This window comes from Mus musculus, chromosome 1 (assembly GCF_000001635.26).
Source record: "Mus musculus strain C57BL/6J chromosome 1, GRCm38.p6 C57BL/6J".
NCBI lineage: Eukaryota > Metazoa > Chordata > Mammalia > Rodentia > Muridae > Mus > Mus musculus.
Window position 1 is genome coordinate 89,422,517 of NC_000067.6, and position 501,898 is coordinate 89,924,414.

Consider the following 501,898-nt stretch of genomic DNA (forward strand, 5'->3'; position numbering starts at 1 on the left):
TTCTGCATGTCTGCTTCTGAGAGTTACAGATCTGTTCCAGAAGACTCATGGTACCTCACAGAAGATCCATCTCTCTCCACTGCCTGGCGTGGACACAGACTGATTCTCTGTGCACATCATCATTGTGTATAAGGAGTCATTTCTCATCCACTGTGGTGAACTCCCCTCCTCATCTGCTACGTCCTTAGGATACACTATTTACAAATGGTATTGATGAACCAATAAATATTGTCCCAGTTTGCTTCGAATTGCTCTGAGAAAGCCCATGGCTAAAAGGGCCACTTGAGGAGGGAAAAGTTTATTTGGCTTACACTTCCTGGTTAACAGTCCATCCCTCAAAGAAGTCAGGACAGGAACTCAAAAGGAACCAGGAGGCAGAAACTGAAGCCGAGGCCATGGAGGAACACTCCTAACTGGTTTGCTCCCCATGGCTTGCTCAGCCCAATTTCTTATACACCCCAGAACCATTAGCCAAGGATGGCACCACCCACAGTGAATGGATCCCTCCCACACCTACCATTAATAAAGAAAATTCCCTACACATTTGTCCACCCTCCAATATGATAGAGTGATATTCTCAACTAAGGCTCCCTCTTCCCAGATGACCCTATCTTATATCAAGTCAGCATAAGGTGAAAAAAATATTAGCTCCCTTAATAGAGAGGTCAAAGGTGAGGGGTAAGTCAGGAACAGTTGGACCTAGAGGTTCAAACCACAAAGGAATTGCTTCAAGTCTTCCTATCTTTTCTCCCTTTGGATTTGATTTTTCTAGCAAGTGTTCCTTATGTAATATTGAAAAGAAATGTTGTCACTTTTGGTGCATAATGTCTGCAGAGATCCTGGTTGTCCCCGTCCTGGTAGTTCTTGGAATAGACCAGGTGATCCATCACGTTTAGAACACTTTACAATAAGCTCTAGAAGTGGAGAGAGACTGAATTCATGTGCCAATATGAGAAGCACATAATTCACCCTGTCAGATGGCAGCTGAGAAGGGCAAGCTTAAAAACACATAAAGGAACGTGTGTGATTCACCAAAGTCCATATATAAACATCTATCGAAACAAGGAAGACATATATGTCACTCAAAACAGAGTCCATGGGGAGAAATGAAGCAACATTTGGAATGAGGGTAGAAAAAAAAGAAGAAGAATGTGGCATTATTTTAAGATGGGGTGATCTGAAGAAGACAGGACGCACAGATGTGGAGCTATTACACACAGGGTTTTGTGGTCCTGTGTGTTAGTTATTTTTTTATTGCTGTGATCAAGGCCATGCATAGAAGGAAGAGTTTGTTTGGGTTTACAGCTGCAGATGGATGTGAGTCCACCATGGCTGGGAAGCGTGGATACGAGCTGCAGCCATGGTCAATGGAGCAAGATGCTGAAGATTCACAGCTGGAACGGCAAACACAAAGCAGAGAGAGCCAACTGGAAGCAGCAATGAGTCTTTATACTCTCAAAACCTAAGGGCCAGAGGAATGCCTCAGTGCTTAAGAGCACTTGTTCTTGCAGAAGACAGGAGTTAAGCAGCCAGCACCCAGATGGTGGATCAGTTCCAGAGGCCCTCTTCTCATCTTGATAAGTACACACACACACACACACACACACACACACACACACACACACACACACAGTACACTTACATATATGCAAGCAAAAAGGAAATAAATAAATCTGAATTTAGAAAAAAAATCTCTAAGCCTGCCTCCAGTGACATACTTCCTCAAAAAAGACCTTGCCTCCTAGCCCCCCACCCCCGCCCCACCAAACAGCGCCACAATCTTGGAACCAGGGGTTCAAATGAATGCACTTATGGGGAACATTCCTCATTGAAACCACCTCAGGATGACCTGAGATACGAAACAAACCAAAGAATAAAAACGATCCCACCCCCTTTGCATCCTTCATTGGTTGAAGCTATCATGTCAACACTGAGAAGTGTTCATTTCTGAAGAAAAAATGATCAACACCGTGAGGTGTCATTAGCCCTCGGGTGTTTCCCCTGCCGAAGGAAAGTCTGAACGCAGAAAGTTCTGCCTGAGAGTGGACTCATGCTCAGAGTGTTCTGGTGGTGCTCTTTGTGAGGCTTTTCACCCTTCTCCATGTATTACGTAAATCACAGCTAGATCACAGGTGGAACTGTCGGGGCAGCCATGTGGACGGAAGGTAGTTTTCCACTCTGCTCAGCTCACAGCCTTTGTTTCTGAGTCATTTGGCACCAAATGCCCATACTATCCTGTTGGCAGGGTCCCAAGGGAAAGACTATGGTGGCTGAAGGGGCCAAGAGCAACATCCGTACTGTTGACTTTACAGGACTCGGCCCAAGGACAAAGGCTCATTCCCCTGAGGAACAAGACTGATGTGCCCAAGGCCCACTGTCATTTTCCTTAGACTGGGCAAAGAGAAGCTAGATGAGCGTCACTTTAAATTCACACCTCTCCTAACTGAAAGTGAAGCAGCAGCAGTCACCTCAAACATGACCTTGAACTGCCTAGGTGACAGTCACAACTTCCTGCAGGTTTAAAGGTTTAGAAGGCAAATAACTGTAATTGTAAAAAATAAAAAAATAAATGAAAAAATAAATAAAATGTTGTAATTCATCCCTTACCGTTCCACGATCATTTAAATAAGAAGAGTTCTCACTTCCTGTTCTGCTTGAAGCTTGTGAGAAGCCTCTAGTCTGGTGGGGGAGCCTGTAGGTATGCATCATGGGAAAAGTAGAAATAAACACCAGGAGAGGGGGAATGAGGAAGGGCAATGGGCTCAAGAAAGGGAAACTCCTCAGGTAGAGCAGGATGAGACACCGTGAGGCCTTTGAAGGTGCTGTGGGAGGCTAGCCTGTGCTCAGATCTTCTATCTCCTGTATTCTAAATCATCTTCAGTTCTCCATTTAAGTAAAAAAAATAATAATCTGCCGCAAAAGGTCGTGTGGGACAGAATCCCAGCCATCTCACTTGACTAAATGAAGAGCCTTGAAAGCCTCTCCGCTGGGTTCAATTCCAAGTCCAAGTCCATTGCTCAGAAGATGACCAATGTCTGCCGTGGTGGAAGGACCAGAGGCAAGAGCAAGAGTCCCCAAAGGGGAGTGGGATTCAGCTGTGTGTGCGTGCAGGAAGGACCAACACCCTGGGAGCTCTTTGCTCCGGTGATGGTCTGAAGGTGGGAGACACCTCCTGAGGATGTCTGGAACTCGGCATTCTGTTCTCGCTCTTCTTATATACAGCTGGTCCACCTCAAACATATGAGCCAATGGGGCCCATTGACTTTTAAACCATCACATTGCTGTGAGAATTCCCTTTTTCTATCAAAGGTGGTTAGCTTGCCATGGGCCAACATTCCATACATCTTCCCCCGACCTGGTAAGACATTCCTTTACACAAAGCCCCTGCTACAGTTCCAGAGCTTGGTGGTCTGGAATGGCCCGCCCCTCCACCTCCCCTTTATTTCCTTCACACTGCTTTTCAAACGGTCCAGACTATGAGGTTGAACCGCAGCCGATGAGAAACAACCAGGCTCTTCCTTGCCTGGCCATCCACGTGCTCTGCTTGCCAGCCTGCTTCGGGTCACAGCACATCATTTTTACATAAAGGAAGTGTTTTGCCTGCTTACTTCCACTTTGCTTGGCGGTGGGATGCTGGAATATGAATATACAGGCATGCAGACGGCAGCAGTCTCTGTTCTTAAGGAAGCGAGGAGAGAGAGGTTTTGTATACTTAACGGGCTGCTGTCAAGAAAAGCAGCTTCTGAACACGACTTGAGAACTGGCCTCCAGGAGATAAACATGGTGCACAGACCCTAAAACAACCACATGATGTCACCCCTGGATGACCACACCTCACACCTTCATGTGGCCGCCTCTTTATGCGTATGGGCAGGAACTGTGACTCACTTCCATGCAACAGAACACAGCTGAGGTGATGGGATGTCACACTATGGTTATAAATACTGTCAGCAGATGGGAGATGGCTGTGACTTCTGCCTCCACCGGCCACTCCATGCAACCTTGAGTAAGGCTTTTAATCTCACTCACAAAACTTCATTTTCTGCAAAGTAAGCACAATGCCGGTCAGCTCTTTGGCTAGCAGCACTAGGAGGGTCAGGAGATGTCTTTGTACCTGTTGTTAAACAGCCTCATCCCTCTGCCCTTGCCCTCTCTGTGTCTCGTATCCTATGTCTTTCCCTGGGCTCTCTCACCAGTTCCATGGCCTAGAGTAAGATGGAGGTGGGGATCCTCTGTCTGAGCCAGAGATGAACTTGCAACCTGGGACGGTGATGTTTATCATCCATTCCCTTGACTTTTAATTCACAGGAGCTCTGATGGGCAATGGCCATACTATTCTGGTTTTCTTTTATCTCCAGGAACTTCTTTCTTTTTAACATTCCTCTCTCTCTCTCTCTCTCTCTCTCTCTCTCTCTCTCTCTCTCTCTCTCTCTCTTTCTGTGTGTGTGTGTGTGTGTGTGTGTGTGTGTGTGCAGACACATGTGTGTGCACACATGTACACATTCATGGCACACATGTATAAGATAGAGCACAATTTACAAGGCAGGCTTTCTCCTCCACCCAGAGATTGAACTCAGGTCTTTAGGGTTGGCAACAGGCACCTGTACCCATTGAGCCATCTCATCAGCTCACCCTGCTAGTGACTTCTCCATGTCCCTTCTTGTTGGGAGTGTGCTGGGATGCCACAGGTCACAGGACCACACCCTAATAAGTGATGTCAGACAGCACAACCCAGATAAAACAAGGTGGGAAAGGCAGGTTGAATAGGAGGTGTTTGATCTTGCTGAAAGGCGACCTTGAGTGTGTTGGCCAACTTTATGGGAACAGCATTTGTCTCCTCCCCAGGTCCCTAAGGAAACCCACAGAGCCTTGATAGCCAGCCTCTGGCTCTGCTGAGGAAGACTCGCCAGAATGCTCCAGACCCTCTGCCCCAAGCTCCCTCCAGCCCAGAGCCAGTTCTTCCCTGGCTCTCCCCTCTCCACCCAGCCCTGTTCACTCCCTTTGCTCAGACCAAGGGGATGGGGAGGCAAAGTGCAGCAGCTGGGCACAAACCTAGCTCTCCCTCAGCCCAGTAAGAGGACTAGACGATGGGCAAAGAGCTAGAGAGTCATTCCCAAACCTGGAATGCAGCTCTGAGGATGACCTTGAGCTCCGTCTGAAGTCAGAGGGAAGGATGCCACTCACTGACCCTAAAAGCCAGCACTGTGGACCCCAGTGAAGTGCTGGCTACATGCTGTGGTCCAGGGACCTCACAAGCCCTAACATCCATCTGGAATTCTCATCACTGCCCCAGGAACCCCTCTATCACAGCCTCTAATAGGGCACAGGATATGAAGCTAAATGCTAGCACTAGAGCTGAGACTTGAACCCATGCTGTCTGGCTGCCAAACCATGAAGATAATCAAAAAGAAGCTTGTTGAGACAGCACCAAAGTCATTTTTCAGCAATATCTATAGTATCCTGTGAACACACACACATACACACAAACACACATGAACATACACATATACACACATCTACATATATATATATACATACATGCACATATACATACATATATACACATGTACACACATACACACATATACACACTCATATACACATATAAACATAGATGCACACATATGCATACATACATATACACGTATACACACATACACATGTATACACGCATATACACATTCACATATATACACATACATGCGCACACACACACAGAGAGAAAGGAAAGAAGGAGACTTTTGTATCCTGCAAAGCCTACAGAGAGACCAATAGCCCAGGGGCAGGCCCCTCCAGAAGACAGCAGATTGGACCATATTTCTCTGCTGGTTCTGTACCTCTTCCCTGTCATCTCTCAAGTCCTCAGCACAGGCTGCAAGACTTTAATTTCAGGCACAATGCCATGGGCTCTTCCTCTGGAAATGACCAGGGGCATGAATGCCTGAGCTTCAAATTCAGGAGGAGCTAAGAGGGAAAGAATGAAAGTCGGGACCAAGGAAAGCAGGATGAAAATAGGGAATGTTGGGGGACAGAAGAGGGACATGGGGGACATAGGGCTACTGGAAGAAGGGATGATAGGGGAAGAAGAGGAACATGGGGAGCAGGGACATGAGGAGAAGAAGGGGGTGATGGGGATGATGAGAGGAAGTGAGGGACTAGGGAGAGAAGAGGGACAATGATGAGAAACCCTTCTGCATCCAACCACCAGCATCAGCCAGCTGGACGTTCTCAGACTGAGCCTGGAAGGAGTGTGCTGGGAAGACAGAAGAGATGGAACGTTCCACTGATCCGGTGCTAGTGGACTCCACAGCCCTTTGGGGACACAGTCAGAGTCACTGCTGGGAGGGAGCAGAGATAAGAGCAAGCACAGGAAACAGGATGGGTGTTGGTGACAAAGGACCATGATTACAGGGCCCAGAAGTCAGAAGACTGGTGACAAGTGTGGGCCTTCAAGACAGGGATATCACTTCAGACCTCAGGAAGAAACAAGCACAGCAAAGGAAAAACTATCACGTCTCAATTGCACCAAAGGCTGGTGCTCATGGAGAGCGTGAGATGTGTGGAGAAGGGATGACGACAGATCTTCCTGGCTCAGGTATTAGCCGTGACCTTCTGCAATTGGAGGAGCAGCAGGAAAGGCCTCGTCCTGTACCTCGGCCTGGCCTGGAACTCACTACATAGCACAAGCTGATGTTGAATTCCTGATTCTCCTGACTCAGCCTTCTGAGAGCTGGGATGACAGGCATGCACCACCGCACCTGCCCAGCTTAGTGATGGCTTTTTAAAATGCATCAGTTTGGGGTTTTGTATCATCAATAAAGAACGTTCACTAGTGGGCCAGCAAGAGAGCTCAGTGAGTAATGGGTGCTTGCTAACAAGCCTGACCATCGACTTTGACCCTTCTTTCACACAATGGAAGGAGACAATGGCACCCACAAGTGTTCCTCTGACCTCTACACACACACACACACACACACACACACACACACACACACACACACAGGCAAGCACACAGGCAAGCACACACGCACAAATGCATGCTGTGCTGTGATTGTTCTCCAGTTGGTGGAACTGTTTGTGAAGGATTAGGAGGTTTGGCCTTGTTGGAGGATGCGTGTCACTGAAGTTCAACTTTGAGGTTTCAAAAGCCCATGCCATTTCCAGCTGGCTTTCTCTGCCTCAAGCCTGTTGTCTCAAGATGTGAGCTCTCAACTACCGCTCCAGCGCCATGCCTGCCTGCCTGCCTGTGGCCATGCTCCCCACCAGGATGACTGTGGACTCTAACCCTCTGAAACTGTAGTCCCCAAAGAAACTCTTGTATAAATTATCTTAGTCTTGGTGTTTCATCATAGCAATAGAAAAATGACTAAGACACATACACATAAAGCTAATTAAAAAATACAAAAATAACATTCATAATCGTTATCCTGCCATTTGTAGCCCAGGCACGCTTTATAAATTTCTGCTGTTTCAAGTTTCCAGTTGGTGGCACTTTGTATAGCGAGCAGTCCATGGACTAGTTAGAAACAGCCTCCGACTTTAATCCGGGTTCAGAGTTAGAACCTACATTCCTGTCCCTTGCAACCACCTCCCAGGCTCACTTAAGAACCAGTTAGCAGGCCTTTCCAGGGGTGCGGTCACAAAATAATTACTGGGTTTGAACAAAGCTGCTGAAGCAGGCAGATTCAGAGCGCTGAGTACAGAGTGGCCAGGCAGGCTCCATTTCCAGCTTTAAGGGGCCCACACTTAAACATGACACCAGGGGCCTCCACAGCCTGACTTTCAGAGGGAGCACTGGCACCAAGGAAAATAACCCTTTGTGTTTCATTGGTGAGGAAAACGTCTCTGTACCCGGACAATAGAAAAGAAAGAGGTTGGAACTGGATGCCACCTCCTTTCCACAGCCAGTTCCCTGACAATCCACTGTGCCCTGCTGTGTTTCAATAATGGACAATTAAGCCCATTGTAACCATGCGGTCCCTCAGTAGCCTTGGTCTGAGGAATTTGTAGAAACCCGTTGGCTGTAGGGCACAGATTGGATCTTCTTTAAATTTCTCATTAATCAGATACCTCTTATCATCTCTACGGGGTCCCAAGAGGAGCCTGGAGCCTTGCCAATCATCTGGGTGCCTCTGTGGCCCACACCTGTATTGCACAGTTTAATTCTGACCAACTGCAGTGTGCTGCCAAGCCAGGGGTAGAATTTCCCCCTGTTCCACACTCCCTACTCCGGAAGAAGATGGACTGAACCCCTGCCTTAGCTGGAAGTGGAAAAGCCTTCCCAGTAGTGGGGGGAGGGGGTGAGGAAGAGTGGGGGTGAGGAAGGGCTTCAAAATTGGCTGAATTCAAAATGGGTTGTGTAGCTGCCCTTGCCAACTCTTTTTAAATTGAATTAGCTGTTGCTTTAGTGTTTTGTGCTAAAGTTCATGAAATCTGGGCAAAGTACTGAGCTGTGTCAAGAGGACAGAGGAGAAAGGAAGAGAAATTAAGTAAGGTTAAACAACATTGTTGTTTTCTGAGTGGAAGGAGGTACTATTTGAGACTTTTTGGTGTGGGTTTTTTTTGGGGGGGTGAGGTTGGGGAGGCTTATTGTTAAGGCATTGTCTTACCCAGTAACCCTTGTGGCCAGAACTCACTATGTAAACCTGGCTGGCCTCAAACTCTCAGGAATTTGCCTGCCTCTGCCTCTTTGGTGCTGGGATTTCAGATGTGTACCATACCCAGCTTGAGTTTTGAGGCACAGCAAAAAAAAAAATAAAAAAAAATAAAATAAAATATTGCAGGGAATGTGTTAGGGGGCCTACCCTCAGTGGGGTGCACAGTGAGTTCCAGGCCAGCCTGGGAGCAGACAGAGAAGGCTAATCTACCTCAGTTTTGGGAAGCTGTGGAGTAGACAGGGTAACTGAGAATTGCCAGTCCCAAGAGCTGATCCCTTAAACATGACTGTGGAGATTCCACCTGAGGTGCCTACCTTGGGTCACGACATTGAGAACCACGAAGAGCTGTTAAGAGAACTTCAGAATGGATGACTTCTTTCTGATGGTCCCTTCTCCCCCTGCCCTGACCCTTAGGCTTGGACAGGAGAGGGTGGAGGATTGGATAAAGAGAGCAGGTGCTCCAGATAAGGGGTGTTAGAAGCACAAATCAGAACCTGACTATGAGTTACCAACAAAATCTCCCAGGTGGGTGTGGTGTCACATGCCTGCGATACCGGCACCCGAGACGTGGAAGATGGATGGGCAGAGATTGAGATCAATTTCGGCCACAAAGCAAGTTTGAGACCAGCCTGGACTATGTGAGACTTGGTCTCAAAAACAAACAAAACCCATAGGAGACAAAGTGACTTCCCTACAGGATGTCCGAGTCTCTTTTACATGTGGAACCTGAACTCCATGGAAACTGTCCTTTTTAAAATTATTATTATTATTATTATCATAAAGCCATCCTTCTTATATCTAAAAAGAAAGATCATTCTGAGATGATCATTCGTGCTTTCTTTTTAGAAGGTGTCAACCCAGGCTCTTCTGAGATTAAGTGAAGGAGACTCAGAGGTCCCATAATGCATAGCTGTGCAGAGCAGCATGGTCCATCAGAGTGCTATGAAGGGATGGAGATGCTGGTGTTGACCTCCCCCCAGCCACATGCAAATGTTCATAGGATAAGAGCCGTCAACCTTCATCCACTTCTTATGTTCTCTTCCATCCTGGTAAGTTGAGGTGAAAATACTCAGGTTAAAAACACAAATAGGAAACAACTAGGAATGAATTACCCCCCCCCACACACACACCCCATTCTATGCAATGGTTAGTGAAGAGATGGTCTGTTAAGTCACCCTAACGCACCAAAAGCTGGCATCTGGGGAAGCTTCCAGGGAGCCCGGTACAAGCAGAATGCTTCCTTGTAACTGACAGAACTGAGTGGAGGCCCAGAAATAAAGCATATAAATGTGAGGCTTGAACCTGTGAGGATGGAGACAGTTCAGAGGCAGGGACCAGGTCCATTCAGTAGGTGCTGCTAGGACACTGGGTGGACATTTGACAGCAGAGTTGCTGTGAGCCTTACTTCAGTCTTAGCACGAATGTAAACCCTAAGCTGGGCATGCTGGCTCGTGCTGCCCACCCCAACACTGAGGGGACTGAGATAGCCGATTATCATGAACCTTTTGTCATCCTGAGTGAGTTCCAGGCCAGTCTGGGCTATAGTACCTTTTAAAAAGGGCTGGGGTGGGGAGGATTCTACATAATGCATGGTTTGCTAGAAAATGACTAGTCACACACAACTATTTAAAATAAATTTACATTAAATAAATAAAAGTAAGAACTGGGCCAGCAAGAAGGCTGGGTAAAGGTGCTTGCTGGCCAGCCTGATGATCTGAGTTCCATCCTCAGAACCCACACAGTAGAAGGAGAGAACCAACTCCCGAAAGTGGACCACTGACCTCCACATGGATGCACACATGCTCACATGCATTCACAGACAATAGAAAAAAATAAAATGTAATTAAAACAAACTTAAAGCTGGGTGTCCATGTTTTCAATTCCCACACTTGAGAGGTAGATACAGGCAGATCACTGCTAATTCAAGGCCAGACTGGTCTATATAGTGAGTTCCAGGTCACCCAGGGCTACAAATTGAGACTCTGTCTCAAAGATGGCAGGGGTGGGGGAGTGTAGAGAGAGATGGTTCAGAGGTTATTTTTATCTTTGGGATTCTATTACTACAAAGAAACAATGGCCAAAAGCAAGTTAGGGAGGAAAGAGGATTTCTTTGGCTTATACTTCCACAATGTAATCCATCATTGAAGGAAGCCAGGACAGGAACACAAACAGAGCAGGAACCTGGATGCAGGAGCTGATGAGAGGCCACGGAGGGACACTGCTTACTGGCTTGTTCCCCATGACTTGCTCAGCCTTCTTTCTTATAGACCCCAGGATCACCAGCCAAGGGATGGCACCATCCATAATGGGCTGGGTCCACCCCCATCAATCACTAATTTAAAAAAATTGCCCTGAGGCTGGATCTTATAGGGGCATTTCCTCCAGTAAAGTTCCTTCCTTTCAGAAAACTCTAGCTTGTGTCAAGTTGACATAAAATTAGCCAACACAGTCTTAAGAGCCCTAGCTGTTCTTCCAGAGGATGTGAGTTCAATCCTAGCACCTGTAACCCTTTCTAACTCAAATTACAGCCTCTTCTGGCCTCCGAGGGCACCAGGCACACATACAATGCACAGAACATGTAGGCAAAACATTAAAATGCATAAAATAAACAAATAATTTGAAATTTTCAAAATTGGCCAGTAGTCATATGCTTAAATTTAAATTAAAATTAAACAAAAGTAAACACTGTTTTATTCAGTTGGGACAGCCAAACTTCAACTATTTAAGAGTCACATGTGGCTGTGGCTGTGGCTAACGGCTATAAAGTTGGACACTAGACAGTTCAACTCTTGGTGGTTTCGATTTGGATTTTAACAGTAAGGAGAAAAATAAACACAGATATTTAGAATTTTGGAATGGAGAATTCTCTAAAAATAATAGAACTAGAAACCAAGGGGAAATCATTCAACTTGATAGGTACACAATTTTAATTGTTTATTATAAAAATAATAAAGTTTCAAATCGTGAATAACAAAAGAAAAATTTTCAACCTATAACCAGATATGAAGCTAATTTCCTTAATAAAATAATTAGAAAAGGACAAAGCCCTTCACAGAGCCACAGATATAAATGACCAACAAATATATAATTACATTACATGGTGCTTAACTTCCCTCATAATTGGGGAAATGCAAATTACACAATGATGGTGCTGTCATTAAGTCACGGATGAGGTCACTCAATGACGATCTGCACTGGGGAGCGTGGGGAGCCTGGCAGGTCCACACACTGCTGGAACAGTGAACCACAGAAACCTCTCTGGGGGCAGAAGCCGAATTTTAAAATGCAAGGTACCTTAGACTCAGTTTTTTTCCTTTCATTAAGAACTTACCCTATAGGTCAGAGGGTTAAGGTGCCTGCCACCAAACCCGATGATCTAGACCCCAATTTGATTCCTGGGCCCCAGATGGTGGAAGGAGAGAAATTCCTGAAATTTGTCCTCTGACCTCCGGATGTGCTCTGTGACCTACACACAAACATGCATGAAAAATAAGTGCATAACATGTAATAAAAAATATGGGGGTTGTTTGTTTGTTTGTTTGTTTGTTTGAGATAGGGCCTTACTATAGCCCTGGCTGTCCTAGAATGCACTCTGTAGACCAGGCTGGCCTGAAACTCAGGGACCTGCCTGTGTCCCCAAGTGCTGTAATTAAAAGCTGTGTGCCACCATGACAGTTTCTCTCCCTCTCCCTCTCCCCCTCCCCCTCCCTCCCCTTCCCCTCCCCTCCCCTCCCCCTCCCCTCCCCCTTCCCCTCCCCCCTCCCCCTCCCTCTCTCTCACTCTCTGTAACCCAGCACTCAGAAGAGTGAGGCAAGAGGACTGCCCTTGAGTTTGAGGCCAGCCTGGGCTACAGTGTCAACTCTGATTTCAAAACAGCTAAAATGAATTACTTAATCAATTAATTCATTGTTTAGAAAAAGAATGTAGGCTACAAACACACGTATAGGTACTTACAGCTATATTCACAGAACGGTTAGCTACTATGTCCCTTGTCACAACACAAGCCAGGTATGGTGATGCGCACCGTAACCACAGCACTCTGGAGGAGGAGCAGGAGTTAGGGACTAGCCTGGACTATGTAAAGAGATCCTGTCTAAAAATACTAGGGCTGGGGCTGTTGCTCAGTGGTTAGAGCACCTGCCTAGCATGCATGAGGTCCTAGGTTTGCTCCCCAGTACTGCTGACAAAGCACAAAACAACCCTGATGTAGCAACACAGTGAGGCACAGCATTCCCACTACAGATTCATGTGTGTGCCAGGTGTGCCTCCAACCTTAGCACCTCTGAGGCTGAGGAAGGTTGAGAGTTCTAGGCCAGCTTGGGCTACAGAGTAAGCATCAGAGAGAGAGAGAGAGGGAGAGAGAGAGAGAATATGCTAATATGTAAAGTTCCCCAAATATGTAAAAATCCCAAAATATAGAAGTGAAAAATTCATAGTTAGGCAGTGTCCAGCACAATCCTAACTTGGACTAGTTTTGTCTTCAGGACATATAGAATATTCATATGTGTGTTTTGCATATATGCAAATAAGCTAGACACAAAGGACCGCAGGAACTGCTAACAGTTATTCTAGATGACATTGTTTTGTTTTCTTCTTTCGATTTTTTTGTTCTTTCTATTTCTCACCCCTAAACATTTGCATTCACTTGTTTACCTTAAAAATAAAACATTTTCAAAAACAAATGAAGGTGCTATATAAACAGAAAACACTTGTCTCCTGAAGAGATATGAGCCTGAAAGGGCTGTGTGTACTTGAGAAATGTACTAAGGTAACAGAGGGGTCCTGGCCCGCATGATGGAGCTGCACCCAGCACACACTGCAAGCAGGGGCGAGGGTCCTGATGTCACAGCAGCCAGGCAGGTATCAGCTCACTGCGGCCACCCGATACTCAGCAGAGGATTCAGTGCTGACTCAGAAAAGGATCTGGTTCCCTGGAATATTGTCATGAAGAGCAAGCCATGTGACACCCTGGAGCAGAGTGGCTGGCCAGTACAACACTGTGGAAAGCCACACTTGCCATTGGCTGTGGGCATGCTGGAGGCTTATCCTTAAGCACCCATGTAGGTAGGGACAAGATGCTGAGGAGGGAGACCAGTTTATTCTGTGATGGAGATGGGGACCTATGAGAGAAGAACATTCTCTTCTATGGGAAAATGGAGCCCCTGGGACCAGGGATGGAAGGCCTTGTGGGTCCAGAAACGTCTAGAAGTGTGCTTGAAGAGAGACACTGCTGAGGATGCAAGCCGCAGAGTGGATGTGCTGTGTTCTCTGAAGAACCTTCAGCCTCAGTGGACATGTTGAAAAATCCTCACTATCCCAGCTCCCTGGGAAAGTTGTACTGAACGGGGTCCTTTCTATGTCCTTTGCATGGGTCCACGCTTCTTACAAATTTGGTTAAAATGTTCACAAAAGGTAGCACTTTTTCCTTCTTGAAGCCTATACAACACATTCCCACAATGCTGCTGCTAGGGTTTGCTGTCACGTAACCCACAACAGTTTAGGGAGGAGAGCGTTTATCCCAACTTACACTATCAGGTCTTGGTCCATCATTGAGGAAAATCAGGGCAGGAACTGAAACAGAAAGCATGGACAAAAGCTGCTTACTGGCTTGCTCCCTGGCTCATACCTAGCTGGCTTTCTTATACAGCCCAGGACTACCTACCCACCCAGGGAACGGGGCTATTTAAAGTGGGCTGAGCCTTACATCAATTAACAATCAAGAAAATTCCCTGAGACATGCCAACAGGCCAATCTGATGGAGGGAATTCTTTGAGGTTCTCCCTTCCCAGATGACTCTAGATTGTTTTGGGTTGACAATAGAAAGCTAACCGAGACCCTCTACTAATCCATATAGATATGCAAGCCTCATGGTTGTAGTTCCTTATACAATATTCACCACGTAGACACAGTTCCCTGTGGTGGCTAAGCTCCATATTGTCACATCATCTGATGGATCATCTGAAAGACTAGCCTAGCCTTGCAGGTTCTTTTCTACATTTAAACAACTTTCTAGAAGGGCTCAGGACTGGAATTGCAAGGCCGAAGCTATAGATATTTTCCCAGCGTGTCCCCATTGCTTGCCAGCCAAGATATGGCTGTGTTTAGTGCCCATGAGTTGCAGGGAAGATGGAGCTAGGAAGCCAGGAAGCTATCTTTGCCCCAATAGCTATAGCAAAATACTGTAGTTTGGGTATCTTATAAAAGCAGAAATTTACTTTGCATGCTGGAAGTCTTTGTGAACACATGCACATGCGCACTTATGTGTGGGCCTGTGGCTCTGGATCTCGAAGGTCTCCTCAGGTATCCTTCCTCAGGTACCATCTGCCTTGTATTTGCATTGTTTTGTACAACAGAGTCTCTCACTGTCTTTGAGCTTGCAGATCAGGGTAGGCTGGTTGGTCAGTAAGCCCCCAGGGACCCACCTGTCTCCACCTCTCCAGCACAGTGGGATTGTAAACGTGTTCCACCATGCATGTGTGTGATGTGTGCGAGTGTGTGAAGTGTGCTGTGTGTGAGTGTGTGGTATGTGTGTGTGTGTGTGTGTATGTGTATGTGTGTGTTGAGACATAGCCAGTCTCACTTTGTAGACTGGCCTAGAACTCTGTATGTAGATAGGCTAACCTTGAATGTTTGGAGATGTTCCTGCCTCTGCTTCTGCGGTGCTGGGATGAAAGGCATGAACCATTATTTCTGGCCCTTTGCCCAGACTTTCTTTTCTTTTTTTTAACCTGTAATCTGGGGATTGAACTCAGGTTCTGGGGATTGACCTGAAGCACTTTAAACCCTGAGTGATCTCTCTAGTCCCTAGAAGTTCTAAGTGAAGGTGCTAACGTGGGCCTGTTCTGTTAAGGAGCACCCACCACCCTCTTGCTGTCTCCACGTGGCCTTTTCCTGGCCTACGCATCCATAGAAAGGAAGAGACTTTTTAGAAGGCCACTTGGGGCCCCACTTCATCTCAAGCACCTCCTCTAGTGTCCTCATTTAACCTTAAGTGCCTCCCAAAAGCCCTATGGCCAAATACAGTCACACTGAGGGTCAGTTGGGGCTTCCATGCTCTACTCTAGAGAGAGACGAAATCCAGTCCACCATTGTTGACTGCTTGCTAAGGAAGTTCCAGAGCCCTCTTAGCCCAGATCTGGCCCAGACTTCACACCAGCCTCTGCTCTGCAGAGGAGTCTGCGGTGAGGCATGCAGAGGGAATGAAACGCTGCATCTTCACAGAGATGGGAGTGGGGAAGGTGTGGGGAGGAGGGGAAGGGTGGTGGGAGGGGTGAGAGAGTAGGGGGATGGGGAGTTAAGCTGATGCAGGAGACCTCACTGAGACCAGGGGACTGATTTAGCCCAGTATTTTTGTAATCTGTGAGCACCACTGTGAGCTCAGCCGAGGTACATCAGAAGTGAGGCCCTTATCAGACACTCAGGTTCCTGCCCTCTCCAACTTGGATCATAGGTGGACCTGAACCAACACTAGGGTCTGGAATAACAAAGCAAGGGTGTATCTCATGGCAGTGTGACTGGCATGCTGATGTCTCCAGCACCCAGGAGACAGGTGACACAATGGCTGAAGTAGAGTTCAGAGGAGCCAGAGCCATACAGCTGGCTCCACCTTGCATCGCTGGCTCTCATCCCATCTATCACCATGAACCACCTGTCCATTTTCATAAAGAGGTCTTTACTTCAAGTTAAAATACAGAGTGCTTGTCTCTGGGCTCTCACTCCTATGATGTTCTCTGTAGCCCTACACATCCCGGGGTGAAACAGTGTACAGGGGGCCCCGAGATTTCACACAGAGGCTGCCTTAGCAAGTGTGGTGAGGCAGCACCCCTAGCACGGACCCAGTCTTTATACCCATAGCTGCAGGAGGTGGAATCTATGAGCGATGTCAACTGCTCTTCCACCCACTCAGCACCCCCACCCCAAAATCCCCATTCAGGTCCAACACATGTGCATGTAATGTGGACTTTGCTGATTTTATATGGAGAGTGAAGGGAGCCATACAGTAAAATTTAATGGAACTTTCCTATTAGTCACACTGCTTTTCCTAGCAGCTTTAGATTTGCCTGCCCATTGCCAGCCTCTTCTCTGTCTCCTCACTTGGAGACTAAAGATCAATGTGTTACCACCCCAGGTTTTTCAGCTCTACTCTTCATCCGAATTTACTCCCCCCCCCCCCAAAACACTAAGCTCTACCAAGGCTTCACCAACTTCCGGTTCTCAAAATGTGTTTCTGGAGTTCACCTTATAAAGGTCAAGGTCACTGGAAAGTTCAAGTACTGCAAGATAAATAAATGCATGAACTAAGGAGACAGGAAGAGGGAATTTAGCCCAGACTTGAGCTGCAGACACCACAGCCAAGGTAAAGTGTGGCTCACCTCATGTCCTTGGAGTGCACCCTTGACGTTAGTTAATTAATGAGGAGGAGGTATAGCCTTGCACTCTGCCCACCCTGACAGCTTTGAAAAGGAAGTGACTACATTTCTTTTACCGTGGTGTCCTGAATGTCCAGTACACCGAATCACATAGTGCCTGTGTTCAGCGGCTACCTGTCCATTCGTTCAGGACTCCATGTTTAGGCTAACTGCAGGTTAACCTAGACAGGCGGCTACTGCAGAGGGAAGTGTCTCCAGCTCCCATTGGCTGTTGTTTAAGTATGAGAACGTGTGTACAAGAACATTAATCAATTACACCTGTGTGGGAACTACTTTTTTTTTCTATGTTCTGATGGATTAGTAGAGGCTCCATTTCCAGAAATATCACAGTATTATACAGGGTTGGGATTTTAGGGGCTCCATTTTGCAGATGGAGAACCCGAGGCCTGAACAAGGGTGAAGTCCCCACAAGTCAGGTAGCAAATGTATCCGAGCTGGGGTCTGAGTCAGGGGGCTAGTGCAGGCAGTCTTGTCTGTGATTAGCTTTGGGAGTTTCCTAGACAGAGCCCTGGTCCTTTCTCCACCATTAGTGAGCAGTCTTTTTGTTTCTTAATCCATCTTAAACCACACACACTGGCCCTGCCGGGAACATCTGACCTTATAAAAATCTGACTTCCTGCCTCTAAAAATTAGGCAAGCAGTGTACAGTGGTGGCACAGTCAAGACTGTTGGATGCCAGGAAAGTGATTTTTGAGGGAAAGGAACAGGAATGAATTCACTTCTAAGTAACTTTTAGCGACTTGTCCAGGGAATAGTGGCACATGCATGTAACCCCAGCACTTGGATACCAAGGCAGTAAGAGTGGTGTTGGTTCAAGTCCAACCACCATGTAGCAAGTTTAAAGCTAGTCTGGACTACATGAGACACTGTTTCAAAACAAAATAAAACAATAACAATAAAATAAAACGGAGGAAGAATTAAAGTATATATATACATACATATATATACATATATATACATATATATACATACATATATATACATATATATGTGTATATATATATATATATACACACACACACACACACACACACACACACACATACACACACACCAGTGGGTTTCCTGTATAGAGAACTGTGGCTTGAAGCTTAAAAAAAGATTTATTTTATGTGTATGGGTGTTTTTGCCTGCCATGTATGTCTGTGTACTGTGTGCATGCCTGGTGCCCATAGAGGCCAGAAGAGGGAGGGCATCGGACCCCTTGGAACTGTAGTTGTAAGCAAGCTATTTGGATGCTGGAAATTGAACCCAGGTCTTCTGCAAGATCAGCAAGTGCTCTGAACCACTGAGTCATCTGCCAGGTCCATCTGAAGTATATTTTGAAGTCCGCCCTGCATGGCCTACAGGACCTGCACTCCTGCTGACATGTTTCAGGAGAGGAAAAGGAGGTTCAGGGGAGGATGTCCTTTATCCAGGTGATAGGAAGCTGGGGGTGGGGTGGAGTGATAGGCATATCCCCACTCCTTGCACATGCCCAGTACCTCCCCTGTAGTTATAACAGTTCCTTGTTCCTGTATCCCAGAGATGAACAGAGGATGGGCCAACTAGGAAGCCTTTAGAACATTCTGTACCATGAATTCAAGGTTCTCTCTCTCTCTCTCTCTCTCTCTCTCTCACACACACACACACACACACAGAGAAAGAGAGAGAGAGAGAGAGAGAGAGAGAGAGAGAGAGAGAGAGAGAGAGAGAGAGAGAGATTTGAATTTTCCATATGTGGAGCACTGTGGTTCATCTGTGGTGCAAATGGGCCCAGCAGTAGCTTCCCTCTGCAGGAGTCTCTGTGGGCTGTAGTTAGCCTGTGATGGTGTGTGAAATGCTGCAAACTTCTTTCTTGTCTTTGTTCCCTAAACTATGCAGAGTGACAGCTATTGTTCTGAGACAGGGTCTTACGAGACCCAGATGGGTCCCAATTCTGCCGAGGTCTGTGAAAGCTATTTATAAAGCATTCCCATTGTGTAAGCTATCATATGGCATCTAGATGACTGGCAGAAGAGAGGAGAGTGTAAACAAATTCCATGCAAACGAAACGCCACACCATTTTATTTGAGTGCTGTGGATAATGGTGGGGCTCGGTATCCCTGGGAGTCTGGAGCCAGTCCCCTTTGCATACCACAGTGAGGGTCCCAGTGGGCATGCACTGGCAGGTCCTCTGTCCTCTGCCATGCCCATTCAGCCCCAGCAGAAAGGATTCTGCTGTTAGCTGGAAGACTGAGCTGGGCAGGTCATAAAACTCAGTGAAAAAACATTGCCTTGGAGGGCTAAAGCAATGCAAATACTCATTGCCTAGTCCGGGAAGGAGCTTGGCACATCCATCAAATGTGGTCCTCTCTGACCCACATGGCCATCATACTGATGAAGCAGCCTCTGTGCAGGAGAATCCCTGTGCTTAGGAAAGGTCACCTAGACTCAGCCCCGGGAGACATAGAGTGTATGTTCTGTGCTATCCCACTCTGGCTATATCCTAGAGCAAGTCACTCGCTCCCAGTCTTTGAGATGTGGCCTCCCTGGAAGTCACAGATGGTTGACTGACAACTAGCATAACAGTCAGCGGCCATTCCATAAACATTTGCACTTAATTTCTATTGAGAGTTTATATTTTTCAAGAAAATTGACTAGAAAAGAGATCTTTTTAAAAGATTTATTTATTTTATGTATATGAGCACACCATTTTTCTCTTATGATACACCAGAAGAGGGCATCCGATACCATCACAGATGGTTGTGAGCTACCATGTGGTTGCTGGGAATTGAACTCAGGACCTCTGGAAAAGCAGTTGGTGCTCTTAACCACTGAGTCATCTCTCCAGCCCAAAAAGAGATCCTTTTTGGTTGTCATTTTCCATGCTCTCTGTTCAGAGGGCCCATTGAAATGAATCGTTCACTAGATATATTACATCCGAAGACTTCACAAGATCCCTCAGAAGACCGTGACAGGTGATCTAAAAAACAAAAAACAAACAAACCAACCAACCAAACCAAACCAAAACAACAACAACAACAACAACAACAAACAAACAAAAAAACCCGAACAACCAAAAAGTAAATTCCAAAGATACTTTAAAAATCTGTAACCAGGGCCAGTAAGATGGCTCAGGGGTGAAGATGCTTGAGGCCAAGCATGAAGACCTGAGTTTGAATCCCAGAACCCACTTGATGGAAGAAAAGAACTAACCCTCCGAAGTTGCCCTTTGATCTCCCATGTGAACCCACATGTACACACACACACACACACACACACACACACACACACACACACACGAGAGAGAGAGAGAGAGAGAGAGAGAGAGAGAGAGAGAGAGAGAGAGAGAGAGAGGAATGTAATATACATGACAGATACAATAAAAAATAAAGCTGATAAATGTTTAGAAAGCCCCTTTCATCAGCTTCCATAGGCCTATTCTAAATCAGTTTCTTTGGTTTTCACACAATTTAAGAGGCGATTATATAATTTCAAAAGTGTCTGTAAACTACTCATTTGCATCTGATTTCTCAATGTCTAATTTGCTCATCAGCCAAAACTACGTGTATAAAACCAGCTTTTTAATCAGCTTTCAGAATGTGTGTAAGCAAATTAATCTTCCATTTTATGGGAGAAGAATTCAGGAGCTGAGAACTAGCGTGCATTTTGCACTTGACATACAAAGAAACGAATTTCCACAACCCCATTAGTGTGTGTGTGTGTGTGGGGCTATAACCATCCACCATACACACTGCCGAAACCCCACGGTGGGTGTGAGTGTGTGAATTCGTTGTGGGGACTCAGCATCTCCAAAAGCTGACTGCAACGGGACCAGTGTCTTTGTGGCACATGCAGAAGACAGATAGAAGAGGTGGCCTGAGGAATAAGGTGTGTCTTTGCCTAGCGCTCTTACTTGGAAATAGAGAAAGAAAAAACAAAACGGGCAGTAGCTGAGTCAGGAAAACTTCGTGGGACCACAGATCTATCAAAAGAAGAGCACTGACTCCCGGCACTGTCATCTCTTTGTGGTCCTTTCCTCTTCTTAATCGCAGCACCACCTCTGCTCTCTGCCACCCAGAACCACAGGCAGTTAATTTCCATCTGTGCTGGCTCAGTGCTGGGTAGCTTCCCAGGCTCAGGCCTGCTCCTGGTCCACGTCCCAGGATCTGTAGGAGAGTGACAGGGTCATCACTGGGCCTGTGTGGCCTCTGTGTTCTCGCCGCTGCTTTAAAGGATGCTGAGAGGCTGAGCATGGTGTTGTACCTTTAACTCAGCGCTCCGGAGGGAGAGTTCTGTGATTTTTGAGGCCAGACGGTTCTAAACAGCAACAAACCAACAAACCAGCAAACGTGTGCTAAGGTCCTTCTCAAAGCATCCTCACTGTGACTTTCTCTAGCTAGCCCTTTAGAGCATAAATCTTTGGAACTGTGACCCTGGCCTTATGGACCCAGTCAGCAATGCCACCTCAATACATATACCCCAGAGGACTGAGAGCAGGGTCTGAAAGAGATGTTTGTATATCTGTGTTCATAGCAACAGTATCACTAGAGCCAAAAGGCAGAGCCAATGCACATGCCTGGGACAGACGATGAATTATTTCAGCATGGCGTCTGCATACAGTGCAATATCAGTCAGCCTTCCAAAGGTGGTCTGCCTCATGCTGCAACACAATGGAGCCCCAGGGGACATTGTGATAAATGAACAAAGGCTGTCGCAGAAGGCTGTGTGACTCTGCTTATACTCAGTGGTATGACAGAGTGGTATGGTGGAGGTTAGGAGCCAGGGAATCACCAAAAATGGGAGTTTAGTGCATATGGAGCTTTTTGGTTCCAGTAGGTGGAAGGTTTGGGGATGGATGGGGGACCACAGAAATATCATTAAAAAGAAATGAACAGAACAGTTAAGAGGCTGGACTCGGGAAACGGCTTAGTGGATAAAGCACTTGGTGTTTGAGGTCCTCAGTTCAAATCCTCATAACAACTTAGGAAAGCCAGATGTGGTAATGCTTATTTTATAGCAACAGGATGGGAGATGGAGGCAGGGGGATCCCTGAGAGCTCTTAGGCCAGATAGCCTGGCGAGGGAAAAGGACCCTGGTGTTGTTTTTTGTTTTGTTTTGTTTTTGTTGTTGTTGTTCAGGGTTTCTCTGTGTAGTCTGGGCTGTCCTGGAACTCACTCTATAGACCAGGCTGGCCTTGAACTCAGAAATCCGCCTGCCTCTGCCTCCCAAGTGCTGCGCCACCACTGCCCGGAAAGACCCTGTTTCAAATGAGGTAGAAAATGAGGATCAATACCTGAAGTTGTCCCAAGTTTTACATGCATACCTACATTTACACACACACACACACACACACACACACATATGTGTATGTACACACATACATACATATACACATTATGCATGTGTATGTATGCAGGTACACATACACAAATTTAAAAAGTAAAAATAATCTTACCATCTTATCCCCCTAAAAATTCTGTCTTAATTTCTTTGTTTCTTTTTGTTTGTTAGTTTGTTTTTGAGACAGATTCTCGTGTAGCCCAGGTTGGTCTTGAACTCACTATATGGCTGAGGATGATCTTGAAATTCTAATTTTCTTGTCTCCACTTAATGAATGCTAAGTATAGGTGTGTACTGCACATCTGCTTTATGCAGTGCTGGTGATTAAAACCATCATGCATGCTAGGCAAGCACTTCACCAACTGAGCGACATCCCTCAGTTCAAATTAAAGTTCTCATGCTGGGGGTATTATCTGGGGCTTCCGGAGGGTCTTCCCTGTAACTCACCAGTCTTTTAACTGAGCAAGGGATGCAGGGAGACACCTGAAGATGTTGTGATACTCTGAAGATGGTGGGCAGGACAAGTGCCAAGGCATGTAGGTGTGTCTCCAGAAGCTGAAAGCAGAGAGAAGTAGTTGCTCCCTAGAGCCTCCAGAGAGGAGTGCAGTGCTGCTGGTACCTGGATTTCAGCCCAGGGGGATCCACTTCTGACATTGTTTGTCTCTTGAGAAACAAGATGCCTTCGAGCTTTCCTGTCTTCAGCACCATCTCCCAGAGAGGACTTGCTATTCCTGGACAAAGAGGTCCCTATGCCCTGAGATGCAACAGTCACCCTGATCCCGTTCTATCTGGTCCTATCCCATATTACCACCACCACCACCATTGACACAGATTGTTTTCCAGCCCAGCAAAATATCATGACTCATCTGATCATCTCCGAATAACATTCTTTAATCTAGGAAAGCTATGGAGCTACCCCTCAACGCCTTGTCAGACACCAGGGCTTGGGTCAGATTCCTTCCTGATAACCCTAGAGGGCTGGGCAGGAGTGACTGCCCTCAGGGAAAAACAGGGAAAGGAAGAGGTAGGAGCTGGGTCATGAGAGTGAAGATCAGCTATGAGACAGCCATGATCAGATGGCCAGGACTGAGGGGTTTCCAAGCCAAACAAAGTCCAGTGTTCCATCATCACCTGACACCCACTGTCTTAGTTAGGGTTTTACTGCTGGGAACAGACATCATGACCAAGGCAAGTCATATATATATATATAAAACAACAACAACATTTAATTGGGGCTGGCTTCCAGGTTCAGAGGTTCAGTCCATTATCATCAAGGTGGGAGCATGGCAGCATCCAGGTAGGCATGGCACAGGCAGAGCCAAGAGTTCTATGTCTTTATCCAAAGGCTGCTAGTGGAAGACTGACTTCCAGGCAACTAGGGTGAGGGTCTTAAGCCCACACCCACAGTGACACACCTATTCCAATCAGGTCACACTTATTCCAACAAGGCCACACCTCCAAATGGCGTCACTTTCTGGGCTGGTCGTCTTGGGTTCTATAAGAAAGCAAGCTGAGCAAGCCAGTAAGTAACATCCCTCCATGGCCTCTGCATCAGCTCCTGCTTCCTGACCTGCTTGAGTGCCAGTCCTGACTTCCTTTAGTGATGAACAGCAACTTGGAAGTGTAAACTGAATAAACCCTTTCCTCCACAACTTGCTTCTTAGACATGATGTTTTGTGCAGGAATAGAAACCCTGACTAAGACACCCACCCAAAGCTAAGGGTCCTTATTTCAATGTCATCTGGAAGAATAAGACTTGGATTTCAATGTGGGATCATCTGCAGTTGCACTGAGATCTGACAATCTTGATAAAGCCAAGTAGAGTAATCGTTCACCCAAAATGCTTGTGACCCTAGGTGTATTTGAGGTTTTTCCCGAGGTTAAAATAGTCATGTTTCTGTAAAATGAAAAATCTGGAGGACCACAGACAAGTATAAAACCCATGCATGCTGCACACACCTTTCTGCTGCATTATCTTTTCTTGGTGAGACATGGAGAAAATGTCCTTTCATCCTAGGTAGGGCATCAGTGATTGACAGAAGTGACTCCATCCAAGTCCACTGCGGTGTACTGGTTAGTTTATGGGGCTTACGTTAAAGGAGTGTGAGTGGCCACAAACAACAACAACAACAACAACAACAACAACCCTGAAAGTTCCATCACATCCCTGCATGGGTGATGGCCACCAGGAAGCTGCATGGATGGAGTCCCCTTCAGTCACCCTTACCTGGGTCAGGGATGCAGAAGGGAGAGAGACACTGGAATTGGAGGTGAGGGTCTAATGACCCATCCCACTCCTTCCTTCTCTGATGGATGGCAACAGAATCTTGTAAAGGTCTCCTGTGGGTGATCATAGCTGTACATGGAAGACAGCGTTTCACAATAACCTATTATGGCTTGAAGGTAACTTTAAAATGATATTTGTTTTATTTTTAAATTGTGTCATTTAAGATATATATTTATATATTTATATTTTATGCTCTCTGTATGTGTGTGTGTGAGAGAGAGAGAGGGGGCGGGGGAGGGAGAAGAGCCCGACTCTTTCAGAGGCAAGCACACCCTAGCTTTGATGTGGAGTAAGCTCTTTCCCACTACCATGTGGGCTCTGCGATTTAATGCTTAGTGTGTCATGCCTGCCAGTGAGGACTTCTACTGACCAAAACATCTCAGCAGCCCTGTGATATGTTTAATGGTTTTGGGCCTGAAACCAAGCTTTGTGGTGTGGAAGTTTCCTCTTGTGACACCGTGGTGGTGCTCATAGAGTTTAGGATTTTGGAGACTTTCCACCCCAGAGTTTTTGGATTACAGATGCTCAACAGTAAGTAGCCCATTAAGTTAATCTTACAGATATTCAGTTAACGTGAAAAATCTTTTAAGAGGTGACCTTAAGCTAAACAGTAAGCTGCCTGTTGTTTACATGGCAGGAAGGCAGTCTTTGTGTCCTTAAAAATAAGCATGGACCTAAAAATATCAGCGCAAATGAGGTAAGACGTGCAAGTTAGGAGTGGCCGTGTGTGCCTGAAGTCACAGCACTTGGAGTTTGAGGCAGGGGAAGTTCAAGGTCAACCTCTGCTACACAACAAATTCAAGGCCAGCCAGGGCCACATGAGACCTCATCTCAAAAAACTGAAAAATAAAATAAAGTCAGGCTTGGTGAAATGGCACTTCAGGCAAAGTGCTCACTGAGGGAGCTTGGTGGCCTGAGCTCAATGCCTGGAGCCCACAAAGAGAAGGCAGAAGGAGGAGGGAGTACAAACCACACAGTCACCCTCTGACCTCTACCCTGTGTCATGCTTGCATCGTGGCTCATGCATGCCCCTCATCCCATACCACGCACATATACAACAGTAATAAAATAAAATAATAGTGACATAGAATCACCAAGAACTAATTGTGTCCACCTATGTATGTGTTCCTATCACACAAGACCTTAGAGTGAGATTCTGAACAAGTTAGTGGTGGTTAACCCATTGGGCCACAAGTTAGTGGCAATTAAACCACCGGACCACACAATGCTGGAGAGACCCCCACAGAGGCCATCATAGCCAGCTCGAAGACAAATCTGCCAGCCTGGTTATGTGTTTTCTTGAGTTCTAATGCGACTCCAGCTATGACCGATAAATCCAAGATCTGTAACAGACAGTCAGTGGCAAGTTTATTAAAGTGTTATAGACAGAATAGTGTGCCCACTCTCCAGAGAAGCCCTAGCCCAGCTCCTCTGGAGTCTGGGCTTGTGTTATGAGGTGGCAAAGGAGACTCTAGGTGGCAGGTGGAATTAAAAGTGCTAATCCAGATGACCTTGAAGAGGTGAGCTGAGGCTGAATCATCCTCCTGGGCTTAGTCCAATCCCAAGGGTCCTAGAGAAGTGGGAATGGAGGAGAAGGAAGGCTCTGGTGTGACAGAATAAGGAAGAGTTTTGTCACCTTTGCTGGCTTTGAACAGGGCAGACGAAAGCCACAAGCCAAGGCACTCCATAACCTTGAAAAGCAGAGATCCCACCAGACTCTCAAAAGGACCAGTAGCCTGATGACATGTTGATTTTGATTTGAGAGCTTGTGCCATACTTCTACAGACATGTGCTTACCTCGCCAAGTCTGGGGAAGCAAGAGCGAGCTGGTAATGAGGTTCCAGGTGAGCCATGACCCTCAAACAAGGACTACCTGGAGATGACAAGCCAAGTGCAAGGGGGTTGGGCATTCCAGAGACCTGAACAACATGCAAAGCTTGATAAATGGGGACACTCGGAGATGACACGCATTTGCAAGTACAGTCACATACATAGCACGATTCTGCTATGGGAATATTCCAGGGATCCTGGAAGTATGTCTAAATTAAGAACGGATTACCCGGGTACAGTGGTACAAATGCATAATCCCAGCACTAATAGTTCGGGAGGTGGAGACAGGAGGATCCAGAGTTTGAAGTTAGCCTGGGCTACCTTTGGAGATCTATCTCAACAACGATAAAAAGTGAGATCAGATTATTGGGTCTCTAAAGCAATGTTAGCCTCTGACCAGCACTTACTATCTCTGAGTTCCTGTGTTAGGAATTCACAGGAGGCTCAGACAGGATGGCTTGTCCCCATGGCATGTGGGTATCAATAGAAAGACTTGAAGCTGAGCAGGCAGAACCATCTAGAGAGGCTCATATTTACACAAGCTCTCTCTAGGTATTACGAATCTCTTCACATCATGGTGGCCAAGGGGAGGCTGGAGAGAGAATAAGAAAGTAGATTCAGTAGAGGGAGAAGGAGAGAAGAGACTGCCAGGCTCTGAACATGAATGTTTCCAAGCCTACACATCTCACATGAAAGCTTTGACTGTGCCCTCTGGTTGAAGGGGTTGAGAAAACATGGTTGCCAGCTCTCATCAAAGCATGGAGTAAAACAGTTATGGGCTCAAATCCTGCCCCAGCCAGTTGTCAGAGTAAGGTTCAGGGTGACGATCACTGATCACCACTCCTTCTCCTGAATGTTGTCCTTGTGACCTGTCTTTTCTAGTTAAGAAAATAAAGGCTCCGGAGCCCCTTGGCTCTGAGCAACGCTTTGTGGGAAGAGCCTAGACTAACTACATCGGCGGATCCAGAAGGGAGACAGCAAATCAAATGCCCAGAGTGGTGCTGCTGAGGTCTGTGTCAGTTCTGTGGCATCTGGTACCAACTACACAGGCTTGGGTCAAGTACCAAGCAGGAACATAGAGTGCTTTGCTCTCCCCTGTGACGTCATTTCATCAGATGGTAGCAAAATCCTGAGAATAAACTCTCTGCTGTGCTCTCTGGACTCTCCCTCCTGCCCCTCCTCTTGTGACCTCTCCCCCAGGGCCATCAGGAACTTCTGTAAGACACTTCCCATTACCCGGCATGGAGACCTATGGCCTGTGCTGAGTGCCAGGCTCACATGACAGCCACACACAGTCAGATGGGAGTCTCACCAGTCTTGAGCTGAGCGTGAAAAGGAGTTGAACCAAACCAGGTCAAGTGAGTGCAGGGAAGCGGATATAGCACAGTCAAGTCCCCTGACACAAGAGGCTGCCTGCATTTCTCAGACGTGCCTCACAGATAGTTTAGGAGGAAGGGCTATGGCGCTGTGTTCAACGGAACATCTTGCCGTTTAAAGCATGGCCATAATGCTGTTCTTATAGATGTCACAATTCATATTAGCTAAGCTTTGGACAACAAAGGTTATGTCAGCTGGATTGGATCTAGAGACTCACTCGGCGGGCAAATCTATGGGCACATTTGTGAGGGAGTTTCTAGATTGGGTCAAGGTAGGTAGGCCTAGTCTACATGTAGATAACATCATTCAATGGGCTTGGGGCCCAGATTAACTGAAAAGGAGAAATCCAGCTTGGATACCAGATCCTCTTTTCTTTTTCCTGTGGACTCAATGGGACCAGCTGGCTCACGCTTCTGCTACCTTGCCTCCCTTGCTATGATGGGCCATATGCTTGAATTGTAAACCCAAACAATCCTGTTTCTTCTTGCTTTCCTTCCTCCCTTCTTTCCTTGCTCTTTTTTTTAAAGAAAATTTTTTTTTATTTTATGTATGCGAGTACACTGTCACTTTCTTCAGACACACCAGAAGAGGGCATCAGATCCCATTACAGATGGTTGTGAGTCACCATGTGATTGCTGGAAATTGAACCAAGGACTTCTAAAAGAACAGTCAGTGCTCTTAACCACTAAGTGGTCTCTCTAGCCTCCTTCCTTGTTCGTTTGTTTGTTTTAAGTTCCAGATATTTATTATTGTTTTAAAATTGTGTGCTTGTGGGTATAGGAGCTCACAGGGGGCAGAAAATGGTGTCAGATGTCCTGGAACTAGAGTTACAGATAGTTGTGAGTTGTCTAGACTGGATGCTGGGAACTGAACTTGGGTCTTCTTCAAAAGCAGTATGTACTTCTAATTGCCAAGCCATCTCTCCAGTGCCAACTTTGGAGACTTCTGGTGACCAGTTTGAGAGTCATCACATCTCACGAGACTAAGAGTACCTCTCATCAATGGACTTTCAATTACTGCTTTAAATGTCTGGAAGGACCATTGCATGAGAAATAATCAGAGTGTTTGGCTGTATTTACTGGAGAGGAGTCAGTAAGAGCCGAATGAATATTTCCGGGGTAGTGTTGATAAGAGAGCTTTATCCAGCACCTACTATGTGCTGGACATGATGAGTGGACCCTGACAGCAGCACTGAAGAAGCCTGTCTTCATGACCAATGAAATTTAATGGGGAAACCATTTCTTGGACACCTACTCTCTATTGGGCACTGCTCCAGGGCCTGAGGATGGGATGGCAGATAAAACAGATGGAATTGTAGCCTTCAGGAACCTTACACCCGAGTTAAGCAAGTAAAGAGTTGTGAGTTAGGTGGGATATGTGGAAAGAAGAAAATTGAGCCAGTGTACTGGTACCCTTTACAACTATAAAACAATAGTCCAAGGCGATGATCCCACGGTTCTAAAGGTCAGAAGTCAAAAGCATGTTGACAGAGCTCTGTCCCTTCTAGAACTTATAAGACAGCTGAGACATCCTTAGAAACTAGTGCTCTTTTTACCCACAAGGAGGTGAGGCACTAGTATTGGTGAACTGGGATGCCACTTTGCACAGGGTATCAGGGAAGGTCTCCTGAGAGGGTGGTTTTACAGTGAATACATACAGGAAACGATGAGGCTGGTGAAGGTTTTGGGGGAAGATGCTCCTGTCACCAGGTGTTCTCAGAGCACATCAAGGAGGTCAGGGTGCCTGGAGAGGATAGGACAGAGTGGAAGCAGAGGTGGTCTAGTGAGAGGGTGAATTGTGTCCCTTGGACACCCATGAACCTCTAAGTTCCATGACCCTCAAACGGGACACATTAAGAGATTGACTCTCTAAAGAGGCATCCAAGTGACGATGAGGTCAACAGGGCTGGCCCTGATCCAACAGGACTGATGTCATTCAATGAAGAGATTAGAGTGTAGACGTAGAGGACACTGGGCAAGGACGCAGGGGTAAAACGCTTGTCTCCGAATTGGGGAGGGGCCCACAGGAGAAGCCAACCTCGCTGACACCTGGATCTTACACTTCTGCTGTTTGAGCTGTGTGGTCTCTGGTGCTCTGACATAGTGGCTAGTGCTCCTGAGAAGAGGGTCGGTCCTGAAGCCCAGAGTTCCGTCTCTTCTGACATGGGTCGTCTCTGCTCTTCTCTGAAGGACATGGACTCTTATGGCCAGGGTTTTGCTCATACAGAGCCACCCTGTGTCACCTGGCCCCTGATACAACCCTGTGTGACTTGGAAGTCAGTTCATGGGCATATAAAACCACCACTACTCTGTCCACTGTTGTTGCTATGAATAATGGAGTCTTGTGTCTTCTAATCAGTCCCTTGGGATTGTGGTAGACCAATTGACAAGCTTAGTAGGATAATGCACACTGGAGATGCAGCTCAGATGAGGAAAGAAGATCAGAATTCAAGGTCAACCTTGGCTAAACAGCAAGTTTGAGAGTAGCCAGAGATATGTAAATCTCAAAATAAAAACAAACACAAGCTGTGGAAATGGAGACTCTACCCAGCTTGTGGTATGCATGCAAGCCAGGAGGGCTGGGGGAGCCAGGGAGGATGGGTGGCGTTGGAGGGAGAGCTGTGACCAGAGGAGAGCCATGGCCTAGAGGCTCACTAGAACTACTTTCTTGAGACTGGTCAATGAGGAAACAGGAAAAGGGAAGATGCCTAGGTTAGGTCTCATTCACTAATCCGAGACTACATAATGAAGCCTCAGCAGGATGACAGAAAGCGAGAAGATTCTGGCTCCGTCCAAAGGCAGAGCTGACATTCTGGGATCTAAGAGAACAAGGGAAGAAAAGACCACACACTGCATTTTCAAATTAGTGAACAAAGGTCTGTACTGCCTCGGACTGGGGTGGGAAGAGGTTCACAGGTATGGGGAAGATGTCTGATTTTTATTTTGTTATTATATTTTTAAAGCAGAGTCTCACCTTGGGTCCACAGCAATCCTCTGGTTTTAGTCTCTTAAGTGCTGAGACTACAGGATGTCCAACAGGAGAAAAGTCATGTTCAATCCAAAAGTTGGATGTGATGAGGAGGGGACAGGTGGATAGGTCTGGGACAGAAAATTTAGTGTCATCAACCTCTATATGATATTCAAAGGCATAAGAGAGGCAAATAAAACAGGTCTAAGGTTGACTCCCAGCATCATCCATATTTAAACCTTAGAGAAGTACAAAGGAACCCCCAAAGAGATTGAGAAGCCAGATGTGAAGCAGGGGAGTCCTGGAACTATTTCACAAAGAGTTGGGGTTTCAAGGTGGAGTAGGGACGAACAGTAGAATGAACCCACATGCCAGCATCTCTATTAGTGTTTCTGCTAAGGACGAAGATAGAGGCAAGGCACAGAACAAGCCAGGGCCTCTGCTGTGTTAGGGACAAGGAAGGCTGAACAGTACACTGGCTTGAGGAACACTGGAACTCGGAAGAGTTCCAAGAACCAAGAGCTAGGCTGCCTGGGGCCCTGGGCTGCCCATTAGCTTGCATTTGAACCAGGTAAAGCCCAGGGCATTTGAATCAGGAATGTGGGCTGTTTATAAAACACCCCTGCATGGTGAGACAGTGCATAGACCCAGGACCTTTACGGCCTCGGACTCGTCCTGGATCCTTGGAAATCTACAACAATCTAATTCATTTGGAGTCGTTGGCATGAGCTCTCAGCTGCAGTGCGGTCTAGCTTCATGGGCTCCTGGACTGGGCTAAAGTGGGGTTAGTGTCGGGCGCTCGGAGGGCTGCGGCGTGGAGGTTACAACTCAGTTGTGCAACATTTTCGTGGAAAAGCCTAGAAGCCCCCGTGGAATTCCGTCTCACCTACCACCCCAGCCTCAGGTTTAGTTTATTGATGAAGCGTTGGACTCCCGTGTATCCCATGGGAAGGGAAGTAACTATCCTGCTGGGTTTAGAAAGGAGGCAGAAAGTTGCCAGACGGGGGGAGGGGACCCCGCGCGTCGCAGAGGTTCCTTAAGCGCTCAACTGGCAAACAAACAAAAGCGCGGGCGGGCGGGCGGGCTCGTGCGCCACCTTCCCCGTACAGAGGCGCGGGGGCTGGCACGGGGCAGTAGGGATAACCGAGAGGGACCAGGGCTCTCAGCTCGCAGATCCGCGGGCTGTAGCGGCATCCGGACGTCCCGCGGGGCCCGCCCAGTGCGCTGCGACGCGATCGCACAGCGCACCCCACGCGCGCGGGCCGGCCGGCGTGATGGACTACAAGTCCCAGCAAGCCCAGAGGCAGCGCGGGGCGGGGTCTGGCGCAATTCCCCGGGATCCGGCGCGCTGGGAAGCGCCGCCGAGGACGCAGCGGCGGCCGGAGGGCGGCGAGCGCAGGCGGGGGCGGGGCCGACGTGGGCCAGAGCCCTGCGTGCCAGGGAGGGGGCTGGCCGGGCAGCGGCGGGCGGCGCTCGGAGCGGTCTCCGCGGCTGGCAAGGCGCCTACAGCTCGGTCCCGGCTTGGCGGACGGCGCAGGGCAGCTGAGGGCCCCGGCCCGCGCGGTAGCGCGGCACTCACAAGCGCGCGGACCCAGCCGCAGCCGTGCGCCCGGAGCAGAGCGGCCACTGCCCGGGGGCCTCGGCCCCGGCGCTCGCAGCGCCGTGCTGCCTGCGCTTTAATGGCTGCTCGGCCGGCCGGCGTGTAGGGGTGCGGGCGGCTGCGGCGCGGGAAGGCGCCCGAGCGAGCCTCCTCCGCGGCCGGCCGCGCTCCATGGCGCCGCGGTCTTCCCGGACGGCCCGCTGACCCGGGACGCTGGTCCCTGCTATGAACTGAGCCCCTCTACTGCTTCATCCTCAGCGTTCTTTTCTTTTTCTTTTTCTTTTTCTTTTCTTTTCTTTCTTTCTTTCTTTCTTTCTTTCTTTCTTTTTTTTTTTTTTTGCGCCTCCTCGGCTCCGTGCTCCCCGGGGGCTGCGGCGCCCCGGGTCTCGGTGGCCCGCGGGGCTCCGGGGCGCGGGGCGGCGACGACGGGGGGCGCGCGGCTTTGGGCGCCGCGCCTGCACCATGAACTACCAGCAGCAGCTGGCCAACTCGGCTGCCATCCGGGCCGAGATCCAGCGCTTCGAGTCGGTCCACCCCAACATCTACTCCATCTACGAGCTGCTGGAGCGCGTGGAGGAGCCGGTGCTGCAGAACCAGATTCGGGAGCACGTCATCGCCATCGAAGGTGAGGGCCAGGCCGCCCGGGGCTTCTGGAAAGCGCGGGGGAGCGGGCGCCCCTGGCGCGGCGGGGTGTGTGCGCGCGTGTGTGCTTGCGTGTGTACACACGCGGCTGCCCGGCGGAGAGAGCACTGCGGTGCCTCTTGTCCCGCAAGGCCGGCCAGTCAGCCAGGGAAGATGGGTTGTCAGCGTTCATTTGATAATGGACAATGGAGTCTCTCCTGTGAGAAAGTGGCACGGTGCTGCTACGTCCGGGGCGGCCCGCAAGCCCCGTCCGGGCCCAGCAGACGCCTGGGGGCAGCTGCTTGGGATGGCGCCACTGGATCCCTGACAGGTTATCAGGCCCGGCCTGAGTGTCTTTCGTGGACGTTGAAGATGTGTTTTGAGAAGCGCTGCTGCTGGGGATGCTGTTCCGGCCAGCTTATTCAGTTGCTTCATGGCTGGCTACCCCCCCCCCCCTCCAGTTCGCGGATACAGGGGAGGTGGCACATGTAGGAAGCCAATGGGACCCAGGCAGTATCATGCCCCAGTGCTGATCGGACTGGCGTTGTACAAACGCTGGCCGTTTTGTACTAAAATCCTGAGGCAAATTATAACCCTTCTTGGGAGGCAGGACACCTTGATACTGTCTTGCTGAAAGGGGCACTTTAATCCGTCGGCTACTTGGGAGCCACCCAAGGGGCGGAAAAGTGGATGATCTTGCTGCCTGTAAGCCTGTGTTTGCACAGAACACTGTTTTGAGCCCCCAGTGTCAGGCAAGGCAGTATCCCTGCAGGGGAGGATGGAGCCGGTGGCTTTGCCCTGGCTTGTGCTCTCTTTGGACTACCCATGGCTCCCGTTTCTCTCCTACTAGGTGCCTGACCTGTTTCCTTGGGTTGTTTCTTCGGGCCTGCCATCATTTACCTGGGGGAGCAGGTGGCATCTAAATGGGTAATGTGTCATAGATCAGCCAGTGGATTAGCAGTCTATCCTCTTGAGTTGCTGTTGGCCAGTGACAGTAAAAGGCCTGCAGGTGGCTTGTCCTAGTGTAATACTGCGCCTGCCAAAGGCTAGTGAGTCCTCTGTTGAGAGCCATGGGAACCTTCCAAGTCTAGCAGGAGTGTGTTCAAAAACAGGTGCAGGTACTGCCCTGGGCTCCTCCCCCGACTCCTCCCCCTGTTGTGAGACGGCCTCTGCCCCTAAGAAAGCTTGGCTCCCGTGTGTTCTGAACTTCTAACCCTGAAGTATTTGGGTTTAAAACTTGGCTGCTTGGATAGAGATGGTGGAGGCTCTGTTGCTGATCCTCTTGGCATTTGGCAGCCTCATGTACTTGAACCACGTCCCAGGCAGGCTGGAAGACTGACTGACTATCCACCGGATATATTGTAGTTCTAGGGGAGGGTCCAAGCAAGCTCCATCCTGATGAGGGACTGGCTCTCAGTGCACCTGGGCCCCCTGAGTGTTCATGGCTGCCTGTGGTGGCTTCAGATGCTTCCAGACCCACTAAGAGGCACAGCTTCTTCTGTGTGTCATGGAGTTTTGTGGTGTTGAGGAGGGCACTGTCTCCCCTCATCATCCTCCCAGTTGATGGTGAGGAGATAGAGCTGATGGGTTCCTCTGAGAGCCGTCTGTGGGTTCCTGTCAGAAGTGCTGAAAGGTTCTCGTGTTTCTCTCAGATGGCTGCTCAGCTTCCTGGCTGCGTATACAGAAGTCTGATGAAACCCTTTGAAAGCTGGTGCCAGGAATGGAATGCACCTGACTGGAGCTTCTTGCTCTAGAGGAGAGAAAGACCTCCAGCTGAGTGTGACTCATTTCCCATTCTTAAAGCTACACTCTAGGGTCTTGTTAGCAAGAGGATGTTCTTTCGTGTTTTTTTTTTTTTTTTTAAAGTTGTTCTTCCGCAATGATCTCTCCTTGATAGCTTGATGCTCACCTTAATAAGACGAGTCCATGTCCCCTTCTCTTTATAACCTTTGTCATTCTCAGTGAAACCTGAGCTAGTGGATGGCTCATGCTGGAGACTCTGATAATGCTATTCTTTCGGCTAGGACTAGAAATGCCTATATTGTGCCAAGTCTGTAGTAAATTCAGTGAGCCCGGAGAAGAAGCGGTGGTATCTGCCTCTGTTCGTTGAGCCCTTACTTATCTACAGCGGTACACTGCACATTTGTGGAGAACTGGAGGACAGATGTTTTGGTATTCACAACGGCCTCACCATATAGAGGAGGAGGTGGAGGTTGGGAGGGGTCATGACCTCTGAACTAAAGGGTCAGTCAGGCCCCGGGTCTCTGTCTTCCCAATGCATCACTGTTTCAGGACCTCACTGTGCCTCTTGTAATTAAATCCTAATTCATGGGTTATAACGGATTGGCCTTTCTGTGTAAGTTTTAAGATACGGGCAGGTCTTTCATCTGCTTCTTCGGTGTTTGGCATAGTGAGAGCGTTGCCAAGTTGTGTAGCATGATGGTCTTGGGTGAGAAGAGGATAAACGGTTCTTACTGAGAACCTCACGCATGCGTGTGTGCTTTGATCATCTCTGCCTCCCAGTCACTTCCCATCTCCCCTCCCAACTTGATGCGCTTCCTCGCTCTCACTGCCATTACAAATACACAGGCCCATTTACTGCTGCTGTGCATACGTGCACTGGTGCAGGATTGTCCACTGGAGCATCCATTGCTCTTTTAGGGGCCACATCCTTGAAGAAAACTGACTCTTCCTCCCCAAAGCAGTCATTAAGTGCCAGATGCTCCTCAGCTAGGGACGAGCCCTTCCTCGTCTGTGCTGGAATTTTGGCAGCCTTGGTCTTGTGAACGCTATCATAGCTGGTATTTATTTATGTGCACAGTGATGTCACGTCCAGCGAATCCTGCTTCAGTGTTGACATCCACTGTCATCTTTCTGACCCTTCCTCTGCAAGGATCTCCGAGCCTTGGTGAGAGGGAGCAAGTGTTAGACAGGTGTTCCCTTCAGAGCTGGGTACTTCCCAGTTTCTTATGCTCTGGGTATTGACCAGTTGTGGGTGTCTATTAATCTGTCCTGCAAAAAGAAGCTTCTCTGATGAGGGTTGGGAGCTGTACTAATCTAAGGGTATAAAGATTAATTCAGGGGGCAGTTTGTTATTATATCCCTATAGGAGAACAATAGTATTAGGTTCTCCCCTCAGGCCTATAACCTAGCAGAACATGTGTTTTTGGCTTAGTTAGCAACACCAGACATAGAGTGCGTCTTGTAGAACGAGATTTAAATCCAACCAGAAAGTGGTTGGTTACTCCTATAACATTTGTGCCACTAATGCATATATTGCCATGTGCCAGTGGATATATCTTGGTAGGCTAGTCATTGTTACAGCTTGTGGGATCCACAGCTGGGTAAAACTGTCAAATATTTTTAGTTCTTGGTCACATAAATATAACCTTCCAGCACTATGACTGCTAGCCAGTGGGGATGAAATCCCAGGTCAGTACCAGCCTGATTTCTTCATGTCTTACGTATGTGGTGACCTCAGCTATAGGGCCTACTGTCAGATTTAGAAGTTAGCTAAGAATGACAGCAGTAGGTTATAAGAAGTGTCTGTTTTAGGAGTCTGTGGTATCCCACTAATCAGTAACTTTTGGGGGGCTGGAGAGATGGGTCAGTGGTTAAGAACACTGTTGTTCTTTCATAGGATCTAAGTTCAGTTCCCAGCATCCATGTCTGGTGGATGCCTGTAACTCCAGCTCCAGGGGATGTCCGATGTCCTTTTGGGCGTAACCAAATGTGGAACCTGCAGACACAGGTGCATGCAGACACAGGTGCATGCAGACACAGGTGCATGCAGACACAGGTGCATGCAGACACAGGTGCATGCAGACACAGGTGCATGCAGACACAGGTGCATGCAGACACAGGTGCATGCAGACACCAAATCTGGATAGGTGTGTCTTCATTGATGCTCAGCTAGGAAGGCATTGCCTTGGTGGTACAAGGTGACACAGGCTTGGAGACCATGACTAGAGTGTATGCAGGACCACCACAGTAACCGAAGTGAGACCCCATCCCTGTCAGAGACACACCCAAGTGTCTCCTTGTAACATGACTAATAAGCATGAGAAATTACAAAACATGAATCTTTCAGGAAAAGGTATGCCTGTCATTGGAAATATTAAAAAAAAAAAAAAAATCACCTGCCTCACAAAACCAAACCTGTCACTTCCCAGGCTGTCTAGTTAGCCCTTCTCCCCACCGTGGCCCCTTATCAAGGCCTTTGGGTTGTCATGACAGGGGCTTTTCAGCCTTAGGGGACTTTTGAAGAAACTGTTTCTGTGTTTACATTGCACACCAGCATTTGCCTCTGCCATGGTGGCTTTAAAACCTCGCTGCTTTCTGGCATCTACATGATTGTTTGCTCTTGGGGTGGGGAACAACCTTGGGGAAGAGGAAGATGTTTCAGCTGCTGAAACATTCAGTTGTCTCAGTGAGTCGATTTTGCCCTTCTTGGAAAATAAAGACAGACAAAATGGTTGTAAGAGCCCACTGAAGTCCCCAAATGACAATACGTTGAGGATACTGTCTGTAGGCCTGGGACACATGTGATTTTCATTCTCTACCCTGTTTAAAACACGATCTTTAAAAAAAAAACAACTTTTTTCTAGTATTCTTTTTTTCTTACTCTGAGAATCTTCTTGACTCCTGAATCTTTGCCATTTAAGGAAACATTAATGATTGGTTTCACACTGAGCCCAGCAGATTTCTGGGGGTGTCCTGCAGGGGCGTGGTCTGCTGTGGGATGTAGCATGTGCCATCCTCTGTCCGGAAGTGAGCCTGGGACCTGCCTCACCTCCATCAAGCCTCCTGTGTTAGCTTTCCTTTCCCTCTGGCTAGTCAAGGACTCTGGGGTGGATGGGTTGAGGTGTACCAGCCGGTAACCAACTGTTTGTTAGGTAAAGCTTGTCGCTCTTTTAAGGCTACAGCCTCTATTAGCAGTCACACGTTGTAATTCAGCTTGCCAATAGCAGAGCCAGGATCCATGTGTGAGCCTAGGGCTGGCTCATTCAGACCAGCAGTACACTTCCAGACATACCAGGCACTGCTGGGAAACCCAACCAAGTCTCTCAAGTTGAGACACCTCCCCACCTCCATCATTGTTCAATGATCTGTATACCTGTGTTCTGCTCGGGTCTACCATAGGAGGACTTGACGGGGGGAAGGGCACCGTCCTTCTATGTCCTCTTAAGTGTACATGCATATGTGCAAGTTTGACGACTCTTTAGTGGCATCTTAAGCCCCAGCATTTGAGGAATCTTGGAAGATAGCAGGGAGTCTGCTCAGTCCCATGATGCATCTGTGTTATTGAACATCTGTGCCCACTGGAGTGCAGGGTACTTAACCCATGTTATGCCAGTTCATCGTGTGGTAACCATCCCAAAACATGGCTACTGTCCTGTTGTATGACAACATTTTTCCTGGGAAGATACAACACACTCACCACAGAAAGGGATCTATCCCATGACAGACCAAAGTAAAGATATACCACCAAATCCAACTTGAACTAATGAGTATTACTGGGGTTACTTACATGAGTGGCTGAGGGGTCACTTACAGGAGCAGAAATGACACAAAGACAGCTGCATCACCAAAGCCCACCCCAGTGTGAGTGACAGCTCACAAAAACCGGGGATCTGGAGCACACTGCACAGCCTGGGGGCAGCTCAACAGGTCAGAGAGTGTCTATTCTGAGCGACTCAGTTGGTCTAAACCTCTTCAGAGCAGCTCCACTGGTTTGTTTCTTCCAGGCAGCTAGCTGGTTTGGTCTCAGAGTCTTCTTTGTAGCTTGGTTTGTCTGAGAGGGACTCTCGGCTTTTTATTGCTTACTCTGGGAGGGAGGGAGAGAGGGGCCTAGTGAGTCTGGTTAGTTTCAGGGACTTTTTAGAGCTGTTTTGAGTTGTTCCCCTTCCTGTTTAAAAGAGTTTACCTGCAGGATGGGATGCTTCAATCTCAGAGGCAACTGTTTCATAGCACAGCTCTGCAACCCAGTAGGTTAACCGAGATGAGCTGTGGAGGTAGCGGTAGAGCCCCTGCTGTGTGTAGTTCCCATAGCTGCCTGTCTTAGATTTGACCCAGGGAGAGACAGGTTTGAGGATGTCCCAAGTAACCAAGGCGTCTTGTTCACTGTAGAGTTGGTTAATGCAGTAAACTTGGTAAGAGTTTGTTTAATCTGGTTGCTGCAGGAGTGTATATTTAGGGAAAAAGTTTCTTCCTGCTGCCATGAGTGGGTCGCCTTTCCCTTGGCTTCCATCGGCCGTGCTGGTGGTCGTATTATAGGTTTATTCAGAGGTGGTGGTTTCACCTATTGCTTCCCGTTGAAACCTCATGCCCAGCCAGAGCTGGAGGCTCTCACAGTCTGGTAGCTCTTAAGTATGCCATGGATACCCCTTCGCAGAGACACTGTAAAGCCGGTGCAGGTCAGTGTTAGCCACAGCTGGCCCTGCCTCCCTGGAGTTGAGACCCTCCTGCTCCTGTGCCAGCTGTCCTTGGCTCAGCGTCCAGCCTGGAGAGCTTAGATCTCCCAAGGGCAGATCTCAGGCCTTGCTCACATTTGAGTCTTTGGTGCTTTTGTGGGTCAATATCTGTGCTTGAAGAACGTCCTGCACTGGCATTGGGCAGCCATTTCCTTTTGAGTTTCCTTGTGAGTGTGAACTGAGTTATCCTCCTGCAGAAGTAAAATCTTGTCCAGAGCATAAAAGTTAGGGCTGGGCAAGTTTTGGATGGAGATGATTAGCTCCATAGGACTGAGACACCATGAGTGTGTGTGTGTGAGTGAGTGTGTGTGAGAGAGAGTGTGTGTGTGTGTGTGTGAGTGAGTGTGTGTGAGAGTGTGTGTGAGAGTGTGTGTGAGTCAGTGTGTGTGAGAGTGTGTGAGTGAGTGTGTGTGAGTGAGTGTGTGTGTGTGAGTGTGTGTGTGTGTGTGTGTGATTTTTGTTGTAGGGGAAGGAGAAGCTTGGTAAATCAGTGGTTGTGAAGTTGGTGGTTCTTTCTGCCAGGAGCCGGTTAAATTCAGAGAATCAGACTGACCCAGAGGGATCAATGAGTGACAGGCTGTGTCACTGATGTCATGGAGACTGTCACTCCGTGGTTCTCAAATTTAAGTGGGTAAGCAGATGACATTGAGGGCTTGCAGAAACAGATGGCAACCTAGTCCCTGGTTCTGTAGGACTGGGGTGTGCCTGGGCACCTGTATTTCTAAGAAGATCTGCAGTTCAGGGACCCCATTTTGAGTAGAAAAGAGGAAAGGACTCTTTCTCTGGCTGGGCATTTGTTCTGGCCTGCAAAGTTCACAGCCAGCATTGGGGTCCCTACTAGTTGCTTAGGAAGTTGCTAATGTCAAAAAGTTTGGACAATGGGAAGCCAGTTTGATTGGTTTCAAGTGTAAGTTCACCTTGCCTCCATGATGCTCGTAGAAGACTGAGTATAAGTACCCTCTGAGTGTGGAGTTCTGGAGGTCAGAGAGACAGTAGTCCTCCTTAGCAGAGGGTCCAGTAGCGAGTAGAAGCCCCTGGTGCCTGACTTCCTCCTGGCTCACAGGCTTCAGTTGAACCTTATCCCCTGGCTTTTGGAGCGCAGCCTTGTGCATTTTTAGATGGGGTTCGCCGGGCTTTGCTTATGATAGTTTGGTAGGTGATGCATTTTGTCACCACGATTTCCTAGCGTAGAAATCATCTGTAAGAGAGGAGCTGCTGCTGCTGCATGTTGTCAGCAGCTCACAAGAGCCTCGGAGGAGGAGCCTGAAGGAAGTGACTCAGAGGGAAGAGAGGCAGGTCCTGCCGCTGGAGGGACACAACAAAACCTGCCGCCCTGTCACTGCCACCTCTGTTTATGTCCAAACCAGACTTTTCTTCTGCTGCAACTAGATCCCTTGTTTGGCAGCACTCCTTCCTCTGCAGGCCCTGCAGGTTTTTATTATTTGCTGGTCTCACCCTGGCTAGCTGCAACTCCCTGGGCTTTTTGTTTTTTGTTTTTTTTTTAAATAATAAAAAACTCGAGATTATGCATTTTTCTAATTTCTTTCTTCTTTCCTCCCTCTATAACCCCCATGTTGCTGCCACTTCTCGCAAATTCATTACCTCTTTTTATTATGTGTGTCTGTGTCTGTGTTTATCCCTAAATACATAAATAAAACCTGCTTAGCTTGTGTAATGTTACACACACACACACACACAAACAAACCCCTGATTTCAGGGCTGGCCACTTGGTGTTGGCTAACCCATTGGGCTCTTCCTTGGGAAGGCTATTTCTTCCACTCAGCATTACCTAGTTACCTATGTTGTTGTTGTTGGCTTTTTTTTTTTTTTTTTTTTTTTTTTTTTTGGTCTGGGTTGAGGCCTTGTGAGCTGCCCCTCTTCAGCAGTAGCAATCTGCTGGTGTTATCTTTATTTACATCGTGTTCAGGGAGCCATGTTGGTGAGACTCCATGGGTGTCGATTTTCTGACATCTCTAGGAGACACTACTTCACAGCAAACTTCTTGTTCCTCTGGCTCGTACAGTCTTTCTGCTCCCCTCCCTCCCACAGTGATCTCTGAATCTCACGTCCAGGAATTGTGTTGTAGATCCTTCATTCTGATTGACTGTGCATTTTGATTGATTGCAGTTTTCTGTAATGGCCTCTGTCTATTGCCAGTCAAGTTTTCCTCATGAAGGTGAGTATTGCACTTACCTGTGGGTCTGAGGATACATACTTAGAGTTATTTAGTGATTATGCTGCTTTAAGAAAGTCATAGTTGTAGGCACTCCTCCTTTACCAGCCTTGGATGGTTGGCTAGGTTTCTGTTTCAGGCATGGTTTCCTTCTTGTTGAGTGGGTCTTAAGTCCAGTTGGAGAGCTGTTGGTTACTGCCAAGCTGTGTGTGCCACTACCGCACCCCGAGGGTTACTGTGCCACGTGTCTGTTTTGTCATAGCTGGGTAGGACTTTTGGTTGCTTTCTTCCATTGGAAGCTTACATGACACCTTCTGCTACCATGAGAACTAGCCCTTAAAGGAGGAGACTTTCAGGTCAGATCCAGCTTGGGTCCTCTTCGTCCTATGTCTGAAGTACATGGATGTCTTCAGTAGGAATTTACCTTCCGCCTCTGGGGGTAACCAAGGGCAACAGCCATATATCCTGTACTGATTTGGGAGTCTCTTGGACAATCCTGAACAACTCAGAGAGGGGTTCTTGGGTCAGGTATTGAAGTTTTTGTTAGATGGTCCATGACTTTGGAGGGAGAGATGGGAAAATTTCACTGACACTATTTATGTACATTCTACACTGACTAGCATCTATGACAAGCCTTTTCAGGTAGATAATAAATAGTGTGGTTCCTAATGACTTTTCAGACAGCCTTACTGTTGTCCCCTCTTCCCCTCCTGCATTACCTTCCTTCCTCCCCAGTTAGAGCCTTTTCTCTTTCTCACCGCTCATCAGATCACTGTAGCCACTGTCCCCCCTCTCTCTTGGTTTTGTGGAATGGTTCCAACACTCAGACAGACCTGTGTCCCCACTGTGCCCCCTTCCCTCTGCATCCCCAGCTTAGGCGATTGAGTCTGGGAAAGCCGGATGAGGCTTAGTTATTTTTAAAGCCCAGGTTTGGGGTTCCGATCTGGTGCTTAGCTGCATAATTCCTTCTCTTTGTTAAGTACCTTTCTCTGAGGAAGAAAATGCACTCTGCAGATGTTTAATCTCTGATCTTTGCAGCATCTGTTATTTCTGTTGTGGGGTTGGAGAAGAAAGGCTTTGTGTGGTACTGCAGGGAGTCCTGGCCTCCGAAGTGGTGGGAGGGACTTTTGGTACCCCTTGTCTAGTGCTCTGGAACCTGGACCCAGCCATGTGCCTTTCCTGAGATTGGAGATGCCTCACAGAGAGGGCCAGTGTAGTCTTTTAGCTGCAATCTCTTTACCTTACTGCGCTGTCTGCTCACAGGTGATCAGGGCCAGAGGTCAGAGAGGCATCAGGGTTGTGTCTGGGGCTAGGTGGATAGGGGAAACAGAAGAGGTTGTTAATGGAGCCTTTGAATAACCAGCCAAATAGCTTGTTTGTGTGCAGGGTCGGGACATTTTCCATAGAGAGCAGACTAAATATAGGCCTGAGGGTGGGGACCAGGACCCAAGAGGGGGTTGTCACCTCCCTGGTATTGTTTCTTCCTCTGTAATCAGGACTCCACCAGCCCTGAACAGGTGGCCACCCTGCTCGCTCTGGGAGCAGATTGGGTTTTTGTTTAAGCAGGCTCATTTGCACATTTCACACTTCTCCCGCTGTTTGGTAGGGATTGTCTTTTTCGGGCTGCAGTGTTGGAGTGTTTGTTCAGTGTTTCTATACAAGCAACTGTCTCATCCTTAAAGCTGCTCATGGTGGCTGCCTGTCTTTAGCATCATGGGTAGGAGCTTTTAAGGGTGGGAGATACTTTGCTTCTGGGGGAAGAAGTCCAGATACTTACTGCGGTCCTCAGCCGATGCTTCTTACGCGGTCATGTCCACATTCAACAGACCCTAGCAAATTGGACCAAGCTGGAAACAGCCTGGGGCAGGTCTCTTCTCACCTTAGTAGTCTCAGATCACAGTCTAAAAGAGGAAGCGGTCATTCTGGGAATGTTTGCTTTCAATGCAAGCATTTTAGTTTTACTTAACATGGGCATACTAACCGGGGATGTTTGAGCCCGCCAGAGTTGTTTCTGTTTTCTTTTCACAAGAGTCCCCGCACGCTCAGTATTGGGGACTTGTATTGGTTACACGTTTGTCATTACAGGGGCAAAATACCTGACAAAACCAAACAAGTTTATTGTGCCCTCAGTTGAAGGGTGCAGTCTATTGCAGCAGGAAGAGCGGTGCCACTGTGGTGGCAGGAGAGTGAGGTGGCTGTCACGTTACACTAGTCAGGAAGCAGAGAGAGATGAATGCCGGCCCTCAGCTGGCTTTCCCCTTTTTACGCAGGCTAGGATCCCAGCCTGTGGGATGAGGACACGTGATTACGTGTGTCTTCTCACCGCAGTTAACCCACTTTGGAAGTTCCCTACACATGTGCCCAGAGGTCATCTCATAGGTGCTTTAGGTCCTGTCAAGTTGACGGTCCAGGTCAAAAGTAACTGTTCCTGTTGTTTTAAAGCTTTGCTGTGTGGCTTCTGGAAGCCTGCTTGCCCGCCTTGGTCAGCGATCGATGGGAGGTCCTGAGCTGCTGCGAGCTAGTCCCTAAGTCTGCTCTGAAAAGTCAGTGGCCGGTTCAGAACGAGGGGATTGACAGAACCTCAGACTCGCTCACTTTTGGGAGCCCCTTGTTTTGACATATGACAAGGAGGCCCAAGTAACAGGAAGGGAGGTTTTTGCATATTAATGAAAGTAGACCAGACATGGGTGGCAGGGGCTCAGCTGCATCTTGGGCTTCTCATTCCACTGTCAGGCATGTGGGTACCCGGTCTCGGCTCAGGGCATGTTCTCAGGTGAGCCATTTGCCTGCTTGTGTCCTTGTTTCTGTCATGTACAGGCTGGAAGGCAAGTAGTGTCTTCTGGTTTTCTCCTTCCCTCTGCACACAGCAGCCAGGCCAACACAGTTTAGAGAGTGGGGGGTTGGGGGATGGGTGAGGTGGGTGGGTTCACCTGAGTGCACTGAGGATGGTGGGTGGGCTGGTTGTTGCCTCCCTGCCTAGAGCTCATCCTCTTCAGCATTGGCTTTGAAGACCAAGAGAGCAGAGAAAGCCGCACTCTCCTATCCCTGACTTAGGCATCAGTTTCACTTCTAGGATTGCTGGGTGACTCTTCTCTCCATGGTTGAATGATGCACTGCTGTGCATAGCTGTTTGTATATTCACAGTCCTGAAGTGAGCAGCCCTGTCCTTTGGGTGGGACTGGAGTTTATACCCCCTTGGACTCTGCCTGGCATGGCATGGACCTTGTGGGCATTTGGGGCATGTGGTCAACCTGGAGTCCCCTCACCCTCTTTGCCCTGCCCCAGGGTTGAGTGCAATTTTCTTTGGTATTTGAAAGGCAACTGGCTGTGGACCTTGGCCCCAGCTGTCTGTGGTCCTAATGACAACATATTAACACCATTCAGTTGCTGTTGTTTGTACAGTTAGAGCTAAGACACAAAGGAAGAAAGAGAAGCCAAGTGTTGCCAACTGGATTCTCAGGGGGTTGTTTTCTTTGTTCTTGCTTCTCTGTCCCCGGAGCGGCCCCTCCCCCTCTGTACAGCCCTTACTGCTCTGGGCCAACCAGGAAGGACACAGGACGTGGATCAGGGCTGTGTGAACTTCTCCAGTGGCTTTGCAAAGACAAATATTTATTTTGAGGGCTGGTGGTGGGAGGGTCTTGCTTATCCTCACTTTGTTTGGGATGGGAAGAGAACTACAGTGTAGGAGCAGTGGGGAGATCTTATCCAGTCCTTGAAGTGGGCGGAGCTACACCCAGGCTGGCGGGGCTGGCTGGCAGATGAGCAAGGGAGCAGGAGGACATGAGAGGCCCATCCGAGTCCAAGTGTGATGGGAACTGAGTAGGATCACTGTGCAGGGCAGAGCTGGTGGGGCTGTGGGGCCCTGCTCAGGTGGTAGGCAGTGGCGGGGGTGATGAGTGGTTGGTCTGAGGGCTTGGTAAGGGAGGTGGGGAAGCAGGCAGGGGTTTGGGGTGGGTGGGAAACAGTCAACTCTAAACGCTATAGTAGGAGGGCGGCCTAATAGTGTTTGTGAGCATTGGGGTGAAGAAGGACAGGAGGAAGCAGAGGTTTGATTCTGGCAACATGGGGAGAGGAAGGTCACATGATTTGTAGATGTGTCTCTGTCTGCAGGGATGGCCTTGGAGGTCTGGAGAGGCAGGGACAGTATTGTAGCCTCTTGCTGGTTGTAGATTACTAGACAAGTGATTGAGGTATCAGTCTCTTGTGGCTACTGTGGCCTACCTCCATGAGCTGTGTGGGTCCAGAAGTGCTTAGCTGACTGAGACTGTCCAGGCCACCTGGGTTGTAGGGGTCGCTGAAGTCTCCTACCAAGCAGACTTTTGTGAAATGCATTTAGTGTATGCCACATGGTGCCTGCTTGATGCATATCTGTCAACACAGGTGTGTATATTTGGTCACATAGCGGCTTTAATCCATGGAATTCCAGCCTAGAGGTACGGGGGTTCGGAGCTTGCTGCTGGCCTACTGGGAATGAGTTGAGGGCGGGCACTGCAGAGGCTTATTGGCAAGCATATACAATGGCCGGATGGAGGGCATTGATATGCACTGAGCCCTCAGCTTCAGCCTGCGAGCTGTCACAGTAGCATTCATGACTGGCAGTCACCAAGAATGTCACAATAGGATTTTTGGGTTGCATGTGGCCTTGCTAGAGAAAGCCACGCTAGAGCCACAGAGCCTCAGTTTTGTGGGTAGTCAGGATGCTCTTCTACCTGTGGCCAGAGGCGTCTGCTCGATTTTGCTGTTTAGGGGGTGGTTAGAGTGCATGGCTCCCCTGATGGATGCAGCCCTCCTGTGGGCACCTTTCTCAGCACCCTCTCTGTCGTGCAGAGAGTATGTCCCACTCAGCTGGCTTGAGGTTGGTGCGAGCATGTGGTTTTTAACCAGGTGATTTGGTTGTTAACTCAGCATATCCCAAGGGAGTCTTTTCTTCAACATTTTAAGATGAAAACCTGAAGCATGTGGAGAAGTTGAATGGCTGCAGGGTGAGCTTTCTCTGCAGCCACTGGATGCTCCTCTCTCCAACTGCCTACAGGGCAACCTAGCGGACACTGTTTTTTGTCTGCAGCAAAGTTTACCAAGACAGACCCAGCTGTGGCTTGGAGGTCAAAGGGTCTGCTTGTGTGGATCGGTACAGTGGAGACAAGGCACCCACTTAGTGGGGATTGGATGAGAGAGTGTCTCATTTTTCTGGGGATACAGATATAGCATATGCTTGAGAGGACAGGTTGTGTGTGTGTGTTAACCCTGATGAGCCCACAGATGAGTTCACAGATGAGCCCAGAGGGAAGCTTGTGGCCTGACTTAAGTAACAACCCAGCACACACACACAGACACAGACAGACAGACTTACAGACACATGTGCATGTACATGCTGGCACACATTTTCTCTCTGTCTGTTTCTGTCTGTTGGTCCCTGTCTCTGTCTCTGTCTCTGTCTCTGTCTCTGTGTGTGTGTTTGGAAGGGCTCCTCATTTTGACGTTGGTGGCTTGGGGTGTCCTGGGATTGCTTTTATGAGCGGTTGTTCTGGTGCAGAGCAGAGAGCTATCCTTGTAATACCATGACTGATTTCTAGAAGCAAACTAACAATGCCTTTAGGATCACAGTCCCAATGGCTGTCTGGTCTGCTGGGGACAGAACACACAGACCTGCAGGTCTGGCATAGACCCTCTCCTGCACCACATTGACAGAGGGCCCCGAGGAACATGATTGGTCCTCAGTGCCTCCATTTCTGTATCTAAGACCCATGGGGTTGGACTTGAATCTCTTTATTTTTATATTTTAATTTCTTTGAGAACAGAGTCTCATGTATCCCAGGCTGGCCTCAAACTCCCTGCATGGTTGAGGGTAATGTTAAACTCCGTGCTAATCAGGTCCTATCACCCACCATACCCAGTACTGCTGCTGTTAGTTGTGATTTGAGATGGGCTCTTGCTGAGCTGCTCAGGCTGACTTTGAACTTTTGATCCTTCTGACTGGATGGTGTTGGGGTTACTTGTGTTAGTCATCACACCTTGCTCCAGCTCTGCTTTTAAGAGTCCTTTTGCCTCTGAAATGACATGTCCACGACTCCTTTGTTCCTGAACTCAGGACTTCATTGGCCTGGCATGGCTGGAATTATGAGAGGGTAGCCTGCTCTAGTGAATCTGACCCAATGTTACCCATAGGCCCCCTCCACAGCCAACAGAGTTGGAGAGGAATGTCCAGAAAGGAAGAACACACACTGTGCATGCCTGTCGTGTGCGTGGCATGTGGCTCCTAGAGACTCATGTGTCTTGTGTATGGTATACACCCAGTACCTCACTGGGACACCTGAGTGTACGCACAGGGGCTGCTGAGGTGACAGCCCAGGAATAGTCATTAGTGTTTACACTAGACCTGGTGCACCAGGCTTGTATCAGGTGTGAAAGCTTAAGCTCTGTATGTGTGTGTGTGTATCTCTCTGTGAGAGCCAGGGCAAGTGTCTGTCTTATTCTCAGTTGGATCCTAGAGCCTGGCCCTGCGTCTGTGGCAGGTGTGTACTGACAGGACGGGATGAATCCTGTGGTGGCTCATGTCACAGGACGCTCTGCATCCTGTAACCAAATGCAGACTTTTGAAACAGCACCTGCCTTCAGGTTCTGTAGGAAGAAGCCATGCCAAGCTAATTGTGGCAAACTTTTCCATAAACGTGTCTAGAAGGTCCCTTTTCCATGGTTACGGTTACCTTGGCTCTTGTTACATAACTCCCATTAGATTGAGATTCAATCGAGGGTTCCATTTTTTTTTTTTAAATATGACCTAAGCCACAAGACTAAGCTATCCTTTATTTATTCTGATCATAAAACTTGGGGTTTTCATTAGGTGTTTGAGTTTATTTGAGAGGCTGTAGACTGTGATGTCACGGAAATGTTCTTGGTCAGGTGCCTCCAGAGCAAGGCTGCCAGGATTCAGGACCACAGGACAGACCAACTGTGTCCCTGAGTCTAGATTCTGGTTCTTTGTCCTTAAGAGCCTTGGACAGATGCACTAGGGTAGGGAGGGGAGATGAGTAGACCGCACCCCTCGTCCCCTAATCTCATGGAAACTCTGCTCACAGGGGTGGGGAGCCCCCTGTGTGTTACTATCTTTGGCATTCTCCCCTGAGCTTAGAGGGGCCGTGACTCCTTTTTCTGGGGTTCATGTGTAGCAAGCAGTCTACTGTTGCATATGTAGAGCTCTGCAAAAAGCAGCCTGCTCAAGTCTGTCTTCCCATGCTGAGTCTGTTGCCCAGCACAGAGCGCACTGTCCCCTGTACCTACCTCCCCAGGGTTTACTTTCTCAGCAGTCCTTAGAAGAGAGGGTGTGAGCTTTCAGAGAGCAGGGCCAGGGCCACGGAGAGGGCAGCTGCCAGGGTGGGCAGGGTTGGCTCCCAGGATCAGGCCTGCCCCACCAACAGGGACTAGTTTTGCCTTGTAAATGATAGCATTGCCTGCAGGCATCTCTGACAGCTGCTCCTGCTTCTGGATTCCAGAAATTTCTATCAGACATTTCATGTACTGCTCCCTTGACTCTCGTTTCCCCCTTTTTTTTCTACTGCCCGCTGACCCCATGCCAAGGCCTTTGTCACCTGGGCCATCCCACTTTCAGGTCAGGCACTCCATGGCCATGTGAGCTTGGCAGTGACGGAGGCAGGATCTGAACCCAGGACCATCAACACCAGCCACGACAGCCGAACAACAACACAAGCGAGGGAGGCAGCTGGCCTTCGAGTCTGCCTCCCTCAGCTCCACACGCTCTGTCTGATCTGTGCCCTGTGCTGCTCAGGGTTCCGCAGAGGCAGCAGCAGGGCTCCTTTCTCAGAGGCTTGGTGGTGGCTGAGCGCCGTGACTGAGGGTTTCAGTTGCATGAGGAGGAGGCACATGGCAAGCTGGCTGCTTGCGATGACAGATTCTGCAGTCTGGGAGGAGAGAGGATTCCAAAAGCTGTGCCTTTGAAATGCACCTGGCTGGCAGCTCTCTCTCACTGTTGAGACCATAGCTTGTAAGCTCAAGCCTCCACACACACACACACACACACACACACACACACACACACACACACATACACACGGTGGCATTAATAATAAAGACGCCAGCGAGCAGTCCAGTGTGCTGTGTGCACGGGAAGCCAGAGGTCATCCTTGGATGTCATTCCTCAGGAATTTTGGCCTCTTACTGGCTAGCGAGCCTTGGGGATGTGTGTGTGTCTGTCTCGGCCTTCCCAGTGTTAGGTTTATAAGTGCATCTCCATGTCTGCTCCCTTTCAGTGGCTGCCAGGACTAGAACTCAGGCCCTCACACTTGACACTAACCACCATTACCAACCAAACTCCCCTTTTAACAGCTGTAATCCAGACTTGTAATTATAGTATAATTGATGGAAATCAATGTCCTCAATGAAAGCGGTGCACACGAGGTTGTACAAGGGAGGGGACTGGTAGAAATGGCTGTCACCATGTCAGCAGGGTTAGCACTTGCCCCAGCCTGCTGCCTGGGTGGGAGGAGGAGATGAGGCCGTGTTACCTCATACCCTTTCATTGGTGTTTGAAAGTGGAGGGTCCCACCTGTGTGCCCTTCCCTGGCTTGGAGCAGGACTGGTCTGGGGGTGGCAGGGGTGCAGGGTGCAGATGGTGACTAGCTTAGCTTTACACCTACACTGCTCTTTCTGCATGCAGCTGAGTTCTGTGACTGGAGGGGTGTCGTTCATGTCCTGCTGGCGTACGGTTTGATGGCCTTTGACATGAAACCACAGTGGACTGGGAATACAGCCGTGACCCCTCTATGTTTTCTCACACTCCTGTGCATCTTGCCCTTTCTCCTGACCGTCCGATTGCCTAGGTTCACTTTCTGTCTTCCTGGATCATTTGGTAGAGCAATGGGCTCATGTAGCAGAGGCCATTACTCAGCTTGCTTTGAAGATGTGTCCCCAACTTGTGTGTCTGCTGCTCTACTTTTTACTGCAGAGTAATATCCCACTGCCTGGATTTAGTTTTTTCCCCCTGACTCTTGGTGGTAAGGATATTGGTTAGCTGTATCCAGTTTGTGTCTTTTTCAAATAAAGTTGTCGTGAGCAGATATGTGTGAGTCTTTGGACAGGCAAGTGCTTCCGTTGCTCTTTGGTGTATATCTAGGAGGTGGCTGGGAGGGAGGTCTGGTGGGTATATGTTTAACTTTTAAGATAGCTGCCAACCGTTTTCCCATATTGGCTCTCATAATCTCACCAGCTGTGGGTTCAAGTTCAGCAGGGTTAGCACTTGCTCCCAGGAAGGATGCCACTGTACCTTGTGGCTCACAAGTGTACTGCTGGGATGAGCTCCGCCAGCTGGCTGTAGGGGCGAAACCAAGGAGGGGAAAAGGTTGCCATAGAGGGTTGCAAAGTACAGACAGGAGCCAGCATGCCTCTCTCTCCCTTCCCTGGTGGTTCAGTTCCCTGTATGTAAATTCAGGCATTGACTAAGATCTCTTTCCATTTAGGGGTGCAGGATGAGTTGGGTGTGTAAGCTGTGTTGTCCTTTCTGGAACCCTCTGGCTGTGTAGAGATTTGTTTGTTTGTTTTTTGCTTTGGCACGACAAAGGAGGGATGTTACTGGCGACTTGTGGGTGGAGAGCAGGGACATTGCTAAGTAACCTTAGTGCCCAGGACAGCCTAGAGTTGGTCTGAGGCTGGAAGCCTTGGGCTCCCCTCTGTCTCTGTTCTCTGTGAAAGGCCTGCGTTGGGAAGGTTGTATACCTGTTTCAGGTGGAGATGGTGGCATTTTCTAGGAGGTATGCGTGCCTGTGTGCTGGAGTGACCCAACCCTTCCGTATAACCTAGGCTACCTGTGATCCCTGGCTCTTCAGCATGGACTGCCCGCCCATCCCAGGCCCTGGGACAGAAGCCAGTGCAGCTTCTCTTGGAACCTGCTCCCCCTCCAGTTCTGTGTGACTGCCATAGGTAGACTTTTGACTGAGTTCTTTGATGATTAACCTTTGCTTGGCCAGGTCACTGACTTGTTCTCTGGCTAGGAGCAAGCCCCCGGATACCTTTACATGGAACTCCTTTTGACAACTTGCAGACTAGAACCTTTCTCTGGCACTTAGAGGGGAGGAGAAAAACCCACTCGGTGTCCCCAGGTGGGGACTTTTGTTCACAGAGAGGCCTCTGGAGGAGTCCAGTATGTTGGTGTCTGTCTGCCTTTCTTTCTGTCTCTTCTCCCTCCCTCTCTATCTCTCTTTCTCTTCCTTTGTGTGTGTCTGTTTCTTTTTGTGTGGGTGTCTGCTTCTCTTTCTCTCTTCATCTTCTCTTTTTCAGTGTGTGTGTATGTGTGTGTGTGTGTATGTGTGTCTGTCTGTCTGTCTCTCTGCATCTCTCTCTCTGTATATCTGTTCTCTGTATCTTTTTTCCCTTTGTGTGTGTGTTTATGTGTGTGTATCTGTTTCTCTTTCTGTTTTCTCAGTGTGTGTGTCCATCTCATTCTGTCTCTCCATGTCAGTCAGTCAGTCTCTGTCTCTGTCTCTTTCTCTATCCGTGTTTGTCTGCCTGCCTGTCCACCCCCATACTCACCCCCTGCCTCCCATGTCTGATTGGAGTGTATGGTTAGTCACTATCCATGACATGCCCGTGTCTTTGAGCCCTTCTTGACCTGACACTGTATCGGCAAGGTTGGGAAGCTGCCTTTGATCTTGGTCAAGAGTCTGTTTTCCATTTGGAAAATGCTAAGAGCCATGCAGACTTTAGGGTGGGAGCTCATACCTCCTGACCTGCCTTGCCGTCCCTGCTCGGGCATGCCTTGCTCTGTGCCACTGCTGAGCAGATGCTGGACTGACTTCCTGGTTCTTCTGCCTTGCGAGTCACTGCTGTGTGGCTTCTTTGTCTCTTCTTGGCGGGTAACCTTTGTACCAGCTGGAGAGCTTGCCTGTGCCTCCCTGCCCAGGTAATCGTGAAAATGGATGACTGAGAGCTGTAGTCTCTCAATAAGCGCCTTGGGAGAGATACTCCTCGTCTCTAATCAGAGTGCGGGCCTCTGGCTGCCTGGCACCTCCGCCTGGGGACTCCTTTTGGAGGTGGCGCCCGGTCTGATCAAGGTTAGTCTTCAGGGAGTTTTGTGTCAGTTCTAGCATCTTCTCCCATACTTTTAGTTCACACATGGCTTCCTGGCTCGTTCTTGGTGCTGGAATAATCTGGATATGATGATGTTTGAAAAAAGAAGACTGGTCCCTTTCTTCCCTCACTCCATGATCAGGAGGGCTACTCTGAGTGTGGTGTGTTTGCATGCACACCACAGCCTCTGTTTCCCACGGGGTCACATAGCATGTAGCCACCCTGTGGCCCCCATTTCCCACTTGTGTATATAGGGTGTAGTCACCCTGTCTGTCAGCATCTTTGGATTTAACCATCTATGTGCTGAAACTATTCATAAAGTTGCATCTGTGCTCAGATGTCCTGATTCCAGCCTGTTCCCTGCTCAGCTCAGCACTGACTTCGCATGTGTGGTTGTAGGTAGCAGGGGCATGCCTGCAGACATCATGCAGAAGTACTGGAAACAGCCCTATGGTGCTGAGGGGCCACTGTTCAGTTCCTCAGTCCTGGTAACAAGAGAGGTCAGGGTGGTGCCTGGGTTCAGCTTCTTGTCAGTTCCCAAATAGGGTGCTGCTAGTTTCGATGATCTGCATCCTTCCATTCAGTTGTCATGGTGTGAGGAGTAGGAGGTGGGCCTGAGTCTGGGGACAGAGAAGATTCCTGCCATCTTCCTGCTTATGTGGTAGTGGACCCATGTGTCTTCTTGTGATACCAGTGTCTGGACCCTTCTTCATACCTGTTTAGTGGAAAGCCCAAAAACCTGCTGCTGTCCAGCTTTCTTCAGGCCAAGTTTAACTCTTTTCCAGTAGCATCAGTTTGTAGTTTTCACTTTGACCCCCTAAGGCTGGAGAGATGGCTCAGTAGTTAAGGGTACTGGCTGCTCATACAGGGGACCGAAGTTTGGTCCCCAGCACTCATGGCTGCCTGAAGCTGGAGCTCCCGGTAGATCTGTTTCTTTGTCTTCATGGGTGCTATGTCCATGCACATATCCTCACACAGACATTCCTGTACATGGTAATACATCTCCAGGTGAATGCGTGTGCAGGCTGGGTGTCATGTCCCAAAGGCTGGCTACACTGCTGGGACAGGGTCTCTTACTGGCCTGGAGCTCCCCAGTCAGGGTAGACTGACTATTTATTGGCTATTAAACTCCAGCGATCCTTCTGTCTCCAGCCCTCTACCCCAGCACTGCAATCACAAGTACAATCACGTGCAGTTTCCCCCTAGGTTCTGGAGAGCAAATTCCTGTCCTCATGCTTGCAAGGCTACCCTCCCTACCCAGCCCGGATTTCCCTACTGTTGATGTGTATATTTCATAGCCTTGCATTAGTGTCAGTGTGACCAAACACAGCTGACTCTGCAAGCCCCCCACCTTTGAGTGCCACTGTGGTCTGCGCGCGCACGCGCGCGCGCACACACACACACACACACACACACACACACACGTCTTCCTCAGAGAACGATGTTTTTGACCAACAACTTAGTCCATAAATAGATCTGAGAGTATAAAGCTAGCTAGGCCTTGTTCTGCCCAAGCCTTTAAAAGGCCCACTAGGGCTTCAAGAATGAAATGGCATTCTTGGCCTTGCCCCGAAGGCTTTTGAGGATAAGTCATGAAGCAAATAAAGGAAAAAAATGTAGTCACCCAACAGAACACCCGGGCCTTTGTAACGGGCCTGTCTGCACTTCAGCCTCATCTCACCTACTGCCTATAGACTCACTTCTAGGAGACAGCATGGGGCACCACCTGCAGTTCCTTCTGGCTGGCTCCTATCTGTCCTAGGCTTCGGGTGGGGCTCAGGGTCACCTGTGTCCTGACTCTGTGGCCTGTATTATATCCTAGTCGTTAGTAGAGATCACTGGTTCCCTGACTCACGCAGATGGCTCCTGGTGGCTGAGCCAGGGTTGGGCCTGGGGATGCATGTGACTGTGCACTTTGTTTTAAGGGTGACTGCACATACTCACCTAGCAAAGGGTCAAAGTGCTCCGAGACTGTGGTCATGTGATAGAGACAGCATCTCACCCAGGACTTGGGCTTGCAGAGAGTGCCCTGAGGAGCCTGGCTGTTGTGGCACCCTCTGTGGCCTTGAGCGCTACTTGTACCTGTGTGGTGACAAGGACTGAGGTTCTGTAAGGAAGGGACCGTTTGGTAAGGCTGTGTACTCAGGTTGCTGAGGTTGCCATGACTGTCACTGAGGGATCCTCTCTTTGGGACTTGTCATCAGAATTTATGGCACTAAGTAAAGGCCTCAGGAGATCTCAGGTGGAGGAAGTGGCTCACCTGGCAGAGTGCTTTCCTACCAGGCACAGAACCCCGGGTTGGATCTCCTTCAGTTGGATGTGCTGGTGCACATTTGTGGCCTCAGCACTTGGGAGGCCAAAGCAGGAGGATTAGAAGTTCAAGGTTGGCCTTGGCTGCATAACCAGTTTGAGGCAGCTATATATGAAGCTCTGTCTCAGAGAAGAAAAGAGAAGAGGTAGCTTTCCTGTAAGCACACACTTCTTGCTTTAAGAGTATTGGGGATGATTTCTCTCCAGCTAGGGACTACTTGGGTCCATGACTAGAAGTGTAAGAAACTCATTCTGAAGACTGCAAGATGACCTAGGGTTTAACATGGGGTTGGAAATTAGCTTCAGCTAAAGAGCCATTGGGATGAACTGAACTTGGGATCCAAGGGGCAGGCCCAAGTCCCTTGGATCATCAGGGGACTATTTGAGTTAACTGTTCCCCTGGATTCAGCCTGTGCTTTGTTGGGTAGTGCAGGGCAGGGAAGGGCAGGAGAATTTGATTGATAGCTTCATCAGGATTGTAACAGAGGAGAAAAGAGCAGGTTGGTCCTTCAGAGAAAGTTCAAAAGTGCTTCAAAGGCTTGGGCTACAGAGCAGCAGGATCTGTTCATGGTAGACTTCCTTACCGAACTCACAGGGCTCTTCTGTCAGCGGTGAGAGGCTCAACAGAGGCTCCTTCGCACGGTCCCCAAGTCCAGGGTTACAGTGTACTTCTGTTGGAGCTGGGTGGGTTGTTGAGTGCCCCTTAGTAGAGCATTTGGGGCAGGGAGAGTAGAATGCTATATTGGTGACGTTTGACACAGGTGTGTAAAATAATCCTGTGCTCACATTATCTTGAGCTCCTTGTAAATAAAGCTTGGAGGTGACATTCAGAGAGAACTGGGTAAAGGGTGTTGTTGTTGTTGGGGTCCTAATGGAAACGAGCCACCCTTGAGGGAGGGCAAGTGGCTTTTGGGTCTGCCAAGACCAGTTGTAGGGGTGAGTGTGGCTTTTCCAGATGGGTCAGTCTGTGGATCCTGGTGGGTGGTAGGCTGTTCCTAAGCTCAGGTGTGGGCTCTTGCTTATGGGCCCCTCAGGCTGTAGTGCTGTTGAAGTGGGCGTTCCTATTCCCTTGGCTCCTCTTGGCTGAGCTCCTGTCTTCCCTCCCAGACATTTTGGTCACAGTCTGTTGTCTTCCCATCCGTCTAGCACTTGGCATCCTTCTCCCATGCATATCTGGCAGTTAAGTGCTTGTGGAATGAATGTTTCCTGAATATTCTACTGCTCCTTCCACAGAAATAAACACAGCAAACACTGTGGCTGCTCCCCTTCTCAAGCCTTTTAACTGGACTCCAAAGGAAATGACTGTGAATGTCCCCTGTGCCCTAGAGAACAAGTAGTGCTGCCCCAGGCCATTTGCCCACTCTGGAGGTGGGGCAACAGTGGGCTAAGTTGCTGTCTATTCTTAGCTTATGCCCCTAGCCTCTTATCACAGCCAGAAACCCTAGGTGTTGGTCAAGTGGGTGGATGTGTGGATGTGGGTTTCCTTAGGAGGTGTTAGATCTGCTGTTGTGGCAGTTGCCTGGCATGGGGAGCAGAGTGTGCAGCTCTCCTCTGTCAGTGCCTTCATCTGAGGCATCTCTCAAGTCAGCAGGCAGAGCCTGCTGCTGCACAAGGCAGGCAAGAGGCTTTGATTGGCTTTGCAAGGGAAGGATGGCAGGACCTTGGGCTGATTGGTGGGCGATGCTCAAGACACTGGGAAGGCTTGGTGTCTGCATGGTGCATGTGGTGGCCATGGCAAGATGCCACACCAGAGATATCTAGAGATGTGAAAGCATTCCTCGTAGCTCTCAGGCTGGGGGTTCAAGAGCAAGGTGCTGGCAGATGTAGCTTCTCTCTAGGCTGTTTTCCTTGGCTAGCATGTGTCAGCTTCTCACTGTGTCCTGCCAAGGTCATTTCTCTGTGTATAGGTGGTCTGCAGGCATGTGCATGGGTGCTCGATATTTCTCCTTCTCATGTGAACATTGCTTATATCGCTAGGGGTCCCACCATCAACATCATCAATGCTGTTATCTCCATTTCTGCTGACTGTCACTTTCTGGTGTTGGGGCTTCAATATAGGTCTTTGGAGGAGTACACAGTTTAATCTATCCATGTCCTCTCCTTCTCCTCTATCACCCATGTGTGCTTTTTGAGGGTGTGACCTGCAGTAGCTCTGTGGGTTTCCTTATTCACGCACACTGACCCTTTATTGGAAGACCATCTTGTCCTTGGGCCCCAACAGCTGGGGTGGACAGGAGACTCTGGCTTGCTGGTCCCACTCTGGAGAGCATTCCTCACACAGACTTTGTGTGTGTGCAGCTAGTACTGTCAACAGCAGCGATTTGTGTGCTGTGTGACAAAGTTTGTGCTGTTTAGTTTATTAATTGTTTTAGTTTCCAAAGCAATCTAAAGACACCATCCTCAATTTAGAGATGTCAGAATCTGAGGCTGAGTGCTGGTTCATCTCATGTCCTCTGGGTGCAATATGGCTGATAAAGGGAATGCAGTTTTATACAGCGAGGTACTTGTGCTTAAACCAGCTGGTCACGTCGTATCTGTAGTTAGGAAGCGGAGGGTGAGGAAACACTGTGATCAGCTTGCTTTAGTGTTTTTATTGAATCAGGGACCCCAGCTGATAGTGTGGTACCACCTAAACGTAGGGATCTCCCTTGCAGCTTAGGTTCTACCTGCACATGTAGCTCTGTGAGGCTTCAGCAGGTTGGATGGTGTTGGAGATGGACGTGATGTGCAGATGGTGGGAGAGAGAAGCGAGAAAGCTGAGGCTAAGAGAGCCGACGGGTGACACCGAGGAGCCATAGCTGGGGGGAAGGAGGCCTGCTATGAGGAAGGGCCAGTTTTAGGGTGAGTAGGAGGGTGCCTGGTGTATCTGGGCCCCTGAGATTGCAGACATGGAGGAAGTGGGAGACACCGTGAACCCCTGTGCTGTAGAATGCTATCCTCCAAGCTTAATAGTCTTGGTCAGAGCATTTGTGAGTGCTGTACAGAACCTTCAGGGCTTGTTGGTTGTTGGCCTTTCCTCCCAGAAGGAAGTGTGTGGAGATGGCCATTGGACTCTCACCCTGCCTCACTCTGTCCAGCACATCCTAACATCTGTATTTAATCCCGTCTCAATCGCTCATGGTGGCATGGGCTTGGGAGGTGATAGGCTGAGAGGCAAACTGAGCTGGGGACCCCATCTGTGTATATATGGGAGTGTCTTTATCCACACTGGAGTGAGACTTAACCTTGGTATAGTTGTTTTGGGGCTACCCATGTGCTTTATAAGTAAGTCTAGGTTGGACTTTGATGGAATCATACTTGCTTAGAATCTTACATTGGTGCTTTGTAACAAGGGGGAAACCCAGGACAGAATTCCCAGAATACCCCATGGAAGCCTGCTGTTCCTGGCCGCAAGGAGAGGGTGTGAATGAAGAGAGAAGGCAGAGAGAGCTTTGGAGCGAGTGAGCATGGAAATGGCAGAATGGGGACACAAGCCAGTGGAGGAGGAGGAGGAAGAGGAGGAGAAGGAGGAGGAGGAGGAGAGGCGGTGGCATTTGAGCCTGCTCCTGTTGTCTCTGTAGAGCGCATGGAGGTGCAGGCGAGGCTTGGTGCTGGCATTTAAGGCCATGTCTTTCCTGTGTTGCTCTAGACTGTCTTGTGTCCCTGGGCAGCTGGTGGGCGGGGGCGGGGCAGGGTGGATTGTTCTGCTTACATTTGGGATTGGTGGCTGGCATGGAGATGGCATGGGTGTGTTCATCTGCTTGGACTGCGTAGCCGTGACTTAACAGTCACTGGCTTCTCCTTCCGGTTAGGGGGTGCGGGGATCAAAGGTCAGGCTGCTGGCAGAGGCAGTTCCTTGGGCGGACTCCTTTCTGGACCTTGCCTCCTTGCTGTGTCTTTAAGTGGCAGGGAGAGGGAGGGAGAGCAAGTGTGGTCCTTGTTTCTTCCATGGGCCATCCTCTCATGGCTTCCCATAAACACGGTCACTTCCCGAAGCCCTGCTAATATCACCCGGGGCTTAGGGCTGAGTGTGTGGCCCCTGGTGGACACTGAAGTATCCGGTGTCTCTTCTGTCACTGGTGTCTCAGGGGAGTAGTCACAGGTGGCCTTTGTCTTCCCTGTGCACTTCTGGCCATCTTACACTTTTGGAGCCTCTTGGTAGTTGATGTATTGGGGGAAGGGAGGCTTTGTCAATAGGGTGACTCCTGGTGGCTGAGACAGATTGCCCTCCGTGAATAGAAGCCACCTACCACAGCTCCTTGATTAGACTCTCTGCTGTCCCCATGTTCTCAGCCCCCCTGCGCCCCATCCCCAACCCTCACTGTGAATTCACTTGGGAATTGTTCTGCTCTAACAAGTGACAGAAGGTTAGGGTTCAGGATAAAGAACTGTCCTTAGGGAGGCCTCACACGAGTGTTCATTGTTCAGGCAGGATGGAGGTTTTTTTTTTTTTTTTTTTTTTTTACTTAAAGACGACAGTTGATTAAACTGGCTTAGAGTTCACTGTGTAGGCCAGGATGGCCTTGAACTCCTGTCTTAGTGGCGCCTCCTAAGTGCTGTATTGTATTGCTATGCTACCACACCTGGAATTGAATGCTGTATACCCTGTACTGAATGCTGTATACCCTGTACTGAGTGCTGTATACCCTGGCCAGGGCTTACAGGTTATTCTTGGTTCTCCCCGCTGTTCAGTGACATCGAGGAGAGCTGTTTGCTCTGAGCTTGAGGTGAGGGTTATGGGGTGCGAGTCATACCGTAGGAGTTTCATTGTCTGCTCAGTTAGCACAGTCACTTGGCGTGGACAGCGCCACAGTCCCTTGATACCCAATTGAACTTGGGTATCCGCAGTGAGAGCAGCAGATCCTGTGTCCAGCATGAGTATTGCTGGGTGTGGCACAGATGGACCTGCTTACGGCCCTGTGAGCTGGGGTTGCAGGTGGGCTGCCACACTCACCCGGCCTTTGGATCTAGGGATCCGAGTTCTGGTTCTCATGCTCTTTACCCACTAAACCATCCCACTGACTCGGATTCTTGGATATTGCTGGCCAAGGAGTTATTGAATTCTGGAGAAACCCTGTATGTAAGATGTCTTCATTGCAAAATAGGATTTTTCATTAAAAATATCTGTCATACATTTCCTCTTGGTTTGCAGAATGTGAATGCCACCTTAAAATGCCAGGGTTAAATTTCTTACAGTTAGTAGATGAGACAGGCAGGGTTTTGGCAAAGAAATGGAGATTGACTACCTTCATGTGCCGCACCCCTCATCCCCGTGGTGGTTTAATATTACATCTGTATTTATGTCAGTGCCTGTTTTGGGAAGTCATGATAGATAATGATGTGACAGTAAGCAAGTGTCTCTGATACGAGAGGGCTGCTGTGTAATGCAGGTGGGTGGTGGTGGTTACAGCCAATGGCTGGGCAGGCCTGGGTTCTCTTGGTGTGCTGAGCCAGGGCCCTGACTGCTTGGTCTTCATCCTGCGACTTTCCTGGAAGGAGGATGTGGGAGGGCTTTGGGGTGCCTCTGGTGTGCTGGGCCTCCTGCCCCGGGAAGGCCAAGGGTGGCTCAAGCCTCTGCTTCTACTTCATGCTCATTAACTTGGAGTCTGTGAATTCAGTCCCTGTCTTTGAATGGAGGGAGAATCATTTGGAGAAGTGTAAGCCTCTTGAAAACCTGCAGCATACAAAGATTTAATGAGCCTTCTGTGAGCAGCGTTTGAAGAAGGAAATAAAAACCCTTGTCTTGCAGGCAGTAGGAATGTACAAGGTGACCATGTTAATGAAGAGGTGAGTGATGGGGTATCCTGGAACAGGCATGGCCAGCCAGACGGTTGATATTGGGGTCACCTGTTGCCTCTTTAGGCTGAGTTTTGATAACTGTCCCCCTTTCATTGATGGGTGGAGCGAAGGAACTAATGGGGGTGTGTGTGTGTCTCATTTTGGGAAGCATTGAGGGCTCCACCTTTGTTTGGGGTGGAGGTCTGCAGGCTGCCCGTTTGTCCTCTGAAATGGGAACACTGGAACTTGGATCAGCAGAAGCGAGTCTGTAGTGCTTCAGCTGCTGTGTGTGTGACTGCTTTGTTCCTGTCAAGCCTGAAACCTGAATGGACCAGACATCAGTAAATACCTTGGAAACTGGAATTGGTAGCCAATGTGTGATTGGAGGAAGATTCTGAGGGGCCACCAGCCAGGCAGATCTGGGGATTCTCAGTGTGGAGGTGTGGCTAGCTACACATTGAAATTGACCTCAATCAAGATGGTACTAATAAGGGGGCAGAACGATGTGAACAATAGCCCTCAATTACTGCGGTCTGCCGAGCCGTCCCGTTATTTTAAATACGCTGTTACTTTAAATGTCTATAATTTGTGTTCATTGTACGATTATTCAGAATAGAGACCTGGGGGGAAACACCAGCAGCTTAGCGTTCCCCTGCACCTCAAGTTTCCCCACCCAGTGCCTGAACGTGTCAGTGCAGATTCCCTGGCTGCACCTTAGGGCATAGGGTCCTGCGATCCTGGCTCTGCAAACACAGCTTTGTTACCAGTTTCTCTGCCATCTTTTAAGTGAACAGATGTTTCTTATCTAGGCAAAGTTTCGACGTTTAAGTCTGTCTGTCTGTCTGTCTTTCTTTCTTTCTTTCTTTCTCTCTCTCTTTCTTTCTCTCTTTCTCTCTCTCTCTCTCTCTCTCTCTCTCTCTCTCTCTTTCTCTCTTTCTTTCATTCATTCATTTCTGTTTGAGACAGAATCTTGCTAGCCCATGCATGCTAGCCTGAACTTATCTTGTAGCCCAGGCTGGCTCAACTCATGGTGATCCTTCTATCCTCCTGTCCTCGACCTGATTGCTGAAGGCGTCGTCCCTGAGACTCAGCTGTATGCCTACAGCTTCCTTTGTGTCTTTTGGTATTGACATTGTAGGTTATTGTTTAAAACTTTTAAAAATAAAAATAACATTATTTAGCTAGTGTGGTTGCTTATGTGCATAATCCCAACACAAGAGGGCTGATTTGGAGGATAGCCAGAGCTAGTGGTGAGCTGGGACCAGCCTGCACTACAGTGTCTTAACAAACATAAGCGTTTCTACTCTGTGACTACACAGCTAGCTCAGCACTAGAAGACCAATGTGGAAAAGTCTCCGCCTGTTCTTATCATCCAGGGCGAGATGCTCTGGGCTCTGTCTCTGCCTGTGTGAGCTCTTCAGTGTGCGGTGGAGGCAGGGTTTTCCCTGGAGCTCCCTGGGACTGCTGGCTGGTCACTCGGCTGCAGGGAGAGGCCTAGCTCATTTCTACAGTTTCCGAAGCCAGGCAGACATGGGTATCACACCTGAGACTCAGTTTCATGTCTACAGGAAGCCAGTCTGTCCTGTCAGTCATTCCTGCCTGGTGCTTCTTGTTATCATCTGCCACATGGTGGTGAGCTGAGCCCGTGCCACCATTGCTACCTGCTGCCTTCTTCCTGGGGATTCCGTAGTGATTCAAGCCTGTGCCTTTGTTCAGGCAGCATCCACACTGGGACAGAGAGTTGGAAGACTCAACACTTCTCTGTTGGCTTTGTCCTCATAAGCAGGAACCCAAGTCTGAGAAAGTGAACCGTACTGCTGGCTGGACCTTGTGTGTGAAAGAGGAAAGCAGATGTGGGAGAAGTGGTAGAGTTGACCATAAAAAGAACTTTTGGGAAACGATTTCCCTCCTTTCGATTGTGATGTGTATTATACACTGATTAAAGACAAGGGCCTCCCTAAGTAAGGTAGCAGTCACCCAGGTGGCCGGAGCACTTACTCTGACTGACTGTCATGCTTTCTGCGTCCCACCACTGCGTGTGTGGACGGTCCAGACTGTGTCATACGGGGGAGTGACTGGTGCTCCTGTAATCACCGGCGATGATCACCTGCTCTCTAATACCCTCACCACTGGTTTTCTTTAAACATGGCTGTGTGGATGTGTAGAGACGGAGTCAGACTAAGTTTTCCACCTTTCAAATACTGTAGGTGAAAAGTGACAAATGTCAAGGTTTGAAAGATGGAAAGAGAGCAGATGGGTTGGCTGGTGGGTAGAGCGCTTGTTCTTGCAGAGGGTCCAGGAACTCTTCCCCGTGCCCACGTAGCAGCTCACAGCCATCCCTAACTCCAGGGATGCCTCGGTGCCTCGGACCTTCTGACCTCCGTAGGCACCAGGCATAGCTGTGGTACATAGATATACATGTAATCAAAACACTCCTACATACGAAATAAAAATAAATAAATTGTAAGAAAAAAAAGTCAAGAAAAGAAAACTAAGGTCATGTGTGTGCCCTGTCCCTTCCTCTCTTCTCAAGGAGAACACAGCGGGAGGGCTGCCTCCAGGATGAGGCCTTTGGTACCTGGTGTGATACCCAATGTTGAGCCCACAAGTCTCTTTACCCACTTCCATGACTCTGAAGTTTGGCTTCTCTTGGCTTCATGCTACACAGACAAGTTACGGTATTGTTTACTTGAAAGGGGTAAAAAATCAACCAATATTTATCAGTAAATTATTACCAATTTTTAGAAAGGGGAAGAAAAGACCACTGCCAATTAAAAATAAAGACTAAATAAAAGATCCAAACAAAAAAACCCAATGAACAAACCAACAGAGACCTTCCTCTGCAGCCCGTGGCTCCCTGTAGCTGCGGCTGTTGGTGAGGTGGTGGTGCACAGTCGTGACCGTGTGAAGTTAGGACTATCAGGGATGTGCAGCATTCCGGGCTCGGTGTCTGTGGAAAAACCACCAAGTTCCCGGAAGCCGGAGTCAGCCACCTCCAGATGAAAGAAGCTTTTGACTCTCCACTTTTCATGTTTCACGAGGCTCTAAACGTCTGTGGCAGGCAGGAAATCAGGCATATTTTAATAGGCAATTACATAAGAAAGCTTAATGACCAATTTTTCTGAATCAGAGAAGTAGAGCGTTTTAGGGAAACATGTCTGGCTGTTACTTTGCGTAATTAACACCGTCTAGAGGCGTGTTAGGTGATTAGGAACTGGGTGGCATTTGTGCTAAGGATTAAAAAAAAAGTTTTGCTTGGAAAGTTGGAGAATTTTACTCTTGGCTGAGATGAAACAGGGCATGACTCTTACCCCGACGTTAAGGTCTGGGTCGCTAATGAGAAAGGCTGCTGATGGGATCTGGGGAGGCTTCCCCACCCATGAGCACTTGACCTGCTTCTCACCTCCTGGCTGATTCCTTAGCTGGGATCGTGGGGTTAGACCCCCTCGCCTGCCCCTTGGTGCTGGAAGCGTTCGTTTTAGGGGTGGGGAAGCAATGGTGCCTTGATTGGCTTTGGGGTGTTGGTGGGCCAGGGCTGGTTGCTTAGGCTTGGTTGACTTTAGCTTCGTATGTACTGTGAGTAGCATTTTTATAGCACATGGTGGGGGCTTCCCTCTCCACCAGCGTTGTCACAGTGCGTACCATAGGACCTTGGCGCAAGTGTGGTCTTGATGGTTTTCCGTCTCCCTATGAGTAGTGCAGTCAGTCTCCAGATTCCAGGCCCTGCAGGGTGTGGTGGGCCAAGGGCTTACTGGGTGGTTCTCTGCAAATCAAGACAGTCAGCTTACAAATTGTGGTGTGAGGTGAAGGAAGGGGAAGAAAATTGAGTGTGCACTGCTCCATCACTGACACGGAAGAGCTGAGTGAGAGCTTATTAGTATCAGGGCTTTGGCAAGGTGTTAGCCACTTGTAGGTCGGCATCCCTGTGAGGTCTCATTTGGCTAAACGGTGCACTTCCTAAGGCGCTTGGGTTCTGCCTCTAGTGTCTGTAAGTGTGCTGTGTTCACAAATCTGATGGGTTTTGGGTGGCTGTAATCGGCATTAGGTTGCTTAGTTTGGTCTCCATAAGGCATTTCAGCTTCAAGGTCACGCACACTTACTTAGAAGTGTGTCTGACCCTTAGAGGGGTGGTTTATCTATGTGCACATCCATCTGTAAATTATTTAGCTTGATCTTAAATACATGCCCACTGCATGTTACCTCTCACGGATAGGCTATTCCGTTTTCTTCTCTCTCTGGCATAGGGTTACCAACAGTACCTCTTCCAAGCAGTAGGGGAACCCAAGGAAGCAATATCTCATATAATGTAGGGAACAGCAGAGCATCTTCTTAACTGTATTTGTGTCATTTAATGAGGGAACGGCAGAGTTTCTTCTCAACTGTCAGGGCCTATGATTCTAGCCTCCTCCTTCCATGTCCAGGATGCCTGGGTGGGTTTGATATGTTTTCCAGCCGACTGCGGTGTTGCTCAAGTGAGTGGCGGTTGGAAGCAAACACCTGCTCCAGGAAGCCATCCCAGGATGCTGCAAACACCTGCTCCAGGGAGCCATCCTGGGATGTTTTTCTGCAAATGCTTTCTGCTGATTATTTTTCCCTCTTCCTTCTAGGAGTCAGGCAGCTGTGCTTGAGATGTGGAAGCCTCTGCCACTAAGGACACAGAGGTGTCACCGCCCACACACCTTCCCCCAGGCCTGGCCCCTGCCAAGGTGGCTTCTGCCCTTTAATGCTGGAGCCAGCCTTGGGCCTATTTCATCTGAGCCAGCTTTTCAATGTATGCAGGTGTGCACATGAGCTTCCAGGGGGGAACTGAGTTCATGAAAGCGAAATATCGTGCCAGTGCGCAAGTTTATTGAAGAGGGTGTGGAGGTCGCTGGCGTCTGACCCTCGTTATGTCAGCCACTGGTAAATGAAGTTAGAACTTTCCCGCCTTTCTCCCCCATTGAGGTGTGGGAGGAATTGATCTTAGGATGGTATTTGGGATGTGAAAAACACAGGAGATGAAGTCCTCGTCCCCGTGTCCTCCCTCTCTCTGTTCTGCACTGCAGGCAGTAAGGAGTGGGGAGGTGGTAAACGGTTCCTCAAAGACCCAGGCCGGGCTGCACAAGGCGGGCATCGCCTCCGAGCTCAGGCCTTTCATGGTTTTTGCGGTTTGACACTTTCATTTCCTAGAGAGAAGCCTTTCTGCCGCCTTGAGCAAAACTTCTATTTTCATGCCTAATAAGTGGCACACAGTGGGCTTGGGAAGTCACTGCATATCCACTTTCCAGAGCCGTCTGGTAGTGGGAGGCATGCGCAGCCCCTCAGCCAGCCTGGCCTTTCAGGCTCTGTAGAGTTCGGGCATGGAGGCCTTCCCACTCTATCCTGCAGGAGAGGATGTTGTCATCGTGGTTTCCATCGCCGTCTCTCTGTGTCCCTGAGTGTGCCTTGCTTTGTATTTCGTCTCATTTTTCTCTTGCCCTTGATATTTCACCCCCGGTCAGAATAATCTGTCTCCTTTCGTCCCTGTTCTAATCGTCAGTTCTGGGCAGGTGGAGGCTAACATTCTCCATGCAAGCTCTTTGTTTTGGTCTCTTCTGTGGGGAGGTTTGGGTGTCTGTCTTATTTGAGACTCTCATAATTAAGTAAGCACCCACTCAGGCTGCAGGTGTGTATTGTGCACAGTTGCATGTGTGTCTTGCACATGGTAGCCTGTGTGGTGTGTTGGCCTCTGCCTACTTTGCCCCACTGGGAAGGCTGTGGTGTTGGTGCTATAGGCTGCAGTGAGAGAGGTGTGGATCTTCCCGAGTTTCCCACGAGGTGTTCTCCTGCCATGGTTTCTAAGTTCAGGAGCCATCCTTGCTAAGATGTAGGGATTACCTTCCTTCTTAGCCCACATCCCATCTGCCCTCCCCTTTCCAGTCAGACTGACAGACCAGTGAGCCAATGGCAAGCAGGAAGGAGGCATACTAGTCCTCTCTCCATTCATCTGTCCTTTTGCCCGTTTGCTCACTTCTTCCCTGCTCAGCGGCTTTCGTGAGGCATGCCTGACTAGAATTCTTCAGTGGCTGCCTAGGACAGCCGTGTCCCATCATGCTTGGGGCTTCCAGGCACAGAGTTCGAGGAAACTTCAAGTGTTGTTAGCAGGAAAGATCTGAGGAGCTCAGGGATGCCACGTGGTCAGGTGATATGGGGCCTCAAGTACATCTAGGCGTGGAGGGTGGGGTGGAGACAGGGCAGTGTCATAGTCACTCCATGCTCTGGCCCAGTTAGCTCCCCCATTGCGTCCATGTAAGAGGTGGATGTCTGAGGGCCTTGCAGCTGCTGTAGGGAGGGTCACTTTTCTTCTCTATTGTCACCGTGCTTGCATTGCTGAGTTGTGGGGGAGCGCTCCCTGACAGCATTGGACTCTGAGTCCATCCAGGATCATCTTGGCAATCTGCCAGCTGTATGCCACGGGGCTTCTAAGGCTGAAGTGGGTGAGCGATCTGGGGGCTCACTGTAGTCACCCGTGCTTCTGTTTGCTTTCTTCCTCTCCTATGCGTCTCTTTATAAGCATGCTGTTAAGTCAACTCAGCCGAGTTGAGGAGTCTGTGCTCTGTCATCAGAAAAACTTTCCCTCAAATAGCAGGCTCCATGTCTTTTTCTAATGTACTAACCATACAGAATGGTGTTCCATCAGCTGTAATTCATATTTTCTGCAACTGTGAATATGTCTGGTGGGGTCATAACTGTTGACCACTCTGACTGTGCCTTTGTTTGTTTGTTTGTTTGTTTGTTTAACCAAGTACAGAGATTTGCTATACAGTCTAAACCAGAGTTGGATATAAGTTGGTAAAGTGCATGAGTTGTATGCATAAGGTTCCAGGTTCAATTCCCAGTATTATGTAAACTGGGTGTGGTGGTGCACACCTGTAAATCCCAGTGCTTGGGAGGTGGAGGACCAGAGGTCTCAGGGTCATGGTAATTTTGAGGCCAACCTGTCTGTATTGAAAACAATAACAGAATCTTATCTGTATTGTGATATGGAGATGCCAGTAGGGTTCTGGGCATGTTTATGGTTATACAGAGCTCATGTGTGGATCTTACTTTCCAGAGCAGGAAAGAGTTGTTTGTAGCTGAGGCACACTGTGTGTCTACAGGAGGGAAGAGTGTGTTTTCTGTTTGAGCCTACCAGGCTGCCAGATGATAGTGCTAGAATGTGTTGTCTCACCCTGGCTCTGAAGGACCCTCAGCCATTCAGGTGTGATTATGTGCATCTGTGCTTATCCTTGTACAGAGGTGGGAAGGGATGGCACCTGAGCCCAGAGCTCCCCTCTTGGTCATCTGTGTACTGTGGAGGGCATGCAGCAGAGGATGGGTGATTCTTCCCCCTGAGGGCAACCTCCCACCTTCCTCCTTGAAGGCTGAGCCACCTTGCTTGTCTGAGGATAACCTACCTATGTACCTATTTCCCCTCTTTCCCAAGAGCAGTTCCTTCCTCCTGATCGGGTCTCTTTCCTAGGAACCTTTCTGAAGTCTGTTATTCCAGGCAGTGTTTAGTGTCTGGTGCAAGACTTACAGAATCTTGTTGTGGCAGCCAGGTTATTGAAAGGAGACAAAAATACCGGGGAAAATGCTTTCAAAATGCAGTGTTTATTACATCATTTTAAAACCCTTTTCTCCCCTTTTGCATTAGTAGAAAATGGTTTTTGAGCCAGTTATTTTTGAAAACTGTGGGAGGTAAAGAGAAAAGCATGGTCTTGTCTGATTGGCGGGATTTTAGAACTTGAGTTTTGTGTTACACTGTGCTGTGGAGTCCCTGCATTCATACACACAAGCAGAGACTCAGCGGCTCCTGGTTCTCAGTTTAAGATGGTGGTCCTGGTTAGCAGCCTGGGAGCTGCTGACTTGCCAGCACCCCACTGTGAACAATACTGTATTCAGATGCTGCTGCGCGGGAGAAGTGTGTTCTTATGACTGCCATCTTGTCTGGTAGAACTTTCTGGATCCCATTGGATTGTCTCTGCTTCAGACAGCATTAACGTCAGCACTGTGAAAACACTACAGAAGAAAAGACAGGCTTGAGGCCAGAGAGTAGTGGTTGCAAGGAGCTGACCTCTTAGGGGAGTTTACTTAACAGCATAGCCCAGTTTGAGGGCTGGGCATGGCTGACAGGACTTGTCTCTGCTTGGGGTCACCTGAGGAGGGTTCCTGCCACCATCTCTCACCTTGAAGTTTTTGTCCATTTTAGGATAATGTGATGCGTGCTTTCTGGAAGCTTCCACTTCCCCAAGTACCTTCTGTCCACAGGATTGCTGTTTCCCCTTCCCACAGGTCTTTGACACTTCCCACCTCTGCATTTACGGATCTGTAGACCTCATTGGCCCAGGCTTCTGTAAGCTTTACATAAGAGCACATAATTTGTATTTGATTTTGGTTAAATACGACTGTGGGGGATGAGTCACGCTGCATGTGCTTGCCCTTTTCACTGCTGGGTAGCCTTCCATTTGAGAAGCTCACAGTGCACATTCCAGTGTTGTTCTGTCGTTTTCTTTAGTGACTGCGTGGTGGTGGTGGTGGTGAGGATGGAGGATAAGAGGTGACTTTTAAAAAATGTTTTATTTTATGTGCTTTGCTGTTTTGCCTTCATGTATGTCTGTGTGAGGGTGTTAGATCACCTGGAACTGGAGTTACATAGTTTGTGAGCTGCCATGTTGGTGCTGGTAATTGAATCCTGACCCATTGCAAGAACAGCCTGTGGTCTTAACCGCTGAGCCATCTCTCCGTTCTTAGAGGTGACTTTTTAAAGGGAGGACTTAAATTGGTGGGCAAGGGAGGGCTTGGTGTTCTTTGTGGTAACAGGGTGCTGCGGTTAGGGCAGCATTGCGGGTCTACTTCATGTCCTACTCTTTTGTTCATAGCATTTGGCTTCAGAGTGCGACCTGGAGAGCAGAAGGCCAGTCCCTCTGGGTATTTGTCAGAGCAGGTGTTGCAGTTTCGAAGCCTTGAGCACAAGGCTTAGTGCTTGGGATCTTGGTCTTAGCCTTCAGAGAGCTCTTCCTGGAGACCAGTGGAGCAGAGCCCTTAGATGATCAAGAAGCATCAATGGGCCCTGTCCACCTGCAGCTCCACCTGCAGCTTCACGTGCAGCTTCACCCTGTCCCACCTGCAGCTTTACCCTGTCCCACCTGCAGCTTCACCCTGTCCCACCTGCAGCTTCACCCTGTCCCGCCTGCAGCTTCATCTGCAGCTCCACCTGCAGCTTCAGGCTGTTCCGCCTGCAGTAGATCAAAAGAGCCCATCAGTTCTCAACCTCTGCTGCCTCAAAGAAAGGCTGTAACAGTAGCAGGAAACCCCTAGACCTGTGTGGAACCCCTTCAAAACCACCTGATAATAATGTGTTTGATTTGTACGTTCAAAGCTTAAAAAAAGCTTATAAATCCTGTACCTGGCATTTGAAAGCATTTAAAAGTGTGCTACTCTGAGAAGATTTTCAGTATGACTTTTTTTTTTACGTTTGTGTACACGCGTATGTGAGGGTCAGAGGTCAGTCCCAGGTGTTGGTCCTCACCTTCCACCTTGTTTGACTCTTGGTCTTTTGCTTGCTGCTGTGTTGTGTACACCAGGCGGAATGGCTTGTGGGCATCTCTTGCCTCTGCCTCTCACTTTGCAGTAGGAGCACTGAGAGTATAGACACACACACTACTGTTGGACTGTGAACAGTTCCCAAAGCCTTGCAGACTCATAACCTTCAGCCTCATTGCAGAGGGGGGTTACTCCTGTGCCTTTTCTCCTGCTTGCCCCTCCCCCAGCTGTCTTAACAGTGGTCTCAGTGGCTCTTAGAAGAGATACCCAGTTCCTCTTGTCACCTGTGTGATCCTGGCCACCAGAGTCATGTTGGGGTGGTTATTTTATTTAATTTAAATTTTTGGCTGTGGTTTTAGGATTTGGGGCACTTCCAGTGAGTTCTTGCCATTGGATGTGATTTCCTGCTCAGGAGGTCTGGGACCCGTTGAGCCAGTTGAACCACCTTCGATCCTGGGGACATTGTGTGGTCCTGCCCAGGCTGTAGTGCCCCAGGGCTTCCCTGAAGAAAGGAGGTAGTGGGGCACAGGTAGGCTCACAGGCCAGTTGCCATGCTTGCCGTAGAAGCTCTGTATGACCCGTGGGTTCTGAGTGGGGACTCTCTTGGCTCAGGGAGCTGGGGGGCTGAGCGTCAGTGAGCAATAACCACAGCTAAAATGCAGCCATTACTTGGGATAACAGGCCTCACTGTGGTTCACTTGCTTCTGTGGGATTGTGATGTACTGCATAAAGCTGGACTCAGGCCGGGGATTTGACAGTGCTCTCACTCATGTCCAAACTCAAAGCAGGATCTATCAGAGCATCCAGATGAGAGGGGCAGCCCTGCCTGGCCACATCGGGTGGCTTAAAGCTCGCCCTGGCCTACAGCTTTACCTTAGGTCTGACAGCAGAGAAGGACGAGCTGAGCAAGCTTCCGTGTCAGCTCTACCACTTCAGTGTGTCTGCCATGATTGGAGGGCTCTGCCTCTGCCTCTGCATTCTTCGAGGGCAGTGGTTATCAACCTTCTGCATGCTGCGACCCTTTAATACAGTTCCTTATGTTGGTTGTGATTCCCAATCATAAAATTATTTTGCTGCTACTTCATAACTAATTTTGCTGCTGTTATGAATCATAATGTCTGCATATCTGCAAGATATCTGATCTGTGACCACCAAAGGGGTTGTGACCCACAAGACCATATGATTCTCAAGCTGCACAGAGACCAGAAAAATCACATCCTAAGATAACATAGGGCTGCATCTAGTCTCACGTAGGAGTCATGTGTCTGTTGGCTGGGACACCCTCATGGCCCATATTAGGCTGGGCCTGCTCTGTCCCTATTCCTTGAGTGCTGACTGCCAAGTCACTCATACCTTTATTCAAGACTACATGCTTGAATGCCAAGTGATGGAGTGTTGGTGTATCTGTGAGGCTCGCGAGAAGATGCTCAGGAGTCGAAATGACACTTTTGTGTATGTGAAGGACTCACCCATTTTTCCGAGTGATTAGAAGCTCGAGGTGTGGTTTCCCTGGGAGGACCAATTTCTCCTGGGCCGTTGAAACTGGGTGGAGACTGGCACAAGCAGGATGGAGCAGTACCTCCAGGTATAGGACACAGGTTGTGGTTTCTGTTGCTGTATGTTCAGGAGTCACTAGCTGGCTTAGGAGGGCCTGAGTCCCACCAGGGACTGACTTTATTCCCTGAGCAGTGTCTCTGCTTGGTTTCTCTCAGGCCAGGTAGAAAGACAGGGTACTTTTGCCAGTGTGTGTGTGTGTGTGTGTGTGTGTGTGTGTGTGTGTGTGACAATTTGCTGGGGGTTGAATATGCATACTCCTTCCCCAAGCCAGAGGCTGGGACAGATGTCCTTACTGATTGACCAACCTTCAAACCCCTCCATCTGTGTACTTTGTCTATCCAGCATCTGGCCTCTGCCCACCAGGGCTTTGGTGTGCTCTGTACCTGGTGGAACTGGACACTGGACATGGTTTCTGGACCACCTCTTCCATTCATATGCCCTTGAACCTGAAGTTCTCTTTGTACCAGGAAGTTTTCTTGCAGGCCCTCCCAGGCCAAGCTGTTGGACTTGAATTTCCAGTCCACCATAGGGGAAAATGTGTCTCCCTGCTGGAATGTGGATTCCAGGGAGACTGTTGGTCTCTGGTCCTGCGTATCAGAACTCTTTGCTTCTCTTGGTTACTTTACAGTGTTCCTATGGGCAGAAGTTTTTATAATTGTAACTAAGTGTGGCTAAGTAGTGCTGTAAGGAGCCAGGCAGGCCCTTTGCCTTGCAAGCTTTGTGCCTGTGTGGTTCACAGAGCCTGCTCCCTCCTCCCTCTCTCCGATTGCTTCCCAGCTTTGCGTGCCATCCTTGCTTCAGTCTCAGTCTGTGCTACCATGGTGATCACAGTTAGCCCGTTGGCTAAGCCTATCTTTCCTTCCCCCGTGACTGTCCGTTGGAGGTTTAGATGACAATCTGTAGGGTGGAAGTGTGACCCATGCACGTGTAATGTGGGCACTCCCAAAACTATGCAGTGAGCACCAGGCTCAGAGGCTCCCAACAGTAATGGTCTTAGCTAATGTGATCCAACTCACTTCTTCTTCGTTATATTGAAGTAGTTCAGTTTAAGGCCTGGGAAATGGCTCACTGGGCAAAGCATGAGGACCCGAGTTTGAGTTCCCAGCCCTTTGAATAAAAAGTTGGGTGGGCATGGTCACATGAGCCCATTACTGAGAGGTGGAGACAAGTCGTTCTTAAATCAACCTAGCGGAAATGGTGAGCTTCTAGTTCAGTGAGAGATCCTGTCTCTAGGCAGTGTGCAGAGGGCAGTGGAGGAACATAATGGATGTCCTGCTCTGGACTTGTACATGTAGGCCCACTCCTACACACACATACAGAGAGAGAGAGAGAGAGAGAGAGAGAGAGAGAGAGAGAGTCAAGAGAAGAGAGGGAGGAGGGGGAGGAGGGAGAGAGAGAGAGAGAGAGGGAATGGGCACTCATCATTCTTCACTCACACAGTCAGGCTGTGAGCACAGGCTGGCCCCATCTGTTGGTGGGTCCAGGGGAGCCGTACATTCATCCTGCTCTCAGTGAGGTCCCACAGGGCCGGTGTGGGAAGCCTTAGCTGCATGTCTACTTAGGGCACGGGTGGATGCTGGGAGATGAAGCCTGCCTGGGCCCGCAAGCAGGGGATGGTGGCGGTTTTCTCCAGCCCACTGTGGTTCCCGTTAAATCAGTCTTCATCAGGTTCTTGGAGCCATTTGCTTCTCGAGGCTGCTGGACATCTGTCTGCAGAGTGTGTGTCTTTGCTGGTGGTAGGGTTTCCCTTTGGTTTTCTGTCTGAACCCGAGTCTGGAAATGGGTGCTCCAGTGTTCCTTTTGGACACCATCCGTATCCGCCTTTAGTGACACTCTGTTCTTTGTCCTGTGGGATGTGCCTTAGCATAGACAGAGCTGGACTTGGGCTGGGCTCTTCTGATTTTGAAAGGTCCTGACTGCTTTCGACACGCATTGATTTATCAGCAGACTATGTGAGCACCAGCTGGCACTTGATGGATGATTGACTGATGAGGTAAGAGGTGAGGGAGGGGCCTGGTACCGTAGGGCAGCAGAACCTGGAGGGCAGGGCTGACATAGATGTCAGTCTGCACGGGCTGCAGAGTCAGCCTGCATTCTTGGATGGACAAGGGAGGCTCAGATGTCTTTGGCGTCTCTGGTAGTATGTGTCTGGCTTTAGGATGTGCATGAGTATATCCATGCTTTAGGGGAGGATTCAGGATGATAACCTGGAAGGTTGGGGCAGAGATAATGAACAGTGGGCCAGAAGCAGTGCTTTCTTCCACATTACTCACCCAAAGTCTCTGATTGTGGGTCTTCAGGTTCCCTCTGCCAGGCATCCCTCCTTCTTCAAGACCCTTTGTTGACATATGAGTTGTTTTCTAACCTCCTATAGCTCTACATGCCTGGACTCCCTCTCTGCCTCTTCATCCTGGGCGTCTGAACATATCTGTAGAATGGTCTGGGAAGCTGGTCATGTTATCCCAGTGTTTTTGCTAAGCCACCCTAGGACATGAAACAGAGGCCTGAGAAACAGCAGGCTGGGGATTTTCAGTCCTGCATAGGGAAAGCCTATTGTTGCCATATAGAGGGATCCCCGGTTAGAGGAGCAGGCGTTACGTACCCATTTCTGAGTGTCCCCTCTGCTTCCCACCCATTTTCCTTTACAGAGCATGCCAATGTGTCTGCATGGGGCTTGCTCAGAATACTGTCACAGTGTGAGGAACGGGACCCTACATCAGAGTGACTAGTGCTGGAGACTGAGAGCAGTGAAATGAGGGAGTTTATCGTAGCGACCTTATGAGACCAGACACCGACCTGGAAAACAACTGGCAGTCCAATGCATAGACGAGAAATAGTTGTGCTTAAATCCCCAGTACAGGCTCCTTCCTCCTTTTCACCATTGGTGGGTACTGAGAGGAGAGACAGTCTCCTACTCACGACCTGTGCTTTATAATATTACTCCCCTCAGTGCACACACTGAGTCAGGTAGCCTGCTGCTTATATTTCCACCTCAAGAAAAACTTGGTTTGAATGAAGAGTAGCCAGAGGCCCAGACAGACAGGTAGTAAGTAGTAGCAATACCAGCTCAGCAGACCATGCCTACTTATCCTAAGTCCTGGAGCTTCTGAGGAACTTTGGTATTGGAAATACACTATCATGCTTTGTTCTCTCGCAGTGGTGACCATATGACTTGCATGCTGTGTCATAGGACATCTGTTTTCTCCAGGAATTGCATACATGCTCATGGTCTTGACCTCCTAGACAGTCCACGCAAGTCATCCTGTTCTTATGCTGTAGAGAGGGGCCAGGTTCACAGGGGCAGGTGGGCTCATAGTGGAGCTGACAGGCAGATGCCATGGTCTCTGTGCTTTGAACAGTGGAGAGCCCAGGCCTGTCCCATGCTCGTCTGCGTGTCTGTGAGGATGCATACCTAGTGGGAGGTATTGGTTACCCAGATTAGCATCTGGCTGCTGTTTCTGCCCATCTTAGAGCAAGACACCGACAGGAAGAGTGCTGAAAAGTTGTAATGGCTCCAGAACAGCCAGACTCTGCCCTTTGGGCACAGACTCCGTGCACAGCCCAGTAACTCCCGTATACCCACAAGTGACATCTGGTCTCAGAGACAATGCGACACACCAGGACCAGCCAGCACACTTTCTTCTCTTTCCCTGAGGGTTTTTTATAAGAGGGAAGAGGCATCAGAGTGCAGCCTGGAGTCCTTGTTATTAGAACTGGGCTCTGCCCTTTGTTTACCTGTTGCCTGTGGCTGCTGGTCTGCTTGGCATGTGATCCTCTGTAGAGAAGCTGCCTGTCTGTCTGCCTTGGGGAGCATCTGTCCTGCTCTGACAGCGGCTTGTATGTCTGTGGGGAAGTAAGAAGTTTAGGGGCGTTGCGAGCTCATGCAGTGACTAAACGCTTTATGGCTTTTGGGGGATGGTGGGCCACACAGACAGTACTTCATAGACTTATTGTGTGTAAAGCTTGTACTAGATGAGGCTGGCTTGGGTCGTTGATCATGGGAGGTACTTGGGAGGAGCCTGTAGGTATAGCCCAATGAAATTGGTGTGCTTGGAGCATATCTGTTAGTTAGGAGAAGGGTTCTGGTTGAGGTTTAGAGGGAATGTGAGCATTTGTCAGCCAATGTGGCCCTCCTCATCCAGCCCCTGTCCTCTTCTCTGTAGACCTGACCTAGCTGGAAGGTTTGTTGCTATGGAGTGAATGGTGATGCTGGTTAATCTTCTGTAAGCCTGTGGGCAGTTGTTGTTCACTGCATACTTTATTTTTCTCTGTGTGTATCTCTCTGTGCTTTTCTCTGTCTGTCTCTGTGTATCTTTCTCTCCATCTCTTTCTCTGTGTAATAATAATAATAATAATAATAATAAGTAATAAAGGCCATGCTGTATACATGTTAGCACTTGGTGAGTAGCATCCACAGTATGAATATCTTGCCTGCTCACAAGCTGTTCGGTGACTGTCTTCATTCCCCCCTCCCCCACTCGGAATTGTTCTTGTATATGGTAGTGTCCCTTCCATTTTTAGTTATTCGCTGAGAACAATACTACAATAGTACACAGCTGGGGATGATGGCTCATGCTGGTAATTCCAGCAGGTGGGAGGTTGAGGCCAGAGGATTACTGTGAGACTAACCTAGCCTTCAACATAAGACCCTGTCCCCCAAATTTTCATCTGCAAGTAGCATCAGCTACTGTTTTTGAGGATGTTTAAGACTTGGGCTAAGGTCTTCCTTCTGCTCAGAGCGTGGGTGCTCATGCTGGGCTCATCACTGGTCTCTGTCACTCTCAGCATGTTTGTAGCTTGGAATTTTTGTTTCATTTACTTTATTTCTCGTGTGAATGTGTGCCATGGTGCAGACATGAGGTCAGAGGACATCCCGAGAGGGAAGTCAGTTCTCCCTTGTTCCGTGTAGATCAGGTTGTCAGACTTAGTGGCAATCGCTCTAATCTTCCCGGCCATTCTGCCAGTCCTGTTGGCTGATGTTTTGGGAACATTGGCCTCTCCATATGAGAGTTATTGCTGGTGCCAGTTAGTACTTTACATTCAGAGCCACGGTAGGATCATCCAGACCCTCCCAGAGTTTGGATTTGTTTGGAGCCGATGGCAAAGATTCCCTTCCTGTGTGTGTGAGATGTGGAGAGGAGTTGTGCAGGACAGCCATAGCACAGTTGAGTGCAGCTCCCGTGATCCGCAGCTGAAGTCATATTTCCAATGTACAGGCAGGGGCTCAGTTAACCTTGAATCCATCAGTATCTCTCTTTGTCACCACTTTGTGCTCCGCTTGGGCTGTCAGCCCTCCTGGGACCCCTTTTTGGGTGGTCGGAGTCTCTTTTTTTGGAGTCACCTGGATTGTAAATTTCAAGGGGGAAACTGTTGACACAAATGCCAGGTGACTGCAAGGAACTTGCTGAAGCTCTCCAAGGGAAGCCATCTTCAGGCATAGAAAGGTGTATTGAAGGCAGGGAGTCGTGGGAAAGTACATTAATTCGAGGACAATTAGGAGCCTGCTCTTGAGCATTGTGTTTTAATTAGTGCCCTGCTTAGTCCGGGCAGCACGTGTACTGTCGGCTGCTCCGCCTGTTTATTCAGGATGTTTATGTGGGAACTTTGCAGAGGTCACAATGTGGTCTATCTCTGTCTGTACGTTGTCTGAGTTCTTGATTGCAGCTATGGGGTAGGGCCAGGCACATTTGAGTGTTGAGACCTGGGCATTCTAGGGCACATTTGGAGTATTCCTGGGAGGGAAAGGAAACTTCATAGTCACTCAAGTTGCCATGTTACGGCTCTATAGCTAGGATCTCTCCCCACCCACAGTCACTGTTCAGCCATTCTCTAGATAAAAGCAAGAATGCTGTTCTATAGGAGCCCTGCAGTCAGAAGTCCCAGGCGCCCCTGCCAAGTCTTCATGCATTTGGAATTGTGTTTTTGAGTTTGCCATAAATGGCCTTTTTGGGGGGAGGGCTGTACCACTGTAACCACTGTAGAGGTTAGCTGGACAGTGGCGTGCACGTGCTTAATCCCAGCACTCTGAGGCAGAGGCACGCGCATCTCTGGGAGTTTGAGGCCAGCCTGGTTGACAGATGGAGTTCTGGCTACACAGAGAAACCCTGTTTTCAAAAAAAAAAAATAAATAAATAAAAATGGGCGGGGACGGGGGGAGAAAGAAAAAAAAAACCGTTAGAGGTATCCCTTGAAGGTGTCCCGCAGAGGAGGCCCCCAAGGTAAGAGCAGAGGCTTCTCAGCTATCTGGACCCTCGGAGTGAGGGAACCCTGGTGTGATGGTGGAGAGCCAGGGAGGGCTCTCAAGGTGGGGATAGTGTGGTCCCAGGCTAGCATCACAGCACCTGGCAGAGCTGAACCAACTGGATTTTCTTCTGCAGATGGAGGCATCCTCAGGGATCTGGGCTCATGGGAAGAGTATTTCTTCTTAAAGGACCCAGCTACTTGTTGCATGCAGTGTGCTCTCACTATCTCCCTCCCTTCTGGGATGCAGAAAGCCTGCTGCCTACCCCCTTGTCCCCTGACACTTTGTTCACAGCAGTCTCCATTTTGAGTGTCTAAATAAAGGCTTCCACTAGGCTAGCCTCTGCCAGTAGATACTGGTAGCAAGCACAGGTGGAGTGGGTGGAGCCTAGAAATGGCACACTCAGGGCCAGACCTCATGGGAGAGTTCCCTAGTTTAAGTGAAGAAGGCAGATGGAGTGTGCTCTACCTCCCACAGTGAACACCGGAGAGTACCATGTGAAGCCTGGCTTTGTGGGCCTTGTGCAGTCCTGAATTCATCAGAGGAGGTAGACCTAAATCGCAGCCAGGAGCTTCTGTCCTGACTTGTTCTGTGATTCCCCCTCTCATGAGGTATGGTTGGGTTAATCACCATTTCAGTGTCACCGGAATGAGATATGTACTATTTAGCTAGGCAGATTGCTACCTGGCTGATTTGTGAAGATCAGCCAGTAAATTGGTTGGTTGTATTGTGGAGGACACCTACTCTGTGCCACCTATACAACGAGGAAAAGTGACACACCGTTGCAAAGCAGAACCTCATAGACCTGGCTGCTATCATTGATATGTCTGTCTGTGGGCTGATGGCGGTTGCTCATCACAGGAGCTGTGAGGGAGGATGTGTACAGGAGGAGAGCTCTGCCTGATGATGGGAGGACAAGGTGCAGGAGAGCACTGGGGGATGGGAGGATGCTGTGCAGGAGAGCACTGGGGATGGGAGGATGCTGTGCAGGAGAGCACTGGGGATGGGAGGATGCTGTGCAGGAGAGCACTGGGGATGGGAAGATGCTGTGCAGGAGAGCACTGGGAATGGGAGGATGCTGTGCAGGAGAGCACTGGGGGATAGGAGGATGCTGTGCAGGAGAGCACTGAGGGTGGGAGGATGCTGTGCAGGAGAGCACTGGGGATGGGAGGATGCTGTGCAGGAGAGCACTGGGGATGGGAGGACAAGGTGCAGGAGAGCACTGGTGATGGGAGGATGCTGTGTAGGAGAGCACTGGGGGATGGGAGGACAAGGTGCAGGAGAGCACTGGGGATGGGAGGACAAGGTGCAGGAGAGCACTGGGGGATGGGAGGACAAGGTGCAGGAGAGCACTGGGGATGGGAGGACAAGGTGCAGGAGAGCACTGGGGATGGGAGGACAAGGTGCAGGAGAGCACTGGGGGATGGGAGGACAAGGTGCAGGAGAGCACTGGGGGATGGGAGGATGCTGTGCAGGAGAGCACTGAGGGTGGGAGGATGCTGTGCAGGAGAGCCCTGGGGATGGGAGGATGCTGTGCAGGAGAGCACTGGGGATGGGAGGACAAGGTGCAGGAGAGCTCTGGGGGATGGGAGGATGCTGTGCAGGAGAGCACTGGGGGATGGGAGGATACTGTGCAGGAGAGCACTGAGGGTTGGGAGGATGCTGTGCAGGAGAGCACTGAGGTGGGGAGGATGCTGTGCAGGAGAGCACTGGGGGATGGGAGGATACTGTGCAGGAGAGCACTGAGGGTGGGAGGATGCTGTGCAGGAGAGCACTGGGGATGGGAGGATGCTGTGCAGGAGAGCACTGGGGATAGGAGGATGCTGTGCAGGAGAGCACTGGGGGATGGGAGGATGCTGTGCAGGAGAGCACTGAGGATGGGAGGATGCTGTGCAGGAGAGCACTGGGGATGGGAGGATGCTGTGCAGGAGAGCACTGGGGGATGGGAGGATGCTGTGCAGGAGAGCACTGGGGATGGGAAGATGCTGTGCAGGAGAGCACTGAGGATGGGAGGATGCTGTGCAGGAGAGCACTGGGGGATGGGAGGATGCTGTGCAGGAGAGCACTGGGGATGGGAAGATGCTGTGCAGGAGAGCACTGAGGGTGGGAGGATGCTGTGCAGGAGAGCACTGGGGATAGGAGGATGCTGTGCAGGAGAGCACTGAGGGTGGGAGGATGCTGTGCAGGAGAGCACTGAGGATGGGAGGATGCTGTGCAGGAGAGCACTGGGGATGGGAGGATGCTGTGCAGGAGAGCACTGGGGATGGGAAGATGCTGTGCAGGAGAGCACTGAGGGTGGGAGGATGCTGTGCAGGAGAGCACTGGGGGATGGGAGGATGCTGTGCAGGAGAGCACTGAGGATGGGAGGATGCTGTGCAGGAGAGCACTGAGGGTGGGAGGATGCTGTGCAAGAGAGCACTGGGGGATGGGAGGATGCTGTGCAGGAGAGCACTGAGGATGGGAGGATGCTGTGCAGGAGAGCACTGGGGATGGGAGGATGCTGTGCAGGAGAGCACTGGGGGATGGGAGGATGCTGTGCAGGAGAGCACTGGGGATGGGAAGATGCTGTGCAGGAGAGCACTGAGGATGGGAGGATGCTGTGCAGGAGAGCACTGGGGATGGGAGGATGCTGTGCAGGAGAGCACTGGGGATGGGAGGATGCTGTGCAGGAGAGCCCTGGGGATGGGAGGATGCTGTGCAGGAGAGCACTGAGGGTGGGAGGATGCTGTGCAGGAGAGCACTGGGGATGGGAGTATGCTGTGCAGGAGAGCACTGGGGGATGGGAGGATGCTGTGCAGGAGAGCACTGAGGGTGGGAGGATGCTGTGCAGGAAGCACTGGGCATGGGAGGATGCTGTGCAGGAGGAGAGGACTAGACAGTGAGGAGACTTTGTGGACGTCTCTGTGAAGAGGTGCAGATGTATTGAGACCCAAGGGGAGAAGGAAGATGTGCTTGTAGGTGTTCTTGGCTTATTATTAGGTTGCGCCTGCTTCCTAGTGAGCCTGACTGATCACTGGAAACTCCTCTAATGAGACCACTGCGTAGGCCCCAGGTCCTGATCAGTATCAGGCCTGTGATAATCCTGGCCTGTGATTGTCCTTGGCCTGCATCTGCCTTCTGTGTTCTGGGTTGCAGCTAGTGCTTCAGTAGCTACAGAAAAGAGGAGAGCTGACCCCAGGACAAGAGCCAAGTTCATTTTGCCTCCTTTCCACCTTCACCCAGGCCTCTCAGGATGAGGTGTGGCATTCTAGCCTGTGCTACACACGGCTTGTGGTGAATGGGTGACCCAAGCCAGAGGAAAGGTTTCTAGTGAGGCCAGTAATGCTAGCTCCAGCCATGCCCTGCTCAGCCAGGTATCTAGATCCCAGGATGGCTGCCTGGGAGGAGCAGCCTGCTTAGCTCTTGGGAGCTGTTCCTGATTCCCCTGCTTCTGTGGCCCTTACAATGTAGTGAGCTTTACATAGAAACCACAGAAGCTGATGGATGTGAGCACGGCTGTAGTAGCCCCAGGAAGGCCAGTCCTCGGACTATAACCATTCTCCCTGTGTGGGGGTTAGAAGAGAATGGCTCCCGTAGGCTCATAGATTTGAAAGCTTAGTTACCAGGGAGTGGCACAGTTTGAAAGGATTAGAAGGATTAAAAGGCGTGGCCTTACTGGAGGAATTGTGTCACTGGGAGTCTCTCTTTTTCTGCCTACTGATCAGGATGTAGCCCTCAGCTGTTGCTCTAGTTCCATGCATGTGCCATGCTCCCTACCATGATGATAATGGACCAAGTGGAAACTGTGAGCAAGGGCCCAACCCCCAGCTAAATGCTTCCTTTTATAAGAGTTACCTTGATCATGGTGTCTCTTCATAACAGTACAACAGTGAGAAGGAGACCTTGCAAGGCCAAAGAGCGGGAATATGGAAGTTTGTTTGCCCAGCTATAGAGCTAAGCAGTAGCATGTGCCTGCTGTGGAGTGGCTGTGCCCTTATCTGCTCCAGATCCTTTGCTGTCCTGGGTGATGTGCCTCCGGAGTGTGGTTTTCACTGGGACCTTCAGCATCGACCTCTCTTATTCCTCACTTGAAATGGGAAATGGGTTTGGACCAAGGGTTGTGTTATGTGAATTTGGAGATAAAGTTTTCCCAGGCTAGTGAGCACCGAGTAGGTACCTCCAACCTCTAAAAGACCCTAGGCAGCAAAGGTGGAGGTCGGCTTGTCTTCCCAGCTGGCCCTGAGACTCAGGGCTGGCAGCCTGTGTCTGGGGACTGTCTGGGTAAGCAGCAGTGTCTGGACTGGGAGGGGCCATGCAGTTGACTGTTGACGTCCACACAACAGTTCTGGCCCCTCTAGGTGTTTCCTTGGATCCTTTCTCATCTCCATGAGGCTTGTGGCTCTGGACAAGGAAGTTCCCTTATTTCCTTATTTGAACTGACTGTTGCAGATTATGACCTGGGGGGGGGGTATCAGTGTTTTGTTTTCCTGAGCTGGAGTTTGTCTGCAGGAGGAGTACAGTCCACCTGGCAGGAGTGGAGAGGAGGCCTGGCTGTGTGCTTGTCCTAAGAGGGTACTGTGATGGCTAATCTATCAGTTTGATTACGTCTAGAATCAACTAAAACCCTAACAGCTAGGGTTCCTGGTTGGATCATTTGAGGTGGGAAGGCTCACCCCAAGTCTGAACTACACCTTTTAGTGGCAGCCCACATAAAAGGACTTGGAAGGAGGAAGTTTCTCCCTGTTTGCTCTCTCTGGCAAGTTTATCCGTCCTGTTGCCAAAACATTCCTTTGCTGGTTGTACTAGCTAGTTTTGTGTCAACTTGACACAGCTGGAGTTATCACAGAGAAAGGAGCTTCTTGAGGAAATGCCTCCATGAGATACAACTGTAAGGCATTTTCTCAATTAGTGATCAAGGGGGGAGGTCCCTTGTGGGTGGTGCCATCCCTGGGCTGGTAGTCTTGGTTCTATAAGAGAGCAGGCTGAGCAAGCCAGGGGAAGCAAGCCAGTAAGGAGCATACCTCCATGGCCTCTGCATCAGCTCCTGCTTCCTGACCTGCTTGAGTTCCAGTTCTGACTTCCTTTGGTGATGAACAGCAGTATGGAAGTGTAAGCCGAATAAACCCTTTCCTCCCCAACTTGCTTCTTGGTCATGATGTTTGTGCAGGAATAGAAACCCTGACTAAGACACTGGTTTTAGAATCTGCTTCTTTATGATTCCAACACAGACTGGAAACTAGCAGCTTTCTATGAATCTTTCAAGACTCTAGCACCAGACTGGGACTCTGAGACATTTAGTCTCGTATGTTAAACAACCGTGGATCCTCGGGGTTTCAGTCTGGAGACAGCAACTAATACAGGCATGTGGTATTGGGACACTTATGTGGGGGATTAAGGTTCTCAGATGCTGGTATGTGGGGGATGGGGGGTAGGGGGTGGGGTGTGTATGTGTGTGCATGCACACACCCACACACTTATTTCCCCATTTTATATGGCTGATTTAATTATGTTAACCCTCATAACATGTTTACACCATAACTGTTATCATTCCCTGCCAAAACACTTTGGAAAAAAAATATTGAGTGTCTCTGTGGGTGCGCCAGTGTGTGGAGGTGAGGGTGGAGGACAGCTTTGTGGAGTCAGTTCTCTCTTTCCACCTTTCATGGTTCTGGGGATCAAACTTGGGTCATCGGGCTTGCCTAGCAAATGCTTTACCTACTGAGTGTTTTGAGGGGCCCTTCCCTTCTTTAAAACTACCACCTCCCAATTCTTCACCACTGTCTGTTTACCTTAAGTGGTCCTGCTCTCTGCACTCACACCCTTCTCTGCCTCTGCTTCTGTCTCTGCCTCTGCTTCTGTCTCTGTCTCTCTCTTTCATGGCCTTTGTTCTTGGTGTCCTTGTTTTGCTCTGGGTCTCCATTTCTTCCAGTACCTCTCATGCACACAGTTGGTTTTAAGACTAAAATGTGACCAGATAAACCAAAGGTTTTTGCAGTTTGACCTCAAAGCCCTTTGAGGCCTTCTAGAATGTTCTCATGTCTCCATCCACTTCCTTTCCCTTTCTTCTTTAACCCGAGTTTCCCCTGTCCTGCCTTTAGGAACAATAAAAGACCCTGGAGAGGCTGGCCCACTTCATTCACATGGAGTTCCAGGAAGCCCTGTCTGTGTTTCCCGTAAGATGAGTGTTCTGACAGACTGGGTCTGTACTCCTCACCAAAGACTCAGCCTTGAGATGCAGAATTCAGAAGATTCACCCACTTACCACAGCCCCGTAATTTACAGTAACATGGCCGTGCTGGCAGCCAAGGTGCTTGGTATATATTGGTTTCACAAGGAGCCCAGGGTGTTTGAGTGGAGGTAGAACACACAGAGATCTGAGCCCTCTGAACAGGTCTGCTTTTCATAAGGATATGTTCATGGCACGGTTCATTAAATATTAAAAAAAAAATGTTACCAACCAAATGAGGTAACATTTGGGGATTCTCAAGAAATCTCTGGAAGCCTCTTATTGCTCCTGAAGGCGTGTTAGGGTAAGTTGGGTTAAAGCAGAGATGGAAAGGAAGTGGATGGAAATTGTCTGATGAAGGTAATACTGGTGTCTCATGTGTGACAAATACACCTTCCTTGTTGGTAATGCCATCCTTGCCTGGCAGCTGGAACCTCATCAAAAGCTGTTCTCAGGTGTATAAGGTCAGTTAAACGCACACACATACTCACATGTACACACTTGTGCATGCACACACTTACACACAGAATACACACACATACATATATCCACACATGCACACATGTGCATGCACACAGGAAAAGCTAGCCATTGATTGAAACCTGATGCTCAAGGGCCCTCCCAGTGGTTCTTAATTCATATCCCTAGATGTAGCCCCTGGCCACTGGTATATCACACACTTTCAAATAGTTTCTGTCTGTCCTTCTGAAAACAGGGACTGTTAGCTTTTTAGGAAAAGTTTATTGTGGATGTGACCAAAAATCCCCATAAAGAAGCTGTACATGTAAGGACTGGTTGATTAGAAAGTTATGATTTAAGAGGGTGGAATGGGGACACTGATTGCTCTTCTAGAGGACCTGGGTTGGGGTCTCAGCACCCACATGGCAATTGTCTGTGGCTCCCAAGATCTGACACCTTTATGCAGATGAGCTTGCAGGAAGAACACTAACGTACATTAAATAGAAATACATTATTATTATTTTTATAAAGAGGGTAGAATGTTGCTGGCCCCCAATGACCATGGGCCCTCTTAGACATTTTTGCCCATCTCTGTGTGTGACTTAAGTTCCTTGTGATAGTTGACAAACCCTTTAGGATTTACACAACACCCCTAGCTTCTACTGACCCAAGGCTAAGAATGTTATTGGACAGCATCTGAATCTATGGCAAGGTCTCCCAGCTCTGTTGCACCTAACTACCTGATGCTTCCACCACTGTTTTAAAAAAGTGTCTTGATTTATAACTTCCTTTATTCTCTTGCTGTGAGCTCTTCATGAAATAGTTACCACATTGGATTGTAATATTTGTGGTAACTTGAACCTGTGTTCCTGGGTCATGGCCACTCGTGTTTGTCTTAAGAATAAATTCTTACTCCATTCAATTCCAGAGCTGTTTCTTTTGTTAACAGTAGCTCACAGCTTTAGAGGTACTGGTCCCTGATTGGTTGTTTCAGTTGCTTGGGCCTGTGGCAGCCCAGCAAGAGCATAGAGAGGGAAATACCTTGTAGAAATGAGTGAGGATAGATTAGGTCCCTTCAAGCATACCATCTCACCAGGACCTCTGACCTCACACTAGATCCCATCTCAAGGGTTGTGTTAGATTGCCCTTCCTGTGGTAAAATATTCTAAATAAGTAGCAACTTAGGGAAGAAAGATTTCTTTAAGCCTTATACCTAGTTCCAGAACTGTCGGACCATAGGCTACACTGATTCCCGTGTGGGGCAGGCAAATGCATCATGGTGGGGAAAGTGACAGAACAGAGATGTCATCTTCATGCTAGAAGCACAGGGGCTTGGAGGAAAGATGCATCTTTCTAGAGAGCACATCCCAGTGACCCATTTAAACTCTATCCCTTTCAAAGTGTACTGCCTGGGCCTGGAGAGAGGGCTTCACAGTTAAGAGTGTATACTGTTCTTACAGAGGACCTGAGTTCAGTTCCCAGCAGCCATGCTGGACAGCTTACAGCCTTCTGAAACAACAGTGGCCTCTAGGATCCGCTGTCCTCTCCTAGCCTCTCTGGGCACTGCACTCAAGTGCATCCCCCAATTAAAAATAAAAATTTTAAATGTTGAAGTCAAAGCTTGTATTTGCATAACCATGAGTACTACCTAATTCTGGCTTGTTTGTTTGTTTATTTGGTGTCACCTCCAAGTAACTTATACCCCTTAGTGGCCGCTCTCAGATTCTTTTTTTTTTCCTCCCAGCCTTGGCAACATTTAATTTCTGTGGATTTACTTATTCCATATAAATGGAAACATGCAATATTTATTTATTTATTTATTTACATACATCCAATGCTTCCTCATGTCTTAGCATGGGTCAGATTTTCTTCTTAAAGATAGGGTGGAACACGCTCATTGTGTTTTTGTATCTCCTTTTGCTGTGGGTAGGCACTGGATTGCTTCTGCCTTTTGGCTAGTCGTTTCCTCCAGCAGATTTTGAGAGCTCTAGTTTCTCCACACCCTTGCACACTGTTGTGACTCTCTCATTGCAGCTGCTCTGGTTGGTGAGAAGGGTTGTCTTACTGTGGTTTTGATCTGCATTTCCAGTACTAATAGAGTTGAACAGTTTTCCTGTGATTTTCATCTGTTTGTGTATATTCTTAGGAGAAGAGCCTTTTCAGGTTTTTGTCCATGTTTAAATTGGGCTGTGTGTTTCTTGTTGAGCTGTAAGTGTTCCTCATGTATTCCGGGTGGGTATTCATCGATTCTCCGGCTGGGATCACTCATTTTGTGGTTTGTGTTTTTATGTCTTGGGGAGTGTTCTTGGATGCACTAAACTTTTTGATTTTAAGGGAATTTAGTGCAATGGTTTATCTCATGCCAACTTGATAGGGTATAGAAGCACCCTGGAGACCAGCCTCTGGCTATAACTGTCAGGCAATCTTGCTGAGTTTGAGGTGGGATTGTCCTTAGTGCCACTGTGGATGGCATGACTCATTCCCTAGGCTGGGATCATGGACTGTATCTGGAGGAGAACGTGAGCTGAGCAGCCAGCATTCCTCAGTCTGTTTCTGACCTGTGGATGGGAAGTGAGCAGCTGCTTGAGGCTAGCACTGCTCTGACTTCCCCACCCTGACACTTTCTGACACTGTGAGCCAGAAAGACAGTGTTTCTCATTGGCCTGCAACTCACTAAGTTGGCTCTGGGGATCCACCTGTCTCCCCAGCAGTGCGACTACAAATGGGCACCACCACACCCAGCTTTTAATAGGAGTGCACAGTCCTGCAGTTGGCAGCTGTGTGTACAAGTGACAGACACCCTTTATCTCCTACTTCCTGCCTGAGCTGGAGGTCTCTTGTCTCAGGTGCCTTACGTATCCTAGGCAGCCTGTGACTAGCTAGTGTTCGGCCGCTCGCTCAGCAGCTTCTCGGGTGAGGACGTAGGGAGGCTTAAACAACAAACTCAGTGTTTGGAACAAGTGTCTGTGAACTTTAATGAAGGCCCATTAAGGACCATTTTTTGGATTAGAATTCTAATTGACCTAGCATTTAAGGCAGAAGCAAAGGCCTTTGATTTAAAAGCTGCTGATGGATTTGAGCTGAACCCTGTTTGCAGAGGAAGGCTGCTGGCTTCCATTCTGGCTGGAATGTGACTTCTTTCAGCCTCCCAAGTTGGGCTTTTGTCCTATTTTACAAGATGTAGGCTTTTAATTTTAACTTAACTCTCTGGGTCTTCGGTGAATGAGCTTGGGATTTTTATCCAAAGCAAACTAGCTAATACCTCAGCCTTGCCGAAATGAACAAAAATGCTAATCTTCATAAATGTATTTGAGCTTAGAGATTTGGGTAAGTATGCATTAAAACTGTGCCTGTGGAGGATCATCTCAGGTGGCTGTCGTAAAGGGATCAGCGGTTAATGAACTTTTACACCCGTTCACCGTGATTGAAAGCTATTCTCTTGTATTCGTCTGTTACACGAAGTGTAATTGAAACTGTTCCTCTATTTTCTCATGCCCATAATAAGCGAGCTGTGTAGTCAAATCAGAACGTATTATGACTGTAATCAAGTGATTACAGTGTATGGGGATTCTTCTCACTGCTGTGGGTGGTAGCTGGATGGGATGCAGGGCTTCCATTGTTAAGAGTCTGTTTCCTGCAGACTGTCCCCAGAGGGAGGGAGGGAGGGAGGGAGGGGGGGAGGGAGGGAGGGAGGGAGGGAGAGAGAGAGAGAGAGAGAGAGAGAGAGAGAGAGAGAGAGAGAGAGATTCTTGAGTAGTGAAGATGGCACATATCCTTGAATGGGATGTGTTGTAGGATGTGTTTTGTTTTTCTTCCCCTTCAAGTCTGTTGTTACCCTCCTGCTCTTCAAGTCTTCTTCAAGAGCTAGGCCAGTGCAGCCAGTCTTCACCCCGTGGTCCTTAAAGTGCTACTACTCTGTGTGGGCCCCTCCACTGCCCGCCTGTGCAGTGGGCCCTGTGCTTGCTTGCTTGCTTGCTTGCTTACTCTCTGACACCGCTGTAGCTTGCCCTTAGGTCTGTGTTGCTCCCATACCCTCAGCAGTTTTTGTTCTGCGCCTCTTCTATTCATGTCTCTTTATTTACCTCAGCCTCCTGTCACAAGCTTCTCACACCACTTCTGGAAAGGTCTTTGGCTTCTCTGTTTCGGCCCTGACTGGGTGAATGCTAGGACACTTTGGTCCCTTCTGGTTTTCCAACCTGGCCTTATAGCTTTATGACCTTTTCCATTAAGGTTTGTAGCCCAGGGAATCTTTGCTCTTAATACAGGGCATCTTGTTCTTTGAGCAGGAGAAGTTTGGATTCTGAGTAACTTCTTGATTCATTGTCATGACCTTTCTGGGCTTTCTTTGTAAGCACCTGAAGAGAGAGGAGAGGGTTGAGGGGAAGGAGGCAGGCAGACAGACACATAGATTGACTGACTGAGCCCATCTTTGCACTTTGAGTCTTCTGTGTTGGGTGCTGGGACCATAGCGTAATTGTGCTGTTTGATTTAACTCTTTCTGTGAAATAGATGTTGTTACTATCTCTACAGATAAGGAAATTAAGTCATGAGTAGTAGGTTAAGGAGCTTGCCCCGAGTTGCTTGGCTCTCCAGCGGAGGCCAGGTGATGGCAGTGGGTCATGTATTCCCAAAGCCTGGCTCTTGTGCCTTTCTTGGGCCCTTTTTTGTGATCTCATGGTGCCACTCCTGGAATGTGGCTCCTGAGAGATCTCTGTGTAAGCACTGTTTCTTTCCAGTCCACACAACCTTTGAAGCTCTATTTATGATCACAGCCCTAGCCTGTACCTCTGGACCCTCACAGAAGCCCATGTCCTAACAAGCAGGAGTGAGCCTGCGATGTTGCCTGTAAGCTGGATTTAAATGTCAGCCTCTGGCTTGCTCTGAGCAGGAAGACTGTCTGGGGGAGGTGACTGCTGTTACTCAGTATTTACCACAGACCTTGAATCTGTCTGATGTACAGCAGTAGGCCCGGAAGGCCTTAGGTACCACAACCTTGGGGACCCTCAGAGTCCAGTTGCTCAGAGCAAATACTTGCGACCCGCTGCCTGCTTTCTGCAGATGGTTATGCTTCTGTCCTGATGCCCGAGCATGCTGTGTGGCGCTGGCTGTGCCCAGACTTCAGGCTCTTGTAATACTGAGCCATTTAACTTGTAACAGAAGTGTGGCTAAGTGTGAACCTGGACTGTCACCTAGGAACAAGTGTGAACATGTCATTGGCCCTGTGGTATGTGTAAACCAAGGTGGGGAAGGAGACCCTCTGAATCCTGTGTTTCTTTCTCAGAAGCAAGAGGGCACTCACCTCATTAGCATTCTGCATCTCAGCATTTGGCCCAGCAGTCTCAGGGCTCACCCCTGCCCAGCGTAATTACACGGATGATGTCGGTGATGTGGCTGTGAAGACACTTCTCCCTGACCTGGGTGGAATGGCCTCCTGTGACTTAGACTTGAAGGCTTTACAAGGACCTGTGGCTACTGGATGATTAGCCTCTACAAGATTTTATTCTTGAGCATTTCAGACGCACCGAGAATGGAAAGAACTCACAGTGATTGCTTTCATATGCACTGTGTGGGCATTGTGGGCAGCACTGAGCTGACCCCGTTTCCCCCATATCCTCCCCCAGTTGGTGTAGTTTTGGATTTTAAACTCAACTGTTACATTCACAGTGTCTCCTCTCTTGTCTACCTTTTTATTAACTTGTAAAAAAAAATTGTATGTTTGAAAAAAAAAAAAAAAGCTTTGCTGTATGTCCCTGACTGGCCTGGAACTTGCAGCAATCCTCCTGCCTCTGCTTGTTTCCTCAGTGATGGGATCACAAGTATACAGTACCATGCTGGCTCTATCTGTTCTCTTACAGAGACATATTAGGTGTCTTTTGCTTATAGCAGAACATTGGAGATTTTCTGTAGGTGTTACCCAGCTCAGCGCCTTACCGTGTAGCAGATACTAGCTACCTCTGGCTACTTAAATTCAATTAACAATTCATTCTTATGGAGACATGGCTCAGGTAGCCAGGTGCTTGCCGACAGTACAGGAAACCCTGGGTGTGGTGGCTCACACCTGTTACCGCTTATCCTCGCTCAGGAGGTGGAGGCAGTGTCCTCTCTGCTACAGAGCTTGCTGGAGGCCGCGTGGGACCCTGTCTCATAAAGGAAACAAAACCAAAAAGGAGTTCCTGACTCCTGGGAGCCAGCCATGTGCTGCTGCGGAGACCTTACCACAGCTGTGGACTACTGCCATCATTAGGACAGTGTGCGACCACAGTTGATGTGTTAACAACCATGTACACTTGATATCTGATCCTGCAAACCTTGGCTTTCCGCTACTTTTGTTTTGGACTACAAGGTCTTGCTGTGTAGTCTACACTGACCTTCAGACTCTCGAGTGCTGGGATCACAAGTATGCACAGCCTGCCAGGCTTTCTTGCACACCATAAGACCTTTGTGAAACATGGGGCCTGTGAAGGCCTCTCTTCTAGAGATGGGTTGTTTACATGCCCAAGGGTACAGTCAGCACGCAGGGAAGGGAAAGTGACTTCCTATCTTGGACAGGTCTGAGTTCTGCCCAGACATGTGCTGTTGGCCTTAGTGGGACATAGCTGGTGACTGACTGGGTCAGAACAATGTGCTTTGATTGACGACGTCAATGAGGAAACATACTGAGCTCCTGGGGAGACTGCGTCCTGTCCTGTGTCAACTGGCTATACCAGCTGCCAGAACCCAGCTGTGCCTTGTGACTCAGGGTTTCTGTAAGCGTATTTTGGGAATGGCATTTGGCCTATGGACAGCCCTGGCCTGAAGGCTTCCCCTATGGAAACCATCAGTTGAACCTTCCTGTGTTCTGCTTGCTCTCCCCTAGGGATGTTCTCCATGTCATGGGACTGGTGTCCATCAATATCTGGGTTCTCCCACCTGTGCCACACCCTAAGTCTCCTGGCTTCCCAACCCTATGCTGGATTATCCTTCCTCTTCCGAGCTTGCCCATCACCTGCTCTGTGATTTGCTTGTCTGTGCTTGTTCCTGTCCCTTTGTCTACAGCAAGGCCTTCGTCCCAGCTCAGACTTCACCTGCCTGAGGAATAGCCACCTTCTGCATCTGGGCCTGGAATATGACTTGCCTTCTAGAGACCTCACAGTCCCACTGTTGACTTTGCCCGTAATGAGGACCTACTGTGTGCTCAGCATGTGCTGCTAGGGTGAGAGGGACCAAGCCTGGGAGCCGCCTGGTGCAGACTGTGGTTGTTTTAGGGTATGGATGAATGTATGTAAATAAACAAGCAGCTCCTGGTTGGTGGCCGCCACTGTCCCCATTCAGGCTTCTAAGTGCTCTTGCCTATGCCTCTGCAGATGCCTTGTTTTCAAAGGTAAGGTATCTTCATCAAGTCTTTCCCCAACATCCTCCTATTTGTTCTGCAGAGGAAAACCATTCTTGAAGTGATTTAGTCCATGTATGCAATGTTTTGTCAGACGATATAATTGCAGTTAGTCTTATTAAAACTCATCGAGCAGCTGGTATGATGCTTAGTTAAGCTCTGTAATTACTGTCAGAAGGAAACGTAAGTTTGGAAACAAGGCTGTTGGTCTCAAGGTCCAGGTCCACTGTTGCATGAGGATGTATGTAGATGAGGCAGCCAGTCACCCCCTGGGTGAGCTTGGCCGCTGTACAGTAGGAAGTCAGGAGTGATGGCTCAGTTCTGAGATGGTAGAGCTGGCCGCTTTACCCTGTGCAATGTATGTTCTAAAATTCGTTTACATGCAGTGCCCATCCCTGAGGCCAGCTAGCTGGGAGGTTGTCACCTTCTGCCCTAGGACTGGAGCCAGCTCCAGAGGTTTTGGTGATCTGTCCAGCTTTCCCCAATGCCTACACAATTTCTTCACTTAGAGGCCTGCTCTCTGTTGTCATGGGGCTTCCTGCAGGTCCCCTGGGGTCTCAATGTGGATATCCTGGGGTTTTAGCCCATGGAACTGGTGTTAGGTCAGAAGTCTCTAAAAGCTGCTATTGGTTCCTGGCAGGAGTCTGTGCTGGGAAGTTAGTTAGTGAATGTGTTTTGAAACCTGCCCCTTAAGCCTTCTTAAGCTTGACTGGTGAGCATCCGTGTGGATGCTCATTCCAGAAACTGCCATGAAGGGAGCGGAGAGTCGGCTCCGTGGTTAAGAGCACTTGTGGCTTTTGTAGATCACCTGGATTCAATCCCTAGCACCCATATAGTAGTTCAGAACTATTTCTAACTCCAATTCCAGGAGATACTACACTCTCTTCTGACCTCTGTGGGCACCAGGCACACACGTGGTATACATCCATGTATCTATGCAAAATATTCATATGAGTGAAATAAAATAATCTAAAATAATAAAATTGAAAAGCAAAAAGTAAGAACCAGCCATTAAGTCCACTCTACTTCTGTCACCAGACAGGAAGCGGGAGGGGGGCAGCAGAGACATCCCTTGGGGGGCATCCCTTGGTGGGATGGTGCAGGTGGACTGAGGTAATTGTGTGTTGAGATGCTATTGTTGTTTTACTAAACACATAACCTGTCTGCTGAGATGAGGCTCATGTGTATTATCTGCAGCTGTGAGCACACGTGTTTACGTCTGGGTTGCTTCATCAGTAGCGATTGATCCAACTACTCAGTACTTTGTACTCCTGTGACTAGACAACTGGACAGAATCAGTGTTGGGGAGGAAAGCTTTGTTCTTGGTCGAGGTTTCTGAGAGCTGGCGGCCACTATAGTGGAAGGGGCCGAGGGACTTAGTCCATGCCCAGGGTGTAGGTGGCAGTGGCTGCTCATCTGTTGGCAGATCAGGATGCACAGGGTGTGACCAGTTTCAGGATGAAGGGGGTGTGAATAGCCTTCCCTGGCTTCTTGACCTTGAGGTTCTCACTAACTTACAGGAGCACCACTCAGTGGATGTTGAGAGAGCCTTTCCTGCCACTTACTGAGTGGGAGAGCACGTGCACTGAGGGATCTCTGAAAGGACTTGAAATCAAGAATGTGCTGGGCAAACACAGGAGGGAAGAAAGAAGGCACCCGACTGTGTGGGGCTCGCCTTTGGTTTAGAATGTGATGCTCAGATGAAAGGGGGTGGGGTGGGAAACGGACGGTTCTTTGCCATTGTGGAGTCCATAGCTTGGTATAATCAAGTGTTATGAACCAGTACTCAGTGTGATGTGTGCTCATTATTTACTTACATTTTAGTTTGCATTAGAAAGATATCAGCCTGGGTTTTCCTTAGATGTGGAAGGCTTGAAGGGAGGGGTTGTCTCAGGTGTCTCAGCAGGTGACAGTGGAGGTGGGGTTGAGTGTGGCAGGTGTGGCTGTGGCATCATGAGCACTGGGAAAGCAGAGCCCAGGAGCCAGGACTATGCCTGCCCTTCAGAACCAACATGATCCTCCCTGGAGCTCCTGCCCTGCCTTGCCACTTGTCTGCGTCAGTGAGCAGTGAGTGGTACTCACTTACCCTTGAGGGCAGGGGCAGTGCGAGTGAATCTGCTGCAGAAGTCAGAAACTCTGGACGGTTTCTGGCCCCTGGAGAAAGCTGCCAGAAGGTAAAGGCGTGTGTGTGTGTGTGTGTGTGTGTGTAGGTGTGTAGGGGTTAGCTTCTCCCTTTCTATATGTCAGACTTTCTATACATCAGACGTTCTCCTAGAAGTTGCTGAGGTACCCTTTCTGCAAAATAGCTCGCTCTTCTTGGGTCTAGGAAGGGAAGCCCATCTTCTCTGAACGACCTGCTAAAATCAGATAAAGCCATCCCTCCTCCTTTGTGTCTTCATAAAAGATGTGGAACAGTGATAACTGTAGCCCACACTGAACCTCACACAGCCTCTCGGCCCCCCTCCTCCATCCTGGGCTCAGATTTCTGTAGGTGGCACCGTGCATGGGCTTGTATAGCAGTTCCCTCATCTCAGGTCTATCCCGGTTCTGGATCCTTCCACAGACACGCTCCTGCCACTCAGCTGTAAACACTAAGCTTCACCTCTTCATCCTTGGCTAGCAGAATCTGTGTGGCCACCATGCCTGGGCTCTCTTAAGTCTGTTGGGAATGGAACCGCGGTGTCATTTACTCCTTTCTAGTAGTCGCACAGAAGAACAGCACAAACAAGTGGACTTGACTAAACTGTTTAATCTGATGGGTTGACGCGTGCCCTTCCAGTTGGAGTTAGCTAGCAGATTCCGTTGGCGCAGAGTGTGCACTCTCTTTAGTCCTGGTTGCACGACTGCATTCGCTCCAGCCTCATGCTGCAGACGCTCGCTACATGTGGCTGGCAGCCGTGGTGTCAACTTTAGCTCCGAGCCCTTGCCAGAGTAACTGCTGCCTGTTCACCTGAAGTGCCTGTATCCCTGGCACTTGCAGGATGGTGGTGTCTGAGATGTGGTTATGTGCGTGTGTGTGCTCTCCAGAATGGGGTGGTGCAGGTGGTACCCAACAGGCAGTTAGCTGCTCCTTTTTCCCCCTGAGACTTCTCTTTGGCCAGTGAACTCTGAACATCCCCAGCATTGGTCAAGTGGAGAGAGTGTGTGTCGTCATCCTCTCGATGGCTCTGCTAATTGAGCCAGTGAACAAAAAGTGCATTCAGCAGCTTGCGGCCCTCCTCCAGGAGAGAGTAGGTTTGCTATTCCTGACATTCGATCCCCCTTTTCAGTGCTGCACAAAAGCCTCATGTCTGTAGGCTTGGACCTAATAGATTGCCTTTGTACTGAAGGGAAAGACAAAGCTAGCGAGGGCTGGACAGGGCTCCTCCCTCCCCCTCTGCCCCCTCTCTCTTTCATGTTTGTGTGTATACATGTGTTTGGGCTAGTATATGTGTCTTTGTGTATGTGGTTATGTGTGTGTGTGTGTGTGTGGGTGTGGGTGTGTGCATGCGGACACACACGTGTCTCTCTGTGCATGTGTATTAAGTTGGAGGGAAAGGAGGTTCTTGGAGCAGAGGAGAGCGCTCTGTGTGCAGGGGCCTTGACCTGCACCAGGTACTGAACCATGTGAGTGCTGTTCATCAAGACTAGCCCTTATGAGAAGCAGTTCTCAATGTTGTTCTGACTGGAAGTTGGAGGACCCAGGTAAAAGCCGACTCTCAGAAGAAGCAGGATCCTGGGAGCCGCCCAGAGGTTGGTGGTGCAGGATGCACAGGTATAGGAACTGTGGTCTTAGGCACCATCAGACAGGCCCTGGCTGAGTCACACCCCTCGTGTTCTGTGGCAAGGACCCATGGCTAAGAGCTTGGGGAGAAGCCAGTGGGTGAAGCTGCTCTAAAATCTGTATCAAATGGCCGGGCAGGAGTGGCACATAGCCTTTCATCCCAGCACTTAGGAGGCAGAGTCAGGTGATCTCTGTGAGTTCCAGGCTAGCCTGGTCTACAGAGTGAGTTCCAGGACAGCCAAGGCTACAGAGAACCAACCCAAAACAAACAAACAAACAAAAAAAAAAAACAAAAACCCAAAACCAACAACAACAAAAAACCCCAAACTAACCAGCTAAACAAACAAACAAAACTGAAAAAATATGTATCCAATACATTAGGCAAACATCCTACATCAAGTCTCAAAGAATTAATGAAGGTATTACATTGTGTAAAAAGAACTGTGGTAAGCACAACTCTGTATAAATGTAATTATGGTCAATGGACTGTATGTTAAAAAAATGGCTAGGATGGTGAGTTTTATTATGTTTATGTTGTATTTGCCACATTTTAAAAAGCTGTTTAAAATAAATTTTTGTGTTCTGGCACAGTGCTTTTCAGTGTTTAGGGCCTGCAGTATGTACCCATGTGCAGTATACACCTGTAGTATACACGGGTCTGCCAGACCTGCAGGTGGAAGCAGGTGTATAATTTTGAGTGTTCTCAGCTCTCTATCTTCTGTATGTCTAGTCTTGAGAGAGTTTGGTATTCTATCACAAATGGCTGATGTTCAGAGACTCATTCCTCTTTGAGTCAGCTAGGCATGGAAGTAAAGTCAAGTCACTGTGGCGAAAGTCACCAGGGCAGTGTGCTAGTGTACCAGGTTCCTGTTCTGGAGGGAAGATGCTAGGGGAGGGACCAGGAAGAGCTGTAGCCATACAGCAGAGGCTCAGGGTGCACAGCCTGCAGGCAGCTCGGGAGAGGCAAGGCAGGGTGCTGGCCGAGAGCCTTCATGAGGAGCAAAGCCTTGCATATGGACTTCCTGGTCTCCAGAGCTGTCAGAATAAATGGCCATTGTTTCAAGCCACCTGGGTTGGTTCATTATTGAAGGCCTAAAACTCCAGCAGCCACCTGCAGCTGTGCACATCTGTCCATAACTACCTATAGCCGCAGAGTCTGCATCTCTGTGCCCTCTCCTCTGCACCCTCTGATGCTCCGTGGTCTCTGTGCTGACCTCTGAGAGGAATGACAGAGGCCACGGAGTATTGTGTACTTACAAATCTGGCATGGCCCAGCCACGGCTCAAAGAAGCAAACCCCCCCCCCCCCCCCCCCCCCCCGCAGACACTGTGTGTCATTCCCCTCTTGACCGGAGCTTGTTCTGGACCCCTTCTTCCCACTTCCCTGGTCATTTGTCCCACACCAGCTGGCCATTCAGATGTCACTCTGTAGCCTTCTGACCGCATGTGTGGCCGCATCTTCTTTTTACCCTAAAGCTCCAGGGTCAGGGCTGTAAGGGGTATTACAGGGCTGGATCGAAGGCTGTGGTCCTTCCTTCAGCGGAGCACGCGCTGGTCTCTCCCAGCTGCTCCTGCCTTGGCTCACAGTTCTGATTCTCCCTCCGTCTCTACAGCTGCATCGTCTTCTCCTCTCAGACCCTATCCCAATGACTCTGAGGGTCACTTCGGGTCACTGCATGGCTCAGAGTCATCAAAAAAGCCTCCGCCCTGAATCTTTCACCTAAACTCATGTGGGAAGTGATTGTGTCATTTGAAGCCATAACTTCTCAGGCTCTGTGCCTATCAGAACATCTGCATTCTGCTAAATTGTACTTTTACTTTGTTAAAGGCATGTAGGTAGAATCCAGCAGTAGGATTCTCCTGCATCCTACACTGTCTTCTACGCCCACCATTGTCTTCCCGCTGTGCTGTTGGGTCACTGTGTGCAGACAAGGCAGAAAGAAAGGCAGGCTCATTGTCTGGGTCTCCTGCACAAAGCCGAGGTCATGGGAGAGTTGATGCACAGCTTCGAGTGTTGAAGAAGTCAGTCCTGTTCTTGTGTTACACGGTGGCAGCTGCCTCTCAGGCACGTTTAGAGAGTTTCTGACAGATTAGGCATGGGTGTATACTGGCTAGTTTTATGTGAACGTGACACAAGCTAGCATCACCAGAGAGAAGGGAACCTCAGTCAAGAAAAATGCCTCCATAAGATCTGCTGTAAGGCATTTTCTTAATGATCAGTGGGAGAAGGTCCAGCTCAGTGTGGGAGGAACCACCCCTGGGCTGATTGATGGCCCTGGGTTCAATAAAAAAGCAGGCTGAGCAAACCTCTAAGTAGCACCTCTCCATGGTGCCTGTGACAGCTCCTGCCTGCAGGTTCCTGCCCTGTGTGAGTGAGTTCCTGTCCTCACTGCTTCTCATGGAGAACTGTTACATGGAACTATGCGCCAAATAAACCCTTTCCTCCCAAGGGGCTTTTGGTCCTGGTGTCTCATCACAGCAGTGTTAACCCTAGCTTAGACTGGGTGTGAACCAAGGGAGGTTCGGAACGGCAGTGATGGACTGGTTAAGTGATGATGACTTGGCGGTGGGGCTGGGGAGTGGTAGCTGAGAAATCCCTTTGGGAGAAAATAGGAGTCTAAGGATTTTTGTTGAGCTCTGAGTGTGAATCAGTCCAGAGCACTTCTAGACACATTGGGTGAGCTCTTTGGCTGTCTTTTGGACATTTAATCTCAGAAACCTGTTTCCTCTTGTCGGCTAGATTAATCCTACTGTGTGTAGGAGGCCCAGCCGTGAGGCCTGAGGTCTGTGAGGTTGCCAAGGAGACCTGTACACTGGGAACCTCATGGAGAGGCTGGAGGACAGACTGGACTGCTGCTTCTCAAGTGCAAGGCACAGCTGATGTTGACCTCTGATGGACTCTGCAGTCTGTGAGTCCCAAGCCTGTGCAGGTTGAGGTTTCTGTGCTGTAAGCAGCCTATCCTGAGCTCCGGCCTCACAGCCCTTCCTATGTGTGCCGGGAGCAGGAGGCTGGCCAGGACGCTGTACGAAGCAGTTTTGATGTGTGAGCAAACTGACCACTTGGAGGTGTGGCACATTCTCTCATCAGACCACATGCCCTAGGGAGAGGTCCTCGGATCCCTTCAGGGAATTCCGTCTCAGCTGTTGTGGGCTGGGGATCAGCAGCTTTCTCTGGGCTCCTGTTGTCATTCACTTACTGTGCATACCCATGAGTGGACAGCTCGAGAAAATCCCCGAGCTGGATTCAGAACAACCAGGGCCCGGACATGAGGTCCACGCTGCGTTTACTTGCCCCGCTCGGCCTGTAGTTGATCCTTGTGCTGGCGAAACTGGAAAGGCTCACTAAATCCTTGCTTGCTTGGAAAAGCCAGTGGCTTGAAATGAATAATTTTGAGCCATTAGTAGAGAAAACACATTACCTGTATATAAACCTGACAGTAACAGAATCACTTCTGTCTCCCTTGTTAACCGAGCTTGCTAACCTGCTGCCTGCTTTGTATATTCGCAAAGCCTCCTGGGTGGAAAAGGAGAATCCAGTGGAAGGGTGAAAGATCCTTGCTTGAGCTCCAGACAGCTGGTGAGTGAAAGGCAGCCAGAGACACAGCTGTCCTTGAGTTGCGCTTCTGCCAAGTCAAAATAACAGGTATGGGGTTGAGATTCCGAGCTCAGCCTGTGCAGTGCCTGCTGTGTGCTAGGCCTTCTTGAAAGGGCGAAACACACCCTTTTGTTTTCAGTCCTTGCCGTGGAGCGCTGTCCTCTGAGCACAGTGTGGGTGTCACGGGAACAGCCGTGGCTACGTGCGAGAGACTCTCAAGCCATGACTCCTTGACAGGCGGCGTTCCCTCAGAGTAGGAGAGGTGTAGGGAGGCTCATTGGACCCTCGGCTGAGCTCAGTCACACTCTTTTGCACTTACTGGCCAGTTATATGTTAATTCTGGCTAAATTGCACGTGGTCTGGGTGAAGTACTGTAGACGGTGGAATGTTAACTGCGAGTAGGACTCCTATACAGCTATGGGGAAGCTGTCATCCATGCTGGGGCCGAGGCTTCCTAGTGGCAGCTGCTCCTGGAGATAACCCCTCTCCCGTGCTTCCCTTAGTTCCCGTTGGGCTACAGTGGAATCTTACTGTGTGGTTTTGTTGTTGGTACCCTGTAAGGGAGAGGGGGTTGAAGACGATGCTCTGTGTCTCCTCGGAGAGAGTTCCCACAATGGCCCTGTAACAATCTATTTTACCGAAGAGCAGCTTTGTAGCTGGGGTTTGTTACTGCAGCCAGCAGCTTGAGGGTCTCTGTGAAGCATGCTGGGGTGTGGTGGGTGGGGTAGAATGAGGTCTGGCTGCTGTGACTCCTTTCCTGTGGGTCTCAGGAATGGAAGTAGAGCCATTTGATGGAGGAGGAACAGTAATTTTCTATGCACAGTTTAGTTCTGCTGATGTTTAATGAGAACTTCAGGGAAGGTGCCCTGGAAAAAGAGAACACTGGGGCTCCACCCCTCATACCTGTCTCTGTGTGGTCTTTAGTCCCTCTCAGGCTTCCTTTCATTCTCCATGATGAGGCACTGGTGTCTCTGACCAATGGCCTCTCCGCATAGCAAGATCTAGGTACAAAATGGTCATTGGATTTTTGTAGACCCTCCAAAGGCCACACCACCAGGAAGCTATGTTCACTGATGTGGGGCTCTGGAATTCTCTTGTTTGGCCAGTCTCTGCATTTCCTTTAGCCCACAGGTTGTCACCAGTGTTTGCTTTAACTTCCTCTTACGGCTATCTCAATTCGAGATTGCCAGCCTGAGCTACAGATCCATCTTGCCACAGATGCCAGCCCACCGCCACAGGCTGACTGCAGAGACTGCAGTGCCCTGCTGCACAGTGCTGGGGAAACTTGTTGCTGAGGGGATGTTTAAAGACTCTTCCAGTGGAGACAGCTCGTAGGCGGCGTGTTTTCCTGGCTCACTCCAGAGTATAGCTGGCCCCTCGGCAGTTGGTATTTCCCAGTGGTCCATCGTCCGCTCCTCTTCTACTGAAGTTCTTTACCTTGGCTTTCCAAGCCTCCTTTCCCTGGGAGGAGTGGCCATGGTCTCTGTGGGAGCAGAAGCCTGGCCTTGGCCCTGACGGTGCTTGGGGCTGTGATGGCTGGGGAGGCAGCGCCTTCCCTCACCAGGCTGAAGACAATTGGGAATAGACACAGGGTGGGCAGAGGCTTCCGAGCCCTAGAGAGGCAGTTTTGTCTTCTGACTGCTGTCAGTTGTGGTCAGAGGAAAGGGGCTTTGAACAGTGGAGTGGGAGTCAGCCGCTTTTTTATCTTTGAGGGTCACTGAGCATCTAGAGTCAGCCATCTCTAGCTGTTAGCCCCTTGTTTACCTGCCCAGCTCTGAGGTGGCTGGCAAGCTATGGGCTACAGCTTCAGTCCTGCATGCTAGCTGAGTGCCTCACCCTGCAGTGGATGGCAGAACTTTTGCAGGCTTGCATGCTGGAATGCACACAGCCAGCTTTTCCTGACCCCTCTGGGTTTGTGGTGAAGGGAGTCATTGAAATGGGTGGGATAATCCACTCTTCTCAGAGGTGGGCTGCTGATGACCTCCACAGGCCTGAGAGTCTAACTTAATAAACAATGGCTTAAAGTCTTACGATGAGTTGTAGTGGTATTAGTGAGGTGTGTTATTGTTTGTTTGTTTGTTTTTGTTTTTCGATCACATTTTACTGCTTTATTTACATATTAAATATTTCTCATGAACTTTGCTTTATAAAACTGACAAAGATTTTTGCCTCATTAAGCAAGCTGTGTTTGCTGACTGTAGCATAAACACATCATCACCATGCAAACAGACATACATTTAAGTGCATATACTGTGAATTTTTGGCTTTTAGGCTTTCAGACTTGTTTATTCAGGTAGTATAAAAAAAGAGATGAGGCACATTCTTAGGGGAATTTTAAGAGTACACATAGGTTAAATTTTTTGTTCTGCGGTAATTGTAGACTCATGCTCAGCAAACAAGGCGATTGAAGCAGCAGGAAGGGAAGGAAGTGAGTAATCTAAGTGGATAGTGGGATCTTAGACTTAGCTTCTTGCTCGCCTATACTGCCCCCTGCTGGCCATGCCAGACTTTGCATTGCGGATGTATACTTAGCAGGAAGGGGATCAGTTGTTTCATACATACACACCATAGGTGATCTCTTTCTGTGATCTTCCTTTCTTTCCCAAGAATAGAAATGACTTTCAGGTCTTCTGTTCTGATATCTTAAATGATATCTTGGTCTCTTCTCTCTGCTCTTCCTACAGCTAACCTCTGGGATTATTTCCTGTCCAGGGTTCCATGAGATTTAACCTTTTTTTTTTTCTTTTTCTGTTTGAAAGAATTGAGAGAGTGATTAGTGCATTGTGAGCTGCTAGTTCTTTTTCATTTTATTTATTTATTTTTGAGGCAGAGTGTCGTCGTCCCCCAACCCCCACCAGGCTAGCCTTGAACTAACTCATGCCCCTGCTTCTGCCTCCTGAGTTCTGGGCTTAAAGGTGTGAACCACTAAGCCAACCTGCTAGTTCTTTATAAAAGATAGAAACATGATTATAAGCTCCTGAGTGGAGGGGTCATTTCCCCCATTGGGGAGCAGTGGGTGGAGTCAGGACCCAGGTCAGCTGACAGGAAGGAGGACCCAGATGAGATAGCTCAGATGTCTCCAGAAAGCAGGAAGACTTGGAGGGGGAACAAAAGGCTTGTAAGGGAGCCTGCGTGGTTACAGCACTAATTTCTGCATGGCCCCGGTTCCCCACTGACTGCAGAAGAGCAGGTATCTTGGGAGGATGTCCCCGCCCACTAGAAATGCTGATAGAACCCCTGTCCAGGATGCAGAGGTTGTCCGTCCAGGAAGGGAGTGAGGTCCAGGTCCCGCCTTCCCCCAGTGGTCACTGTTGTCTGCTCCTGTTCTGACCTGGCTTTGAATCACTCATTTCTTTATTTGTGACCGAAGCGATGCTGTGGACATTTGTTGGTGCTGCTGGTTTTCATATTTTCTATTTGTTCAAAGCATGTGTTTATAATCGCATCAAGTGTATCATTCTCTCTCACTGTCTTCTCCATCTTTTGTCTGCTCCCATCTTCCCCACTCCTGTACCTGCTCCTTCCAAGTAGCTCCCCTCCCACTTTCATGGCGTGTGTGGAGGTGTGGTGTGGTGTGTATAACACCCGTGTTCTGCGTGTGACAGAGAAAAGACAGTATTTGTCTGTCTGGGTCTGGCTTACTTTACTTATTATGACAGTCTCTGGCTCTGTCGGTTTTCTTGCCAACACATACTTTATTTTCTCTTTATGGCTAAATAAAACTCCTGTGTGTGTATGTACCACATTTCACCCGTTCATCTGCTGCCAGACGCTGGGCTGCAGTGAACAGCGATGCGGTAGGCATGAACGAGCAGCATGAACGAGCAGGTGTCCCTGCGGTGTGCTTAGGCCTTTGGGTAGATTCCCAGGTACGGGTGGGTCATGTGATCTTGCCAATTGTTTTAAATTGAAGCCAGGTTTTTGGTTGACTCATTCTCATCAGCCACCAGTAGATGGAGGGAGTGAGACATGCAAACAGAGTGCTGTCCCCACTGCCCGGAGTCTGTGACATCCATCCCTAAAGATGTGTGTTCATATTGTTCCGTGTGGATGTGCCCGAGTGTGTGTAGCTGAAAGAACCCAACGGAATTAGCTGTTGGTAGTAATATGAAGCGGGAAAAGCCATTTATGAAAAGTTTAGTCATCTTTGAAAATTAAGGAAAGTGTATACGTTTGTTTGGTTTGCAAACACTCATTTTTTTGGTAAGTCAGCAGCAGCCAGAGTGGACTGTAGAAATACGGTGGAGAACCACGGGGTTGGTGGTGTACTGCTAAGTACAGTTGTACATCGAGGGTGGGCACCCCTCCTCACCTGGTAGTGGTCTCCAAAGTGGTTGGACAGTGCTTGGGCACACAGTGGAATACTGCAGTCCTGAGGGGACATCATACTTTCAGGGGTCACTGTCTTAATCTGATTTCACGTTAGTGACATGGCAAGCTGGCCATGAATGCTGAGAATCCAACTCTGCCTGAGGTGACTAGACAACTCCAAGGTCAGGGTGCCAGCCAGGACACCTGGGGCTGCAGACCCTTTCCTGTGTTCCTCTGTGTTCTCAGCTGATACATGCTTACACCTGGGTGGGAGGAGCTAGGCAAGCGCAGGAGGTTAAACTTCTTGGAGTCCTTGGAGAGGGTCTGTGGCTCAGACCAGAGCCCTCTGGGCCTTCAGGATCCATGTGCTGAGTCCCGGAGACCTCCTTCCAGGCTGAATTGTGCCCAGCAGATATGAGACACCTAGAATTGTGTCTCTGATGGACTCCAGGCAATGCTTGTTGGTCCGGGTGGGTGCAGAAGGAGCTGGGGTTCCCACTGGTGTACTTGCCAGGCTGGTAGAAGTAGATGCTAGTGTTTCTGATGAGTTTTGAATGGCAGGGTTCTACAGAGAAGGCACCTTGGAGAACATATTCCCTCCTTTCTTATTCCTTAGTCCTAGAGAAGAGATGGATGGTGACTGTCAACTGAGACTCTGGACTGGGTTGTGACACTCCCCATGCTGGGTAGAGGGGAAGTTTTAGGGATTAGGTCATAAAGATGGGGCTGGTTGGCTGGTGACTGTGGTGTTAGCACTGGAGGGGCTGAGGCAGGAGGAACCTTTGAGTTTTGGAGTTTGAGGGGAGCTTGGGCAGCATAGTGAGACCTCCTTTCCAGAGCAAAACTGGCAGAGTAAGGTGAGTGTCCCCACTCTCACTGTGATGCATAGTGAGGACAAAATGCTCTCTAGTTTGAGGCAGTGATATTCCCAACCTGTGGGTCGCAACCCCTTGGGGGATGGCCAAACAAGCCTTTCACAGGGGTTACATATCAGATATCCTGCATCTCAGATATTTATGGTATCATTCATAACAGTAGCAAAATTACAGTTATGAAGTAGCAAGGAAATACTTTTGTGGATTGGGGGTCGCCACAACAGGAGGGACTGTATTCAAGGGTCACTGTATTAATGGTCCCAACCTTGGGTAGTTTGTGAGTCATTGGCTTAAGGGATGGCCTGCCATTGTCCATGGTGTCCTGGATGACACCTGACCTTGGATGTAAGCTTTCAGAACACCTGTGCATGGTCAGGTCACTGAGTCTGTGGCAGCCCGTGCAGACCGAGTCAGCTCTGTGGGGAAGGGATGGGAGTGAGCAGACTCCCGTAGGCCTTGGCCTCAGAGGGCACCTAGATGCCAACGAGGGCCTCAGCACTCATCACTCGCAACGCAGTTCCTGGAGATGCGGGCCTAGGTGACTTCACTCTGGATCAGGACAGCCATGTGCAGGGCCTGATCTCAGGCCACACATGGCGAAACCCTTCAGACCACCCAGCTTCTCTCATCTCCCAGACGCTGTTCTTTTCTGTACTCTGCCCCTTGTCTCCCAGGAGAACGGAAGTCCAGTGCAGTGTGTCCCATTCGGAGTACCTTCTTTCAGCAGCTGGGGAAGTAGCCAGTGTGTGCACATACAGCAGGGCCTCAACTTGCCCCGTCTCACTGCGCCGGGTCATTCATCTTAGACTTGCCAAGCGAGCACAGTGGCCTCAGACGCCCATGCTTACAGAGCTGGTGTAAGCTGGCAGGTGTTTTTGTGGAGCTCCATTGGCCCTCTGGGTGTGTCACAGGTACTGAGTAAGGTGGCTCAGGCAGGTGACCCTGGGTCCTGCAGTCAAATGTCTTGATAACATGTTGCTTCTACTGGACCCAACTGGCAGCATCTTTGCTTTTAATTTTTAATGTTAATTAATTTAAAAAGGTTTTAAAAATTAATCGAGAGCTGAAAACACCTTCAAGACCCCCTCCTAACTCAAGGCTGTAGAGAGCGGCCTGCAGGGTGCTCCTTTGGGCCACACTTCCCTGGTGCTTCCTAGGATAATTAATAGGTCCGGTTTGCTTTCCATGCGTGGCCCATGCAGAACAGAGGACGATCATACAATGCTAAGTTTCAGGGAGTTTGGTGGTAGTGCTCAGAGGACTTGAATTTGGACAGCATGAACCATGGAGTCCCCCAAATGGTATAAGCCATATACTACTGGTCATTATACTTTACATGGCCCCCCAGCAGTGGGTAGGAATATTGGGGGTGTTATCAGATGCAATCACATTGTGCTTTGGGACATCTCAATGCAGCCTGGCGAGTTGGAACTTTTTCCTGGGAGGAGTTCAGAGTTGCTTCTTTCCTCCAGCAAGCAGGGTACTCCCAGCTATGTGGCGAGGTCCAGGGGAGAGGAGAAAGTCACATCGTGGCTCCACTACTGGCAAGCTATAGGAAGCTGCTAGCCTTGGATAAACCTTGAATCCCCAGGGATAGGGTGGAGGAGGTGGGGCGATTATACTTGTTTATAGACAGACCGGAGAGATGGCGTGTGCTTGGTCCCACCGCATTCCTCTTTCTGGCTGTGTGTGCAGTCATGGAATTACTCTAAAAGCATATGAAGAACCAGTTCGTCGTTCATTGGGGTAAATATTTAGGGCTGTGACTGGGCTCCGCTGCTTGGCTTTGTGTATCTGGCTGGCCGAGGGGGCGGGAGCTTGGCTGCCTCTGTGAGTGTCCAGTGTAGGCCAATGAGCTCATTTTTCCTGGAGCAGGTTAAACAATGTGATTACTCTGGGTCCTCGTATGGGTCAGCTGACGCCCGGCTGCTGTGTTTCACCTGCAGATGTGATGCTTGAAGCCGGCGTGGATGTTTCTGGATGCTTGCAGGGGGCACCTGCGGGTACCACAGCCAGTTGCTTTGGAGTGTGTTGAGGGCCCCTTGGAGATGCTTGCTTCTAGTCAGCAAGGTCGTACAAACTGAGTGTGTTACTCTGTGTGTGTGTGTAGACGCACAGCCTGAGCAAGTGTGCATCTGTGTGTATGTGTGCATCTGTGTGTATGCGGTGCCCCGGCTGTGTGTGTGTGTGTGTGTGTGTGTGTGTGTGTGTGTATGTGAGAATGTGTGTGTGTATCTGCATGAGTGTGCCTATATGTGTACTTCCTCTTCACTTAGTCCTACCCAAGAACAACCAGAGGACAGAGCAGATGATGTCCAGGAAGGCTGGAGACATGTCCTTATGCGGTGTCCCATACAGGGGAAGGACAAGGATGTGATCCCCGCTAGCAAACTGTAGTGTACTTCAGGAAGGTGTGTTTGAACACCTAGGCACAAGGACATGAAGAGTGGAATGGAAAATGCTGCAGAGTTGAGCGGGTCTCAACTCGTGCAACTCAGACATGACCCCAAAATAAAGTCAGGAAAAGCCTCCAGAATAGATGTCACAGAGTGGCCACACACAACGGTGGCATCATTACCTTGGGGAGGGTGGGGCCTCCTGTGGGCATGACCCTGCCAGCTCCTGCAGGTTTCTTCCTGGACCCTTTTGTGTGCTCACTCTCTCAGGACTTGGTGTGCTTCACACTTCCTGAGTTACGGCTGCAGGGTGAGCCGTGCTCAGCTCGGGGGCCTGGTAGGATGTTGACCCGTGCTCCTGTGTAGCTCACTGGGGAATGAGTGTCAGTGAGGTTAATAGGTAGTCTTACCTGGCAAACTAAAGATGCTGTGGGGTGCTAACTGTAGCTGCTGTGGTGCCCAGTTTACCAGCCTCCACATGAATGGCTTCCCCCTCACAAATGCAGGTTCCCATCTCCTATCTAGACGTTGAGGGGGAGGATCCTGCACCTCATTGTGCAGCTGAGTCAGGCTGACACTCTCTGTAGAGCCTACGATTGGTCTCGCCCTATGTTAGTGCAGCTGTGACCTGCCCCTGTAATACCAGTAAGGATGGGTTCGAGGTGGGCATGGCTGCGTCACTGGCATTGCTCTCTGGTTTTCACAAATCTCCGGATAAGCTATACTGTGTCAGGCCAAGGTTGGGACATCATGGCCTGATCCCCTACCATCTACCCCTCCTGTCTCCCCGCCAGCTCCCCTGGCCGCTTTGTTTTCTCAGCTTGCTTCTCTGCTGCTCCTCTCCCCAGAGTTTTGTTTTGTTTTGTTTTGTTTGTTTGTTTGTTTGTTTGTTTTGTGTTGTTTTGTTTTTCTGAGACAGGGTTTCTCTGTATAGCCCTGGCTGTTCTGGAACTCACTTTGTAGACCAGGCTGGCCTCGAACTCACAAATCTGCCTGCCTCTGCCTCCCAAGTGCTGGGATTAAAGGCGTGTGCCACCATACCCGGCCCCAGAGTTCTTTATAGACTCTTCCTTCACGATTTCTGAGATGGACCCCAGGGAATGGGACAGGTTCTCCAGAGCTCACACTATCAGATAACTTCTGTATATGTCACCCAGCCACATGGCAGGCCCTGAAAGGGTGCTTCCAAGAAAGCAGGCCATTTCCCCAGGGTCCTGGAAGCTTATGGTCAGTTCTGGTGAGGCCTCTCCTGGCTCACAGACCATACCTCTCTGGATTCTTACTTAGCCTTGAGGTCAGCACTGGCCTGAGGTGGGGGGATAAGATCTGCTGTTTCTGCCCCTCCTCCATTACTGCTATAAGAAGGATCACCAGGGTCCATCTGATAGGGTCATACCCCGAGGCCTCATGGATGAATTGTAGTTCCCTTCTGAAGAACAAGTCCCCAACAGTCACGTCAGAGAAGTGGATCTACATGATCTAGGCACATCCTACCTGTGATACTGCACTAGCCTCATTTGTAGGTCCCTGCTGTCTTCCCCCATAATCCAGAGCTCCAACCAGTTTCCCTAGAGTTACTCAGTGAAAGCCAAGTTCCAAGGTCTTCCTCTGGCCTCTTCCTGGTGGCACTTTCTGACACACTGTGAAGACCCAGTCCCTACCTTAGCCTATGGAGTGGGAGGGCAGGACAAGCAGACTTGATCTCACAGGCCAGACCACTCCAACCTCCATGTGTGGTCCTCCAGCTCAGGACCAGGTCTGTGGATTGCATGCTGGCTGAAGGTTCTCAGGAGAGCTCTGAGGTGCAGGGGATTAGAAGAGATCTAGGTTTCAGCCCCACAAACCATCTTACTGAGCCAGATCATGCCTGGTGTGTCACATGCCGTCTGGCTGCATTCATAGCACACATGGCTGAGACAGAGACATGCTATTTCCTTGGTTGTGTCTCTTGGCTTACACAGCCTAAACTGTTTATTCTCTGGTCCTTGACAGGAGTTTGCCAACCTCTTGCTCAGCTTCTTGCCTCCTACTCTAGCCTCCGTCTCTGCCAAGCTCCAGCTGTACCCCTCTCCTGACCCCTCTCCTACATACCTCTGGCCTCGTTTTTCCTGTGCACCCTACCCTGAGTACCTGCTCTCCTCCTGCCTTTGCCTGGCTTAGATTTTTTTTTTTCTTTTAAATTACATTCTGCTTATTTCCTGGGGGGTGGGGTATACACCTGTCACGGCGTAGGTGTGCCAGTCAGAGGACAACTTGAAGGAGTTGGTTCTTTGCTTCTGTCATGTGGGACCTGTGGCTCACATTCAGGTGTTCAGGCTTGAAGGACCCTTTACCTACTGAACCATCTCACTAACCCATGCCTGGCTTTTCAAAAATGTGGGTGATAGGGATGGCACACTGGCTCTCGTGTGTTCTTTACCAGAAGAGATCTCACTCCGGCCTGGCATCTAATGTGCTTCTGATGATCATTTTTCTCCTGATTGTTATTGGTGGTCTAGAAGATCCCGAGGTACTGATGTGTGGGTGTCAGTTGGTTGGAACCAGTTTTGGAACATTCAGTTTGTGTTGCTGAAGGACTTAGCAAAGAATAAATAATGATACAATTTAAGTGCTTGGGAGAGTTAAAAAAGACACAGTGTACACTTTAAAACCAGTGCACACTGAGGAACATGGCTCTCTCAGATGTTCCTTAGACACACTTAAGTGGGAAACTGGCAGTAGTTTCTTTCTCATTCTGTATTCCTTGTGGTCAAATCATTTTACTCAAGAGGCCTTTAAAGTTGGAAGGGGCAGAAGAATCCACAAAACCTGAATTCCCTAGTAGGGCAGCAGTCCTTAGTAGGGCAGCAGTCCCTGGCGCCATTGATACTGACCCTGGGGAGGGTGGTCCTGTCAGTGTAAGAGTGGGAGCTGAACAGCCCTAGAGAACAAGCCAGTTAGCATCACTCCTCCAGGGTCTCTGCTTCAGTTCCTGCCTTCAGGTTCCTGCTTGAATTTCTGCCCTGAGTTCCTCCATAGCCAACTGTAAGCTGTGGGATGAAATTAACCCTTTCCTCCCCAAGTCGCTCTTAGCCATGGTGTTTGTCACAGCGTTATAAAGCGGTCAGAGGCAGCTCATCATGCTTGCTTTGTAGCACTTTGTAGCACTTCTACCCTGCAAGCTGTCTCTCCAGCTCCCAAGTTTTATTTTTACTTTTTAATGTATTTTTAATTATTTATTTCTATTCCATTCATGGCTCCCTTCCCAGTCCCCCCCTCCCACAGTTCTTCCTCCCATTCCTCCTCCCACTCTTCCTCCCCCTTGCCTCCGAGAGGGTGCTCCACCCCCAGGCCTTCCCCTTCCTTGGGGCCTTAAGTCTCTCAAGGATGAAGTGCATCTTTTCTCAGTGAGGCTGGACCAGGCAGACTTCTCCTGTATATGTACTGGGCCGGGGGTTCCGGACCGGCCCATGTATGCTCCTGGTTGGTGGCTCAGTTTCTGGCAGCTCCCTGGGGTCTGGGTTAGTTGGGGCTGCTGGTCTTTCTATGGGGTCACCCTCCTCAGCTTCTTCTAGCCTTTCCCTAATTCAACCATAGAGGTCCCTGACTTCAGTCAAATGGTTGGGTGTAAGTCTCTGCATCTGTCTCTGTCAGCTGCTGGTAGGGCCTCTCAGAGGACAGCCATACCCATCTCCTGTCTGTAAGCATATCATAGCATCAAGTTTAATTTTTAATTGGCACATAGTAATTGTACATATTTTTGGGGGGGCGTTGTGCTGTTTCGATGACGTATGCGATGTGTGATGAACATATTCAAGTAGGGAGCATTTTCACCATCTTAAGCCTGTTTTAGCCTTCATGTGGAGAATGTTCAAGTCCTCAGGACATGCGTGGTGCGTCTTTAATTTTTGTCCTCCTTCCCAGGAGGACCTTAGTGATGCTCTGTCTGCTTGGTTAGCTTTTCCTTCCGGTGCCTCTCTACAGTCTTCTGTCTGTGAGGACTTTCTCTCTGCTGTACCAGCTCGGCAGTCCTTCCAGTCTGAGCACTCAGCCGGGGCCCTGCCATCCTCTCCTCTAAGGAAGGCATACACTGCCGGCGCACTGTGCCAGCATGTGTGAGCACATGTGGAGTGATATGCTGGGCGCTTGTTTCTTCCGATCTCCGTCCTGTGCAGCCCTTCTTGCAGTGCTTACCCCCATGCTGGCTCACTGTTGTTTTAGGAAATCTTGCTATTAATAGATCCCTAATCTAAGAATGTAGACGGAAAATGTCCATAGCAGCTGGATCTTGTCAGACATTCTCTAGCGGTGCAAGTTGTTTGTCTCTTCATTTTGTTTTCCCCCATAAGATAAATATAATCATTGCACTTGGAACAGAGGCTGTTTCCAGAAGGTGGCATTGGGAATGGATTTAAAACAGCATTTTAACGAAAATCCATCCTTCACTGGTGGGCGTAGGAAGGGAATTTGAATACTTTGGTATCATATTCATACTTATTACAAGTGATTATCTTGTATGTACATGTGTGTGACTTAGTGTGTATATGTGCACCACATGTGTATAGGTGCCCATAAAGGTGAGGCCAGAAAACAGATCACCTGGGACTACAGGAGGTAGTGAGCCACCTGGAGAGGATGCTGGGAACTGAACCTGTGTCCTCTGCAAGAACAGCAAGTGCTCTTTAATCACTGTGCCATGTCTCCGGACCCCAGGAGGCTATGATTTTTAATGCTTAAGTAGGGCTGACACTGATGGGAGCTTGCTAGTGTCCTTATGCTGGGCCACAGATTTTGTGTTGGTGATCTTCATGGATCTTCTTAGCTCCACTTCCCAGATGAAGACAGTCCTGCTCAAGGGGTCTGCAACTATCCCAGGATGCACAGCGTTTCCTGGCAGAGCCAAGTCCTATGGTGTTCTTCCCAAGGTTTAACTGCCTGCTGCCATGTGGCTCAGCATGGCCTCCCCTGACATTGGGTCACCTGCACCATTGTGTCCTTTATTTCCTCTGGTCTTGTTGCTAAATAAAGTGTGGGTATATAACAGGTTAGTACCTCAGATCCTTTCCCTTAAAGGAGGACAGGAAAGCAGCATCCAGAAACACAAGTGCATAACACACTCTCTCTCTCTCTCTCTCTCTCTCTCTCACACACACACACACACACTCTCTCTCTCTCACACACACACTCTCTTTCTCTCTCTCTCTCTCTCTCTCACACACACACACACACTCTCTCTCTCTCTCACTCACACACACACACACTCTCACACACACTCTCTCACACTCTCTCTCTCTCTCTCTCTCTCTCTCTCTCTCTCTCTCACACACACACACACACACACACATCATGGTTTTGGATGTACTTTTCGGTAGAAGCTGAGAAGTCTGTGCAGAGTCTATGTAGAAAGCCTCTCAAGGTCTGCCCAGCCAGTGACTCTGGAAAGCAGGGGACGAGAGAGGATGCACCCCTGTCCACACCCTCCGGTCTGGGTGCTTGCAGTTGTTTAACAGTGTTGTTCCACAGTCCTGGCTGGAATTATCCTGTGTTCCTTTCTGTGTGCTAGGACTTTCTAGACTATAAACAGTGTTGGGTCTTCAGAGAAGTCTGTAGTCACTGATAATTTTCATAGTTGTTCACTAGTCAGTCCCCTCCCCTTGGCTGTTTGCATGTTGCTGTCACTCTGGCTTCAGCAGCACTTGGCACCTATCAGTTCAGAACTCTGGCTGTGGATATCCAGATGTGCTGGCAGCTGCTGGATTGGTGCCTGCTTGTGGAGGGCAGGCTGACTCTCTGAGATTTCATCCATTAGAACATGTGCTGCTCTGTGTTGCAGGTCTGGTTCTTGAGTCTACAAGGAGCCATTTTGACAGAGTACCTTGTGTGCCAGAATGAGCCCTGTGCCTTATGATGGAATCTAAAGCCAGTCCTGATAGAAGCTGTTATGAGTACCATAGAGTTTCAAAAAGCAACCCTTCTTACCCTGAAATAGACTTGGTGCCCACCTGGCCTCACCTGGCTGAGAGTGGGGATGGAAGCCAGTGCTCTTATTTCCCGTGGATGAAAGGACTGGGTGGCTTGGGGGAGAGATGTTTTCCTTGATCTATGCACACAGAGTGCATTTGGGAGAAACAGCATGCAGATATTATCTCCCCTTTAAAGAAGTCTAAAGTCCTAATAAAACCTCAAAGAACATTCCCACAGAGGATTGTGGGGCCTGGGACTCCAGGCCTTCGTCAGTGCAGCACCCTGCCTTCTCTGGAGCACTGGCCTACAGCGTGCATGCCCCCTCTCTGTCTTGTGCTGGGACCTTTCCCAGTTTATATAAAGGACAGTCTTAGACATGAGCATTATACTAAAATGTGAGGTGTGGCTTTAGTTTGTGTGCTCTTCTGGAGTCCTGTTTGTCCCTGTGATTGTGCCTGCCACACTGAGTGAACACAAACAATCTGCTCACTGCTGGGGTGTGGGGCTGACAGCTGGAGCCTGAGGCCTGGCTGTTCACTGTCAGGATGGAGAGTTCCTGGACCTTCAGTCAACTATTTCACATGTAACCAGAGGGGGCTGAATCCCGGGTCTTGTGAGTCCCCCTTCAGTTGGCACACTGGGGAGGGTGGCTCTGATCAATTCCCTGGATTATCTGTGTGTGGAAGCCTGAAGGCTACCTCAGGGACAACATCCAGGAGTGGTGGCAGAGGTGAGAGTGAGGGCTCCCAGGCCCCATGTTCCTGTTTTCTTTGAGGTTTTATTAGTATTTTAGACTTTCAAAGGGAAAACAAACAGACATCTACTCTGAACATGTGTTAGGACTGGAACTTCCTAGCTCTTCTCAGTTTGTGCATCTCAATGAGATCTGGGTGTGTTTGTGTCCATGTGTAGCTTCACAGATGCCCATCCAGTGTAGACCCCTGTTGTTGCGGGATGTCCTGTCGAGTGGTCAGCCAGGGTCACTGTGTGAAGAAATCCCCACACTCTCTGGTGGATTGTGGAGTTCTGGCCTTACTCACTCTTCACTTTGGGATTCTCCCTGGTACAGACCTAGTTCCTTCTTCCTCTCCCAGGGATGTAGGGTTGGCAGACAGCGCTAAAAGCTGTTGCAGCCAGCTGGATTCATGGCTAGATTCTGTAAAGTTCTACTGGGTCACTGCCCCACCCCATGTTGTGATCTGGTGCCTGGGGTGGGAGTCGGGGGGGGGGGAGAGGAGGGGGAAGATCTGCCAATTACTATGATTGAGACACAGGCTTGGTGGAGGCCCTGGGAGGTGCCTAGTTGGTGTCTAGGTCCTGAGTCCCGTGGTAGAGGTGGAGAGATGGATCTGCCCTGCCTTGTATTGGGCCAAGGTGTGTGCTTGCCTCTCTGTGTGTGGCTAGCCTTGCCTTCTGGGGGATGGAGAGAATGCTGGGAGGTGATGCTACTTAGAGAAGTAACACTGTCAAGTGTCATCCAGTGTCCTGGACCTCGAAAATGGCTCTGAGATTCTTAACTCCCTGATGTCCTGTTTTTCCTCGGCTTCTGCCCAAAAGATTTGTGTGTGTGTGTGTGTGTGTGTGTGAGATGCATGTGTGCTGCATGCCTTTCTTTCTATTGCTGTGATAGAACATGATGACCAACTTACAGAAGAGAGTTTATTTTGGCTTGTGGTTCTAGAGATGAGAGCCCATGGCAGGGTGGAGGCAGGTGTGGCAGCATGAGCAGGAAGCAGAGAGCTCACAGGAAGCAGAGAGAACAAATTGGAAACAGGGAGGTTACATATTCTCTAAGATCATATCCAAGGATGCATTTCAACCATCAAGGCTAAATCTCCAAAAAACAGTACCACCAACTGGAGGCCAAATATTCAAATGCCAGAGACTACAGGGGACATTTCTCATTCAAACTACCACATGTGTGCACATGCGTGTGTATGTAGGGTGTAGAGGCATAAAATTAACATGGGGTGCCCTCCGTGAATGGTTTTCTTGAGACAGGATTTCTGGATGAATCTGCAGCTCACCTGTTGCTAGCCATGCAGGTTGAAAAGAATTCTCCTGTTTCTACTTCCCTGGTTCTGGGGTTAGAGTATCATGCCAGCTCTTCATATCACTGTGGGACCTTAGTTAGGGTTTCTATTGCTGTGGTAAAATAAAATAACCGAAAACAACTTGGGAGGAAAGTCAGGGCAGGAACCTAAGACAGGAATCAGTACAGAGGCCACAGAAGGGTGCTTCTTACTGGCTTGCTCCTCTTGGATTGCTCAGGGTGCTCTCCTATGTGACCACATCCCTGGGCTTTGCATCCCCACAGTGAGCTGGGCTTCCTACAGCAATTGTCACAGAAGGTCACAGGCTTGCTGTGCTTACCGAGGCATTGCTCAATTGGCTCTCTTTTCAGATAGGTCTAGGTTTGCCTCAGGTTGACAAAAACCAACCAGCACATGCGGTGAGCACTTTGCCCACTGGGTCACCTCCCTCCCACTCCCCGGCTATCCTTAAACCTTCTTATGGTTTTAGTGGGAGAGAAGGACAGTTTTCTCTGATCCGTAAACTCATGAGCGGCCTTGTAGTCTCTTGTCATCTGGGTGAGGGGGACAAAAACAACTCCATGAGGAAGGTTGAGGTTTGCAGTGCTCCTGTCCTAACCCATGACCTCTGCTCTCGCTCTCCCATATCCCCTCAGCTACAAACTGTGCACATGACAGTGATAGTCCACAGCCGCAGTGTGAGCAGTGCACAGGGTCTGGAGGGAAAGCCCCAGGGGAGTCAGGGAGTGGCTGAGCTCTGCAGGGCAGTGCTTTGTCACTTCGAGGGATGTATCTCCAATTCCTTAGGCAGCTTGCTCTCCTGCATGTCAGGAGACTTTTGTCACTGGTTGTGCGATCAGATGGGTGAACTCAAGAGAGAAGAGGTTGAAGGTGACGACCAGGAGCAGCAGCTTCGCAGAGGAGCGCAGTGCTGATGTCCTAACGCAGGGCAGGCCTGGGATGAAATCATGGGGGGCTGGAGAATAGCAGGAAGCTCCAGCGACAGGTGGAAAAACAGCCCGGCAGGCCATGCCAGATGATCTAAGATTTATAGGAGTGGAAGTTGATACTGGCTGGGGATGAGCCAGGCCATGAAGTGACAGCGGCAGGCGGGCACTGGGGAGGCTGGCCCAGCTGCTCCTCAGTGACTAACAGTAAGCAGCAAGTGTCTGCTTCTGCTTCTAACCGTGTTACCCAACCTAGACACGGGGCGTGGGGGGCTGGATTGGTTACCGTGGTGAAACTCTGTGACAAGGCAACTTACAGAAAGAAGATTTATTTGGGCTTATGATTCCAGGGGGTGGGGGTGTAAATGTCCATCATTCTATCCTCTGTGTAAAGCAGAGGCAGAGAGCAAAGTGGTCGGAGGATTTACTTCTCAAGTTCACCCCCAGTGACGTAGCGAGGCTGTACCACCTCAGCCTCAAACACTACAGTAGCTGGGGACGAAGTTATCAAATGGCCAGGGACACGTCCCTCGGTCCCGGTCGGCTGGGGTGGCCTGTCTCATACTGTCCTCATTTGGTCAGGGGAAACTTGCTTAGAGAGGGAGGGTCCTGAGTTTACAGTGATACAATCTGTGGAGCATTTGTGTCCTTAAAGAGCTAAGGGTATCTCTCTGGCAAGCGGGAGACTGAGCCAGGTGGGGAGAACAGCTGTTTGTCCGCTATGTCCGGAATGGGTCGTCTGTGCTCAGAATCGTAGGCCAAGGCTGCTGTGTGTTTTCCCGGGACTCCTCAGCATGCAGGAAGTAGAGAAGGGTGGGAAACCCTGCAGAGGGATCGGAGATGTTACTCCTGGTTTTGTGCGAATCAGAAAATTCGGAGTTTGAAGTTGAGTTATCTGGACACCTTAGAGCAATCTCCTTCCCTGGGACAGGTGGACACTGTTGCAAGTGTGCTGAGTGATGTAATAAAAATGAAGTCTGTCCTCCTGGAGTTCAGAGAAGGCAGCATGGGTAGGATCTGGTGAGGGCTCGGATTTCTAGATGTCATCTTGCTGTGTCTGTATGTGGGAGGAAGGCGAGAGGAAGAGAGAGAGAGAGAGAGAGAGAGAGAGAGAGAGAGAGAGAGGGAGGAGAGGGCGCTAGCGCCAGGGAGTGTGCTCTTAGCACCTTGGTGTCTGTCATAAAAACACTAATCTTGTTGTGGGGGGCGGCATCTTTATGGCTTCATCTAATCCCAATAGCCTTCGAAAAGCCCTCCTTAAACTACTATGTATTGGGGTTTTAGATCACTCTAGCCAGAGCATGCAACCTTCCCCCATTTTTTTTTCTGAGTAGTTTTTTTTTTTTTAAGGCAGTGGGCTTCCTTGAAGTCTCTATGTTGCTGGAGCTGAGTCTAGGTAGAGAGGAGCGACACACAGTAGGGCTGCTGATATCCTCTGAAGGCCTCACCTCTGTGGAGCCCTTCCTCCCCTTGTTCTCCTTCTGGTCCTTTCATCTGACTCCCACAGGAGTCTTCCTCTCTCCTGGACCTTGTAGCCTCCCTGGATATTGGCTTTCTTCTAGGCTTGGAACCGTGATCGGCCACAGTTCCTGGGTGAAGATTCTATCATTTGACCTCAGCCTCACTTGTTATTTTGCCACTTGCTGTGTCCCACACCCGGCTCCTGGCACCTCACTGTTACCCAGACGCCTTTCCAGGCTGATGCTCCAGAGTAAGAGCCCCTGTGACCCACATAACACTCCGGAGGCAAGAAATTCACCCTTTCAGATGGTGAGCCTTGTGAAGTCAGGGTGAGCGGTGGACAGTATTTCTGGGTCACATCATCCGAAGCATTGTCATAATGAATGGGCACTCAGGAGTAGTCCTCCTGAAGCTGGCTGCATAGCCACTCTGCCACCTGGGTGGCTCTCATCCCCTTCAGGCTGTGATTTACAATGCCTGCACATTTAGCCCCATGCAGGTGTAATTAGAGACCCCCTCTGTGAGTTCTCTCAACAAGGAGGCCAAGGGTGCTAACCCGTGGAGCAGGAGACCAAGCCAGGTATGGAGAACAGCTGTCTATGTTACAGCCCTGAGCTTTAGTTGGCATCTAGATTTGGGGTGAATTCCTTCATCTCTTTGAGGAACGTTCATGAGTTACATGTAGGACCTCAGCTTCTTACCTTTGTGGGATGTTCACATAAATATGTTTACACAGGATGCAAAGAAACCTCGCTGGCTGCCTGCCTCAGTTTGAGAGCATCTGGCTGGTGTTCTTTGGCAGAAAGCATAGCAGATACCCTGTTTTGTGACCCAACTTTACAGGGCCAGCACCACATCCCAGGCTGCTGGTGAGAACACAGGCTACCGGATAGGCGCTGGCCCTCAGTATTGGTGTTAACAATTATGTAAAAATCATTCCACTTTGCAGCTTGCTATGTTCCTGCAGAGTGATCAGATCAGACGGGCTTGCTCTCTTTGTTATTACCCAAGTGCAATTCCAAGGTTTTGTTTCCTAAATTGTCCTTTGTTTGCTAGTGGGTGCCTTGTACGGTGAGGTGAGGTGAGGCGGTGGGCTCCCTGCGTGCATGCTGGGCATGTTCTTATGCACGCGCGTGCGTGTGGGGCGGGGGGAGACCCTCCTTGTGAGTCATAGATCTAATCCCTGCAGGTTTCCTTAATTGACTGCCTGACTCTCTCTTTGGGTAGCAAGGTGGAGCCCCTGGTTGGTGGCCCAGCTAAAGCAGGCCCAGGTGCCCCCTCACAGCACGTACGAGTGTGTGCAGTGGGCCAGGCCTGCGTAAATAATTTATGGCGGCCAGTAATGAGCTCTCAGGGGCAGTGCCTGGCGTGCCTGGGCTCTTCCGATGATCTATGAATTGCTCTTTGCCTTTGTGTTTATTCAGACTGACAAATACACACTTAATAGTGGCTTGGGATGATGCTCAGGTGTGAGGGCTGTGTGCAGTGCTGGGAGGTGAGTTCCCTTCACCCTTTAGGGCCTACAGAAGCACGTGGAACCTGTGTAAAAAGGGTTGGGATTCTGGTGGATCATTTTCAACCTATGTATCTATGGCCAGGCAACACAAATCTCACCCAGGTTGGTACATACGCCAGGGTATATACCCAACGCAGAGTCTCAGCTACCTTCCCAGCTGGCACAGCGTTCCTGCACATGGACAGCCGAACAGTTCCATCCGAGAACAGCATCTTCTCTATGAGACACTATAACTTTGACCTACATCTGATCATGGCCTCCCATTTTCTATCAGGAGGTAGAGTTGGCTTCCTAAGGCAGGAATTAATACGAATTGTAGTACTTAGTACTTAAAAAAAGAAGGAAGTATTTATTTTTGTTTTATGTGTATGTGTGTTTTGCCTGGGTGTATGCCTATGCACTGCATGCCAGGTGGTGGAGGAGGCCAGAAGAAGGCTTCGAATCTGGGTCTTCTGGAATTAGAGTTACAGATGGTTGTGAGCCACTGTGTGGGTACCAGGAACTGAACCTGGGTCCTCTGGAAGAGCACCAGTGCTCTAACCACTGAGCCATCTCTCCAACTCCTTTCTGAGCATTTTAAAGCGGACAGCCCTAGAGATTTTAAGACCTTCTAACCTGGCAACTTATTTTCATAAGAGGGTTCTAAAGTGTAACCTATACTTGAGTGCCTGTAATGTGCATGTGTGCAGCCCCGCCCCGTGCACCTCCCTCTACCCCAAGACCTCCCAGCTTCCTAATGAGTAGAGACAGCATGTCCAGAAAGGGACAGGATACCCTCTTCATCTTAAGGGGCTGCAAGCCAGGGGGAAAGGCTCAAGTAAATACTCATTCTTGCCCCCAGACAACCCGTCCCTTCCTGTTCTCCCTAAATAAGGCTGACGATTGGCTGGGGAGGGTGAAAAGAGAAAAAGAGAAACATACTGCCCTCATCCCACTGCTTTCTCCAGGTGTGGACTGATAGATTAAAGGGGAGCCGGGAATAAACTGGTAATTACTCACGTATTCCTCTGCGAGTGGCCTAATTGGTGCAGCCCTCCCCATAGGGCCCTGGTCCTCTGCAATTAGCAGTGAATTAGCATACAGCAGTGCTGGGCCCTGCGGGGAGCCTTGCCCATCTGCTGCTGGGGAGCAGGCCAGTGGTGCCAGAGTGACACCTGGGTAGCAGAATTCATTGTTAGCTAGGAGTGTGATGGATCTTTGGGGTGTGCTTCTGTGTCTTTCTTCTGCCAGAGAATTACAAACGCATTGTAGTCCCTCTCACCCATTCATCAGATGCTCACTGAGCAAATGTGTGAGGCAGCCTCTGGGTGCTGCCGGGCAACAGCAAGAGAGAGCTTTGACATGGCAGTACTGGGAGCAAAGATGTTTGTTGGCCAGGGTCACACCAGTGACAGGTCACACCAGTGACAGGAAAGTGATCAATGTGTCCCGGGGTCCGGTCGGACCTTGCTGGAAGGTAGACATCGTCTAGTCAGCTGCTGCTTGCTCTGGCTGTAGTAGGAGCGAGAATGTGTTAGAGTTCTTTGGAGGGAGAAATGTATGGGGGAACAGGAAGGAGGCTATGGTAGCTCAGAGAGGACAGAAAGTGTGAAGGGGTGGGCTTTCACGGTCAGCCTACCTCAGTGGACCATCCCTGCAGTGTGTCTGTCGTAAACTCTCTTTTCAGTTTGGTTCGCACCTGCCACACTAGGTTTCTGTAGGAGTTCGGATTGTCCCCATCTCAGAGCAGACTAGCTTGGGAATTGGGGTATGCACACCTCTCACAATGCTGGGGAAGAGGTCAAGTGGTAAATGACATATCATGGCTCTTCAGTAGCAGAGAAAACAGATCACCTCTCCTTGCCCGCCCGTGTTACACCTCAGGGCTGGGAACGGATAATAAATGTGGTTTTCTGTTTATCAGTCACTTGCCTTGGGGGTTTCCTGCACTGGAGCTCAAAGTTGTGGTGTGTGTCTGTCTGTCCATCCATCCATCTGTCCACATCTGTCTGTCTATCTGTCCATCCGTCTGTCTCTGTGTATTTGCGTATCTGTCTGTGTGTATCTGTTTGTCTGTCTCTCTGTGTGTGTCTGTCTGTCTCTGTGTGTCTATCTGCGTGTCTGTGGGTCATATTCCAGCACAGAGTCTGTTCACTTGGCTTCAGTAATCTCAAATCCAACTATCAAATAGCCCAGTCCAAGTTACCCTCGTGCTGAGTGTGACTACTCCTGAGGGGTGGCTCCTCTGTCCGTCCCTGCTGCTAGTGAAAAGCAGCTGGTAATGGTCTTCCTCTCTCATGGCCAGAGGGGCTCACAGAGTTAGCTGGTCACTTTCCCTGGCCTCCACAGCTGTCTTTCAAGGTTACAGGCTGGGAGTGGGAGTGGGAGACCTTGGTCTCCTAGAGCCTAGAGCCCAGCCTCCATCCCTATGAGTTCTGCCCAGCAGCATACGGGCAGTGTTCACGTTGGCATGGTCTTTGATGATGGCCAGGTCAGATGACTACATCTTTCCACAAACCTGGAAGGAAAGGTGTTTTCTAAAGCCGCATCCTCTGAAGCACCTGGCAGAGGGCTTGCTGCACATGCTCACATCTGTCTGCAGACATGAATTCAATGTGTGCTCGGTGGTGTTCTCATTGCCCGACTATTGTTAACCAACTTTTATGTCAAGAGAAAGTTCATACAGAGGGTCAGCTGTGTTCTGTTTGCTACTTCATGGGACAGCTATGTGATCTGCCTCTGGGGAGCTGGGCTGTTTCAAAACTGGGTCAGATCATTGTTTATCTTTGTTTTGCTTTGGTCTATACCAAAGACAGAATTCTTTCCTTAAAAAAGAGCCTCCCTGAGTGCTCGTATGTTTTTGGGGTAGACATCAAAGGCAGTATATAAAAAGACTTTTGCTTTGACAGTATCCAAATGATTGAATAATTTTTGGCTCTCACAAATACTGTAAGCAAAATTAAAGGGCAAACTTGAAGTATTTACAGCATATGACTAGGAATGGTCTTTCATATGTAAACAGTTTTTACAAAACAATGAGAAAAATTCCACAACAAAAAAAAATGGTCATAGAACCCATGAAAAAAGAAATACATGGTCAAATAAGAAGTAAGTATATTTGGTTCTGTTAGAGAACAATTGAAATGATTGGCTGACATTTCAGTACTAAAACCAAGATCCTGAACCAGTTTAGTTCATGGAACAAGTTCACTGAAATGTTTCCTTTTTACACTGGTGTATGGGAAGGAAAGTGGGATAACTGTACAGAGAAGAATATACCAGACTATCAAAAACTTTAAAAGTGTTTGCAACTTTCTTCCTGGAAATGTTATGTCTAGATTAACCTCACCCCAGCTTAATTCAGCCTTCCAATAGACCATCTGTGTGACTGTAGAGAGGATCCTGGAGGCTGATGCTTCAGCCCCATCTGTGGTCTCTTGCTGCCCAATTGGACTTTTCTTTGTAATACATGTTTTTATTTATATAAACCAATTTGGCCTTGAATCTTCATTTTCCTTAGGTTACAGGCATGCAACACTACTCCTGGCTGACTTAGACCATTAATAAGTGGTTTTGCCCCAAACAGATGTGGGAAAAATGAATAGTCAGGAAGGAATCCTGAGGGTGATTGTGAAGTTCACTTGTAGCTTAATGAAAGCTCTGGGAAGACATCCTCGCATTGCATCATTGCGGGGCAGGTGGGATGAGGGGTGTTGCGTAATGCAAATGCCATTATCAGCATCCCCAGAGATGCTCAGAAGTGAACAAATGGGAATCTTTAATTTTCTTAAGTTTGACTGAATAGTAAAGCTGGAGTCTTAGCTGCTCTCTGGAGACTGGGCAGGGCTCACATCTGATGAGTTTGCAGGGAAGAGAGAAACGCTGGTGTTTGTTTTTGGCACACTGAAGTGACCAGCCATGGGGTTGTGACTTCTTCTTCTTCTTCTTTTTTTAATCTTTTCTTTTTTTTAAGGTTTAGTTATGATATGGGAAATCCGATTCCTAAAATAGATGTGTGTGCGTGTGTGTGTGTGTGTGTGTGAGGGAGAGAGAGAGAGAGAGGGAGAGAGATTTTATGAGTCAGTTGAAATTATTCTCTGCTGGTGCTTTGGTAACTCTGGGCATCTGGGAGTTGGGAAGTGAGCGACTCTCAGAGGTCTTCTGCTCCTGCTGCCTGCATGGTCTAGATGTTTGGTGGCAGCAGCAAGTCCTCCCCCCAGCAGGTTTTGGCTTCAAAACCTTTGGAGATCAGACTGCTCATTCAGTGAGAACATCGTGTAGTTTGGAGATGCATATGCCCTTTTTGTTTTAAAAGTGTTTATGGATATGTCTGCACTATGTGTGTGCGGGAGCCAGTGGAGTGAGGTATATATCTGTGCACTATGTGTGTGCGGGAGCCAGTGGAGTGAGGTATATATCTGTGCACTATGTGTGTGCGGGAGCCAGTGGAGTGAGGTATATATCTGTGCACTATGTGTGTGCGGGAGCCAGTGGAGTGAGGTATATATCTGTGCACTATGTGTGTGCGGGAGCCAGTGGAGTGAGGTATATATCTGTGCACTATGTGTGTGCGGGAGCCAGTGGAGTGAGGAGAGGCACTGGATCCCTGGGACTGGAGTTACAGAGCTTGTGAGCTGCCACGTGGGTGCTGAGAACCAAACCTGGGTCCTCTTCATGGCCAAGCCACCCCACCCCCACACACCTTCAGTCTGCATACTCTTATTTTTTATTTTTAAATACTTAGCTTGGGAGTCTCACTTGTATGGGGTAGAATTGGGGAAGGGCGGTGAATTATAAATAGTATCTCATGAGGGACCCACCAAGAGTGGGATGTTACTGGTTTTGCAACACCAGCATTGGGAAGGCTTCCTGTCCATGTGTGGGTTTGTTTTGTTTGTTTGTTTGTTTGTTTGTTTATTGAGGGTGTATGATCCTGACCATGAATGCACGCTATCTTTGTGTGGATGTGCACTGTCACAGTGGCAGAGAGTGTCTGTCTCCAGCCACTGCAGTGTTGGGAGCCTGTTCTGCTTGGCCCAGAGAGGGATATTTTGTCTAGTGTTTTCTGTATCATTGTTGTTGAAGTGGAGAGAGTCTAGCAGGCTTGTGGGTGATTTGGGGAGCCATTGGCTTTTGTGGCTCCACCTTCTGTTTCCTGGCATTGTGGATAGGTTCTGGGGGACTGTATGCATCTGCCTCTGGTTTCTTACTGCTCATTGGATTTTGGGTCTCTGATCTGACCTTTCTCTGGGCTTTCTGTTCCTAAACTTTACATTAAGACTCCATTTTCCACTGGTGAATAGTTTCTATGCCCAGGCCTGCTTGTTCCCAGTGTCATAGTGGCTCTGCTGTCCTGGGATTCTTCATGTTGTCATGGGCTCAGTGTCCACTTTGGGTCAGAGCTTAGACACATAGGGCAGTCTGATAGGTTGCAACGAGGGCTTTTCTGCATTCCCTGTAGGCTTTGAGTAGAATGCCTGTGGTCTTCCTGAGCCTGTGCTTGGCCCAAGTTAGCTGACCTTGGTAGTCTTGGCTCTTCGTGGTGGCTTGTTCTGGAGTGGAACTGCCCTTCTGGGCCTTGATAGCTCCTGTCCTTACCCTTGGGACCTTTCTGTCATCACGATGCTCTGCTGTGCTGGTGGTTTGTCACTGGTCTGTTGCAGGTGCATGCTGCCCCCGCCCCCAACCCCTGCCACCAGGCTACCCCCATCCCCCTCCAGGAATCTGTTCTCTGTTAGGTGTGTCAGACACGATGTCCACCGGTTCCAATCATGGATTATCAGCCTCAGGTTAAAACCCTCCCTCCCTGAACTGGGGTTCAACAAGCACGGATCATTGACAGGCTCTTGTCACTACACTGCGCACTCACTGAGGAGGGCGGTGTGGCCTCTGTCACTGGGTTCACTAAGTCCTCTCTGACCCCAGCCAGTCGGGTCTTCTGATCAGCTGGTGCACAACTAGAGCTGGTTGAGCCCTACCTACTGTGTTTGATGGGTCTGAGCATTGGCCTGTTCCCCATCCATGCTCTGCAGCGAGGGTCCCTGGAGTGACAGTCTGCTCTTCTCTGCACCCATGCCCTTGGTAGTTACTGGAAGAAGCACTATGACGGTCCCATCTCTTCTGATGGTCAGCATGTGTCAGAGAAGGGGAGTAGAGCTCAAGGTCTTGGTGGCCATGACCTCTGCTCCCGGCTCTCTTCGCTCACACTCAGAGGGACACTGGAAGGGGAAGGGTCAGCACAGTGGCCTTTGCTGAATTTGGTTATGTGGAAGCCAGCTGGGTATCCTTTGGGGAGGGCACACTGGCAGCTTCTTTTCCTGTCAGTTGCCTTGTGTTCTCCAGCACTATGGTTATGATATTTCTGAACAAATGTGGCTTTCCTCTCCCTTGGAACTGTCAGCCCAGCTGCCGAAATAGTTCTGAACACCAGGGCGTGCGTGTTGCCCTGGGGGTTTGGGCCCTTCCTGCAGGCTGACCTCTCTGCCTGTTGATGGACCCTGTTGGGAACAACAAAGGCATCTCCGGGTGTCAGCTTACACATGGAGAGTCGCACTGCCTCGCTGTGCAAACATTAGCAAAACATTTTGGGGATGGAAAATTAGTTAATTGGGAAATGGCGGGTTGTTAGACTGCTTGTTCTGCACTAAGCGGCTGCTGCCTCTGCTGCCTCAGGGTTTCAGGATGGCCTGAGCCAGCTCGTCTAGTCCAAGGACATGTGTTTCATTCACTACCTTGTCCGTCCCTGTTGCTAGGTCCTCCCAGGGTGGCTCTCAGACCAGCTGCTTCTGCCAGCGGAGCCAGGCGGGATGGGGAATATGGAGCGTGAGATAAAGCTACTGTGTCTTTGTCTACCTAGAGGCCTTGGGTTTACGCCTGTCATTAGTTTTCTATCAGATTGTCTGTTCTTAGCATTATGATGCTTTCTGTATTTACAGAACACCCAGTATCCACAACATATCAGAAGGTCATATTCAACAAGGTGTATTCTGTGTTTGTTTCAAAGCAGTCTACGCTGCACTGTCTCACAGCCGTGGTAGGTCACACCATCCTGGGGGACTGGACACTGCTAACTGCGAAGGGGAAGAAAATGGAAGTGTGGCCATGTTCCCAGGTGTACTCCAGCTTACCTGGTGACACTCGTGTGTGTGTGTGTGTGTGTGTGTGTGTGTGTGTGTGTGTATACATGTGCACACAGCTTCAGTCTACTGTGCACTTTCCCATTGGAAATGATTTGATTTTAGGACTCATTTACTGCTGATTCCGGAAATAGTTATACTTGATAATTTTCCTCAGTGATTGGAAAGTTGTTTTTGAATTTTGGCCAAGGGAAAATGGAGGTCGGATCAGAATGAGAGACACATGTCCTGGAATCTTCTTCCCTGGAGGGAGGGAGAGGATCGCCAGGAAGGGAAGTGGCGTGGGAGGTGGGAAGACGGCAGAGGCAATGGTGGAGCTAGTGGCCTTAGCTGATGGAATTCTAGCCATCCTTTACTGAGCGAAGAAGGTGCAGGTCCAGTAGGACACGGGAACAAAGAGCCCACAGTGTGGCAGTTGGTCGGTGAGTAGGGAGAGGACAGATCCAGTGTCCAGCATACGTGGGTCAACCACCATGTTGGGAACTACTGCCCTGTGTCTGCGGCTCTTCTCCTGAAGAGCAGGGAGATTCTGTTGGAGCAGAGAGTGCCAGCAGTGTCCTTAGATGAGCAGAGGGAGTGTAGGTGCAGTGGTGAGACAGAAAGAAGGGACTCGTCACTTCTAGGACACTTGCTTGGCAGGAAGGAAGCTGGGTGGAAGGGCTGGCTAAAGAGCAAGTGGGTGGAGTTGTGTTGTTCAGGGAGGAAAGAGTAAGCTGGGATCTTCAAAGGAAGGTGGACAGGACTGCTGGGTCTCAGACGACCTGTCTCTTACATTAGATACAACATGGCTGGCTTTGTGGAGAATGAGGAAGACAGTGGGCTGTAGGGATGGTCTTGACTGGGGAGGAGAGAAGGGCAGAGGAACATTGGCTGGCAGTGTCCAGTTTACATGGGGACCACATAGGGCTTTTACGAGTTAGAAATGACTGACCATCTGACATGGCTGACTTCATGAGTGACCCTTACTCAAGGGAATTTTATGCCTTGTTAAAGCAAGATAGCAACCGCATCACTCCATGTCACTGACCGTTTTACATTTCATTTTTCTAGCCTTATGGTCGTGGCATGAACTTGAGACTTCAAAATACAGTTATATGAAAAATATTTCTGCTAAACAAAACACGTGTCGAAGAGAAAGTTATTTTTTAGAAGCCCACAGACTTATCACATAGCCCTTGTATTTTTTATTTTCTGGTGGGATTCTTCCCCCACATTTCTCTGTATATCATTGAAAAGATGTTCAAGATAGGGTTCTATAGCCTTACTGCATAAACATTTCCCACAGTGCGTTCTGGGAAGTCCATGTGGTCTCTAAGTCATATTAGATACAGGACTAGGGGGTTGGTCTGGGGAGTATGGGGTGATTTCTGCTGCAGGTCTCATGGAAGGTGACGGTGCTCATTCGCTGCTGTCCTCAGCTGCTCTCGTCGCCTTCATCCTTCTCGGAATGCGACCATCTTTCCCTGTGGTGCCATGGCAACGCTCAGCCCCGCAGCCTCCTCCTAATTATTTGAGCGAGGTCTGTGTGTTGGCCCTGCTGTTTGGGGTCTGCATAATGTATGAACACGGAGTGACGGAGCCACAGCCTGATCAAAACAAAGAGCTGCCTCTGCGCGGTGGGCAGATTGCAGAAACATATTGCCAGCCACCCTCTGCTAACTGCGAATCCCGTCGTAAAATGCGTCTTTAGCCTGTCAAAAAAATATTTTGACAGGTCCCCAGTGACACTCCTTCGTATGCTAATCTGTCAGTGATGCCCAGGCAGTACGCGCAAGGGAAATCCACAGGACTTAGAGACTGGCAGCATCAGGGTTCACCACCCTTGCAAGTAAACACGTGGAAACTGTTTCCTTCTAAACGTAAATAGATGACAAAGTCTGTGGTGATGACCGTGTTGCCAGATCCCAGGGGAATCCAGGGTGTGCCTGGGGGCTCGGAAAGACTGCTATCACAGAGGTAAACAGAAGTTCACACTTGAAACACATAAAGGATGAGGCACTGGGCACGGATGAGTAGCTGGGCTGTACAGTTGTAGGGAGAAGCTAGGCAGAATGAGGGCCAGGGAAAGAGGCTGCTGACATGGCTGGGGAAGAGAGGACTGAGCCCTGATGTCTGCCCTGACCTATCTGTCCTCTGAAGATCAGAAGCCCTGATGTCTGCCCTGACCTATCTGTCCTCTGAAGGGACTGGCAAGGTCTCTTGTCATGAGAGTGCCCATGGAGCACTCTCTTCAGAGGACTGGCCTTCCCATGGTTCCTTTCTGTGATGCTACTTCCTGGGTTCGCCAGCAGCCCCAGGGCTGCCCATAAAGCCTCTGGGCCCTGCCTTTCTGGCCTTGACTTTATTTAGTGTGTGTCTGGAGAGGTCACTGGACCTTCTATGCTTGGAGTCTCTGGCTGGAAAGTGGGTTAGTAATTCTTGTTTGGCTAGGATAGCCCAAGGGAGAAAGTGGTACCCATGGACGAGTGGGCTTTGCATCCCTGAGCTAGTAAGTGTGACTTGCTTCATCTTCTTTCTGCTTTTAGACTGAAGAAGGATTAACTTGGTAACAGATACACCTGGAAAGCACGTTGCTTTAAAATTTGTTATGAGCCTTCAGATATGTTAAATGCATCCTTTCTTCCATGCTGTCATCTCAACAGTCACAGGGTCATGGAGCATGTCAGAAAGAAGACAGAAAAGAAGATACCCTTTAGGGGAGTTACTTGGTCAGTATTTTTCTAGGATGACCCCACCCTTCAGCAGCGCTGAGCAGTGGGGCCCTGGTTGCTGAGAAGTGTCCCTGTGTGGGGTGTGGTGTCTTACAGACTGGCATCAGGTAGATCTAGGAAGGACAGATGCTTGCTCTCCAGTCCTTTGAAAGCCCTGTTGCTGAGGAAGAACTGAGGACTGAGGAAAGCCTCACCACTCAGCTCTGTTTTGCTCTCTGCTTTAGGAAGGGCATTGAGTCTCTCCTACTTGGGTCTTTGCAGGACTTTGATAATGTGTGCTGTGTCAGGGTGGCGTCTGTCACCCCGAGGTGGTGAGGAGCAATAGTACTGAAAATGGCTGCACTTTCTCTCTGCGTTTAAGGTACACTGAGGCAGAGGCTTTACAGTCTTGGACATGATTGTGGTAGGAAAGTCAAAGGGATAGCAGAAGACACAGACACCAAAAGACGGCAGGAAGCATCCCCTGGGGCCTTGACATCTATCATGGCTGGCCCTCTCCTTGTCAGCGTGTAGAGACAGTAGGCTGGGTTCTCACTTTTCCAGGACCTGCCCCTCAGGCTTGACGGTAACTCAGCTGGACCCCGTCCTCACATCGCCGACCTGTTGGGCTTATTTTTGTTCTCTCTAAATACATATTTTGCACTACTAACATCTGTATCTCAGAGTGTGATTTCCAGAATGGAAATGTTGTCTCTACAGATGTGATTCATTAGAGGGAGGTCACCCCATTAAGGGTGAATAAGTGACACTGATTGGTGTCCTTATTGTAGAAAGGTCACGACATATGTGCAGGTGTCAGGTGAGAATGAAGACAGAAGTTGCGATGTTGTGCCTACCAGGTATGGAATGTCACAGCTTGCTCCAAAAATAACCAGAGCTAGGCCTAGGGCAGAAGGGCTGTGAGACCATGCCTTTCTGTTTGGTAAGCTTCTTAGATTGTGGTGTTTTGTTACAGCAGCCTAAGGCCACTGAAATTACACATTGCACCTTGGTTCTGCATGTATGTACATGATGGTTACCCCAGGCCACTTCCTTTCCCACTAAGGGTAAGCCACACTCTTTAAGCTCTTGTGATACAAGTTTGCCAGTACACCATGAGAACTCAAAATGTAGTTATGATTTTCAGGGGGAAAGTTCTAGGCCAGAGGGCAGTGTATATCTGATTATTCTGAGTGGGAAGAGGAAGTGTCTCCTCACATGGGGAAATGGATAGAGAGGTTATCTTAGGCAACCTGAGAGAGGCCAGACTCAGCCAGAGATTATTCTGAACACTGAGCCATGCATGTGACTACACAGAAGAAATTCTGAGCTTGCCACACAACCGGGTGTCTGGGTACAGAAGATAGATGTCCCAGCTGAGAGAGCAAGGCCACTATCTTTCTACCTTCATGTTTTGCTCTCCCATCCAGTGGATTGGGCAGTGTTCATCTGTGTTTGAGGGTGAGCTGCTTTGCACAGTGTGCTAATCCAAACGCTGACTCTTCCCCAGGCATCCTGTGGATATGCCTACAAGTCATGGTTTATAGCAGCTGCCTGGGCATCCCTTGGCCCATTCAGGTTGACATATAGATTTATCTCCCAGAGGTGGCTAGGTGGTTGGGAGGTCATATCTATAGGCTTCGAGCACCCACTGGCTGTGAGTGCTAGCGACATTCTTCCCATTTTCCCAGGGTTCCTCTGTCCCCGGCCTTGGTTGGAACATGGGAAGTTGATCAAGTAGATTAAAAGTGACTGTCTGGGTTCAGGCTGTCCTCATCAATGGAAACAAATGCTCTTGTCTCTAGGAAGTAGGAGAGGGCTGTGGTATAGAGGGATACACCGACTTGTGAATTTCTGGAGTCTGAATCTCGGCTCTACTACTTTCCAGGGATATAACCCTGATGTATTTAATCACTTTGTGCCCCGTCCCTATGTGAACAATGGGTCAGTGCCTGCTATGTACAGATGTTATGAGCCTTTGGTTGTACCTAGCACATAGAGCTGCAAATAGCGGGTATATGACTCATGAAAGTAGCAAGAGAAGTTTGTTTCTTGAGGGAAAGGACAGTGATTGCTTAAGGAAGAAAAACGGTAACAGAAAAACTAAAGAAAACTCAAGAAATCTGGTGAGATTCATGGAGTAAAGGCTCCTGCTACCAAGCCTGATGGCTTGTGTTCAGTCACTGGGACCCACTTGGTGGTAGGAGAAAACCAACCCCATGTGCACTGTGGCACACACACACACACACACACACACACACACACACATGCGAGCGAGTGCTAAACAGAATTAAGTGTCAAAAACTTAAACAATAACATTGTAAGTTCTAGGCCAGCCAGGAGTATGCAGTGAGGCTTGATCTCAAAACAAACAAAGTTTTTTTCTAAAGAAGACTCTGGAATATAAAGTGGTCACATCCCAATACATATGGACATGATACCAGTTGTAGGGAGACACCTTGCTCTCTCTCTCTCTCTCTCCTCTCATCTCCCTCTCTGGGTATGTGTGTGCTCACTCATAGAAATCCGAGTGGCGGGGTAGCTGAGCCACCTAGCCTCCTCTGTGGAGGGAACTGGTAACAGCCAGAATGGTGAGAAGAGTGAATGTGCAGTGAGTCGTGTCTCTAGAATGTTCCAGAAACACTGACCAAAGCAAGGAAGAAGGTTGGAATGTGCTCCAAGAGTCAAAAAATAATATCTAAAACATTGGTAGAAAATGTTAATTTGCTTTATTAAGAGTTAAGGAAGGCTAGTGCAGTGGTTTGTATAGGTTTGCTGCCATAGACTGGTGTGCTTCAATGTTTGGCCCAAGGGGAGTGGCACTATTAGGAGGTGTGGCCTTGTTGGAGGAAGTGTGTCACTGTGGGGGTGGGCTTTGAGGTCTCCTATGCTCAGGCTCTGCTCAGTAACAGTCTCCTCCTTGCTTGCTGCCTGTGGACCAACGTGTAGGACTGTCAGCTCCTTCTCCAGCACCACGCCTGCCTGCCTGCACATTGCCATTTTCCCTGCCTTGATGATAATGGACTGAACCTCTGAACCTGTAAGCCAGCCCCAGTGAAGTGTTGTCATTTATAAGAGTTGCCTTGGTCAGGGCGTCTCTTCACAGCAATGAAACTCAAACTAAGACAGCTATTAAGATGGCTCAGTGGGTAAAGATGCTTGCCATGCCGTCCTGGTGACCTGACTTCAGTCTACTGAACATGTAGAAAAGTAAAGGGAGAGCTGCCTCCATAAAGTTGTCTTCTGCCCTTTGTATGTAAGTTGTGTGCTGCAAACAGACACATATGTGTACACACATGTGAAAACGTGTGCATGCATGCAAATATTTAAATAAGATGCAAGACAAATTAACAAACAGTAGGTTGAATATTATCAAACACACAGTATTAAAAACAAACTCCAAACCAACGTACCTGTCGAGAAAAGGGAAGGGTGAGAAAGAACATTGTCAGTCGCTGGCTTTGCTTTTTGGGATCGGATGACGAGAGCATAGAGAGGGGGTCCAGGGCTTGCTCTGCTTTCTTGGTGGAGGTCAGGCTGGAAGGGGAGGAAAAGAAGCCGGCAGCAAGCTGAGGGGGACGGCCCTGGCATCAGCTCGCAGGTCTGGCGCACTCCACATTGTACTTCAGGCGATTCTCTGTTGTGAGGTGTCCTGAATAGTGTACAGGATTTGTTAGCATTCTTGGCCTTATACAGAATATGGCACCAGCACCCTTCCCATCTAATGACAAGCCAGACCAGATGCTCTACAGGACAATATGATGTGTTGAGAACCATGGCCTAAGGTGACTCACCGGGGCTGGGGAACTGAGAACACTCCTCGAGAGCTTTAGTGGGCAGGATGGTTGGTCAGACTCTTGCTCTCAAGACTGAAGGGCGGGTGGGAGCTCAGATGTGGGACGACTTGAGTGGCTGTTCTCAGGGCACTGGAGGACGGGACTGCACAAGGGTCAGCCGGCTGGGATGTTGGGAGCCTTCTGCAGATATGTAGGAGGTAACAGGGTAAAGGTAAGCTTGAGGGAGCTTAGAGCTGAACATTCCGTCCACAGAAGGTTGGGAAGATGCCATGGGCTGGATGAGGTCATCCACTGTGGCCGTGCGGCCAGAGAGTTCATGGCCTGGGTTAGGACCTGGGGAATCCCAGACTTTCCAGGGTGGACAGAGGAAGAAGAGCGAAGAAAGGGAGTTTGTTTCTCTTGGTTGCTGTTGCTCAGCAACTCTGACCAAAGAGGTGGGAGGAGAACAGGAGGAGGAAGATGTTTAAGACCAGATGTGGAAGCCTGAGTGGGTGACCTCATAGGAGGTGGAGCTTCTCCCTCTTCCCCATCACCTTTATCACGTCTGGGTCTGTGTGAGACTTACGCTTGCTCTACTTGCTGCACATCATTCTGCTGGGCCAAACTCCGGATGCTGAGAGGAAACCGTGGTTCAGCTGCCATAGTTCTTCCTCCTTGGATCATTTGCAAGGGCCCCAGGGGACCAAGAATGGACAGTTTCCTCTTCATAGTGTAACTGCCCATGTGTGTTTCTGAGACCCACAAGGGATGCTCCTAGCAGTCTAGGCTCTTGGGAGTCCTCTCTTGAGTTGTGTGTGTGTGTGTGTGTGTGTGTGTGTGTGTGTGTGTGTGTGTGTGTGACCAGCCTCCAGGGCACAATCGTGTAGTGACTTGTTTACAGGTTCTCTTTTCTCTTCCCATGGGCAGAATACCATCCATCACTGATGCTCTCTGTCCCTGCCTGAGGGGGACAACTGCAGAGAGCCAAGTGTCCACCAGGGTTTCACACTGCTGTCGACTAGTTCCCAGATGGAGATTACAGCGAGTTGGATGGGCCTGAGATGCTAGCAGTGTTTGCGCTCCGACTCACACTGACCCAGCTCCCTACACCCTAGGCTCTACCACACTCAGAAGACAATGATCAGTGGTGGTCATAATGGCTCCAGGCCGGAGGGGTGGTGTTGTTCCACACACCCGACCTCACCTCAAGGGTCCAGCTTCTAACTGGACATGGAAGGACTGTCCCTGAAAAGGCCTGAACTCTGCCTCCCCCCACCCCTAGTTCCTAGACTCCCAACTCAGAACTGAGGAACAAGGAAACCCTAAAATTCAGAACGCCATCTCCCCCACCACAGGGTTGCTTTAATTAGAGAGTAGGACAGAGTTGTGTTTCCTGGTTGTTTACCACAGGGCAGTGTGTAAAGCTGAGTCTGTAATTAAATCGTCTAGTTGGGAGGAACTGCAGGAGGAACATGTGTGGGACAGACTGGCCTCTCTTCTCTTGCCTATTTATCTGCCCCTGTTACCTGCCACCTTCTTATTCTCCTACAGTCTTGTTAACAGTGTCCTGGAGCAAATTCCGAAGCCTAGTGGCAGACAAGCCCTTTGGCCTTCCTGGATTAGGACCCCTGTCCCCAGCCTGCTTAGGTTGGGTGAGGTGAGCGTCACTCCATTGTCCTCCAGTTAGTAACATCGGATGCTGCTTCTGCAGACCTGCCACCCACATTGCCTGCAGGAGCCTTTTTTTTCCTTCAGAAATGTAATTCTGGTTAAGATCGGAGGTCTTTCATAAGCCATCTGAAGTACCTGCTCTGCCTACCATCTGCTGACAGACACACACATATGCACATTCTCGGAAATGAGAGTTTAGAATGCTGGACAAGACACTCTACATTTTACAATTTCTGGGGCACAAATCTGAGCAGAAGTATATGTAGGCTCCCATAATGTGGAATTCCTGTTTTTAGTGTGTCATGAGTGTGTTTTAGGGACGCATGGGGTTAGAAAATGAATGTCTCCACCCACCCCACCCCCCTTTTTGGGTAGAATGCCTTCCTAGCATTCCTGGGAATAACTCAAGCTGCACTTTGGTAAATGTCAAAAAGTTGGAAGTTCAGGGCAGTGTATGTCGGCCTGTCTGTGTCTGCCAGCTGTTTTCCTGGCCCCGGGCTTCTGTCTTTCTCTAAAACTTTACTTTGTCTTTGGAGTACTTACAGGGACAGCACCTCCTCAGTTTGGGGGGAGGGGAAGCACACTTTCTCAGAGATACCCTATTGCTGTGTGTCACTGTGATTCTGAGCTGACTCCAGTCTAATTTCCAGTAGCTTACCTTACGTGTTATTCTCTCCCTGCCGGCTTTATTTTTCCCCATGTGGATCAACAGTAAGTGCTTTTTGGAAATTGCTGTTCATGATGCCATGTTTGTCCTGGCAATGATTATTTGACCCTTGTAACAGGTGTCCCGCCACTCGCCTGTCTCCATGCCCTTAGCCTCTGCACTACATTGTGCAGGCTGCCCATTTCTGTTGATACCTACCTACATCTGTGTTTTTACACAGCAAAAAAAAATATCAGCAGTAGTTCCTGGGTTCAGGACTGTGCGTGTGCTTTCACAGAGGGTCGTCAAAGGCCGCCCACTCACTCAAAACACACAGCCTGCCTGGCTTTAGGGATTTGTCCTGTGTGTCTTGCTGATATCTTGCATAAGTCTGATACCTTCCCTTTGGAAGGATGTACAAAGAAGCCCAAGGTCTTCTGCCCTCTACCCCGTCCTTCGGCACTTCAGAGTGTGACACCGACAGGCCTGGCTTTAGGGACATGGTGAGATGTCTGCCCAGAAGGATTGCCTTGGCAGGATAGGTTTTCAGCAGCAGCAGCAGCAGGCCCTAGATAAGGGTTTGTTTGGTACTTGGCTTGGTAGAGCCCCACCAAGGGACAGTGGGTCCTAGTCTGATCTTTCTTGCCCCCATTTGTTCTCAGGGCTAGCTGTCCACAGGCATCTACAGTAGGCCAGCTGCCCACAGGCACACCTACTCTGGAAGGTAGCCGGCTCAGCCCTCCACACCAATCTGGTGTGGTCAGTTGGTGTCTGGCCACTTCCTCCCTTTTTTTTGTGGTCCTAGAAATTGTACCAGCAGCAGAGGGCTTTGTCTCAGAGATGAGCACAGCCATGGCCTGCATCCAGAAGGGAAGCACTGTGTGTGTGTGTGTGTGTGTGTGTGTGTGTCCCTGCATGTAGCTCTCCAGGAGAGCCTTGGCTGTCTGGGGGGGGGGGGTAAGATGGTCTAGCTTTACAAACAGCAGGAAGACCCTAAGCTGCTTGCTGGGCTTGGCTTCCTCTCTTGTGGCCTTGACTCTGGTTTCTTTTGGACAAGACGCAGTGGGGAACCTGGTGAAGCTCTGTGGAGGAGGGATAGATACTCAGGTTAAGGGTCAGCTGTGCAGAAATTTCCCAGAAGAATGCAGAGAAATACAGTGGGATCCAATCTTATAAAGAAGGTCTCTCCACTAAAGCAGAGACAACTGAAGGGCAAGTGGCCATGACTACAGGGTTATTACAGTTTCCAGTGACAGACAGACAGACAGACAACACATACCCTAAAGCCAGGTGTCCCTGTCCCATGTGTGGTTTTGGTTGGTATTAGGGACTGAACCCAGGGCGTTGTGGATGCTAAGCTCGGACTTTATCACTGAGCTACAGCGGGTTTGTCAAGGAGAGTTACAGTGCCTTTATGGAGCTTGAAGAAAGTAGAGAAGACTCACGATGTGACAGCAAAAGAATGGCTGTCACTGTTTGTTGTTGCCGAGTGAGACTCCAAGCAGCTCACCAGGAAAGTCACTGGTACCCTCACAGAGGCCCTATGAGCTAAGGTCACTTTGCAGAGCCACCTGAGTGTAACCCTGTTGCTTTTCTCAGAGTGGGGGTCAGAAACATGCCTTGTAAAAAGTCTCACTGTGCGATCTCTTAATAAAGTCCCTGGTATCTGAGTTCACACACACATTTGGGTCTGCTCTGCCCTCTGATCATTCTCTGAAGAAAAACAGGTTATCCAATGAAAGGAAGCAGAGGGCAGAGGCCAGGATGTGTACGGCTTATATTCATCGGCTTTGTTGCAGAGAAGGTCTGGAGTGAGAAGATGACTCCCTGGCCATGCCTTTTGAGGTGGGCCACTGCACTGCCAAGCAGCTCCATGCTCTGTAGAGAGACTGATGGGAGCCACGCACCAACCCTGTAGATGACTGATTCCAGAAGCTGCTGCTGCCACAGTGCTGCAAGGGAAATACTGTCTGGAGGCTGGAGGCTGGAGGCTGGAGGCTGGGTGGGATGAGTCTGGAAGAACAGTTGGATCTCTTCCTGATAGATAATAGGAGGGAGAGAGCTCAATGCCTATACAGCCTCCTCCGCTACCCTTGTATGTGAGGGGTTTGCGGATGCATGGCTGTCTGTGGGGACTTCTCTGAGAGTCTATGCCTGATGTTTATCCTGGTACTTGCACAGGTGTATTCAAGGAGTCGACGCCCTGAAACCCTGGGTGCACCCCAGTTTATCCCCTAGCAGATCCTCCTCCTCCTCCTCCTCATCCTCATCATCATCTGCTCAGAATAAGCAGTCCACTTAGAGAGTTCATTATTGGAATCAAAGATGTTTGCTCACATCTGTCTCTTTGTACTGTACTTCTGTCTGGCTGTGTCCCCTCTATCTGAACATTACAAATCCCTGTTCCCTTTGCTTCTGTCACAGATTTCACAAAAGTGTGTAGTAGGGCAGCATTAGCAGACCCTAGCCTCAGACTCTGTCTTGTCTTAAGGCAGCATGGAATGAAGATAGAAAAATGATTAGTCATACCGAAAATAAAAGGAGGTCTGACACATCTGATTGGGAGTTGCCTACAAAGGTAGCCTTAGTCCAAGTGAAGGTGATGAGAAAACAGAGGGGTTCCTGCTCCCATGCTGTCAGGTGTTCCCAGGAAGGTGGCCTCTTCACTGCAGTGTGAATGTTTCTACTTCCTGAGTGATGCTCTCACCTGAAGCTTCATGTGTGGGGAGAGTACTTCAGAATCCTATGCTGTCCCTTCACTGCTGTGACCTGAAGTGGTGGCAAGAGGCTGGAGACTCTGGGTTGAGGGCACGGGGGTTGTTGTGTTACACCACCAGGAGCTCTTCCCAAGATGAGCATGGTCAGTACCTGTAGCTAGAAGCTCTTATAACCTGAGCACAGTCCAGGGCAAAGTGGTTTCACCCCTAACCCGAGTACATCCTACTGCAAGATATTTTGCCATGCAGGCCTTGTTGCCAGAGCCCAAGATGCAGGTGGTTGACACAGTGACTCTTAAGTGTGCCTGGGGAATAACTGTATTACTGCAGTCAGATGCAGCTCAGCCGCTCCTTGCTGGTCAGGTCTTGCTCTTCTGTTTGGAAGGTGGGCATTCCCACAAGCTGGGCTCTGGCTGGAGTCTTGACGAGTGACAGGAGTGGCCTCTCTTGTGCCGTGCAGCTAACTTTCCTGTGTACTCATTCTGCTCTCTCCACTTTTGGTCAGAGTCGGACTGGAGCAGCCGACGGGATCACCTTTAGACCTGAAATGAGAGAGCCAAGGTGTTCATAAAAGCCACAGGCTGGCCTCCAAGATGGCTATGACAAGAGGAAATTCATTGTCAGGAACATGCAAGGGTTCCGTTAGTAAGTACTTCTTAGCAACAGAGGGACAGCAGGTGGCTTTCAAGGTGAAGAGTTTGATCATAACTGTATGCAGATGGGTTGTGTAATTATCAGCTGGTAATTAGGCACTCTCCACCATTAAGGTATTCAAATGATCCGCTGAGCCTTTTACCCGAGGGTCCCCAAGTGATGTGAGCAAGGTCTCAGATCCCATAGTCCCTTTGAACTTGCCCTTTGGAGGTCTTTAGTCCAGGATAGGATTGTGGAGGCCTATGGGCTTCTGCTGCTCAGAGTTGAGCTTTGGGTGTCCGTACACAGCAAATCTTCCTAGTCTTCATCTCAGCCTTAAAAAGTTGTGTTTGTGTGTGTGTGTGTGTGTGTGTGTGTGTGAGACAGACAGAGAGAGAGAGAGAGAGAGAGAGAGAGAGAGAGAGCAAGCTTGCAGTTATCGTGCACACACATGTACACACACACACACACACACACACACACACACACCTTTCAGTGGTCAGGTCTCTTCTGTGAGCAGGTTCTTCTGCTTCTACAAGGCTTCATGTTCCGGGACACTCGGCCCGTGACCTTCTGGGTGGTTCTCTCGTCCCCGCTTCCCTCTCATTGTGTTACAGGTGTGTGTCACAGCATTTGGATTTTTTACATGGCTTCCAAGAAGCAAACTCAGGTTGTTATCAGGCCTGATTCCACAGTCATCAGCCATGTAGCACCCTATTCTGAAAGCTTCTTTTTTAAAAATTGCCACATGGAGGCGGGAACCCAGAGCCTGCAGTGGGGTACCAAGCTCTCTGCTCTCAGCTGCTTCCCTATTTCTTTTTTTTTTTTAATTAGGTATTTTCCTCGTTTACATTTTCACTGCTATCCCAAAGGTCCCCCATACCCACCCCCCCAATCCCCTACCCACCCACTCCCCCTTTTTGGCCCTGGCGTTCCCCTGTACTGGGGCATATAAAGTTTGCAAGTCCAATGGGCCTCTCTTTGCAGTAATGGCCGACTAGGCCATCTCTTGATACATATGCAGCTAAAGACAAGAGCTCCCGGGTACTGGTTAGTTCGCTTCCCTATTTCTAACCATGCAGTTGTTTTGTTATCTAGGCTCAAGCCTGGCCTAGTATATGGGGATTTGGGAAGAGTCTGGCACTCCTCCCATTTCTGCTCTTATTAAATCGTAACCAGCATTGCCCTTCCCCCCCACCCCAGGCTGAGTTTGGCGTTCAGTCTGTTCTTTGCCCTTCCTGCAGACAGTGAGCAAAGGAGTAAGGGGACCAGGTGTGGGTGAGGTCAGCATACCTGATTCCAGTTTTGTGTCTTGTCCACCACCACTGCCATCCTCATTAAACCTCCCGAAAGCCACTCACTGTGACCTGCAGGGAGATGTCTGTGACTGACTATGGGAGAGGGCACACTGAAAGCGAAGGTGTCTGTCCTGTCTCCTGCACACCTGGCTCAGGTTGGCCCATCTGACTGTTTCCTAATTGTTCTGACCCGCCGGGGAGATTCTCAGGTTATTCTTTGTCCCACTGTTGTTCAGGGCCTTGGAACTGACAGTGCCTACCTCTTCCCTTCACCAGGCTTCACAGGGGACACTCTAACCCTCAGACTTCCCTACAGAGTCTAGTCTGCACATGGTCTTTTCAGGCTTGCTGGCATTCCCTAATCAAAGTACCTAGAACATGATATCATGATAAGTATAGGTGGACTCTATCAGCCCCTGCACACAGGCAGGGATGCCTCCTCTTTTTCAATGGAGGAATGCCTCGTACTTAAAAAGAGTGGCCTTTTACTGTCCAGCTTGGGTTACAGGACTTGCAAGGGACAGATTTCAGTAAATGAAACTGTGTAGCTGCACTGGGTCATCAGAGAGATACTTGGGTTTTCTTTTTTGAGAAAGCCCTGGTTGGCCTGGTATTTGTTGTATAGCCCAAGCTGACCTTGAATTCACAGTGGTTCTCTATATAGCCCAGGCTGACCTTGAATTCACAACACATCTCCTGGCTTATCCTACAGAGTATTGGCTTGAGCCATCACATCTAGCAAAGAAATGAGCTTTTGATTACAGAGTGGTCTTTGGACTGAGAAGGCTAAAGTAAGAATTCACTGCACAAGGGCATACCTAAGGACATTGCAAGGTAGCCCTTTGCTGGTAAGCAGCCAGCTGTTCCTCCACCCACTCCTTTCTCCGAGGCATCTGCATCTGTTAGTTGAGAACATGTTCTCCATTGGCTCTGGGCAGGGGCTCTCACTGTGGCCTGAGTGCTTTCAAGGCCTGGGGTCTTATAAACTCACATACTTGCCTCCTTCCTGCTCTGTTCAGGGTTCCTTGGCACATTGGGCACAGGGGGAAAAAAAAGGAAGAAGAAAAAGAAAGAAAAGAAGTACTAATTTTCTGAATAGGAAAAGTGCGGTTTTCCAGATTACAAACCTGAGCTGAGCTTGAAGTGAGTGAAGGTGCAGAAGAATGTGTTCACGGACAGTGTCCTGGGCAGAGCCGGGGGCATGCTGCAGAAGTGAGGGCGGGGGCTGCAGCCATCTCACCTTGACCACCCGTCTCTCATCGGGAGCTGAGCAGGGTCTGGCTCCGTCAGTACATGGATAGGAGACTTCCTGAGAGTAAATGCCAGGTGCTGTTGGCTTTAAGAAAGAAGAGAGGTGGAGGCTGGCATCAGTACAGGTTGCAGGGATAAAGACACTTTTATAGGCAGCAGAGGAGTCTGGTGGAAGAGATAGGAAGTGACTCTTGGGTGATGACACATGGGAGTGGCTCTGAGACCATTGAGAAAGCTGCGCTTCCTGAATGCACACCAACCAAACACGGTCTTCAAGTCCCTATGCTGTGTTTCAGATCTCTACTTAGAGAAGTTTAAAGAGAATGCCTCTGAGATGGCAGTCTAGACAGATACCAGTCGCTGGTGCCTAGAGAGTTCAAACAGACCAAGCAGACACAAAAATCCTCACAGGCAAACGGACAAACACAGTACAAACACATCTCAGATGCTCTTGGTGATATAAGAAACCAAGATTAGAAATGCACACACCTTTAATCCCAGCACTCTGGAGGCAGAGGCAGGCAGATTTCTGAGTTCGAGGCCAGCCTGGTCTACAGAGTGAGTTCCAGGACAGCTAGGGCTATACAGAGAAACCCTGTCTCGGGTGGGGGGGGGGACGGGGGGGGGGAGAAGAAAGAAAGAAAAAATTAAAAAAAGAAAAGAAATGTGAAAACTAAGAGTGTCCAGGCCTGTGGTTGTAGCATGGGTGAGGGGTGGGCTCCTATCAGAAGCAGTCTTCATGTGGGGCCTGCCTACCCCTCCCAGGTTTAGAAATGGGATTACAGAAAAGACTCACAGGATGTGACCCCTGGGTTGTTCGCTGAAATGGAAAGTTTTCGGTTTTTACTATGACTGTGTGTTGATTGCTCCCCGGATTTGATGTACAAGTGACATGAACCCACCTGGAGGGATAGACAGGTCAGTCAAGCTGAAAGGTTTCCTAATGGTTGCCTGAAGGGGACAGGAAGACCAAAGGTTCGTAGCTATAGATAACAGTGAAGTTGGGGGTCAGCTTATTTTCATTTTCCAAGATACCTGCAAGTGGCTGGCAGGCTAGCCTTCTGGATGACATAGATAGTATCATCTGCAGTCAGTTAATTGACAGTCCCTCAGCTTGATCAAAAGCGTGATGTCTCTTTAGATGCAGCCCAGCTGGCTCCTGTGGCCTGCGGTGGGGCCCTGACTTCCATATTTACCAGGGAGTATCGCCCTGGCCATTTGGTCCCTCATCTCACCCACAGCCCTCCTGTTTCCTCTGGGCAGTCTTTGTGCTTGGTTAGTCTGTCAGCCTCCATGAATAGCAGCCTAAGCAGGTTACTTAGTTGTCACTGGGGTGACAGTGCTGCTTCTGTTACGCTGGCAAAACTGCTGCCGTGCGGGGTGCAACCCCAAAATTTATGGGAAGAGAACTTGTGTCTAGAGTTTAACAGAAGCGTAGAAATGGTCAGTAATGGTGCTCTCACTGCTCAGCAGAGTGCTGCGTGGGTGGGGGTGGGGGGCAGCCATGTCTTTGAATCTCTCTGATTATGGATGCATCACTAGCCCTCAAAAGGTTTGCCTTCCATGAGAAGGAAGGGATGCCCATTGCTGAGAGCACACAAACCCTGTGACTCTGGAATGAAAAGGTAGGGGCATTCATGGCCTGGCACCTGCTGTCTTCAGATCTACCCCACCTGCCTTCCATTGATGGGATAAGTATAGGGAGACTTTTCAATATAGATTTAAAAATGGTTGGCTTGAACAAACCACAGAGCTAGATGTAAACATACTTTAAAAAAGCTATTTTGTGTTTTTGCTCAGAGCATAAACACAATTGTTGAAAAGCCAGTCTGCATCCAAGTTTTAAAATTAAAAATAGCTTTTGTTAGGGCTGGGGTATAGCTCAACAGAGTGCTTGCTTAATGCGCACAGAGCCCTGGGTTGCTCCCCAGCGCCGCATAAGCTGAGCGTTATGGTACATGCCTGCGGAACTGGAAGAAGGAGCCCGGAAATTCAAGGTCATCCTTGGCTACTCTGTCTCAAAACATAAAACAAACAACAAAAAACCGTAGCCATTAGTAAACCTTACCGAGGGTAGATTCCAGGCCTCACAACAGTCTGTTGGATGTTCACTTCAGCATAGGTTTAGCAGGGGGAAGAAAGGCAGGGGTGAGGGGGCTCTGTTTACAGCTCTATATTTAGTGCCATATGGGAGTCCTCTCCTTAGCTCCTTTGTCATGACCACCATAGATGGCACGGTGACAGGAGAGACCGTCACAGGCATGCCACTGCCCTCACACAGACACCCAAGTGAAGAGGTAGGTCAGACAAGGTGAGGGTCATCCTTGGAGATCACCGTGTGGGTATGCTGCAGATGAGTGACCCCAAGATGGTGACACATCTGAAGTGACATGAACTAGATACTAGTAGTTATTAGTAGTCAGCGGTGCCCCCAGCTGCCTGAGTGTTGACAGGCATTCTAATGGAGCCCACAGGAACTTGAAGACTACTCCTCTTTCTTCCCACACATCATCCCTTGATTATAATTTGATCAGAAAGCTCTCCGCCTTGGATCTCTGCTTTATTTTGACATAGGCAAATTATTTGCAAATTAGAGTACGAATATCCGAAATAGTCTATTGGGATCTCCGAGTTGTTTCTCCCAGCTGTGTCTAGGCCAAAGTCAAACAATACAAGGAGCAAACAGTGTGGGCTCAGTTCAGTTTGACTCCGTCACTGTGATTCACATTCATATAGGAAGCCCAGTGAACTTGGAAAGAAAATGACTTTCTGATGGGATCCTATCATTTCAAACAAACGTCTTCCATGAAGAAAGAATATTAATTACGGCTGTACCCAGAGCAGTCCCCCTCCCCGCTTTGAGTTGTGTGTTCATCTAGAAGCACAAGGTCAGCGTAGATTTAAAAGCAGATGTACGCTTTGAAATTTAATTCATCCTGGAACTGAGAGCAGAACTTACTGGGGTATACAGGTGCCGGAAGACAGGCAGGCTGTGGCTCCCGCTTTTGTTCTTTAAAGCATTTTATTCCATTGGGAGGTCAGCGCCTGGGACGCTGCGCTTGTGTGGCACCAGATTGAGCAGGTGAAGATGATACAGGCAGACTCAAAAGGGAGGCCCCGGCTTTGGTTATAGGTGACTTCAAGATCAGTGGGATTCAGCAACATCTTTGAAAGTCAAGCTCAGTGGCCGGTGCTTACTTGCATGGGGGCCTTTCCCCGTCTGTGTTCAGTGTTGCCCTCGCTGTCCCCATTTCCCAGAGTGAAGGCTGAGTTATCCGAGCTGTGTTGAGTGCTCTCATCTCATCAATTAAAACCCGGCACAGGCCTTCTCTGGCAGGGCTGCCTGTGAGTCAGGCAGGGGCAGGGCCTTGGCTCAGTGTGCTGCTCTGCGGGGTGCCTTGGAGCAGGGTCTCTTATCTGCTGAGGAAGGAGGTGCTTGTGCCAGGCATGCATTTTTAACACATTTCACAGAGCAGGATTCACTTGCACACGTGTGTTCAGTGGGGACCTCTAAGGCCTTTGGGTGTGTGTGTCTGTCTTTCTCCTCTCTCTGTGTATCTGTGTCTCTGTCTCCCCCTTCTCAGCCTCTCCCCCTATCCCCTGAGTGTGTGTGTGTGTGTGTGTGTGTGTGTGTGTGTGTGTGTGTGCATGCACAGCCTGTGGTGCTGTTATGAGTGCCCTGGAGTGATTGATGTTGGAGTAAGAACCTGGTTTTGCTATAGGGATTTATAAAGGGGGTGGGGCATGTTGCTGCTGCAGGCTGTGATTAGAGCTTTGGTGCTTCTAACTAAATAACTATCTTGGCAATGTAGCTCATCCGTGAAAGCCAAGGGAATGCTGTGTCCGGAGAAGGCAGACCATAGCTCTTTCCCTGCAAGGCTCCTAGGGCTGTCCTTTCCTGCAGCCTGCATACCCCATTCTGATGCCTCCAGGGCTGCGTCTGCTACTGCTGGCTAATGAGGCCACATGTAGGGAGTGAATATTGCCACCATCTGTCTTGGTTCCTCATGCCATAGTAGGGGCAGATACCTGGATCCAGGAAGGTGCAGCTGCTGTGCAGGGCAGGCCCAGTGTGCTTGTGTTTGGTTCCCAGCCTCACACTGGATTTGCATGAGTTCATCGCAGCCTTTTCAGGACACAGCTTTCAAAGCAAGCCTTGCACACAGTGTCTGTAGTTGGCATTGCTGGAGAGGTGGGGCTTCATCCTGAGAGACCAGAGGTTTCCCTGCCATCCCTAGGTGACCTGCAGTTGCAAGTTGCTGGTAGTACAGGCACCGGCTGCACACTGGGCCCTGTTTATGCTGCTGTTGTCCTGAGTTTACTACTGAGGAAAGAGCCTTAGTACTATTCAGGCATTATGAAGGTGTGGTTGGCATTGCCAGCTTGCCAGGGTCTGGGATCAGCTGGGAGGGTTTTGGCATGTCTGTGAGTGATTTCTAGATGGACTAATTGGTGTGGGAAGACTCACCTTAAATGTGGATAGTGCCATTCCATATGTTGAGGTCCCAGATTGAACAAAAATGAAGAACTACAGTTGTGTGACTAGCTGTGTCCTGCTTTACTGCCATGATGATCTGGTATGCCTAGACTTTGAGCCCCAAGAAACCTTAACAAAACTTAAGGTATTTCCGCCAGTCATTTTGTAACAAGAAAAATAGCTGTGACAGAGATGGTGAAAGCTGTGGGCTGTTGTCCTAGCGCCCAGTCCCTCAGAACGTGACCGTAGTTAGAGAGAGACTTTATGAAGGTGGTCAACACAGGGACCTTTGTCCAGTAGGGCTGATGGTCCTAAGGAAATCAGAACATGACAGACATGCAGGGGAGGATTTGCAACATGGGGGTGAAGGGGGCCATTTGACACAGGTGGCCTGCAGCATCCACTAAGGGGTACCCTGATTCTGCCTACATCTTGGTCTTGTTCTCCACTCTATATAGCTATGAAAATCTTTCACCTGTCATTGAAGCCCCCAGGCTGTGGAACTACATGGCGGCAGCCTTAGCTAACACAGGGTGGCTCTAGCTGGGGCCATTAAAATGTTGAACAGCTCCATATTTAAGAAAGCCTTTTCTTTGCACGTTCCTTTCCTACCTGTAGAACATGGGCATCTTTCTCTGATAGTGAAAGGACTACGACTTCCACTAGCAGAAGTAAGAGAGTGGCTGCCCCTGGCTCCTGCAAGGGTCTGTATGTCTTCAGGGGAACAAGCAATTCCTCTGGTGCCCAGACCTGGGGAGGGCTCTAATTATATCTGGAATGCCTCCATGGGAAAGAATTTATGGCTTTATAAGTGAGTGTTTCCGATTTAGGGAAGGGAAGTTTGGCAATGGGAGACCTTGCTGCCTTGCTGCCTTCCAGGCTGGAGGTGGAGCCTGGGAGGATGAATGGCGGAGCCCAGCCCAGTAAAGCCCTGAGCTCCACAGTGGCTGGCCTGGGGTAGGTAGGGTAGGCAGGACAGCAGATACCATGACAGTGTATGGCATGACAGCCATGGGGTACGGGTGGGGGCTGGGGTTCAGGCAAACAAGGCAGTCAACAAGGGGGTGGCTCAGAGCCTGGCTGGCTCCACTCCAGGAGCTCAGTAGGGCAGAGGGTTGGGGTGAGATCGCGGGGCCTGTCCTAACTCTGCTCTCCTTCTCCTTCCTCAGCTCTGGTCCCCCAGCCTTCTGGCTTCCATGTTTCTCCACAGTTACTGTTTCTGCTTGCTTGTTCTGCAGCCTCTCTCCCATGCTGCTTCCCTTCCTCTCTCTCCATTCCTTCCCCCCTCCACCATCTCCTTCTTCCTCTTTCTTCCTGCTTCCACTTAGGCAAGCAGAATGAATCACAGCCCCTCAGTGGATTCTGCATCAGCTTCAGCTGACCACTGGCCAGACTTATTGGTAACAAAATCTCAGCTGTAACAAGCATGTGTAGCCCCCTTTCCTTGTGGCTATTTCCTTAAAAGTTACAGCATAACAAAATAATGATTGAGATACCACGGGTTCTGGTAAGTGTTGTAGAGACACAGCCATGTAACATTCAGTACATCCTCTTGAGTATGGGAACATCTTGGATTTTGGTGTGGGGCAGGGTAGCCCAGCAAATAGATGTTTCCCATGGGCTGCTTGGCCTCAGCGAGTTTTTATGTCTCCCATGGGATCCAGGCACAGTTAGAACCTGTGACTTTTATCTATTCATAAAATAGTAATAAAAGTAGTCATGCATGCCCTTGAATGCCCTCATATACTGGCCTGGCATCAGGAGGGGCAAGGTGAGCCTTAACAGGACCTTTGCTGTCTAGAGAAGGGGGAGAGCTGGGAACTGTGATGACGGTGGGTCGGCAGTGATCTCCAGAGATGAGATGTTTTGCTAAGAGCTACATGGCATAGTGTTTGGGGCCTGTGTGTGTGTGTGTGTGTGGGGGGGGGTGGGTCTCTGTTATCTTTTCTTGCACCTTATTTGAATCAGATCAGTTTTGTACTCCTCACGGGAAAGAGCTACACGCTGCTACCTCCTTAGGTCAATCCTCAGCTAGGCTGGAAGGAGTGTAGGCCAGGTGGGCTGGCACTGTTGTGAACCTTGAGATGACCTGCGTGTGTTGGTGTTTGGTAGCAGCCTAGGAATGCTCCAAAGTCCCAGAGGAACAGAGGGTCTTAGAAGCTTGCTTTCCTGGGTGCAGTGTGTGCATCACACTGCTATGCAGCAACGCTGCATTAGGCGCCTGCTCCCCCTGGGTGTAAACTCCAAGTTTTTCAGAGTCTTTTGGAGAAAAGCCCCAGGGGAATATCCTGCTATCTGTCTGCCACCTCTCCTTGGCTCTGAAATTTCCCATGATGACTGTTGCTTCTCTGGAAGTCCTTTGACAGAGAGGGGAGCAGCAGGTAAGGTCCATTCTCTGGGAGCCAGGATGGGACCCCTACATATCCAGCCTTCACAGCCCCTGCTGTGACAGCAGTGACTGGGAATGCATGCGGAGCTGGGTGCTGGGGACCTCAGGTCCCGACACCAGCCCTGGCTGCAAAGCTGTTGCCAGTCTCTTTTGAAGCAGCCCAGGCCATTCCACCTTTTTCTCTGGCTACTTCCAGTCCTAGGGATGCCAACATTGGACATGCCATGGTTCCTGTCCTGCACCCAACTAGGAACTGAACATCAAGGGCTACCAAAAGCCTCTGCACCCTACTCTTATGCCTAGTACCCTATTCCCTGAAATGAAGCAAGGCCTGGACCATGGGCCGTCACATTTGGAGCAGCCCTTCCCCCCAGGACACACAGTAAGTTTGTTTTCATGGTTTCCACTGAGGGAGGAACAGGCTATCACAGAGGGCGGCCACCCAGGGTCAGCTGCACTCAGGATTTTTGTGGTCAGGGAAGAAGTGACTCACCATCTGTCCTTCCCTGTGTCTGTTCCTAACTGCTGGAGGTAAACTTCTGTGTGGGAGAGGGGTCCAAAAAGGGGCACCATGGGGGTGCAGTTCAAGTCAGCTGATCTGGCTTGCCACATGAGTGGGTCAGGGCTGACTGCTACCCTGCAGAGGTGATCCACCCCCAGCCAGTAGGACTTGTCTATCAGGAAACTAGTGGTGGGGAGGGGGAAGCTGCTGTCCCTGAGACTTGAGGTTAAGTTCCCAGGGAAGACACAGGGAAGCATGTCTATTCTTCAGGGAGGGCATGGCCAAGGCCATGTGGGGGATGGACGGACGGGACATATTAGGTTCCATCTTGCTGGTTCCAACAGGTGTCATGGGGTGAGTGCAAATGATGTGGTTAGGGTTGAGAAAGGAGATGAAGGTGTGCCAGTGGGAGGTGGGGGCAGGGGATGAAGGTGTTGCCAGTGGGAGGTGGGGGCAGCCTTGCAGTAAACACTGGGTCAACACCTCACCCACTGGATCCTGCTTGTCTGTCTGATTGTCATAGCTCTGTCATGTTTTCACAGGCTCAGGGCTCCCTTGCTTGGGTCCCAGGGGTCTGTGTCATTCAAGTCATGTAACCTGGCCCTGCCACAGGGTTCTGCAGGGTGTTCTGCTGAAGGTGTCAGGCTTGGTGCCACTTGAGGAGGGTGCATTTTACTCCGCAGGCAAGGCATGGTTACAGAGCACAATTGCACCGTGAAGCCGGGCTATCAGGGCTGACGACCATTTCTGGAGAGGGAGCTGAGTGTAGGCGTGGAGGAGGCTGGAAGGATGCTTGGCTTGGACGTCCTTCTGTGTGGGATGGGTGAGGGGATGGGAAATCCCCAGAGGGGGAGGAAGTAGTTCTGACTAGAGTACAGGAGATGGGTGCTGTCTGGAAAGGCCTGCAGGTGGAGGAAGGCTCCTTCTAGGTGACTATAATGACTCAACCTCATAGTACGAGGGGACAGGCAGCTTGAAACATTGGAGTGGGATAGGGCTGTCTGGGGCTGTAGTGAGGGCCTAGATCTTGTTATCATTACAGGAGAGGTTGGCGACATCTCTTGATGTTGCTGCATGTGTCCTAGAGTGTTCCTCTTAGGGATGAGGATAGGGAGGGACATGTTCCCAGGTGATGTCTGTGCAGGTCCAGAAGCCATGTCTGAATTGGGGTCTCAAAGGGTCTCCTTAGGGCCGTGACCAGGCATGACATCTTAAGAGTCACCAGGGGCAGGTAGGGAAGTATCTGCTGTGGACTGTGATATCCCCGGTTCTTTGCTGGATAGAGAGGGGAAAGCTTAGACTACAGCTGGAGTCAGCTCTAGGTATGCCACCTGTGCGGTTTAGGGGAGGAGCCCTGGAGTGGAGGGAACATGAGGGGACGGGCAGGTGTGATGGTTGCCTTTGGGGTGGACTGGTCTTGAGGGAGGGATAAGAGGCCCAGGGGTATGGAGTTAGTCCCTGCTTTGTGTGTTCCTTGCTGTCAAGCATGCAGCAGTGTCTCGGGATTCCTATGTCAAGAGTGTCTGTTTCCAGATCCTGGAACCTTTGTGTGGGCTGACAGTTCTCCATCTTTAACATCACTCCTGACACAACATACAGTGTTGGTGGGAGTACCATTACAAGTCCTGGGATGCCCCAAATTGGTGACCATTGCTCTTCAGCTCACCATTCTTCAGTTTGTCTTCCATTGTGGAAGAGTTTGGAGCTGGTGCTGAGTTTGGAAGGAGTCACAGGTAGCTGATTGTCAGAGCATGGTGAGGAAGTACAGTGGTTGGGGCAAGGCTGGGTTCCTGGCTGAGGCTTCATTCTCGCCCCGCCCACACCGCACCTCAGCCCCACCCCCTGAGCTGTTGAAGCTTAGCTTGATGTCTGCATAAGGCCCCCGGAGGCAGGTGTGAGGCAGGTAGGTAAGAAGCCATGGATGTTTTCTTTTCTGTTAGTGCCAGCCATGATATGGTGACTTGTTCTTCTCTTCCAAGGAGCTCAGGTACGAGGCAGTTACTCCCCTGGAACTGCCAGGGGAAGTGGTTGCTGTCTGCTGCCTGGGTTTGCTTGTCCTTGGTGCCTGAGGACCACTGAAATGATCCACTGGTTGACAGTGGCAGGGAGGGAGGAAGGGGGAAGGGCATGACATTTAGACAGAGAGAATGGATCCTCTCTTGAAACCTCTGGTCATAGAATTCCAAGTAGCCCTCTGGGAGAGCCCAGCCTGGGATGCAGATGTGGTCACTGTCAAAATGTGCTCCTCAGGACCTGTGCAGACTCGGGGCATCATTTGGGGCCTTCACTTCAATCTTCATGTAAGTGCCAGGAAAACCTGTTAAACCTTTCGGTGTAGGAAGATGGGGTGGCCCAAGGATTCCTTTCTTGGCTTTCTACTAACATCTGCTGAGTAGTGCCCTCCTCTCTGCCTAGCTGCCACCTCTACATGCAGGTGACTCTCAAGATCAGGCCTCTTTAACTCTTGATGGTCCTTCCTAGAGGATCCTCACCGAATCTCAGTCACTCTGTCCTGTGCTTTAAGCTAGTCCTGTGTACTGCTAATTCTGTTGTACTTGCATGTGGTCTTGGGGTCTCTGCAGGTACTGGAGTTTATAGATTGAAAGGCCAGCAGAAAGGAGACCTAACTCTGCCTCTGTTGGGAAGGCATCATCCATGCTGGGGCAAGGCGTTCTGCTGGGCAACTGTATTGGGGTTAGCCACCCTCCCGTGAGCAACTTGTGATCCACGATGAGAAAGCCTGACGAACTCATTAGTCCTCCAGGCTGGATTGTGATAGGGCCATTACTTTGGCTTGTCTTCGATGCGCTGAAGAAAGGGGTAGATGTTTCCAGCCCTCTAGGGAAAGAGTTTCTGTGACACTAGGACATACTTCACAGCCAGTGAGGGGTGTGTCCCATTTGTTGATGCCTCTTATTTCTTTTCCTTGGCTGCATGCACACAGCTGATGTGTGGGAAGGCTGGAGGGAGGGAAGATGGGGTGGGAATCCTTCCGCATGCTGTGGTTGTAGCCATGTAGAGTCCTTGGGGAGTCACTCTTAAGTAGGAGCTGCTGTGCTAAGTGTTGCTTGAATTCATTTCTGTAAAGTGATGGCTCATAGATCTGACTTAATGTCTTAAGTCTTCTTCACATAGAACATTTCCATGTGTGGTAGTGAAGCTATTCACAGTGGATGCTCTGTAGAGCATGCTAGAAAACCACAGCTTCTCGCTGGTCCATGTAGGTGGAGATACGGTTTTAGCTGGGGTTGGGACTGTCCTCAGTTGTTCCAGGCTGTGTTGAAAAGCTGTGACTGGGTTTGGGTCCCTCTCTGGCCCTTCTGCAGAAGGCTCTGTTAGCTTCTGTTAGGATGGCGTCTCTGTGGGCAGTGACAGTGTAGGATCCCGAGGCTTTGGAGAAGCTGGTCAGTGCTTGTCTTAGGGTTTTACTGCTGTGCACAGACACCATGACCAAGGCAACTCTTATAACGACAACATTTAATTGGGGCTGGCTTACAGGTCAGAGGTTCAATCCATTAGCATCAAGGCAGGAGCATGGCAGCATCCAGGTAGGCATGGTGCAGGAGGAGCTGAGAGGTCTACATCTTCATCTGAAGGCTGCTAGCAGAATACTGGCTTCCAGGCCTCACCCACAGTGATATACCTACCCCAGCAGGGCCACACCTTCTAATGGTGCCACTCCCTGGGCTGAGCATATATAAACCATCCCAGTGCTGGTCTTTTCCTGACCCCTGTACACCTAACTTGGGGCATCTGTAGATGAAATGAGTGTATTGTTGCCTAGCTGTAAACATCTACAAAATTGCCCCCAGCATTTTATTCATGGCCACAAGACTTGTTCATTCAGTATTTGGTAGATGACCTGTCTATCGTCACAGGATGATGGGTGATCTGATGACCTGCATCTCACTATTGCTGCTCTGTTTTATGGCTGATTCCTGGAAAGAAGGCAGTCTCTCTCACAGAAAGCCCAGCTAGAGCCTCTGGTCACTGTTGACCCATGCAGAGGTGGGAAGCCCAGCTAGAGATGGTGGCTACTGTTCACCCACATAGAGGTGGGAAAGTGTGGCTGGGAGGCACCTCTAGTTTCTGCTCAGTGTAGAGTCTGCACCTTTGGAGCAGATGTGCCCCACCCATGGCAGTCTTGGCCTCGGGTCATTTGCCAACACGTAGAGACATTTTTGCTGATATAGTCAGGAAGGGTATTACTGGGATCAAGTGGGAGGAGGAGAGGCCTGCTGCCTGTAAGGAGGCTCTGTAACAACAGACTGTCCTGCAGAATGTCACAGCAATGAGGGGGCCTGGCCTGGAACCTCTTTCTCTCAGTGTCACCCTGCCATGTACTGTGGGCACTGTTCACTTCCCGCTCTCAGCCCTTGGCACTTGCTTCCTTTTAGCAAACAGCTTCCTACTTCTTTGACCTTCTGCTCTGCAGGTTCCTCCTCTCCTTCCTGCAAGCCTTACTGGTACTCAGGCCAGCTCCATGTACAGACACCACTAGCAGCAGGTGAACAGTTGGCCTCTTGTTGGAAGTCAGTCAGCACCTAGCAGGACTGACAGGTCTCCCTTGCTTGGTGGCTCAGCCTTCTGCAGCTGGAGGATACATGTCCTGGCCACTGCATCATGTAGGGTGTGTATCACCTCCTGTGGAGCTTACCTGACATCAAGGACTCCCTGGGACTGAGCTAGACTATACTCTATACTACCAGGGCACTAAGACTTCTTGTGCTTTCCCCTCACATTGGGGGACCGTTACCCGTTGGTCCTGTCAGTGCTGCTTTCTAGCAGGAGGTAGAGGGCAGCGCTTTGTCCTGGAGTCAAGCCAAATTTGGTTTTGGTAAGTTTCCCTGACCAGACTTCCTTCCTTGTTAGTGTCTAAAATGTGGTAACATTGTCACTGAGGTGACAGCCAGGAACCTCCAGTCACAATGGAAATGCTTACAGAAGCACACTGCCAGCAGGTGTCTGGCCACACACAGTCTCTGGCCTGTTGACAGCCTTGACTTTTGTGGCTGCTCCATGAGGAATGGCACAGGCAGCGTGACGGTCGGTGCTCAGAGGACCTGTGGTCCTGCCTCCTGCTTAGTCAGCATGTCCCTGCCCTGAAGAGGAGTATACACTCCCTTCTTGACTAAGCCATCAGGTTCAGCAGTGCTTTATTCACATTTCTCCCTGTATCTTTGGGGGAGCTGGATATGGGGACTGAACCCAGGGCCTTGCACCTGCTAGACAGCAGACATTCCATTAATGAGCCAAAACCCTATGGCTGTATTTTTGTTTTGAGACAGGGTCTTGCTCAGTTACCTAGAGGAACTTGAACTACTTCTGTGGCCCACAAATGCCTCAAGTTAGCAGTCCCTCCTATCTTAACCTCTCGAGTCTCTGGGATAACAGGCCTGACAAGATTCTATTTGCAACCTTCAGCTTATAAAATACGAAAGCTGGGGTCCCCACATACTGCATCATCCAAGGCTGGGACAGTACACAGAACACAAATCTCAAATCAGAAGTCCTCTGAAACAGCCGTCCTGATGGGATGGAGACTCATGCTGAGAAGATCTGAAGATGACATACAGCATCGCCCTGTCAGGCAGCCAGCTACCAGAAGCTAGCTCCCAAAGCCCAGCAAGAAGTTCTCTGTGGCTCTGGGCATCTGTGCCCAGGGAAGGACCATGCGTTGTGATGTCTGCTGCCAGCAGACAAGCATCTAAGAGACTGTGACCCTGATTACTAGCTATCAAATTGTGTTTTTTGGAAAGTTGGCCTGTGAATCAGGCGATTCCTCTGCTGACTTGCAAAGAGGTTCCTCTAAATAAAGCTTATAGGCTCTAACCAGTACTTGCAAAATCTATTGTTCATGAAAGAGGCATAACTGATGACCTGCTAGAAATGGCACTGGACGTAGGCCTAAGGCTTCTGTAAGCTTAGGGCTGAGGTGGGTGGCCAGCTGCCAAGGTGAGGAATTAGGGGATCAGCAGGGCTATTTGGACCCACTAGACTTTTCTTATTCAGACAATTGAATCCCTGCAGTGCCCAAGCCATGCCCGTGTGCTATTGAAGGATAGAGCAGAGAGATCAAGGACACACTCTGTGTGAGTGTGTTCTAAAATGGTGATATGCTATATGGTATGTATGGGAAATCCAAGATGTGGTCTGGTAGTATCCATTTAGGGACACCCAACAAAATAGTCCAGGAGCACTCAGCAAGCCTTGTGAAGCATTTCCTTTGAGCAGAGGCAGGTCTGGCTTTGTGCTGGGGATTTAGGTTTTGGAGTGACAGGCTCAGGATCCTGTGTCTTCTGAGACTGGGAGAGCCCAAGTCTCCAGGGCTGCGGGGAGAGGCCACACGCTATGACAGGGACATGTAGGCCTTCAGGGGGTGTTTAGGACTGGCTGTGGGGCTCCTGCTTCCTCCTGCTTAGAGTGCAGAGAGAGAGAGAGAGCAGCAGCTTGGCAGGCTGGGTGCTCTGAGTCTCCCTGGGAGACTGTGTGTCATCTGAGGTGGATGGAATGGATTCTTCTACTCTGCAGCTTGCATCCTTGTAGGGTAATGCACAAAACCTGGGATGGATTCCATACCAAGAAAGAATAACGGCAGCGGTTATCAACCTGCCTAATGCTGAGACCCTTTAATACAGAGTCTCAACCTTAAAACTATTTTGTTGCTACTTCATAACTGTATTTTTGCAGCTGTTGTGAGCCATAATGTAAACATCTGTGTTTTCTGATGCTCTCAGGCAACCCCTGTTAAAGGGTCATTTGCTCTCCAAAGGTGTAGTGACCCACAGGTTGAAGACCACTGCTGTAAAGCTGTAAAGGAATTCCAAATCCCCCCCCCCCACACGCACCCTCATTTTGTGAAGTATGCTTCAGGTAATAAGGGACATGTGTCTCCCTTTCTTTACTATGCACTAGATGCTATTAAGGTTCATGGTGGCATTTCCCAGAAGCCTTGTTCATACACACTGAGAGTTAGCCTCCAGCTCCAGTGACCCCAGGGTTGCGGCCCTCTCTTTCCTGTGGGCAGCTCCCATATCTCATCTTGAAGATCTGGGGACCTGGAATTTTCGAGCCACTGTACTGCTGTAAGGCTAGGTTGTGGCCAGGTCCTAGTGGCACTGACTTATTAGATGAGTGGCATGTTGGCTACTGTTGCCACTCTGAGACTTCCTCCACCGTTTCTTTCAGTCCTAAAATTACAAACATCATTTTTATAAGTTTGTGAATTCCTCGAGGCAAGAGAACCCTGTCTTGTCCTTTTGTATGTAGTATAACATACACACACACACACACACACACACAGTCTCTTTATGAATAAATAAGTCCATAGAAAAACAATGAAAATATGTTAATAATACTTCCTGGTTATACCAGGAGTTTAATTTTTAATGGTGCCTAGGCCAGTACTGGTCACGCTTTTCTGCTCTTTGTCGCCAATGAAGCTGCTGAAACAAAAGACGTGAATGCAGACCGGGGCACTGAGAGTCTGACTCCAGTTCCATTCTCACCCAGGAGCTGTGCACTCAGTCATGGAGAACTCAGCCTGAGCTCTGAGCCTCAGCATCCTCCTAACTGGATAGAGGTAGACATTTTAACATGCTTCATGCCTGCCTTCATGCCTTTAGAATAGCTGGTGGCTCTTGAGTTTTATCAGAGAGCTGCTTTATTCAAACAGAGGATGTCATGGCCTTGACCTTTGAATGGTCTGTCTGAAGGACCATTGTAGAGACGAAGAGTTTCAAACAAAATGTCTACCTTGCCCATAACTGATGGTAGGGATCTTGTAGTTGAGGTAGACGTCACCGGTGGTGGCTAGCTATATTTTGAAATCTTTGAAAATGAAATACAGGTTGGAAAGATGACTGAGTGGGAGAAGTACTTGACATACAAACATCAGGGCAGGACTTTGGACTCCCAGGACCCACTTAAATGTCAGGTGGATGTGGTAGCCCACCTATAATCTCAGTACTGAGGAGACAGAGTTTGGGAGATCCATGGAACATGCTGGCTAGCTAGACTAGCCAAATCAAGTTCTTTGTTCCAGTGAGATACCCTACCTTCATGTATAAAACGAGGAGTTGCTGAGAGGAAGGATATTGACCTGGGGCCTTCACGTGCAGATGCACCTCCCCCATATACTCCTACCCGACGTGTGCTTGCCCACAGGCAGGCAATAAGTAAAGGAGTCACGTAGAAGCGTTTCTAATAGTTTGCCATTAAAATCCAGGTGTCATAGACTTCAGTTCCGGGAGACCCGACTCATTCATTCATCCTTCCACCACTGTCACTGGCATGAGCACAACAGACACCTCCTACGTTTTGTGGTGATGAGCTAGAAAGAGACCTTAGAAATGCCTGACCTTCCCAGCCACCTGTACCTTGCCTATGTGTAGCCTCCAGGGTCCCCTGGCCTTTGTAGGCCAAGAGGAGACCCTATCAGCATCTGAGTGGGCCCTGTAAACCGGAAGACGAAGCAGCACATCTGTGATCAGAAGATAGTCTGATGGTCTGGCTTGATGTCTGTATATAAATCCTGTATCACACGGGGGTGGGGATGAACACTTGGGGAGGTGAGCTGGAGTGAAGGGATATGCAACTTTTAAATATTCATGGTGAGTGTGCCTGACACCCCCCCCCCCCCCATGAGGTTCCATGGTGAGGTTCCAGTTGCCTCAAGAGTGCTAATCTAAGTTAGGGAGCCGTTATCTCCATCTTACTGGTGGAGAAACCAGGTGGTCAGGAAGGAGAGGAGACTGGCAAGTTGCTCTTCCTGCTTCTAAGCCTGCTGCTCAGGTAGCAGATTTATATTTTGGAAAACACCATATAAATTACCTTAGAGACCACTGGCGCCAGGGAGTGACTGATTTTGTGTGATCTTTTTTTTAAAATTATTTTTTATTATGTGTATGTACAATGTACCAAGAGAACATACAGGCACATTTGGAGGTCACAAGGGGGCATAGAACTTCTGAAACTGGAGTTAGAGCTGGTTGTGAATCCCTACGTGGGTTGTAGGAACACAGTGCTCTTAGCTGCTGAGCCATCTCTCCAGATCCTCTTGTTTTCGAGGAGTTAGAAGTTACAGGTTCCAAAGAAATCTTTATTATTGTTGAGATCTGGTATCTTCCTTGTGGGTGGGCTGGGATAACTGGACGTGTAAGATCAAACTAGCCTTAAATTCAACCATCCTCCTGCCCCAGCCTCGTGGGGGTGCTTTTCCAGCAGGTCCTTTGAGTTTCATTTTCTAAGCTTCAGGGATAGTTGAGGCCTCAGATGACCTTGCAGCAGGTCCTGGAGAGTGTAGTATAGGTTTACTGCTAGGAGCTGATCCGCTCCGCGCGGGGGATCCACCCCAGCGCTTGGACCTGCCCTCCGCCGCGCTCGCCGCCGCCTCCGCGCTCCCGGGACCCGCAGGCCCCGCTGGGCGCGCGGCCCGCAGTCTCCGCACGTCGGCCTCCGCCCGCCCCGCCCCGCCCCGGCGCGCATTTCCATTTTAAACCGCCGCCCGCCCGCCCCTCGACCGACCGCGGCCGGCGCAGCTACTCGCGCGCCCGGGAGCCTCGGGAGAGGCGGAGGCTGCCGGATCGCCGAGCTGTGCAGAAAAAGGCCCTGGGATGCGCTTGGGCCCCGTGCACTAGACAATGAAGCCGCGGGCGCTGCCGCCCGCCGCGGGCCCTGCGCACCCAGGCCGCACCTGCCGGCGAGGCGGGTTCCGTGCCTGAGCGCCCGCCCGGCCCCCCATGGCTCGGCTCCCCGGGCGCGGACCCCGGCAGTCGGGCCGCGTGGCACGCGGACGGGCGGACTCCAGGGGCGCTGTTCCCGCAGCTTGAGCGCGGGCCTCGCTGCGCGCGGGGGGCGTGGGCGCCGCTCCCTGCCCGCTCGGGCTCAGCACCTGGCCAGCTCTGCGCCCGAAGCGCGCGTCCCGGCGGTCGGCGGCGCTGGATGCAGCCCGGCCTCGGAGGGCGGCGCGGCGGCCGCGGCCCCTGGGGACATGTACCTGCTGGACAGCAGCGGCGAACCCGCGTCTTCGCCCGCAGACGCGATGTCGCGCGGGACGCCCCCCAGGAAGACCGTCTACCGCATCTCGGTGACCATGGTCAGGAAGGAGCAGCTGGCCGCTCCGGCTCCGCGTCCTACTCGGCGGCCCCGGCCCGCGCGCTCCCCGGAGGCGCCCGGGCGGCTGGAGGAGGAGGCCGAGGAGGCGGCGGCTGAGGATCCTGAGATCGGGCCGCGCGCCTGGGACTTCCGCGCCTTTCGCACACGCAGCACCGGGCAGCTGGAGCTCGGGCGGCTGCGGCCGTGCTCACGCAGCGCGGAGCCCGCGGACCTGATGGGCAGCCCCACGGCTGAGGCGCCCAGCAGTCCTGACGGTGAGGAGGCTCGGGCCGCGCCCCTGCGGCGGAGCCTCAGCTTTAGGCACTGGAGCGAGCCCGAGGCGCCGCGGAGCCCTGCGTTGAGCGGCGGGAGGCGCCACAGCAGCTCTGGAAGTCTGGCTTGGGCGCCGGACGACGAAGTCGAGGCGGACGTGGTCCCGGAGCCGGTGGCCGGAGCGCAGCCGGCGGCGGAGAAGCGCAACACCTTGGACGTAGGCGAGGTGCTCAGCAAGAACGATGCACTCTCAGACCTGGAGCGCTGGGAGCGCAGCAAGAGCAAGAACCGCACGCTGGACAACAGCGACCTGCAGCGGCTGGAGCGCGCGCGGGCCGCGGCTGCCGGCCCTGGGGCCGCCTCGGAGCACCGGCTGCTGCGTTTCTTCAGTGGCATCTTCGCGCGCAGGGACGGCGGGCCCTCACCCCGCAGCGGCGCCCTGCGCTCTCGCGGTTACTTCAGCCTGCGGCGGGCCCCGGCCGACACGCACTCGTCCAGCGCCGAGAGCATCGAGGGGTCCCCGCGCAGAGGTGGGCAGGGCAGCCCAGCCGGGGACTCCTGGGCAGGAGCGGTGGGGGCTGGGTCTGCGCTCCAGCCGACTGCGGTGTGAGCACTTTGAGGCCCGGGAACAGAGCGGGCACCTGCTTTTCCCGGTGTCCAGCTGGCCAGTGGTCGCGAGGGTGTGAACTAGCCTGCTGCTCAGTACAGCAGCCTGGGTACTACTGAATGCTGTCTCTCCGTTTTATATGCTTTAGCAGTTCTGGGCCTGCCACCTGGCCTTAGCTTGACTAGGGTAAGATTACCTGGCCAATTGCTGCCTCCAGCTGGTGCTGGTTCAGCCCTCTCCATCAGAAGTATGGAGCTAGAGCCTGCCTCAGCCTAGACCGGGGGTGAGGGTGGAGTGGGTATAGCAGCTTTGGTCCTGGACAGTACAATGCAGGTGCAGCTACTGGCTGACCAAGAGGAGCCTGGATTCCTTTTGAGTCGATCCTTTTCTCCTTTCCTGGACGTGGGGACAGGCTGTTGGTTCCACCATCTGTAAGTGCTGCGATGGCTGATTTGGCGGGTCCTACCTATAGAGCTTTTGGTAGTCAGCTCATTACTGGTGAGAATGAATGACAGGTATCCAGGCTCCTCTACCCCCACATGCCATTGGGAAAGCAAGCCAGAACTGGTCGTGAAAGCTTGGAAGTGACAGTCCTGCAGCCCACCCTGAAATCTCAGGGGTCTCTTTCTCACATGCCTACTAGGGCCTTGTGGAGATACTGAAAACAATAAATTAGACATCAGATAGATAACATTGGGGGGCCGGAGGCAGAAGCCTCCTGAAGCCACAAAGCATGGATGGAAATGGGTTCTGTAGATCACCTGGAGGGAAAAGAGTGGGCATGGGTGGAGTAATTGTTACACCTACTGTGTGGGAAGGGGAGTGGGCATTTCACTAGGGAGATTCCTTAATCATGTGTCTAATTACAAAAAGCTGCTGCTGCTGGCTATGGAGGTAGAAAAGCAGCGTTGGTGTGTAGCCATTCCTGAGCAAATCTCAGCTGGCTCCAGCCATTCGGGGAAAGAGTTCTCCCAGCTGGGCGAGCGGCACAGGGGAGCTGACTGCCTCGGGTCCAGGTTCACACTAAAACCAACCTTGACAGGGGACAATACTGGGAAGACAAACTCTTTCCATATTGCTGCCTTGGCCCTAGGAATGTGCTAGGGAAGAGAAGTGCTCTGGAGCCAACCCCCCACTCCCCCTGCTGTGGCCTGCTTGCCTGCTTGTTTTCTTTGTTTTGATAGGAAGTTACCTGTCACCAGGCTTGCTAGGGTGAGCTGCCTTACCTGTCTAGTTTTAACATGCCTTGCAGCGTTTTGGCAGACTCCTTGGTCCATTCCATTAACCCCTCTTACTTTCTCTCCCTCACCACATGCTTTTACAATGTTAGGAAATGGCACAAGTTATTTTGGGGGCCAGTGGGATTGACTCAGCCAGGTAAAGACACTTGTCACCAAGATGATGGAGTTTGATCCCTATTGCCCACATGGTGGAAGGAGAACTTAACTCTCCCAGGTTGCCCCTCTGACCTCTACACATTGAACCACAATACCAGTCTGTGAGCTCACCCATGAGCATAAATGAAGAGAAAAGGAGTTGGCTTGCACGGAGTGGCTGTTGCCATTACTTGCACAGAGGAAGTGCCATTACAAAGGCTCTTGTTTACCAGTGGGATTGCATCTGTTTTTGTGGACTTGGTAGGAAATAGTAATTAGTTGCCTGGGTTCAGATAAGCACCTGCTTTACAGAGAAGAGGGGAGGAGCACCGGCGTGATTGGCATGAGTGTGCTTGAGCTGCACCTGGATGCAAGTTAAAAGCATTTGAGGTTTGATGTTTCCTTTGGGACAAAGGCTTGAAAGTGGGTTTGCAATAGTAAAGGTGTTAGGTGTGTTGGAAGTTTGCCCCCTAGGGGTGCAAGGTTTTACTAGGAATGGCTGTAGTAATGATCTTACTGCTTGTCTCTGTGGATTGACCATCACCACACACTTTATGGGTCCTGTAGAAAACCCACAACCTGTGCTTCTAATCCCAGCATTTGGGAAGTAGAGTTAGGAGGGTCACCCTGTGCTCTCGTGCTCTCTCGCTCGCTCTCTCTTTCTCTCAGGTTTGAGACCTGGGCTACATCAGATCTGTCTCAGAAAAGGGGGAAAACAAAAGCTGAAAGTAGCCTTTTTTTTTTTTTAAGTGTATTGTGTCTTAGCAAACACATTTACACAGAACTCTGGGTTCTCACTTTATTGTAAAGTCTAGGTTGTGTGTGTGTGTGGGGGGGGGGGGGGGGGCTCTACACCTTTAACCCAGATGAAGTCTTTGCCATTGGTGAAAATGTCAGAAATGTCAGGTCACTCCTCAAGACTTGGGTGCAGCCAGTCCTGAGGCGTTTAGAGATAGTGTTGTAAATACCCCAGCTTTCAGGTCCTCCCACTTGGTTAGGATCCTGTGCCTTTTACATATTTCTTTCTTAGAATGTCAGTTGTTGGGGGAAGAGGTGGAGAGAGGTAGCAGGGTGGGTAAGAGTGTGTAAGCGTTCTTACAAAGGAACCAGTTCCTAGCACCCACACCAGGCAGCTCACAGTGGCCTGGAACACCAGCTCCAGAGGGATCAGGTGCCTCTGTGGTCTCCATGGTCACCTGCACTCAGGCATATACCCATGCAAGACTCAAATACATGTAGTTAAATAAAATAACTTTTAAAGGCTATCAGTTGTTCAGAACTCTTGAGTGTTATGCAAATGAAATTCCCTTCTCTAAAGTTACAGTTGGGAGCCCGTGTTTTCCTTTGTGAATGATTCCAGGGCTAGACCCTATCCTGTCATGGCTAAACTGACTCGGGATTCAGATGGCTTTGCAGGACTCAAAAATTTTGTTATTAGGGAGACTGGTGCTTGTTGCGGTGTGTGAAGTGTGAGGCTCCCTCCAGGGAAGAGCCAGCACTTCTGGGCTAAATAGTGACAAAAGCCCGGCCCGTGCCACTTCCAGGCTGCTTTTACTGCCCCTGAGTTTAAGCCTCTGCAGACCATCAGCATCATCTGATGACTTTAAATCTAGCCCATAATGATTTGGAGGTCATGATTCTGAAGGAAATTAGAGGTGCCAATACCCAGAGACTCTGTGGAACAGCTATTGTGAGTTGGCTATGGGAAAAGTTACTTTGTACAGCTATATTACAGTAAACAGCTCCCCTGTCCTAGAACACATTGACTGGTCGAAGATGAGATGTCTCTGTTAGCACAGGCAGAAGCAAAATGGTTACATTCTCATTTTAAAATATACACAGGCTCTGGATACATGTGCAGTTGGTTTTCTGGATTGCTAATTCAAGAACAATAGGATGAAAAGATGGAAATAGCCGACCTTCTCAGGATGCTACTAGGAAGACTCTCCTCACTGATGTGTGGAGTCCAGGGCTTACACGGGTTTGACACATTTTTCAGAGACCTTGTATCAGATCAAGGGCAGCTTTGTGTTAGGTGACATGTGTGTTAGGACACTTTGTTGACAAGAGTATAATTCAATATAAGGAAAGATCAAATTATAAATAATTAATAGCGCCGACTGATGTGTCAATTTGGAGCCTGTTCTCTGGCAGGTGCCATCAGACTAACTTGCTGACACTCCTGGGGACTAGCCACCAGGCCGGAGATACATACAGGGTCTTCTTTTACTATGTGGGAGGGTTGGTCACTGCAATAAAGTGATTTCCATGACAGCTCTGGCTAGGGCTAGCTTTTTAAATTCGTAATTTTCAACTGATTTCTGATTGTTCATTTCATCAGTGACTGTGCCCTTTAGTTTCTGATTCCCTGGCTCTTGTATTGCATAGTTATTATGGGATGAAAGGCTGTTAAGAGTATCAAACAAACAAGAAGAAACTTTAGTGGCCAGGAGGAGGAAATAGTAATTAAACAGCTGATACAACTTGGTTCATTGGTCTCCACTTGATTTGCCACTGGACAGGGCAAGTAGCTTGTAATGAAACTGTGTCATTCGGAGTTTCTCATTTGAAACATTTTGATGTGATTATCTTCTCTGTGTGCGACGGCAGCTGAATGTTGAGAATAGAAGAGCTCTGTTTGTTTGTTTGTTTGTTCAGCAGGATGGGCTGGGGTTGCTTAGACTCAGCTCAGCCACCGAGCAGGCTTTGCAAGAAGAGCAGCCTTGAAGGCCAGCCTGGGAATCTTTGGGCAACCAGGATTATGCTGTGTTTCACTAGGTCTGTGTCATCTGGTTGGAGCTTCAGTTCAGCATAGGTCACCTGCTTGTATCTCCCTCTGACAACATGGGCTTGGGATACCCTGCAGGAGCCCATTGCAGCCACCTGTCTGGCTGCTCAATTATTAACTGATAACTCTTTGTTTGGTGACACTGTTGTTTTGTTCTGAATCTTGTTTGTGTTGTTTTTCTGGTGTACCAGCACATCCACGGGGTCATCTGCAGTGTGCACTGTATTTTCTAGGCAGCAGAATCTGAGGATCGATAGAGGTACAGTTTCTTCCTGTGTGCAGCAGACCTGCTAGTGCCAATAGTGGGTTCCTCCTGCGCCAGTGCTGGTGTTATCCCTCCACGTGCTATGCACACACACAACAGGTTTGCTCTTGTTAAATGCTCGCAGGAAGGATGGATGAGAGAGCTAAGGGGACACAAAGGATGGAGCAAGTGTCTTGAGCTAGGGAAGGAGTTGGCTGGTGTCCTCAGGGGGTAAAATGGGCAGGACCTTGCAGGATCATCAGGAGTTTACTACATGAGGAAAGGACTCCCCACCAACAGGTTGGTTAGGATTTCTCTGGGGGACTGCTAAGCACCCCATCCTGTCCTCAGATCTACATGTTGGTGACAGTTACACCAGCATAAAGCAGAGAAAAAGGAAAAGACATAATCCTCTAAACAATATTTATGTTCCTGGTATAAAGTGTTCTTTCTGCAGAGCAGTGACTTGAGACAGCTATATTAATTTAAATTGTCACTGCAAGCGAGATAGGAAAGGAAAGAGAAGTGTTTCCTTACCAATGCAGCCTCACTGCAGGGGACTACAGCTGTGTGGGCCGCTTCACATGATTAAGGACAGAATTAAGGTCAACAGATGAGCAGAGAAGAGGGGAGATTATTATCTTTTCATTATTTTGAGAGAAGGACCATCTGTCCATGGTGGTTTGACTCCTACTGAGTCTGCTTGTTGGGGGTGACAGCCCTGGGGTTCCACCTTTCATGGTGGTGGGTATCACCTGCCTTAGCTTGGTCTCCTCCTGGCCACTATCTTAGACATTGCATTAAATGCCCCTGCAGTTTAAAGGAGCTGCATGCCTTCCGTATGGCTAGTTTTAATTTAAAAGTAGGTTCTATAACCTCCCATTTTTCCTTGTGTTTGATTTTGGTTCTACTTTCCCTTGGTTGCTCTCTTGGCATCAATAACAGGTACAGTGCTCAGCTAGCTTAGCGAGCAGTTAGCTCCTCTGACCCAGGAGATGGGGAAATCCCATTCTCACTGTTAGTACCAGGGTGCACCAGGGCAGGTGCTGGACGGGGTCCCTGGCTTCTCCTTATCTAGCAAGTGGAGATAATTTTCCAAGGCGCATTCTATCCATGGGAGTGAAGGGGAAAAGAGAGTTATGTTTCCACACCGCCCTCACGGGAGAGCAGAGAAGCCTTGCATCTCTTTCGACATGGTGTTCTGGGTGAGGTTTGTGTGAGGTGGCTTGCCAGCTGGTCTGGTCAGCATGCAGGAAGGCTCTCTTTGTTCAGTGCACAGCCAGCCCGCGCAGAACAGTGGGGCTCAAGTGCTGAAAGTGGGTGTCCTTTTGTTTGAGATGGATGTCACAGGGAATCCTGTGTTCCCTCTTGTCCTCCGTGCCTGTCATCGCAAGGGCTGCTTTGAGCGAGTCTGCTGACTGTCAGACACTCGAGGATTGACTCCATAAACAATGGCAGCAGCCTTCCGTGTGAGTCCCCTGCCCTCGCCCATTAGTTCTTACACCAGGGCAGCATTACCCCCAATGCTGCTTCTCTTGGGATGGGAGGCAGTTATTTATCTAGTGTTTACCTTGTTGCTCCAATGAGCTCTTCAAAATTCTAAGTTGGAGGGGATGCTGCTCAGCAAATAGAGTGTTTGCGTAGTGTGCATGAGCTGTGGGTTCTATTGCTAGTACCACATAAACTAGAGGCAGTGACATGCTCAGGGAAGCCTAGCAATGAGGAGGTATAGGCAGGAGGATCAGAAATTCAAGGTCATCCGCATCTGAGGCCAGCCTGGGCTACATGAGAGATTCTGACTCAAAGGGAAAACAAACAAAAAGAGTAATTGCTTTCCATAATCTGAGTCCTGTTGTCTAAGAAGCAAGGTTTTACCCACTGTGCACAGGGCTGCAGCAGCCTCGTTCTTTCTGCCCAGTGCTTCACAGAACTTAGCCTTTCAAGAATCTCCAGGGTCTCTAGGAGTTGCAATTAAGGCTGAGCCTTACTTGGCTCCTAGTAGCATCTGGAAGTGGCATTCAGTGAAGACTGAGGAGAATTTGTAATCTGCAAGAGAAGACTGAGGCCGTGCAGGCTTCTCAGAACTGGGACAACAGATGCACAGCAGGAATTAGCTAAGCTCCTGGAGAAGAGGCTTGCTGCTCAGTAGCCAAGCACAGCTTCCCACCTTGTCCTAGGCCTTCTGGCTAGCTGAGACGTTCCCGACATTGGGGCTCTCATGCTAGAGAACAGTGGGAGGGCTACAGGCCTGTGGCTGGAGTTGTGAGGATGCTACTCTCATCCTAGGTGCTGGGTCGTGGGAGTGTTCAGCCTGCAGCCCACACACAGCCAAGAGTGGTTCTGAATGTGGCTCAACACAGAATTGCCAACTTAGAGTTGTAAGGAATTTTTAAAATTGTTTTTCTTTTAGTGACTGTGCCATTCTCAAGTGTAAATTGTATAGATGACAGCCTCGATCACGGCACATTGCCAAAAGACCAGGAATGCCCCTACAGTCCTGATATTTATATCTGTCCTCCTCCCGTGGATAGTTTGCTTCCAGTGTGAAGAGATGTTCTTCTAGATGGGGAGACCTGGCCTGTCTGCCCCTTCTATCTCACCGTTGTTCCTCACTGGCTTCTGTTGGCTTATTGAATTTAGTGAGGGTCCTGCTCACGGGCAAGCCAGGTATCTGGCAATGATGAACTACTTTCCTCCTCCTCCTCCTTCTCCTCCTCCTCCTCCCCCCCTTCCTCCTCCTCTTCCTCTTCCTCCGGGTCCCTGTGGACATTTTCTGGGCCTTTGAGCCCTCATCCACCAGTGCTTTTGTAGTCCAGGTGATGGGCAGTGGCCAAGCCTTACCTTAATGTAGGTTTCCTCTCTTGCTGTCTCAAAAGCTGGTTTGTGATGTGTAGCACCAGGCCAGAAGCAGGGAAGGAAGATTTCCTCTGGTGGTTGTAGAATACATCTCAGTTGCCACTCGAAGAAAGTTAGGCCACTGGGGTTGGCCACATGGGTTCTGTCTATGCTGCAATGGTGTGATTAGCCACCCTGGGCTGAGTCTGCCCCATGTTCTTAAGTAGCTGTTTCAAGCTTCCTTCTGTTCCTGTGAAGGCGCAGAAGTAGGCGTGGCAACAGGTTTGAACCCATGCAGCTAGCATCAAGGCTTCAGTTTATTTGCCTGTGGTATATTTTGCAAAGGACCTGTGACATCTAGCATGTGGGTGTACTTGGGTTTATGTTCAAGATGCACACTTGCTCTTAAAGCTCTGAAAGCTGCCAGTTTAAGCTAGCCTTGGATTCTCCTTTTCCTACTTTTAAAAACATTTTCTCAAAACCTTCATGTGGCTGCTGCTTTTAAATCGATTGACCAAGCATAAGCAGGGAGAAGAGGGTTGTTGTTTCCTGCTGTAGCTTTACTGCTTCTACCCTGTATATTCCTATACTGGGAGAAGGGCTGTCGCTCAGTACTGCGTGGAGTCAGTTCCCTTCTTACGCGCCAAGTAGTCTATTTGAGAGCTGAGTCTTCATATAACCTTCCTTGACCTTGCTGTACTGGAAGATAAATAGGCAGATGGATTGTGGAATGGAGAGAGGGAGGGATAGTTGGATGGATGGATGGATGGTTGGTTGGATGGATGGATGGATGGATGGATGGATGGATGGTTGGATGGATAGATGGATGGATGGATGGATGGATGGTTGGATGGATGGATGGATGGATGGATGGATGGTTGGATGGATGGTTGGTTGGATGGATGGTTGGATGGATAGATGGTTGGATGGTTGGATGGATGGTTGGATGGTTAGATACCAGGCTTTTGAACTTACTGCTCCCAAACCACACAAATCTGAGAGCCTGAGAAAAGCTTTCTTCAGATTTCACTTGATACGCATTGCACTGAGGATTGTAGCTTGACTTGGCTACTTTATGGGTTCTTTTTTCTTTCCCCTTTATTCCACCCTCCCTTCCAACTCCCAAACACTAGATAGAAGAGAAAAAAAGAGGATGGAGGCAATGATATTGTTTGATAATCATCATCTGGGTATCTAATTTCTTATTTTCATTTTTTTACACATGACTACTTGACAAACTGCAACAAACCCCATCTAACTACTAGCTGACCAGCTAGTCCTTTCTATCAGGGACATAGCATTTATATATCCTCTGAAAAGTCCCCAGAATTCAAACGTCACACATTCTCGAAAACTTTCTGCCCCTGACAAAAGTCACACCTCTGTTGGAGCAAATCCTAGTCAGCTGTTGTGGACAGTGTGAAGCAGCCCTGTATCCCACACCTGGGATTAAAACGAAAGCACATTCTTATTTCTGTGTTTTTTTTTTTTTTAAAGATTTATTTATTTATTATATGTAAGTACACTGTAGCTGTCTTTAGACACACCAGAAGAGGGCGTCAGATCTCATTATAGATGGTTGTGAGCCACCATGTGGTTGCTGGGATTTGAACTCTGGACCTTCGGAAGAACAGTCGGGTGCTCTTACCCACTGAGCCATCTTACCAGCCCTATTTCTGTGTTTTTAAAGAAACCAAAATTCTCACTACAGAATTAACTGCACATGATAATAAATTTATAAAATGTATAGATGATCAAATAAACTTAGTATTTATTAACAGTTATAAATCTGTTACAATTTGAAAGTGCACAATGACCTTTTAGGGGGAAGAAACTCTCAAGTAGAAGATAGATGCCCTAAAGACCTTTGTCCCTCCACTTTTGGCCTAGGCTTGGCTGTCAGCAAAAGTAATCATCGCCTATGGCATATATAGTACATGCTAATTGTTTCTCCTTGTGTGAGGAATGCAACCCAGGTTGCCAGATTGCCAGTCAAGCTGTTGAGCCACGCCCGGCCCCTCCTTGTTAATTCTCAAATCTAATTTTAGGGAGCCAGCTCCTCTGTAGTCGCCTTTGGAGAACCAGAGGCTTGGGTTGTTAGCATGTCAGGTTCTGAGCAGTGTATTAGAGCAAGACTGAAAACTCATTCCCTCTGGAACATGGATTGGAAGATGCCGGCAGAGGAAACACAGACAGGAACCGTGGTGTGCTTTCTTCTGTGATGACAGCTGCCATCTGCCACTGGTTTATGCTTGCATTTTGAAGCTACACCAGTGAGTTTAGTGGCTTACGGGTGTTACTTCTCCGCGGTAGAGGATGTTATCGAGCTGAAGAATTGGAACTACCTAACAGAGTCATAGTGGGCATTCCCCTGTGACATGGAGATCATGTGCTGCTATTTATCAAGGTCACTGGATATAGGCATGCTCTATGGTCACCTGTGACCATCATGAAGCCTTGGGCCTGTGGTGTGACTAGATGATCATCTGTGTTCAGAATGGTCAGAGCCCCAAGAAGTGTGATCGCTGGGCTGTGCAGGTTCTGTGGATTCACTGAGAGTGGAGAGTCCATTTTAAAATTCATGGTGGTGAGGGGGTGGTTGTGCCCACTTCTGGGAAGCTGGTGATTGGGAGAAGGCCTGGCTTTCTGGTCTTCTTTGGTTATTGCTGGCCTTACTCTGTGGGACAGTTTTTCATTTCTTTACCCATTCACCCACTCATTCAATCGATGCTAGTTCATCCTGTAGATGTTTAGCAGAACTTAGGCTTATTTCTAGTGTTCAGCATAGTAGAGTTCTCTCTCTGGGCCACACTGAGTCCTGCTAGCTCCTCTCCTTCACTGTTGTCACCTGCCCAGGATGCTTCCGCTGGCTTTTATGGGAAAGCACTCAGGCCGTTACAGCTGGACCAGTCTTTGTTGTGCTTCTGGTCTCTAATAACTCCTAGAGTGGGCGTGGTGCTTCCCTTCAGCCTCTGTCTTAGTTACGTTCTTGTACCTTGATAAAGCCCTCTGACAAAAGCAGGGAGGGGTTATTCTGGACAGCGAGGAGAATCAGGTACAGAGAAGGGGTTTATTCTGGCTTACAGTTCAAGGACTCTGTCTCTTATGTCTGGGAAATCAGGCAGCAGGAGTTGGAAGCAGCTGATCATATCATATTCACTGTCGGAAGACAGCAATGAACACATTACTGCTCAGCTCCCTTTCCAGGATCCCAGCAAGGAAGTGACGTCATCCTCGGTGGGTGGGTCTTCCCATTTCAGTTAACACAATCAAGATAATTTTACAGGTGTGCTTAAAGGCCCGTCTCCTAGGTGATCCTAGATACTGTCTAATTTTTGACACCAGGGGTGGCAGTGACAGTTGTGCCACTATTGCTCCCCACTTACAGAGAACTGAACCCACCGAGGCCGTGATTGGCAGCTGACGGGCAAAGGTCATGGTATCAGGACAGGCACCAGGCAGGAGGGAAGAGGCAGTGTATAAGGTGAGCCGGAGGTCAGGGATGGTTGAGTCCTTCCCTTGGCAGGTGTGATTTGTGGGAATTTGCTTGGGAGTTTTCTCTATGGCTTAGGAAGATGGGATTTTGATATTGTAAAATATTTACCCCCAGGATAAAATTTCTAACGCTACCCATGCTGTAACATGAGGACTAAAATTGTGCACTTGGTTCCGGTGTAAGTGTGAGCTTGGTCACAGCCACTGACAAGTACAAGGCCTTTGTCCAAGTTCTGGTTCTGAGGACTCAGGTACTTCACTGTCTATCTGTCGACCTGTCCTTCTCTCCTGTCTTAATCCTCAGATCTGGTGGCCTTCACTTACAAGGTTGCTCACTAGACTGCAGGGAAGCGGTCGCATGGGAGGGGCTGGGAGCAACCTGTTGGCCCCAGTTTCCTCGTGTTTACAAGGAGAGGCTCTCTTCCTTGAAAGCAAACAGTTTTGTATCTTCTGTACTGGCAAAATCTAGACCAGTGGTTCTTAACATGCGGGTCATGATGCCTTTTGGGGTCAAATGATCCTTTCACAGGGGTCATCTAAGACCGTTGGAAAACACGGTTACATCACGACTCATAACAGCAAAATTACAGTTATGGAGTAGCAACAAAAATAAATTTTTGGTAGGGGTCACCACAATATGAACTGTATTACAGGGTGCAGCATTAGGAAGATTGAGAATGACGGACTTAGGCCTTTGCCTTTACACAGATCCACATTTTAAAGACAGCTGGCCTCTGCACTGCATGGGGAGTTTCAAGTCACACTTTCTTGACTATGATAGCGTTGATCTCTTTGTAGGCAAAGTGGCCGGGTTTACTCTGATACAGCCATTCAGCTGCTGTGCTCCAGGAGGTCTGTGTTGACCAGTGTGAAATTGCAGTTCCATGTAAGCCTCCCAGACGTCACTTTCTATTTGTCCTAGGTGAAGCTATGGCAGTGACAGTTTGTGTGTGTGTGTGTGTGTGTGTGTGTGTGTGTGTATGGCTAAGTGAGTCACACAGGGATCATTCAACTTAAATATTAGTCTAAGATCAGTGTTAGAGCCTGAGGGCTTAGCTCAGTGGCAAAGTGCTTGCATAGGATATACAAGGTCTGGATTATATCCCAAGTACTGCTCCAAAGAGGTATTGGGGCGGGGGAGTTGTGCATGCGCTCTTGTGTGTAAAATCCTAGCACCTAGGAGTCAGAGGTGCAGGGGTGTGTGTCTGTCTGTAATCCTAGTACTTGGGTGGCAGAGGCAGGAGGATTTGTTCAGTAGCTAGCTGTCTCAGGTATGTTCTAGTAAGTTTGAGGCCAGCATGAGATACATGGGACCTTGCCTTAGTGAACAACAAAATCTGTATCCTCATGTATTTACTGGGTGTTTATCAGTTTAATTTGGTAAGACTGAAGACTGTTTTATGAAGTGGTTTTCAGGACCTACGCCCATGTAGTCTGCCTTCTTATTCACCTTGTTTCTAGCAGAAATGGGAAGCAATCATTGGGACTTTGACAGAGGAGTGACCACTGATGAGTAGAACCCACTGTCCCTCTCATCACCCAGAGTGGAGGAGACAGGCTTTGGAGTGTTAGGGACCCAGCCTCGTCCCATGCCTTAGTCTCAAACTCCTGTCACTTGACTCTGTCATTCAAGGATCTGACCTGACTCCTAGACTGGCTTTGTTGCTGTGTCACTAGAAGCATTCTCAGCAGCAGCCACCGCCGCCGCCACCACTGATCCTTCTCTGCTCTGTTGGCCAGGCTGTGTGTCTTGCAGGTATGTGCCAGTCAGCCGTGTACTGACTGCACTGTCAGCCTGTGCAGTGGATTAGTGCCCTGTGAGATAGCAGAGTTTCTGTCTATAGAGATTCTTATGTAGATGTATAGAGATCTGCTTAGAGCTTGAGAAATAAGCCTGCAGCTGCTCAGGGGCTCCAGCTGCAGGTCTCCTGTTTTCAGCCCCCACCCCACTATATCTCAGTAGTACTTCTTGAGAATACCTGGCACTGACAAGCTTAGAAACCAGGGTCAACATGATGGGAGGGGCTGGGGGTGGAGCCCGTTGGTGAAGCGTTTCCTAGAGTGTGTGCATGTTAGTCACTTTCCTTTGCTGTGACCAGAAGCAGCGTGTGGAGGCCATGGTTTATTTTGGCTCATAGTTTGAAGGGTTGGAGTCCCTCAGGTGGTGAGGACGTGGCCACAGGAGTGTGGGGCAGCTCATCACACTGCTTCTGTAGTCAAAAACCGAGAGAGGGCGTGCTGGTGTTCAGCTCACTTTTGTTCATCCATGAACTTCAGCCCTGAACGGTGCTGCCCACGTGCAAGAGCTGCATTGGTGAAAACACTGTTTCCATGGTGATTGTAAATCTCAAGTTGGGAATGAAGATGAACTAACAAGGCTTGGGTTCTTTCTCCAGCAACAAGGAGAAAAAAGTGATAGAGAAAGTGGGGTTGGTGCATCCACGTGTGCCAGCCCCACCCCCTGGACCTGGCTGGACTTGCCGCCCTTTGCAGGCTCTCAGAGCTGTGCATACACCAAACTCCTTCTGTAATGAACAGAAATCGGTGTTCTAGTTCGTCTTCTGCTGAGGTGGAGAACATGGCATTTGAAGCAGCACACAGGTTCATTTCTGCACCACGTTACAGGATTTAGTAACAGGTCTTTGCAACAGCGTAGATGCAGCCCTCAGTTTAGAGAAGTCACAGCCATGAGCAGCAGCTGTTGTTCTAGCTCCTTTTGTGAAGAAGTCCAGCTCACTTACTCACGCTGTGGTTCCCACATGGAGGTGGATTCTGTGCCTCATGGCGTTCTTACTGGGTCCCCAGCAGAGCAGTGACGTGAGGAGCCAGGCACAGCACCGCCCCTCTGCTCCAGGTTCTCACTATGTTGGGCTGCCCACCTGGGTGAGGTGCAGGCCTCTCAGCCTTGGGTGTGTTGGCCTTGAGTGGTTGCTCTCATTCGCTGACATCCTCCTGCTTCCTGTGTTTTTTGTTTTTTTGTTTTTTTTTTTTTTTCTTCCTCCTCCAGTCTGGTTCTACTCTTGGATTCAAGAAGTTGAGATCAATGGCTTTCTATTCCGAGTTCTAAACTTAGCCACATAAACACTTTGGGCCTGGACTGAGGGTTTGGCACGGACTCGAGGCTGCTATTTTTGATACCAGAAGTCTTCTTGGAAGTTGTTCACTGTGGGCTCTTCTCCATTTAGGCTGTGATCTTGGGATCTCAGCCTGCTCCGACGGGGGTGCCGGGAGCATTGGAGGAGGGGTTCATGAGATCTGTAACCACAGAAAACCTGCCCAGGTGATTCTGAGGCCTTGGTGAGAGCCCAGCTCTGGGGCCCTCAGCGCTGAGCATGCTCAGCTGGCTTGGAGTTAGTTAGCTCCATGCGCCTTGCTATGGCGCTCTCAAATCCAGGGACAGGCCAGACCTTTCTACCTGTGGATGCTGCTGTCCCTGTTTTATTCTGGACTGGAGGCCATCTCTATAAAGTTATGTGGCCGGGTGTGTATTTCAGAAGAACATGATAGTCATCGGTGTACCAACAGCCCTCTGTAGTGGAGTTGCCGCGTATAGAGAGATCTCTAGCATATAACCACAGACGTGGACATCCTGCTACAGAACTTTAGTAGAACCAGTCACTTAGATCTGAGAAAAACATGGCTGGCTTCTGATCTTTTTAACTTCCACATCGAGTGCTATACAGTGACCAGATGACGTATATGAACATGTGACCATGGTAGGGTCACGCATGACAGGTATTGAATTGTAGATGCTTAGGCAGTCTCAGTAGATTCTTACAGTTCTGGGTTTATCACATCTGCAGAGGGCTTTGCAGAGGAGCCCAGGGACCTTGGTCTAGTGACCCGTGTTTCTGTCTTTGCATGTTCCTCTGTTCTGAGTATGGCCTCATGGCATAGACTATTTCACCATGTCCTTTCCACTCTCCTGACCTGGAGGAAATGCTGGGTGGGGTAGCTTGCAGACAATGGCTGGTAAGACAGATCTAGAGATTAAATTCTCCAGTGTATACAGACATCCACTGTATTGTAAGTTTTGTCAAAGAAATAAGCACCCAGTTGTTGGCTACAGGTAGAGGGAGTTACCAGAAACTACAACGATCTCTCAAGCCTGAGCCAGTAGAGCAGAATGACCTCAGACCCCAAGCTTGGCTTTGACTGTGGATATATCTGTAGTCCAAACTGAGGGTGCTCTCTGTTAGGGATCCTCTATGCAGGGATACATACCTAGCCCCTGGACCTGCTCCTTCTGCTTTGCCCCCAGCATGAGAACACTGAACCACCATCCATCTTCCCCACTGCTCCAGCAGATACCTGCTCTCTGCCCACATTCGGCTCATCCTTGATTCTGAGGGCTTTCCCTCTTCGACTCTACCCTTCCACGTGTTTCTTGTATCCTCCACAGCCCAGATCCCATCACACCTCTGTCTGCTGGAGAGCACGTTGTGACTTGTACCCCATCTTCTCACCCTTTAGAGCTCCCAGGTGACTCCTACCAAACTGTGCCATCACTAGCACCATATTGTTCTTCATCCTGCACCCTCCTGGGCCCTCCTTTTTCATCTTAACCTCAGCACCCGCCCCTCTCCTTCTCTAGCTTCTAAATCCGCACTTTCGAGACCACCCCTGAGCAGCACACTCCACAGCTAGCCTTCCTCTCATCTGCTGTACTGTCCTTGTTTTCTCTGTAGCATGACATACCTTCGACCTATGCTTCTCAAAGGCAGTTCAGGCCTGGTGTTGGTTATGGGCATCACTAATATGGGGTCCAGTGCTTGGATCTAGAAACACTTAGTGGCTGCAGTGGACAAGTATGCTAGGAGAGTTGCCAGGTGCTGTGAGGAGGAGGGAAAAGCCTTCTTGGTCTTTATGTACCTAGAAGGTCTGAGTGCCAGGCTCAGATGTTCATAGTGTCTTCAGTGGGGCTTCTTATCTGGGCTGTGTCCTGACAGATGTTCTGAAAAGACCACAGCAGCAGTTACCATAGAGGCCAGTTAGAAAGTGGGCACTGGAGGAGAGTGACCTGCAGGACACGTCCTGCGGACCTCCCTCCCTCCCCCCTCCCACCTCTTGGGAGAATACTGCTCTACAGTACAATTTGGTCTCCTTGGTGAGTCCAGGAGCGAGTGGCTGAGGAGCTGAGATGTGAATTGCTTCAGTTGAGGCCAGACGCCAGGTTTTGATACTCGTTAATCTCTGTTTGAACCCTCTCGGGGTCACGACTTGAGTTCCACTCTCTATCCGAGGGCAGTTTAGGAAGGAGGTCGGGGCCTCAGCTGATACCTCTGCAGCTAGCTAGGTGCTTGAAGGACTTGAGCCATGAAGAGCATCGCTGGGACCAGTGCCCACCACACTGGTCTGACTGTGTTTGACTGTGTTGTCTGACTCGCCTTGAAGAGCTGGGCAGAGTGTGGCACCTGGTGGTCCAGTGGAGGCTGACTATGTCAGGTGGAATAGTGGACTGCAGGTTGATTTCCATTCTTATCAATGCACAGGAAACCACACCCTGCCTCAAATGGACTTGATTTTTCTGGCAAAAATGCAGCTCTTATGAGTTGGTTCCTTGGTAGTTTGTGGCTTGTCTAATGGAAGAATCATGACATATTTGACATCTCCTAGTTTTGAAAGTGTACTGTGGGCTTTTTATAGAAGCAGCAGAAATTACCACCAGAATTGGAAGGCTGTATTGTGTGTGATCCTACCTGTCCTCAAGTTCAGTCAGAGAGAAAGATATAATTAAGATTGGGGAGGTCCTTTTGTGTCTGTTTTGCTTGCTCAGACATCTTGAGACCTTTTGGGGTGTGTCCTGCTGGTTCTGAGGACCTCACCTTGTTTGTGTATAGATGGGGGTTGCTCATCTTCACTTATGGGAAGTTACCTATGAGTAAAAGGCAGGTCTATCCCAGGCCGTGAGCACCCATGCCCAGGGCATGGCGGGCACCAGAGCACATGACCCTGAGTTTCCCTTCCTGGCTTAGTGTGGGTAGCAACGACAGGGATCCCTGGTGGGATCTTCAGCTGTAACCTCTGGGATGGTGTGCTACTCTGGGTGGATGCAAGCTCTTCGTGAGGATACAGGGAGATGTTGAGCCCCTCCCTGTAGCTGGTGTGTGGACTAAACAGTCTACTATTGATTTTTCTGTTGAAAAGATCTTTGAAGGCAGGTAAGAACCTTTGACCCTCGTGGCGCGAGGAAGGGGATGTGGAGGAGTAATGAGCCCTTTGCCGTGCATTTTCTTCTCATTATGCTTTGTGGTAGTTTCAGTGCAAGGCGGACCTTTATGGGCTTGGCCGTCTCTGCCACCAGGTGGAACCTTCTGTGACCCTCCAGGCATAAGAGGAACCACCCCAGGCTGCAGAAGTACCTTGATTGCCCTTTCTTAGAAAAGTAGTGACTGCTCCTGAATGAAGTCAGGACTGAAGTCTGTAAAGGTCCATAATTGATCATTGGGAAGGCAAGGTCCTGCAAGCCCCACTCCCGAGAGGCAGCCCCCCCCCCCAGCTTCTTAGCTATCCCTCCATATTCCTGTGTGTTGTTCACATTCTGCATAATTACTTGGTAGACAGACTGAGTACTGGTTGCACATGTCTGTGACCTAGTTTTTGTGCTCCATATGTTACACCACATTTATTTTGGGACCTTATCTATGAGAAGGCTAATTTTGCTCATGGTTATAGTATTTGTCAGGGAGAGGCCTCTGCCCAAGCCTATATGACTGGCACAGCAGAGTTTGTACTATGCCACTTAGATGCAGCCACGCAGGGCATGGGGCTGGGGGCAGGAGTGTTACAGAGAGGCTCTGCAGGGGCGCCGGATCACTAGAACACGGAGCCCAGGGATCGCTAAACTGAGCAGAGCATAATAACCATGTTACTTTTCCCCTGTCGCTGTGATAAAACACTATGACCAGAATCGCGTTATGGAAGACGGAGTTTATGTTTGACTTACAGTTTCCGGGGGGATCAGAGGCTATCAGTAGAGGGAAGGCATGGCACCCAACTATGGGCATGGCAGCAGGAACGTGAAGCTGAGAGAGAGAGAGAACCTCTTTAACCGGAAACAGAACAGAAAGCAAACTGGGAATGGGACGGTATTTCCCTATGGGCTCTCCCAGAGCACCATCAGCTAGCGCTGTGTCCAAATGCCTTGCGCCAGTGTGCGCTGTTCAGGCTTGGAGCACAGGCTGCAGTAAAGCTTTAGTGAGACCTGTGCAACAGGAAGGAGGCGCCAGGGTACCAACAGGTCTTAGAGAGGCCTGGGGATAGTCAGTTATGGACACTGGTCTCAGGTGGCCTTGTGGGGCAGTGGAGATACAATGGCCTTTGTTCTTTCTGCTTCTCAGAAAAAGCTGTGACTGCAGTCTCTCTCCCCTGGGGATCTGTAGCCTGCCTGGGAAGGTGCTCCTGGCAGATGCCTTCATCACCTGGGTGACGGCCGCGAGATGAAAATTTGATGGAATGAGGGCACAGGCTTCAGGGCTGCCAGTATTTCACTCAGAAGAGTTCAGCCTCTGCTCACCCAGCACGCATCTTTCCCAGGGGAATTTGGGATATGGCTGTATCAAGCCATGCACAGAAGGCTGTGGTTGCTGTTCCTGGCTCCCCTCAGCTTGTGGGCTGGCCTCCATGGTTGAGGGATATCTTCCTCCTTTCCAATCTCACATCCACACATTTTCTCCTCTCCCTGTCAGACTTGTGCTCTCAAGCCATCACTGGTACGCATGCAGCATGAGGCAGTGCTGCTAGAACTCTGTTCTCCCCGAGCACGGGGTGCTGTGAGGAACCAGTCAGTAGAGGGAAGCGTATGTAGCGCTTGAGTCAGTTCCTTGAGGCCTTGCGATCACACCTCAGCTGGTGCTTTTTGACTCTACATAATCCTGAGAAGGTGCATCAAGGTTCAGGGGAAGGGTGCTGGGGCTGAGCCTGTGGTATGGGTACCTGCAGAGAATGGGCGAGCATGGTGGCATCTTGGTGATGTGACATTTGTCACTGTTTAAAGCAAAGGTCTCGTGATTGGGGAAGGTGATTGTCCAGGATGTGGGGGAGGGAGCCATCTTGGCTGTGAGTCTTTGGGGTCACTGAGGAGCAGCTGGCAGTAACCGGAGTCTGGCAGTCAGCTAGTACCCTCGAGGACCAGATCTACTCATGGCTTCTCCACTGGCAAGAGAGGCCTTTTGATAAGAAATTGAGTCATACTGTTACATACAGTTTTGGAAGCTGTTGCTGCCTTGGGTGTTAATCACTACTGGACAAAGCTCCCATTCCTCTGTAGAGCATCTGTCTCCTTCCTCAGCAAGGCTTTGGTGGGCCAGGGACCTGGCTCTCCCCCGTGTCTGGTCTCTGGTAGCTGTGTTCCTTTTCTTTGTTGTTCTGTTCGCTATTTCAGGGCTCTGCAAATGTTCTCAGGTTAAAAAAAGATCACGTCTGTTGCTAAAAAGAGTGCATTTCTAAAAACCTTTGTGGAATTCTAAGGTTCCAAGAGCATCCTAGTACCCGAGACAGTGCGTTTTGTTCAGGGTTTGTTTTTCTTCCCCCCCTCTCCTCTCACCTACAATTTCAGCTTCCTTTTCTTACTCTGGTGGCAGCTTCACGAGTTGTGGCTGAAGCTTGTGTCTGTGGTCCCTGGTGGAGCCCAACTGGGTGGGGGTGGGGGCATGATGTCATTGTGGTGATCCTGCAGACCAGGCTGTAATATGTGCCTCAGGGGGCATGGCTGTGCTGGGGCTTGTGTCCTCTAGCCAGATGATGCAGTAAGAGTCTGGCCTGATAAAGGGCATTAATGAACTATTATTAGTTCAAGGTACTGAGGCCCCAGGAAGGCACCCAGTGGAGCTGTGGAATTGAAAGCTTTCTTAGAAACTCGCCATTTGTAAGGAGGCTCCTCCAGGCTACAGGTGAGGACCCGGTGGGTTCCGGCTGCCCCAGTTCAAGTTCATCCATCAGTCAGCCACCTTCCTTATTTTCTGTCCAGCTGGGCCCTGCTCACTATAGGATCTTCGATCGTTTAAGATGCTGTGGAGATCTGACAGGCTTGTGATGACATCATGCTGATTTCTGCCCATGTGACCATGCTTGGGTGCCGTGGGTTGAACCGTGTGACATCATCATTGCTCAAGCTCTTCTGACCTGTACTTCTAGCTTGTCTCATAGACAGAGACCAGCCATCAGAGGGACAAAGCCTACCAGCGACCTGTTTTCTGCTCTGCCTTCCATCCTTGCTGGTGGCCTGCTCCCTGTAGTAGGCAATGGGGCTTTGCTCTGAATGAGCCTAAGGCCTCTCAGGAAAAGGAAGGTTCAGGGAGGTTCAGGGTGCCTTTGGCCTCCATGCTCCTTAGTTTCTACCAGGAGTTGGATGTAGCCAGGAGGAACTGAGGTTAGTGGAAGTCCAGGCAGAGGCCTAGGGAGGCTGTTGTCTGCATCTGTGCGCAGTGGAGTTGATGGCACTGTTGTGTCCCTAAAGTGGATGGGCCCTGTGGAGATGTATGGTGTCCCTTGCTGAAACAGGTCTCCTGTGGGGCAAGAGCTGACCTTTGGGCTTCTCAAAAGGAGCATGAAGGCAGCCCTGACCCCTGAAGCTCATCCTCTGGCCTTCCTGTGTGCTTCCTCTGCTAGCACAAGCTACAGTTGAGGTAGTTGAGGTGTCCTCATGAATCTTGGAGCCCATGTGGGTAGCACAGTCCCTGCACCTTTATTCTGTCCACTTGGCTATCATTCATAACCCACTGTCATGATTAACGAGACTAGTGAAGGAACTGATGTCACATTTTACATGTCTAACCTGGAGTCCTTGTAGCCTGTCACCACAGGAGGGAGGTCAGGACCCAGCACCCACTTTTTCCTTTGTTGAGCTGACTAAAGACTGTTAAGTTCTGGGACCATAGCTTGGTGTTAGAGCAGTTGTCTAGTGTGTGGAGGCCCTGTGTTGGTTGCACTGCACTGCAGAAGGGGGGGGGGGTGGTAATCGAAGCCGTGCTTGGTTTGTGATGAGGAATGACAAGCCACAGTGGAGGTCACTTGTGGCATCAAACAGGAGCCAGGCAGCCTGACCCACACCTAGCAGAAGGCTCAGTGGGCTACCCACGCCCACCAGTGTAATCTCTGCCCTACTGTTAAATTGCAGTGCAGTAGTACTTTATCTAAACCAGTGCCTGTGAATGTGTTTCCTTCTTGTATTCCATGGAGTGAGGTGTTAAGTGGGCACCGCAGTTTCCTCTGGGTCTTTGTTTTTGGTGAGGGTGTTGAGTCGGGGTGGTCAGGTTGACTTTGAGCTCACTGTGTAGCCTAGGAGGACCTTGAACTTCTGATCCTTATGGTCCCACCTCTCAAGTGCGGAGATTGCAGGCGTGCATCATATCATACCAGCTTCATTCAGCGCAGGACATCCATCTTGGGCCTACTATGTGCGTAATAAGAAAGCCCACAAACAGCTGTGCCTTCAGGCTCTGTCCACTGGGAAGGTCCTTGGGCAGTGTATGCAGACATGCCCTGAGTCGTTCTTTGAAGCAGCCAGGCAGCTGCTCTGTCGTCACCTGAGAGAGACAGGAGCTGTGGTTTGCCTCGGCCCCCTCTCCCCGCTGGGTGAGGAGGTTTCTGTGTGGGTGCTGTGTAGCTTGTGTTTCCATTGCTGTCTGTGGCACAAGGCTCAGTCGCTGAGAAACCACACAGAGGAAGGTGACAGAGATTGTGGTGCAGACGTCTTTGACTAAAGCATGTGTCACTTTTCATTTGGCCCTGAGCCATGCCAGCCTTGCCTTCCTTCAGACTGGGCCCTGTTTTTTAAAGAAAGGTTTCATGATGAAACTGTGTCGATTCTTTAGTCTTTCTTTTCTTTTCTTTTCTTTTCTTTTCTTTTCTTTTCTTTTCTTTTCTTTTCTTTTCTTTCCCGTCTCCCTCCCCCTCCCTTCCCCCTCCTTCTATTAAGTCAACTATTTTATTAACCTAGTTGCCACAAAAATGAACATTCTGCAAAGATGTCACACAAGGCTACAGTATGGATGTGTCTTGTCTTCTGTAGCTTCTGCAGGTCACCCGGTGCTCCTGATTTAGCTTCTCTGAGCAGAGACCTTCCTCTGGGTGACTCGGCTCCTTAGACATGGGGGTTTCTAGGTCAGTGCAGGGCCAGGGATGTCTGTCCTGTGTTGGTTGCAGCCTCTTTGGTGTCAGGGGACTGTCTTCCTGGCCTGCTTGGCACCCCTCACCCTTTCCAGCCACCGACAGAGGAGAAGCAGGCCATGGCTTCCAGCCCTGACACCTGCTGGGTCTGAGTACCAAGCATCCTCCTGAGCACGATGACTGACTTGACCTTGAATGTGTTGTGGGGGACTTTGCTTTTTGGACAGCTTAAGAGGTAACAGGAGTCAGCATTTGAGGAAGATTAACGAGTGAGCTATATTGGAAAGAGACATGAAACCTGTGACTGGCTTGCAGTAGGTACTGACTACCTCAGGCTATCGTTTCTGATAGGCGGTGGCACACGGGAAACGTGAAAATCCTGTGAGCCAAAGCGGGATATTGGGTGTGAGGTGGAGAGGTGTAAGGCAGCCTGCTTGAGTCCCTCAGTACTGAGGGGCCCTCTCTTCCTGACCTGTCCCGAGTCACCCTCGCTGAATAGCTGTCTGGTTTCTTTCTGAGGATCCAAATATTCTGCACCCTGCAATCTTGCTGCTGGCTCTAGCCATTGTCTATATCCTTTGTGTGTGTGTGTGAGAGAGAGAGATTTCAGGAAAGTAACTGTTTCAGTAGAATAAAAAAAACAGATGAAAATCTAGCTTGACACCAAGTCAGGCCCAGGCAAATCAGGCTCCTGCCTCTGTTTTTCTACATTGTGCTGAGAACCAGGACAGCCTTCAGGTCTGCTGTGGACACTAGGAAGGCCTGGAGCTGGAGTGAGGGAGTAAGGGCCAGGGTGAGAGCCTTTGGCATTGCTGAGTGCAGTATGTGTTATACACCACAGCCTTGAGGCCAGACAATGTGTGAACTTGGGCAAGTATTGGCCTCCAGGGTAGTTGTAACATGGGCGGCTGGTATGACCCTGCTTAGGTGGTCCCTCTACCAAAAATGATATCTAGGGAATGTTTTGACTTCTGTGAGTTCTGTGGCATGTCTCCTCACGTTTCCCATCCTCTATTACAGATGCTTTCGTGAACAGCCAGGAATGGACACTCAGCCGATCGGTACCGGAGCTCAAAGTGGTGAGTGGCATCTCTGGCCTTGGGAGGTGGGGGGCTAGAATAAGCAGGATGGGAGTGTGCAAGCTTGCCCATATGGAGTTCTGTTTCCTGAGGCCTGTAGGTAGGACATGTTCCATCTGGGAGTGTGTACTGGGAAAAGGCCATCACTGGCTAGAAGGAGCTAGAGCCTTGAGCGTGCCCAGCTGAGCCATAGCAGCCATTATGTACAGGACCAACGCTTCCCTGCCCGACTCCATGCTGCTCTGTGTCTCACACATAGACTACTCTACTAATGCCACCGGGGATCGACCTGTCCCTTGCTGGGCATTATGACAGCCTCTGTAAGAAGCCATCAGAAGTCATAATTTTAAAAAAGTAACGACTGTTTATATGCAATTACGAATTCTTGGCATATGTCAAGAGTTCTGTTTTTAATAGAAGCAGCTTCTGGTGGAGTTAAAGCTTATAGCTGGCTTCAGGGAGTATTTCTCATTGCAGTCGCCTCCTGCAGCAAGCACAGTTCCATTGCCCGCCCCTCCCTCCCTCCCTCCCTCCCTCCCTCCCTCCCTCCCTCCCTCCCTCCCTCCTTCCCTCCCTCCCTCCTCCCTCCTCCCTCCTCCCTCCTCCCTCCTCCCTCCTCCCTCCTCCCTCCTCCCTCCTCCCTCCTCCCTCCTCTTCTCTTCTCTTCTCTTCTCTTCTCTTCTCTTCTCTTCTCTTCTCTTCTCTTCTCTTCTCTTCTCTTCTCTTCTCTCTGTCTGTCTCTGTCTCTCTCTCTCCCTCTCCTGTTTCTCTAGTGCTGGGCTCCATAATTTACCTGCTGGAAGACGGCTTCGGATGGTGAAGACCCTCAGTTGGGCCCACCCACTCACTGTGCATTTCCCACTATGTTCACTCCTCTTCCCCATTTCCCCAGTGACCCACCTGAACTGCCAAGGTCCCCACCTCAGTGATGCTGAGAGGATGGGATAAGGACTTCTGTGTCTCACACCTGAGATGGAAGTAAGCCACTTCCTCCAGGACACTGGTGTGTCTCAGCAATGGCCCCCAGTGGGGTTATCCACTTCGGGAGGACAGCTGTCCTCTCAGCCTCTGGGGTTCCGTAAGACTAGCTCTGCAGTAGCTGCTTGGCCTGTCTGCTCTGTTTCATAGCTTCTGTAACCTGTACAGTATATAGAGTGCTCTGCAAATACCTAATGAGTGGCACAGGGGTGGGTGCCAGTGCCATTAACAGGACCTTTTCGTACAGGTTGGCCAGTTTCAGATACTTCTGGCAAGAAACTCGGGCGCTGACCCCTCTGGTTTTAGATTTAATGCCAGTTAACAAGGCCGCAGTGTTTTCACGAGGTGTTTATGAAGCATATACTCCACTGGGCATGCTCTGCCTGCAGGTTCCATGTAATTATGGCCTTCTGTCCTCACAATTATTCCATGACGGGGAGGCCCTGTTGTCAGCCTGTGTCACAGGTAAGGTTTGAGACATGAAGAGTTTACCCAGAAGCCATCTACAGTCGGGTAGAGCTGGGATTCGAAGCCAGCGCTGTCTCGGAGAGCCTTCTGTATATCTGTCCCAACTGTTGTAGCCTCTGGCCTCATGTGTCCATTTAAGTCAGAGCAACAGCGGGGTGGAGTGCTTCAACCTCCCAGCAGCACAAGAGATGGCTGGGAACCAGGAGGCATTGATCCTCATCTTCCTGATAAACTTCCTGGGAGTTGAAGGTGCTGCAGGTTGACAGGGCCTGCATGGGTTTAGTTTGGTTGGCTTGGGCTTTTTAAGACAGCATCTTATATGTAATCTCGGCTGCCATGAAACTCACCATGTAGCCCAGGCTGGCTTTTAATTCACCATCGTTCTTCTTCAGCCTCCCAAGGGCTAGAATTATACAGGCTTGTGCCACCGTGCCTGGATCGGTCCACATATTTTTATCAGCCAATAGTAATTGAGAATTGTTGCTACCAAAACCTTATTTTCTGGAATATGGTTTTCTAAGGTAAGCATCAGTGTGTCTAGCAAGTATTAGCATTTAAAGAGACAGTGTAGGGTCTTCTAAATGTGACTTTCTTAAAGCTCACTTGAGCTCTAGGGCTCATCTGTGGTTTGAGGATGGCCAGGCGCTCTGCTGTGGTGGGCGCCCTCTTGTGGCTGCATCAGCAGGCACCTCGTTGTCAAGGGCACCTTAGCCAGTTCTTGCTGGTGAGGATGCTCAGGTCTGAAGAAGCACTTCTTTGTTCTGTGAAGCATTTCCCTTCCCATGCCCACAGGGATGTCATTGTTTCTACCCTCATGCAGCACCCGAGACAGACAGGTGGCCCTTTAGGTCATCGCTGTGGGACCCTCATCCTGCTTGGAAATGCAGCCCTGGTGATGTCACTGAATCTCCAATGGGCCTTTTATGGAGTATTTCTCAGCGAGTCTTTCAGAACCCATCAGGACATACATACGGTTCACTGTTTGCTTCTGGGAGAGTGGCGGGCTCTGCCTGTGGTCTCGGAAGTTGTGCTGCAGTTGCTTTCAGCACTGCAGATTGGTGCCAGGCTACACAAGCTCCGTGCCTCCGCTGGGGTGGAAGCAGTGGGCAGACCGTGCAGAGGTGCCACCATGTATTTTGCTTATCCTCTCAGCTGGGATTTTTAACTAAGAGGTTCCATTTTTACAGCAGATTGCTGTTTAGTAGCTGAGTAGAAAACACAGGATGCTGGAGGATTGAGATTATAAAGGTGCTGTGCTCTGCGTCTTCCGGGAATATGACAGCATGAGGCACAGAGCCCTGACTGACAGCCTGCAAGGCAAGGCAGGGTGACACCTTCTCCTGCCCTGAGATACCTAGCGTGGGCATTATCAGGGCACTCCTTTATGCCCATGAAGCCCTTGGACCCAGGCTGGGTTACTTCCTCTTCTGCAAGTGACATTCAGGAGCGGTTGTCACAGTTCCCCAGGAGGCCCACATCCTAACAGATGGTAGTTCTACCAATGTTTCAAGTTAAAATGATACAGCTCACAACCTATGAGATGGGTGCAGGGGCCAAAGAAACCTCTGCCCCAGGCCTGGGGTGGGCGGCACTGGCCTGCTCAGGTATACGCCATACCAATGCCCACTCTTACAGGAAAGAGTGTCTGGTGTCACCACCCAGAGAAAACCCAGCTGCACAGTGCTGGGTAGGGGAACATTTCTTCCAGGAAGAGAAAGTAATCTTAATTAAAAATTTCATTTCTGTGGCATATACTGGCTTGGATTTTCCCAGCTTGAAGCTGACAAACAGCAGGTGCCCTTGAGCAAAAGAATAATTAGTAGGCAGATATTCTCAAACTGTGGAGGCTCAAGGTAGGAAGATGCAGGCTGGCCTTGGAGGGGAGATGACTTTCTTTGTGCAGGAACTGTCCACATGCTCTGGTCCTCAGCCCAGCCCTCAGGGGTAGAGAAAGCTGCTTTATATTCACTGCGTTAGTCACGCATCAGCCATTTACACGTGGAGTCCATGGGGCTGTGCATCTTCCTTGGGCTGGGTGCCTTGACGGTGGAGAACAAGATGAGGGAGACACAGTCTCTTCCCATAAGGGGCTGGAAGTCACAGCCTCACACTGAGATCTGCTAAACACTGTTGTGCAGCAGGAAAAGGCAGGAGCCAGGGCCTGAGGGCATCTTGCTGGCTCCAGGTGAGGGCGTGGCATTACGGTGTAAAACCCGTGTTCATAGTTCTAGAGGTTGGGAATCAAAGGCATCCACAGATTTGGGAACTGGTGAGGACTGGGGGGCGGGTGTCATCTGCCCTGTAGATCACAGGTAGAGTCCTTGCTGGGCTACTTTCAAATGTACATTTGATCCTGTATGGACAGTGTTCTTGTGACCAGTCCCCTCTCAGCCGCACCCCCCCCCCCCCCCCATATAACACCTGGGGCCTGGGGACTTAAACTTTCAGAAGCCTAAGGGTGGACCTCGGAGGTTGTGGTTTCTGAACAGAACCAGAAGGCTGTGATTTCTGAACTGGCTGTGGATCCTGAGTTAGAGGAGGACTTGGGGCTGTGATCAGTCAGTGTGGAAAGTTCTACTCACCTGGAGACAGCAAGTCCATAGAGATGAGGTTGGCAGCCAGTGGATATAGGATTCAAAGCCAGAAAGTAGGAAGCCGGGGGCTGCAAGCATGGTGAGAGGGCCAGGACAGCCTGCAGGTGCAGGCATAGTCACACAGGCTGTGGGGGCAGTTGGGACTGGGGATGGATATGTGGTTGTTGAGCAAAGAGTAGAATGCACAAGGCAGCAGCTCCCCAGAGCGACTGTGGGGGTATGGGCAGGGCTCCCGAACAGGCCAGGTGCCCGATCGTGTCTGCCAGTGTTATTTTCTACTCACTGTGATCACCTGAGCTGTCCTGGCCACAGCTTGACTGTGTTTTTTCTCTTGGTTGTGTGTTTCTGAGAGGCAGGCTTGCTGTCTGTTCTCTATGGGCTCTGCCTCCCTCCTCCATCCCAGTTACTCCTGCTTCCAAGTCTTTCCCATGTTTATCTTCTTAGGGTGGAACACCCCAGATGGCCCTATCTACACATGACCGTTTGTAGCATCCTGTCCCATGGAACCTTTCCTCCTTAGTATAGGGAGGCACCTATCCTCGTGGACAGTTGAGCCAGTGCACATGTGCCAGATAAAGCGAGCAGGGGTCTTCCCAGAAGAACGCCAGCATGCTGACGCCCTAACAGTATCCAGCACTATCGGACAGGAGCTGCTAATTTGGGGTTGACTCCATCTCCAATAGAAGGAGTCACTGCATTCATTTCTGAGCGTCTCTTCAACATTTCAGCAGGGAGATTATGACCACACGTGCAAAAAAAAAAAATCACGTCTAACTGCTGTCTTATTTTTTTGTCGCAGGGAATTGTGGGTAACCTGGCCAGTGGCAAGTCTGCGCTGGTGCACCGGTACCTGACAGGCACGTACGTGCAGGAGGAATCTCCAGAAGGTATGCTGTTGGGCAGGTGGTTAGTTACCAGCTTAGAGTTCAGGGTTTCAATTTTCTCTTTAGCATATTCTAAATCATTGATGACCCATGCTAAAGTCATAAGAAAGCCACCAAGCAGCAAAGAGACTTAGGCATATGCTCCCTCCCATTGGGGTTCTAGCGCATCCACTCCAGCGTTTTGAGCATTAGCCACCGTGTGGTGTTCTGGAGTACATTCGCACTGTAACGCGTGTCCTTAGTCCGGTGCCACCCCTTTGAGTATTGGTCGGACACCACTCTGAACTGGACACTTGATCGTGTGGTGCTGCTCCGTCACAGACACCAGCATTTCTAATACAATCCAGGTCACCCTGCCACATGTCTAAGTATGTTTCCCTTTATATTGTATTACAAACATGTAATCATTTTGCATGTGAGTTAGGCATTTTTTATTTTTGCCATTAGACATTTTGATTCTTCTGTTGACATACCCATGTCTTACTGTGGTTCTGTTCCTTTTATTTATTTATTTATTTTTTCTCTAAGTAGTTTACGACAATGGTAGGAGGAAGGAAGCCCTCTAGTCCCCCTAATGCAAGCATAGCCCACAAGCCACTTCCTGAACTGTTATTTTCTCCCCATGTAACCTTTTGAAATCCAACTCTGAGACACTGAATTTCTGGTTCCTTCTTTTTCTTACTGGCTGTTCCATTCTTTGCAGATATGGACGCAGGTAACTATACGTTTTCTTCATGCGGTGCTTGTCTCGTTCTGGAGAGAGGAGAGGCACCACCCTGTACTGTAGCGCTCCCTTCCACCCTGTTCTGTGTCTCATCCTACTCTGTCTCATCCACCTTTTTCCTAAGTTCAGCATCTCACCCTGTTTCGTCCCTTAGCTGTCTTTTGAGTAGTAGTCCGAAGTAGCTTCACGTGTCCCCTGTAACACATGTTTCAGCCCCTTAACTCTTGTCCTAAAGACTGTAGAACCATCTAGAAAGAACAGAGTTCTGAGGGGCCTGCTTGGGGCTCTGCTTTCACCCTGCAGTAGTTTTCTACCATGTTTTTAAAGCCTCATGGCTGCCCCATCAGAGAAACGCCCACTTTTAAAATTCTCTCCTTGGAACGATGGTCTGGGGGGAGGAGGGGATCCAAACAGAGGTTTATGGATGAGACCAAAGGGACGAAGGCTCGGGTTTGTGGGGACTACAGACCCAGGTACTTGGAACCCACAGTGTGGAGAAGGGAGCAAAGTAGTATCTTCCCCCAAGACCCATCCAGGGCTACGCTTTCTTCATATGCCTGAGTGTGAGTGGTCACTACAGCCAGCTTGATTAGGAGTCTGGAGTGCTTTGAACTAGGGGCTTCTGTGTGTGAGACTCACCATTGTACAACTGGTGAAACCAGCTACCATGGGTGTACAGCCAACCCAACTGCAAGACAAGCATTTGCCTTTTCCAGGCAGCTCTGATTTGAACATCTCCAGCATCTGAGCTAGGATTGCTAGAAGTTCCAGGCCAGCCTCAGGTTCTCTTGCTGTCACGCTGTGGCTCAGAGGTCTAGCGGTTTTAGAGGTAGGATGTGCTGAAGTTGCTGGTTCTAAAGGAAGAGGCTGGGCCACCTCTACACTTGGTCATTATTGTGGTTTCTGCCGCTTTCCCATTGGACATTCAGTCCGTCCTAACACGCCTGTGTCAGACTTGATTTATTTGCAGTGTAGAATGTGACCTTCTATTTTGATCAACACAGAGGTGTTTCTTTTGAACATTCACACATCAGAAGTAAAAATTGTATCCTGTGAGATGACCTCATCGGCTGCTAACACCCCCCCCACCCCATCCGCAGAGTGAGAATATATCATCACATTGGCAGACACATAGCTGAGGACTCCTGGATCTGGGAGACAGAATTTAGGCTGCCTCTCGCACCCTCCCCTGCCTACCAATATGTGTGTCCTCTTTCTGTGAACCTTGGGCTCAGGGTGATTGTTCTGTGTCCTGGGGGAGCTTTGAGCAGCGTCATGCCCAGGAGTACCTAACAGGATACTCAGCTGCATCTGTGAATGAGGAGAGCTGTGTGCCTGGAAGCCCCTTGACTTGGCAGCTCTGCGTCCCAGCAGCCACCCATGTGTTCCTGCCTGGAATGCAGCAGATGGCAGCTATCCTCTGCCTCTGAGGATCTGAGAGCTGGCTCAGTGACTCGGTAGGACACAGGTGGAAGGGCGCAGCTCAGGAGGACAAGTGTGGTTGGTGCCTGGCTGGAACTTTGGGATTGGAGTGACCCCTGCAACCCTCCAATGTCTTCGTGTTGCAGTCGCCTTCTGATTTGTCCTTTGTGACATGCCATTTTCCCCTGATATAATGGAAACCCTCTTTGCTTTAGAAAGAAAGCGGGTTTATTTTAGCCCACAGTTTGAGAGACTGAAGGTCCACGATTGGGCAGATACATGTTTGGGGTCTGTTGAGGGCCTTATGGTGGCAGCTTAGCCAGAGCTTGTATGACAGTGGACTGCATTCTGAGACAGGAGATTTGAGTGTGGGATGTGGACAGTTTGATCTTTGCAAGAACCCTTTGAATGAGCCATCATCCTCCCAGACCTGCATCAATCCCTTTCAAGGGCAGCAGTTTCCCTACACTATAACCCATCTGCTAACGGATTCATCACCCTCCATTGTTGGGAAACAGCCCTTTGGAGACACACTCAAACCATGTCCATGTCACAGAAATCCCCCATGACTGCTATAGCTGTCAGCTGAACACCTACCACTCTGCCACCCACATGGCTATTTCTGCCAGCCTGTGCAACTCACTGGATTCTCCCCATTCTTGTTCATGGTGGCACAGGGTTGTTCCTCTGGCTTAATACATACATAAATATCCTTTGCTGTGTGTCTTAGTTAGGGAGGGTTTCATTGAGATTAAGAGACACCATGACCAAGGCAGCTCTTGTAAAGAGAAACATTTAATTGGAGCTGGCTTACAGTTTCAGAGGTTCAGTCCATCTTCATCGTGGCAGAAAGCATGGTAGCATGCAGGCAGACGTGGTGCTGGAGAGGGAGCTGAGAGTTCTATATCTTGATCCACAGGTGGCCAGGAGAGGACTCCCCCTGCAGGCAGCTAGGAGGAGGCTCTCTTCTGCACTGGGCAGAGCTTGAGCATACATAGGGTCTCAAAGCCCACCCCCATAGTGATGTACTTCCTCCAGCAAGGCCAAACCTACTCTAACAAGGCTACACCTCCTAATAGAGCCACTCCCTGGGCCAAGCATATTCAAACCACCGCACTGTGATCCTGTCTTGCCCCTGGGAGGTTTGGGTAATGGGAGGGATAATGTGGTGAGGAGCTTAAAACAGAACATCACTCTTCGAGAAGAGCTCTGCCTCCTGACAGAAACATCTCAGGAGCAGTCACCCTGGACTGTTTTCTTCAGGTGCCTCTCAGTGCCACCATACAGGGTGGCTCAATTCTCTCTTCTTGAGTGGCACCTTTTTAGTTGGCATTTTATTCCATGAGAGAAGAGAGTGACTTGAAAGCCTGGGAGATGTAGTCAAGAAAAACCACTTTATGCATTCTACTTAATGCTACTTTTAATTAGTGACTTAGGGGAAACTGGTTTATCTCGGCAGGAAGTCTGTGATCCCTGGAATGAGCTGAAAGAGTGCAGCTATTGTATGGGTGGTCTCCTTTATGTGTGAGTGAGTGTATTTGTGAGTGTGTGTGTGAGTGTGGGGGGGGGGGGAGGCAGAGAGAGAGGTGATGTATGAGTGATACCGGAGTCCCAGGGCTGCTGTTGCAAAAAACTATAGACCCAGTGGCTGAAAGCAGAAGTGATATCCCTAGGCGAGTTTGGTTCCTTTAGTAGGCAGGCAGGGCAGGTCTCTGTGGTGTTGGTGGTGGCGGTGGTGGTGGTGGCAGTGGCAGTGTGTCACCAGTGTACTCAGAGCTATGGAGGGAAGGCTCAGCTTCATCTCTTCCCGTGGACCTGGGTTGGTTAACACTGCTGGCTCTTGAATCCCACAGGACAGAACCAGGCTGGGTGTGACCCTCACACCTCCCTTCAATGCCCTATTAATAGCTGCTAATTAGAGTTGTGAACGGGTGTTTGGGCTGTATAATGTCAGGTCCCTCTCATGTGTTAAGTGCTTAGCATTCACTGTGTACCCTGCCTTCCCTCATACCAAGCCCATGTGTTTCATGGAATTTTAACTCCCTGTGGGGAGGGAAATAGAGAAACAGCTTGTCAACAGCATGTGGGAGGTGTTGGGAATCATGTGTCATCCCAGGACACTTGCTGTGTCCTCCAGGGGTGATAGGCCCTGAGCCCTGGGCCACCCTCTCTGGGTGTTGTTTCCTCCTGCCTGAGGGTTGTCGTCCCAGAGGGTCCCAGAGGGCCATGTGGATAGAAGGGCACCTAGACTGCTGAAGCTTGCCGGCCTCCAGGCCTTGGTGCTTCCGTAGGGATGGATCCAGTAGATGGCTTTGAGGTTGACATCAGCAAAGCTGAGAATGGCAGTGAGAAATGGATCACCCCCAGCTGATGCTTCCCAGCCGTAGTCTGCTGATGGCACAGGGCTAGAACTGTGGGCTGAAGTTGTATTGTCTGCAAACCACCTTCTGTTACCCAGAGCCAGAGTAAACAAACCCCCACACACTAAATGGAGGCTAAGGCCTGCCTGCCTGCCTGCCTGCTGTAAGATTCACTCACTGCCTGAAGAGGGAGGAAGGCAAGTCTCACTCCAAGAGTGACTGTCACTGGCTACAACTTCAGGAAAGAAGAGCTACTACATCCAGGTGTGGCATGGGAGCACGTGGGCCCGCTGTTCCAATCCACATGGACATAATTCATAAGAAACATGTTCCTCTTGTCACTGACTTTTTCGTTGTTCATTGGCTCTTAACCTGTTCAAATTTGTAGGCAGAAGCTTCAAGATTGTGGTTGCCCTAGATATGTCTACACTGACAGCCAGTAGGTGCTTGGCCAGTTGCTTGGTGATGGAGACACACGTCCAGGAGGCCTGGTTCCGCCCCAGCTCTGTTTCTGTGCTCTCCTGGCTATCCTAGCAGTTGTATACATAGTGGCCTTATGCACAGTGACCTCAGCCACTACAGTGAGGGTGCACAGACAACAGCCTGGAGATCCCCACATCAGGTCTCTTCTCCCCACCCCACCCCAGTCGGAAAACAGCCAATCAGAAGTATGCTCCTGAGTCACCCATTTTCCACAAAGTAACCCAAGAAAATCAGAGTGGGGCAGATAATCCAAGGTGGATCTTTGGCTAGGGCGGGGATGGCAGTGTCTTCCCTCTGAAGCACTGGAGGGAGGTGGAGGAGCCCACACACGATGTGTGTAAATGCCACATGTGTTGCAGTTTGAAGTTGTTTTAGTAATGATGGTGTGAGGAAGCATCAGGCATGCTCAGTAGGTCTGACTTACAATGAGGGGCATTTTTTATCTGTGCTTGGCTGGATCCGTGGGTCTGCAGCAGGGGTATATGGAGGGTTGGTTGTCTTAAGAGTGAACTGGGTCAGAAGGTCTCTGTTGTGAGAGATGCCCTGGGAGCCCTAAATGATGCTGCGCTCTTCCAGTGACAAGCTTCACCAAGCATGGTTCCACCACGGCTCACCCTGAAGAACCAACAAGAGAGCTTGGGGCTTCCTTGCAGAGCATGTGTGGGTGTGAGGGCAGGAGTGATGACCCAGGTCAGCCATGCTGGAAAGTCTTTAACCAGCATGAGTGATAGCCTCCCCATAGCCATGCAGATGAAGCCCCCTTCTCATTCACCTTTCTAAGCCTCCATGTACTGTCAGCTCTGGAGATCCTGAGGCCATGTGCAGTTAGATCCAATTGTAAACAAATGGCTAGGAGATGTGGCTGGACTCTCAGGTGAGGGTCCAGTGACCTCCCAGTCTTCTCTTCCTTTGAGAGAGTATCAGCAGTCTACAGGCCCACCAGTGGCAGTTGACTCTTAGAAGAAGGCACAGCCCATCTGATGGAGCAACCCCTCCCCCCCATAGAGGATAGCATAATACAGTCTCATAACTTACACCAGGAAACTAAACTCTTAGAGCCTGAATCCCCAAAACTCTGCCGGTGCTCCTGGCTAACTGGAGTGTGCAGGCGACAGGTCTCAACTCTTGGTTCCTGAGAGAAGCTCTGAGCTTATGTTGCCCGTTTACTTCTGATGGAGTGGTTTTAGGTTTGGGGAAAACAGTCTGTGGGGAGGAGTGCAGCCCACATCTTGGGAGAGACAAACTGAGACGTGTATATGTGTAGGGGCTGGGGAAGGGGTGCTAAGAGAGAGGAGTAGGGTGCTGAAAGGTAGGGAACAAAATGTACCCCATAACCTGGGAGCATTTAGAATGCAGTTTGGGCTGCTGTGCAGTCTGTTGTCCCATCTCCTGCTATGCCCTGAAGAGGCTTGCTAATGTCAGACACGACTGCCTGGGGCTGAGTCGTCAGGGTTCACAGCTCGTCTTGGCCGTTGAGCAGTCTTACAGCATCTGATGAACACACACACACAGAGTGACTTGTGTAGAGTTCTCAGAAAATTCTCAGCCTTCGTATAATGACAACCCTGTTGTCGCAGAGCCATGGGTGGCCTCCTCCTGTGTGGGCCTGTCATATGTGGATGCCACGAGAGGCTCTAACTCTGCTCCTTCTAGAGCCTCAGCTCCCTCTGATGTTCTCAGTGGTGTGGCTGTTGTCACCAGTGCTTTCCTCTGCTCAAGGACCTCATTGGTCCATATGAAACAGGCAGACAGCTTCAGGGCATCCCAAGCATCCCCTGAACCAAGGTGAGACCAATAAAGGCACAGCCTTTATGTTGCCTGGGACCACACCTGACAACCAGGAACCTAGATCAGAGGTCAAGATAGGAGGTGGTCGGTACCCTCTCCTGGGTCTAGAAGCTCTAGGGTCTTTGCCACATTCATGGATAGGTGGGAAGGTGTGGAACTGTGAGTGCCACATGCAGACCAGAGCACTGAGTTTGCCATGCAGGCTTTATTTGAGTTTCTCTCTCTCTCTGGGGTGCTGATGTCACATGCTACAGCAGGTTCCTGGTGGTCACTTACATCCATCCAGCAGTTGCCTGAGAGTTGCTGTCCATGCGTCAATCTTGATATTCCCCCAAAGTGCCTGCCTGGACTGGTCTCCTAACAGATGTGTCTGGCTAGCGTCAGGCTAGTGAGTGTGTTCTCAGGAGCGCGTGGATCTGAAATATTTTGTTAATGGATGTTTGCTTAGTCTCCTAGAAACAAATGCTGTGGTAAACACCCAGCCCGATCTCTCAGAGTTGCTGAAACACATTTAGGCCATTGGCTCCAAGAACCTTTTCCAAATCCAGTAAACTTTTAAAAAGTCCGTTAGTCTTGCTGCACAGGTGGTAGGCTGCTTCTCAAACTCTGACGTTTGAGCAAAACAAAAATCCACATAACCCTAATAAAACTGGAGTGGCTTTGAAATCTACCCATTTACGGTTTTTGAATGTGAATTTTACCCTGTTGCTTGCAACCCAGGAATTTTTTTTAAAGCAAAAGCAACCGCTTAGGGTTATCTCTGAGCCTTGAGATCATGGGCCCACTGGTTGGTCGGTTCCATAATTGAGTTCCGTTGTTATTCTGCGTGGTTTGAGGTGTGCTAACCTGGCCCCTAACAGGAATGTCCCCTACCTTACCTTCCATGTTGACATCATGTGTGTTGCATGCAGTCTCTGACTCTACCCTGCATGGCACGACACTGCGTAAGACAGGTGAAGGACACTCAATTCTTTACTAGACTTTGGAAGATGTAACAAGAGAAGCATGCACTGTGAACAAGGGGAGAGAGCAGCAAAGCCAGGAAAGGGGAGGTTGTCATGTTTCTGGCATCCACGAGTCTGGCAGGACAAAATGTGTTTTTCAGTTGGTTGGCAGCAACTCAGTGGCTTGTCCATGTTTTTATCATTACTTCAGCAAGAAGCCGAAGACTCACTGAAAACTGGCCCAGGGCCTGAGGCTGGTGTGCGAATCCAGGAAGCAGTTGTTTCCCCGATCGTTAGGTGGAACTGATTGATACCTGGCCAGGTCAAGTCTCCAGCCCTCTAGCTAGGCTAGACCAGCTGGCACATGCTGGGCAGGATCAGCAGTTCACGGTCACAGGACGTGCGTACACTTGGATGCCACTGGGCTCCGGAGTCAGAATCAGCCGGCCTGGCTTTCCACACAGCTGTTGATGTCCCAGGAACCTAAAGAGTTGAGCATAGCCATAATTGCTTTTATACTTTTGGAACAGGATTTGGTATATTGTAGCCTGACCTTGATGTCACTGTGTAATAGAAGGTGGCTTGAGCATCTGACCCTCCTGCCTCTGTTTCTCCATTGCTGGGGTTGCAGCTGTGCACCACCATGCCCAGTGCGTGTATGCCAAGTAGAATCATAGAGTCGCGCACGTAAGACAAGCACTCTACCCACTGAGCTGTGTCCCCAGTCCAACAGCACAACCGCTCTCAGCAGGAAAAATATAGATGGCTTCATATCTACAGTCCCAGGGTATGTTTCAAGATTTTAAGATACATTTACAGGTGTGTTCTCCACTGAAGTTCATCACCTTTACCTGCCAGGCTTTAATTTTGGAATCTGTTATTCCCCGACCCCACATCTAGTACTTGTGTCTGCTGTGTTCATTTGTCCTTGACTTTGCCATCAGTGCCCAGCCTGCTTCCACTTTTAAGGCACCTCATGGCAACAGCCTGCTTGGATCTGGCTGGAGCAAGACTAGGTTTACTTATCAGTCTGCAGCTGGGGATGGGGGGCTGGGAGGAAGGGAAAGAGACGCTCAAATAGGGGAGGTCGGCTTCTTGACCTATATTCCTGGAACGCGGGCTCCTCCCTCTCCCATCTCTTGTATGTCCTGACTTTAACGCTCATGTAGCTAGCTAGCCAGCTCTCCCCACCCAGTGCCAAGCAGCTTGTTGATGCCCCTGACCATGGTGCCAGACCATGTACAGAGAAAGAGTGAAATGTTTCTCTCTTTTGCCTTTCAGTTCTTTGTTTTTCTCTTTCCAGCAGAATAGTCCGAGATTGTTCTGATTGACCATGCTCCAGCCTTGTGCTTTGTCTTTGAGCCGATAGGTATGTCTAGGTATAAGAAAAGATTCTGGTCAGCTAGTCTCGGGGAACACAGTAGTGAGGTGTGCCTCACTGTTGGCTCCTGAACTGCTGGTGATGGAGGTAGAACCAAGCCTGTGTTGTAGCCACAGAGGGACAAGTGTTCTTTGAGAGTTTAAACAATGGGCCTGTGCAGTGCATTTCATCTTCCCGTCACTCTCCGAGTGTGGTGCAGACCAGAGTTGGACAGCACTGTGTACATATACCCCAATCCTGCCTCACACAGGCGACTCCTTAACTTCTACGGCTCCACAGAGCCTAGGTGGAAGCCTCTGCTCTTTCCTGGACATACTCCCCTTCCTGGTCCATACAAGGACGTGTGTCCTTGTCAGAGCTACTGTGGGTGTAGGCCACAATATCCAAGGAGCACGGGGCCCAACACTGTGTGTGTGTAATCTCAGCACAGAGCCCCATACTGACAGCAGCCTACGTTGCTTGGCTGTAATGAGTTTGTGTAATTGATTTATCTGTGATTGGTCCAGACCAGAAAAGGAAACCAGACATTGCTAGTAGTGCTCTCCTGCCTCTGCCCGTGGAGATTTCCAGGGTGCACCATGTGAGGACTCTTAGGTGGGACCTAGGCAGAGACACTTGGCGTGTGTGCTGCTGCGCCTGAGGCTGGCCTGTCCCTGTGGCCGTGGGGTCAGCATATCTGGCCAGCAGTTTCTGGCTTTTTGAGTCCCCCACCCCCACTGCTTATTGATAAGCATTTAAATTTTAAAAAATCTAACACCATGAAAAATAGGAGACAAACTGATGAAACACAGCAGTTGTTTTTCAAGGGCCCAATGGGCAAACCAGCTGTGCTGAAAGGACAGTGCGTGCGGTCACTGGGGAGGGCGCGTGACGACAGAACCAGTCCACACTGCTCCTGCCCTTCACACGCTGATAGGAAGATGCCTTAGGTTGCATGAAGTAAAGTTTGAATAGAACAGGACTCCTAAAGAATTGTCCCCACCCAAGAAGTGACAGTGACATAGTACATGCTTTGGAGATGAGGTGGGGACTTTGTAGCTAGGAGTCCCCAGACTTCCTCTTGGCTTTGGAACTGACTTAGATTTTGGTAAACGTGATCTGTAGGAACCCTCTATACTTGGCCCTCATGTCCCATCAGGATTATTGGCTTCTTCAACAATGCCGGCAGCTTGGGGCCCGTACACCAGCGTCTAGAGTGCATAGACCTTATTCCAAAATGTTTCAGATGCAGGCTGGTCCTGGAGGAAGCGAGGTCTGGCAGGCTTGGGCTGAGCCTGAGGCCCGGTAGCTCCAGCCTCAGAAAGAGGGCACAAGGACACCTTGCCTTGCCAGCTCTGAACAGGAGGCTAGTGTGCTGGTGGTGCTCCCCAGCCTGAGGTGTGGGTCCTCTCAGTGGAGAGTCCCTTTCAGGAGGAGCAAAAGCCTTGAGGCAGAACCTAATGTATTCCTTCTAGTAAACAAATTACATGGGATTGCAACACAAATGATGCCCCAGAGACTGAGGACAGACGGAGTGACCTTCAGAGCAGTAAGTGTGTGTTTATCTACAGTATGAGTATTCAGAGTGCAGACTAGCATGTGACTCAGTGGCAGGGCCTTGGCTAGCTGAAGCCTTCCCTGGGTTTAGTCCCTGGCATGGGAGGGAGAACCCAGTAGTAACCTTTAAATAGTGGTTACCTGGACCTGAATTGTTGCTGCCTATGAGCTATGAAGAGGTTTTTACAATGAAATAAAAATAAACATTGACAGAGCCTAAAGTACTCTGGCCCTTTATGGAAATAGCTTCTTAACCTTCTCCAGCATAGTCAGGCACAGCTCAGTGACAGGGGCCATCTGAGAAATGGCCTCTAGGCCATATCATAGACACGAGGACATCACTAGATGTCTCAGCAAAGCCTAGGAGAGCAGTGGTGTCGCCTGTACATATAAACTGGGCTTTCAGGCTCCAGCGTCTGCTGCCCTTGGCAAGCTCTGCTACATTCAAGTGTAAAGCATTGGTGCGTAGTGTCTTGGGTTTTGTTTTCTCGTCCTCTGGGGTTGGTTCACTGCTGCCTCCCCTCCTCCCCTCACTCCTCCCCTATTGATCCCTCCCCTGTTGGGATATTTGCCCAATATCTTGTCCTTATGATTTCTGCTTCTCCAATGATGGGCATCTCTGTCCCATCGTTGTCTTGGAGACAAGGGTTGTATTGGCTCTTTTTTCTTTTTGGTCGGGGGAGTATCTGTATCATTTATGGTTATCCACACTGACCTGGGCTCTGAGGCTGTAGTGCCAGTTCCTCAGAAAATGACCTTCTGTGGACCGCTCTCATTTGCCTCATCAGCTGCAAGGGCAGAGGGCACAGAGCCCTGAGGAACCTCACGATGAGTGACCATCACCAGCCTGACAGTCATAATGTTCTGGCTACCTCTGTTTGCCTCCCCAGGAAGGTAACTCTCTCTGGGTTAGAGACCAGGGGACCTGCCGCCCCTGTGCATCTGCTGAAGGCCCTCCTCCAGCATCCATCGTGTGTCCTGAGGCACAGAGCAGCACTTCCTCTTCCTGAGATTGCTGTGGGCACAGGCCTTGCTTCTGCAGATGGAAGCCTCTCACATTCTAGAAGCCAGCTGTGGGAGAGGGCTCTGTTTTTTCAGTGGGGCCTCAGGTTGTTTCACAGCCTTGCCCTGTGCCGCTCCTTCTCATGCCGCCCCTCCCCTCCCCTCCCCTCCCCTCCCCTCCCCTCCCCTCCCCCTCCCCCTCCCCCTCCCCTCCCCCCAGGAATGGAGGAGTCAGTTCTGGCCCCATTGTGTTCTGATGGGCCAGCCCAGCTTATAACTGAGGTGTCCCTTCTCAATTTCTTTCTTCTGACAGGGACTTGAGTTAAGGGAGGCCACCTTGGGTCACCCTCCTCCCTAGTGACCCACCCACAGAGACCTTGACAGAGTGTGGTTGGCTCCTCACTCACTCTTAGCACACTGCTCTGGGCGGTTTTTTTATTTCCCACCATAAGCTCAAAATGCATGGCAAAGGAAATCTGTTTTGGTTAAGTTTTATAAACGACTATGTTACCAATAACCTCGGCTCCCACTGTAAAAATACTATGTGGTCCAAAATTCCTTTCAAATATCACAATACTAAACTTTTCCAGAGCCCCAATCTCATAAAGTACTGGCTTAAATATTTTTGTCATAGTTTAAAAGCCGCATTAATTTTTAAAGGAGTTTGGCACATTTGTGATTAAGTTTATATTCCCTTAGGGAGAACAGAAAAGGCCTGCAGCCCACAGTGTCTCTCAGTCCCCTTTGCTTTAGATAATAAGGCGACCACATTTGCAGGGACTTGTCCTGCACCACCATGAAGCTAAGGGGAAAAGGCTGATCTCACGAACCATCTACTTAGAAGCGGCAAGAAGAGACCTGGTACCATCCCTGCTCTTTCCTCTTGCCAGGGTTTAGGCTCTGGGCCAGCTGGCACCTGCTGCAAGGGCCACTGGGTTAGGCTCAGGGGTGAGACTGAGCTCGCCTCTTGGCAGTGGCCCCACAAAGGCAGCTCCAGCTCGGTATAACTCTAGGCCCTTCCTTGTGCATGCCAAATCAGAGATGGGCACAACCACAAGAAGGCCTGATGGTTTCAGCAGAGGTCTGTGGTCTCGGCAGCACAGCGATGGTTTAGAGTGGCAGCCCCCCGAGCTGGGGCTTAGTGGGAGAAGGCTTACTTGGCTCCCTGCATCCTCTGTGTCAGCTCCAAGACTGAGGAGAATGTCACTTTGCAGACAGGGTCACATTAGGGTCATGTGGGACTTGGTGTTCACATGGAAGAGGACGGTTCGAGGACCAGGAGCTCTGGCTTTCTTTCCTACAGGCCCGTGGGAGGGCAGGGGTTTCTCTGTCCCTTAGTGTCTTAAGGGCTTCCCAAAGGCTCTGGGCTGGTCTCTGATGCTTGTGTCACAAGGCACTTGTGGGGAATAACTCAAGTGGTGCTTGTCCATGTCACTGTGAGAGGGCTCTTGTCATTGTCCTCAGTCTTCCTTGCTTGGACAACTGTTATAGATACAACTAATAGCTTTCAGTGCAAGTATTGGGAATGATGAAACAGGCAGACATCTGTGGCCTTACTTACGCCAGGCCATTCCTATTTTTGGACTCGGAAAATTCCATTTAACTGTTATTTTACCCCTTAAAGCAGAACTGGACAGAGATGGGACCCTGGCCCAGCATGCGAGAGGAATAAACCGTGGCAGCTCCTCCCAGTGTGAGCTGAAACAGAAGGAAGCCAGTTATCTGGCATGTGGTGTCCCAGATTTAGAGCTGGTTCCTACAGTGAGAGTCTCAGAATAGTCACCTTGAAATTGGCTGAGGTTGGATGGTGAGAAACACCCCTAATCAGACCTTTAAAGTATGCTCTACAGCCAGAGAACACAGCTGCGCTCTTCTTTAGCAGCACGCTATGCCTTCACTGAACAGTTCTTTCTGACGTGCTGGCCATATGTGTTGCTGAGCAGAAGTTTGTCTTTCCTCGGCCCTGGCTTGGGGGAGAAGTCAGGATGCTGGGGAGTGGGTGTTAGTGGTAAAGTGCTTGTCACAGAAGCAGGAGAAGCAGGAGGACGTGAGCTCAGTCCCCAGAACTCACTCGTTTCCGTTGTTTTAAAGCCAGCTATAGTAATGCATGCTTATAACCTTTGTATAAGAGAGGGCCAGGCGACTCTCTGAGCCTGGCTCACTAATAGTTTAGCCTGGTAAGCTCTAGGGCAGCAAGTATTGCTGTCTCAAAAAGCAGGGTGTAGGGCCACAGAGCATCAGCACCCAGGCTGACTTCTGGCAGGTACACACGTGTGCACCTACGCACATGTGCATGTACACACACACACACACACACACACACACACACACACACGTATACACACACGACAAAAGATCCAGGGCTGCACAAAGGCAGCAGAAGCTGGAAGGTACATGTTGGAGATGAGCAGAGACTTGAAGTTGAGTTAACTCCATGCTTGGTTCTCAGAGGAGGTGAGCACACAGCGCTGTTGTCCAGATTCCGTTCAGGAAGTTACCATGGGCCACTGCACTCAGCATGATGCAAAGGGAGCCTTGTAGCTGGGGAAGGGTTACTACGAACAGGGAAAGGACTGCATTTCCCAGCATGGGAAGGAAGATATTTCTCCAATTGCAGAGTCTTGCCAATCAGCATCTTACAATGGGACAAAGGTACAGCCATCTCAGTCTGTTACCAGTCTGGGGGCAACAGTATGGGGCTCTGAGTAAGAGGACGACCCCCCTTCAACAGCACCCCAGAACCTGCACACACACAAGAGGTAAGCTAGGCATGGGTCAGACATCCATCAGAGAGGTCAGGTGTATATGTGACACCTTTTGCAATTTAATGATAGGTAGTCATAACCAATAGTCAGAGAAGTTCACAGTTGTTCTCGGGCTAGAAATGGATGGCTGGATGTGGTAGACCTCTGAGAGAATGACTTAGATTTGGATATTAAATAGACACTTTAAATCTAGATTGACCAGTTATGTGTATGTTAGCAGCACACACACCAACATTGAAATAGCAGAGAATACTCACATGACAAACAAGGCATTCGGATTCCATTAAAAAAAAACACATTAAAAATGAAAATTGAATTTGGTTATCTTCTGGAATTTTTGGTAGAAAACAGGACCTAATGGCCAAGATAAGATGGCAGATTTGAATTCAGAAGTAGAGTGGGCATCTTTACTTCAAAAACCCAACAATCCAAAGTATCCCAGAATCCACAGTAGTTTGGATTCTCAGAAAGTGTCAGATGTTCAAGTGAAGGGTGTTTGGCTGGTGGTAGTCCCAGACTCGGGCTCTTGTGAACTCATTCCTGTTCCTGGCATTTCGAATGCGGGACCCCGACCTCAGAGTAGAGGTTCTAGAGAGGCACCCCCGTCCTGACAAGGACAGTTCCCTCTTTGGGTGACCATGGAGGACACGTATCAGTGTGTTATTTTGGTGGCCTGGATTCTCAGGACCCGGGTGTGCCTGTTGCACAGAGCGACTGAGTGGTGATAGCATCCCATTCAATCCTGGACTGCTTCCTCCCAGCCTGCATTCCCAGGTTCCTGGCTGGGTTTTAATCTCCTGATATTACACGTCTGGGTTCAGGGAACCTCCCTGTATTTGTTTCCCAATTTGGCCGAAATTCTGAACCCATGGGTGTTCTCAGTAATGATGAAGTGTTGAAATAGGAGTCACGTTTTCTGTATCTGGGATGTCAGCGATATCAGAGTTTGCAGAGGCCTTTGAGGTGGAAGGAGGCACCTTCTTCTGTCTGGAAGTGGTGTGGATGCAGCTGAGAGCCCTTGGGGTCATGATACCTAGAAACCTAGCTGCCTTCTGTAAAGCTGGGGAAGGCCTGTGAGGGTTTGGTGTGATTCCGCTACCTAGAAACATCTCTTATGGTCAGGTCCAAGCGACTAGACAGGAACTCTTTGTCAGCAGCCTGCCGGAGGGACGGTCACTGCACAGCGTGCATGATTGTATCTGGAGAGGGGGAGCGAGGTGACTGGCACTTGTGGACAGCCAGGGCTGCTGCTGCGACCAGACTGTCCAGAGCAAGACAGAGAAGCCTCATGTATGTTCACCCTTGGAGGTTTCCACTGTGGCCACTGGGCAGGGGCTGCTGGGATGAGGAGAGGGACGAAGTACAGTTTGCCCCACCTCTGCAGGGATTCAACCTGGAAAAACAGACCTGTGCCCTATGGAACGCCTTCTCCTGTGACCACAGAGCTTCAGGGGCACGCCTTAGACCTGCCTGCCTGCTGCTGTGACCCTCAGAGATGGTTTCTCTGGCGGTTGGGCTCTTGCATCACTCTGGTGATGATGGTGATGATGTCATCCATCAGATCATGAAAGCTACATCTCAGAGGACCATGGGGAAGATTTTCAAACTCCACACAGACTCTGCTTTCCCCAGACCCTGGGGACTGTGTCCATCTGCATATCTATGTCCAGGGGTAAAAGGAGGGATTTCCCAGAGCCAAGAATGCCAGGTTGCTTTGCAAACATTATTTTTCACTTGAAGTTTGACTTCCCATCTGTCTCATCAAGAAACAGAAGGTTGGGGCTGGAGAGATGGCTCAGCAGTTAAGAGCACCGGCTGCTCTTCCAGAGGACCCGGGTTCAGTTCCCAGCACTCATGTGGCAGCCTCATGACCTATCTGTGACTAGTTCTAGAGGATCCGACATATATGCATGCGAAACAGCCCCACATATGAAATGAAAATAAATTTAAAAATTAAAAAACTGAGAAAGTTTCCCATATCTTATTTCAGAAGTAAAATTGATGAAGTAACAGTGACGCCACCCCAGCTTGTGCGCACACTTACCTCTGTGAGCAAGTCCTATGCTGTCAGGTGTGTCCTAGAAGCGCAGTTTCCGACCCTAGGCTGCAGTTGTGAATATTAGCCGCAGTCATGCCAGCCACTGCTGCTCATCCTGCTTTGTGTACAGTCTGTACTTTAGTCCACCAGATGGCATCCTTACCATCTTCCAGTTGGGGTCACTGTCATGGAGGGAGGTGACTGGTGGGGCTGGTTCTGGGGCAGCCCTGATTCAGACAGAGTTGGCAATGGTGGTAGAATGTGGGTACAGGTATGCTTTCGGCTGTCATACTTGGGGTGTCTGTCAGGAGTGACAGAAGGCTGTTTGAGGAGAGATGTCGACTCCTCGTTAGCTGAAGAATCTGTGATTTGGGGATCCGAGGTTACGGAATTCCTCCTACGGCGTTGACATGCCCATGCGAGGTGTTTTCAAGCTTGTCTAGGGGGCAGCTATCCTGTCCCTGCAAACCTCGTCCCCCAGTACATCCCAAGCCTTCCCTGTGACTCCGCTCGGGAGGGAGAGCATGAGTGTGTCCTTGTATTGCAGTGTTAGGTTCGTTGAGAAAGTTAAAGGGGAGCAAAGGAAAGCACAGCTCCTTGTTAGGCGCACACAGAGAAGGAAGGGCTGGTGTGTGTGTGTGTTTGTGTGTGTGTGTGTGTGTGTGTGTGTCTGTCCTTTGTGTGTGCTTGTGTGGGAAGGGCACTTATTTAATATAGGAACCACTTATTTAATGTAGGTCCTGGACACCATTGAGTTTGTGTGGGGAGTGTAGTTATTTAGCTTTGTGATGAAGTGGCCAAGACCTGAGACTGGGGCAGAAGTGGCTCTGGAAGATTCTTGCAAACTTGCTTAGAGGTCAGTGGGTTCATTGTGGGTTCCTGTGAGGCATCTACAGAAGTCCCAAAATGAGAGCCAGGGAGGGATGCATCCCCCACAGTAAGACTAGAGCCCTTCCCTGAGAAGACACAGAGAGACACGAGAGGGCACCTGAAGCCCTGAATGCCTGAGGGTAGTTTTGGAGGTGGCATGACTCCACTGTGCATACATACCTCACAGTCCAGTCCTGGGTATGTTGGGGCCACCTTTGGACCTCCCTCTGCCAGTGCTCTTTGCCTTTTGTCCCAGCAGGGCCCCAGGTGGTTTCTCACTAGCTAACCCCATGTGGTCTCTAACGCCTCCCTGTCAGCTGCTGCAGCGCTCTGTCTGATTGTGCAGTTCCATCGGTAGCTGTGTCTAACGTGTGTAGTAGTCGGGCATCCTTCCCTAACTGTGGCCTGTGACTTCGGCGACGCCATCCTCATGCCGTTGTGTGTTCCCCTCCCACGCACTGGGTTTCCCTTGAGGAGAATACAGGTTCTCAGGCGCTGCTCAAGCACGGAGAGCATTTCTGGGTTTTGAGAGCCTGCCCTCTGCTTGCCAGTGGGAGAGAATCTCTCGACTTATGTATTAAGTAGACTTCTCCATGAGAAGTCTACACTCCTCAGCCAGGATTCCTGGCATTGCACAGGAGGCCGTGCCTGGTAACCAGAAAGGAGCACGGGTTCTTAGACAAATGTTTAAATCTGAGTTCAGCTCTAAAAATGCAGCGCTTGTGGGAGACACATAAAATCTACTCCTAAGTTCTCCCAGCCAGTTCCCTGCCTGGCCTAGAGTGTATTTTTCCGCAAGAGAAGCCCGTGTCTGTGTGCCCCACCCCCTCCATCTTCTTCTGTAACATTGTGTTTTGTGTGTGGCAGGTGGCAGGTTCAAGAAGGAGATTGTTGTTGATGGACAGAGTTATCTGCTGCTGATTAGGGATGAAGGGGGCCCCCCGGAGGCACAGGTGAGTACTGCATGCACACCCAAGCCAGACTGATTTTTTTTTTGCTCTTTGATGACTTGATCTAAAGGCTGAAACAAGACAAGAATCAAGTTTAAAATAAGGGAAGTTAGGTACCCAGGAATTTTGGGTATGTGTGGCTGATTTTGTTTTTTATTTAAGTTCAAGTTTTTAAGAAGGAAAAGCAAATATATCTGCTCTGAAATATGACTGTCAGAATGACTTCTAGAAATTTTTATACGTATAAATGCATCGTGTTTTGGTGCCCTCCCCTTTAATTGATCTCAGAGCAATCATTTACAAAGTCTGCTGGCTGGAATTGGGACGCTTTTCTGGCAGTTGACAGGAGTGGGCATCTCCACAAGCTTGCCAGCCCTTGGCCTACGTCATTCCTCACTGAACCCTAGACTACAGTGTACTGTGATTCCTTTGAAAAACGTCTCGAAAGGTAGCATCAAAACTTTTATCTGGCTTCATTTTCTACTGACACCATGATCTTCTAGCTAAGTGAAAAGAACCTAGAAGTAGGCACAGCCCACACCTGATGGGATGGCACATACCTGCTAAGACAGCTCACACCTGCTAGGGCAGTTCACACCTGCTAGGGCAGTTCACACCTGCTAAGACAGCTCACACCTGCTAGGGCAGTTCACACCTGCTAGGGCAGTTCACACCTGCTAGGGCAGTTCACACCTGCTAAGACAGCTCACACCTGGTAGGACAGTTCACACCTGCTGGGACAGCTAAGACAGAAGGAGGGCCAGGTAGAAGGAGGTGCAGATGTTCCTGATTTCATATAAGGGGTTTCGATCTAGACCACTTCCTATGCTGGAAGACGGGGCAAGGCCTTCTCTTTTCTGCCTCTTGGAGGAGAGTATGTCTTAGTTCCACGTCTTTTTTTTTTTTTGGTTTTCGAGACAGGGTTTCTCTGTATACCCCTGGAACTCACTCTGTAGACCAGGCTGGCCTGGAACTCAGAAATCTGCCTGCCTCTGTCTCCCAAGTGCTGGGATTAAAGGTGTGTGCCACCATCGCCTGGCTTTTTTTTTTAATTATTTATTATTATATGCAAGTACACTGTAGCTGTCTTCAGACACAGCAGAAGAGGGTGTCAGATCTCATTATGGATGGTTGTGAGCCACCATGCAGTTGCTGGGATTTGAACTCAGGACCTTCAGGAGAGCAGTCAGTGCTCTTAACCACGTAGCCACCTCTCCACCCACTTAGTTCCATGTCTTTTTTGTGATAAAACACACTGGCAACATAACTTTAGAGAAGAGGGTTTATGTGGCCCAGAATTCCAGGGTACAGTCCATCATGTCATGGGAGTCCGGGCAACAGGGAACTTGAAACAGCCACAGTCAAGAGCAGGAAGCGGAGGATTAGTGAGGCTTGCTCATGCTCAGCTCACTTGTCTGTACAGTCCAAGAAGATTCTGCCCACAGTGGGCGTGTCTTCCCATCTCGCTCAGCATAGTGAGAACAGTCCCCCATAGACAGGCTCAGAGGCCCATCTCTTTGGTGATCATAGGTTTTTGTCAAGTAGACAGTTGACACCAACCATCACCCAGGTAAGGGCTCCCCCCTGGCAGGTCGAAGAGAGAGGCACTCAGTCGGAGGCACCCCAGGCTTCCTGTACAGCCGCCACTGTGTCCTGACAGTGTCTGTGGCTCTGCCTCAAGAAAACTTTGCCCCAAGGTCTTACTGACCTATGTGTGTGCCATTGGAACTTGAGGTCTGTAAGTCTCTTGGGTAAATATTCCACATTGAAACGCGTACAGTTGTTGCAGGTGGCTGTCACTTCACACGCAGGCACAATTAATTAGGAGCTCTTCCTTGACCCTAAGAGCTTCCCCGGGGTGAGCTTCCAGGGGGAGATTGGGGCTCCCTTGTTTGTTTACACATGTAAAGAGACAGACACAGACTGGATCCAGACTGTCTCAGCTTCTGTGAGAGAGGGTTGCTGGGCACTGCAGGGAGCCTGGTCTCTCCCTCAGCTTCATCCTCCCAAGAGAGCTGTTGTAAATAAGAGAGCTGTTGTAAATACGATGATGGAAGAGGCCTGGGTATAGATTAACCTTACCACTCCCCCTTTAACTTTGCTACAAATGAGTAGTAATTTCCCAGCAGGGAGCTGAGTGGGTGGGTGTGCTTGGTGGCTGCTCAGCCTCTGCTGTAGCAGGAACTCTCTGGGAAAACACTCTCACTGGTGTGCGCTGTGGGCACTACGACTCTTGAGCACACTGTGTGGGTGCAGAGGAAGAGTCCCCACTCAACTTGAGGTCCACTAAGTCTTTGGAAGGTTCTGTGGAGGCTGTGTGGACTGACCCCCATGGCCTGTTTCCAGATGGGGAGGCTTCAGGGCACAGGTAGAGCCTTGCATCTGCAGTGTGGGACACACACACACACACACACACACACACACACACACACACACACACGAGGGAACATCAGTAATTTGGCCATAGTGCATACACGGACGTCAGGCCTCACAGCCTCATCCTGGGCCCCGCTCAGCTGCCCTTCTTCACTCCTCTCTCTGCAGTTCGCCATGTGGGTGGACGCGGTCATCTTTGTCTTCAGCTTGGAGGATGAGATCAGTTTCCAGACTGTCTACCATTACTACAGCCGAATGGCCAACTACAGGAACACCAGTGAGATCCCATTAGTGCTGGTGGGGACCCAGGGTGAGTGCCAGCTCTGCTCGGGTGTTTCTGAAGGTTTTGTGGGCATGTGCGCAGTATGGAGGAATTTGGAAATGACCTGAAGCTGAAAGTGGGGGCTGGGGCTGAAGTTGCTTTTCAGAATGAGAATTACCATCACGTGGCCTTTCTTGATTAGTGCTATGGAAATGACACTCAGGCTCAGACAGACATCTGCCACCCCAACCCCATCCCTGGTGCTTTAGGAAAACCTGTTGGCTCATGGTTTGTCTACATTACGATGCCTTAGTTGCCTTTTGCATAAGACACCTTGTAATCAGGTTGTTTTTATTTATTTCTGTTACACCAAGTGTCTGGTTAATTTCGACTTTCAGTGCCCGTTTGGTACTAGCTTGTGACACACAGTTGAGTTTTGCCCTCACCCTTGTTATTTCTCAGGATCTCATGGTCTCTCCTTTTCTACCCAGCAGCCCCTTCACAAAGGCCACAGCCTCCCTGTGACTTCAGTTATTACTGTCTTTCTTATCACTTAAAACATGTCCTCTGAGTAAGGTGATTGTCACACAGAATCGGACAACTCCCTCAGCCCTGGTCACAGACTCGCTCTCAGGAATTGGCCACTGGAGTCCAGCCAAGGTTTTAAGCAAAATTGTGGAGTATTCCTTCCTGACTTTTCTAAAATTTGAGCTGCTTTTGCTATTTCATTTGGAATTAGTAAATCTGGTATTTACCAGCTGACGTGCAGTCAGGGTTTGAGAGCTGTGTAATGAGGCACTGGCTGCCTGCCCTCAGTGTGTCACTTCTAAAATATTAAAATTGTGTTCCCATAGAGACCACCATTTCTTCCTTCCTTTTTCCTTTTCTTTCTTTTTCTTTTCTTTTCTTTTCTTTTCTTTTCTTTTCTTTTCTTCTTTTCTTTCCTTTCCTTTCCTTTTCCCTTTTCCCTTTTTTCCCTTTTCCCTTTTCCCTTTTCCCTTTTCCCTTTTCCCTTTTCCCTTTTCCCTTTTCCCTTTTCCCTTTTCCCTTTTCCCTTTTCCCTTTTCCCTTTTCCCTTTTCCCTTTTCCCTTTTCCCTTTTCCCTTTCCCCTTTCCCCTTTCCCCTTTCCCCCTTTCCCCCTTTCCCCCTTCCCCCTTCCCCCTTCCCCCTTCCCCCCTCCCCCCTCCCCCTTTCCCCTTTCCTCTTTTCTTTTCCTTTCCTTTCCTTTCCTTTCCTTTCCTTTCCTTTCCTTTCCTTTCCTTTCCTTTCCTTTCCTTTCCTTTCCTTTCCTTTCTTTTCTTTTCTTTTCTTTTCTTTTCTTTTCTTTTCTTTTCTTTTCTTTTCTTTTCTTTCTTTTCTTTTCGGATGCATGCAGTGGTCTTTCTTATTTCTGAAGCCTGCAGCACCAAACTCTGCCACCCAATCTTAAACCAAATAGAAGACTTTTTTGTTCCTATAGCTCCCTCTGCTGGTCACCTGGAGACAGTGCTTTGGTTTTTAATGTGCAATTGGCCTTCCTGTCTTCATGTGGTCCAACAACAGGAAAAGTAAAATACAGGTGATACACACCTGTAATCATGGTACTAGGGAGTTGAGAAAGACAGATTGCCACTGAAGGCTAGCCTGGGCTACAAAACTAGACTGTCTCAAAAATACAAAGCAGTGTGGTGGTCCGTGCCTTTACTAGCACTCTGGTGGATCTCTGTAAGTTCAGGGCCAATCTGATCTTTGTACCAAGAAGTTAGCTGTACCAAAGTTGTAAGCTTTGTGCATGGTACACTTGCCATCCAGGTAACCTAAGATGAAGTATGCAAGCAGATGATATAGGTCCTATACAAGTATCACAGCCTGTCATGGAAATGGCTAGAACATCTATGTGTGTGTGTGCATGTGTGGACCCTAGAAGTCCTGAAACCTGCTACCAGAGCATTGACACTGTGCAACATGGTGGCATGGTTAAGGTGTCTGCTCTGGAAAGTCCTCAAGTGGAGTCTTAAAGCCATTGCATCTCCCAGCCAGGTTTCCCCCACAGTTGGAGCAGGGGAAAATTCTGAAGGAATGCTTTGTCTATGACCGACCGGGCAATTCCCAGCAGCAGCCCAGTGTGTAAGAGCCATGTGGGCCTGCTTCTGAGACACAACATTTTCCCATTGTGGACTCTCCGTGGCTCATGCTGGCTGGAAAGAACAGATTGCCTGCTGCATTTCTCATGCCTACAGCGTTTGTTTCTGTTTGCAGTGGGGCGGAGTAAGAGTCCAGGCTTTGGCCCACGCTCCTAGACTAGAGCTAGTGTAGCCCCTCAGTGCTTTGGGAGAGGAAATGTCAGGTCAGGTAGTCATGTGTCAAGAGTCAGTGGACATAGGACTTGACCTTGATCTAGGGTTTTTTGTTTTTTTGTTTTTTTTAATCTCTTTTATCTCAGTATGGGACCAGCTGTTCTGGGGCCCTGCTTGGACCTTGTTACTGGGCTGAGGGACCAAGGGCACCTATGGCAGAAGCTGGACTCTGTGCGGCTTCCCCATGATATTCTGTCAGTACCCATGTGTTCCATGCTCAGTGGGCTCCTGAGGCACCTGTGCCAACACTGGGGATGTCGGCAGCAAGGCCCTCAGGTGATATGAGAAGGTGCCTGAGGGTTCCTTTCTGCTGGCTAGGCTAGGTGGTTTTAGAGGCCAGGGGTTGTTAGGGTGAGAGAGAGAGCTGAGAAACTCTTAGGGATACCCAGCCTGCAGGAGGCCGGGAGGCCAGTGCTGAGAGGTGGTGCTGAGCTCAGTGCATCTTCTAGGGCAGGAATGGCCTATGCTTGCTCATCTGGGGCCACATGGGGGAGTGAAGGACCACTCCGGTGCTCATTAGGCCTGTTCTACCCCCAAAGACTTGCAGTTAGACTGATTAGGAGATGCAGCGTTAGGACACTGCCAAGTTAAAGTGGGTGCATACGGGGGCCAGCTAGAGCTGAGCTGAGCTGCGGGCCCAGGGCCACCTCTGTGACACACTGACCTGAATTCATATGTGGATGGGGTAGCTGCAGTTTGTTGGGGTCCCAGGCTGGATAAAATGGGAGCTTGGTGGTCTGTGCTTTCCAAATTAGACAAAGGCTTCGAGAAATTATGGTTTTAAATTTATTTCCTTCCTATTTTACTTTAAAAATAAAAATGTTTACGCCTTTAAAAAGGACCTTTTCCCTACTTGTTGTAAACATATGTCAGATATACTTACTTGTTGGGCAAGACAGATGGACATGTTCTTTGGGCTGTATCCGAGGAACCTTTGTTGGGGAGGCTGTTGTCACATGGACACCGAGTGTCCAAAATCACACATTTTGTTTTTGTTTTTGTTTTGTTTTTCGACACACCAAGTGAGCCTAAAGGATAGGATAATGAGCCTCTCTCCAAAAGAGCCTTGACCTCAGTCCTTCTACCTTGGCCTCCTGAGTGTTACGACATGTGTGACCTCCCTACCCCAGGGGTTGAGTTGAGCCCAATTTTGAGGATGAACTGTTTTCAGAATCCCAACTTCTGGGAGGAATGACTTCTCCATGGGCTTTGATGGGTTTTGAGTTGCAGGGGCCCCCAGAGCTGCAGGAAGCAACTGGCTGTGGGGCAGGGTTAAGTCCCGTGGGCTCTAGAGTCATGGGAAGCAGATGCTAGTGAGCACCCTGTCCTTGTCTGTTGCAGATGCCATAAGTTCCACCAACCCGAGGGTCATCGATGACGTCAGGGCTCGGAAGCTCTCCAATGACCTGAAGAGGTGCACGTACTATGAGACGTGCGCCACCTATGGGCTCAACGTGGAGCGGGTCTTCCAGGACGGTAAATGGCCAGCTTTGTGACTGCAGGGGCTCTGGGACACACTCTGGGAGAACAGTCACACGTGGCTGTGGGGACAGAAGCCCACCACGTAGTGTGCAGGCAGCAGCGTTGGGCAGCTGCTCCCAGTTACACTTTTAGGGGCTGTGTTCAGAAGAAGGAACCCTGCAGAGTAGTCCCTGATGGCATCTGTGTGTCACTGTGTAGCCTGCTCTGCACAGGTGTGTCACTGTGCCCCTGTGTGTCACTGTGCAGCCTGCTCTGCACGGGCGAACCGGTACTAAAAGCTCTGTCAGTCCCACTGTGCTCATATTCGTGGCTATATTGCTCATTCTTAGCCCGATCCTGCCTTTAAGATGAAGGCATATATATTTGACATTTGGTCCTGGGGAGATTAAACTGAAAGAGCAAACTCTGAACCCCAGAAAGTAAAGTCAGAACTTGGGGCTAAGAGTGTGGGCCAGCCTCAGTTACTGTAGACTGCCCACCACAGGGACAGTGGGATTCGTGGGGAGTTCACCTGCCGGAGCTTCAGGCTCCGCTAAGGGAGGCATATTCATGTCAGTCGTGGTGCTGCCGGATGTGGGTTATGAGAGAAACCAATACTAAAGCAGGGCAGAGGCAGGTGGGGAGGGGTAGCCTCTGCCTCAGGGACTTGAACTTCTGGATAAAGAGTGGGCTTAGAGTCGGGTCTTCTGAGGACACTCCAGAGCTTGTTCCTATTCTCAGAGGCAGTTGGTTGTGGGCAGTCAGTCTGAAGACCTTTGGCCTAAATCTACGTGTAGTTACCCACTTCTGTCTCCTTATTTCTGTGTTGGGGACTGGCAGGGAGTAGAGAAGGACAAGCCTGAGATTCTTACAGAAGGGTGGGAATCAAAAAGCCTTGCTGTTCACAGACCCTGAAGAAAACTTGGTCCCAGCAGCACACTCAGAGAACAGGGCCTGAGAGCGTAATTTAGCCTGTAGAATGCCTGTGTAACATGCACGAAGTCCTAAGTTCAGACTCCAACACTACATAAGCTGGGTGTGGTGGCATGTGATTGTGGCCTCAGTACTTGGGAGGTAGAGGCAGGAGGATCAGGTACTAAGCCACACTGCAGGTGTGAAGCCAGCCCAGGCTGTAGGAGACCCAGTCTTGAACTGGAAACTGTGATCTTTGGGTTGTTTGAGTAAATGGCCTGGGTTGTCTCACTAACTCTCCAGCTAAGATTTGGGGCCCAGCTCTTTCTACTGCAGTGTATTTGAGCACTGGGCCACATTGCCACCCTTGTGTTCTGTCTCCCCCTCCCCCGAAGCAGCCAGGCTTTTCCAGAAGCTTGCGTCTCTTTCCTCCTCTGCCTCGCAGATGGTTACCTGTTCTCTGGGTCTCAGACTTGATCCGTTCCTTCTGTCTCACTCTGCATTTCATTCTTCCTGGTGCCAAACCCAAGGAAACTCAGGATTTCCCTGAGACGCTACGCGTGCCTCTGGGTCCCAACTTCCCTCTTCTCATCCTTGTGTGTCTATCCCAGGCCTCCCCAGGTGCCTCTGCCTGTGGTGCATACTCAGCAGCAGCCTCCCTCCTGTCAGCCTCAATGGCATGGGCTGCACTGGGGTTGACTGCTCGCCCAGTAACAGAAACCGTAAAGATTAAGCAAGGAAACTGCTTAAGGACTGTAGATGACCCAGAGGAGTTCCAGCAGAAACTCCATACCCTCCAGCCCTTGGGGACAGTGGTTTGTCATGTGGGTCTCCAGAGGATGCTTGTGTGGGTTCCTTCCTTTCCAAGACTTTGTGACTTCTTACATTTATCCTATTTAGTACTCACGAGTTTTCCCTAGTGACAGGAGCCAGTCCTACACAAATGATCTTGCGGATCGGTAGTGGGCACTATCAGGCTTGCAGCACTAACTGGCAGGCATAGAGAAACATTTCTATTCATTCCTCCACTTCGGCAAATTCTCATAGGGTGGTTCAAATAGCAGATAGCTTTTCCTCAGAGGTCTTGATGCAGAAAGCCCAGGTTCAAGGGCCTGGTGAGGGCCTGCTGTCCTGTTCACAGTGTCCTCACTGGGTGGGGGGACGAGTTTAAGGTAGGAATTTGGGCAGGACAGATGCTCTGTTCCCGGCACGGCTCAAGGTCACACCTGGTAACCGTCTGTGGGATGGAGACGTCGTCCCGTTGTCCTCTCCAGCAGGCGGGATGCTGCCGAGGGTGCTCTTTCCAAATGCCAAGGCAGTGCGATAGTGCAGGAGTGCTGCCGTGGACCCCTCCCTGCAGACACACGGTGTTCTCGGGGTCTGTTGCCGTAGACTGCACACTTGAGTTCATCTTACTTATTTTAGAATGAGCACAGTAAATCTCAAAAGGAAAAATGTCCATGGAGCTAGGACAACTAAACACCGGGCAGGTCTATTTTGTGTGTCCATAAAGTGTTTTCATTTATATGAAGAAGGAGGTTTAAAAGTAAGGTGGAAATTATCCTGCTTTAATAGGATATTTATCTTTAGGTGTTTTCTTTTACGTAAGCCATAAACTCCCTTTGTTAGGATACAAGTCATAGTTCTTTATATGTAAAGAGATTGAGGCACACAGGGCTGTGCACTCTGCATTTGGGAGGCTGAGGCAGGAGAGTTATAAGTTGGGAGCCAGCCAGGGCTATGTGGCAAGATCCTGTCTCAAGAAAGAGAAAGACAAGGGATGTGACTCAGTGCTGAGTCTGAGGCCCTCAGTTCGGTCCCCAGTATCACAAGAGAAATAGACACACAAGCAAGTGTAATTGAGACTCAGGAAACTGAACATGATTTCATGGTCAGAGCCTGGATTGCATCTGACATTTGGGGGAGCCCAGAATGTTAAGCCTTAACCAGACACTAGGCCATTCTGTCATTAAAAGGCAGCACATGAGGCCCTTAGAGTTGAGGTGCATTCCTCTGTGTACAGCTGAGGAAGGGCGAATGGCCCGTGTGGGCAGCAGCATCCCTGGGTGCTCCCTGCACACCAGAGTCTGTTCCCACCAGTTGGCTGGACAGCTTTAAGAGAGTTCTTGGTGTTTGAATGTGGCCTCTTGGTGTCCCAAAATAGAAGGTGAATTGTAGCATGGGAAGAGAAGCAGAGTTCTGTCTGAGTTGCCCCCGAGCCCGTGGTTGATGTGCTGTGGTCTGTGCATGGAACTCTGGGTATTCTGTAGCCTGGGGTCTGGAGGGGCGTGGCCTCCTGTCCCACCACCCAGCCTTCACTCATTGCTCACCAGAGCTCAGCCTTTGCACTGGGTGTCATTGGCTGGAAATGGACAGGATGTGGAGTGAGGAGTGAGGACCCATCCGTTAGGAGGTTTGGGTCCCCCAGGGAGGATGGTAGTCTCCTTGAAATGTAAGCTCTATCCTGCTTGAGTGGGGAGGAGGGTGAGTATGATGGGCCAGGTGTTCTCTGCCCTCTCCCCCTCTTCTCAGCCTGGGACATGTTGGCTGGTGGAGAAGAGCAGAATGTCCACCATGGATCCCTTTAAATAAGCTTCACTCAGCAGGAGCCATGTGCTCTGTCTGAGTGGTTCCAGCAGCTGACTGAGCTCAGGCATGGGGCTCTCTGCCCTGCCAGCAGTGCCTCAGGGAGGTGGCCGGGGCAGCTGCAAGCCAAGTGTGTGGGCCTGGGCGCAGTGGCTACAGGATCACTTGAGGGTCACCTTGGCCAGTGTCTTCAGACTGTGTACTTCCCGGCACTCCTTGCTGTTTGCAGTGTCAGGGAGAACAGTCATTTCAGTGTTCAAGTGAAACCCTCTGAAGATTTCGTGTATTTGTTCTCTCAGGGCTCAGATGAGTACATGAAAATGAGCTACAGAAAAACTAGCTTGCTTCTTCAGACATGCTTTCTCTGTTGCTATGCTTTGTTTTAAACAAAAGTTTTGCTCATTGTTATGAATGTTTAAAACTGCATTTTAAAAATCACTTGTGTATGCATGTGTGAGAGTACGTATTTGTGAGAGTCTGAGTGTATATGAGAATGTGCATGCATGTGCGTGTGTTTAAAGGCAAGGACTCTTATGGCCCTGAGCATCTCTGAGCTTACGTGTGGTTGATGACGACCTTGAACCATGTTCTTCCTGCCTCTGCCTCAGGTCCTATAATAATAGATGTGTGTCATCATGCTTCCTAAAAGGAAAAAAATTCCGAATGATCTTGTCTTAGTCACTGTTCTGTTGCTGTGAAGAGACACTGTGACCACTGCAACTTGTCAAAAGGAAAGCACATAATTGGAGCTGGCTTCCAGGTTCAGAAGTTTAGTCCATTGTCAAGGCCGGCAGACATGGTGCTGGAGAGATAGCTGAGTGTTCTGCAACTGGATCCACAGGCAGCAGGGGGAGCGACTGGGCCTGGCTTGGGAATTAGAAACCCCAAAGCCCACCCACAGTGACATGCTTTCTCCACCAAGGCCACACCTCTTAATCCTTCTCAAGTAGCGCCACTCCATAATAACCAAGCATCCAGATACGAGAGCCTGTGGGGCCCATTCCTGTTCAAACCACCATAGATCACATATGAGTCCTTTCCTACTTAGACCTGTTGTTGTCAAATGAAACATTCCCACTTTGGATGCACGAGAATGGAAAACCCCATATCCGAAGGTTCTGGACCCTTGGTTGGGTCCCTGGCCCTCACTTGCCAGGGCTTCTTTTGCAGGCTGGTATCTATCATCCTGGTGCATGGACAGGCATCTGGCAGAATGGTCCCTATTCTGGGAAGGCATGTGACAAGCCTCTAACTCCACCATCCTAGTGGGTCACATTTATGCTTCAGTTAACATTCTGGAGAGCATTTTCTTAGCCATTCTGTCGTGCATGGTGATAGCTTGCCTGTGTGCAAATGATGGCTGGGAACCTGTGCTGGGAGAGATGACCTGCCTCTTCCTGGCTATGTCATACAAGCATCCACTGCCCCCACGACTGGCATTGGGTACCCAGAGAAATACCTTCCATATCACACATCTCCAGCTACCCAGTCAAGCAAAGATGGCTGTGTTACGGAGCCTGTTTGGGGTGTGAAGCCTGATGGCCCATGTTGGAGCAGTGCTATGTGCATGTGTCCTTGTCTGGGCTGGAGCCTCTCAGAGCATTGTGCCGTGCTGACACCACAGCTCTTTGTCAGTGCTGTTGCAGAGCGGTTGTCCTCTCTGGGGCTTGCCTGATCCTCTCTTGCAGTCAGCCTCATCCTCGTTTGGGAGTCATTCGGGTTATTATGCAGTTATTTCTGTTGTTTTTCTTCTTTGTTTATGAAAAACTAAATGTGTTTTGGCAAAGGAATACATTCAAAAAAGATTTTTCATCTTTGGAAGCAAGCAAGCCATAGATGATCTGAAAGTGTTTGAGGCATTGAATATAATTGGAAAAGGGAGCTAACGAGCTAAGCTCTGTTAGCATGCTCTGTTCGGCTCTGGTGAAGGAGGGCGGGCCCGTTAGGCATACACGAAGGTATTTGCTCCCAGTGTCTCGTGGTGCTTCTGGTGTGTCCCACAAAGCTGGCATTTCTGGTATCTGCCTGCACTTTCCTATGTCACCCCTCAGTTCTGAAAACTTGTTGAAACTTCCTGGATTTGTCATGGCTGGATCTACAGTCTCTACTGTTAACAAGATAAAGGCCGGCTTTGTGGTAGGGCGGGATGGGGCAGATCTGATGCTCCAGTGACACTTGGTTAAGAGACAAAGGAAGCAAGGGAAAAAGTTGCTCACCCGATGAGGCTCAGTGCTAATGTCCAGGGCTGCCATGGGAAGAGAGTGAAAACGTGCTTCAGGCTCTAGAGGCAGCCAGGGAGCCTCCTCAGTTGGCTCCTGAGATGACTGGTAGCCATCTTCATCAGATGTGACCATCAACCATGAGTGTCTCTGGTCATCATGGCCTGGTGGCATCTCACAGTACAAGCCGGTGGAAATGAGAATCGGCAGGTTGTCTCCAGGCAGTCACATGGGCAAGGACCCAGGAACTCTGGCTACATGGAAAGGCCTCCACCCGATCACATCTGATCCAGCCACAGGTGGAAGAAAGTTTGATAGGTCAGGGTGGATGTCTCTGTTTGTGCTGAAGCCTTGTGCATATGTGATTTAAGTATTTTACAAGTCTGTGTGCCGTTTGCATGTCTGGTACCTACAGGGGCCAAGAGGAGGTGTCAGATCTACTGGAACTAGAATTATAGGCAGTTATGAGCCTCTAGGAAGGTGGTAAGGATTGAACATGGGTCCTCTGTAAGAACAGCTAGTGCTCTTATCCACTGAGCTGCCTCTCCAGCCCTGAATAGGTTTTATTTATAGTGACCAGTTTATTAGACACAATATTACCAATACCCTATGTAGGTCTGTGCATCTTCAATTCCAGTTTATTTCCTATCTATGAGTAGCCTTCACATATCAGAGGGTTCCACCACAGGCTGAATTAATATCACCACTACATCTTCAGTTTCTGCATAATAAAACAGACTCAGAGACTCTAAGGATGGAAAGAAAAACCTCAAATAGTTTTTGGAAAAGGCATGGATCCAGAATCCTGATGTTCTCGTTAAGGTCCTAGCACATGCCCCATTGGTGAGCCACACATCGCCGGAGCTTCTGAGACAGGAAGTAAACAGGACTGTGGCAGGATGAAACTAGTTTAAGTGACACTGAACTTTTCCAGAATGAGCTGGGATCTGTTTGAGGTGATTATCCTTGAAAGAGCCCAGAGTTTCTGAATGTTATTATTTCAATCACTTCATGTTATGAGTGTGCCTGTTCTTATTAGACCTTCCATTTTTAGCTCTGGTCCATTGGACTGTTCAGTAGACCAAAGTAGATGGACTTTAAAAGAAGAATTCATTCCTTAGCTTGTTAGTTGATTTGTCTAAAGTCACCCATGCAAAATGGACACGTTTCAGTGGGTATCGCCATAATGATTGTTAAGGTCGGTGGTCCAGACCACAGCTGCTGCCCTGATGATTCAGGTCATTCTGAAACCTGGCCATTCTCTCTTCCTTTTGGAGACAGGTTCTCATGGTAGCCCAAGCTGCCTTTGAATTTGCTGTGTAGCTGAGGGTGAACTTTTAACTCCTGATTCTCTTCCCTCCACCTCTCAAGGTGCTAGAATCCTAAGTGTGAGCTACTATGTCTCCTTTATGTGGTACTGGACATCAGCCTAGGCTTCATGTGTGCTTGGTGGGACTCCTCCAGCTGAGTTCTAGCCCACATTCTTTTGTTTTGGCTTTGTTTGAAGATAGGGTCCTACTGTGTAGCCCCTGGCTGGCTTTCACACGTTGGTAGCCCTCACATCTCATCCAGGCCTGCTGCTAACATCTTGGCCTTCACTGTTGGGCTGACTGAACCTTTCAGAGGTGGGGCCTGGTAAGAGGGCTTCAGGCCCTTGACGGGATGGTGAGGAGATGGTTCCTGCCCTCTCATTCACACTCACAGGGCAAGAAGAGCAGTTTGGCTCTACCTGTTCCCAGAGGGATGTGCCCTCCCCTGAGGGCAGAGCATTGGGGCCCAGTGAACTATGAGTACACCTCTCTGAAGCCACGAGCCCACGTTACTCATAAGCTCACCATCTCTATTTGCTACAGTGGTACACAGTAGGAAGACAGCAGAGTCTTATCAAAACAACCAGAGAGAACAGTGACTTTTTGTTTGATAGCATGAAGGGTGGTATAGGGACGGAGGCTGCTGTCTGTGACAGTTTCTTACCCCAAGTGTGGAATTCCTTACACTCTCTTATGGGAAATGCTCTATACATGGATGCTTGTATCTGTGCAGTAACGCCTGTGTCAACTCTCATGCTGCCAGAATTAGATCATTAAGCACACTATTAGCGAATCCTCTCTGTTTTGATTTTCATGTTAAGACTCATGCCTGGCTCATAGAATTAATTTTATCAATGACATAGAAAATGGTTCTTTTAATCTGAATCTGTGTGGAGGCATCAGTACCATGGTTTGCCCCAGGATTTCCCCCTAATGGCTTTCGCCAGCTTGAATTAGCTTGATGTATCATTAATGCATACAAATGGCTTTTATTTTTGTTCATAATCTGTTCATAATGCTACGGTGCTCTGCTCTTCCTAATGTTTTTAAAATGATTGAACAGTGATGTGCTTTTTGACCTATTTAGCCCTCTACAGAGGCGCTGATCAAGAGAATAAGAAAATGTCACTTAGCTAGGACAGTCAGGAGCTGTTATAATCTGTAGCTGAGGTTTCCCACTCATTTGGAATCTTGCAGTTGGTAACCCTTCTTCCCCTCTGCTCTGAATAATCTTCATTCATTAGGGCGCAATCTACAAACGCTTGATTAGCAGCGCTCTGCTCTCCCAGCCCGTGGAGGAGGGATAAATGTGACCCTCAGGAGGCCCATCTTGTAAGTTGGAACCTGTTGTTTATCATGATGGCTTCTTTTGTGACACAGAGTGATCCTGGCCAGGCGTTGGCCCCCACAAGTTGGAGAGTTTGGGGTACATGGTTGGATTGATGACCTGGATTCCCCAAAGGTGAGCTCTGGATTCTGGGATCATTGTGCCAGAGGCCAGAGAACAGCTTTCCCTGGGTTCTGGGCATCAGACTCGGGTTCTCGGGGCTGTGCAGCAGCTGCTTCCATGCTGAGCATCTTGACAGCCCGGAAGGACAGACACATTTGGTAGCCATCTGTGGTCATGAGGGCTCCTCCCTGAATGGGCTCCCTGGGGCGGGGGGGCGGGGGGCACTCGGTTGGTGCCACAGCTTGCACCTGTCTCCTCCAAGTCCCACTCCTGCCTCGGTCAGTCCCTGTGTGCTGGCCCCTCGCTCGCTGAGAACACATCCATCCCTGGGACCCTGTGTTCAAGCCTAGGCTGTGCTCAGTGGATGTCCAGGCTCCCTGAGGCTTCTCAGGAAGAGCTGCTCCACCCAGAGCAAGGGCATAGCAGAGATGGTGAAGTGCCTACTCTTGTCTCCCCTGTTGTTGAGATGCTCGCAGCCTTGCACCTGCGGCACTCCAGTCTGCTCCAGAGGCTGTGCAGGCTGTGTTCCAAGGGCAAACTGTAGGTAAGCTCTTGTCTCAAATCTCAGGCATCTTTGCACCAAGATTTTATAATGTGTGTGAGTTCACTTCTTGCCTGACTTACAGACTGGGTGGCTTTCAGAGGTAGAGAGATGCCAGGCCTTGTTTGGCTTCACCTGTCCCGCTTAGGTGAGCAGTTGGTACCATTCAGATGTGTGTGTGTGTGGGGGGGGGGGGGGCGGGCATGCTCAGTGGCAGAGCAGACACATTCAGCTCTCTGTGTTTGGGCTCCAGGGTTACCTTGGTTTTATATGTCGTGCAGAAAGCCCTTTACTGCATATTTATCTACTTACTTTCTGCAGTGCTGGGGCTCACGCCCAGGGCTCTCAAGCCAGATAAGCACATTACCAGTCATGCCTTCAGCCCACTGTGATCAAGGTCCAACCTGAGGCCAGAATGCTTAAATCTCTTAGTGTTTCATAGAACCAGAGCCTTTTAGTAGTTCTGGGGACTAACTGGCTCTAGCCAGTGTGCGGACTGTCCCCACCCACCCACCCACCCACCCACCCAGGTGATTTCTTCACAGAATCTACAAGGTAGGAAGGCAGGGTTGAGCTCTGTTGTAATCTAGTGGAACTGCCACTAGGGGGTGCCAGAAGCACTTAGAATATTTTCATTCTGTATTTTCTTTTCCCTTTTGCTGTCACGGTGGAGAGAATACAGACACATTTTTAAAAGTTGAACTTTAGGGTGTGCTGCATAAACCGGAACTAAGAATCATGAGTTCGATCCCTGGAGCCCACCTACAGGAGGAAGGGGAGAATCAACCCTACAGAGTTGTCCGATTCCTTCCTTCACACATGCTGTGGTACATACACACCCACATCCACACACCCATCACGCACACACACGTGCACACACGCTATGATGGTAAAGTTTACGGCTTTTGTCTTCAGTTGTACTGGAGCAGCAGAGATCCCAGAGCCTCGCTGGCTCAGCGCCTGCCCTCCAGGATGTCATTGCAGTGGGAGCCCGGACGTGAGGTCAGGGCGATTAGGAAGGCATTAAAGGAGGAAGTGATGTCACTGAGTCAGCTTGCCACCGGTCACTGGGGAAGCTCCAGCCGAGGCTCCCTGCCATCTCCACATCCTGTCTTTGCCAGCATTGCTAGTTGATGTGGGTGCAGAGGCAGCCAGGCAGGCAAATGAGTGACATTTGGCCCTGGGGGACAGAAGACTTGACTCTCTGAGAATGTCATCACACCGTTATAAATTCATGTTTACTTTAGTAAAGTAGATTTCAGTAGATTTGTGTATACTTTGTATCTGCTTAGAAACATTTTAGCACTTTTCCAATTAAAATATGTTAGGAAAATAACCAACATACATGCCAATAAAAAGTGGTCTGTTAACCCCCACCACTAGTCAATAGCATTTTATTTTCGTTTAAGATAGGTTCTCCTGTTTCCCAGGCTGGCCTCAACTTTACATGTGGATGCCCTGGATCCTGCCTCTTCCTGCCTGTTGGGATTGCAGGTGCTACCACATCTGGTTTATGTGGCTCTGAGTTCAAACCCAGAGCCTTGTGCCTGGCCAGGCAAACACCCCAAAAACCCGCTGTAGTCCTAGAATAATGTTTTATGATTAATATATTCTGTTGAATTTCTAAAACTTCTAAAATAAAATCGGAAGCGCTGGAGAGGTAGCACTTGTGCTTTCCGAGGGCCAGAGTTCAGTTCCCCGCACACATGGGAGCTTCACAACTGCCCCGAGATGGACTTCCTGCGCTTCCTGTGAAGCTCTTTAGAGACAGCCTCCTCTGTGCTAGAACCGAAGCCAAGGCACCTCCCTATTGGGCAGAGCCGCCCACCTCCTCGGCTTACATGTGACATTCACTTGTGCGAAGCTGCCATGGCCTCCCTTATCACAGAGGCCTAGCACCTCTGAAGATGTCCTAGAAGCAGCAGGTCAGGTACAGAGCCGTCACAAAATGAAGCCGTGTGCAGCTTAGAGATTTCCTGGGAGACTCCTCTCTCCCGAGTCCACACTTGCCGTCCCCTTGGAACACACAGCAGCCTATGTTCAGATGAGAAGCACAGGCAGCACCCATCACCAGGCTACACTGCCTGCACTGGTGCCCGCTCTGTCTCCTGCTGCAGGAGAGAATGTGGCACTGTTCCCTACCGCCTGCCCCCTCTCAGACCCAACCCTAGCCACTAGCATGCTTTGGTTTAGCCTTGGCTTCACGGACTGGGACACATACATCTTTTCCAAGTGTGGCCAAGTGGCCTAATAGTCATGCAAGGAATATTCTTGGGAAGGGTATATTTTCCTGTGCCCAAAGGCAGAGGTACCGAGACACCCGAGGCCTGGTGGGTTCCCTTGGCAAGTACAGAGCTGAAACAGGCATTGTACTTGTTACACATGGGTGGTGGGTGTGGGTCTCATCCTCACTGTACCCTCTGTCTCCCCACTGTGGTTTATCAGGTTCTCAGAGTTCTTTCAACTGAGACTTATGCACTAAGTCAGGGTTTGGGTGTCTTAGAGTGACTGAGTTCCTCAGGCCCCAGGTTAGACTATTAGGCAGCTCTGGCTCCATTTTAGCCCTTCCTCCCTACGCCCACCTGGTCCACCCTGTATGGATTCACACATTTCATGTCCATGCCTTCTCCCCAGCTCTCCAGAGGATAGCTGTGATGCAGGTATGATCGGAGCATATCTGTGAAACCTGCATGCTCTAGCCCTGCATCCTGCCCTCCTTTCACTCTTGCTGATGCAATGCTTCATCTTTTGGATTGGGTCTCTTTCTCTCCAGCCTTGCTTTTGCCCCTAGGATGTCCCAGCAGAAAACTAGGGCCTTAGAAAAATTTCTTCTCTTGTCTCTACCTGCCTCAGGTCTTGTATCTGGAGCCAGGGCTGCTGAGCTGAACAGGGCCCAAGTTCCTCCCTTGGAGGTCATAATCTACTTGGCACAGCACTTTCTGAAGCTAGAGTAGGTGCTGGTGCAGGGTATGGGTGATGGCATTTGCCTGCCTGGTGTCTGTGCAAGGACCACGCTTGTTCTGTATCTCATACCAAATCATCACTACCAGGCTGTGTCTCATATCCATCAGCCAATACAGATACCATGCATGCACCTCTCAGTGAGGAACCTGAGGCACAGAAAGGTCAGATACCTTGCCAGAGATCACACTGGTCGTTAATTGCCACAGCAGGCCAGTTCTGTGTCCAAGATTCCCCACTCCATTGGCCATTGTTGTTAGGTGACCTAAAAGTTACATATTAACTCCACTTGTCAGAGTCTCAGTAGCTGGGGAAATCACAGCTACTTGTACAAGATACTTTGTAGCCATTGGGGCTGGAGTGCTATGGCTTTCAGGCAACTGCTTTTCTGAGCCATTGGCCACACGCTGTCAACTCCAGCAGGGTGGTCACATTTGGTTGGTGGCTTGTCTTAGCCTGACTTTGCTCTTTATCTCTGCTTGTTGTTCACTTGTCCTCTGGGGCTGTCAGAACAGCACCAGTTGCTCCGTGGTTGTGCCAGGTAAGTCAAGTGTAGGCCACTAGGTGGCAGTGGAGTCACAGACAGGGCTGCCCTTTGCTTAGGGTTTCAGACTTCCTGCTGTGGCTTCAGGTGTGATCTGCAGAGACCTCCTTAGCTCTTGTGGGTTAAAGATGGTAGCAAAATCTTGTGCTGCCTCCGTGTAAATTAGGAAGATACAGTTAATCTAGGCACACATGGGATGTGGTGTGTAGGTGCCTGGAAGGTCACACTGGAGGCACAAATGGCTTCTCTTGCCGTGACAGCTGGTTGATTCTTAGCGGTTCAGCGGTAGGATAGCAGAATTCACTGGACTGTGTTCTGAGTGCTGTATAAAGTTTGCACTTGGGAGACACACACCCACAGCCCACAGCCCACATTTAATCACAGGCTCAGAGAAAATACATGAAAAGTGTTCAGAAGCGGCTCCGGCTCGGAGTAATGGCCGCTGTGGGAGCCCCGCCCACAGCCAGCTCCGCTGTCTCTGCATCTGCTTCTGTTAATTTTACCTCAAGAAAATAGTTTGTTGGTTTTCTACTCTTTCCCCCCCCCTTTAAAACTTAAAAAAAAAGTTGAGGGATTTAGCTTTTTAAAAATTAATAGCTACAGGTAACTGCAAGAGATACTGTTGGCAGATGCAGCAAAAAATATTTCTACAGAAAATTGGATTTTGCACATAAAACTTAGTCATACTAATAAAGACAGGTCATTACCCGTTTTAAGCCAAATAAACAAACTCAAAGAGACCCGCTGTCAGTCTGATTCTCGGAGGCTTTTTATTTTTCCGAGGTGTGTAAATCAGCTTTAGTGTGGTGATTGTGCCTTGGATTTTGCTCACATCATTCCTGCCTCTTGCACTGCTGGGTAGAGTCACCAAGGGCTGAGTGATTTACAGTCCTGTTGCAAGGTGTGTTTATATTTAAGCTGTGTGACGGGGGAGCTAATGAGAAAGATGAGAAATTTATCGTCCTTCGTGATTGATAGGACCACTGCCTGTGCTTTAATTGAAGTCTGACTGATCACAGCTGTGGCTGAAGTTTGGGGAAATGAGTTGGGGTGAAAAGAAACTTCCATATTTGTTTCTCCACGTTTCAAAGGTGGTCTTCCTGCTGGCAAGATGGCTGGTGGTAGAAGCAACCCGTACTGACCAGGGCTTGCGTAATGGCACTGAGATAACGATGGCGTTTGCCCTGTAATTTCTCCATGGAAGGTGGTTTATGAGTGTAAGGGAAAAGATTAAATACTGGGGTTTTTTAATGGCTTTAAATCTTTACATGTATAATGATAAAATTCTCTGCAGCTAGTCGTTGCTAAACATTCTCTGGGTTATTATTTAAGACAGTTTAAAAAGAAAAGCGGGGTTGGTAGGGGAGCTCACACTGATAACGGCAGAGGCAAGCCTGCTGTATTAGTCACTGCCTTAAAACCTCAGGATTGCACTAACCTGGGCACGTCTATAGTAATCTCACAGACCTGCCTCTGCCTGTCATTTTTTAAAGGTACCATTTGGGTTGAAGCTCAGTCTTGTGAAAATGTCTAAATTTTCCCATTAAGTGCTTAAAAAGTAATAAAACTAAAGTCATTAGACTTCACTCTTCAAAGCGATATCTGGAGAAATATTCTCCAGCGCAATAAATCTGAGCAAGGGTTCGACATTCATGTCCCTCGTACTCATTCCCTGGAAATGGACGTTTGAAGGTAAATTGCTTAAGTAGGGCAGTTTAAATTTTTAATATAATCTTATTGTAACTGTTAGCAAATGATTGAGGTGCAGAGGAACCGTATATGTTTTGTGAGATTGATAATGAATGCTCTGCGGTGCCTTTTCTATGCTGAATTATAGATGTTATGACAGTTAGATGCTCATGAAGGCACGCAGGAAGACTTGCGTCTTTATTGGATGTTCAACTGTGCTCCCAGAGGAAGGCCTAGTTTCATTGGCTCCCGACTCCTCTCCAGTTGGCTTTGTCTTAGGCATCTGGAGGCTTTGACAAGCCAGACTCTGTCCATTGCTTCTGTGGCCTGTCGAGGGTAAGGCCCTCACCGTTACATGGCCGGTACAAGCAAGTGAAAAATACCGAAAGAGCAATTTTCATCTCTCTAGCAATTTGCTCCGGGGGGATGAGCCACCTTCTCCTCCAGCAGAATATCTTAGGTCCATAAGGAGTTCTGGCTTACTTTTATGGATCAGGGAGGCTTAAAGAAATGTCTGTCTGCCAGTCCTGTCTGTGGCTCCCTTTCGCTGAGCCCTGGTGTTGCTGGTCGGCTCTTGGGGTTGTATGTGTTGACTGTGCATTTGGTCTTTGAAAGCACTGACCTCCAGACAAGTTGCAGGAACAGAGTGGCCCCTGCTTCAGTAGGCCTTGGTTCAGTGCATGGCTGTTTGAATATTTCAATGTATTTGAAGGAGGACAAGCGTGGGCTACATACATATTTATAGTCCTTCCTTTTTATACTTTTTGTGAAAAGAGAAATCTGTTTTAGAAACAAAGCCACACAGTACCTTTGTCATCTTTTCTTCATGTGTTTTTGAGGAAGGAAAAAAATCTACTGGGTGCCCAATATTTGCGCTTCTTTTGGCAATGCAGTCCTTTGGCACTTTAAATTTCCGTGTTGTAATTTGCCTTTCACTTAGCATGTCTCACTTATGGGCCTGTTTTGAGCATTTTCATGGAGGGGAGAACATTGCTTTTCTGTCACTCTGAGTTGGAGGCAGCACCAAGGATTTGGGTAATAACCAGCACAAGCAAGTTCTAGTAACTCACCTGTGTTCAAGACGAATTCCCAGAAGTCCCACGGGAGAAGCTCATGTGTAAATAATGTATTGTTGTATATACAATGTCGTGGGCTGTAGTGACTGGACAGTTAAGAGCAGGTACTGCCCCCAGCACCGATGTCCAGTGGCCAGCAACTGCCTGTGCCTGTTCATGTGTCTGTCTGTCTGTCTCTCTCTTTCTCTGTGTGTGTGTGTGTGTGTGTGTGCACATGCTTGTGTTGGGAAGTAGCGTAAGCATCACATGGTGTCAGCTTTCTTCACCTGCAGTCAGCAAATTGTCTCTTTGTTTATTTTATTTTATTTTATTTTATTTTTGCTTTAAGTATTTTAAACTAGGAGACAATGCTGTTTTCTGACCCACGGGTTCTTGGCATGTGTGCTTGTGTTTGTTGCAGTGTGACAATCTGGCCTGAAAGTCTTTAGGCCTAACCTCTACCACCACAGACTTAAAATCAGTGGTGGTAGAACCCTGTGAGTTCTAGCCCCAGTGTCACCAAGAACAGTAGTTTTTACTTTGTTGATAAATGATATTTCCTTAGGATAGATTAAAGCAAGAATTTTGAGTAGAAACACAGTAGTTTGAGAAGAGATCGGTTGGCTGATTAAAAAAATATTTTACATATATGAGAATATTGTACCTATCTTCAGATACCCAAGAAGAGAGCTTTGGATTCCATTACAGATGGTTTCAAGCCACCATGTGGTTGCTGGGAATTAAACTGAGGACCTCTGGAAGAGCAGTCAGTGCTCTTAACCGCTGAGCCATCTCTCCAGCCTTCTTCATAACCTTTTGTTTATGGCTGCTGGTAACGTGTTAGAGGGTGAACTGAAGCCTGCACGAGGCTTGAAATACATCATACAATCGAGGGAGGGAGATGGCAAGAAGGATGCGGGACGAAGGATGGATGCATAGGTGTGCAGTATAGTAGGCATAGCAACACATTACCATCAAGTCTAGGTTGGGCAGAAGTGCATGTTCATTGCAGTAGACAAACTTGTACTATAAACATTTTAGGGACAATTCAATACAGTAGTTATGCATTTATAACTCTACTACAGCCATCCTATACTAAGAATAATTCAATATGAGGTATTTTTTTTCTCTCTCAAGTTGAAGTACACGGTACAGTATCTGTGCTTCTTTTGAGACTTTGTTGAGCTAAAAGTACCGGCTGGCAGTCAGCCGTGTGAGCCTCTGTGTTCCAGGAAGAGGTTCCGAAGCCCTCTCGATGTTGCTAAATCACTGCAGATTACAGATTCAGAATCAATCAGCATTCTCTGCTGAGCTCTAATTAACACTGAAGTATTATTAGTCACGAATGTGAAGTCTTGATCGGAGATGACCTCAGGTATTCTAAATGTAAATAAAATTAGATTTAGATCCCTTTTAATTACCCGAGGTGCTGTGCATAATTATAATGGCAGTTGATAAACTTAATTTCTCATTAAAGGAGAGAAATGTTAGAAAGTTTCTGTCCACTGTCTACTTAACTCTTTGGCAGCTGCAGTCCATTTAAAAGAACTGTTAAGGCTTTTATGTTGTTTTTGTAGAAGTTTAAATCATGTATTGTACTGGGCTCTTGACATTCATCATAGGCCTGGTCACTTAAAAAAGATTATTGCTATGTGTGTATACACATGTGTGCACGGATTCGTGTGTGTGTGTGTGTGTGTGCGCGCGCACGCAGGCGCGCACGCATGTATGTGTATACCATGTACTCTTGTTCAGAGGACAGATTGCAGGAGTCTGTCGTCTTCCTTCCACCATGTGGATTCCAGAGATTGAACTGAGGTCATCAAGTTTGGCATCAGTGTCTTTACCCACTGAGAAGTCTTGCAATTCTTGACTTCATTGCATTCACATGGCCAGAATCCTGTAGCGTCTCCAAAGGCAAACATGCCCCGTTAGCAACCCTGCCCTGTTAGCAACCCTGCCCCGTTAGCAACCCTGCCCCGTTAGCAACCCTGCATGAGGCATTGGGACAGGCAGGGCTCTGGGTGGTACTGGCTACTGATAATAATTGAATGTGTATGTTTGTGTGTGTGTGTGTGTGTGTATGTGTGTGTTCGTGTGCATTGGGGGAGGGGGCTGCAGTGACTTAATGCACAGAGCCAAGCTGGGGACCGAGTGGGAATGCGTTCTGTCACCTCATCCTTCTTTCTAATCACATCATAATACATTGTATAATTCAACCTGTGTGTCACTGTCAGTTCCCCCAGACCTTCCAACAAGGCCTCGTGACTGAAAGAGCAGGAGGAGAAGCCTTGTTCCCTCAGAGCATGTGTGCATGTAGAGGCCCGAGGCCAGACAGCTTGTGTGAGTCCTCCCTCTCCGGTACTTTTATCTGCTGAGCCACCTCACTGGCTATTCTCCTCAGCAGTTTAAAGCTCTCTGAAGATTAGTGTGGAGGTAGGAGACTGTTCTGGGCACCATGACTTTCGTTTACCTTGACCTTTAGACTGGAGATGGATTTGAACTTTAACCTTGGCTGGGACAACAGTAGTCACTAAAGGGAAAGCTGATGCTTGCACCGAACCTCAATGGTTCCCAGGTTTGTGAGGTAGCATCTACCACTGGACCCGCCTGTCCTGCCCTTATTCAGGGCTCTGCCTGCCTCCTGGTTCCCATTGACCTTGATGTCTTCATCTTTAAAATCTTGAGCTGTTGCCTTGGCTTGGGACGTTTACGTGGTCACTCGCGTCCTCTGCCTCGTTGCTGTCCCCCCTGACCCCACACACAGTCCTTTCTCAGCCATCTCCCGGACTGGCTTTCTGATCTCCCGCTGGCTGCCTGTGGCAGCCTGGCTCTTCATACTTTCCTTCCAACTTTCTTTGATGTAAGTGATAAAAGTGTGTTAGTTATTTTGTAACCAGTTTGGTCTTTTCTGACTTGTGGCTGGTGAGCTGGGAGTCTATAGAATGAAGGATTCCCAGCGAGCCCCCGAGCCCCCACTTCGGGGTGTCAGAGCAGCCCTGCTCCGGGATCATCGCTTCTGTGTGAGACAGCTTGCTGAGTTGAGGAGAAGTGACAGGTTCATTTTCCCCCTCTTTGTTTAAGCCATTTATCTTTTAGCTCCTTGCCTGCCACCCGAATTGTATTGCCAATTTATTGGGATATTCACTTGCCTGGGCTCAGAGGTGCTGATTTGCATCCGACTTGAGGACAAGTGAGACGGGAGGTTAATCATCTCCTGGCTTCTGAACGGATTTTTTTCACCGGTGTTTAATTGTGGTGCTTGAAGTGTTACATGTTTTCTAATCACTGTGGGTGTGTGTTCCACTCCCTGAAACCCCACATCCGTGAGTATAGCTTGCCCAGGCCACGCAGCTCGCTCTCCCGAGGATCTTCAGCTCAGCTCCTGCGTCTGTCTCTTCATGTGAGGCCAATGCAGGCTGTGTGTGTTGCTTGAGCCCAGCCTCCTCCTCTTCTTGCTCACCCATTCTTTTTCTCTCCTGTCTCCTTCCTCGCCTCCTGCTCCCTCACCCCACAAGGTCAGCCTCTCATACTGGACTTAAACTCCTGATCCTCCTGCCTCAGCCCCCTGAGTGCTGGGATTATGGTTTGTGCCGGGCTACGTGTTTTGTCGGCTGTTGCATCGAGTGATGTGGGATAGTAATGAATGCTCTCCAGGCGGTGAGCGAAGCTGTGGCCAGCTTCTATCCTTAGGGTCCTCAGTGCAGAACACCCCAGGTGACTGCCTGAAGGGATCCCTCGTATTAGCAAGGCCAGTAAGAGGACGTGCCTCTCCTGTGTTGTGCATGAGCCGTCTAGATTGACACACCCTTCCACGCTTGTCAGTTTTTCTGGTTCTCTGGGGTGGCTTTTCCCAGCATGTGTTAGTTTTGTCTCCCTTAAGCATCGTTGAAGAAGCTGGACTTATCAGAGGTCCAGCTCTAGGTCTATCTTGGTGATAGGGAGTGGAGCTGGCCTGGGTCATGTGACTCCTGACTTTGAGAAACCACTTCTCAAGTCTGTTTCCTCCCTGATCCTGACTTAGAAGTGGACACACAGGACTGCCCGAGCCCTTGGTGCAGTCAGTATACTGTGTACAGAAGCTCTACAAAGCATCCAAACCCTTCCTATTGTGCGCTTGCTCGGTGGGACTGCCTGAACATTTCCTGCTTGTCATAGCTCTCTCTGCAGTTATCTCCAAACTCGTGTTCCCCTCGTGCACACGATCCCCGAACGTTTCTACTCTGCATTATTATCTAATTATGCATTATCTAACACTAAGCAGGGAAGCCAGGAGGAACTGAATTCCAAGACAGGTGCCTAGAAGCAGAGGTGCTTGGGATGCGGAACGTTGTTTGTTACTCTAGAAAACAAAAGTCCCGAAGAATTAGATCTGGTCTCTTCCATAGGATGCTGGGACTGGAAAGTCATCGAGTGTGCTTAGCGTGCTGGTGGCCAGCCACTGTGAGTTGGCAGTCTCCACTGCTCCTGAGTGTATCCAGTGGTCCATGCGCCAAGTCAGTGGTACAGTGTAGGGAGCAGTGAGTGAGTGAGGTGAGGGTGTGGCACAGCCGAGTGAAGTGGCTGACTCCATGTATATTAACCATGGAACAGGCATCAGCCTCATGAGCTCTGTTGGAACACTAATCAAGAATATAGTCACGATCGTTCAGAGCCAGCAGCATAAGTAAATGCATTCTAGAACCAACAGTCTTACTAAGAGACTTCGGGAGTCAACAAGGGCATTCCTGAACCAAGAGCATGCTGGGAACAATAGTACCACCACAATCATTGTAGGGCTATGAACATGACTAAGGACCTTCCTAGGAATTATCAGTGGGGCTGAGTTATGGTAGTCATGCAGGCATCACCTGTCTTCTGGCCTGGTCCTGACGCCACTGGGATGGGAGGGTTAGAAAGGCTGTGCTCGCACTTGAGTTCAGACCAGTGAAAGCCCAGGGAAGGGTGTCACTCGGGCCCTGCTGCTCAGTATGGTAGAAGGGCAGCTTTCTGACCAAAGCCAAGGTTCGCTGAGCCGAGGAAGCTAAGGAAAGCAGAAGGCGTGGGAGATTGAAAGTCCAGGGTTAGAGAAGAATCCTGACAAAACCAATTAGGATTTGCAGACATTCAGGGGTGTGGTGGTTGTGTGAGAAAAGGGGGTGCAGATGTCAGTCAGCTGAGATGCTGAGGAAGACAACTGGGGGAACAGCTGGAGGACCCACCAGCATCTAAGTGCGCCCCTGACTGCAGACCTTATTTTCTCTGCACAGGGAACAGACTAGGGCCTGAGATGTTACCCTAAAGGACGCCCATGAGTCTGCTTGCTTGGCAAGCACCCTTTTCTGGCAAGTGTTGGAGAAGAGCGCTGTACAGGGCTCTGCCCACTGAAGCTCCATCCACATCCATCTTGGCTGAGATAGAACCAGCCAAAGGCAGTCCCAGCTGGGAAATGGCGAGGCAAGACTCATTTTCAGAGCAGTGAATGCTTACCTTGTCCCTCTTCAGCTAGCACCCAGGTGGCCTGTCTGCAGTACCATCCATCCCCGCTGGTACAGTGATGCTCAGGATGACCACACATGCCCATTTCCAGTTACCTACATTGAGATAAAACTTTTAGGAGCCTTGTGCTGTAGAGACATGAGAAGGGGGGGGGGATGGGCGTGTTTCCTGTAGCTTGCTCTCCTATCCCTTTGTCACAATCAGTTATTTTACATGACAATTTGTTACACGTGTAAAAAGAAGCAAACAGACTGTATTGACCCCATGAATCTCTCTTGTGAGTATTCAGTATTCTTCCACTTGTTTCTGTGAACAGGAAATCCAGTGGCCCTGGATGCAGAAATTTCCCCTCGTTCTAAAATTCTGAAATTAATGTCCCCAGCCTTGACTTTGCTCCGTCCTGAAGGTAACTGTTTATTACAGTCGGCATTTAAATCCCCGATTAATAGGAGCAATTAAACAATAGCTTCATTTCCAGCAAATTAACAACCCTAATAGGTAATTGCGACATAAATGAAGATAAATTTGTTTTAATACAACGAGATAAAAAGAATACAGACAAGAACTGAATCTCAGATTAAGAGTTCAGACTACCATTCATTACTTTAGGAAAAACTCAAAAGGCCTTGCCAGGAGAAATTACAGTGTGGCTTTTTAAACGTGTCTTAGATTAGAGGGCTTTTTTTTTTTTTTTAAAGAGAGTAATGGAAATATTGTCGAGGCTGAGGGCTAGCTCAGCAGTAGTATCCTTACCTGGCATGTTTAGGAATTTGAGTCTCATCCCAGTATTAAAAATGAAGAAAACCAAGCCTTCTTGAATGATTGAGACACATAAACACACACTAACTTATTGGTATACAGGTACTGGCAGATGGAAAGATGGGCATAGTCAGATGTATGTAGATATCTTGGTCTCAGGAGGAAGGTAAGTCACCATAGAGTCTCCATTCACCATGGCCACCAATCCATCCTCCCTTGATTTGCTGGTAGCCTGGGGACCCCAGTGGTGGCTCTCTGTTCAGAGCCTCTCACAGGGCTTGCACTGACAAGACTTCGAAAAGCAGAGGCCCAGAGGTCCACAATGCCTGTTCAATATTCCGGGCTCAGTTGCAGGAAAAGCCACCTTCTTCCTTAGTATTTGTTCTAGTTGGGAAACTGTTCTAAGGGTCTAGAGATAGGTTTTTAGGGAACATGGATGCAATTGGGCCAGCTAGTGTTTATGAATGAGAAGGGCTGGTGGTCATGCGGGATAGTTGGAAGGAACTAGACTTGAGAATAGCTGAGAGCAGGTTTGAATGGTGACAAGCAGAGACTTAAAGCCTGTTCTGGCAGTAGGACTCCCTTGCAGAGTCACATGACCACAGAAGGATCCCATGCTGTAATAGAAACTGTTAGGGGTAGCAGCAGTGTCACTGAGCTGTGAGACACCGCTCCCCCTTTAATAAGAGTCTTGCCGCACAGCCAGCCTGGTGAGCATTACCCTACAGGAAGGGTAGACTGACAGCAGCCAGTCTCTGGAGCCCAGAGCCACCCCAGCACACCCACAGCACACCTGAGTCCTGCAAGCCACCCCAGTGTTCTTATCCTCAGAACCAGTGTGGGTGTTCCTTGTTGCCTGCAGGCTGGCAACCACACACTCTGCATTTCGAAGCCTTGAAAATGAGTATCTAGTCCTCATTCTCATTTCTCTTCCTCTCATCTGTACTAAGCCTTCTGTCTGAAGCCCTCTGTCAGTCATCCCTTCCTGCATTCCCGTGGGTGTGAGGTGACGCATGTAAGCATTAAAGCATGCATCGAGTGCCTCTGCCATTTAGATGACCTCACAGCTTGGCTGGATCCCAGCAGGGTGTTCAGATGGCAGACTGCTGTTTCCTGGCTTGGGAATTACCTCCAGCTACTCGGGAGCCTGCGCTGCCTCTGCTTCTCCGTTCTCCTACGTCTCCCGTTTTGTTGGCTTGGTTTTGAAGCAGTGTCTCATGTAGAACAGGCTGGCCTTCAGCTCGCCAAGTAGCAAGGGATGATCTGACAGCCTCACTTCCACTTCCTAATGCCAGAATTACAGCTGTGCACCATCTTGACCAGTTTATGCCATGCTGGGGGGAGGGGAGCCCAGACTCCTCCATTCTTCACAGCCGAGCTTTTCCCAGCCTTGCTCTGTTTCCTCCTCCTTCTTGTTCTGTTCTGGCATAGCTTTCTCTTTCCTGAAAACTTAGGCACTGCATGAACAGCTGGTGGACAGAACATGCCTCCAACATGTACTGACTTTGCCATTTTTGTGGTGAGAAATTTTTCTTTCTTTTTTTCATTCCTAAGTCACACATTCAGAGCTATATGGATAACTTGGTAATTAATTTCTCCTTAATTAATAAGCTAGTTTAATGATCACTCTCCTGTAATTTAAAGTGGAGACATTAGTGGATCTTCTATTTGTCCCTGGAAGATTTACAGTCTGCAGTCATTTTTTGTTAATTATGGGGGTTCCCCAGGTGAGCCCCTTATAGCTCTCCACCAGGTCCTTTTGGTGAAAGGTATAATAGGCTTGTTTTGGCGCTGACTTACAAGAGAGAAGCATAAATCATGCAATGATTACTATCCAAAACGACTAAGCTTTTAAAATATTTTTGGGGCAAGGTGGATTGGCATATTTGTGACCCCAGAAGTTGGGAGATGTAGGCAGGAGGATTGCTGAAAAGATGCCAGCCTGGGCTACAAAGAAAGACTATCTCAAGTAGTCACTGTACAGTATAACTCATGTCCATCATGTGGCTGTTGGCCTTTATAAGCACAGCTGTTACAAACATTGAAAATACTATTTTTATTATTTTATATAAATATTAGTATAGTTAATTATCTAAAATAGTACCTTGAGAATGGGCCTTCCAACTCTAGGTTAGCATTTGCAACTGTTTTTCCCGTAGCAGCTCCCTTTTAAATCCTGTCTTCACTTGGGTCTTATCATGGGTCTTAAGTACTTTAGTCTGTATACTGATGTATACTGATGTATACTGATGGCAGGGCTGTGTGCCATTCTCAGCTCATAGCTCCTGCTCTTCCCACTCCTTGGTCGTCATCTGGAGCCTCTAGGGCAGCGGTTCTCAGACCCTAACGCTGCGACCTTTTAATACAGTTCCTCAGGTTGTGTTGAGCCCCAACTATTAAATAATTTTCATTGCTATCATAGTCATAATTTTGCTGCTGCTATGAATTGTAATGTAAATAGTTTTGGAGAGAAAGGTTTAGCAAAGAGGGTTGCAACCCACAGGTTGAGAACTGCTGCTCTAGAACCTTGTGGGAATTGATTTGAGATCTCTGGGTGTTCTAGAAGAGGTGGCAAGACTTGTGTTAAGGTAGGGCTATCACAGGAGTTCAGAAATCCACCCTTAACCCATATAAGGCTTGTGTGGCCAGAGTCATTGAAAACCTACTCAGAACAATGTCTTAATCTCAGTATCGCAATTGATTTGTCTTGGAGAAGATGACCCTGCAGCTTGGGCCCTGGGCTCCAGTTAGGGGTCCTTTAGGCTTCATCTCTAATCAGCCATGGGAGGCTGAGGGCTTGGTCAGGGTGTTGACTGAAGATGGGTTGGGAACATCTCTGGTGGTTGGGCCAGTGGTTTTCTGTGTCTCCTGCTCCTGCGCAGGACCAGGGGCTGCTGCACAGGAGGCTAGGACTGCAGAGGAAAGAGAGGAGGTTCTGGGCTGGCAGCACAGTGAAGTCAGGTGTTGGACTGACTGTGGTCCTGTCATTTTAGAACACAGGAAGGCCTCGCAGGCTCTTTCAACAGAGTGCCATCAGCATTGAGAGTGGTTACTAAGGCATGAATGTCCAGGTTCCTCCCCGAAAGAGAATCTGGAGCTTTGAGAGGCCTGAGGACCAGAGCCCTGGAAGCACCTTGTGAGAAGCCAACAAAGGAATTGAGTTCCAGGCAGAGGGGTGGTGAGGCCAAGGACCTTGTGTGTTTTGGAAGCCTAGAAAAGAAAGGACTGGACAGGATAGTCAGCTACACCAGAAACTGCCCAGGGCTCATGTAGGAACATGTGGTCTGACTTGCAGGCAGCTACCAGAGACCCTAAGCACCACATGAGGTCACAGAGCCAGATCAGCTCCTAAGGTATAGGGGTCAGAAGTTGTGGGTGGGGGTAGCCACAGACAAGGACACAGACTTGAAGGATGCTGCTAGAGGGGGGGGGGGGGGGGGCTATGCTCTGCTTGGTTGACACACTGTTGTCTTGCCAACAAGCTTCCTTTGTTTATGTCACTGTATATATATTAATATTAGTCATAGAAGGCAGAGTTTATTTGGGCTTACAGTTCCAGAGAGATGTTTCTGTCATGACAAGCAGCAACAGGCATGGCAGCTGGAGTAGGAAGCTGAGAGCTCACATCTTGAACCTCAAGCACAACAAAGCAGAAAGAGAAAAGAACAGCATGAATCTTGTAGACTCTCAGAGTCTGGCTTGAAGGTGTGCTCAAACAAGGCACACCTTCCAAGCCTCTTTCCCAAGCAACTCCACCACCTGGGTACTAAGGTGTCAAACGACTGAGACTATGGGGTACATATATCATTTAAATCACCAGAGTTATTTACACGAGTACCCTTAGAAACAGAGAAAGGGCTGGAGAGCAGGGGATCCCCCAGCTCCTGTCCTGGGTCAATGTAGGCTGGGCTGGAGGTCCTGCCTGACTCTTCCAGGCATGGTCTGAGCTGCTGTCCTCCTCTGTCTGTTTTTTATATTCATATATGTGGGGTTGTTGTTGGCTTATTTGAGATCAGATCTATATAGTTCAGGCTGGCCTAGAATTAGTTTTCCTGCTGCCTCAGTCTTTCAGGTTCTGTAAGACCAGTGAGGTTCCACTGGGACCTCTTTATCTGCTGGATAGAGTGAGGTCATAGCTCTCCTACCATGCTCAGCCTTCAGCCGGTAGCATGGTCACAGGGCTGTGAGCAGAGGGCTCACTCTCCTGGTAGGACCAAGGTGGCTGATGCTTTTGTGTGGATGAGCTAGTAATGTCTGGAAGAAGATGGGTTGTTTGACTGGGGTCAAGCAGAGCAGTCCATCTCAATGTTTTTCATGCTTCCATGTTAAGTAGAAAATGTACAGTTTTGGGAGAAGCAAGTAAGTCCATGTTGGGTTTTGTTATTACTGTCTGTAGCTCTTAGTAGTTGCAGAATGGATATAGGTTTCAGTTTAAGGATTATATTAACCCAGATTAGGATATTGTACCCCCCGCCCCATTCAAGTCCAGGCAGAAAGCTTTTGACCCCTGTTCAAGTCCAGGCAGAAAGTTACATTGTAGAGGAAGCAACTTTAAAGAACCCCAAGTACCCCAAGGAGGAAGTGTTGGGATTCTGTGGTAAAGGGCAATGGTCATCTTGTCCTAGGTGACACTTTGAGATGGAGCATAGCCCATCATGGTAGAATCCCACCAAGCATGAATAATAAATCTCAACAATAATTTAAAAAAGAAGTTCATTTTGGGCTTGGGTGTTTGTGTACTTGGTACAAAACATGAGACGTTTACATGCGTGTACTGATGATGTAAGATATGTAACCGTGTTTGTTGAATGGCCAAGGTGCTAGCAAAATCAAAGAGAATTAGATCACCCAGCCAGCGGTGTCTAGGGTTATATCTGATTGTTGTAAACCTAACAGCATTTTATTCCAAGTAGCAGCAATAATTAATATTTTCACGGGGGCAGGGCCTGCCTTTGGTCCCTGTGGCCCCTGCTGTAGACTGGTAATTGGGGAGGGACCAAGCAGTCACCTGATGGGATCAGACTTGCTCAGTTTCCCACATAGTCCCTTGATGGTGGTCATGGTCCTGTAACCGTCTGCATGGTTCCTGCATGGAGTATTCTCGGTACTTAAGGAAAAGCTTCATCTGAGGCACCAGGCGAGCTGTTTCCTCCTTGGTGCACACTGCAGGAAGCAGCAGCCGCCATCAGTGGATATGTGGCTGCTAGCAGGAAGTTACTACATAGTTAATATTCATTTTTCCCTTAGACAAAAAGGGTGTCAAGGTGTCTTACAACACAGGGACAGCCCTTCTTCATCTTCCCCTTTTCTCATTTGATTCAGCCTTACCCAGAATCCTCTTGTCTGGCATTCAGTAGATGTGCCCTCTTATGTTTTATCTTTACAAAGCACTCACAATATCATAGAACAAAAAATTTAAAAATCATTTTCTTTCCTTTATTGGTGTAAGTTAGAAGGTCTAAAGAATAATAGTGATGAGGATGTAGGTCAAACAGGAAATAAAATTAGTAAAAATAACTGCTGCCAACTGTTTGATGCTATGAGTCTATGTTTTGATGATTAAGGTTGGAGGGACAGACACCATGGGGGCAGAGGCTTTTACCTGTAGTGTGCAGCCACACTTCATGCCGCCCATTGTGGCCTCGCTTTGAGCTGTGTTCTTTATTCTTGAATATTTTCCCAGTGCCTTCTAAGAAGGATGGCAGGGATTTGCATTCGAAGTTTCACACAATGAGTTTCCATGACATACTTGTCTCAGTTTCCTAAACCTTCCCTCCTCGTGGAAGACCTTCACCGCAGGTGTCGAGAGTGCACAATTGAGCTGTTTTGTGCCTCTCCTCTAAGGTCCGTGGTTAAGTTCATCGTGGGTCCAGGTTGGTGGATCTCGGGCTGAGAGTAAACCAAAACGTTGGTTATCTGAACCTCCTTTTGCAAATGATTAGTCGCCCGGTGCATTCGTTACTTTCCTGTTGCTGTGACAGAGGGCCTGACTAAAAGAGAAATGGGGGAGAGGGGGTTTATCTTGACTGACAGTTCCAGAGGGGATAGGGCCCATCATGGCAGGGAAGGCATAGCAGCAAGAAGATGAAGATGGACTGGCGGTCAGGAAGCTGGCTGATCACGTTCCATCTGCAGGAAGACAGAGAGCAGGAAGTGGGACCAGGCTAAAAAAAATCCATATCCTTCAACAGGGCTCCACCTTGTAACTCTTCACGAACCTCCCTGAACAGCAGTACCAGCTGGGTATCAAGTTTCCAACATCAGAGCAAGAAAGGGCCGTTTACATCCAGACCACAGCACCGGACACTTGAGAGTTGGGGTTAATTTGGGGGTTGAAATTGCAGGACCTCCATGTGACAGCGTGCAGTTCTTGGACACTGACCTTAGGTTTTTCTTTTCGAGTGCACGTAATGATTTTTCTTAAGATTGTCTAATACACATTTTCAACGGTACCTGATCAATACACCAATGGCTTTGAAATGACGGAGTGCCACGAAATTCCTCTGTAATTTAAACATGATTAGCTGATGAAGGTTATGATCAATACGTGGCGGGAAGATAAATTAATTGATATCATCCTTTCAGGATGATGAGAAGCCTTTTGGAGGTGGGCCATGACTGATGAAGCGGCTGCTTCGTCTCTGGGAACCATTTTTTATAGATTGAATTTCCACATAGTCACATTTAACACTATCATTCCTTTGCATAGAAGCCATGAGCTGTGGACACACCAGTTTCTGCTTAAAGTTGTGTTCATCTGGAAGTGAAATTGTCTGTGAACACCGCGTGGTCTGTTTGTTGTAACCATGAGTCCTAGAGGGACAGAGTGCCTCTGAAGCTGTAGCAGTGTGTGCAGAGCGAGGGCTGGGAAGCTCCAGGCTTGACCCCAGTTCCTCCCCAGAGAAATGCCTCCACATGGTTGCTACTGGAGCTGTGACACCTATTGGTGTGAGAATGGCTTTCTAATCGTTGATGTTCCTTGCAGTTAAATTCAATATGCTTTATCAGCAAGCCTATTTGCTGAGAGAAGTTATGGCTGGTTGGATTTATATTTGTATTGATTAAGATAAACTTCTAGTGTCTGTGGTAGTATGTTAGAATTAAAAAGAAAGGATAAAGAGTCCTTGATGAAATTACTCTGGTTTGAGTATATAATTCTACAAGTGTGTTACAGGTCATTCTTTCCAGAAACTTTCAAAGGGTTTCTGTTTGATTTTCCTTTTTGGGGATTACTCTTACATCAAATAACTGCATACTGTTCCGTGATGAGGATAATCCGTGGTGGCCGTGTACCTCTTGCTACACATTTGTGTCCCCTGAGGTGTGGTCCAAGTAGGCAGGCTGAGGCCCTCCCAGGAGTCAGGACTGGTCTGTTTTACACCCTATCTTACTGGTGTGGTTTTCTTTCTTAAGACACCTAATGGTCCTGGTGGCTGCTGGCACCAGAGCCTCACCTGTCCATTTCAAAGAGAACAAGCAAAAAGACAAAGAAGAAAGAGACAAAGAGAAGCTCTCACCTGAGAACAGGTCCTGAGAGCCAAACGAGCTTCCAATTCTCATCCCATTGGCCAGGGCTTGCTTGTGTCCTGGTTCATTTGGCTAGGGCTTGCTTGTGCTCTGGTCTGATTGGCTAAGGCTTGCTTGTGCTCTGGCCTGATTGGCTAGGGCTTGCTTGTGCTCTGGTTCAATTGGCCAGGGCTTGTTTGTGGGCCATGATCACCCTGGGAAATGTCATATTTATCCTGCTAGTCAGGTGTCCAGATGAAACTGGTAGATGATGAAATGGCAGGATCCAGGGATCATCAGAGGTCCCTGTTGTTCATCTCATACACGGCCGGCAGCCTCACCTTGATGTCTCCTGTCTCTGTGTCTACTAGTTGCCCAGAAGATCGTTGCCACAAGGAAGAAGCAGCAGCTATCCATAGGCCCCTGCAAGTCCTTACCCAACTCTCCAAGCCACTCGTCTGTGTGTTCTGCCCAAGTGTCCGCGGTACACATCAGCCAGGTACTGGAGGTGATGCGGGAGGTGAGGCAGTGAGCGGGCGCCAAGGAGGACTTGGGGCAGGGAGGGTGCACAGCCGTGCCAAAGCTGTCATCCATCTCTTTTTTCTTTTTTTTTCTTTTTTAACTTTGTAAATAACAGCATGTCTGTAATTGACTTCCCATTTCCTTCAGAAGCTACTGTGGCCAAGTGGGTTTTATGGGAGTCAGTCTTTAATGTTCTCTCGCTCTGCACAATGCCTGCGTTATGAGGCATGCTGGCACAGGGTGGTGCCAGGTGTGTGCTGCTGTCTTTGCTGTTGATTGAAATCACTGGCTCTGCTCTTGATAGGTTTATGGCGGCAACAGTTGTGAGTAAATCTTACCGGCTCAGGAACACACTTAAGCGTAGACCTGGTGGTCAGCTACAGTCACCATCTCCTTTAGGTCCTGTAGAAGCTGGTAATATCCCCCAACAATGCTTCACTAAATTATTAATTTGGAAGCAAAGTACTTGTCACAGGAATCCACCCAGAGCCTCATTAAGGAGCTGGTGAATTGCTGGTCCTTGTTTTGTGATCAGTTGTCCTTGAGTGAGTGTCCCATTCCAGACACCCAGTGTGCCCGGAAAGCCGCTGCCCTTGTGCATTTACCCCCTAGGATGGGCCAGGATACACCTGAGCCCCTCCACCATTGGTGTCTTCAGTTAGGACAGTCCTCTGATTTCTGAGGTTCATGTAAGAGTGGCTGCTTGTTGTTCTGAGAGCCCTTTTCCTCCTCATCCCAGGAGGAACAGTGAAGTGACCACAAGGCCATTTTTAACTGTGCCTTGTTTTTCAGAGAAAGAAATATTGTGATTCTTTTCTAGGTTTTGTTTTCTTTTTTTTTTTCTCCAAAGTTCACTGCATTGGTACTGACCTGTAGTCTCAGTGGTCTAGAGACCGAGACAGGAAGATTACTTCAAGTTCAAATCCAGTGTGGGCTACATAGTGAGTTTAGGTCACCCTAGGCAACAGAACGAGGCCCTTTCTCAAGAAATAGAAATTTTCAAGCCCCGTTATGGAGACCTGAGTTCCCTTTTCTCAAAGTAACTCTTGCTTCCAACGGTACTCGGTGCTAGTAAAACTGGTCCGGTAAAGGAGCTGACACCATGTCTCATGATAAGAGAGCTTCTTCATGTCACTTTCCATTTTCCTTGCTGTGACCCTGTATGGGTGTTTTTGATGCTGTTTGATTGACAGTGCATTGCTTTTGTTTTTAATTTTTACAGACAAGTAACGGAGGTGGGAGTTTAAGTGACTACTCATCCTCTGTTCCTTCGACCCCAAGCACCAGCCAGAAAGAGCTTCGGATCGACGTCCCTCCCACTGCCAACACTCCAACGCCTGTCCGGAAGCAGTCCAAGCGCAGGTCCAACCTATTCACAGTGAGTGTCTGTCCTGGGGACCCACGGTGTTGCAATGTCACTGGCGTCCTAATCACACGTCTATCCTAGGGTCCCATGATGTCAGCAGAAACCAAGCTAAACTGATGAGAGTTGCAGCGACTCTCGGAGTCTGAGGAAATTGTGAGAAGCAGAGACTTGGTTCCCGAGCAGAGTAGGAATTTCCCAGCAGGGAGCGAGTGTGAATCCTGAGGAGATTGTGCGCAGTCTTTACCCTCCCAGGACCTTCACGGTCTCACGCTAAGGACTTGCGTTTGATACAGAGATGGGGAAGGTCTTGGGGAGAATTTCCATTTGCATCTGACCAATCAGACCTTAGCTATAGCCCTATTCACCTGTTGGGGGCTAAGAACTGACCCCAGGGGTGGGCACGGGCTAGGACTCGCCTGTCCTTGAGTATAGCAACCCCCCCCTTCTCTCTCTCTCCAGGGTTTTTAGGGATTCCTGTCACGAGCTTCTCCTCAGAGCTTTTTTAGAGTTTTTAGGGATTCCTGTCACGGGCTTCTCTTGGGTTTTCCTCAGAGCTCTCCGGGAAGTATACGGGATTGAAACTCTGAACTTTGGTTTAGAAGCTGAGTCTAAGGTGGGGCCTGAACGTGCAGCTTTCTAGGCCTTTTGACCCGTTGGGTGCAGATGCTCCCTGCACTACAGAAAAGGCAAGCATACCGTTTTCTGCTTCTTATGTCCAGCAGACATCACCAGTTAATCACGGATGGCTTGGTAGTTGAGCCCAGAGGTACTCTGGTGTGGTTTCAGGAAGTCTTTCCCTGGCCAGCTCTGTACAGTATCTTTGATTAAAGCCCGTGCAAACCGTTTGGCCTCCGGATTTGGTTGGGTGCTTCTGACTCAGTCACAAGGAAGTGACAAGGAAGTGTCTTATCATTATCATCCTGAAGACTCCTGGAGTAGCTAGAAGTTCATTGTCTGCCCTGATGCCTTCATTTGAAGATGCTCCCGTAATGCTGTAGGTACCTGCCAGGTCTGTGGGTGCCTCCCTCTTTCTTACCATGTCTGTGGCTGTCCTCAGGCTTAGGCTGCTCATGCTCAGCCTGCTGATGATAGCAGGTCCCCTCTGAGCCACCTTATCCTTTTCCTCTGCTGCCCTGTACCATATAGCTCTGACAGACACGACAGGCAGCGCTGTTTGACCTTAGATAAACCACTGAACCTCTCTGAACTGGGAGGAGTAGCTAGGCTGCAGTGGGACTATCTATTGAGAACACTGTAGAGGGGCAGAGGGGCCAGAGTGGTAGGATGTGTGTTACTCTCACCGCTGGTGGAAGTCTGGAACATGGACACCAGTGATGTTCAGCAAAGAGTCGGTAGGACTGCTGGGTAGGTCTGCAGATATCATTCTGGGTTCTACCCAGTACAGGCAAGGGTCTGACGTGTGCAAGTCGTGCACAGATAAAAGGTGGTGGTGCACCATAAAGTTTCCTAGACACAGCACCAGCAGTCACAGTCATCTAGCTGATGTCTAGAGCTAAGGAGGTGACACTTCCCAAAACAGGCTGCTCATTCATTTGTGACTCGACCCCCACCCCTCCCCCCAAAAAACTCAGTTGTCTCAGCTGTCTTTAGAAGCATTGGGTTCCAAGGAAGTAACGGTTCATTGGTGGATGAGAACTTTCTGGCCCCATGCTGCAGGGATGGCCACACAGAGGATGTCTAGCACCAGCCAGCGCAAAGTCACTTTGGTTTCTGGCATATAAAAGTCAGGATATAGTACTTTAAACAGAACTAGTTGTGTGTGTGGCGGGGGGAGGTGGGGAGCTCTGTTCCCTCTATCCACAAAGACCATGGGGCCTGGGTAGTGATAACTCACTTGCCTTCTGTGGATCTTAATTATAAGATCTGAAGGGGGCAGGAGGTGGGGGGAAATGAGGAAGGGAGAAAGGAAAATGGGTTTGCTAATAGTTGCTCTTCAAAGCCCTGACTGTACTCAGTGTCTAGGAAATGGACACAGTGAAAAAAAAAGACAGAGGCCAGGAAACCACAGGGCTGCAGGCCTTCTAGGGGCGTGCAAGGGGCTGTTAAGAACACAGTGACTGAAGCTCCCTCTGAATCGCGTCATCATCACCGAGGTGTCTTAGGATGCCTCTGGCTGTGTTTGCCGTCTGCCTCTTTAACGTCAGAGGACACACTGAGAGAAAAGCATTTAAAAAGTTGAACTCCGTCTTCCCAGCGAGTGTTCATGGAACAGAAACTTGAGTCCTGCAAGAATCTTGTGCTGCTGTTGTTTTGTGCTGTGGCACTGTACGATAACCTCGCCGAAACTCCTGAAAGTCTCGGCACGGTGGTTGTTGCCAGGCTTGGCTTGGGCATTGGGCAGAGTGGTGGTGGAGGTGGTGGGGAACACTTTGAGTAAAGAATTTAGAAACATTGACTCCACTAGATGTCAGTGTTATACAGGCAATGAAAAGGAGGTGGATTAATCCTGAAATCCAAGCAATTAAGAAACCAGATTTTAATAGGTAACAGTCTGTCTCTATCTTTAACTATGTCCAGTTTTTCAGAGTCTTCCTTCCTGTTGAATTCTGACTAACACAGTTAAAGTGTATATGTCGTTTAGTTATGCTAGATGAATGCCATCTTAGTTAGCTCTTCCCACAGCCCAGAATGTAGCTGGACAGGTAGTGGGCTCTGTCCACTTAACTGTTAGCACATTCTAAAAAGGCTGGAGCCCATCTGTAAGCACAGAGTGCCTTAACCTATGCACACACGCCTTTTAAAGTGGTGTGTGCCGCGCAGGGTAAGACCTTCAGCTTTCGACATGTTTTTATTTGGAAACGTACAAGTTTTAAACAAATAAATCCTATGCATTTTGTATGAAATTAGATTAACTAAATCACTCCAGTTGTAGCGGATTATACATTACTTTGCAGTGGCAATTTTGTCTTACCAATGAGAATTTAAATTGTATTGTGTTTTGTTATTTTTTTTTAATGTAAGGTCATTGCTTTGAGAAATGAAAGATTAGAAGATGACCCCCCCCCCCCATTGGATGCCTACTTTAGAAATACTCAATTTTTAGGGAGGCAGTTCATTTAGCAGACTGGTTTACATGTGGTTAGAATGTTTTATGGAATAATACTTTGAAATATATAAGAATTAAAAAAAAAAAAACCCTACTTGTATTCTCTGTGATAATCCTGAGATGGAGCAGTTTGTAGCTGCTGCTACATGAAGCACAGCCATCCTCTAGTGAAACGCTGAACTCCCTTATCCATTCCCCTGCCTCAGTTCCAGGGATTGCCATTTACCTGGGTGGGTTGATATGTGTGGTCTGCACTGGGGGTGTTAAGCTGGCAAGGCTTCTTACGTTCTGTAGGCCGTTGCTTTATCTCTCTGTAAGCTTTTAAAGACTTATGTCTTTATGTGGCATTTTTAAAACCACATAAAAACTTGCCATGGGATGCTGATACCATTAAACAGAGCCAGGCTTCCCAGTGCCCAAAGATTACACAGAGCCTGGACCTACCCGGAGAAACTCACAGGGGAAAAGGGACAATGAAACCCATAGTATAAAAGAATTGACACTTGGTGTCTGACGGAGAACAGGAGTCCCGAAGCCGGCACGGTGTGTTCCATCTGCTCCTGCCTACTGGCTGGAAGTGAGGGAGCAGACTCCGTTTGATAGGCAGGGATGCCAGCAGCCATTCTCTGCCAAATGTGCAAGGGACTGGCTGCCTCTGTGACTTTGTTTATCACATATAGGGAGTTAACCATTTTTTAAACGAAGTAGATAATCCGTTCCTTCCCTCCCTCTGTCTTCAGTGTCTGGTACTCAGCAGTCACTCGGAGCTTGAAGTGGTGGCCTGAAGTCTCCCACCCTCAGTGGATGTGATAAACTCTGGTTCTGAGAAATGCACAGGCTGGATATAGCAATAGGCACAAGAGCTGCACGCAGCATCTAGTGAGCAGTTTTGGCAGCGGGGCCAGGGAGGGGTGCACCATGGAAGTCTCCCAACTTGGGCAGGAGTGCAAGGAGTCCTCCCCAGGGTTCAGAGGCACAGGCTTTCTCCTACCTGCTGGATTGGCTGCGCTTTAGCTGTCCTTGGGTCGGCCTGTTGTAGGCGGCAAACACTTCTGCCCAGCAGCTCGTCAGAGCTCTCCTTTAGTTTTATGGCACTTTCCACAAAAAATTGTATCACTGTTTGTGGACTTTTTACCCAGTGGGTACCCTGAGTTTCTGTCTCAATTGTTTCTGAGCACATGATTGTGTGGAACATGGCCTCTGTTTCTTTACAAATTTGGAGCTATGTACAACAACACTGGCTGCTGCTTCTTGCTTCTGTGGAATCCAGAATTCTGCTCCGAGAACAGCAACCAAGGACAGATGCGCCGCCTCCAGGAACATGTTCATTTTTTTTTAAAATGTTTGTTTTGTTAATTATTCTGCTTAATGGAGAATAATGAAGATGGATTTTCAAGTTTAGGTATTTAGAACTGATAAACTTCCCAAAATGCCTTTAATGTTCTTTATTGATCCAGAATTTCTCTGAAATGTTGTCATCCACAAGCTTTGGAACTTAATTTTCTGATTAGAAACCTCATGTGCTACCTGCCCACAATCCAGCCTGTGGTGAGAAAGAGTTGGCTGTGTGCACTCCTTCTGCGCGGTACCAGAGACCGAAGCGTGAATGGCGAGGGAGCTTCTGTGACGTGTCTGGGATCCCTGATGAGGGCAGCTGCATGAGGCACTGAGGAGCCACTGGACAAACGCAGCCGGAGCTCCTGCTGTCAGCTGAGAGTGTGCGTCCTCACGTGCACTGCCCGGGGGCAGAGTCGGCACCTTTGTGGTGCCCAAGCCCAGTTGCCATCACAAGCACCTTCCCCTCGGTCTTGCATCAGAATTTTGGCAGTAGGCTGTCCCATCAGACCTTGCTTTTATTAAATCTCAGAGCTTTGCCTTTTTGGATACTGTTTCAGAAGCGTCCTCTGTTTCGTCCCACATCCTTTCGAATCTGAATTTCATTAGCTGCTCCCAGCAGCACTGGACACCACCGAGTCTCTCTGTTTCATATATCATCTCAGATTTGAAAAGCACAGGAAAATGTTTCTCCATTTTCAATATTGCGTGAGTAATGTTCCCATTGAAAAGTAATGGAGTGAAGTTGTCACTTGTCAGCACTGTTATTAAGGAGGACGAGTCTCAGATCTTTCTCTCATAATAAAATAAATCTGTCAGACAATCACCGTGCTTACATTTGCTCATGCCAGCAGACGACGAGACGTGGACGGTGGCTGGCGCTCCTGCAGCTTTCGTTCCCCAGGTGCCCTCCTCCCGACACCTGCCAGCCCAGCCACTGGGCAGTTCACGTAGCGTCAACAATCCTTCCGAGATAATTGGCTCAGGAGTCTGGCAAACAGACCGTTGCTCATTGCTCCCCGAATATTGACATTTTGTCAAAAAGAGATTTTCAGTTTTTGCCTCTGTTATCTTTCCGTTGCACAGTAGACTGCTTTAACTTTGAAATCAGTTTTCTAACCGGCCAGAAGTAATAAAAGGAAGCATTGCTTGCCGCTTAAGACGACGCATGGTGGTACACCAGTGAGCCACACCGCTGCGTGGCTAATAGACTTTTTAAATCATCCAGACATTAATTTAGTCCACACAGTACTGTAGAGGGGCTTCCAGATAACCTTCGAGGGGCCCCTCTCTCCTCAGCTATGCTCACTGCAGCTCTAGAATGTGTTTTCTCGTTGGGCGTTGCTTTCCTGGACGGTCCATTGGTTTCTAGTAATTGCATTTTGAACTCTTTAAAAAAGAATTAAAAGATAATTCCGCAGTAGAAAAGTCAGGGGGAAAGTTTAGAGAATTCTCTTTGGAATGATGAGTCAGAGCCTATAGACTGATGGGGGTGGCGGTCCTCAATCCTGTTGGCAGGAGCTCTGCACAGAGGGGCAAGACCCGTCTGGCAGCCACAACCCTCGCCCAAATGCTAACTTTACTTTTTTTGCTTTGCAGTCTAGGAAAGGGAGCGACCCAGACAAAGAGAAGAAAGGCCTGGAGAGCCGTGCGGACAGCATCGGGAGCGGGCGAGCCATCCCAATTAAACAGGTACACTTGTCCCCTTCCCCGCCTCGCTGGAGACACACCTCGGTGCAGCCTGGGATGCTGCTGGCTGGAGCACCAGGGTTTGTTTGATGTGCTCTGTTGATGAATGTAGAAGTCACTCACTTGACATCAATTAGAAGGGGTTCCTGTGAGTATTAAAATGGGATCATTAGAATAAGAAGAGGGAAATGCGACAGCAGCTCTAATGAAGTGCGGTCTGCCCGCCTGCATATGGAGTGTGTTTCCATGCTGCACTGGCTTCAAAGGCTGCCTTTGTAGCGTGGCTTTGATTGGGCCGCTGGCCGCCAGGCGACAGGGGTAAATCAGATCGCTGTAGAAGAACCCCTTGTGATCACAGGAATAGCCTGACGTGGCCCTAATTTGCTCTTGCAGACGGACATCTGAACACTGTTTCAGGCCGGTCTGTAACAACGAGGCAATTAGTTGTAATAATCCTAGCCGGCGTGTCAGCTGTGCGCTCTTGTTTGTAATTTGCTAATGAAGGGATTGTAACTTTGATTAGGTTCAGTTTCATTTAGACCTTATTATACACAGGAACATTTACAGCTGTAATGTGGGGCCTTAATTAAACTTCCCCATTACACAACAGGACTTGAATTCAAGCATTTGTTTTGGCCAATGTTGCTAGCCTGAAATGGGTTTTCATTAGCCCGGAAACCAGGTCCTAAATTACTTCACGTCCCTAGCAAGACACACTAGAATTCGCGTGTGACGTCTTTTGCCGCTTCATTTCCGAAACGATAAGAATAAAGAGTTCAACCCAGCTCAGCGGCTCTCGAAATGTCATCTTTTTGGTTGATAAAGAAAGCCAATTGATTTAGACTCTATTCTGTTTGGGTGGGGGCAGCAAATCTGTGGGTAGGACATAGCTCTGCCTTCCATGGGTGACACTGGTGGACCATTCAAAGTTCTGGTCGATCTAGGGCATCCGTCGCCTCTTCCAAAGCTCCCACCCGGCTTCACTTGGTCTATGGCATGGGCGCTGGTTGCCCCGAGGGAGGGGAAGAGGATTCATCCAAGTATAGTGGGCTCACGCAGGCAGTGAAGGCTCACCTGTCTGCAGCTGATGGCTGCAGCCCTCGTTAGGAGCCGGAGCATTTCAGATGGAAGACGTGAGAGAGCTGAAGAGCCGCCGCAGGGGATTGCTGAGAAGCCAAGACTGCTGCCCTCCACCCTGTGCTGCAGACCAGAGTGGCCTGTGTGCCACATTTGTCCACAGTGCCGTGTGAGCCTGTGACTCAGGGGAAGGAGACCTAGAGGTGTCAGGCGAGGCTGCTATGCCTCTGCATAGGACCACCCTTGCCATACTAGGTGACAAAGTTAGGAGCCAGCTTACAGCACCGTGAAGAAAAATTTTCACCTTCCATGTGTTTACAAACAAGGCAAGAAGCCTTCCTGGTGATGGGCAGTGTTTTCCTTATAAAGAGGTTCATTATTTCTGAGGGCCATGTACATAGCTGATTCCTCATTTTGATTATTTATTATAATCTAACTCTACAGAAGGCCATAGTGTGTGATTTCTGTGCAGTGTTGTTTCCCATAGGGTAGCTATTTTTCACGTGAAGAACTAGAGCTGGACATTGAAGAGGATTGCTACTTAATGTCCATCGTCGGCCCAGCAGGAAACTCATGGGGAGCCAGCAAGGCCCTGGTGTAATTGGAGCCTCACTTAATCTGTTCCCTGCTCATCTTTGAACAGGGTCAGCTTCCCAAACCGAACTTTGAGTTTGCAAAGACTGGATGTGACTGACGAGTGTAAGATGAGTGCTTTGCGTCCCTTGGGAAGCGTTTCTGTCTTGGATGTTCAGTGATACTCTTGTTGAGATGTAAATGGTGGTTTCCTTGTGACTCCTAGGAGCGGGGAGCACTTGATTTCCTCCACTAGGTGTCCACAATGAGGAGCCAGAGACTAACTCCTGCCTGGTCTGCTCCCAGCCCCACACGGTCCCACTGTAATCTGTGCTCAGGTATCACCCACCCCTAGACTTTCTGCAGGGGATGTTTACATTCCATTCACACTGCAGGCTTTTGAGCTGTGGCATTCCAGGTACCCCAGTCAGAGGCGCCCTGCCCCTTCTATGGAGTAAGTGCAGCTTGTAGGTGGTCTGGGTGGTTAGAGTGCTCCACGCTGTGTGTGGCCGAATTTTCAAGGTGTGTGGATCATTTGAGAGGAGCTACACCCCTTGCTGTCCTCACTGTGCTGTGGTGACCTCTGGAAACATAGGGATTAGGAGGACGAAGCCTGAAGGGGGCAGTACCTGCCTAGAATGTTCTAGAAAACCCACAGGTAGATTCCTTGAATAAATGGACATTTCAATAAGAGCTTGTTACCTATGTATCTTATGTCCTGTTTAACCCCTAGCGGAGTGGGGCCCATTAGGTTATCTTGATCTTAAGTTGAATGCAAACAGGGTGACTATTCAGGACTAGCCAGCTAGGCACCTCACTTCTGTGCTTTCTCCACTACATGGTGACAAGAAGCCTCTAAAGCAAAGGTTACAGTTTTAAAGATAGTTTTCTGTGTGTGTGCCTGTGTGAGTTTATCAGTGCCATGTACATGCAGTACCCACAGAGGCCAGAAGGAGGCATTGGATCCCCAGAACTAGAGTTCCAGCTCGCTGCAAGCCACCACATGTGGGTGTACACTTGGATCCTCTGCAAGAGCATTAAGTGGTCTTAACCACTAAGCCGTTGTTTCAGCCCCAAGTTTTACATGTGTTAAAATAGACATGAGAACCTTTGCCTCACACGAAGGTATCTTGTACTGTGTGAAGTATGTCTGAGGCTGAGCTTGTTTCAACTTGTTCCCTCAGGAATGCTGAGGGAATGTGGGTCTGTCCTCAAGTGAAAGCATTGCTGTTCATTTGCAACTGCCCACCCTGTCTGTGTCCCTCTCTCACAGGCAAGAGAGTCCTTGGCCTTCAGGGAATTCTGGTAGAGACTAGTCAAGAGTCCCACCTGGCTACTGAACCTGTGGCCTCGGGGTAGAGAGTAGTCACCTTCAAAGCTCCTGTCCTTGAACACTTGGAATTCTGGTCACTTCTGCTCCTTCATGGGAATTATATGAGTACTCGTGAATTGAATGGGGCAGTCCCAGTGCCCTGTGACCTCCCTCATGGTTGTACAGGTGGACCGGGTGCATGGGCCGTCTTCCTCCTGTTTAGCTAGTTACAGGTTGGTGGCCAAGTCACCGTCGCTCAGGACTTTATTTCTCTCTTCCCCCAAGCAAAGATTCCTCAAGAATAAGGAATTGTTTCCTAGACTATAATTTTGTTTCTTCAGGACCTGGGCCCAACTCTTCTTTTGTGCTGTCTGGCTACCCCGAGCGGATGGGTTTGGAGAGGGAACCCTGTCTCCTTTCTTACTAATAAGATAAGGTCTGTTTGAGTAGAATTGAAAAAGCAAGGCGAGGAAAACAAAAGCCAGTGGCCCAGCTCAGCGGCCAGTGGGCTTGTCACGTATTAATTTTTCATCGCTGTGGCAAGTTGTACATACATAATCACTTGATTGCAGTGGGAGTTAGGGGGCTCCTATGGTGTCATTTGCATAAATCTTGTTAAGTCAATGGCAGTTAATGAAGTACAAATGAGCCCGGAGAAGGTGACATGCAAATCGTGGGTGGCAGATGGGAGGTCTGTTTGGGGGACGGCAGCTGTGTACTCTCTTTTCTTCTTTCTCTTTAGCATTTTTTAATCTCTATATTTGAGTGCAGATACATAGCCCTAAGCCTCGGCTTCCTCCCCTTCCGTGGACTCCCAGCCAGGGCCTAATGCTCATGCTGGGAATCTGAGATGGCAGGAGTGCGTGCATGCGTGTTGTGTGTATGTGTGCACACATACACACACACACATATACACACACACAGGCACGCACACACAGGTACACACGAGCAGCTGTGAGGTCACAGTGTCTCATCACACTTCCACAACCCAACGTGGATTCCACTGGTATCCACAAACAGAATGGAGCCTGCTCACAAGTCTTAGAGATATCAAACCTGAAAACATCACTTCTGCTTAACTGGCAATCTCCATGCAGGCCAGCTGCAGGTAGATAGGCTCAGAGCCCCACCCTCTGAGCCTGCCATGCCACAGTTGCTTAGCCCTTGAAATCAGGTCCCAGTGAAGACCCTATCTTGTCAGTGCAGGGTCCCCACAGGCTGGGCTCTGCTTTGCCTGCAGTGTCCTTGCTTGGAGGAGGTTTTACAAAGTCCCTAACACTGTTTCTGCCTTCTGCTTTTTAGAAGCCCCGGGTTTCTAATTTGACCTGTGGTTTTGATATTTCGAGAAGGTCTAGACTTGACCGAAGAACCCTGAGGAGGTGCGTAGAGAACCCAAACGCTCCAACAGGAAGGCGCCAAGCCCTATGCTGCATGGTTCTTACCCTTGGTTTTTCCGGCAGTTTCTAGTTCTTTGGATCTTCACCTTGCATCTCTGCTATGGCTCGGGAGACACAGCTCTCCAGCTGTAAAGAACCTATCCTTGGGCACCAACTCAGTGCCCTAAAGTGGGGGTGGGGCCTTTACTCTCAGAGCAGTGCTCACCCTGGTCCTAATGTCACATTCCCCCCCCCCCCCCGCCCCTGCCCCAGCTTCTTACTCTGTCCAGAGGCTTGAGTGCTGGGAAGCTGTAACCGGACAGAGCACTGCAGGGTATTAGTTACTTTTATTATGACTGTGACGGAACGCCCACAGAGGAACCTAAGGGAAAGGAAGGGTTGCTGAGTTTGGTCATAGTCCCAGGATGAGGTCCATCATGGCAGGAGTGCGGGTCAGCCAGTCACATCGTATCCACAGTCAGCAAGCAGAGACAGAGGCTGGCCCTCAGCTCTCCTCTTCCTCTTCTCCTTTGTATTCTGTGTAGAGTGTCTACCCGTAGGATGACGTTGCCTGCACTCAGTCCGGCTCTTCTTTGCAGCAGGATTTCTCCTTGGAAATGCCCTCACACACTCACCCAGGCCTATGTCTCCTGCGTGACTCCAAATCCAGGCAGGCTGACAGAGGATTAGCATCATACGTGGTCACAGGCTGTTGTCCTGTTACTTCGTGGCCCTAATGTCCCTGTTACCTGCCAGTACAAGGAAAGACCATTTGGGAGAAGCTGTTTAAGGGGCTTAGTATTTCAGGGCAAGAGGCTGCCTCTCAGGACAAGGACTGTGAACTGAATAGCCTGGTTATGTAGCCAAGGAGTAGGTATGACCAAGGCCACTTTCTGGGCCACCGGGGAAGTGCGCCCCCTCTGGCATACATGAGAATAACAGGGGGCAAACAGTCATGATCGTAAAGGCTAATGGTCATAATGGGAGTGTGCCTTCCACTGTGGCTGTAACAGCCCTCTGTAGATGCTGGGGTGTCCTCAGATGGAGAGATTTCTCAAACATCCAGGCTGCCACAGGGGCACTTGACCAGCTGGCAGCTCGCCATCCAAGGCTGCCATGGTAACAGAAGAGCCTGTTAAGATGGTTCATTCTGAGGGTTTGGATTATTCACAGAAAAAAAAAAAAAATTAAGAGTGTTTACAAGAAAGCCTTAGTAAAAGTTAAAACACTAAACTCAAAATTCTCTTAATCTCCCGAGTCTCATGAAGGCATTTCCATCGTGTTGTGACTTTCCTTGCCAAAGATATTTAACTGCACGTATAGCATCTGGCATTGCCCAGCCTGCTTAATTCCTGTCCCTATGCCTCAGGGTGAAATGGGTCCCTCTGATCTGTCTCAAAAACTTCTTGTTTAGAAAGAGCAGCAGTGAGTCCCCTGGGGTGTATGACTTGGCTCTCAGACTGGATACCCCAAAGATGGGTGGGGTGTCTGCACTGCACACTGCTGATCCCTCAATTGCAAAATGGAAGAGTTTGGGAAATGTTTGTACAGGACTTTATACATACCTAATGCCGGGGTTGTTTGTAGACTGGTGAGCTTGCCAGGCAGATGTCACGCCTTCACTGTGATTCTGACCCTGTCTCTCTGCTTAAAACAGCGGCAGCACTGGCCACAGTGCTTCTGCCTGAGATCCTCAGTAGACGCCCTGCCACGCTCGGCTGTGCTCACCCTGACAGGATTGCCCTGTGGACCTGGTCCACTGAAAAGGGGACATCTGAAGAAGTCCTCCATGGTATCTATCCTAGGCTTTTCAAGAAAGGTGTCACACGGTGACATTTTTATCAGGTTGGAGCAAAAGCACATTTTCTGGTCCTCCATCTCAGGAAGAGAATTTATTTTTAACTGAGTCCCTAATGGCCACATTTTAAAGCCAAGGACACCATTTTCCCTTGATGCCAACACTGACAGCTGTAATTATAGAGAGAGAAGGTTGGTGGGATTTAAAATTGACATGGAAGAAATATTTTCCTAGGTTTCTTCATTTCCTTTGAAGTCCCAAGTATCAGAATTGTTTGTAGACGAGGGAAAATGGAAACACTGAGCAGTTCTCATCCTGGTGTCCTCTCGCATCACACCAGACCCTTACCCGCCATACTTACTCCCATCTCTGTGTGCAGCACATCAGCACTGGCCAAGTGCCCAGTGCTCCTGAATGTGCTCTGTAGTCAGGTGCTGGCAGCGATGCGCTGAGTGCTCACTGTGCATGTGAGGGGCTTCCGATGTGCTAGAGCAGTTTACTGCTCTCATTCAGAACCCTGTTGAATTTCTACCAGCCTGGGCCCTATTGCAAATGGAGTCGGAGGCCCTGGGGGACAGAGTTCACAGCATTAACAATGGAGAAACTGGGATCAAGCCTCACAGCCCCACAGCATGTCTTCAGCAAGTCTTCCCAGCTGTATCTCCCATGTAGCTCACAGGATACCCTGCTCAGGGTGACCAATGGCTGTCTTGTTGTGTGGGAGCTGTGCAGTATGTGGACCAAGTGAGATCCAGTAGCATTACCCAGGCCCTGAGGTGGGGCAGATGAGTCAAGGTTGAGGCTGTACGTTGAGCATCTGTTTGTAGGTGATGCTGATGATGCAGGGCCAGGCTTTGGGTTTCCCTTATCTACATGAGGTCTCCTGGGGCTTCTCACCTTTGAGGCTCAAAACCTACCCCAGGATGTATACTTACAACTGCTAAGATGTAGCATCTTCCCTGTTCTTCCCCCAACAGACACCATGTTGAATAGTGGGGTCTCCTTTCTCCTTCCTCCTGTGTGAACTCATGATGGAATGCTGTCTCCATTGGCATCTGCAGTGCAAGGAGCACTCAGAATGGTGGAAGTGGCAGTGACGGTGGTGGAAGTGGTGGTGGTGGTAGTGATGGCACAGGTGGTAGTAATGGTAATGGGAGTGGTTTTAGGAAAGGTGTAGCTGACAGTGGTGGTAGGAGGTGGTCTTGGTGGAGATGGTGGTGGTGGTAGTAATGGTAATGATGGTTGTTCTTGAAGTGGCAGTGTGGTCTTGGTGGAGATGGTGGTGGTAGTAATGGCAATGATGGTTGTTCTTGAAGCGGCGATGATCTTGGTAGAGTTGTGGAGGTGACAGCCATGATGGGAGTGATAAAAGTGTGTAAGTTGATGGTGTGAACGTTTTTTCTTCCCTCAAATGAATTTTAAATTCTTGTCAAAGGGTATGTTAACCTTGAAGAAGCTGTGCTGTACATTGTTGCTCTTTAGAAGCGGTCTAATTTTTAACCCATCATCCTCTATATTTAACTCTGTTTCATGTATATAAGGTGCTATATCTGGATTACACAAGTGACCATTCTCTGTCTATTCTTCAAAGAATAAAAGCCTTTGTCAGTGGCCCAGAAATCATCTCAAACAACTGGTTTCTTTCGGCCTTTCCTATTTCTTAGAACTCATTTGGAAAAAAAAAAATGTCTCTAAATAAATGTCTTCGTGATCATCGTTTTGCTTAAAAGGAACTTTTAAACACTACACCCGCAAACTTTAGTGACACTAGCCTATGGCTTCCTTACTAAAATGTTATACAAATATTCAGTCTCCACCAACCATTTTGTTGTTCTATAGAGAATTGCTTAAAGGTTATAAATATCAGGGCAGATACAGGAAAATACACCTGCCAAGATGTTTCTGATACTGTAACCGGAATTTGGGGAGTCCCATCTGGTACACCAGATGATACTGAGGAAATCGGAGCCATCTCTTGGGGTTAGTCTCATTAATAAAGGAATTGGAGAATGGACTCAAAAGATATGTGAAGATATTTCTAAGACATCCTAGGGCAACCGAGCTGTAAATCTCAGTGGCTGCCCAAAGAACAGAGGAAAGACTAGAAGCTATGCTGTTAGGAGGTGGCGTGGAGGGCAGACGTGGTGGACGGACAGACACATGGCAGGAGACAGAGTTGGGAAGTGCAGAGCGCCGGGAAGCATGGTCACAATGATGGTGGGAAGAAGGGTGGCTGCTTTGGAGCCTCCTTGGAGGTCGGACAACTGTGTAGTAAGAAATTTAAAATAAAAACAATCAGCTGTCTCTAAGAGTTAGAGTATAAAAGGATATGCACTGGGATTTAGGAAAACACAGAGGTTGGCCTGAGATGGAATTGTTTGGGAATTACCTGCCTCTTAGAACATTGGAAAGAGCACTCACTGGGAGTCCTGTCATCCTTGATTGCCCCAGCTTGAGCACAGCTTTCAAAACCAGTGCGATGTTAGGAATCTAGGGGACTGGGCAACATTGACCCCATAATCCAACCCAGGATTCCATCCCTCTTCCCAGGCCGTGGCTGTGTGTACCTCACCGCCTGTACTTGAGACAGTTTTCCAGTCTTTCCTGCCATTCCGAGTCTCGACCAAGTATCAGGAACATTGCTCAGCCATCTTTGAGATGGCTGAAGAGTTTGAAGAGCTCCCGGGGGTGGGCATGTTTCTAGCATGGGAGACAAAGAGCCTGTCCTCAAAAGATACCTGAGGATATTTTTAAGACACCCCAGGGCAAACAAGCTGTAAATCCCAGAACAGTGGAACTGGGAAAGTTACCCATTTTGCATTTAGGGAAACTGAGCTCCAGGAAGGACAGACTGACCAAAGCTCTCAGCGGAGCAGATTGGGCATCCATCCTTACAGGGGCTTTTTCAGAGCTCTGTCTACAGAAAAATAGACAGACGTGGGCTGATTCTTTTCTGGTGTTCATCTAAGGACATGTAAACAATGTGGCCTGTCACAAGCCAGATTTCGGTCTCCTCAGCAGCCCTGAGGTGGCATGACATTTGTCCATAGATTTAACAGATGAGCAAGCCAGATTTCACCTTATGAGATTTAAGCCCAGTTTGCTTATTCTCCAACCCTGCTTAGGCCACCACTGCCACGTCACCAGTTACTGTACATTAAAGCCCTAGGTAGAGAATGGTGGTTAGCTGCATGGTATCCGTGTTCCAGGGTCTAGCTAGTCCTGAAGACCTCCTTCCCCCAAAGCAAAACCCTCTGAGTGTGTCCCGCAGCCGTTGTTGGTAATTGGAGTAGCTGGAATTCGCTGTGGTTTTAATTAGCTGATTACTAGTTTTCTAAAATGTACTGTACTCACTGTGGGTCTTGCAAATTGGTAACCGGTAGCTACCAGCGTAATTAAATATTTCAGAGCACTTGGCTACAGTAGCATTGAACTGTGAAGAAATAATGCTGTATAGCCAATCAAAAAGAGATACTTGTAAACTCATTTACAGCGGCAGTGTGTGTTAGGACCATCACAGGGATGCTTATTGCAGGAGAAATTAAAGATACAATTTTGTGCTAAGAGGCAATATAGAAATTAGTTCCTGAATTACTTGTTAATTGATTTGGTAATCCCCTCGGGCCCGCATGCTCTTTTCCCCCCTTTTTGTTGTTGCATTCAGTTAACAGTGACTATTCCCAGAGCAATAAAAATATTTTTCACACTTAGATTAGATAATACCCTTCCATCATACTGTGTGCGTTTTTACCTGCAGCACCCAAATGCACCTGTCTCAGCTGCAGCTTATCATTCTGGGCTGGTCGTGTATTTAGGTGCTCTCTCAGAGGTAGCCCGTGCCTTTGTGAGATGGAACAATTCCTGCAGAGGGAGAGCATGGTTTTATGTCTCATTACAGGCCCCTCCTACCCCTTCCCTACTGGAATCCCTCCTTTTTATCAACAGTGGGGAAGACTCGGTAGACCTGATTCATAGAACTCTTTATCGTCTGCAATTCGGCAAGAATAACCACATCCAAGGCGGTTTGTCGGAGAGTGCACAGTGCTATTGGAAATGATTTCTGAGGACAGTGAGGCTTGTTTACCTACACTGAAATTGAGCATGCATAAAAGAAACACCCAGGGAAGCCTGAGCTGGCCAGGAATGGCTTGCTAGGCCCTAGGCCTAGGTCCCTTTGCCTTCCTGCCTCAAGACTCAAAGGAAAGAACATTGAGATTTAGACACATGTTGGTGCCGCTTCTGTGAAAGACAGAATTGTCCTTTAGCGAAAGACATTCTTGGCATCCTGTGGGCTGCTACACACATGGCAGAATAAGTAATATGGGAGACTCGTGGGAAAACGTGTTTTAAACTACTGAGTTGGGTATTTTACTGCCCTATGCCACCTGTGTATGTAAATATCATTATGTGTTCAGATACTATGTGTCCCAGTACTGGGGATTGAACTCAGGGCCTCGTGCCTGGTAGACAAGCTCTCTGTCATTGAGCTGCATACCTCCCCAGGCCACATGATACTTCATTTTCAGGAAAGAACAGCAGCCAGTGTTTACATTTAGCAATTTCTCTTTTAGAATAAGGCTGTGGGTAGCATTAATTAGTCCTTTATCAGTTTGACACAGCTATTCTCTTATTCAACTGGTAGATAGATCTGCACCTTGGTCAGTGTAAACAATACCAGGCAATAAATACTTAATCTGAATGCCTTTACCGTGCCAGGGACAGAGGTAGCTTGGAGGGTTAGATTCCTGTAGCACCCAGCCCTCTGATGAGAAACCCCAGGCTGCTGGAACGTTCCTCACTGACATGCGGCCTCTGGAGGTCCTACAGTATACAGCCTCTGCTACTCAGAGGTGCTAGAATTTTGTTGTCCGTCATGAAAGAAAGGGGTGCTCTTCATCTTGTGTTTAGTGTTTAGCTCCATCCTTATTGTCTGTTTCCACACACCCTTAAACGTTCTCATCACTGTTTGCCCACAGGCCTAACTATGCTGCCCTTAGCAGAAATTCCTGCGCAGTTACCTAAGTTCACCCTTTTGTTGCACCAGAGCATAAAAGGTCAGGATTTGGCCAGCATCTACCAAAGCGATGGCTTTATTATCTTACTGCCTGGTTCTGCTGGCTCCTATACATTATTAGGTCAACTGCCTTCAGTTTTCAGATAACGTAGAAGGCTCTCCACTTAATAAGAGAGTTCGGCAGGAAGTCCCACTTGGCCTTGAGGGATGCAAGAAGCAAGGGACATGTACAGCCCTGGGCTTCTGATGATCATGGCTTGCACAGCTTCCCAGTGCAGAGGAGAGGAAATGCATGGGTTTTCAGATTGGGACGACACGGTTGTAAACATGAGATGTTACAAATAGGGCTTTTGCCTTCTGTAAGCATCTCATGTTTGAAGATAATTTCTAGTATTTCCCCTGGAATTGCTAACTATTTTTTCAGGGGTTTCCGTGAATCTGGTTCTCCACCAAGACCCATCATCACGTGCATGCTGGGATTCGGGGTTTAGGCTGAAGGTCTGACACAGGAGACAAGGACTGGCAGGGCACCTCCAAGGTGATGGCTGTATATACTTGGTATTTCTCTGCATATTTCTGCACTCTAATGAGTATTTTTCCTAATACTTGTACTAATAATTTTTAATGGCTCACAATGACTAGGTGACATTTTGATACATTAATGAACCTTATCAATGACTTTTGAAAGTTCTTCATGTGTGAGGTACTTTGTCATATATTACTTTGCCGTACATGGTTCCTGAAGGGAGGAGAGGGGACATGGACATGGACTCCAGCCTACATGTGCTCTGAAATATACATGGCAAGTATCGTCCTGAATTATGTCTTGTGCCCTAAGCTCTACTTCAAGGTTTATCACAAAGGTTTATCTGCTGATGGAAGCTTCTCATGGTCCAGGAAGGTAAGCCCGGCAGGTTTCTATGTGGCAGTGAACTTTCTAGAGGGCTTACTGAGACTGCTAAACAACCTGCTGAAATGGTGCTTTTGTACAGAAAGGTGGTCTGATAGAATTATTACAGATCCTTGGAAGGAGGAAGAATGTTGGTAGTGATCTTGACCTTTAGATTCCTGTGATGGGTATTTGCTAGTTGTTCTCAGGTTTCTGGGAAATGGGTGTTTCTTGGGCACTGGCAGCGACTGAGTTCCCAGAACAGCAAAGTAGCTGACCTGTGTTGCTGACATGTTCCAGGGCCATGCCATGCCAGCCCCACCCCCGTCCCCCACCCCCACCCTTACCTCCACCCCCACCCCAACCACGGTATGCAGACCTTGAGGTCAGGAATCCAGTAGTAATCCTCCTGTCACTGGTCTATCCAGAGCTCCCAGAGCAGACCCCAGGCTTAACCTAGGACGGGGGAGTCTGTCCTCATAGCCATCTTTAAGAAGTGAAGATTGACTGCACTCTCAGAGCCACAGAGCTTGGGATTGGCAGTGCTGTAGCCCTAAAGCTTTCAGTGGGAAGCCCATGTTGTTTGTGTTCTAGAAGGTTTGCAGAAAATGCTTAGAGAGAGGTGTCCAAGGAGACAGTGCATACGCTACATTCTAAGATGGGCTTTGTCGGTGGGGGGTGTGGGGGTTTGACTTCTGCTACCTCTGGTGTTCCTAGATCCCACAGACCTGAGACACTGCTTTACAGTCTGAGACGATCAAAGGGTCCTACCCCCTTGGGACACATCTTCTAGACCCAGACCCCACCCTCAAGTCCACCTCCCCACAAGATTTTTGATTCTCAGTGTTAAGGACCACTGTGCCTTCCTGCCTGGCACAGGGGCTAATCAGAGACCAAGTCTTCTAACGTTCCTGTAGCCTTCTTTTCTACAGCCAGACTCTGGGTGGTTGGAGGTGGCGTGCCACCAGGACTTTTCCAATGACTGAAATTCTTGTTTGTTCCATGATGGGCTGCAGGCAGAGCCTGTGCTGTGGTAGTTACTGGAATCAACAGAATCAGCCCAGCTGCCCTTGTCTTGGTAGTGAGGCACGTCAGTCATTTCTGCAGATAACTGGAGCATATGCCCTCTGTTGAAGCTTGTCTTTTGCTGCCTTGAGTATGGTGGACAACAATGTCACCCCAGTCTGCAAGGGCAAATGTGTCCTCCGAATGGAGGCTCCATGGCACTTTAGTCAAGCTCAAGAATAAGAACATAGGGACTCCCTCCTATGCACTGAACTTTGATGGCAATTGTATATTGAAAATACTGTGAGTCAGAAATGCACTTAATGGCTCTAGCCCAAGGGTACACAACAGATTGGGGGTGGCTGCTGCTGTTGTGATCGTGGGTCTGATGGGGGGCTGTACTCACTGGTATCGCCCATTGTCCCAAGATACGTGAAACCTCATCCCTAGCCCAGGAAAAAATACCAAAAGCATTCAGACTAGTGATCTGGATGTGAAGGCTCTGTGACTACAATGTCTGTCACCTCATTGATGGACAGGGTCAGTTTGTCTATCTGGCCATCTAGGTGGGTGTCTCCCTGTTCCTTGCACACTGTGTGTGTTTTCTTCCCCAGACAGCATCCTTGATTGAAGAGAAAATCTTCCTCCATATTAGAAGACCCTTCTTGGACAAAGACTTACCAATAACTGTCACTCCTGCTGCAAACTCTAGGAACAAGCTCCCAAGGTGCCATTTCTATTGAGCATGCACCATGTTTATTCTAGAATAGACCTGAATGCTTTGATTTGAGCTGTTGCAGGTTGGGGGGGGGCATCTACAGGGTCCAGTGGAGGGCTATTGGGATTAAAACAGAGAAAGAACATGAAGACAGATGGATTGGGACCACTGAAGATATAGATGTGGAAGAACTTGCCTCTATATAGGAGTCCCCATGACAGTAGGTGGGCTAACCCAAAATCATCATGGCTGCCCTTGATTCTCAGTGTACTTATCAGTAAGTCTGTCATATTTAAAGGGCCACTTAAGTATTTACCGTGCTGAGGCTTTCTTTGCTCTGTGGTAATCTCCGAGAGTCTCTTGTGTTTGTCCACAGTGGCACTGTCCCTCCCCAGGTCAAAGCAAGCCTGGTGCAGGAAGGCTTTGGACTGAATGATTTGCTGTTTTCCTTCTATAACATTATTCCGTCAGCTGTCTGGTAACCCAAAAAAACTTCAGATAAAGTTTGTTCTTTCCTCGACAAACAGCAGGTTTTGGAGGAAGCCATCATGGGCTGAAGAATCCAGTGTGGGATCTCATGGGCTTCTGTGGGCTCAGAATTTTTTCTGAGAGAAGTGGTCTTGGAGGATGCGGGGTTCTTTGAGTAAGTTGAGGAAGGTCTGTCACCATTGTCCTAGTGAGTATTTCCCAAACATGTCTTATGGTGGGAAGATTCTGAGAACATACTCACAGGGCTTCCAGTACCAGGGTCCCCACTTGATGATATACTTCATACAAATTGTGGTCACACAAGACTCAACATTGTCCAGACTCCACTCCACATGAGGGCTGACTCCTGGTATAGTGCATTGTATAGGTTTGGACAAACATATACCAAGAGTATGCACTAACACTGTATCATCGTTCCAAGTAATTACAATGTGGTATGCCTCAAAGGTTCTGGAACCTTCTACCTATTCAGTCCTCTCTCCTCCGTTCCCAGGTCCCACTGGTCATTTGCCTTTTGCAAAACACAGTATCATATAGTTGGGATCTTACTAGTCACCTTTTAAGATGCTATGCTGGTTAGCTTTCATTTTCAACTGACATAACCTGAAGTCAAGTGGGAAGAGTTTAGTGAGGGATTGTGTACACTGGGTTGGCCTGTGGATATGTGTATGAAGTTTGTCTTAAGTTGATTGGTGTAAGAAAGTGTGCCCACTGTGGGTGGCATCATTCCCTAGGAAGGCAATCCTGGGTAGGGATAACAGCTGAAGCCATTCACATAAGCAAGCAGGAAAGCAGGAAAGATTCCTTTCTCTCTGCTCTTGACAAGATGTAATGTGAGTAGCTGCTTGGCGTTCTTGTCCTGATTTTCCCACAGTGGTGGACTGTAATGTGGAACTGTGAGCCAAAATTAACCCATTTATCCAGTGAGTTGCCTTTTTCTAAGAGCATTTAATCATAGCCTCAGAAATTAATCTAGGACACACAGCATTCACACACACACACAAACACACACTTACTTAAAAGTTCTTTCACCTCTTAAGATGGTTGGAGTGAGCATGTCTTTTTCTCCTTAATGCTTGTTAACACACTGTAGTCAGAGTCTGCCACAAGTGTCCATGTGCCTTGTAGAAGGGCCTCTAGGGTTCTACATTTGGACAGTGGTGATTAATGCAAATTTCCAGCGTCTCCATCCACAGTTTTCTGTGGTTCTTCATTCTCAGTACATCTGCATGACTACCAAGGAGCCTGACTGCCAGGTTGTATGGGGAAAGAGTTTCAGTTTTGTAAGAAACTGTCAAACTGTGTTCCAGAGTGGCCGCACTATCCTGAGTTTCCCTCACAAAGGCACAGATTCCTGTTGTCCTGCTTTCTTGTCAGCACTTGTCAGGTTCAGACCTGGCACTTGTCTCAGCTGCACAGCTGTGCCTTGTTTAAGTGTGGATTCCCAGTGGTGTAGAGTGCTGAGCATCCAAGGCCGGCTTCCTCGCCTTTGCATGCTCTTTGGTGGGGTCTCTGTTCCAGTCTGGTGCCCATTTGGAATTTGAGTTGTTTGCTCTGCTACTGATTCTCGTCATCTGTGGTATGTTTTGGGTGATGTGTCCTCATGGCTGTGTCATCTGTAAGCACCTCCCCTGGTCTGTGGCTGCTGGGCTCTTTCCCACAGCCAGTGATCCTCCACGTGGACATTTACAGATGTCCCCTTTCATTCCAATCTCAGGCTGGCTCAGTTTGGTCTGTAATATTTTACCACCACTTTTCCTTACTGTTTAGTGGAGGAGTCAGTGGCAGCCATTTTTATGATGTTTTAAAACTTTGTGAGTGAGTGCTTCCTCAACTCTTGATGGTTGAATTTCCCAGGACCTCAGAGTGGGTGACACGTGCCATAAATTACATATTACAGGTGTTTAAAGTTAATTCCAGTTGATGAGCATTCAGGAATGTACAACATTCATCATATATAACCATGCTACCTTTCCTGGGTCAGTGCTAATCTCTGTAATTGGCAGTGAACAGAGTATACTGACTTCTCTTTTTGCTGACTGGAGAGACCATGTGCACACCAGCTCTGCTGGGCCCTGGGGAGGGGCACAGCCTGTGGACAGGAAAGCAGGTGGTCATCTGTAAAAATACTGTGGGTGGATGGTTAGGTATTAAGAGCTGGAGGAGAGAGGAGAGATTCTAGGAGAAGGTAACTCTCCTCCTCTTGCCCGGGCAAAGGGCAGCTGATTCCCATATTACCAATACCTCTGAGCTTACATGACGAAGAGATGAGACCCGGAGCAGCTGATGCTTAGGTGGATCACAGGAATGACATGGTAGGTGGCTTTAAGACAGTCAGTGGCAGGGTGGGGCCAGCAAGCAGGCTTCTGGGTGCAGGGTGAGCCGTGTTTCGGCACTGAGGGAACACCAAGGGCCTGTTCATTCTCCATTAAACCTAGCTTCTCCTCAAAGTACTCCCTGCTGCCATCCTCTGACGTCTACACCACAGTAAGTCCTGTTCCAGGCATGAGGTCTTGGTTCCTGAAACAGCGAATGAACAGTAGTGGATGTCGAAGTGCACTTTGCAAGTGCGACACCCGGCAAGGCACACCAGTTACATCCCATGCATTTCTCTGCCAGTGTTCTAGTGGCTCTCCTGTGGGTTACTAGTTCAGTGTCCCCCGTCCTCGCTCGACTGCCCTGCTTTTTTGTGTAAGTGCTACTGGCAGCCATGATTGTTCAGCCTGCTTGTTGTCTGGGGCTTACAGTTTGAAAGTCTTGTGGTCCGCTTCCAGCTCGCATCGGTTGTCTGAGCGTGGTGGAGACGGCAGACTAAAGGCACGCTCACAGTGACTTCCGCTTGCCTTGCTTCAGCTGCAGTTAGTAGGACTCCCATCCTAGAGCTGTGTGGGAAAAAGAAGGATCCCAGGTCATCTCATTCTTACCTACAGATACGGAGAAGAGAGCTGTTCACTGTCTAGTATGTGGTTCAAGACTTTAGTTCCGAAGGACAAAGCAGGGTCAGACAAAAACATGGGGATAGATTATCAGTGAGAATTATCTCCACACACCTCCCTGCTGTCTTCCACCCAGCCTGCACAGTAACTGGCTGCCTTCTCAGGCTTCCCTGGCTGCCTAACCTTGCTGAGTATACTAAGTCACCATGTGTCAGAAGGGCAGAGTTCCCCTATTCTCTGCAGCCTAGCTCGTAATTATAACACTTAATTCACACATTCAAGCCTGCCTTGAGAAAATATTTTATCTGGAATGTCATATTTGGGGCACCTTATGCTGGAGTTGGCCTCCATTTTTGTCAATTATTCATCTAGCAGACTATTATGAAGGAGGTCCCCATGAGAGGATAGGAAAATGTCATTTAAATAAAAGGTCACCCAAGGAGGAGAGGCTCTGCAATCAGAAAGGCAGCTGGAGAGAAAGCCAGTGTGGCAGGAAGCCTTGCACCTCCTGGGAACTTGTGCAGCGAATAGGCTCCATCTCCTACCAGAGCTGGAGGACACAGCGCTGGGCTGCAGGGACAGCCCAGCCCTTCTTAGAGCTCTAAGCAAGCGGAACGGACTCTGTTGGGGGAAAATTCCAGACTCGTCGCCATAGCATCACTAATCTACGTAATCATCAGCACTGGACAGTAGTGACTTTCAAGAGTTAGATCAGGGTGAGTCACTGTAACCTTGTGTTCCCTGCTGTCTGCTGCACACCGCCCTTTCCTCCTGCTCACTTCTGCCCTCCGCAGCCTCAGCAGCCTCCAGGCACACAGCACACTCTAGCATGTTTCCTTTCTAGAAGTATCCGCACAAAGCCAAGGGACAAAAATCTCAGATGAAAAGAACTTAAGGTAGGTCTTCACTGGTTTGCAGTTTTGAGGGTACAGTCTATTTTGCCTCGAAGGCCCGGCGGCGGCAAGAGCTTGAGATTTGGTCACATTGTATCCACAGTCAGGAAGCAGAACACCCCCTGCCCGTAGATGGGAGTCCCTCTTAGCACCTTGTCTGCTTGTTAGCTCAGGTGACCTTTTCAGGAGATGGATGCACCTTTGACTCTCCCCAGACAGTGGGTTTCAAGAGCGCCCTCAGTGTGTTACACGCACCCACTCCTCTGTTGCGCACTGCCTCCATCGCAGAGAGCTCATGTTGAGTTGAATGCCGTTCACGCCGCGTGTTAATCAGCATGTGTAGATTAAGGTGGGAGTAATGACGCTTCTGCTGCCTCTCAGTGAGGCAAAGAAGGCAGTCGAGAACAGCTCACCACTGGCTGGAATGGCTCGGCTGTCACCACGGTTATTAATATGTTGTGAAGACATTTTGGGGATTCCGCCATATTTTGTATGGTTGCCAAAAAAATGTTGACAGTCGTATTGTGGTTAATAAATTCATTTAGATTTATAAGCATTGTTTACAGAACCTGTTCGCCTGCTGAATCTCTAGCAGCATCTGTTCCTTCTTACTAATTAACTGCTAATTACGAATGAGCTTTGTGTGTTTGTCAGTATAACTGGCTCATGCATTTTGTAAGGAACATTAACAAATTGATTTACATAGCAGCAAAGCAATCAGAAGAGTAAACTGAACAGCCAGCATCTAAAGCCCTTTAGCCGGTGTCTGAATGGAGCAAACTTCCACCACTGTAAATATCGTTATACGGCCTCCGTTACCGTAATTCTTCAGTAAAGGCGCAGTGGTCAAAAGCAGTGTGGCTTGAGCACTAGTCAGAGTAGAGAGGTGCAGCAAGCGGTCTGGAGCTCCGGCAGGTTAGTCAGCCCCATGGAACCCAGCAGGGTACAACTCCCAAAATACTGTCCCCTGGGAAACATCCCCAGCTCCTAAGGAAAACCTCTTCCAGAGATAGCATGGCAGCAGCACTCAGGGTCACTCTGTCACTGAAGTTCTGGTGAACATTTAATGCCAAGCCAGTGTCTCAGCCTGTACACTGCAAGCCTTTCATGAGAAATACAAGGTCTGCTGTCTGGTGTTGCCTTTAAGGACAGATCTTTCCCCAAACTCACTCAGATGGAGTGTTTCAAATGATCAGGCCTCACTTGACCTGAGACCACAAGGGAAAAACGATAGCAGGCCCTCCTGCCTGAGAGCTGTCTGTATCCAGCAGCACCAGGCATCTAGGCTAGCACAAAGCGAGAGAGAATATATCCCATACGCGTGCTTTGCTCCTGGCTGGTGCTCAGACAAGGGGCAGGCCAGAGCGTAGCCCAAGAGTCTTGAGAGCGACTCAAGTTCAGTAGGTGAAGAGCAGCTGAGCTGGCTATATTTAGAGGTGAGATCCTTACTGAAAGATCAAAATACATGGCCTTGACATGAGCCTTGACCCTTGAGGTGCTTGGAAGGTCATGGGTGCTGGTTATAAAGAGTTATGGAATGGAATTTTGTAGCTCTGACCCTTTCGCTGACCATCAGAGCTTGCCGAAACCTCAAGTCATTATAAGGTAATAGTGAGAGAGAGGCTTTCATCTCTAGTTTTGTCAGATGGAATAAGAAGATAACCCATGACGTGACACAGCTGGCAGAAATAGTAGCTCAGTAAACAGCACTCCCATTGTGCACTCATGCTGTAAGTAGGAGGCAAGACTGTGTTGTATCTATAGAGACACTAGTGACTGGACATGCTGAATTTTCTCATCAGTGACTTTTTCTTAATTGTAGGTAAGTGTGAAAAATGTAAGCACAGGCAAAGAGCAGTAGGCCATGGAATGCAGGCACAACAGAAGCACGTGGGGGGATGGGGAGTTAGTTTACAAAGCTAACTTCCACACAATTAGCACATTCAGTTGACAGCTGAGCCATCTGATGAATGTAATTAATGCTACTGTTGACTGAAAACAGGCTGGTCTTGTAAATATTTGCATTCAAGATGTTTTTAAGTCATATGCCAGAACATTCCATGCAACAGGATGGCTGGAAGTCATGCTCTCTGAAGTACCTGTTCCTCCCCAGGAAGGAGGGAAAATTTTGTGAAATCAAAGTGGTTTGCCCCTAAATACTGTGGAGAGTGAACTTCAGAGCCATGAAGCCAGCTTCTTCTGATGTGTGTGCTAGCAGAGAGGAAATAGATTAGAGAGAGGTTGGGTCAGCTTTAAGAACAACCTATAACCTGCAAGGAGGGTCAGGACTGGCTCAGAAGCTGCGGCCTGCCTGGGTCGGGCCTCAGCAAAAGTGCTCCAGGAGCCTGAAGAGGGCATTCATTCCAGTACTGTGTGCCTGTCCACCGTCTCTAGGATCGACTGTGTTTCCTGGCTGATGCGTAAGAAGCCAAAGCTTTTCTCTTAGAATGGAACCGATTCAGGCTTCCTGAACAAAGCCTGAGTCAGAAGGAGACTTTGGGACATTAGGTGACAGTCCACTTTCTAAGACCTTCTGGTTTCAGTGTTGCCCCTTGGGGATTACTTTGAAACATGAAGCCACGCCCACCCCCACCCCGCCCCAACCAACTGGGATGAATGTGGGATTTATTCAGGAGGCAACATGTAGCTGTCTCCATATTTAACAATCAGCCATATTATATATTTAACATGAGAACTCTAAATGTCAGAAGACACACTGTGGTGTTTTCCGGTCCCGGGAGACGAGTCTGTGTTTACTTGAAAGCAGTTTTTAATGGAAACAAGCTTACAAATAACAGCCTAGGTTTGAAATAAAATGTTTGCACTTGTCTATTTAAGCGTCTCACAGGGGACTGACTTGGTCTTGCCCTTCTCATCTTTGAGATGTGTGTGTGCATACGTACTGGGTAGACTGCAGTTGGTGGTCATTCAGCCTGGGGAGGGGCTGGCAGTCCTCTTAAGTTTTCTCTAAGGTGGTCACAGAACAACCTTAGAGTTTGAAAAGTCAAAACTGTTCTAGAGAAGCCAGGCACAGGTTCTGTGGGTGTGTCCTAGTGTGTCTGCAACCCTTGAGGCCTGTCAGAGTGCCCCTTCTGTGAGACCCCTGCTCTCAGAGCAGCTGAGGTGGTTTAATGGGTAAAGGTGCTGGCCGCCAAGCCTGATGACCTGAGTTCGAGCTCCAGAACCCACGCAGTGGAACCAGCTCCCAAAACTTGTCCTTTGACCTGCAAATATACACTGTATGCCTGACTCCCCCGCTCCCCCACCCCCACTCCTCCTGCGCGCGCGCACACACACACACACACACATGTGAATGACGAATCCTCAGTCTGAGCCTGGCTTTTTCTGTGAGAATGCTGCTTCATGTCTGCCTCCGTGAGGCCACTGCTGTAAGGTCCCCTCCCCGTAAGAACGCTCCTCTGACTCTACTTTCAGGTGTTCCCTTCTGTGAGGACCCTGCCCTTGGTCTGCTGCCCCATGAGAGCCCCTCCTGTAGGCAAATGTTTTATCAGGACTGCTGCTGCCTCCTTCCTGGGACTTTTAAGGAAGAGAGAGAGGTCTCTGCCACTTCTTATGTGAAATGGTTCCTTATTTTCAGATTATTACCATTGAAAGACATTTCTGTAGCTTGATTTCCACCCAGAAATAGATGTCACCAGCACAGGGTGAGAGAAACTTAGAAAGAATTATGAACTTCCCCTGAAATGAGAAACTCAGTGGAGGGAGGCAACATAACCAGAAAGGGGGAAAATTAAAATCTGAAATAATTTATGGGCAAAATAATTCTCCAGCTAAAAGTGTATTAGCTGCGTATTCAAAACATTTGAGAAGAATGTTTGTAATCAGCCTGTATTGTGATTGGGGCGGTTTGAGGCCTCTCAACAGCCTAACCAGGCTGACAGGATGGTGCATGGCTGTCCTGCAGCAATCTGGTAGATTTGACTATTGCGGTGACTGTTTAGAAGACAAGACTGAGGATCATTGAGGTGGGGAGAGAGGTAGAAATAGAAGGGTCCCTGGGTCACCTCGTCTTCTTTTCAGGTGCAGACTGTCACTTCCAAGCTCATCTTCGTTCTTGGTCTCCTTGGTTTCCTGTTTGTTCTTCTTTATCTTTCTCAAGGTCTGCAGGGTGAAGGTTGGAACTCAACAGTCATGGTTCCTAGTAGATCATAACCAGGTGTGGTCAAATCATCTGGGCCATAGGGGCAGGATCCCATTGGGAGGAGCAGCATCCCAGGGAGAAACTGAGAAGTCTGTATAGTCAGGGTGCTACATGTAATGGCTGTGGTCCATTGAAGAAGCGCCACAGATGCAGGGGACGTGAGATGGCTCAGTCTTACACATGCATGAGGACAGGAGTTGCAGCCCTAGTATTCACAGTAAAAACTGGGTATAGTGGTACCCTCCTATAATCCACTAGAGATGGAGACAGGAGGGCTCCTGTCTCTAGGCTCCCTAGGGCTGCCTAGACAGTTACTATAGCTGAATGGGCAAACTCTCAGCCCAGAGAAAGACCCTATCTAAAAAGCCAATAAGCTTGGCTGGGACCAGAGAGATGGCTCAGACAGTAAAGTGCTTCTCACACAAGCCTAATGGACCAGGCTTACTCCCTGAAGCCCACATAAGATAGGAGATTCTTCTGGACTCCTCATGTGTGCACCCAGGATTGATTTCTGACTTCCAGATACATGTGACATACATGTATAATACATATACCAGCACAAGTGTGCACATGCACACATACTCAGAGATAAGAAATTTGAAATCCCTATCTAAGGAAATGGAGAGATTGATACTGAAGAAGAGGAGGAGGAAAGATCTGCCTTTTTTTTTTAAAGGAAAAGAGAGAAACATGAAATAGGAAAGAGACTAAAAGCATGTCTTCATTTGTGTCGTTAGAGCAATGGAGAATTGAAGGAAACCAGGAAGACAGTACTGAGAAGTCCACCCTAATGAAGAGGGGCAGGGAGGTCCGGAAGATGCTAGGTAACGCCACTGGCATAGTGACCAACAGGCTAGGGAACGTTTAAGATAGTACGAAGCTTACATGTATTATACATGTATGTCACATGTATCCCAGCACCTATCAAGGACTTTATGCACATCTGGCATTCTCTTTTCTCCACCAAGGTCTTGTTCCTTCCCAATACTGCTGAGTTTCTGCCATCTTCTGGCTGAAAGAATAAATTATTTTTAAGTATAAATCCCTTCCTGGAGTCTTGCCTAAATATCATTTCTTCTTGAAATCCTGTTTACCCCAAGCCTCTGTACCTGTTGCTCTCTTCACTGTTCACTAGCTCTCCAAGTTTGCCCCCCACACAGCAGAGTCCTTCAGCAGTGACTTAAGAGTCTGCATACTGAAATCTCATGGCCACATCCTTTTGGTACTGGGATCACTGTATTCTGTCTGATGTGAGGTGCCACTTATACAGAAGTCCTCGCCTTGTCATTGGAAACACTACCTCTGTGGTCCCCCTTCTTCTCCCTGTCCCCAACATCCACTAGTGATGGCCTTTACCTCTTCTTCATGTCCTTATTTCAGAGCCTAACCCACATATTCAAGGGTACCAGGGTCACAAACGATGTATGTTGTGCTGTTTCTGCAATGGATGGCATGGTCTGGAGTAATCAATCAGATCAGGTGCTCCTCACCAAGACTCTGGAGATAGAATGCAGGGAGCCATAAGTAGCTCAGGGAAACTGATTAGCCAGAAATTCCACAGTGCCTTCAGATAAGCACATAGGCTTGGCAGAACCTGTGACCTGGTCACCTTCCAAATCCCAGGCATTTCCCGTCATCCTTTGGTTCTGTTGTAACTGATGGCTTTTCCTTATTAGTCAGCGGTACGGTAGATACTGGATCCGCCCATGTATCTCAGTGTCTCCTAATGAAGAAGTCTCTGTTCCTCCACCACAGAGGTTTCTTATATTTTAGGGAGCAGATCTCAATATAGTTGGTTCTTATGTAATCCATTGCCTTTCGAGATGTCAACATGGAAGGTATTCTTCTGGGAAGGACACAAAAAGACCACACACTTGCAGCCTCCCTGTGGGCTCCTGCCTTAGTCACTTCCATAAATTCAGCATGTTTTCATGCATTGACAAAATAGTAAGTAAATTAATGATACAGGTGTTAAAACTAAATAGAAGTGTGTGTGGTGCTGGTGCCAACCTCTCTTGGTTTGGCACAGCAGCACCCATCGAGTCCAAGTGTCTTGATGGGCTCTGAGGACACTCGGCACTTCTCACCTCTCCATGCCCCGAGCCCACCCACCCCTCTCCTGTTGGAAGGCAGGTCTAAGGAAGACGAACTCCAGTTGCTTACGCTGCCCTCCATGGACCCTTTTCCTGCTGGAAGGTTCCTTTTCTCACCTTGCTGCCTCTCTCCCTCCACGCCCCCCCCCCCGACCCCCATTCTTCTGAAGAGCCCTGCCCTCAGCATCTCTTTACCCTCTGCCTTCAGAATCACAGTCTGGAGCCCAGCTTGCTTTGTAGGACCATGCCCTGTATCAACGCAGGACATTTTGTTGTTCCTTCAACATCACACCATAGCCCTCTGAGCTCTGCAGCTGAGGACATGAAGTTCCCTCTCAGTTTTGAAGTGTTCTTGTGCTGCTGCTGCTGCTGCTGCCGCCTCCTTACTGTCATCCTGTCCAGCTCCAGACAGTATACCTGGGGACCTCCTCTCTACCCTGAATCAGAGGTGTCTCATTTCAGACCTGTCTCCTCTTTCTAGAGCCACTTGGGATTGTTGTCCAGGGAGTACAGGTTCCTTGCACTGTATAGGTCAGAAGCAGCATATAGAATCTGGCTCTATGCTTGTAACATCCCTCCTAGAACATGACCATGGGCCACAAATGAATACTTAGCTTCTGTGTGGCTGTTGTGTCTTTTCTTCACTAATGGGAAGCCTCTTCTGTTGGAGACCCTCTTGCAGCTTTTGGTTGTCTGTACATGACAGACTGTGGCTCATAAGTCTTCCTAGCTGCATCTTCTATAAGTCAGCTGCCCTCACAGCTCCTATGCGTGGGCTATAACTCTGTCCTCCTACCTCAGTTTCCAGTCCATCCTGAATTCCAGGTTACTAAGGGAAGTCGAGGCAGGAATTCAAACAAGGCAGGAACCTGGAGGCAGGAACTGAAGCAGAAGCCATGGAGAGGTGCCACCTGCCCAGAAATGGCCCCACCTACAGTGGGTTGGGCCTTAATCACAAATTAAGAAACTTCCCTATAGGCTTGCTCACAAGCCATGAAGAAGGCATTTTCTCAATTGGGATTCCTTAGCTGAATCTACTTTGTGTCAGGTTGACATAGAACTAGCCAGCATGCCTTTGGACAGCTGATGGTAGGCATTCCAGTCTTTTCATGATTGATCAGCTAAGTACTGTCAGTAAGGCCACCCAAGTCGCCCTGTGACTCGCTGTGATCATACCCAGCATTCTCCTCCATCACCCTTTTCCCTTTTCCCAGACCTTGTCTCATTGCTGCCCCTTCAGGAAGCTGTTCTGAACGCCAACTAGCTCAGCCCTTCTTTTCTCCTCTGCCTGGAAGTGTTGAGGCCTCCTGGCTGTACACGGCCTTCGGTCTGCAGCCCTCCCTGCCCCATAGATGCCTTTCTATTTACTATTTAATGCAGCTGTGGAGATGAAACCTGTACCAGGTTCACTGTGGCCTCCAGATGAAGCTTGAAGACTACATCCAGCTCCTGCTTCTCTTCTTCCCTGGTTCTGCTACCCTTGGTGCTCCTGAGTCCCGTGAAATACACCACCCATTCTTGCTTTCGATAGAATGCTCTTATCTGATGCCCACTTACCTCTCTTTGCCAGAAACTGCTGTCCTTGGGAAGGGCTTGCTTGCAAGTTGTCCCTGGACAGCCTCTGGGAACTTGGTTCGTTGGCCAGGAAGTTTCCCACTGTTCCTTACACAAAGAATAATCCTGCTGTGCCTTTGGTAGTCTGAAAGCTGGGTATGTTCTGGGCACAGGATTCCTATGTAACAAGCCTAGAAACACCCCAGGCCTCCAGATATAATGAGCTTCCCTGGTAGACATCTTTGCTGGTGCCATTGGCTGCTAGAGAAACAGTTGTGTCATGTGTGACTCACTTCCAGAGGCCCCAGAAGCCTGTGCCCGGGGCTGCTACTGTGTTCTGCCTCCCGCTTCTGCTTCTATGCTGTGCCCTCAGGTTTTATAACAGCAGCAGGCAGGATCCTGGCAAGTCCTTCTTGTGAACCATCAGCATAGCAATAGTTTGCAAGACCCCAAGCATGCCAACTCCAGTAGGGCAAAAATACATGACTTTTCTAGAAATTTCTCTGTAGCTACTTTTAATATCTCCCTTTAACGTGTTCTATATTTTATTGTGAGTGTACAGCAGCTCACCTTTATCTATCAGAGAAAGAGATGTTTCAAGGCTCATAGTGAACTCCTAAAGCTGTGGATAGTACCAACCCCTCATCTGTCTATTACCCTCCTACCCACCCACTTATCCATCCATCCTCCTATCACCCCACAGTGATGCTGTTTAGCACCAGAGTCAACCTGCTGTCTGTATGACACCTCTTGTCTGTCATTGCTTCTGTGTTTTGAAACCATCCATGAGAAAATAAAGTGCTCGGATACTATAACAATTGATTTGATAATCAGGATGGTTCAGAAGCATCTAATGGGTGAGTAGGGTATACAATTTGGACACTCTAGAGCAAGTGACGAGATTGACAGTCCAGGATAGATGAGGCAGGATAGCATGAGACTTTATCACACTTTTAGAATTTATAATGTAAATCTTAAAATTTGTTTTTCTAGTGTTTTGTTTAGTAGCTTTGAGCTATTCACTTGACCATGGTCATGAACATGAATGCATCTTTACATCTGTACAGTGCTCAGGTGAGAAAGGGCTACTGGTCTGCTCACTTTCTTTACACAAACCATTAAGTTCGAAAGAAGCGTTCTTGCCAGTTCTTTGTTCTGTTGGGAACATGAATCAGGGACTCGGAAGATGAAGACAATTTGGAATAGAAGCAAGTCATTTATAAGCAATACCCTTGTCTATTGTAAAAGTAGAGAGTCCTTGGATCCCAACCTGGAGCACATGTTTGTATGTGTCTTCTCTTCCATCCTAAGAAGGGCCTTTTCCTCCTCCTACACAGGAGGTTGAGACCCTGCCTCATTAGTGCTTCCCAGGTCAGCTGCAGAGCTGAGTGCTGACCCCTGCTGCAGGCACAGCAGTGGGAACCGCGGATGTGGGACTCTGCATTTGAGTAGAAGTTTAAAGGTGGAGCAGACTGACAGGCTGTGAATGGAAGGGGAAAGAAAGGTGTGGTGTTGGGGAAAGAACTTGCTTTAGGAAAGAAAGTAGGTCTTCAAATGCCTGTAGATGGGTGTCTGTGTGGAGCATGGCTCGTCTGTCTCTCCGTGCATTCCTAAAACGCAGAAGGCTCCTGCCTTTGCACAGCCCTCGCTTTCAGTTTGGGTCCCAAAGAAAAATGGCTCCCAGTGAGAATGATGCTGGTGCAGTGTACACACTCTCTGTTGGACTCGTAAGTAATGGGAAGCACTTCATAAATTATTTAGCCCCAAGTTCATTTTGTATAGAAAATTACATCTTTGAAAAGATATGACAGGGTTAAAATGAATCAAGTTTATCGTAAAACTGTTTTAGCCAGAGTAATTTAATCGGTGTCATTTTATCAAACAAGAAGAATTCTCAATATTTTGAGTTCTCATCACTCAAGTGCAGTTCGGCTGCTGTTTCCCTGGAAAAGCTACCATCTGCCTTGTTTCCGCCTGTAGATGCCAAAACCCTGTCTCCTATGTGTGTCCACCCTGATAGCGATTCCGTAGACCCACACAGGAGTTGTGGTTATGACTGACATCGGCTGACCCAAGCCCTGCTCTGAGAATGCAGGGTCCTCACCAGGTAGTCTTGTCTCCAGCATACATTTAGGAGATAGACTTATAATGTCAGTCGTCTTCAAGGGCCAGTCAGTGAGGTAGGGAACATATTAAAATCCTTTGGCATAACGTGCGCTGCAGACAATTCTGTAAGTACATGCCATTGGCACAGACTCATGGGTGGTTATAATGTTGTGTGGACCTGCTTCATAAACTTCTTCTCCATCAGGCCTTCCACAAGCTGCACAAGAGTCCTACACAAGCCGTAGCTTGCTTCAGCCTTCCCCACCATGAGTGTGAGCCAAGGACCATTGGCTGGTGCCTCCAGCATCCCATGTACTACCACTAAGCCGAATGTGTGTACCTTTCAGGTTGCCTTCCAGCATCCACCTCTTCAGGGGATGGCCCACATCACCTGTGTGTATCTCTTGCCCAGCACAGTACCATGATGGTATCTGACCAACTGAGTGGCAAGTGTCTTACACTCAGGAGCGGATGGCTTCTTACTCCGGTAGATCTAGAATCTGTTCAGCATCAGAAGTGGGGGATGGAGGAACAGGGAGATTGACTGTCACTACAAGAATCTGTACTGGTCAAAAAGGGGTAATAATTTACCTTGAAACTTCTGACTGAGAAACCTCTGATGAGACCGTGTCTCTGAAGAATACAGAAGGCAACATGTATGATGTGTTCGCTTTGTCCAAGCTCCACTGTTGTTTGTTGAGATGCAGTTTGCATCCAGTGTCCAGATAAGATTTCCCTTAGAGCTTCTCCTAGATCAGTCAGTTCCTCCTCTTTGTTCCCCTGCCTGAAAGTCCTTTTTACCCGCTTTTGTCAGGGGCTCTGAATACTTTGGCAATGTCAGAAGGGTCTAAGGGGTTGCAACCATAGCATCTTCTACTTCCTTCTCCTCCTCTTCTTCCTACCTCTGGCTCTCTGCACCCACTTCCTGTTCACCCCTGTATTCTATCCGTGTCCTGTCCGTGTTGTTTCTTAAAGCTCCCAAGTAAAAATGACTTTGTTCCATGGTGCTGTGTTAAATTGGCTGGTTAATTCTGGTGTTATTTACCCTGTAATTCATTAGTTTCACCCCACCATTGGCAGCTGACAGGCTGTAATTTCACGCCTTGCAATAAAAGATGTCTCATAATCTGCTTCATTTAGCAGCAAGAGAATTTAATGAAATTAACTGCAGTCCTAATTACGCCAGTGAATACTAAAGACCGCCATCGTTTTCTCAGAAAAGGACGAGGTCCACCTCGTGAAGGATTCAGAATATAATTTCCTAAGGAAAGTTGCAAATGGATTCCCTCTATTGGCCGACAAGGGCCCATCATGGCTGCACATGGGACTATAATTAACTGGTTTGTTTCGGAATGTCTCTCCAAGTATTCATCATGGCAGCTCAGGTTGGAGGGCGGCTCCCCCATCCCAGCGATGCTGCTGTGAACAGGCCAGTATGCGCTTAGCCTTCTTTCCTCCCATGTTCAGTTTGAGTGTACCTCAGCTTTCCTGTGTACAGCCCTGGAGGGTGTCCGGGGAGAATGAAAGCCTCATATCCTTTCTCATCCTCTCAGCTGTGTGTACCACACAAGAGAATGACCCAACAACAGGTATCAGAGCTCTGAGGCTCACCACACCCCTTGTTTGGCTGCTCTCTGTTTCTCTCAGCCACCAAGCCGATCCTCCTTTCAATGACGGATCTCTGCTTCACCTTCTCCCCACCTGGCTTCTGATGGAGGAAGATGGCAGTCACCAGGCATGCAGAGGACCTGTTCTCACTGCATACCCTGCTCTGCTTCTTCTCCTCTTCTACCGTGACCCTCTCTTGTCCCACTGCTCTCACTCCTCCCTATGGCTCCTCCACTCCCTTTTCCTCTGTAGCGGAGGCCAGAGACAGGAAAGAACATGTCCCCAGATGACTTAGCCTTCTGCTCACCTGTGACTGTATCTGACCTTTCTTCCTGCATCCCATCCCTGCCCCCAGGCTGCTACAGTTCACAGTAGACAAGAAGACAGAGGAATGGTAACTCTGCAAGGCCGTGCAAAGCGTGACTAGGGGCAGCTGGGCACATGAGAGGGCTGCATGTTCTTACCCTGCATGGAAAAACCACTCCCCAGGGGAAGTACTCTTGGCTTTCTAAAACACAAGTCTGATAGAAATGTCAAGTTCCCTGGGTGACTAAAGGCCTTTTTCTTACTAATCTGGTTTTGCAAATTAGTAGCAGCTCTCAAGTCCTTTGTCACCTTCCAGGGGTGACGCCTGACCTGGTTTCCTTGGGTACCAGCTCTTGTGAGTCACCAGCTTTGTGCAGTGTGTGAGGTGCATCAATTGAGAGTCTCTGCTGTCCCTCTCTGGTGGTATCTGCACTTGTTAGCCAATTACTCATTGCAACCCTGGCTGGTTTGGGAAGCTGCAAGAAGTTATGTCGGTGTGGAGACACTGCCAAGGGGGCTCGTGTTGGTGGGCATTTTTCTCCTGCCTCACAGTGTGGGGTGAGGACTTCTACATCCCAGACAAGGATTGCACCATAGAGGCAGAGGGCTCCGTGCCTCACCCACAGCCCACTCAGCTCAAGTACATTCTAGAGGATCTGTGGATCCTGAGGTTCAAGTTCCAGTGGCCTCTAGAACTGTGTGTGCCCTGCTAGGTCAGCGTCCCCATCCTGAAGGCAATTTAGTAAGGAAGCGATAGTACCAAGCCTTGAGCCAGATACTTCCTACTGTGCTCAGTTTCCCTGAATAGCTAGCTGCAGAGCTAGCTCCCAAGACACTGGCTGGATCCGCATGCATGGAACACTCCCGTAGGAAGAACAGTCTGATCTCCACCCATGGGTCCATGACCTCTTAGCTGTATCATGCCAAGATGCCAGTGCTCTCCCCTGATCCGGAGCAGCAGAGTAGCTCCCCACAGCTACCAGGTTTGGCCTGGAGGCCTCCGAGCATGAATATACTATGCAACACAAACTCCTGGTAGCACAAAGGCAGCTTCACCCCAGCTCCTCCCTCCAGTCTGTCATCAACCCCTTCTCTCTACCCCTACCCTTTAACCAGTGTGTCATGGTGGCAGGCAGAGGCATGGGGTCGGTTCTGGCAGGAAGGCGTATTTGTATGATCTGGCAGTCACCTCTGCCTGTCCCCTCACGTGGCCTCCACGTTGGAGTGTGTTTGTAGTCAGAGGACAGCTCCCAGGAACACAGGGTGGGTAAGGAGCTTATGAGCAGGAAGAAGAGAGTGACAGGGAGGCTTCTGAGTCCTCTCCATAAAAATAATTGAGTTGACACTGAACCCGAGGGTCTGGGGACCTCCGTCAGGAAGAGAAATAAAGCCAAGTGTTTTGACACACAACTAGCTCATCTCTTCCGCAGTCCGCCAGAGGTAATTTTGGCGACGAGCAGTAAGGAAACCTGAAGTATTTCTCTCCCAGACCCTCCCAGCTTATTAAAAGAACTTATAGACATGAAAATACATTAAAGTGGGCAAAGCGGAGAGAGGGTGAGAGAGATTAACAACCTCCACTGAATAGAGCCTATTGATGAAGCGGGCCTGTGGCTGCTGCCTCTGAAACCAGGTGCGGGAGCTGACGCGGGAGGTCAGGCCCGTCCGGAGTTGGGGACGGTGGAAATTTGTATTTAAAATAATAGATGCCTGAGCACTCCTCGTCTTCTCTTTTCCAGTTGGGGAGAGGAGAAGTAGCGCTGTAGTCAGTCGCCCCGAATTTAGAACCCAGATTTAATGATTGGCTTAAAATGTAGCAGAGGCGTGTGTGGTAGCACCACGGGGCACATGAGCACATAATGTCTATTGTCTAGTTCTGTATTTGCTCTCTAATGCCAGGGCCCAGCATGAACTTGGGCCCTCCTGGGATGTCGAAAAGGAGTTTAGGGGAGAGAGGTGGGGGAACCCCCGAGACAGGCTGTGTGTTGACAAGAGCCTGACAGTATAGGTGTCTTTGTTGATCTTTTTAGGAATTGGTGTCAGTGAGTATAAATTGAAGCCAGCACACTGAGTGTGTGTGAGAGAAAGTTAGCTGCCAGTCAAGTTTTATCTCTTAATGAATAGAGACTGCTGAAGTAAGGGGTAGGTAATTGAGTTTATAATTAATTAGCCATAACCCTCATCAGATAAAGCAGTTGTGGAGGATTTTTTTCATCTCCTTTCTCTCCCCAGGGCCTGCCCTTCTTTGTCCTTGCTCTGACAGCCAGCACTTATCTCGGGCCTCCGGAGCCCGTGCCCATCAGCCCTCCCCCTGGCCAGGGCCGCGGGATGGTCAGCCGAGCCTCACATTGTACTGGGAGGCTCCACAATCAGCGTAGCTGTCCGGGCCGTGATGAATTAGCGGTGGGAGTTAACACAGAGGTGGACTGCAGATCCCCTGGCCGATAGCTGCCAGGTCACTCCGTTTGTCCTGACTTCAGCGCATCTCTGATGGACCTTTGACACTTTGCAACAAAGAGGTTAGAGGAGAGAGAGCCCCGAGATGGCTCCTTCCTCCAGAAGTTGGGCAACTCACAAAAGACCCCCTTAATTTCTATAGCAGGCGATCTCTTCTCAAAAGATGGAATCATGAGAAATCACACTCTTCTTTGAGGAAACTTCTTTAAACGAAAGAAAAAAAGGAAAATCCCATTTATTGGTGCATTGCATGTTTTGGAGACAATCAGTGCTCAAAAGTAAAGCATTAAAATGAAAGGCGACTTGAGACTCTGGTTGCCCCTCTGACTTGCAAGATTTAAATCCAGTTGATACCAGCATAGGGAGAACCCGTTACTAGGAGCCTGCCTGTGGCTCTCTGTTCGCTCATGATCCCGAGTTAAGCAGATTCTGACCTAGAAATGGTGATGATCTTGTGGTTCTTTCTAATGAGCATCCAAGGCAGGTACAGAGAACCCCCTCCCCCCACCCCCGCTGCCCTCACAGCTGGGATATTGCACCCAGAGCTGAGCCTTTCCTCCCATCCCCCACAGTGGCTCTCTGATCCAGGGATCATTAAAAAAAATGGCTTTTTTTTTTTTTCCTTTGTTGGTATAAAGAGTTGTCACTTTAAGACCTTGTGGTGACTCTCTGGGGGACTCAAAAGCTAAAATGTTTGATAAAATAATATGATTGGTGCTGATTTCAGATGCTAATGAAAATGCAATCAGACAAGGATATTCTTGAGCCTGGTTGCAGGAGCAAAGTGTGGTCCTGACAGTAAAGGGCTGAAATGTACCCCAAGTACTCTTCCACTCCTGGGGCCGTGGAATGAGGAAGCAGTGCTCGCAGGGATGGGCTCTGGCAGGAAGGATGCATGCTAGTTTTTTGGGTGCTGGTTGGAAGTCATCGTAAGCTATGCAAAGAATTAATTGGGGGAGTACTGGCATTAGCAGGAAGTACTAATAAATGTAGAGCGTCTTCATTAGCATCCAATATAGAAACACTAGATGCTGTAATTGAGCCATACCTAATGACTCTTAAGTTTTTAATGAAGCAGGTAACTGGAAATAAGTTCATCCCGAGCTTGCTTTGCATGTAGGGAAAGGAATCAGATGTACAGGCTCACAGGATGACTGAGACCTGAGTGTAGAAGCCAGATGGCTGGCATTAGGGTGTTAGCTCCACACACTTAGCCTTCCCCTGTCTTGCAGAGTTCAGGGATCACCTCCTGAAAACCCCCACGTTCAGATCTCATCCTGTCAGAAAACTTAGGCCCAGTTTCTCATTCAAGGTCACACAGAAAATGTTGCATGAGAGAGACCGCACCCCACCTCTGCTTCCTGTTAAAACCTGTTCGGTTCCCATCTGCTGACCATAAGACCTGGGACCTGGCTCCCTCTTTTTCCTTCCCTCCTTCCCAAGGGAAATATCTCTTAAGTGCTGTCACCTGGGCCACTCCAGCTTTTGCCAGGTCCTGCCAAGTCTTCCCACTCAGTGACTCTGAACTCCAGAATGTCTCTTAATCTCTCCAAGCTTCATGTCATTGGATTTACACAGGTACATTGATTTATTAGTTGAATTCTCCAGAAGAACAAAATCAATAGTCAGAATAAAGAAAACTTAGATTGGCTTAGGCAGCAAGGGCTGGGTTGTCCAGTAATGGCCACCAGTGTGCCAGAGAGTCAAAGAATCCCACAGCTGTGCAGTCCATGAGGCCGGATGCCCACTCTGGCACTGACCACCAAGAGGATTCCTAGAGAGTCACTGGTTCTCAGTCCGTATTTGAAGGCCATAGAACCTGGATTTTAATGTCCTCAAAGGCTTGGTTATAGCAGCACTGGCAGACTGACCAGCAAGAAGTGGGGGTAGGCAGCACCATTTCCCTTGAACTTCTCTTTCTCCAGGCTGAGGCAGGGGAAGGTGGGACCAGCTCTGGGGAAAGGAGTTGCCCTTCCTTTAAGCCTTTCTGGAAAGCTCCTCCCTCATAGACTGTCTCAGGAGCTTATTCTTTAGGTGACTCCAGATCCATCACAGATCATGCACTGAACTGTGGGGATGGTGGGCGTCCCTTGGCAGGACCCCACTGCCTGCTCTTCTTCCAGGGCACCTTCCCATCACTATTTTCTCATTTCTGAGTTCACAGTCCTTACATCCTCCTTATCAGAGCTGCTTCCCGCCAAGCACCAGATGGTTCCAGTAGCATCCGCTGACATGGCACAGTCATTCTCCCTGTCACCGTGGTCATGGCAGCAGGACACTTCCGAGGACCTAAAGTCCTTTCCACGTCATTTCTGATCTCATTGAACTGGAGCCATTGTCAGGCCCTGTGCACTGTCATGTCAACTCAGGCCCCTAAACTCAGCAACAGTAGCCTCCAACCATAGTCCAGAAATGGCTCAGATTTGCTGAGACTAGTCCTAATAGACTGTCTGCTATCCAGTAACAATGTGATCCCTCTGACCAAGGACACCATGGCCCTGCCTTGGCTGAATACTTCCCAGAATTCACAGGCTGAAGTCAGAAGGGCCCTTTTCCCACACAGTCTGAAACCTGACCCAGAACACATGGTTGCCACACAGCACAGCACAAGGCAGTGGATGTTCAGATAGTGCTCCCTGCCCAGTGCTAACCCAGCTGACCTGCAAACACACCGGCACTCTGAGATGTGGTCAGTGTGATACAACGCCCAGAAGCACTGCTGATGTCGGCTCCAGTGCCTTGAGATCAGAATCAAGAGGGGCCTCATAAGGCTGCTTGGGGCTACCCTGGACTCCATGCTACCACCAGGTGAGGCAGGCTTGCTGGTACATTAACAACCCAAGTAATTCTGGCTTACCTACAGGGCATCAGGACAGTAGGGTACACCCAGACCTATGTTTAGTGGGCATTCCCTCTACAGTATCCTCTTAGACACCCACCCAGATGCTGGTGTAGCCTTTCATAGCACTAACATGAAGTGGTATGCCTTTGCCTTCTAATGGAATACTCTCAGGGACGCTGCAGTCTTGAGCGCCTCCCATCCCATGTCTGTGTGTGTGTGTCTGTGAAGGCTCTCTATCTACAACTGAAGCTAGGAAAAGTGACCCTATACACACACACACACACACACACACACACACACACACACCATCCCATCCATCCATCCATCCATCCATCCGTCTCTCCATCCGTCTCTCCATGCGCATGGCCTACAGAAGTGACACAGCAGAACACCTTAGTGGTTTGTTTCCAGGTTCAGGGTCAAGTCTAGTAAGGGAAGAGAGGAGCAGTGGTGAGTGCCTGAGCATGGAGCAGGAATAAAAAGTGCAGAGAGTCCTTTGGGACCAGTGCTGGCTGGGTTGGGTGCCTGTCAGTACGCTCACCACCACAGCCCTGATGACCTCAGAGAATCCCATCCTCTCCCTCAGGCCTGTGCTCAGAGCCATCCCCCTCTCTCTCCTTACTCCTTTGGGAAACATGCATCTTAATAGCCCTGACCTTTAACTTGGTGTAAAGGAAAATTGAACATCATGCAGGCTGCATAGCAGTTCTTCCTTATCAGACCTCATCAAAGGCACCATCCCAGGAAGGAAACTTAACTTGGTCGCATGCAACCATGTTGTAATTTCCTCAGATCTGTCTTTGGTTGATAAGCAAGTTGATGTTATTCCTAGGATCCATTTATTGGGTTTGAGATCGCATTTGTTAAAAAATAGAAAATGTGCGCCATAACATTTTAATTTATTTATCAGATAGTATGGGGGGGGAGGGGCAGAGGCAGGCGGAGTTGCTTTTCTGCTTCTGCCTCAATGTGGGCTCTAGGGATGGAACTGGGCTCATCAGGTTTTAGCGGCAAGTACCCAGGCTTTCCAAGCAATCTTACCGACCCCATAACACTCTTCAAGGAGATAAACTTGTTAAACCCTTCAGCTCGAACATTCTGAGGACTTTTTACTTGACAGATATTTTCCTCTGAAAGGAAAGGCATGTCATTCTTAAAGCAAGGCATGGCATTTTCGTTTTGATGGGTCGATGCGTACAGCCTGCAAGTGTGCATGCAAATATTTATGTGCACATGTGTTCACTGTGCCTTGATTTGTTTAAGACACTGGAGCGGAAGGCCGGAGTTATTTCAGAACCAGAGTTTGGACTTCAGGTCTTGAGTACTTACACCAACAGCTGTACCGAAATGAAGCCAGCAGTGCGTGTGAATTAGCTCACGGGGAAGTATGTTTGGCACGTGATGGCAGTTGTTACGTGATGCAGATGTACTCTTTGTCATGAGTCCCAATGTCTCCTTCCAGCACCCAGGGTCCCCAGAACAGGAAAGGTGCTTTTCTTCCGTGCCTGTGAAATTGATGAGCTGGGTGAGACCAGCTCATATTTTAATGCCAGCAGTCATGGTGCCCACACCCAGAGGAGGGGGGGGGGCATCAAAGTTGGTGGGAGCAAGGAGTATTTGCAGCTGTAATTGACAAATAATACCCCTCATAAATACTGCCAGTCTTTTCAATTAGTTTTCATCTAAAATTCGGGCTACAAAATGATGGCCTGTCAACTGACAATGAATGGCAAAAATTAATAAATTGTCTTCTAAATAGAATGGACACTTAAGAAAAATTGGGCAGCCAATTTAGCACAGCATGAAGCGAGGGGAACCTTTTGTACTGGAGCCGGGCACTAATGTTGTCTGGATCTTTATTAATGGCGCTCGGCGGCGGTTGACAGTTCTGTTGCTACTGGCAACTTTCTTCATTAAAATTAAAGCCAGCATCAAATTCCATTAGCCGTACTCTGGGCACCTTGCCTTTTTTTTTTTTTTTTTTTAATACATATTGTTTCTTTTATTAACTTTCTCTCCACCCACGGGAAGTTTTTTGGTTTTTTTTTTTTTTTTTTTGGTTTTTTTTTTGTTGTTGTTGTTGTTTTTAAGTGAAACAGGAAGTGTTTGCTGAAGCCAAAGAACAGATCTGTGTTGGGGAAAAGTGCCCTTTCCGGCCACACTGATGCCAGGGCCTGAGATGTGCAAGCCTTCTTTGTTCACTCCCTGTCCAGAATGGACACATCTCTCCTCAACAAGCTGGCTACTATTTTGGGTCTGCCAGCACTCAGGTACGGAGGACTAATTGGCACCGGCTGTCTAGCTGCCTGTTTTTATTTTATTTTTTTTTCCCTGAGCTTTTTCTTTAAAAGTTCTGTCTTCCCCTGCCTTCCTGTTATTTCCACAGTTGACCGAACCCTGCACAATGGTGACTTGATTCTCGGAGCCACTTCCATTTGTCAAGAAGGAAAACCTTAGAGTTATTTTCCCAAAGGCATTGCTTTTATCTGCAGAACAAACTTCAACCTTTGAAGGGAAAAAAAATAGCAAGCTTTGCTGAATAAGTTCTGAACTATTGTCTGAGGAGCTGTCACCCGCCCTTCGCAGCACCACGAGCTACTCAAAAGACCGATGCGATGCTCAGACCAGCCACTCTGTGGGCACCGAGGAGCCGTGGCTTGGGTTCTAGGACAGCCCAGTCCTCTGCCTGCTACTTACTTCAGGTCTGCTGAGCAGGCCCAGGCTGGCCTCACCAACCCACCCACAGTGCCTCTCCTCTCACACCGACCACCTGCCTAGCTTCTCAGCGGTGGGAAGCCAAGCCATACCCTTCACCTTCCTCTCCCTGGGGGCCTCCTCCTCCTTTCCCTGCAGGAAGTAACTTAGGCACTCATTAAAACACTACACAAGCTAAAGAAAGAGCATTATATCAGAAAATACACACTTATTTAAAACTTGGCTCACCCGAGCATCCTGTCAGTCAAGGTGAAAAGGGAAACATAATTGCAAGCTCCCTCAGAAAGCCACCCTCTGAGTACCACTTCTGTTACCTTAGCTCTGCCCTGATTAAGTTGAATTCACGAGTTTCGGTACTTGCTTTACCGAGCAGATTGTATGTTCTGTGTGCACAGGCTTCCTTCCACAAACCACACAGCTCTCTTAACCACCTTCTTGCCTGTGATTCTTCTGGTCCCAGGTTACAGAGCGAGACTTGGTAACAATATCTAGGATGAATACTGTTAAATAAAAGGGGAATCCAGCACAGGAAATAGCTGGCTCTTTTGTCCTCAGCCTGGGAATCATACTGGATCCTGGGCTGAGATCCTAAGAGGTTCCTAACATAGTGATCTTGGCAGAGACCTGTGGCAGCATGCACTCCGCTTCTGCTGTTAAATGTTTCTGACCTTTTTAATGCTGAAGTGAAATCAGTCACATAATTTCAGGAAGGCTGTGCTATGCTGTGGTCCTTTTGAGTCCTTTTGAGTAATCTCAAATAAGTTAGACCAAGAACAGCACACCAAATAATGGTTCAATTAGTAACTATGTTTGCAGACTCAGGATTTGCTAAGACTTGCTGCTGCAGGGTTGACCTGTAATTACTTAACACTGTTGACAGGCCCATAGAGTGAGGAGGGCCAACTATCTGCTGGTGCACAGTCAGGGAACCTCCGAGCTCTTCTCTGGTCGCACCCAGGAACCCCTCCCACGCCCTCCCAATATCTGAGCCAGGCAAAGGGACGCTTGCTCATTGATGACTGAATCCACTAATATGTTACATTAAATGGGGCGTGAAATGCAGTCTCTACATATAGCATGTGCTAAGTGATTCTCACACAGAAACAATAAGGCCATTTTTAACTTGCTGACGCAAGGTTTGCAGTTGTTCATCATCAGGCCGCCCTGATTAACAATCAGCTTCTCAAGAAGGGCTACTCCGGTTCATTTTGAAAAGTGAACTATGCCAAGAATTTGTTTGGTCTGCCTCCACCCTCTACCCTACCAGTAGTGGGTAGGTGAGGACTTGGTGTGACGTCTGATCGTGTGTCCTCTTCTGTGTGTGTTTTAGATCGCTTCTGGATATTTCATCAGGATGTGTTTCCATCAGTAAGGTGGAGTTCTGGACATCATGGCAGTTTTTTTTCATCATCTGGAGCCACATTCTATGCTTGTAGCAACAGCACTTTCCTGTGTTAGGGTTCATGTAGGGATGCTCCATAGAGATAAGGTATTGCTGTTGTTCTCACTCGTGTGATTTGCAGGCTGTGCTGTGTGCTAGCTTAGGCTCTCTTTACCTTTGTTCCAGACAGGCTTAGGCACGTGTCCACTGCCATTGGCAGTTTGGGAGTAGTCACAGCCCTGTAAAGTGAGGGGAGTGTGAGTGTGCGTGTGTATTGTGGTGTGTAGTTTTGTTTCTCTGAGGCCTGGTCTCAGGGATCTCACTGACTGTACTTAAGCCCAGTCTAGTGTGATCTCCTACTTGCTGGCGTTTCCACATGAAACTAGTGGAGAAGACCCTAGAGTCTATGAGAGAATTGCCCAGAAGAGTAGGGACTGTCAAGGACCCTGTCCCATGCTTCTGAAAGTCCTCTGTGCCTGTATTTGTGCCTTTTCCCTTTGTCAGAGGAGTGTGTCATCTGGCAGGTGCATGTCTTCCACAGCAAGTTAGTGCAGTAGAGGTCAAACACTCAAAGTTGCTGTGCCTCAGTGTCCATCAGCAGCTCTGCGCACACAGCCCGGAGGGCAGCAACCTGCAGATCCGGTATGCCTTCTGGGTTCTGATTCCACTTCTAATCCGTGAACATTTTCAAGTTTCGGATGAATCGCTTAGCTTGACCTGGCTGTCTGCTCAGGGTGGGATATAGGAATTCCCATGCTGAGCTCAGGGCAGCTGGAAGTGGTTTGAATTGAATGCCACCTGGAGCCCAGTACTTTCCTCTGGTTTAAGTTTTTAAGTACGTCCTAAATGTGGTGGTTGGTCTGAGCACATCTTGTTCCATACTTTGCCAGGAGGTAGGCCAGCCCCTTCCCTGACAGGTTTATGCTCCACATTCCAGTATGTCTGGATTGAGTTGCCTTTGTCTACTTGTGTACTTAGGTCAGCATCCAGGGAGATGAGTCCTGAAGGGCAGGCTCTGCTTCATTGCCCTTCAGCCATGACTGTGGGGTATACTTGGACTACACACACTGAACCGTTTTGAGGAGACTACAAGAGATTACAGTCTGATTAGATTGCCATGTGTGTAATTCTTACCAGCCCTGTAGTGCAAGGGGCATGCAGTTAAATGTATATGTGTGTATGTATATGTATGTGAGTAATTGTTTATTGCCATGGTACATGGAACCCACAGGCAGTGTGAGTTGGGCTTGGTGTTTCCGTTTCCTGACATCAATGTTTAGCCCTTACTTGTGGCAGTGGTTCTAAGCCTTCACAGTCATTTGTCAAGCAAGGGATATTTATTTGTAAGGCTTCTAGTATATAGAATTAGCAAGGTAAGAATGGGCTTGTCTAGAAAGCCAGTAGCTTACAGGTGAAGGCTGCTGCTGTCTGAACAGCAGAATGCAGTAGAGCAGTTTTTAGTCCACTTGGTGTTTCCAGGGATTTTTTTACATTAGAAAAAAACAAGGAGCGAAGTTAATGTTGCTTCTCTGTCTTACTTAACACAGGAGTCAGTCCTGCGGAGCCTCTGCAGTCCAGTGTAGTCCTTTAGGACACAACCTGTGCTCCATCCCTGTTGTTACAACCTAAGATGGCACTGTTAGAGCATGTCTTCAGCAAGGAGTCTTCAAACCTAGGCGGCCAGGGAAGAGGTGTGTGGTGCCTCTCGTGCTTAGGAGCATTGCAAGTGCTTGGTTGAGTACAGCTTACACCCCATGAAAGTTAATATTTATCGTCAGCTTAAGGGAAGTTAGCATCTCTTGGGAGATGAGAGATGAGCCTCTGGATGTGCCTTTGGGGGATAATCTTGAAGGGTTGTTGACGTGGGAAGGCAGGCCCACTGTGGGTGGCGCCATTCCCTGGCTGGGATCCTGGACCGGAAAAAGGGATCCAAGCAGCATGCAGTCATCACCTTGTGCTTCCTGATTGTGGAGGCCATGTGACCCACTACCTGCCTCATAGGATCACTTTGTCTTCCCTAAGGTTACACTGGAGCTTTGAATTGTGAGTCAGATGAAACCCTTCCTCTCCTGTAAGTTGCTTTTGTTGGCATATTTTATCCCAGCAGCAGGAAGGGTAACTAAGACACTCCACAGCACTCTGCAGCCACACTCAAGCAACACCTTGAGTCAGGGCAGTGAAGAGGAACTGCCTTTGGGTTGGCACAGTGAGACACACAGTGTAGGGGAGCTTGAGCCTTCCTGGGTTATAAGTATGATGTAAACAGCAGTGGGCTCTAAGACATGAGCAGTAGCTCCCCAGAGACATGCCGACAACAAAATCCCAGAGCTAGAGGAGAGACTGAAAGAAGGCTAGCATAGGGTGTATTCTAAGAATATTATATATTTGAAAGCGTGGGCTGTGGACAAAGAACGCATCTCCTTTGTGGCAGACACTAAGTGCTTTATGCAGATATTAAAAATCAACCCCATAACGCACCTGACACATTAGCTTTTGACTCCTAACAGGTGGGGCCCGAGCGCACCGACTCACTGTTCCCACGGGAATCGATAGGCTGTCGCTGTGAGCCTGTGATACCTGCAGTGCCGGTGGTGTTCAGGGGTCACGGCTGGAATAAAGCAGCAGCAGGATTTTGTTGTTGGTTTTGCAGGCTTCCTCTCAGCTGTGGCATGGCCATGGCGGTTGGTGAGTTGTTAGCATCTTTGCAGAACTCACGCTATCCCGCTAGGGGCTTGACTGTAGCCTTGTGTAGGACTGGCTGGGTGCATTCATGTGCTTCCTAGGCCAGCAGGGCAGAGGCGCTAAGTCTGATTTTCTGTAGTATCAGGAGGAATGGAGACGCTGGTTGCATTTGTGAATCTGGCCTCCAGGCTGGCCAGGGCAGGAGGAGCAGGTCATAGGCAGGGAGGTGGTAAAGGGTTCCTGTATCGCAGTGCCACTTAACATGGAAGAGCAACACTTAGGAGTGATCCCTAGCAGCCAGTGGATCCAGAAACCAACTTCCATGGTGTTGAAAATCCCAACAGGGACCAACAGAACACAAGCAAAGGCAAGCAGCACAACCTGTGGAGACATTACTGCCCAAGTCAACATGGGATCTGCCAGGCGTGCTGGGGCTGCGCTGATTCCTAGGGTACATGGCTTTGGGCTTTCCTGAGGGTCTTGCTTTTACATTGTACTATATAATAGTTTCTCTGCTAGTGCACCCTCTCCCTTTTCCTCCATCCCTCTTCCTCTCCCCCTCCTTCCTGCCATCCACGGTGGAGTCGGACTGAGCTTCCATTGCACCAGGCAGGTCTGGTGCCAGCAATGCTCATGGTCAGGTTGTTTTTCTCCCCTCAGGGGAGGGAGCACAGCATACCCCCTCCCCCATCTCTATGGCCCTGGTGCCTGGCCTTGTTATTCGGGTGACTGTATTAAATTGGATTCTCTGTCCATCATTATTAAAATGTGAAGTGTGTCGGTCACAAAGCATACATTTTGGGGCAGTTAGCTGAATAATTCTTTTCTTTATGATCCCAAATTACTGCTGAGCTCTGGAGAGGGGAGCAGTTTAGCCAATTGTTGCCATTTGAGCTGGATTTGTGGGTGATTAGCTCCTGGTCGAATCCAGTCCCAGCCTGCGCTTTGAAGCCCGTGCTGTGTGATTTTCTCAGCAGTGAGGTAGGAATAGACGCGGCTAATGACAGGAAGGTCGAGCGGGTGAGCTGACCTGTGTGTGGTGCAGGTTTGGCTTTCGCAAATAGGGCATCCACAATAACCAGTGTGTCACTAACCCCGCCGTGCATAATCGGGGCTTTACAGGATGGTTGGAGATGCTGACAGCTCAATTAAAGTGTAACCCTTTGTACCCGACAACCTGGCAGAATGACAGAAATATTACTAACCAGAACGGGGTGGGGGTGGGGGGGTCACCAGGGAGCCGGTTAAGATCTACTGTATCCCTTCCCCCACCTGAGCTGTGCTGGGCAGGCTGGGGAAGAGGTCTCTGCTTGTGCAGTGTCAGGTCCTGCTTTTTTAAAGCACAGTTTGGAGGCATCCCTTCTGTTTCTATGGAAACACTCTAAACTAGATGGAAAGTTGAACTGATTTAAAAGAGGGTGGGGCTTATGTCTGCTGGGCATCAGCCACAGAAAGTGCATCTGAGTACCTATTAAGTGATCCTCCAGAAGTTTCCTTCTCACGGGGCATGTGGGAACGCCAGGTAATTGGGATGGTCTCCCTGTACACAGCTAATGATTTCTCTGTTATTGATTGACTCTAGCCAGTTAAGAGGAGTTGTACCTTGGATGACAAGCTAATCTTTATCCACAGTGATTTGACATTTCTACCACATCTTTTCTTCCTGCACACCGTGAGGTGCCAGTTAGGGTTTGACCCTACACTTGGGCGGTACTGAAATGAGATCTGAAAGCGGAGCCAGTCCACAAGGAAACATACCATATATGTCTTGTAGACTGGGCCGGCATGAAACGCCTGAGACACACCAGCAAACATGGTTCCTTTTGGCCAAGAGACTGAAGGCAGAGCATGCAACCTGCATTTGTGTGTGGTGAGAGCACCAGACTGGCCCTGTGTCGTGTCTAGTGCTGACTGTACCCTGTCCGGGAACACTGCATAGCCTATCCATACACCTGTGTGCTGATCATTTGAAGACAGTATGCAGCAGTCCCAGGCTTAGGCTTAAACAATTTTTATTCACTGCTCTGGAAGCTAGACATCAGGTATGGAGGGATGAGAAGTGGTTTCTCCGGGGACCTCTCCCTTGGTCTGGCTACCTTCATGTTCCATTTCCCTGTCATAAGGACATGTGTTGTATTCATAGAGTCGCCCCCCCCCCCCCGAACAGTGGCCTTACTTCGATGTAATTGCCTGTGTAGAGGTCCTGTCAGCATTTGCATTCTGGGGAGCTGAGGGTCAGGACTCCCACTTCTGGACCAGGAGGTTGGGCACAGCTGAACCTGGCAATGGAGGCAGCGACCACTGCTAAGGAATGTCTCTGCTTATTTAAGCAGAAACTGTGAAGCCCAGAGCCTGTGACCCTGCAGCTCCATGTGGGCACCAAGGGACAAAAGGGATGTCAGGAGTGGGGAAGGAAGCAAGAAGAGAAAGGATAGACTTTCACAATTTTGAGCACGATGGCTGCTGGACTCTTCCTATCCTTTTCTGTCCTGTGACAGGTTTCAACCAGCCCCCCTCTGGAAAAGACCAGGAAGCAGACAGGCACCATAGCCTGTGAGGCTATGCGGGTTGGTTTTTGTTAATCTTGACACAAATTTAGACATTTCTGGGAAGAGGGAACTTTGAGAAAAAACGCTTCCTGGGCTGGAGAGATGGCTCACAACCAGAAATATAAAAGAAAATGTTTCCCTCAGATTGACCCATAGACAAATCTGTGGGGCATTTCTTGATTAATGTTTGATGTAGTAGGGCCCAGCCTACAGTAGGCAGTACGACACCCCTGGACAAGTGGTCCTGGCGTTGTTTAAGAGAGCAGGCTGAGCAAACCAGTAAGGACCATTCCTCCACAGAAGTGTCTGCTCCAGTTCCTGCCACTAGACTCATGCCTGAGTTTCTGCCCTAACTTCCCTCAATGATGGAATGTAATCTGTAAGCTGAAATAGATCCTTTCCTTTCTAGAGCTGGTTTTGGTAAGAGTTTTATCACAAGAAACTAGAAAAAAATACCAATCCTGAATTGCTTATCTCTTCTGTATAGGATATATTGAATTCAACCATGTTCTGATAAAACTGTTTACAAGCACAGTTGGAAAGTCAGACTCAGCCCACTGGCTGGTGGTGTGTGCCAGCCACAGTCCTGTGTCATGTTAGCATCAGTTCCCTTTGTGAGAGTGTTGGGTAAGAGACACTTAAGACAGCCTTATCTAGGGGCTGGAGAGACGCTTCAGTGGTTAAGAGTGCTTGTTGCTCTTACAGAGGGCCCAAGTTCAGCTTCCCATATATACATGGTAGCTCACAACCCTGCCCAGTTCTGGGGGGTTCCAGTGCCATCTTCTGACTTCTGGGCACACTAGGCATATGCGTTGTATGCATACACATGTAAGCAAAACACTCATATGCAGAAAATTTTATATAAAAAAGATAACTGTATTCAAGATTTAAGATCACCTATGACAAGAGGCTGCAGTGACAGGTACCGTTTGCTGTTCTCTGTCACCCCAAAGACAGTGCCTCAACATAACATAAGTGCCCGCCTGGGACTCTGATGGGCTTTGGTTGGGGATCATTACAATCACAGTCTCCCAGATGCATCAGTAACTGAAGTACAGCTATTAGATCAACCCTGGCCGTTTCTGAGTGCAACCAGAGGCATAATTTAAGGTATCACAGAGCCCTTAAATTTCTCACTATGCAAACAGATAAAGGCCACAAAAGCCTTACAGTTGGTACAGGTCAGGTGCAAGTATTCAATAATGCTGGGGATCAGCACTGACTCCAGCTGTGCCAGAGGGATTGACTGGCAAGAGGGATTCCTAGCTCCCTCCCACCCCCAAGGCCTCCACAGAGGTGCAGCACCTTCGTTTTCTATGCCTTGAGGTCCAGGCCTCTCCTTGGAAACATAGATATTATTACCTGCATGAGGCTGCTTTGCACATTGAGAAGGTAGAGTAGAGTGGACCACTTGTGCTTTGGATGCTGGGGACACATTAAACACATGAAACATGGCACTTCCGGCTCAGGCCCTGTGCCAGCCAGGTTTCTGGCAATGGAATTTCAGACATCTACCACTTGTCTTTTACAGCCACTTGTAACACACATGCTATGATTTGTATAAGTGTCCCTGAAGTCCCATGTTTGGAAGGCTTGGTCACCAACCTGCGGCCCTGTAGAGAGATGCTGGAACTGTGAAAACACAGGGTCCATCTGGAGAAAGTTAGGTCGCTGGGTGTGTGTCCCTGCAGGGAGATAAGTCAGCCACCTCTGCCTGTCTGCTGCTTTGCTACCCTGGCGAGGTGACCAGGCCACTATGAACCCTCATCATGATGATCTCTGTCAGAGGCTCACAGCAATGGAGCTAAGAGACCCTGGAATGAAACTCATAGAACTAGAAGCCAAAATAAACCTTCCCTCATAAGCTGGTCCCCTTGGGGATTATATGTCACAGTGATAGCCCGCTGACTGACAGTGTTTGAGGGAACCCTTAATTAGAATGAGAACATCTATTGTAGATCTATCAGTTTAGTGATTGGCAGCCAGGTCTTTGGGATGTCAGCTTGAGCAGCTCACGTCCCTCTGAGACGTTCAAAATCACAGAAGCCTTTAGCTCCTGTAATGAGAATCTTCTCAAGTGGTTCAGGCATGACTCTGGCTTGCTTTAGAACCACACAGAACTCAAACCATACTCTTTGTTTGTTTGGGTTTTCATTCGTTTCTGAGAGCTCTTTCATTGTGCACCCTCAGAGACTCGCTACAGTCATCTTGACACTTCAGCCTTATGAGCTGCTGGCTCTATAGTACGTACGTCTAGTAAACTTCACTCGTTTTTGGCTAAGTGGAAACTTCCCACATTCCTGGCACACTGTTACCTTTTATACTTAAGGGGGAAAAAAACCATCAGCCCTCTCTCAGAGACACATTTTTTGGTCCCGGCTCAATCTCTTAGGTGCTTTACTTCAACCAGACACATGCATGCATGGGCCAGTTGTGTGTTATACCAGGTAACAGGCATTTTGCCTGGAAGGAAGGCACATGGGCTGGCTGAGCCGGCTGATCATCTGTACTTTGCATGGGTGGCCGTGTCTCAGCTGCTGCTCCACTGCTGTGGTGGAGCCCAGCCATCAACTGTTCCCTATTTGTCACCGCAAACCTTGTCTGAATGGAGACCAACGCTATTCAGCCCTTGAGACTCAAAGGCTGATTTGACTGGGAAAGACCCCCAGCCTCTAATGCAGTCAATAAATCTTTGTTGGTAAATAATTGCTATCGAGCAGAGTTTTAATATAAATTTATGAGTGGTGTTTTATCACAGCTTGGGGCTGCAGCAAGCAGTGAGTGATGGATTTCAGATCTCACTCACATTCATTACATTAACTTAGTAAGTTATTTAAAGCTTGTACACTTAACATTGCTTTTGGCTTTCAATGACCTCTTGGGACTAGAAGCACACACATGACGAATAAAGAGATTGCAGTGTGGTAGACAGCCCTGCTTTCTGCTGCTGTGCCACAGAGGACACCTGAGCAAAAAGGGACACATCCCTTCCTGAGACCCTGATGGTTTTGGTTGTAGATCATTTGAATTGCAGTCTTTACAGTGAGTCAGTGAATCAGGTGAGGCAGTTAAAGAACACTGGCCACTTGCAAGGAGTAATGCTAGCTGTCACAAAAGCCCTTGAATTTCTTAAACAAACATAGAAGCTGCGGAGCCTTATGGTTGGACTACTGGGGAAGTGGTTCCCAGGGAGACCACAAAGCCTCCAGGCCGTAAGCAGAAGCCCAGATGCCTGATTCTGTCACTGCCTGGGTGTTTTGGCTACCGAGTGCTATGCAATCGAACCAAATCCCGGTGGTTTAAAACGATTTAAATTTATTTACCAGACTGTTGGGGCAGTGGCTCTTCTGTGCACTCTACATACCTCTGGGGCTGGAGTGCCAAAGTCCTTCACTCATGTGTACAGAATATCAGAAAGGAGGGGGCAGAGGTCAGCAAGACAGCAGTGACAGCCTTCCTTCAGGCCTTCCTTCAGGTACCTAGTGCTCCTTTCAGGCAGTCTCAGGGCCTTCCCATCCCACCGCCTGTAGCTGGACAGTCTTGATATCCCAGGGGGAATGAAGCCAGATCTGTCCAGCTCTGTCAAGCTGAAGATGGAACTAGTACAGATGACCCCACAGTCTACTAGTTAAATTGAACCAGGACCATCTGGGTACGAACACCACCAGGGCTGGGTTCTCAAGAGTCTTCTATGACCATCCCAGCATCCCCAGAGTCTCAAGTCTGGAGCTTCAGGCTGGAAGTACATGATGTTGTCCCCTTCACAGGCACACCTGGATGAAGTCCTTGGGCCAGCTCTCACTGTCTGAGGCAGGGGATTTAGGAGATGAACTGAATTATTACACTCACATACCATGTAGCAGTGACCCAGTGACAGATCACAACAGATCCCTACATTGTAAAAAGGTAGAGAGGAACCAGACACATGTGATAGCTGGCACGTGGGAGTTGTGAAGTTCAGCCAGATACCTGTTCCTAACATACCCGGCCCTGCGCACAGGGAATCCTGGGTCCTTGTTTCTTTTCTCTTTTTCAAGAAATGACCTGTATTAGGGGATGTGTGGCCACCTCGCCCTGCTTCCTTCCTGATGTGCCTAGAGTCAGGGTCCAGGGAGCAGGCTTCATTCTGAACTTTATAGTATTTTAGTTCAAGGTTGTATGGTCTTTTTTGTATCAAGGTATAGTCCATTCTGTGGCACAGAAACCTGCCACCATCCCTAGCTCCAACTAGGGCAGCTGACATAATATTGAAATTTTTCCCAGGTCTAAAGAAAGGATCAGACTGCCACACTGCCACATCTTGCATAAGACCCTCATTCATTCCTGGTCTCATCTGCCACTATTGTCTGCATTTGATCTAGACTCTGAGGCCAGGTCTTCCCCTATCGGTTCCCACTGGTAGAAGAAGCTAGCACCAAGACACTGTTTTTGTGACAGGTGGTGTATGGATTTGGGATCATGTTCTATACTTCTCTGGTCGGAAACTCACTTGGCCCTTTCTTCTCCCTATAGTTGGGGCCAACAGTCCTTTCAGAATTCAGTGTGAAAATCTACTGCTGTGTGCACAGGTCCATGATGGAATTGTACATGGCATTTGTGTTGTGGGTGTACTGAAGTTTCTGCTTGCCTGTGGCCTGGTCCCCCTTGCCCAGCCTCAGGGGACACTGTATCCTTCCCCACAAAACTACACTAACATTCCTGATATTTCTGGCTTCCTGACTGACTGAGTCCACACTAACGCCAGGAACTATTTGTTTTCCATACACAGTAATACAGGATGCCAATTTGCATTATCCACCCCTGGAATGGACTGATCAAGAGAACAGTCATTTTGTCATCTATTGTGACACCATAGCTGAGGTCAAGGAGGAGTCACACAGGGGTCTACAAAGTTAGAACTTCCTGTACTTTTATTTTATTTTATTTTATTTTAAAAATCATGTTTATGTGTATGTGGGTAGGTGCATGTGAGTGCAAGTGCTGACAGGAGCCGGAAGAGGAAGAGGAAGTCAGAGCCACCAAAACTGGAAGTACAGACGACTGAGCCACCCTATGTGGGTGCTGGGAACTAAACTTGAGTCCTGAAAGATGCACAATAGCTCTTAACTGTTGAGCCATCTCTCTGACCCCCTTATGGACTTTAACAAGTGTCCCATGTTCCTTGGGTGCCATCGGTTGACTTGGGTCACCTGGGCAGCTCAGTCACTGAAAGATGATGGAGTTACACAATGTATTAATGCTCTCGGGCTTTCTGTGCAAGCAGGCAGATACTTGCACACGCTGGCTTTCTGTAGACTAGTGATTGCACATGCAGGGAGCACGCCAGTCTCTTAAGTGAAACTCAATGTCATCCTTAAACTTATAATATCCAAATAAATGCTGCAGCAGTCCTCTCCTCTGCCCCCCCCCCCCATGTGAAATAAAGCGTTCTCAGATGGATGGCTATGCTGGCCGGCAAGAACCCTCTAAACTAAGGATTGTCTTCACGGGTACCAGATTGGCGTCTGAGAGATGGACAAAGGATGCATCTTGACTGTCTGCCATGCAGTTTTGCCCTAGGTTACAGCCACTCAAAGAGACTTAGAATCATAAGGGCCGTTTGCACGCACTGATGGGAGCCGCTGCCTGTGTCTAGACAGCCAGGAGCCTTCCGGCCTCTGTCATCTCCTGGCTGGCGGGACTGTGGCTTTGTGTCCTCTAAGAGTTTCAAATGAGCTGTTTGTGTGGCTTGCCACTTTGTCTTGGTTGTTATCAATGGGTGAGAGTTCAGGCTGGCAGATCATAGAACTCTATGCCCACCACAGGCCCTGTCCACCCTGGGACTCCCTGGCTGCTCCATGTCCTAGTAGAGCTTGTAGGACCATAAGCAGAGATTGCACAACATACCGTCCTAGCAGATGCAGAGCTTTATGGTATAACATGTAGCTCTTTAGACTGAAACAGTGATTGCCGCTCTGGATAAACTGCAGAAGGAAGAAGAAGACATGTTTTAATCATGTAATGCCCGGGCATCATCAATTGGGGTTCATTGATAACTCTGACTATACCCCATCAAATGAGCATGGCCTTGAAAAGTGGAAACCAATTAGGGAACAACTGTTGTTGACATGGGCCCAAAAAGGATGCTAGGATTTGTTGAAAACTTGATCTTTGCAAGAGAACTCAGGCATACATTTGATCCCAAAATGGTGTCTTCCTCCAGTCTCTGTGTGTAGCTGTCAAGAAGGAAGTTTCTCTTTGTTTTAGGTCTTACCTCACTGTACCATTACCCTGCCCTGCGTCTGTGTCTGCTGGCTGTAAAGTGGTCATCATAATGCATTTCACATTTTAGATCTCCCGGTCTGGTGACACTCACAAGGGAAATGGCTTGTGTTTGTGAGACCTTTGAATAACAGCACTGTATGGGCAGGATGTCCCCACTTGGCCAGTCCCATGCTGGCTGGCTAGCTGAGGTCTCATCCAGAACTGTGTGCTATGGAGACCTGTTCTATCGAGGAAGCTGCTGCCGCGTGTTAGAACATGACTCTCAGTGTGTTGTGTGCAGTTCTCACGCAGCCTGTGGCCTGGCATTGAACTACCTGTCTCTTGACTCTACTGCTCCGTGTTGCCTCTCTGGTCCTTCCATATTTGCTTTCAGGCGCTAAGAAACCAGTGTCTGGTACAACCAGGACTCTTGTCAGGAAGTCTCAAACAGAAAGCCCTCCTGCAGGTATCCTGCAGACAGGATAAACTGATAACATGTTCTGTGCAGAAATCTCCTGAGATGTTGCCAATATTTTCAGCTAAGCTTTCTGAATCAAGTCCAGTGTTTCTTATACTGAGGAGACAACTGGACAGGACAGGGCTAGCCTACCCTCTGTTTCTCTACTGCACACCCTGGCAAGAGAAGCATGTGACATGATGGAGATTTTCTAGTGTTCCTTCAGCCCCATCTACTCTGGAGTTTTCCTGTAGGAAGAGATTCATTCCCATCATACACACTGGTTTTCTTCCTGCCTGAGAAATGTTGAGAGTCCTGGGTGCTTCTGCCTGCTGTCAGGGTAGCCACCGGAAGCCCTCCTGTGGAGGCAGATGCAGTACGGCCTAAGCAGTGCATTTACATTTTCTGCAGCCCATAGGGTGGTGACCCTGCTTTTTCTCACTCTGAATGCATGATAGTTTCTGTAAGTTGTTTTGTTTGTTTACTTTTTGTTTAGTTTTAAAGACAGTTTTACTATTGTAGCTCTAGAACTCACTATGTAAGCCAGGCTGGCTTCGAACTCACAGACATTTTGCTGTCTCTCTCATCCTATTGATGGGATTAAAGGCATGCACCATGGTGCCCAACTTGAATACATTGTGGTCTGTGGAAATTTGAGAGTCAGGCAGGGTCTCCAGGCCAGCCTGGAAAGAAAGGCCATCCAGTCCTTTTCCTTAGCTAAGCTGGAACTTCTTAGTAGCTGAAGAACATCTCTGCAAACTGTGGAGCGCTGTAAAGCAGAGAGGCGCCTGCCTTCCTCAGAGCCATGTGATCTTACTTTGCTCTGGAGGGAACCCTGTCACTGGTGCCTGCTGTGGATGTTGGATCGGGCAATGGCTGAGACACTCAAGAGTTTCTGCTGTGAGAACACTTTGGTCACTGTGACAGAAAACTCGGGAATGGTGGGAATGGGAGGCCCGCGCCTTCACAGTGGTTAGGTATGAGTTGCCTGTGTATGACCCAGAGTCTTGTCTCCAGGGGGAAACCTTGTGTTCCTTGCCTTTGCTGCCTCTAGCCTGTGGCTGGTGGTAAGTAAGAGAGAGAGCGAGCACGTTGGTGTTCAGGGAAGCCAGGTACTAGGCCAGTAAACTAGGCCATGGAAGGAAAAGGCCTTCAGGGCCCTGCTGACCACAGACAGGATGTGTGAACGGGAAAGTTAGGGCTCTCAGTCTCTCCTGGAACCTTGAAGGGCAGAGGTAGAAGGAGATATTTTTAAGTCAGTGGAGCCAAGGCGGGAAGCAGAAAGAGGTGGCCCTTAGGTCAGTCTTCTCAGGCCCACCTCCTCTTAACAGTGTTGGGCTAACACAAGAGAGTCAGGCAGCCATGTCCTTTAAGGATCAGGATGATTTAGTCACGATTGTCAACATTCATGTTTTCATCCTGGTGACATTATTTTCCTAGCAACAAAATTGATCAACTTGGAGCCAGCAAGATGTCTCAGCAAGTAAAGACATCTGCTGCCAAGTCTGCTAACCTGAGTTCAATCCCTGTACCCCCTCATAGTGAAAGGAGGGGACAGTGGCATACAAATGATAAAGAAATGAATGTTAAACCAAAAAAAAAGACTTTTTAAAAAATAGATTACTCCTTTTAGTCCCCAGATAACTGAGAGGGCCTCTCCACATGCCTCCAGCCTGGCCAGTTTCTCCTCTTTTTCTCTGTAGCCTTCACTAGTGAAAGGATAATTAGAAGCATAGGGCTGGCTCATGAAAGTGCCCACGAGCCTCCCAAAGGAGTTGTGTTAGACATCTGCAGGCGCTTGCCTGAGCAGGAAGGGACATGGCCTTCTGAAGCCTGCAGCCGCCCTAATCTTCCAGTGACATTGCAGTGACCCCTAGCCCTCTGTATTGTTGAAATTCCATCTGAAGTGGATGATGGGAAAATGTGAGGCCATGGGAGAAGTTGGGTGTGGCCTTGTGTTGCTGGGTTAAGAACTGGGGGCATAAAGGATGCTGGTTTATTATTGTGTCTCTGGGGGTGACTTAATTTCTCCTGTCCATTTGTACCACACAAGGCAGCTTCTGCCACTTTAGTTTTCACATAAACATTTCCTCCCCCCCGCCCCCGGGTTACTTTTGGCCACGAGCTTTCTTTATATGATAAGGTCTTGCAGAGCCATGGCCGTCCAAAGGTCCACTTGTGGGTTGTTCGGATCACCCAGTAACAGGTACCGGATGCTCAGGCTGGGATCTGAAGCCTGCTTACAGTCTGAGTAAACAGCCCTACTCTCTCAGTGTTGGTAATTGACAGGGAGCTTCTTCCTGTCTCCTGTGCAGATCCTGGGGAGGGGCAGGAGCAGGAAGCAGGGAGGCTGCCTCTGTCCCCAAGGGGTCAAGGTGTATTTGAGAACCTTAGCTTCCTGCTTCCTAAGACTGTCTTAATTAGCTAGTATTAGGCACTCACCTTCTCAGCATCGTAATTGCGGCAGTTTCTTGACGGGCAGGAGCCTTCCTCTCTGCACATGTGCAGAGTTAGAATGTACAGGAGTGGACAAGCCTGGCAGGAAAGCTGCAGCTGAGAAGAAAGGGAGCCCGAGGCTGGAGTGTTGGCCTGACCCCCACTCGGGATTGCTCATCCATTGTCCTCTCCCAGGAAAGCCGTGAACAGGTGGAGGATTTGCTGGGAATTGGCACTTAGGCCAAGCCCACATCAGCAGCAGCCATCCAGGGAAGGCTAGGCCACATGTGAGCTCCAAAATATGTCAGCTCCGAATTCTGAAAGCTTTCCCAGAATTCTTAATGGGACTTCATTAAAAATCGATCGAGGTGAATTACACACTGCTCACCCACCCAGTGTTGTTACTAAAGTTTGCAAATGGAATTTCAGTTTGAATAAATTAAAATTCTGTAAAGAAATTTTAACATGAAATTGTAGTGTTTATAAAATTACGGTGAAACAATCACTGCTGCCTTCTTATCAGAGAAGGCAATTTAGGTTCTGTGTTTAAAATGTTACTCCTGCGGCTGGGGTGGGGGCAGGAGCTGGGACTGGGGTCGGGGCTGGGGCATGGTAGAGCATTGTAGAGCACCGTAGAGCATTTTCCTTGAATGTGCAAGGCCCGGTGTTCACTTCCCAGTGCCACAAAAACCAACAAGCAAAGAATCAAAGCACCTTTTCATTAGGCATTTCCCACTCGATGTGACTGAGTTCTGTGGGCTGTTTGGTGGACAGCCAGGATGGCCACTGCAGCTGTCCATCAACAGTGGACTGAGAAGAGTCTATTGCAGAGTTCAAATTTCAAGTATCACCTATACCGTTGACTATGAAAGAGAAGAAAACCCAAATTCAGTCTGACAGCAAGGCTAATGCTCCGTGGGAAAGCAGACCCACAAAGTTTGCCTTGTTCTGAATCCTGTTGTGTCTTGTACGCCTTCCTCTACTCACTCGGGACTTTTCTCTGGCTCCTCTTCCCCCACAGGGCATGCTGCTGAAGCGAAGTGGCAAGTCACTGAACAAAGAGTGGAAAAAGAAGTACGTCACCCTGTGCGACAACGGTGTGCTGACCTACCACCCCAGTTTACATGTGAGTATGTGGGTTAGAGGTGGTAGCAAGGGCCTCCCCGCCTCTGCCTTCACACTGAGGACAGTGGTATTAGATCCCCTGAGAGGGAGATAAGGCAGCCAGGCCCTCAGACTTCCACCCCCTTACCTGTGAATCCAGGGCTCTCCGTTCTGTAGCGCATTACAGTACACATTGCTTATGAAGTAGCATCATAAATGAGAGTGGCAAAGGGGGGTGAGCCAAGCGAGTGTCTGTGAAAACCTGAACTACAGAGGCTGCAGCTGACCTCACGCTCGCCTGTGAACACCTGCGAGCAGAGCCAGGCCTCGATGTCGTTCACCACGGTTTTCATGCTGAGGTAAAACACAGGCTTCAGCTTAGAAGGCGGGCAACTGTTCTCCTTAGCGTGCGTTACTTTCATGACTTCTGTAAGGGTCTGAAAGCAGGCTCAGTTTTACTCTGGCAGGCATCCAGTCATTCTGTCCACAGTGAGCACTTTTAAGGTGGGAATGTTTGTTTCCATTCCATGAACCTCATAGATTGAGAATTAGCCATTGGGTTTTGCCACCCTGTCGAGCTGTCATGGATTTAAAAACTGAAATACTTTAAAAATTACAGTTGTTAACAAAAAGTTTAAAATAAGCATACTGCGTGTAAGTTGAAAGTGTCCCCTGATTGTGTATGGTCAGAGTGCAGGCCTATGCGTCTGTGCACATGGCATTGGTGCTTCCACCAACAACACGTCTCACACCCGCTCACCTCTGCAGTGATAGGTCACGTGCGGTCGTCCATGAAAGCAAATACAGGGCTCCATTTTGATGTGCATGTAGTACTCCACTCTACCACTGCATGGATGTGGTCTGCGTGGTCCAAAGGTATCTCACAACAGTAAACCATTGGCAGGGAGGGAATGAATAAATGAATGAGTAGGTTTGACCTCTCTCATTATTATACAAGTACGTCTGCATGGGCTTTCTCCTGATAGCTCCTTGGTCCTTATCTGTCTCTTTAACACAGATGCCCAGTAATCAGTTTGCAGAGCTAAAACGTTTACCTATATGATATTACTGGCTTGAGCATCATGTCAGATTCCTAGGGTCTGTATGCACATTTTTCTCCCCCCAAACGCCTTTTGGGAGAGGCCTTTCCCCTGCACACTCAAGAACATTCACCTTTTAAAAACATCTTCCCCTCCCACCCCACCCCCACCGCTAGTATCTTCTTGTGTGTTGTTGCTGCTGTGACTCTCTCCCCCTGGCTTCATAGCAGTATCTATACCTAGAGAACGCTTGTTTCAGTCCCTATCGCTGGCTGGCTTGTAGTGCTAATGAGGTACCTGCCACACCTGACTGTATTCTGCAGGCAGTGTCTGACTTACAGTGGTCCATGCAGGATATTTTGACTGAACATCAGCGTGAAACTTTTCAATACTGCCACTCTGCCATTTTCAGTACCATACTCAGCAGAGCTATGAAGGTGGCCAGCATGTGACTATGAAACAGACCCTATCGTAGATGAGTTTGCCCAAGTGCAGGCTAATGCACAAGTCCTGCATGGGACTCAGATCGATTGGGCTAAGCAGGACATTTCATATGGTGTTTTCAGAGTGCCTGGGTATATTGGTATATATATATCCCCATCCTAACGTTGTGTGTGTGTGTGTGTATGTATGTGTGTGTGTGTCTGTCTGTCTGTGTGGTGTATGTGTGTGTGTGTGTGTGTGTGTGTGTGTGTATATATATATATATGTGTGTGTGTATATATGTATATATGTATATATGTATAAAAGATATATATTATACATATATTCTGATATATTCTAAGGTGCAGTTGTATTCATATGTGGATAGATGTCCTTTATTGGATGTGGAACCTCTTTGTGTGGCTCTAGCTCAAGCTCATCTTGGGAATAACTTTGGTTCCCCAGGGGGCCTTGATGGCAGAAGGATGGGATGTCTGATCCTGGAGACCCACCTGTAACAGGGCCCACGCCTTTTCCACAGCTGCCGTCCTGAGCACTGTGTGCTTGTGCAACTCTTCCACCCTCAGGCTCCATCCCTGAGCACACAGAGATGAGCCTTTGCAGGCCTTCCCTATCCTGCAGCGACCCAGTCTACAAGGAAGGCTGCCCTGTCTCGGGTCTTGTTCTTCCTCAGATCCTGTCACACCAAAGGACTCTCCTTACCAGTTCTGGTGCTTCATGTGCGTTAGAGAGCAAAGCTGGGACTTGGTGAACCGTAGAAGTAAAATTTGGCTGTGGCTCACCTTCTTTCTGCCCTGTATTTATCCCAGACTGTACCTTATCACCTCTGTCCCTGTGGAATATATGGAAGGAAACTACTCAGTTTCCTGTTTTCTGTCAGGGAGCCTAGTGGTTATCTCCAGAAGAACACTCTTGCCCAGAGGTACCTTAGCCATAGCCCGTTCTGCTTCCTCTCCTAGTTTCTCCTCAGGCTTAGATGGCATAGGCCCTGGTCCTTCTTGCTTTGTATGTGGAGAGATGGCAGAGGCACTGGAGAAGCACGTAATGGCAGACTTCTGCTCTGTGCTTCCCCCTAAAACACAGTGGTTCCCAGACTGATGCCCACTGTAGTCACAGGGCCCCATGGGGCTCCAGATGGTAAAACCAGCAGCCATCTTGGCAAGTGTCCCATACAGCGTGTACAGCATCAGGTCAGTGCTGGGCACGGGCTGCGTGGCCAGTCTAGAAGTTGGAAGGTAACGCACTGGCGTTTAGATCCTACACTAGCCATAATTGTTGTGCACTGAATGTGGCTGGCAGCTGTCTTTCCTGGAATCATTCACTAGGTAGCAAGTTTGGAAATACTGCCCTCAGGATGGCTTCCAACCCTTTGGAGTGTGGGGCCCAGAAATTTCTACCAAACTGAGCAAAATGAAAGGCAAATGTAGCAGGATACCCAAGGAAAACACCCATCCCAAGAACAAAGCCACTGAGGAGATCACTTAGTTACATGTTGGGCCTAAAACTGGGGTCCCCCAAAACCCAGTCAGCTTCTATCACTTTCCCTCTCAGCTGATGAGAGTGAATGAACCCGAGAACCCGGGTTAGGTAACAGGAAGCGCGCCCATTCGAGGTAAGAATGAATGCCTTCACCGGGAACGTGCTGTCCTGGCTTTCTCGGGGCTGAGGGAGTCCTGGCCAAAGAGATGGAAGTTATGAAGGGGTGTGGACTGTCCGCTGCCCTGGTCCAGGACTCACAAGCCAAGTCTGCTGCTTACCTCTATTGGAGCACATGCCCTGACAGTGTCAGGCTTTTACACACCGCTGAAGCAACCAAGAGCAAGCCTAGTCGCTCTGTAAAACTCGCTGGTGCCGTAACCGAATGGCTTACTCTGGTTTCTCTTTCCAAATTAATAATAATAATAATATTCATCTTGGCTGGGCATGGCTCAGCTTTAAGAGCATTGGCTGTTATTCCAGAAGATCTTAGCTCAAAGCCATGTGTAATTCAAGTTTTAGGGGATCCAACACCTTCTTCTGGCATCCTTGAGTAGGTGGTACACAGACACACATGCAGGCAAAACACTTAAAAACATGAAATAAGATTCCCTCTCCCCCACCCCCAATATGGCCATATCCTCTATTCTCTCCTTCTCTCTGTCTTTCTCTGCCTCTGCTACCCTCTTAACTCCCCTCCCCATGCCCTAAATAAACATTTAAAAAATGAAATAAAATAATAATTAAGAAAAAAAAACCCTTAGATCACTTATCTCCAAGAACTCCAAGGCTCAAAGCGTTTGTTTATCTGTCCTGAGGAGGAGATATATATGAGGGTCTCCTGGACTTAAGGCTCATTGCTGCATCCTGATGGGGTGGGTGCAGAGCAATGTGTTGTCAGATCCTTAGGTTCCCTCTCTGTGGACTTAACTATGAGCCTTAGGGAGCACCGTGATGGAAAATGGAGGGATAATGAGAAAGAACCTTTGCCCTGGGGCTCTGCATCGCAACACGGCCACCTATTCATCTTCTGTGTCTGTCGGGGGAACAGCCACTTGCATGGCTGACAATACTCCTCTTGGAGCAGGCTCTGTGTGGTAGACTTCCTAAGTGGGGCTGTAAGAACGAGCCCTGCAAAACAAGGGCATGACACTATGGGACCCTGTGTGAGAAAGCATACTGCAGTCAGGGCCAGCTCTGCCTTCCTTGCAGGAGGCGTGGCAGCTGTCCCCAGCCCTCGTCACACCAGCCTAGTCTGAATGGCTCCTTGTACAGACTTGTTTCTCCTCCTTACTGATACCCTCTTGAAACCAGATCGGCCCTGAGTTTTCTCCCCTGAATCACAAAATTGGATTGAGGCTCTAGAAGGGACACCTTTTACTCTCCAGAGCCATTGGAGATTGGTAGCTGAGGCCTTGCTTACAGCAAGAGGTGGTTACATGTACTATGAGCCTTCAGTTTGGTGCTTTTCTGAGTCAGTAACCAGCTACACTAAAAATGGTTGTCAGAATTCAGGTTTTTAATAACTCCAGATTTTACAGGTAGACAGGAAACCGCTTGACTGATCCATCAGAAAGGGATCTGAGATGATTCCTATCTAGGTCTTCTGAAAGACATCTTCCCAGGGAAAGAGCCTGCTTAGCAGGCAGCTCCTCTCACAGCGCCCCCTGCAGGTGGAGCACACTGGCCCATTCATCACAGGGAGACTTGAGGTTGGAGGAGGCAGATCCTCTGATCATGCCTCCCCACCACATCCCACATCTGCCAGCATAAACCTCCCACTTCCTGTGGAGAACAGGCAGTTACACCCAAAGCCCTCGGATAGCTGTTCCAGCACCATGCAGAAATCAGAACAGCTTCCGCCTCGGCACGATCCTAGGTTCAAAAGACCTTATGCTCGGCCCCACACGGAAAGCCATTTGACAGGAAACGGCTTGCCTTCCTGTATCTCGGACATGAGCATAGTCCGTGAGTCATGTTGGTGACACACTGCTTCAGTTCGCATCACTTGTGTTATGAATAGTGGGTTGTTTTGCTCTTTCATGACTAAGTGCCATGGCTCTGCACTGTTCACCGCTGTCTCCCTGGCCAGTGGTTTACACAAGCATTGCTTACTGCCTAAGGGACGTTGCCCTGAGTGTGGTCACACTGGATGTCAGGGTTATATAGCTTTGTAGGGTCCTTGATCCAAGATGGCCTGAGTTCCCGACCTCACCATTTGGATCGTTGACCACAACATATGCACACAGGTGATCCATAGTAGACTCACTTAGCGGGGAAGGCAGAGCGCGCGCGCGCGCACACACACACACACACACAGTTAATGTCTTACCATCTGAAAATACTAGTACAGTACAGAGAGCTCACTCAGATTAGGATGTTACAATCATAACATGGAAGATCAAAGGTTGGGATATTGCTGCCAGCAATCAGTATTGTTCCGGTCTGGGAGACCTCTTTTGGAATAAGAAGAGGTTTCTAAATGACAGACTACACCTCAACTGATACTTCTTTTGAGTTTCCGAGGGTGGTAGAAAGTAGACAGAGCGTGTGGCTTTTCTGAGTCTCAAGAGAGCATCCTTGGGGGCAGGGCTTCCTCCATGTTGGATGAAGGCCCATCTTTGAGTGTGCAGAAGCCTGGGTTCTCCCTGAAACACGTGCTGTGTAACATCCTGGAAGAGGCCTGACCGTAGACCATGGTGGGTGTCACATCAAGGTCCTTGACATGTGAATGTTGTCGCTGCAGATGGCATTTGATACTCTGCTGGGTGTCCCCTAAAAGCCAGGTTGTAGTCTCCAGGCATAGGACTCTACTGGGAAGAGATGAAACTTCTAAGTAATGAAGGCTAATTTACGAAAGGCTAGGCCATTGGGGCAGGCCTGGAAAGGGGACACTGGGCCCAGCGCCTTCCTGAAGCTTTCTCTGCTTCTGAACACCATACAGTGACCATTCCCCTTGCCACATGGTCCAACCATGGTGTGCAGCCATGACCCCAGGCCCAGAATAAATTGTGAGCCAAACAAGCCTGTTCTTACGTGAACATGTCGGAAGGCACTTACAGGCCCCATTTCTGCCTGGTTTCCTCAGAGTAACAGCACCCTGCTGTAAGTTCTCTGCAGCTTGCTGTCTCTCCACAGAAGAATGCCATTCTTGTGTTGGCTTTTTCTCTCTCCGGGAGGGTCTCATCTTTTTATTCCTTGTCCTTCTGATATCATAGTTCCACACCAGCTCTCTGCTGCCATGAGGGTGGCATCCTGGTTGGGTGGATGACTGTATAGAGTGGATGGAGAAGGTGTGGTGAGAGGTGGGTTCATGGGATGGACAGTTGGGTAGAGGACAGGTAAGCGGGGAAGGAGAAGGTTTGCTGGTAGGACATAGGACAGGTAGGTGCAGGTGAGCAGGTAGTGGGGGGATGGAGGGCTGAGGGAGCAGGTGGCGGTGGGGAGGGGGATGGACGGTTGGATGCATGCATGTGGGTGGATGGGTGGGACTCTGTGCTGCTTTGCCTGCCCTTAAGTCTTCAGGGCTTGAGTTCCTGAAGTCATAGGGGAAGAATTCACTCAGTGGTGCTTTTAAAGCCACAGGAAAAAGCCACAGCCTTGTACAGACTCTCTTCTGTGGGGAACAGATGTGATCGATGGAGAGGAGCTACAGGCTTTGCTCTTGAATTGTAATAAAGTTGTAGTAAATTGTAGTAATTGTTGTTACTCAACTAATGTGCCATCCTGTACAGACAAGGCACTCACTGGTAAACTGCTCAGCTGGCTGGCACGTTCCAATCTCAAGTCGGTGCCTAGTAGCAACAAGAAGAACAACAGTGCATGTGGAGTCCGATGGATACTCTGTGGTAGGGATATAGAATGTTGCATTAGTGCATTCTTGATCTGAGGAACCCGACAGTGTGAAGCCACACTGGGGGAACACAGAAATGACTCCTTGAAGCTGGAGATACTCAGTTTTAAACCCTGCTCGTGGGATGACTATAGAAATGGCCGTAACTGTGAAGCCACCCAGCTTTCCAGAGCCCTACTTGAGAGATGCGCATGGGACAGTCTGCAGACTCCCTCATGAATCATGATGTCTTCATAAGCCCTTTGGCCATCCAGACCCCTCTCCCCAGCTGTCCCATGGTTACATGGTCTTCCGAGGGATAGGGGAGGCCTCTTGCCTTTGCTTTGGGTGACCTGGAAAATATTTTTGTCATTCATCCAAATCTCTTGTAAGTTCGTTTAAGCGGCGTCACACCCGTGGAGTGACTTTGCTGTGACAGTATCTGTGTTTTCAGGGGCCCTGGAAGACTCAGGCTTCTTCATCCACATGGCTAGAGTCTCTGTCAAAACTTCCTCTGCCCAAAGAATTTATTTTATGGTACTCCAGGTCTTGGGCAGCGTATCAGATTTAAAAATAAAAGTGAGGCTGAGGAGAATCGCACTTTGTACTTTGTGCGCAGTGTGAGGAGCTGAGTTTGAATCCTCAGAAGTCATGAACAGCCAGATCCAGTGCGCCACATCTGTAATCCACGGCTTCTTCCATGTAATGAAGGCAGAGACGGGAGACTCTCCAAAGCTCTCAAGCCACTAACTTGATGTAATGCCATCGAGAAAAAGAGGAGACTTTCTCAAGGGGGAGGGTCAGGACCTCCACACATACCATGATATGGATATGAACATTACACGAACACAGGCACACATCCCACACACACCAGATCATGTAAATGCAAATGGCCAACATGTGCTTGCTCCTTTGCAGCTATCTTGATGTTGATGAAGGGCTACCTTGAATGAGGAAGACCAGCCAGTCACAGATGTTTGAGAGCCCAGCTGATCTGTTTCTTGAAGATGGAACTGTCTTCTTGCTTGTTTTAGTAAAATGGAGGGTGTGTGTGTGTGTGTGTGTGTGTGTGTGTGTGTGGTGAAAGAGAGAGAGAGACACAGACAGAGCGTGCACACATGTGTAAACACAGACTCCATGTGTGGCTCATGTTTCTGAGTCTTTAAGTTTCTAGAAGAGTCCAGGAAACACTGATATACCAAATGACAGTTCACATAGCAGTGGCTATCCTTTGTACCCAATTTGTATCATTTTGCACCCCCTCCCTTTGGGGAGCCTTTTAGTGTTACAAATTGTGGCCAGAAATTCCCCAGAAAGGCAGATAAATCAAAACCCTATGTTTTCCTGTGGTGACAGTCACCACCGAGGTCTCAGTGGGAGAGGATGGCCGAGGGGGGTAGCAAATGCTCTCCCTCTTCCTCTGAGAGATTGAATTTCATTATTCTATTTTATAAATATTTTCTTCTATGGCTCATAACCTGATTGCCCGCTTGTTGCTAGGGTCTCACAAGGTAGGGCAGGGTGGCGCTGGCGAGGCCTCTCCTCCTCTGCTCAGGTGTGCCTGTGGCCCCGAAAGGAAACCAATCAAGGTGCGATTTATGTTCATTAAGTGCTTGTCAAAACTGAAAAATTTTCTAATCAACAGCAATCTAGCTGCAGCCCCCTCAGTGGCTGGGAGGGCTGCCTCTGCGCCGGCTACTCGCCTGTTAACAACTCTAGGCTAAGAAACCGCTGATGATTACATTAGGCTAAGCTACAGAGTAAATGAACCATGTCTTATTTAGGTGCCACTAGCTTCAGAGCCTCCTGCCCCGCAGGGCACTTGATAGCGTTTTATGGCTTTAAAATTAGTGTAGCTTCCCGTTTGCTGCAGGGTGCAGCCTGTTATGCCTCTGAACTCAATAAGCAAAGGGAAGGGGCCTTTTGTTTTTCCCCCTTAGTTTTGTGGGGGTTTCTGCCCTTGCATTTTAGCAGTTTTACTTTGCATCTTTTCCAGACAGCGTTTTGCAATAAAAATGTCTGACTGCCAGATACATGCCTCCCCCACCAAAGAGAGGAGGGGAGAAAAAGTAGGAAATGTCAGCATTTCAAGGGATTTTTTTCCCCTATACTGTAAAGTGAAAAATTGATTCACAGTCACCCCTAATGGCTTCTCATGTCAGAACTGCTATCTGAGGTTGGGAATAACACCTTTAGCTCAAGAAATAGCTGTATAAAGTGAGAGAGGGAGAAGAAGTGGGCAGAAGTAATGCGGGCCTTCGCTTGTTTATTAAGAGCTGAGGCACGTACTTAAGCCTTTCGTGTATCACCTTAGCTTAAACCTCATAGCGATCATCCCGCAAGGAAAGAAGGACCAGGATGCTGAAGCCACCAGCCCCACAGTCACAGTAAGTGAGAAAGTGGTGGTGGTCCCTAACAGTCACTTGGGCTTCTTGGTGGAGGCCTATCCTCTCATCTGGAGAAGCCGCGCTGTCTGACCTCAGTGTGGGAGAGGAGGTCATGGAAACCATGAGTCACTGCCCTCATGCAAGTTGGATCTGTATGTTGTGCTGTGGACTACCCCTGTGGGCAGGGAAGGAAAGGGGAGCAGCTGAGAAAGTGGCTCCGACCCAGCGGCTCTGACAACAGGAGACTCCTGAGCAGGCCTATGTAGACTCTTACAAATTAGAAGTCCTTAAAATTGGTGTTGCCTCCAGTGTGACCTTTGAGTACCCCCTTAGGTCACGTAACAGAGGTAAAGGCATGGTACCCGCCGCTGTAAGAGCCTGCTGTTGCTAAGTCAGTTCTTTCTTACAGTGTGTCTCTTCCAGGCAGTTTATTCAAAAACAGTCTGAAGACTTAAAGATGTCGAGGATAGCCAGACACCACTGTGCTGAACATTTCTGTAGAGCAGATGCTAAGATGACCCACGGCTCTACCAGTATTTAAATACTAAAGTCCTCCGATAGCCCTGCCCTGCCCGTCCAAGCTGCCGTGGTGAAACGTGCCCTGCCCTCAGAGCTGCCTGCAGCTCCTCAAGTGACAGTCTTTCACGGAGCGGAAGCATTCGTCCGGCACAGGCTAGGTTTGAGCACGCATGGGTTACAACTGGGTAATGTTCAATTGATCCTAAAATGAGAAGACTCTTTCTTGCAGTGTGACGCTCAGTAGAGTAAGTCAATCAAGACGGATACAATCAAGGGGCCAAAGGTATATTCATAATTCACTGTGGGATTTTCTGCTATTTAGATTTATATTACAATAATGTATCCCCCTGGGCTGATGTTGGAATTTCGCCCATTATGGTTGGATGCTGCTCGCTATAGTGAACAGAAAGGAGAGATTCACCCTGCTAATGTGCAGGGGTGAGCCCGCCCTGACCCTTGTACTGTCCTAGGGAGAGCATGCTACCACTGAACCCCAGCCAGCTTGCACCAGCTACCAGAAGTGGAGTAATTACCCATACCAGTGAGGCATTCACTGGGGCAAACAGTCTCCTAACTGATACCTTGGCCTCAGTCGCTGTGAGACTCTTATTTGGTGGCTTCCTTGTTCCCTCGATGTCCCAGGGTCAGGTGCACATGCACTTCGAAGTGTCCTCCTTCAAGAAGGCCCTGGTAAAAGCAGAGCGCTGAAATTCTGTCAGCTGTCTTGGGAAACAAAATTATTCCTCATAGAAATGTTATGGCTTTGAAGCTGCCTCCTACCTTGCTATTGTGACCAGGACCCTTTGGAGAGGAGGAGAAATTGTGGTCTTTGAGTCCCGTGATCTGAAAGGCTGTGGCCAGAAGATTCTCGGTAGTCCTTGAGCATTTCCGCGATATTTTTAGGTGTGCGCCTCTCCTCTGCCCGTGCCTATGCATGAGGCTATTGTTTATCATTCAGACATGTGGGACTCTCCTATGTGCTTGATCTCTGTGAATGGCTGCTGCTATATCTGTCTTTATGGATTAGTTTCCTTTGAAAAATATATTAAATGGAGTTTGGGAATAGCAGTGTATCTAACAATGGCTTGCTTCTCTTACATACACTTTTTGTGTGAGTTTAAAAAAAAAAAACAGAAGTTAATGAACTACAGCTTCCTTTTTGAACCTGGACATTTTCAAAGTACAGTGAAAATAAGAAATGGGTCTTTTTTTTTTTCATGTCAAGCATTCAAACAAAAGTTTTAAATGTTCAATTTCATGTAAAATAAGGACCCACACATTCTGTGTTCAGGAAGATAATAGTTCTGTGAAACTATATTTCACAAACCAGTGAGATGGCTCAGTAGGTAAAGGTACTTGTTGCCAAACCTGACTCCCTGAGTTCAGTCCCTGAAAGCCAGCCCCATGGCGAAATGCAAGAAGAGACTACAGAAGGTATTGGCTGGCCATATGTGTGCCTCCTCCCATATATAAATAAAAGGAGAGCAGTTTCCAGAAGAAAGCCATGAAGGCTTTTCCATCTTTCTAAACCTTTTTAAGACCTGACAATTCTTGTTCAAGGTATAAGGCATCTACTCACGTAGTCATAGCAGAAGAGGGAGACGTGTGTTAAGTACCATTTCCACTAAGTACCAGCCCTGGGTATTGCATCCTAGAACTTAGGAACGAGCCATCACACTGCGCTATCCATGTCCTTTCATGTGTTTTATCCACATATGCCTGGCCACATGCATCCATGTACACAACATCATGCAACAACCATTTCAGTACAGTGATGTTTTTGAAGTGAGGTGTGCAGATTTCCAAATAGTGACTCTTCCCTTCCATCCATAATATACAGATACTACATTAATACTATCATCTATCTCTTCAAAAAATGTTTAGTATTTGAAATATGCCAACCTTGTGGCAAGAGAGAAATAAGTGTTTAGATTTTTTTTTTTTCTTTTTTTTTTTTTGCAGGAGAGCTCAGATTCCTTCATTAGTCGCTAATACTGTCAGGTATTTTTCTTTAAGGATTCATTTTATTCTTTTTTTTTTTCAAGAAAATACCTTTAATTTCATAAGAGATAACTGTAACCTTTGTGTGACAGTCCTTCTGTCAAGTGAAAACATTGCTTCCCTTAAAAAAAAAATGGCTAGTTTAGCTGGCAATTTCAAAAGAGGCACCCAGTGATTGTCAGACCTGGAGGAAGGCTTTGCTGGTTGAAATTCAGAAAGTGAAAGTAGCTTTTTATTGTAGGTATACTGCCCTATCATTCTTGCAACATTAGAACAAATTTCCGTACAATTAAAAACACAAATTACCTCCTAGAGCCATTCTGAACTGCTGACTTCTGGACCCCCTGACAGGCATGGAGGGTCACACGCTGAAGATTGCTAAGCTAAACTGCTGAAAGGAGGGTGGTTTGGTTATGTTGGCTGTACCTTTAAGTAAGGTAAAGCTAGGGAGAGGCTCACTGGGTAGAAAGGCTTCGGCTACCAGGCCCCAAGTGTTTCCTCTGATCTATACAACACACACACACACACACACACACACACACACACACACACACACACAGAGAGAGAGAGAGAGAGAGAGAGAGAGAGAGAGAGAGAGAGAGAGAGAGAGAATATGAATATAAAGTTAATAAATGTAATTTAAAAAGAAAATAAATTTCGACATCTCTGTAAAAGTTACCTGAAAGTATTCTATATTGTAGCAAAGTGTTAACTTTATCAACACACTGTTTACTTAGAGGCCAGAGCGTATCGAGAAAATCTAACTGCAGCAAAGATTTACTTTGTCTGCCAATTGTCTTTAAGCATTGCAATTCTTTTTAAAATTATTTGCTTAACCAAAGTGGCATTGGTTGATTCTCCTAACTGGACTGGCAGCACGGTGAGCTGACGAGGCGTTCTCAGGCCTTGTGTTTGTGGTAGGTTCAGTTTGGGGTACGGATCGGAGCGCGTAGTTTGTGCATTTTGCTTTGGCTAACCGCGTGACTGCATCAGCCAGCCATCCTTCACAGGCATCTGAACGTAACCTCCAGACGCAAGGCAGCAAGAATCGATCTGCTAAGAATATTTTTAGGGACTATTGATGGATTGCTGTATTTTGTGCTTAACTCAAGTGCCAAATGCCCCAGAGGTGACGAAGATGAACTTCCCCTCTGCTGAAGACCGGATAGGCTATCACGCACACAGAAGGCTCGGGGATGGCTGGGATTGCTTTTGAGGTTCTTGGGGGAAATTTTCTTGACAGCCTTGTAACTGTCTGCTGATGGGAATTGTGCAGCACTCGGTCTGCAGCAGCCAAATGTTACCCAAGCTGATCACCTTCCAGTCCGGGGACACCTAACTGTGAAGTGTGAGTCCACATTGTACGGCAGCCAAACAGTGAATTCTCCATATCCGGAATGATCCGGAACGCAGAGGCACTAATGGCCCCTCGTCTTTCTCCTAAGGCCACCCTACAGAAGGCAGGAGCCACGTTAAACTGTGCTTCTGTCAGCAAGCTGAAAGCTCTGGGTCTCTGACGTGGCTCTCAATTGCAAGCAGGTCTCTCTCATTGCACCTCATTTGCATCTGGGACATCAATTAGCATGTTTGTTGAGGCTAATTGAATGAAACTCAATCATAGCTCTTAATTGCTTGACTATGTGAAAAGAAATCACATTAATGCAGCTAATTAAGTGTACGGCAATAGATGCAACGTAATTAGGAGCAAAATGTAAAAAACTGGGGAAGGCAAAGGTGCAGGCATGGGTGCAGGGGACAGCAAGCATGGCTGCGGAGCTGTTGGCGCGTTCGGGAACGGGTCCCTTTGCTCTGGTGCCAGCTTGGAAAAAGGAATCCACATGATAAGCGTGGACAAGTTGAGGAGAAAAATGCAAATAGGTTTGCAATTACTACTTTTTCAAGCTGTTGAGGGGCGGGAGATGGCACCTCTGGGGGGCCTGGCTCTTGAGTGGGCCCCAGGGACTTGTTAAGTGCTGTTTAAAAGTACTTGGCTTTGAATTACCCTCATGCCTTGTTAAAGGTTTTTTTCCCCTCTTTTATCTTCGATCAGCATTTTCTGCAGCTAACATGGAGAAGGGTAGCTGAGTAGTATTTGCATATCAAAATAAGCTTGCTGTCTTTATTTTACCCAGCAAGGTCCCTGCCTCACACTCACCCAGGATCCGCACACCCTGTCAGCTTCTGAAGACACCACATTGTTTAGTGATCCCGGCTTTAATTCCTCAAGAACCAAGCCAGGCAGAGATGAAAGGGCCATGCTCTTGCAGAAGCAGGATCAAACTCACAACAGTTTCTCTCCTGGGATAGGAAACAAGGCAGAATGGAAATACAGGAGTTGCCAGATGAATATTCTGGTTTCTGTTCTATTGATTGGTGTGTGTGTCTGTGTGTGTGCGCGCGCGCGCGCGCGCGCGAGAGAGAGAGAGAGAGAGAGAGAGAGAGAGAGAGAGAGAGAGAGAGAGAGAGAGAGAGAGCGAGCGCCTGCACAGGAACCTGCAGAGGCTAGAGGTGAAAGTTGGGTGTCTCTGTTAATTTTTCTCCCACCTGCAACACAAGCATGGCTAGGCAGCTAACCCACCTCCCCAGCATTGAGATCATAGGCAGACTGGAGGTCAAGCAAGCACTTGACCACCCAAGCCACCCTCATAGCCCTCTGATACTCGCGCCAATTGTGATGCTGAAGTGTCTACACAGGCAAGAAAACAGATTGGCTGGCCCATGCTGGGCTCAAGATAAATGTCTTCCCTCGTCGTTTTCAGATCCTGAAAGCAGACTCTACATTTCTACAATAATTTTAAATAAAATATCCTGGTTATTGTATGTTAAAACATGCCTATTAAAAGAGCCCACGCTGGGGCTTAGTCACTCTCTGATTAGCCTCATTTTGGAACTCATAAGCAATAAATGCTCAATTACACTCCTGTTATTGTATTTTAATTTGTCAAGAATCTGCATTAAAGGAGAAAGTTACAGCAAGTTGGTATTTGAGAGGAGTAACTGCGCAAGAAGGAATTTGCTGTTTGCAAGCATAGCGCTGTTTGGAAACTTGGGCTTGCAAGTGGGTGTAATGGCAGGCATTAGAGATGAGAAGAGTGGCCTTTTTTTCTGAAGACCTGCCCTGGCTAGAGTCCCTTTCTTCCCTGATAAACAAGAGTTTCACTTGCTGTCTGCAGTGCCGGTTTTCTCCCATCAGAGTCCACACTATCTGCTGTGATGATAACTTCTTCCACATTGATCCACATCTTACCATCATGGGAGCGGGGCATGGAAAATACAGCTCACACCATGGTGACCAGGAAGCAGAGAATAAATCCTGCAATGGCTTTACCCATAGTGCCACTGTGTTCATGGCAGGTTCCCCCACCTCAGCTAAGTCTTCGGGAACTTCCTGTCAGCATACCTAGAGACTCAGTTCCTCTCTGTCCTACACACTTCTCAGCATAACCGAGATGGAAGTCAAGCCTAACCATCAAAGGTGGCTTCCCAGTACCTGGTCCACTAGGCTGTTGGACATTCTTCTGCAATTACAGTCGATGGCTTGCCTCTTTCCCAGGAGTGAGGACAAACTTGTTGTGACCCCCACACCACTCCATCAGTATGCATCACCCTGCTGATCTCCAGCAAACTAAAGCTCTGACCTTCCCGTTGTACGTGTGTGAGTTACCTGTCTGTGTCTGTTAGCTGCAAGCCTAGGAACTCAACAAATAGATACCTCAACCTGAGTTTAATCACTTAGGACAACACAAATTTCTGAGTTTACCATAATCCTATTTCTTGCTTCCTTCCTAGTCCTACTTCCTGCTTACTGTTAAAGTACCTGAAACATTATTTATCTAAAAGTAATGCAGGATGTATCCTTTTCTAGTATGTGATGGGTTAACACATTCAGGGTATGGGAAATGCTGTGTCTGTAGACAAGAGGCCTCATTGAGACTGTGGTGGTGGTGGCGGCGGCGGCGGCGGTGGCTATGATGATGGTGGTGTTAGTGATGGTGATGATGGTGGTGGTGACACTCCTGTTACTGTAATTTGTCGGTAAAGTGATGACAGTAATGCATGAGAGAGTTGGCAGGACCATGCTCCAAATTGTGTCACCTTTCAATCACTGTGACAAAATACTCTTGAGATCACCAACTTTTGTGGGAGAAAGTATTATTTTGGTTTGTAGTTTCAGAGACTTGAGGTCATAGTCATGTCACCTGTTGCTTTGAGCCTGTAGCAGCACGTGGTAGCAGGGGATACTTGCTCACCACACAGCAGCAGGAATCAGGGAGGGAAGGAAGGAAGGATAGATGAAATGAAGGCAGGCTTGCCTCCCAATGTTCCTTTCAAGAGCACACCTCTAGATTGCTAACCCCTAAGTCCCATCACTTAAATAAAGTCTTACTGCCTCCCAAGAACACCACAGGCTTACAGCTAGGCTTGTGGCGCACAGCCAGTTTTCAAGGATGCTCACACAACTTCTTTACCTGACATGCTGTTCCCAGGTATTATGTATGCTCCATTGTATGATGGGTTGATAAATGACTTAGCCCAGGCTACCCTCTGATAGTCGCTGACTGCTGAATGCAGACATACAGGAGCCAAGGGTCTTGTGGACTTATTTCTAGGTTTTTCTTTCCCTTTGTTTTCTTTCTTTGGGGACATGTGACCAGTTGTCTGGAAAGAAGCATTTGAAGGAAGGGTGGGATTTCTGCTTTAACTTATAGTTCCAGAGGGACCCTGTGCATCAGAGCAGGAAGGCTCAGCAGAAGAGGGAGGCTGCTGGTCACATTGCGCCTGTCCTCAGGAAGCAAGGGGAAGAGGAAGTGAGGCCTTACAGCCTTACAGCCTGTCTTTGGTGACTCATTTCCTCCAGGAAGCCTTCACTTTCTAAAGGCCCCACAACCTTCGCAGACAGCACCCTGAGCCAGAGACAGTGTGTTCAAACACACGACCCTGTGGGGGCTTTTCTTATGGAAAGCACAGGATGAGCATCCTTGTTTGTTTGTTCTTGAGATTGTATTTCAATTACAACATTTCTCCTTTCCCTTTTCTCCCCCTAGACCCTCCCGTAAGGCCCTCCCTGTTCCTTCAGAGTCAGGGCCTCTCTTTTCATCAGTTTGTTATGGCATGCACATATGTATTTGTAGATGCATATATATCCCCAGATAAAGCCTTTTAAGTCCATATAATGTTACTTGTCTGGATCTTTTCAGGGCTGACCATTGGCATTGAACAACCAATCAGTGTGCTCTTCCCTGGGAAAGGCTGCCTCTCTTGCTCCCAGCTCTCCTCCGCTGCCTGTGTTCTCTGTGCAGGGTTGAGGACTCCATGGCCTTTTCCCATGCAGTCTGGAATGTCCATTGGTGTTATCCTTACTCAGCTCACAACAGTGATCATGCTGGTGACCTTGAAGGAGTACCTTCTGATGTTCACAGGAAAACATGAACATTCTTGTCAATGCCCACTGTGAATACACTGTTGTTGTTGTTGTTGTTAGTCCTTCATGTCCTCCAGTCTTGGTCTTAGTTATGGTTTCTATTGCTGTGATGCCAAAAAGAAGTTGAGGAGGAAAAGTTTTACATGGCTTACACTTCCATATTGCTGTTCATCCTTGAAGGACATCAGGACAGGAACTCACACAGAGCAGAAACCTGGAGGCAGGAGCTGATACAGACGCCATGGGGTGCTGCTTACTGACTTGCTCCCCATGGCCTGCTCAGCCTGCTTTTTTATAGAATCCATGAACACCCGCTTAGGGGCCACCCACAGTGGGCTGTGTCTCAGAAGTCACGGCGCATGCTCAGGTTCCTAAACTGCATCTGGGAAGCAAGAGTAAGTTGTTTCTTTGCCCCATTCCCAGCTCTAGATTAGGTCAGCCTGGGTTTAAATAAAAACCCTGCAGATGAACATGGCAACCACAGGATTACAGCTAGTGACACGGATAGGGTCTTGGGTCCCATCCTCTCTCTAATCTCTCCTGGGTGTTTAACGTTCACACAGGATTACATGCAGAATGTCCACGGCAAAGAGATAGACCTCTTGAGGACCACTGTGAAGGTGCCGGGGAAGAGGCCGCCCCGAGCCACGTCTGCCTGTGCACCGATCTCCAGTCCCAAAACCAACGGCCTGGCCAAGGACATGAGCAGTTTACACATCTCACCAAATTCAGGTAAGCTCGCCTCCAGTGCACCTGAGGAGCCGAGTACTTCCTGCTGCAGATAAATGGTGTAGCTTCAGGCAGGTTTGAAGCCATGATCCCTCTGAGCCTATGTTCTGTAGCAGCAGGCAAGCCACGGCTGCACAAACCTAAGTGTCCAAGGCGGCGTTCCTAGGCTGGGGTGAGAGCTGGGTGTCGGACGTGGGTCAGCTGGTTGAGGTCATTCAGAGGTAGAGGAATCCGTTGTAAAAGAATGATGCCCGGTAACTGCACACTTAAAACTGGAGGAGACCGAGCACCACGCGCAGGCCTTCACTGAGCTGAACTGTCCATTGCTGTCTTCACTAGCATGTCTCTCTCATCAGCTAAGCAACTTTGTTCTTTAGTCTCTTTCAAAGAACTTCGGCGGTTTTCATTCAGGATTAGAGAAAGCCTTGTTTCCCGAGGCTCTGGTGTGGTGGGAACTTGTCAGTCTGCCTCTGTGCGGTTGCAGCCTCTGCCAGTTTATTTGTTTTTCCTGAATCACGTTTGTAGGTGATGGGCAACCATTTTGGCCCTCCTGTGATTGCTTCTCAAGAGAAGCCAGGAAAAGAGCCAGAGTCGTCTTTCAGCACGTGGAATCTCTTCTCCTACTTGGTTCAGTCAGTCTTCCCGGGGATTTTTCTGCAGGTGTTAACATGGGTGTCCGCTTCTTGGAACAATGGGCTTCTTGCTTCTGACGCACTGGGTGCTTCAAGTCGGTGTGATGAACTGCCCAGGGGTGAATGGCACTGCTTGGTAAAAGTGGGGTGCCATGGACGAGTCCCAATGTGGCTCCCAGACAGTGCCTCTCAGTATCTTGTGGCACTGGGCAAGTCAGTACCCAGACCTGCCTGGCTGCCTGCCTGTGTTAACAAAGACAGGAGGACCATGAGAGGGGCAGAGAGGTTAGATTTGGGGGCAGTTAGTAATCAAACTAAAACTTGACTTTCCCTAAGGGGAAGACCAGTTCCTTCCAGAAAGGTGAGGTTGTTGCGCTTTGACCCTCTCTGACTTGTTGTCCTCACTCCCAAAACAGTGACATCGGATGGGAAGGGAGGAGGATGGTACCCCAGGAAGAAGAGCAAGTCGAGAATGAATAGGACCTTGGTTTCCATAGGCCGCTATGTAACACCACCCTTCACTTAGTCGTGAGATACTTACAGTGGCCAGGTCGGTTATGTGCACTGTTACTTTGGCGTCTCTGGCCTCCAGGATTCTTTCTGTACCTGGCAGTCAGCTACCGGCTAACTCTTCACTACACCTGCCCACTGCTCAGTCGCAGCAGCAAGCATTTGCTTTATACCCATTTTGACAACCCTCTATGTGGGAGTTTCCTGGAAGGACTTAGAACACCTGCTATATGCATTTTAAGGGACTGTAACACTTGGAAAGTTATTTTTAAGTTGACAAAAGTAACAGGTATTTGTCCTTTATGATTGGCCCTCTGTATACATTACGTGGCTGACTGTAGTCACTTGCTAATTTTGTAGTGCTCCCCCATGCTCCCAAGCCCAGGGACAAAGACCATAAAGCCTAGCACTTACCAGAGACACACTCTCAGGTTGTGGATAAAGACAGGAAAGACAGGAAGTCCAGAGTGGCAGTTATGGAAGGTCTTGGATCTCTAGGACAGGAGGGAGGGGCAAGAATTGGCTCCAGGGGCAGCAGAACCTGCTAGAAACCTCCATAAGGAAAGAGTAATGTCATGTGGCCAAGAATCAGTGAATACAGTTAAGGTTTATACCTCTTAGTCCTGAGACTTAAGTCCTTGGGTGCCAGACTACATGATGCTAGTCCCCAAGTAGGTCTCTAAGAACAGGGGCTCTGTTCCTCACTCCAATCTGCTTCACAGGAAAAGCCTTGCTGTTGGGTGGAGGCAGAGTCAGGCCCTTTTGCATAGTCACGCCCCTCAGGTTTAGGACAGGATCTTTCCAACCCTCCCTCAGCTCATCGGAGAGAGGCCACCTGGTTGATTTTCTTCGCTCTGCATGTGTCAGTTGGACAGGGAAGTAGGGATATGACATCAGTCGCAGTGCCTCAGGGTCCCAGTCATACTTGGGCCGAATGGCTTGGACTTCTGAAGTAGACATAAAGCTAATGCCATTGCTTCCAGCAAGACTCGGTGAGACCTCAGCCCACATCCCTGGGTATTTGCCTGTCTAGTCCTTGGGTATGAGGCTGGAATATGGGTCTGGTATTGTAAGAGACAGCTACTTCACCAATATGTCGTGAAGCTTTAATTGAAATTGACTTCTTACATCTGGACATTGATCTAAAATGGCATGTTGCTTTGCGCTTAAGAAATCAAGGCACTTGATGGGTTTGTGTTCTTAGACTCTAAATTGTACTCTGCAAGTTGAGTTCCTTGGGTTTGAAATTGTTACTCATAAAACACTCAGGTGTGAGGAAAGGCAAAGAGGAAAAGTGATGCAATAGACTTTGAGTTAAAAATAGTTATTTTGTAGCTGTTGGCCAAATAATTGGCCATGTACCTGAGGATACTCTTTACTCTTGCTTTCTGCTGTCTTCATGTTTGGAGAGTCTGGAGTTGAGTATGTGGGGAGCTTGGTTCCCATGGTGATCCCATTGTTACTCAGTTTTCGATGCTGGCTGGCTGACCTGGGGTTTGCACGCACTAAGCCTCAGCACTCAACAGTTACTCTCTGCAGCCAGTAGTCTTCAGTAGCATGGCTCAGCCAGTGAGCTCTCTGTCAGGTTCTTATATATTTCCAAAATAACCTCTAGAAATATCTCCTATAAAGTACCTACCTGGTACTGCTTTTAACTGTCATTTTCAAAACCAACAGGGTAAAGACACCCCATGGTGGGTGTGAAGTTTAGTCTCTGCTTCCATCAGTTGTGAATCTGAGTGACTCTTGGACTTAGTGCCCATGTATATATTTTGTAGTTATTGTATGTGTTGCCTTCTGTATGTGTTTTAATGAGTTCTTTTTCTTGATATAGGAAACCTCTTTATATATTAAGGATATTGGTATTTTATAATATGCAAAAAACTTTAAATATAATACTTTATTTTCAGATTGTAAAGTCTTAAATTTACACATAGGGTTTTTTTTTTGTTTTTCTTTTTTCTTTTCCTGAGTCTGCCAATTGTGATTTACAGCTGTAGTTTCGACATTGAACTGTTGAAAAATACTTTAGTCGTCTGAAGTCTGTTTGCTGCTGATAGACATTTATTTCTAAGTTTTATTATTCTTTTATTAAACCCTTTTAGAAATATCATTAACTTCTAATTCACCGTCGATTTGTTTGGATCCATTATATCTGATAGAAAATAATAAGCAAATTGTCAATTCCAACAGCCACCTGTCCTTTCTGTTAAATGATCTTCATTAATCCTGCATCGTCTGTGTGTACAACAAAATCATGATGAAATGCTGGGGATTCTGCTCTGTTCCATCCACTGTTCTCTGTGAGATGCCTTATGCTGCATCTCTACCCTAGTATGTTACATCAGACTTAGTTCAGTATGGACCTCCAAGCCACCTGAGCTGTTGCTACCTATTTCTGTTCTCTCTCCCCTGACCCTCAGAGCAAATGGGGAACAAATACACCACCCAATCATCTCATGGTGGTTGGCATTTTCTTTCTTTTCCCTCCCTCCCTCCCTCCCTCCCTCCCTCCCTCCCTCCCTCCCTCCGTCCCTCCTTCCTTCCTTCCTTCCTTCCTTCCTTCCTTCCTTCCTTCCTTCCTTCCTTCACCTCCTCCTTGTTTTTTGTTTTTTGTTTTGTTTTGTTTTGTTTTGTTTTGTTTTGTTTTGAGACAGGGTCTTCTATAGCCTAGACTAGCATGGAATTCAGTACACAACTGAGCATGGCCTTGAATTGCTGATCCTCCTGCCTCTGCCTCTCAAGTGCTGGAACTGTAAGGCATATGTCACCACACATGCTTTATTTAATAGTGACCAGAGTAGAACCCCATCCCTAACATTGGGTTTAATTACGGGCGTGGTGGTGGGTGGGGAAGGGGGCTCGTTGTTCTTTCTGGGTTTCTTCAGGTTGATTTTTGCCTAGTGGTTTTCTTCATTCAGATCCTAGAGAGTTTATTAATCCATTCCGTCTTCAAAATCTTCCAGTCATGGTGCTGATCTTTTTCTGGGGAAATCTCTTATGTAATCTCAGTGGTTCCATGGATGAAAGCCCCTAGATTTTATTTTCTTATCTAGCCATGTAACCTAAGTCATGGTAGTTGGATCAGCTATAGGACACATCTCATGAATAGAAGAATGTATGCCCCGCTCAGTACTATGGTGTTTGCCTAACTCTGCTCTGGACTGACTTCATTTCTCCCATCCGGTTTATGAGTTAGACGCAGTACTTCTCCCTGTGTCTGTTGCCTCCCGTGGTTACTTGGTCTGTTATGTGCCTAGGCTTGATCATTGCTCTGAAGATGGGGTGAGAGGGGCAGTTCCAAGCCATCCCTCCAGGAGCCCACCACCTCATTGGGGTCACTGCATCAAGCACACTGCCTCAGCCATTGCAAATACCATCGGTATTGAGGGGACAGATAGGGCCTGGCTCCTCTCCTGTTGCCAGGGCTAGGGTTCTGTTGCTCTTGCTCTTTTTCTTGCTGTTGCTTTTGTTTGGATGATTGTGTTTTGTTTTGTTTCTTTGAGACAGTGTCTCTGCTTAGTCCTGGCATCAAACTCAGAGTCCTCTTGCTCCGCCTCCCATGTGCTGGGGTTAAAGGTGTGCGCCATCATACCTGGCTAGAGATGTGTCTCTTTATGTATTTGGGATACCAGCGTAATAAGTTTCTCAGATATATTGTCATTGTTTGCTTTTATGCATTTCATAACTTTGTTTAAATTTAGAGATTCTTTTTCCTATGGGAATGTAGAAATGCTGCAACTGTTAAAATCTTGTTGTCATGGTAGCTTTTCCCAGTGAACCCCGTATACCTCATGCACCTTGTGTTTCTTGTGTTCCTCATGCTGGTCGATTCCCTCCCATTCCACATATATTTTGGGGGCAGTGGTTCATCTAGTAGCGTGCCTGCCTCACACACAGCCTGCCTCACACACAGTGCACAGTCTGATCCCCAGCACCACACAAGCTGGTTTCGGTCGGACATATCTCCCAGCATTTGAGAGATGGAGGCAGGAGATGCAGTTCAAGGTCATTCTTGACTACACAGCAACCTTGAGGACAGACTGGGATACAAGCATCTCAGCTAAGACAATACACGGAGCTGGTATGATGGCTCAGCAGTTAAAGGTGCCTACGACCAAGCTGTTGACCTGAGTACAGTGCCCAGGATGCACACAGCGGGAGGAGAGAACCAGCCCCCAACACTTGTCCTCAACCTCCACACACAATAAATAAGTATGGTTTTAAACGTTTTTTTTTTTAATCAAGTAGAAATAAGCATGAGTATAAGACAATTTTGATTAAGATGCTGCAGAAGAAAATTACTGCCATTGAGTAAGACAGTCTGCAAGTCAAACTCTTGAGTTGGCTGGAAGAGAAAACTTTGCAAGCCAAACCAAAAAGGTAACAGATGCCCCAGATAGGAGAGCAGTTCTGACCTGAGAAAACCCAGGTTGTAGGTGGGTAAGAGCAGTGCCCATGCAGGATGCTGGAGACAGAGTGAGCGCACCCTTCTCAGAACAGATAACCCTGACCTCTAGAAGCCAACTCTGAGCTTGATTGTTGACAGCCAGTAAGAACAGAAATAATAATTTTTAAAATGTCATTGGTTGGCTACCAATGTCATTAGTTGAAGAGAGAATATTTCTGTCTGAATATGTTTTGGGGGGGAAAAAAAAGTAAAGACCCACTCCAGCAAAAAAAAAAAAAAAAAAAAAAAAAATTCACATTTGGCAAAAAACCTTTCCATGACACATCTTTCCCTTTTCTGAGGTGGCTCCCCTCAGGATGCCCAGGGAAAGCTTCATTTCTGTTCTTTAGCAGGGAGCTTATGGGAGGGACCCTCAGTTGCCATGGTAACCAGGATTTATCAGTAGCTGCATCTTGACAGTCTCCCCAAGTTTAATTCCTAAAATCCATCCAAAGAAAGAGTTGAAATACCCTTACATGTTTTCTTTAATGAGTTTTTAGCTAACCTGGTTTGGTAAATCTATCTACACACATGTGACCTAGATAAAATTGTATCAGCCCTGGGGTTATCTGATGTCTCTATACAAAACAGAGAAGCTTATAGCTAAGAGTAGCCACTCTGGAATCAGAAATATAACACTGGACCCCATCCCCGCCCTCTGCCTCAGCTTCCCTGACTCTAACCCCTGTGCTCTTGGTCTCTGTGACTTCCAGGGCCTTATCATTGGTTCCTGACAAGGTAGGGTGGGGGAAGGGTGGCCAAATGATGTTTTTGAGTTGGCCTTTCAAGTACCTGCTAGTGGACAGATGACATACCTAGACCGTCCCCCACTAAATACTTAATTAGGTGGCCATGCTAGGTGGCCTGGGAAGTGTTCTTTGGGATCTCCATGGAGACCTCTCCCCTTTCCGTACCTTGACTTCAATTTGTCCGTGACTTCTGGCTTCGACATCTTTGTTCTGGGACCACATCTTATCTTCCTGTCCTCGTAGCATGTGTCTTTGTTGGGTTTCTGCAATTACGGTTTTTTTTTTCTTTTTCATTCTACCCAGGTTGGCACCTCGACCTCTGTAAGAGGAACCCTTACCCCTTTTCCTCCGCCTCCCCCACTTGAGGTCCCCAGCAGTTGGAGGCAGGCCAGCCCGCAGGAGGGCTGTGCTGATGATGCTCTGAGTACGGTGGGTGGGGGAGGGTGGACGGGAATGTGTTTGGAGTATTGAACTGCCGTTGACATCGACATTCTCAGCCATGCTGTTTTCTCCACACTTCAGCAATCAGGACATCCAGAAAACCCATAAAAAAACCAAACTAATAGCATGAATATTCAGTGACCTAGAATACTAATTATTGTCATGAATATTAATGGGATTGGACTTGCTCTCTTCTCTTTCACTCCCGTCCTCTTCCTCCCTCGCTCCCTCTCTCTTTTTTTCCACTTAGCCGGCTCTAAGGATGGGTCATAATGAGAGCATTTAAGAGGGAGCGCTCTCCTCCGTGACAGGGACCGGGGCAATAAGGAGAGCTTGATTAACGCGCGCACTTGGGGGAGACATGAGAGGCTTCACGTGGGCCTGTTCGGGGGAGGCGGCGAGGCACCGGCGGCTCTGTTGCTGCTCCCGGAGATTAATGAGGCCTAAGAGTGCATTAGGAACAGTGACAAAGGTTTGATCTAATGGGCTCAGTCATTTTTCCTTTGAGTGACAGACGCACAGAAGTAATTGGCTGTGCAGAATGGCAGCTCATTGGCGGTACTTAAGGATACATTATCCCCGTTGTGTGGCCCGCAGAGGCTGTTTATCAAAACTGCTCACGCTGCAGACGGAGTCGCTAAGCTGCTGTTACAGTGGTAATAGCTATTAAAGAAAAAAAATAATAACACAGCGTCCAAATGAGATCCGTTGTTGTGTCAGAGAGACAAAGTTTTTCTTTGTTTAGTTTCAAATGGTCTAGAAAACATTTTAATAACTTCAGAGTATGGGTGGGCAGCGCGGGTCCGCGGTCCCCTGCCTGTTTGTACGACAGCACTAGGCCCGAGGTCCTAGAGCTGGACCTCTCCTAGCCCTCCTTGCTCACCCACAATTCCCCAGGCGTTGGACTTTGGTTACAACATTCCACCCTCTGATACAGAAATGGGCACTTCTGCTAAATACCCTTCAGAGGAATGCAAGAACACGTGTCACCCGAAGCTACTGATTAGAAATTACTTTCCTTTTTTAAAAAAAAAATACCAATTATCATATGATACCTGGCTTCTGGAAGCCAGATTTATTAAAATAAGTTGTAATGGGTATTCAGTAATTAAATTTTGGCAATTAAATAATTGTTTGGTGACGGTTCTTTATTTTTTTTCATGATGTGAGTAACAAGTAATAAATATGAAGAAGAGGACATTTTTAGTTTCTTCTGAATAACAGACTTTCTGCTGTAGATGGTTGGGATGCAATTCAAAAAGAAACGAGAGTATGCTTCCAACTTGGGAAGGTTTTTCCTGGAAACTTGAACTATGGATAAAGTATTATTTTGTGTAAGTTTTGGCAAAGTGACCCAATTCTCTAGAATTTCCATGCAAGGTATACAAGGGATGTTGTGGTCCTGAACTACTCATTTCTATAGCAACCTGTAAGCCTATAAGTAAATAAAAGCGGCCCTAGAAACTTTTTACCTCCAGAGCATGGACTCCGTGCTTTCTCTAATGAAACCATAGGACATGCCAGGGAGACAAGCCCAGGGCAGGCAGAAGCCATGGTCCCAGTTGCTGCCCCAGCAGCCTTCTAGACGGAAAGGCCAGTGTGCAGACCTCAGCTTTGGCTGGAGAGAAGCTCAGAGGGAGTTGCTTGTTGGATCTGCCTACCTCTCCCCACTGGCACAGGACAGGCACTCAGAGTCTTCTGGTACTTTGCCATGTCCCATTCTGCTGGCTGGCTGGTTGCTCTATATTGACCCATCACGCAGACAGTTTTATCGTTCTGAAATACAGCTAGAGCATGGGGAAAACCCACAAGTGCCTTAATTCCTGTGCTAACGCTAACCCCAAGTATCCGTAACTGCTCTGTGCCGTCATTAGGTATAAGGTGTGTGCTACAAGAATTGAGGATGGGGTGGGGGATGGTAAAGCCACTGGGCCACCATGCCTTCCCTTAGAGGGACAATAGCCGAGTCCCCTCAAAAAAGTACTGTAAACTCAAAGTATATTTTGTGCAAAAGACACCTGTTGCACTGATCACATAAAGGAAAAAAGTATGTTTTAAAGGGCGCTGGAGAGACGACTTGGGGGTTAAGGACACTTCACTGCTCTTGCAGAGGACCCAGGTTTTGGTCCTAGCGCCCCTACATGGCAGCATACAATCATCTGTGACTCCAGTTCCAAGGGTTCTGATGCCCTCTCCTGGCTGCTGCAGGCACTGCATGCTTGTGGTGGGCATAGGTGCAAGCAAAAAATATTTGTATGTGTTAATACATATGTGTGTATGTATATATATATATATATATGTATGTGAATATGTGTGTATGTATATATATATATGTATGTATACATACACACACACACACATATATATATATTAAAGAACACTTAGGCATGACACTTGAGACTGAACATTTGGTTCTTTGGAAGTTGAGCCTAATAAGAAGGACCAGGTATAAAGAAATACCCTGGGAAGTTTTGTAAAACTGCTTTTCTGACTGTGGCTGTATGCTGTTGGTTTATACAAAAAGCCCAAGTTTAAACACCCCTTTGTGTAATGATTCTGTCCCTGCATGTACATTTGGTCATGTTACTTGCACCTGAGGTGGGTTGCCGCCAAGCAAGCAAGCTTCGTGATGGTTTCCCTCGAGCACCCACAGTATTTTTCCAGCAGGTACCAGTAATCACATGACAGTTGACAAAATGGAGGAGGGTTTGTACAGTTGAACTCTGAGTGCTGGTACGGGGGGGGGGGGGGTGGTGTGTGTGTGGAGACTTTGCCTTGGGAATACACATGTATTTCCAAATTACATCTCTTAGATGGAAACTCAGCTGAGATGCTCAGCACCAGCTCCTGAGTTGTGCCGAAGCTCTGATCCATCCATCCATCCCAAGGAAGGCTAGCTGCTTGGGATGGGGTGCTAGTAGCTTTGCTGCTCTCTCGCTCCCTGTTGCCCACTTCCAGAAAGCAGTCCTAGTTCCTCCTGTGTCCCACACTCGTGGTCCTTCTCTCTTCTCTATTCCCCTTTTAGAAGCTGCACCTCTGGCCACGTCAGCACAGCACGGTGAATTAGTTGTCCCAATGCTAAGTTCCTCCCAGGCCAATGTATTCAGTGACATCACCGGGTGAGTTAATGAGCTCACATGAAGTGAAGCAAGCATAGGCACTGCCTGGGACTAGGAGAATACCCCACAAGGAGCGCATGCAGACCCTCTAGATCCTGGAGAATTGGCCACTTTTAAGCTTTTACTAAACACTAAGTAAATAAACTATAAAGGAAAGGAGAACCCACTGTTGATGAGATTGCCAACTCCCAAGGTGGTGGGAGGCTCGGCTGGCCGCAGGGTACCATGCATAATCTGATCACTTCCTTGTTTATTGCTGGCCTTATCACGTTCATTTTATCTCTTTCTTAAACTGTGGTCTGCATTGTTCTAATATTGGCAGTCCTCTTTGGGGGATTGTTAAGAAAATGATCTGAGGGGGCTGGTGAGATGGCTCAGTGGGTAAGAGCACCCGACTGCTCTTCCGAAGGTCCAGAGTTCAAATCCCAGCAACCACATGGTGGCTCACAACCATCCGTAAACGAGATCTGACTCCCTCTTCTGGAGTGTCTGAAGACAGCTACAATGTACTTTCATATAATAAATAAATAAATAAATCTTTAAAAAAAAAAAGAAAATGATCTGAAATGTGGATCTACACCACTCACTGCAGCCCTGGCCCCGACCCCTCTGAGGAGTTATCCTAGGAAAGCCCAAAAGTGTAAGTTGTCTATCAGAGTGTTATCTAACCATGGGAAACCGAGGAAACAGCGAGAACGACTTACCAGTCGGTAATGCCAGTTACCTACAGTGAATCAACAAGCTGAAGTTCTGGATCTCAAAATAAGATAATGGTTGTGTGACAATATCAGAAAACGGCTCCTGCCAAAGATGTGTCACAGAGGCAACAGGAGGGCTCTGCAGATCTTACCCCAGTCCTGGCAGCCTAAGTTCAGTTCTGGGACCCATGTGGTAAAAGAGGGGAAGCAATTCCACAGATTGTCTTCTTCTGACCGCCACACATGTGCTTACACACATGCACACCATAGGCTTATTGCTTTTTAAAGGATGTATAGCAAATCTTTTCTATGGTGCTAGCTAAGTAAAACATCTACATGTGGCTTATAAAATGCTGACCTATCGCTGTGATGGTGCTGGACTTAACCCGTGGTCCTCATTTGGCAAAATTGGTTTTAAGGAATTTAGGCAATAAAATAGGCTTTTGTTATTTTCCTTTGGCACAATAACTAGAGAGAAATCAGACTAGGAATAGCTATTTGCATATTTTACGGAACATTTCAGCTTCTCTAATTCTAGGCTTTTGACTTTGAGTGTGGTCATCCTGAGAATTTAGTTAATCGGATATGCTTCACTGCCCCAAGGTCTAGACTGGAAAAGTGTAGTAACAGAAAGATGTACCCTACAGCGAATAATCCCAGCTCTGTGTCTTAGTAGTGAACATGTTGAATTGCACCTGTCTACAAAACAGGAGCCGTAGCATGCAGGGGAGCCGTAGCATGCAGGGGAGCCGTAGCATGCAGGGGAGCCGTAGCATGCAGGGGAGCCGTAGCATGCAGGGGAGCCGTAGCATGCAGGGGAGCCGTAGCATGCAGGGGAGCCGTAGCATGCAGGGGAGCCGTAGCATGCAGGGGAGCCGTAGCATGCAGGGCCGGGGCTCTCACACCTGAAAAGACTCGGGACGCAACCTTGGGGAGAACAACTCTCTTGGACAGAAATTCTGGTTGCCAAAAGGAGGGCAGCTTTCCAATGCAAATACTGGAGCAAACAGCCTCCCTCACAGGCACTTAAATCATTCGTATCTCACTTTTTATGGGCGCATCGTGAATTATATTCTTTTCGGCTTGTAATTAGAGGACAGAGCAGATGGTGAAGGCCTAGCTTGCGGTGCTGTGACCGTTGGAATAGCCTCTGTCATCCAGCAATGATTGCAGGGACCCTTTCTTCCTACATGCCCCGAGTCATCTTTGGAAGCCTGGACCTGAGTGTTGGTTCCCTGACTGTTGGTTGAGCGAAGGCCCCAGTAGAGAAATGGGCTCTTTTCTGTTATATTGTGGAGTTACAGTTTGGGTTTGGGGTTTTTAAAGTTAGAGTTCTACTATGACTGCTTCCGGCTTGGTGCTCACAGGAGCTTTTCCAGCCTCTCATTCTCACGCAGCGTGTGTGGAAATGCGTGGTCATCTCCTCAGTAACTAAAGCAATTAGTTCTTTCATTCTTATTTAACCAGTAAGCCAAAGCCAAGGATTTGGGTTTTGTTTTTTTACACACCCCCTTTAGTTAAACTCTTTGATAAAATTGCAACCTGTTTGTGAAGCTAGCTGGGAAACAGAATAGGTAATGAAAATGTCTTTTAAAGGGATGATTGTTGATGAATGTGCACTTGAACGCTGCAGAAAGCCATCTTCTCAGAGGTTGTACTTTTTTTTTAATCAGAGCAGTCTATTTTTAATGTACTAAGCTTAAAGCTTAAAAGAGGGAGTCTGTCTTTGATGTCATTTGGGGGATGAAAACATCCTCGTTCAATAGCAAAGCAGCATCTTTTTCACGCTCATTTGAGATCAGTTCAGGCAACATACTGATGCTCATTCAGATATAGATGCCATAGTCACTTTGAAATGCAAATTGTTTAAAGAAAAATAGCATATGGTGGAGGTAAGTATCTTTTCAAATCAACTCTTACACTTTAGGGAGGTAAGTACAAGGAAAATGATTCTTTGGAGAGAATATCAGGGCTTTTGACAGGGGGAAGCTTGCGCTCATCAAGAGGAGCAGCTAAGCACACGTACATATCCATATCAAGGAAGAGGCGCAGGGGACTCGGATTAGCATGGTAATGCAGCTGCCCCCTGCTAATCAGGCCGCACCAGCTGATCCCGGAAGGGGGTTTTCCAGGAAACGCCCTCTCTGAGCCCTGAGCCGGCCAGGTAGCTGACTGACCCCTGAGTTTCTTGGTCCCATTTGGGAGGAAGTTCCCAGATGAAAAGCTAAGTTGGTGCTCCAGGAACCTTATTGAGAAGTCAGCACCCCAGGCTGTGCAGAGCAGGGTCATGCCCTGGGACTCACTGCTGGGAAGTTGCCTCTGCCTAGCCCAGTGCTTGCTTTTGAAGTGGCATCTGTAGTCACAAGCCAGCGGGGCAGCGGTTTTTGTTTTGTTTTGTTTTGTTTTTAACTTTGTAGGGAGGGAAAATGTGACCAATACAGTATTTGTGTAAAAAGTGCAGAACCCAAGCTGGGGAGGTGACTCAGTGAATAAAAGCACCTGCCACATGATGGACAACCTGAGTTTGACTCCCGGGACCCATATGGTGAAAGAAGAGAAACAACTCAAAAAATGTTCTGTGAGCTCCACACTAGGGCAAGGATGCACCCACACACACAAACATTCAGTTATTAAAAAGTGTTTAAAGGAAGTGAAGTATTCTGAACTATAGCTGATGCTGGCAGCCCCGAGGTCCCCCTTGTTGCTGCCTTCAGTGCACACAAGGGTGGCTCCTCTGACTTAGCATTCCATGGATGTGACATGCCCCTTGAGCGCAGTCCTTACAGCCTGAGTGGTCCTCCTGGGCTGCCACCTGACCCATGGTCTGTATGCTGTTCATCCTCCTACCATTGGTCAATGGCTCCTCCATTCTCGGTAGTGTATGGGTGATGGTTGCTGTGGTATGTCCTTGGAAAGTGGGTACAGCTGCTAACATCCAGGGTAAGGCTATGGAGCACGACCCCAGTGAACATCTGCATTGTGCTTTTGGGAAGATGCGATTGAACCTATCTGAGCATAGACCTGGCTGGGGGAGGGGTGAATGAAGAGGGAAACTATTTAAAGAGAAGTGAACCAGACTTGAACACTCTGTGGAGCTCTGTGCTAACACAGGTCAGTGAGGTTGCCCTGTGAGAACACAGTGTGTCCTCTACGGGCTCTGCTCATCTTCCATTTGTCCAGATGTAGTGTGACTCCAGAGTCTAAACTCAATGTTGCAGTGTTCCAAGGGAGGTCTTCCGAGTCCTTCCAGCAGGGGGAGCCCCCTGCCCCTCACTCTCTCTGAAGGCTTCTGTGTCTCCATGCCTGAATGGAGGAGGGACCCTGGGGTCCTCTGACTCCTTGGGGTAAATTAGATTACAGATTTCCTAAGGGTGTCCGTGCCTGGTGCACAGGGCCTAAGTGTGATGAGGCAAGGCATTTAAGACAAGAAATCAGGGCAAGAATGACACAGGAGTCCCCTCCTCTGTTCCAACCGGTTACATGGCTGATAAGATTCGTGGGCTAGGACAATTTACAGCCCATCCCAGAAGCAGCAGTAGCCAGGTCAGCATTGTCACCACCCCAAGCCCAGCTCTCTCAAGCTGGCATGGCACATAACATGCTTACCCTAAACTCAGGACAGTCGTCTGTAGTGGGGGGGGCAAGCCAGTCACCCCTACTTTTGCCATAGAAACTGACATTAGTTACCACAGGTGGTAGAAAGTCCTCCCCTTCTCTGGGGAATGCACTGTCCCTGTCATCAGTTTGCTCTGCAGACACTCTTGAAATAAAACAAGGTGTTGGTGGTCACATCCACGAGATTCAAGGAAAACCAAGGTCTACAGAGAGCTGCCTGCCCACAGTGGCTAGTAGGGCTCAGAAGTGTGGTGAAGCCACAAGAGTGTCAGGGTACAGGAGGAAAAGATGGCCTTGTTCCAGCAGACTTAGCCCCAAAGAGTCCAGTGGACACTTGACCTCAGGGAGTAGACACTTCCTTTCAAGGCCCTTGTCTGTGACTGCATCAGAACCCTCTTCTATCCCATCAAAGAGGAGACCTAATATGGCTTCCAGTGTGGGGCTTCAGACTCCTCCAAAGATCCCAACTTTATGTCATCTTCCCAGGCATACCAACAAAATGCTATCTGAAAAAGTATCTTTTAAGAGGTTGCTCCTCTGTGATTGTGTTACCTCACTCAGGATGATGCTCTCCAGGTCCATCCATTTGGCTAGGAATTTCATAAATTCATTCTTTTTAATAGCTGAGTAGTACTCCATTGTGTAGATGTACCACATTTTCTGTATCCATTCCTCTGTTGAGGGGCATCTGGGTTCTTTCCAGTTTCTGGCTATTATAAATAAGGCTGCTATGAACATAGTGGAGCATGTGTCCTTCTTACCAGTTGGGGCTTCTTCTGGATATATGCCCAGGAGAGGTATTGCTGGATCCTCCGGTAGTACTATGTCCAATTTTCTGAGGAACCGTACTCACTGATAAGTGGATACTAGCCCAAAACCTAGGATACCCACGATATAAGATACAATTTCCTAAACACATGAAACTCAAGAAAAATGAAGACTGAAGTGTGGACACTATGCCCCTCCTTAGAAGTGGGAACAAAACACCCATGGAAGGAGTTACAGAAACAAAGTATGGAGCTGAGATGAAAGGATGGACCATGTAGAGACTGCCATATCCAGGGATCCACCCCATAATCAGCTTCCAAATGCTGACACCATTGCATACACTAGCAAGATTTTACTGAAAGGACCCAGATGTAGCTGTCTCTTGTGAGACTATGCCGGGGCCTAGCAAACACAGAAGTGGATGCTCACAGTCAGCTAATGGATGGATCACAGGGCTCCCAATGGAGGAGCTAGAGAAAGTACCCAAGGAGCTAAAGGGAACTTCAACCCTATAGGTGGAACAACATTATGAACTAACCAGTACCCCTGAGCTCTTGACTCTAGCTGCATATGTATCAAAAGATGGCCTAGTCGGCCATCACTGGAAAGAGAGGCCCATTGGACACGCAGACTTTGTGTGCCCCGGTACAGGGGAACGCCAGGGCCAAAGGGGGGGAGTGGGTGGGTAGGGGAGTGGGGGTGGGTGGGTAAGGGGGACTTTTGGTATAGCATTGGAAATGTAAATGAGCTAAATACCTAATAAAAAAAAATGAAAAAAAAAAAAAAAAAAAAAAAAAAAAGAGGTTGCTCCTCAGCTGAGACCTACCCTAGACTTTAATGCTGGGCATTCCGTAAGCTGTGGATTGGCTTTCTGCGGGCTGGCAGCTTCAGCTGGGGGTGTGATTGTGTCTTGCAGAACTTCTGGCATATTTTGTTTGTAGTTCAGTCCTGTTGACCATCTCACACTCGATATTCTAACACTGGGTAGGGAGAGCTCAGGACATACCCTGGTCATAGCTGGTGTAGTTACAGGTTTCACTAAATGTGTAACATTAGCACCAGATAGGTATAGGATCCCTAGCCCTTCAACTTAAAGATAGGGAGCAAAGCCAGCCGCCACATCTCTGGTGTACTTCAGCCTGGCTTTGAAGGTGTCTGAGACAGTGCTTATACACACTTCTGTCTTAAGTGGTCTTGAGGTCAAGGTCTTTAGCTTTCAGTCAGATAAAGACTGACTTCACAGTCCTTCACAGATAAGGACTTTTGCTTCTTGGCCTAATTAATAACTTGCCAGCATGAAGTGAATTGCCGCCCAATGAGAGTCCTAGCCCTCAAGTGCTTGAAGAATAAAAGTATCTTAAGGAAAGCTACTCCTTGTGTGTGTATATGTTTGCAGAAGTGTAAGTTCCTTATGTGGTGTCCTAGGCAGGTCCTGCTAGATACTCCCCCCGTGAACACTATACATGAGGGATTATAGTATTTGGGTAATTAGTAATGTTTGCTTGGAAAATGGAAACTACATGTTACATGTCTGCAGGTATATTTTAAAAAAAATTAGATACAGCCCTAGTCAGTAATGACCTAGCCTAGATGTGAGAGTTTGAGCTGATGGATTTCCCAGATCAGATTGGCCTGTAGGCTTGTCTGTGGGGGATGTCTTGATTATTGTTTGATATAAGAGCCGATCCCACTGTGGGCAGCACCATCCACTAGGCTGTATAAGAAAGCTAATAAAGCATGCATACGGCATACGTCTGTGAGCCAGTGAGCAGTCTTCCTCTGTGGTTTCTGCCTCAAGCTCCTGCTTGAGTTCCTGCCCTGATTTCTCTCAGTGATGGACTGTGACCCTGATTTATCAATAAAGAATTTCCTCCCCTAAGCTGCTTTTGGTTTTTGTGTTTTTATTATAGCAACGGAAAGGAAATTGGAATAGAAATTGTGCCCTGATACAGTTAGAAATGGGTATAGGTACAAAAGAATACTCCGTGAATCCTAAACGCTGTAGAGATGCTTCTTGGTCCTGATAGGCAGACTCAGCACTTCATATGTAGTGTGCAGCTTTGGATGGTGGTTTGCCTCCAGGTCTAAAGTCTCTCCTTATATATTTATGTTTAAAGGCAGGGCCTGCTCATGGGCTTCTGAACACAGTGTATTGAGTATAGAAACGTTTCCTGGTGTTCATATCTTTCTTATTTTCAATTAGTCAGATACATACCTCCATCACCTCTGAGGCTATCTGGCTTAATGTGCTGTCATTGTTTTGAGACAAGGTCTTGTTTTATAGCTTGGAGCTCGTGATGTAGACCAGGCTGGTGTCAAACCTGCAGCCAGCCATCCTCTTGCCTTTGGCTCCTGAATGCTGGGTATATGTCACTATGCCCAACAGAGAAAACATTTCTGGTTTATTGGGTCACAATCAGTACAAGTCATAATTCATGTTAAAATGGAATAAATCAGTATATATGGAGAAAAAAGAGCTTTAATCCCAGAGGAAATCTGAACTGCTGGGTTTCTGTGATATTTTCCTCTGTATTTGGAAAACTTTAACTCTGAGACATAAAAGAGTAGGAACTGGTGGGCAAGGGGCTAAGAAGACAGCAAGGCCGCTGCATCCAGACAAGTCAGGTGATGCTGCCTCTGCTCATGGTGTCAGGAGCAAAGCCAGGATCACAGCTGTCATTAGCCAAGTGATGCCAAATGCCATAAATTTTAATTTTTTATTTATTGGTGGGGGAGACATTTTATGTTCAGAGGACAACTTGAGAGAGTCGGGTCTCTCCTCTCTTTATGTGGGATCACACTCAAGTCATCAGAGAGCAAATGCTTTTGTCAGCTGTGAACCCTTTGCTAACTCAAACCATGGGTGGTTTTGAAATGAAATCTCTAAATTTAATTCTACTTAGGGTATAAAATTGTTGTGCATGAGCAAAAATGTTATCCATGAGCACTTCCTGGCAACTATTCCAGGCCACAGGCACACAGCTCAGAAGTCTACCTTCATAACTGCAGTCAGTTTAGTCTTGCCTCTGGGACAGGGGGTGCTTGGGTAGATGAAGGCTGCTGGGTATCTGCTTTCTCAGAGCAGCTAGGATAGCTAGGACCCTTCTGGATGCAGGTCTCCTTGACCACCTAGGTCCCCTTTGGCTCCCAGGAGACTTCCTCCTCAGAAAGTGAGCTCTGCCAAAACCAGAGCTGCCTCCCCAGCATCTTAATACATCTGGCTCCTGCTTAAATGTCATTTGACAAACAGCAGGAGGTTTGCAATGGAGAGGAGCAGCCAGGAATGCATGAACAGTCTCGTCCTGTGTTGTCTGTAACATGTACACTTTAAGAAAATATGCCTTCATTTTCCAGCACTTTGGCATCCCAGCACCAGAAAAGCCCTGGCAACCCTGAGCTCATCTCAGACATCTCCATCTGAATGTCTATGCTGCTCCTGTGAGATCAGGTGCTTGCGGCTCCTCTCCAAGGCCTGTTTCCCTAGTCAATGATGAAGACTTAGGAACTCTTTCCTTGACTTATCAGGAAAGCCGCTTCAGAAGTGTTAGGTAGGTTGTCCTGTAGGCCCACCCTTCAGCAAGGGATTGTAGCCTTCAGGTCACACGGGGCTGAAGATAGTTATAAATGTACCCAAACATAAAGTCCCACACACTTTTTGCGATTTTATCTACTTTATTAAAATGTGATTACCCCATTCTGTCTTTGTTGATGACAGTGTCAAAAGTCTGGATGCCGGAGAGTTTCTTCATTTCTGTCACAGTGATAAAATTCCATGACAAAAGGCAACTTCAAGGAGAAAGGGTTTGTCTTAGCTCACAGTCCCGGCTTCAGGTCCGTCACCGCAGGGAAGTCAAGGCAGGAGTTCACAGAGGGAGACGAATGTGCCCATCTTTACCACTCAGCAGACTTCATACTCAACTCTTTACAGGTCAGGGTCCAAAGCTAGGGGATGGAGCCACCCACTCCCAGGCTGACCCTCCCCACATCAATTAAAGCAACCAAGACAGTCCCCCATAGATGTACCCACAGGCTGCCCCTCATTGACACTCCCTTCCCAAGTGATTCTAGATTGTCAAAATGGTGCTAAAGCTAGCCATCTGTGGTGGTTTGAATATGCTTGGCCCAGAGAGTGGCACTGTTAGGAGGTGTGGCCTTGTTGGAGTAGCTGTGTCACTGTGGGGGTGGGTAATGAGACCCTCCTAATCACATGGGAGCCAGTCTTCTAGCAGCCTTCAGATGAAGATGTAGAACTCTCAGCTCCTCTCGCACCATGCCTACCTGGATGCTGCCATGCTCCTGTCTTGATGATAATGGTCTGAACCTCTGAAGCTGTAAGCCAACCCCAATTAAATGTTGTCCTTACAAGAGTTGCCTTGGTCATGGTGTCTCTTCATAGCAATGCAAGCTCTAAGACACCATCACAGCCTCGTTGCTAGAGAATGGACAAAGGAAGCAGTGGCTGGTGTTGAGCATTGTCATCCTGGATCAGGTGATGATCAAGCTTGTTTTTCAGTTTCTAGGGTGTTTGGGCCTGTGGGCATAACGCATGTGTAGGCAGAATCATCTTGACGTGTTGTTAATTGCTATGAGTCTCTATACACTGGGCTCGGAGGACCTCAAAGGCCAGAGAGGACACCCCTCACCCCACTTCATCCTTCTGAGAAGGAGCATCCTAGCCTGTGCTGGCCTGGAACTCTCTTCTCTTGTCCTGTCTCCACCTCTTTAGTACTGTAGTTATCAGTGTGCTCCACCACTCCCAACAGTCTTGCATGGCTCTTCTTCCATCACCACAGCCGTATCCCACAGCTTCTGCTTGCAGAGACCTCATGGGATGAAAGTGGGAGCAAGCCAGGGGAGACACTGAGGAGTTGTGGTGGCACTTCTGTAAATACGGCCTGGATGGATAGATGTATGGCATCAGGGTGACCATTGTATGACATACAATGTGACTTCTGTTTTTGATGGAGAGACATCTTTATGTTAGTGTGAATTTTCAGCTTCATGGGTTATAGGATCTGAGAATGGCCTCAGAACTCACTCCCCAAGTCTCTTTGCCCTCCCTCCCTTACATCCCTCCCCTGCTCTTCTCCTTGCTTGGAGCCCTTAGGAGCAGTGGGCACAGCTCATCTAGGCAGGCCCCAGCCTACCAGAGCCACAGCTCTGGTCCTTGTGGAGGGAGCCCCTCACCCACTCAGAGGGAAGGTGCTGCCTCTGTACTAAGGGAATGAGTTTACCAAGAGGCAACTTCAGGGTGGGCTCAGAAGAGGCATGTGAAGAATCCCGGCAGCTGTGTGTGATGTCTCCTTGGTAACGGCAGCCCCGCCCCAGCTGCTGGGAGGTGTGAGGCAAAAGCAGGGTCTTGTTATTCATGGCACTGATCCTCAGAATATGGGACTCAGAATATTGCTGTTCTTTCCAGGGTGTTTAGATGCTCCTGTGCCTTCAGAACATGACAGTGGGGGACACTGGCCCTGAGGCTTTGAGTACCCACTTTCTATCCCACACACAGATAAATACCAACCAACACCCCCACACACACACACATAGACACACAAACAGCTTTCAGGCACCTGGCCCATACATCTGTTATGATGGAGAGCTTTGCTTGCAGTTTGTAGTTGTGTCTCTAGTTTCTACGTTGAATGTTGGTCTTAGTTAAGAGTTTGAAGGCCCACTCAGACTCATTTAACCTGGGTATCTAGAAAGCAGGGGTAAGGTTTTCGGGAACTCTGCAGCTTGGACACTCTCAGGTCTGCTCCTCTGTTCTCTGGATGCCACTGTGAACAGGAAGGTGTGTGGCCCTTGGCTCTTCCCTTTGCTGTCACTTCTGGGTTCTGGTCTGGACTCACACAGCTGGTTTCCCTTCTGAGGTTCAAACCACGTTCAGTTCAGACAACAGCAAAGAACCGGTGTTCTATTGCGCTTCTGTTTTTGATGGAGAGACATCTTTATGTTAGTTAGTGTGAATTCTCAGCTTGACGGGTTATAGGATCATCTAGGCACGTGAGGAAATTAGTAGATTGGGTGTTAGTTAATAAAGAGTGGACCCTAAGTGCGAGTGGCACCGTTCCACGATCTGTGGCCCCAGGCTGAAGAAATCTGGAGGATTCAGCTGAGCACTGGTCCTCAGGGTCCTGGCTGTAGTTACAATGTGACCAGTAGACTGTTCCCTCAAGCTGTCAGTCAAACACAAACAACTTCTCATATGCTGCTTTCTTCAGGTTTGCTGTCAGAGTGATGGGACAGATAATCAGCGGTCTTTACTTAGCACATTGTGGTGTTCTGCTCCATGCTGCCTCTCACCAAGCAACTACGTTACTGGGGTGTGTGTGTGTGTGTGTGTGTGTGTGTGTGTGTGTGTGTGTCTACACGTGCATGCTCATGTTCACAGGTGTGTGCAGGTGCATTCGAATTCATATTCTTTCAGCCCTACCCTTTATCCATCAAAATCAGAAGCCTAATTTTTAATGCCTCTACTTGACTGGCACTACTCTACTGATGGGCCACTCTCTTAAAGCCCTGCTCCAGGAAAACCTTCCACTGAATCAGTTCTGAACCAGGACCACTAGGAAAGTTGAAAAACGCCTTCTCTGTGAGTTTGGGGTCAGCTGCTCTACATAGTGAGTTCCTGCACAGCCAGGGCTATGTAGAAAGACCCTGCCTTAAAAAAAATAAAAAATAAAAAACCAAGCAAAACTGTATCTCCAAAGAGCCACTTGGCTCTCTCTAATGGACCCATTCACAAGCCATGGACATGATGGCTAAGCCTTAGAGAAAAGCAGCTAAGTAATTACTTTGTTGAGTCTAAAATTGGTGTGACCAGGCAATCATGTGTTTTGATGTTGAGCAACTGACTCAAATCATCGTGCCTACAAAAGAACGATCTTCCTTCACAGCCCCTGTGAGCTCTGAAGCCACTGGGAGACTCTTGTTCTTCAGAACCTTTACAAGGTCAGTAGTGAGGGTTTCCACTGAGGTGCCTCTGTGTTGATTATATGGGACAGTTGTCCTATGAGCAGCGTCCCCTGGTAACAGGCAGTTGCCTCCCAGTTGATGAGTCTGTGTGGCTAGGTTGGCATGACCAGCCTCTCGTGGTCTTCTTTTTGCCCTCTGGTGGCTCGTTCTGCCCTCGCTGGTTCTCTTGACTTTAGAGATTATAGCAGGAATACTGGTCTTTAGATGGATTTATGGGCAGTTGCCAGCAGTCTTTCTTCACACTTGCTCAATGGGGCACCATTGGGGTTCATGATGCCCTTTTCTTCATGATCTTGTGCTGTACCAGGCTTCCTTTGACTTACTGGAGTAGGCAGGATGACAGCAGCGTGCAGGGGTCAGGTACTTGTGCCAGCGTGAAGCCCCACAGACTAGGTCGTGCTGGTTTCTGTGGTCTGCAGTCCGGCGTGGTGTTCACCTGACTTGTTTATTCCTAGGGAATGTCACTAGTGCGTCTGGGTCTCAGATGGCAAGCGGCATCAGCCTGGTCTCCTTCAACAGCCGACCCGATGGCATGCACCAGCGCTCCTACTCAGTCTCCAGTGCCGACCAGTGGAGTGACGCTACAGTCATTGCAAACTCAGCCATCAGCAGTGGTAAGAGGGGGCACAAACTGCGGCCATCTCCAGGTCCTCTGTGAAAGCCAGGGGCTGGGTTCAATGCCCAGGGTGCCCATGCTCCACTGGGAGCATGGTGCCATGGGCTGCTCTGACAGTGGCACGCATGTCTCACCAATCACCTGTGAGCACTTTGTCCTTGATCTCCTATCTCATCTACATCCCATCATCCATCTGTCCTCTGCTCAGGGCGTAGACCTTAAATCCTCTTCATTGGTCAGATCTAAGAGTGGAGGCTGCAGAGGGGACAGATGTCTTACCTGTGGTTAGGTAATAGGGACATAGTGCAGTTGAAAAGGGATGTCAAATGTTATATCCCAGTCTTCCGCCCTACCAGGATTGCTGGCATCTCACTATCCGCACGTATTTTGTACTGTTGAGTCGATTCATCTGCCTCTCAGTCTTGAGGATTCCTGGAGTAACTTCTAAGTTCTGGGGAATCCCCTCTGTCGTCTCTCCTAGATTTCCACTTTTTTTTGACAAGTGTGGCCTGCTTCTTGGGGGACAGATGTGGCACCCTGGAAACTGCCTTTGATGTTTGTGTGACAGCATGAATTATGCAGCGTGCTCCGTGCACTGGCTGCTGCAGCTTGCTTTGCCTGTGGCATTCTGTCTGTGGCCCGTTCACCGGTATTTAAGGGAATTCCCACTGTTGTATGTAATCTGTCAGACAGGGTTTTGAGAGTCATTTTAGCATAATTTGTTCTAATTAAAAGATTCCACGTGAGGTCTTCCCTGTGGGCCCCCCAGCTGCTGCAGCAGGACGCTTGCTCTGAGTAAACACCATCTTACTTCTGGTCGTTCCAGGGCACTCCAACAGACGGGAACAAACATATGCTTCTGACCAGGTCTTCTCAAAACCCAGAGAGAAGCAGGGGTCAGGAAAGGTGATCTGAACAGACACCTGGATCTGGACAGAGGGATGTCTGACAGACAGCTGCCAGGAGTTGGCTAGAAGGGCAGAAGCCCAGGCTGCCCCATGTGCCACCTCCCACAGGTTACTACTGTCCCACCTTTACTGCACAGACCCATCTGGGGCCAGCCCCAATTCCCACCATTTTTAAGGGGCACAGGAGCACAGAATCCCATGGGACACATAAGTAAAATGTGTGTGTGTGTGTGTGTGTGTGTGTGTGTGTGTGTGTGTGTGTGTAAGTGCATTATATGGCCTCTTATCACACAAACGTTCCCCTGCAGTGCTCCATGATAACAGCCAAGGAGAGAAGCCCGAGGACTTTCCATCAGGTTTTCTTCTTACTTAGTTGACACAAAACCCTTGTTTTTTTTTTGTTTGTTTGTTTGTTTTGTTTTTTTTAATTTTTTTTAATTAGGTATTTAGCTCATTTACATTTCCAATGCTATACCAAAAGTCCCCCATACCCACCCACCCCCACTCCCCTACCCGCCCACTCCCCCTTTTTGGCCCTGGCGTTCCCCTGTTCTGGGGCATATAAAGTTTGCAAGTCCAATGGGTCTCTCTTTCCAGTGATGGCCGACTAGGCCATCTTTTGATACATATGCAGCTAGAGTCAAGAGCTCCGGGGTACTGGTTAGTTCATAATGTTGTTCCACCTATAGGGTTGCAGATCCCTTTAGCTCCTTGGGTACTTTCTCTAGCTCCTCCATTGGGAGCCCTGTGATCCATCCATTAGCTGACTGTGAGCATCTACTTCTGTGTTTGCTAGGCCCCAGCATAGTCTCACAAGAGACAGCTACATCTGGGTCCTTTCGATAAAATCTTGCTAGTGTATGCAATGGTGTCAGCGTTTGGATGCTGATTATGGGGTGGATCCCTGGATATGGCAGTCTCTACATGGTCCATCCTTTCATCTCAGCTCCAAACTTTGTCTCTGTAACTCCTTCCAAGGGTGTTTTGTTCCCACTTCTAAGGAGGGGCATAGTTGTAATCACTTTATCTACCACCTAACTGCCACCACCCCCACCCCCCCAGGCCCATCTCTGTTCTGTTTGTTGGGGCGGCAGCAGCTATCCCGATGGCGGCAGTGCGACAGAGCCTGGAAGCTTTAGGCTCTCCCTCCGCCTGCACTGTGAAGGGCTTGCTTGTCTTCAGGCCCAGCACCAGAAGTCTCTTTTCTCTGCCCTGTCTTCCACCCTAAATTAAGACTTAGGCTTCAGAGAACTTTTCAATCCTTACCCCTTTTGACACACAGGTACCCCTGGGGCATCTGCCTCTAGGCAGCTGTGAGCCACTCCTAATTAGATAGATGACTTTGTAGTGGGTAAAACTGGGAGGCAGGAGGTGCTGGCTAAATTAAGAGAAGAAGGCAAGAGGAACCCATTCTGTGAGATGGAATGCCCCAGTGCTTTATGGCTATTACTGTTGTGTGGCTTTACATTTAAATACCTGAGGTTTAAAATTAAACGTCTAATAGAATTTGGCATTGCTAACGTGAGCCCAGCATCTGCCCTCAGAGAAAAATCTAGACAGCTCTGTTCAGGGTTTCAAATTGCTGTCTGCTGGCTGGCGAGCAGCAGCAGGGATTGGGTCCCTCTTCCACTAAGTACCACATGCTGGGCCGGGTAATTCTTTAAATGCAGAGTATATTCGTCTTGGACTTCTGCACTGGAAAAGGCTGTTCCAGTAGTACATGAAAAATTAATTTTTTTACATTTTTCCTCACTCTCCTAAGTGTTTGACAGAAGTAATTTTTGCAGCAAGAGAGAATAAAAAACTGGTGGCTGTAAATTTCTGTCCTGGAACCTCTTGTGTAGATTCTTTATGGACCCAGAATTGATCTCCACGTCAGACCCTGTTGTGGTCTGAACTGTTTATCACCGTAATGGCAGTAGTGAGCCCGAGAACACCAACTTATAATCCTGGGTGAAAGAAATTGGTATTTGCAGTCAATGAAGAGGAGCTTAGCATTATTGATAGATTCAGAACAATTATCTCTGCAACAACTATTGGCTAAGGGTTTCCTCGACTCTTACTGGAAGCCTGTGATTTTTTATTTTTTATTAATCATTTCCTTACGAGTAATTTTCTCTGGAAGTGTTAGGCAGGAGTGAGCATTCCTGCTGGGAGCAGGGGCCCTGGAGGGCCATCTATAGCAAACTTGGTTGTCATAGCACACTTCAAGGCAAGGTGTTTGTTTTAGATGCATCACCTCCATGCCAAGGGCAAGAGCCAGTCACACACACACACACACACACACACACTATCTGCATTAGTCTTCCAGTGTTCTGGAGTGTCTGACTCAGTCTGCCACTCCCCAACACCCATACCCACACTGTCCCTTGCAAGTGCCAGCCTCCTGATGGCCTCGGCCATGGCTGTTGCTATGGCAACAGCACTCTCAAACCCCAACCCCCTGCTGCTGTCAGGTTGTTCTGATAGCTCCACCCTTTCACAGATTGCTTCAATCCAACAGTTTATCTTCTGCCTCAATGACTGGCTGCCATGGTGAATACATTTCTTCATATGACTCTTCAGCGCGCTGCAGTTCCCTTCAGGCTCCCTGGCTCATACAGCTTTGGCGGTGTTAAGCACAAACACCATTTATGTTTCTGTGGGGAAGTCATATCTGACATCTGTGTGCGTGTACTTGTACCTGTGAACTTGCAGGATTGGGCGGAATGGAGGAGGGGAGTCCTGTATGGGGGCTCCTATCAATTATTTGCCTTCCTGCCAGGACCTATGGTTGTTACAACACAGTTGAGTCCTGATACGGAAGTACTTGAGGTTTGCTAATTTTCAAGTACTTTCCCCATTGTGGAAGTATTTTAATCCGCTGTAGCTCTGGTAATTGTCTGTACTTTGTTTTGTTGTTATCTTGTGGCTTCTGCTGTGCCCCATCCAAGAAGGGTCAGCAACTCTGCGTTTGAGAGCAGGAGGACTCTAGCAATTTCACTGTCCCTGTGGGCCCAAGGATAAGAACTATGGCTTCTTTAGTTTGTTTTGTTTTGATTTGTTGGTTTTGGGTATTTGTTTTTTGAGCTTTGCAGTTTTGTCTTTGGGTATTGTGCTGGCAATTCTAGAACCTGACCAGCAGGTGGTGGTAATAGGACACTGCAGGGCTTTGATCTAGTCATTTATGCACCTTTAAATGGGGGAGGGCTAGAATGTGTTTCTTGCCTCATATCTGACATTCTTTCTCTGAGAACCATGACCCCCCAAGACCATACCCATAATAAGCATCCACATTCACACAGGTCTTTCTTACATTCTTGTCCCTATGTGATTTTGTTTTTCTAAGGCAGGACTCAGAGTTAAGATGTAGAATCATATAAATTACCTGGGTTTTGTTGTTGTTGTTTTGTTGGTGGTGGTGGTGGTTTTTTAAGAAATACACGGTGGAAGAGAGAAGTGTTTTCTTCCAAGGCTCCTGACTGCTCCCATCAGTCCCTCCCAAAGCCTCCTGCATTGGGGAACCATCCCCTGCTTAGTCAGCCTTCCTCCCTGTGCTCTCCTGGCTCAAAGCCTGGCACTCCTGTCTAAGCCCCCTGCAGGGCAGGGGGCTGCTCCGTCCACCATGCTAGGCGGCCTCATTAGAAGGATGACCCAGGTTCCCTTCTCTGCATGTGGTTTGAGAGAAAGCAGAAGCTTCCTGGGTAGCCAGCCACAGGGGGAAGGGAGGATTTCTTTCCCTCCTGATCAGAATGCTATGACTTTGTACTCTGCCTCCTCCATTCCTGGCTATCAGCTATTTCCAGCAGTAGCTGCTGACCCAGAAGAAATAGGACAACCCCGTCACCCCAGTCACTAGGACAAGGAGCAGTGACTTTTATGCCTGAAGGCCAGCGGGGCTCTTACCACCACCAGTAAAAGTCTAGGAATGTTTGAAACAGATGGCCAATGCCGTGGGTCATTATAGCCCCCTCCCTCAGAATCTTCTAGACCACTGGATCTCTTCAAGGGGTTTTTAATCCTTACCAAGGGAATAGCCATTGATGTCTGGGGCATTCTTGTTAGTAACAGTAGTTGGGGAAGAAGGATCTGATGATAACAACCAGAGATGGAGATAAGAAGAGCTTCCTGAGCCAGAGTTAGCTGAACACACACAGCAGTAGTGCCTAGGTCTTGAGCTCCTTCCAGCAGCTGCTACCCCACCTCCCCAGGAATCAGAATTCTTCCAAGAAAATGGAAGCCGGCTTCCTTTTTTTTGGGAAGGTCACTTCAAGGCCTTGTCCTCAGTCTGAGCTCTACACAGCTTCTCCCAAAACTGCACCAGCAGTATTGCTGGGCTCAGGAGCTCGCTGACATTCCAGTTGCCACTACTAGTGGGCACAGAACAGCCTTGCCTAAACAGTCACTACTTGACAAGGCCTCCTAGTTAGGGTTACTGTTGCTGTGATGAAACACCATAGCCAAAAGCACTGTGGGGAGGGAAGGGGTTGTTTGTTTGCCTTACGTATCCTGAGTCATAGTCTATTAATGAAAACCAAGGCAAGAGTTCAAACTGAGCAGGAACTTGGAGGCAGGGGCTGATGCAGAGGAAAACTGACCAGTGTAGGCCTCTTTTAAGATGCAGACATGGATGTAAAGGGCATGTACTCTAACCAGTGGGGAGGCATCAGGTTGGACCCACATCTGCTTTGCTGATCATGCCTCAGCCGTTCCCTTTGCCGGTTGGCTTACCTGCACCGAGGATGCTGTATGGGGTGGAGAAACCACTTATATCAAGGCCTGGGGAGTCCCTGCAATAAGGAGAGGGCTGGCCTGGGCAGCCTGAGCCTGCTGCTGCTGCTCTAAGGAGCAGAGTTGTGTGAACCTTGACTAATCCTCAGTCTCCAGGCTTGAGCTGAAAATGGGTCCGAAGTTAGAACTAGCAGCCGGAGTTCCTAGCGGTTCAACAAGCCTCATGTAGGAACAGCTGAAGGGGGCTCCAAGCACTGACAGGCAGGGGCCAAGCACAGCTTGTCTGCGGCATGATCCCGGGACCGCTCGGCCCCTCTCAGAATTACATTTCCAGCATGATTTTGGCAAATTGGGATGTATTAAGAGCAGAAAGCAGACAGCAGGAGGCAGGAGGACTTCAAAACTGTATCCTGCCAATAGGATACTAAAAGATGGAGGCTGGAGTTACATGGTGGCTGCAACTTTCTCTTTGCCCTTGCCTCAGGAATCCCATCCTCCTGCTATTGAGAAATGGCTCTTAGTCTGCCTATGCGCTGCCATCTTAGATTCTGTGTAAAAACACCCCTAAGTCTCTGGGCCATATCTAGAACAGAACATTTGGAAAACTGAGGCGGAAGATTGCCAAGAGTTTCAGACCAACGTGGCCTAACGACGTGAGGCCCACTCTCTAAAGACATAACTACCAAGTACTGGGATGACAGCTGGAGATGTGATTCACGTAGGTTGAGATAGACCCACATTGGCGTGCTCTCCAGTACTTTGGAACATGTGGCCATTTGGGCAGCCTAAGTGGAGAGACTGTCAGCTGTGTACTGGCCAGCAGACATTCTCTGCTATTTCCTGACTAAAACAAAGGCTGCAATGGGACCCTCAGTCTCTATCTTGGAGCTGTGACTGAACCTGCACAGACCTTTCTCCTCTAAGTCACTTTGTCAGAATATTTTATCACAGCAACAGGGGAGACAAAGACAATGAGTCAGGAGTAAAACCAGAGACAAGTTCAGTGCATATCTGTCTAGGTGACCTGTATTTCACCACTGCCACTTCTGCCCTTTGTCCCACAAGTGCTTGTTGACACTTTACTGTATCATCCCACCACCCTGGGCTTGGGACTGAAATAGGAGTCACACAATTCCAGAGTCTCTCCCAGATGGAGAGAGATAGATAATCAATGAGGAGACAGATCGAAACGGATGTGTCAATCGAGGAGAACGTGAGAGTAGGCAGAGGATGTCTTCATAATCGGGCTAACCTGCACAAGTTCATGCTTTTACTGCCCACAACACATCGTTCATTCCTTCAACAGGTCCAGACTGTCCTCTGACCTGGTGCCTTGGCTTGAATCCTCAACTGATCAGAAATATTTAGAGAAAAGTGTGTATCGCTACTGGACAGGTATAGACTTGTCATTGTTCCCAAAGCATAGCACCCAGGTACTTGTGACCCACGCTGTATTGGGTATTCAGTGGTCTAGAGAGGGCTTCAGATGCAGAAGGGGATGTGTGTAAGTTCTTTCCATATGAGGGACTGGAGCATCCACTGTTTGTGGTATCCCAGGGGTCTCTGGCACCAGTCCTTTCCAGATACCAAGGGGAGATTCCAGTAGTAAGCACATCACCATGTGCACAGAGGCTCTGAAATACATTGGTAGTGGTCCCCAAGGAGAGAGACACGTCACGTGGGCCTCAGTGCTGTCAGGACCTCTTTAACCTTGAGAGCATGTGGTATATACATATGGGGTGAATGGTGGCTGAGATATGGCACAAAGGCATCCTTGGAGCGCAGGTGGATGTCAAGGCATCAGGTAGTGGTGAGGCACAGAAGGGCTCCAAACAGGGTCCTGACAAGGCAGTAGTGCACCCGTGTGCAGTGGCAGACCAGGCAGGAACAGCAGGGCAGTTTGTCTCTTCTCCCATCGTCTTCCCTGGACTCTGTCCAGTACCACCATGACACACTTGTGCTGTTCCTCGGTCCCTGCTTTAGGAGCTGTCTTAGGGTGACTATTGCCGTAATGAAAAACTGTGACTAAAGCATCTTGGGGCAGAGATGGATTATGTGGCTTACCCTTCCTCACCATTCATCATTGAAGAAGTCAGGAGAGGAGCTCAGTCCTGGAGGCAGGAGCGGATGCAGAGGCCATGGAGGGAGGCATGCTTCTTACTGGCTTGTTCTTCATGCTTGCTCAGCCTGCTTCCTTATAAAACCCAGGGCCACAGCCCAGGATGACTCCACCCACCATGGGCTGGGCCCTCCCACATCAATCACTAATTAAGAAAGTGTTCTATACTGTAGAGTCTGCAGGCTTGCATGCAGCCAGATCGTACGGAGGCATTTTCTCAGTTATGGCTCCCTCCTCCCAGATGACTCCAGCTGGTGTCAAGTTGACACAAATTTTGTGTTTTTGTTTGAGTTTAGTTTAGAATACACCATGCTTCAGCCCCCATTAAAGACAGGCAGGAAAGCGTAAGCAACGTGTTGGGTGTGTGGATTAACAAGTTCAGAGAAGACTGGGTGATTTTTTTTTCATGCATTCTTGACAAGATTTTGTCCCATGGTTGGATGCTACTCTTAGGCCTGGAAAATGCTCACTTGTAATTTCTGTGGGTTTGGTGAGAAATATAGCAGTGTGGGGGAAGCTTTAACCCTGCCCTCCCCTGTGTCATCAACTGTTGGCATAAAGTTTGTCTAGTGAATGAGTGTGTGTGTGTGTGTGTGTGCATTCATGCGTGTGCTGGGAATGGCTTTATGAAATCTCAAAGCCCACTCCAGTGACATGTTTCCTTCAGCAACTCCACACCTCCCAGGTCTTCCTGAATGGAGCCAAGTGGGGACCAAGTATCCAGAGTCCCGAGACATGCTGGGGACATCTTACTCAAACCACCAGATTCCCCAACTCTAGAAATCTCTTTTTCTTTAATATTTACCTTGTTTTGCCTTGCATCTACATCTGTACCCAGAAGCCAGAAGAGGTTGTTGGATTCCTTGTGGTTGGAATTAAAGACAATTATTAGCTGCCATGTAGCTATAGCCTCTGGAAGACTGGCTAGTGCTCTTTAACTACTGCTCCAGCCCACAGAGTTGTGAATTTCAAGTGCATACCTCCATACTTGGATTTTTTTTAAAACATGAGTTCAGAGAATTGAACTCAGTTCATCACACTTGTGTGGCAAACACTACTGGCTGAGCTGTCTCTCCAGCCCATGGTAATATCCAATAGGTTCAGCCTTCCCTTGCTCCCTGTGTTAGAAGCTGTAAATGTATAGACCTTAAGGGCATATGATAAAATAAGACAGGAAGACGAATGATGGAAGTGAGCCCTGAGGAAGAGCAGTTAGGAAAGCCTAGTGAGACGACTGCGAGGATATGGGCTCGCAGAGGTGGAGGTCGGCCAGCCTCGGGTCCGCTGTGTGCTCCTCCGTGTGTGCTTACAGTCTGTAGCCTTGCATTCTTAAACTTCGGTCACTGGACATATCTTATGCTAAATCTCTGCCTGATTATCTGACAGATAAGATTATTAACAGAAAGTGTTATTAATATTAATTACACAATGATACTAAAAATTTTATATGGCAGAAGCAGATGGTTATTTAAAACGAGTTAAGTTTTAGCCTTTTTATGAAGAAGCATTTAAACATATTTAGTTATAAATGCTATTTTAATTGACACATTATTTCTACAGTGGGGGCTTTAAAATCTTACTGCAGTTGCAGAGGAGGGTTTCTGTGTATATTTCAGTCTCTTAAAGCGTGCACTTACTTGCAGAAAAGCAGTCCTAATGCTGTTTCAAAGACAGAGCTGGAGAGGGCTTTATACGAGCATGCCTGTGGGTATCACAGCTGCTCAGAGTTCAGGAATTAGGCACCCGAGTGTGAACAGTTGTCCAAGGCATTTGCCATGGTAACAGCACTCTGGATCCTCTTCTCTAGGTGGGCATGCCGTCATTATTTTAACTTTCTCAATCCTTTTCTGGATTCTGCACATAGCTGAGGTAAGCACAAAAACTTGAGAAGTATTTCCTACAGATGGAGCAGAATTCCTTTAGAAGCATCAAAAAGCTAAGCCTGATTCCTCAGAACTGGAAACTCTGCTTTAAACCAGCTGTTGGCCCTTTCTTTGACATCAAATTTTATATTAATGGTACCAGGTGAAGTTAGCAACACCCCCAAGCCTTACCCTGACCCTCCCCTAGCTAAGACTGCAGCCCCAGGCCTTTCTCCCCGCCTGTTAGCTGGCTGTAGTCCAGAGGTTTGTTTCCACAAGTGATCGGCTGTGTCTCCAGTATGAGCAGGGTCGCACTTGCATGCGTGGTGTCACTGTGGTTTCCCCAAGAAGCCTGTGTTAACGTATAAGTGTAAGAAGTGTAGCCTTAGCACAGCAGTCAGGAGTCCCAGGTGGGACAGAGTTCAGCATGTAGTTATTCACTCAACCAGGCCTCACCTCAGCTGCATCGCCTTGTCTCCCAGCTCTTACTCTCCACGTGAGCAGAGGTACTGGACTCCCCCATGCGTTTGAAGCAGAGCATGCCCAGTGGGGTTCCCATAGGTGCCCACCTTCCATCGAAAGCCTGGGAGCCCTGCATGTTTTGCAGTATCAGCAAACTTGATTTTGTTTTTTGTTTTTGCATTTTCCTCTGCAGCTCATGAAGAACCAAATAAGACCAAGACCAGTCAGTCCTTCCAGTGGCCTAAGTCCCTCTGGAGGAACCGGCAGAAGCCCCTAGTCTGCAGCTTGTTCGTTCAGTCCCTTGACAGTCATAGCACCAGGATTCAGGATTCAGGGTCTCTGTTCCTGAAGAATGGAAAGTTCTGCTGGGAGAGAGAAAAGATAATGACGTCTTTTGCCTGAAAGAAGGTGTCCCAGGGTCTGGAACTAGAAAGTGTGCTTGGTGGGGTGGGATGAGGCTGCAGCTGAGTGAGAGCTTTTGCCTCATCTATATGAGGCCCTGCATCCAGTCCCCACTGCCTCAGAGGGTGAGGGATTGGATCAGAGGATGACACCTATTTCCTCCTGCTCCGTAGCCATGATCCAATTGGGAGACACTAAAATTAGCCAGGAAGCTGTGTTTGCCTGAAAGTGGGGTGTTCTGTAAATCAGAGTCTCCCTGGCTGTGTGAATCCTTCTCTCACTGCTGCGATCACACCCATAACAAGAGCAACTTGAAGGAACAAAGGGCCTGCCGAACTGGGGTAGGCATGGTGGCAGGAGTGTGAGGCAGCTGGTCACATGGCATCTGCAGCCAGGAAGTAGGGAGGTAACTGCTGTTTGGTTGCTTCTCAGCCCGAGGCCCTCAACCCAGGGAATGATACTGTATACATTGAGGGTGTATCTTCTCATCTCAACCTAATCTAGAATCAGTATTACAGGCATGTTCCAAGATGTGGGTAATTCTAACCTGTGTCAATTTGACGATATTAACCATCACCGTGAAGGTCTATGCTGGAGTTTGAGAACATGGAACATAGAGTGGACAGATGCATCTGGTCTGGGTTGTGGTGCTGGTGTGTCTGGATAACTCTGGAGTAAGAAACTCCTGGTACCTGGCCCAGATTACTCACCCGGGAAAAGTGTTCTTACCTGGTAGTAACTGACCATCCTCCTGCTCTGCAAGACCACTCGGGCTGTCAAGCAGCAGGATGCTGGGAGTGCCAAGCTGGAGGGAGGGTGGAGTGGGCAGGTGTGAGTAGTTAGAGAAAATAAGCAGTGGTCTGAAGCCTTGTGCAGTAGTGGGGAGCGGAGGGGGGTAGTGCAGCCTAGGAGAGGGCTCCAGTTGTAGAGTTGTGCTGTGTGTGCAAGCAGGAGGAGAGGGGGTCCTCCCAGGCTGAGGAGGCTTCAGGTAGTTGCTGCTTTTAACCTCACCCTGGGGGATCAAAGGCAGCGGGAGGGGAGAGGAATGGGAAAGAGACGTGCTTTGATGGATAGCGAGCAAGATGCCACCTCTCCTGCACCCACTCCTGACCCCGCTGCCAGCCACAGCAGGCTGGGGCTTCTGCTGAAGGAAAAAGAAGGAAATGTCAGTTATTATGTTTTGGAACACAATCTTATCTTTTTGTTTGATTTTTAAAGCAATTTTCCCAAAGATCAGGTCTGACTGAAGTGTATTGACAAAATTTTAGCCATGATGAAGAAAATGCTTCAAACCCCAAGAAGTCTGACCCTGGTTCCCGGAACTCTTTGATGGACCTTTCTTTCTCTCTCTCTCTCTCTCTCTTTCTCTCTTTCTTTCTTTTCTAGAACAAAGCTCAAATTCCAAAATCAGTGTTAGGAGTAACACAGTGAAGTTTACTGGAGCAAATGAAGTCTGTTCAGGTTTTTGTTTTGTTTTGTTTTTGTCTTATTGAGTGGTTCAATATAATGCTAAGTTAATCATTGTTCTTTGCCAGAAGTGATATTACTGTTACCTTTCTTCCCTGTACAAAAGTAACTAAACCTAAAGCCTTGTACACGGGAGGTTATCCCCCACAACTGCACGCACCCCACCACAGTCCCGGTTGTTAAACGTTGGGGGTCGGGCTCAGGGACTGTCCCCTGGTTATTTTTCAGACATATTTTTATTTTATCTGTGTAAGTGTATGCCTCACATGTGCAAGAGCCCATGGAGGCCGACAGAGGGCAGCAGACCCACTGCAGCTGGAGTTACAGGTGGTCGTGAGCTACACCCTGTGGGTGCTGGGAACTGAACTCAAGTTCCCTGAAGAGCAGAAGTCTTAACTCCAGAGCCACGTCTTAGACCTCCTCTGTATCCTCAATTCTGGGGTGGAAGAGACACTAGGACACCCTTGTCTGCTGCTACTGAATCATTTCAGGAATGTGGGCTTCATCCAGCAGCTCAGGTGGAGGGTGCTCATCTTCTCATGGGCTCCGCATTGGCTGTGTTTGATGTAATCGGGCCAGCATACCAGATGACTCCATTAGCATACCAAATTGCCAGTGCACAATGACCCTCGAGTCTCCATCCCCCACCTCTCTGTCCCAGGATGCATGCATCTGCAGCATCAGGGTCAGAGCCGGGGTAGACTCACCTGACTCTTGCTCAGGCTCCAAGCCTTGGCACCAACCTCTGTGGAGTGAGAAACCGTCCTTAGCAGAATTCAAAGAGTGTGGTGCTCAGGAGTCATCGCCAGAGTCTCCACCTACTCATTTCTTAATCTCATAGAACAAATTCCCTGTGTAGATGGCATATTTGAAGTATGCCTGTATCAAAATTGTTTATATCATTCAAAGACAGTACATGTTGAAAGCTGGTATCTTGCCAAGTGATATAAACCATGAAACTTTAAAGAGCCTCTGCGTCTTGGCATCAATCCGTCACACTGAAGAATAGGACTGCATTAGTCTAAGAGTATTATTGCATTACAAATTTTTTTGATTTGTTTAGGCAGAATATCATTGTGGCATGGCTGCCATCCCCCTGACTCAGCTCCCAGGGCAGTGCATCTAGTTTTTCTGTTTTTGTTTTCCAACTGATAATTCTCAATTGGTTTTGTTCCACTAACTTTCCCAGGCCCAAGACAGAGCTGTCCTAGCTGTCTGAACATGCGTGTATACACACACATGGTGGGGGTGGGCAGGGGGGGGTGGTGGCCCTGTTAAATCAGCAGTTCTCTGTGGTTCCCACACATACCCTTCCTGAGTGTCATCAGTGCTATGGTTCTCTAAGGCTGAGCCTCACCTGCCTTGTCCCACAACTCAGCCACTCTTATTGCTAAGCTACAGGGCCGTCTGTTCAGGGTCACTATAGATTAGTTCCAAGAGGAACCAAAAACCTTCAAAGCAATCCCTATGAGCAGAGATTGAAGGGCAGGGCGTCCTGCCCACTGGGTAACTAACCTCTGTCCCTTGACTGAGCCGATTGTCAGAGTCCAGGTGTGGCAGACAGGCTGGGGAATGAAGACTATCTTTTAAGTGGCCAGGCCTTCCTTTTGAGGCACCGGACACCATGATGTTATCTGTCTGCTGTGTCTACAGGATGCCACCCACCCTCAACAAAGGCTTGGGAACCAGGAGGCTCCCTCCTCATGACCCACCTGCCTGCCTCCTGTTCAGGAGAAATCTCACAGGGGGGTTTCCAACTTCATAGATGTTTACAAGGTGATGTTTCCTTGAGTATCAACAAGGGGAGAGTGGATTTTACAAATTAGCATTTGATTTCATTTTTTTTTAAAATATACCCTGGTGTTTTCCACAGTTAGCTTCAAATATAACAAAAGGTTACATGCAACCCCCAAGGGAAAATAAGCTGTAATTTATCATCATAATATGTTGGCAATTTATTTCCCTTATTACTCTGGCTGTAAAGACATGGAGGCAGATTAATCAACTGGTAGTTAGAAGTCCTGGGTTTTATGTTCACCTGTGAGTCTGCTACATGTGGGTATACTGGGTATATTGGTATTTTCTGCAAAGACTTGATTTTGTTCTATACACCAGTCACATTAAATAAGATAAAGGGGGGGGAGGGTGGAGACATTGTTCAGTGCTTAAGGACCCTGCTTGCTTTTCCAGAGAACACAGATTCAGTTCCTGCCACCAGTCTGTAAGCAGCCAGGGGATCTGATGCCTCTCTTTTGACCTCTGACACCAGACACACACATGCATGGTGCACAGACACACATAAATACAAACAGAACACCTATAGACAAATAAATCTGTATGGAAACATAGAGCAAGTAGGGGAACACTAATACATAAGAGACTGGCACAGAAGGTGAGACCAAGGCAGAAGGGAGGTGGCTCCCATCCCCATGGCTGCTAGAACTGGAACGGGCGCTGCCTGTGGTCTGTCTCACAGTGAGTCACACAGCTTTAGTCATGGCATTTCTGAAAGTAAATCTCCCAAGAGCCTCTCTAGTAGTTACCAAGACTTTCCCTAAGAAATAACCACTCTTTAGTAGAAGCAGTGTCTGTTTGGTGACAGCTCTGGTTGGGACATCTTGAGGTTAACCCTGCTGGATGGTGGTCATCAGAGAATACTGTCTGCAGGTGTTGCATAGTCTTCAGGCCTGAGGGAGGCTGAGGTGCAGTGTTGTCACCCCTAACCATCCCAGGTCTCCCCAACCTTGGGCTTTGGTTCAGTAGGCAGCAGTCACTGCCCTCTCGCTAATGCAGGCTGTGTGTGGATTATATTGTTCCCTAGAACCTCTGCGCTGCAGGCTGGAGCTCCTATTTTATTTGCTGTGTGTATTGCGGTCTCTGCAGAGCCTGGCTGGTGAGAGAGTGAGTCTGTCTGTCCATCCATTCCATCTGGTACTTCACTGGCCACATGGCAGAAGGCCCATGTGTTGCTACTTCTTCCTGTGTGTTTGGGGATGGGGGTGGGGGTCCTCCTGGCCCAGGCAGAGAAGAGAACAGGTGTGGCAGGTCCAGAGCAGGAGTTGAGGATTGGCTGTTTCACTTGGGAAGAAATTAAAATTAAACTGTATGTTGTAACCATGGCAACATAGCCCAGGGCCAACCTGGATTTTGAACTGTGTCTCTTACTGCCCTTATTTTGGAACCATGTCACATGACAGCCTGACTGTCTCCCAAAAATCATTGGTGGGGAGAGCTCTGGATTTTTAGAAGCAGTTTAGTAGTGTGCATCCAGTGTGCTGTAAGAAGCTATTTTCGCGGGCTCATGCCTTAAAGACTTCCCTGATGTTTAAATGCACGAAAGTGTTGATTTGTGACTTAAAACTGAAGCATGTGTAAGCAGTCGCAGATAGTCATGCCAGCCTGTGAGCTGAAAAAGAGAATGAGTCCTGTTGCTTATGTCTTTGACATGTAACCCTGAATCTTTGAGGCATAATGTCAAAATGAGCTTGAGTCCTTTCCAGGCCTGTGTTTCTGTAGGTCAGGTCCATGCAATGCTGTAGTATCATCAGAAGGTGGGAGTTAAGAGGCTGGGCCGGAAGGAAGCGGCTACGTATTTGCATATTTGGCAAATTTGTGTGTTTTGCACAGAACTAAAAATCTGGACATCTTCAGGACCCTGGACAGGGACACCCCAGGCTTAGCCTTCCCTCCGAAGCAGCGGGGACATCACTTCTTTCCTCCTTGTGACTTTCTATAGAAATAGCTAAGTTTCCAAAAGTGAGTGGAATCGTGCTATCAAAGAGCAGTCATACATCTAATTAACTTCTGGAGTTTTTCTCCTTGTCGATGTGCCTGGTCTCTCCCCGGCTGGTTCAGCCAGGGCAGCCAGCCCTCCTTGGGAAACAGACTCTTTGTAATTTAGCAGCTGTAAGCACCAAACTTGAAAAATGGCTGTGGCTGATTATGTAAAAAGAGACGAGGCTGGAAGGGAATGGGAATCTCTTGAAATGATTTCATTCCCACCTCTGTGCCCTGCTCAGCCTGCCTTTCTATCTTTCCAAGTACACTAGATTAATTTAAACTTTGTGCAGCTTGCATTCAGCTAAAAATCAACTAGAGAACGGCTTGATTTTTTGACCCTTAAATATCAAATCCTGACTGACGGAGCCCATTGCTTTCCGCTGTGGCACAGGCTTGCCCCAGCTTCCTTGGACAATCCATGTCCCTGACTGATCACTGTGTGGTCCTCTGAGTCGGGGGATGCCGTTTGCTGCCCACGTGTCTTTATACTGAGGGTACATTCCCCAAAGCCTCTGGTTATGAACAAGACCCAAGAGAAACGCAGAAACCCACAGAATGCAGGAACAGCATGATGTGGAGGGGCTGTAACACAGGGAAGCAGGAGAGGGAAGGATCTCGAGATTTACATGCTGCCCCCAGCAGGAAGAGCCATCAACCTGCCTCTGTATGGAGCCACAGGCTGGCAAGGGGTCTAGGTGGGGTAGTCACTTCACTTTCTACCCTAAACCCAGTCTTATGGCCCAAGACTGATACTGGCCTTTGCCCAAGGGTTCCCCCAAACTGTTCCCCAATCTCACTACACTCCAAAGTGGAATTTTTTTTCTTACATTTCTTATTTAATAGCTTAATACAATGACCTTCTCCCACCCCTTTAAATCTACTACTTTTTAGGTGAAATTTGCTTAAAGTACTTAACTCATTTGAAGTGTAACTTAATAGTTTCTAACATAGCCACAGGTCTCTGAAACCTTCCCTAAGTCACCTTCAGAACATTTTCACTACCTGAGAAGAGAAACCCTAGACCCTAAATAGTGAACACATTTTGTGTCTTTTTAAGGTAAATAGTGAACCCACTCTGTGCCTTTTTAAAGGGCTTTATGAACGTATTTGGTAACGAGAGCTTTAGCTGGCAAGCAGCTCTCTTAAATCCCAACTTCCTCTGCCGAGCCCGAGATGTAATTGAAAGTGGCCGGGGAAGGAATTATTCTCCCCTGGACCCTCTTTCGGAGCTGGCCCCTCCTATTGTGCACTTTCCCTCCCTGTTTTTTTTTTTTTTTTTTTTTTTTTTGTAACTCCATCTGACACTGTGTTGTCTTTTCCTTTCCCCCAACACCTGTCATCTTCCTTGCCCCCCGCTGTGTCCCTCTGCCCCTTCTGACATTGTATACCCCTGCGTGCGCTGCAAAAGGAAGCACACAATAATGGCAGTCTCTGAAACATCTTCAGAGATGGGAGTGAAGTCAGCCTCCTCCCGCTGCAAGCTCCGTCAAAAGCTCCGTGCTCAGGGCGATGGTTTGAACTTCACTTCACACTCACCTTTTAACGGGACCCGGGATGTTGTGATTTCCTCCGATGGCAAAGGTGGCCTCTTCTTTATTTACCAGCCACACATCCCTCTGAGCCTCAGAAGGGACAGAGGCCCTATTAAAGATCCAAATGAGTCTCCCATTGTTGACCTTGGATCAAAGCAAGTGGCCTTTAATTTTCTACTTCCCACAATGACTTGCTGTTGAGTTTGTGGAAGGCCTTAGCCCTCAGCGGTTTCCTCTGGCAGTGCCAAATGGCTCCGTCTTTGAAAATCCTGAATTCTTTTAGTACAGGGGGAAAAAAAAAAACCTAAAAGATTTTAGCAATGTGTTATACCTAACACAGCCAAAGAAGCGAAGGTACCTGTGGGCACTACGGAGCTGTCAGCGCCTACACTACACATGCCACCTTGTTCCTTTCTCTGCTGGTGTCTGTCTTTCCCCCTTTTGTTCATGGAAACATGTGGCTCTTGGGAACACGTGGTCTAAAGCATTTTGTATACTTTTGGTGCTAGCCACTCAGCTGGATTATGGTGGCTCACAGGAGCAAGTTCACATCATCCTGTCTTCAAGCCACGCCCCTGAGGAACAGTGGGTGGAGGTGTGTTTCAGGAAGCCCCCAGTCCCCGTAATGTCTGAAATGGCAAGTTCCAGAGCCTTGGAGGACACAGGGCAGGTGTGACTCGGGGCACACATATGAGATCAGTACCAAGAGTGGTTCTTAGAGAGTCCCAGTGTTCCCAACAGGCACATCCTGGCTCCTGGCTCACTAAAGCAATGGGATATATGAACAAGAAGCTGGCACCCTGTCTGTGGAAAAGCGCCTGGATGTGAGAAACCCTCTCTACACCTGGCAGAGGCATTTCCCTAGATGAGTGCCCCCCCCCCCCAACAGTCCATCGAGATGGGCTCAGCTAATGATCGGCTGGGCAGATAATCGGAGGAGAGTTAATTGTGAGGTTCGATATAGCATCTTGTCGGCAGAGATAAGTTGTCACGTTTTCCACTTGAGCTGAAACTAAATGATTGTAAAATAAGTTATGAGTGTCCTTGGGCCTGTCTGCCGGAATGATAGCTAAGAATACATTCCTGGCCCATCAGTCTCGAGCAGCCTGCTTGATATTTATGCGAGTGGAATGTTATTTTATTCTCCCTCTGGTCATGCTTGTCAGCTCCCCGAGTGAAAAGTGAAACTGCTTCTTTGACTCATACTTCACATGCCGGGGCTCCGAGAGCCTGCAGATTGTGATCATTATTGCTCATGTTATATATTTTGGGGGGTATGTGTTGAACATTGATGCCCGATTGGGAAGAACTAATAGCCAGCATTGAACACATAGGATGGGCTAGCCCTTCCTGGCTCAGCAACCATACCTGGGGGATCCCTATAGCAAAGCAGATTCAAACATGAACTACTGAGGCTCTGGATATTTTTTTTCTTTTTTAGTTTGATTACCTTGCTTCACCTTGCTTCTCTCCTGTATTTAACGCCGTAGACGGAAGTCTCTTGTCTTACTGCCCGGTAATTGATACAAAATGCCATGCATTCTTCATAGGCAGTCAGGAGAAGTGGTGGGCTCTGAGGGTGGGGCTAGGGGGCATCTTGTCAGGCTGGAGGAACAATGGGGAGTGAGGAAGCTCAGGGTAGAAGCCTCGCACTTGACTGCTCGTATTTTAGAACAGGGGAGGTGGATATGAAGCAGCTCCTGGGGATTCTCAAGATGTGAGAGTCAGGACATAAATACTTACGCTGCAGGTGCCTGTGTGTGGGATCTAAGTAACAAGGAACTCATCCCCGTGTCCACGTGGCTGCTGTCAGTCTGGCCACTCAGGTCTCAAGCCAAGGCCACTTTCCCTGTCTCCTGTGACCAAGGGACATGTCCCCTTATGATTCCCGTCATCCCTCACTGTCACGACAGTCTTCTCAGTGCCTGGTTGCATCAACCTTGGGCAAGTCTCTACGTAGGCTCTTCTGCCAGGCCCTGGTCCCTGACTGCAGGTCTGTTTTCTCTCCCAGAGTGCCTGGCCTACCATTTGGTCCCTCGGGTATCTGTGTGCCTTGGTTTCCCCCTTAGTCTGTGATGAGGCAGAACTCGTGCAAGGTGCCACATCAATACCTGCCCTACTGGTAGGACAGGAAAGCTGGATGGGGGTAGATGCCAGGCCTTAGACCACATGTTTACACAGTGGCACATGTGGAAGATAGATGCAGGGGGGAAGAGAGTAAGAGTTATCTCCTCCCTCCATCTCTGTATGAGCAGGAACGGCCTCTGGGCTTCCCTTGGGGTCTTGTACTCTGTGGATGCCAGGGCGCACAGCAGTGACTGGTTCAGTCCCATCCTTGTCTGAGAGTAAACATAAAGGCTCTCAAATGTCGGGTTTGCTTTCTGACTCCTGGTCAGACCCAGAAGCACTTCCATGTCTTCCACAGTAAGGCAATTCTTGCTCTTTTCTGTCTTCCACAGTAAGGCAATTCTTGCTCTTTTCCGCCCGCACCCTCCTCATGGCACGGTAGCACTGCTGTCTTCCCATTAGTCTCAATCACTGGGCCCTGAGGGACCCCTCCTCTGGCCCCAGAGCCACAGTCCTTGTGTGTGGATGAGCCCTCTCTCATCCCTGTGCATCTGTAGGGTTGACATGTCTGCTGCAGATGGGGTCCCTCAGCACTCTGTGCTCCAGGGGCAGGGCCCAAGAAAAACAGTCTTTTATGGAAGGCATCAAGCAAGAAATTAGAAAGGCATTCTTTTCAGGCCTTAGACATTGGCTCCACGGGGACAGGGGTTCTGCCCTTTATTCTTTGACAGCGGCTGGCTCAGAGAGCATGCTCAGTAAGTGTAGGCGGAGTGTAAGGGAGACTCTCTCCCATTGTCAATAGATCCCATTCATGACTGTAGCCGTTCACCTAAAAATAGTTTCCAGACAGTTGGAAACTTACAGGACAGTGGTGGACACTTTTAAAAGCATGCTTGTGGTGAGTTTTCAAGGACATGGCAGAGTTGATGGCACTCTGCTGTTTCACCGGGGACCATAGGTCCCCTCCCATTGGACCAGTACCTCGGCCAGTCAGTTCTTCAGTAAAACTGGCAAATGCCGGCAGAGTTCCCCATGGCTGCTGTCCTGGTGAAGAGAGAAACCGCAAACCCTGGGTCCATGAAGCTGACATCATAGCCAGCCAGTGATGCTCCTGTGGCAGACACTTGTCTCCACGTGGAGAGAGCCAAGCCAGTGAGGCAAGGAAGGACAGACACTATGGGCCAGCCTCTTACAGACTTCCTCCTTGTGCTTCATGGTTTCCTCCCTACCTTCCTGTACAGACCTCACTGCAGCTTCCCATCTGAGGAGGGAGGGACAAACCACAGTAGATGCAGGAGAAGCAGATGCTACCCCTGGAGGCCTGTCCACTGAAGTGAGCCCTCTCAGAAGCACTGGTGAGAACAGCAGTGGCCAGCAGTGAGAAGGAGCGCTTTAGTGAACCGTGCGTGCTTCAGAGAACTGCAGATATCAAGTAGTAAAAGGGAGACTAGAAATGATAGTGTACAGGCAAGAGAGAATTCATGCATGTGCTCTAACTGTCTCAGAGAAATGGTGGTATGTGTCGGACAGTAGTTTAATTACCGTGCACCTCCTACCCCTGTGTTAGGCATTATAGGACACTTAGGGAAAAGGAAGCCTTCATTGCTCTGTAGTTAGCTTTAGACCACTCTGCCCAATGCAGTGTCCACACTCAGACCCTCAGAGTAAAGATTTAGCATAGTAGCTTAGGATGAAGAATTACTGACTCTGTCACAGAGGTGTCAGTGTAAAACTAAAGGAACAGGACAACAGGACACCCAAGCTTATTATATGGAAAGGTCTTCGTGTAGTAGCAGTGAGTGGCTTTGCCTCCCTACCTGATGAGTGAGCCCTGTAGGGACAAGACAGATATGGACCACTATCAGTAGGCCTGGCACACAGAGTATGCATCAGAGGGGGCCATCTTTTGAAATCTGTGCATGAAATATTTAAAAAGAGCAAAAGTGCTCAACCACAAGATAGCACACAGAAGGAGTGCTTTAGGGTAGGCAACCATCTTGGAGTTCTGCTAACTGTCCAAGCAACTAGATGAGGGCTTTGGGAAAACAGATTGCATGTTTGTCGGTTAGTTGTAGTGGTGTTGGTTGGTTGGTTGGTGGTTGGGTTGGTTGGTTGAGTTGGGTTTTGTTGACCAGGGTGGTGGGGGGGTCTCACTATGTAGACCAATCTGTCCTGGAACTCTCAGATTCTACTGCCTCTGCCTCATGAGTGCTGGGATTAAAGGTGTGTGCCACCATGCCTAGCCAGAAGCTGTTTTAATTTAAACCCTGACCTTCACCACCACCTAAGCCAGCCTGCCAAACCACAGGCTGAAATGGGCCTCAGGATTGCCGTCTAACTGGAGTACAGATCACCCAGGGAGGAGAAGCAGGCGCCTGAGCTAGAGAGCCTGGTAGAAGTGGGAGGGCAGCAACATCCAGAGGTGGAACAGAGGGTGGTAGGTATCCTGTGCATTCTGTGGCGCATGTTAGCGGGGATCTTAGAACAGTTTTTCAGTGGTGGATCCCCAACTTTTAGAGGGTGGCCGTATTCAGAAAGCAGGAGCCAAGGGGATAGGAGTCAGTGCAGGCCTTTCTGTCCTTGGTCTGGTGGCTTAGGACAAAAGGACTCTGAAAGCTTCAGGTGGGGAGAGGTATGACACCCACGCTCCTCTGGCCCCTGCTCAGGGTTCTGTTCTTTCCCTGTACATCTGTCTCTTCCCAGTCTTCCAGCACCACTTTTGCCTTCTCTTTGGTAAAGGTAAATAATAAACTGGGTTTCATTTATAGTAAGTTACTGTATGTGCACACTGGCTTTAAAGCCTCTCTGGGGAGTTTGAGGGACTCCTTGACCTGCAGCTACATGGTGTTGACTTGGAGACACTCCTGCAAGCTCTTGGTGACTCGTGGCACATTGTGCCACCTCTCAGTAATTACAAAGTGGGGACATAGCCATGTGCCATCCTGCAAGGAGAAGGTGGTCAGGGATTGTTCATCCTGTGTGTACAGTTTCACAGCCACTCAGGACAAGTCTCTGTGGCTTTGCATGTGTCAGTTTCTCATTCCTGGTGCAGCAGGGTCGGAAAGGGAAGGAAAGGAAACATTGAGAATCGGAAGCTCACCGCCCTGCTTTCCATGATGCCAAGTGCGAGCCTGAGGTTCCAGCAGTGCAGTCACACAAAGCACAGATTTCCTGCTTTGTGCTGGGAGGTGCACAGGACAAAAGTGCTGTGACCTGCTCATTGCAGAGGTCCCAGGCCTCCAACCCAGCCACCTTGTGCAAGGTGTCTCAGAAAAGACCTCATGCCTTACACTGGAGGATGTTGCTTGAGCGAGTTTTTCCTCCTTTCCTTGCTCTGAGGTCCAAGTTCACCTTTGCCTTCTTTTGCCTTTTCCGGTTCGGCCACAGACACGGGGCTGGGTGACTCGGTGTGTTCCAGCCCAAGTATCTCCAGCAGCACCAGCCCCAAGCTCGACCCACCCCCCTCCCCCCACGCCAACAGAAAGAAGCACCGGAGGAAGAAAAGTACCAGCAACTTCAAGGCTGACGGGCTCTCAGGCACTGCTGAAGGTAAGGGGCCTGGGCTCCCAGAGTGAGTGTCTGCACTGGGGAAAATGCCCTTGCTTGTGACGTCTACTGTCTACCTGGTGGCCAGATGTGGGCTTTCTGAAATGACTCCTACAAGCGAACTTAAATGTTTTTATTCCACACATGCATGTGGAAATAGGTGTACACCTGCACACAGACACACACACACACACACAATGAGAGAGATGAATGTAACTAAACTACAGAAATATTCAAAAGAGAACCAAACTTTCAAAATGCTGTTGTATTAACACCAAGTTTTGTTGGTGAGATAGACAATCGCAGAATTCTGTCTTGAGCAAAGGTTTTTGAGCCTTGTCACTCGGAACCTTTGTCTTTCCTTCTACCAAGGTTTTTCCTGAATGTTCCCCCAGTTAGAATGTTGAGAACTGTGGAGTGCATGATGCTACTCCCAGTAGTGAAAGTGGTTTTTGTGAGCCCACAGCACAAAATGAGCAAGAAGGACCAGTGTGGCTCAGCAGGCTGTCCCATCATTTGTGAGGTGGGCCATGTTGTTTTGGGTGTTATGAGGAGACCTTGCAGCTTTGGGGTTCCTGGCAGGGCCCGAAGCTCTTCTCCTTCACCAAAGTTGATCCGGTTTTGTCTCCTGCAGCTTCCTGCTGACAAGGTTAGAAAATGAAAAGCAGTTTTCTTACTTGGGGATAAGTAAGGATGATTCTGCCATGTCAGCAGTCATGGACGATACCATTGAGCTAGATGCCACTGCTCTTCCCACAAATGCTGCCACTGAGACCTTAAACAAGAGCCACCAGTCGGTGGCAGCTCTAACCTGCCCCAAGGAAAGGCTGGGAAAAGATGGTAGCATTACCTCCCATTCCAGCCTCTAGCCTGAGGACCCAAGCAAGAATTCCCCTAATGAGTGTGTCTCATATAACAGATGCGTGTCTAGAGCATGTCACCATGTTTTCACTTGGTATCTGTTCTTAATGTCATAGCACAGCTGATGGTCAGTTCTCTCTGCAGCTGCTTACATGCATGTTACCCACACGTGATCTGTGCTGTATAAACACTGTAAGATCAAGCCAGCAGGAGCATGTGCAGCTAATGGGGAGCTGGAAAGAATGTGGAAAGTGACATTGGCTGGCTTTCTGAACCCTTGGGGTCATCTGGTGGTGCTGTACTGTAACCTTAAGCTGAAACAGGGTGGATCTGTCCTAGCAGACAGAAAGACAGCAGCTTTGAGAGATAGCTCTATAGTGCTTGCCTTCCAAGCACAGGAACCTGATTTCAAGCCCCAGATCACCCCTAAACCAGCCAAGCGTGGATAATACATGTTTGTAATCCTAGCTCCTAGGAGCTGAAGGCAAGCAGGTCCCTGGAACTCACTGGCCAACCAGTCCAGTCTCCTTTGCCACGTTCCACAGTGAGAGATTCTGCTTTCAAAATCAACAAATAAAATAAAATGGTGTACAGTGCCTAAGGAATAATAACCAGGGTTGTCCTGTGCCTTCCGCATCAGCATGCGCATGCATACAGGTACCACAGAAGCACATAGATCAGAAAATCACTAGGTCCAGCCCGTGTATATCCTTTGGTTGGTAGGTTCTTGAGAGCCCCAAGGGTCCAGGTTAGTTGACTCTTTTGGTCTTGTGGAGTCCTGTCCTCTTCAAGGCCCACAATCCTTCCTCCTATTTTTCCATAAGAGTCCTCAAGCTCCATCCACTGTTTGGCTGTGGGTATCTGTATCTGTCTTAGTCAGCTTCTGGGTGGAGCCTCTCAGCGGCCAGCATGCTCCTGTCAGCAAGCATAACAGAGTATCATTAATAGTGTTAGGGGTTGGTGCTTGCCCATGGGGAAAGTAAGTTCTAATAAAGTCATCTATATAGTTTTCCCTAGAAAATGTTAACCTGCCCCACTGCAGTGTGCCATTTTTATGAGGGCCTTTTTTTTTTTTTTTTTTTTGAGTCTGGGTTTCACTATGGAGCCTCAGCTGTCCTCAAGCCTGGAATTCTCCTGCCTCAGCCTCCTGAGTGCAGGATGTACCCATGTGGCAGCTGACAACTGTAACTCAAGTTCCAGGCCCACTGATGCCCTCACGTAGACATACATCCAGGCAAAGCACAAGTGTATGTAAAATAAAAAATAAATCCTTTAAAAGAAATGTTTTCTGTTGACATCTCTGTCCCACAGCACTGACTGCTGGTCCCCTCGGGCGGTCTTCTGCTCATGGCCTCCTGTCTTATCTGAGATGCAGACATTGTCACAGCACCGGGCTTCTTAACCTTTTCTGTGACCAAGATGTATAAAATAGGTATTCATATCTACAAATAATAGATTTTTAATGTATTTTAAAACAATATTCATATATATACACATATACATATATATCTACACATATACATACATATATATGTGTATATATATATAGATATATATCTCCATTTATTAAAGACAAAAGTACTTGCTGCTCTTCCAGAGGACCAGAGTTCAGTTCCCAGCACCCATGTCAGTTGACCAACAGCCACCTACGATGCCAGCTACACACACACACACACACACACACACAAATCATCTTTAGGAGACAAAAGTCCATCTCTACACCCATGAGATGGATGCTTCCTTATTTTTGCATAAAGATTTAAATCTTGCCTGGATGTTGGAGCCAGCATCCTAGATGCCTTAGAGCATCTTCAACAGTTTTCAGACTTGATCAATATTTTGATTTTATAATCATCAGGGCTGGAAATGCCGCTTTTCATAAATACATAGTACAAAACAGCAGAGTGTATATATATATATATATGTGTGTGTGTGTGTGTGTGTGTGTGTGTGTGTGTGTGTGTAGGGCCACTTCAGAAATTGTTGGAAATTCTGCCCCAAGCCAAAATGCCAAAATGCATTTAATGATTTTATTCTTAGTGAAAGTCAAGTCAGCAGCTCCAGCAGAAGTCCTTAAGAATCAAACATTCTAACTGCACTTCAGAGATAGACTGATTTGACACTGACACTCTGAGGAGTGGAAATACTAAAAGTCTCTGTTTTCTGTGTTTCTGTTATATCTTTATATATGAGTTCAATGTAAATACTGTCATCAAGAGCGGGCCAAAGGGTGGGGTCATGGGTCTACTGTGTAAGGAGCCGCACTGTAGAAGAGACCTGTCAGGTAGTGGGTGGCTCTCTGCCTTCCACCCCATGATGGTAATAGACAACTAGAGTCAAACGAATATAAGAAAAATAAAATCCCCTAGATAGCTAATTCAATCAGAATCCTAGGGAGAAAGCTGATAGTGTGCCCAGGCTGGTCACTAGAGATTTAACGAAGGGACAACAGAGACATAAAAAAGAACCTGGAGAGGAAGTAAAAGGAGAGGAGGGAGTGCCCCTGGCAGATGTTTTGACCTTCCCTAGAGGGACAGGTGCAGAGCACCCATGGACTGGACGCCAGTAGTCCAGGGAGTGTCTCACCAGCCTCCCCATCTCCTCTGCCCTGTCCTCAGTGTAAGTGTACCAGTAGCCAAACACCTGAGACTTGGAGCTGCTAGTCTGCTCCATGGGGCCTCTTGCACAACCATGAAGAAAGAAAGCAGCCCGTAGTCTCTGTCTTTCACATATGCCATAGATCAGAGAGCTAAGGGGCATAGTGTTCATTAATGGAGCCCCGGGGCTCCCTGCATGCCCCTGGGTGTCATCCCCAGTTGAATGGCAAGAGCTGCTGCTCGGGCTTCCTGAGATGTTTCCCTCTGTGGTTTTGGAGGGCTGAAAGATCGCGTAAGTACTTACATTGCTTCAGCTTCAGACCTGGTGCCCCTCAGGGACCTCGGCACAACAGAAATAGCCACTCTGGCTCCCTTGCATTCGTCTTTCTTGGTGATGAGCGTTAATGCCGTCTCTGCCACCTGGCAGAAGAGGCCTTACCAACTTAGCAGAACAGTTGTTCTGATCTTAATACTAGCATGTACGTGTGCAGATGCTGTGTTGAGACCTGTTGCTTGCATGCTAATCTAAAATTTAATAGTAAAATGAATCAAATGAGCACAGTAAATTACAAGAGCAGAGACTGTCTCTTTACAAGCTTTTAAGTAAGTATTTAGGGCTCCAACATGGTAATTTGACAATCATACCTAGGGATTATTAGTGGATTTAGGGAGTTTGAGCCCCTTCTCAGGTTCTTAATTAACCAGGGGCATCAAAAGAGTTCTAGGATGTGGAGGTTATGTAGTGCCTGTCTACTCCCTCCGATCTACTACCCTGCCCCATGAAGGCTCAGAGGAGGGTGAGGCAAAGTCGAGACAGTGGAAGTCCCCTCTCCCATTGTGTGTCGTGTCCACACACAGCACAGTGGAAGCCGCCATTCTCTCCCCTTAGCACCTGTTCCCTCCCATGTTCAAATGATCATGTGATCCCACCTCCTGCCCCTGCACTGCCTTGACATACCTGTGGTGTTCTGGATCTCCAACTGAGTTTAGCTTGTTGAGGATGATTACACGTACTGAAAAAATTGGTTGTGTCAACTAGGTCTGGTAATCGTGGACCAGTGAAGAGCTTAGAAAGGGTGGGGAGGGAACTGAGCCTTGTCCTGGACCTCCGGTAGCACAGAGAATGGTCGGGTAGGGCATATGGCATGTGCAGTGGATGCCAGGTGACTGTCAAGTACTACGTGGTCCTGACTAGTCAAGAAGAGTGTCAGTGGGACCCTTGTGTGGAAGCCTCGAGGAGGTGACTCTGGGTTAGAAGGAAGCTGTACGAGCCAGGCAGTTCTAAGAGGCAATACCCAGCACCGCAGTAGGGAATATGGATTCTGAAAGACTGCTAGCACCATCTTCTGTGTCCCAGGACCAGACTTACAAGTGTGTGCCTGGGAAGGCTTCAGACACTGTGGAGTTCCGAGGTTTCTAATGACTTAACTGGGTATTGTCTTTACATCTTGATACCTTCTGGATTCCTTCCTAGCTATCATCCAACGGTGAGATCATGTATCATTGCTGAAAGGAAGCCACAGCCAGGGAGCCCTGCTTCGCGTCCCCAGGTCTGGTGGTCCTCATTAGTTTTACCACATTCATGCAAGTTTGCATCAAGTGCTAATTTCCCTGTTTCCCCGGTAAGAAGGCTGAAGGAGAGAGAGGTTAAGTGTCTTTCTTGTCCAAGGTCAGATTGCTGGTAGGTGACAGAACCGTCTCCTGATTTTCTTTCCACCAGGCAGAAAGCAGGGCTTTGAGGTATAGGAAGCGGCGTTTGAATCTAGGAGTGGAGCATACTGAAAAGCCTCCTTGAATTTCTCAGATTCCACAGATAACACCTGGGCTTTCATATAGGTCTGAACATCTAGAAGGTGTACGACAAAGATCTTTTTCTTAAAAATCAGGACCCAAGATCTTTTTCTTAAAAATCAGGACCCGTCTCAGTGTATCCAATCTTATTATACAACAGCATCTGTGGAATTCCTGGTGTTGCGCGCCCCCCCCCATACCTCCCCCAAGTTCACACAGAGCTTTGTGTGATAGGTCTCAATGGGAATTTATGTCCTCCTCATCTCATTCCTTCAGTGCTTTCTGGGTCTTTACTGAACCATTGAGTGGTTGATCCTGAATGGCTATTAAAGGATTATCCTAGACAAGGTAAGTCACCCACAAACCTCTCTGTTACAGCAGAAAATGAACTGCTCATCCCAACTGCCTCACCAACCAATCAGAGGTAGGGCCCAAGATGTTGACAAATTCCATTAACTCTCAAGTGGCAAAGGTCGCCTTCCACTTGGTTTTGCTTCACTCTCACAGAGGAGACCCTGAAATTATGAATCATTCCTTTTTTTCTTTTTCTTTTTTTCCTTTCATCAAATATTAAGCAACCACCATAGGGAAACGAGATGGAGTGGGCACCATTCGAGGCACTGGGAATTAACATCCAGGTGCGCTTTTTCCCCCAGGGAGTTCAGAACCTTCAGATGGCACAAACAGGTACTCTAAATGGTACATACCTAGGTTGGCAAAGGAACACCCAGGAAAGGTTTGGCATTCAGAGGCATAGCCACATACCCAGGTTATATGTGAGCGAAGGCTCATCTGGCTCATTTAGAACTTAGTTTTGGATTTGGTACACAGTGGTTCTCATTTAATAAAACTTAGGAAGAGATCACTTTTTCCTATGTACTTCAGCATGGTCACCATGGGCTAGAAGTCAGATGATGCTCCAGGAGGTCCTTTGCAGAAAAGATAAGAATTACGATCGAGCATCCAGTGGTTGCGTAGGATTATCAGCAGGTAATCTATGCGGCACACAACAGCTTTTATTCTCCTACCATTTGGCTCTGATGAGTGCCATATGCTTTGGGCTGTCAGGGTAAGCTGGGGGTCCTACCTAACACGATTAGGTGGTCAGTGTTTTTCTTCTGTTATCAGAGCATAGCAAGCTCGTGGGTGTCTGTTACAGTGATGTGCATGGTGTACACATGACCGGCAGAAGTCAGGGCCCAAGGCCTGCCGCGCACATGTGATCCCAGCCTGCATGTGCTTTTCAGTTTTGTGTCATTGCTGGGAGGGGAGGAAGTTGGAGATTTATGAAGGATGCTGTCACCTGTCACTGCATGTCCTTTCTCTCACCATCCCTCCCCATGTCTGCTTTTTGCTCTGAGTTTGGCATCTGGCCTGGAAGGAAGGGGATTGTGAGGTCTCCATCAGCAGCAGCATGGAAATTGCATAGTGAGCAGTCATTTGCATGTCATGAGATCCTGAACCTAACCTATTATTGAGCAGGCGTGTATGTTTGGGTGCGGGCCATCCTGACTCATTGAATTGTACCAAAAACCAAGAATCCCACCATGTTCCCAAAGGTAATACTATAATGTAGTGGTTTTGATGCTCTGTTCAAGGCTGCCAGAGACTGGCAGGGTCTCACCACCCTTGAGCTGTGGGTTCTAGGAGACACCAAGGAGCCCTGATGGACTTGATACCCACACACCAGATAGGCTTTCTAAAGAGAGTCCTCAGGCAGCTCCCTCCAGCTTCCCAGAGAACAAACCTGCTGAAACTGAGCAGGGCTGAGCTTGTTCTAGACGTTGACATCGTATATTGGGCACAGTTGACTCAAAAGCCATCCTGCAGGGTACAGTTCATCCTTCACAAACACACATAAGCTGTAAGCGCTCTCAGATCCTTTGTGGAAGTCAGCAGGTTGGAAGTAAACAAAGATGAGTCGATTACTGCGGGGGAAGCCGGAACAGAGGATTCCCACCACGGCAGACCAGCCGATAGGAGAGGGGTTTTGGTCTTTTTGTAAGTCCACACAAACTAACAGGGTTAGCGTCAGGACCATGAAAGTGCGTTGAGCACCTAGTGAATGCCAAGTGCTGTGCTTGACACTGTGTGGGAACTAGTTCCCTTGAACCCGGAACAGTGATGGAGACAGTAGAAAGCAATGGCTGGTACCAGAACATCTGGTTGCCTGGGAGACTTCTCGAAGGGACAAAGTGTCCACATTGCATTTGATAGAGTGTGAAATGTCTATTCTCCTATGGTACAAAAATAGGGTAATTCTGTTAAAGGAAAATGAGATCAGTCCTAGGAGGTGGCTCAGAGCCCTTTCATTGTCCTTAGGAGACTGATGTGGGGCAGGACAAGTGATCAGTTGAAGTTCCCTGTCCCCTGCCATACAGGAGAATAAAACCATTCCTGCAAGACGTCACTCTGGAATCCAGATATGCAACAGGCCTCCACACCTTGCTGTTTGCCTGGCCTTGGAGGTGCTCTTCCTGCCTGAGGGGCTCTATCAGTTCAGCATGCCTCCAAAAACCAGTGATGACGTGTTTTCCTCTGCTCAGCTGGGAGCTCCTGGGTCTGCTGGCATTCTGCAATCAGGATCTGCCTTGAAGTCTTCACGAGCCGTGGCCGTCACTTAATTCACTGGTGGAGTTGTGACCCTGAGACCACCTAGGGAGAGGCGGAGGGCTCTCATGCTGTACCCCTCTAGTTACTGCTTCTTCCCCAGTCTAATTCATCACCTACTTTCTGTACCTCATCTTGCCCTGCCTCGTGGGCCTTTCTCTCAAGCTTTTGAATAGACCATGACGGTCCCTTCCCAAATCACGGGATCCATTGTCATACATTATCAGGCACCTACAAAGCCACAGCAGGGCTATCACTGCCCTGAATCATGGCATCCCTGTGGGTAGTCAAGAATGAGGGTCCTTCTGTTTCACAAGCGTAGAGAAAGGATCCGTAAAGCAGTGATGTTCCCCAGACACTGATGGGGGCTGACATCAGAGGCTCTGCTAGGCCTCTAGGTCAGGGTAGTCTGTGTTTAGCTTTGTGCCTGGTCATTTGCTTGGGCATGGACTCTCGGGGTACCACTTCCCTGGTCCACTTGTGTTTCTTTGCAACACTGCCAGGCTCAGCAGGGCCCTTGCCCTCTCTGCTCTTGAGAGTGGGAAACAATCCTTTCCAAACTGATCTCCTTCTGGCTTCTTTGCAAACATATTTCTTGTGTGTGTGTGTGTGTGTGTGTGTGTGTGTGTGTGTGTGTGTGTGTGTGTGTGTTTGCCTTGATTTGGTCAGAGTAAAGGCTCAGTTCACTGCTCAGTTGCTTTGTAGGCGATTAGAACATACAGGACTAGTCACCGACTGACTGACTGACAGGGCCAGTCTCTCTTGCAGTTTCTTTAGAAACATAACCAGTTTTTGTGCTCACCCTCGGGATGATAATGCTTTTTCTTTTTGTTGTTTTGGATGAAGGGAGTAAGCATTTCAAGGGCAGTTTGGAGTTGGCAGGAAGTGATTGGTTGAGCCCTCTGTCATTCACAGGAGTCCTGCTTCGCTTATTCGGGTACAGATCAAAGACCTGGCTGCCTTAGCTCCAGTTCTGATCATGGTGACCTCTTGTTTTATTGAGATGTGTTGCTTGTGCCTTAGAGAAGGCGTGGTTCTGGGAAAGCTGTGGGTTTGCTTAGCACTCTGCAACATCTCCCTCCCTCTCGGCCACACCCTCGTCTCATCTAGACAAATAATGAGCAGCAGGTACGAAGCCCTGGGTGTATCTCCCATGAAGGAAGGGAGGGCAGTGGAAACTTGAGCAGCCATTGCCGTGTGCACACACACGCAACTTAACCAGGAGCCTCTTTAGTACGCAGGAGATGGAGGAAATTGGCCATTTTTCTGTGAGGTAATGGGCTTTGTGAAATATGAAAATCTATCAAATGGTTACATGCAATGACTTTATGTAAGAGTTCATGAAGAGCGCCCACTGCACGCAGTTTAATTCTATTTAATTTTTTAAGGGGGGAAAAAGCAAAGGGAAATGTTTTAGTTTCTCTTAAGCTGATTTCTCTCTGCTTTTTCTTAAAAGTGCCTTTCTAGTTACCACACAGTGATGTGATCATTATCCGCCACCTCGTCGCCCTGCCGCCTCTGCATGCAGTAAAACACAAAAAAAAGAGAGAGAGAAACCAGGGGAGCTTGTGAAGTATGACTCCCCATCCCAAGACTCATTGCCCACGATTCGTACCGCTTGACAGTAATGATCTTATTACAGCACTGTGGACCTTGAAGAGATTCCGAGAGGAGAGTGAAAGGACGGAGGCCCGTGTAATCAAGTGGCGCTGAATATTCCACGCGTTTTTGATCACATACTGATTGGGCACAGTTTTAGCCCATCTTCTAGTCAATTATGCATGGCCCCTGTGCTCCTCGGATAGGCAGGAACATTGATGGCTGTTGTCTGGCTTTGGCAGGCAGCCAGGAGTTTGAAGTGCCTCGCGCGCACACACCGTCTTCAGGATAAGTGCTTTTTAGTTGGAATTGATTACCTTTCTTGGGGTTTTGCTTAATAGCAAAACTGCATTTGGAGAGGGCTTCAGGTGAAAAATGGCCGATTAGCCATTTACAGCATCCGAACTCCTAGTCAATTTTTAGGCCCCCTTCGTTTTCTGTCTAATTTCTGCTTAATGGTGTAATGTTTGCTAATATGTGGGATACCTCACCATGCCTGCTTCCAGGCACACGTGTTGAGTGTGCTGTAAAGGTTCGATGATCACGTGGTTACCTCTTTCAAGCCTCTGGGATCAGTTCCTGTGGTCTCTGAAAAGGAGCCCAAAGACACTTTCCTCTCTGCGGGAGACAAAAGTAAGTTCTCCTTGCTGGGGCCTCCCTGTAAGAGATGCTGTTGCCCTTGCTAGTTTGGGGTGCATTTTGTTGGGTTTTGCCACAAAGGATTTTAGTCTCTCTGACTTGGTCTTGGAGTCCAGGCATATTTCAAAGGGTGGAATGCTACAAGAATGTTGTGTTGCCTGGTCTGAGGATCACGCAAACAAATCATCGCATGTCTAGGAGACAGAGGAGCCAAGAATTTTGCTTCCTCCCATCAAATTCTTAAATCTGATTCTTGGCTTATATATAATTCTAGAACTATCAGGCAGGAGAATTTCAAAGTTCCTTTTCATGTTTTTTTGTGCTAGGCCACAAAATTGGACACCACAGAGTAAGTTATCCATGTACCATATTCTGGAAAATATTTGGAAGTCACTAAAAGCATGGTGTTCTGGGAGCCTCCAGTCACAGAGCTTGATGTGTGAACTAAGGGGTGGCTTGCTCTGCTGGGCATTTCAATAACTTGATTTGACTCTTCCTAATGAGATAAATTGGGAGCTTTGTTCTTGTACTTGATTTTCATTTGAGTCTTTCATGATATGTGCAGGTGAGAATGGTTTTCCTCCCCAGTCAGCACGGTAAAAGCCATGACGTACCGTAGGCAGGGCTCCCACGCCTGCCCCGAGAGAAACCACCAGACAGTAGCATAACAGCCTGTAAGAACTCTGATTTGCTGATGCCTTTTAACAGGAAATCAGCCACAACATGAGAAGTCTGTATTGACATTCTGTTAGCAGTAGGGTTGCAGATAGTTGCTGGACTTTGCTGGGTGCCGGCCACTGCTGTTAAAGGAGTTCTGTGTGTCCTGTCATAATCTCTGGAAGCCTGCGAGGCAGGTGCCTTTAACTCCTGTTTTTATAGCTGAGGAAACCGAGGGTCGTAAACTTTAACTAACTTGCTCAAGGCCACAGACATAGCAAGCCGCACCTCGGATCCACTCAGAACAGAACGCACCAGTGGTCTGCTTACTGCTTGCAACTGCCTCCACAATGACCTTCCCTCCTTGGGAAGGCTGTATTGGCCCCTTCTCTTCAGAGCTCACCTTACCTAACACTCCTGTGGATTCGGTTCCTATGAGGGACAGGATGACCAAAGGGACGTTTCTTCTCCAACGTAATAAGCTAGTAGCAACCTCTCCAAAATGTAACCTGACCCGTGACTGTGCATCAGCAGATGAACAAAATAAGAGTTATTTCATCTCAGTGAGTGAATCCAGTTTCCAGGATTAAAAAAAAAATTAGAGAGCCGGTAGACCCGAGGGCACGGTTTGCTAAGTGAATGCAGAACAAGTCTCATAACTATCTTGGAGTTCCTGCCAGTCAGTCATGCAGTTTAAGGTCTGTTAGCTATTTTCTTGATCCCTCTTAGTATTACACTAGTTCTGCAGACACTACTAGTGCTGTGATCTGCGGTAGAAGATGCATATGTAGGATCCGCCTGGCTGCAGGGAGCCTGCCTTGCACACAGGTTGCAGAAAGGCCCTCCTATGATGTAGTGACTGTCAGTCTTCCTGAATGCCTGAGTGTATTTGGTTGTCCTTGGCTTGTGGGTGAAGACTGAAGATAAAGTGCCCAGTTCCTTTCTTCCCTTGCCATCCCAGGCATGGGGATGGGACACGGAGGTGTTTCACCCATGTTTGTTAATGAATGGCTTGGAATATTAATAAGCCAGTTCATGGGAGAGAGGCACAGACAACCCCACACCCCTGCCCCTAACCCCATCCCATCAGACAGGATTCATGTTGTCATGGTTGGCCCCAGTCTGCCTTTAACAGATAACTGGGTTTCTTCCACGTGAGGGTAAATCAGGGTGGGGTCTATTCCAGGTTCTTCTGTCAGAAGAGATGGATGTTACAGTAACTGTTAGCTGCCTGATGTAATTGTCATCTTCGAGGCTTACTGCCTCAGTCTGCTAGCTTAAGCCTCGTCCTGGCAGCTCCTAGCTTCCATATCCTCTTATCTAGGCCTAGACTGTTTTCAACCTGAGACTTATTGTTGAATAAGCTCACCCCTTCCCAAGTCTTTGTGGTCTCTGGCTGGCTGGTTCAGACCCACTATTCTGGTTCAAACTCCTCTCCAAACTGGCTGATTCATTCTGCCCCAACCCCCAACCCCGGCTGCCTCTTCTGAATTGCTCTGCTTGGTCTTATACTAACTTTGGCAATCTGTTTTAATCTTCTGTCACATTCTCTGGCTCATTCTGTCCTCACACGTGCCTAGCTTGTCCTCTCTTCAACCTGTCTCTGTAAAACTCTCCCAGTAAAACTGCTTCCTTCCTCTCTCCACCGCCCTCTTAAGTCGCATCCCTTTCCTCTCTCTTCTCAAGAGAGCTGTGTGTATCTTTTCTGTCAGAATGTTCTGATTGGCCATTTTGCCTGCCACTCAGTTAGACATCACTTTCAAACATGGGCGCTTCCCTCTTCAAACTAACTTTACCTTTATTGTTTGGGATTAAAGCTGTGTACTAAGGGTGTGTCTGTATTCCTGCCAGCGGGATTAAAAGTGTGTGATAAGGCAGAGCCGCACCACAAGAGAAAAAGGGTTTTTGTTTTTGTTTTTAGTAAATAACACAGTCTTAGGGTTCACAATGTGACCAACTAACTATCCTGCAACAGTTGAAGGCAAATTGAAAGGCATGAATTTTTAGGCCATATCTAATTCTTGCTTTTATTTCAGAGTATCAAATATCAAATATACTTTGAGTATTCCTCCCTATGCAGACCCTGTAGAACCTTGTTGGGGGTTACTTTCTGTAGCATCCCAGGTCTGCAGAGATGCTGTTAGCTGAGGGAGAGCTTGCTGTAGTGATCTGGTCTCCGGGATGCTGGAGTTGGGCCGGGGCTGGGGGGAGCCCCTGGAGGAGGTGGGGATTGGGTAGGAAATGGGGCTGTGGCTCTGTGTGAGGGCCAGCCAGCCACAGCTGGAGAGAAACTCCATCACTAGGCATTATGGGCAGTTCCTCTGTGAGACTTGAGGGCACATGCCTGACCACACCCTCCAACTCCAGCATTTGAGTCCAGTGCCCTTTTGAGAGCTGACCCCGTGTTTCTCTCAGTGTGAGGCGCTCACTGTGTGTACCTCAGTGGTGCTGGCTTCCTTCGCTGTATTGTAGGGTCACTATGCCTGCTTCCTTGGTGCCTTATCAGCCCAAGCGGAAACTTGCTCACTCGGAGCCTTAGCTCCATGCTACCCCACTCCCTCCAGCCAGGGCAGCTCTTCCCTGCTGTCTGCTTTTTGGGAATCGCCTGTTTTAGTTTCTGAAAGAGGAAGGCACATTCATGTTCTTTCTGAATCTGGGTTCTTTGGCTTAACATACTTGTGTTTGATGTTGCCATTTTTTTATCAATGAAGTTTGTTCTCTGGCAATGTCACAGGCATATGTGATGCATTCCGTTAACTGTTGCCCACTCCTCTCTAGAGCCACTTTTCCACACTCTTGTCTTTGAACATCTTGAGTTGGGTTTGTTTTCTGGATTGTATTGCACCTGTTTCTCACCTTTGATGCATACTTGGGTTGCTTCCACTTCCCAGTGGTTGTATGTGATGCTATGGTGAACTTCCCCGAATTGGACACCTGTGAATGATTTCAGTATTTACAGTCATAGATATAGGTAGGAGCAGAATTCCCAAGTCACATAGTAACACTGTTTCGCTTTTGTGGAACTGCTCAATTCTCTCTGTTCTTGACCTCAGTCTAGCTTTACTTTGTCATGTCTAGTATGGAATTGCAGAAGCTCTTGTGATTAGGCTCCCTATAGATTATAAATATTCCTGTCTTTAAAATGTTACAAATGTACCCCCAGGTAAAAATAGGCCAGAAGAAAACACCCAGGTATTTGTAGGCAAAGCCTGTCTTCACCCCCACCCTCGCCCCCAAATCATGTGTGTGTGTGTGTGTGTGTGTGTGTGTGTGTGTGTGTGTGTGTGTCTGTGTGTCTATAACAGAGAGAGAGAGAGAGAGAATGAATATGAGAGTGTGTGTCAGTCAGTCAGTCAGTCGAGGCCCCTCTTTGCTGCCATGTGGAAAATGGAAACCAAACTTTGGTCTTCTGCAAGATCAGCTAGTGCTCTTAATCACTGAGTCATGTTGCAGCCCTTCAAATTCTCCTTTTTATTAAGCCTTGGATTCCAACTCAGGGTTGGCCATCTCACCTACCCTTATTAGATTTCTACTGCTGTGATAAACACCATGACCAAAAGCAACGTGGGAGGAAAGATTTTATTTCAGTTTACAGCTTTGAGTCTATCGTCCAAGGAAGTCAGGGCAGGGACATAGTGACAGTCTTAAAACAGAGGCCATGGAGGAACACTGCCTTCCTGCCTTACTCCCCATGGCTTGCTCAGCCCTCTTATACCACCTGCTTAGGGGTGATACTGCCCACAGTGAGCCGAGTCCTCCCATGTCAATCATTAAACAAACAAACAAATAAATGACCTCAGTCTTACCTATGGGCCAATCTGATGGAGGTATTTCTTACTTGAAGATCCCTCTTCTCTGATAACTCTAGCTGGATCAGGTGGACAAAAAAACCCTAGCTATGGCACCTAGGAACATTCCCCAGAGACACACATCGAGATGTATCTCTGGGACAGTTCTGACTCTTATCAGGTTGATAGCTGAGTTAACCACCTCACTTCATTTCAGTGCTGTGAGGATCCTCTGGTGATTTAACAGCACAGATATTTGTAAGGAATATGTGCCTTTCTTATTTCTCCATTCTTTAAGGGGTCAACATAGAAATATTTTCAGTACCCTCTGCCGCCTTCATGGTCTGCAGCCACATCCTGGTCCTCACAGGATGATGTCCAAACAACATGGGAAATGAGAAGGTCCTATAGTTTTATGGAATGGGTGCAAAGAGCCATTCCACACAAGGCGGTGTGCACGGAATGCATGCATCACTCAAGCAGTTTCAAATGAAGAAGCAGAGTGCACAAGAGGTTTTTTTGTTTTGTTTTATTTTGTTTTTTGTTTTGTTTGTTTTTTGAGACAGGGTTTCTCTGTATAGCTCTGGCTGTCCTGGAACTCACTTTGTAGACCAGGCTAGCCTTGAACTCAGAAATTCGCCTGCCTCTGCCTCCCGAGTGCTGGGATTAAAGGTGTGTGCCACCACTTTATCCTACCTGGGATAATCTTTGTAGCTTGGTACAAATGGCATCAGAGTTTCCAACAATTGGAAAAATGGCAGGCATCCTGTGCCGGTCATTGTCTCTGTCAGCACTGGGAAGATGAAGCCGTTACAGAAGCATATCTTGTTTCATGGACAGTTAAGACATTACATTCTGCAACCCCTTAGTCTACTGATGAACTTTCTCTTTTGCTGCTGAATGTCGTGTGGGGCTTTATCTTTCCTTGTCAGCCTGGATGTCTCTGGTAATGAGGACTTGAATCATGAAGCAGCCAGCATTGCAGAGCTTCCAGCTTTTTCTATCATGGTTCAGGTATACGTGAATCTGCTCAGCAACTGTACTCATCTTCTAGAGGGTCCAGCCTGTGTAGACAAGCAGGCAACCGTGTAAGACCAGGGCACAAGGCAGCCACAGCAATGCCAGGAAGATGTAGCGGGAACCTGGGAGCCTTAGCCAGGAGCCCTACTCCGCCTCCAGTTGAGGTAACTGGCTAGATTCCTTGAAGTGTGCATACAGATCTTATTGGCCAGTGTAGATGAGCACACACTAAATAGCACTGGCTCACACTTCTTAGGGCACCTCCCAAGTTTTCCCACAGTATCCCAGTCTGAGGCCACATACCTGTGACTCAGCAGATAAAATGTGGGCCGACAAGCTGCTTCCTTGAAGAGGCGGCTCCTCTCTTTAAGGCCCCTGGGACTTATGTATGCATAGCTTGAAAATGAGTTTAGCCAAGAATCCTGTTGGCAGATACGGGGAGTGCACACTGCTAAGCAGCAGCTTGGGATTCTAACGGACACCAGCGCCTGACAGTCAGGGCATACCTAGTCCTTTTGGAGGAGAGGCACGGCGATCTTCTCTGGGTCTGTGGGACATTGGAATGTGCACTATGGATGATGGCTACTCCCATCCATTTATGAGACTGAAAATCTGAGGACAGCCAGGGATGGCTGTACAATCCGGAATCCCAGCATTTAGGGGAGAAAGGCAGGGGGACCAGGAGTTGCAGACCACCTTCAGCTACATAGGAAGTTCAAGTCCAGCCTGTGCTACATTGAGCCTGACTCAGTAAACAACATTTTCAAAAATGAAAGAAAAAAAATCCAAAGAAACAGACCAGCCTTGTGCTTCCTGACATCCTGGCTAATACCAGCTCTTGAAGGACAAAGGGCACCTCTCGAGGCCTTCATGAGTATGCTAAATTAATTTCTAGTGTATTTCTTCTCTGTAATTATGGCTTTTGGTGACTGTGTCAGACACAAAACCCAGCAAGACCTGAGATGAAAAGTTTTCTCAGAGAATAATGCAGTCTGCCCACCTTTGAAATCCAGGGTACAAGTCATTAGACTTGAGCCCTGTGTCCTGAGACATACTTAGCAAATGTTGAGGTAACTAAAGACTACAGTTTATATTAACTTTTGAAACATGCCAAAAAATAAAAAAGTATGGAGACCTCATTTTCCATGTGGGCTAGCTGTTGAGCAAGTAGAACTTGATTGGTTTAAAACCGAGATCCTGGAGTAAGATACATGGACCCTGGGTAAGTGCTTTCCAGTGCTGGGGCGCTGTGAGGACCTTATGCCTCTCCCTGCATCCTCATAGTTTTGCCAACTTGACACAAGCTTAGAGTCCTCTGGGAAGAGGAAACCTTCAACTGAGAAAAGCCCTCCATCAGGTTGGCCTGTAGGCAAGTCTGTGGGCCTTTTTTTTTTTTTTTTTAATGAATGATTGATGTGGGAGGACCCAGTGCACTATGGGCCGCACTGTCCCTTGGCAGGTTGTTCTGGGTTGTATCAGAAAGGTAGCTGCGCCAAACCATGAGGATCAAGTCAGTCAGCACTGTCCGTGCGTTGCCTCTGCACCTGTTCCTGCCTTCAGGATCCTGACTTAGTCTCCGCCCTGATTTCCCTTCATGACGGACTGTCAGGTGAAGTGAACCCTTCCTCGCGAGTTGTTTTTGGTCACATTGTTGATCACAGTACCGGAAAGCAAAACAGAACACGATAGGGCTCTGCAGCACACAGGCCTGCCACTAGCACCCAACTGGATGTGCCCAGCCTTCTGCTCTGCTAAGTCTCTGAGCTCAAGTGTCCTTTATATGTCACCCAAAGTCATAAGACATGGCTTATTTCCTTCTTCCAATGAGACTACACATTCCTAATGTGCCCGAATCTGTTTTTATTGGAGTCTATCATGTTTTCCTGCAATCCTTCAAGTTGGTAACACACAAGGGTGTTCCTGGTAACCTCAAGCAAGCATCGTGGTGGGTGGAGGCTACGTGTGGTCTGTTAGGCACACCTCAGGATTGCTTCTTGCCGTGCCTTTGGTGCTCATCTGCGTGAGTGATGCCTGAGTGGCAGGCGAACGGAAGCATGTTCCTCTCCGGATCCTGACAAGTTCATTACCATCACCATCTAAAAAGGCGTTTTCTTCCTAGTGAGCCAGCGCCTGACCCTGGCCCTGACATTGCCCAACTCAAAAGGCAAGAAATCCTATGATTTTCTGGGAAGATCATGATGAGCATATTGGGTATTTTTTAACCAAAATGTGCAACAGACTAATGTTACAGTGGAAAGAGCTGGTGTTCAGAGCTTGTCAGTTAAGTCTCCATAGTAAGGAAAGGGGCTGTGAGGGCGTTTCAGTGCCCAGTACCCCTGCCTTACACTGGGACAGACAGCCCTGATCGTCACTTTGATACTACGGGTCAGATTTTGCCAGGGATGTGTGAGCTCTGCCGAGTGGACCGAAAGTCACCTACACTCTGATCCCATCGACGGTTCTGTCTCTGCCTTTGGGGCTGTTGCTCTTCTCTTCTCTTTCACGCGGCCCCCAAAAAATCCATTGTGCAAATTGATTTGGAGATCACCCCTGATGAAAGAGCAGCCTCAGCCCTCCCAGCCTCTGAGCGGCATCATTAGCCATTTCTGATTGTTTGGTTGTACGCGCTATGCAGCGGTCCTGGAGACGCACAGAGATTAACTGGGGGCTCTCCAGCCGTTTGTCACACAAATAGCGGTGCCAGGAAACTGAAAGACGATAAATCATTTTTCTCAGAATTGAAACCTTTTATCAGTTGTGTCGTTTTCATTATTCAATAAATGATTAGTAGGAGCTTTGCCACTTAGTCATCCATGCTTAACAGCCATGCGGTGCCGCTGCTGGATGGGCGGAGTGTCTCACCTGCACATGCGCAGGAAGTCCGCCTCAACCTCCTCCCTCCTGGAACCGGGTTGACCTCACCACCGCCTGTCACTCATGCAATAGACTAAAGTTGGGAATTACCAGGCATGCAGGCATGTTTTGAGTCCTTGAAGTTGGGCTCTGACATAGGTCGTTCCTGCTGTAGTTGCTAAGCGTGGTGTTTGGAGCCAGGGCCTCACTGTATAACCTAGATTGGCCTCAAACTTGGTCTCCTCCTTCCTCGGCCTCATGAGTGATGGAATTGATTGCATGTGAGCACCTACACACCTAGCTTGCCGGCTCCAGCTCTGAGAAGAGTGAGTGCTTAGGAAGTCTTCATTCACCTCCTCTTAGACCTTCTGTTCTAACATTTTTACCCTTTGATTTAATCATCAGCCACCTTGATTGGAGAGGTGCTCTCTTGTTCCTACGGCATTGGTATCAGCATCAGCTGGTGGTGGCCAGGCCCTGCTGGTCCTCACAGAGCCTGTCATCTGGGGAATGGAGGATACTGACATGGTTCCTAACCTGCATGACAGACCTCCAGAGATGTCCTGGCTAGTTTTGTTTTGCTGTTTTGTTTCTCATTTTGATAGAAGCTAGAGTTATCTAGTAAGAGGAACCTCTACTGGCAAAATGCTTTCTTCAGATTGCCTATAGGCCAGTCTGTTGGTTTTTGTTTTTTGTTTTTTTGATTAATGGTTGATGTCAGAAGATCTGGCCCACTGGGGCAATGCCATCCCTGAGTCCCTGGTCCTAGATGATATAAGAGAGCAGGCTGAGCAAGCTATGGGAAGCAGCCCAGTAAGCAGTGTTCTCCATGGTCGCTGTATCAACTGGTGCCTCCAGGTTCTTGCTTGAGTTCCTGCCCTGACTTCCTTCAGTGATGAATTGTGCTGTGGAAGGAAAGCCGAATAAACCCTCTCCTCCCCAGGTTGCTTTCAGTCATGATGTTTCCTCACAGCAACAGAAGGCAAACTGAGACAGACGTCAACATCTCGTCCATGCATAGTAAGCATAGATTCGTATCCCAGTCAATCAGGAAACAGTCATGTCAGACTGTGCTGAAATATAGCTGCCACTGGGTATCAGCATTGCTGTCTTTGACATTGGGAACTAAGAGAGACTGATTGCCAACATTTGCCCTTTTACCCACAGAAATGTAGTTAGTGTTTAAAAAAAATGTTATTGTTCATTGAAGATGGGAGATGAGGAGGAATAGCTAAGGTTGTGGGTCTGTGTGGAATAAGTGTGTATTTGTGTGCAGCAGTATGTATGTATCCTATATCTGTGATTTTCCATTTTGAAAATACTAAAATAGAACATTCATAATGAATTTGTAAGTTTCAAGTTATACCCTTTTTCTAGTAACATGATTAAAATCCTGCTTTATCCAGCTCAAATGTAAATGACTGTGTGCAGCAGATCCACAGTCTACATACTACCCGCCCAGTAGTCACTTGGAGGCCATCACAGTAACATATACATCGCCACCAGATTGGGTGCTGTGTACACATCCCCTTCATTTTATGTATTACTAGCCGCAGATAGAGAGCGATGATTACTGTAATTTTATCACAGTGTTTTAGTTTATTATTAGTTATTGTTAGAATTGTTTGATTTACAATAATTAGTTTTATTATTAATTTCATTTATGTGTTTGTTTCTATATATAAATTGGTTTATACAAAATTAATTCAATCATTAATTAATAATTGATTCTTATTATCTGTGTTTATATGTAGGAAATAAACAACAGATACACAGTTGATGGTTGTCACCATTTTAGGGTGTGTACTGCAGGTTCTGGAATGCAGCCCCCAAAGGAAGGGAGGACCGCTCCCTCTACTATCATGTATAGATTATGAAACAGCATGACATGATTTTTAAATCCCCATGACTAGTGTTTATTATTTTCAGACATTGCTGTGCTACCCTTAGTAAAGATTCATCTTCAGTGTCTCCTCAGTTCGGCTGACATTCTCTGAGGTCTCCGACAGTGTCCCTGGCTATTGTCTTCCGCAGATCAAGTGTGAGATACCCGGTTTATCAGGCCAACCTCTCTTAAGGCGTATGTTTAAGAAAAGATGGATTTCATAGCTTCCAAGCTAGCCACCCCACCCCACCCCAGGACATTTAATTTCCCAGGTGCAGTAACAACCTGTATTCTTGGTGATGTTAAACTCAAAACCATCTCAGATGAAAAGCCCCAGGTGCCCCTTTAGTTATAATACCTCAGCCCACCACGGAGGAATGGCACCTGCACAGAGAATACCTGGGTTCCGTCCCAGGCACTGACAGTGTTAACAGGTTGGAGCACTGGCCCCTGAAAGGCCACATAAGGATGTTTAGTGTGATGGATGACTGCCACCATCCATCACCTTCATTTCTTGAAAGGAGACTGCTGGCTCGGACAGGAGAGAAAGTACACCAGCGCCAACTGATAAAGCTAATAACATGCACTGCCTCAAGTCACAGTGGGCAGTGGAGGCTTCATGTGGGACAAATGCCTAGGAAGGTCTGTGCTGTTGTCAGTGTGGGAGAGACCTGGGAGGAAGGACTAGAGTCTCTCCAGGGCTCTGAAGACATCTCCTGGGCCCCATGAGTAGTGAGGATGAGAGTATAGAGGAGCTGAGCCCACAGCCTCTGGAATCTGCCTGAGCCACCTCCAGCCATGGGAAAGCTGTGGGGACTTTAGCCTGGTCCTTTCATCCCCTAAATGAAGATAGATAGGAGAGCCGTTCACTTGTAGGAAGGCTGTGGAAACTGAACAGAAAGGTAGCTGTGCTAAGTCCTCAGAGTTGTGTTCAGCTTGTCCCAGGTCAGTGGTGGTGGCGACGGTGATGATGGTGATTCTTAGGAGGGTGATGCTGATAATCATGGTGATACTGATGTGAGAAATACGGTGATGGCGGCAGTACCCATGTGATGGAGGATGGCGATGATGGAAGGGTGGTGGGAGTGATGACGGTGCTAGTGATCCTATAATGGAGAAGGTAGATGATGGCAGAGTGACCGTAGTCACTGGTGGCTTTGACTGTGATGATGGAGGTGGTGGCAGTGGCAGTGATGTTAATGGTGGTGGCAGGGGTGCTGTTGGTTGCACAGCAGTCATTATGGTCTCGTGTTACGACGTTGGTGGGTGGCAATGAGCAGTTAGGGAACTTGAGGTTGTCTAGAGCCTGTATCATTTGTTCTTCCGTAAATGTGGGGGACCAAAGCCAAACTGTATAAAGCAAGGCAGTGTTCTAACTTCTCTCGTACTTATAAGTAATGACTCGGTCATTTTGGGGACATCTAAAGGTAAACCTTCTGCACCAAGTACGGGGTTTTACACCATGAATTAGCAGCAGTCTAGCAGCCAATTGATCCCTGTCCTAATTGCTGTCAGAAGTAAAACCTTAAGGCCAAATCGTCAGTATCATCATGCTCACTGCATCCTTCCAAAGTTTGTTTACCACTGTAGATTTACAGCATCTGCCAGGATATGCATCCCTCTGGGCTAGTCTGTGTCTCTGGATCATTGGACAGCCACATGTTACATTCTTACTTTTATCTTTCCAATCATGAAATAATACAGACTTGTGACAACTCCCATAATAAGGCACATAGTTTAAGGGGAAAGTTGTTTAAAAGCCAAGGGTAGCAGTGTATCCCTGTAGTAATTCCAGAGCTCGGAAGGATGGAGAACAAGTCTACAGACCCGTAGAAAGATGATTATTGGGGAAGAGCATTTGTCATGCAAGCAGGAGGACCTGAGTTCATATCCTCTGCACCCACATAAGAGCCAGGCATGGCCACACGTACGCTGTAGCCCCAGTGTTGGAGGACTGAGACAGCTGGATCCTAGGAGCTCATTGGTCAGTCCGTCTAGACAAAATTACAAGCTTCAAGTTCAGTGTGAAATATTGTCTCAAAAGACTAAGGTGGGGAGTAATAGAGGACACCAGACATCCTCCTCCAGCATGCACACACTCTCAATAAGTAGATAATGTTTTACGGAGGTCAGGGCCAGCCTCTTCCAAATAGTAGGATCAAAGCCAGTGCAGGCTCCATAAGACCCTATCCAAGAAAGGGAAGCGAGGAAGAGGAAGGCAGGGAGAGGAAGTTGGGTTTGGGAGGGATGGTGCTGCATCTCGCTACTTAACTCCCTCCAAGCCTACTCCTAGATGTTCATCATGGCCCCTCTTGTAAAAGGAGACCTGCAGTGGTTCTGCTGTAACCACCAGGAGAATAGCAAGACCAGCCACCTGCGTTCCTGTCCCCTCCAGTGAGGCATTCGGTGAGGGAAAGGAAGGGTGACTGTGAGATGCCACCTGCTTTGGACGTGAGCCCTCATTGGGGTGCAGATTAACAGAGCTGCGTTTGCAGGGTATCTCTAAAGAGGAGGCATCCAGGTGAGACATGGGCAGCAAGAAGCACCCAGGCTTCTATAGAATGGTCCTAAGCCGAAGAACTGCTAGTGAGCAGGGCAGAGTGTAAACATCACAGAGGACTACTGAGCTCTGTGTGCCAGAGACTAAATTCCCATTCCGAGGAAGATGTCCCAGACCCAGTGCCTGGGAACACAGCTTCCTTGGAAACAAGGGCACTGTCACTGTGATTCTTAATGCTAGAGAAGATTACAGACGGTGATGGTGAGGAGAGGGCCCTGTGGAGATGGCCAGGGGATGGGCCTGGTAACAGCAAAGAGACAGAGCTGAAGAAGATGGCCACCATCAGAAGCCAGGAAACTCTAGAAACTGACTGACCCTCCTCTAGAGCCTTCCAAAGGAGAGCAGCCTCCTGCAGCATTGTGCCTAGAACCTCTGGCCCCAAGAGTGTGAAAGAACTTGTATCATTTTGAACCACCCATTTTGTGGTACTATATCCTGGTCACCACAGGGCAAATGCCTGCCGTGTTGAGTGGGCATGGCTACACCTGGTGTGCTGCAGAGGGCAGGAGGGGACGGGGACCATCCCTGCATCCTAGCTGACATGGGAGGAGAGAAAAGATGAAGTGCCCACTTTGGCTTAGAAGCAAGGTGTCCAGGACTTGAGGGCATGATGTGTGAAAGGGGAAGGAGGAGAGAGAACAGGAAGAGCCAAGGGGAGGCACCTGGAGCGGAGAGGTTGACTCTTCTGCTCTTTTCCATATGAGTCGGGTTATAGACGTATAGAAGGTATGTTAGGGAATTTTACTTTTTTGTGTTGTTGTCCCACAGGGCAAGAGTCCACCTGCTTTAAGAGCGTTGTCCGTGGTGGACGCCCTGCTGAGGGTTATACAACACCCCTTGGCTGAGCATGAACCAGGCTCCTGCCTTTCAGCTTGCAACACCACTGCTCTGACTGTCTCCCGAATTGCTAAGTTCACGTGTTTCCTCTGCAGGTCTCTTATACCAAGTGAGACTTGCAATTGAGGACATGTTCTGATAGCTGCTTGGTCCTAGGATTTGGGGTGAGAATCCCATGAGACACAGCCAGGCTTGAGGGATAGACAGAGGCTTTAAGAGAGAATGAGAAGAGTGATCTCAGCCATGTGCCAGTGGGGCTGACTTCCTGCAGAACAAGCAGTAGCTACGGAGAGGGAGACAGACAGAGCAAGACAGACTGTTTCCAACATCGCCTCAGATGTTTCTTTTTTTGACAAATGAACTATGGAAACAACGTGTTATCACGCCGTCCGTCATACCTTCCCTCATGTGTGTCTGCTGTGCATATGGGAGTGGGATGCATGTGTCTGCATATGGTGGCCAGAGTTTAACACTGGTGTCCTTCTCCATTGCTCTCCCACTTGTCTGTCTGTCTGTCTGTTTTTTGAGGCAGGGTCTTTCACTAAACCTAGAGCTCACTAATTCAGCTAGGTTGCCTGGCCAGTGAGCGTCAAGGACCCATCCGTCTCTGTCTCACACCCGCACCCCATCCCCAGGGCCGAGGTCACAGACAAGTACTACCATGTCACGTTCGTTTTTATGTGGATACAGAGAATTCAGATTCAGGTGCTCCTGCCTGTGCAAAGGGACATTTCTGTGATTGAGTCTTTTCCCTTAGCCCCTGTCATCCTTTTTCAAGAGGAGCCATTGGCTGTTAGTGCATGGTCTCTTCATAAGGAAAAGTGCATCTGTTTCTCCCCACCAGAGGCTGTTAGCCTTTGAGTGTGACTCTCCCTGTGTCTTCCTGTCCCTCCGAGGTAAATTCAGGACACTTCAGTGTTGAACAGGTCGTATGGATGGACAGAGATGCGAGCCACCCTGAAGAACAGTATTTCATAAAACCATGGATTTTACAGAGACTTAACAGAAATCCAGTTCATAGCACCCTTCAGTTTCATTCAGTACGGTCTCAAGTGCACTTTTAAACCAGGCGACTTCCTGAGATCAGAATCTGCAGTGTATCAGGATTAAAAGATCCAGGGCAGCTGGATTGTCAGGAAACACTTGCGGGCTTCACTTCTCAGATTGGAAAATTTGCTCATGAAAGGTGGGTGGTTCCTCAGAGTAAATGTAAAAGCTGATTCAGGAATTACTCAGAGTGAACTTTGAACCCACATTTTCTCTGGGTCTTTCATGCAGTGTTCTCCTTTTTTGTGATATTCTTACTTTGTGACTCTTTGCGCCTTGCATGGGCTCAGTTTCACACATTGGGCAAGGATATTAGCATGTACCCAGCTGCTGACCATGTGGTCTTCTTGGCATGTCTCAGGGAGATGGAGTCTCTGCACAGACAAGGAGTCCAGGACATGGAGCCCCGAGTCACTCCACAGCCACCTATGCCATTGCCAGGTGTGGCCACCAGTGCTTCCAGCGTGTGTGTGATTCCTGTCCTTTCTCCTTTGCTTTCTTCACTTGCCCATCTCTTCCCAGGCAGCTAGGGCTATTAGAAGATTACTTGTAGACCCCACTATTCGGATCCAGTGTGGTCATTTTCCCATCTGGAAACTAACCTGCCCACCCCAAGGTGTGTGGGCCTCATGCATTGCTACCCTGTTCCTTTTCTTGGGAGCTTGCAGACCTAAGCTCTCTGTAAAAATGCCCTGCACAGAAGAAAGAATATATGAGGACCACCCAGTGATGCACATGTGTAGATTCGTGTCACGGGTGTCCCTATTGGCTCAGTGGCACTTTAGCCACAGTAAGATCTCAAGTTGATGTTAACTTGCAAAGTCCAGTGAGTAGAAGAAATGTGATGTTGTGTCTCTTTGGCATAGATACTGCTATCCCTGAATTTGCAGCAAAGTTTTAGTGATACACTTTAACTGAGGTATTCACTGAGGTGTTCAAGAATTTGGGAATGGGCACGTGTTCAAGTGGCTTCCTTAAACTAGTAGTATTATTATAGTTAAATCATTTTATTTAAAAAATTATTAAGACAAAGATCCTCTTTTTAAAAAAAAGGTGAAATAGAGACAATCCCATGTGCTTCTGTATACACACACACACACACATACACACACACATACACACACACACACACACACACACACACACACACTTTCCCCTGTAAGCCTGTCTTCATCGTGACATTGGTTATAAACCTGCACTGATATCTTGTGACTTAAGTCCATACTTTACCGTGCTTTCTTTAGTCCTTATTGAAGGACTTTTTCTGTTCCAGCATCCATGTTACCTTTAGTTGTTCATCTTCTCCATTGCTTTGGACCCCTCTTGTCTGGGGCATTTTTTTCAGACTTCCTTGTTGATGAGCTTCACCTATTGGGAAGACATCATGGGGTACTCTGATGGAGACTGCTACTGGTGTGTATTAGATGTTTCTCTAAGACTGGTGAGGAAGAGACTGTAGATAACACACCATGTCTGTGTGCCCTGTACACTCACTACATGATTTCTGTCAGCTGATGCCAACGTGTCCTTGTTTGTGCAGTGTGTGTCAGTGACACTAGGTCCCCAGTCTGTGAACTGTTCTGTCCTTACCCCATCGTGGGCTCCTCAGGGAAGTCACTGTGCCCATCCTCACTGAGGGCAGAGGACCTATAGACATTACTTGTAATACTTCTAGAGAGTCACCAACTCTTCCTCACTGATTACTATTAATATAGAAAGTCATGTCTTCCGTTTCATGGAAGCCATGACTATTTGATATTCTAGTTTGTAACCCAGCTTGGCTCCTTGAAGCATCCCAGATGTGGTAGTCAGCGCCCTTACAATGGTCTTGTGGACTTTGGAATGCAGTTGCATCCGTGTGTAAGGGGTGGGAGTGGGGAGGGGGTGTCTATCTTATGCTTCTTCATCAAATTCTGCCATCGTAAACTATTTCAGCCTCGGGCTGGAGAGATGGCTCAGTGGTTAAGAGCACTGACTGCTCTTCCAGAGGTCCTGAGTTCAATTCCCAGCAACCACATGGTGACTCAAGCCGTCTGTAATGGGATCTGACGCCCTTTTCTGGTGTCTCTGAAGACAGCTACAGTGTACTCATAAATGAAATAAATCTTTTTTTAAAAAATTTTTAAAAAAGATATTTCAGCCTCACCTTTTGGTTTTCCTGCATTTCTTAGATCCAGTCCCTTCTCTAAATAGTACTGGCTCTTTCTATATGAAATAAAAATATGCCATGTACATGGCATAGAACAGGAACCACTATTATGGCATGATCTACGTACCTGCTCCCCCGCCCCCATCTTGCTGACTATAATAATGGGATATTTGAGTAGCTTCCATATCTTGCACCTTTTGTTGAAAAGTATATATACCTGAATCAACATGGCACTTCCAACACGGTACATCCTTCCAGAGGGAAGGTGAAAAGGAAAGATTGGCAGGGAACAGGAAGTTAGCTCACTTCTGACATAATACTAAAGTAGCTTTCCCTAGCACTCTGGGTTAAACCTGGACAAAGTTGGTATATTTAATTTCTAATGAAAGAAAGCAGATGCTTTATTATTTTGATGGCTCAGCACTGCGGCACTTCTCCCTGGCCCTCCTTCAGTGGTAATGACCTTGTTTAATCATTCACAGTGACTAAGGAGCGTGCTAAAGAAACCCTGACGTTATGGTCGGAGCAGTTTTATGGGAAGAGATTGTTAGTGTGTAAAGGAATAAATGTCTGAATGAACAGAGTGAGTTTAGACTTCTCTTCCTCTCCGGTCTTTTCACACTGACTATGGAGAATCTTCCAGTTCCCGGATTCCAGACGCTGTGATTTCTGAAGCTGCACATCAGCATTACCCTTGGAGGTTTCTGCAGCTGGCCCCACATTGAAGCAGCGTGCCTGTCTCTGCTTGATCCCATAGCAATTCTTCTCAGGTTCAGATGCCACATGTGAGGGAGCCGCAGTGTGGAGCGCTTTGCCCCCGCCCTTTGGAACGCGGCTGCAGAAACAGCAGATCAAATGCAGAGGCCCTTGTTTGCTGCCATTGAGGCTGGTGGTCCAGTGATCACAGCCCCTCAATTACAGCCCTGTGCAAGAGCACGAGCAATGGTCATTAAATAATTATGCCTTTGATTAGTTGCTTAACTAGTCAGTGCTTTGAAATACGATAACTCAATTTGGAGTTTTATTAAAAAACAATTTTTCCCTGGAATCATCTAAAAAGATTTTGTGTTTAAGAGAAGAAAAAAAAACCTGCAATATATTTTTGTTGGAGGAAATTGAGAAAGAAAAGAAGAAGAAAGAAACGGAAGGGGTGGGGGCCAGGATGAGAAGAAAGGGAAGGGGTGAGAGGCGAAGATGAGATGGCTGTTTTCCATTATCACTCACTTCTGACATGGGAACACTGAGGGCCCCAGCGCACTATCCACCACCCCAGCCTCCAGCCCCCATCTTGACTGACTCCACAGAATGTCAAGATAGTCCTAGATGAAGTGAAATTAAGTCAGGGCCTTGGTTATTCTCAGACCCCACTGTTGCTGTCTGTTGACTCATGTACGCTCATGTCTGTCACTGGTGGAATCCGTTAGCCCTGCAGTACACTGTGGCACAGCCGGGACAGTATACTCCACGGTCCCAGGGTCCTGTGGTCCTGTCTTCCACTCTTCCCATGCGCTTAGGAGAACATGGAAGCCCAGAGGCCATGGGCTCCTGGTCTCAGCTTCCTCAGAGACACAGCCCTAGGAAAACCAGGAGAGATGCCCCTTCAGATGGGCCAGACAACAAAATCTACATTGTAAACGCACATCATGGAGACAATGCCTGTTTATGCTGGCATCTTACAGTTAACCCGGTTCACACTCTAGCATAAGACAGATATCCAGTTGCCTGGGCTCCCCTCAAGTTCTCCATCTACAGTACAGTACATCTCTAGGCTAGAAAAGAGTCCCACCGCCCCCGTCTCGGGAGTATCTGGTTTTCTGGTGAGTTTGGAGTTTTGCATTGATTTTATTTTTGCTGTCTGCCATGGTTACTGACATTTCCCAAAGTACCTTCGTCAGTCCACTACATAAAAGCCCTTGGCAATTTTCAAACCCAATGTGTTCTGGTTAAAATGGTGTCTGTGGTAAAGAAAGCCATTCCGAGTTATTAGAAATTAAATTGAAACTATTCAATTAAGGATCGATGGATTGTTCCAATAGTTTCCTTTTGGGAGATATTTTATTGCCTGTGGTTTAGAGTTGGGAAGATGTCTGGTCTCACTGGGTGCCACCAGCAGCATAGGTATTTTGTCTGATAAACTTAGCTGTGCTATATCCATCTGCTTGGTCTCAGATTGTGTTTAGTCCTTTCTAAGTCCCTCTTGAAAAATGCTTCAACAGAACTCTCTCTGGTAGGCAGCCATTGTGTGAAGCCCCTGCACAATGCTAGTGAGTTCACATGACTCAAAATCTTCTGGGTTGCATCTTATAGTGGAGTCACTGCCTTTTTTTATAAAAGAAGTAAACGTTTCCACAGTCTGGTCGAGCAAATGAGTGATCACACAGCTGGACAAAAGAAATTCCCCACCCCAGTCTCAGGACACAGTTGCTGCAGCCAAAAGATCATGGGCAACCTACATTGGAAGTGATGCAAAACCACTGTACTGCCCAGCAGAGCCTCCTGGGTGGTGGCCCTCGTGACACAGTCAGCCCACAGCTCTGAGGAGCAAAGGTGCTGTTTTCTGCACTGATAGGATGTATACTGGTAACATCTTTAGATATACACACATCCAATTCCAGGGATCCAAGGAATCACCCTGTCTGACAAAATGAAGGCTTGGTTTCTCTTAAAGGCATCAGCTTATCCTCCATTGTATGAGCAAGAGATTTATTCATTTCCTTCTTGGGATGAGATGTTGTTAGAAGTGAGTCAGTGTTCTAGCCCCTTCCTCCAAGTAGGTAAAAAGACCTGCTTGCTCTCCTAATTGATTCCGAGGGCTACAGCAGCCTCATTCCATCAGCCATTCTGTGTGTGTCGAGGATGTAATTCGCGTGCACCGGGAACACCCAGCATGGCCGACCCACAGGCCTGAACATAACCTTCTCATGGGTGCATTATCTTAAATCAGCTATCCAGGAAATATGTATGTAACCAACAAAGGCAGAAGAAGAGCAGGGGTGATTTAGTAGGCTGGTGTAGTGATGGGGGAGAATTTAGGATAAAGACTTGTTGTCTTGACCATGCCAGCAGTCTAAGGAGTATTTTGATTCTATTTATAAAAGCTGGTTGGAAGTCTCAGCACTGAGAATCTGCTTCCTGGAAGATGTTCAGCCTTTTTCATGCAGTTGTGAAACAAAGCTATTGTTTTATTTAGGAAAACAGAACAGTAGAAACTTTCCTTTCAGATGAAGTTCTGAGTCCCTGAAGATTGCACTAGTCCGTATGACAAGCCATAGCTTCAGGAGTGAGGAGGTATGTAATAGTCAAGAGCTGTGCGTGCTAAGTGATTCCAGTCACTCCAGCTTCATAGAGAGCCGTCATTTACACATTTTCTCTCCTCTGTCTTTGAAAAGACCGAGGTTGTCTGTTAGTGATTACCAAGAGTCAAGAGTAATATGTCATACCTCTTTTGCTCAAGTGGACCCGGGGTTGTTCTTTGTAGCCATCAGGCACTTTATAAAGACACTGGAGTAGGGGTTACACCTGCCATTCCCATTCAGAGCATGACTTGGGCAGATGGTGCAGCTCCACAGATCTGAATGTGCAGGGTGGCAGCCACCTCTTTGCCAACCTGGTGGCTGCTGGACTGGAGAAATGACTGAAGAGTGGAGTGTAGGGTATAGCACACTCAGCCTTCCTGGTTGCTCTGATATCACAGGTTCCAACAGGGGCAGCCTCTGGTCCCTGAGAATGGTCCTCTCAGTCTAGCACAGTGCTCATAAAGTCAGCGATATCATTGCTGGATCACATGGTCACCAACTGTGTCTCTGTGCTTTTAGCTTGAGTGTGTCACATTTTCAGTCCTTTTAATCCTTAGGAAATAACTTTGCAACCATTGTCATGTATAATCTTGACTGTTAACTGGGTATGACTTGGAAGCATCCTAGAGACAGACTGCTGTATAGTTGAATTGCTAGATTGGGTTAACTGAGGAAGGAATCCATACCCTAACTGTGGGTAACACTGAGCTGTAGGCTAGGGTCCTGGACTGAATAAGGATAAAGGGCACTGAGCACCAGTACCCATCTCTGCTTTCTGACTGTGCATATGGTGTGACTAGCTGCCTCGAGCTCCTGCCCCCTCTTCCCTCCCTTCCCGCCCTGCCCCCCCCCACATCTTCCCTATGATGTCAGACTGTCCCCTCCAACTGTGAGCCAAAACAAAACCTTCCTTCTTTACACTGCACTTGCCAGATGCTTTGCTGAAGCAATGAGAAAGGTATTAGTTACTCAGCCCAAGGGTGATATTCTGCCCTAAGGGCTCAGCCAGCAACCTGTTTGCTTCTTTAGCCCCCTGCTCTGGCTGTCCCAAAGCAAGCCTGTGTGTGAGTAAGTTCACTGTGCCTGTTCAGTTGTTGTTAGGAGGGTGGCGTTTCCCCTTGCACTCATAGCTGTGTGCTATAAAGCCTAGTGATTTTTCTGTCCTATGTTGAACTTTTATTTGTAAAATGAAAGGACACCCAAGGTCTGTGCTTGGGTCCAGCCTTGTATCTCCTGGGCTGTCATGTCCGTGGAGTCGTCTACCGTTGGAGACCTTGGTGCAGCCCCTGTCATTTAGGCAGCTGCTGTAATCCAGATGAACACCTGGGCTCATCCCGTATGCAGCGCTGTAGGAGCTGCCCTTTGTCCAGCTCCACGTGAAATCCTGAGAAGTAACATCAGTAACAAAACCAGACAGACAAAAGAGTGTTCATGAACGTTTTTTGAAAAAACCTGAAATTTAATTTAGAGATTATCAGTGGGGTACACAGTGTTGCCTATCTGTGGCCTGAGGTAAGAGGAGTTTGAGACCGGCCTGCATACATGGTCAGACCCTCTCAGAAAGAGTAAATAGTTTGCACAGAAAACCACTTGAGCCTGATGGCCTTAGGCATCATGCTTCTTGCCAAGACTTGAGACCAGGGGGCGCTGTAGTGTATGTGATGGTGGGCCTACCACATGGGGCTGGACTTCTAGGGGTCCATTTGATACCATGTGGCTGTTTTCCCCCAGAAGATGTTATCGATGATGATGATTGTGGTTCTTGTTGAAAATCTCCTAAGCAAGGCGACTTAAGCAATCAATGCCCCAGAGACAAATGCTCATATCAGGACCTGGGTTTCAGCCAGAAAACAGCCATTTGTTTACAAGGAAGAAAAAGCCATGACATTTTATACGTTAGAATTGATTATTTCATCAATAGGTTAATAGAAATCCAGGCTGTAAGTTCACTTCCTGGTTATACATCCCGACCATAATGAGAGAGCAGAGCATTGAAAAATGCAGACTGCGAAACAACCAGGAAGTTTCCAAGCTGAGCTCTACCCTTCTGCGTGGCAGCCTGGATTCTACCTATTTATATGTAAATGTTTCAAAAGAGGTCCACTTGCTCAGGACGCTTTGCTTTGCGGTAACCACTTCTTCCAGGAACTTATGAAATGTGCCCAAGACTCTGGGAGCATCCACTAGTGAAGAAGGAAACACATATCCTATTGTGGGAACATGGTATAACCTGTGGGAGGGAGTGTGTGTGTGTGTGTGTGTGTGTGTGTGTGTAGCAAGCCTTTGTTTTCTTGAAGACTGACTGTGAGCAGTTGGATTTCCTTCTTTGCTTGTGGTTGATTGATATCAGTGCTGGCCAATAGCTGGACAGCCCTTCCCAGGTGTCTTGTTCCCTGGGACAGACCTTGAAGAAAGACCCAGAGATGAGAAAAGTCCCTCCACTCTTCTCCCTTACCCACAGTAACCCCCATGAAAAGTTCAGTCTCGACCCACATGCAGTCGGAAGAAGGCTCCAGGCAACAGCTGCAGCTGTGGGCATTTACTGGATAGGGATTACATTTCTTATCATATTATGTGTTGTTCACAACACAAGATATATCGTGAGCCTTAGGTGTTTAATTATAGCAATCATTTTAAGACAGTGGACAGTGAACTCACAGTTGTTGGCTATCATGATTAAACTTTGCACTAAATATACAAGGCCATGCCGGGAAGTGGTGGCGCACGCCTTTAATCCCAGCACTTGGGAGGCAGAGGCAGGTGGATTTCTGAGTTCAAGGTCGGCCTGGTCTACAGAGTGAGTTCCAGGACAGCCACGGCTACACAGAGAAACCCTGTCTCAAAAAATATATATATTTTTTTTTCCACTGTATTTCAGAAACGACTCTGCTCCCTTGACAGCTCAGGTTTCTCCCCTCTATTTTGACGATATTTATAAAGAAACACAAGAAGAGTGGCCAGCAACTGAACTCACCTAGACATGTCACCAGGTTACTTTCTACCCATCAGGGACCTGTGTTCACACAGCTTAACCAGGGCCTGAAACCACACTGCCTGCTGCTGAGTGACTTGAACACTTCAGCAGACAGATGTTAATGGTTAACCTATCCTGAGTCAGGGTCAGTCTGGCCTCCTACCCATACTGCATCACCTGATGTGAGCTTCCAGCAGGTTCTCTTCCTGACTATGGAGTTGAGAAACAGATGACCCGTGGTACCCTTCCTTGGGAGCATGGCAACTTTCATCCCTGGTGAACATTTTAGTGTCTGCCTACAGTGGCAGGCCCGGCCTAGTAAGATACATGGCTCTGCCTTTGGCTCCCAGGAGCCACTTTGTCAACTCCTATTGGGTTCTGTGACCTGTATCCTCAGAGGCTGAGGGAATGCTTAAGCCATATTTTTCCAAGCCTCAGGTGTCCTGTGTGTGTGTGTGTGTGTGTGTGTGTGTGTGTATCTGTTTCTGTGTGTGTCTCTCTCTGTGTGTTCTGTTTCTGTGTGTCTGTCTCTATGTCTGTCTATCTGTGCGTCTCTCTCTCTCTCCCTCTCTCTCTCTCTCTGTGTATATATGTTTCTGTGTGTCTATTTCTATGTCTGTCTATCTGTGCGTGCCTCTCTCTGTGTGTGTGTCTGTGTGACATGCCTGTGTCCCTGGAGTTTCTTCTCACACATCTGTTGGGCAGTGTCCACATTTGTACTGCGCTATGCTGTACTATGTCCCGTTGGCTCAGCATTTCACTGCTAACCCTAGCATTCCTCTAGAAGTGACTTGGCGTCTGTCCTTTCTGACGAGTCTAAGAAGCCTTCTACTGTGGGAAAGCCTACCTGGTCTCCAAGATGGTCCTGGGGCTTTGCTGCTTTCCGCTAGTGTTCACCTTCTGTGGGGGTGAAGAGTTGTTAACAACGATGCTCTTGTTTTAAATGACCTACCTCTGAAGCACACACCTAACCTGCTTCCCACCGGGATTGCTTGGACACATTTTTGTACTTGGTAGACAAAGAACCTGTAGCTTCTGAAGGATGGCCCACAACAGCCCAAAGGCCAGCATTTGCCCTTCAGCGAGTAGCCCCAGACTTACCAAGGGGACGTACACACATTTGCCTGGGAATGACTTTGATTTTATGAGCAGTCAACTACCAGAGCTGGCCCACCTGCCTTCTCAAGCCCCTCTGTGCTGTCCTGGGGGGAGTGGAGAGCCAGCAGAGGAGCCCTTGGGTGCTGCCCCCCTGCTGTGCGCTCAGAGGTGACTTCACGCGCTACTTTGACATTTCTTTTCTCCCTTTTTCATTTGTTTTCTTTTCCTTTTTGTTGTCTCTCCCCCCCCTGCCCTCTCTGCTCTCGGGATGCAGCCAAACGCAAAGCATGGAAACTAAACCGTGTTGGTAGCCTGCGCAACATCTACAGCAGCAGCAGTACCAACACCGAAGGTAACTGCACCCGCCTGCACCCGCCTGCCTTCCTTCCTTCCTCCCCACGCAGACATGGAAATGCGCCCGCCCGCCCGCCCTGCAGCCGCATGCCCCCTGTTGTGTTTCAGTCCGCCCTGTGGTCTTTTCATCCTTTTGTTTGTGTGTTCTGTTTTACCATTCATGTTCCTTTCAGCTTACTTAAATTTTGACCTTTCCCTTCCGTCGTAGGCTAGTGATGCTTAAATTACTTTGGAAACCTATTTTCTCCTCTTTTTCCCCCCCTTTCCTTTATACATGTGGGCACTCAATGTAATATTTCCCAAGTTATTATAGTTTTTTAAAGTGTTAGTATCAGGTGTAATGATCTGTAGCCAAATACAATAGTGTGCCGTGACATTTAAGTAACAGTCTTAATTTGTTTTGTGGAAGCATTCTCCATAATGCTCTCTGCAGCTCTAATCCAGAGGCAGCAGGCCCGGGCCATTTGCATGGGCTGCTATTGCTTGTAAATTCCGTATATTGTTTTGTTTCTAAAGGTCGTCTGGTGCCAAAGTTCACAAATTGACTTGGGTTGCTTTTTCACCGAAGACAGCCGTCATTGCTTTTGTATAATAGCAGATTGAATTCTACCCCCACCCCCTCCCCACACACACACACGCCTTCATTTGAACAACACAATTATAAATTGCCTTTTTTTTATGATTACAAATGTCAAGGGTCAGAATTATTTTGATGCCAGGCAAGGGAAACCCAGCACCATCCACCCAGGTGCAAGGAAGGGAGGCTGGCGGGTAAGACGCGATGCAAAGCAGGTCACGATCCAGCAGGCTCCGTATAATAGGGGGATTTCTTTTTCACTTAAGTGCAAGCCAAATGGGTCAAGTAATGGCGAGCTCTCGCCCTACCACTAATTGACTTATTTGGGGATGATTATAACTGTAATATTTTTCTTAATGTCACTGTTTTCTGGGCTGTTGATTTTAGCGATGGCCAAGCAGTGGCATTAAATCTCCTGTAAATTTTAAATTGCACACCGTTTCCGTAAACAAAGTCCCTTCCTCGCATCCTGGTCATTAACCTTTCCTGATTTATGTCCCCATCCCCTCTATGGTCCCTTCACAGTTACTCCTGCCTCACGACCAACAGCTCTGCTCTCAAGCAGAAGTGAATGCACAAAACAAGAGCCACACTTGCAGGGCTGCTTGTTAAAAAGCCATTCTGTAATCGGAGTTGTGTCTGCACCCCTCTGAGGGGAGGTTATCTGCCCCTGCACCACTGCATCCTGGCCTGGCCACATGTCCCTTCCAAGTATTCAGGAAACAGAACTGAGAGAACAGGGTGTAAGACACCATGTCATCAATTACAATTTTTTGTTGAGCTTAAAGGATATCAGTGTGCTCCCTCCCAGTGTTTTTTGGTTCGGGGTATAAATTATCTCTCTTTCCTGTGCCCTTACCATGCACGTCTTTCTTTTATATGGTGTATTAGGGTCTCTAGAACCACAGAACTTATGGGTAGTATCTATAGTAAGGGGATTTGTTGATGACTTACAGTCTGTAGTCCAACTCCCAACAATGGTCAGCAGCAGCTGTGATTGGAAGTCCAAGGATCTAGCAGTTGCTCAGTCCCACACGGCAAGCAGGAGAAGAAAAGACAGTGAGAGTGAATCTTCCTTCTTCCAACATCCTTACGTAGGTCTCCAGCAGAAGGTGTGGCCCAGACTAAAGGTGTGTGCCACCATGCCTGGATCTGGGACTTGCTTTGTCCCAGATGACCTTGAACTCAGAGATCTCCCTGTCTTAATCTTCTGAAATTCATAGCCACTATGCCTCAAGATCTCCATGCCAAAATCCAGGTCAGAAGCTTGTATCACCCAGCCTCCAGATTAGGATCACAGGTTAGCCTTCCAATTCTGGATTGTAGTTCATTCCAAATATAGTCAAGTTGACAACCAGGAGTAGCCACTACATATGGTATAGGTGATAGGTTTATTGCTTGACTTCTTGCCTTTTGGTTTTAAAGTTATTGAATACAAAATTGGGAGCAGTGAAAAGGCACACAGTTCTCTCATTAGCCTTGAGCTAAAACCTCCTGCCGATCACCTCCTGGTGGGCTTCCCAGAAGACACTGCTGGGCTGGCTTGCCAGTCTGTGTAAGAGTCATGGGAAGGCTTGCTTCTCCATTATCACTGCTGATCACTGTTGATAACAGGGGATGTAGTATCCAAGGCATCCAGAGCTTCAGGCAGGAGGGCAATTAGGGGAACCAGTTGAGGGCAGGAGATGACCAGATGAGATCCACTCCTTTCTCAATACTCAATAGCTTAAAACACTTGGGGCCCCTCCATATGAGTGAGTACTGCAGGTATCCATGGGGGTTGGGGTGCAAGCAGCTATGGGGATTGAGACACAGGTAGCCATGAGGGTTGGGGTACAGGAACCACAGTTCTGGTTCCTTCCATATTTCTAGCCACAGTAAGCTGCACAGTGTGGAGTTACATTTATGAATTTGCATTTGAGCAATATGGCCACTCCATATGTGTATGTGTGTGTGTGTGTGTGTGTGTACTACCTCATGTCATACGATATTCAATAATTTGTTACAGAATTTATATAATCCCATAAATTATCAAAATATTTTTCTGATTCCAGGCAATTAATGTATACCACGTGAAGGCTGTCTGTAAAACTTACCCTTCATGAAAATGTGTGTGCCAAACACTCTGACCTTTGTTAGATAATTTGAGAAGCCCATCTTGTAATGTTTCTTAAAATTTTCCACTTGGTAGATTTATTTAGGGATTCCCAAGGAAAAAAAATAAAGTTGAACCAGTGTTCAGTTCCCTAGACACAAAAATTGGCTTTATTAATTGGGAGGGAGGCCAAACCCAGTTTTGGGTAAGAGCCTGAAGAAGTTGTAGAACAGTCCTGGGGATACAGGCTGTGAGACAGTTAGGGTTGTGCCTGAAGCCCAGGGTCTCACCAAAGGACTAGGTTTTTGTTTTGTCTTTTTATTCACTTTCTTTCCTTTCTGACCCCTGGAACACATTGTCTCATTTGTTCCTCATAGACCCCTGCCAAGTAGGTATTGTGTTACACATGGGGAATTGAGGTTGTGGTAAGTTCCCCAGACCTTGTGCTAAGCTGTTTGCTCCAGGACACCCCCTACACACACACACACACACACACACACACACACACACACACACACACACACACACACTGATCCATATGGGAGAGGCAATGGTAGACAAGTCCAGAATGTGTGAACATGGATTATTAGGATAGGCACAGGTTAACCTTTGCCCTTTTGGGCTGTTTATCCTTGAAAGTAAGGCAGACACTTGGAAACAAAGCTCTGCTCGCTCCCTTTTCGTGGTTAAAGTCTGGCCCATGGTTGATGACAGTGAATGCACTTCCTTCAGCAGGAATTGCAGCTTTAGCTTGTCTTAAACAAGTCTCGGGGCCTGTTAGTGCCATGATATGCTAGCTAGCCCTCTTCATAGCCCAAGCCAAAAAAGAGGTTTAGATGTCAGGTGAGTGGGCTCATCTTGCATGTTTGACTCTGTAGCAAATGTTTCTTAGAGAGTGCCTAGTAGCCAAGAAATATAAGAAAATACAAGAAATATAAGAAAAAGCAGGGGTCCTGTGTGGCAGTATTCCTCCAGGTCAGTGTGACAGAGCAGACAAGGCTGCCCTCCCCTAGTGGCCAGAGACAAGTGGACTCATCAGCCAAGGGGCAAGAGTGACAGTGTTGTTAGCCTATGGGACATAGACAAGTACTTCTGATCTGTGGATAAGGGGAGAAGGAAAAGGGCCGGGGGTTGGAAGAAGTGAGCACTGCTTGGTATGCAGAGCCCAACCTTCTGCCAGTCAGCAGAGAGAGAGTGCCTGAGCACAGTCACCTCACACTGCAGATGACCCGTGTATCCGAGGATCAGCCAAACGCAGAAATGGCCCAACGTTTCTGCTCTCTCTACCATTTCTGTCCAGAGAGGGACAGAGAAAACCTACTCCGGGTCATCATTGTGTGGCACAGGCCGCTCAAGCAGGATCTGGTCTGTGGAGTTCTGACTTAGTTACTAAAGTTCAACCCAAAGACTCACTCCGTGGAAAAATCACTTGTCAGTGTAGGGACAAAGTGGCAGAAGCTAGCATACCTAAGTGCTGACTATGTTAATGTGCTGCCTCAGTTTCTGACAAGACACCATGCCTAGAGGTATAGAAGAAAGGGGTTATTGGGGCTCACAGGTTCAGACAATGAATCCATGGCCAGTATGGTGGAAAGCATAGCAGCAGGCAGGCAGACAGCCAGGGTGGTGGAGCAATAGCTGAGAGCTCACGTCTTGAGACAGAACCATGAGACAGGGAGAGAGGTAATGGGTGCTAACTACAAATGGCAGTTGGACCTAGGATTCAAATAGACCATGTTGGCCATGCTAGGCACTCAGAACATTTGGGCAAGCAGAGAGAGAGAGAGAGACAGGGAGAGAGAGGGAGAGAGGGAGGGAGAGAGAGGGAGAGAGAGGAGAGAGAGTGTGGTTGGGAGCCCAGGGAACCCAAAACAGAAAGGACATAGACAGCCTCCCAACAGTGAATATGCAGAGCACTGTTTGGCCATCACGTTCATCATCCATCTTTCCTTTAGAAACAGAAGGAAATTTAAGAGCAAAGCTGACCTTTATGCTATGGTGGGTTTGAGCTGACAATTTAAACTTTATCAAATTGGCTTCCTCCATCTGATAAAATACCTAAACTACATGCCAAGTGTGTAGGGTGTTTGTTTGTTTGTTTGTTTGTTTTCGAGACATGGTTTCTCTGTATAGCCCTGGCTGTCCTGGAACTCACTCTGTAGACCAGGCTGACCTCGAACTCAGAAATCTGCCTGCCTCTACCTCCCAAGTGCTGGGATTAAAGGCATTCGCCACCACTGCCCAGCTGTGTTTAGGCTTTTAAAGGACAAACATGGCAGCATTGTACAACATATATTGCTCAAAAAAATTAGCATACAAGGCTGAGCCTGTGTGTGGCATTGCTTCACAGGGCCCACAGGCCCAGGTGGCGAGATACCCAGAGACTGAAACTGTGAGCATTGTCTGTCTGTTTACAATTAACATCAAGGATAGTAGTCAGTGGGCTCTTTAGATCCCGGGGATATCTTCCCTTGCAAAAGGAAGGTGGAGACAGACCCACAAAATGTGGCTGCTAACTCTCTGTATCCCCAGCTTCAAGCAATCTAGAGTCTCCTTCCTACCTCCCACACTCAGGCAGGTTTCTGTACAGAGAGGTGCAGTGACCTGCTCTCAGGCACCCTGTAAACAAGTGTATAAGAGAAACCCTTCTCCACCGTGTGGATCTCCCACTGAAGAAACCCCTTGCCAACGTTTATGAATGGAGGGCAGAGTTGGTGTCTGTGTTGAGCAGAGGTATGGTATGCCCTACCAAAGGCCCATCCTTCTGTGGCAGAAACCAAAGACAGGATACCCTTCTCCCTGGGGGCCTTGGCTGTTTTATTTTCTAGTCATGCTCAGTGGTGCCCGTCTGGATACCTCTAGGCTTACAGCACTCGTGACTGACATCAGCCATACCAGTGTGGATACTTCCCTCCTTCACCTGAGCCCTCCTTTCTGCACAGTGCCAAAAGCCCACGCCATTCTTGCTAAGCCCCTGCTCATTAGTGCAGCAGGAAGCATGTTCTGCCTTATGACCAAAATCCCTGATGGACCTTAGGGTCAGATCCCAGGCTCCAGGAAGCCTGGGAGACCATCTTCCTTCTCCAGAGTGCAGACTCACATGTGACCAGTGACAGACTGACATAAGTGTCCCTGGAAGGCCATTCATCCTTTCAACTTGGAAAACAATCCCACTCGGCTCCCTTGTCGGGTCACACCACTTTGGAGCATGGCTCTGGTGGGGCCTTGGTCTTGGTGGAAGCTGTCTTTCCCATTCCATCTGTGAGGCCAATATCGGCAAGTGTCCAGCTCTTCCCCATTCTCTGTATTCATCCTCATCAGGTGTCTCCGGTTAAAAACAGCCGCCACATATTTGAACTATTTTCAGCTGTCTGTAGCCCTTTAACCCTTTGCCTGCTAGAATTCCACAAAAATAATTGATGACTGATTGGCCCATTAACCTTTAAGGGAAAAAAAAAGTTTGACAGCCTAGACTTGTGTAATGAGGAGGGATTCCCTGTGAAGTCGGTCTGATGGCTGAGATGCTCGCCCCTGAGGAGGCAAAATTAGCCCCCCGGGGCCTCGTCTGCATAGAAACTGGACACAATTAGTGCACTATCCGGTGTTATTAATGTCATTGGGAATAATTGGGCAGGTTGGTTTCGACAGGTTCATGGCTCTAAAATACTATTATAGTGGACCTTTCCACAGCCAACCGTTAAACACAGAAAACTGTTCAAGTCCCCCGGAGCCCAATCACCGTTTCAGCGAGCTGGGGACCAGAATGTACATAGCCTGGAGCTTCAGGCTAGGGTGAGGTGGCCTTTGGGCTTCTCTTTGGGGTGCAAAATAACTTTGTGATTGTGTGGATATCTCAAACTAAGAACATGCTTCTAATATATGTGCCAACTGGGTCTTCTATAGCCGTGAGACTCTTTAAAGTAAACTCTACATAAGCCACTATACCTGTCATTAGTAGTTGGTTTGTATCTGCAATGACACCAGGGATAAAAACACCAAAATGGGCCCTTCTCCCTATCCAAGCATCTATCATTTGGGCTTGAGGCGGTGGCAGTGAGGGACACCTGTCATCTCCTTGGGAGACAGAGGCAAGGTGGGATCTTGAATCTGAGACCCAGTTTCAAAAGGCCATACATAATAGAGGGCAATAGTGCTCAGCTCTCTGACTGATCCACCCCACACTGCCAGTTGTGCTTAAGGTCAGTTTTAGAGCTGGTTGCTAAAAGAAACCTAGTATCCTCAACTGTCAGTTTATAAAGTAACACAGCCTTCTGGCCGCTGGGGAACTGACTGGCACTGTGATACCTGGTAATATGTCTGAGCATTGCAGGAAGGAGAGTGTTCCATTGGGCCATCCGTTTTCTCAGTCACCGCCACACGCCACACCGTACAAGTCTGAGCATGGATCAAGTCTGGAAGCCTCCGGGGGGCCATCCATAAGCATTGACTATTCCCTGGCAGATCCGGCCAGTACCTGTTCACTGGCTTCATCAGTACTTGTTCCAAGTGACAGAAACCTTTGTGAAGTGGTAAAGGCCATAAAGACAGTAAAACATCCCGGGTAACCAGCTGTGGGGCAGGAAGGTGTAGCCAGCTGGCTGCAGGAACATCTGGGCTTGGGCCCTGGAAGCTGTTGGACTTCCTAGCACTTGTTTACTGCAGTGTGCTGGTGGTACTCAGTGGCCTCCCCTAGAGGGCAGGGCAGGACCACACCCCTTGGGTACAGAGTGTTCTTAGGCTTTAAGGTTAACATCTGTCATATTCTGGAATGAAGTGTCTATTACATCAAGCCTCAGAAAGTTTCAGGTTTCAAAACACTTTTGCTCTTGAGTTTTCAGATTGCTTTATGTACCCACAGAATACATTATCTCTGGGCTTTACTGCCCTCCCCAAATTCCCTCTTTTTCAAGATGGATGACCATACTTTACTCAAGACCCCTATAAAAGCATGGGCCAGGTGAGAGAGGGGTACAGGCTTGTAAGGTGGCCATACAATCTGCTTCCAGCCTCCAGAATGGGAGGCAAGGTCCATGGAAGCACCCAGTGAGTCACTGCACCATGTAACTTGTCTGGCCTCCCTCTTACTCTCCCAGCTGTATACCTTTCTCCCATCCAAGTGGGGGATTCTGCATGGCTGAGCATTCAGGAGACAGAAGAGGTATCTAGGCAGTGCCAGCTGTTTCAGAGAAACGGGGTCTGACTGGGTGCTTATTCATGGGCTTGGAAGTGAGGAGTCAGAGCAGTGTTCGTGAGGGAGAGACCAGGGGAGGACTGAGCACAGGAGTGCACAGTGTGAGGTGTCGCTCTGCATGGGGTGGGATAGAAAGGTGAGACTGTCTGTGTGGTGTACATCCTAGGGAGTGGTCACATTTATAGAAGGACTGGCACTGTGACTCTGGGAGCTTGGGGTAGAATGAGGAGATCCTCAAGAGCATACGAGAGGTGGCCGTGAAGAAGCGGAGAGGTGCAACATAGGAAAACCACCAGGAACGGGGCAGAGGGAAGTCTGTGTCCACTGGAAGGAAAGCTGGCAATATGGTGCAGTGGATTCTACTGGACGCGACAGGATCCTGGTGCTCCTATGAACTCTGCCCCTTTGGGTACGTTACAGAGGCACATGGCTCCCAGGACAAGGCAGAGCCAGGGTGGGCCTCGGCAGCCTTTGCGTATTACAGCTACCCAAGCTGGAATCAGAACAACACAGACAGCTTGGTGATATCCTTGTAGCACTTGGATACACAGCCGTCACCTGAGTGTGAGTGTCCCTACAGATTAGGGTCCTTCAGAGATCAGGCTGTGATACCCAAGACCTGGAGCGGGTAGCTGAGAGCCCGGGGACCACGACTGTACCTCAGTGGAGCCAGTTAAACCCATTGCCTCCCGCTCACACTGCAGCTAGTGATCCTGGCTAGAAGCACGGGCAGAAATCCTCCAAGGGAGAGCAGTGTCCAGAGCTACTGAGAGGCTCATGGTCGTCATTTCTCCCCTGAACCTGCAGTAAATCCCGGCCAGAGGGAACTCTTACCGTACTTGAGTTTCACAAATGCAAGGTGACATAAGGTTATGCACAAATGTCTTCATGAACAGTACTCACGTCCCTCGGTGAATGACCACATATCCCTCTTTTCTACCCATGAGTTATATAGCTTGTCCCTGCCCTACCTGTCCTTCCACTAGGAGTTTCAGTCCTGATTCAGGGTGTTGTCTTATACACCCCTGTGTGGTAAAAGTTGTAATGAATGAATAGTATCCTGACATAGACACTTGTGGATCAAGAGAATGGGTCTTTTCAAGACTACAGAAGCCACGGCCCTGCTGGTAATTGCAGGGTGTGACTGGCTGCAGGTTAGCTTTGGAGAATCCTGTCTGTCTGAAGTTACCATATAGTCTTTTTGTTTACTAGTCCCCATGTCCAGAGGCCTAGGGCCTCCTCCCCAGCCGTCCTCCACACAGTACGTGGACTTGTTCCACTCCACACAGAGCGCCATTCATGCCAAGACTTGCCTTTTGAATTCTTACTGCTCAGGTTCCAAAACCCAAAGAGGACACCCATGGCCAGTGCCAAGCAAGCTGGGCTCTCTGGGAGAAGCTAGGGGGTCTCCACAGAGGTGTGCTTACCCATCCTCCAAATGGTGTTCAGACTGAGCAGCCTGGCAAAGGCCTGCTAATCCCTGTAAAGGTTCAGAGAGCCAGCTTGCTTACGTTAGAATCTCAGAACACAAAACACTCCACACAAGTGTGACACACAGTGTGCCATAGTGACCGGTGGTGGTGGTGGCGGCGGCGGCGGCGGCAGTGGCAGCGGTGGCGGTAGTGGAAGTATTACATTGAGAGCATCAATGAGTATCCCATTCCTAGGCAGTGTCACAGTTCCTAGGAGTAGGGCTTGGTGACATCCATGAGATCAGGAGGCGGGAAGGGGGTCCTTAGGAGCAAGTGAGCCACCGTGTCCTTGTCTGTGGGGTGTGGGGGTGGACAGAGGATGACTTAATTGATAAGCCAGTCTGCAGGTTACTCTTTTATTGTGACTACACTTGACCACATAGCCAGTGCTAGGCCAGTGCTACAAACTCCTCCTCTGCTGAAGCATGTGCAGGGTCTAGCCTTGGCTTCTGGCTGTATTTTCCTGAGGCCAGGCTGTGCACTGGTGTGCTCATGCACAGTATTTAGCTCATGATAAACTTAGGAGCTGCCTGTGCCCGATCCCCAGGGGAGGAGAATGAGCCTCAGGAGTGGAACTTACCTAAGGACAGGGGGCAGGTAGTATCCCAGGATGTGGACACAGCTTCTCTTCCCCTTTCATAGCACATGTCTCTCTGTGGTCACCCAGCTAGACCTGTGTCTACTAAAGCCCTCTGAGTTGCCTGGATCCACTTTGTCCAAGTCTCAATACCGCTCCCACTGGTAGTTGCCTGGCCCTGGAAGGACACCCACCTTAGTGTTCCCAGCTCACCTGGATCCAGATCCAACTGCCGTTCATAGTCTGATTTCATATCTAGCAGAACTAACTCCACTTTCCTCCTGCAGACCCAAGCGCCAGCTGTGAGTTGCAGACTTCCTTTCCTAAGTTGCTTGGTCTGTGCCCACACAGAGATCCTGACATTCTACACTGTCTTTCCTTTCTCCCCGTCCCCCCAAGCATCGACTGAAACCTAGTTATCTCTGCTGGCTTTTGGAAGGCATGTGGATCAGATCTCAGCGCTCCCATCCCATGTGTGCCGCCAGCCCCATGCCGGTGCCATTAAATCCAGAGGCACTTGTGACAGGATGGGTTTGGGCGCTGCTGTCATGAAAGTGAGCTCTTCATCCCACCTCTGTGTTCCAGAGCAAGAAGAAAACTTGGAGTTTATCATTGTGTCCCTCACTGGCCAGACGTGGCACTTTGAAGCCACCACATACGAGGAGCGAGACGCATGGGTCCAAGCCATCGAGAGCCAGATCCTCGCCAGCCTGCAGTCGTGCGAGAGCAGCAAGAATAAGGTAAGGTCCACAGCAGGCTGCCCCACAATCAAGGCTGGTGATCATTAAAGGGAAGAGAAGGCCCAAGTGGAGCCCCAGGGGGGGACAGAGGCGTCAAATGGCTTGTATGGATGACAAGACCCAGGTATGCTTTGTGAGGGAAAAAAACCTAAGTAATTGAAAAGATAAAACCACTTTGTATCTACAAACACCGTGCATGTTTGGTGTCCTGGCTTGGCCGTCCGTGTGTGGCAGGGTGTCCGATGGGAAGCTTTGCTGTGGCGGCCAGGGCTACGTGGGAAGCTTTCGCCTTTCTCTGTAGGCGATGGAGCCTTTGGACTCTGCCTGCTTATGCGCCCATACTTATTTTTTTGTTGTTATTGTTTGAGGCAGAATAAATCAGAAAAAGAGACATGGACTTAAAAGATGCCCTATGCTGCCCTGATAAATGTCTCCAATGTCACAGGGATACAGACGCACAGGAGACTGTAGGGAGTTTGGGCAGGGTGAATTTTCTGTTTTTTTAAAGTCTGGTGTATGTTTCATTCAGTAATTAAAAAGAGTCCTCCAGCAGTTGTTTGGCCAGGAATAAAAGTGTGTTCAGTGCATTTTCTGGGCCGCTGCTCGGCGATCTTCCTTATACTGGTCCCGTCTTTCCCAGCCGGGTTCTTTCCATTTCAGTCTTTGAACCCTTAGATAGTCAGGACCCTTTGCTGACCCATTGAGATTCTTAGTGAGCATTTTGATTTTTCAAACTGCGATCTACTGGAAACCAAAGAAAGACATTGCCATCCACCTGCGGTTTCATTTGTAAGCATTTAAAGAAGCCTCTGCCCATGATGTATGGCCAGCTTTGTCATTAAGAAGGGAGTCTGTTTTTCAGAGAGACAGGGTGTGTTATTTCATTACCCTCTTGAGCCAGACAGGGTAAGCCAGACCACAGCCATTATTAGCATTTATGTAATTTGCTTCTCTCTTAGAAGCTAGTTTATACCCAACTGGGAAGAACCACAGTCTTTTATTCTGAGCTCCCTGAATTCCCAGGTCATGTCCCCATCCAACCACCATGCGTCTCCCTCCTCACCAATGGGCACAATGACACCTGCCATCCACAGGCTTGGGATTGTAGCTTCAGAGCAGGAAAGGGGACATATACTGCTGATCAGACAAGCGCATCCCAGGTTGTACGGACAAATTAATCTCACATCCTCTGACCGTAGCCATACCCCCTTTCTCTTTGATTCCAGAAGCTCTGGCCAGTGCTGGCTTCTCCCATTTTACTTCCTTGAGAGCCTTTTTCCAGCTTGCTACTCTGAACCCAGACAATAAGATATATTGGACCAGAGGCAGATGCAAGCCCACCAGAGCTGTCCTTTGTATCCATGGGCAAACATACTTGTAGAAATGGCTTCCCCTGGGAGGGGACCCTTTGAGCAACTCAAGGACACCAGATGTGAACCTGGGTAGCTGCTGGTTAGATTGTGAGAAGGTCAAATATAGTACCCCCATCACAGATGGCTTAAGGAAAGTCCAGACTCCATTAGAAAGAGCAGTACCCAGTATTTCAGCTCCTGGTAGATAATCCAAATCTGACTCAGAGAAGCTGACCAGAGAGCCACAGAATATTACAGGTTTATGGAGGCAGACAGTCAGACCACTCTGTGTGTGTGTGTGTGTGTGTGTGTGTGTGTGTGTGTGACACCTCCTTACACAAATCAAGTTGTTAAAAAATGATTTCTGATTCCAAAGGGGAATAAAAACATAGTTCATGATGCTGATTAAGCAATAGCAACAAATAGATAACTTATTATTAAGTAGCAAGAGATAAATTGTTAGCACAAGGTACCTTAATTTGTAAAGAATTTGTACACAAACAGAATTTATTCTAAGTTCTGAAACTGATCAGCTGTTGCTTTAACTGTAATTTCAAATGCATATTGAATAAACAAAATTGTTAAAAATACACACATCATTACCCGCTCTGCCCTTTTGCTTTCAAGATTTCATCCTTCTTGCATTGCATAATTGGGAATGTGTGTAGAGGTTTACAGGTAGCATGCTCTTCAGAGCAGTGTCCAAGCTCTAAGACAGTAAGAACAGTCCAAATGTATAGTCAAGGAGCGTGCTGTACCCTCACTCACTGGACTCCTATGCACGCACTTAGTGATGAAGTCAGAGGCTCGGTTGGCATTGAGTGACAGGCAGAATGACTAGGCTAAAAAGACATGCTGATAGGCAGCATATACCCGTCTGGCTTTCCTACAGTGCCTGTGCACAGAGGCATGGAAAAATAGCCAGAGCAGCGGTTCTCAAACTTCCTAACACCGTGTGACCCTTAAATTCAGTTCTCGATGTTGTGACTCCCAAGTACAAAGTTATTTCAATGCTACTTCATCACTAATTTTGCTACTGTTATGAATCATGATGTAAACATCCGATATGCAGGATATCTGATATGTGACCCCTGTGACCCCACCAACGGGGTTACAACCTACAGATTGAGAACCACTGAGCCAGGAGCTCTCTGGATAATCAAATTCTAGTTCATAAATGCTTGTGTCTTTTCCCATATTTTCTAACCTTGCTGCAACAGGTGAGCCTTTTTTTTTTTTTAAATATATTCTGAAGGTCATCAAGTCTGCTTAGGAGTAAATGCCCCTGCCTCACTCCAGTGAGTCACTTTGATTTGATGCTGTAGCAACAGAGAGAGCCTCACATGAGGAAAGCTCTCAGGGCTTGGTCAAGGGTTTCCTGATGAAGAACCAAGCATGCTGAATAAGGTGTGACCCTTGGCTGATACACAGAATTTTTTTTCCCTTGTTCCTTTATCTTCACACTAAGGAGGTATGTGCCCCTGAAGGTGTGTTAGCTAGTGACATTCTCTGCATAGCAGTCTCTGGTTTATTCACAAATGATGGCAGTCTGAGCACTTTGCTCATTTTGGGCAGAGTCCATCTCAGCCAATAACCCTGATGTCCGACCTGTCTCTCCCTCACAGACTTCCCTCACAGGAAAGGAGTGATTATTTGGAAATCACTGTTGCACCTGTGTATAATCTATTTTGTTTTTTTTCTGACATTCTTAGATGTGTGGTTTTCTTCCGAATATTCATATCTTGCATTTTCTGCCTTCCTTTGTGCCTAGTCCCGACTAACCAGCCAGAGCGAAGCCATGGCCCTGCAGTCCATCCGTAACATGAGAGGGAACTCGCACTGCGTGGACTGTGACACCCAAAGTAAGTATGCGGGATGATGGTGGCCCTGGATCCTTATCGGCTACAGCAGAGAGGGCTCATGGCACAGAGGGCTTGACATATTTAAGTTTAGGTTTTATCTTAACACAGTATCCTTTACATGGCTTCCCTGGTAGAAGCGGGCCATTTCTTGTACACTGGACTGCTCTGTGCCCTGCTTCAGCCTCAGGCATCACAATGGACAAAGAACCAAAACTGTCATGACTGCATCCCTTGGAGTTAGCCCAGTTTTATGTCACACTTGGTTTCCTTCTTACATCCTGGAATGTAGAGCCTTGCTTTTGTTCTAAGTCTACACCCTCAGAAGCTATGTAGAGGAAACTTTACCTGTTTATTGTCACAGAGAGGCTTGAAGAGGGAAAGAAGAACAATTCAAACTCAAAAAGATGCTGGTTCCTGTGAGGGTTGTCTGGGAACTGAGCACCTCTGTCGTGGGCCATGACATCAGTGGGCCTGGGGGGCAAGGCATAAGCACACACGTCACAGTCTAGAGCCTCGGAGAAGGAGCAAAGGACCTCAGACCTGTCCACCTCAGAGGAAGCTTCCTGCCAGAGTTGTCAGCGGGACTCTGCAGAAGAGTAGGGAATGAGGAAGGGGTGTGACTGGAAACTGCTGCCTCCCTCGAAGAGGCCTCCCTGGGTGAACAGGAGGAGTGGCAACTCAGGCTGGAAAGGGAGGTGATGCAGATGCTCAGGTACCTCTGGGAGAGATATCGAGGTCTTTATGCATTCGTAGGCGGGGTGAACTGTCCGCATTTCACAGCAGGAACAGGACTCTGAGCTGGTTTGTGGGGCAGGCTGCCTGACCACCAGCTCACTGTGTGAGAATAAAACAGCAGGGTGAGTTAGAGGCCTGCCTGCCTGCCGGTGGATTGTGAACATCTCCTCAGGAGACACCAAGGCGCTAGGCCAGGCTCGCTCCAGAGGAAGGGGAAGAACTGAGCTTCCCCCAGGGCCCTGGCCAGCCCTTGTCCGCAGTGGCCTGGCTGACCACAGCCCAGCAGGAGCCCATCCTCGGGCAGGAAGGGCATCTTCCTCGGGCTCCTTTGGATACTGCTTTAAAGGCTCTCTTTTTGTTTGAGTCTTTAAATTTTACTTTCAAAACGTGAGTTGGAAAGAGAAAGAACATTTATTTGAAGTGATTTGAAGTGTGTTTTTATACAAAACTTTCCTTAAACCAGACCTTTTTTAAGTGCAAAACCTGAGGCATATTTAAAAAAAAAAAAAAATCCAATCCAGAGATTGACGTCTGTAATTGTTTCCAGCATGCATTTAAAGATTCCTCAAAAAGAAACCAACCCATGGCTTTACGGGAGCTAAAGCGTGTGGCAAATTGGAGGTCACAGGTCTTTCCTGATTTGGGGGGGGGGTGAGGATGCGCATGCTCAAGATGAGCAGAAAGGGGAGGCCATGGAACCAGACTGTAGACAAGGCCACGTGAGTGGGTGGCACAGAAATGATAAAGGCAGGGTTGGAAGCTTCAGGAAAAGGGGTTCAAGACTCTTGACCAAGTACGCTGCTGCATCCAGTCCACACATGTTGCCTTCTCAAGTTCCCAAGAATGATAGTTGATATAGTCATGGGCCCTTTGACAGGTCAGGGAGGGAAGAGCCCAGGGTCTTGGCAGTCTGTCTAGGCCACAGTAGCAAGCAGGGCTGTTCCAGTCAGCCCACACCCTTCCCGGTCCTCTTGCTTCCCTCAGAGGCCATAAGATACCTGGAGGGCCGATGAGAAGTATGTGAGGAGTCAGGGAAGAGTTTTAAGTACCTAGTTTTGACGCAATGCCAAGAAACAAGTCTCCGTACCCCACAAGCATTGTGGCATGAGCATGCTCTCAGGGTGTCGAGGCAATGTTGTAAATACCTATAAAGGGCGAGTGTCTTTGACTACAGCAATGCCCCTAGGAAAGAGGCCAGCAGGAAGGGCAAGAAAGGAGCAGACACCAACTTTAAAGATGTCCCTCTCTGCTGACTGTAGACTGAAATCAGAGTCACCCACATCTAAAGACTCAGGAAAGGTGCTGGTGACATCAGTTGGTGGTGTAATAGACATTGCGACTCTGGGGAAAGCCCACCATTCACATGTGTCACCCCTCGGCGGGGGGGGGGGGGGGGGGGGGTTGAGGATATGGCCTGAGGACTTTAGTGCAGTGTGGGACGTGAAGCTACAATCACTGCAGATCACCAAGCATCTCCATTTTACACACTTAGTCTGTCCCAATGGCAGCCCTGGACTACCTTAGCTGTGAGCTGCTTGTCTGTAAGGAGGAATTCTGGTCCTGTGAATTTGGAAAAGTCAGTGGTATCCACCTCTCAGAGAGAGGCCCGTCGCTGTCGCTGACAGTGGAAATCTCTGTTGCGGGTACCAGTTGCCAGCCACCAGGAGCACGTCCAGAGAGGGACCTTGGGAATCCCAGAGCTTGAAGAACCCTACAGACACATGGTCCTTACCAGTGTGCCAGACCTTCCAGAACAAAACTGAGAGGCAGCCCAGCTGCTGACTCCTGGCCCGTGAAACTCTGTCATTGCTAGTGCTGGCCAGACAGTCAGGCTAGAGCCTGCCGGGTTCCTAGTAGATCTTGCCTTACCCACCAGCCCTAGTAGATCTTCTGATGATGCCATCCAGTTCCTACCATCCCACAGTCCCTTCCTTAGATAAGGGCTCTGCTATGGTGGGGCTGCTCTGTATTTATCTGGATATGGTGAGTTGTCATAGTCTCTAATAGCCATAGCCAACAGGAAGAGTAGGCACACCAAGCTCTACCCAAAGCAGAGCATGGGGTCTGTGATGTCACCTTATTATATCGGGGGTGCAGTGGGAACCAAGAGAGCTGACTGAGGAAAGATAATGCTAGCTGAGACCAAAGGGTAGGCAGTGTGCCAGAGCGAGCTGAAAGTGTTGTGCATGGGTGGGTGGAGATGCTGAGGGTCTCACATGAGACAGGGAAGGGGTGGGTCTCAGTTCTGATTCTGTCTGCAGAGACTTTGGACTTGATTCCAGGGGCAGGTGTTAGCCACGGCAGATTTTGAGTCTCAGTCTTACGTGATTGGGTCTGCCACGTTTTGGGGCTGCTGTCAAGAGGTGGCCTGCAGGGGTCATAATGTGAACATACAGACACAAGTTTGCTACAGTCCCACCACAGTGTGTGGAGATAATAAGGGCAGGAGTAGAGGCTCAGTTCAAGAAGAAAGTGTTGAATCTGAGGAAGTATCTGTGGGGCGATGGAAGCATGTATGTCAACTCCCCATGTCCTGGAAGGACATTGGTGTGGTTGGGAGAGGTAGAAGGAACACCGACAGAAAAATCCCTTATCAGGGCAAGCTAACGGCAGGGAGGTCTGTGTTCCAGCTGGGAGGGAGAGGGAGGTAAGAGCCGTTAAAATTATTAGAATTTAGGTTGTCACTAAACCCAGGGTCAAGCTTGGTTTGTGAGAACAGAGACTGGCATCAGAAGAGATTACAGGAGCCAAGGCAAGGGCCAGTTTGAGGAGAAAATGCTGGGAAAAGACAAAAACCAAGGAGAAAAATCCAAAGAGACATTTAACTTCAACCTCATCAGAGTTGAGTGTCAAGAGACTGGCAGTGGACAAGAGGCCAAGAGTGGGCTGAAGGATTTAGCCATGGAGGTGGCTGGCAGCTGTGGCTGTCTTGTGTCAGCGAGTGAGGCAATAGAGAAAGCAGGGCAGAAGCTGAGCTGTGAGGGATAGCAGACACCAGGTGAGAGCCTTGCTAAAGAAGATATGTGGCTCTTCAACAGCTGAGTCAGGCCCGTGTCTGTCCATGATGCCTGTGTGCTGTGCCCACTTGCTGCTCTGAGACTACTCTGAGACCACAAAATACCTGACAAGAAGCAAGTAGGGAGGGAAGAAGGTTCGTTTTGACTTTAGTTTGAGGAGTTATATAGTATGTCATATGGTGGGGATGGGTCCTCTGGTGATAAGAGGTCAGTCAAGGACAGGAAATGGGACTAAGCTCCAAACCTCAAGGCTTTTCCCACTAGAGAGCCACTTCCTTTACCTAGGCCCCGCCTACAGAAGGTTTCGCACCCACCCAGAACAGCGCCACCATATGGAGACCAAGTGTTCAGACACGTGAGCCTATGGGGTACATTTTCACATCCAAACGACAGCACAGTTGTCTTCTACCTACAACTTAGTCCTTCCCTGTCTTCACATGGCGCCTCTGTGTTTCTGTATCCTGTTCTGCTTCTCTGCGAGACCAAGGTTTTCCCTTCCCCATCAGAACATCTCTGAGAACACAGGCCTCTCTGCCAGGGCCTCCTCTGGGATATAAGCCAGCCATCTTGTAGAGATATAGTCATGCTAAATACATGGCTGGCTGACATCTGGTTAGCCACCATGCAACCATCAATGGTCATTGGCTCTGTAGAGAACAAGAAATCTCCCCACTGAGTCAGATTAGTTTTTGCTGACTCTTCTGGTAGAACTTGGATAAATACTAGTTCTACCTGTGTGGGTTTAGCCTTTCTGTCAACAGTGAGAGGAAGTAGCCATCAAGGCCAACCTGTCTTTGTAAAACACCTAGAGATTGTAAGTTCAAAGCCAACCCTGCACCCAAATTCCTGATCTTCTGATGGTGGCATCCAGTTTCACACAATGACAGCTTTGTCCCAAAGCCATTCTCTGTATGAGCCATTCATCCCAGCTTGAAACATTACACTGTCTACTTTAAAAGTCATGGTTGGAGGAGCTGGGTCCTGATACAACTGTCTTACCGGTCCGCTGACCTGCCAGTGACCAGTGGAGCCCTGTGCATCTCTGCAGTGGGTCCTCTTAAGCAAGGCCTTTGCCAGCCATACTCTCTCACAGAAGTGTGTCTCTTTAATCTTTGAAGTTTGCCCAAGCTGTGTTGACAATAACAAAAGAGATATGGGAGCCAGTGCAGCCTTGGATGTGACCTGGGCCTTTGTACCCAGTTTCCCTCCATCATAAGCAGGCCACAGTAGACATCTTAACACACAGGATATTTTTTGTGCTGTGCACCAGTCCTGTGGAGGTGTCACAAAAGGTATTTCTGTCCAGGTGCACACCCTGCTGCCAGCAATCCACCATGTCTCCCTTGGCACCATGAGCAGCTCTAAGTCATATGGGGACTGACTAGTTGTTGAGGTGAGAATCCAGGGACATTGAGAGTGACTAGTGGCAGTCTGACTGAGTTTTGCTCCTGTCTCTCTCCCGGTAGACCCTAACTGGGCCAGTTTGAACTTGGGAGCCCTCATGTGTATCGAGTGCTCGGGGATCCACCGGAATCTCGGCACCCACCTCTCTCGGGTCAGATCGCTAGACCTGGACGACTGGCCCATGGAGCTGATCAAGGTGATGTCATCCATCGGGAATGAGCTGGCCAACAGCGTGTGGGAAGAGGGCAGCCAGGGACGGACAAAGCCCTCACTGGACTCCACCAGGTAGGAACTCACAGATGCTCCCCCAGCAGTTACACGGCTGGGGATGACCTCAGCTGCAGCTGCAGCCAGGGCACTTACAACTTATAGAGATTCTGACCCGCCTAGACTAGAAGCATTGGTGTTTGAAATTGGTGCAGAGCAGACTAGATGATTCAAACGCCTTAATTTTTTATGTTTATTTCTAGGCCTTGGGGATTCCTCTCCCCTCTTAGAAATGTATTAGGCTTCTAATCTTATGAATATATTACTTTAATTAATATATTTCTAATAGGTACAGGCTGTGCTAACACTAATTATAAATTTTTGATTCTTTGGTTTTGTATTCTTTCTTACACCCTTGGTAAGCATCTTGTGGATATCCAACCCTCTCACGTGCCCCTGCCAACAAGTGTGTTTATAATAAGAGAATGTATTTTATTTTCTAAAACAGACTTCTAACACATCTAATGAAGTACAGTTAAACACAATGTAGGATGACTCCTCGTTAATGCTAATTGTTACCCAGGATGAAAACGCATTTATTTTGAGGCCATTTAGTTTCTCATTTTTCATCTACAGTGATTATAAACCATTTTTGAGAATATGCATACATATTTAATTCCCCCAAGAGGTGGCTGAAATAGCCCAATTTCAAAGAAATTGAAGTAGCACAGGGAGCCAGCTCATCTCTGGTTGGTCTTACCGAGGACATCAAGGTTCTCAGGTCCTGGGTACTCTTGTGTGTCCCACCCCCACCCCCAACCTCGGGCACGAGGGGAGGCCCTCCTCTGCTGTGTGTCTCAACGAACCACGAGGAAGAGGCTCTTGTCCTGCTCAGCAAATGGCGTTTGTCTGGTATGTTTGCCACTGATGAGACACAGTCAGACCCCGAGCCTCTATAAACTGGTGGGAGCTTAAGCTACACGTCCAGGTTTCCTGGACAGTGGTGTCCTGAGATCTGCTGACTGAGTTTATATTACCAACACTGCAGAACAAATGTGCGGCGCCCCTTCTGGTGCACAGTAGGAGTGCAGCTGCTGTACATTGAACCCTCCTCTTCTGTCTTCTGTTAGCTGAGATGGGAAGGGAACTGGAAGGGAGGGCCAGCAAGGTGCACCCACGTGTGCTTGTTAAAACCCCAGAGGCTCACTATGCCAGCTCCTCATTGCGTGGTCCGTCTGTGCAGTACAGATAAGGGGTGGATCTCTTACAAATCTTATCCTGCCCTCCGAGAAACTGTTGTCCTGATCTAACACTCACATGGAAGCCGGCGAAACTCTTCATTCCACACAGTCCTAAAATGTTAGTTTGCTTTGTGGTACCTATTTTGTTCATACTGTAGTTAAATTTCAATTTAAAAATCAAAAAAAAAATGATTGGAAGTTAAATTGTTTAATGTGTGGGGAAAAAAAACATTGAAATGAGCTAGTAAAAGTTTAATTTTATGCACCTGACCATTTGGGTTCAAACGAAACATATAGATGTGTTTAATGCCATCTGTGAATTAGATATGTTGGCTCTTCTTCTAGAATCTAGAACAGTTAGACACCGTGTGTGATGTGATTGTCTTCATGCACCCAGCAGGGAATGAGTGACTGCTCTGTGGGCAGTGGACAGTTCTGACTGCTGTCTGCCCTCAACTCCAGGCTCTAGCTTTCTACTCTGCCAAGCACTGACTATGCCAGAAATGCATTCCCCTGAGTGCTTAGAGATGGGTGGGGGTCCTCCTCCTCACAAATAGGGCAGCTGCACTACCATTGCTCAAGTCAGGACTCCTCCCCGAGGCTGTGGCGATGTGGTGTGATGCTGGGGCACCTTGACAGCTGACTGTGGAGTCTCTGAACTTTCAGACAAGCTTGAGAGCTGGAGGCTTACTTGTGCCTTAGGTAAAATTATCCCAGGAAAGTTGTTTGCTTTGTTTCATTTTGGGTTGGTTTTTTTTTTGGGGGGGGGGGTCTGGTTAAATTCAATAAATATCACCAAACAGGGAGTGGGGAAGGACGAAAGAGAAAGAATGAATAAAGGATCAGGAGTATCATGGCAGGTGGGCCCTGTTGGGACCCGCTGAGGACATTGGCTCCAGGAGGTCACAGCATGGCTGGTTTTCAGGAGAGAGGCGTAAGGGGACAAAACCGCCTAAGCTAAGGCCCTGCCTACAGCACACGTGTCCAGCAATGTTGCCACCTACAGGGCTGGACTCTCCTCAGAACAAGAAGCAAAGATGGGTTTATTCTGGGAAGCTCTTAAGCCCAGAGTAGCTGATGTCAGAAGGATTCGTGTAGTCTGTGTTTGTGTTTGACCACATTCTGTCAGTTCATCATCCAGGGAAAGCTGAAGTTGGCAGCAGGGTGATTCAAAAAGGCCAACCCAGAACAAGCCAAGGGCTGCCTTGGTTCCCAGCCTTAGAGACAGCATCATAAATGAGAAGTAGTGCAGCCCATGCACAGCACGGTAGCGATCCCACCACCTGCCTCCTTACCACCTCCCACTCTTCCCCCAAAGAGGAACAAAAGCCTGGAAGTCTTGGCTAGGATCAGTCTGGGATTCACCCCAAGAGAATAGACACCTAGTCTGGGTACTGCCTGTCTAAAATGCCACCCACCCTCCTACCTTCTCACTGAGGACTCAAGGCCAGTTAGTAGAAGCATCGAGGGCCTGAAGTTAATCTCAAAACGAAATAGTTTAATAAATGTTGGTGTTAGTTCATGGAAAAACCAAGTGTCACTCTTTGAAATGAGGGCCCAGATGTTTTCCCGCTGCATCTGGGTCTGTTTCAAAGTGATTCGGGAGATGGATCTGACTCTAGAATGTAATGGAAACTGCTGCACACATACACACACTTAACACAGACATACATGCACCCCAACACACATACATATACACGTATCTCAATACACAAAATACACACATGTGCCTAGACATGCTTACATGAATGCACACACTCTTGTGTGCAGGCACACACACATAGCACTGTGGAGAAAGAGCACACACGATATCTTTCTGCAAAGAAGCAGCCAGTCCCCTGAAATAACCATGCATCGGCATTAACCATGGCTACAGGCAGGCTGGGAGAACAGGCGCCTGGCACAGCTGGCTGGCCTTCTGCCTGCCGTCCCCACACCCCTATTAGGCCAACTCTGGATAGCCTATAATTGGTTCCAGCAATCCTCAGCCGCCCTGAGAACTGCCGTTCAAACTTGAGGAGCACCGTGATCAATCGGAGCTGACGACAGCTGAAGCAGTATTGACTTCCCATTCCTAAACAGGGGGATCATTAGTCAAGGAAAGCATCTTTTAATTACTCCCAGGAAGGAGGAAAAAAAAATCTTTTTGGATGGATTCTGCAACAGCTGCCATTTTTTTTCTAGTGCATTCGATATTAAATTTATTGTCGCAGGAGGGGAGAAGATGCCCTCCACCCCTCTGTAATGGGGGTTTGATTTGGAGAAAGTCATGTTAGAGGGGAGATCGATGTGTGGCAACAATTAACTACATCTGGGCTGGAATCAGAACAGGCCCCCCCCCACTATTGATACCATTTAAGCACACACTTAAAATATTGATTGTAAATGGAGGTGTTAGTGGCAGTAGAGGCAGCAACAGGGGAGAGAATTATCTGGAGTTGAGGCTAGGAATGGGGGTGTGCTGTATGACTCTCAGTGCACATGTTTGTGTGTCAAGCTGTGTTATAGACAGTTGGACCAGCTGAGTCTAGAGCCACCAGGTGTGCAGGGGTCTGGGTTCCAATGTAGAGAGACTAATTGGCTGTCACAGGAGGGAGTGCCGAGATCATTGGTGAGCCTTTGAGATGAAGGGGAAAAAAATGTCCACATTATGGTAAAGCCATAATTATGAGTCAAGTGACTGCTTATGCCATGCACAGAACACAGCGTGGTCACCTGGCACCTAGGTGTCAGGTGCTCTTGTTGGTACACTCCCCCACCCCCTCCCACAGGTAAGATGAAGCTCTGGAGTCTGTAGCACACGTAACTGCAGGCCCCTGTGACACCTGTCCTCGGGGTCGTGTTTCCTGGGCCAGCCCGCACCGTGCTGCCCTGTCTCCCTTCTCTGCCCTGCCCTTTCACACGGAAGCTCGTCATACTGGCTTCGGTGGAGGTGGTTCTCCTACCAGACGAGGCAGAAGCCAGGGGCTTGGCACTGTAGCTGACCCCACTCTACTTCCTATCTTTGTCTCCCTGATGGCATCCACCCCGGGAGGGTCAGCAGGGACCATGCTATTTACATTTTAGTGCAGGTAGCCTCCTGTTTACACGGTGCTTGGCACCTGCTGGCTTGGGCTGGGAGATCGGAGGGAGTTGGACCGCCAGACCGTGTTTTCAGTTCCAGGAACAGCTCACGAGAGAAACTCCGAGCACAGCCGAAATCACCCATTACCACTCTGCTGCCTCTTGGAAGGGACCGTTGGCCTGTTTAGTACACATTCTCTGAGCATCCTCCCCCACCCCTCTCTCGTTATACGTAACTCCATCTCCCTGCCTAAACCCTCTTCTGTCTTTAACCTATAAAGAAACGTGGCCATCGATAGGAAGAGCAGGGCCCACATCAGAAACCTGCGTGGGAGAAGACTGGCCACACTCTTCCAGACCTAACCAGTCCGCCCGGCAAGGGGAGTCCCACTTCCCTTTGATTCTGCAGGGCCACTTTCATCTTATTTATGCACACGGAGATATTGATAAAGGCGAAATGTATCCAAACTGAAAATAATTGGATCCCCGCAGCTGACTCGGAGATATTAAAAGCAGCCCCACTTGGCCACGTCTTTGTCTTGTTAGGTTTGATCATAGGATCACAATATAGTAATCTCAGGCTCAAATTTCTGGCATAAAGATGCGCTGTTCTAAATGTGGCCTCAGGGACATGACTGCCCACGCGGCCCCGGGATTGTCTCGTCTGATTATTTTTCAACAGTTCTTGGCCTGCTGAGGTCAATGTTTTGTGTCTTTTGAGTGTTCCTCTATGCTGGACACTTCTCTCTATTCTCTTTCTTAAAAAAAAAAGAAAAAAGAAAGAAAAACTGAAGGGGGGGATCGGAGACGGAAAAAAGGCCTTTGCTGGGCTGACCAGAGTCCATCTGCAGTTGGGTGGCATCTGCTCCCCACATGTCACTTCCCTCATTAACAAGCAATTGAATTAATTAAATGCTACTCAGAACACGCATAACAAGCTACCGGCAGTGTCCAAATTAGCACTGATAATCAAGGCTGATTCCCTTTATTATCTTCCTAAGTGGTGTGCACACTCTGCGCTCCCTGTCTGCCCTCATCTATTTACATACCCCAGCTTCTGCCTTTGCACGGGGAGGTGATCTTACCTAGTTAATTTGCCACGATCACCAAGCATGGCGGATTGATGCCTGCCCGGCCACCACTGCCACAGCGTGCCTGTGGGGGAGCCCCCTCCCCGGTTGCCCTCCCCCAGCCCCAGCCTTTGTAGCTCACGCTCCCTGATAAATTAAAGGCCACCCCTGTGGTCTCTCAAGTGAGTAATAGAGGCAGAAATTTCATTTTGCAACTGGCTGATTTAATGATCCGAAGGGTAATTAATGGCCTGATTATCTTAATGTTAAATATGTCCGGCAGCAATTACTGTGACCTCCCGCTTGTCAAGGTCCGGGCTGTGCTCTTCTTTCAATTAAGTTCTCTGGGGCTTAATGGCATGAATAAACTCCTCTGATTCTATCATCCTGGACGCAGAGGGTTCAGGGAGCTGGGGGCTCGTTTGGAGTTTTAATCAGCCTGTCTTCTCTGGCGACCAGAGTTAACAGTTATAACAAGGGCAGTTTAACTTTCTGCTTTGCCCACGCAGACCCCTTCGCACGCGTGCACGCGACGCACATCTTTTATCTCGGTTATTTTTCCCGTGTTTATTTCAGTGCTCTGAGGGAGAAATCTGTTTGTGGAGGAAGCCGCTGTGCTCCTGAGGGTTGTCTCTTCCAATATAAATTACCATGTGAACGCTGTGGTTTTTCTGTTTGACAGCCTTAATTAATTGGCAGGAGCCCCCGAAAATGACAGTGCCACTAATTGCAACTCAGAGTGAATTTCTGTCACCACCGCGTGCCTGTCGGCGGCCGTGCCCCAGCTCCAACCACAGAGTAAGGCCACCCTCCTTGTCCCCTGTGTGTCCGGCACCAGCCCCGGCATGGCCAGACTCCCAAGGAGCCGAGGCTCTGCGGGCACGCATCTACTCAGAGGAGTGACATTTACTGCCAATAAAGTTTATACATCCACGGCTCTGCAGACCCAACAGCTGCCTGGGGAACCTCTGCTTTTACTTAAGATATTTAGCAACTTCTCTTAGCAGCCAAGTTGGAATCCGACCGAAAGTGCCATAACTCTCGGGGCAGCCCTTCCTGACTGGACGGGGCCTCATTAGCACATTACTAAATATGCGTGAGTTTACTAGAGCACTGGCCCGGATCCCAAAGATTCCACTATAAGTATTAAGCCAATTAGGAAAATGTACAGATGAGGAGTGCATTAACAGTGCCTTAGAAATAATACCTATAGATTACAGTGACAAGGCACAGAGCCGAGCGAGGCCAGGCAGCTTGGAGGAGATTTGTGCTTGGACAGCGAGCTTCTGACAAGCCCCGAACAGACCAGCCCCTATCATGGGAAGGGTAGTTGGAAGAAGAATCTTCTAAGCGGAACCATAAAGGGTTTCCGTTTACAGAAGATGCCTGACTGGCATTCGCCTTTGGACAGGGTGGTATGCAGGGTTTCTTATGCCGCTCCCCAGAAGCCTGCTTATTTGTCTGATGGCTGTGGGAAGCCAGTATGAGCTGGAAGCCAGCCTGGCTGCCAGAGAGAGCATCTTGGGTTGGAAATCTGTGTTGTTGCCTCTCCGAAGTGTATCCATGGAAACAGTTGAGGAGCTTCTGGGTGTTAAGATTTGCAATCATGGCTGGAGGATGCCTCTCGGGCACCTCGGCCAGTTGAGCCTCTGTCCACTTGGGAGAGCTTGTGGAGGAAGGGGACAGAAAGGTTTTAACTGTTTTAGGCTTGAATTACACACCAGCCATATACTCCAAAGGCTCATGTCTTTCAATGCAGTTTTGTGGTTCCACATAGGAAATGCTCCTCTCCCTGTGTCCATCACGGAAGGGCAGGAGGAAGAACTTCCCCGGTGTCCCCAGAGCCCTGTCTACTTTTTCTGAGCACAGAGACCCTATGGCCTGTGGTTTGCAAACCCGACTCCTGGCGCTGCCCTTAGTCCTTCTGTACCTGTTCCTTCTCAGCTCTGCAGCTCAGGAGAGATCACATCCACACCGCAGCTAGAGACACTGTGGTGTTAGCAGTGGCCGTGACTCAGCCCAGCCAGGTTTGCACTTGGTTTCTCTGTCCTTAGCTGTCCGTCCTATGTCTGGGTGTGGGCATTAGTAAGCTCCTTCTATATGGTGATATGTCCACGGTGCCTTCCCACTAATAAACTCTCAAAGCCTCACAGCAGTAAAGGAAGAAAAAACAGTGAGGAACCGTTTGTTTCTGGTTGCTCTCACATGGCAAGCCTCTGCTCAGGAGTCAGGAGTCTGCATTCTCTACAGCCGGTACTGATCTTAAGTTCTCATGCAGAAAATTTAACCGAGAACCGTGAGCCACTGGTCACCCGGCAGAGGTGCTGGCTAAGCGTTCCACATGGCTACACCCTGTTCCTGCCCTGGCCTCCCTCTGCATGTGTCTCTGACCCAACTCCCTTTGTAAAAACGTGGAGGCTGCTCTTCACCCACTGTTGTATCTATATGATGAAATGTGGAGCCTGCCGGAGGATTCATAGTTCAGCATCTTCTATGATTCTGGTTTTCAAAGCCAGGGTGTTTGATCCTTTGTAAAATGAAACTAGTCATTATACCTACCCACTTAATCATGCAGACTTAATGCTAACAGAAAACAATATTTATGAAGTTTCTTATCTAGAAAGTACGCTGGACTTTGTTCCTGGATCCTGCATGCTGCTAGTAAGAGAGACAGGTAGCCTCTGTGTTCTCTCCTGGGTGCATGGAAAATGTTACCGGTGTTCTGCTCTGTGTCTGTACACTGGCTTAGCAGCATCAGTACCATCTAAAAAGCACACACCCTCGAGATGCACCCCAGACCTGTGCAGCTAGCATCCCAGGGGTAAAGTGCAGAGAGATGCTTTAACCCTGGAGGTAAGCTTTTGTTTGCATGATTAGAATGCCGATAGCCCTGCCTGTGGACTATCTGTTCTTTGCCACATGTTAGTCTGGCCCCACATATCCAGAGAATCATCCAGCAAGAGTTACAACCACTACTAAATAGAAAGTTTGCAATAAGTATGACTTTTCCCTCAGAGTTTCAGCTAAGATTCCAGGGAGTGGCCTCAGGGTGGTGGAGCATGTGTCAGTAACATTTGATCCACTTGTAGCAGCCCTGTTGGATGTACTGTCCAAGCTCAGGATGTCCTGTATCCTCAGACACCATCCTTAGCCCAGTTGATTCCAAACCATTCTCCCCCAGAACTGACCACCATCCTCTAACAGATCTACTTGCTATCAGGATCATTACCTGAAATGTAAATGCATTTTTTGAAGTATTCCAATAGAATACCATCCTTGATTATTGAAATAAGTTATGAACAACTGGATCACTGAGAGCAACTAGAATATTGTTTGTTTTTTTGGTTTTGATTTTAAGATAGGGTTCTTATACGTAGCCCTGGCTATCCTGGAACTGTTTTTGTAGACCAGGCTGACCTCAAACTCACAGAGATCCACCTGCATCTGCTGCCAGGTTGCTGGCATTTAAAGCATATGCCACTATGTCTGCCTCTGTCTGATCTTTTTAAAAGTTACATTGAGGGGGCTGGAGAGATGGCCTAGTAGTTAAGAGGTCCTGAGTCCAATTCCCAGCAACCATAAAGTGGCTCACAACCATCTGTAATGGGATCTGATGCCCTCTTCTGGTGTGTCTGAAGAGAGCAACTTACATTAAAAAAATTTTTTTTAAGTTATACTGAGGGGATGGAGAGATACTCAGTAGTTAGGAGAGTAGGCTGCTCTTTCAGAGGATCATAGTTCAGTTCCCAGCACCCACTTTGGGTGGTTCCCAGCTGCCTTTAAATCCAGCCCCATAGGGTCCAATGTCCTCTTCTGGACTGCACATATGCCCATGAGGTACCTATACTCACATATGCCCATACCCACCTAAACACAAAATTAATATAAACCTTTAAATTGAGGTCAATTTTGCATATGCATTGCACACTTCTTAGGTGTGCTGCCAAGTCAGTTTTGACAACTGCGTGCGTTTACCTTTTCATGGCCTTTTCTATATCCCTGGAAGTTTCTTCCTCCTCGCCCTCCCTGTTCAGGACAACTGTGCATATACTGTTTATTCGCACAGGTTAATTTCATCGCTTATAAAAATTCCTATAAACAGAATCATGCGGTATGCATGTGTATCGGTTACTTTTCTTGTTGATATAATGAAAGTACTCAAGAGGGAAGACCTTGTTTAACTTACGGTTTGAGGGGATGCCTTCCATCATGACGAGGTAGACATGCCGTTGGGCAGCCCGGTGGTGAAGGCATGCGGCAGTGTCTCATGCACATCTTGGCAGATCAGGAAGCAAACCCAAACGTCCAGTGCAAAATGTTCTCCCCTTTCATTTTGATTTGACTGAGGACCTCAGCCCAATGTCAGTGCCACCCACATTTAGGACAGGTCTTCCACTCAGTTAATCCTCTCTGGAAGCTCTGCCTCACCCGCACCCTAAGCTCCAGCATCTGGTATTTTGCCTTCTTCAGGGGATTGGATGAAGATGAATTATCTTGAGCCACACAAATATTAAGTGCAGAGGTGGGTGACCAACCTGTGGCTGACAGTTTGCAAAACCATAGATAGACTTGCTTTGTGTAATAGTGTAGCACAAAGAGCCATCTTGGGTTGTATGCAGACACCCATGAATGTTTTATGTGTGATGTGTGCATCTGCACATGTTTGTGTATGTGCATGCATGTGGAGGCCTGAGGTCAACACCACATGTCTTCTTAATTCATCTTCTTTTTAAAGAGTTATTTTTAAAAATGTGTGTGGATCTGTCTGTGTGTTAGTATATGCACCTCTGTACAAGTCCCTGACGGGGCCAAAAAATACCAGATTCAGATTCCATGAAGCTGGAGTTACAGACAATTGTGAGCCATAAGACTTAGGTGTTGGAAATGGGACCTGGCTCCCTCTGCAAGTGTTCCTAACCTCTGAGCATCTCTTCACCCCCTCCACCTTATGTTTTTAAGACAGGGTGTCCCACTGATCCTGGAACTCACCAGTTTGTCTAGACTAGTTAGCCAGAAAGCCCCAGGAACCCTCCTGTCTCTTCCTCCCCCCCAGCACACGGGTTACAAAGCCATGCTTCCAGGCCCAGCTTTTTAACAGAGATGAAGTTTCAAACTCAAGTCCTCATGCTTGCAGAGCTAGGACTTTACCCACTAAACCATCTTCTCAGCCCAGCGCCAATCCTTGGGTTGGGTTGGGTTGGGTTGGGTTGGGTTGGGTTGGGTTGGGTTGGGTTTTTCATGATAAGGTTTCTCTGTAGCTCTGACTGTCCTAGAACTCCCTCTCTAGATCAGGCTGCTCTTGAACTCACAAAAATCTGCCTCTGCTTCCTGAGTGCTGGGATTAAAAGAGTGTGCCACCATGCTGCTCCAAGACACTTCTTAATTCAGATTGCCAGTCAGGAGTAGCAGTGTTTCTGCTTCTGGCTTCCATAACTTAAAGGAGTAGAGTTGGACAGGGGTGTGCATCTGCCAGAGATATGCTTTGTGTATTCTTACAAAAGTGTGCCCAGTCTCATTGACTGGTCACCCCAAAACCCATTGAACCAGGCACTGTCTGTGTGGGTCTGGTTCTAGACTCATGGTGATTTGTTACAACTCAGGTGATGCTGACAGGGTAAGTCAGCCTTACCATTATGATGTACTGGGGATGGGATGGGATGGGATGGGATGGGATGGGGGTTTGACCATTCTGACACACTGCCCCAGCCTTCAAAGTTCAGGACTTGTCTAGTGGTTGCATTGCTAGAATAATGTTGAAAATTGAATTAGCAGCATGGGTTTAACTTGTTGCTAAAACCTTAATCTTCCAAATGCAGCAATGAATTCCATGTAACTGTCATCTCCTTTTAAAGAAAAGTCAACATGTTTTTAAAAGTGGGTAGAGAGTGCTAAGAATCAGATACTTTGGGACAGTGCAGGGCATTCTGGGAAGGAGTTCCAGTGAGGCTGGTGGGGATGTATCTCTGTGGTAGAGCATACACTTACTTTAGGTGATTGTTCGGCCCCAAGACTGAAACCAAAATCTCAATGACTAGAGAGATGGCTCAACCATTGAGAGCACTGGCTGTTCTCCTAAAGGGCCTGGGTTCAATTCCCAGCACCCACATGACAGCGTACAACCACCAAACCATCCAACTCCCTCTTCTGACCCTCCCCCCACCCCCACCCCCACCCCCCGCACTGTGTGCATATTATGTACAAACATAAATGCAGACAAAACACCCATACATGTTAAACAAATAACAATCAAACTAGAAAAAACAAGTTGTCATGTAGCCATGTCCTCTTTGCTACAACTTCCTACAAGTGATTGGAACACTTTACCACCATCTACAGCAACAACTAATATTGGGACGGATTAATAGCTTTCTCAGTGAACAGTGTGAAATGGTCTATGATCTGAACTATGGGCTGAACCCAAGGGTTGCTTGTACCTGAGCTAATGAAAGAGGGCCTGTTTCTCCATTCCAGAGAGCAGCATGGCCTCTCTGCTAGCCTGTTGGGTTCATGGGAGGTAAGACCGAGTTCCAGCGAGTGGCTTTCCTTTATGACTGAAGAAGCCACAGATCCATTGAGACCATATCCCAAGGGGAAGTTGTGGACTTTCAAGGTCACCCATGAGTCCTGCACCATCTCACTGGACAGGAGGGTGAGGTGACCGTTCCTGTAACAAGGAAAGACTCTTACTGACCTAAGATAATCAACTGCAGGCCAGTTTGAAACATCCAGTGGACAAACCCTCTCTGATTTCCTTTAAAAAAAAAAAAAAGCCAGGAATCCCTAGAGTAGCCAAGGTTTCACGGAACTGTGCCCATGTCCTTCTGCCTTTCCCAAACCGATGGCAAAAGTAGAAATGGAGAAGACCCTTCCTGAATAGAACACGGCACCACAGTCCACAGCCTTTGCAGTGACGTGGCTTCTGACCCCCTGAGGCCGCTCTACACCCACCCAGAGCAGTGAGATGTGTGCAGAGAGACTCCCACAAAACCATCCTGCTGTGTTCTTGCATCTGCAGTTCAAGCTTTAGGTAGAGCAGGAATCTAATATAGGTAAACTAAAGGAATATGCAATGTTCTATTCTAACTTTTTGCACTTAAATAGAGCAGGAATCCAAAATAGGTAAACTGGAGGAATATACAATATTTTCTTCTAACTTTTTGCACTTAATCATTTGTGAGGGGTTGGGGAATGTGTCACAGCACACATGTGGAGGTCAGAGGACAACTTTTGGGAGGGAGACCTTTTCTTCCACCATGTGAGCCCTACAGATCCAACTCAGCTTTTCAAGCTTGGTAGCATGTTCCCTGGTATATATAATAATTTACTGTAAAATATTATATATGCCACATTCTATAAAATGTAAGTCATATCTAAATGTAGTATATATGTATACAGTTGTACATAATTTGTATAAATGCATAGTTTCCGTGTATACAACCAGCACTGTCAATTACTTAGTCATACATTTTTTGAAGTATGACATATGTATTATTTCTGTATGTATATGCTATAATCCTGTAGCATATACAGTATGACATTTTAGCCATTACCTACAGTGCAACTAGAAATGTAGTGACGGAGATGGACACAATATATACTGTCAAAGCATCTTATAAATTGGGATGTGCCGTAAGTTGTTAATTGACACTATGTGTATGAGATTCCTGTGAGATCAAAGCCTTAGAGGGACAGGGGACATCCTCAACATTACTGACATGCTTGTGCCTCTCATCACACACAAGCAGGTAGGTAGCACCCCAGGTACACACTTGTCCGTGCTCTTGTCTGGAGCCTGTGCTAAGCACACTGAGACTGGAGGAAGCATTGCACTTGGACCTAAGCCCTGCTCTGTTCTTAAGAACCACGTGGCCTTGAGCCCTGGCCTCCTCAGACCTCCTTCCTCTTTGTAAGAGGTGAGATCTTAAGTGGAGGAGGAGAAAGGGTCAAAGGCAGCTTTGTGATGGCCGCCTTCACCTGCCTCTGTGAATAAGATGGAGTGTGAGCTGCATCTGAACCCTCACAGCCTAACTCTGAAGGCCTTTTCCCAGGTGAGAGCATCTGTAACACCGTGAGTTACTGAGCAGTCAGTCTGACCTAGCGTTCCACCTCTGAGTATATGCTCAAGACCAATGAAAGCGCACATCCCAGGGCGGAGAGATGGCTCAGCAGCCAGCAGTACTTGCTGCTCTTGCTTAGGACCCAGGTTTGTACCTAGAGCCCGCATGGTGGCTCACAAGGGTCTACAACTGCAGCTACAGAAGGTCTTGTGTTCCCTTTGGCCTACTTGGGCTCTAGGCACACAAGTGGTGCATAGATATACATGCAGGCAAAACACTTATACAGGTAAAATTAAATATTTAAAAAAGAAAACAGGCATTCACACAGAAACCTGTTTACATTAATGTTCATAGCAACATGGTTCTTGTCAGCCAAGAAGTGTGAACAAAAAGCATGCAGATAAACGCATGTGGCCCATCTGTAGGTTCTGTTATCCACACTGTTAAATGAATGGCATCTCAAGTCGCGCTCTGCCATAATGGAGCCTTAGATACTATCCTTCAGTCACTGAAGGTCCCATGCAAGGTTCTTCAGGACAGGCTATAACTATGCAGGAATCCCAACAGGGCTCCCGGATCCCAAGCCAGGCTTAGAGGCAGCTCATACTCAGTGGCCTAGTCCCTAGCATTCTAAGGATCAAAGAATCACTCAAGCCAGGCATGCAGGTCTAAAGTCACCAAAGGACATGGTTGGAGACAGACCGTGGGAGGACTTATGAACTGTGAGGAACAATGTCATAGTTCTTTTGTTTGGTTTTTTTTTTTTTTTTTTTTTTTTTTTTTTTTTTTGGTTTTTCGAGACAGGGTTTCTCTGTATAGCCCTGGCTGTCCTGGAGCTCACTTTGTAGACCAGGCTGGCCTCGAACATCAGAAATCCGTCTGCCTCTGCCTCCCAAGTGCTGGGATTAAAGGCGTGCACCACCACGCCCAGCCAATGTCATAGTTTTAACTGTCAGCTTGCCACAGTTAGAATGATCCGACAAAGTCTCAGCTGAGAAATTGCCTTTAGTAAGTTGGCCTATGGACATGTCTGTGGGGGTTGTCTTGCTAGCTAGTTGGTAGAGGAAGCCTCGGTTCTTTGTGAGCAGCACATTCCCTAGGCAGGGAGCCAGGCAGGCAGCACTACGTTCATTTCCTCTCTGCTCTTTACTGGATACAGAGCTGTATTCTCACACTACAGCATCTCTCCGTTCTACCCTGATTTCCCCTCCAGTCCTGAGTTGTAACCCGGAATTGTATTCTAAGAAACCCTTAGCCCTGTGGACACCTGCAGCTGTCTGGCTTTGGCTGTCTGTCTGTATAGAGCTGAATTGGGGAGAATTTTCACAAGGACAAATAGTGGTGGGAAGGACAGGTGCCCCCCAGGGGTCTCTGCTGGGCAGAGATGCTGAGCTGGGCACCATTGGTAAGAATAGCCCTTAGAACAGTTGATCATCCTTAAATGACCACCTCCAGGAGAGAGCTAAGCTTGCTTAAGAGCAGGTGTCTGTGGTTCCTTCATATCCTTGTTCAGAAGTGTTTGTTTTGTTTCCCCTTGCTCTCAGCTGCAGGCTTTCCTTGCATGCTTTTTGTGCTGCACGCCAGGGTCTCCTGTGTGCTAACCAGCTCTCTAGCACCAAGCCTCTACCCAGGCCTGGCATTTTCTCCTCTACCTTCTCGCTGTCACTTCTCTGGTGGTCATGTCTGGAATGTCAAAGAACATGGTGACCGTGATTTTAGTTGATGTCATAATCCCAACATCATAATCACTGTAGACAGGTTAAGGCTCAGCAAGTAAAGGGGCTTGCTGCCAAGCCTGATGACCCAAGTTCTATCCTCAGGACTCACATGATAAAAGGAGAGAACTGACTGTATAAGTTGTTCTCTGACCTCTACATAATGGCACATAATAATAGACAGACAGACAGATAAAAGTATTGGTGAGCTATTTCAATTCTTCTTTCATACTGAGCCTGTGTGTTAGTGTACACCATGTATCTTAAGTGAGCCAAGCCGTACTTCAGGTGTACAGTAGACACTAGCAGTGCACATCCTGGATCTGGACACTCTATTGTGACAGTACCACTTGCCCAGCCAACTTACAGTACAGCTATGGGATTGGAGTACTCGCCTGATAGGGATATGTAAGGTTTGTACTATCTCCCTTCATGACAGCCCAGTCTGGAAAGAAAGACATGAGTTCAATTGGAAGGGCCATGCTTAATGACACCTTACATAGATCAGACCTCTTCGAGATCCTGCAGCCTCTCAGGTTAACAGTTAAAGTACATGAACCTTTAGGGACCAGTCCCCATCCAAACTGCAGCAAATGGCTTATCCCTTGATTGCCTTTCCAACACTCTGGGTCCTTCCCCACCCCACCCCCCACCCCCAGACCTGTTGTCTGCTCTTCAGTATGTCATGTTTGTCCCTTGCGGACATGAACAATGTCCGAATCCATCCTGAGATCTTGTGCATCAATGCAGCTGCCATGTTGCCCACCTTCTATAGCTACCAGCTAGGTGCTGTCCCTGACCCCATTATCCAAACACAGCTCTGTAAGTTAGCCCTAGAGCTGTGTACATAAACTTCCTGAGCCTGGCCTGGTCTCCAGGGCCCCTTATTTAAGCACACATGTGTTCCAGAAAGCATATTCATTTCTAGAGAAGTCAGAGCCACTTCTGAAAAGGCAAAGGATGATGGAGGTGGCTTCCTGGGAACACAGCCCAGGACTTCTGACTTCCAGATGGCCTTTTATAGTCACAGCCTCCTTGTAAAAACCCAGTGGCTTCTTTCATTAGAGTTCTCCCAATGTCCTTCTCAGAGCCGCATTGTGCATCCCAGCCACCCGAGGGCGCCACTTCACAGATAGGTGCACCAGTGATATGTTTTGGATTCTGCTGAGAATGAATTCAAGAAAACCAGGAGCCCCTTGATGTGGGGAAACCATAGCACCCTGCCCTTTCCCCACCTACACAGCCACACACTTGTGATAATTGAATGATCAGTTATGGAAGGTGGAGGCATTTCTTTGGTATGAGCTAGGCTGAGTGCAGATGAAAGATGGGGGAGGGGGCTATCTCCTGCTCCCTGACCGTCAGAACGCTTCTTCCGCATCTCTAGAATGGGAGAGCTGCCTCACCAAAAGTGGAGGTGGGTGTGTGTCACCACTCCTGTAAGGTAGGGCTCAGTTTTTATCCAGCCTGGCACAGGCTCTTAATTCTCCCCAAGTTTAAGTTCAGCAACTTACTTAAACAGGGAAAAAAGGGGGGTGTCCTTTGTTCTTTACTAAATAAATAATGGTCCCCATAAGAACTAGCACCTACCATAGGGGTGTTTCTGATCCACACCAAACCTAAAGAGAAGTGTCGGATTCTCACAGACCATCCACAGAAGTGACTTAACGGAGACTAGAAACTCCCCTTGGCAAAGCACTTGGAGGAGTGTGTGCTTTTATTTCCCTTTTTATTTTATTCAGTGCACATGCACCGGATATTAAGGCTGAGATAGAACTGAACACAGAAGCCTCACACACTGTGAGATTCCCCCCATGTGGAATAGCCAGAGAGGGCAGATCTGGATAGACAACCCAGAGCAGTGGTGTGCTGCCTAGTGTGGGATCAGTAGGCCCAGCCTGGCATGAGGTATCCTCTGGAATGATGGGAACAGGCTAGAACCAGATTCTGGAGATACTTGCACAGCCTTATGGACTTAATAAAAATTGCTGCATTGTATATCTAGCACAGGTGAATTTTATGGCATGTAAATTATACCTCAATAAAGCTGTTAAGGAAGAAAAGGGCTCAGCACTGCCGGCCCCCACTGCAGGGGGCTCCCAGTTTACTGAGAAAGCCAAAGAAAGGGCAAACAAAAAGGCAAAACAAAGGGGGGAGCACAAAGGGGCCCTCCCTTCCCCTAGTGGCCATAACAGTGAGCTGAATTCCAGCCAGAGAACAGGCCATCTGGCCCCAGGCCTGGTTTCCTAGGGTTTCAAAGTCTCCTGGGTAAATACAGATCTGCCAGGCCTCTTCAGTCCTGGAAATATCTGAGGCTACTTGGCAAGTCTTTGGACTGCAGAGCATGTCCTCCTCTAGGAAACTTCTCTCCACCTGCAAGATCCACCTTCACATCTCCACAGACAACCCCATGCCTTCCCACATCCCCTGCCTGATCCAGGACTCTGATATACAACAATTAGATCTTGGTGCTCACTCACACACACACACACAACACATGTGTGCTCACTCACAGGCACGCACCCACACCTGCCATCAGGCCTGCCACCAGCTCTGAGATGTGGCTTGGAATCGATCTCCAGGGAAGTATGCTCGGGAGGGACCAGGAGCCTGTGAGCCCAGGCCTAGAGGCTGCAAGCACCTCCGCTCCTCACCACGGCCATCCTTGCCCTGCACGGATTATGGACTTCTCACTGAGAGTTCAGAGCCTGGAAACTAGTTGGAAGGCAGATCACCAACTCCTGAAGCCAGCTTGACTATGTGGACACATGAACCAGAATGCCCAAGCCACGCCAAGATTTCCAAAGCCAAAATGTGTCTCTATGAATTTTGGTCCCAGTCCACTAGTAACAGATGTTTCCAGAAACTGAGAGGGGGAATAAGGTGAAAGGGTTCTTTATAGTATGTGCAGCTTCTGGGGTGGTAAGGGGACACCCTAGTGCTGAGCGCACCAACCTCTGCATTTCCCAAACAGACCCTCCCTAAGGGATGCTTGTGACCTTCCAGGGTGATTGTGTGTGTGTGTGGGGGGGGGGTGTTGATTCTGCTACAGGTTATTCAGTGTTGGCTAGATTATTTAGTCTTCCTGTGTAGGTTTCTCTTAAAACACCAACTTTAAAACAGTTGTGAGAGTTGAGCCTGGGCAGCACACCTACTGCAGTGGAGAAGCTGAGGTTTAAGGATCTCAAGTCCAAGGCCATCCTAGGGCCACCATAGACTACATAAGGAGGCTCAGTGTTAACGCCCGTCCTTTGAATTTTAGTTAATAAATAAAAAGGTTTTGAGAAAGTTGGAGAGATGACTTAGCAGTTAAGAGTGCTTATTGCTCTTGCAGGGGACCCAGGTTCAGTTCCCAGTATTCATATGACAGCTCACTACTACCTGTAATTTCAGATCCAGGGCATCCAACACCGCTTCTGACGTCCTCAGGCACCGGGCACAGTTGTGGTACACAGACATACAGGCAGGCAAAAAAAAAACAAAAAAAAAAAACATTTTTTCCTCTTTTGATGCTTTGTTCCCTAAGGCTGCTGAGATTGTCTGTCTCTTTCACTGTGGATCTCGCCTGAAGCATTGCATTTAGAGCTGGTGCTGTGGTCCTGTGTGAAGGACAGGCCTGATGCATATGAGGCTGTGGCTTCTGACTGTGGCACTGTTTATTTTCAGTGGCGTGTAACGTAATCGGTGTATGTAGTGGGGGTGTGGGGGGTGTGTCATCATTCACCTCTCTACGTTGGACAGTTTGCATTGATGCGACTGTGAGGATGCCAGGATGGGCATGCCCGTGTACACACTCTGTGGGACTGATAATTCCTTTGTAAAGATGGGTTTCTTAGAAGAGCCTAGCTTAGAAGAGTCCAGGGGCATGGGCTGCTAGGAGTCTTTGGTCAGCATGGCTCCTTCACACCTGTCTGTCCTTTCTCACTGCTTCTGCTGCTCCTTGGAGCCCATCCCAGATCATACAGGCTTCAGATTCTGACGCTCGGACCCAATGTAGCTCAACTCAAACCTACTGGGCTCTGGACCATTCTCCCTACCTACCCCACCCTGCTCCAGAGAACAGACCTGAGGAGAGGGGAGGGGAGGGAGAGGGGAAGAAGGGGAAGGGTGAGAGAAAGATGTTTAACGAACTGGCTTGTCTGTTTGTAGGGCAGGCCACAGGGCCGAGTTAAGGCAGCTGACTCCTGGCCTTGATGAGCCCACCCCCACCTCACCCCACTCCCACCCTCCTTGTTGTTAAAGCCATGTCCTTTACTTGAATGAGTGTCACATCTTCCTAAGGCCTTGCCAATGCCACTGCACCCTAGGCTTAGCCACAAGGACTTGTGAGCTTGACCATCACACCAGCTGTAGTCTCAGCTATCCAAAGGATTCCAGCTTAGCAGATCTTTCTGAGCTCTCTGCTCTTAAGATCCTCTTACAGACTTTTTTCCCTAGTCAGGCGCCACCAACCACACACTACATACACACTCCTGAGCAAGCAGAGAGCCCTTCCCACCACATGGCTATCACTCATCGCTTGGGCCCTACCTGGCTCCTGAGACCTGGACTTGATGGCCCCTTTCCCTTTAGGAACCCCAAACTGGCCCTAGACTTCAGTCTTCCAGCCCTGCCCTTCACTGCAGTAAGACCACGGTCCTGTCCTCAGCCAGGGACACAAACTGGATATGATAGCCTGATTCCTGCCCCTTTGATGGGGCATACATCTACACAAAGTGCAACAGAGTCCCTTCTGCCAGCCTTACTTACCCAGCCCTGTCTGTGACATCATACCTGTACTTTCCCAAGCCTAGAAATAGAAAGAGGCACACACAGGAGAAATACTTAATGGGATGGCCCCTCGAACACTGCAGTAGAGTAGAGGGAGCTGAGACTATCACCCCGGGGCCTAGCCAGTGGGCCTGCTGTACAGAGGCGGGAAGGGGCCCTAGCCCCGCTTAGTCATGTGCATTTCACTGTTGACTGTAAACTAATACTCCAGGTAAGACTGGAAGAGCAGGGAGAAATGTGAAGGATCTGAAGTTGTACCCAACTGGCAATGTTGGCTAGTTGGCAAATGACCCTCTGGGGTAATGAAGGAAAGTGTGTCAGGCAGAAGCAGTGGCTAGAATATTAGCCATTGGATCAGTTCCTATCCCCTCATTGGAATGAGTCCTGGGTCAATGGACACTGCATAGAGAAGGTCCCATGGCTGGCGAGGAGCCTGGCCCAAGGGACAGAGCTTTTATTATGTGTGATATAAAGTGTTCATGAGTGTAAAGGCACACATGCCAGCCAAAGGACAGCCTCAGGTGCTGGCCACATTTTCATTTTAGACAGGGTCTCTCACTGGCCTGGAACTTTTCCACATAGTCTAGGTAGGCCAGCAGTCCAGGGAGCTTGGGGAGTCTGCCTGTCTCCCTCTCCAGCACTGGGATCACACATGGACTGTCACACTCCAGTTGCTTTTACCTGTGCTCTGGGATTGAACTCCAGTCCTCCTGCTTGCAAAGCCAGCGCTTAACAACTGAGACCTCTCCCCAGCATGAGCTTTTACAATGCTCACAGCTGCCCCATGCCCTGGAGGAAGCTATGGACTTCCAAGGCTGTCCCACTGTGCGCATGCTTGGAAAGTATGTTGAGAGCACTTGTAGCCTGTGTCAGAAAGACATGGAAGAATCCCTACGTCTCACTGTGAGTAAGGACGAGCCTCTCTCAGAAGCAATCTCTAGTCACCGCAACCCTCCACTGTCCTATCTTGGGCTTGTGGCCTGGCAGGTTTGGAGGTCTGTGTGATTTCCAAGCCAAGGGGAAGGGTTTTACAGAGAGCAAGAGGGCCTGATGCTGCCAGGGGTTGAACCCAGTGGATGCCACCAAGGGTAGCCCTTGCTATGTCACAGATATTCTGCCCATCCCAGCTTTTAGCTTCTCAGTCCTTGCCTGTGACAGAGCGGATCTGTGACTACTCTTGTCCACAGAGGAAATGGCCACACACCTATGGTTAAAGGGCATTCTGGTTTACTCTCTCACAGTCCTAGAGACTATAAGTCCATGGTGAGTCTGTCTACCTGTGTTCAGTGTAGCATCTCTGGAAACCACTGTTCCCGCCTTTCCTCCTTCTAGAGGTGCCCACTTACTTTAGACCCTGACCCATCACCCTGGATCACCTTTTGGTCTTTTTGCCTCCCTGTCACATGAACCCTTGTGATCACACAGGCCACCTAGGTATCCTAAGCTAACTCTTCCTCAAACCTTGACCTCTTCGCTGTGTCACTTCACATACTCACAGGTTGTGAAAATTCAGATGTGGACATCTCTGGGAGCTAGAATTGTGTTTATTACTCTATTCTGTCTCCTCTAGACACATGCCCTATGCCGTCAGCTCTCTGTGGGCCTAGGCCATGTCACCAGTCCCCTCACACACACATACACACACACAACTTAGGGGACTCTGTCTGCTCATTTCTTTGTGATTCTTATGGGTCATCTCAGGCTAGTGTGCACACGGAGCAGCCTCTGTTGTAAACAAAAACGTATGGTCACAGGAGGAGTGTCTGGGCTGGCATGAGGGTGCTCGGCCCTTTCCTGCCATGCTATTAATACCCAGAGCTTTCATGAGAGTCAGAGAGATTTGCCCTCCTACCCACTGCTGTCTGCAAAGCTCAATGTGAGACAGCCACACGCATATGTCTGACACTGTTTGAGTCAGGAAAGCAGCATCCCATTTTAGTCACATGCTGGTTTCCTCCACTGAACTGAGTGCTTCTTGGACATCAGGATTAGGGCACTTGTTCATGAGCGGTTGCAGGCAGAAGCCAAACGTCGTGGTCCAGAGCCACCATCGTCCCTTTGAGAGCCTCCTTGAAATGGTTACTTCAGCCTTGAAATGGTCCATGGTGTGAATCCATGGGCAGTCGGAAAAAGTAATGCTTTCGTCTGCTGAAAGTTCTGTGCCCCACCCGCCAAGGCAGCTATCTGTATAAAACACCTTTCTTTTTTCCTTTTAAGTAGAATCCTATTGCTAATGAAACCATATTTGGGACATGAAATTGCTGCAAATACTAAATGCCATTACCCAGAAGAGCAGCCACAGCACACGCACTGGACGGCCCCAATAGAGCATTTTCCTCCTCTCGGGGAGATGAAAGTATTCCCTTCTATTAGCCTATGAAATTATTTTAGAACTGGGTTTTAATCCCTGGAATGAAGGTGGGGATGGAACCCCAGTGTCGGTCCCGCACATGGGATGTCAGATCGGAAGCATGAAGCTGGGGCATGAAGGCAGGCCCACCTCGCCACCAATCCAAAGGAAATATGAAAAGGCTTGTTTTAATGTTGGCCAAAGGCGGTATGAAAGGTGGGACCCCCTCCCCGCAGCGTCCTCTGATGCCCTCTCCGCCCCGATCCCATTTGCTAGCAGTCCATTTCTGCGAGTTTTCCCTCTAGAACAAACCTATCATTTCTCACCGCAGGATATTTACAGCTTCAATCAGCGCCAGATTCAACTGGCTTCTGATCCCATTGCTGGAAGTTATAGATGCAGATATTATTTGCGCTGCGGTTAATTATGGAGCAATCAAACTTTGGCTTTTCCACTGTAATTTCCTCTGCCAGCTAATTTAATTAATCACCCCCAGCTCTGCTCTTCCAGCTGCGACCAGCAGGGTCATTAATTAAGCATGTGGTGGGAGCTGACGACCAGGTCCTGCCAAGCGTCTGCTGCCCACTGGGTCACAGGGAGACTGGGCCACTCCTCTATCACTCTGGAAAGGAAGGTGTGGCCCTAGAGGCTGATGAAGAGCAGACAGGCTACCCACAGGGGCAACTGGCTCGTGAAAGTCACCTGGTTAGAGACCTCAGTGTCCACTCAAATGGTTTGGGTGAGCTTGCCAAAGAGGTAGGCCCGAGGCTCACCTCAGCTTTGGTCTTGGGGTTTTCAGGTGAGCCTGTGGTGATGTGGGCAGTGTCGGCAGCTCCTGGTCAGTGTCTTATACCGAGGTGCCATCTTTCTCAAGGTCTTATCAAACGGACAGTATAATGTTCCCAACGGAAATGGGAAAGGATTGCTTTCCTTTTGACATAAGGAAGTGTTTTTTTTTTTTTTTTTCTGCCTGAACCTATCAAGACTGGTGTAGCAATGCTGCATGTGGTCCCCTCTACACACAGACTTTAAATCAAAAGGCTTCTTCCTCAAGCAACCACCACCTCTGCGTACATTCCACTGGCTAGAAGGCCTTCATCCGAATTCCACAGAATGCAGTGCACCCCCAGGTTCAGGGAGAGATCAGCCAAATTCCGGCAGATCTTATATGAGTATTCCCTTAAAGTCTTTATTACATTGACTTGGTACACATATGCGATGGCGTGTGCAGAGGTCAGTTCTTCCTTCCACTGTACAGGTCCCAGGACTCAAACCCAGAAGGGCAGACTGTATAACAAACACCTTCATCCCTCACTGTCCCTCTGTATCTAGTCTTAAGTAGAGCGTGATGAATCTTACTAAGTAGCCTTGACTAGTAGACCAGGCAGGCCTCCAACTCATAGAGATCCACCTGCTTCTGCTGCCTGAGTGCTGGGATTAAAGGTGTAAGCGACCACTTCCAGCCAAGTTTCAACTTTTATAATAATGAAGGGTTTGGGGGTTTTTTTGGTTGGTTGGTATATAGTTAACCATGCTGGAGTTTAAACTCAGGACCCGGGAAAGTTCCCTGGGTACTCTCTCACTCTCTCTCTCTCTCTCTCTCTCCTTCCTTCCTTCCTTCCTTCCTTCCTTCCTTCCTTCCTTCCTTCTTTCTTTTCTCTCTTTCTTTCTTTCTTTCTTTCTTTCTTTCTTTCTTTCTTTCTTTCCTTCCTTCCTTCCTTCCTTCCTTCCTTCCTTCCTTCTTTCTTTTCTTTCTTTCTTTCTTTCTTTCTTTCTTTCTTTCTTTTCTTAATAACTACATAAGAAAAAAAAATGTTTAAGACTTTGAAGAGGCCAGGCAGTGGTGGCGCACGCCTTTAATCCCAGCACTTGGGAGGCAGAGACAGGCGGATTTCTGAGTTCAAGGCCAGCCTGGTCTACAAAGTGAGTTCCAGGACAGCCAAGACTATACAGAGAAACCCTGTCTCGGACAAAAAAAAAAAAAAGACTTTGAAGAAACTGGACACAAAACTTAGTTTTTATGAGAGAATGAACTGGACAAGTGTTGCTTTGTTTTTTGCTTTGACATTTGTTTATTTACTTGTTGTTATGTGTATGAGGATTTGCCTGTGTGCACCACATGCATGCCTGGTGTCCACAGAGGTCAGCAGAAGGCATGTGCAGCCCCTGGACCTGGAGTTATGGATGTTTGTGAGCATCCATGTAAGTGCTGGGGAATGAACCACGTCACATCCTCCACAGGAATAGCCAGTGATTTTAACAGCTTAGCTGACTCTTTAGCCCCTGGACAGGTGTTATTAAAAGGTGCAGGAAACCCTCCTAAAACAAGGACTGCCTCCTCAGAGATCCCACCCAGAGCCTTGCTCTCAATCGCATGAATCAAAGAGACAGATGTGAAAACACACGCATCCACCCAGGAACATACACAAAAGTCCTTGAGGACAGGGGGCAGGCCCAGCAGAGTGCCCGGTCAGTAATTAAAGGGATAATAAGGATACCTTTTGTACCAGAAGGAAGAAAATGAGCAGGAGGACCCCCAAAGTCTATAGGGTCAGGCTTTCTGCTCAGCCAGGCAGGAAGCCTCCATCGTAAACCCCCTGAGGCCTGCAGACATGGAGGACCCTCCCACCTTGCAGTGGGCGGGGGAGGTCCTTGGACAGTGGCTTTGGCAAGGAGGTTAACTCTGTCTGTGCCTTCCTGAGGAATAGGGGTCTCCATGGCCACCTTAAACTTAAACAAATGTATTCAGTCTTGACAATAGCCCGATAGCCTGCTGGCACATTAAATCTCAAATGCATTTAAGTGCATTTGTTCATTTCATACTATGAGGATCATTCTGGAAGGAATTATAAGTGGTGGGTTTCCCCTAACATCCCAACTCTACTGTTGGAAATGTGGGAGATTCCTGAGAATTGCAAAATAGCCAGGATACAGAAGACCTCTGCATGCTTCTACTCCCTGAAGAAAATGTGCCATTGAAAAAAGAAGAGGAATTTGTGTTTCAGCCATTTTTCTTTCACAAAGAAATCTCTGTTGGCATTTAAATAGTTGAAACCCAAAGATTCAAACTTCTATTTATAAATCAAGTGATAATTTTTTAAATAGCTGTTTACACTATTCATTGCTGCCTGAACTAACCTATAAACATAGAGAAACAGAAACCACCAGGTTGATTCTTCGAGAATGCGATGGTCTCTGTTTGGAAGGGGACAGTCTCTGGGCCAGTTTGTTCTTGCCATGATGAGCACCCAGCTGGCCTGGCATGATGGCTCAGAAGTTTAAGGTGCTTATTGCCAAGCCTGAAGACCTGAGTTCAGTCCCAAGGACTCACAAGTAGAAGGCGAGACCTGACTCCTGCTGACTCTCCTCTGTCTTCCACATACCTGTCATGGCATATGCATGCACACACACATGCATGCATAGAAAATGAATAAAGAATGCTGAGTCAGTTTTAGGGTTTTTTTTTTTTAATGCATATGAGTAAACTACCATTGCTCCCTTCAAACACAGCAGAAGAGGGCACCAGACCTTATGTGAGCCACCATGTGGTTGCTGGGAATTGAACTCGGGACCTCTGGAAGAGCAGTCAGTGCTCTTAACTGCTGAGCCATCTCTCCAGCCCCAGTTTTAGTTTTTTAAGATGAGCCCATCCCCTGGTGTTGACCACCCTTCCCAGGCCTCAGTTTCCCCCACAGAAACTTTCTCCCCACCTCAGAGGCCCCAGGCTCCGGGTCTCTTCTCAATTTCTCCCAGACTCTAGACAACCTTACTGTCCCGGAAAGGCAGTGTAGTACTAGATAGGGCAGGGGCTGGGGGCAGGGACCAAGATCACCCAGGAAGTGACCATGGCTCCTACGGTGCCCTTGGGGTACAGACTCCCAGACCTAGTAGCTGGTCTGCACCATTGACGACCCCAGGATATGGTCCAGCCGGCTGCCTTTGTGAAGTGCCAGCCCTGAGGAGGAGGGTTCCTTTAGGGGCTTGTATGGTTCCTGGCCAGGACAATGGCTGTCCATCGGGGCTAAGGGATCAGTGTGTCCCTTAGGTCCCGTAGGGTGGGGCAGAGTGTGAGCTAGTGCAACCCTGAGCAGAGCCGCTCTTCCTCCCTCGCTGCCCCAGCCTTGCTGACTGCATTTTTAAAGCCAACCCTAATCATCATCTACTCCTTTTTTCCCCCTTTTTCTTCCCCTGCCTAGAAACAGGCTCTGACAGTCCGAATGTTGGAAATAATTGGATTCTAAATTCTAATTCATCTGTAAAGTATTCGGTGATTAAATTAGCCTAATAGATATTATTTCGTACATGACTGCATAATTTTACCCTGATTGGATCTCCATGGCACAATGGTGTCCCCCCAATTTACTATTGACTCGAGAGCCTCAGAAGGCAAGACATAGCCCTCTCTCTGCTTCTGCAGCCTGTTTTCCCAGGCTAAAAGTTAAAGTGATTTATGCCTAAAAGCCAGCGTCCTCCTGCTCAGGGGCAGGGGCACTGTGCATGTCATTCTTCAGGAAGAGCAGAGAAAGAAGTGTTACCAGACGTCATCCTCAGCCCCTCTTCTGCTCAGGAGCCAGGAGCTACAGAGACCTTACGTGTGGGTTACTAGGTTGAATTTTTTAATATATATTTGAAATTTTTATCAGAACATAACTTCAGTCATCATCAACATAGACCTTTTTTTTTTTTGGTTTTTCGAGACAGGGTTTCTCTGTGTAGCCCTGGCTGTCCTGGAACTCACTTTGTAGACCAGGCTGGCCTCGAACTCCGAAATCCACCTCCCTCTGCCTCCCAAGTGCTGGGATTAAAGGCGTGCGCCACCACTGCCCATCAACATAAATCTTAAAAATGTTAAGAACCTCATACATTCAAAATGACTCACCAGGCATCGTGTAAGTGCCTGTAACCCAGCACTCTGCCGGCTACAGTCAAGAGTTTGCAGTCAGCCTGAGCTACTTCATAGCCAGATCCTGCCTCACCATTAGGAAAACTGAATGCTTGTTGATAAAATTTTGGCGGCTGCATCTTTACTCGTTCTTCATAGAGTTTGCTAAATTCCTATGGGGGAAGGAAGGATCTGGACCTGGGAACTGGCTACACTCACTCATTAGCTCATTCTTTCTTTGCACCAGTTTAATTTCACGTAATGTGCCTCTCCCCTTCCCCCACCCCCGGCTCCAAAAATCTGCAAATGGATTCACTGCTGCCTTCCTGGTTCAGTAGCTGGAAACAGCTGGTGGGGTAGTGTGGCAGCTGAACAGGGGAGGGAAGACATTTTGGCAAACAGTAGGAAAACCAGGGCGGAGGAGGTAGGTAGACTCAGGAAACTGTTTTCATGAGTAGATGGAGGAGACAAAGGCGGCCCAGCAGGGACAGAAGGACACACACTCCCTCTGAATAGCTCCCTAAAAAACAGAGCTGAAAAGGAAGAAGGCCCATTTGCTTCTGGGAATCCAATAAATTGTTTCAGGAACTGAAAGTCTGTCCAGGCTAATGGAGCTGTGATTGACAGCTCTTCTCATTATGAAGCCCATCAGGGGACAGGGCATTCCAGTGCTGTTTAGGGGGCGAGGTGGGAATGAGAGGAAGCTGAAGCCCCGGGTGGGGGTAGGGGTGGGGACAGCGTTCTGTGTGCTCTGTGTTCAGTCTTGAAAGAGTCCCTCAGCCCCTTCCTATAAAGGAGCTGGTCCTCTTTCAGGGCCATTTACCTCAATCCACTTGTCGCGACCCTACCATGACATGCCTGTCCCTGACCCACAGTGTCTGTTGAAATAGCGGGTTCAGCATAGGAAGTGGTGGTAGGATCTTCCCACCTGTGGTATTCTGAGTAGAAGTGTATGGGTGTGGTGAACCAGTCGCCCTGTTCTCCACAAGCTTTCTGTGTTTGTATGTGGTACTGTGGCATCTGCAGATGGCAACTAAGGCATAGCTGCTTCCTCTGTCCATCAAGGAAGTTGTTGTGTCTGTAAAACTTGATTCACTAGCTCCTAGCATGAGGCTCTAGGGTGGACCCTGTTGGGAAATGACATTCCAGAGATATAGCGGGTGAGAAGAAGGTCCCATTGCTCTCTACTGCCTTAGAAGTGTATGAAGATGAAGGCTCGGTTGGTCAGATGTACTGATACCAGCCTCCAGCTCAGCCTCAGCATGGAAGCCCTCTGAAAGCAGCACAGAGCCAGAAGGGTCATTTCTCAGTGTATTGCGAAAACTCCGGGCAAGTCCTAGCTCTGCAGCCACCAAGATTCTCCATAATGCTCACTTGCAGAAAGTTGAGGGTCTTGGCTAGTGTGCATTTCACTTTGAAGTGACCGGCCAGACCCCAGGCACCTGGCCTTGCTCCTCCCTGCCACAGTCTAGTCAGGTCTCTGAGAGGAACCCGCCACTCTTGCTAAAAGAAGTCACCAGTATTTTTTATTTGGAAATTGGCAAAGTTTCCTCATGTGGTGCTTGTACCCCGAGGAAGAGCAAGGTGACCCCAACTCTGATACAAAACAAGAACCCTTGGAGTCTGCATTGTGGTTGTCCCTCTGCAGCTGCTGAGTGAGGCAGAAAACACTAACAGAGAGTGTGTTAGTCAGCGGGCATTATCTGCTCTTGGTAGAGGACGGTGCACAGAGACTTTGGTGCCCCTTTGAATACCAGTTGGTGGTGGTGTCTTGGGTTCAGTATGTTGATGTCCTCAGTTTTACTGGTGTCCTCTGTGTTCCTAAGCTGAAGGAAGCAGTGTTAATTCTTGACCCGGGTTTTACTGTGTAAATTAATTTCAGGCTATCTGTATATTAGAAACTAAGAGAACATGGCTTGTGCTGATGAGTTTTACTCCCATGGATCACAGTACATGAGTACACATTCCACCAATGTCACTCTCATGACAACACGTTCATCCACATGCTGAGAGTGCCCAACTTGTATTCCCTTAAGCAATGAGTGCTAGACAAGATGGGACAGGGGCAAACACCAGAAACACACTGGGGAGTCAGAGAGCACGTTGCTGCATAGAAAAGATGGAAGGAAGGATCTCCCAGAAACTTTTAAGGAGAAGGGAGTAACCATGGAACAACTCAGAGGAAAGACAGAGAGAGACATCTGCCGTGTCCAAAGGAAGCGTCCAAGCGAGACTGCTCAGACCTGTGGCAGCATCCGAGCCAAATCCATATGGACAGCTTTTTCCCCCCACAAAGAAATAACGAGACGTCTCGGGCAATGCTCTATGCAAAAAACTGGACTTCCATACTTCCTGTTTCCTCCTCATACCCTTCCCAGCCTGTCCATTTCCAGTTGCCCTCTGAACCTCTGCCCTGTAACTAGGAAGCAGAGATTTAAAGAAACAACAACCTCCTATCTGCAGGAAGGTTCCAGAATGGCCTGCACTCACGGGAGATACCCAACATCTTGAGCAAATCGCCTTTACCCACCTCAGAGTCCACTCCACACCTCCCACCAAAGAACAAAGAGAAGTTCGCCCGAGGGAAAGGGAGGTTGCTTCCCCAGAAGGCCTGCTACCAATTCCAGATCCCTGTACCGTCAGCATTCATGTGCTGATTTTCAAACATAGAAATGAGGGATGGAACCACAAGAGTGCGGGCCATAAAGAGTGCATTTGCGGAATGGTAAGTTGATTGGCGTCAAACGGCTGGTGCGCTCTAATTGGCTATAACGCCCTATAAATTTATTAGCGTGCCACACTCCTCATTGGTGGACCTTCTACTGTTAAGCACCAAGAAATTATCAATTTTCAAGGGGTAGTCACTCAAGTCGTAGGATAACTAGGTTTGGAAAGGGGGGGAACCCACATTCTTTCTCATAAATCAGGCTTATGGCTAGACAGAGGTTTTCCAGCTACAAACGAGTTTCCAGGATGAGGAAGTTGGGGGTAGGTTGCCCTGCAGGAGGATTACAGAGATCACAGCTCCTCTCTCTCCATCCATGCCCCTGCACCTGGCCCAGAGCAGGGTACCGACTGCCTAGGGCCCACTGCACAGCCCAGATAGAATCGTGACTTGCCACCAGAGCTTCGGCGTTTGTAGAGACCTTCAACCCCCAGGCATATGATTCAGAAAGGACAGAGCCACTCTTATTTCAAGAGCATAATAGAAATATTCAGGAGCGGCCGTGATTATTCCAATTACTTCTCTTGGGGTTTTGAGACGTATGCTACAGAGTCACAAATTAGAAAATAATTTTCGCATTTCTTCTAATTGGTAACAGATTAGAGCCATTTTATCTTTTTCAATAATTTCCAAATGTGCTCCCAAAGAGACTACAAAGAGACAGAAGAGAGGCATGGAAAAACGAGCAGTTGAACCGAGCTGCCCGGTGGCTGAGATCTTGGCAGTGCTGGGAGGTCCTGCCCTGTCTTGGATGCTTCCAATTGCTCAGACCTTTAACTTTTCCTGGTGAAAGCCAGCAGATACTGGCATCTCACAAACGTTACTGACAACCTTACAGATTTGATGTTCCTAAGCCCACTTACAAATCCTTTAAACATATTTCCCAGCTGTTACTTGACACCTGTGTGCCACCTTCTCCTTAGTGGCATGTGGTTTTTTTCTAAGAGACTTTAGCATAACTGTAGCTGTGAGTGTGCCTCCTTCCATAGTGATGTAGTGGATGCAGCCACTGACACAGGGTGCTACTGCCTCTAAAATCTACTTGATCATCTTAGTACTTGGTTTTTAAAAACTCATCTCTTCTAGTGTGGAGAATAAGTTTGGTGGATATATGTATATTTCCTATATGACTTGGTATTTAGTACTCAGTTTTGGCTAGAAAAATAAAAACTCGACACAAACTGCATAAAACTCTCCTAACAGCTTCACTTACAAAAACTGTGATGATTTAAATGCAAATGGTGTTATAGGCTTATACGTTTGAATACTTGGCCCCTAGTTGGTGGAACTGTTTGAGAAAGATTAGAGGGTGTAGCCTTGGAGGAGGTGGAGGGAACGGGCTTGGAGCTTGCAAAAGACCAGCATTATTCCCAGTTAGCTCCCTCCCTCTCTGCTTCCTAGTTGTGGATAAAGTAAGTGTAAGCTCTCAGCTGTTCCTGCTCTGTCGCAGACTCTAACCCTCTCAACTATAAACCCAATTAAATACTTTCTTTTATAAAGTTGCCTTCATCATGACGTTTTATCACAGCAGTAGAAAAGTAACTTTAGACAATAATGCAAGCTGCAGACATTAATGGGTGACTCAGTTGACAGAATATTTGCCAAGCATGCATGAAGCCATGCTTTCAGTATCTAGAATAATATAAAGTAGGCATTGTGGCTCACACGTGTAATATTAGCATTTAGGAAGGGGACCAAAAGGATGAGTAGCTCAGAGTCATCTTGGGCTATGTGAGGAGTACACAGCCAGCCTGGACTGCGAGACACTCTGTCTTGGGGGGAAAAAAAAAAGAATAGCAGTTGTAAAATATATGTCATCCAAAATTTGCCATCTTAACTTTTAAAGTTTACATTGTTGGCACTAAGTATAGCTATACATCATATACAGCCATAGGCACGTTTGTGAGGCACTATTCCATCCATCCTCATCATCATGATGTCATTGTGTGTGTGGATGCTTTGCATGTGCCATATGATGTCATTATTTGTGTGTATGGATGTTTTACATGTGCCATATGTATGCTTGGTGCTCACAGAGGCCAGAGGGAGGTGTGCAATACCTTGGGACTTTTTTCCCCCTAGAAGCCTTTTAAAAGGGTTTTTAATGGTTGGGCAGTGGTGGCTCACACATTTTGTCCCAGCACTCAGGAGTCAGAGGCAGGCCCATATCCTCCCATGAGTTCAAGGCCAGCCTAGTCTACAGAGTGAGTTCTAGGATCCAGGACCATATAGAGAAAACCTGTCTTGAAAAACAAACAAACAAAAAAGCAACCAAGGGGGAAAAAGGCTTTCAATGAAGATGGACTCGGGGCTCCAGACCAGAGCTAGGCCTTGGCCAGCTCTGCAGCCAGCAATTAAATGTCTCAGTTAGGAGCTTCTCTGCAGAGAGAGGGCGGAGTGAGTGGGCTCAGAATTCGCTTACAGATCCTCATCCCTGCCTTCCATTCTTCCATTCTGCTGCTTCTCCATGGACCCATGGACCGGCCACAGCTCCGCCACCACCACCTAGCTGGTCCTCAGTCGGCTGAACTGTTGGGGACTGTCTAGAGCGGTAATGGTTGAGAATTCTGCCAGTGACAGTAGAGTCTTTACCACAGGCTATGCTTCTCCGTGCTACAGAGCTGTGCAGCCATGCTGTGTCTGGGGCCAGGAGCTGCTCCAGCCCCTGCCCCGAGGTCTCTCCATGAGAAAGCTCATCTCTCAGAGTTCACCTTGCCTGTAAAGCCAATGACAGAAAGTAGGCTAGATTCCATTGCTTGTGGAAAATAAAACGTCTGGCCAGGTTTCTGCCTCCTGACCCCTTAGTTAGAGGTTTGGTGACTTTAATGGAATAGTTTCAATGACCCTGATTAAATAATAAAGCTTTTTCTATACAGAGAATGAATTCATACCCTTAAGATGAATTGTAATGTAGCCAGGTCTACTGAAACAGAGCTACAATTGGAAAAATTGCCTAGTAGGTAGATGAATTTGAGAGAGAGAGAGAGAGAGAGAGAGAGAGAGAGAGAGAGAGAGATCGAGAGAGAGAGATCGTGTGTTTGTTCACTCTCGGGAGCATGGCCAGCAATCCTCGGACTCTCCTGTCTCTGCCACCCCAGTGCTGGTATTATAGGCTGGCGTTTTATATAGGAGCTGGGGATCCAAATTAGGTCCTCGTGCTATTCAGCAAGCCCCCTGCCACCCCAGCGGTCTCCCCAGCCATTAGTAACATCATTCTATTAGTTGATGAAGAAAACCAGCAGTAGATCATTGTAAGGTTTCCTCCAAGAAAGAACTCTCTGGTCTCCAATAACATTTTCACTGTCACTACACTGGGACAGAGCATCCTGGGCTGCTCAAAGGCTGGCCTTCCCCACTAGGGAACATGGCTGTGGATGCTGCCCACTGGAATCAGCAGGTCCAGACTACTAATCCTATTCACCTCCACAGCACTTTCTATGTTTTCCGACTTTGGAAAAAAAAAGTTAAAATGCAAATTACCTTTAAGTGTTTCTACATTTGCATATTCTCAATGCCTCCCCTCCTGGAAAGCCTGTGTCCTCATTGTTCTGCTTGGTAGCAGTGACTCTGGAATCTCCTCCCACCCCTAGATTCAAAGAAAAAAAGGTTCATCAAGAAGATACTTTATTGTTCAAAAGCAGTAGTCTTATGTCTTTTTTAAAGAATGTTACCAAGGATTATGTTCTTAAAGGCCATTGGCAGTTTCTGGCAGAAGTGGCCAGTCAGTCCTGGCAGACTGCTCAGGACTTCCTATGGCTTTTCTAAATGGGCTGCAGCTTAGCAACCCGGGACCTTTCCTGTTTTGAGGGTCACTCCCAGAAGCCATGGGTGGAGCCTGTACTTTGTGGTTCCTCTTGTTCCTGGCCCTTCCCTGCTGAAGGAGCCTTGGGCTTCCTCTCCCTCGTGTTTAAAGGGCAGCGGTGCACACCAGGGGAGGGATTGCATCCATCTTCCATTATCCCGGGTGGAGGAAAAGGGCCATTTCTCTTCCCTTATATGTTTATGATGCAGTGCATTCCAAAGCCCATCACATCAGCCACTGTTATGGCGGACTTAATTCGCTGTGATGGGGGCTCCACCACCAGGGCAGCCGGGAGGGCTGCCGAGGTCTAGCTGCGTTTCATGCCACATTACATGGAATCTAGATCTGCCTCGCTCCACTTGCCCAGGCTCACCCTTGCCTGGCACAGATTTCTTGGATTTATGCCTTAAAATAGACAGTTCTTTCCTTTCTTCCCAGTATCAAGACTCAGAAGTATCTACTGTGTCTGCACCTAGTTTAACTGAAAAGCCTCCCCATGCAAACACACAGGAGCTAAGAGACACCTAGAGAAATTGTGTTTAAGAGGTGAAACTGGGGTTGGATTCCTAAGTGCTTGTGTCCCTCGTTGTGTTATTTTACTCTAGGGTAGAAAACAGGGAAATAAGACAGAGCGAAATGCTGGCATCGTATCTTGGCTGATTCGGGGGCAAAGTGGCCTTTTCCTTTCTCTAACAGTGAGGCATTTCCTCAAGTCATTTGCTTGGAACTTAGATTTCTAAGTGCTTTTGGTACGTATCCTCCTGTCTGCTAGTCCACACCTGGGTTTCTGCTCCCTGTACCGAGCCTCCTGAGCATCCACTTCCAAGGGGTCTCCTGATCGCTGCTGACTCTTGTGTCCCAGCTTTATGGAGGGCTTCCTCTTCTTCATTGCTAACTAGGAACCCTGTCCTTTCCTGTTGTGTCTTCCCCACAGCCCCCCAGGAAAAGGAGAAAGGCCATCCAAAGCAGTGACAGCTCAGTATCAAGTTCCCTGGTGTATCCATCCCACCCACCTGCTGACCTTCCAGTGCCTGCTCCAAGTGCCTGTCCGCCCTAAGCAGGACGGCAGTGCTGCCAATCCTGTGTCATCTGAGGCGGTCGGCCTTGTCTGATGCTTTTCTTCCGGGGCTTCCCTGGCCTAGGCCTACACTCGCTCCTGGTTCACTTTCCTCCTCAGACACCCTGCCACCCTATCTCTGGCCTGCACCTCATCACGCACACCCCAGTACCCTCTCCCCATTTTTACTATATGGACATCTTGTATTCCCATGTGCCTGATACCACTCTACAGAGTCTTAAGGGAGAAGTCAAACCCAGGACTGAGGAAATACAAGGCCTGATCTTCAGCTGCTTAATGAGGAGCTACTGTGTTCCAGAGGTCTTAGAGAAAAGGCTCCAAGCATGCTTGTCAAGGGACTGGGTCTAGCCATAGCTCCTGGGGCCGGTACTTTGGTACCAAGCTGAGTTTCTGGGCAGAGACTCATTCCTACAGCCTCCTAGGCAATTCTTCATAAGCCAGTGCCGGGGGTATCTGCCGCTCAGGCTCTTAGTTCTCATAGACAGCTTGTCTTTCTGTGATCCCTAGGGAGACAGGTCTCTGAGGTTCACTGTCAGAATCCCATCTGAAACCACAGTGCTTAGCCACTTAACACATTAGGACGCAGTAGCAACCCCTGATGTATAGCAACAGAATTGCCTTGCTTAGAGGCAGCGCCAGCCAGGAGGTACAGCTCTCTCACCCTGCCCCTGATGTTCTGATGAGATCTGGGCAATTCCAGTCGAGTTTTGCATCCAAATGGACGTGCTCTGCTGGCTCCATGCGGGAAGATATGGCTGACCTAACCAGCCGCCGGCCGGCAGGAGACCATCCTCTGCCAAGACCAATACTAGGAAAAGCTGCTAGATTCTCAGAGTGACTGATTCATCAGAATGCAGAAATAAAAAGCATCATACCTCCCTCGGTTCTGCTGTTCCGAGTTTTGGAGAAACTCTGCAGCCTAAGATGGGTTTCCTTACAGACTTAGGACTCGCCTTCAAGTTAGCTACAGGGACAGCCAGTGTGGCTAGAAACACACGGAGCAGACACGCACACACACACACACACACACACGCACGGCTGTCAGTCATCTTAGAATCATGTTGTAGCTCAGGCTGTTCTCAAACCCATAGCAATCCTCCTGCCTCACCTCCTGAGAATGGGGATTACAGACACATCACACACACACACACAGGCTGTCAGTATCTATTTAAGGTTGAGAGCAAGGCATACAAGTGGTCTTGACCTGACTCCAGTTTTACCGGTGTACAAATGAGGATGAAGGAAGAAGGGTTGGTGGAATGACCGAGAATAGCACCTGGGCTGAGCAATCGTATGACTCCCTGTCTTTGTCCTTTGCTGCTGGCAGACCAGGTAGTTGACAGGAAGAAAATGTGTCTCTTGTGCTTCTGAAAGCTGACATGATCAAGGTGCAGCTGGCTTTGGTAACCAAAGTGGCTATTCCTGGTTCCTACACTGCCTCTTGCCACATGCTCCCGGGGAGTAGAATTGTCCCTGAGGTGTCCCATCATATAGCCCCTACTCCCTGACCCTTTTCCTCCCCCAAGGTCCCCTTCTGAAACCCACAGTCCAAGGTGGCTGCAAATGTCCACCCTCTTGTCCCCTAGTGCCTTGCACTGTAACCCACCCCTGCCTCTCCCCAGCCCCTGCAGGCTGGTGCAGGCCGTCTGCTCTGTTTGTCTTCCAGTTTTGAGTCACAAGGACTGATCACCATGACTGGAGCTAGAAGGGTCTTAGGCCTAGCAGTTAACAAGGAAACTCCAGGAATGTCTGTCTGCTGCTGAGCCCTGTCCAGGAGATGTCTTTGGGCCTTTGCTGGTGTTGAGTCCTAGCACTCCAGGAGGCTCCTAGGGGCAAATGTGGAGAAGGGCCTGGAGTTCCTAACACATGACCCTGAGGGGCTCCGGGTGTCAGCCGAATCTTCGATAGGAACACAGGGTGAGACCAAGCTCAGCCATCTGAAAACCCCACTATTACCCAGGTACCCTCTGGGCCACATGGACTGCACCAGCTACTGCGATCCTTATGACCTCCATGACTATGGAGCATGTGGACAGGCACTTGTCACCTTCTGACGCCTGGACCTGTACCTGCCTATAGATCTGCGGACCCCATGGCCCAGCACAGTTAACTGTGACTCGAAGAAGTAATAAGCCTAATACAGTTGACTTTATTTAATTAATAATGATCCTGTTCTGTTCCCCCATGCTCATAAAATACCCTGCAGGTTGGCAAAAGACAGTCATAATATTGATCAAAAGTCAAGCCAGATATTTATTTTGTCTTTGCTCCGTGAGTATAAATTCTTGTCTGTTGCCTCCTGCTCCCTGCAAGTGGGATTTACAGTGGCCAGTTTCTTAAAAGCTTTCAGTAATTAAGGAATAAATATCCATTGGTCTTTGTTGGCCATCCTCGCCGCTGTGGCCTGACCCCTAGCAACGCAGCTCGGGAGAAGGCATGCGTGGGAGCAGGGGTCTGTGCTCAGCAAGCCCCGGGTCTGGGCTTGCTCCGCAGGGAGGAAGCCCCCCTCTTTCTCCAAACATATTGTTCCAGCCCCGTCTTCCATGCCTCCTCTCCCAGTTCCTGTTTAGCTTGAGGCAGGAAGCACTTTGCAAATTCCTTGCTGCTAGCCTTTTCTTTTCTCTTCTTCCTCTGTCCTTCCTCTCCTCATCTGTCACCAGTTCAGGACTAAGTGTGGCTCCTCCAGTTTCACCTCCCCACCCCAAGGGTATTCGTTCCTCCGGGATGGCCTATAAAATCAGTATTTTTAAAAAAAAAAAAAAATCCCTTCCATGCTTTAGGAAGCAAAGATGTTTCCAGAAGGGCGGTGATGGGTGCAAACACAAAATGACTTCTTGGTCTTTTACCATTCATGAGGAAGGTTCAAATAAGAACGAACTCAGAGGACTTCACAGCGAGTAGACTTCTGGGAAAAGCCCCTGGTACAACAGAGCCTCCAAAACCAGGATTGTGAATTCTGGCATCTGAGGACTACACACCCCCCGAGGGACAGCTCATCATAGCAACCCAGAAGCACTATCACCAGCCAGGACAACGGGCTCCCTGAAGACCCAGGATTGTCTGGCCACCCACCCCCATGTCTGCCTTTCAGTGACGCATCTCCTAGACATCCGCAGGACGGTGCTGAAAGCCGGTCAGAAGCTCTGTGAAAAACTTTTTTTCTGGGAATCAACCCATTAACCTTCTTACCCCTTGGCAGTATGCTGAGCCCTCCCTGCCAGACCCAAAACACTGCTGGCGACAGTCAGAAGGGCTTCTCGGTAGGAACAGAGAGGGGGGCAACCTTGCAGCAGGAATGGAGAGCGGGTGTTGCGTTAAGACTCTTTCTCTGGCTGGGGGTGGAACTCAGTTTATTGTAGTGTTTGCCTAGCATACATGGAGTTTGGTTCTCTGCACTGTATAAAACCAGACATGGTGTGCACCTGTAACCCCGGCACTCAGGAGACAGAGGCAGGGTAGTGAGCTCAAAGCTAGTTTGGCCTACATGAAGCTCTGTCTCACAAAAACAAAACAACTAACAGGACCCCTTCTCTAAGAAGGGTGTTACACACACAGTATGACCTCTGCCTCTTCCAGGCCTCCCCTGGTGCTCAAATGACAGTCCTTAGCAGTAGTGGCCCACTTGGTGGGTTTTAGCCTTAGACAGTGGCTTTAGCCCACCCCCCAAGCCCACCCTCCTCACACGCTGGGTTGTAATTTTCTTTCTCCCTATTCTATACCTGTTCTGCACATTGGTGTTCTGGTTGGTTGGTTGGTTGGTTGGTTGGTTGGTTGGTTAGTTGGTTGGTGTTCTTAATGATAGTGAAATAATCTCAGTAAGGAAGAAAGCTAGGAGGGAAAACCTGAAGAGATTGTGGTGGCAGAGACAATCTGTATCTGCTGCCCTCAGTGGGTGACAGCAGGAGCTCTCCTGATCCTGTACCTATCAGGACAGCCATGATGATTATGTCCACTCTCTGCTCAACCCAACCCTCATGCCCTCTGTCAGCTCCACTCCAGCATCTGTCCATGGACTCATGACCCATCCCTACCACTTGGCTCACACAGCTATAAATCAAAGTGAGGAGACGATACGGAGAGGCTAGGTCTTCCTCTTGGTCTTAGTGGGTGGGGTAACAAATGTCTTAGACTGAAGCATTTATTTGGGGAACTGGGGTCAGGGCCCAGGATCTCCCACATTCTAGCCACTAAGCTAAACCCCCAGCTGGGCTGAACAATATCACCCTCAAAACCCTGGTTCAGAAGACCATCATCTTGGGGGATGTGGTTTCCACAGAGGAGTCAGGGAGTGAGGGGCGCGTATGTGCAGAGCATTCTGGTTACAGAGGTGGTGAGGCAGTGCCCTCATGGGCTCATGCTGAGTGTCTGCTCACTCAGGGATAGAGAATAAAGCCCGGATACCAGTGTTGGGCAGCTAGAAATGGTACGTGCCTCACCGGACACAGCCTCAGCCACTTGAGCACAGGCATGTCACAGTCATTACCATCATGGCAATCAATAGTGCCGTCATATGGTTGGCTTTGTCCTGGTGACAAGCCCTGCAATTGATGCGACTCATGTGAGGAGCAGACCTTTGGGCTCCAGTGTAGCCTGCACACAGTGAAGAGCTCCTGTCCCACCTCTCCACAGAAGTGACAAAGTCCTCTGCATGCCCTGACTTCCTGTCTTCCTTCACCCGTGGCAGCAATTGTAGATTGTGTCTGTCTCAGTCCCCATCCTGAGATCTGGTGGCTTTTACCTCAATTCTGGTACCACAAAGTCAGTGGTCCTACACCTGTGACCTCTGACTTCTGCCCGCAGGCCATCAGGAAGCTGTGGTCCACCCCTTCCCTCGCCATGTTCTCAGTTTGGGCATCACTCGGCATTCCATGTTACCAGCTGCCAGTTCTGGCTGGCATGCCTCAAGGAAGACATGGCCCAGGTGGCTTAGTTAGACTTACTATTGCTATGATAAAGCTCCATGACCAAAGCAACTTGGGGAGGAAATGGCTTATTTGGCTTACACTTAACCCATTGCAGTCCATCATTGAAGGAAGTCAGGAAAGGAACCCACACAGGCCAGGAACCTGGAGGCATGAGCTGATGCAGAGGCCACCAAGGGGTGCTGCTTACTGGCTTGCTCACATTGCTTGCTCAGCCTTCTTATTGAACCGTGGGTCACCAGTCCAGAAGTAGCCTCCACCCACATGGCTAAGCCTTCCTCCTGTCAATCACTAATTAAGAAAAATACTCACGCCAGGCGTGGTGGCGCACGCCTTTAATCCCAGCACTTGGGAGGCAGAGGCAGGCAGATTTCTGAGTTCGAGGTCAGCCTGGTCTACAGAGTGAGTTCCAGGACAGCCAGGGCTACACAGAGAAACCCTGTCTCCAAAAACCAAAATAAAAAAGAGAGAGAGAGAGAGAAAAAGAAAATACTCTACAGTCTTGTCTCTAGCCCATCTTATGAAGGCCGTTTTTCAACTGAGGCTCCCTCCTCTAAGATCTCCAGCTTGTGTCAAGTTGGTATAAAACCAGCCAGGACATAGGCAACTGCATCTGTGGTGGCACCTGGGGGGCGTACCCAGGTCACCCCTCCCTAAGGTCAGGAGTAGCTTTGTCCACCCACCAAGCTATACTATCAGAGCACCATTGGCTGAGACCAATAGCCACTTCTAGCTCTGCACTCCTGTCCCACCCATTCTCTAATGCCACCGCTAGCCTGTGGTTTACACACCAGGCAATTAGAGTCAGATCCAGAGGGAGGCAGGGGGCCGCTCCCAAAGGGCTCCATTTCAGGGGAGAGAGGGTATCTCCTGAACACGTCTCTTTGTGTTTTTAGGGATGGGGTTGGTGTCTGTCTTCTGACAGGTTATCACCCCCTCCCTCCCTCGCTGCCTCCCTCCCTGCAGTTGATTTATTTAAAGGTGTGTCAGCACCAAGACCTGATGAGGGGCCTGCCCCTCCTCCCTGCTGATGGCAGCCGAGCCAATAAGTCATTTTTTAGCTCATTAGCTAACAGAGGCTGTGAGCAGTGGTCCTCCAGGGCATTGGAACGGGGCGAGATGATCTACTACCAGCTCTGCTGCTCTTGAACTGGCCCTTCCTTGGGGACAGTGAAGCACATGGCCAAGGGACCTGAGAGTAACAACTGAGTCCATCGTGCCCTGGTACTGTGGTCTCCTAGGGCAGTGATGTTGACAGAACAGAAGAGAGACTGTGGTCAGAGCGTCCCCTCACACTGGTGAGAGCTGAGGGGAAGGATGGGGAAGCCGCCATAGCAAAATATGTGCAGGCTTCAGGAACGGAAGTGCCTGGTGCAAGATCAAGGTGTAATGGCTGGAGTCTTGCCTGGGGAAGCCTCTGCCTGGCTCGCATGGCCCTTATGCTGTGCAGAGGGAGGAGGGTGGCTGATGACTATATGGACCCCAGCCATAGTGGAGTGGAGATCCACCACAAGGACCCCATTTAATCTAATCTGCTCCCTCAAGACCAGACGAAGCCATACTGTTGGCTAAAGCTTCAACGTGTGAACTTGGGGTCAACCAGTTTGGCCCATGACAACGAGGACCCTTGGGCCTCTCAGGCTCTTGCATACACACGCCCCATACCTATCCCCAGACACACTGACAGTCATGGGATCATTAACCTAGCCAAGACCCTTGTCCTGGAGTCCAGGGTCGCCACGCCCCTAAGGGACTCACTAGGCCCGTGACCTAGAACAACCCACTTCCCTGTGCTCAGTGTGATGAGCTCTGCTGCTCTCCATCTTCTTTAGAAACCTCCATCCCCGTCTGCCCACCACAGACACCACACTGATGAGTGCTGTGTGCCTGGTCATGACTGACATAGGGACAGTATAGATAGATTCTCTACAGTTTGCGGCTTACAGAAGGGCCACTGTGGCCAGTGTATAGACCACAAGAGAGATCTTAGATCTCCACAGCCCTGACTCTAATAAGCCCATTTTACAAATGGCAAAACAAGTTTCCAAGTAGAAGAGGGTGAGAAGAGTGAGTGCTGAGACCTCGAGACCTCTCTCTCTCACATACAGGAGAGAGAGCACAGCCTCACAGCATCTGTGGGTCCCTTTGCCTTCCCAACAGCCATTGGACAAAGCTCACCGAGCCACATGTTGGGGTGCACTTGTTAGTGTGGGCATTGGCCACAGAAGACAGATTGCGAACAACAGGGAGTACATGGGAGTTGATGGAAGCAGCTGAACTCCCATAAACCTTCCATTGCCCTGGGCCTGACTCTTTCTCTCCTAAATGGATTTCAAGTACAAAAAAAAGTCAGGTCTGGTGCAAGCCTGAAGCCTGTGGCCTCTTAGACTTCTGGTGAGCTCAAAAGCCAAGGGGCCCACCCAGCAGTTGGCACTGCAGGGTTCTGTTTCCATCTGAAACTAAAGCCACACCGCCGGCAGGTCTAGAGATTGTCCTTGGCAGAGGCAGGAATCTGTGCTCAGTCTTTGGCTGGGTATTTGAATATTAAAATGAAATTTTAATCATCGCAGTTAAGACCCGAGCTCTGATGTTAAGTTCTCCCGTTACCCCTGGGTGATCTGGCAATGACTTTTAAAATCAACTGGAGCAGAATAAGACAGTGTGATTTTAATGCCTACCCAAAAATGAGAGTTAGCAGATTGGAAACCGGAGGTCTGGACGTCTCCTACACCATTAGCCCTTCTCATTTAACTCAAGGCTTGCTCTTTCTCCTTCCTGATTTATGAACTACCTCAACAAATGCTTGACGTATTATAAACAAGCTTTTAAAGTAGAGCGTGAACCACAGCGGTTTGGGTCTTGCATTCCCTGGCTGCCCCCCCCCCCCCCTTCAGCCTAGGTAAGGATGCCCGTGAGGGGCTTCTCTGCAGAGATCTAGGAGCCAGTTCATCTCAGCTGCAGCCAAGTGTTTGTCCTGGAAGTCTCTGAATGAAGAGTCAGGGGTCACTTGGGGGTCACTCACATGTACCAGGAAGTGAAGCAAAACTAATCCAGATTTACTCCTGGAAGAATCTGTTTGCCTAAGTATTTAAAAACAGATTAGGACTAACCTGACACTAGGTCACCAGGCGCAATGTAAACACTGTGCAGAGGTGTAAACGAGGCCTTTCTTCTGGGCCTTGGAAGCAGGAATGGAATGAGTTTTCTTTCTGAAGGGTTGGGGATGGCCCAGATTCCTGCCTGCGGCCAGTAGCTTGCACTCCCATTATTGCTCCGAGAGGCTCTGGGTTTCAGAAGTCACTGAGTGGGGTCTTACTGAAGTCTGAGATAATTACAGTCTGTCCATATGTGTGGGATTTGCTTGCTCTCCCCATCACCCTCATGAAATAGCAGCGCTCAGGCCTCAGGAACACATCACAGGCTGCTGGGAAAACTCTGAGGGTTACTCGTGAAATCACACACGCACACACGCGCGCACACGCACACCTACCTACCTACCTACCTATCTCATCCCTTATCCTAAAAAGGGATAGAATCAGGAGAACTTTGGGGTTCATCCTTTCTCATTTTGGTTCGTTTTTTGGTTGGTTGGTTTTTGAGAACTCTGCACCCACATCTGTCCCAGAACCTAAAGTCAGCTGACGGGACCCTCTCACTATGTACCTGTGGCTGACTTGGAACTTGGATGTGTTGGCCAGGCTGGCCTTGAACTCATAGAGATTCACTTGTCTCTGCCTCCTGAGTACTCTGATTAAAGGTCCACTTCACTGTGCCCAACAAGCCTACCTTCTTGATCTCTATATAAACACAGCACCCTAGGGTGTGTTCTCCTTCCTCTTCCACCCCTTCCTCATCTGCAATACTTCCCAAAAGATCGATAGACCCTAAGGGAGGGGCCGGGCCTCTGATGCTCCTAGTCTCCAGGCCATGCTGGGAGCTGGAGACAAGACACTATGTCCATCCTATCACAGAGCCCACGGCCTAACAGCTTCACCCTGCCCTCTTGTCCCTAGCTTTGCTCTAACCTCAGAGGCTGCCCAGTTTTTCCCCTTGAGGCTGGGCCCTGGAACACTTATCCTCAGAGATCAACATTCTGCGCCCTCCCCTTAAGCCTTTCACAAGACCCCAGAGATATGTGTGAATCCTCAGTGTTTCTCCAGCTGGAAGTGATGGGATACCCTCGCCCACGCCTCCATCCCAGAATGCCAGTGAACTAAGAGCAAAAGGGACACCGTACCTCAGATGAGACCTCTGCTGCCCTACCTAGTCCTGGGGTACCCCTACTTGCCAGCCCTAGAGGAGCAGCTCACCTGGGACCTTACTTTTTGGTCAATATAATCTTGCTGTGGGATCCCTTCCTTCCTTCCTCCCGGAAAGCCCAAGCCTTTGAGCCCACGTTTGCATTGCACTGATGCAGGCCCCCAGGCCATGCATGGTGGAGAGGGCTGTGCTCACAGGTCAGAGGTTCTGGCTCTGGAACTGGGAGTAGATGCCGCGGGCAGAAGAGTACCAATTCCGGAACCACGAATCAAGCACCCCCAAGGGGGCCGTATCGGAAGGGGAAACTGACTCTGCGCCCTCCCTGGGCTTCCTAACCAGGGCAGCTGCCAGAGCAGAGGTTCCAGCCACAGTTCTAACGCATGCCTGTGTGGTGACTTTTCACAGGGAAGAAAAGGAAAGGTGGATCCGGGCCAAGTATGAGCAGAAACTCTTCCTGGCCCCACTGCCATGCACAGAGTTCTCCCTGGGCCAGCAGCTGCTGCGTGCCACTGCCGAGGAAGACCTGCGGACTGTCATCCTACTTCTGGCACATGGGTCCCGGGACGAGGTGAATGAGACCTGTGGGGAAGGAGACGGTCGCACGGCGCTGCACCTGGCCTGTCGCAAGGGCAACGTGGTCCTGGCTCAGCTGCTGATCTGGGTAAGTGGCTGCTGTGCCCACCACATGCCCAACAGGGGTGGAGCCTCTGTGGGGACTGACCCCGCTCTCCTCTCTGCCATGCATGGAGTTCTCCCTGGGACAGCAACTGGGGAGAAGGCCATGCCTAAAAACTGACCCTAGCAGGATTTGAACTTTCCGTCTAGACTTAGCTGCCTGAGGGTATAGAACAGGGGGTGGGGGGAGGCTGGGTACAGAGCAGAAATGAAACTGACACTCATTTGCTAGAGGTTCTCAAGTGTCTTTCTAACAGTCTCTCAGATCAAGCATTTTGGGGGAACCGGACCTACCTGGTCTTCATCGTCATCTTCTGCGGGGAGGGGCATAAATAACTTGAAAGGGTTCTAGAAGTCCCTCTGCCAAACCTTTAAATTTTTATTTCCATAACACAAAATGTAACGTTCCCAGGCAGTTACCTAAAAACACTTAGGGGATATCAGCCACTAGTACCCTCTGTCTCCACTCTGGTGACAGAGATCCAACGCAGCTGAAAACTAATGCATCTGCGTGCATGCATGCTTACATCCGTGCACACGTAAATGCATGTATGCACGCTCATGAAGTTCATTTTGTCTTTGAGCAATGTAGGTTCTGTGGATCAAACCCAGGTTTCAGTCTTGACAAGAACCTTTGCCCTCCAAGCCATCTTTCTGTCCTTCTCCGTAGATGTATGATTAGAAAGCCAACTTGAAGTCCTCTTTGACCTGTTTGTGATGCGCAGGGGGTGGGGGTGGGGGTCCCTTTCCTAACAACAGGTTCAGAGCCTGGTCTAAACAACATGTGAACATTGGTTTGTGGCTCCTTGGACGCCAGGTGCCTATCCCAGCTCAGTCTGTATGTAGATTGTGTGCTATCCTTGCCGTGCCTTCAGATCCCTAGGGACACTAATGAGTGCTCTGTTGCCTCTACAGTACGGAGTGGACGTCATGGCCCGAGACGCCCACGGGAACACAGCACTGGCCTATGCCCGGCAGGCCTCCAGCCAGGAGTGTATTGACGTGCTTCTACAGTATGGCTGCCCCGACGAGCGCTTTGTGCTCATGGCTACCCCTAACCTGTCCAGGAAGAGCAACAGCAGGAACAACAGTAGCGGGAGGGCGCCCAGTGTCATCTGAGCTCAGCCAACACTACACCTGGGATCCCACACCCACCTGCTCCAGAAGTTGCAACCACCACGTGAGTCCCTCAGTTCCCTCCCTCTTCCAGGTGGAAGCCTTCCACCCACCTGCCACTCACTCACCCCACATGAAATCTCCAGACCTGGACATCCTCAAGGGGAGAAGAGGAGGCTGCAGGCCACAGGACGGAACTCTTTCCCCACCCTCCGGAAGCAACGTAGGAGGACCGACCACCTCCCGGCTTTGAGGATAGCACACGACAACGGGGACCCCTGTTCCAGTGGCCTGGAGACGGGGCAGGGGGAGGGGTAGCAAGGAGAAGGGGCAGCGTCCCCTAGCTGGCAGTTAAGCACATCAGTACATTTCACCTCGACCAAAAGGAGGCTTAGATTTCACGTCTTCTCGGGGGAGCTTGACGGCATAAATCAGAAGCAAGCACAGTTTGTCAGGTCTGAAGCCCCTATGATGGTAGGTGTCAAATCAGTTGTAGCTAATCTGTCCAGGGAGAGTACCAGCTTCATTACACTTGTATAGTCGAGTTCCTCCAGCATTACCGCTGTTTAATAGAACGTGATTAGTCATCACCGGGAAGAAGGCATATTAGCCGAGGAGGTAGTTACACGGCACGCTCCGGTGATTGCCACGATATGATTGCAGTGCGCCTAGCAGCATCATATTATCCTAGACGTGTCTCTCCAGCCCTTGGAGCCCTCCTTTCTAAATTCACTGTCATAATTTAGTATCTGTTTAATTTTTCAGTCCAAAGAGAGGAAATCAGTTGCTGGGTATTATTTGACTTCAGTCCCCTTACTTGGTGCAAAAACAAAATGGAAAATAAATAAATAAGTAAATAAAGAGTCACTTGGAAATTCTAAACGAAATCATGAATTCGGCTGAAAACAGCTTTCAAATATGTTCCAAAACTAAATACATAAAAGACTTTTTTTTTTCTAAGAGATTTTTCTGTACTTTGGCCACAACGGATGTGTCAGGCCTCAGTCCACAAGGTCTGGATTACCCAGGTTTCTGTCGTAGATAAGATGTGTGAAAATCTATTTGAATAAAAGAAGTTCATAAATATGCATTGATTTTTGCACAGACAAATGGCACCCATGTTAATTTATAAATTGAGCTGGATGGGAACTAATAACGTGCAACTGGTTGAGCTCAGAGGGTTACAGATCATTGTCCGTGGGAAGTACTCCCAGCAGCGAACACTTCCATTAATGTGATAAACAGCTTTTTAAAAGGTGCGTATCAGAATAAGTCGGTGGCACAATTTGCTTATTAAAGTCAGGACAGGAAGCAGGGAGGGGAAAGAGGGTATGAGCCCTCATCCCAGAGCCCAGTTTTAGAGCCGAGACCATCTTCCCAGTCAAACCGAGGGGCTGTGGCAAGAAGGGGTGATTTCTCAAAACACCAGACCCACAAAGGTACCCTGTGAGCAGCTGCTAGCGGCTCTGGCACAGCCGGCTCCTGAGTCTGTAGACTCCGCACAGCACGGCCCGTCTGGCTCTAACATCCGATTTGCCATCGTAGGTCACAGGGCTCATCAGATACCGGACACCTTCAGCACGGTGATCAGACAGGAACACCAAACCGTGACACTATTTAGTTCTTAAAAAAATAAATTGGGGCAGCCTTGCCAGAGAGCCCCCCGCCTGGTGACAGTGTGGCAGGGAGAAGTCCATCACACTGGAAGACAGGACGCTGGGCAGAGCCACCACCGGCAGCCTGTGGAGACACTCCCTACGCTTATATATTGAACTTTATATTTTGTAAGAGTTTTTCCTCCTCTTTAACTTTTTAAAAAAAGAAAACAAAAAACAAATGTAAAGTAGATGGGAAGGAAAGTGAAGCTTCACACAGCCTTTATATGTGGTGCGCGTCTTGTGGGGATCTCCAGTCTGGGCACAGCCGGAACTGACCGGGATCCAGAAATGTCACAGATGCGCAAGCCGCGGGTCTGAGGCCCCTGAACTCAGTCCATAAGCCCTGCGTTTGGTTTCTCTTCCTGCTCTCCATCACTGTGTTGTTACTTTAAATGTGAATAGAGAAAACAAGCTGTCATTGCCTATTTTTGAAGAATGCGTTAGCATCCGACCCCGCGATCCGCATACGCCTCCACGTAGCCTTTACCATAGACTTCTATAGAGAACACAGATAGAGTATAAATGAGATTCTTAAATTATTTCAGTGTAGCTAATCCCCACTAGGAATGCTTCTGTCGTAGGGGAGCCTACTTCAGAAAGGAAGCAGAGTCCTTTGTGAGGTCTCTCTTCGGGGTGTATATGAGTGTGTACATATTATTGTGTGTTTATATGATATTTTCCCGAATGATTCCTTGTTTCACATCATCCTCCGCTGCCTGAATGCGCAGTTGCTCGCTCTGGTTCCCTCCCTCCCTCCCTGACACCATCAGTTCTTCCTCGGAACACATGGCCCCCTCCCCTGCCAGTTTTTGCCGTGCTGAACTGTCCAAGAGTAGCCCACTTTTCATAAGCCTGAGTTGTGGCAATAGATACAAGGGTGGTATCGGAGCCTCCAGGGTTTTCTGTGCAGATAAAGGAGAGACTTGATTCAACTGAACTTGTATTTCACACCAGGTCCTTCCCTCAACAACAGCTTCCTGTTCCCATTTTCATGATGACACCAAGGCTGGGAGAAACAGGGACAGGGTTATGGCTGGCAGTCCCAGTAGCAAACACTTCCCCTAATGCAATGCGCTTTTTAAAGAGCACATCAGAATGAGATAGTCACCCGGTTGACTTGCTAAAATCAAGGAAGGAAGTGGGAAAAGTCAAAGAAGCTGGTTAAGTGGGGGGAACACGGAACATGTGCGTTCTCACTCCAGACACTGTTAGAGCTGAGACCCCACGCCCACCAGGCCCAAGCCTTCCTGTTAAAGGTGAATCTCTCCCTTCTTGTTGAGAGGTTCCCAGCTGGGACCAGCGGCAAAGGGGCCTGTGACTTATCTGTCATTTGTCCTGGGGAGTCACTGATAGAACCAGGCACATGCCAGGCTCACCTGGGGCTACCTCTGCTAAGCTTCTGATACCCTCCCCCGGGCCGTGAACAGTGTCGGGAGGGAGAGCAGCCTCATTCTGAGAAAGCCACTCTAATGTTCTGTCTGGTTTTACAAAGAGCTAAGCACTGCTCTCCTACTGTCCCCAAGTGTCACTCAAGCCTAAGACGAGCCTCCTCTCCTGCAACCTCGTACCTACGCTGTTGGCTCATCAAGCCTCCTTCTCCCTGTGGTTCCTACCACGAGGCTGCTGGGGTGAGCGCGCACGCACGCACGCACGCACGCACTCGCTCGAGGAGCATACATGCTCTGTCAGAGCCCTCTGCCCTTTAACTTTGAGCATCCTAACACCTCAGGCCTTGGGCTTCACTGCCTCTATCCCGAGGAGCTTGGCCAGAGAGTGAACCCCGGGGCACTCCGTAACATCCTCCTTTCTCTGTCAAGACCCACAGTGAGTTTGTGTCTAAACTTGGTGAGCTGGAGACTTAACTGGCCATGAGCCTGATTTGTGCTCTTGGTTGCCAAGGTTTCGGCCCCTCCTCCCTGCATTGACGCTGTTTCATGCCTGAGATGCTCCATCTCTGTCCCTCCTGGAGACGCCCCACAACAGTACAGCTGGGAGGTCATCAGGGCCTCCAAACTCCTGAGAGGCTGGCCTCTCTGAGAAGCCAGCCCTTGTCTTTGGGTGGGCTCTCCTCTGCTCGTCTGTCTCCATCCTTCACATCCTACAAGGTCCCCAAGGCTTTGCTAGAAATCCCCCCAGGATCGTATTTATGACTTTGAAGCAAACAAATTAAAAAGCAGGAAGGAATTGGAGGAAATGTGACATGGATGAACATCTCTGCTTAAAAAAAAATAAAAATAACAACAGAATTTATCCCCCACTGCTTCTGTTGTGAAGGGCACAGCTGGAGGCCATTTCTGCCTTGTCACTCACCAGAAAGCTACCAGGGCCATTGGTGCTCAGTGTGCCACCTTCTCTTTCCATTGTCTCTTAGATTCTAAATGGCCCTACTCCTGCCAGGCCCTGGCTAGCAGCACACCAAGATGTGTGCCTGGGACATAACAGGACCAAGTCATATCCGGTCTAAGAGAACCACATGACCCAACTCTTTGTATCTGGCCTGTTTTGGGCCCTTCTCTTTAAAGCAGCTGAGATGAATGGGGTTTTAGCCAAAATGTCACATTCCTCCTTGAGAGGTGAGAAAGGGAAGGGGAGAGGCCAGGCTACTCTGCTGGTGCCACCCAGCAGTCGACCATAGACCATGGGCTTTTAGTCCCACCCCTGGAAGCAAGAAGCAGGGACAGTTGATTAGAGATTCCAGTGCCTGGAGTCGGGGCTCATCTCTCACTTCATGGGGAAAGATACCATCTGGGGCCTCAGTGTTTGAAGAGGCACAGACTCCTTCTGCTCAGAAGTCCTGCCCTGACAGGGCTCTTTCAGATGCTGAGACCCCACTTAGTTTCTGGACCTGCTGTTCTTTGGACCCTGGGTCAGAGTTGCAGTGAGAGAAGGTTTCATCATGGATAATTCTAGACAGCCAACAAGGCTCTGTGTCCTTAGGTTTTAGCAGATCTGGGTCAGGCCTGCTTAAGTGCCATAAGCCTGGTGGCTCCCTGCCCAAGGCAGTGCACACTGAGGATCCAGGGAGAAGCTGACCTCCCGCCCCTCGTCTCAAGAGGCCAAGTTTCCTATAGAAGAACAGTATTTAGTTTGAGTTTGCTCCTGTCTGGTCAGAGCATCTTAACTGAGGCCTTCCTCTTCCATAGTGAGCCTCAGGTGGGTGTGGATACCCAGCACTGGCAGCTACTCGAGGGTCCAAGCAAGGGCCTCAGGGAGCAAGTGAGCGAGAGAGAGAGAGAGAGAGAGAGAGAGAGAGAGAGAGAGAGAGGAAGGAGAGAGGAGAGAGGTCAGCTCAGGGCTTGTCTTTATTTTGCTGGGCACGTGGCATCTTTTGGGGACCCCCCCAGGGGTCGGGAATCAAGCCATAAGATAGACTCTCCTGCCAAAGGGAGGACTGATCTGGAATTCTGTGTGCAGGGAATGACATGGCCTTTGTCTTGTTGCGGGTGAAATGAAGGAACCGAGAGGTATGAGTGGGTGAGGGGGGATGGGATTAAGTCCTGAGGAGAGCCCCTTAATACACTGTTGCTGGGAACAGCCGCTCTAGGATCACATTGTCCCCCAGTGTCTGGGTTCAGGCCTGGGTCCACACTAGCCCACATGTTAGTGTGGGTATTAGAGATGGCTCTCAAATGCTTGCAGGAAGAAAAGCATAGCCTCCTGCGTGGCTCAGGTGGACTCACTGAGGGCATGCACCAAAACAGAATTTGTAAACAGCCCTTTGTTCACAGCTGATGTGCTCAGAAGATGCTCGGCCCCCCAGGCTCACCCAGATGGCTAGGGACGGGACCAAGGGTGCTGTGAGTTGGGGGTCCAGCCCACGTGTAGCTTCTAGTTCCTGCTCTTGCATGCACACACGCACATTGTTCACCCACCAACCAAGTCCTGCAGTTTCCTTACCAGGGTAGTCGAGTAGAGAGACCTGGCTATTGTGTGACAGACAGGCAAAAGATACCTTCAAAACATCCTTGTGATCAGAGGGAAAGACGCCTGCACCTCCTGTTGAAAATCATCCCTCTCTTGTATGTAAAACCATCGCTTTCCCTCCCCTTATGGTGGGGCTCAGGGGGGCCCAGGGGGTAGTTTGTTTGTTTTTTTTTTTTCTAAAATGCACCACCTTCTAAGATGAGAACTGGTGCTCCAGCCCTGAGCCCTGAGGACTGAAAGAGTGTTGAGTCCCAGGAAGGCACAGAAGGTGGCTGGCCCGTTACAACAGCCTGAGGGTAGACCCTCTTCTTTCCTTCCCCCAGTTCCACCTTGAGTCTTCTTGCCACAGGGCCTTCTTTGCAAAAAAAATAAAATAAAAAAAAAATGAAACCCCAGACAAGGCAGGGCACCGCTGGCACTTTTCTGGGTAGGGGCGAGGAAGGCCATCTCGCCTGCCTGGCCACACATAGAAGGCAGAAGCCCAGTGAGGGCTTCTCCAGAGGTGGGTCGCCAATTGGGCATTTTGATATTACCTCATTCCATGATTTTACGTTTCCCGATGACTGATGCTTTATTTATGCTGTTTGTCCTGTAACTAAACCACCCACAGACATTTCGCTTTGCTTGTTCGTTCATACGACCTTGTTCGGGTTTAAATATGCTGGTTTGTATTTTCCTGCCTTGGGATTTTGTGTCAGCTGTACAGTATTCTAAGGGGAAAAGGAGACAGAGAAGCGTGTAAAGTAACGGAGAGAGGTGCCTATAATGGAGAGACCTCTTTCTAATAAAGAAAAGAAAATATGTATACAGTGCTTCTGTGGAGTGTCTTCTTGCTACCCATTTGTCACAATTAATTGGCTTCCTGCTCCCAGAAGAGGTAAATCAGAGAAGAGGGGCTTCAGTGACTGCCCAAGGGAGACTTGTCCTAGACACAGGCCACCCTTATTTGAAGGCCCTAGTCCCTCAGCCTGCAGCCAGAGACCCAGGAAATAGAACCTCAGAAGCTGGGCAGGCGGCTCCCCCATAACTCAATCACAGGAACAGAAAGGCCCTAATAAGGGTGAGTTTGGCAGTTCCCAAAGCTCTGTGGGGGGAGGGGAGGCTCAGTATTGCCCCACCCACCTTCCCCACAAGAGTGATAGCAATGCCATGGACTGCTGGGGAAGCATCACTCCCAGTTCAGAAAAGGTAAGAGCTCCCACCCCGGACATACCCACACACACTCCCATCCAGGACACACACACCCGGACACACCCACACAGACACTCCCATCCAGGACACACACACCCGGACACACCCACACAGACACTCCCATCCCGGACACCCATGCCCAGCACTCAGCACAGGGTTCCGGGTAAGACCAATGGGTGCTTCTGTGAGGATACTGTCTGTGGTCCCTTTCCCATGGCACAATTGCTTATAGTACACAGGGTACCACGTGGACCATCACAGCCACCAGAGTGTGACGGTTAAAGAGGCTTTGGGGGGGAGGGGTGCACCAAAACATGCTGGTTATCTCTTAGGTGAGAGATTTACAAAGCGGGGTGAATAAACTGAAGGTCACTCTTCCACACGAATGACTGCCTGGACAGGTCAGTGTGCTCTGGGCCTGTCCTCACCAAACCTTTGGTACTGTAACCTCCTAGTATCTAGAATGCTTCTCTCCAGGGTCTGTATTCCAGCTAGATGGACAGACAGGATAAAGCAATAGAAATAATCCCTCCTGGCCTTGTTTATACCACTGGGTGGATAGGCAGGTCACTCAGGACTACAGGGAGGGCTGGGTGTGGTTGGTGGGCTGCTAGTCTGTTGGGAGTGAAGGAGAGTAGCATCCATAGACTCTGCCATCCCAGCTGTCTTCAGCCAGCATGCACACACACTCTGGTCAGTCGCTCCTCTCCAGAGAGGCCAGCAGCTCCCCTCCCACCTCTGTCCCTGGGAGCTTTGTCTCCACTCTCCAGAACTCCAGTTCATCCTCAGAAAGGTCTCTCTCCAAGGAGAACTCAACCTCAGTGTCCCAGCAGTTGGCTCTGAACCCCTTTCCCAGGACAGTACTCTGGAAAGCACTCTCGGGCCAAAAACTCAACTCAGTGTTTAAATCTTGAGGAAAGGAGATACTGAGGCAAGCTTGCTTCCTCCTCCTTTAAAAAAGTATTATTCTAGGGATCAAATCCTGGGCCTTACACATGTGAGCCAAGTGCTCTACTACTGAGTCACAGCCCCGTCCATGTGTGTGTGTGTATGTGTATGTGTCTTTGTGTGTTTGTGTCGTGTGTGTGTGTGTGTCTATGTCAGTGTGTCTCTGTGTCAGTGTCAGTGTGTTTGAGTGTGTGTGAGCGTGCATGTATATCAGCATGTTTGTATGTGTATGTCAGTGTGTATGTGTGTATGTCAGTGTGTGTCTGTGTGTGTTCAGACCCATAGGGTGTGTGTGAATGCTGGAGGACACCTTCCAGGAGGTAGTTCTTTCTCTCCACCCACCTTGCTGAGGAAGGTTCTCTCATTTCTTGCCTCTAGTCCTCAAAGATCTGCTCCAGGCTAGCTGAGAGTCCTGGATTGCTTCAGAGCAATCCTCTGGTCTCTGCATCCCATCTTACAGTGGGAGCTGGAACTACAGACATAGGCACCATCTCCATCCTTTTACATGGGCTCCTGATACCCAGCTTTCATGGCTAATGCTTCTACCCACTAAGCTATCACCCTGGCCCACCCACCAGTCACCTGCAAGGTTTTCAGTGTGATCACTCCATGCTGACCAGGGGACAAGGCTCTATGCAAACAGCTGTACAAATCATAAGAGACTCTACAGAAGATGTAAGAGTGCCCCAGCTCTTCCCTCAACCACAGATCCAGGTGCCACACACTGCCACTATGGATCCAGAGAGATCATACAGAGCCACGTGAGAGAATCTACCACTTGGAAATCTAGAAGAGGATGACCTTTGACATCGGCATGAGAGATGCCCATCACTGTGCCATTTATAACAAAACTAGAAAAGAACTCAGGCTCAACTATAAAGGGAGGAATGATCACACTGTTTGCTGGAGACTGGGCCATAGAGCTGAGATGTAGAGTACCAATGTAGACCCTGGTGTGAATGATAACCTGGATTCAACCCCATACACACCCCAAAAAACATAGGGAAAAAGAAAGAGAGACCAATAATTAGAGAGCTTGGGGCTGAGGGTGGCTCAGTTGTAGAATCCTTGTGTAGTGTGCATGAGGCCCTGGACTTGAACCACAAGTATAGGTGTCAAGTTCCCGTAACCCCAGTACTCCAGAGACAGATGGAAGAGATGCGAAGGTCCAGGTCATGGTAAAACAGATACCAGCCTTGACGCCAACCCGAGCTATGTGAGAGCCTGACTCAGAATGTGTTTGTCACTCAAGGAAAGAAATACTATAAATAAAAATGAGGGTGCAAGGGCTGGAGAGGTGGCTCAGTGGCTAAGAGCACTGTCTGCTCTTCTGTTCCAGAGGTCCTGAGTTCAATTCCCAGCAACCACATGGTGGCTCACAACCATCTGTAATGGGATCTGATGCTCTCTTCTGGTGTGTCTGAAAACAGTTACAGTGTACTCACATACATAAAATAAATCCTTAAAAAAAAAGATGAGGGTGCAAGGTATGTTTAAGACTGATCTCTGTGCTGGTTGGTGTGTGGTGGCCCACTCAGGAGGCAGAGGCAGGTGGACCTCTGAGCTCCAGGACTCCAGGACAGCCTGGTCTACAGAGCTAGTTCCAGAACAACCAGGGCTACACATAGAAACCATGTCTTAAGAGAGAGAGAGATCTGTAAATAATCTTTTAATACATTGGGAGATTTACAATGTCAACAGGGAGTGTTTCACTGGTTTCCTTCTCTCCAAAGGCATTTAAAGAGTTGCATGTCGGTATGGGCCACAGCTCTTGGTCTCCCCTTGGCAATGAGAAAAGCTGTTGAGCTGTTTATTAACATATTGTTCACTCATGCTGAGGTCGGTGAACCAATTGGTTAATTGATTAATAAACTCCTTTGTTACTGAAACAAATTGATTAGGAATTAGGAGGCATTAGGGTAAAGAGCAAAGCTTAGCATGGAGGGCCCCAAGAGCCAAGGCTCCATCTGGCCTCCAGAGCAGCCTCTGAGTGTGGCTGGAACCATCCGGGCCCTGCGGGCCTGCTGAGGATTTTATTAATACCTGGACCTGGATCCGAGTATATGTTTCCTCTCCCACTGGTCCCCAGGCTAGCTCTGAATGCTTTCCCCTGGCCCATCCTTGTCCCCATAGCCTCCTCTCCATAGCTCCTGCCCTGAGCCTCTAATTTGGTTTCCCCTTATTTGAAAGTCCATCATGGTTCCCTCTGAGGGTTCTGTCTAAATCTCTAACTGGTTCCCATGGAGTCAGCGCTACCCTCCCACTCAGCCTTTTCTTGCCCCTGCCCCTGCCTCTTACTGGAGTACCACAGCCCTGCTCTCCATCTACTGTCTCTGCAGCTCAGAACCCTTTGCCTGCTCTTCCCTACCCTGGAAGTCCCCACTGTTGGTGGCCAGCTCCTCAACTTTATGGGGTCTCAGATAATATGGCCCTCCCTCAAAGGTCACAACCTAACCTCCACAGAGCTCTGGAGCTGCCACTGCAGGCCCTCACAGGGTCTCAGGTCCTTTGTGGCACCTCCTGCCAGCCCCAGGAAGCCAGTCTGTCAGGGTCACCCTGTGTTTCTAAGTGACTGGGAGCAGGAAGCAACGCCTCCCCTGCAGCAAGGATATGGTGGGCACCCAACCACAGAAACGTTATCATGGAGGTCCTTTCAGGAAGCCAAGCCTAAGAGTGACTGGCCAGGGCTGAGGAGGAAGCTGGTCTGGAGGCCACCCTTCAAGATGTGGACAAGAGCCTTTCTGGCTTGCATCAGGGACATTGCTGCCACAGTGCTTACCCACAGTGATCTCAGCACTTAGCCCAGACTCCATTGTACTGACTCCCCAGCACCAAGACACTGCTGTTGTCACACATGGCCCTCAGGTCTCATCTACCTGCCCACATGGTATCTGGCCCCCACAGGGTCCCACTGCCTAGCCTGCCCTGCCTCACGTGCCCTGTGGCATCACAGGTCACTGCACAGTTGCCCCTAGACCAATGGCTCTCAACCTTCCTAATGCTGTGACCCTTTAATACAGGTCGTCATGTTGTGACTCCCAACCATAAAAATTATTTTCATTACTACTTCATAACTGTAATCTTGCTACTGTTATAATCATAATATAAATATCTGATATGTAGATGGTCGTAGGTGACCCCTGTTTAAGGGTGGTTTGACCCCCCACCAAGGGTCATGACACACAGGTTGAGAACCACTGCTGCCCTACACAAAAGCCTCCACAATCCCGACCAACAAGGATGGAAAGAGTTACACTCAGCCCACTGTCTCCAACACATTCCAAGCAGCCGCTAAGCCACAATTTATCACCACTAAAGTCCGGTAAGGCGCCTAATTGGCCCATAAATGTGGTCCAGTAACTGCACCTGACACCCAAAGACACTGCAGGCAATTAGCACTTATTTATTTGCATATGGTATTGACCGAGCTTGGCAACTAGCTTGCAAGATCTGTTTATTTTAAACACTGGAGAAGGGAAGGGGGGGGGGACCCTCACTCACTGCACCAGAAAGGAGCTGCCGTTCCATATACACAAGTCTGCACACTAGCAGGCACAGTGGGACTGCTCAAGGAAGCCAGGGACTGATTCTGAGCAGGGCCCTCCCATAACTTTGCCTTTCAGCCACGTGACTGCACAGTCACGGGGCCAGTCTGTTCTCAGGCTGCGGATGGCAGCCTCTGTGTGGTGGTGTGCACTGGGATTGTACAGCACCTTGGCCTTGGCAAGCCGCCTCTCAGTCCACAACTCCCTTCCTGTCTACAGAGTATTCTCGGAAGGCAAGCCATCAGCTTCTCCTCAAACCTCAGAGATAGACATGAAAGCCCTTTCCCCCTCCAGTGTTTGATATGAAGTTGAGAACCTTGCACGCACTAGGCAAGCATTCTTACTATGAGGCACACCTCCAGCCCTTGGTATGGGAAACTTCAATATCACCTCCCATTAACAAAATGCCATGCTTGTCAGCAAATGCAAGCCTCTCTTCAAATTTCTGCTTTAAGAACGTTTTAACTTTTCTTACATTTCAGTTCAAGTGTTCAAGTGGGTTGGGGGGCGGCATGCATGCCATGGCAAGCATATGGCGGTCAGAGAGAGGATAGCATTTGGGAATCAGTTTTCTTCTGCCCTGTGGGTACCAGAAATCAAACTCAGTTTGTTGGATTTGGAGACAAGAATCCTTAACACCCATTGCTGCCTCGAGGGACCCTTGAAAATGTTTGAACCTACAGAGATGCTGAAGGGTAGAACATCTCACGAACGCTCAACGGCGCCACACTGGCATTGCTAGTGCTTGAACATACGAGAAAGCTCTCTCTCTCTGTGTCTCTCGGCTCCCTTTCCTTTCCCCACCTCTCTCTTGGTGAGCAACAGACAAAAGACTAGAGATGGCTCAGCTGTTAAGAGCACTGGCTGCTGCTATTCCAGAGGACCTGGGTTTGGTTCTCAGCATACACATGGCAGCTCACAGCCATCTGTAACTCTAGTTCGGGGGCAGGGGGGTCTGACACATTCATCTGGTGCAAACACTTTTACATAAAATAAATGGAAACAAAATCAGTTTCTCTAAGACATTTCTATCATTCCAGGGTTCTTTATTACAGACTCCAGCCCTTGTCCATTTATTTTTTTCTAAATGGTTAGCTAGTTGTATAAAAATAACAACAAGTAGTGACTTGGTTACTTTTCCATTGCTGTAATAAGCCAAGGCAATTGGAGCTCGTAGTTCCAGAGGGTCAGAGTTCATGAGATAATGATGGAGAGTATAATGGTAGACAGAAAGGCAGGCAGGCAGGCAGGCAGGCAGGCGCTGGGGCAGTAGCTGAGAGCTTCCATCTTGAGACAGTAACCACAGGGCAAAGATTCACTAATTAGGAAAGACAGGAGACTTTGAAACCTCAAATTCTGCCCTCAGTGCCACACCTCCTCCCATAAGGCCACACCTCCTCTCACAAGGCCACACCTCCTCCAACAAGACCACACCTCCTCCAGCGAGGCCACGCCTCCTAACTCTTTCCAAATGGTTTGACCAACTGGGCCCCAGGTCTTCAAATATATGAGCCTATGGTGGGCGTTGCCTTTCAAGTCACTACATATAGGAAGTATTTTTTAAATTTATTTTTAAAGTTTATGTGTATGTATGTTTTGACTGTGAGCATGTAGGTGTGCATATCACATGTGTGTCTGATGCCCACAGAGGCCAGAAGAAGGCATCAGACCCCCTGGAGCTGGTGTTTCAGTTGTGAGCCCTGTGGGTGCTGGTTCTGAGAATCCAACCCAGGTTCTTTGCAAAAGCAGCCAGTGCTCCAAACTGCTGAGCCGTCTCTCCAACTTCAGAAGCCGTTTTCTTTCATTTCTCTTTGGGTGTTTTGTTTTTTGGCTTTTGTTGTTGTTGTTGTTGTTGTTTTTAGACAGGGTTTCCCTGTACACAAGGCTACAGTCCTGGCCATCCTGGAACTTACTTTGTAGACCACACTGCCCTCAAACTCAGAGATCCTCCAGCATCCACCTCCCCAGTGCTGGGAAAAAGACATTTCTTACCACCCCTGCCCCAGAACCAGGTTTCAATGTGTAACACAGAAATTACATCCTGTCCCATACAGCAGACTAATATTTTTTTTCATTAAGAAAGATCATGTGACCTGTCATGTGCACAGGAAGATGTCCACACTTTTGAATAGAAAATTCAAGATTCAGAAAAGCCCATGAACCCACAATGCAGACTGCATGCTCACACAGCACATGTCCCCACTCAGCACAGTCTGCTTCCTTTTCTGCATCTTTGTGGCCACTCTTCCTCTTTTGACTTGCAACACTCCTCCCTTTGGCCCAAGGACTCAGTGCCTACAATCTCCTCTGTGCACAGGACTTGGTGGGCAGTCCAAGGACTTCAGCATTTGCTTCCGGCTTCCTCATTTATGGTTCTTACCTTGGGCCTCTGCTGTGTTCTACATTCTCACACCCACAAGAAGTAGGTATTGCTGTGCGGTTGGGAATGCTTTAAGTTGTAAGTGACAGCATCTGTCTTTAAAAACTTAATTATATCTCATAACAAAAGTATTTAAGAGCAGGCAGCCCAGAGCTGGTAGCTGATTCTAATGCTAAGTTTTAAAAAGGACTTCTTCATATTGTTTCACTATTATTAACAGAGTTTTGTCACCTCAAAGTCTAAAGGTCACTGCCTCACCTTGAGACATAGAATTCCTATCCTAGACATGAATTATAGCTGACCAAGTCTTTCTATCTATGGGAGTAGTCAAGACAGGACGAGCAAGATGGTCCAGCAGGAGAAGTTGCTTGCTACCAAGCCTAAACCCTTGTGCCCTCTTGAATCTCCTGAGCCCACACAGTGAGAGAACCAATTCCCAAGAGTCCTCTCACCTCTAAATACAATATGGTGTGTGTGTGTGTGTGTGTGTGTGTGTGTGTGTGTGTGTGTGTGTGAATACCTGCATGTGCACATGAGCACTTAGAATCATACACCTGCGTATGTACATTTTAATATAGCCAATTATAATATGTACATGGACTAATAAATAAATGTTTTAAATAGCTTTGCTACCTCTCTCAAGCACATTTTAATCTGTGACTTACTCCTGGACCAGGATTTGGCCATGTGCGCACATTTACTACAAGAAAGTCTGTAAAAAGCGAGCCTCAATCTCTTCCAGCCTCCACGCTGATGCTGTGGGTGGAAAAGAAAAAGGAGGCTGAGTCTAGGTGTGGGATGGCCAGGCCACCAAGCACTGATGGCTAAGTCATCTCAAGGGTAAAGTCCCCAAGCAGAAACCCATTATCTCTCCCAGTGTGGCCTGTATCCATCCCAACTGAGCTGCTCACTGTGGTCACAGGGGAGCCTTTTGAAGAAGGCAGGATGGGTCCAATTCAGAATATTCCTACTTCGTGGCTTTTGAGAGGGCCCTTGGTAACCTTCATGATTCTCCGTGTGCAGCTAGGGGTTGGGGCGGGGGAGCACAGGACTTCTCATGGGCTTCTTCATTAAGTAAGTTTCAAGTAGGATGCAGAAATGGGAAAGAAGACGACCACCCAATTGGAATTCAGATGCCGCTTTTGTTTTGTTTTTTTTTAAATATTTATTTATTTATTATATGTAAATACACTGTAGCTGTCTTCAGACACACCAGAAGAGGGAGTCAGATCTTGTTACGGATGGTTGTGAGCCACCATGTGGTTGCTGGGATTTGAACTCTGGACCTTCGGAAGAGCAGTCGGGTGCTCTTACCCACTGAGCCATCTCACCAGCCCCGCTGCTTTTGTTACACATCATGTTACACATACAGGGCCAGCCTTAGGCTGCGGCTGCCTCCAGACCCAGCATTCCCCATGGCTAAGGTGTGACCCTTACTCTTGGCATCTAAGGCACAACAGTCTGGGGAAGAGAAGAAGAGACATAAAGTTGCAGGGTCCCCAGACTCTGTGAGACATACCAGTGACCTCAAACTGTCTAGAACCTGCATGCAAAGGAGGCAGGTGGTTTCTGCCGTCACACCCCTTGCACATCGCTGTGCCCAGATCACTCAGCCACACTGGCTATCTGCCTACCATGTGTTCATTCAACAAACCAAGAAGACAAGGGCTGATCCTGTCCTTGCACCCACCGTGCCCCTCACCTATCCTGCACACCTGTCATTTGCCTCTCATGTGACAGTCAAGGGTGCTCATGGACAGCCTGCTCTGTATCACAGCTTTGTAGAAGGCTCCAGCCCTCACTCCCACCATCGTCCCCTCCTTCCTCTAAGCATGGATTGGGGAGGCCCATACAGTTGGCCCTTGGGATGGGGCTGTAGGTGGCATCTTGAGAGCACATGGGCCCCACAGAAAGTATGTATGGTGGCAGTGCCAAGAGCTTGGCAAAGGGCACCTTGTAGCTCATTACTAGGCATTAATACAGAGAGAAAGGTCCTTCACAGCCACTTTGCCGACGCCCTTGATAGAAGAGCAAGCAGGAGGAGCCAACGGCCTTGAATGGGTCCTCAAGAGGAATCTGGAGAAAGCAAAGTTATTTCCCAAAGCCCTGGCTAGCCCAGACCAAGTTGGAAATCACTGCAACACATAATATCAGGGAACTGGTTTAAAAAGCATCTGGGCCAGGCAGAAAATGTGTCTGTAGAACTCAGGCCTTCCCACAGCATCTGATGATGGGGAAAAATGACCAGGTGATACTAACTACACAAAATCATGGTGGACAATGATGCAATTTGCTAGGGTAAAACACAGCACGTGGCTACCATGTCCCGTACTCCTTTATTCGTACCAACAGACTCAAGGAAACAATCCTGTGGCCAGCACTGTGCACAGGCTATCACTGTGGCCCTTGGGGAGCAGATTGCTGTAAAGCTTCAGGTACTTGAGCAGTCATGATCTGAAGGCAGACAGGATCCTGAGAGTCTTCTTGATTCTGGGTCAACTGACATCACTTGAATAGCCTGGCATATTTATACCATGGAAACTGGCAAACATGCCATGCATGGTGGTGTGTGCCTGAAGTCCCAGCACCTGGGAGATAGACTCAGGATGCCCAAGGTCATCTCAACCTGATCAGGATGATCAAGTTCAAGGTCAGTCTCAGCTATATAACAAGTCTGAGGTTCACCTGGGACACAAGACTCTGCTGAAAAAGAAGAGAAGGAATTAAAAAAAATGGCCCACACCACAAATCAGCACTTTCCTACTTCTAGCACATATTATCAACACATCTGTTCCATGTAGTCTTCATTCCAAAAGGCTTTGTGGTCACATATGTACACAGAAGCCCCCCTGAATGAGTTGCCTTAATGATGTGTTGAGTCCCTCTTCAAGCATGCACTATAACATGGATTGAGTAGCCAGTGGGTTTGTCCAGGAAGGACACTGGGTCTCGGGAACAAGAGGGTTTCACCATCAGGAGAACCAAGAGTGGAGCCTAGAAAGCAGTCATGTTATGATGGCAGTGGATAAATCTTCAGTGAGCCTGTCTCCCTTCACACAATCTGTGGGGTAGCAATGATCTCAGGTTCAACGCGTGGCCCATAAAGATGAAAGGAGCTGGCACAGCACAGACTGTCTGCTGGCTCTAGAGCCATCCTCAAGGAGAGACTCACACCCTTGTCTCCCACGGCACAGCTAGTTGAGCCTTTCAGAGGTCAGGAAGCTGCCTGAGGCTAGCCAACTTCATAAAAGCAAGTTTGGATTTTAGTCAAGGTCTGAACATACCTTGGGATCTTATTAGTTGTCCCTAGAAGAGAATCAAGCCTTGGCTTGGGGGCATGTCTGTGTATACAATTGTAGACCTAAACCTTTGGTGACTATAGATTTAAAAACCAAATGAACTCCCCTCATGTTTGCCATTCATTATAAGGTAATGCCCAAGGCGGTTAACTGATAAAGAGAAAGGGTTTATTTTGAACTGCTGTTTTAAAGGCTTCAGTTGTGATGAAGTGTCCCTATTGCCTTGGGTTTCTGGTGAGGCAACACATCATGACAGGAGCATGTGGCAGAACAGAGACACTCACCTCATGGCTAGGAAGAAAAAGAAAAAGAGGAAACAGCCAGAAGCCCACCAGTGAGTCCCTTCTGTGGATTATAGCACTCCTGTGAGGCTGCACCTCCTAAAAGCTGCATCTCTCAGTAGCACAAGATACCCAAGTCTCAAATACCTGGGTCTTCTGGGACTTCCATCCCACCCAAGCCAGGAGCATTCAAAGACCCCCCACTATCACGACTACATCCATTATTACGCTGAAACATCTAGCCAATACCATACGACAGGAATGAAAAAGACACACGACTTAAGGTTTCTATTGCCATGACATAACACAACCAAGGGAACTTACAGAACAAAATGTTTATTGGGCTCACAGTTTCAGAGGGGTAGAGTCCATGGCTGTCATGGCAGGAAGCGTGACAGCAAGTAGGCACAGTAGTAGAATAGTAGCTGAGAGCTTACATTTTACTATGCAAGTGTGAGGCAGAGGAAGCTAACCGAGGGTGGTGTGACCCACCTTCTCCATCAAGGCCACACCTCCTAATCCTTCCCAAACAGTTCTAGCAACTGGAGAGCCAGTACTCATATATGAACCTATGGGGCCAGTCTCCTTCAAGCCATCACAAAGCACACACATTGGAACAAGAGGATCTGATACAATATAACCACCCCTGCCTGACCATCATGCATGCTTAAGCAATTAGAATTGTTTATAGTTCTAAGTTCTCATGTATAATAACTCCTAGTTCCATTTTTATTTTGCGCGTATAGGTATTTTGACTGCACTTATGTCTGTGTGCCACATGTATGCAATGCTGGAGGAAGCCAGAAGATGATATCTGATCCCTGGGACTGGAGTTACAGATGGTTGTGAGCCATCACCTGGGTGCTGGGACTCAAACCTAGGTCCTCTGCAAGAACAGCTGCTAAACTGTCTCTCCATCCCTGTTCCTTAACTACCTGGAGGTTAACTCAGGAACGAATAAGTGAAGCCTAAACAGGGAGACTTCTAAATCTTGTCTGCTAAACCACCCTCCACCATTCCTCTCAAATACCAGCTTTTCCTGTGTGTGTGTTGATGTGTGCATGTGCATATAAAGGCCAGATGTTGACATCTGGCCTTCTTCTATCTCTCTCCACCTTATCTGTTGAAACACTGTCTCTCACTGAAGCTGGAGCTCAATAGTTGACTAGTCTGTCTGGCTGTAAGCTCTAGACGTCAACCTCCAGACCTCACTACCACCAGAAATGTGCTTTCATAACTATGCTCTAGGCCTGGCCTCTTACATGCATGCTGGGAAGCCAAACTTGGGTCAACATTGCAGGTACTTTATTGAATGAGCCATTTCTCTCTCTCTCTCTCTCTCTCTCTCTCTCTCTCTCTCTCTCTCTCTCTCTCTCTCTCTGTGTGTGTGTGTGTGTGTGTGTGTACTCGTGCATGCAAGTGCCCATGAAGGCCAGGAGAGGGCACTGGTTCCCCTGAGCTGGCATCACAAGCAGTCGTGAGCCATCCAACATGTGTGCTAGGAACTGAACTCAGATCCTCTGCAAGAACAGCAAATGCTCTTAACCTCCGAACCATCTCTCACTCCACTCCCCAACCCCCCATTTTTAAATGTTAAAGGAAGAATAGCAAAGTCCTGGAGAATAGGAGAGATGGCTTGTGATCCTGACAGGACTCAGTGTGTAGTCTAATGACAACACTCCCCTGCAGCTTATAAGTTTAATGTAGCCAGAAGTACAAATGGGTTTTGAAAATAGCAATCAGAGAAAACTCGGGAAAATAAGAAAAAAAAAAGAATCAGAGATTGTTCCAAAATATCTTTGGAAAAGAAAATAAAAGGAATATATTTCTAAGAAAAACTGAAAATGAAGACCAGTGAGAAAGAACTTAACATACCAACTGACACACCAACTGCAGAAACTAAAGCTGTAAGACCAAAAACCCACAGCTTAGTTCCTTCCTGATATACAGTAAAAGCTGCTCCATCAATGGATAGTTAATGAATATTCAATGAATGGGAGAGACATTTGGCTAATGAGAGTAAACATGTCCCCAAATATTTACTCTCATAGACATTTGGAGACTTGTTCACTCTCTCACTACTGTCCCAGCTAGTGTTAACTGTCAATTTGAAACAGCCTAGAGAAAACAGTCTCAATTGAGGGATTTCCCAGGCCGGATTGGCCTGCTGGGATGTCTGTGGATATTGTCTTGATTGTTAATTGTAGGAGGGTCCAGCCCACTGTGGGTGGCACCATTCCTAGGCAAGTGATTCTGGGTTGTGTGAGAAAGATAACGATGCATAGGCCTGCTTTCCTCACTTGAATTGCTTTTTTTTAAAATGTTTTCCCCCCACAGCAACAGAGAAGAAACTAGAACAACTTGTTTAAATTAAAATAAACCCCAATTCTATTAAAATACAATGTAAAACAAAAAAAATAGGAAGGTATTAGGAAATGAGAAATATTTTTTATAATAATGGACAGAAAAAAGCTTGCCTCATCAAGACATAAAAATCAAAAGCTTAGAAAAATGGACAGATTCGACTCCATAAAAATTAGACAATAAAATGCCTCGCTTGTCTTCTCCTCCAGGCTGTTTCCCCCCTCAGCACTTTAATCAAGAGATCAAGCCTAGCGTCACCAGAGGGCCCCATGAAGGCTGAAGCACCGAGAAGCTGTGCGGTGTGGTCCGGAGAGCATTTACAAGAACACAGAGATGGGGCTGGCTCTTGGCTCTGTGGTAGAATGCACAAGGCTCAGAGCTACATCCCCAGCTCCACAAAAACAAGTACGTAAACACTCATGCACAGCCACCAGGAGGTCAAGGTCACGAAAGGAGCATTGCTCTAGAATAAGACTGAAATTCATAACGATCAAGAGATAACCTTGATTGAATGCTGGGCTTTTTTTTTTTTTTAAGTTATAAGAATTTGAGATAAGTGTGGAAATTCTAGAAAGGAGCCTGAATATTATATCTGTTTCAGAATTACTGTTTACTTTCTTAGGTAGGCAACAGTTGCAGAATGATAGAGTCAACTGGCTTTATTCCCACAATACAGACACATGGGCCTGCTCTATGGCTTAATGGGTAAAGAAGCTTGCTGCTCAAGCCTGGGGACTTGAGTGGTCCCTTCAAGCTCACTTCTGAACCAGACACCACCAGCATCCCAGAGTGACTGTTAGCCCTTAGGGTAACTGTTGCATTCAGTGTGGTAACAGTTGTTTCCTTGCTCAGAAAAAGTAGTTAAAGGCTGGGGATGTAGCCTAACATGCATGGAGCCCTGGGTTCAATCCCCTGCAGCGATATAAACAGGGCTTGGTGATACAGTTCAGTCTCAGCAACCCAGGAGCAGAAGCTCGGGTCATCCTCCTACATACTGACTTTGACAGTTGGCCACCAGCCAGCAAGCATTATGTTGGATCCTACCCCGCCCCGCCCTGCCCCCACCTCAAAACCCTGAAATGCACAACAGGCTTGCTTGCTCCTGAACTTTATAAAACTGAAATCAATTTTTCTCCTCTCCACAAATGTTTCTAAGGCTTGTGCACATTGTGCCACCAGGGTCCAGTCATTTGCCTGAGTCTGGAACATATCACAGTTAATCCATTCTCCAGTCAGAGTCGCCTGGTTTTGTACCATCAAGCGCCATTAAACTTCTCTCCTGGCTTGGCAGAGTCTGCAAGTGCTTCCCCCAGGCTTGTGTCTCCTACCTTCCCCAACTGTGTTCCCTGGGAGAATGGGGGGAACACAGAGCCTCTTGCGTATTTTAAAGCTGAAGTCTCTGCTTATGAGAAGGTTCATCAGGTGGCGGTGGCTGCCAAGCCTGACATCCGGAGCCAGGCCCTAGAAGCCACATGCAGAAGGAGAGAGCCAGCGAGAGCCAGCTTCCACACTTGTCCACTGACCTCAACCTACGCGCCACCGTGTGCCCATGCACGCAGTAAATAAACACCCAGTAACTCATCAATGAAATGGAAAAAAAATAAATAGAACAAAGTTGAATAGTTTAACTTGTAAGTTTAATAATTAGAAAAGATGTAGTTTTGACACACTGTAAATATGAGCACTGGAAAATCAAACAATCATACCTTTTAGGTGGTTTTTTGGTTTGTTTGGGGTTTTTTTTGAGGTTTTGTGTTACTGTTCCTCAAGAGTTCCTTCCTGTCTATAAGGAATACAAAGCAGGCAAGTTTGTCAAATATGTAAAGCATAATTGAATCTAATAGTTAATAGCTAATAAATGTGCATCTTTATATAACATGTATGTGATGTGCATTTCTCTCACACACACATATACATATATGTATGTTTATATCTGCATATATATGAATCAACAGTCTGGGGATTGAATCCAGGGTCCTGAACATGCTAGGTAAGTTTTTTACTACTAAGCTATATTCCCAGAACCCCCTATATAAATTATATACAGAAGTAAAATATATGATTATGTCGTATATGTATACGTATGTATGTATATATATATATATATTTGTATGGTTTGTGAGATAAGATCTCATTTAGGCCATTTTGACTTTGAACTTACTATGTGGCCAGAGCTAGCCTTAAACTCGTAATCCTCCTACCTCTGCTTGCTAAATGACCTTGAACTTGCTATGCAGCAGCTGGAATTACAGGGATGTACCACCATGCCACCACACCCAGTTCCATGAATACATGTTTGTTTCCTTCCTTGAACAGTTAGATCTTATGGTTCTTCAAGCTGTGATGTTTTAAAAACTGTCTAGTAAGGTGCAAAATCTCTGGTTTGATAATGAAAGATCTCAGCAGACTCAAGCGATAGAGGGCTTCCCCAGCTAATGGTGCTCTTCTGATTTAGTGGGTGCAGGGGCAGGTACCTACAGAGGTCAGAAGAGTGCATTGGATCCCATGGACCTAGAGTTCTAGACAGTTGTGAGCAGCCTGCTGTGGGTGCTTGGAACAGAGCCCCAGTCCTCTGCAAGAGTGCAAGTGCTCTTAGCTGCTAAGCAGTCTCTCCAGCTGAGGAGGTGCAATTTTCTGATATGCTGGTTACAACTCAGAAAGTCCCTGGAGCTACCCAGATTCTCTTGATCGCTCCCCACAAGACTGCTGAGAGTCTCTCTCAGACAAGCCATGCTGCAAAGAAGACTCTGAGACCAGACCAGCTACGTGACTAGCCAAACCGCCTTGAAGAGGTTTAGAGTCCAATGGTCCTCAACCTGTGGGTTTCCATCTCTTTAGGAGTCTCAAAAGGGGCACATATCAGATATTTACATCATGATTCATGACCGTAGCAAAATTACAGTTATGAAGTAGCAACAAAATTATTTTATTTTTTGGGGGGTTCACCACAGCACAAGAAACTGTATTAAAGGGTCACAGCTTTGAGAAGGCTGAGAACCACTGGTTTAGACCAACTGAGGGTCTTGGGAAGGACACCCTCCAACCGGTTGAGCTGCCTGTAGGCTGTGAAGTGTGTTCCAGGTTACCAGGTTTGTGAGCTGTCACTCGTGCTGAGGTGGGCTTTGGTGACTCAGCTGTCTTGACCCCTCCCTCATATTTCTATAAGTAACCCCAATAAAACTCTTTGGCTCATCCAGTTGGACTTTGACTCTAACTGTAGTTTGGTCTGTTATGGGCTTCCTACCTGGGCTGAGTAGAAGTGTGTGTTGTGTTTCTTCGGGGACAGTCTGTCACATAACATGTGTCCACTTGGGATTATACTTAGATTGCTGCCCCTTTCCCACTCTGCCTCCTGGCCACCAGGGGTAAGTGGCTCACCAGTCTCGCAGCAACCAAGCAGGCAGTCCACAGACATAAGCTCTGTCATAACCGGAGTGAGGAAGAACCTTTCCCTTTAAGATGTTTCCAGTGGCAGTGTGGGACATGTGAGTGTCGTCAACTGGACTTCACAGCCTTGATATCTTACAGCTGTCCCTCTCCCACCTTGAAGTTGCTGCGTCATTCATTTCTCCCCACATTTTATCTAAATATCCAGGCATGGCATGGCATACCTATTGTAATCCCAATACTTGGGAGGTGGAGTCAGAGTCTCAGCTGTGTATTGAGTTCAAGGCCAACCTGGGGCTCCATGAGACACTGTCTCAAAAAGCAAGCAAACAACAAGAACCCCCATTGAAACCGGAAACGATTAGGACCTCCCAGCAGCAGGCAAGGAACACAAGATGGTCGGAAAAAATTATCAGGGAATTCAGTGCTGCTCCAGTATTGGCCAGAGAAGCTCGCGTGTGCAGAGTCAGTGCAGAGGCTTAGAACTGGTCCAAGGGCTGGTAATATGGCTCCGTTGCACACTAAACCCTAAGTGGAGCATCTATGTCTCCCCCTCCAAGGAACTTTGTGGGAGAGAGAAGGTTGGAAGATCTAAGGGCTGGAGAACGAGGAGCTGTGTGATATTCTAGACTACGCATGAACTCACAGCAGCTGTGGCTACTGCTCAGGATGGGGCCTGGCAGCACTCCATGATGAATGGGGGCCCAGGCTACTCTCTTAGGAGATGCTGGCAGTTAATAGTTATTGGGGGAGGGGGAGTCGTTTTCCCGCAGTAGTGTAGCCAGTGATAGTCGCTGTGCTGTAGTAAACCATCCACCCCCAGCTCATGCAAGCTGCCATAACCACAAAACAGCCAAACAGATATAAAGTCTCAGTAGGAGGGAGACTTTTTGAAAAGGAAGAGTTCATCAGGAAGGGGAGAGGAATGAGGCAGGGCAGCGAGGAGCAAACGCGACCCCAGTGTACAGAACTGCCAAGGAATTTTAAAATAATTTAAAAACAAACCATTGATCGCCTGGCTATAGTTCTCTGCAATGGAAAATGTGCCGAGTATGAATTTTTAATTTATCTTAACTCCCTGCGTCCTCCTTTCTCTAAATGCTGAAATTGTTTTTAATGACTGGTCTGATGATAACTTCATCGGTTCTTCGTCCGTGTCACTGGGGACTGCTTAACTTGCTGATTTATGAGGCCATGGCCAGCCATTCGCCCTTCTACCCTTAGGTTGGGGTCTTACTGTGTCTGTGTGGGATAGCCTGGACTTTCTACCTCCTGTGTGGTATGTCAACGAAAAGGCTTCCTGCGGGGAAGGGAAAGGAGGACAAGGAGGCTTGTGACCAGGAAGAGATTAAGGGAAACAGTGGAGGGCCGGATAGCTTGCAAGCCATTGTTTCTCAAAGCCCCTTTGAATGACACCTCTGTTGGTACCCAGTATACGCAATACCTAATAATACTAAGATGGCATGGGATGTTCCCTGGACCATGTTTTCAGCTTGGTCTCGAGCTCCCTGTGCTGTTTTGGGATGTTTTTGGAAACTTTAGAAGCTAGAGCTTCTAAATTGGAGGAATTGGTCGTGTGCCCCACCCCCTCCCTGTGTCTTCCCCCCCACCAATCGCTTCCGGTCTGTCCTAAGGTGAGTAGCTTTGGCCACGCCCCCCACCCCTCAACCCATCATTGTGAAAGCTCCACTCTCCTGGATCCACAGCCAACAGAGCCCAGGACTGTAAAATGACCTAAGAACAACAAACAAACAAACAAACAAACAAACAAACAAAAACCCTCCTACTCTGAAGGTGCTTTCCTCAAATATAGCTCAGGGTAACCAAAAAAAAAAAAAAAAAAAAAGTGATTGAGCCTAATGCTGAAAGGTCCAGTTGCCTTGTGGCAGGAGCTGCATGCGTTTGACTTGATGTTGTAACACCAGACTTTGTCGTGTAATTGTGCAAACCTGCACACACGCTCTCCTAACTGGGGATGAAAGGGAGTTTTAGGTGTCTGTATTGCCAGGTTTCAAAACCCTTGCCAACCTGAAAAATGTAAAATATCAAATTGTAGACTTTGCTTGGGTTTCGTTGATTACAAAGGAGATAAGATATACACTAATTAATATATTCACCAACCATATTTTCTTCTCTGTAAAAGCCCACATATATTTTAGGGTTTTTTTGTTTGTTTGTTTGTTTGTTTGTTTATTCGGATGGTTGGTGGGGTTTTGTTTGTTTATTTGTTTTTCTGAGACAGGGTTTTTCTACATAGCCCTGGCTGTCTTGGAGCTTGCTCTGTAGACCAGGCTGCCCTGGTCTCAGAGATCTGCCTGCCTCTACCTCCCGAGTGCTGGGAGGTAGAGGCAGGCAGAAAAACATGTCACCACCTGGCTTATATTATTTTTAAAAAATACCAATTTCTAACAAAAATGTCTTATAGTTTGAAGCTTTTTAAAGAAATGTTCTCAGAGGCCAGGGTTGATGGCTCACACCTACAACCCCAATGCTCCTCTGAGGCTGACACGGGGTGATTATGGCATCTCCAAGACCAACCTGTGTGACATAAAAACATCAAGATCAGCCCTTCCTAAAAAAGAGCTCTCTCATACATATTGCTTAAAATCCCTTGCCCAAAAGACACCGTCAATAAGACGAAAAGGCCACCAACAGATTGGGAAAGGATTTTTTACCAATCCTAAATCTGATAGGGGACTAATATCCAATATATACAAAGAGCTCAAGAAGCTGGACTCCAGAAATTCAAATAACCCCATTAAAAATGGAGTTCAGAGCTAAAAAAGAATTCTCAACTGAGGAATATCGAATGGCTGAGAAGCACCTGAAAAAATGTTCAACATCCTTAATCATCAGGGAAATGCAAATCAAAACAACCCTGAGATTCCACCTCACACCAGTCAGAATGGCTAAGATCAAAAATTCAGGTGACAGCAGATGCTGACGAGGATGTGGAGAAAGAGGAACACTCCTCCACTGCTGGTGGGATTGCAAGCTTGTACAACCACTCTGGAAGTCAGTCTGTAGGTTCCTCAGAAAATTGGACATAATACTACCGGAAGATCCAGCAATACCTCTCCTGGGCATATACCTAGAAGTTCCAACTGGTAATAAGAACACCTACTCCTCTATGTTCGTAGCAGCTTATTTATAATAGCCAGAAGCTGGAAAGAACCCAGATGTCCCTCAACAGAAGAATGGATACAGAAAATGTGGTACATTTACACAATGGAGTACTACTCAGCAATTAAAAACAATGGATTTATGAAATTCTTGGACAAATGGATATATCTGGAGGATATCACACTTAGTGAGGTAACCCAATCACAAAAGAAGTCATTAGATATGCACTCACTGATAAGTGGATATTAGCCCAGAAACATAGAACAACCAAGATACAATTTGCAAAGCACATGAAAATCAAGAAGAGGGAAGACCAATGGGTGGATACTTCATTCCTTTTTAGAATAGGGAACAAAACACCCACGAAAGGAGTTACAGAGACAAAGTTTGGAGCTAAGACGAAAGGATGGACTATCCAGAGACTACCCTACCCGGGGATCCATCCCATAATCACCCATCAAACCTAGACACTATTGCACAATGCCAGAAAGATTTTGCTGAAGGGACCCTGTTATAGCTCTCGTATGAGGCTATGCCAGTACCTGGCAAATACAGAAGTGGATGCTCACAGTCATCTATAAGATGGAACACAGGACCCCCAATGGAGAAGCTAGAGAAAACACCCAAAGAGCTGAAGGGGTCTGCAACCCTATAGGTGGAACAACAATATGAACTAACCAGTACCCCCCTGGAGCTCGTGTCTCTAGCTGCATTTGTATCAGAAGATGGCCTAGTCGGCCATCATTGGTAAGAGAGGCCCATTGGTATTGCAAACTTTATATGCCCCAGTACAGGGGAATGCCAGGGCCAAGAAGCGGGAGTGGGTGGGTAGGGGAGCAGGGCAGAGGGAGGGTATAGGGAACTTTCGAGATAACATTTGAAATGTATATAAAGAAAATATCTAATTAAAAAAAAAATCCTTTGTCCAGAGCCAGGCATGGTGGCATATACCTTTAATTCCAGCATTCAGAGAACAGGGACGATTGGATCTCTGTGAGTTCAAGACCAGCCTGATCTACATAGAGAGTTCCAGGATGGCCAGAACTGCACAATAGAGAGACCCTGTCTCAAAAAGACACTATATACCCTCATCTACCTCCTTCCAAAGATCTTTTTAAGTATTTGTATTAAGATTTGTAATTTGGGCTGGTGAGATGGCTCAGTGGGTAAGAGCACCCGACTGCTCTTCCGAAGGTCAGGAGTTCAAATCCCAGCAACCACATGGTGGCTCACAACCATCCGTAACAAGGTCTGACTCCCTCTTCTAGAGTGTCTGAGGACAGCTACAGTGTACTTACATATAATAAATAAATAAACAAAAAAAAAGATTTGTAATTTATTTGGCACTTGTGTGTCTCGTGTGTGGAGGCAATCTATTTCTTTTTCCTTTTCTCTGGAGAGAGAATCCAACTTTCTGTCACAAAGCAGGTCTCCACATTTATACCCAAGGCATTGTCCCAGTTCCCCTTTTATTTCAGTGTTCACTGTGACTTCCTTCAGCTTTAGAACTTACCAGGAGGGTGATCCATGGTATATGTGGAGCCCTCCTTCTAACTTCCTTTTGACATATGTCAACCATAATTTTAACCCCAGTCATTCAAACATCATAAGGACATATTAATTAGAGTCATATCAAATTTTTGCAAATTTTTTTCTTTCGACTTAATTTTCTGTGTCTGAGTGTTTTGCCTGCATCTTGTGTGCCTGTGCACCATCTGCATGCCCGGTGCATGGGAAAGCCAGAAGGCGCCCATTGATGCCCTGGAACTGGAGCAACCGAGTCCTCTGCAGGAGTACCAGGTGCTCTTCCCCTCCGACCCACCTCTCTAGCCACACATCTTTGTTTGTAAAGGCATCTTTCTCTTTTCTAAAATATATTCATTTTAAAATTATATTATAACTACATGATTTCCCCCTTTCCTCTCTTCCCCTTTAAATGCCCTCATATACTTCTTGCTCTCTTTCAAATTCATGGCTTCTTTTCTCATTAACTGTTGCTACATGCATGCGTGTACACACACACACAGGCACACACATACGCACACACATCTAAATATAACTTGCTCAGTCAGTATTATGTTGCTTATGTGTATGCTTTGGGGGTTGACTGTTTGGTATTGGATAAATGCATCTTTCATAAATAAGTGGTCATTTACACACACACACCCCAACGTTATGTCTCTTATGTACTTTTCCTGTCTTACTGCTGTGGCAAGGATCTCTGTGCCAACAGAGGTACTGTTGCTTTTCCTAGTCTTATTTTTGACAGTACAGTGTACAGTTCGTGATTAACAAATATACAACAGGCTGAGAAACGAATGTTCATCCTACTTCTCCAACGTGAGTCCCTCTCCTTCCTTCTCTGCAGCCTCTTGTACCTCAAAGATTGTCTGGAAAATGCTTGCTGCCTCGTGGGTCTTCACTGAGTAAACTCACCAGCTATGTTTGCGTGTCCACCTCATTGTACCTCCTTGGTGTCTGTGTGATACTACAACTTTACTTCATTTTAATGTATTTACCACTGTATTTAGTGGTAAATAAAAATTCACTCACTGGTCCTCAATCAGCCTCTCCAAGGTCAAGTGCCTGGCCGTCTCTGTGAACCCTCATTCCCACCCTCCTCTTTAAGACCTTCCTGAATGGAAAGCTCTTCCCTCAGATTCGTGAATGTCTTATACCCACTCCTCTTCCAAGAGCCTGCCCCGCCTCCGCCTCCCAACCGCTTCATCCCCTGCCTCATTGACCTTCCTACCACTCAAGTCTTAATGACACATGCCATTTGATCTTCCGTTTATGGAATTCGTCATTCTCACGACATACTTGGATTCACTGAAGACAGGGTTTCTCTGTGGCAGTAACCTTGGCAGTAACCTTGGCTGTCCTGAAACTCTCTGTAGACCAGAGCTGGCCTCGAACTCAGAGATCCTCCCGCTTTTGCCTATCAAGTGCTGGGATTAAAAGCCTCCACCATTATATGCATTAGTGGTTGGCTTGCATGTATGTCTGTGTGAGGGTGTCAGATCTCCTAGGTAAGCTGCCATATGGGTTCTGGGAATTGAACCCAGGTCCTCCGGAACAGCAGCCAGTGCTGTTAACCTCTGAGCCACCTCTCCAGCTCTCGTTTCTCCGCTATGGTCTCTCTGTGAACGCATGCTGGTGCATCTGCGTATGCTCTCAACAAGTGTCTCCCCAGCAATTCTGATGCTTTCATCAGGTTATGAATTCTTAATGAGCAGAAGCTTCAGTTCCGGGGAGGATGGCTTTTCATTCTCTTTTCAGGTGCGAACCGAGCCACGCCCCCTTCTCCCCGCTCCTCCCCGCCCCCTGCCACTCCCTCTTCCCACTAGCGCCTCCTCCTCGGATAACGACTCAGCTAATCCTGGGTGCCAGTCTCTCTCGGAGAAGCTCCTTTATACCCCGAACTCTAATCCACCTGTAATTGATTTGCGGCCCGCAGAGGAGAGCGATCTTTTCTGTCCTCCCAATTAGCCAGTTTTCCAAGTCACAGATGTCATCCTTCTCCACAAACTAGCACATAAGCTAGACCAGAGGGTCTCAGTCTTCCTAACGCTGCCGAATACAGGTCCTTGTGTTGTGGTGACACCCCCCACCCCAACCATAAAATTATTTTCGTTGCTAGTTCTTAACTATAATTTTGCTACTGTTATGAATTGGAATTTAATTATGTAGTATGCAGGATTTCTGATATTCAACCCTAGAGTAAGGGTGGAGCCACTCCAAAAGGGATTACAGCCCACAGGTTGAGAACTGCTGGGCTAGAGGCACGTCTGAGGAATGTAAGGGCTCAGTTATTTGCTGGGGTCTCAACAGTGGTCATCTTGACTGGATCGAATAATTGATTGATCAACTGAGACATGTCTCACTATGGGTCTCTGGCAGGCATGAACTTTGATATGAGGACAAAGATGGCCTCAGACTACCCAGGATCTGCCTGCCTCTGCCTCCTGAGGGCCCGGATTAAAGCTGCCTGTGGGCAGGCATTGAGGTCTCAGATGCTCAAGCCACGCCCAGTGTGGCATTCCCTTCCTGCTGCCTGTGAATCCAGATGTAGAACTCTGGGCTCCTTCTCCAGCATCATGTCTGCCTGCCTGCTGACATGCTTCCCGCCATGACCATAATGGACTAAAGCTCTAAACTGTCAGCCAGCCCCAGTTAAATGTTTTCCTTTACAAGGGTTACTATGGTGTCTCTTCATCGCAGTAGAAACTCTAACTAAGACAATTCCCTCTCAAGGTTTTCTATTAATTAGTTAAGTGCCAAGTACCCAGGAGAGTGGCTGTCACCCTCAATTTCAGCATTGGCTCTGTGAAAGCAATCATCCTCTTCTTTCAGAATCTCCCTCGCTCCGGTCTCTGTTTATTCTTCCAGGTGTACTTTTGATCTGTTCGGTCAAGTCTCAAAGGTCCACTGGGTTCTGACATGTTCATGGTCCCCAGCTGTGCATACTTGACTTCCCTGTGCCTGAAGCCTCGTCCTAGGGCCCAGCCCAGCCGGGGTAATCAGCCTGGGAGGGAGAAGGAGGAGGAGGAGGAACAGACCCCATCTCTTACCTTGAGGGTGGGAGGCAGGGCCAAGGGCTCCTCCTACTAAATCGGCCCTACAAGCAGAAATCAAACCTGTGAGGAAATACCCAGAACACACCTGCTAAGTTCCTGCAGCTGATGGAGCGGAGTCAAGCGGGCGCTGGCCATGGACAGGCTCAATGTACTGAGTTACCTGGACACTGCAGATCTCCAAGCTGAACCAGAAGACCCCTCCCTGCACTAGCTCGGGACTAGGTAGGGCCTGGGAATGTGCGTGTGTGTGTGTGTGTGTGTGTGTGTGTGTGTGTGTGTGTTGACACCCGTGCATGCACGGGTACGTCAATAATCTTTCCCTAGCTCCTATTCATTCCCTTTGAAAAGATCTTCCTAAAGTCTAAGTGGACAGCTGGAAAGCTCAGACCCTTTAAGAGCTCTAGGCTGCTGCCAGCCAAGCTCCCCACTCCTAGGAATGCCAGAGCCCCATGTACCCCATGGTGTGAGACCTTGAGCCACTTATTAAATTGCTTGCCTTTGCAGAGGGAAAAGAAGGGGTGCCCCTGAAATGAAACTGGGCAGATCTGGCCCCAAGGAACTACCCATGTCCAGGGGCAACTTGGAAGCCCAAGCACCCCAAGATCAGCCCCTTGCTCCAAGATATCTCTCTAGTGGGCTGTGATTTCTATGGTCTAATGAGACTGTGCCCATCGCTAACAGGGCAGGGTGAGACTTACCAGGGAGCAGTGTGTAGAGGAAGCTGAGGGCAGGAGGTCAGTGGTCAGACGCTTGAGCCTTGGTTGGCCAATCTTAGTAAGTGGAGACTGGATGCAGACCCAAAGCCACAGAGGTGTGGCTGGAGGTGCTTAGACCAGAGGGTTCCATGGGTGCTGATAAGACAGCTTTGTGTTTGATGGAGTTAGCCTGCTCCTCCTTGGCCTTGTTCAGAGTAGACCTGCAGTGTGTGCTGCTTCCCTTTGCTGGCTGGGGACATGGAGGGCCTTCCTGTAGGTCTTAGGCCACACTAGTCCCCAGATGCTGGGATTCACTGTCTTTCTTCAGACACCTGTGGGTTTCCCATGCCAGTGGGTGGATGTTTGCCCAGCTTGGGATATTGGTTTATCACATGTCTGGAATATATTTCTGGCATGTATGGACATCCCTCTACCATTAAAATCTGTCCTTTCTTCAAGTTCACTGACTCAGTACGAAAGGTCTGCATGTTGTTGGTACTGGGGTCATTAGAACAGAGCTCCTAGGAAAGCTATATCCTGGCCCAGGTCTGGGATAGCCTCTGCCCCCTTGAAGAACTCTCCTGACCGTACAAATGTGACTTTACAGAACGAGGCAGGAAGACAAATCTCACCTCACTACTATTCATTAAGGGAAGTCCTTTACAAATCCCAAATTAACAACTTCTCATTTAAAGGTAGGCGACTCTCTTTCTCTTTTCCTCTCTCTCCTTCCTCTCTCTCTCCTTCCTCTCTCTCTCTCCCCTTCTCCCCCCTCTCCCTGTCTCTGGCAATTTATAGCCTTCAACATTATGAAATGTGAAAATTATTTGGGAGGAAATTCTTGCCATAGTCATGGAAAATGGAAATCTATTTGAATGCACCATTATGAACATTTAAAATGATCCATTACCCAAAGTGTGAAAGTAATAATTGTGTGCGTGTGTGTGCTCACACCAATCTAGGTGGCACAGTGCCCTTGTGATACACCAAATGATGTCTGCCTAGATCTCGTCTGGTTTGGAGAGTCTGTGACAAAAGATGAAGGTGACAGCGCTGGGCTTAGATTCCTATCTTCGTTTTCACCATGGTCCCTGCCAGCTCTCTCAGTCACCCACCAGACAGCTCTGCAGGGAAATGGGAGAGTCTGTGGAAGTGTGCAAACTTTAGGGTGATGAGGCTTTTCCGGGATGAGGTTTCTTCCACACTAAAGTTGCACATTCACGGAGAGCTGCCAACAGACCACAATCCCATCCCCACACCTTGCCAGCTCTAGGGACCCCTTAATGAACTCAGGCTCTCTTTGCAGGTTGGGTAAGACAGAATGTGTAGGTAAATGAGCCAGTTTTACAAGGAAAACCTGAGCTGAGGTGGTATTATGGGATGAAGAGGTAAGCCACTGAGATGTCCCTTGGCACTGTGGTCCCCAGCCCCAGCAGTCTCCCAGCCACACGTACCTCAGGTATGAAAATATCAGGAATAGGACCTGAACTCTGTTTTCCAAGTGAGTGAAGAGAACCGGCCATTTCACCCCCACAAGGAACAGAATTGGAGTGAGGGAGGATGCCAGGGAGAAAGGCACCCACCAGCTTCTGGTTTCTGCTCCGTCTTGGACAGCACAGGCAGCCTTTGTGAAGATAGCAGTACACACGCTCACTGTATGCCGATGCCGGCTCACTTTCGCTTGCATCAGCCCCTGCAGGTGCTGACTGGAAAATGCATGGCTAAGAGAATTAACTGCCCAAGGAAGGGGACTCAGCAAGAGGTCTGAGCACTTGGGTTCTGAGCTGGCTGCTAGGTTGCTCGGTTGTGTTGGTAACGCTTCTCTTGCACATCATCATTAACTCTCCGGGAAGGCGAGACTTCTGAGGGTTGGGTCAGGGTGAGGTGAAGGCAGGCAGGCTCGTGAGTGGTTTGGTCAAGGCTGCCCTCTGAGGATGGTCCTTCTCCAGATTGCTTCATACAAGTTCATGCTATGCTGCTTCTCCCTCAGCATCTACTCGGTGTTAAGTAAGGATGCTGTGCTAAGAAGAGGAGATGAACTTGCAACAGCAGTCTAGTATCTGGCCACCCCCCTCCCCACCAAAAGTCCAATATGTGAATTCTGGTTCTGTCTCCCGCCTTCATCTCCCCACCCCTTCTATCCACTGACCAGTGCTCGGACTGGAGCCTTGGCCTCAGTGCGCAAGTGCGCAAAGCTTATGGAGGAAGCAGCGCTGGCCACTTTCTGTCAGCCAGCCCCTTCAGTATCTGCCGACAGGAAGCCTAGTTTTGCCTCTGGGGTTGCAGAGACATAGCGGACAGCTGAGATGCTGGACACAAGGTTTTTCATTGCACCTTGGACCCCCCCCCCACCCCCAACTGCCTGCATGGGACCCTGAAGAGGTGCCATAGAGATTGCTTAGCAGAACCAGGCAGCCTGCAATAGCACCCCCCCCCCCCCCCCCACACACACACACTTCTGCAAGCCTGCAAGCCGGTCAGGGCCAGTGTAGGACTGACTGGGGGCTGTCCCTTCCTTTCTCTTTTTGGGGCCTGGCCCCCCCGCTTGGCTTTTGTTATTCAGAGCCCCCACTGCCCAGTTTCTTTCCCGGGGTCAGGCGGCCACTTCCAAACCCCCATGGCGTTCAGAGCTCCGCTGGGTCCCGGTGCAACCAGGTGCGCCCCCGGAAGCCGGGTCGGGGGTAGGCAGAGGGGCAATGAAGAGGAGGTAGGAGGGATCAGGAGTTGGCTGGGCAAGACCGCGGGGGCCGGGGCGGACTTAATAGGATCAGATCAGTGTAATCGCATTTCAGCCATTGTCATTCGAACTGCCGGGAGCCCGAGGTGGGGGGTCCGGCTCTTTAAGGCGACGCACGGCCACTAGAGACGCTCTGGCATGACAAAGGCCACAAGGGATCCAGTGGCGGGAAATGAAGAGATGAAGGCTTGAGGCAGGGGTCGCGGGGGGGGGGGGGCGGGGGGATTGCCTCCGGGGCCCAGCCTGCCCAGGCCTTTGCCTACGCTGTGGCCACATGGGTCTCAACTTTGGGGTCAGGCTCTCGGAGACCTCCTTCAATATCTGGGCGCCTCTCTCTCCCTGGATGCTCCTTGGAGGAGGGGAGGGGAGCCTCGACTGCTGAGCAAGAGCCAGTTCCGTGGGGTCGGGTGGACTTCTACAGCTCGGACCTCGATATGGCGAGGTCAGCCTGGGTGCAGCTGCTGGGCAGCCAGTGGTTGACGGGTTGGAGACGGAGGGAACACAGAGGACTGGGGAAGAGCCATAACCTGGTGTTCCAGCAAGAGGAGCTCGCGGGTGTGTCTATAGCGCGGGGACTGAGCAAGCCAGAGACCAGACCAGAGAGAGTGAACGAGGAGGTTCTGGGAGTCCTTCAGGGGCTGGGGAGGAATTCCAAGCTGCGAATATCGCGCTGGAGGAGAGAACTCAGGCCAAGTGGAGCAGGGACAGCCGGTCTGGGTATCTGGGGAGAGATTCTGGGAGAGTTTAGAGGCGCGGCCAAGGCGGGCTTCCTACTAGGAAGAGAGATACGGCTGGGTGGGCTACCGAGAAGCTGCGGGAGTATAATGGGCGCTCTTCATCCAACTCTTGATGTAGCAGACTTGTGAATGTGGGGAAAGCTGAAGAGCGGGAAGGGGAACACACATCACATACACACTACTGCTCTCACTTGCTCCTGCGCATACTCTCAAGCTCCAGTTCTTCACATGCCTGCTCACTGCGGACCAACTCCATCTGGAGAGAGCTTCCTAGACAATCCCAGCATCTTCTAGGACCGCAGCACTGTGTGTTGGCCAGAAGTGCCCGGGGCCTGGTGAACTGTGATCGTCCACAACCCCCATGCCCTAGACATCACAACCCGGTAGATGCAGGTCTTCCAACACCTCATGCCTGTTGTCTCATACCTGTCATAACCTGAACTCAGGTCCCTGGGTGGGACAGCTTGACCTTTCCCCAAAGCCACAGAGGGCAGAAGTCAGCTTAGGGCTCCCACTTCTAAACTGTTCAAATAGGCAATCAATTTTTATGATGTAATTTATAATTTATGCAGGTTGTCTTCATACATATGGTGTTGCTTTTGTGTGTCGTGGTTTCAGGTGCTTTATTGCTCTGACGGTGTGATTTGCATTCATGTTCAGTTAGCAAGATCATATTT

At 48.5% G+C, this 501,898-nt stretch overlaps 1 protein-coding gene and 2 long non-coding RNA genes across 6 annotated transcripts; 1 reads left to right on the top strand and 2 right to left on the bottom strand.

Moving 5' to 3' along the window:
- Positions 1–32,294: 32,294 nt before the first annotated feature.
- Agap1 (ArfGAP with GTPase domain, ankyrin repeat and PH domain 1) lies at positions 32,295–472,766 on the top strand. Of its 2 annotated transcripts, NM_178119.3 has the most exons (18): positions 32,295–33,076; positions 182,082–182,140; positions 186,980–187,067; positions 205,245–205,330; positions 207,872–208,013; positions 211,644–211,778; positions 241,145–241,272; positions 242,518–242,673; positions 248,663–248,755; positions 303,445–303,549; positions 321,212–321,380; positions 343,790–343,948; positions 366,647–366,808; positions 411,918–412,072; positions 415,196–415,286; positions 420,505–420,727; positions 464,990–465,245; positions 466,175–472,766. In NM_178119.3, the coding sequence occupies exons 1-18, from the start codon at positions 32,914–32,916 to the stop codon at positions 466,376–466,378; spliced, it is 2,574 nt and encodes an 857-aa protein (NP_835220.1). In that variant the 5' UTR covers positions 32,295–32,913; the 3' UTR covers positions 466,379–472,766. The 2 variants fall into 2 exon arrangements, with proteins under 2 accessions (NP_835220.1, NP_001032213.1); NM_001037136.1 differs by lacking the exon at positions 343,790–343,948.
- On the bottom strand, positions 131,992–158,411 carry Gm41914. 3 transcript variants are annotated; one of them, XR_003947925.1, is made up of 5 exons: positions 158,237–158,411; positions 140,748–140,956; positions 133,242–138,231; positions 132,674–132,856; positions 131,992–132,531 (listed from the first exon to the last, which is right to left on the bottom strand). It is a non-coding gene; the product is annotated as a predicted gene, 41914 (long non-coding RNA). The 3 variants fall into 3 exon arrangements; XR_003947923.1 differs by having other exon boundaries at positions 132,674–138,231; XR_003947924.1 differs by lacking the exons at positions 140,748–140,956; positions 158,237–158,411 and adding an exon at positions 138,812–138,992 and having other exon boundaries at positions 132,674–138,231.
- Positions 253,991–261,376, bottom strand: 4933400F21Rik (RIKEN cDNA 4933400F21 gene). Its single transcript, NR_015540.1, has 4 exons — positions 261,171–261,376; positions 258,640–258,749; positions 257,456–257,588; positions 253,991–257,152 (listed from the first exon to the last, which is right to left on the bottom strand). It is a non-coding gene; the product is annotated as an RIKEN cDNA 4933400F21 gene (long non-coding RNA).
- Positions 472,767–501,898: the final 29,132 nt, after the last annotated feature.

Excerpts from the sequence above, each read along its gene's own strand:
- Agap1 (NM_178119.3), top strand. The coding sequence starts at position 32,914 with ATGAACTACCAGCAGCAGCTGGCCAACTCGGCTGCCATCCGGGCCGAG. Across the intron at positions 208,014-211,643 it reads AGTGCTGGTGGGGACCCAGG|ATGCCATAAGTTCCACCAAC; the intron begins GTGAGTGCCAGC and ends TGTCTGTTGCAG. Across the intron at positions 303,550-321,211 it reads CCTACCACCCCAGTTTACAT|GATTACATGCAGAATGTCCA; the intron begins GTGAGTATGTGG and ends ACGTTCACACAG.